Source organism: Microtus pennsylvanicus, chromosome 5 (genome assembly GCF_037038515.1).
Source record: "Microtus pennsylvanicus isolate mMicPen1 chromosome 5, mMicPen1.hap1, whole genome shotgun sequence".
NCBI lineage: Eukaryota > Metazoa > Chordata > Mammalia > Rodentia > Cricetidae > Microtus > Microtus pennsylvanicus.
This window is the reverse complement of record NC_134583.1, coordinates 98,524,453-99,101,168: the sequence shown is the minus strand read 5'-3', so window position 1 is coordinate 99,101,168 and position 576,716 is coordinate 98,524,453. Positions and strand designations below refer to the sequence as shown.

Genomic DNA, 576,716 nt, shown 5'->3' with positions numbered 1-576,716 from the left:
ACACAATTTTCAATTGATCCCCAATGCCTTGGCCATACCCTAATTTACCTGGGCAACAAAGGCAGGTCTATTATGGGACATGATTACCTTGGGCATCTCAAACCTTGGGAAGATTTTTTTTTTATGATCTTTTTAGTCATTACATTGGGTGTCTCAGTCCTGGTCAATGTATGATGGCTATCTTCTTTGGCAAATTTGTGGCCTCCTGGAGGCTCAAAATTTCCGCAGATGTCAACAGTCCTTTTTGTCTGTATATTGCTCCATGTATATGGGTGGTGGCAAAAGCATACCTGCTGTCAGTATAGATGTTCCCTCTACCATCTGTAGAGCTTGTATCAAAGCCATAAGTTCAGAGTTCTGGTTGGGCCGACGTCCCTGAAGGGAGGCTATTGGCCCAGATCATTTGCTTCCTGTCCACCAATGTTGCCCCCACCTTCCGCTTACCTTCAGTCTTGTGTACCTGCTTGCCTCGGACCCCCAGCTTTGTGCCCCAGGCAAGCTTCACCATCATTTCCGGCTCTGCCTGGCACAGCTTAGTCTGCCATTCTGCCAGCCGCCTGTCCTTTCTGCAGATGCTGCTAGGATCCATAGTCCATCGACGTCAGCCCAGCACAGGAGCAGTAGTCTGGCACAGGAGGGCACCTGTGGTAGCACTGTGACTGCTGTATCGCAGTCTGACATGGGTGAGGGGAGCGAGACTGTAGGGTGAGCAGTCGGGGCTCATGCAGACCTTAGAGCAAGCATGGCACCAAGGCAGTTGCTAGGAGGCAAGGATTTCTCCAGCGGTGATGGCAGGGGGAGGTGGTCATCCTGGTGAGGAGGGCGTGGCAGAGGCAGAGGCAGACAAGCAGCCTGCATCTCCTGCAGAGCTGAGAACAGCAGGGAAGGCAAAAGTCCCTCCTTTGGTCAATAAAAGGCTTTGATCATACATTCAGGGGTGACCAGGGAGGGACGAGTAATTTATTTATTCTTTTCCCAAATTTATAGTTTGTAAGGTGTCCAGTTTGTATTTTTTAAATTTTTTTTTCTTCAACGGTTGTTTTAGCACAGAGTACTCAGTTCCAGTGTCCCTTAGAAAATCTATAGAGGTATCTAATGTTCTTTTTCTTGCCATAACCACATTGGCCTTTGTCCAAGGAGTGCCTCTGTTGCTCTTTATTTGTCTTTGATCTTCTGTTGCCCAGGCTCCTTATCTGTCTGAGTCCTGTCTTTTTTTTTTCTAGTCAAATATCTTTCTGGTTTTCTCTTTCCTCTGCCTCCCTCCTTTCTCTCTCTCTCTTTTTTTTTTTTTTGCTTTCCGCCTCTCTCTCTTTCATTTTATTTTCCCTGTCTCTTGTTTAACATTTTCTCTGTCTCTCCAAATTTTACAAGGTATAATCTTGCAACCTATCTACTTGCTGTAGCTTTTTTCTTATATCTGATGCTGACTGTCCTATGAAGGCCATGGCTATCGCTGCCTGCTGACCTTCAGAGGTTGGGTAAAATGCCTGTAACCTCCATTAAACGTTTAAAAAACACAGATTTTAACTGGCCCCTGGAGAACCTCTTTTACCTTGGCCGAATTAGTGGAGTGCCTTGCCCCTGAGATTTGCCATGAGCCCAGCATTTTGACTATCAGTTTCTCCCTTTAAGAATTAATTAGACATAGAAGAATGAAAATAGATCCATATTTATCTCTATGCATAAAACTGAAATCCAAACAAATCAAAGACAACATAAAACGAACAATATTGAACCTCATAAAAGAAAAAGTTCTAAATACATTTTCACCATAATCCCCATGCTTCCAATTTATTCAGGAGATTTTGTCTTTTTCTACTTCCCATGTACATTAGATAATTGTATGTCTCTCTTAGAATCCTCTTTGTTGTCTAGGTTCTCTGAGATTATAAATTGTGGGCTGCTTTTTTTGCTTTATGTTTAAAAGCCACTTATGAGTGAGTACATATGATATATGTCTTTCTGGGTCTAGGTTAGACCACTCAATATGATGTTTTCTAGATCCATTCATTTACCTGCAAATTTCAAGATGTCATATATATATATATTTTTTTTTGCTGTGTAGTACTCCATTAGGTAAATGTAGCACATCCTCTTTATCCATTCTTCGGTCAAGAGGCATTTGTCTCAAATGTACATTAGACTTTTAGCATCCTTCTATGTAAGTGAATTCAAATTCCTCTCTTCTCCTCTCACTACTTTGCTAAATGATATACTATTGTTCCTCACTATGGCACCCTACTGTGCCACAGAACTCCAGGATGTAGTATCGAGCAATAATGTTGCACATTGGTCATCCTCTCCCTTCCTCCCTTGCCCCTGTCTCCCCAGCCCCTGGTAACCATAACTGCGCTCTCAACTTCTGTGAGATTAACTCCTTCCAGATTCCCCTTATGAGTAAGATCAAGCAGGGTTTGTGTTCTGTACCTGGCTTACTTCATTTGGCATAATGTCCTCCTGGTCCATGCATGTTGTTCAAATAGCAGGATTTAATGCCCCTCATTGCTGAATAGTACGCCACTGCTTACCATATCATTTCCCACTATCACCATTCTTGGTAGAATTCCTCCTTTAATTTAGCTTATTATTCCTTTATTCTTTCCATTGCATATTGATTCCTGGGTACAGACTTCTCTTGCCTTCCCCAACCCATCTAAATAATATTCCTGACTGAAATCTCCTCACCTGTTCCAAATCCACATGGCCATGCCTTTCTTTGCATGGCTTGAGTGCAATGGACAAACAATTTTGTCACTTAGGATTCTTGGGAAGATGCACTATTATAATGCATGTCACTTGGCACAGTGCCATGAGGTTCAAGAACATAACTTTCATGTTATTAACAGACTACAATCACTATTTTCCTTGCTGTTATTATGACTACTACATGTAACACTTTGCTCATGTTTCCAGTTAGTATACGCTATGTCCTGTCTGACAGTAGAGAAAATTGCTCACAACTTTCCTGTACGGCAGTATGCCCTTCTTGTCACCCTAGAGCATACGTCTCTCTTGCAGTGTAAGCACAGTCTTGCTTCGTGCTTTCTGTAGACGAATGGTTACATTTTTACTGGCAAAAAAATTTAGAAAGTAATTTTAACACAGTCTGCCTGCGGTTGAGATTTAAAACTTCTCACTCTAAGTGGTATCTTGAGCATGCAATGTGATTAAAGAGGATTTTCTTTGTTGCCTCTTCTTTATTAAGTCTTTTATAGTAAATTAACTTTTGCATTTACAAGGTAGTCCCTAGATATCCCTAGGATTTGTGTGCTGTACAAACTTGGAAATCCTAGCCTGTCTTCAACCAGGCCCGAGTCTCATGTCCAAAATTAGTAAGGCATCCTAGGAGGCCCACCCCATCCTCTCAGCATTTCAAGGAGCAGGCAGTCTAGGGTATCAAACTCAGAACTTTGTTTGGTGCCCAACAAGTTTTAAGAGAACAGCTTGGCTATATTCATTTTTGTTAAAGCATGCTGATCTGTTGAGTTTATTGTTCAAGAACTAGTGTCACAGAAGGAGAGACAGTTCATGCCGTGGATGGCATTGCTTTTGTACTTCTATTATCCAAGGCTGGAATTACAGCTTATTAGGAAGATGCCAGTTTATCCTATGGTTACTTTGTGCATAGAGGGAGTCAGAAAAAATTGGCTTTGACAGGAAGAGATATTACTTCCATTCTGGTGACCAGTGGAAGAGTGTGTCTCCTGGGGTTTTCTATGGGAGTAGAAATTGGCCTGCTGCCTGAATCTTTGGGCTTAGCGTGCTTACATTTGGTCAAATTCTTTCTTCTAGAAATTGTTGAGGAGAAACACATAGGTTCATCCCTAAGTCACCTCTCTACTTTTGAATCAGGATCTCTCCTCTAAAACTACAGGCTTTCCTGGCAACCCAAAGAAAAGTAGGGACCATCTGTGCAGGGAACAGCTGTACAGTGAACTGCCAGTCCTAAGAGGAGTCCCAGGAGAAAGCCCTTGACTGGGGTGACCTAGAGCTGAAAGATCTCAATATAAATCTTACCAGACTGAACCTGATAGAAGAGAAAGTAGGAAGTAGTCTTCAATGCATGGGCACAGGAAACCCCTTCCTAAATATAACCCCAATAGCACAGACACTGAGAGCAACAATAAATAATTGGAACCTCCTGAAACTGAGAACATTCTGTAAAGCAAAGGACACACTCAATAAGACAAAAAGGCAGCCTACTGAATTGGAAAAGATCTTCACTGAACACACATCAGGCAGAGGACTTATCTCCAAAATATATAAAGAGCTCAATAAATTAGAAAGCAAAATTCTAAATAATCCAATTTTAAAATGGGGCAAAGAACTAAACAGAGAATTCTCAACAGAAGAATCTCTCAAATGGTTGAAAAACACTTTAAGGGGAGGGGACAGGCAGGGAAGGGAGCAGAGAAAAATATAGAGCTCAATAAAAATCAATAATAAATAAATAAAAATAAATCTTAAAATAAAAAGAAAAACACTTAAGGAAATGTTCAACATCCTTAGCCATCAGGGAAATATAAATCAAAATGACTCTGAGACACCATCTTACATCAGCCAGAATGACGAAGATCAAAAACACCAATGATAGCTTATGTTGTAGAGAATGTGGAGTGAGGGGAGCATTTCTCCATTGCTGGTGGGAATGCAAACTTTTACAACCACTCTGGAAATCAATGGCAGTTTCTCAGAAAATTGGAAATCAACCTATCTCAGGACCCAGCAATACTACTCGTGGGCATATACCTAAAGGGTGCTCAGTTATAATACAAAGACATCTGTTCAACTATGTTCATAGCAGCATTGTTTGTAATAACCAGAACCTGGAAACAACCTAGATGCTCCTCAACTGCAGACTGGATAAAGAAAATGTGGTACATTTATACAATGGAGTACTACTCAGAAGTAAAAAAAAAAAAAAAAAAACAATGACATCTTAAAATTGCATGCAAATGGATGGAACTAGAAAAAAGCATAAAGCATCCTGAGTGAAGTAACCCAGACCCAGAAAGATGAACATGGTATGCACTCACTCATAAGTGGATACAAGCTATAAAGCAAAGAGTAACAAGTCTATAGGCCATGATCATACAGAAGCTAAGTAACAAGGTGAACCCTAAGAGAAACATGTATAGATCCACCTAGAAAGAGGAAATGGACAAGATCACCTGACAAAATTGGGAGCATGTGAGTGAGGGAAGGAGGGTGGGTGGAAGGAGAAGAGGAGGGAAGAAGGGAGGGGGAAGAGAACTTGAAGGAATGGGATAGTCGAGATGGAGGAAAGACAGAAATGAGAGCAAGGAAAGAGATATTTTGATTGAGGGACCCATTATGGGGTGAGCAAGAGATCTGGCACTAGAGAAATTCCCCCAAATACACAAGGATGACCCCAGCAAAGACCCTAAGCAACAGAGGAGAGGGTGACCAAAATGGCTTTGCCATGTAGTCGAATGGATGAATATCTTAAATGTCACTATAGAACCTTCACCCAGCAACTGATGGAAAAAGAGGCAAAGACCCACAGTGGAGCATTGGGCTAAGCTCCCAATGTCCCAATGTCCAGTTGGAGAGAATATGAACAAAGAGGTTAAGACCATGATGGGGATACCCACTGAAATAGTTTACCTGAGCTAATAAGAGCTCACCAACTCCAGTAGGACAGGGAAGGAACCAACATAGGTCCAAACTAGACAGTTGTATGGCTGAGGTAGACTGTAAGGCCACAGGAGTGGTACCAGAATTTATCCCTACTGCTTGTAGTGACTTTTTTGGAACCCATTCTCTTTGGATGGATACCTTGCTCAGCCTTGATAAAGTAGAGAGGGCCTTGGACCTTCCCCAAAGCAGTATGTATTATCCTCTCTGAGGAGTAGATGGGAGGGGGCAGAGGTGGAAGGGATGGGAGTAGGGGAGGAAGTGGGAACTGGGATTGGTATGTAAAATGAAAAAAAAGATAGATAGTTTGTTTTCTTTGTTTAGAAAATAAAGCAAAAAAAAATCAAATAACAGCAGCAAAAAAAAAAAAGAAACAAAAAAAAAAAACTCTAACAGGACCCATAAGATGGAATCTTAACAAATGCATAGAGGAGGAGGAGAATGGAAACAACCTAGATGCCCTTCAATGGAAGAATGGATGAAGAAAGTATGGAATATATACATATTAGAGTACTACTCAGCAGTAAAAAACAAGGACTTCTTGAATTTTGCATGCAAATGGATGGAAATAGAAAACACTATCCTGAGTGAGGTAAGCCAGACACAAAAAGAGGAACATGGGATGAACTCACTCATATTTGGTTTCTAGCCATAAATAAAGGACATTGAGCCTATAATTAGTGATCCTAGAGAAGCTAAATAAGAAGGAGAACCCAAAGAAAAACATATAGGCATCCTCCTGAATATTAACCTTCAGGCGAGGAAAGGAGACAGAGACAGAGACCCACATTGGAGCACTGGACAGAAATCTCAAGGTCCGAATCAGGAGCAGAAGGAGAGAGCACGAGCAAAGAACTCAGGACCACGAGGGGTGCACCCACACACTGAGACAATGGGAATGTTCTCTCGGGAACTCACCAAGGCCAGCTGGCCTGGGTCTGGAAAAGCCTGGGATAAAACCGGACTCACTGAACATTGCGGACAATGAGGACTACTGAGAACTCAAGAACAATGGCAATGGGTTTTTGATCCTACTGCACGTACTGGCTTTGTGGGAGCCTAGGCAGTTTGGATGCTCACCTTATTAGACCTGGATGGAGGTGGGTGGTCCTTGGACTTCCCACAGGTCAGGGAACCCTGATTGCTCTTTGGGCTGATGAGGGAGAGGGACTTAATTGGGGTAGGGGGAGGGAAATGGGAGGTGGTGGTGGGGAAGAGACAGAAATCTTTAATAAATAAATAAAATAATTTAAAAAAAAACAAAAACAAAAAAAAAGAATGGGAAAAGAAAAGGAAAATTAACCAGGCTGTTTGAGATGGCATGGGAGTCAGCCACATGGCAGACTGGCAGTCACAGGACAGAAATGGAACTTAAAAAAAATAGTGAAGCTCAAAGTACCAGGAAAAGCATCCTTGGAACAGAGACAGAAGAAAAGGAAAAGTTAGTAGTTTTTGAGGAAGTCAGAAAAGCAGGCTGACTCCCAAACCTGCCTGTCTGTAGCTCTACAAGTAACTGCACAAAGGGTGGGAATTGGGGAAAGAAATGTGTATTATTTCATTAAAGGGATAATCATTTCCCCCACCTCTTTAACATGGCTTAAGGTGCTTCTGCATTCCTGGGGCATGATCCATCCGTCTAGTAGATTGGTCTACACAGCTGTCATATTGGATCTCCACCCAGGGCAGAGAATTCATTCTCTTGTTCTGCAGGAAATAATTTCCCTTTAATGTGCCTTTACTGCTACTGCTACAACACTATCATTACAGCCTAGTTAACTTGGACAGCAGGGGTTATTCCTGTTCCGTGATCTAGTTGGCCTAGCCATCCATGGCTGTGGCAAGGCAAGAGACAAAACCTCCAAACAGAGGGTTCGAAAGCTTTCTGAAGGAGCTGCCTCTACTTGAAACAATGGGTAAGAAAGTTCAAGTCTAAGAACACTGGAAAACAATAGAGTTTTAGTGGTGGCAAGGAAGAGAAGGCTGCAAACTCTGTGAAAGTGAAAAGCTACATCACAGGCTGAAGCCACAAAACAATCCCACACCAGTTAAGAATCAGGGATAATAAAAAGGGTTATTTCTTTGAGGGGGAAAACTTACAGATCACTGTCCCAAATAAAAGTCCTCTCATTGCAAATAGGAAACAGAGAGTCTAGCAGCCTGAACGGGAGAAGCAAGAGAGAGAGAGCATGCACATGCAGGGTTCCACTGCTTTTTAAAGTAGAAGAGACCACACCCTGGTGGGCTGGTATCTTAAAGGCTATTGGCTGAAGGAGCAGAATGTGCCTTCTGGTTTACCAGAGACAACCAAGCAAAACAACCTCCCAGGATCACAACAAGCCTCAGAGACTGGATTAATATTTGCACTGAAGAAGCTCTGACTGGAATTGGATAGGACTGTATGTAACTTACATCAAAGGCATTGTCAAAATAATGCAGTGATAAACTGTCAGTTGGTGAAGATTAACTCTATAATGATGAAATTAATTCATCAATATTTGAGTATTATGATCATAAATGCACCAAACACCAAAATGCATGAGACACATAGAACTAGGTGTAATGGCTCAAGCCTATAATCCCAGCACATGCGAAGCTGTAATAGAATGATCACTGAGTTCTAGGCATTTGTTCATGACTCTCCTAGAAAGTCTCCCACAATGCATGTTTAAAAAATTGTATAAATTATATGAAATATATACATTTATAAGGAACATGACCCCAAAGCTGACTTAAAAAGGACTGTAAAATTGTAATACCTATGTAACAAATAGGAATATTGGTAAAACCTAGGCATTATGGCCAGCAGTAGTCAAGGAATAGAGACAGGAGGATCATAAGTTCACTGAGGCAGGCAGATCTTCCTTCCTGCTTGCAGCCATCTCCCTCTCCCCACTTCTCCCCTTTCCCTCTTCTCTCTCTCTCTCTCTCTCTCTCTCTCTCTCTCTCTCTCTCTCTCTCTCTCTCTTCTATCTCTCTGCTCTTCTCCCCTCTTCTCTTCCACCTGCATAATCCACTAAATAAATATCCAACCTCACTCTGCATGGTGTGCCTATCTGTCTGCCTCTTGTCTGCCACAATGTGGCTCGCCACCAACACCAGCCGCTTTCAAAGACCTGGGGCATGGTCTCGTGTGCCATCCCTGACTGGGACTGGCTGTTCTCGGGTCCCACTGCCCCTTGCCTGCCATCACATGGTCTGCTGCCTGCCACCATTCAGGGACCTGCAGCATTTTTTATTAATCCATTTCAGTTGGGGATCACCTCAACATGGGGAATTGTATTGAAGGGTCTCAGCATTAGGAAGGTTGGAAACCACCAGTTTAGGGGAAAAAGACTTAGCTTTCTTGACCAATAGGCAAAAGCTACTTAGATATTACACATGAAGTATAAGCAATAAAACAAAAATAAATTTATTGAACTTCATTGAAATTGAACCTTTTGTACTTAAGTGAAATAAAGGTAAGAAGATAGCACAGAATGGGTGTGCTGGTTGGGTTTTGTCAACTAGATACAGTCAGGAAGAAGGAATCTTAATTTAGAAAATGCCTTCATCAGATTGGCCTGTAAACAAGTCTGTGGAGCATTTTCTTGATTAATGGTTGATGTGGGAGGGAGCAGCCCAGTGTGGGTGGTGCCTTGGTGGTATAAAGATGCAGGCAGAACAAGCCGTGGGATAAGATAGTCAGCAACATTCTTCCACAGGCTCTGCTTCAGTTCCTGCCTCTAGTCTCCTGTCTTCAGGGTCCTACCTTCAGGTTCCTGCCCAGAGTTCCTTCTTTGGCTTTGCTCGGTGGACTGAGACTCCAAATATATAAGCTGAATAAACCCTTTCTTTCCCAAGTTTGCGCCTTATGGTGTTGTATCACAGCAATAGTGGGGAAACTATGCATCACATGTCTGATAGGTGGCTTATATTAAAAGTGCATAATGAACAATCCAACAGTAAAAGACATTAAATGATCTGGAAAGACATTTCTCCAGGGATGTATAAGTGGTTAATAAGAACACGAGAAAATGCTGCTCATCAGTGGACAATAATGAAACAGAAACCAGAACCACATGCCCGAACTTCATCCCTGCTGAGATGGCAGGAATGAGAATAACAATGATGAGGGCTGACAAGAATATCCATGCAACTCTAGTGCATTGCTGGTGGGATTTGAAACAGTCCAGCTGTTTTGGAAATAGTCTGACAATCAAATCAAATTTATATAGTTAAGTGACATATAACCCTACGGTTTACTCCCAGGTACCAAGAGAGCTGAAAACATGCATTACTAATGCACACAAAAGCATAGTAAATAATGTCAGCCTTGTTTATAGTTGCAAAAATGGTCACAGTACAAATTTCCATCAGCTAATGAGATGATAAGCTGTTGTGCATCCATTGCTAAAAAATAGTTCTTGTCAATAAAATGAAATCTAAGCAATATGCTGCAAGAAAACTTGCGTATGATCTGTGAAGTGACGGAGGCAGACTACAAGCAGTAATTCCATTGGTATGAATTCAGGACAGGTAAATGAAGACACAAAGTGGGACTGAGGGTTTGAGTGAATATTGGGTATGACAGAAATAATCTGTATTTATTTGGGCACGTCAGTGTCTCTTGGATATTACCAAATAACAGTGCTCTTCATTGTTCAGAAAAGAAGACGGAGTGAATGTTCAGCTTTGCTTCTCTCTGGCTTCCTGCTGCAGGTTTATCCTGACAACAGAGGACTTATAAAACCCACCTGAGCTGGTCACCTACTAATGGTCCCTCTTATAACTTACAGGTTGTGGGTTTGGAGTTGAAGGAGTGGGAATGGGATAAGAAGAAGTGAGACTTTGTTCCAAAGGTCCACATTCAAAGGCCTCTGTGACCAGCATCAAAAGCCAGTCATATCGGGTAAGCATTTATCTAGAATTCAAAATTCTTAAAACTGTAATAGTTAATTTTAAAAATCGAAGAAATAGTTATGTCTTTGAAATCCTTCTACCAGCCTAATGAGGAATTGCAAATAGATTTCAAACATATGCCAAAACAAGCTGATTATAATATCCCGTTATTTACCTTGAAAGAGACCCCTACTGTGATGAATAGTGACAGTGGCAGAAACATGTAAAGATGCATCCAAGACCAAGAAAGGAAGAGGGACGTGTGAGATAAAGCCCCTTCCGAATGCAGCCACGACAAAAGACATCTCTGCAAGTCACTCCGTAAAGTGGCTGTAATCATTCAGAGACATTATTTTAGCAGTCAAGAAAACATTGCTGAGGAATGATGGAAGGGTCTGGCAGGGGAAATTGTCAAAAGACTGGCATCAATCACAGTTAAGCGTGTGTGTCTACTGATTACATGCACCCTGCAGCGAGCCTGCCAAACAGATCTTGGATGCCACAGTGATGAGCTGACGGAGTCAGTGAGGATGAATGATGGAGTGGCCATCTGCATCTGGGACTAAGAGGAGAGGGGGTGTCATCGCTGAGGCTTGGGACATGTGGGGATTCTCAAAGATCCAACACTAGCTCCTTGCAGCTAAGTGTACACAAGAAGAAAGAGGTCGCCTGTGACCTGGATTTCTGTGTGTGGGTTTATATTCGTTAATTGTTATGAAACCAAAGATTTGGAATAGCTGAAGTATCCCAAAAGATGTACAGAAAAAGAACCTCCTGTTTTTCTGATCAAGGCTTTAATAACTGTGACTCCAAGTCATATTGTGTTCATTGTGCTTTCTTTTGACTTTGTGATGAAATTAGTAATCAAACCAACTGTAACATGACAGCTATTTCTGTGCTATACACTTTATGTATAATTTCAGACTAAACTTCTCAACTAGGGAGCTATCACCAAATTCACGATGTAGCTGTGAAAATGGGGACTACCAAAATGATGTCACTAGGATGAAACCAGCAAGCAATAGACTCTGCTGGACCCTAGGCATGTTTGATTCCTATGACTGGCCTCTGCCCACTCTATGACATCACCTTCTCCCAAAAGGTACTCAGAGTGGTCTGCATGCTGGGTTAGTAAGAGCTTATGCACCCCCAAATGAGCAAGGCTTCCTTGGCTTTGACCTCACTATTTTCGAACAGTAAGTTTCCCCCTGGTTGTAAAAACTTAGAAATAACAGTTCTTTTTTTCCCCCACTGGTCTAGAGAGTTTGCCCACAGTTTGGCTAAATCTAATCATGGTCTATTCAAGCCCTACATTAGCTAGAAGAGCAAGAACTCAATAACTCACACATTTATCAACTGCTTGTCCTACCCACAGGATTTATACCAATATGCTGACTAGTTAGAAAGTTCAATCACACATGATAGCCATATCATTTGATTTTAGTTGTCTTTAAAATTGTATATATGTGTTGTTGGAGAATAATCCTTGTGTACTCTGTGAAGATATGTCACTGCTATTGCTTTAATAAATAGCTTAATGCTCAATAGCTAGGCAGGATTTCCAGGCACAGAGGATTCTGGGAAGAAGAAGAAGGTGGAGATACCAGGAATTGGCAGCAGACAGAGAGGGAAGAGACATGCAGGAGGAGTGATAAAGTCATAAATCATGTAGCAGCACATAGATTAGTAGAAATGGGTTAATTTGTTATAAGAGCTAGTTAGAAACAAGCTTAAGCTATTGGTCAAGTTTTCATAATTAATAAGAAGTCTCTGTTACATTATTGGGAGCTAAAAGTCCTGACAAAAAAGTCTGACTAAGGTGTATGGGTGTGGTCGTGTGTTAAAGTGGGCATGTTCATCCCACAGTATACTTGTGGAAGTCTAAGGTTACCTCAGCTGTCAGTCTTCACCTTCCACCTTGTTTGAGACTATCAGTTTTTCTGGCCAGAAAGCTTTCGGGAATCTCCTGTCTCCACCCAATCTCTCTGTAGGAGGGCTAGCATTACAGATACACACTAGCACATCTAGCTTTACATTAGTTCTAGGGACTTGACTCAGTTTCTCCCACTTGAGCAACAAGATCTTCACCTACAGAGACACTTTTATAACTCCTAAGAGCCACATTTTTAAAAGAGATTTATGTATTTTATGTATATGTATTTTTGCCTGCATGCATGCACACGTACTATGTACATGTATTACTGGTTCAGATCAGATAAGGGCATCAGATCCTTTGGATCTTGACTTTCAGATGGTTGTGACATGCTATGTAGGTGTTGGAAAATGAACTTGAACCTGGGTCCTATGAAAAAGCAGCAAGTGTTCTTAATTGCCAAGCCCTTTTTCAAGTCCCAATAACCGTACTTTTCAAATTAAAAAAAGAAACAAAACTTTTTTTAAACATAGAATTTACTAATTTTGTATCTAATTTTCCCAGTGTATCCAACCATTTCCTTTCAATACAAAATCAACAACAGCAACAAAAAAAACCCAGAATTTTGTTGGTGGAAGTTTCTGTGCTGCGAGCCATTTCCAAGTAACCACACAGAGGCTTATATTAATTATAAATGCTTGGCCAGTAGCTCAGGCTTATTACTACCTAACTCTTACATTTTAATTAATCCATATTTCTTATCTACGCTTTGCCATGTGGCTTGGTACCTCTTCTCAGTATGGCATGCCCAACTTGCTTCTCTCTGTGTCTGCTTGAGACTCCTGACTTTGCCATTCCTCCTACCATTTTCAGTTTGGTTCATTTGACTAAACTTATCCCATCTTGTTATTGGCCAATCAGCTTCTTTATTAAACCAAGCACAGTGATTGGTTTAATTCCATAGTATTACTTTTTTACATTATGTTGAACATCTCAATTTGGACTGACCATTTATCAAGTGGTCAGCATCTATCTGTGGCTGAGTGTGGTGGCACATTTTGGTAATCCTAGCTACTAGGAAGACTACAGCAGAGTATGCTGAGTTCAAAATCACCCTGAGCAGCATAGCAAGACTGTGTCTCAAAAATAAAATAAAATAAAACAAAATAAAGCATAGAGAAAGGAAGGGAAGAGAGGAAAAGGGAAAGTGAAGGAATGAATAAATTAAGCAAGGAAGTAAGGAGTGAAAGAAGAGAAGAGAAGAAAAGGGAAGGGAAAAGTAGGGAACCGAAGAAAAGGGTAGGGAAGAGTGAGAAATGTTATTTGTGTTTATTGGCCAATATATCAGATTGCCTAATCTTTGGTAGGTCTTGATTTAACTGACCTAACTTCCTGCCTTATACCCCATCACAGCTTCAACTAATCATCTGTCTGCTCATTTACCTATCAAATAATTTATGTATTGATACATTTTCTTAAAAAACTTAAGAGGATTTCTCCTACATAGATTTCCACTTCATCTCTTCTCTGCTAGGCACAGGTGACCTCACACTCCCAGAAACTGATTCTAATCTAAGAATATGACTTCATCTTCCGGCTCTAGTAGTCTGTCCACTATCCTGGTGATACTATCTAGTCCTGAGAAAATTTATCTTTCTTTCTTGGTTAATTACATTTTATTTGTTATGGACCAGGGTGCTCAATTAATTCTCACAATGTAAATTTATCTAAGAAATCAAAACTTAAATCAGAAATTTAGACAGTACCCCAAATCCCTCGTGTTTGCCCTTTTCAGTCATAGATCCTCAACCCCCAGAGAAACGATTGTTCTAATTTTGCCAGACCACAGATTCACCGTGATTCTTTTTGTTATTCCATAAGTATTCGTAAGAGCTCACTCTTGTTGGCCTCAAACCAAGAACTTACTATGTCATAATGGTTTTCTTTCAGTCAGATATGTGAGATCCATTCAAGTTAATCGGTGTGTTGACGTGGGAATTGCATCAGAGGTTATTAATTCACTCTGTGGCTGATGGACTTACAGGGCTCCCTAGCTTCTTACTGTTGCAAAATATGCTTTGGTAAATTTATGACAAACATGTCTTGTGATAGATTAAAAAGTGTGTGTGTGTGTGTGTGTGTACCTAGTTAACTATAATTGTTAACAATGGCCCCAAAGATGTGAACTTTCCTAATTTGTGAAATGTGTAAAGTTCACCACATAAGTGGAAGGGCCTAGCAGATGTAGTTAAGTTCAGGACCTTGAGAAGGAGAGGATTTTTTTTCCTACAAATCCTAAGTTCGTGTGTCCTAGGAAGAGAGCCAAGGGTGATTTTGCACAGAGAGACTTAAAGAGAGACAAAGATTAGTGTTCAAGGCCACAGACAAAGATTATCAATAGCCACCAGAAGCTGGAAGAAGCCAGTACCTGCTTCTACAAAGTGTCCCCAGAGGAAGCATAACCCTGCCACATTTCGATTTTAGCCCAGTGGCACTGACTTCACACTTCTGACCTTTAAATCTGCGAGAGAACAATTTCTTTTGAGCCACCCACTTTGTGGGATTCATTTCAGGGCACTATTCCTGTGCTAAGTGGTTTCCCCAACAGACAATTATCTCTTTAAAAGGAAAAAAAAAAACCTCAGTTACCTAATTGCCAACGATATTGAAATGCAGGCCATAAGCTCTGAAGAGTAAGGCTTAAAAGGAAATTATCTGCAGAATAAAACTATTTGCCTGTTGGCATGTCCATTTTCCTTGTAAATAGTTATTATTATTAGAAGAATTCAAGAGAAAGAATAAAAATGAAGGACCACTTAATCCGTAACTTGTGATTCACGTATATACATGCTAGGCCTTTCACTCACACACCAGCCCAGCACCCCATCCCACCTTCTGGTTTTGATTCAAAAGAAAACTAAACCAATAGCCAGTATCCTCAGACTCCACAAAGTTCTCTTACCTCATATTTCCTTCCCAATACCGATGGTTTATTTATTTAATTTAGAGTGTGTGCGTGTATGTGTGTGTGTGGCATATGTATGCAGGTGCTCAGGGAGATCAGAAGAGAGCATTCGACTGGAGTTACAAACCATCTGTGAACCTCTCCTACCTGGGTGCTGGAAACTGATCCCCAGTCCTTTGTAAGAGCTTTGAACTGTTGAGCCACCCTCCAACCCCAATGTCCACTGTTTATAGAAATATAGGAAAACAAATAATACGAAATCGAATGGAAACAAGTGATAATATAGAACACTGGAAAAAAAATGTGGTTGCTTTCTGTTCAGATGAAAATGGAAGACCAGAGCAGGAATAAACTCAGATAAGACACGCACTTGCAAAACCCACAGTGCTTGCAGAAGTTAGAAGCCATTGTGGAGACTGCAGTCAAGCTGGGCCTTCAAGGTTCACCTAAAGAACGTTTAGGACCAAGTACAACCCACTTTGAAAATAAACATATTCAAGGCAGATTGAAGAAAATAGAACATAAAAATGAGGCTAGAAATGTGTTACAGCCTTCCCTTCCAAAATAAAAAAGCTGAACCCCCAACCCTCGGAACCCATCAAAGTCATATTGGAGTAGGAGGGGTCCTTAGTTTAATATGACTGGAGTGACTGCATTGCTTGTAAGAGGAAGGAAATAGTTTCAGAAACACAGAGAAAAGAATGTCATGCAAAGACTAGCACAGAGAGGAGATGGAGGCTTGGCCTGGGGATGTACCACAGGCCATAGAAGCGCCCAGCTTCTGTTAATCCTGAGATTTGCCAGAGAAAAGCCAGTTCCATCATTCTGGGCTAAATTAAAGAAAGTTTTATTAACATGTTAAATGCTAACCAAGATGTAATTTGGTCAGGAACATTCCTGGAAATATACCAGCTGAGTGGCCCTAAGACATGTGTTGTCAAGGCTTTTATGGACAAAACTCATACTTTCCCATGAAGCTTTGTTATGTTTTTAAGAACTTCAACTCCCAGAATCCAGGAAGTTATCTGGTCTTTGGGCCGGTGGGGCTTATAGGTTAACTTAGAGTGTAACAAGAATAGTATTAGAGTACCTTAAGTTAAACAGCAGGGACTACATGGGTCAAAAGCCATTATAAAATTAAAAGGTTTATCTGTAAAAGAAAAAATCCAGAAAATAATAAACACAAATGTCAAGATCACATTAACTCTGCTAAGAAGTATGGAAGATGGGCCTGTGAACAAGCAAATAAGAATCTAAAATAACTGAAAGACACTTAGGAAATGCTCAGCACCGTTATAGTCATCAGAGAAAAGCAAATCAAAACAACTCTGAGATTCCAACTTACACCTGTAAGAATGGCCAAGATCAAAAACACTAACTTACGCTGGAGAGGATGTGGGGTAAAGGGAACACTTCTGCATTGCTAGTGGGAGTGTAAATTGGTGCAGCCCTTTTGTATATCAGTATGGTGATTTCTCAGAAAATTAGAAAATAACCTTCCTCAAGACCCAGCAATACCACTTTTGAGTATATATCCAAAGGATGCTCAATCGTGCCACAAGGACATGTGTCCAACTATGTTCATAGCAGTATTGTTTGTCATAGACAGAACCTGGAAACCACCTAAATGCCCCTCAACCAAAGAATGGATAAGGAAAACGTGGTACATTTACACAATGGAATACTACACAGCAGAAAAAAATGACATCTTAAAATTTGCAGGCAAATGGATTGAGCTAGAAATTATCATATTGAGTAAGGTAACCCAGACCCAGAAAGACAATTATCATATGTACTCACTCATAAGTGGCTTTTAGACATAAAGCAAAGAAAACTAGCCTACAATTCATAATCCCAGAGAACCTACACAACAAAGAGGACCCTAATAGAGATATACATGGATCTAATCTACTTGAGAAGTAGAAAAAGACAAGATCTCTTGAGTAAATTAGGAACATGGGGACCATGGAAGAGGGTAGAAAGGGAGGGAGCAGGAAGGAAGGGAAGCAGAGAAACATATATAGACCAATAAAATCAATAAAAAAAACTATTAGTATCCAGTTGTTCAGAATGAAAGTAGCTAGGCATGGTGGCACAGTCCTATAGTTCCAACCCCCGAGACTGGTGGGGAACAAATTTGACACTATTCTGGGATAGACTTTGTCTCACAAATTGAAATAATAGATCATCCTCACATAAATAATTTTGTCAAGCTCAATAATGAATGGACTTTATACAATATTTCATATGTTAAATATTCTTCAACAAAAGGTTCAAAGTTTCAGAGTGAAAACTTGCTGTTGGTTGAGGAAGAATCAGACCCCATCCTGTAGAAGCTAAGCCTCTATGTGTTTCTGTAAAGAAATGAAAGCAGAAAGAAAGGAAAGGAAACTTGTGAAAAGAACTCACAAAAAACAGAAAGCTAGATTCTAGGATGCACCTTTTTCTAGCTTGAGAAAATGTCCTAAACAAGCTTGCTACCCAAAAACTAATTAAGGGATTTATTTCGAGATACAGAATGGGAGAGTTTTTGAAAAAGAATAGAGACAAAAAGACCTAACTCATATTCAGGCAGAATAATAGAAAGGCAGGCATTTCTAACAAAGAATGAGCCAGCTATTTGTCAATGCCTCCTTTCCTACAACATCGCATTCCAAGAAATTAGCGGAACAGCACCTGCAGGAGAATATGAGCAAGGAAGTCAGGACTGCAAGGGGTGTATCCACCCACTGAGACAGTGTGCCTGATCTGATGGGAGCTCACCAAAGCCAGCTGGACTGGGACTGAATGAGCATGTGATCAAACCGGACTCTCTGAATGTGGCTGACAATGAGGGCTGACTGAGAAGCCAATGCTAATGGCACTGGGATTTGTTTCTACTGCATGCACTGGCTTTTTGGGATCCTATTCTATTTGGATGCACACCTTCCTAAGCCTGGATGGAGTGGGGAGGGCCTTGGACTTCCCACAGGGCAGGGCACCCTGTCCTCTCTTAGGCCTGGAGGGGGAGGGGGAAGGGGGGAGCAGGAGAGGAAGTGGAAATTTTAAATGGTATTATTTATAAAGGAATAAAATTAAAAAGAAAGAGAGAGAGAAGAAAGAGAGAGAGAGAGAGAGAGAGAGAGAGAGAGAGAGAGAGAGAGAAAGAAAGAAAGAAAGAAAGAAAGAAAGAAAGAAAGAAAGAAAGAAAGAAAGAATTAATGAAACAGCACCTGCAGTTCAGGGAGAAATGCCTTGGCCCAACCATCCTATGACAGAAACGTTCTTCTTACATAGAAACAACAGAAAGATGTTCTGGGCATGAAAGAGGCCCAGAGGACACACTACTCACTTGCATGCTCATCTTGGAATATGCCAAGATGTATTCCAGCGAAGCCAGGCAAAGCAGCACCAGGTGCAGCCCAACTGGAAATTACCAAAAAGGACTGGGAATGTCCAAAATTTAAATGTCTACACAGTATTCCAAAACCATTATTTTAGTGACTGGAGAGACGACTCCGTAGTTAAGAGCCCTAGCTGCTCTTTCAGACAACTTGGGTTTGATTGCCAGGGCCCACTTGACAGCTCACAGCATCTGTAACTCTAGTTTCAGAGGATCTGATGCCCTCTTCTGACCTCCACGGGCACTGTGAACATAAGGCGCACATTCATACATGCAGCAAAACACCTACACAAAGAATTAAAACTAAATACTTAATACTAAATACTTAATACTAAATACTTAATACTCGATAAAATAGTTTTTAATAATATAAGTGCAAAAAACAGGCATAATTGCTTCAAGAGAAGACACACTGCATACATTAATTTGGGGCTAGTTTCTGTAAATTGAAAAATATCTCGATCTTACATATAGACAGAAAAATGACACAGTAGATAGAGATCTTGCTTGCATAACTATCTAAAACTCTATGTGGATACAGGTATCACCTATATAATAGCAATGAAGGGGGAAATGACATTTTCTTATTCAACTCTGACAATAAGATAATCAGCAGAAAAGAAAAAAACATTTCTATGATTTCTGATCCCCCAAAATGTGAGTGAAGATTTCTCACTGACAAAAGACATGCAAACCACGCTTTTCTGCACCAACAATAGCAGTGTGTTCTCCAGATCCACTTGGTGCTAGGATGAGCTACTGGAAGTGACATCAGATTCACTAGATTCCCATGAGACTGCCCCTCCGGTTAGCTAACTTTAATTAATACACACCTCCTACTGAGGCTGTAAATCAGAATTCTCACAACGGTGTCCTTGGCTTTGAATAACTTGCTGAAGCAGCCCAGGGAAACATTTTACTTACATTTGCCAGTTTGTTAGAAAGGACATCACAAATGCCCAGGGCAGGGACTTCTGGGTCAGTGATTTGGAAGCTCTCAAAAATCTGTCTTTTGGAGTTTTAAGGAAGCTCAGTCACATAAGAAAGAAGTACTGCATCACTGACTTAGTGAGGACCAACTTAGCCTTCTCTCCCAAAAGGTGGGAAACAACCTAGGATCTGCCATTCTTCAGCAGATCTTTAGCATTTGAAAAACAACTTATCTACATTCCAAGACTTTTGGATTTGTATGCCAGGAAACAAAGAAAAAGATTGTATGCATATGTCAATAAACAACACTGAGACAGTCTATATATTATGTAGCTAGCTATATGAAAACATCTAGGTAACAATCTTCCCTCAATATATATATCGATATGCTCTATAAATATGTTTATACCTTTATCTATTTGTATGGAAACGATCTATAAACATGTTTATACTGTTATCTGTACAAATCTGTAATTCTGAGTCTCCTTGTCAAAGTACCTTCTGACCTTCCTGATAACTGCAGTTGAGAATCTTACACAACCAGCCCTCTGGCCCTCCTAACCTCACCCAGCAGACCATATCACCCACTTCGTGTTTCAGATTTTATCGATGTGGCTGCAGAAAGGCCATCACTTGGAAGTCACTCGTCTCCAATAGACTGTCAGCCTCCATGACTCCCTGTTTGTTCCTTGCTCTGAATCAATCCCTTCTATCAACTCTTCACTTTGATTGTACCCAATAAACCACACCTCCTCTTACCTATAAATTCCTAATAGTCACATTTTGAATAATCCTTTGGGCTTTCAATATGTTAATAAAGAAAAACAGCATAAAATTAAAACAAAGCCCCAAAAGCATCACATGCAAAAAGAATAATTACAATAGCCATACAAAATGGAAAACTCGGGACGGCAGAAATGGTTTAGCAGTTAAGAGCCTACATGGCTCTCGCAGAGGACCTGAATCTGGGACCCAGAATCAACCTCCAACACCTCACAACTGCCTGTAACTTCAGCTCTAGGGAATCCAAAGCCATCTTCTGGCCTCCACAGGCACATAAACACACACACAAAAATAAATAAATAAATACATTTTTATCAATATATAAATAAATAAATAAAAATAAGAGACTCATTATTTGACAACAGACTTTTTAGTAAAAGTAGAAGCCAGGAAGAAAAGAAAGACCATCTTTGAACTCCTGTTCCTTCTGCATCTGTCTCCGAACTGTTAGGGCTACAAGCATGCACCATCACACCTAACCCTGGAGTCTTCTTTCTACTTCTTGTATATTTGGTCTCGCCAGAGCCTCCATTACAGCAACATTTGTTTTTTTTTTTTTTGCGACAGGGTTTCTCTGTGAATCTGCCCTAGCTGTCTTAGAACTAGCTCTTGTAGACCAGGCTGGCCTGGAACTCATAGAGATCCGCCTGCCTCTGCCCCCCAAGTGCTGGGATTAAAGGCGTGTGCCACCACCGCCCGACCCCCAATACAGCAATTAAAATGGAAAAATGGGGACTGGAGAGATGGATCAGTGGTGAAGAGAACATGCTGCTCTTTTAGGAGATATGACTTCAATTTTTAGCAGCCATGTCCTGTGATTCAGAGCAGCCTGTAACCTGGTTACAAGTGATCTGATACTCTCATACAATCTACATATGCATAAGCCACACAGACAAATGAATAAATAATAAACAAAACTCCCAGTGCCAGGCATGGGAAAGCTTTTGACATCTTGGTCTCCAGAAATTATATTGACTATTAATTTTGTCTTAGGTGTCCTCCCAGAACTTGATGGCAAGACCCTATTGCTGAACGCCCCACTTATTTTAGACACAGGACTTGAATTGATCCAACTAGAACTGACCTGAAAGCCCCCTCCCTGAGGACCAGAAAGTGCTATGCAAGATACCAAGGGAGAAAAGCAATCAGTGGTCTTACCCAGCTGCAGAGCCCATGCATCACAACCGTGACCAATGAGGAAAGACATCCTCAATGATGCAGCAGTGGCATTATTAAAGTGGAGATAACCAACAGCTGTCCAGCTGGAATTCAGGCCGCCTCATGAGAGAACTCACTCACAACTCATGCCTGGTACTGTAAACCTGGGAAACGAAGCTTATAAACTTTATACCCTAGAGGACACACATGTAACTGCCACATCCCTAAATGAGTATAATTTCTAACTGCACACTAAAGGCTCTTATACACACAGGTAAGTATTAATAAAGAAGGGTTTTTTTTTGTAGCAGACTGAGAACCAGTATATAAAGTCACAACTGAATTTTATGTGGGTGTGTATATATATATATATATATATAATCTTAAATATTATATATGTACTGTTTCTGTAAAAATTTCAGTTTCTGCAAAAAAACCTGCTAGGAAATAAGAGGAATCACACACATGCACACGCACATGCGTAGGGAGAAGACAAGCAGAGCTAAAGTGGAGAGAGAGGAGGCTAGAAATGATATACTCACGTACATAACTCTCAAGAATATTGTAATAAAAAAAGTAGAAATGGCCACCCTGATATTCTTGTTTCTAGGGAGGAAAGAGGCATTTTGGTTTAGCATTAAATACTGCATTAGTTGTTCAGTTTCCATACAAGCTCTGTATTAGATGATAACCTTCTCCAGCCAGCCTAGACCATCTCAAATGCTTGTCCCCTTGTATGGCTTTATCTTTTATCCTAATAATATGGTTTAGTATACTGATTTTCCTGTTGTTTTGTTTGTTGAGACAGGGTTTCCCTATGTAGCCCACACTGGCACTGTATTTGTGGCGATCCTCCTGCCTCACCCTTTAGGTTATAAGCTACCAAGATAGCTTTCCACAGGACTCCTGAACTTTCCACAGTCACCCTGTGGTTACACGTTGGGGGCTGAGGTTTGAGCAAGGCAGTTCCCTGCTTGTGTCTGCTTCTCCTTTCTGCTTCCTCGTGACTCTTTGCTGTCCTGGTACCTCTTCTTGTTTCCAAATGCTCTTCTCTCTCCTCTCCCTGGATTATGGGTTCTCCTTTGTAATTCTAAATTGTCTTGTTCTTAGAGTTGCATAGAGGAAACTTCTAATTTGCCATCTTACCAGGGACAGTCTGTAAGTTTTATTTAGGCACATTCAAAGAGAGCAAAGGGTGTGCCCACTCCCAGGTGTATCCCCAAAGAAATGAAAACACATGTTCACATGAAAACCTGCATGTAGTCAGCCTCAACTTCTTATCCCAGCACCCAGCAAGCAGAGGCAGGAGAATCACAGCAAGTTCGAGGCCAGCCTGGTCTGCATAGCATATTTTAGGACAGCCAGGGTCACATAGTGAGATTCTGTTTCTAAAAGGGAAACAATAAAGATTATGTGCATGGGACACACCTTTAATTCCAGCACTTGAAATGCGAAGGCGGGAAGATCTCTGTGAGTTCAAAGCCATTTTGGTCTACATGATGAGTTCCAGGCTAGCCAGGGCTACACAGTGGGACTCCGTCTCAAACAAAAACCAACTGTTTACAAATGCTCATAGGTGCTCCAAATCCCGTCAGTTACTGCTGACAAACCACACATAATCTAGGCATTCATTAGAATGTCATTTGATTAGTCCAGGCATACACTGGAATATCATGAAAAACTGACACATGCTTCAGTGTTTATGAATCATGGAAATGAATTGAAAGAATCAAGTGGAGGCTGGAAATGTAACTCAGCAGTCCAGGACTCGTCTGGTATGCTCAAGACCCCGGTTTTCAGCATCAGCACTGACTAAATGAATAAAAAATAAGTCACAAAGACAACATGATAGTGATTAAACAAAACTCCAGAAAAGGAAAATCCATGACAGAAAAGACACTAATAATTGTCTGAATCTGTAGGAAGAAGAGATGGTGAGAAGTAACTGCTATCAAATATGTAATTTCTTCTGGCATGGTGAGAACGTTCTAGAATTACATAGTGGTGATGGTTATAAGCTCTGTGAAGAACCAAAAATGGCATGGAATAGGCCTAAACATTCCTTAAATGTTTGTGCTGTAGGACATGTGAATTTTGTGATAATAAATTTAAATATTTTCCAGAAAATTAAAAGACAGATGTATATCCTCAAAATCATAGAGCAACTGGCAATAACTCCTTGATGTAAAATGTAGGATAAAATCAACCACGTGATCCCTTGGCATCATAAAAAACCCTGACCTCTATTCATGTTTTCTAAACGATCAATAAATAAAATTTCCTTGGTTTCACATCCTCAAAATCAAATCATGTATTGCTTTCTTTTACTATTATTTTAAACCAGTAAATCACTCCAGAGAAGGAAGTCAGTAATAAAAAATTATATCCACTATTTATCAATTATGCTTTATGTAAATAATTTGCAAACACTCAGGTAGGACTTCTCTATATTCTTTTTTCCCTTTGTTTCTACCTACCTAAAAAGGTACCACTTTGGTTTTGATATGAAGCAATGTGATGTATTCAAGAGGTTTACGTTGTTAAATGAGGATTTAATGGGACTATTGTTGTGTGACTTTTTAAATTGCACATACACACACACACACAAAATCAAAACCTATGATAATGTTATATTTAAGTTGCAAGTTAAAAATTCAAAAAATTAGAAAATGCAAAAGTTATGGTTGTCATAGTGATTGTACTTAAGATAGAAAGTTCAATGTACTTCCTGAGATTTTGAGTTTTACACAGCCTTTTATATGACACATTGTATCAAATATATCAATGCTACATGGCTCATAATGGTTACTAATTATACACTTAAATGAGTTTTTTACTAATATATTTTGCAACATTCCAGATACTAAAATCAGAACTGAAATAATTGCCCTAAGTTCACATGATAATTTTGAATTCTGTTTATAGTTTATTCATTGTCTTCCTTTCTTCTTATAGAACATAACTATAAGAGCTTCTTTTGTCTTAGTTAGGGTTTCTTTTGCTACAGTGAAACACCATGACCAAAAAGAAAGTTGGGGCAGCAAAGGTTTAATTGACTTATACTTCCATTTCATGTTGATCATAGTAGGAAGTCAGGACAGGAATTCAATCAGGGTAACATCCGGTAGGAGCTAATGCAGAGGCCAAGGAGAGGTGCTGCTTACTGTCTTACTCCCCGTGACTTGCTCAGCCTACTTTCTTGTGGAGCCTGTTATGCCATTGTCACAGGACCCACAAACAAGACCACCATAGAGCCAGTATCTGATGCAAACACACTGGGATTTATTGATTACAGGTTAGCTAGTAATCCATCACTCCGACATAGAGGGTGAAGGAGAACAGCCCCAAGGCTTCAGGGTAAGGAAACTTTAAAGGGAAAAGCTGCAAGGCAGGGCAGCACAAGCCTTGGTGTTTGGGGATTGGGTAAAAGTATACAACTTTTGAATTCATTGGTTGGGGTAAAGGGGAATTTTGAAACAGTGACTGTCAGCAGACAGGAATTTTAAAACATTGGTTGATCAAATACCTACAAGGGCATTTAAAGCAAGCAGATATTGTTTGGACACCCTAGTGGGTCACTTTGATAAGGGAAGGCACAGTTTCTTGGGAATGTTTATGACTTTGCTTGGCTGCATTCACCACCACCATTACCCGCTTTACTTAGGTCCTGTCTAAAATGGAGTTCTTTCTCAAAATGGAGTTTGTCTAGCTCCTTCAAACCCAGGAGCACCACCCCAAGGGATGGCACCACCTACAATGGGCTGGGCTCTCCTCCAACATTCACTAATTAAGAAAAGCCCTACAGGTGAATCATATGGAGGCATTTTCTCAATTGAGGCTCTCTCCTTTCAGAAAAGTCTAGCTTGTGTCAAGATGACATATGACTAGCCAGCACAGTTGTCCTGGTTAGTTTTTGACAAACTTGACACATTCGGAAGAGGAACTCCGGTTGAGAAAGTGCATCCATCAGATTTCCTGGAGTCAAGCTTGTGAGACATTTTCTTAATTAAACTAAACCAATGTGGGAAGGCCCAGGCCATGGTAGGAAGTGCCACCTTTGGGCTTGCGGTCCTGGATATTAAAAGAAAGCAGGCTGAGCCAACATAAAAAAAAAAGCCAGTGAGCAGTGTCCCTCTGTCTTCTCTGCATCAGGTCCTGTCATGACTTTCGTCAGGGATGAATTTGTTAACTGGCAGGATAAGAAGAAATAAATCTTCTCTTCCCCACGCCCCCAAAAAAGTTATGTTTATCACAGCAATAGAAACCGAACTAGAACAATGGTGTTTGAAGCGACTCATTCAAATACATATGAGATGAACCCATTAGCATTATCCAGGTTTACATAAAAACCCCCCTCCCCAACAAGTTGAAAACAGAATGTAAGAAACACAGAATGCTGGATTCTGCTCCCAGCTGACTTTTTGTCCCAGGATGTGAGTCAGGAAGGTTAAGAATTCTCCCAGTCTGAAAAGTGTAGAATTCTGTGTTTCTTTCAAGTTTCATACTTCTACCTCGAAAACTACCCCGCCAATTCTCGAATCATTATTCCACCATCTCCCTGATGAATACTTTTGAAATCTCATTTATTTTTGTAAGACAAGACAAAATTGTAGCATCCCTCAGGCAACAAATAGCAGCATGCATGGGATACATTTTTTTCCTTCACTAAAAAGTTGTTTTTCTTGGGGCAAAACTTGATAGGAAAGCTAAGATTTTTATGAGTAACTAGAAGGCAAATTATTATAACTTACACCTTTATAGCTGCAACACATCTCAGCCAAAAAAGTGTACAACCCTAAATATATACTTTTTGATATGTTGCATCAAACACATTTAAGTGGAAGAAATTGCTTTTCAATTTCCTTGGTACTTTAAAGCATCATTCCAATTAACTATCCCTTCTTCTAAGGGGAACTAGCAGGGTTGAGCATTCTGGCTGGGCTCAAGGCAAACCCATCCAATCTACTGTTGACCTGGCCTGTGTTCATCCGCATCATTTTACACAGGGCATTGTTATCTGGGTTGACTTGTCTCTGTCTCACAGAGAACTTGGGCTTTAGAACTTCCACCCTCCATTTATTTCACATGCAATTGTATCCTGGTCACAGGATTGTTATGTATTCACATATGGATACATAAGAATTATTATGCAGTAATACAATTAATTCCTGTGTGTCCACATAAGAAACACGGTGTACTTGTGAAATGAGTTAATTGATACATTACAGCTTGCCACACCTCCATTTCCCAGGTGCAGATGTTACTGCTAAATCTACAGTAAGCACTCAAGGAAAAAAAAGTGTCTCCTCTCTAATCACTCTAAGGTGAATAGAAACCATCCTTATGCTGTGCAAGAAGGAATGATTCTACTTTTTTTTAGGAAACCACAAATATCGGCCATGTCAGCAGTCCATACTGAAGGAATATAATATATTTGACACTGAGGTCTGAGATGCTAGGGCCTTCAACCAAAATGTTTACTTACGGGAGGACTAGGTCAATTGCTTTGCAGTGCTTTGTAAGTTTCAGCTCTTACTTTGCTCTCAAACTTTTGGCTCAGTCAAGAACATTTTGTTGTCATCTGGTCTTTTTTTTAAATTTTGTTAACATTATTATTTAAAAGTTGCAAATAAATAATGACCCATTTCATGGACTGAAAGAGTATGCCAGGTCCAAAAATAATCACTGTTTAAAAATCCTTGATCCAAAAGCCACCATTCATACAAGGAGAAATCTTCAAGTATTCGCTAATTATGAGACAAGAACATTCAAAAAGGGCTGGGATGTAGCTCAGTTGGTAGAGTACCCACCTAGCATGTGAAGAGCCCCAGGTTCAGGCTCCAGGACTAAACAGACTAGGTATAGTCACGTACACCTGTAATGGTAGGACTTGGGAGAGGAGGATGAGAAATTCCAGGCCGTCTTCAAATACATAGTGAGCTCAAGGCTAGCCTGGGATTCTTGCAACTCTGTTTTTTAGGAAAGAAGAGAGTGGGTTACTGAAGAGATAGGTAAGTTCCCTCGCTACTCTTCCAGAGGACCTGGGTTTGAGTCTTAACACTCACATGGCAACTCACAATCATTTGTAGCTCCAGTGCCGAAGGATCCAGGGAGCTGGCTTCCACAGGTACTGCATGCATGTGGTGCACAGACACACATGAAGGCAAAACACATTCATAGGATATAAATAAATAAATATTTTTAAAAGCATATTTTAAGATATAACGGTAACAATTTCTGTTTCTTTGGTAAGGATTGAAGAGTTGAGATTACAATGAAGTTCAACGGATGTTATTTTCCTCTTCTCAAAGGTATCTCAACACAGTCACTATAGGTCTGTATGTACACATGCACACGCGATCATCAGATACTTTCTTTCATAGTTCAAGTTTTCATAAGCTTCAATAATCAGATTCATGAAATGTGTGTCACATGCTGCCATTGGCTTAGTTAATGTCCTTTCCTCCTTTCTCTTACATAAATAAATCTATGTTCTTGTTTATGGGTGGCAGCATGGCCAGATAAATCAGCAAAATCCCATGATTCTCATTCGGTGACAAGATGCAGCTTTGTGACACAGAAACTGAAATTCTCATTTGCATGACAATTTGAATTGCAAGATCTTCCGAAATAATACTACAGCCAGGGTAAAATTTCCATGGAGAAGCCTTTGCACAATACCTCTGTGTTTTGGTATTTCTTTTGCCTGAATGAAATTTGTAGATGCAGAAACCATCATGAGACCAAAAGTCACATAACTGTTCTCCCTACTATGGGTGGGGCCACAAGCTATAAAAAATTCTGGAACATAAATGAATTCTTGAACCCATTGCACCATTTATAACTGTTATCTTTTATTCTCCCAGAGAAAATAATGAACATTCTTTGAAGAAGCCACTGGAAACATGTATACTACGTACTGTTAAATTCAAATCTACAATTAAAAAGAGAGAGAGAGAGATTTCATGCCTTGAATTAGATGGGATTTGATCTGTCATTACTTGTGTCTCCCAAAGGCCATGTGGTCATGAGCCTGCTTTGGGGAGATGGTAGAATTTTAAGAAGTGGGAGAAATTAACTAGCTGGACATGCGTTCCTGAGGGAACATCAGGCCCCAGTCCCTTCCTGCCCCTCTTTGTCTCCAGGCTGAGTCAGGAGAGCAGCTTTGCTTCTTGGTGTGCTCCCCACCATAATGCATGGCCTCACCACGTGACCTGATGACAAAGCCTCTGGATCTGTGAGTCAAAATCTACCAGTCCTACCTCCAGGTGGGTGCTTTGTCACAGCATTGGAAAGCTAGTGGATACAGTGCCTTAGCCAAGAACATTAAGGGATATCTATAGGAGCCAGGCAGTGGCTCCTAGAACTCTGCTTCTAGCACCTTCACCTGATGTATGTGCTCTCTCTCCTCTCCCTCAATCCCTCTTTCGACGTGTCCTCTACAGGTCCTCATGGCTTGAATTCATTTTTCAAAACCTTCTAAAGTCATTCTCATTTCCTGCATATAACCCAGAGTAAGACAAGAGACCAGGGTACAAAACTGATCTCAATCTTTAAAGTCTTAAGATACAGGACATGATTCTAAAAGGAAATATAATATTTCTATCTTAGAAAGACATGATTTTTTTTAACAACATCCCAAACTCATAAGCTGTAGTTCTTTCTTACACCAGGCTTGTGTGGACCAGGCTGAAAATGAGTGAAAGCCATCTTTCATCTCGAAGGTCACTGTTGGTTAAGATGCTGCCTCTCTAGATGATACTGGAGCTATGGCACAGCTGTCAATCTTCAGACATCCAGTGTTCAGCCTTTCTGCCTCCAGCAGAATTTAAAGTTGAGATGCATATGTTCTACCTCTTGATATGAACTGCTTTAATTGCTTATTAAAGTTGGAAATGTCCAACTCTAAAAAGCAGCAAGAATGCAAATTTTCAGTGAACATTCTTCCTTCGAGGTGAGCCCCTGGCAATTACAGCACTCTTAGGAATTTAACTTCACATATGACACAGGAGACAATTAAGTCTAGGGGAAATAGGACTGGAAAGACACAGTCTACCACTGACCTGAAAAGCATCTTGGGAGAGTGGTCATTTGTCAGCGTTAATAACAGTGCTTACAATGCTTGACTTCCCTATTGGAGTGGAAATTTCTGAGCATTCGGATTCTGTTAGAGATGACTTTTATTTTTTGTCTGTTTGTTTGCGGTTCCAGGAACATCTTAAAGCAATGCTCCCACATTATGTACTGTATTTTGGAAAAAAAACTCTCATCATCATAAAAAAAGGCTTTAAAGTCTCTACCGAACAGAAAGAGGTTTGATATTATTTTATATACTTGAATACAATTTTGGGAAGTATTAACCAACACATAAAATTTATCCCCCATTGTGACTGCCTTTCTTTGTTTTCATATTTCCCTGACTCTCAGTCTAACTTAAAAATAAAAGGCTAGCCATGGAGAAACGCTGAATGAACTATAAATAATTCTTTGACTTTTTTTCTATTCCTCAACTGTAAATTTGCCTGTTTACTAAACCTTCTTTAATGAAACAAAACTCGAGGTATCACTGTAATTATTTACAGACATGCACAGAAGGTGATGCTTTGTGATCCAGAAGACACACCCTCAATTAAATTTGCGTCAGAGGACACCCTGCCTTCTCACTGAGCCGACCCAACTGTAAAGAACCATTTTACTCAATATGTTTAGTAGTATAATTTTTGTATTTTTGTGTTTTTTGTTGGTCTTTTAACTGTGGAAAATGCCCCCCAACTGTAATGCCAAACATTCATCTACTTTATCTAGGGACAAGAAAGTTTTGTGTGCCTTATAGATAAAATACGTATGAAAATATGTATATGTGCGTCTGTCTGTATATGCCAATACCATTGTATCACACCCTGAAGGGAGTGTGAATTACATGTGCTTAATATTAATATGTCAGCAATGTGTAGTAGACAAAGTGCCTCTAAACAGAAATTTATCAAACAAGACTGAATGCTGACTGGTTGACAAATATGTTGTGACCAGAAGCTTACAGAAACTAAACCCATATTTCCCAGAAGCATAGAAGCTTAAAATTCCCCGGTCACCACAACTATGTGGATAATAACTACCACAAGTAATGAGAATTGCCTGTACTTTTACTGAGACTAAACTCGGTTTGTCTAGCACACAATATATCAGTCCCTGAAACAAGGCATTTTGCAAGAGTGAGAAAGTTTTGCTCATAAGGTGACCAAAATTGAAGAGGGCTGGTCTAAGGATTAAAATCCACCGCTAAAAGATCAGGTTTAAGGAATATATAGGATGGAGAAACAGGGCAGCCTGAGGTGGGGAGATGGTGATGCAGGTAATGAGAGGTGACGTGATTGGTAGTTTAATGACCTCTGCAAATGCATTTGTCCCTAACTCTCTTCAGAGCAACCATTTTGAAAATGGCTAACTTAGCATGATCTGTTGGCCATGGTTTGAGCCCCCTAACATAGAAAAATTATACAGTACCTACGTGCAGACCCACATGAAGGGTTACTGGCTTCAAATTGTTCAAGACAGACAGAGCAGCCTCTATAATCCTGAAACTTAAAAATTCATTATCATAGTGACCATACATTGCAGGTATTACTCATGGTAAAGTTGACAGGTATGTACCTCTGAGGTAGATGACTCTAAAATCAATGACAGAAGCTAACAAAAGAGGCCCACAAGATGGATCAGCAGGAAAAGATGTTTCCCAACAAATCTGGCAACCTGAGTTTGAGCCCCAACATATGTAAAGGTGAAGACTTTCTATATATTGTCAACATTTGTACCCTACCAGGGAAAGGCTTTGCCATTTCCCTGAGCTGCACCTGGGGAAGGTTTCCCATTACCATGGGTCTGAGGCACTGGTGTCTGTGACATAGCTATGTCCTTGTCAACAGGACACATTCACTCAGGACTTTCTCCTCTCTTCACATTCCTTATGTTTGATTTTTAAAGTTTAAGAGTTATAGTGTTTTGCTGATTATGGTGGTAATCCCAGTAGCAGAAAAGTCAGAGGGAGGAAGATCATGTTGAGTGCAAGGCTAACCTGGGCTAAGTGATACATTTATTTGATACCAGCCTGAATGACAGAACAAGACTGTTTCTTAAAAGGAAAATGAGGAGTTTAGAGGTTTCAGGGCAAAGGAGGTGGAAGAAGGAGGAGAAGATAGGAATAAAACTGTAAAGAAAAAGAAGGAAGAGATAGAAATAAAACAATAATAACAACACCCACTATGTGCCAGCCGTGCTATGCATCTGATTAGAACTTATGAAGCAAAGAAACCTGAATATTTTACCTGTGGAGAGCAAGACACAGAAAGGTGAAGTCACCTGATCATATTCTCAAGCGGTGTTCCTGTATTAGTTAATTATTTATTGTTGTGACCAAGGCAACTTTTAGTAGAAAGAGATTGTTCGGGATTTATGGAGGCTTTGAGTCCATGAAGGCAGAGTAGAGGCAGCAGGCAGCAGGGGACTGGAACAGCAGCAGAGAGCTCTCATATTGACTTACAAACAGGAAACAGAGAGAATTAGTTCAAAATGGCCTAAGTCTTTCGAATCTCAGAGTCTACCTCCTGTGACATACTTTCTCCCCAACGGTCACCAACTGAGGACCAAGCATTCACATACGCAAGACATATGGGGGACATCTCATTCAAACCTCTACATCTCCTTTAGCACAAGCTGAGGCATGTCTGATAAACATCTGTTAGATCATGTTTTATAGACAGTAGCTTACAGGCAGAAGCTACTTCTTACCCACTTTCTGACCTACATGTGGCAACTAAGAATTCAACGGTCTTCCTGCAGACTCTCCACATAGCCTCCTCCATGTTTACTCCCATCCACGACACCATTGGCTAATTAATTATTTAGGGAAACAGTTCTCAGTCTTCCTGTTGTTGCAACCCTTTAATTCAGTTCCTCGTGTTGTGATCCTCAACCATAAAATCATTTTCATTGCTACTTTACAAATGCAAGTTTGCTACTGTTACAAACTGTAATTTAGGAGTTGGGCATGGTGGTGTACAAGTCCCAGCACTGGAGGCAGGGGTAGAGCTCTCTGAGTTTGAGACTAGTGTGCTCAGGGCTGTTACACAGCGAAACCTTGTCTTTAAAAACAAAAACAAACAAACAAACAAATAAATAAATAGAAAATCATAATTTAAATATTTGGGGGGATAGAGGTTTGTCAAAGAGGTCATGACCCACAGGCTAAGAACCACTGTTGCTTTAGGTCATTAACAACTCAAATGTCTTGAGTTGTTATGTATGGAACCCAAGCTTTGGAAATAATTTAAACATACTGAGCTAAACCTGACAACCCATGTCACCTACTCTCCCAAGACTCTCCAAAGAAATGATCTTAAACTTCCGGGGTCTGTACGTCAGCATCACACTGTGATTCATTTCTACCTTGCTCTCTTGCTCTTATATCTCAACTTCTTGGTCCTCCTGAACCAGGGTAGCACTTTGTGCACAGAAATTACCTAATATGTGATTGTTTTTCCTTTTAAAACTTGTTAGTTTATTTCTTTATTTATTATATGGGCGTGAGTGTATTCCAGTGTGTGTGTGTATGTGTGTGTGTGTGTGTGTGTGTGTGTGTGTGTGTGTGTGCGTGTGTGTGTGTGCGTGTGTAAGTCAGAGAACAACTTGTGGAAGTCATCGTTCTTTCCATAAGTAGGACCCTCGTCTTGAACTCATGTCATCTGCCTTAGCAGCAAGCGCCATTACCTCCTGAGCATTCACCCCTGATTATTTCTTAGCATAAGTCACTATAGGAAGAGGCAAATAACATGAGTATATATGTAAACATAATGCATACAAACCTACAAATGTAGCTTACTTCACAAAATACAGGAGTTCTGAAAGAAAAATGGATGTTCACTGAGTTTTAAGCAAATTGATTAAATGAAAACAGAATTATAATTGTTGAATAGGATACAATATTTTGGTGATGGCAAAACTTACCACCATGGCTGAAGTTTTTTTTTTTGTATGTATAATTTTTTTTGAGACGTATTCTTGCCATGCTTCCCCAACTGGGGTTGGAACTTGAAATCAACCCCTGTCCTCAAAACTCAGAGGCACCGGACTTATAAGCCTGCACCACTGTACCAGGCTAATGTGGTTTACATTTTAAGCACATCCAACAGTCTAGGTTTCAGATTGAAAAGAACTTAAGAGAAACTTTACAGCCTGGGGGATAATATCTATATGCTTAATATATACCTATATTTTGAGTTCCAGAAGAGAAGACAGAAAAGGTTATTTGAGGAAATAATGGTTGGTAATTTCTGAAATTGGATGAAAAATAAGTCTAACGATCCAAGAATCTCAAAGCCCTGGGCAGGAAAAGCAATAGAAAAACAGATTAAAGACTACTCAAATGCCACCAATTAAAATCAGTGGTAGAACGTCAATGTCCTACTTTTAGCTACTGGTCTTTAGTTTCTTTTTATCTACAGAATTGGCAAACTAGTCATCTTGTGTGGTATTTTAAAGTATTAGAGATGACGTATTAAAAATGAAGAGAAGTACCTAGGAAAGCCCATGGTGGCTCTTAACACTGAGTTAATATTCCAATTGACTGGCTTCAAAGCCCAGCTCCAGCTTCAGCAGGTTACGTGAGCTTTCTATGTCTGATATACACTTGGAAAGTTGGATTATCATATTCTTACTGATTGTGACAGTTCAGTGGATGCTGATGACATGATATAATACAGTTCTTGAAAATAGGACTCGGGGATGTCCGGCCCTTTTGTTCAATAAGAAGTTAGCATTGCAAATTAGTGGCTTCTCTACATGACAAGGTGTCTAAGTTAGGGCTACTATTGCTGTGATGAAATACCATGACCAAGACAACTTGAGAAGGAAAGGGTTTATTTCAGCTTACACTTCCCAGGTGATAATCCATTAGTGAGAGACATCAAGCCAGGAACTCAAACAGGGCAAACATCTGGAGGCAGGAGCTAATTCAGAGACCACAGAGGAGTACTGCTTACTAACTTGCTCCACATGGCTTGCTCATCCTGCTTCTTATTGAACTTGAGATGACCAGACCAAGGAAGGCACTGCCCATAATAGGCTGGGCCCTCTTCCACCAATCAATAATTAAGGAGACATTTTCTCAATTGATGTTTTCTCCTTTCAAATAACTCTAGTAAGTATCAAGTTGATATAAAATGAGTCTGCACAAGAGCACACACGAATTCACAGCAACAGTGGCTGCCTACATCTGACCTATGCAAGATCCAGACAGTCAGCATTCCAGCATGGATAGGGGACAGTTTATTATACTCTACCACAAGATAAAAGTCTTGGATCATTGATCACTGCTCAGAGGAGAAGAGTCAGTTTTCTTCAGGTACGTGGCTTCTTGAAGAATGTCCATGTTCCAGCAGACAATCCTACCCATGTTTACATGGACATCTTTAATTGGAATAAGTAGGTAAGAAAGGAAGGACTGAAGGAAAGGAGGGAGGGAGGAAATAAAGAAGGAAGAATATAAGTTGGAGGAGGGTGTGGGTGAAAGGTCTAAGAGAAATTAGAGGGGGAAGAAAGGGAAGATAAAGTCAAAATACACTGTATATATGTACAAAATTCTCAAAGAATAAATAAAACTAATTTAAAAATAAGTTAACAGTGCCATTTTAGCATTGTTGTAATGTCCCTGTCCCCATGTTGTGCCTCCTGCATTCCAAACCATCAGTGAGCACAGGATCCTCTGGTAAAGGTTGGTTCTGCTTTGGAGTAGGAAGAAACAAGCTTTACTTGGGGAACAAACTTGCACAAGCAGGCTGCATTCAATTTCTCCTTGGAGTTCCTAAAGGAGAATCTCCTGTAGCTAAAGCTTTCTCTCTGGACTGCAGGCTGCATTCAATTTCTCCTTGGAGTTCCTAAAGGAGAATCTCCTGTAGCTAAAGCTTTCTCTCTGGACTGCCAGTTCCTAAATAACCACTCTGAGGCTTAATATTAAAGGCAAATTGTTTGGCTCAGGCTTATTATTAACTTGATCTTACAACTAAATCCATTTCTAACTGTCTATATTTTATCATGAGGCTTGTAGCTTGTTAACTCACAGCGTGCTTCTAAGGCCATTGCTGGCTTTCTCCCCCGACTCTGCCTTCTTTTTCCCTGTACTGTATGGCTTCCCTGCCCCACCATAGACCAAAGCAACTTTACTCATCAATCATTAAAAGCAACACAGATTCACAGTGTACAGAAGTGTATCCCACATCAGTCTACTGCTCAAATCAGCTAACTTTTTAATGAATATGTTTGCTGACTAAGTTTATGTCAACTTGACACAGGCTACAGTCATCTGACAGGAGGGGGATTCAATTGAGAAAATGCCTTCATAAGATTGGGAAAGCCTGTAGAGTATATGTTCTTAATTAGTGATTGATATAGAGGGCCCAGTCCATTTTGGGTCCTGGGTTCTATAAGGAAGTAGGTTGAGCAAGCCAGTAATCAGTATCTCTCTATGGCTTCTACATCAGCTCCTGCCTCCAGGTTCCTGTACTGAGTTCTTGTCCTGACTTTCTTCAGTGATGGGTTATGAATATCGCAGCATGAGCCCCAAATAAACACTTTTTTCTCCAACTTGTTTTTGGAGCAATAAATAACCCATTATAAGTCAAAAACTGGTACCAGGACAATGGGGGTGTTGCTATGACAGGCCTGATCATGTTTTGGGAAAGATTGTGGGAAGACTTTGGAACTTTTGGCTAGGAAAGTCACTGAGTGTTGAGAGCTCAGTGGACTGTTCTTTAGGACCGTAGAAGATAAGTGTGTTGAAAGCAATGTAGATGATGGAGGCCTGGCTTGTGAAGTTCCAGAGGGGAGCAAAGATTTTTACCAGGCCATTTATGTGAAGAATCTGTGGTGGTTGGGCAGCTGAAGCTGAATTAACTGTGATTAACAAGAGACCAGAAACACTTAGGTACAATTTACTGGGACAACAGATGCTGGCTACCAGGGTCTGAGAAATCAACTAGCTGTGACTGAAGCCAGATCATGGAAGTGAAATCTTCTGGGAAGTATTTCCTCAAAGTCAGTACATGCAAGCTGTGTTCAGAGGTGCCCAAGATTGTGCCTTGTTCTGGCATCCAAACTTGGTCACGTGTATGATTCTCTCAGATAGTCCTGGTTTTGAAGTCATGAAAGGGTCATGGAGAGCAGTTGAGGCTTGTCAACTATATATATATATATATATATATATATATATATATATATAACACAAATTCAGATGGGTAACTAAAAACCTCTAAAAGGTTTATAGTGTGTTTAAAAATATGCATAGGCTTGGGAGAGAAAGGATAAAGAATAGATAAAGTCCTTTTAAAAAGAAATAGAATAGCTAGGAATGATGGTGGCATACACCTTCAATCCCGGCACTTGGGAGGCAGAGGCAGGCAGATCTCTGTAAGTTCAAGGACAGACTGGACTACAGAGTGAGATCCAGGATAGGCAAAGATACACAGAGAAACCCTGTCTCAAAAAAACAAAAATTAAAAAAAAATGTAGAGGTTTTTTTTTTTTTAAAAAAAAGCTATATAAAGATGGAAAATACACAAAGAATCTGAATACTGTATGTTATTATGTTGTCTTTGAATTGTTTGGCCATTGAGAAATGAACAACAGCTGTTAAAAAGCATTTAATTATAAATGCTGTGGAATTAATTCAACATATAATTTTTAAAAATGCCTTGACTTCAAAATTTAAGTCAAAAGCTACGTTAATTTGGAGAAAAGGTTTTGCATTTGTTTCCACAAGAAATGAGAGGCTGAGGGTTCATTCTCAGTTAAGAAAAATAAGAATTTATGGAGAAAGACCACCTGAAAAATCTCTAATGGCAATAAATGGCCCAGATGATCCAATGTTTCAGAACACCTCAGTTTCAGTTTATTCTGAGTTCTACATCCAGAACAACTTCAAGGCTGCTGGCTGAGATGATCAAGCCTCACACAATACTCCAGTCAACAGTCAACACTTGACGATAATCCTAAATTTTCTTTAGATCCCCATAATATTATCAATGCTCCCAATCAGCAGGAAGTATCTTAGAAAACTATGTCCACACCCCCCCAAAAAAATGGATTTTGTATGTTTATCTTTGTTTAGCATGTTGGTTACAAGCTAATTGTCAGGAAAAAAAGCTAGACAAAAGAGATTAGATTCAGAGTTCTTGCTTTGAAAAGAAAAAAAGGAGAAATGATGTGAGATGATGCTCTTGTACACTGTAAAGATTTGTCACTTGTATTGGTTTAATAAAATTTTGATTGGCTAGTAGCCAGGCAGGAATTATAGATGGGGCAACCAGACTAGGAGAATTCTGGGAAGAAGAAAGGCAGAGAGTCAGTCACCAGCCAGGTACAGAGGAAGAAAGATAAGAATGCCTTACTGAGAAGGGGTACCAAGCCATATGGCTAAACATAGACAAGAATTATGGGTGAATTTAGGTCATAAGAGCTGGTTAGTAATAAGTCTGAGCAACAGACCAAACAGTTTATAATTAATATAAGCAAGCTTCTGTGTGTTTCCTTGAGACTGAATAGCTGCAGGACTGGATGGGACAGAAACTTCTCTCTACATTTATGTCTTAGTAAAAAATAAAAATAACTCCTCAAAACAGAAACTTTAAAGGTAATGTTATTACCCTGCACCTTATAGCAATTGATTTTGTACCTATCAGTTCTCAGAAGCTTCAGTATTATAGGACTGGTTTGACTTGGTCATATTCATCCATTGAGACAAAATGTTCCCTTGCTTTTTTCTATTTAAAAATCAAAATTTTTCTTTACATGAGGAAAAAATAAAGTAACAATTTATATAGAGAGACATCTGCCCTTCATTCTGTCATCAAAACATCAAAATCCATCTTGCATTGTCAGATTTGACGCTTTAATAAGACCCTATAATCTTAAAAGACCAGAGAGTCTAATTCAATATGATCCTGCTCCATATGTCATTTTTAATTCATACCATTTCATGTCTTCATGTAGAAAGGTTTGGATCAATGTCCTGCCTCCCATTGACTCTGCCAATAGCACTGAGAGTCTTGCTTTGGAGGAAAGGATGTAAGTGCAGCATAACCTGCTGACCATACCTAGTAAGAGAAGACTGCTTGTTTGGCTGGTGAAATAAAAACTTGACTTCTAAAAAGCCTGTTGAAACAGACCCTTCATGAATGAAGTACAACTGGTTCTTGGCATTGGCCCACCTTCCCTAAAATATAGGAAAACTGTCTTAGTCAAGATTTTTTTTTTTTTGGTCCCCAGAATTGATAGCAGATCAAGCTTGCTTGTGAGGGTAATGTGTTATTTGGAAAGTTACTGAATTCTCTCACAGACCCTTGGAGTGACCAACCCTATTAAGCACCTGCATGAAGAGCTGGGAAGTCAGCAGGATGGAGGCTGCTTCTTTCTCTCTTCCTCATCCCTGTTTTTAGTGTGGCTCAGGGTGTCATTGTTTTGTCTGTCTTTGTTGACCAGTTTCTGCCATCCCGTTGTTCATGGTAGGCCTGTGATCTGATTCTCCCCATGACATTCTCTGAGCCATGTCTACAGGCAGAAATGAGCAGGATGTCTCTGAGTTCCAGATCCTAGCCACTAGGCATGGAGCATCTTGGCTAAGCTCCGGGCAGAAGCTCTCTGATAACCTGACAAGCACAGTCAGCACGTGTCTAGAGAGTTTATAGGGAAGCATTGTGCTATATCAGCTCGGATACTTAAGCCCCACTTCTGGAGGGAATTATAGGAAAATGATCAGAGAAAATAAATGTCCAGGATGTATCCCTGCAAACATTAAAACATAAAGCAAAGAGAACCACCAGCCCACAAATCACAATCCCAGAAAACCTAGATAACAATAAGGAATGTAAGAGAGACATACATGGATTTAATCTACATGGGTAGTAGAAAAAGACAAGATATCCTGGGCAAATTGGGAGCATGGGGAGCTTGGGGAGAGGTTGAAGGGGAGGGAGGAGGCAGAGAGGGGAGCAGAGAAAAATGTAGAGCTCAATGAAATCAATTAAAAATAATTATTTTATAGAATAATAGATATTAAAGGTGATTCTTATAGTCTTCGAAGAATCCAGTCTTGTTACTTCCCCTGAGACACTGATGGTGAGGAAAAGGTCCCACAGTCAATCCTGGCAGCTTGACAGACATTCGTGGGTCAGCAGGAAACTTAAGAGCCGCCAGATCTGTGGTCTTTGGAAAAACACAGCTCCCGTCTCTAGGTCTCCTGACTCTCTTTTTTAATGGGCAGACAACAGTGTTTTGAGGAAATTCTTCCTGAAGTTAGTGGGAACTTGAGTCCAAACCTAAATATTAGCCAAAATAAAGTTTTATCTAGAACTTCGTACTGTTTGTTTTTTAAAGCATTAAAATTTATAGCTAAGCTGCACTAGATTCAAAGTATTGTACAGCATGTGCTAATTTTTGGAGATAATGCCTTGGGAATATGCAGAGGACCTGATAAAGCCTGAAGGCATTTCCATCTTGATGTGCTGACTTGATGGTGAGTTAAAACTTTCACCATGTTGTTCCAAATGTTGGTGAACATTCCTTGTATTTTTAGCTATCTGCCTCTTCCCCAGATTCTTGCTTAATTTATTCTCTTTCCTTATAACTTCCCACCTGTGATAAATTCCTAGTAACTTCTAAAAATCATTTATTTAAAAGGGAGTAAAGAACTGGGGGGAAGCTATTCAATAAAATACTTACCTTGTAAATGTGAGGACCTAACTCCAGACCCCTGGAACCCACATAAAAAGGCAGGTATGGTATCAGGCCTTTACAGTCTCAACAACGTTACAGTGAGAAGCAGAGACAGGCAGATTCCAGACAGATCAATAGCTGCCTAGTGTAACCTACTTGGTGAAGTTCCAGGCTATAAAAGACCTTGTCTTGAACCAGCTGTGAAAGGTGCCTGAAATGGCATGTGAGATTGTCTTCTGGCCCCCACATGCATGCACATACACACATTTTCACCTGAGCACACACATGTATTCACCAATACACCAACATCTTATACACAGGCACACGTAAACACACACACACACACAAAACACATTTTATAGATATAGACAGAAATATGTGGAAATAAAAATGCATGATGTCTGAGATTTGCCTTTAAATATAAATACTTCAGCAAAGGAAAAATGGAATTTATAAAACTGGCATGTGAAGTTATAAATAATAGCATGGATAGTAAAACATTTAATAAAAATAACAGTTTAATATTCTAAATATATAAAAAATATGTTCATCTACACAGCAATTACTTAATAGAAGAGTCCTTCCCTAAGTCCCTTCCCTTATGTCAGTGAGCATATTTGTTTTTGAAAATTGTCAGGTCTGGGAATTCCTTACCTTCTGTGACAGTCCCTTATCTAAAGTTACAACTGTAACTATTTCACAATGTATTCTTTCAAACCTCTTTTGAAAACAATGTCATAACAAGTACTGCTAATATCTTAGAGGACATAATAAAATGATGATAGGTGTCTTTTGCTAATTTTTTCTTTAGAAAAATATTTTTTATCTTTTCATCTATTTAGATGTGAAAGATATGACATCTGGAGTTTATGCTTTAAAAAAATTTAAAAAAAATTGTCTTTGGTGAAATAAGTTTTAAGAAACTTAACAACTGTGGAAACGGAGTAAAAGTAACCTGAGTTTTATTATAGCGTTTTCATAAAGTTGTTTATGTTTTAGGGTTTTACAATTAGCCAGGTGTAGTGGCTCATGCCTATAGTCCCAGCATTTGAACAGCTGGGCCAAGAGAATAGCCTCGTTTAAATGCCATCCTGATCTACATAGTGAGTACCCAACCAGCATGGAGACCACTTGAAAACAAACAACCAAAAATTTCTTAAAATTTTGTTTTAAGAAATATATATATATATATATATATATATATATATATATATATATATTAAACACTGATTAACAAGGCAGGCAGGAAGTATAGGCTGGGCAACCAGGCAGGAAGTAGAAGTGGGGCAATAAGAATTCTGGGAAAAGGGAAGCTTCAGTCTGCAGTCGTGACCCAGTCACAGAGGAAGCAAGATGTGACTGCCTCGCTGAAAAATGTACCAAGCCACAAGAATCATGGGCTAATATAAGTTATAAGAATTAGTCAATAAGAAGAGTCTGAGATACTGGGCCAATCCATTTATAATTGATGTAGACCTCTGTGTGATTCTTTGGCACTGAATGATTGCAGGACCAGGCAGGACAGAAACCTCAGACAACATATGGTGACTTATTTCCCCATCATCCCTGAAGGTGCCTTGAGAGACTGGCCCCTTTGCATAAATGGTGTCTGTCATCTCCAAATTCCCTTCCTATGGCAGACAGCAAATATGTTCCAATTATATTCGCTATGGAGTCCCAGAGAGAGGCTCTCAGGAAGTAGTGGAATGATGTCAGTGAACAGTAAAATAAGCACCTCCTCCCACAACGGTAACAGAAGTAAAATGAATTGTAAAAGGCCCCGTATCTACCTTTCAGTGCTGAGCTCATGACCAATGGGTTGCAGTGAAGAGTCTGAGCTCAAACTTCTTGTGCTGTACACGGACTTGCATGAATTCACATGTGATATGTGTGGGTACCTGCAAAGGCTAGAAGGGGGCATCGGCTGGCCTAGACCTGGAGTTACAAGCAGTTATGAACTTTTTGATATGAATGATGGGAACCAAACACAGGTCCTTCACAAAAGCAGAAAATGTTTTTGACTGCTGTGCCATCTTTCCAGATCAGACCTTGTGTTTTAACTAAGCAACTAGTCTGTGCTTTTAATTGGGAACTTGAGTCCTCTAATGGTTAAGGTTAACATTGAGAGATTTTTTGTCCTGGTTAGTTCATCTACTGTTGGAGAACAAGTGTCTCCCTTGTTCACCTTAGGTGTTCACTGACTTATATCACTACATAGATTTGATTCTTCGCTAGTCTTCATTAACTGATATGTCACTTCTTGTGGGGTTTATATTGCTGTGCTATGCTCTTCACTATACTCTTAGGCTGTAGTTGTCTTTCTTCCTCCTCTGTGTGTAGAACACCTTAAAGTATCTTCGTCACATTATGATGTTCATGAAGTTTTAGTTTGTGCTTATGTGAGAATATTTTTTGGTTTCTCTACCAATGTTAAAAGCTATCTTCAGTGTATATGATAACCTTGCTTGGTAATTTATGTGCTAATGGGACATGAAACATACTAATGTACCTTAACTTTCCAGATTTCTACAGAGGTCAGAGGTTCTGCTGCCAACTGCTGACAAGTTGGCTTTTCTCTTACTTCTTTTAGTAGTATTGTGGTTTTAACAGCTTGATGACAAGGTCTGTGAGATTCTTCTCTCGTGCCTGTTAGGAGTTTGAAAATGTCTCCGATGTTTGAATGTCTGTATCTTTCCCTAAACTTGGGAAATTTAGATCTATAATTTCTTTGAACAATTTTTAAGCCCTTAGTTTATAGCTCTGCTACTTCTAGCCTATGAATTTGGGGAGCTTTGATTTTTCACTGTCCCAGAGTTCCTAGGAGCTTTGGTTTGACCACTGTTTTCTTAATTATTCTTTATATGTAGCAGGCCCTCAGCCTTCTCCTCCATCCCTCATATGTTTCCCGGTTAATCTTGCCTCCTGGTGATTCTTCCCACTGACTCTTTAATTTTCTGGCTCTTTGATTTCTAGCATTTTTGTTTGATTCTTTTTCAGAGTCTCAATTTCCTTGCTGAATTTGCTCCTCCACATTGTTGAATTTATCATTCATCTTGGCTAATTTTCTCATCTATGGTATTGATTTTATCAGCAGAATTGATTACCATACTTCATTCCTCTGCTTCTTTGAACCACCTTTAAAGTCACGGGGTATTGTTACCACTGGGAGCTTGAATTCTTTTCTTTGCATTCCAATCATTTTATTGTCTTTGGTTTCAGGCATTGTGAAGTTGGGGATGGGTTGGAAGGTTACATAGCTTTTGCCTTTTTATAATTTTTTGTTTCTAAATTGTGATTTGTGCATTTGTTGAGATAGTGTGTCTTTAAGTTTTCCCTTCCCCTGCTCTGTTTCATTTTATGTGTGCCTTGTTAGTGAATGATCTTCCTTGGGCTTAAGACCCTCTGAACTATTTGGAAGGGACAAGCAAAGAGCAACAAATAAGAATAATTTGTGAGGGATCCCAGTATTAAGATGAAATGAGAAACATTGGGATACCCTGAGCATATCTCTAACAGATCTGGGAAACAAAGGAACTGGGGTGTTGTTGAAAGCTTTAAGATTAAAGCTATAGAAAATTATAGTTACAAAGTAAAAGAAGTAGAAAGAATGGGATAATAGAAACTTAAAATGAGAAAGTAAGACTATGGGTTGGAGGTCAAATAAGTAACAGACAGAATAAAGTAAACTATGTGCACGAAAGGAACACTCATAAAATCTAATTAACAATCGACACAAAACAAGTGGTTATACAAAGTGAAGATTAACAAAAAGTAAAGCATAAAGTGAGATAAAAACAAAATTGAAACGTACAGCATCTGTCAATTTCTCTTCCTTGCTGGGGTTTTCTCCATTGTCACCCCAAACTCCAACCATTAGGTTACCATTCAAGTCAGCTTCCATGTTCTCGTGGTTTGAATGGTTCTCCAGACCTTCTGACCCTCCAGATACAATCAGTAGAGGGAGAATTAGGGCATTTGAAGGCATGCTGGTGCTGGGTTTTCTTCTCTCTCTGTAGAAGGAACAGCGGGCTGCTTTCTTGCCACCTGGCTCTCGGCCGCCTGGCTAGCTTATGCCACAAAATAACAACACACAAATTGTATTCTTTTAAACACTGCTTGGCCCATTAGCTCTAGCCTCTTATTGGCTAATTCTCACATCTTGATTAACCCATTTCTAATAATGTGTGTAGCACCACAAGGTGTTGGCTTACCAGGAAGGATTTTAACCTGCGTCCATCTTGGAGAGGAGAGCTATATCGTCTGCCTCACTTCCCTTCTTCCCAGCATTGTTCGGTCTACTCCGCCTATCTAAATTCTGCCTTATCAGGCCAAGCAGTTTTCTTTATTAATTAACCAATGAAAGCAACAAATAGATAGAAGACCCACCTACATCATCTCCCCAGCAGAGAAGAGACTTTGATTTCAGAGTTTCCCTCTGGATCTGCCACCTCCTTTGCCCAGTGTAATAAGAAGTACTGTCAGCACTTGCTAGTTTCTCACCATCGGCATCATGCAGCCTGTTTCTTAGAGATACACATGGCGCTTCTTGCCATGTCCTTACATCAACGAGCAGGGAACTGTTATAGTTTGATTGTGAAACGTTTGCCATTAGCTTGTGTGTTTGATCACTGGGTCCCCAGCAAGTGATGTGCTTTGGAAGGTTGCAGAACCTGGAAGAATCGAAACCTTACTGAGAAATATGCCATGGAAGTAGACATTAAGGCATCAGAGGCTGGCCCCATTTCCTGTCTGTTCTCTGCCTCCATACTCCAGATGCAATGTGACCAACTGCCTCATGCTCTGGCTGCCACCCCTTCCTGCCACCATGGACCTTGTCCACTCAAAGTCCATCCCCCAATCAGCCCTTCCCCTCAAGTTATTTCTTGTCAGGATGTTGTCCCAAAAATGAAAAAAACTACGGAATATGGTAGCCCTCTGGGACCTCTTTTGTAAGAATGTTAATTCTATTCACAGCTCCGGGCCTGTGACCTCATCACCACTAATAATTAGCACATTGATGATGGGGTACAGCATGTATATTTGAGGGACACAAACATCATACTACAACGCTTACAAACTCACATCCTTTATTTTGATAAATTAATCACAAAAGACGATTAAAAAATTAATCTCCCACTACAGGAATAATAAACTTCTTCTACAATAAGAAATGAAGTAATTCTTCTCACGCCTGATGGAGCAGCCCGGTCTTGCTAGCTTGCTGGAAGTCTGAGATAGCAGGACTGTAATCTCAGGAGCTGCCTGAACTACTGAATGAGTTCAAGACCAGCCGGGGCAACTTAGTGGGATCCTGTCTCAAAACAAAAAGTAAAAACAAGGTTAGGGCTATAGCGCAGTGGTAGCGTGCAGTCTAGCGTGTGAAACCCTCGGTTCCATCTGCAGTGCAGCAAATGTAATTGCTATTGTTGTTATTTTCCTGACACAAATTTACAATATCATAGATAGAATTTTATTACATTTAGAAAGATAGATGGCATTTCTCCCCACTCAATAAATGCTAAAAACCCATTTTTCTTTCTGAATCCAACTTTGCCATTTAGATTGCATACTTTAATATCTGAAAGTTCTCAACCTGCAAGTGTGAATATCTTTATCTGCAAGATAAAAATCCATATGAGCTAAAGAATAAAAGCTCACTTGGAAAGACTGTTTATACAAAGATTAAGAAAGGTTCCCCCATGTTGCAAAGCCTGGGAAGATAGTCACAGAACTAGCTGCTAAAGGGATATATATGGCCCACGGTGGCCTGCATGATGATGCAGGTAGACATCCTTCATATTACTGGAGAATTCTCATTCCCATATACAGCAAGCCAGGGAAATAAACAGAGCTTTGATCGATGGTTCCAGGAAAAGAATGTGTGATACGGTGTAAGCATGTTCTTTGTTTGTTTTGCCTTCTCCTGTGAGGGAGGGCTCTGAGAGAGGCACCAGGAGCTGGAGAGAATGCTGAGATTTGATTCTCAGTTTCCCTCTGGGAACCACAGAGCTCATTAGAATGGAGGAAGTCCTTGCAAACCCCACCTATGCTCTCGGAGAGCTAAGGTTTTTGTTTTGTGTTATTTTGTTTTTCGGTCTCTCCAATAATCACTTCTCCCACTAAAAATTTAACAGATATGCCTTCTCCAGTGAATTGCCATGCAGCACACTGAGATCGAAACTGAAAACAACATTCACCTTGAATTTCATTGGGCCAAATCAGAATGACAGATTTCAAACCTGTCTAAAGGTGTTCCTCTCCTAGTCTTCTGCATCCTGGGAACTGACTCCCCATACCACCTAACTGCTTAAGGTAAAGCCCGTAATTTTCCTTCTTTCCTGCAGTCAGCATCAATCTTATGAAACCATCTCAGGTTCAGTTTTAAAACATCGTTCCAACTCTCACCCACTTCTCTCTCACACATGGTTACTGTCCTAAGTCCTGACTAATAGATGTGAGGCTCTCTTACCTCACTGTAGTGCACTCTGCTGAGAAATTAGACAGATCTCCAGGGACCGTGTCTTGTTCCCTATGTCAACCCCTTTTCCCTGAAGAGTCTCATTGTACATAGAATCCTAGCAATATAGGAAATCCTGGCCTATCAGGCCCTCGCCTCTCTGTTCAACAACCTGTCTTCTATCCCACCCACTAGACAATAACACACTTTCTAACCCTCTCATATGCCAATGTCACTGCCACATTAGGGCTTTGAGTGTCTGACAAGTTCTTGGGTAATTTCAAGTCTCAGTTTAAAAAAAAAACAACTTAATGTTATCTTTAGTGATGGTCACTCATCTTGTCTCTCACCTATAGTTTTGGTTATAATCATAGTATTCATTCCAAATATCATGTTTATGATATTTAAATAAATATTTAAATACCTTAACTATTTATGAGATATAATCTACATGGAAAGAAGCAGTTTTTGTCCCTTGCTTTTTTTTCTCTACGTCCTGTAGAAGGCACTCATATATATTATACTCAAAAGCTGAGTTCCTTTCAGGTCTGAATTGGTTGAGCCGTGTATGAATGCCTTAAAAGCCATCCTTGCTTTTCCACAAGCATTTTTTCAGTGCCTTGACAGGTGCTAAATATGATTCCAGGACTGAGAGGCTTAAATCCTAATATCTTTCCTTTGCATATAATATTTGGTGCTGGCCAGTTGGATATCTTTTGTAGGTTATGATTGACACTGAATTATCAGGTCATTCTGCCTAGGTAAGAGTACCTCAGAGGATGTTTAATGTATTAACAGTTTTTACTTGACTGGGAGGACACAAATAATTAATATATTAAAAGCTTAGATTTTTTCAATTAATAGAAGATCACTAATAATATACAATTATATTTGACATATTATAACTAAGTTTAAAAAATGGTTTCAACATAGGACATGCCTTACTTATGGTCACAAAGTAAGCTCAGTGTGCCAACAAAGTGGCTGATGACTGGGAAAAATGTCTCCTGCAGTAGGATACCACAGCAAGAAAGTAAGTACAGATAAGACCAACTTAAAAGAAACAGGATTTTAAAGAACCTATTGAAGTAGCCTACGGTAGGCAAGTATTTAATAGGCATCCACCTGAGTCAGTCATTCTATTGGGCATGGAAATGCAGAGAAAACAGAGACACAAAAACTCAAGGCTTGTACCTCTTAACCTGTCTTTGAAAACTAACTACAAGTCATTTAAAGATGATTAATGCTCACAGACCACTTAATATTTATAGAAATGTTCATGAAGTGGTGATAGTCCTTGTTTTTGAGACTGTATGCCAAGCTGAACTAGAGTTTAATACATATTCCATGTTGGTCCTGAACTAACTGATGGAATTCCTGCCTTAGTTTCTGCAATTCTGGGACTAGAAGCAGGAGCTACCATACCCAGGTATTATTTTTAAATTTCAGGAAGAGGCTGGAGAGGTGACTCAACAGTTAAGAGCACTAGCTGCTTTTTGCAGAGGACCTGGCTTCAGGTCCCAACATCCACAAGGTAGCGCCAGGGAATCTGACAACCTCTCCTGACCTCTATAGGCATCAAGAACACACATGGTGCACATACATACCTTCAGGCGAAATATTTAATATACATGAAAGAAAATCTAAGAAAGAAAATATTCAGGAAGCTGCAGAGCTTGAGATGAAGTAGCAAGTCTGTTATGGTGAGCCTTGTGACTGCAGGAGCCGTGATCAGTACCACCAGCAAACCCCGCAACTGGATGACTCTGCTGTAAGCACCCAAGTTCTGCACCCCAACCTCATCTTGTCTTGCCTCTTGCTCTTCTTAAAGATGATCCATTTCCACCCAACTTTTTTCCTACTCAGAAAAAGCTCTCTCTCTCTCTCTCTCTCTCTCTCTCTCTCTCTCTCTCTCTCTCTCTCTCTCTCATTCTCTCTCTCATCTCTCTCAGTGTTTTGTGTATAATAAATCTCCTGCCCACTCCAGGTTTTATTAACAGTCACTGTCCATGGGCTGTGAAGACTGTCCACATAGGCTGGTCATTTTGGTTGGACTCCTTCATTCAACAGAAAACTAGGACACTTTCCTCACACAGATATCTTGGAAAATCCACTCTTATAGGACAACAAAGCAGTCTGGCAGCCACTGAAGTTTGCCAAATCAGGAGAAATAAGTTACAATGTAAATGCAAGACCATTATCTTTCCCAATAATCTAATTTGCCAAAAGGGCTCTACTCCTGAACAACAAAGAAGAGCTATGGCTGCGGTGCAGCCAACAGCTCACTCCACAAGATGAGCCACTGGGGGGGGGGGGGTTATAATTGCCATTTGCAATGTTTCTACCTCTTCTGCTCTCTTCCCCCACCCCTCGACATTCTTTTAGGGGAGACATGGCTATGTGCATGCTTAAGTGTGTGTGTTCTTTCTTTACATTAGAAGGAAATGACTACACGACTGCACTTACTGCAGATAAGAAAGTCAATTGGCTGATGGTTAAAAGCGCCACAATGGGCTGTAAATATTCCATTTCTCTTGAGTCACTTGGCACACTTCAACATTGTTCCCTAGACAATGTGTTTGTAACGAGAGTACTTGCCAGCTTAAGAGCCACATGTTATAAGTAAAACACTGGACTCTCCCTAGTCCTCCTGGAATAGAATCCACTTCCTGCTGGAAGTGGAGGAAGCCATGATTGAATGTGCATTGTTGACATGGGCACAGCCAGGTCAAGGACCCCTAGAAATAGCAAGTACTTTCCTGATGAGACTCAGAGGGATCTCAAAACTTCCCATTGGTCCAGATGCGACAGTGTGTGGCAGTGTGTGCAACTGCACATCCTCCTCCCAGATGTGAAGAGCCTGAGACTGCTGCCTCCAGCAACTATTAACCTCCCCCCTGCACTGTATACAATAAACATGTTTAGGTTCCAGGTTACTGTGTAGCTGGGGCCACTCTATCAGAATGCACACAGCCCACCCAACCTGAGCTTTGCTCTTCCTTTCTCTGGAGATCTGTCCTTTCTTCCTTCCCTTTCTGCCCTACTTAGGTTTCTGGGTCCAAGCTACACCAATCACATTAACTTCCAAACAAAACGTGCTCAAACAAGCCCTTTTTCTTCTTCTCCGTGTGTAGGCAAAGAGGGCATGAGAAGTCTCATGGTGTGCTCCCCTCCCAGTTGTATTGCTGTTGTGTTCCCTCTGTGTACCAACTCTTATTACCATCCTCCTTACTATTTCCAGGCATTTGGCTTGGAGTTTATGAGGCCTAAGCATTCCTGCTAGGCTGTTGAGTTGTCTCATCTTGCTGCTCTTGCCACCTGGGATTCTGTGATTGTCTGGCTATGAATGCCCACCATCAAATGTCACCTGCAGTGCACTCTGCGCTACAGACCACTCTGTCGGGTGATCTATGTGCCGTTGATTTGCTTTTTACCTCCGCTGTGCCGGGCTCCAGCTCATAGAGGAAAATACTAGCTCATATTCCTCTATTTGTAAGGGACAGGCAGTCCATTCTCTACTGTTTGAAGAGAGTGTTGTTGTGGTCTTAGCAGTTTGCTACTCCCTTGCCCATTCAGGACACTTGGGCAGCCTTGGGAGCTGGGTTACAGTGGTTCTGTACCATCATTCTGTACACTGAACCAGTGCCCTCCTTATTTCACACTCGACTTGTCTGGCTGGCCTGTAATCAGGATGCAGTCCCTTTCCCCAACATATCCATCATGCCTGCCTAGCTCTGATCCCACTTGCCCAGGCCTCAGGAAGGCATTACAACATTTGGCAGTATGTCACTTCTTCTAACTTATGAGTATGCGAATTGGCTAGCAATGGGTTGGATAGCCTAAGCGAGGCTGGATTTGGGGGAGGGTTGCTGCATGGTAGGCTGGAGATAATAGGAACCCCATGCTTTCTTCATCAAGCCAGTTGAGATATTGAAAGTTTCTGACTAGAGAAAAGGAAATGTGAACCACCAGACCATGAGTTCACAGTCGATCAAATTGGGAAAGCAACGTTGCAGCTTAAAGGCAGAGCAAAACAGAAGCCAAGGCTGCTCACTTGGCTCTCATGGATGGGAGACCACAGACAGGAAGGAAATCTATAGAAAAACAAAAGCAGCCACCATGTTAGCAAATAACCAATAGCAAGGGAGAGAGCCAAAGGCCTAGATATGCAACTCCTTCAGAGGAGCTGCCTCAGTTTGCCTCCTGCCGGGGCAAGCTAATCTCAGTGGGGCCTGGAGCCCTCCTTGGAAGGATAGAGAGTAGGTTGTATAGGTCTGCTTTCTGTTGCCGTGATAAAACACCAGGGACAAAAGCGGCCTGTGGAGGATATGCTTTATTTCAGCTCACGGCTCATGGAAGGCGGACATCTGAATGCAAAAACTGTAGCAGAGGCTCTGGCGGAACACTATTTACTGGCGGTTCCCCATGACTTGCTCAACCTGCTTGCTTATTCTACCACTCCAATGGGCTAGACCTTCCCCGCCACTTTGATCATTAACAAAGACAATGTTCTGCACACTTCCCTCCAGACAATCCAAAGGAGTTTCTCGTTTCAGGTCATCTCCTTGGATGACTCCAGTTTGTGTCAAGTTGACAATCAACCCAGGACATAGCTCAACTGTAGACCACAAAGAGGAGAAAAGCAGTGCCGTGTGACTTAAGAGGCATTCCCTTTAGAATGACAGGATACTGTTACAGATAGATAGCTATGCGCATGTGTTTATAAAACTACACTGCCCAGGAGAAGACTGGGAACGTTAAACTCTTCTAGAACCAAAGGTCATAGATCCAAAACAAGACTTATCCATGACCTTTGTCACACCTACTGTGAATAGACACATTAGTTAGGACTTTCATTGGTATGAACCCTGTTTTCCTTCATAAAATCTTCAAATTGAAAGTCCTTCAGTGAACAGCTTCTTAATAAGCAAATCAGGGATAAAAATAAAAACAGCTTGTGCAGAAAGAGTGATTTGGGCACTTGGGTCCAACTTCTAGGTCTCTCATATTCCTAGATAGCGCCATAAAATCTGAGGAATATTACTTGCAGCCAAGAAATCTCTCCATAGCTGTCCTAGCAATTGAGGATGAGGGTGAAAGATGGTATTTCATATTCAGAAAGGCTTGTCATATCTGCATCATCTTGTAGCAGGAATCTGATTACATCTGTAGAAAAGGGAGACTTCTGAGAAAGTCATAAAAGGAAAAATGAAGAAAACAAATATATTGAAGAGCTACAAAGAAAGAAAGGTCCTCAGATTGAAGCAGCCAAGACACTGGGAAAGCGTTCTCCAAGCTAAAACTGATGGAATAACCAATATGTTCAGGGTCTTGGAAGGGCTATTCAATGACTCCAGGAGAGTTTGGAATGGAGTAAAGAAACCCAGTTTAAAAGCTGAGGAACAAGGAAACAACAGGTTCTTCTAGACCTTGCCCCTCAGTCCATCACAAAGTGTGATGAGTAGGTAAAACATAAGAAAGACTGTTCATAAAATATCGACTGTTGTAGATGGGCATGTGTGTGCCTACAAGTTAGCTATACTACTGTGAATATTTAATCTATTTTTAATAATAAAAATGTGCTCAGGAATGGAAATAGATTACTATGCATTTCATCGCTTGGCAGGAAAATGTTTTTCCATCAGCACAGAGGCCATGCTTCAGTCTATTGCTGTTTCAGTCAGCAATTGTGGCTCTACAGTGACCAGCTTGCTCCTCTAGCAGTGGCCTAGCCACTCAGGCCACTGTCTGGCGGAATTCTGTTCCCACAGGCACTGGCTATGTTGCTGCTGCAGAATAACAGCTTTTCATTAAATCTCTATCGTTCTATTTTTCAAAAATACTCAGGAGTCAAAGGCTGGGGTGAAAAGCTACTAGATGGAGAAGATGAGTAGCAACTAGCTGATTTTCTCTTTGCCAGCATCTCCGAAAGAGAGCATCATTTTGCTCTGCCAAACCAAAAAGCAAACAAAAACAGTGCCACACAAGGCTCCTCCCTATCTCTGTCATCTCACAGACTCCCTCTGACTCTCTATGATTACTTTCTGCCAACTGGTTGCTCACTCAGCCTCCTGACCCAAGGTTGATTTTATTTAATTAAGGCAAGTGCCAACGTGGAATCACAGTGTAATTGAATATCTTACAACAGAAAAACACTTACTAAATTTGCTAATGTCAAAAATTCTCAGTTGGCAGGGCCATGAGTACATGGTCACCATTTCAGTGAATGAGCTGATAAGAAGTATGGGAGCTGAATGAGCTTCTCCATCTTCCATGATGGCAGGTTTGACTGACTAAATGGGAGCCAAATACTTTAGCTTCTGTCATATCATTTGCCTGTGGTCTCTTCATTCATTCTATGATTTCCCCCTGCAAAGCATATTTCTCAAGCTTCTTTGCCATCTAGTTTCAGACTAGATTGATTCACTAAAGTCACCGGGGGGAAGGTAGTACCTAGGGCACCCCTTTATTTGCTTTGCAGTTGACAGTGGCTGCTCTTCTCCCTGTGTAGGCGAAAATTGCTCGTTCATTTCCCGGATGCACCAACCCAAAAATCACACAGAAACTATATTAATTTCGACACTGTTTGGCCAGTGACTCTAGTGTATTCCTAGCTAGCTTTTACATCTTAAATTAACACATTTCTATCAATCTGTGTATCACTACGAGGTGGTAGCCTACTGGTAAGGTCCTCAGGTTTGGACATGTCCTTCTTCGGCAGATAAATGGCATCTCCCTGATTCCACTAACTCACTCTTTCTCTCTTATGCTGTTCAGATTTCCTGCCTGGCTTTACTCTGCTAAACCATTGGCCCAAACAGCTTTATTCACCAACCAATAAAAGCAAACACATATACAGAAGGATATCCCATATCATCTTCCCTTTTCTAATAATTAAAAAGAAAAGTTTTAATTTTAACATAGTAAAATTATATAAAACAAAATGGGTATTAAGCACGAATTACAGTTATAATATTTAGTCAATTTGTATCTGGCAAAATTAAAGAAAATAGCCAGGTGGTGGTGGCACACACCTTTAATCCCAGCCATCGGGAGGCAGGGGCAGGTGAATCTCTGTGAGGTCGAGGCCAGCTGGTCTACAGAGCAAGTGCCAGAACAGGCTCCAAAGCTACAGAGAAACCCTCTCTCAAAAAATCAAAAAAAAATTAAAGAAAATATTTTATCATCTATTTTATTTTGTAAGTCTAAAGTTTTATATCTAATTTATCATTTTTCATAACTAAGGAAAACTATAACTATCTGTTTTCAATTCTTCAAAGACCCCAGTAGGATATAGTATTACCTAAATAAACAGGAAGCACTCATTGTAAGCAACTTCCAAAGTTCTAGAATTGACAGAGACATCTCACTGCCTGAAGAGTCACCCAAAGTTCTTTTGTAATGTTGGAACATCCATCTTCAGCCTATAGGCCCATAATATCTGGCAGACTTTTCATTGAAGCAGAAAATTTGAAAGTTTATCAGTTGCTTTCTTCTGTGTCCTACAGAATGTCGGGCAGTTTCTTCTGTGAGGCAGGAACCCTAAAGGACCATTCCATCTTTTGGAAGGTTCAGAAGTTACTTTTCTGTGGGTTCTGCATGTCTAGTTCATACAGCATACCATCAAGCAGTCCAGGAAAGATCCATTTCTTTCCCAGATGGCTAGACTTGTCACATTGGAAGGCAAATTCCATAGCGAGTTTCTTCAATGTCCATCAACCTCTCTGAAGTAATTAATTGGTGCTGCCAGAAGCAGACATATCTCACTGTTGAAAAAAAGTTGAAGTTCTTAAAACCTTTTAAATGCCATATTCTGTGTCTTTAAAATATTTGAAAAATATCTATCCATCTGAAATACATCTCTGTATGTATAGAAAACCTAACTAACCCCAAAGTCCAGCTGAAGAGTGAGAAGGGTTAGGATATGAGCAAAGAGGTCAAGACTGTGATGGGGACACCCACTGAAACAGTCTACCTGAGCTAATGGGAGCTCACCAACTCCAGTGGGACTGGGAAGGAGCAAGCATAAGACCAAACTAGTTCTTCTGAATGTTGTTGACAGTTGCATGGCTGGAGCAGACTGAGGGGCCACTGTCAGTGGCACCAGGATTTATCCCTACTCCTTGTAACTGTCTTTTTGGAAACCCATTCTCTTTGGATGGATACCTTGCTCAGCCTAGGTATAGTAAGAAGGAACTAGGACTGTCCCCAAAGCAATGTGCCTTATCCTCTCTGAGGAGTGGATAGGGGTGGGGTAAGGAATAAGTGGAGGGAATGGGAAGAGAAAAAGGAATGGGAACTTAGATTGGTACGTATAATGAAAAATGATTGTTTTCTTTTTAAAAATAAAAATAAAATCTAACTAACATGACTACATTATAGATGACTATCTATTAATCTGTAACTTTTAATTGTATATTACATTTTTGTTTGGTTGGTTTTGGTTTTTTGACACATGGTTTCTCTGTAGCTTTAGAGCCTATTCTGGAACTAGTTCTTGTAGACCAGGCTGGCCTCAAACTCGCAGAGATCTGCTGGTCTATAAGAGCAAGTTCCAGGACAGGCTCCAAAGCCACAGAGTAACCCTGTCTCGAAAAACAAAAAAAAAACATAATACCTTTAATAAAAGTAGAAATATATATACACAAATGTAACAAAATCAACATTAAATTTGTATCAGTAGACCAAGATCCATACCAATGCAAAGTATTCATCTCTATATCATGTCCTCACTTTTTAAAGAAATTGACTGTGGCCTTTTTAAAATGAAAATAAACATCTATAAACAATCATTTGGGAAACTTGAACATAGTTTTTTCCAAACTGCTTCTTGCTGGTTGTTGGTTAAAGTATTTTTTGAGGTTCATGGAGACCTTTTGCTGGGATCTTGTTCCATTAAACCACATTAGTCTTGAAGGACTCCACAGGTTCTCATCTTTTGTGAAAACAAAAGCAGAATCTCTTTTCAAAAGTAACATAGCCTTAGACTCAAAGTTTGAAGTCAAGATACCTTTAAAATATATATGTTGGTTTAGTTGTACAATGAAATGTCTCTCTGTTGTTAGCTCATACACAGTCAAAAATTCAAATAAAACACAATAATATGCATAATCCAGAATCTTTGTGTATTTTCCATCTTTATGCACCCTATTTCTTTATTCTTTTAATCTGTAACTGTCTGTACTCCTTTATATTACTTTTACTGTCTCATTAAAGACTTTACTTTTTATAATTGTTTATACTCTTTTACTTCTCTCTCCCAAGCCTAATATATTTATCCAACACTGTGACCCATTTAGAGTCTTTTTCATCTGACTTTGTCTTTATTACAAATCTGTAGTCATTTTCTGACCGGGAGAGCTTTATTTTTTTCAAAATGCTAAGTGGGTGTGAATAGGATCAACTCCACAGTCCTATTTGTTGGCTCTTCCCAGTCCAACATAGTGGAGGCATGTTCACCTCCAACTCTGCGAGCCATCCTTTCCACCCCAATTCCAGGAATGCTACCATGCTCACCACTCCATCCCTGGTTCTAGCTCCTCACAGACCAGCATCCTTCATGACTCAGTTCCATCTAATGGCCATATCACATATTTGCAATGACTCACTGTATAATCACCCTTATAAAGTGCTGTGGGACAAATGTCTTTTATCCTGTCACTTATATTATCTTTAATAAAATAGTGATTGGCCAGTAGCCAGGCAGGAAGTATAGGTAGGATGACCAGGCAGGAGAGGCAGGGCAATGAGAATGCTGGGAAGAGGGAAGCACAGTCTTCAGTTGTGATCCAGATGCAGAGGAAGCAAGATGTGACTGCCTCGCCAAATAAGGTACCAAGGATGTGGCTAACTCAAACAAGAGTTATGGGCTAAGTTATAAGAATTAGTTAATAAGAAGCCTGAGCTAATGGGTCAATCTGTTTATGACTAATGTAGACCTCTGTGTGATTTTTTTGGAACTTAATGGCTGCAGGACTGGGAGGGACAGAAAATCTTGGTCAACAAAACAGATATAAGAACAAGCTTGATGTAGACAGCTGGAATTCTCAGTGGTATCATCCATATCCTCACTGGGTTTTTCAAAATTCTCAAGTGTCTTTCATTCATCATTCTGTCAAACAGCTGTGATAAAATAGGTACATGTGTGTCTCTTTGTTTAGATAGGGTTTCATTAGCTTGTTGCTAAGTGAGAAATGGGTCAGCATTTTTCTATTTCTCCTTTTTCTTTTTTTAAATTTAAGTCTTAAGAAACTATGCTCACAAATAAGTATAGGATGAACATGATTTTTTTACTTTTAAAAAGCATCATTCTTTTGAACTCCTTATGATTGTATTCAAAGGACACACTACTTAACCGTCAAAAGGGATTTTCTTTGACTTAGTTTTATTTTTCATTATGTGTCTGTGTATATATGCCACATGCATACAGGTCACCATGGAAACAGAAGATATTGTTGGCTCTCCTGGAGTTATTTAGTTAGTGGTTGTGAGCCACTCATTGTAGGTTCTAGAAACAGAGCATAGATCCTTTGGAATAGTAGCAAGCATTCTTAGTCCACAAAAGTATAACATATCACTGATGGTTACATTGGATCCTGGCTTGATATTGTGTAGCATTTTTTAAAAATTGAATTAAAAGAAATTGTTATAACCTAGGTATTTTGTTCATTAATTTGCCATAGATTTTTTTGCTTATTTGTTTTTATGTGTATGGATGTTTATCTACATGTATGTCTGTATATCATGTGTGCAATTGATACACAAAGACAGTATCAGAGCACTTGCAACTAGAGCTACAAATTGTTTACCATTGAACCACTTGAGAGTGGAACCCATGCCTTGTGGAAGACTAACCATTGCTCATAAGCACTGAGTCATCTCCGCAGCCACTGCTTTCTATAACTCTATTTGAGAAAAGATAATATTTATAAACACAGTTTGCATATTCTTATTGAGTATATCATTACTCTTCAACTTATAAGACTCTTATTTAACTTGAGAAGGAAAAGAGAAACAATACAATATTTTGAACTATAGCATGTGTGTTAAGACAGATCTCACTAGATAGCCCTGGCTTCCCTAGAATGTAAACCAAGTTGGCCTCAATATGTAGATCAAGATAGTCTTTTACTTAAAGTAGTTCTCCTACTTCCCAAGTACTGAGGCTGCAGATGTGAGTCAGCAAATTCAGTATGCTTCTGCAATGGTGTTATGGTTCTTAAAAATACTCTTATTCAATCACAAGCTTTACATAGACCTTCACTATCTGGAAAGGCGGGGCTGACAGAGTCAGTCCATCCACTAACTTAGATCAAGGCTCACTTCCCAGCAGTCACAAATTCTCAGAAGAAATCTGATTCTATTTGTATTGTAACAATTGTAGTAGTGTGTTCTTAACAAAGTACTTTTTTTAAGACAGAAAAAAATGATAGAGCATATTTTGTAAAAATATACTACTAAAATTTCTTAGGATTAAACCACTATAGAGCTAATCAAAATCAACCCAGAAATGTTCTTAAGATAAGTTAGTATAAATATTGCTGATTTTCTACCTAGTAAAAATATAACATTTTCTCAGTTTGTGTTATTTATGAAGCAAGAAGCATAGTATAAAGACATGGCATTTGGCAAATATATTCTGGTACTTCACTTTGGGACGTAACTAAATAAGAATCAAATTTTTAAAAGTAGAAGTAAATCCATTTATTAATTAATATTATCATCAAACTATACTTTTATACCTATTGAAAATTAATCAGACTATTTGCCAACTAGCATGTTTTGTTATGAATGGGAAAAAGAAATATTTATGGGATGAACTAAAATACAGATTTACTGTGTTTGAAATAAACATTTTATAAATATTTTGGTAAAATGGTTATTTCTAAAAAGTATTATTTCTCATATCCCAAAGAAATCATGTAAGTTTTATTCAATTGATCTTGAATTTTTTGATAGTACTGTGAAAAATTCCAGTTATATCTTTTAAATAAATAACAGCAACATCTACCGCCCTGGATTTGGAAAGTATTCTCTGTTCTCAGTGGTATTTGTCATAAGGATAATTATGGAACATTGCTGCAACGAACTTGCATTTTGATATTGTAAAAGGTGCTTCGATGTCCAATCGTTTTTACTGTTCTGCTGTGTTCTTAAGGCACCTTCCCTCATACGTAACAGATGGAGAACTGAGGAAATTGGTCACCACTACCACTGTCCTATTCTGTCAACTATATGAATTCTGACTATGCCAAGGATAATGAAAATATCAAATTTTGAAGAACATGCTTTACTTTTAAAGAACTATTTTATCCTTTGAGATTATAGTATAACTACGTCATTCTTCCCCTTTCTGCCGCTAAACCCTCCCATATACTACTACTCATTGCTCTTTAAAATTCACAGCCTCTTTATCATTGATTTTTGTTATATATATATAACAAATATATATATTTATGTTTGAATATAAGTATACATATATACTTGTATTCCTAAGTACATAGTTACACCCAGCTCAGTCTGTATAATGTTGCTTGTATGTAGGGATGACTGTTTGTATTAGATAACCAATCAGTGTGCTCTTCTCTAGGAAACACTTTTTCTCTCACTCTCAGCATTCCTGATTTGCTAGTAGCTCTCTGTATAGGGTTGAGTCCTCATGGCTTTCCCACATCCACCCTAGCATGTCTATTGCTTCTTCTGTTTTCTTTTATTTTATTTTGCTGAGGGTCTTACTTTATACCCCAGATTGGTCTCAGAGTCACAGCGAACCACATGCTTCAGGCTCCCAAAGTGCTGAGATTACAGGTAGGAACCACCATGCCTAGCAACGACACAGAGGACAACGTGGCCAAGAGTGCTGAGGATAGACATATGTTATACCCACACAGATAACATCAGCTACATGCAGGGCCATTCACTGGACTCAGACATGGCATGTATGAAGTAAACAAAGCCCAAAACCTTCAACTTGGACCATACTGACTTTCCTAGGCTTATGCATGGACTTAGTAATTCAGTTCTAGGCCCCCAATGTCTACATGTACTCTCGCCTAAAAGTGCATAACTGAAATGGAGTTTGAGTTCATACTTTGACCTGAAGAAACATTAACATTTCTTTTCATCTATGTAAAAATGTTTTCTGGACTAAAAAATGTCAAAAGTGCTCTCTGAAAGAAGAACCTGCATCTTGGTGACTTTTCTTATTGCTGTGACAAAATATTTCATGGGAGAAGCTTAGGAGAAGTGTCTTAGCCTTGATTGTCCGCTTGGCACAGCCTGAAGGCACCTTAGAAAGGATTCTCAATAGAGGCTTCCCCAGATCAGCTTGGCCTATGGGCTTGTCTGAGATATTATCTTGACTATTAACTGATATAGGAGGGTCCAGCACACTGTTGATGGCACCATTCCATGAGCCCGTGTCCTGGGCTGTATAAGGAAGTAATGGAGTTTGGGGGGAAGCTGGTTTCAGGCATGACTTGCAAGTTTGACCCCATATTGTTCCTAATTTGCCTTTAAAGACCTCTGCAACCATCGCTGCTGTGGTCCAGTGGACTGCATTAAAGACCTCTGCAACCATCCCTGCTGTGGTCCAGTGGACTGCTTTAAAGACCTCTGCAGCCATCCTTGCTGTCGTCCAGTGGACTGCGTTGAATGCCTTGGTCACAGCCACTTCCTGACTTGGGTGTGAGCTAAAAACTGCCCATTGTAAGGTGCCAGGGCACTTCCTTTGCAATACAATTAATGACCCCTTCTAGAGGTCATTACCTACATCATATTCACTATTCTGGAGGTTCAATTTATACACTGAGAAAAGAATATCTGTCAGATGTTAACCCAACTCATTTTTAATGATTTTTGCCATCTTAGTCTAATTTTCAACCCATCAGAATTTTGTTAATGGCCGAGGTAATCCAATATATCAAACGTTCCTTTGAAATGGAAGTTTTAACACCACTTCTGTTTCTTCATTCACACATCAAATAGTAACTTCATAATTGTGTGTCCGGCTCTCAGGATGTCAAAACAAAAACAAGATAAAGGACTGTGAACGACAGACATGAGAGTAGATGAGTGGCTGCCAGGGCTGGCAGGGCAGGGGTGCCAGTAACACAGGGTAGCACAAGGCATTAGTGGTCCGAGAACAGTCCCGAGCCCAGAGGCAAACTCTTCCTGCAAAGGGTAAAAGATCACTATTTTAAGAATGCTGCACAGGGAGAATCAACCGTTAGCAAAAGGGGGGTTGTCTTTGAGTTGGTTCACTCTAAATACCTGGAAGACTTTAACAGCCGTAGACAAACCCGCTCCCCATCCCACCCCCACTTTGAAATTGCCCTTCCAGCAGGGAGCTGAATGCCCTGGTGATGGAGAAAAGAGGGATAGAAGTCTGCAAAAGGAATAGGGGAGGGGAGGTTAAGAAAAAGTGTAGAAAGTGAGGTGCTTCCTCTGTTTTGGACTGACAGATAAGAGAAATAAGAATTCTATTAATGCTGGGTTATATTAAAGATTTATATTAATTGCCCATGGGGAAAATCTGGCCTACTGATTACTTTTACAAATGAAGCTTTATTGGCAAGCAGCCATGTCCATTCATTCCTGCATTAGCACCACAAAAGCTGAGTTACGGAATCATAACAGAGACCATCTGGTCATAAGACCCTGAAGGCTACTGTCTGCCCCCTGCTCTTTGCTAAAGTTTTCTGCTGTTTGTGGTGGTAAACATTTACAATCCCAGAACTCAGAAGGCTAAAGCAGGAAGACTACCATGAGTTCTGGGTCCGTGTGGCTAGATAACTTGCTGATGTCTGGTTTAGTATGCCCTGCATGTACACTCCATGGAGCTAGTGAAGAAACAACCCCGGGTAAAGTTCTCCACTATATGGGGTGGCTGGAAACGGTTTCTGAGCCCTCACACATCTGGGGAAGGATGAAGAATCCATCTTTTAGCTATTTTCAAATAGGAACAGAGAAATCCGGAGAGTTGCTTCCCTAAGGTTATGCAAGCAAAAGGCATTCTAATTTCTTGGTCAATTAGTTTTCACATCCCCTTTGTATCTTCATGGATTGTATGGAACATTTCATCCAGCTTTTCCTTAAGGTAGGGGACAGTTTAAGTGATTGACATGTACAAACTCAGCTATAGGCTTCTGATGCTCGCTACGTACCCATGTTAAAACCACACCTCATGCCACTGTCTCTTATCCAAAAAACTCTTATTCATCCAGCAGATTCAAACCAAATGCCAGTGAACCACGAAGTCTTCTTGAAGATGCTGATGTAATCATGTTCTTTCTGTTCTTTTTTTTTCCTGTTTATTTTTTTTTTAAGAATAAAATTGTTTTTTGGGTTTGAGGCGGGGGCTGTCCTTGAACTCAGTATATAGTTGACAATGACCTTGAACCACAGATTCTCTTGTCTCCTCCACCTGCGGAGTGCTGGGATTGCAGGTTTGTGCCACCGTGCCCAGTTTATGTGAGGCTGGGATTGTGAAGCTTGGTAGCAAGGTATCAGCTGAGTTACATTCCCAGTCTAAAGCACTGCTTTGAGTCAGGCATGGTAGGTGGCTTGTGCCTGTAATCTCAGACTGAACCCAGACTGAAGAGAGAGGCAGATGGAAGGATCACCAGTTTCAGCGGAGCTTCAGCTGCATAGTGAATTCCAGATCAGGCTGGGCCACACATGACTGCCTCAAAAGCAGTCAAACTGTTAAATGAATAAATAAGGAAATTGGTAATTGTTGCTTATACCTACTCTAACTGAGATCATTTTGTATAAGACCCTGAAATGCAAAATTGGATAGCTCTCCTGTGTTTGTTTTATTTGTTTGTTTTTACAAACACACATTTTGGAGATGTAGGGGGAGGCCCTAAGTAGGATAGCTATGTCTATAACATTTCTCAAACTGGCATTCCATACAAAATATCCAGATAAATGCTGAATATAGTATTTCCCTTTTTATTCCTCACTAAATAATTTGAGACATACTAACCAAAATCTGCAGGTGGCCTTTCTGCTGAACATTCCAAATAGACTTCATTGACTACAAGTCCAAAATAGATGTTTTAGGAGTTGCAATGTAGCTTGATGGTAGAGCCCTTGCCTAACATGTACAGGACACTGGGTTCAATCATCAAGACAAGAAGGACAAATGAAGGTTCATACTGATGCCCTTCATAAGTTTCTACGGGCATATAAATGCCCCCTATTCTGAGTCAAAATGGCTGCTCCCATCACTTGCTGTCTCTGCCCCGAGAGAGGGGAGAAATTGGAACTCGCATCATGTCCCTAAATCCTACTTAATCTCTGCTTTGACAGGTACACAGTTAGTCACCTCCTAGGAGTCCAAGGGCATTAACTATTCTGCAAAAAGTGTTGAGCATAGTTTGCGGAATGGAACACATTTTCCATAAGAGGAAGCTATTATCCTGACTGATTGTTTTAATCTCCCTCATTACCTTAAAGACCATAAAGACAGGGACCGAGTCATGTTTCTTTGTACCCTCCTAGCAATTAGAGCATTGTCTGGCTCATAGTTGGCTTAATAAATGTTTATTGAAGAAATGAAGTTGTTTATTCCACATTTTTCTTTTTCCTATGCCCTGTGGACCCCATTTGGTTAGAGTAATAATTGCCATTTGAAGCAAGCACTTATATCATCAATCTAAATTCCACTAAAAATGCAACCTAGTATACATAGGAGAAACAGAGTTTGAAAATCCCTCTTTCTTGTGTCTAGTACTTTAGAGTTCCCATTCCAAATCTGATCAGACCATTGGCCAAGGCATGATCTCTGTCTACATTGTCACATAGATATGAAGTAAGATTAGCGATACTTCTGTGAACCCTGTTAAGTCTCCTGTGCAACTTCAGGTGCCTCCAAGCAGGGTTGGAGTTAAGCAGCCATTGCTCTCATCGAGGTGGTACTGGAAATTAGAAATTCTTCAGTGCCCCCTGGGAGTAGGAAATAGCACAACCCATGCTTGAAACTAAGCCCACAAGAGCAGTGCCCATAGCAAATGTCTCCCCTCACCCTTGCATCCCTGGGTGCTATCCAAGAAAAATGTTTCAGTAATTAATATCCTCTCATTTTAGGAGCTGCTATAGACATGTGGCTACTTAGCACTTGAGATAGGACTCTTGCCAGGAAGAACTTAGTATCAATGAATTTAAGTAGTCTTACGAGGTCAGGGCTTAGCCACAGGAGAGGATTTTGAAGGCAAAGCTAAACAAATGAGACCCATTGGTCCTGTGCAAGTGCCTCGGTTTCTTAATCAGAGACATATTAGTAATATGAATTGGTTATGTTCTCATGAAGATTTTTTTGTAATCTGTGACAAATTATTACAAACATTGGATAGTAAAACAGTACAAATGCATTCTCTTAGAGTTCTTAAGTCAGAAGTTAGTTTTTATAGGTCTAAAATCAGGTTTGATTCATTCTCGGGGTTCTAGGAAAGGCTCTCTCAGTTTCTAGAGGAGGCTATACCCTTGGCATTGTTCATCATTTCTGGTCAGATGCACACCTACATAGTCCAGAAAATTTTTCCCATGTAAAGCATCCAGAATAGGAAGATGGCTGGGCGGTGGTGGCGCATGCCTTTAATCCCAGCACTCGGAGGCAGAGGCAGGCAGATCTCTGTGAGTTCGAGACCAGCCTGGTCTACAAGAGCTAGTTCCAGGACAGGCTCCAAAACCACAGAGAAACCCTGTCTCGAAAAACAAACAAAAAAACAAAACAGAATAGGAAGATGGAGAAGAGTGTCATGAAACACCACCATCCACAGTTGACATTATTGTTGCAAACATGAACACGTGGCAGCTACAAATACCTGCAGAACACTGAACCTTCTGTTCTCTATCACAGATCAAGAAGCTGCCCATAAGGCCACATCCCTCTCTGAAGAGTCAATGATTTATATTAGTTGCTGGAGGAAGAGGTTATCACATGGCATTTCTACTGAGAGATTAGATAGGATGAAAAAAATGCTTTGAGGGAAAGGTAAGTGGATATAAGTAACAGGAGGTGCATTAATTAAAATACATTCGTGTGAAACTGTCAATAATGAAACAAGCAAGGAGCAAGTTCCTTAATTAAGTCACTTCTACAAAATTGCTTTTGTCCAACAAATTAACATTCACTAATAGGCATTAGGACCTGGATATTTCTGGAAGGTATTATTTATGCCGTTGCAAATAAATACTGCCACAGAAATGTCATTTTATTGATGCTATGAAAATCCCTAACTTCCCACTGGAGGTCACAATATTTGGTCCATTTCTATATAAGCAATTGGGAAAGTGGTGATGTGACAAATTTTGAACTTGTAGAAGATAGTTTTTGGAGCAAATGGTGTCTTCCCAGATATAAATTGATATAGAGTTCAATTCTCTTTAGGGTTCAGTTTTCATCAGCAAGGGGAGGTGGAACTCTCTCTCCTCCTCCTGGGAAATGCATCCAATTGTCCTCATTTGTGGAGCGATTTCTGCTTACTGAAAGGCCCAAATTACTAATTCAAATAGTTGGGAAAGATAAAGAAAATGTCACACCATTGAATTTTCAGGTATGTGTAAGAGAAACAAACAAAAAACAAAGCATCACTAACTCAAGGCAAATGTGTCCGGAGGACCAGGAAAGGATGCTGAAAACAATGTGTGAGGGGTGAGCAGAAACTCACTTGGAATAACTGAATAGCATGTGTGCTTCACATGAAATTGAAAGTCATTTGTAAGTTTCCTTTTAAGTCTGAGCCTCATTTCTAAGTTTTCTTCTACATCTGAGCCTCATTTTTAAAGGCAAAGAAACCAAGGCTTGGAAACTAATCTAAAAAATCACAAAACTATGGAAACTTCTTAGGTATTTTGGGATCTGCAGAGACCGAGAGGGTGGCAGAAGGTTGGTGTGAAGGTAAGCACCTGTAATCCTAGCTACTAGGGAGACAGAGGCGCCGCCTGGGCTATGTTTAGCAAAACCTTATGTCTGAAGACGGAGAGAAAGGAAGGGGAAAGGAAGTTGAGGAAATGGAAGACAGAAGAGAACAGGACTGCACAGTGAGGAGCAGATGGTAGTGCCCTGTACACTGCTGTTTTCTCTCTGGCTCCCCCGTGCATAGCACCGGAAGTATAGGCTCTGCACCCCATTGTAGAGTCACTGTGGTCTTCAGGTGCACCCCGACTCCTGTAAGAGGAAGACGTGCTGCAGATATGTTACGAGAAGTAGTAGAAAAGGCAGCTTGGCCAAGACCAAACAAACATGGCTACCGTATGTATCAGCCTTTAAAAGCAAGTCCAGAAAAGTAGGTCTCTGGTGGACCCCAGCCATAAGGGGAGTTCCTGGCAGAGTACCTGGTTTATAATAAATGAAGATTCCCCAAAAGCAAAATCATAGACATGTGAGAAACAATAAGTCATGGTTTTGTAAAATAATGACATTCTTCTGATTAAAAGATAATTATTGGATTTGTGAGTGATACGTTATAAAGGTTAAAAATTGGGTATACTTGTCTGAAATGCTTGGAACCAAAAGTGGTAGTTGCCCTAATTTTTTTGAGACAATGCAGTGTAACACAAATTCAAAATTATTTTATGATTGTCTAGCAATATTCTCACTGTGTCTCTTTTCTGATAGAAAAAAATAACCTTGAGTATTGTCAAAACTATGTGCCATAATAGGTTACAACTATGAGCCTATACAATTTTGGAAAAGAACTATTTATATATACACATATATACAAAATGACTTCTAGAGAAACATATCCAGCTCTTATGATTGACTGACCTCTGAGAATTGAAATTGGCAAACAAGATTATGGGAATTTGTGTTGGAGTCTGTCTCCATATTTCTCACATTGTGTTTTTGCAATGAGTATAACAGTATTACATGTACTTGTGTATATATAGTATATTAATTATTTTTCTTCTGGCTGCACAAAACATCTGACAAAAACAATTTAAGGGAGGGAGGAGTTATGCAGGCTCACCGAGAGTATAGGTCAATATGGCTGGGAAATCGAGGAGACAGACTTGAAGTGTCTGGTCATGTTGCCTCTACAGTCCCGAAGCAGAGAGTGATGGATGTGTACGCTCAGCTAGATTTCTGCTTTTTATTCAGTCTGAGATCCAAACCCATAGAACAGTGCTACCCAAATTTAAGATGGGTCTTTCTGCCTTCATTAACCTAATAGAGATAATCCTTCAGAGGCACACTGTCTTAGTCAGGGTTTCTATTGTGAAAAGACACCATGACCACAGCAACTTTTATAAGAAAAACATTTAATTGGAGGACGGTGACTAACTCACAGTTTCAGAGGTTCAGTTCATGATCATCATGGTGGGGAGCATGGCAGCATGAAAGCAGATGAGCTGCTGGAAGATTATCTGAGAGACCTGCTACATCTTGCAGGCAACAGAAAAATGGTCTGAGGGTTACACTGAGCAAAGCTTGAGAAAAAGAGACCTCAAAACCCACCCCCAGAGTGACACACTTCCTCCAACAAGAAAATGCCTACTCTATCAATGTCACACCTCCTAATAATGCCATTTCTAATGAATTTATGGGAGTCAGTTACATTCAAACTACAACACATACCCAGAGGCTTGTGGTAGGTTTAGATTCAAGTTCACAGTCAATATACAAATTTCTTCACCAGAAACAATCATATCCAGTGTTCTCAAAAGCATCAAAGCTTGACAGAGTTAAGATCTCCCCAGGTCAGAATCATTGAGGAGAAAGTAGTTCTGAATTCACTAAGGAAAGAAATGGTCTGTGTTGACATGCATGGAATCAAATACAGTGCATCAAGCTGGACACAGTGGTGCACATTTGTAATTCCAGCCGCAGGAGGCATAGGCAGCATAATTGACAAAAGTTTCAGGCCAGCGAGGTCTATGTAGACTGTTCCAGGTCAGTGACAGTTAGACAGTGTAAACTCATCTTTTAAAAACCACATCGTATCAAGCACTCCCTATTGTAAAGATTCAATGTACAAACCTAAGTTAACCTTGTCCATGTTTTACTTCTACTAAATCCTGTTTTAGTTAGGGTTTCTATAGCTGTGAAGAGGAACCATGACCACAGCAACTTTTATAAATGAAAACATTTAATTGGGGTGGCTTACAATTTCAGAGATGTAGTCATGTGGGGGAACATGGTGGAACACAGATAGACATGGTGCTGGAGAAGGAGCTGACAGTTCTACATCTTGATCCACAGGCAACAGGAAGCAAACTGTGTCACTGGCTGTAGCTTGAGCATAGAAGACCTCAAAGCCTGCCCCACTGAGTGACATACTTCCTCAACAAGGCCACAACTACTCCAAAAGCCATACTTCCTAGTAGTACCACTCCCTTTCAGGGCCATTTTCTTTCAAACAACCACCTTCTACTCCCTGACCCTCACAAAGCATCCAATAAGAAGTGGAAACTCAGAAAAGTTTAGTGATAGCATGACACAGTGAGCCCAAGCTTTGGCAGGCTTTGGAGGTTCTATGACTCTGTAGTCACTAACGTGAATCAATGGGGGCAATGCTCCTGTAGGCTTTGGGAGTGACTCACTAGTCACAGGGTCAAAACAAGTCATTCCACTCTGCTAGCTGGTAAGCGAAAGAAAATATCACAACCCAATTATGAACCATATAAATTTACCTTTAAAAATCTCCACCACAAGTGTCTTTCATCCATTTGTGATTCTTCTGTTAAGAATTGTCTGTTTAGATTTGTAGCCCATTTTTTAATTGGATTATTTGTTATTTTCATACCCCGTTGCTTGAGTTCATTTATATTTTGGAGATCAGTCCTCTGTCTGATTTCGGGTTGGTGAAGATATTTTCCCATCCACTAGACTGCCCTTTTGTCTTATTGACTATGTTTTTTTTTCCTTACAGAAGCTTCTCAGTTTCAGAAGGTCCCATTTATTTATTGTTGTTCTCAGTGTCTATGATACTGATGTTGTATTTAGGAAGTGGTCTCCTGTGTCCATGAATTTAAGACTACTTCCCATTTTTTCTTCTATGAGGTTCAGTGTGACTGGACTTACTTAGACAGCTAAATTCACTTAAAACGTGAGAGAGTTTGGGAAGTAATTCTAGACACAAAAGACCAGAGTTAAGCATGGCTTCTTGGTAGCAGCATTTTCTTGGGTAGGCTCTGTTTGTTAGAGGCAAGCACATCTCATTTAAGGAAAGCTTCCTGACTCAGCTTTAGCTGCAAAAAAATGCAGCTCTTTTAAGAGGCCCTGCCACAAAACACTTAAATGGTCTTTGTGAATAGCTGACAGAATTTGTTGAAGGTGCTTTCTTTTTTCCATTGTATAATTTTAGCTTCTTTGTCAAAACTCAGGTGTTTATGAGTGTACTGATTAATACCAGAGTCTTCTATTTGATTTCATTGGTTCTCCTGTCTGTTTTAAAGTCATACCTAGCTGTTTTTATTACTGTGGCTCTATAAAAGAGCTTAATGTCAGGTATGGTGATGCCTCCAGAATTTCCTTTATTGTACAGGATTGTTTTGGCTATTCTGGGTTTTTTGTTTTTCCAGATGAAGCTAAGTATTGTTCTTTTGAGGTTTGTTAAGAATTGTGCTTGGATTTTGATGGGAATTGCATTGAATCTGTACATTGCTTTTGGTTAGATTGCCATTTTTTTAATGTGGATCCTACCTTTCCAAGAGCATGGGAGATTTTTCTATTATCTGATATCTTCTTCAATTTATTTCGTCAAAGATATAAAATTTTTGTTGTACAGGTCTTTCACTTCATTGGTCAGTGTTATCCCAAGATATTTTAAGGTATTTGTGGCTACTGTAATTGGCAATGCTTCTTTGATTTCTTTCTCAGTCCCTTTATCATTTGTATATAGGAGGGCTACTGATTTTTTTTGAGTTGATCTTGTATTCTACCACATTACTAAAGGTGTTTATCAGATCTTGAAGTTCCCTCATAGAAGTTTTGGGGTCACCTATGTTGATGTAGGGTTAAGCCAGCCCCTTTAGGAGGCGGGTTTGCCTCGGGCGAATGGGTACCGATAAATGGGCGCGCGGGAGGCAGCTCCTCCCTTTCTTTCCTACCTCCTTTGCTACGCAGGAACCTCGGTTCTGTAAGTTTTATTTAATCATTAAATTTGTATATATTCTTTAATATTTGCCTGCGTTTATTCATGCCGATACATGTTACTATTATATCATTTGCAAAAAGCAAAAGTTTGGATTCTTCCTTTATAATTTGTATCTTTTTGATCTCCTTTTGTTGTCTTATTCTAGCTAGAACTTCAAGTACTCTGAGAGAGCGGACAGCCTTATCTTGTTCCTATTTTAGTGAATTCGCTTTGAGTTTCTTTCCATTTAATTTAATGTTGACTGTCGGCTTGCTGTATATTGCTTTTATTATGTTTAGACATGTTTCTTGTATCCCTTCTCTCCAAGACCTTTACCGTGAAGTTGTGTTGGATTTTCCTGAATACTGCTTTTTCAGCATCTAATGAAATAATCTGTAAAGCAGAGGATAACCAACCTATAGTCCACAACCCCAAGAAATTAGATATCAAGGTGATGTGGGAGTGTCATATATCAATCTGTTGATTTCATTGGTTAAGCAATAAAGAAACTGCTTGGCCGGCCCTCATAGGTTAAAACATAGGTGGGTGGAGTAAACAGAACAGAATGCTGGGAGAAAGAAGCTGAGTCAAGGAGTCGCCATGATTCTCCCACTCCAGGCAGATGCAGGTTAAGATCATTCCTGGTAAGCCAGCTCGTGGGCTACAGCAGATTATTAGAAATGGGCTAGTCCAGGTGTGAGAGTTAGCCTAGAAGAGGCTAGATAGAAATGGGCCAAGTGGTGTTTAAAAGAATACAGTTTGTGTGTAATTATTTCTGGTAAAGCTAGCCGTGCGGGCGGCCGGGTGGCGGGACACAGCCCTGCCGCTCTTACTACTACAGCAAGGAGACCCCCTAAGAGAAACACACAGATTCCTCCTAGAATGGAGAAATGGACAGGATCTCCTGAGAAAATTGGGAGCTTGGGGGCAGGGGGAGAAGGAAGGGCAGAAGGGGGAAAGAAGGAGAGAACGGGAGTGGGGAGAACGTAAAAGAACAACAGGATGGTCCAAATGGGGGAAGGACAGAAAGCGACAGCAAGGAAAGAGATATCTTCATTGAGGGAGCCATTATGGGACTAGCAACAAACTTGGCCCTAGGGAAATTCCCAGGAAACCACAAGGATGACCCCAGCAAAGACCCTAAGCAATAGTGAACGGGGTGCATGAACTGGCCTTCCCCTGTAATCAGATTGATCACTACCTTAATTGTCATCATAGAACCTTCATCTAGCAACTGCTGGAAGCAGATGCAAAGATTCACAGTGAAGCACTGGGCTGAGCTCCTGGAGTCCAGTCGAAGAGAGGGGTCAAGGTCATGATGGGGATTCCCACAGAAAGAGACGACCTGAGCTACTGGGAGCTCATTGACAGTATGGGGCTGGGAACCAGCATAGAACCAAACTAGGCCCTCTGAATGTGGGTGACAGTTGTATGGCTGGGGCAGTCTGTAGGGCCACTGGCAGTGGGAGAGGATTTATCCCCACTGCTTGAACTGGATGTTTGGAGCACATTCTCTTTGGAAGGATGCCTTGCATAGTCCTGCCTCAAAGCTATGTGCTAGACTTTGTTGACTCCCCATGAGAAGCCTTATCCTCTCTGAGGAGTAGATGGGGATGGGGTGGGGAGAAGGCAGGGGGAGGGGAGGGGAGGAAAGTGGGAACTGGGATTGGTATGTAAAATGAGAAAAGATTGGTTTTTTTTTCAAAAAATAAGTTGATTAATTAAAAAAAATCACCACCTTAAATTCAGACTGTACATTATCCAGGTCAAAACAATCTAATGAAAAGGAGAAAGATTAGGATGAGAGAGTTAGAAGCCTAGAAGAGTGAGCTAGAAATGAGGATTGAGTTGGGCTCAGCTAAAGTTCATCAGTTGAGGCAGAATCACAGCTCCTCCATCACCTTTCTTACTGCATTTAAGTAAAATGGACAAGAACAAATCAATAAGGTTCACTGTGAATTCTAAAGCCATCTACAAATATGTACCAATTGGTTATTCAGTATCAAATGTTCATTTCTGAAAACATGCATGCAAGTAACATTATACAGCCTGAGCAGTTATTCCTAGAAATATGTATGTATCTAAGTATACATACAGGAATGTGGTAATATTTAATGGAAAAAAAGAGATCATGAATTTGAACAATACCAAGGAAGGATATTTGGGAGATTTTGGAGGGAGAAAGGGGAATTCTAGATAGAGCTAACCTAGTGAAACGCTTTCTTGGAATGAAATAAGATAAAAGTCAAAGACTTTTTGAAAACATTATCTTATACATCAAATCCATTTGCTGATTTTTGTAACTCTTACAAGAAACAAAATAAAAGTAGGGTGCTCTAAAAAGAAGTTTCTATAGAGATAAGATTGCAGCTTTGGAACGAAGAGTCTTGAATTCAAAACTTAGTGTCAGCAGTTTAGGCAACTCTATGCAGCTTACCACAAAAGCACAGAACCTGTGCTGAAGTGATACCACAAAAGCTTTTACTTAGGTGAAGCTAGAGAGATGGCTCAGCTATTAAAAGCATGTCCTCCTCTTCTAAGACAAGAGTTCCGTTTCTAGAACTCAAACTAGGTGGCTCACATCCACCTGTAACTCCATCTCCAGGCACCTGACACTGTCTTCCTGCCTCCCAAAAGGGCACTCATTCACGTGTGGCATACACACAGAAACATAAATAAAAACAAATCTTTAAAATAAGATTAATTAGATGAGTGTAAAATGCAATCAGCCCCTAGAAAATGTTTTCTTCCCTCAAGAGTTTGAAAACACACACACACACACACACACACACACAGAGAGAGAGAGAGAGAGAGAGAGAGAGAGAGAGAGAGAGAGAGAGAGAGAGAGAGAAATACCTTAGGATGCTTCATAAACACAAAAGCAAAACATTGTGTCCTGGCAATGCCTCCAAAGCTGTGTTTCTTGGTGGCATAAGCTCTGCTCAAGGATGGCGAGGAATGGGAACTCCTATAAACCCAGCCCTTTGCACATTCCAGCAAAGCACTACATCCTATTGAGTTTAATTATACATTACTGTGACTCCCCTCTAAAACACAATGAACAAACTTTAGCTTCACTCTTACAGAAGAATAGGGTTATCTGTCTCCAGTGTGGGAACTAAGAAAGACAAAGAGGTAATAGAATGTTTTTATTATTATTATTTCTTAAGAATGGATGGGAGCCTTGCCTTCTTCGGACACTAAATGCATTAGGCAAGGTTGGGAAATGAGGACTGAAAATCTTAGCCAGCACCACTGTTTGGAGACTTGCCATATCCCCCACCCCCTAAATCTCTCCATATCTTTCAGAAAATCTAAGTGGCCTAGAAGCTGTGAGAACCAAAAAATGGGGTCAGGAGACCTGCATTCTGAGAATAGCATGTTATATGACCTTGAGCGACCATTTTCTCATCCAGCTACAATAGTCAGGAGCTAGTTTGTAGATTTAAGGATAAGTTCCTGCTTCCCATGATCCACTTATTTTTTTCTTTTTAGCTATGTTTTTCTTATGTATTCCCTTGATCGCACCTTAAGCACTCTGGTGCTATGCTTTAAACTCTGACTTCAAAAGGACTTATCATCTAGCAGACTTTGGAAACTCCCATAAACTCTTTAACCTCGATCTCATCACCCCTGAATGATACCAAATGGTCTGTGGAGGTATTGCAGAAACTCACAGGCAGTGCTTAGCAAAACTGTTGATATTATCTCTCCAAAATGTCTGTGCAGCCACTCCTTTCTAATGACTCTGCTTCAACTCTTACAGCCTTGACCTAAATATCTAAGAATGCATTTTTTTATATTCAATACGTGTTGCTTATGTGTGTGTGTGTGTGTGTGTGTGCACACGGCCACATGTCACGTATGTGAGTGGAAGCCATAGGTCAAGCCATGGACGTTAATTCTCTCAATCTACCATGTGTGTTTCGGAGATCAAACGCATGTCACCAGGCTTAGCAGCAACCTAAGCTACCTTGTCAGTAGTCCCCAAATGGATTTTCTTTGTTGTCACCAAATGAAAATGAAGTGTTTTAAGCATTTATGTGGTTGTACTTGAACAAGCATGCTGAGTACAAGCAAGGAACTCTTGCTGGTTGCTTCCTTTTGATGAGGTAAAGCAATGGATTATGAGCTATGGTGCCTAGACAGGGAGTCAGTTCTTTACTACTTCAAGGTTCTCATTCTAAGGTTGGTTTTCATTTAATATTATAGACAGCCAAATGGGGGGGGGGGTTTCATTCCACCCTCTACCATGGAGTCACCTGGCATAATTTCCATGATATTTAATTGCCAGCTATGAGAAAACTGCCCATATACATGCTCTATTGTAATCCCACCTACTCCTCAAGTAGGCTGAGGCAGGAGGATTACAAGTTTTAAGGCTTACCTGACCTCTAGGGCAAGTTCAAGGTCACTCAGACATTCTGCAGTACAAAGAGAATAAAGGGTACGGTTGAGAGCAGCTTGTGAAGTAGTTCAATAGAAACGCAATGCCTGGTACAGGCCTGGGGATTTAGAAACAAAGTCTGACCACTCAATCAGTATTACCAGCTTCAGATATGAAAGACACGCAGGGTGAGCTGACTTTAATCCATAAGACACGGGTTCTTTCTAGGACTCAAACGGTTGTAATGGGTTTCTCTTCCTCCAGAAGAAACAGTCAAACAAAGAAAGCAACCCACACTTTTATCTTGTGAGAACTGGCAGGTTAAAGAGGAGGCTCATAGTCTCCCTGCCATTGTTTCCAAGGCTGAAGCCCAAGTAGAGAAAGCTGGGTCTTAATATTCATTCTGCCCCTAAATTACTCTGATTCCTGAACCTTCTCCGTGGGTCAATAGAGACCTCTGATCAATGCAGATGTTGTTTTTGTCTTCCATGTATGGTCTAGTTATGGCAGAGGCGCAGTACCTGGTAAGCAATTTGGGTCAGAACTCCAGGCCTCTTTCCTGTGATCATCACAGTCCAAAACATACAGCAAGTGCTGTTCAACTTTTTGTCCCCAAAGATATTATTTCTTAGCCAATCCATATTTTCCCATCAACAGTGTCTCAGTCAGCAATCAAGCACAAACCCAGGAAAGGCAGGAGCTGTTTTATTCAGTAGTTCATCTCCAAAGCCGTAGATGGCGCTAGAAACTCTGTAGGAGGGCCAGAAAGTCTTGGATTTCACTAGAACTTTCAGGATGCCTGTGCTAGGAGCTCCCCTCCCCTCCTCCTCCATAGCACAGGAAGAAATATCTGTTCTTCTCTCAAAGACTACTGGACTCCTAAGTACTACAGGAGTTTTATCAGAAGACGATGAACTGAAACCAATACTCTTGGTCAGGAACGGACAATCACTTCAAACTCTGCCTACTGTCAGTTTTTGTACGTAAAAGATTTACAGAAACACAGCCCGCCTATTTGTTTACATGGGGTCGATAGCGGCTTTCCGACTGCAGTAACGGAGCTGAGTAGTTACAACCATCTGGCTTACAAGGCCAAAAAATGTTTACTTTCTGGCATTTCACAGAAGAAAACTTGCTGACCTCTCCTCCAGTTTAAACTACAAGACTTCAAGGGCCTCTGTCTGAACAGAAAAAGGGAAAAATTCTCAAGCTCAGGAAAAATACTATTTCTTGATACTGTAATACTAAGAAATGTTTTTGATATATTCTGTATGAATATGTAAATGCACATGCACAACATTTTTCTACATTTAATTCTCTCAACAGCTGGGTGAAGTAAGCAGGCAATTTTAGCCTTGTTTCACAAATGGAGGAATAAAAAAAACATTAAGTACCATGTGCTAAGAGAGAAACTATGTTAAGCTGGGTATTGTAGCACATGCCTATAAGAGAATAAGGAGTATAAAGTCATCCTCAGCTACATATGAGTTCAAGGCTAGCCTGGGCAACATAAGACCATGACATGAGAAAAAAAAAATGAGAGAAGGGAACGAGGAGGAGAGTGGAAGAGGGGCAGAAGGAAGGAGGGAAATTAATTTACAGCTGGAATCAAATATAGTTCTTTCCATGATACTCAAAAATTGAACAAGACCTATAACTTCTGCCCTGCGTCCCTCTTCTTTCTCCACTATGGTGCTGATTCCCCGAGTCTCCAATGGCTTTGCAGAGATCTGCATCCTACATTTCCCATCCTGGAGGCACATAGTTCACACTACCTAGCAGTTTACTTCATTTAAGCTTTTTCCAGTCCTGATATAGCATTGTATTGTCTCTGCTCCAAAGCCTGTTTGCAGAATGGACAAATTATGACAGCCCGTGTTTCCCTCAGGAAGCTGTCATTGTGGACACGCCCATGTGGGAAGACAAGCCACTGGTGTAATCTTCCCTGTCACCCTGTGAGCGCACCCCAATTCAAGTTTTATTACAAAATCTTTATGGTGTTTGGTCACTTCCTAGGCTCCCAGGGGGTGTACAAAAGACCCACACATCCATCTGAGTTTGCAAAAACAGTGCAGGGGCCAGAACGTGTGATGGAAGATCCTGTCCTAGCCTCTTCCTTTCCAGTGCTCTCATCTTTCCTAACAAACAATGGTTCCTAGTGGAGCCATAACCAGCAGATCTTTTCTCTCTATCACACACACACACACACACACACACACACACAAACACACACACACACACACACACACGATGAAGTGAACAAATAAAAGCCAAGTGATTTGAGCACATCTGCTATGAACCCTTTAACCTAGCAGGATAGTAAGGAAACAATATCAGGGCTGGAAAACAAGTCAAAGCCAATACAGTTGCCAGAGACACGGAATCTGGACACAAAGGAGTCAGCAAAAGCCAGAGCGGGGATTCTGGGCCTTTGGGGCCAGTGTGTCCCTTGGAGAGTCCACCACACAGGGACGGCCAGGCCTCAGCAGAACTGATTCAGTTGCCAGGTCGTGGACCTGACTGACTGCATCTCTCCCCCGTTCCCAGCTGATGTTGATGCCTTTGATCCGTGGCAGCACTAAGAGGGCATGGCACTAAGAGGGCCATGCTGTGTCTGGAGTCTAGACAACAGGGGAACGTCTGTGATGTCAAGAGGCCCAGGATTCTCCCACTTGGAGTCTCAAAACACAAACTTAGACTTGGTCATTTTGGAAGAAAAAGGCTCCACTTTTCTAATAAACTCCAGGCACTGTGGACTTGGCTAATCTGGCCCCAATCGATTGGCTATTGGCAAGTAAACTCTTGCAAGTGGAACCGTTTGGGAGTTTCTGTGCAGTAAAACATGCCGCAAGACTCTAATTTTCTATCAAGGATTTTGTTGTTCTCCTGAAGGCAGTGCCTTTTCCTGTCTTCCTTGTTGCTCTTTTTCTTTTAAACTCAAGTGTACTCTTTCATCCACTCCTGTTAGCCATGACCATATCATCAGATGGAGAGTCAAGCAGCACAGACACAGGACGGAGTCAGTCTATCGGATTGGAGTTTGAACTGCAGTTCTAAAAGCTGTACAACAGTGGAGATTTTAGAGAGCTTTTGAATCTCAGTTTCATCGGCTTCAAAGCGATGTGGTTATCTGCCTTAAATGACCTTTAAAATACCTTAAGACACCCAAAGAGTCCATAATGCTAAAGGCAGTAACAAGCACAGCAAAAAGAAATAATACAAGTGCTGCCACCTTTGGGCGGACCATGTAACTTCACCTGTATCACACCCAACTTTCCCATCCTGACATCTTGCCAAACTTCCGTCTCCTGTCACCCCAATGCCTACTTAATGCTTATTCCACAGGATTACAATTCATAGTGATTTTTCCTCAACATGGAAGTTCAGAAATAAGCATAGTGAGATTGATTTTGATATCATTGTCCCTTTACATATATTGAAATTTTACAGCCTAATTAAATGAGTTATGGACTCCCCCCTTCATTTTCATGACTTCCATGGTTTCAGAGAAATTGAAGTACGCTGATTTATAGTGCATTTGAATTGAATTATTAGTTAATAACTGAACACTCTCAAGAATGCACCACTGAGGAACGGAAGAAAAGTAATGGCTTTGGATTAAAATGAACCTCATTTTGGCCATTCTCCCTTCTCACTGTAGTCTTTGGCAAGTCTCTCAGCTTCCCTGTGCCATGTATTTCCACATTTCTCTAGCTTAATTCCCTTTGTTGCTGAAGAGTCAAAAATAATAATAATGTAATCAGGGCCTTGATAAAGTTGGTAGAGAGATTTCCCAGCAGCCACTGCAAAGGAGGCTGTGACGTTGGAACACTCCTGTCAGTGTCTGCCTGCTCCCTTTTATGACTGAGCATTGCTATGGGAATTTCTACTCATTATGTCTTCAGTGGAGGTGAAAACTGTCTGAGATTTGTTGAGGATTAAATTGCTCTGGGCTAGACTGTGTCACCCCAATATCCACATGCTAAAGCCCTGACTCGGAACATGACATGAGACTGTGTCTGGAGGAAGTTGTGAGGGGGTGATTAAAGATAACATGGCTATAGGGGTGTGACTCTGATCCAATAGGATTATTGCTCTAATAAGAAGAGAAATTAGAGAGTTTTAATGTATGTTCTCTGTGGTGGCTTGAATGTAATTGGCCGCCATAGGCTCATAGAGAGTGACACTGTTAGGAGGTGTGGCCTTGTTGGAGTAGGTGTGGCATTATTGGAGGAGGTATGTCTCAGTTCACTTCCTGTTGCCTGTGGAGCAAGATGGAGAACTCTCAGCTACCTCTCCAGCATCGTGTCTGCCTGCATGCTGCCTTGCTTCCTGTCATGATGATAATGGACTAAACCTCTGAAACAGTAAGCCAGTATCAATTAAATGTTTTCCTTTATAAGAGTTGCTTTGGTCATGGTGTCTCTTCATAGCAACAGCAACCCTAAGACATTCTCCATCACCTCATCCATCTCTGAGGGTATGAAAAGCACATTAGAATGTGCTTGTCTACACCCCAAAAAGAATCCTTACTGAATATCAGCAATCACCATGTGGAAAACTAGATTTTTGACTTTCAGTCTCCAGAACTTTAAAACAAACAAACAAACAAAAAAGGCCTTTCTATTGTTTAAGCCATCAGTTTGTAAAATTTTGGAACACCTTCCCAAACTGACACATATAACTGAACAGGACTTCTTTTGGGACACCAACCAGCTCCCAAATCATGACACAGAGATGAATTATTAGTTATGAATGCTTGACATTAGCTTAGGCTTGCTAGTCCTTATAACTTAACCAATTTCTCTTTATCTACACTTTTTGCCTTGGCGCTTTTTACCTTTCTTTTTTTCTGTGTATCTTACTTTCGCTGCTTCTTGTTTCTGGCTGACTGGCTTCTGGCTCCTCTTTCTCCCTCATTCTCTCCTTCTTCTCCTCTTGTTCTTCTTGAACCTAGAATTTTTCTTCTATTTATTCTCTCTGCATGCCTGCTCTGCCTAGCCTTTTCTCAGCCTAGATATTGACTGTTTAATTCTTACAAGACCAATCAGGTACTTTATGCAGGCAAGGTGCAACAAATGCAACACATCTTTACATAACTAAACAAATGCAAAATTAACAAATGTAGCACAACTTTATATCATTAACAAAGGCATCAGAAATAAATGTAACACTATTCTGCAGCATAAACAAATATAACACATCTTTGCATAGTTAAATACTCCACAACATAGAACTAAATGTATATAAATCCTGACTAGGGTTTGAAAAAAAATATCATTTTTCTCCTCTCCTATTCATCCCTATCCTGATATAAAATGCTAAATTTATTGTAAATATGAGCTCAACTTCATCAGGATACCAAAATGAACACAGGGCAATTTCTTGCATCTTGCCAACAAGCTTGCACCTACACAGTTTCTTCCAAGTGTACAATGACTTCAGATGTGGAAATAATTGCGAAGGAATAGAACTCACATGGAAGAAAAATGTAGCTGGGAATTTCCACTGACATCTGCACACGGCATTCAGAAGGAAGACACCATGCAGACCCACTGTATTGGCAGCCATGGCAAAACATAGAAACCAGCATGCTTGGGCTTATAACCCACAAGTGGATTACAGTTCTCCATAATCATTCTCTTATCAATGGACATGGCTGTGGTGCAAATATTGATGTCACCAGCCATAAAATAAATGCTAAGATCAATATTTTTAAAAAAATATTCTAACAGCATTCTTTGCTCCCAATTACTTTCCAACTCTATTTTTGACCACTTCCTTTCTTGACCATTTCCCTCAATTCACTCAATTGTCTGCTCATGCTAATGGAAATCTCTCACTTCTGTTTGTTTTTGAATCTAGGAACCCCCACTCCCTACATCTGTTATTGGAAAACATTATTTCTCTGTGACTTTTTTCACGTTCTGGTATGCTCTATGTCACAAGACACTAACGACACTAAACACTCCTGGTTCTGGACTGGTCATTCCAAAGATGTTTGGAAAGATGTCTCCTTCCAGAGTGAAGTCACACAAAGTTATGTTCCACAGATTTGGGTCTTTCCCCTCTGATGTAGCCCAGGCATGTGCAATCATCTGCCATCCCATACACTGCTATGGAAGCATTAGGTATAAGGCAGCCCTCATTTTAAATTGCCATCCTAGCACTCAGAGATAGAGGCAGGCAAATAGTGTATTCAAGACCAGCCTGGGCTACATAGCAAGTTCTGGGCTAGCAGAGACTACATAGTGAGACTCTTTCTCAAAACATAAATAAAAACAAAATAATGTAAAATCCTAGTGCAGTGAAGAGTACATGGATCCTTAACAAAGAACCAGGGCCCTCATCCATCCATGGAACTGGAATGGTACTCTCAGCTTTCAAAGCTTACTTCTGGCCAGACATGGAAGTTCACACCTATAGCCCCAGTACACAGGAGGCTGATAAAAGTAAGATCAGATCACTTTGAGGCCTGCCTAGGCAGCATAGTAAGCTCTGGGCTGTCCTGGACTACACCCTGGAGACCTTGTCTCCAAAGATTAATTTATTTAATTTAAATTAAAACTTAAAGTTTGTATCAAATACTTCTACACAAAGATGTCCTGCTTTTCTTCTCCCCCTCACTTTAAAATAAAGATGGTAATAATATAAGTTTCTACCCATTTTGATTATTTTTAAAGTTGATATACTCACCCCATAAGAGATATCTATAATCATTAGCTGTTGATATTCATTATTCTATACCTTCAGGGGAATTTATGAAAAGTAGTGAGGCATTGTTAGCAGGTGACAGACCCAACATAAGTCCCACGTCTACTGCTTCTACCTCTGGCTAGCTCTATGACTTTAGAGTAATATCATGCCTGTGAAGAAGACACAGTTAGTTACAGTGGCATATGCCTATGATCACAGCACCTGGAAACTTGTGAGGTAAGAGCTCAAAACTAGCCTGGGCTACTTTGTCAAGCCCTGTCACCAAAAAAGGGGGGCATTATGATTCTTACCATTTTGAGGAAGTTCTAGAAATGTATATGATGGACATAAAGCACATAATGTATAATAAGGATTAAAATCAGCTTGAGGTGAATTTATTGTACTACCTCCTGTCTGTATGTTAATAAGATATACTACTTATATCTTCTATCAGCTGGGAGTTTGTAGCACAATGCCTGTTCTACGCATGCTATGTAGTTGCGCAAGGACCTGGAGATTGAAACACACACACACACACACACACACACACACACACACACACAGAGAGAGAGAGAGAGAGAGAGAGAGAGAGAGAGAGAGAGAGAGGAGAATGCCCTAAAAATGCCCTTTTTATTGAGTTCTGGGGCAGCTTATATAGGGTCTCCTTGACTAATGGCCATACCCTAACTCTCAGCTATAAGCACACCAGACACCACTCCCTGCCATCAGGAACGTCTGAGGGTCTCATGCTCAGAGGAGCTGCAAGCATAGGAAAACAAGTTGTTTACTCCAGCAGGCAGGGGGTCACAGGAAATTCAGGGTCTGGGGCCCACAGTCCCCAACAGTAGTTACGTTGGGAAGAAAAGCTCTAGCGAGAAACCAGGCATAATGGTGTGTGTCTTTAACCCCCAAAGCAGGTAGATCTCTGTGAATTTGAGGCCAGCCTGTTCTTTTTTATTTTATTTTTTTTTCAATTTACATACCAACTATTGTTCCCCCTCCCTCCCCTCTTCCCCCTCTCTCACACCTCCACCAACCCCCCCATCCACTCCTCAGAGAGGGTAAGGTCTCTCATGGGGAGTCAACTAAGCCTGGCATATTGAGTTGAGGCAAGACCAAGTCCCTCTTCCCTACATTAAGACAGAGCAAGGTATCCCATTATAGTAAATGGCTCCAAAAAGTTAGTTCATGGACCAGGGATAAATCCTGGTCCCACTGCCAGGGACCCCACAAACAGGCCAAGCCACACAACTGTCACCCACATTCAGAGAGCCTATTCTAACCCATGCAGGCTCCCCAGCTGTCAGTCCAGAGTCCATGAGCTCCCACTAGCTCAGGTCAGCTGTCTCTGTGGCTTTCCCCATCATGCTCTTGCCCCACCTTGGTCATATAATCTCTCCTCCCCCTCTTTGATTGGATTCCAGGAGCTCAAGGCCAGCCTATTCTACACAGTGAGTAATGGGCCATCCAGGGCTACAATAGTGAAAACTTGTCTTCAAAAAAAGAAGGAAGGAAGGAAAAAAGGAAGGAAGGAAGGGGAAAGAAGAAAGGAAGAAAAAGGAAAGAAAGAAGGAAAAGGAAAGAAAAAGGAAGGAAAAGGAAAGAAAGAAGGAAGGAAAAAAGGAAGGAAGGAAGGAGAAAAAATAAATATATAAAGAAAGAAAGAAAGAAAGAAAGAAAGAAAGAAAGAAAGAAAGAAGGAAGGAAAAGGAAGGAAGGAAGGAAGGAAGGAAGGAAGGAAGGAAGGAAGGAAGGAAAGAAGGAAAAAAGGAAAAGGAAGGAAGGAAAAGAAAAGAAGAAGGAAGGAAAAGGAAGGAAGGCAGGCAAAGAAAGAACTCCAGTGAATTCATCTTGATGGCCCTCAAACAATATTAAGTAGTCAATTTCTGAAAAATATATATTGAGATCAGGCGTGGAAGTACACGCCTGTAATCCCAGCATGCAGCAGGTAGAAGCAGAAGGATCAAGACCAAGTTTGAAGCCAACCTAGTTTACACAAGTTCAGGCCATCCAGGACTATACAGGGAAAGCCTCTGCAACACACACACACATACACACACACACACACGGTGACCACTTACTGCATGTATGGCCAAACTCTGTTGTGTGTGTTGGGGATCCATCAGGGGTGAATCATGCAGATCACAGACAGAAAGCATCCAAATGCTTACATATAGATTTTTTTTATTTGTTTGTTTTAAATTGACACATTAAAAGATAGTTTTGGAGATTATAATTGAGGAAATAAATTTGCTTACATAATCTGAACCAAAATGGAAAACTGCTATGTCAGGTAAGGTTAATGATTATTGTATTTAATTTTTTCTTTTGTAGTGTTTACTTTTTATGGGCACATGTTTGAGTATATGTATGTACACCATGAGCATTTAAGAGCCCAGAGAAGTCAGAAGAGGACACCATTGGATCCCCTGAAACTGCATTGCAGGAGGTCATGAGCCTCCACGTGGGTGTTGGGAATGGAGTCTGGATCCTCTGCACAAGCAAGGAGCATTCTCAACCACGGAGGCATTTCTCCAGCCCCAATACTTAACTTCTTTAAAACAGTGTTATTTTGTCTATTTTGAGTATTGGCTTAACAGCGGCAAGAGAGTCATAGACAGCTTCTTAAAGACTTTTTTTTATGTGTATTTGTCTGTGCTAGTTGAAATGTAGGCACACCATGTCACTGCAGAAGCCAGAAGAGGCCTCTGGGTCCCCCTGCAAAAAAAAAAAAAAAAAAAAAAAAAACGGAGTTACAGGAAGTTGTAAAGTTGTTTGAAATTGATGATGGGAACTGAACCACGTCCTCTGTAAGAGCAGTAAGAACTCTAATTGCTGAGCCATTTCTTCTGCCCTCAACCACAGACCATTTAAGGTTTTCTTTTCTTGTTACATGACTGAGTTGATTTGCATAACCTCTTACAGTCTCGTTATTCATAAACGCTGTGTAACTGCCCTTTTTCTTATGCAAGCAAACATCTCGCACACTTGTCTTCTGTTCCCTGTGCATAAGAGTCAAATCTCCCATTCCAATATGGTTAGTGAACTCAACTCCTTGCCAGACTTTTGGCATCTAACACCGTCTAAAAGGTCTCAGCATTGTAAGTGTAGGAAGGGTGGGGTCATCCCAATGACATCACACTTTTATGGAATGAATAGGTTTTTCTCAGATAACAGCTCATTTTGAAACACACCAGCCAGAAGGGAAGGGCCAATTTCAGAAAATCAACAGCCCAGTACCCACTCATTCAATCATAGGCCTCGGGGCCCTGAGAAAATCATCTTGCTAAACCGTAGCTTCAAATGCTCTAACATTATGCAAAATGCATTGCTATCTCCCCGAGAGGTGTCTAGGAAGACAGAAACATAGTCATAATTGTAATTGTATTTGCAACCAAAAAAAAATGAGTGCAGGGATATGCCAAAGGGGTTTTTCCTCTCCCTTAACACCACTCTGTACGAGAGACAGCAGCAGCCTCAGATACTGCCTGGACTTTTTTCTTGATAGGGCCCTATTGACAATAGAATGTCCTTTCTGTGTTTATTTTTTTATTAGCTCAATCAACACAGAACATAAGCAAGAGTCGACCCAAACCTCATTTTATTTGTGCAAGGGAATGACAACAGCTGTCCAGAGAGTCAGCGTATTTCTAATATCTCATGACAGAAAGAAAAGCGAGAGCAGAACAAACACCAGGCCCTGCAGTCTTCTCCAGCCTGCACGTAGTCCCCATCAAGTCTTGCAATAGGCTATTTCCAGACAAAAGGCATCACACAAGCATTACCTGAACCGAAATAAAGCACATCTATTCGATGTTAAGGATTGGTATCATCACATCCTGACAGATGGATCTTAAACAGATCTCAGAGTCGGAGGTAGGTTCTCCTGGGACAGACATGGTGGCACACTTCAGGAGTCCCAGGGAAAAGAACCACAGTTTTCTTTCAGGCGGCTTTGACAAAAAACAAAACCAAATTTCGAACCCTGATAGTTCTATTTAGGGTGCCATTCATTAGCAGGCAGCAACGAGCTTCCTGCAGTCACCAACTTTTGTTTGTTTTCCAAACGTTGGAAAATCGAAATTGTAAACTTTCCTATTAACAAAGAATGCACTCTAGTGAAACTCCTTTGTGTCGACAAACCTCAGAAATGGATGCAGAAACATGGAAGCAGCAGGGAGAGAAGGAGAAACTTGAAATGATCTAGATTCATCCATCTTGCCAGTGAATGAATGTTTGTGGGTTCCTTGGGGCAGGAGCGAGGAAGCTGCCGCTGAGATGCAAGCTCTCCTTACCCTTTGTGGTCCTCCCTTCCTCCACTTCAGTTTGCCAAAGCACCAACAGGTTTCCTTGCTTCATCCAAACTAATTTTGTTTCTTTCTCTGAAGCAACTTTCCAGGGAACCTGATACACGGAGTTCCATTGTTTCAAATATTTCGGCTCCCTTGAGGTGGTTTTGTAATGACAATGCGGATAATTCCCTTCAGGCCTCTCTTTGAGAAGTCCTCTGGGCAAAGATGTGAGGAGGATGTCTCTGCTCTGGCCTCGGATGGGACCATGGTTCTGTGTCCTAGAACTTGTCACACTGTCCTGATTTGTTTCCCTCACAGGACTATGAGTTTCTTGGTAAAATGAACTGTGTTTTAGTTACTTTGAAAATTCTAGAGCCTGGTACAGTACTGGGGAAGGAACCGTTGTTAAACATCTGTGCAACCTGGGGGTACGGTTCACTAGCACGGCGTGTGCCTAGCCTGTGGAAGGTCCTATGCTTGGAAGCCAGCCCCACAGAAAGAAGGAAAACAAAATCTTTGATGTCCACTTCAGCAATACATGCACAAAAACTGTCATAACTGAGGGAAGGTTAGCGTGGCCTTTCTGCCAGAATGACACACAAATTCATGACCAGGACCAGTTCTTCAGTGAAAAAAGCCAGACTCAGGAAGACAAATAACAGAGTCCCGTGAGATGACTCAGCAGGCAAAGGCACCTAAAAAAATCTGTGTTTGATCCCCAGGACCCGCATGGTGGAATCAGGGAACTACTTTCTACAGGCTGTCCTCAGATCTCCACATATGTGCTATGGTAGGCTCATGCATATGTTCGTGTGTACACACACATACAAAACAAAGCCAACAAATACATAAGATAAACACTGTGTGTTTCCCCTCATATGCAGAACCTAAATGTAAAGTTACATGCATCTATGTGGATATATGTATCTTTATATGGGCGTGTTTGTAGGTCACAAAACTAGGAAGAGAGAAAGGCAGCATACGGGAGATAGGATGTGAAAACAGCAGTGGAATACATGTAATAGGAAAGCTGAAGCAGGGGCTTCACTGCGAGTAGAAAGGGAGCCAGCTGGAAAAGGACATGGGACATAAAGGCTGGCAGTGGAGGAGGGCAGTGGATGAAGTCACAGCATAACTGTAGATGCATGAAGATGTTATTATAAAGTTCACTACTTTGTATTCTAGGCTGAAAAATAATTTTAAAACTGAAAACTTTTCTTTCTAGAAAACAAAAGTAAAAACAAACACAAACAACAACAACAACAAAGGTTATCAGGTCAGAAGCAAGTGAGATGGCAGAACAGGTAAACGTTGTTGCCACTTAGGCCTGATTATTTGAGTTCAAGTACCATAACCCATAGTGGAAGGAGAGAAATGGTTCCCTAAGATCATCCTCTAATACCCACAGATATCCACTGGTACCCATCACCATCCCCAACACAAACACTAGTAAGAAACAAGTCATATTAAAAAATAATAAGCATAGTCTCATGTGTCTCAGACTGTCCTCTGCTTACCTGAGGATGACCTTGAACTTTAGAATCTTTGGCATTTACCTCTAGAATGCTGGGATTACAGGCATGGGCCACTGGCTAGCTTAACTGTGGAAACCGAATCAAGTACTTTGTGTGTGCTAGGTGAGCACTCTACCAACTGAGCTAAACAGCTAGGCTAAAGAAAAAAAAATAAAACATCATCACATCCTCCCTCTAACCTCCCTTGCTCTCTCTCAAATTCATGGCCTCTTTGTCTTCATTGCTATTGGTGGTGATGGTGGTGGGGGTCATGGTAGTGTGTATGTTCCTAAACATATAAACACACCCTGTTCTGTATGAATAATGTTGCCTGGATATACATGATTTCAGATTGACCACTTGATATTGGATAACCAATTTGGTGACTCTTCCTTGGGGTTTCTCCTGCTCTCAACGCTCCTTAGTCGTCTGTACTTCTTTGCCTGGTTGAGACCCTGCTAGAGAGATTTTCCTCTTCTGTGCTAGAGTGTCTGTTCTTGTTGTCCTGACAATCTACAGCACAACGGCTGTATCTCAGACTCCAGGCAGCAGGGAGATTGCAAAAGAGAGACTGCTTGCTCTCCTTTTCTCTGCCATCATGTGCCCGACACCTGACTCACCTCCTCGCCGTGTGACTTTTCTGAATCAAGTGATTCCTGACCAAGAAACAAAATCCCATCCTACTCCCCAACAAACACAGATGAAAACTGGTGACAAAGATCAGGCCCAGCTCCAAGTAGACACGGGAGGAGAACAAGCTGGGTGTGTGAGGGTTCACACCCAGTGGCAGGAGAGTTTACGCTCAGTCGTGATCACCCACCGACCCCATCCAATGACTGTTAATCCCAAATGGTGGCCATTTATCCATCCTCCCCAATGGCACTGACCATGTTTAACCTCTGGAGATTTGGTCTTATTTAAATTGGGGATCTGATTTGTTTTTTTATCTGTTTCTCATGAGCAAATCATTTGGTTCCATAATAAAATATGAAAAACCATCCTAGGAGAGAAGAAAAAAAAGAAAGAATATTTATTTCTTGGAAAGTTAACCCATTAAACTCTTAGGGAGACTGATTTTAGCATTGTGCTAGTACTGTACAAACATTGTTCTCTGGCAAACACTGATTGAAGGACACACACACACACACATATATATATATATGTAGAAACCCTTTTTTCTACTTTGACAATTTCTGTGAACCTTAAATAATTTTGACAGAAAAATATTTTTAAATATCTCTAAATAAAATAACTTCATGTAACATTAATTTCCTATAAATTATTCAAAATATTAGCATAGTTTTAAAAATTAATCAGTTGAGCTGTTTTCTCTTAAAGGAGAGTGTATTATGTCTTTTGATAGTCTCCTAGGGAGATGTAGACCGTGGTTTATTCGCCCTTCTGCCCGTTCTCCAAAGACATTTGTAGATTGGTTTTCCTTTTTGTATAAAGATAATCCACAAGCTAGGTCTGATGGTACATGCCTGTAATTCTAGCACTAAGGAGTTAGAGACAGGATTAGGAGTTGTACACAAGCCTCAACTGTATAGTAAGTTCAAGGCCAGCGTGGGATACATGAGACCCTGTCTCAAGAAAAGAGAAGGAGAAAGGAAAAAAAAGCTTTTTATAAGAAAAAGGTTTGGTTTTTTTTCTTTCCATTTGTTATCCAAAGAGAAGAACCAGGCTTTAGAAAACACACATTCTAAAAGCAACCTATTCATGGCAACATTAGCTTCCGAGCCGGCCATCCCAGCACTCAGGAGGAGGCCGAGGCAAGTGGATCTCTGTGTGTCCCAGGCCAGCATGGTCTACAGGGAGAGAGGGAGGAAGGAAGAGAAAGAGATACCAAACTAAATCCTCCCAGAGGTCCCTTACCCATGCTTCATTCAGGGTTCACAAACAGGTTTTCCTGGAATAATACTATCACTTTCTGAGTCTAGGACTCAGATTTGACATTGGGTCAAATCCCATTCTCATAGGGATAGGGGTTGGAGGTGACTATCTTCCCCCTCTTTCCTTGAAAGATGTGTCAAGACTGTATGAGGAGAAACAAGGCATAGCGGCGAGAAGCCAGGCCTGAAGACAGGAACATGATGAGACTGAATAGCGGAGCCACCTTCCCCCTTCAAGCAACGTCTGACTGATCTTTACCTGGCTGAGTCCTACAAGGTCTTTTTGTTATTAACCTCTTCTCAGAGGCCCTTTCTCCCTCCTCCACCGTTAGCACGCACAGAAAAGCTGTATTACAATTCCTCCTCCACACTCCATTAGCGGCGTGACTGTCCTCTCTTACAGGATCTATGGCACATAAACTGTAGTTACTGGCTCACCTGCTTGCCTTCCTCTTTTGGCTGTGATTGCATCCTTGAGGGTAGGGAGGACGGGTTATTCTCCCCAACTATCCGCAGGGAGAATTGTGAAGAAGACAAAGTATTGGAGTATAGGAAGGGCTCGAGGGACCAATCTCTTCTCAACCAAAAATTCTATCTGTGATTGTGAATTTTCCTGATGTTTTATTCCCCCACCCTTGGGTTGATGTTGCAGCTTAGGTGCTAGAATGCTATGCAAGAAGCTCTGTCTTCAATTCCCAGCACCCTGGGAACTGGGCGTGGTGACACACGCTTTCAATCCCAACGCTTAGGAGATGGAAGCAGGATAATCAGATGTTCAAAGACCTTGGCTATGTAGTGAATTGGAGGTCAACCTGAAAGTGAATTGTTTTTTATCAATATAAAATGCAAACTTTGCATTAAACTAATTGAATGTTTGGTTTAAATATATAAACATCACACTAATCTCAGAAAGATTTGAAAGCTGTATTTCCTAAGAAGATTTATCTACAACCCATCCGTAGTAGTTTGTTGCCAAACAATCCAAGTTTTTGATGATCATGAACTCTTTTGGGTGGCAGGGTGGTTATGAGAAAAGAGAGCCTTGCTGTGTAGCTTTAGGTAGACTCGAACTGTGTAGCCAGGCTGATCTCGAACTCAGTCAACTTTTTGCCTTAGCTTCCCTAGACTTTGGACATTACTGGGTGTTTTTCTACCCAGGATGGTTTCACCTTTGGCCACAGAGGAGACAACTTGTGTTCTCTGTGATTTCCCAAGCTAAGCAAAACTCCCATCCCTGGGATGCTCTTTATCTGCCACTTTGAAGACGAAAACTGCCTCCGCGGTGTTCACCTACACAGAACAGATGTTTCAGTTGGCTTTACATAAACAAGCAATTCTCTCCAATCAAGACTTGCTCCCACCAGTGTACTTAATTAATACGGCAGCTAATTAACAACTGTTTATTGAAGAGCAGGCCCGCCGCCAAGGCTTGAAGATACAACAGCAAAGAATGGGATCCCTGCCTTCAAGAGACTCGGGTAATTCGGGGAGTATGATCACGGTGATCGATGATAAACATCCCAGCATAGTTAAGTGATAGCCGAGGTAATAGAAAAAGGATTTCCTGCCTGGAGAAAATCACAGTTAGGTCTTTGCTTTATTGAGTGACTGGCGTGCAGCCAGGAAAAGCTCCAGTTGTAAGGCTTACTGTTGGAAAGACTGTCGTAATTAGGTAAACCAAGTGCTACTAACGGATCTCCAGGGCTATGGGACTAGCTACACTCTGAAATGGCATGGGCAGCTGTGTGATTTCACCTATAACCTACGAAAGAGCTGTATCATTTGGCATGAAAGGAGCCTCCTCCTCCCCTCGTTAATCTCTAAGGAGAAATAGATGTTAATATAGGTAATGAAACCAAAACAACTAGTTGAAAGGAAAGTAGGGCACATTTATTTTTCTGACAACCCAATAGGAGTAACTCATTAGCGGTCATGGCTATCTGAAGTGCACCACATGTGGGAGCGCTTACCACGCAGCTCACGCCGACTGTGAAGTCACTCCTTGCTTGCTTCAGCTTTTACTTATTCAAGCGTCAACCTGTACTGTTAGTTACACGTCTCCTTTAAGTCAATTCACAGTTTTATTTAAGTTTGATGCCACTGTGAATGGAAAAAAAAAACAAAATTATTCTCCTAATATCACAAAGATGGATACAGAAAATCAGACAATACTTACATTCTAGCTGGGCGTTATTGTCTGGTGAAGACTACCAAAAATACATCTTTCACTTTTAAAAAGTATGAATTGTCATAGAGTGAGACCATGTACACACACACACACACACACACAAACACACATGCATGCGTGCACACACACATACACACATGCACGCGCACACACAGAAAGAGAAAGAAAGAGAGAACTGTGGGGATGGGTAAAAGGAGTTAGAGGCCGTCTAGGGCTAGCAGAAAGCATTTTCTCTGAAGTTATTAGAGGAAATTAGAAGGAACGTGTTTCTCCCTTAGTGATGCCATGTTGTTTGTCCATCCAATCATCAGCTAATATAAGGAAGAAGCCACCCTTCGTGGCATAACAAACTTGTGACCTTGAGAATGTCTCCCGCTCTGGGGCACACTCTATACGTCTGGGAAAGTGAGGAGAGAGACATGGTTTGAAGTGCACTGCTAAGTTACTTAGTACAGGGCAGCCACTACTTCCCATGTCCTAAACCCTAGGCCGCATCCTCCCTCCCTGTTCTGTAACAGATACTTGTTAGCCTCCCCTTCTGTGGCCTAGAAATGCTCTCTCTTTTATTGAAAATAGATTCTTCTCTCATATAATACATCCCAATCACATTTTCCCCTCTCTCCATTCCTCACGGCCCTCCCCAACCTCCCTTCTCCCCCAGATCTGCTCCCCCTCCGTATCCCCTTCGGAAAGAAGCAAGTGTTTAAGAGATGACAGTCAAACCGGGCAAAACCAGATACATTAATACAAGGAAAAAACCCTCATGTCAAGGCTGGATAAAGCAACTCTATAGGAGGCAAAGAGTCTCAAAAACAGAAAAAAAAAAGTAAGAGATACACCTGTTCCCACTGTTAGGAGTCCCACAAAAACACCAACCTGACAGTTAAAACATATGCACAGAGGACCTGGTGCAGATGCATGCAGGCCCTGTGTTTGCCGTTTCAGTCTCTGTGAGCCCATGGAAGGCCTGCTTAGTAGATTAGATGGACCATATTTCCCAGGTGCCTCCTGTCTCCTCTGACTCCTACAGTCTCTCCTCCCCCTCTTCTGCAGGACTGTCGGATCTCTGAGGACAGGGACCTGATGGAGACCTCCAATTAGGGCTCTCTTTCCACATGATGTCTGGCTGTGGATCTCTGAACATGTTCCCATCTGCTGCTGGAGGAAGCTTGCCTGGTGATGAGTGAACAAGGTACCTATCTATGAGGATAGCAGAATATCATTAGGAGTCAATGATTCCTCGGGTGGCAGTGGTGCACACCTGTAAGCCCAGCACTCAGGAGGCAGAGGCAGGCAGATCTCTGTGAGTTCAGGGCCAGTCTGGTCTATAAGAGCTAGTTCCAGGACAGGCTCCAAAGCTACAGAGAAACCCAGTCTCAAAAATCCAAAAAAAAAAAATAAATAAAAGAAAGAAAGAAAGAAAGAAAGAAAGAAACAAACAAACAAACAAACAAGGAAAAATGTAGAGGATGGAGAGATGACTGGCTTCATGGTGGAGAGTGTGCAGTGATTACAGAGGACCTGAGTTCCATTCTCTGCATCCACATTACACACCTTACGACTACCTCTATCTCCAACTCAGGGGGAACACCTTACACCATTGGCCTCTGTGAACACCTATATTCATGACTCTACATAGACATGCATATATGTATTTTAAAATATTAAAAATGTATCTTAAAGAAAATACCCATTGTAGAGGCAAATACTGATAAGATGCTACACTCTTTGGAATGCTTACAAATGCAGTATATTATCACCTCATGTACCAGGTTAGTACCTGCTTCTATTATTTGATTTGACGTCCTTTAGATCCACCTCCAGTCCTATCCTAATACAAGACACATGAAGTGCTACCATGGGTCAAGACATTTCCAGGACATACGAGTTTGTGAAGAGCAAGAAAGCACTGAAGAGGCCCTGAGTTCTTGATGAAGCTGAGAGGAAAACTGGAAGCATCCTCTCTATGTTCCGAGGCTCTCTGCTTTTGTGGTAGGCTTGCTCAATTTTTCTCGGTAGTATCCTTTTTAGCTTTGTACTGGCAAGGAATTAGTCATAATTTAATATAAGTAAAAGATAATGATCCCTTTAATCCATCTTAATTGTTTATGAAAGACCATTTAGTTCCGGATGTTCAAATGTTATTGTTTGCCTTAATCTGTGATTAAAACTATGCATAGAATGTCTATGATTTCAGAAAGAGCACTCCCTCTTGTGGAAGCAGCTGTTTCTGCAGTCAGTTCTCAGGCATTCAAGTTCCTGGATAATTAGAAACACATTTCATAAGCAAGTGACAGAAATTTAGAGAGGACACATGAACTTAGCTGTGTTTGTACCTGGCTATTTTTTCAGTCAGACCCAGTATCCAGGTCTGCTGTCTCCAACTGAGACCTTCCCTTCCACAAGGTAGAAGTTTGGGGAATGGACTCACTGATAGGATTCTTCTTCTCTCACACTCCTCACTTTCTGCTGCCATCCTTTGGGCATTTTTTCTCCATGTGAAATCATCTTGGTGTATTTTCTCTATGATATTTAACTGTTTCCCAGAGAGGACTCCCTCATATCCTGCAGCTGGTCTGAGGTACGATAGGGACTCTCTTCATCCTTGTGGAAACAGCGTCTGTGTTACATCCCTAGGATGCTACCTGTTGTCTAATTCTCTTCCATTTGGCTTATTGTGAAAACAAATAAGGCCTTATGCAGAGCACAAGCAGGTTCAGAAAGCACACATTGCAACCTGGCTTCCCAGAAAGGTAAAAATTGTAATTGCTACAGACGTGTTATAATGCTCTTGAGCCTGCCACTCAGAATGTTCTTTGTGGACTAGGATCACCAATACCACCTGGATGACCCCTAAAATACATTGACAACTTAAGATAGGCATTCCGGGATCTGAGGGTGGTACAGTGCTTGCTTAGACAGCACAGGACCCTGGCACTACGACCCACCCCCAATAAAAACATGTGCTCTGATTTAAGAAGTCTAGGTTGAGGCATTCTCACAAGCTTTTAGCTCATGTTGATGCTGTTGGGACATGAATTTCAAACAGTCTAACAAGAGAACATGACAAACTAAGTTTCCGAAGCAGAAGCCAAGGATGGTGATTCAAGCCTGGAATTACAGTACTTGTGACTGGGAGGCAGAGTCAGAGGGATCAGGAGTTCAAGGTCATCTTCAGCTATGTAGTAAAATGGGGGGTTGTTAAAAATGTTACAAACTCCAATTATAATAGACAAGCTCCAATTGTTGGTTGCACAGACTGTATACAAATTGGAAGTTATTCATCAGGGCCTGAAGAGATGGCTTGTTGGTTAAAAACTCTTATTGCTCTTCCACAGAACCTGAGTTCTGTTCCCAGCACCCACATTAGGGAGCTCACAACTGCCTGAAACTTTGTTCCAAGGGATCCAACACTCTCTTCTGGCCTCTATAGGCGCTGACACACATGTGGCATTCACTTACATACACGTCTAAACATAATAAAAATAAATATTTCCTCCCCCCAAAAAAAAGTTTTCGTCAAAACAAAGTCAACGATAAGCTCATAAACTCAAAGGAAAGCCACCACCAACCTCCCAAACCAGCCAATTAAACTGTATTCAGCTCTGTTTAGACTTTAGTCGGAAGTTAAATAGGGCCAACAATATTAATTCTTGGATCCCAAAATATATTCATCACATGTCGCATATCTTACCTTTGTGCCTATCTCATAACTGCCAACAAAAAACAAGACGTTTCTTCATAGATTAAGATCAAACCCCAACAGCTTAACACATCCAACCCGCATTATTTTCTGCAGATAAATCCATAGCTTGCCATGATATGAAAGACCTTCCTCCAATTAGTGGCCTCCATCAATCTATGCCTGAATTGGCTATAAGTCAAAGAAAATTCAGGAAGTAACATAGTTTACTAGAATAAACAGCATCATGGTCCCTTACAGGATAACCAGTGTGGAAAAGAAAGTTGAACACTGCAAAAGGAATCAAACACTGTACAATGATTCTGATGCCCTCTCAATAAAAACAATGCTTGTAATTGCTCTCAACTGTTTTAACTAATTTGAATGTGAAAAGATACTCGTCATAATTAAAATGTTTCAGATGTATTAGCGAATCATGAGCCATTGCCTACGTTTTAGTCTTCTGTGATGCCTAAAAATAGATGAGTTGACTTTGGAAACAACCAATCACTTCTTAATATTATGTATTAATTCTTTGATAATTTCACAGGGTGTATTGTGATCCTATTCACCCTCACCTCCTCCCTAACCCCACCATGTTTGTCCTCTTCCTCTTCTTATTTCCCAAGAGACTCTATCACAGCAGAAGTCCTTCTGGCTCCTAGAATTTTTCTGCCTCCTCTTCCTAAATGTTTCCTGAGCCTTAGTAGAGGGGTTGGGTTGTAAACGTACTCACTAGGGAAAGGCATCTCACAGTCAATTGATCTCTGCATTTTGACTGACTGTGGCTTTCTGGAATGGTCTGTATTTATTGCAGAAAGGAAGCTTCTTTGATAAGGAATGAACTACACTTACCTATGGGCATAAGGATAAATATTTAGAATAAAGTTAGAGCTTACACTGGTTTGGGAAAGTGGCTGTAGTAGGTTCTTCACTAGATTCCAAGACCTTGCTAGCCATGGGTACTCTGCTGGGCTTACTTCTGTATGAGGCATGAGTTTCCTCACACTGAGCAGGCCTTACATACAATTAGGTAGTTGCTGTTACACCCAGGCTATAAATACCACTATTGTGCCCTTCAGAATACGCTGGTCATTGTTGGAATTTGTAAGCACTGAAGCTGGGTAGAATCATTGATTTTCTCCCTTGGCAGCTTACATAGATCTCTGAGGTACTATGAGAGCTAGTCCTCAAGGAAGAGGCTTCCAGCTCCAATCTAGAGCAGTTCCACTAAGACTTATGCCTAAAGCACATAGTGTCTTCCGCAACAGGGTCTCACCTTCTTTGTTGGAAGGTACCAAAGGACAACAGCCTGTATTATTTCAGTGGTCTCTTGGACTCCCCTGATGAGTAAATCCAAAGGTTTTCCAATATGGGCACTATGGCTTTTGTTAGATAAGTTTATATACAGTTTTGGAGTGAAGCACTGTCACCCCAAGTGGTGTGATTTCAATGAAACTGTGTGTGTGTGTGTGTGTGTGTGTGTGTGTGTGTGTGTGTGTGTGTGTGTGCAATCCCAGAATCCCAGCAAAGCCTCTGGGGTTGTGTTATAGCAAGTGCCCTGGAAATAGAGCACTATGAGAAGCTGTATCAACTCAGCAAGCTGGAAAGGACTGGGCACAGGGAGATGTGACCAATGATACAGTTACGACAGGGATTCTGCTGATCTCATGGAAAGTTCTGAAACAGAAATGGCCATTCAGAAATGCCGCAAATAGAGCAAAAGGTTAAGCATTTTTACCTCTGCAATCATGAGAAATGAACTTGAACAGCAGAGAAACCTTGATGAGGCAACTACCTTGGCTGAGGCAACTCCCAAGAGAGACTGCAGTGTGAATGGTACCTACAGTATCCAAACATGTTGTAAGGAAGCCAAGGGATTGAATGCCTTGGGCTTCTCATTGAAGGGGTGGAAGGCGTGCATCTGGGTTGCACACCGCAGCATCCACTACAGAGATGCATTGCAAAAGGTCCTGGCTGCTTCCTCAACCCTGATGATATCTTTTCTGTGGTTGAAGCTGCTGTCTTACAGCAACTGCAGAATCATCTGGAATGGATTTTAAAATGCTTCCACCAAATTCTTACTCTCTGATTGAACTGATTGTAAGTACAATCATGGTTAAGTCACCCATACCTACTTAAATACTCATTCTTAATCCGAAGGGCAGTAATGTCTCTTAACATGTGAGGTGCCTCGGGATTACACTTGGTTGGCCTGGAACAAGACTACAGTGAGCAGCGCTTTCACCAGCTCCTGATCCAAAGGGATTAGTTGTAGATGGAAATCTCTGTCCTGCTTGGTGCTGCAACTGTTCAGCCCCAAAGAAATACACAGAGGCTTATATTAATTATAAACTGTTTGGTCTATTACCTCAGACTTATTAGTAACTATCTCTTACAACTCAAATAAACCCATAATTCTTGTCTATATTTAGCCACATGGCTTGGTGCCTTTTCTCAGTGCAGCATTCTCATCTTGCTTCCTCTGTGTCTGATTGGTGACTGCATCCTGCCTTTCCTCCTCCCAGAATTCTCCTAGTCTGCTTGCCTCATCTATACTTCCTGCCTGGCTACTGGCCAGTCAGCATTTTATTAAACCAATACGATTGACAAATCATTACAGTGTACAAGAGCATTATCCCACAGCAAGTAGTCACAGATGGCTAAGTTGTGTGAGGGAGGAAGGAGCCAGCGTATAAACATATGCACTCTGCCTCCCTCACACTGCCACCTCCTTGGACTTTGCTGAATAGTTTTATTGGCCAAGCTCTAAACCTTTGAAGCTTGTAGCTTGTTTCTTTTTCTTTCTTCTTATTTTTGGTTCAAGGTCTGCCTTGGGTCCTAGTACAAAAGATGCTTTTATTCATCTAGCTCTTATGATCCTAAAAGTGTTGGCTGAAGCATAGAGTAGTGAGCACAGAATAAACATTTAGTGAGTCGCATTCAAACGACCCCACCCAAACATGCCACCAGCCACAAAAATTAAAATTCCACCAATGTACACTCTCCTCTAGGATATTGCCGCCATAGGATGTTCTTTTAGTGACTTCAGGCAAAGCGATTATATGTTTATGTGTTTACTAGAACTTGAGAAATTTCAAAATTTAGAAATTGAAAATATTACCCCTCACTTCTTAATCAACATAATGGTATGCTTTAACTCTGCCCCATTTGTTGCTTAGCTTCAACAATTACCAATATATATTCAACTTTTTCCACTAAAAACCACAATTTCTCTTCTCTCCCCCTGAGATCTACCTTCTTTTTGAACAACTCCCATATGCATCTTTTAATCCATAAATACTTCAGAAGAGGCTTACTTTTTAGTGCCTGTCAGTATCACTAATTTATCGCCACATCTGCAGAGTGATGTGGGCGTTAAGTCACAAATGAAAGACTGCAGGATTATCATCCTATGGGTAATTTTAGGCACTTAGCATATACTTGCTGCTTAAGGAAGAAAATGAAACTTCTTGAGATGTTTTAATTCTGCATGTGCACACACACATACTTGGTAGATAAATAAAGGCAAGAAACAAAAGCACATAATTTGCTCTAGTACATCTTGAGTCTTTGAGGGAAGACGAGAGGCCTAAATTTTGGAAAATTCTTAATATTACTATGCGTATGCATGTTTGGCATACATGTGACTATAAGTATGTGTGGGTCACCCTGTATGGGTCATATTAAAGATGTGCACTATCACATCCGACTTTGTATGTGTGTGTGTTCTTGGTTCTGACTTTGGGTCAGGCTTGTGTGGCACATGTTTTGAACTGTGGACCCATCTCACTGGCTCCTGGAAAAAGGTTTACTTCCTAGCACAGGCATTTTGACCTAACTTTGCAGATCTATTGCCAAATCCTGCAGGAATTAAAGTTCTGGGTAGTAGCAAGAACTATGAAACTCCTATATCATATTGCATATTAATGTCCAGATGCTCGTCCTTAGAAATTATCTAGTCAGCTTTCCTAAGGGAGACGTTTAGCATCACACCAACGTGTGAGTATAGTCAGAATTTTCAAAATGAATCAGAGCAGGAAGGGTAGCTGGTCTACTCTTCTGTAAACCCTTTGGTAGCCTGCACCAGCACTTCTGCCTTGAATCCGTAGTTCATCTAGGGAAATTCTCAGTAAATACTGAATGGGGTGGGGGGAGACATATGTACCTGGAAATAAACTAGAAGGCATAGCTTCAGAAGGTGGTTCAATACCACTGTCCCCACATCGCTGTGAGTGGTTGTGGTAGAACATGAAAAAGAAAGAAATTGATAGTACACTAACAAGACATATTAAATTATAGATTTTTTTCTTTTTTAAAACATGTGGTTCAATTACAAACTTTAAAAAAAAACTTGCAAAGGAAAAGTGAAATACCATCCCCACACAGGACCATGCTCAGGGGTAATGTGGCTGTTTAATACTTCTAGTCTGTATTTTAATAAAAGTAAGGTTTATTCATTTTGTTGCAAAGCTACTAAATGATATACCATGTTAAAACACTTCTTATAAGTCAGTTTATTTTATCCTCACAGTAAATTTGTGACGTCTATTCTGGATTTAGTCTCCCTTTAGAGATAAAGATGCAGAGTGAAAACATTTAAAGAATGTAGCCAAGGCCACACAGACACCACCAAGCAGGTCTGGAAGTTTAATCTGAGTGGTGTTATTTCAGAGTCCATGGTGCCCTGCATTCTTCACCGGTGTAGATACTTGGGCCCCAACACAACTTCACGCAGAGTCAGATCCTCTCGGCAGAATGACAGGCACAACTGGGTGTGTTAGCTCCATCCTGTAATCCCAGCCCTTGGAGGTGGACTCAGCAAACTCAAGATTATCTTTAGCTATATAGCAACTTTGAGGTCAATTAGAGTATATAAGACCCTGTCTTACAATGGAGAAAAGAAAGTAATATGACGAACGTTTAGAAGATCTCTTAAGCTATTTCTGGACTATGTGAGGCTCACTCTGTGTGAAATCCTTTAACACTCATCTTAGATGGGCAGAGCTCAGCTTCTCTACAGGTGTCCAAGTACCATTATCTGTCATATCCTCCCCATATGACAGAGAGTAATAACTTTATATGTGTGTATTATGTGTGTATTTGTGCTTATATTACATATATACAACACCCATTCGTGTCTGCAGAATAAATGAGGAGTTCAAAATAACACATTTCAAATAGATAAGAAAAATTAACAAAATATTAAAATACTGTAAAATGTATCTGTTTTATGTATCAATGTGTATGTATGCATATATGTGTAAATATATTTATATATTTGCATGTGTATACATAAATGTGTAATTGACTGACAAGAGAGAAAAAAGAGAGTGGATATGGAAAAATAATTATAGGAGGCTGGAAGTATTAAGGAGGCTGTAAAATACACTATATTGCTTTATATAATAAAATGTATACTTCTTTGAGAGGAAAAACATTTCATTTTTATGTACATCTATCTCTACCTTTAAAGTAATTAAAATTTGAAATAAAGGATGTGTCATAAACTTGAGGAAATCATGAATTTTCTATAAACTATGCTGTGTTCCAATGTAATTGCTATTCCATTTTATTTTTATCTTGGAAGATCGGGAGAAAATTCTATATTTAAATTCTGTGATAAGAATTTCTAGTCTTGTCTTTATTTTGACCATTTATTTCTAAATGCTTTAACAGTGAAAGATATGCCCTCACATCTATAGACTGTCTTCAAGTCCCAGAAGGTCTTTGCCTTCGTTGAGATTACAGCTGAGATATTTGAACAAAACGGTTGTTTCGTCCATATTTGCAGTGGGATACATTAAGATAAAAGAAGATTGAAGATCGCAAAGTAGTCTATGCTGAATTATATGCTGCAGCGCAGACTTACACAGATTTCTTCAATTTTGCATAGGCTTGTACTTCCTCCGTGCATACTTGAGCCTCCAAACTGTCTTTTCTTTAAATAATGCAGGGAAGAAATTAAATAATTAAAGTTGCAGCTAAGAAGTATTAAAGACTTTCAGCCAGAGAAGGGGGGAAAGTGAAAGGAAAGAAATGGGTATTTGTAGAGGAAATGATGTGAACCCTTTCAGGGTGTCTCACTTTGAGGGGAAACCCTCGGAATTAGAACTGAACGGTTTGGGGAAACGGACTCCCTTCTTGGATGGAAGTTCGGGATCTTCACTGCTGATTATTTAGTTTTAATAAGACTCCAGGGATTAGAGCTTAGACTGTACTGTTTCAATTTAAAAAGCATTTTCTTTTTGAGTCAGAGCCTCACTACGTAGTGCAATCTGACCTTGAACTCACAGCGATTCTCCTGACTCAACTTCTCAAGTGCTAAAATTGTAAGCACGCGTCACCACACCTGGCTCAAGTAAATGTTAATTACTTGCTTTGCTTCATTACTTATTTTGAGACAAGGTAGTCCAGACCAGACCAGAACGGTGTAACCCAGACTGGCCTTAAGCATGTTGAAAGGTGCTCCGGCCTTACCCTCTGCAGTGCTGGGATTACATGTGTGAGCCACCAGTCTCAAGTTACTTTATAGACCCATTGTTCTGAATGCTTGAATTGACTGGAACTTGTTCCTAGGTTCTGATTATTACAGAATCCCCCATTTGCATTTTACAGACTATTGGAAAACTGAACATCAGACGAAAACCCTTATGGGGAAGGTTCCAGGCATCCTGATTTCCTTCCCAAACCTAGTCTGCTGCATACACTTAAGACTGTTAGATAACAGATTTTAGATGTCTGAAGGAGCAAAGCATTCCTTAGCTTCCCTTCCACCTTGCTCTAATCTAATTATGAGCCCAGGCCTCACACTTTGCTCAGAGTTGACTGTTAAAGCTTAAAGGAAGTCCTGAAGTCTTACAGAATCCGATTGATTGAAGACAGATAATATTCAGCCTAGATAACATTGATTAAAAGTAAAATAAATAAATAAGCCAACAAAACAAGATGAAATTTCCTTAAATTCTCCAGATCCCTTGTGAAAGTCTCTGAGAAGTGTCCCAGATATTTGAATCGTGCAATGATGTCACTCAAATCCAATCCAGAGAGTCTGGCCTTTCAAATGTATTTCAAGTTCTTTCTTCCTCGGCACAGAATTCCTCAACTGCTCCAGCAGTAGCTTCTTTGATGACCTTTCTGGGTGACTTCTCACTTAAAGTTAGCATTTGGCATTGACAATTTGAGAACCTGGTACTATACCAATTTAAGCATTAAATGTTAATAGCTTAAACCTTTCGAAAATGTGAATTCTTATGTTAGTCGTTGAGTTAGCACTGGCTGACTGACTGGCTGGTAAGCTACATAGCTGGATGTGTGGATGGATATATGGATGGGTGAATGGATGAGTGGACAGACAGATGGATGAATAAATAGGCAATGGAAGCAACTAGATAATTAGTAAGCATGGTAGGTTTGGGAATTCTATGGCTAGAGTGGGAACGATTCAATTCACCACATTTATTGGACCACTTAACTTGTTAAAGTTCCCTGTCTGGTCCCCTTAGGGTGTGCCTAATTTTGAGACCTAAAAGTTGTGAGTTAATTCTGAGGAAAATATCTAACACACACAGCCTTTATTTCTGATACTCTCCGAAGTATTTTTACAACAGTGAAAAATTATAAACAATTTAAATGCCTAATAGAAGAGCTTACTAAATTATTATGTATCAACCCAACTGAGGATGGTCATTAAAATGATAATTACAAAGGCTGTAGAGACATATTTATAACATGTATTATGTGAAAACACGCAGGATATAAAGTATATGTGTGCTGAGTTTACAAGGTTATAAAGACACGCTTTGTTCAGCTTGCTTCTAAAAAGGAATATCTAGACATGAAAAGAGCTGTGTTTTAGCAGGGGGAATGCTGTATTTCTCTTCTTTTTAAACTATTGTAAATATATTTCTAGTATTTCATTCTGATGAAAATGAGGGTAGCAAAAGTCAGAGTGGGGAAATATTTTAGAATAATGTGAAGTGAAAATTTAAATTTTCCATAAAGGGAAGAAGATGACATTAAACACACCCCATCACAAACATTTATGCATTATTATTATTATTGTTGTTGTTGTTGTTACTATTGTGGCTGGGTCTTCTATATTCTAGACTGGCCTCAAACTCTCCAGCATAGGATGACCCTGAACTTCTGAATTTCCTGATTCCACTTCATGAGTGTTTGAATTACGGGCATCGTTTTGAGTCTTTTTGCTTTATTATCAAAGTTCTATTAATAGCTAGGTATATTAGGCATGTGCAAGTATGTTTGTGGTATGGAGGAGTCAGGGTTTAAAAAATGCCGCAATGGGAAAACTGATCTGCCAACAGGAGCCACTACAGAATAAACATGTCCTTGAAATCTTCCAAAGGCTCTTTTTATAACAGCATCCACCATAATGAATGCCAGCAGACATCTCCGTTGTTTCTCTTAAACATGGGATTTCATCATGAGGAGTATTTCACAATCCAACTCATCAGCCCATCTGTAGGATCTGAGTAATTAGCAACTCAATTCCACTCTCAGCCTTGACTCTTCTGGGCAGGGTTGATTTGGATATCCATCTGGGAGGAGAGTGGAAGATTTACTGGACTCTGAGGTGGAGAGAGATGAGGGGAAGAGGTGGAAAGAAACTGCCTTCTAGTGACAGACATGGAGAGGCTAGGAGGGGAGTCTCCAGACCCTTCTTCTCAAATGACAACAGAACTTTCCCACTAAGTGAGTGTTGAGCACAGAGAAGAAACAGAAGTTCCTTTCGGGAGTTTATCTTGGTAGAGGGATGGTGAATTAGGAGTTCACGATTCAGAAAGCATGAGTTACGGCCCAAGCACCGTCACTCACTTGCTGTGTGTAGCTGGACAAGCAATTCCACTAAGCTGGTTTCCATTGCTCTAGAGAAACTGGTAGCTATGAGAGCGTTAAAATAATGACCATGTCTCTGTTAATCTCATGTGTCACTGTGAAGAGCAAATGTGATAGCAACTGGAAAGGAGTTTGAAAAGTTTATGTGAAAGCTGTCATTGTGCTCTGTGGGCATTAACTGTCAGAGCCAGGCAGGGTCATTCTTTATCCAAAGCCATTTGCCTTCGCCCTTAACATGCGGCTTAGTCAGCTTCCCCCCTTTTTTCATCTAAATGTTTTTGGGGGAATTTTGCTTTGAGTTGGCATGGCAGAAAGAGCCTGTTCCTATGCGAACGCTACTTGGCAGGGAGTTTATCATTAAACACATAGAGAACAAATAACAGGAAAAACTGCCTAGAAAGCCCAGTGGAGGTAAAAGGGCTACAAGATAATAGAATATTGATTAGATAATTTGCCTCGGTGTCATTAGTTTCCACATATAACCCGAACCGCTTCTGAAAGAATTAATCTGCTAAACCCACAACTCCCCCAGAACACACTTGGGCAGAAAAATTGTTTTCTCAAGTGTGCAAGGTATTAATGGCAGCATCAATTCCATAAAGATCCAGGTCTTTTATGCAGCCAACACTGTGGCCCTGATTTGTTAAGGACCTTTGGTTAGCCACCGTCTTCACTGCCAATTTTATTTACCTCTTCCACCTGATGTCGACTATGGCACTTCTTTGCATCCTGAAGTCTAAACTTCACCCATCCCTTAAGATCTTTTCCTAATACTGTTTGCCCCAGTTTTACAAAATGTCAGTGTTTTGCATTGCTGACATTTTCCACAAAATTCTTTTCATTTTTCATGTTGTTGCCAAAATGTCAACATGCAAATAGTCCATGAACTTGCCAACTTGTATCTGTGCGGACGCACACAAAAGGACCACGATGGCAGAATCAGAAGTGATAAAGGGTGACGAAAGGATTTCCTGCTTTCCTGCAGTGGTTTCAATCTTTGCTCACCCCTCACGGTTTAGTGTCTTTCTGGAACTTGAAACATGTTCTCACTTTTAAATAAATAAGCAAAGAGTCGTAGGAGAGAGAGTTCTCCGTCCCCGAAGGCAAGCTGTGTCGTGGCGCAGTGTGATCCGGAAATTCAATCTCAGCTTCACTGACAGAGGCAATATTCAGCCTTTGTAGAAGCAATTTACATTCTAGCCTTATTTAACATATCTATGAAACAAGAGAACGTTGTTCATATTTGGAGAACAATTAAAGAAAAAAGCCTTTGTCTTTAATCACTCCTTAGACTCTTGGCTCATGAATTGCAAGGGAAGTCAAATAAGTCACTGGACTTAAAGGGTAGCACTTGCTGGGTTTCATATTAGAATATGATTTCCTCCCTGTCTTTATGCAGTATCTATTTTTGAGTAATGATAGGATCTCATAAATACCAATGAAGAATATCATGCACTTTAAGAAATCTGAAATCTGAGCTTTCTGCTGAAAGTATTCCACCGCTTTTTAGGAAAAACAACTTTATTGGTAAGTTATTCTCAAGTGTAAGATAACCATTTGAAAATAGAACTTTGCTGCTGTTCTTGGTGTATAAAGTGGTCGCCATAAGTCTCAGCCGAACGCCTCGTCCAGGAAACGGCTACTGAGAGGGTTGGCTCTTGAGGACAAATGGCTTTATTGTGAATCTAAAAGCTGTGGGAACAAAGAGGTTTACATTTTGCTTGTGTAGTACTAGAAGTCTGAGATGAGGGCCTGGAGCTTTGCAGGGTAAAAACAACAACAACAAGAAGAAGAAGACTGTGCAGTGCCTTAGTAATAACTACAACCTGCATACCACAGAGGTGGATGGATTGTGCCCCCATACAATGATAGTAGTCTATACACAGTTTCGAAAGTGATTGAACATAACAGAGTCACACGCCATATGTTGTCATCTCAGCCCAGCTCCCCCAGATAACAGTACGCTCATAAGTTTAAAGGGAGATGAAAAATGAACGTCACCGGTTAGGTGGTAGCCATTACCACACCATAGCACAATGCATTCCTCGTGTTTTGGATGCTGCTGGCCTAAGAAAGCACTACATTCCAGGTGTATAAAAGTAGAGCACATGCAGTTATATGCTGTCAGAGCTTTCCAATTTAATAATAACTAGGTTACTTGCTTATGCACATACTATATTTTTATTGTTATTTTAGATTATTCCTACAAATTATTTAATGAAAAGTTTATTGAAAAACAATGTCATATTATGCCAGCATTAGCTTCACATAGCTCTTGTTTACCTTATGTTGTGGTTTGAATGTAAATTGTCTTCATTGGCTCATGAGTTTGAATATTTGAACCCCAGCTGGTCATGCTGTCCTGGAACATTGTGGAATCTTAAGGAGGTAGAGTTCTCACAAGAAGCAGTGAGCCATCAGGGGAAGGCTTTCAGGTTTGGTAGCTGGGCACCCATTCCTGTCCATGCTCTGCTTCTTGCTTAGCTGAGATTTGAGGAAGTGCTGATTTCTAGCTCCACACTCCTGCAACCTGGAGCCATCCACCATGGGTACCTTGCCTCTGGGATGCACTGGGTTCTCTCAAACTGTGAGCCAAAACAAAGCTTGCTTTCTCAGAGTTGCTTCTTGTCATTTGCATTTGGTCAACAGGCATCGAGAAAAGTAATAAAGATACCATGTCTTTTGATTGTGTCAAGAGGCTACAGCAAGTGAGCAACCTGGAGTGTGTACATTTGTGTCAGTTCCCTCTTCACAAATGCTTCAAGGCTACAGGTATGGGAAAGGATATGTTTGTACTTATAAAATGTATTTTCTTAGTCTATCTTATTCCTAAGGCATTTTAGCTTCATCTTCCCAACAAGACCATGTTGTTGAATTGGTCGTTATTAAAGACCTGATTCTCTGGGAGGAACCAGAGAATAAAAAAGACAATTAAATATTTAAAACAACAGACTCCAGAGCCATTACAGGGAGAGCAAATCTTTAACCCAGAACTTCAGACTTGGAGAAGGAGGACTGCTGTGAGTTCCACAGAAGCCTGGCTAAAGAGTGAAGCCATCTTGAAGAGAGAAAGAGAATGGGGTGGGGCTTACTCTTGTTGGAGCGTTCCTGCCATTGGCTTGTGGACCTCGTCTTTCTGATGGGTAAAATCTCAGGCTCTAAAGCTGTTCCTTTCATTTCCTCCATCCTTTCCCTGACCACTTTACCACCAATTAGAGACTCAAACAGGGTGAGAGCACCATAACCCCATCCACCACTTCCATCATGAAGGGGACAATTGCTGTGGGACCAGCTAGATGGAAACTAGAAGCTAAGAAAAGACACTCAAGCTGTCTCATTTCTTTCCTGTTTGAGAGAAACAACTCATCCACAATCTTCACACTTCCTGTTCCAATTGGAAGGTTGTGTAGGATAGCACATCAAAGATGACCTCAGAGGCACCAGAATGTGTTGGTGTCACATTAAGGAATGAAAACACAGACTTCCTTTTGGATTAATTTGACCAAGAGTGAGCCCAAATGAATCACTCTTTTTTCTCCTGTGTGTTCTATCTGTTTGTACTTTGTGATTACTGACCCATCTCTGTCTGTTTGTCTCTTTTGCTGTCCCCAACAAAGAGTTTTGTTCTGTATTTATTAAACATCACACACGCACACACACACACACACACACACACGGCATAGAAAAAGAATGAAAGATTTTTACAGAAATCTTTAACAGACTTTTACTCAGGGAGAAGTCATTTTACTGACCCCAACCAACTCAAAGAGCAAACATAACCACAAACAGACATAATATGTTCTCTCTAATATGTATAGCGGATATCTGTTGTACAATGTGCTTCCAATATGTTGGCTGCTTTTAGCAAGTAATTACCACATCCATACATACTTATATTACTCTGGTTTGGGGACATGGAACAGTACATAGCTTAAATTAAAGCTATGCACTGGCTGAAGTTGTAAAAGCTCATTACATGGGCAATCCAAGGCATAGTAAGGCTGGTTACATTGTTCTCTTCAAGGAGCATTAAACTTGAATAGGCTGGGTAGCCTAGCAGGTTAAGACAGAATGACCCCAGGAGGTATCATTAACTTTACTGCCACATCTTCCTAAAGTTTAATATTATTTTGTGTGTGTGTGTGGGGGGAATCTCTGCAGATATTGTCATGAAACCGTATCACCACCGAAAGCTTCCTGAGGATCAGTTTGTCACTGCAGGCTTTAAATGCTTAGAGAAGGTAGTCAACAATGCCCTTTTAAGTCAACTCTGAACATGTTAAAGAAATAACTCAGGCTTCCTAAGGCTTGCAGGATGTGTCCCCTCTTAAGATCACAGAATATATATTTCTGTAGTAAATGTGACAGCAAGCTTCGAGCTAACCTTTGTCTTGGGGATGTTATGCATCGTGGATCATATTTTTAAAGCGGCGTGGGTTCAACACCTGAGACGTCTGAGGGGAAGTCAAATGTCTGTTTTCCTGATTGTGTTTGTTTGGCTAGCCTGAGTATATATGAGGCTAATGTTAATTCTAGTTCACAGCACACTACTGTCATTGACTAATGTAGCCTTTTCTCTGTTTTATTTGTATTATTCTTCCATCTAACTCATTTTTCTCTGATTAGATTACTGTCTTTCAAAGTGGCTTTCTATTGAACTTTGTGATTTTATCTATTAAATAAAATTGGATGATGTGCTATCTAAGGTCCCCTTCAACTTTGATATTCTGTGAATGATCCTGGGACTTGAAATATATTTGGCTCAGCGCCTGGCATATGACAAATGCTTAATAAATGTGGCTTATTTGCATAACTTATTACTATTACCATTATTAAATCTGATGAATTTTTATTACTCTCCCTGAATTTCACATATTGGAAAGCTGTTTGGGATCACGTGACTGGGTGACTCTTCCACTGAGCTGTGAAATATACAGCTCCATTTTTTCCCCCTTGGTCAGCTCCAAAGTATCCATTATGAATTTATCATTGACTTACAAAATTTAAGCCTAGAAGAAATTTTAAAGGTTAATTTTCATCTGGGAAGACAGGAAGTATCCTATAATGCAGAGCCTTCCCAGAATAATTCCAGAGTGCAATGTCAAGATACTACGCCCTTATGGAGTTCTTGTTTACTTAGACACTGCTGCTTAGAGTTCATGTAACGTTTATTTTAGGTCTTGGCGGAGAGGCCAAACACTAGTGGGGCCTCATTGTGAAGTCATATCTTATAGGTATTATAAGACAGGGTAACAGTGTAAAACTGTCTGACTTCACACCATATGGCAGTTATAGAGGGAACATCTACGGTCACATCTTAAGGTGCTATTCTTTGCATACAAAAAAAGGCAGTGTTCATCCACCTTGGACGTGGACTGCCGGTCTCTACTCAGGGATGGTACTAGCCACCATTATGCCATCAGCTCCCTTTCCCTTTAGTTTCTGAGTATTTGTGGTAAAGCTGACTGTCACAACTCGCATGTACCTAAAGGTACAAAATAAACCAGTCCTCTTCTCTAGTTGTTGGTCCTTATCTGAAAGCTACATTCCTGACCCAGGGAGACTCGGCTCAAGGATGTGAAAGGGCTAATGAAGACTCTAAATCAGGTGAAAGTGTCTTTATCAAAAGACAGGGATGTCATATAGATACATTTATTTCTTGTGTGTGTATGTGTATGTGGTGTGTGTGCGTGCATGGTGTCTGTGTGATTCTTGTGAGGGTTAGAGGATACCATGCTGGAGCGGAGATCTCTCCTTTCACCATGTGGGCCCTGGGGGTTGAACTCAGGTTTCCGGGTGTGGTGGTAAATACCATCTCATCAGCTGGACTTTTTTAAAAAAGTATACTTATATCAAAGAGGAAAAATATGTCCTTGAAGAAACTAAACCTTGGTCCAAGAATTGACTAAGTGATTTCCCCCAATGTCTACCTTTGTCGTGTTTGGGTATGCCAGGCAGGACACACGTGTGGAAGGCAAGAGTGTTAGTGAAGAAACGTAAACACAGCAAAGGAAAATTAATAGCGAGCAGTTTTGTCGTGCTAGGGAAACAGTATTTAGCCCTCAGGAGACTCGGGCATTCCTCTTTATTTCATTCACAAGCTCAAACCCAGAGGCCACATGGCTTCCAAGAGAAGTGTTTTGTGTTTGCTTGTTTTTTGGTGTGTGTGCGTGCTGTTGAGAGACTTCTAGAGTCCTAGAGAGAAATCTCAAGGCCATGCTTCAAACTTGACTCTCAAAGTACTTTGGGCTGTGAGCCTCCTCCTGCTGAACAAGGTCAGACAAGTGCTTTTGCCCCACAGAGAGGGAATCCCCCCAATTCTGTCCCTTATGGACTTGCTGAGAATAGATCTTCAGTGAGCTCCTCTTGCTCTCTCTGGAGCTCAGCCACTTTGAGCTGCCTAGCTGCAGAAGCTCAGGATGGCAGTTAGCAGTTGGCAGACCAATCTCTCTCCCTCTCTCCCTGCCCCTTACTCTGCAGCCCAGGGTGTGGGGGGTAAGAGCTGTGTCCAAAGGGACTGGCCAGTAGCCAGACTACACCAACACTCTAAAACCAAGCAGAGTGCCTATGTTTCTCCCTTTACAAAAACAATGGGAATAACAATAAGCCACATTTACTCTTGAAAATTCTGAGCCCAAATTCCACTAATATTTTATGTGTGTCTGCCCCCCCCATCACAATGTTCGGCACCATGTGAGAGGAACCATACCAGGTCCTCATACAGATGTGTTAAACCAGCCAATTGAACAATCAATAAAATACACATCCTTCTGAAAAGGGTATCTGTTTTTCTCATCTACTTTTGACCTACAATATAGGGATAATGTTATTTTGAGTTTGTCAGATTCAAAATTATAGCATGTTTATACAATATGCAAAATGCTATAAAAATTATGCTCCAAGGCCCTGGTAGAATTAAGTTTTCAGGTATGCTTCACATAATAAAATCATCCTGCAATGGGTTAATCTCAGACACATTCAACTAGTGTTTAGGCAGAAAGATAAGGAATGGGAGAAGAGGGGAAAGGGAGGTGGGAATTCAGGACAGTAAGTCCTTTTAAGGCCAGGCGAACCATTTCATGAGGTCTAATTTTTCTTTTTTACAGTAAGCCACTCTTTGGCCCCTCACCTGCAATAAGACAGTGTGGTTGGAGAAGCTTGAAGAGTCCCAGCAGGGTTCCCTGCTTTGTCTGAAGTCATTGTGCTTTAACACAGACACGGTATTTTCATCCGACTTTCTCTGTGATCCTTTCTGTAGTATCATCCTTCACTGTTCCCAAGTCATATTTGGAAAGTTGGAAAACTCCCTTTGATGAGGAAGATGAAGCTCATTCGACGAACGGCCACTCCCTGGGAACAGACACTTGCCCATCCTCTACTACTCCAGATATCCCTAGAGCTATCTTTTCTCATTTCGAGCCTGGGATTTCACTCTCCTGTGACGCTGTTGCTGAGTATCAGAGTATCTCTAAAGTCAGCAGGCGACAGACTTGGCTTTGACTTTTGTAAGAGTGGATAAGACTTAACTGTCCTGTGTGGCAGCTTCTCCCGGGAGCAGAACATGCAAAATAAACAGTTGCTGAAAAGCATAAAGAATCAGTGGAGTGGAAATCTCGAGTTATTTGTTCAGCAATTGAGACACCAGTGACCTTAAAACGCTTAGTTAGTACAAGATGTTTAGAGCCGGTATGAATGAATCTTTGCCATACTTCCGTCTTATCATCGTGTAAATCTTAGACTTTCCAGAGTAGTGGCAAATTAATTCAAATCCATACTGGTGGAGAGGGAAGAATAGAAACCAAGACCCTATGGGTGCTCTCTTCTCAGCTCTTTGGGGAGACTGTCCCCGACCCTAGAGGTTACAGTGGGGAGAACAGGGAGGCGCTAGGACCTGGGTGGCGCCTGGCTGAGCCAGGCTCGTGAGGGCGGAGGAGAGGAGAAGGGAGGGGAGGGAAAGGAGGGGTGCTCCGGGGGCGGGGGGAAGTCATTTATGCGGAGCGGGCGCCGCTACCGTCGCCACTCACAGTCGCCGCGCGCTGCTCAGAGCCTGAGGGAGCGCAGCGAGCGGGCGAGCGAGCAAGCGAGTAGCGGGGGAGCCTGGTCGTTGTCTGAGCTCGGGCCGGTCGTCTCCACCGCGCTCCAGGGCCCCCCGAGAGGAACGAGAGGCAGCCGAAGAGTGCAGGAGCGGAGCCCGGAGAGCCCGCGGCTGAGGCGCCAGTCCCACTCCACCTCCTCCTGTGCCAGCCGGGGAGTGCTCGCCCACCGCCCCGCCGGCCCAGAGCCTGTAGCCCGGGTCCCCGCTGTCACAGGGATGGTCTAGGAGCCTGCAAGGGGCTCGCAGCTCCGCTCCGCTCCGCTCCTCTCCCGGACTCTCTGCCTCCTACCGACCGCTCCCGGTTGCGCGCCCCGCCGGCCCAGGCCGGAGAAGTTAGTTGTGCGCGCCGCTTAGCGCGCGAGCCAGCAGCCGGGCGAGCGAAGCTGCGAGGCGCCGGGACCATGGGCTGGGGTTGGAGGAGCCGCTGCTGCTGCCTTGGACGGCGGGACCTGCTGTGCGTGCTGGCGCTGCTCGCGGGCTGCCTGCTCCCAGTGTGCCGGACGCGCGTCTACACCAACCACTGGGCAGTGAAGATCGCTGGCGGCTTCGCGGAGGCCGACCGCATAGCCAGCAAGTACGGATTCATCAACGTAGGACAGGTAACCCAATCCCCGGTGACTCAGGCACTGCACCTAGAAACTAGCTGTTGGGGACTTCTTGTCCCTTTTCCTTGGACCCCTCCCCCTTTTCCAGATGTACTTCTGCAGCTGCAGCCCGAACTCCGGGGCGATGCTCTCGCCCGGTCCTTGCACAATCACACGCATGCCCCGAAGTTGCTGGGGTCCCTGTTTAATTTGTTTTTACAAGCTGTGCGGGACGGGTAGGGTCTTTGGAAAATCTGGGGTGCCTCTGCCCTGACTCAGACTCACCTTGGACCTTTGGACAGTCTGGGAGGGCTACTAACTTGAGGAAACACCCCTGCGAGTAATCGTGGCAGGGAAGATAGAGACCTTTGCGAGGCCAAAGAGTGAGAACGCCTCTGGACCCAACTAGGAGGGGAAAGCCTGGATTAACCTCTTGGGCCACAGAACTGCTGGGCTCTGGTGAGCCTGGAGCGCTTCAACTGGAGCTGGGGTGGGAGGAGAGAGGAAGGGGGCGGGACACCAGAAGGGAAGCACGAATTTAGAGGGGTCCTGGCTGCTGGTTCGCCTGGCTGGGATCCAAATGTGGGCCCCCGGAGCTGGGTGGGGAGGAACCTGGGAGACCTTGAAAACCACTGGCTGGGTTCTGCTAGGGGAACTTCGGAATCTTCTATTGGGGTGGAACGTGAGGTACCCTGTTGCAGCGTGTCGCAGGAATGTTTTGATGAGGTGCCTTTGGTGGGTTTTCGTTCCATTCGCTATCCTGAGGGAAATGCCAATACATTTTTATGGGACCCTAGCCAGCGCTACCGATTTGTATTCTGGCCTAAAAACCCTGGATTTTGTCCTCTTTCCCATGTCCCTACCAGAAACGGGACTGGAGAGTGCTCTGTAAGTGCCCCTCCTAAGGACCTCACAACTTTGAGACTGATCCAAGGAGGGAATCCTGTTGGAGCTCAAATGGGGTTGAGTGTAAAACCCAAGGGCCACAGGGACGTTTTGGCGTGTTCGCATGGTGCCACGGGGCTCCTAGGAAGGTAACCATTGGTGTTGGTGAAGCGAGAGAGCACAGATGATTTCTGAGACCATTTCATTTGAACTCTGTGCGTGCCTAGGATGCTGGGCCAGCCCCCTCCCCGCTCTGGCCACTGGGGGAAAATTCGACTGGGGGAATGAACTCCTTTGCCTGCTTCTAGAAATAAGCTGAGGAGGAGCTGTGCACAGACAGAGGACAGAGAGGGAGGTGTTGCTTTTTACCCTCCTGGAGGGAGGATGTATTCCAGAGAAGCCAGTGGAAGTCTGAGACCAGGGAAAGAAGCATGGTTTATGTCCCTGTCGCTTCTTTGGGTCCCCTGAAGAAGTTAGAGCACCCAGTCAGATTTTGTTATCTGAGTGTCTGCCACCTGCAGGAGAATTACCTCTTGGGGTTCTATCAACCTCTTCCGTGAAAGAAACATGGAGTCCATTCAGGTCTTTTAACCAAACCTTACAGTTTAGCACCGAATAAATCTCAGTAGTGCCTACAGAAAGAACACATCTGTCCAATCTTTCAGGAGACATTTTCAGTTCAGCCAACATTAAGCATCTTCTTTGCCAGCCGCATTTGGAGGCTAAGTTCTCAAAGCCACACTAATTCAAAAACAACCGTGGTGCACAATGGACATAAAACAGACCAGGACACTGGGACAGGAGACTGACCCCAACTGTACAGCCATGATTGGAATCTAAGACTCTGGTCCAGGATGGCTCCTTTGGGGATCTTGTTGCTTAAAGAATCCTTCTATCCAGTGTGCAGAAGGAAAGAGTAAAATCCCCCTTTCCCTGAATTCTAGTTGGTAGCAAATATCCAGTCAATGCTCACTAATATTTGCTTAGAAGGACCTGGACTTGTTGATAATGGGAGGTTTCTCAACTTGCAAGGGTAGAGAGACACACTTCTGTCCTCCTGGACTCAGAATTGAGCTAAGATTGCAGAGTCCAGTCGCCTCTAGTGAGAGGGCTTTGAACAAGCAAACATGCCAGTGTCCTATAACCTCTTCTGACTTTTTACAAATGTCTTTATAGCGAAGAGCCACGGCTTTCCATGTCAAAAGTAAAACCAAGGAAGTTTATATACATACCACTAACTATTGTTTACTGTAGTTTTTACAATCCCATTGTGGAAATAAAGCTCTCCCAGGGGTTACAGAGGAGCCCTGAATTGCTGCAATAGCTAGTGTGAAAAGATCTTCTATTGTACAGAGTAAAACGTTTTCAGGCAAATGAAAGGAGCACAAAGCTTTTGGCTTAGGCGGGGTAAATTGAGTTCCTGCGTGCGCACCATCATGGCACTGTAAAGGGACAATGTATTTTGTATTCATCCTTTACTGCACTGACCTTTTAACACTTTGGCCATCCTTCTGTGATTCTTTCTTTCTAGCAATAAACCGGCCATGGTTCAGCTTAGGGCAGTAAATAATTTGCCAATGTTCCTGGAATGTTTTCATGTTTTGTGCTGGGGGTCCGGGGAGTTCGCTCATGTATCACAAATTCGATCAAGAACTTGCTTATTTATTTCTGAAGTCATTTATGATCCTGGCAGCATGTATATGTATATATTTAGTATGATATCCTAGGCGAGGAAAGTAGTGAATTTTTACCACGGTGAAGCTTACAGTGTTGGCTGCCTACTTAGACTATCAATGCAGTGTTTTGTGTAGCATGTTAGCATTTAAGGGTAAGATTTCTGGCCTGGAGATTTCTGCAGAAAAGTGGAGGTGGATCTCTTTTCTGTTCCGGGAAGATAAGACATACAGAGTAATGGGAGAAGCAATCAAACAAGCAAAAAGGCCCTCTAGAAGGGAGCAGTAATGAGGGTTGTTCTTGCCTCTGGTTATGGAGATAGCATTATGTTTTCTTAGGTTTTATGAATGGTTTATGTTTAAAACTCTGAAGTGATGCCTAGCTATCGTCATTGCTAGTGGTTGTTCTTGTGTCAGAATATATCAAGTTTTGCTTGCTATGTTGGCTGTGGGATGGCTGGAGTTGGCAAACTGAGCTCTGAATAGGAGCCCCTGGAGTATCTAGAACTACCAACCCCTATGGCGTGCCGCAGGGTAGGTGATATGCATGGCTGTTGGCATGCCTGGGGTAAGAAGAAGCAGCCTTTGTCCGCTGCCACTAATTGTATCCTCCGAGTCTTCGAGTTAACAGCCTACTGGTTAGGGAATGGAAATATAAAGGAATAAGGTCAGGTACATGTTATTAATTGTTGGTAGACGAGATCTGTATAGAGAGGAATGAGTTTCTTGTTAATTGAATCTGGGAGAAGATCTCTTGTGAACAGATGGTTTGCGGTGCGCAGTTGCTGTATTTATCCTTCTATGAATTGCCTATAATCATTGATTCCAAGCCGGAGATTACCAATAGCAGCCTTTCTCACCACCAGCCATGTCACGTTTTATGCAGGTTTCCACATGGGTAAAGCCAGCTGGAAGCTACCCTGGGATTTGCTTTACATGGGGCTCCCCCAGTGAGCATGTGGGTGTGAAGACTAGCAAGGCTGTGAGCGGGAAAGTCACTGAACTTAGGGGCACCCCTGTGCCTCTGTCTGTAAGATGATAAACCTTGAGATAACAAAGCAGGGGTCGCTATGCACTGCTCAGCACACAGGCCTGGGGTAAAACGTTCCTTGAATTCGAATCAGAGGGGACAGGTTGAAATAAGTGAGACCTAAATGTTATTTAGATATGGTGAAAGGAGGACTTTTTTTTTTAATGGAAGATATGTAGATGTCAAATAGCTGAGTTAGGTGAGTTTTGTACACGAGGAGAGTGATTTTCTATTTCATTTAAAACTGTTTCAAAAACAGTTTTATGTTGCACTTAAACAATGCAAGCCGATGGCCCTGGATGGTACCATCTTCCCTCATTTACCTTTGCTTGAGATGGAAGGGAAGAAAGGGCAGTATGTAGAGAATGAGGGCTGGGGATAGAGCTTAGTTGATAGTATTGTACAGAGAGCTGAGTGCAGTTCCTAGTACCTCATAAAGTAGGCATGCTGGTGTGCGGATTGGGAGTTCAAGGTCATCCTCATCTATATGCTGAATTTGAGGCCAGTCTGGGCTACATGAGATGCTCTTTGAAACTGAAAATATCTGAAGGACAATTATATCATATTTATGTATATTATAAAGCATTTTGCATTAGCATGTTGTGTTTAATCACATTTGAATTAAAATGTTAAGACTGAATGTCATCTGTACACGTAAACTCAGAATGATTTTCCAGGTAAGTAAAAAATGATCTTGAGCGGGAAGAACCTTGTTCAAAGATGCTGCTGCCTGGTTTCCTGGTTAATTTTGGCCTGTGAATAATAGGATTCTTAAATGCTGATGAGTGTCAGAGAGTGAGTTCTGGGTGTTCATGGCTAGCCCGCTAGGCTGTATGCAAATGGGCTGAGTTTCCCTGGTAAATCTGTAGGCATGTTGTAAGCGGGAGAGTAGATGCATGGCTAATCCCATCTGATCCCTATGTGATACATCTGGCCTTGCACGGGTTAGCTCTTCACAGCCAAGAACCTCAGCCCTGCCTTGGCTAGCCACTCTCACATGGCATGTTTCTCATGAGACTGAACCAGAACAGGGAAACCTGGACTAGAAAAAGCCATCAAAGGCCGTAGCCTGACGATGATGGAGTGTGTGTGGGGGTCTGTTGTATTAACCTCATAGACAAAGAATGGCTTCTATGAGGCCTTTGGGGTTCTGCTTAGCTTTAGAAAAACATTTCTGTGAGCCCCAAAGCCATTGAATTTGCCTTATCACAATCTCTCATGGGCTTCGTTCCAGAGGTTTTAGCTTTAAAGGTCAGCCAAAGAAGCAGGATAGTATGCTGGGAAAATGTCCAGAGAAAGGGAGTCCTGACCCAGAAACACCCCTTGGGATGGGAGGGGTATTTGTGTTATTCGTTCAAGTCCTGTGAGGTAGAGTCTGGATTCTTCCCAAGGCTGAAGCGTCTCCAGGTATTGTTTTGCCTGGCGACCACATCACTCAACTCATGCAGGTTGGTTTGATGACAAGCTGCCTTTGGCTTCCCGTGTCATGAACATGAATGCCTCTGGACGTTCATGCATGCTGGAAGATAGTTGGTGCTTCTGTGTTTGTCCATTTGGGGTTTTATAAAAATAAACACTCTACAGTTAAAAATGAAATTACTTGTGAAGTATTCTCGTTAGTTTCTGCAGAGCACAGCCCTACATCTGAGAGTACCAAAGACAGCAATTAATATCAATAAACGTGTTGATTGAATGAATCCTGAGAGAATAATGAAAGCAGAAAGTAAACAAGAGTATAGGTGTGTGTGTGTGTGTGTGTGTGTGTGTGTGTGTGTGTGTGTGTGTGTGTTTGTTCCTTTGCCTAACTGACCTGGCCCTGGTCCTGGTTTATAAAGTAGGGCACCGCTGTTCAGCTCATTTAGGGTGTTGCTGTTAAAATCAGGAGCACTGATAATGAAGATGGATATTTGGCTAAAACAGTGCACCAAGAGCATTTTCCGTTCTGGAGGGACCCTAGAAAATGACAAGAGCTGCTCACAGGAAAACGGATGAACATTGTGGTTACTGGGGGTCCTGTGGAGCGGAACAGTTGTGATTTTCCAAATTTCTGCGGTCTCCCTTCAGGATGTAATCAGGGACAAAAGGCAGAGGAGCCAGTATTGTGCCTGATTTCCCTAAGAGGAGACTGGGGGCTACCTAAGCTTTTGCCTGAGAGCCATGAATACCGTCTCTTGGTCGGACAGGCCTGGTGTTTACCAATTATGTACAATATAGGGCCTAAAGAATTTTTTTTTCAATAATCAAACTAACAGCCTTTAAGTTTAACACCGCTGTGAATGTGTATGAAAGAATGGTGGGGAAGTAAAGCTTGGAACATTGGAGGCCTCAAAGAAGGCACAGGGAACCATTTCAGATACGGGTGTCCAGAACCCAACCACTGTCACTTAAACACACGAACTGGCAAACAGATGAGTACCCAAAGGGAATTTATTAGTTGAGATAGATCTATTATATGTCTTAGTTCGCAGTTCTGAGAACATGAGGTGAAGTTCTTTGACAGAACTTTATTCATGTGCTCTGTACTTTGTTTTCATAGCAAAGTCTATTCTGATGTAAACTAGCTTCATTAACTACAGCGTTATTTTATCTTATTACAGAAACGGTAGTGAGTTTGACCTTAGGCGCGTTCCCAGTCCAGACAGACAGGTATCTAAGGCAGTCCAGCACGTGTGCCCCAGGGTCAGTTCGTAGACATTTGTGTACCTTCGTCATGTGGGGAACTGTCAGTTCTGGAATCTCCAGCCAAGTGATTTTGTTTTTAAAGAGCGATTGTGGGCTTGTCTAGCTCAGCAGCCAGAGGGGATGGCAATGGCTGTGATTTCTTCATTTCCCCATGTGCGCTTCATTCTCAGGCAACTGTTGTCTACAAAACATCAGAACTCACGTGAGCCTTAGTAATTCTTCTACCCAGTGGTGGCATTGAAACCCCAGAAGGGATATAGTGTGCTCTGACCATGGAATGGGGTCATGTCCCCCATATTTGGGCCAGACGTTTGTCCAAGGGGACAGTGGTTCATGGGTGGGTCATCTTGGGCCACATGTCTAGCTTTGAAGTGCGGGAAATGTTGATCTCTACGAGGCAGTCCAACACTTGGGGAGGGGCCGTTCCCTAAAGGAAAATGAAATTCTATTACTAGAATAAGAGAAAACAGATGTGGGATAGGGAATGACCCCACTACTGATATGATTATATAAGGCCATGAATGCCTAGGCTCTTTCCAACATTACCAGGGAGGATTCATTATATGGATATTCTGTGAGGAGCGAATAAAGCACATGTTGCTTCACAACCATGTAAGTCTCCCCAGACTGGGAGATTGGGAGATATTTTCTGAGACTAGGGATTTTTACTTACAACTATCATTTGGTGGAGCAGTGGCGATCTGCCTGGTTAGTATGGCCCAGCAATGCCTGGGGAGTATTCATAATGGACTGGAGGAAGCAGAGAATAATAACGGTTATTATTAATAATGAAATTGGAAAGATTTGGAAGTTCCTATGGAAGTATACTCAGGTTTTGGTGACTAAACAGAAGTGAGGTTTGAGGGAGAAAGAAGGATGTCAGGGCAGTTGCAATTATCGCCCCGGGACCTGGAGAATGTGGACTCATTTGTGCCATTTGGACAGTCTCCGGGAGCATTTTCAAGGAGAGAAATATAGATTAAGCCTTAGTTTTAAAGAATTTTGTTTAACGTATATTTTAAGATACACGGCATCATGTTTTGGCATATGAGTATGCATGTATGTATGTGTGTGTGTGTGTATCTCTCTCTACATGTATAGATGTATACACACATAATGGTTACTAAAGAGAAGCAAGTAATTCTGTCATTTTTCACATCTCTTCGGAGCCCTTTAATTTGTTTATTAAAATTATTTTATTTAAAAAAATTGTGTTTGGATGTGCCTGTGTGGGTGTATTTGCATATGAGCACAGGTACCTGCAGAAGGCAGAGGCTTCAAGTTCATCTGGACCTGAAGTTACAGGTGGTTGACAGTGAGTGCTGGGGACTGAACTTGGCTTATCCAAGAGCCGTACATACTGTGACCCACGGAGTCATCTCTTCCAGCTTTTTTATTGTTTGACGAGTACCTAAAATCTAGTCGTTTAGCTGGTTTTCAGTGAACAATACCATATTATTTCTTTATGTTGTGCATCAAATCCCTAAGTGTTTCTCATCTTATAGAACGCTGCTCTTTTCGACCTAGGCCTATCAGTTCCTCTTCCTTCTAATCTGTGGTACCTACCATTCTACTGTTTCTGAATAGCTGGCTTTCCTTCCTTCAGATTCTAGAATACAGCTGAGGTCCTCTGCAGTAGGTAGAGGGGCAAGTGTAGTGAACTTTCCAGTGGGTGGCAGAGTATTTAGCCCAGGCAAGAAGTAAGGATCCCTGCAGACAGACTTTACCCCTCATGCAGCTCCGCATGAACTATGGAAGTTTGTAGCAAGGGTGCTGTGGAAATGAATCGCCAAGGTATGACCTATGGCTAGAAAAGAGGGCCTGTGAATATAAGAAGGAGGAATGTTCTCATTCAGTCAGCAAAGGAGGAAGGCGGTGGATGAAGGGGAGAGCAGAGCAGGAAGGTGCAGGCTAAGAGCTCCCGAGAGGGTGTGTCCGCCCAGTTCCAGCTCTGCAGCAGTGAGGTGTGCTGTCAGGAGAATCCAGCGGGATGAGAATGAGCGGTAGTGGGGTCTCCAGAGTTCTTAGCAAGTGCTCTGTTGACAGTGTAGGGAAGTTGGGCTGCAAGGGCTTGCAAAGCAAGGACAAAATCATTACCCGCATTCTGCCTCTACTGACTTTTCTATATGCCTGTCCTCTCCCTCCATCTTTCTCTCATCAAGATACTGTAGTTAGGACATAGATCCAGGACCAAGGATCTTTGAGCCCTAATGCCATTACTTCTAAGCTGGAGGACTCTAGGCAATCACCTTAAGCATTCGGTGCCTCAGTTTCCTCGTGTGTGAAAGGAGATAAGGTTATTCCTCCTTACAGGATTGCTGCGAGGGTTAAAATAGCACCCAACACATTACATTATTAAGAAATAATGTCACTTCGTTTTTTATTAAAAGTTGTTTTAACCCCCATTTACTCATTTTCCTCCACCAATTTCTTTTCATGGGTGCTCTTCCTCTCAAACATGTTAGAAAAGAAATGATGACCACCGTGTGTGTGTATGTGCATGTGCATATTTATACTTTTATCCTTTCACTAGCCAGTGAGATCCTTGAATATAGTTTTGCGCTTCATTTACGCTGCATTTATGTCCCCAGCAGCCAGAACAATAAAAAGCATAGTGGATACGATAGATGGGAGGCACGAAGAGCTTAGGTAGCAGGATGCATTTAAGGAAGGGAGAGAGATGTTGGTGCCTGGCTTCTTGCAGGAATGGAAGGTGAGTGGCAAACAAGAGGTGCTTCTGTTGGTATGGAGAAGAAGTGATCCCATCAGCCCCTGAACAGGTGAAGCTCACCTACGGAGCAGTAGGGACTGTGTGGAGGTGATGTCTGGATGCTCCAGTGTTTAAAATATTTTTAGGAAAGTCATAAAAAAAAGGGCCACTGTAAAATGGATTTCCAAATAGGAACATGGTTTTTTGTTGCTTGCACTTATTGCTCAGTAGGTATCGATTAAACAGACGAGTAAAAGAAATGAACCATTGATTGGTTTTGCATCATTTTGTTCTTCATATCAGAGAGGTAGAATTTACCAGGTTAGAGGGAAGGCAAAAAAGAGTGTGTGGAACTAGGGAGTAGTAGTTCCTGGACACAGGAATAGTCTTGAAATGACTGAGCAGTGTCCGGATGGAGAGGTAGCTGATAGGGACAAAGGAACGGGGTGGATATAGGGCTGTAAATTCAAAAACATATGGATGGCTAGTTCAATAGGCTAATAATTAGAGCCATTCCAGAGGGGCTTTGATGTTGTTGTTTATTTGAAACAGGGTCTCTGTCTGTCCTGACTGGTCTGGAGCTTGGAGTAATCCTCCTGCTTCTGCTCTGCAGTGATGGAATTAGAAGCATCAGCCACTATGCCCCACCCCAGAGGGGTTTTAAGGTGCTACTTATAGCACTTCTGCTTGACGATGAGATCCAAGGTGGGGTCCAAGTGGGTGGTGAGAGATGAGAGAGAGAGAGAGAGAGAGAGAGAGAGAGAGAGAGAGAGAGAGAGAGAGGGAGAGAACAGCGGAGAGCTGGTGAGTTGGGAGGCGTCAATAAATGGAGGCTGAGGAGCTGGAGAGAGTGATCAGCGTGGGTAAGATGAGGATTGAAGTGATTTGTGTTGCTATACCCACTGGGCTGGGGAACGCTACGGTTTCCTCGCATTCCGATTCTCCCTAGATAGCTGTAGGCGTTATCTCTGCTTTTCACTACTGTGCGCTATTATTTTCACTGCAGGTCCTGTACCAACTTAAGGGACAAAGACAGACACACAGGTGATTGCTTTCAATTTCCAATGTGGTTTTTTATTTTCTTATTTGACTTAAAAACTGAGGATTGCGTTGAGCACTCGATATAGAAGAAACAGGGTACACAGAGATCGTAAAAGCAGAAATAATACTTAAAGCTGATTTCTTTATTCTTTCGGTGTTATGACTTCTCCTGGGAGACATGAACAAATGTCTCTACACCCTAGGTAGGGCACACATGACAAACCAAAAAAGCTGGTCTATTTCAGTCTGTTTTATTGAGCCGGGAGTTTATTGGAGTCACGTAGAGGAACATGAGTGAGGGGTTGTTTGCAGGAGTGTGGATGACTCCTGGACAGCTGCATCACCCACCAGAAAGCCCATCCTAGCAGGGGTGACCACTAAAGAAAACTGCATCCCTGAAGCTCTCTGTTGCAAGGAGCCGCTGCTTGTTCATTCCAGCCACCCGGGCTAGCTTTGACCCGAAATAATCACACAGAAACTGTATTAGTTAAAACATTGCTTGGCCCATTAGCTCTAGCTTCTTATTGGCTAACTCTTACACATTAATTTAACCCATCTCTATTAATCTGTACATTACCACAAGGTCATGGCCTACCAGCAAAGTTTCAGCATGTCAATCTTTGGTGATGGATAGATGGCATCCCTCTGACTCCACTGTTCTTTCTCGCAGCATTCAGTTTTGTCTTCCCTGCCTACCTAAGTTCTGCCCTATCAACAGGCTGAGGCAGTTTCTTTATTCATTAATGGTAATCACAACACACAGAGGGGACTCCCACACCAGCTCCCCGTACAATGTCCAGACAGGCCTACTAGATAGCCCTCTTTCTGACTGTTTACTGCTTGGGGAAGGGTTTTGTGAACCTTGTAACTCTTGTGGGTTTCATTAGCTTTTTGAGTGTCATGGGCCTGCTCTTCTTTTCAGAAAAGACCAGTTCAGCTTGGAGGCAATAGCTGTATAACATTTGGTTTTGAGAGACAGGGACTCAGAGTGGAGTTCAAGATTGCCTGCTTTTCATTACCAAGCCCAGGCTGGCCTCAAATTCATAGTGATCCTCCTGTGTCTGCCTCCCAAATGTTGGGGTTGTAGGTCAGGTGTATTCTACTGCACCTGCCTGAAAGAATGAATTTTTAAGTGATATGTACTAAGTTATATGTACTCTGCTCCAGCTTAGGAAGTCATATAGTCTGCTTTCCATCACTGAATTATGGTAGATAATTATAATTCATTCACATGTCACAAGCCTGACCTTTATATACATATTTTATGTAGCACAGTGAAGCAGAATTCTGAACGTGTTGCTTTATGTATTCTTGTTCTGAGTTTTACTGCCTGTAGGATATGGGTTTTAAATTTATTTATAGAGTGTTCTTTCTGTAATGTAGGACCATTTTTCCATGTCAGATGGGTAATATGCTGACGTCAAAACAAGGTGTGAGAGAGGAAAGTCACAAAACGGTGTGGGCATCTATCTAATCATTGTTCTTATGAGTCCGCAAAGATCTGTAGTAGATAACATTCTCAGACTGCTCTATATGGTAGATTAATCTGGTTTGCATTTGTATGTTAATCTGTATGTTAATTTAGAGCTAGAATTGCAAAGGAAGCTTTAGGTTCCTAGTGTAATTTTCTGTGCGTTATCTGAGTGCTTAATTCTCTATTGGGAAAACTATATTTGAATGCCATGCCAGCACTGAAACTCAGGTTTGTTAAAAGTAAGTCTTTCCGTGATGCTTTTTCACAGTGTTCTAGTATTTCTCTCTTTCTCTCTCTCCTTCTCTCAACCTCTCTCCCTGTCTCTCTCCCCCCTCTCTCTATCACTTACACACACACACACACACACACACACACACACACACACACGGGGAGTGTGTATCTGTGTGTGTGTGTGTGTGTGTGTGTTAGGGATAAGGGTGGTCACAAACATGAGTTTCAAAGCCCTCTAAGGAAAAATGATGGGGCTGATTTTTTTGTAATAATATTCACACATAAAAGATTTGATATTTTTCTATAGAGACACTGGTACAGCTGTGAAAATATAGCATTCTCTCCATGTTGATGCTCCCAGGCTTGTGTCTTGTTTTTTCTAGTTAAAGTTTCTCAACTGAGATAAAACTTGGTCATGCACACTAGTTAGAGTGCAGGGATGTGGAGATAATCCCAGAGCCTTTAACATTGTAGGCAGATATCCATAAGTGCATAATGAGAAGGGTACTGATTGCTTGTGCTGGTGTTCCTGGAAGGTTAAACAAGGAAGGGGGCCCTTCCTTGGGCACAATGCATTAGTGCGGAAATTAAGGTCCGCTCTTTGGGTTTAGTCTCGTTAATATAAGAATTTAAAAATGGACTCAGGGGAACTCAAGAATGATTTTTATTAGAGTTGGGAAGTAAACAGCAGGGCAGGCAAGCTGTAAACTGTGGCAGATGTAGATGTGTGTTGAGGGGGATTGGGAGAGGAATCTGCAGAGGGAGAAGGGAGGAGGCCAGTCATGGCTTCTGAGTTAGGTTAGCATGTTCAGCAGTGGAGGTCAGCAAGCAGCCATGTGGCAGCAAACACCTCTGTAGTGGAAGGGGAAGAGAGCTTGAAGGGCTAGAGAAAACATGCTTCAGTGTTGTCCAGTGTCTGAAAGAAAGGTGGGAAAGAAAAAGTTACACTCTTTTGAGTAAGGACGAAGAAAATTGGATGGAGTTAACAGAGGTTCATGGCCATTTCTTCCCAAGGTTTTGTAAGTGATTTTTGGTGTCTTCTTAATCTAAACTACGCAGCAAATTTTCACCTTTTATCCCTTATCACCAGGACTGTTGTAGCTGCACTAAGCTCTCTTACACATGTGTGTGCTCACATGTGTGTGAGGGTGCGTGTGCGTTTGCGTGTGTTGAGGATGGAAGTGACAGCAAGCCTAAATTTCAATGCTTTCTAAGAAAGAAATGGTAGACTACTTAGGATTTGCTACCGGAACCTTGAAAATGCTATGCTAAATGAGACAATCATACTATTCTGTTTATGCAAAATTCACATTTACAAATCTGTTGAAGCAGAAGGGAAAAGCTGATGAGGAATGCTAATCAAAATGCCTTCTAATTGATTGCTATGTCCTCCTTCTATTTTCTGAGAGAGGGTCACATATTCAAGTGACCCCAAACATTGTCGCACAAGGATGATGCTGAACTTCAGATCCTCTGGACTCTACCTCCCAGGTGCTGGGATTTAGTCATTTGACACTATGTATAGCGTATTTTTTTTTCAATATCTCGGGATCAAACCACTAGATAGTTAGGGTATCTATTGCTGAGATAAAAGCCAGTAGCCAGAAGCAGCGTGGGGAGGAAAGGGTTTAAATATGGCTCTCAGGTCACACTTTACTGCTGAGGTTAATCACTGCAGGAACCTGGAGGCAGAAGCTGAATTATATGCCGTAGAGGAACACTGCTCACTGGCCTGCTTCTTATGGCTTCCTCAGTCCACTTTCTTGTAAAACTTAGGACCGCCTGCTGAGGGGCACACTGCCCACACTTCTACATCAACCATTAGCCAAGAAAATACCCTATAGACTTGCCTACAGGACAATCTGATGAAGGCATTCTCTCAATTAAGATTCCGTCTTCTTGCCAGGTATGCCTAAGTTAACAACAACAACAACAACAACAACAAAACCCAAACAATAACAACAGCAGCAACAACAACAAAGCCCAACAAGGACAGTATATTTATGTGAGTGTGTTGTGTGACAGATGGCGTCTATCAGATTGTATCAGTACCTATTTGTCAGCCATTCTAGTAGGCATAACGCTGTTTCATTTACTTGTCCAAGTTAAGTTTACTTTAGATTGGGGGGAGGCAAACTATAAACTGCAGCGACATAAGGAAAATAACCTGTAAGTGCTGTTGGAAAGCAAAATGCATCAGTAGGTTTAAAAAGTGAGCATCTTTGGGACAGCTGGTCAGACAGGTTCATGCAGGAGGAAGGGGTGAATTGAGTACCTGAATGTTAGGAGGGAGCTATCCGTAAGGCTGTCTGCAGTGAGGTGGGATCCATGCAGAGGAGATTGCACATGGAACCACCCCAAGGAGGAGGCCAGCTGGTATAAGTGGACCACACCTAACGAGGAAGCTGTGGTGGAGCTTGAGATGGCTGTTAATGCTTCTTTGTTCTGAAGTCACCAGTAGCTGTGGTACCTGATATGTCAAGACAACTGTGTTCGGCTTTTCCTGATTTCTTCCCACTTGTCTTGAAATACTTGTATCATTTGTCCTTCCTACTCCACCTTATAAGAAAGCCAGACTGAGCATTGCTCCCTAGATGTGCCCCCCACTTTTCTGCCTCTGTACCTGTCTTTATACTCAGAATGTTCATCTGACCATTGCTTCTGGAAATTATATGTCATCTCAAAGTCACTTTTTTTATCTACCCTGGAAGTATAGTTAAAAATAATGTATAGGCAAAATTGCTGTGAGCTTTCTAACTAATCTATCCCTATTGTGCTTCTCTTCGGGGATTTAGTACGGTGAGTTCTAATTCCTTGGTGTCGCTCTCATGGGGACCCAATTATGACTCTCTAGTGTGCTGCATGGTGTCTCACTTCATAGAGACAGTCATATTGGTTGAATCCTAAAACATTTACAGATGTGCGATTTGTGCAAATAAATCTGAACACTAGAAAAAATTTATAAAAAAAATATCTATACCCCAGCCCATGAGGAACGCTAGTTAGGCCATAATATGTTTGATAAAGGCGTGAAGTAAGAATTAGTGATGTGGGACTTTAAAGCTCAGGCTTCCTGGGAAATGCCCAACGCTTTTCTCTTACTGTTTCCGACCTTGGCGTCGTCCTCAGGGTCATTCTGTTTGATTTTTGACTCTTTGGGAGTATTGTTTGTGTGACAAAATACTTGGTATGACAGTATCTGAATCCTGAGAGCCAGGTCCCAGTTCACCCTGGGAGCAGGCTTGCTTCTCCATGAATCTCAGTGAGTCCTAAGAGCCTGCTAGCTCTGATAATTGTCCTGAAAATGGCAGTGGAGTCTTGCATCTACTGGAGCCATACAAACTAGCACAGAATCTTCCTAGGAAAGAATGGGCTAGTGGTAAGAAATCAGTTTCAGGTCACAAGCAGACCCCTGTTTGTGCAGAAACAGCAGAACGGTGAAAATATGCAGATCCAGCGTATTCCAAGGTCCCTGAAGCTCACTGAAAGATAAGCGATGAGATCTTGTGAAGGTCCTAAACACAGGGCAGGGCCAACCGGGATTGGCCATTTTGAAGGCCAAAACTCTGAAGTTAAATCTGCATGAGAGGGAGGATTGGATTGCAGACTCCAGAACAAACAGACATAAATTTGCCCTGTAGCTTAGACCGTAAGGAGTGGCTTCTGAAATATCCTGGGAGATAGGAAACAAACTCAGGACAAACAGAACAAACATTCGTTGGGAGTTAACTCCCTTTAATTACAGAAAGAACATTCTCTTGGTTGAGTGACATGGCCAGACGCCAGTCCCTCGACTGAGATGGGTCTCCCCATTTGACCTACCCAGGGGTGTTAAGTTCCAAGGCCCCAAATGTCCAGGCCTTCGGGCTCAGGAAAGATGAGTGGCTTTCCGGGTTCTCCAAAAGAGAGATAGGAGTGAGTTTTCTCATGGGATGTGTGACTTAAGAGTAGAACCATTTCTTCCTCTGATGTGCGAAGATTCTTCCACTCTGTTCAGACTTCTGTCAGCCTTACCCTGGCCCAGTCTCCTCTCCCAGTGAGAGCTGATGCCTTCCACTTCTCCTGTCCATTCAGTGTTCACAATGTCATTCACCCTAGTTTTTCCTTCTTCGCACATGGACTGCCATGTCCATTTTCAGTGTCTGAACACTTTCAGGCTCAGATCCTGCCTCTCTGCAAGGACCACTTCCATGGATTCAATTATCGGTGGCTAAAACCTCTTATTTTTAAATTATTACCAAACCTTGCATGGTTTTAATTGGCATCTGACATTTTTATCATGAAGGCAAGCTGTCTTTTTTGTTTTCTTTCTTTCTGTTATTTTTTCTTCCCCGTGTGTGTGTGTGTGTGTGTGTGTGTGTGTGAACAGTAGTATGGGTTATGAACCCAGGGCATTGTCTATCTGGGCGAGCATACTATCACTAAGCTATATCAGATGTTTTGCTGTTTTTTATTTTGAGACAAAATCTCACTAAGCAGTCCAAGCTGGCCCTTGAATTCATTCTATACCCATGGAATATCTTGAACTTGTGAGCCTCCTGCCTCATCCTCCTGAGGTCTCGTCTAGCTGTTAATTTCTTTAAAGCCAGGGTTTCTGTCTGGTCTACCTTCAAATGCCATATGGAACTCAGAAGGGTGCTCAGAAGTTAAAATGGCCTCAGCAATGTGTTCTGAAGAGGGTAGATGATAAATTAGGGAGTCAGAAAGACTACCGCAGCCATCGCTCCCCATGGTGTGAGAACTTACTGATTTTCCCAGAGTTACGTGTGCACAAGCGATGTCAGTTGGCACATGAAGTGTGAGCAGAAGCGACACCTGTCCCTTCATTAACAGTCAGTGGGTGACTCCTGGTGACGGTCATCTGCCTGGGTGTCTGGCAGTCCTCCAGGTGGTGGATGCTTCATTAGCCTGAGTCCTTGAGGGGGTCTCACGAGGAGCAAGGGCACAGTGAACATATGACCCAAGCTCGGGATAAACTTTGTGGTTTCAATTGTTTCGTTTCTTGGGTCATTTCTAGTTGCGGTGGAACCTGGTTCATCCAGATTAGCACAAAAGTCCAATCTTAATAGGTTTCTTCTTAGTCATATACACAGTATAGATGTGTCATAGAAGGACAAGAAAGGATTGAACCCTGTGATTTTAGAGCAAGTCCTAAGTGATCTACTTTAGTAACTACATGTTTTCCAAACCCAGAAAATCAGGAGACCGATGAGTAGGTCTTTGCACATATGTGGTCACATGATTCCCTTGTATAGAGGATATTTGTACTCCCTCAAAGGAGCGTGGGAGACCCTGGAGCTCAGTTGCTCTAAGCTGCTTTGCCACCATCTTACAACACTAAGATTTGAAGTGTGAGTTCAAACGTAACTGTCAATGACGGGTAAAGCTGTTCAGAAGTTCAGAGCTTTCCTTTTCCCGTTTGGGTAGGCAAGCATTTAATGAGTTAGAGGTTGTCTTTCATTTTCCACTATCAAATAAAAATTTTTATTAATTTAAAAAATTTTGTCCCTGTAAGTTTGGAAGGCTGAGGCCAAAGGGTCATTAGAGCCTGGGAATTCAAGGCCACTCTGCGCTATGACAAGTCAGCTCAGGAGAAAGATTGTTGAATAGAGGGCAGGACAGTCTTGCTGCTGGCCCACAGCTCCTGCCTGTGACTTCTCAGAGACCTTACTCCTTCTCAGAGCTGTGAAACCCTCTGTTGCAGAATCTACTTCAGTTTGTGGTCCCTTCCTGAGGTCAGCAGTGGGGTAGGGGGGTAGGGGTTTGCTCTCAGGCTTCCAGAACTGGCTTCACAGCATGTGGGACCTTGCATTCCCTGATTTACGTGATGTAGACACAGTAGGGAATATCTGAGATGTAAAACGCGATGGCCTGAGTCTTCAACTGTTGAATGGAGTCCAAAGCAGCAGATTTTTCTTCTTTGGCAAGACAGAGCTGAAGCAATGTGCAGGGATTTGGTTTGCCGATTCCCAATCTGCTGAAAACTGCAGTAACTTAAAGCGGGGGTGGGTGTGGTGGTGGGGGGCGTGCATAAGTGTTTTTTAATGTGGAAAATACTCCAGAGATCACGTGGCTTACTGTCTTAGGCAAGCTAAAGACTGCGAGGCTTCACTTTTGGTTTGTTTTGTTTTTTTTAGTTGGCTAACTGCATGTGGATATATGTACTCCCATACTCTTTCATTAAGAAGGTTTTATTTTGTTCAAGCAAAACCCAAAAGAAGGAAAGGCAGTATTGAACCCTGAAAGGTTTTTTGGGCACTCTAGCCCCTAGAGTGGGGAGGCCATCTCTTGCCAGCATACATTGATTTCAGAGGTTTTCCCTCTGCTGTTGTTCTATCTCACATTCCTTGAAAATGTTTTAGAATAGCCACACTATGCTGCAGGCCATCCCAAGCAGAGTTCACTAGCCCTGCCCTTGGGAATTTTTATACTCATAGGTGCAGTTTATCTTCTTTCTTCAGAACAAATTACTCAGAGCTCCTTGGCTTTAAAATCACAATCCCTATTTCTTTGGGGCTATGAGTTAGTTGGTAGATTCTTTAGCATTTAGTTGGTCCTGGGGCTTGGCTAACCTAGGATGACTTTTCTGGTGTGTCTAGGGATTGCTATGTTAGTGAGTGAAGCCTTTTCATATTTCTGTTTGTGTTTTGTTTGCTAACATCCCATAGATCAAAGCAAGTCATAGTACCAATAAGCTTCAAGAAATGGAGATAGACGTTTCATCTCTTGGTAAGGGGAGATACAGCTATTTTTATCCACATTTTCTAGTGTATCAAGGAGGCGGCTGTAGTTAATTAGATAGGAAACCAAGGTATGCCAGGTGATGGTAAGTGCTAAGGATGGAAAACAGGGTGGGGGGAGCTGGAAAAGTGGTGCATTCTTGTAGTTGAAGCTCTTGGGAAATGGACCCAGGCGGATCAGGAGTTCAAGGCCAGCCTGGGTTATAGGAGATGTTGGAGTGAAAGGAAGGAAAGTAGGGAGGGAGGGATGGAGGGAACAAGGAAGGAAAGAAGATGCAAACTAATCAGAGAAGGGAGAAAATAAATCAAAGGCAAGGAAAGGGGACTAGCTGGAAAAACCATTCAATTGCAAATGGTTGATTAAGAAAATGTCAAGGAGAGGGTGTCTTAGGGTTTTATTGCTGTGAAGGGACACCATGATTATGGCAACTCTTATAAAGGGAGAATTGTAATTGATACTGGCTTACTGTTTCAGAGGTTTAGTCTGTTATCATCGTGGTGGGGAGCATGGTGGCACACAGGCAAGGCAGGATTTCTACATCCAGGTTGGCAGATAACAGGAAGAGAGAATGGCACTGGGCCTGGCTTGAGCATTTGAAAGCTCAAAGCCCACTCCCAGTGACATACTTCCTCTAAGAAGGCCATGCCTATTCCCACAAGACCACAAGCCCTAGTCCTTACAAATAATGCCAGTTCCTATGAGCCTGTGAGGCCAGTTTCATTCAAACCACCACAGAAGGTGAGTATGTCATATACATACGTGAAATGAAGGTCATAGGCCCAAGAGTTATCTTAGATGAATTGGGAGAAGCCACCCAGAATGAGCACAGGTGTGGAGGAGGAGGATGTGGGGTCAAGCAGCTGAGCTGGGAAGTATGGTGCACCCCCACCTGTAAATGCTGTTTCTTCCATTTTAGTGCATTTCAGTTTTGCTGAGATACTGATTCTGATTCAGTAGAGCTGAGATGTGCTCAGAGAAGAACCTTTCTAGTAAGCTCTGAGCTGTAGCACTGTTGTTGCCCAGAATGGTCCTGGGATTTTCCCCTTAGTAGGAGGATGGTCTTTAGGATGCTCTCAGTAGGTCCTTGTTTAGAATATTTAAATACTGACGTGTCATATGAAGGGATGGCATTCTCACACAGTCTGTTGTGCAGAACACTGAGTGTTGCCCCTATCACTGGCATATATTTTTTTACCCGGAGAGCTTTTTGGTTTTCTTTGTTATGAGCAACAACAACAGGACCAAGGCCTGGGTTCCTGTTTGTCCGAGTTTTCTGCCAGGTTTGTTCCAGAACACACCTGCTCTGTCTCCTTGCATTCATTCAAATCCAGGCAACTGGATGTCTTCTCTCTTAGCCCTTTTTTTCCCTCTGGTCCTTGCTCCAATGTCCCAGTGGCTCTTAGTCCTGCCTGTCCATTTCAAATACCTGGTGCTTTTTAAAGATACCATCTGAGCTGTCTTGGTGGGCTTTTCCTGAAGCCGCCCATCTTGTCTGTGGTGTTGCTTTCTGATGTTTCAGTTATACCTTGGTCAACCTTGGTCTAAATATATTAAGTGGAAAATTCCAGAAGTAAAAAGCATCATGGGTTTTAAGGAACTTATTACTGTATGTAAAGCATTGCATCCTTTTGTTATTAACTTTTGAAATCTCGTACTGTGCCTAATTTGTAAATGGAGCTTTACTGTAAGTATGTGTCATAGGAAACCGTAGTGTGTACACAGTTAGACCATCTGTCCTCTCAGGCGTGCACCAGGGGGCTTTGAACTACCTCCGTGGGAGGCGGAACATGATTTACAAGTCATGCTAAGACACAGTGTGCTACCACCCTTTCCCTCCATCTCTCATCCACTCTGGTCCCTTTCCTTGCCATCCAAACACATGAATCATTAGCTGATTTTCAACATTTTGCGTTGAGATGGTCTGGTGGTTGCATAATTACAATCTTTTGTATTTGACACGGGGAAGATCTACAAATAGAAGACCATGAGTAAGTATCTGGTGATGTTTTCTATCACGCATTTATAGTTTCCTATTATTGGCTCTAAGTGGCCCTATCCATACACCAGCTCACTAAGAATACCTTAGGGTCTTACCCAGGATACAAGGGCCCTGGAAACAGCCCCAAAAGTCAGCTGACTCCGTGTTGCATATTTTTCTTCTTCCCCAATGAGCTTGCAGATGGTTTTGTGTCCTGGCTGAACTGGAATACAGTGTGCGTTTGAGAATGCTAATCTTACGTATCTCAGTAGGAAATAGTCCACACTATGCATCTTAGATTGGGGCTCCACTTCACCTCTTTAAAAACAACTGCCCCTACATTATGGGGGGCTAGGTGACATCTTTTTAGCATGGTTATATTTTGGTGTTACATTTAAGCATTTGTGAGTTTTTTTTTTTGACATTTATTTGTTTTGTAACATACCAGGAGCCTCTGAACCTCTCCTGAATCTTTCCCAGGGCCATCTGATTCCTAAGAGATGGCTTCCTTTGTGTTTAAATGCAGTTTGTATGTGTAGACCTTATTTCAGAATCCTGACATATTTCTTGCTTGTTTTTGTGAGACAGTCTCTTCCTTACCTACAGCTGATGTAGGATTCACTCTGTTCCCCAGGCTAACTCCAAATCCCCAGTCGTCCTTCTCCCTAAGTGTTGGGGTTACAGGTCTGAGTTAGCATACTTGGCTTCCTATTAAGAGTTCCTTGATATTTTTAACTAGGGTAGTAAAAGAAAATTCGAGTACTAAATAATTGGCATTGCAAAACTATTATCAGCGAATTGTGTCACAATTGGCTGTATCATCATGTACCAGGGATGGCTTGAGTGCGACACTGATTTGTAATATATTTAAACTAATTATTAACTCAATCAGATAGATTGACTTGAATGTTATCATAAAGGGCTCTGAGATGTGACTATGACCAAGTTCCATAAATTTTATTGCTTGACTATTACTGGATCCAGTGATTCCAATAAGGCATTGCCTTTTGCTCCCACACCACCACAACAGATAAGGTTGTTATGTACGATTGGGAGGAGAGTGTGTGTGCTTTAATTTATAGCAATTCATTTGTCTTGAAATAAAGTTCCTTTCAACAGTCTATAACTTTGTAAGAACCCTGGTATTATTCTCCTAAAATGCCAATACCCTTAGGTAGTTAGACTCTTCTGGTTTATTATAGTTGAGAAAAATAATATCACTTAGACCAGTGTTTCTCAGCCTTCCTAATGCTATGTCCCTTTAATACAGATCCTCATGTTGTGGTGACCCCCAACTATAAATTATTTTCATTGCTGCTTCATAACTATAACTTTGCTACTGTTATGAATTATAATGCAAATACTTTTAGAGATAGAGGTTTGCCAATGGGTTGAGACCCACAGGCTGAGAACCACTGACATAGACCCATATTATAAAATGTAGAAACTGGAACCTCAAAACGAGGTACAGATGGTTCACTGCCCAGATATTTAGCAGACTTGACTGAACATGCCTTACTAAAAATGTTCACGTTAGCATGCAATATCAGTGCCTGGGAGGTAGAGGCAGGAAAATCAGAAGTTCAAAGTTATCCTCAGCTGTGTGATAAGTTTGACACTGTCTGGCCTACTGTCTTAAAGCACGACAAAATGGAGCAACAACAAAACCCAAGGAATGGCAAATGAAAGTGTTGAGAAGCCTCTCTGATGCTCTAAGTCCTTTGTTAGTGCTCATCAGGGAAAAAGCACTCATTGTGTAAACCTGATGGTTTAGCTCAAAGCCCGGAACTCAGGGCAGAAGGAGAGACCAGCTTCTGAAAGGTTATCCTGTGACCTCCACACGTGAACTCACACACATCAGGAAACACAATAATAAACAAATAAATATCGTCCACATGTCGTAGACACACAATCATAGTAAATAAATAAGAGTAATTTAAAAAGAGAATCCTACTGTTTCCTTTTGCATTCCTAATGGCTTCTGTTTCTGTAGGAGTTTTGTCTATTCTGGGCATGAGTTGGGATAGTCTGAAGGTTTGCACTGGAGGTCTAAGGCACTTGAATAAACACCTCCATTTTGAGGGTAGCACTGTTTCGTCGGTCTGTGGAAATCTAACTCTTCTTCTTCTTTCATTTGACTTCTATAATATGGTAATTTTCCCCCAGTTTGGTACGGAAATGTGGTTTAAGGACAGTTCACAACTCTCCCCTGATAACTGTGTGTGATAAGCTAAGAAACTGATCACGTGCTTACTGGTGTGTCTATCTTGCTTGATCCCTTGGACTTCTTTCCTAGGAAAATCAGAAGGCTCATTGTTGTGGAGGCAGCTGTCATCTTTTCTTTTGCATGTAGGAATATGACCCTACTACTCTCACGTGTAGATAGATACAAGCATTTGCTACAGGTTGAAAGACCTGAGATGGTCTCACGTGGCTTGTGAAATCAATAGAAAGGGTGCAAGACGGCATCCATCATGGCGAGCAGTAGAAGTTCTATTTAGAGATCTATATTGCAGCCTTCAAAGTAGCTGGCTAGAGACCGCACTGTGGCTAATGTAGAAATTCAGTTTACTATGATACATGTTTGAAATGGGAGTGAGTGCTTGTAGCTGCAGAAACTGTTCTCCACCCCAGGTCTTTATCACTGTAGTTTATTGGGGCTTTAAATCTGTTTCACAATTTAGTTACAGAACTTTGGCATGAGGGTGGAAGTTCTGCTCTTCCTTTAAATTCCTTGCGTCTACGCTGGACATGCAATTCAGCAATATCCAGTGTTTTGAACATTAGCGCAGTTTGTGGATTCATCCCCAATCCCATGGAAGCCTCAGATAGCAGCCTAATAGCTGTTAAATGAACTTGCTTTTTCTCCATTTATCTAGATATGAGGTGTTTGTCCAGATAAGCATATGTCTTCAGTTAACTGCAAAAATGTGTAAACATTGCAATGATTCTTTTGGTAAAACACTGTATTGAGTTTATCTTTTATGTCAACAGTAAGTACTTAGGAATGATAGAAGAGAGATACTTAAAACTCAATCTACAAGGCCAAATACATTTTCTTATTCTGACTTTCGTGTAGATAGATACAAACATTTGCTTAGTGGCATAATGGTTATTTAAGGTCTCTTTTTATGTATTTAATATGTCATGACCAAGTCAGATGCTGAGATAAAAGGTCAGTGGGCAGCTTATGTTAAGAAAATAATTAATAAGTAAATAAAAGTTGGGCACTTGATCCAGGCATAGGAATTGCTGAGATAAGATAGTAATCTGGTTAGTAATCACATTGAAGTTGAACCTTCAGTAAAAGCTGGGATGGGACTCAAAGTAGGAGCTACACTATTCTTTAAGTTTAGCTTAAAATAGTGAAAACAGCCCCGAGTATGGTGTCAGAAACATTTTGTTGCTATCTGTGGCTCCTGCTGTAAATGTAGGTCAGTGAGAAAATGTAGTGGGTATCAATTCTATTGTGTGGGAAGTGTAGACGCTAATCCTTTCCCGGTCTCTTTCCACTCACTGCCTGGGTAGGTAGCCACTGTGTCAGGGGCTGTGGAGTGGATGTTCCCAGTAGACCAGCATTCTCAGGCTGTGGAGTGGATGCTCCCAGTAGACCAGCATTTTCAGGCTGTGGAGTGGATGCTCCCAGTAGACCAGCATTCTCAGACTATGGAGTGGATGCTCCCAGTAGGCCAGCGTTCTCAGGCTGTGGAGTGGATGCTCCCAGTAGGCCAGCGTTCTCAGGCTGTGGAGTGGATGCTCCCAGTAGGCCAGCGTTCTCAGGCTGTGGAGTGGATGCTCCCAGTAGGCCAGCGTTCTCAGGCTGTGGAGTGGATGCTCCCAGTAGGCCAGCGTTCTCAGGCTGTGGAGTGGATGCTCCCAGTAGGCCAGCGTTCTCAGGCTGTGGAGTGGATGCTCCCAGTAGGCCAGCGTTCTCAGGCTGTGGAGTGGATGCTCCCAGTAGGCCAGCGTTCTCAGGCTGTGGAGTGGATGCTCCCAGCACACCAGCGTTCTCAGGCTGTGGAGTGGATGCTCCCAGCACACCAGCGTTCTCAAACAGAAAGAGACAAACAGCTTGAGCAGGGAAAGGAACCTGGAAAGCCACTTGGGAGATGAGAAAGGACGTGCCAATGAGAGGCACGGTCTGAACTCTGAGAAGGAAATGAGAGCTGGCTGCACAGGGACTTCCTTCTGGGTGGAGCAGCAAGAACTTAGGCCCAGAGGCTGAGGAGGAGATCTGTGGGGCTGCAAGGGTAGAGAGGGAAAGTGAAGGCCTTAGGAGGTAATGATCTGAAGGCAAATGGGAGGGGATCTGATAGCCTCTCTTAAACCAAGTAAAAGCAAGTTTGGTCATTTCATAAAAGTAGAAAGTAAGCATGTTTTATAAAATGGTGTGATATTGTCTTTTAAGGTTCATTTTTTATTGTGTTGATTTAATTTTTTCAGTGTTGGGAATAGAATACAGGATCTTATACATAAGAGTACTCTAGTGCTGAGCAGAATCCCCAGCCATCTGAACATCATGTTATATAAACCAATGGAAGAGCCCTTCAAAGATGGGTAGTTTGTGTTGCTGTTAAATATGATAGGATAGTTAGAAAGAAGAACAAACACAGCCTGATGTGTTATTTGGCCTGATGATGGGATGGTAAATGATTTTACCTTCTTGAACCAGCATCTCACTATGTGTCTGTGGCTGGGCTTGAACTGACACCATTTGACTGACTTCCCAGTACTCAGGTCATAGGTCTTTGTATAGGCTTTTGCTACCTTGCTTGGCTTAGTGGCAGGATTCCTAGAGTAACCAATTGTAGATGTGCTGAACAAATGACCCCAAACATTTGGCATTAGGAATTTGGAAGAGGATGTATGTATAGACATGAGGTGTCAAAAGATCTCTCTTGCTAATATTACACCTAAACGGATGTTCAAAAGCATTTTTAAAGCCTGTATCCCCTGAAGAATCATGGGAAATCGCATCAGATGGAATCTGGGTGGCCGATTACCAGAATAGATTGATTGTTCCCCTGTATAGAGCTATAGGAATTCATATTCCTTGATACTGTGAATAGACAGTGGAACAGGGTTCCAAGGAAACAATGATACTTTAATGCAGATAAAGCCTTGGGCTTGATGAGCTCTTATTAGATCTGATGGAAAACATTTCTCTGCTAAAAGGTACCCCTGAAAGAGATCAACACATTTTACTTAAAAGAGGAAGACAAATATGTTCTGAATTGTATGGTTTGAGGTTGGAAAACTTAAAATTGAGAAGTAGAAGGTATAGTCCAGTTATTATGGAGGGTCCAGTGGCCCTGGGAAGGCAACTTCAGTCTTTCATACTCTTCGTGATGCCTGGTGCATCACCCACGGATTCCAGCTCCAACCTGTGCTGTTATGTTGATCCAATGAATAAAATTTTTATCCAGATGCCTGTACTATTCTTTCTGGCACTATTTATTTGTTTGTTGGTTTGCTGGCTGGTTGGTTTTCAATACAGGGTTTTTCTGTGTAGTCCTGTCTGTCCTAGAACTCACTCTGTAGACCAGGTAGTCCTTGAACTCAGGGATCCCCAGCCTCTGCCTCCTGAGTGCTGGGATTAAAGGCATGTACCACTGACTTTATGGTAGTGTTAACATTAGTAATGTTTTACTTATCTCCCAGAGTTGAACTTGGATAAAACTCATGCTGAAATCCAATTTTATTTTAAATGTAGATTGGGGTGAGTGGTAAAGTGGGTAAAGCCAGAGGGTAGTAAAGGCGGGGAGAGGAGGAGCTAGGGAGATGGCGCAGCGAATAAAATGCTGGACAAGTGTGCAGGCCTGAATGTGCCTCTCTAGAACTTACATAGAGCACCTGGACCCAAGTGAACCTACAGCCAGATGGGAAGGGGAGACAGCTCGGAAAGCTCACCAGCCTCACATAGGCAGTGGGGAACAAGAGGAGACAGCCTCAAACAAGGTGCAAAGGTAGGACCAACGTTAGGAATGTTCTCTTACAGCTATGCATGTGCACCCGCAGTCATACACAGAAACATATACAATCACATACATGTACATACTGTATATATATACACGATGCTTATATGGGCAAACATGGAGCACATTTATACATTGACTGACCAGGCCAGGATAGCCAGCACTGCTTGCCTTCTCTTATGAGTATTGAACAGTCACTCGCTCATTGGTGCCACATCCTTGTCTCTTGACCTGAGTTGACTGAGCCCAGGGTGACTAGATTCTGGGGGGCTGTGCATGCCTTTCTGCCACTCCATTGGGATCAGTGTTGTTGTCATGGTGCCGTTGGTCCTGACTCTGTCCCAACGTACAGACTTTTCCTTGCTTTCAAGGCAGTTATGTTAGGTATATGGCCAGTCCTTCTTCGGAGCCTCCTCATCTTTTCTTTTCACTCCCAGAATTGCCAGCCGTTTCCTTTTTTTCAGTTCTCATCATGTTGCATAATCAGTCCCATTTTGCTGTGAGGAAAGCAGTATTTTACTGAGAGTTGTTGAGATATTCACTTCATTCCACAGAATGGGGTGGTTTACATGCCGTGCATGATTCTCAGGACTGTTTGAAGGGTGTGGATCTGGTGCTGAAGAGGCCGCCATGGCTGTAAGAAAGCTTTTCAACTGAATAAAGCTGATTTGATGATATCTGATATCTAAGCAAACAGCTTCACTTTCTGCTTTTGCATCTGCCGCATGGTATCAACCAGCTCCCTCTGTGAGTGTGGCTTTACCCAATGGAGTTTCTGTGAAAATATCAAATTTACTGAAGGATCATTTGCATGGAGTATTATTGTATAATGTGATGGTTGTTGACAAGTGTGTATAGTGCTCTAACCACCTCCACGCTAAAGACGGAGAACGATAGCCTGGAAATTTTCCAAGTGCTGCCTTGCAGTCGGCCTCCTGTCCTGGGGGCATCTGTTAACCTGCTTTCTGGTCTGTTTTGCCTTTCAGAGGATACTCCTTTGGTCCCAGACACATCTTTGTTTTTACTCATATCCTTAGGGCTAGGAACTACCCCCCTGCAGTGTAGGCCATAGAAATTACAGTTTCTCTCCTCTACGGCAGACCGTGATCAGCTCCAGACTCCTATCCTAGTGCTGCCTGCAGAAACTCCAGCCCAGCCCTATGGTAAGACTCCTGTTCAAAGGAAGTCTGTCCCATGCCTGGGGGAAATACGTGTTGCAGAGAATCTACATAGAATCTTGACAGAAGACCTTCTAGGGTCCCCCTTTGCCTGTCAACATTTCATTAAACCCATACACTTATAGCTACATAATATTGATACAAGATTTAAAAACATGCTCTGAAAAAAAACCCACCCAATTAAAAAAAATGATGCCGTCAAAGCTGGATGTCCACCTGCAGAAGAAGGAAATTTGATCCACACCTCTTATTTGAACAAAAGCAATTCAAAATGGACCAGAGACTATACTTAAAATCTGATACTTGGAAATTAATAAAGGAAAACACAAGGCTTGTTTTTTTTTTATTCAGTCATATCAGTGAAATAATACAGTGTGTAGTTCTATGTGAGTTTGGCTTCTTTTGCATCTCAGATTCATTCCTGATGAGCCAGAGATCATGGATTCTCCTCACTGACTAGTACTGCCAATTTTTAAGGAGGTACCAATTTGCTTATTCACCAAGCTTGAAGGCATTGGGCTATTTAAAGATTTTGGTATTTATGGCTGAAAGTGTTATAATATTCATGTAAAATGTTTTAAATGACTATGGGGTTTTTATTTATTTATTTTTCTGGGGCAATACTTAGAAGAAAGATTTTTAGGATTTACAAAGTGAGATGAAGATTTAGTTTCATAAAAGCTACCTTGAAGACACTTCCTGGTCTTCCTGCAGGGGCTATACTGCCCGATTCCTCCTCCCTCTTCTTATCCCACCCAGCTTGCATCCAGAACCCTCCCCCTTCTGCCTCCCTTCCCTCTTTGGCCACATAACATCTCCCAGGTCAGCCTGTTCGGGCGCTGGGACCGAATCTGAATCAGGAGGGCAACTGGGAGGGCGATAGTTCCTTTGTCTCAATAGCCTGCCTGCAGCTACCCAAGCAGCACGGAGATCCGACCTGATCTAGGCACTAGGAGAGCCATCACTGGGGAGTGACATCACTGGGAAGGTACATCAGTGGGCAAAGAGACTTGATCCTGTAAAAGAAGATCCATAGGGGACCATTCGGAGGAAGAGATGGGCAGGTGCCAATGCAAGAATTCACCCAACAATCTGAAAAACAACATGAAACCACCAGAACCCAGCGACCTCACAACAGGAGAACATGAACACCTTAATCAAGAAGAAGTAGAAAAAATTGACTTTATGAAAGTGATAGAGGCCCTTAAACAGCATGTAAAAAACACCCTTATAGAAATGGATGAGAAGTATAACAGAAAGTTTGAAGAATTGAGTAAATCAGTGAATGATACCCTAGGAAACCAAGGAAAAACAATCAAGCAGATAATGAAAACAGTTCAAAACTTGAAAACCGAAATGGAGGTTAAGAAGAAAACACAAACAGAGGGCCAGCTGGACATGGAAAATCTAGGTAAACGAATAGAGACTACAGAAACAAGCATAACCAACTGAATACAAGAGATAGAAGAGTTTCAGATTCTGAAGATACCATAGAGAAAATAAACACACTGATCAAAGAAAACAGCAAATCCAACAAACTCTCATCACAAAACATTCAGGAAATCTGGGACACAATAAAAAGACCAAACCTAAGAATAATAGGAGTAGAAGAAGGAGAAGAAGTGCTCAACGGTCCAGAAAATATATTTAATAGAATTATAGAAGAAAACTTTCCCAACCTAAAGAAAGATATACCTATGAAGGTTCAAGAAGCATACAGAACACCAAATAGACTGGATCAAAAAAAAATCCCCTTGCCATATAATAATCAAAACACAAAGCATACAGAATAAAGAAAGAATATTAAGAGCTGCAAAGGAAAAAGGCCAAGATACTTATAAAGGTAAACCTATCAGACTTACACCTGACTTCTCTATGGAAACCATGAAAGCCAGAAGGTCCTGGATAGAGGTTCTCCAGAAACTAAGAAACAATGGATATAAGCCCAGACTACTATACCCAGCCAAGCTTTCGTTCACTATAAATGGAGAAAACAAAATTTTCCAGGATAAAAACAAATTTAAACAATACGTAGCCACAAATCCAGCCTTACAGAAAGCAATAGAAGGAAAATCACTAACCAAGGAGTCCAGCAATGACCACAATAACTCAGACATCTAGAGACCCTTCACCAACACAACCCGAAGAAGGGAAACACACGAACTCTACTACCAAAAAAGTGACCGGAATTAACAACCACTGGTCATTAATATCACTTAATGTCAATGGACTCAACTCACCTATAAAAAGGCACAGGCTAAGAGATTGGATACGAAAACAGGATCCAATATTCTGCTGTTTATAAGAAACGCACCTCAACCACAAAGACAGGCACTTACTCAGAGTAAAGGGCTGGGAAAAGGCTTATCAAGCAAATGGACCTAAGAAACAAGTAGGTGTGGCCATACTAATTTCTAACAATGTTGACTTCAAACTTAAATCAATCAGAAGAGATAGAGAGGGACATTTTATACTCATATCCGGAACAATTCATCAGGATGAAGTCTCAATCCTAAATAGCTATGCCCCTAATATAAAAGCACCCAGTTGCGTAAAAAAAAAAAAAACCATTACTAAAACTCAAGGCAGTCATCAAACCGCACACACTAATAGTAGGAGACGTTAACACTCCTCTCTCACCAATGGACAGGTCAATCAGACTGAAACCTAACAGAGAAATAAGAGAATTAATGGAGGTAATGAATCAAATGGACTTAACAGACATCTATAGAACATTCCACCCAAATAGGAAAGAATATACCTTCTTCTCTGCAGCTAATGGAACCTTCTTGAAAATTGACCACATACTCGGTAACAAAGCAAACTTCCAGAGTTACAAAAAAATATTAGTAACCACCTGTGTCTTATCTGATCACCATGGATTAAAATTAGAATTCAACAACAATGCTACCCCCAGAAAGCCTACAAACACATGGAAACTGAACAGTCAACTGCTGAACCACACCTGAATCAAGGAAGAAATAAAGAAAGAAATTAAAGTCTTCCTTGAATTTAATGAAAATAAAGAAACAACATACTCAAACTTATGGGACACTATGAAATCAGTCCTAAGAGGAAAGTTCATAGCACTAAGTGCCCACTTAAAGAAAACAGAGAAAGCACACATTGGAGACTTAACAGCCCACCTGAAAGCTCTAGAAAAAAAAGAAGCAGACTCACCTAGGAGGAGTAGAAGACTGGAAATAATCAAACTGAGGGCTGAAATCAACAAATAGAATCACAGAAAACAATCCAAAGAATCAATAAAACAAAAAGCTGGTTCCTGGAGAAAATAAACAAGATTGATAAACCCCTATCCAAACTAATCAAACGGCAGAGAGAATATGCAAATTAATAAGACCAGAAATGAAAAGGGGGACATAACCACAGACACAGAGGAAATTCAGAGAATCATTAGATCTTACTACAAAAGCCTGTATGCCACAAAACTGGAAAATGTAAAAGAAATGGACACTTTTTTAAGATAAATACCATATACCAAAGTTAAACCAGGACCAGGTGAACAATCTAAATAGACCTGTTAGTTGCGAAGAATTAGAAGCGGTTATCAAAAACCTCCCTACCAAAAAAAAGCCCAGGACCAGATGGTTTCAATGCATAATTCTACCAGAACTTCCAAGAAGACCTAATACCTATACTCCTTAATGTATTTCACAATATAGAAACAGAAGAGTCATTGCCAAATTCCTTTTATGAAGCTACAGTTACTGTGATATCAAAACCACACAAAGACTCAACCAAGAAAGAGAATTACAGGCCAGTCTCACTCATGAACATCAACGCAAAAATCCTCAATAAAATACTGACAAACCTAATCCAAGAACACATTAGAAAAATTATCCATTTTGATCAAGTAGGCTTCATCCCAGAGATGCAGGGCTGGTTCAACATACGAAAATCTATCAATGTAATCCATCATATAAATAAGCTGAAAGAAAAAAACCATATGATCATTTCATTAGATGCTGAAAAAGCATTTGACAAAATTCAACATCCCTTTATGATAAAAGTCTTGGAGAGATTAGGGATACAAGGAACATACCTAAATATAATAAAAGCTATTTACAGCAAGCCGACAGCTAACATCAAATTAAATGGAGAGAAACTCAAAGCCATCCCACTAAAATCAGGAACACAACAAGGCTGTCCACTCTCTCCATACCTCTTCAATATAGTGCTTGAAGTTCTAGCAATAGCAATAAGACAACATAAGGGGATCAAGGGGATTTGAATTGGAAAGGAAGAAGTTAAACTTTCGTTATTTGCAGATGATATGATAGCGTACATAAGCAACCCCAAAAACTCCACCAAAGAACTCTTACAGCTGATAAACACCTCTAGTAATGTGGCAGGATACAAAATCAACTCCAAAAAATCAGTTGCCCTCCTATACACAAAGGATATGGAAGCAGAAAGGGAAATCAGAGAAGCATCACCTTTCACGATAGCCACAAATAGCATAAAATATCTTGGGGTAACTCTAACCAAGGAAGTGAAAGATCTATTTGACAAGAACTTTAAGTCTTTGAAGAAAGAAATTGAAGAGGATACCAGAAAATGGAAGGATCTCCCTTGCTCTTGGATTGGGAGGATCAACATAGTAAAAATGGCAATTCTACCAAAGGCAATTTATAGAGTCAATGCAATCCCCATCAAAATCCCATCAAAATTCTTCACAGATCTTGAGAGGATAATAATCAACTTTATATGGAAAAACAAAAAACCCAGGATAGCCAAAACAATCCTATACAATAAAGGAACTTCTGGAGGCATTAACATCTCTGACTTCAAACTCTATTACAGAGCTACAGTAATGAAAACAGCTTGGTATTGGCATAATAGCAGAGAAGTCGACCAATGGAATTGAATAGAAGACCCTGACATTAACCCACAAATTTATGAACACCTTAGGGTTCTCTCCTAATAGGTTTTTAAAACTCGAGGCGACAAGGTGTGGCAAGGCCACCAACTGCCCTGCCTAGCCTTGTGTTTCAGTCTGTCATATTTTACATTCTCACAGCTCTTACACAGCCAGTCTTCCCCTTTATGGAGAAAATGCTTTATTTAAAGTGTTGTAGTCGGCCAGTAAGAAAGCCCAGTGTGCAAAGGCATTTACTGTGCAAGCCTGCTAACCTGAGTTCCAGCCCCCAAACTTACATAAAGCTTGTGAGCGTGTTTTCTCTCCTTCCACCATGTGGGTCCTGAGGGTTGAATTCATGTTATTAATATCGTCAGACTTAACCGCAAGTGCTGTACCTGTGGAGCCATCTCACTATCCCAGTAGAAGGCAGCTATCTATGTATCTATCTATCTATGTATCTATCTATCTATGTATCTATCTATCTATGTATCTATCTATCTATGTATCTATCTATCTATGTATCTATCTATCTATCTATGTATCTATCTATCTATGTATCTATCTATCTATGTATCTATCTATCTATGTATCTATCTATCTATGTATCTATCTATCATCTATCTATCTATCTATCTATCTATCTATCTATCTATCATCTATTTGCAAGAAATTTGTTCTTAATTCAGATTGTTCAAGTCTAGAGACTTGGCATTTAGTGATTTTTGTTGTTGTTATTTTGTTTTGTTTCTATGTCTGCCTATGGTACTAATGGATGGCCAGAGTTTAGTCCTAGTTTTAAAGGCAGACAAACTGTTCCAGAGATTAGCTCTAGCAATATTTCCACCTGTTAAACTATGTGCTTTTTCTGTTTGTTTCCATGTGCATGTGTTTCCAATTTCTACAGTGATCACTAATGACACCAGTAATAGACAGTGTGCTGATCTCTCGTGGCCTCTCTCCGTCTTGAGCCAGTCTCAGTAAGAGTTTCTCCTTCCCACCCCAACCCCGCATGTGTGTGTGTATAAGTCTGATTGCATGCGCCTTGGAAGAGGGTGTCCAATCCCCTGGAGGTGGAGTTACAGGTGGTTGTGAGTCACCTTAGTGTGGGTGCAGGAACCAGACTCAGGTCATCTGTAAGAACAGTAAGCTTCCTTAAGCACCAACCATCTCCAGTCTAAAAATAGACTTAAATTTTAAAAAAAGGACAAGTATAGTATTATTAATGTTCTTTTTGGAAGAACGTAGCTTGAAGATTATTTTATATTAAGACGAAGATTATTTTATATTAAGACCACAATTATTCATTTCAGAGAAATCGTTGCAGAAAATGAATGAGAGGCTATTTCCGGGTCATTCCTAAATAACTGTTACAAACATGTTGGGGGTTGAATGTTAAACTCATTCCTCTTCAGTGCACAAGTATGAAAATTTATTTGAGCTGTCTTGGGTGAAATATTCTGATTTAGTAGTGCAGACATAAATTTCAGACTTGGAGCTGACAGAACTTGGGTTGATGGAAGCCCGTCAAAGTTCTCTCCACGCTGGCAGGGCTTTGCACGGTTCCCTCGTCTGTGGTGTCTTGGGATCTGTGCTTGGCATGTAGTAACACTCAATAAATAAATGACTGTCTAGACAGGCTATAATTGTGTGGCGTATAGAAAGTGAAACAGCATTCCAAACAAATGCAAATTTCTACCCTTTACTTCTAGGAAATTAAAATGTAGAATGGTGAAGAACCACATTTAAAAGCATTTATGTGGACTGTCCGGTATGCTCTGCTAAAAATATTCACTTTTAAACCATTTTGCCAGAAATATCAGCCGAGGGAGGTTATGGTGTCATTGACTCCATCCTGGCTGCACAGTGCTGGAGTTGACATGTGTTATGTTCTTGGCTCCAAGCTTTCTGCAGAGACATCCCAGATGTTGGCTTTTCTGGGAGAAGCAACCTGCAAAGGCTTGTTACCCAAGGCCAAACGGAGAAACGTGGATGTTCAGCTGGGAACAGGAAAGGTCCAGTGAACTATGCTTACTATCTGCCTGAAGAGAGAGTGCTCTCTGATTCTTGACACAGGTTTAAGCAAGTGGATTTATAGCGGTTACTGGGAATAACTTTCTAAAAGTTATACTGTCCCAGAAAATACAGTACTTTGTAGGTTATGAAGAGTATCCTCTTGTGTATAGGATAAAAAAATCAGACCAGACATCTGCTGTTAATTCTGATCAATTTGACACAAGCTAGAGTCATCTGGGAAGAAGAAACCTCAACTGGAGAATTGCTCTGTAAGTTGGCCTATGGGCATGTCTGTAGAGCATCTTCTTGATTAATGGTTGATGTCGGAGGGCCTAGCCCACTATGGATGGTACCATGTCTGGGCAAGTGGTCCTGGATTGTATAGAAGGTAGCTGAATGAGCTATAGCATGTAAGCCAGTAAGCAATGCTCCTCCATGCTCTCTGCTTTAATTTCATGACTCCAGGTTCCTTGAGTTCCTGCCTTGACTTCTCTCAGTGATGGAGTGTGACCTGGAGTTGTAAGATGAAATAAACCCTTTCCTTCCTAAGCTGGTTTTGGTCATGGTGTTTATCACAGCAATAGAAAGCAAACTGTGCCACTGAGGGCTTTCCTAGCTCCAAGATTCTGTGCTTTGGGGAAATAAAGCACATCATTTGTATGTGGTAGAACAAACTGTAGATTGCTCCCTTGAACTTGGAAAAACTGCTGCTTCTAATTGTCTTGGTTTCCTTGGTGAGAATTGTTATGTGTTTCTTGTGTGTACAGGCTTGATGTTTATATTTGTTAGCCTGCTTTCACGATGGATTATGAGGGCTTAGGTTCTTCCTACGGGCAGCTTGGGGACAAAGTCATGAAACCTCCTTCTGGCTAGTGAGGGTAAAAGGAGCTGGGATGGGATGAGTGTGTCTGCGGAGATGGGTGCAGCTTCCCAAAACCCCGCGAATAACTGTCAGCTACAATCAGAGTGCTAGGACTTGGCATGTGGCTCAGTAGAGTGTTTGCCTAGCATGCATGATGTTCTGGGTTTGATCTCCAGCACCTCATAAACTGGGTGTGGTAGTGCTCACTGTAACCCCAGTTCTTGAGAGGAGGAGGCAAGAAGTTCAAGGTCATCCTTTGGGTATAAAGGGAGTTTGTGGTCACCCTGGGTCAAAAATCAAAGTGCTCTGATTAGGAAATATTAGATTTTAAAGTCGGATTGACCTGGCATTCACAGCCTTGCATAGATACTTCGTCCTTTGGCCATGTTACTTAATCTCTCCTTGGCTAAGCTCAATTTCATTGTCTACAATGTTAGAATAGTTCTTATCCTTTTCTGGGCTCTGGAGCCAGAGAAGGTAGATGCAGTGCAGGGAATCCTTCAGTAAGTACCAGCTGTCCTAATGTCTTTGTTGTGTGATGGTTTTGCATCATTCACAGGAGCTGGATTGTAGGGCATTTGGTAGAATACTTACCTCCTATACAGGAAGCCTTGGGCTAAATCCCCAGCAATGCATAAACTGGGTTCAGAATCCCAGCAGGCAGGAAGATCAGAAGTTCAGGGTCATCCTCAAGCTACAGAGAGAGTTTGAGGCCCCCCTGAACTAGGGAAAAATGAAAAGCCATTTCTAGTCCGCTACTCCAGGAAAGGTACCTACTTTGAGATTCTGCTTATTTGGAGATGAAACAAGATGATGCTAAAGCCCAGGACAAAACACCTGGCCATGATTTAGCTCATAACTGTATTGCCACAGCTACTTGGAAACTGATAACCAAATACCCAGGGAGTCCTGAAAGCTACGAAGAACAAAAAAGATCACATCTAAGTTATCTGCTTGGGCTCCTTTGCTGTCTATGGGCATCGAAGAGGCTCTGCCTCAACTTTACGTCTGCCGTCTATTATTGCAGTAACAAATTGGCACAAGGTAGTGGGTTTGAGCGATGTAATGTTATTACCATCTTTCCAGACAGAAGTTCTAACTGCAAGCAGGTGTCAGGGGACATGTGTTCCTTTTAGAAGTTTCACATGAGACTCCCCTTCCATGCCTTTCTAGCTTCTGAGGGTCCCTTCGTCTCATGTCTTGAGGCCCCTTCTACCATCCACGAAGTTCAAATTCTCAAACTTCTTGTTCTGTAAGCATTATCTTTTTCTCCCTGACTTTATTTTATATTTTTATCACATTTCTTCCCTTACTACTTTGCTGCCCTCTCCCGGCCACCCAGAACTGAAATAACCACACAGAAATTGTATTAATTACATCACTGCTTGGCCCATTAGCTCTAACTTCTTATTGTCTAAGTCTTACATCTTAATTCAACCCATTTCTGTTAATCTGTGTATCACCATCTGGGATATGAGCAAAGTTTCAGCATGTCTATCTCTGGCTGTGGATCCATGGCATCTTTCTGACTCTGCCTTTCTTCTCCCAGCATTCAGTTCAGTTTTCCCTGCCTACCTAAGTTCTACCTTATCAACAGGCCAAGGAAGTTTCTTTATTCATTAACTAATAAAAGCTACACATAGATAGAAGCACCTCCCACACCGCTGCTCATACCTCTCCTTGTGTTCTTTTGAGACAGGATCTCACAATACGTCAAACTATCATCAGATTTGTGTAGCTCAAGATGGCTTTTAACCTCTGGATCTCCTGCCTCTACCTCTCAATTACTGGGATTACAGACATGGTCTGGCTCCTTTTCCTTTATAAGGATTCTTGTGATAGTGGTAAGCTACCAGAAAGTCCTTAAAAAAAAAAAAACGAAACCTCCCCATCTCAAGATCAAGATTTATAGCATATATATATATATTTTTTTCTTAGCCTATTAGTCATCTTTCCCCAGGTTGCAAGGATTAAGACACAAATGTTTTGAACACCTGTTATTTAGCCTGCTATATACGTGCTTATCTTAGAGAGAGAGATTACATATCTAAAATCATTGGGAGTGCACATCTTCCCTTGAGCATCCTGAGTTTTTTTTTTTTTAAATACTATAATGGTGTAGCTCTGAATTTATTTTTTGCTCCAGTGTCCTTCTCTGAAGGAGCTCAAATGCTCAGCTTCAACCTGAAGGAACTGAGAAAGAAATCACAAGAAATTTGAACAGTGGACGTGAAATAAAGGTCAGAGAAAGATATTTGTGTGCTGTTGCGCAGCATACTGGCATCTGTGAACTGGGTTTCAGACACTAATATAAGCTTCCTGGGACAGCAGTAGAAATGGGCATGTGCTGGCAATCTTCCCCCATGTGCTACCAGAAATTCTCCCAGGGTCTAGGAACCACTTGGCAACACTGCTTTTTGTTTTTTTTTTTTTAAGATACGGTCTCACTGTGTAATTCTGGTTATCCTGGAATTCATTGTGTAGAGCAGGCTGGCCTCAAACTCAGAGAGACCTGCCTGCTTCTGCCTCCCAAGTGCTGGGATTAAAAACATGCACCCCCGTACCTGGTTTCTATGTAACTCTTAGGTTTCTTTATCAGTTACTTTGCTCCTTGCTGTAACCAGATTCCTCACTGGAAGTACACTAAAGAGGCCGGGCTTTATTTAGGCTCACGGATTGGGAGATTTCAGTTTGTTACAGCACTGAAGGCTTGCTGCCTGGCCTTGGTTGTTTTGGAGGCAGTGGTAACACTGCAGGGCATTCTCCTAGTGCATCATCGAACATTATTCTGCTGGAAGTGGGGCTAGAGTATATCCTTTGAAATCTGCTCACATTACTCTCTTTTACCAGTTGTAATTTTCTCAAAGCTGTGCTACATGGTAAAGACCAGATGTCCCAGCATCTGAGCCTTGGGAGGACATTACACATGCACTCATCATAATGATGGCAAGTTTGGTTCATCTGCAAAAATGTTATTGCCCACATCTTTTTGAGTAGTTAAGGGAGAACGTTTGGAAGTAGGTTGTTCGGGCCCAGGCTTTTGACTGCTTGGCTCTAGTCACGCTCCTAATCTGGAGGACTGGTAACTACTGCTGTGTTCTGTTGTAATGCTAGGACTCACTGGATCTCGGTGTGTCCCTGCATGCTGACCCAGTGCTTTCAGCTACTTTAGCAGCTTTGCTGGCAGTATTATTTGGCTTAGTGACATACAGAAGTCACTCACTGAGGGGGTAAGTAAACAGTTAAGCGATATCAAGGCAGACTTTGGTGATTACAGGGATGTTAGTGGTAAAGTAATCATGTCAGATGTTTGCACATGATATTGCATTATGAAAATTGTCAATACAGGGGTAACCTTTCCTACAGTAGAGATGTGACCACTGTTACTAGGTTTTTTGTTTTCTTTTTTATTATTGTTTTTATTGAGCTATACATTTTACTCTGCTTCCCTCTTTTCCTCCCCCTCCCCTTTTTCTCTCTCTTATGACCCCCATACTCCAAATTTACTCAAGAGATCTTGTCTTTTTCTCCTTACTATTTAGATCCATGTATATCTCTCTTAGGGTCCTCTTTGTTGTCTCTTAGGTTCTCTGGAGTTGTGGACTGTTGATTGTCTTTTTTTTCTTTGCTTTATGTCTAGAAGCCACTCATATGATGAGTGAGTACATATTATATTTGTCTTTCTAGTTCTGGGTTACCTTACTAAATATGTTTTTTTCTAGATACATTCATTTGTATGCAAATTTCAAGATATCTTTATTTTTACTACTATGTAGTACTTCATTGTGTAAATATACCACTTTTTTAAATCCATTCTTTGGTTGAGGTGCATCTAGCTTGTTTCCAGGTTCTGGCTATGACAAACAATGCTGCTATGAACATAGTTGAGCACATTATTTATGGTATGATTGAGCATCCTTTGGGTATATATCCAACAGTGGTACTGCTGGGTCTTGAGGTAGGTTGTTTTCTAATTTTCTGAGAAATCACTACACTGATTTCCAAAGTGGGTGTACAAGTTTGCACTCCCATCAGCAATGGAGGAGCATTCCCCTTATCCCACATCCTCTCCAGTATAATCTGTCATCAATGTTTTTGATCTTGGCCATTCTTACAGGTGTAAGATGGAATCTCAGAGTTGTTTTGTTTTGGATTTCTCTGATAACTAAGGATTTCCTTAAGTGTCTTCCTGCCATTTTAGATTCATCTGTTGAGAGTTTCCTGTTTAGGTCTGTACCCCATTTTTTATTGGCTTATTTATCCTTTTGATGTCAAGTTTCTTGAATATTTTGTATATTTTGGAGATTAGCCCTCTGTCTCATGTAGGGTTAGTGAAGATCTTTTCCCATTCTATAGGTTGCTGTTTGTCTTATTGACCATATCCTTTGCTTTATAGAAGCTTCTCAGTTTCAGGAGGTCCCATTTATTAATTGTTGCTCTCAGTGTCTTTGCTGCTGGGGTTATATTTGGGAAGTGGTCTTCTGTGCCCATGCATTCAGGTGTACTTCCTACTTTCTCTTCTATGAGGTTCAGTGTATTTAGCTTTATGTTGAGGTCTTTGATCCATTTGAACTTGAGTTTTGTGCATGGTGATAGATATGGATCTATTTTCATTCTTCAACATGTTGATATTTAGTTATGCCAGCACCATTTGTTGAATATGGTTTCTTTTTTCCATTTTATATTTTTTTGCTTATTTGTCAAAAATCAGATGTTCGTAGGTGTCTGGGTTGATATCCAGGTCTTTGATTAGATTCCATTGGTCCTCCTGTCTGTTTTTATGCCAATACCAGGCTGTTTTCAGTACTGTAGCTCTGTAGTAGAGTTTGAAGTCAGGGATTGTGATACCTCCAGAAGTTCCTTTTGTTGTACAGGATTGTTATGGCTATCTTGGGTTTTTGTATTTTCATATGAAGTGGGGCATTGTTCTTTCAAGGTCTGTGAAGAATTTTTTGGGGGGATTTCGATGGGCATTGCATTGAATCTGTAGGTTGCTTTTGGTAAAATTGCCATTTTTACTATGTTAATTCTACCTACCCAAGAGCATGGGAGATCTTTCCATTTTCTGATATCTTCTTCAATTTCTTTCTTCACGGTTTTAAAATTTTTGTCATACAAGTCTTCCACTTGTTTGGTTAGAGTTACTTGTGGCTATTGTGAAGGGTGATGTTTCTCTGATTTTTTTTTCAGCCCATTTATAAAGGAGGGCTACTAATTTTTTTTTTGAGTTAATCTTGTATCCTGTTTACTGCAAGTGTTTATCAGCTGTAGGAGTTCCTTGGTAGAATTTTTGGGATCACTTATGTATACGATCATATCATCAGCAAATAGTGAGAGTTTGACTTCTTTCCGATTTGTATTCCCTTGATCTCCTTTTATTGTCTTATTGCTCTAGCTAGAACCTCAAGAGCTATATTGAATAGATATGGAGAGAGTGGACAACTTTGTCTTGTTCCTGAATTCAGTGGGATCGCTTTGAGTTTCTCTCTATTTAGCTTGATGATGGCTTTTTGTTTGCTGTTTATTGCCTTTATTATTCTTAGGTATGTTCCTTGTATCCCTGTTCTCTTCAAGACTCTTATCATAAAGGAGTGTTGAATTTGTCAAAGGTGTTTTCAGCATCTAATGAGATGAACATGTCTTGTTTTTTTTCTTTCAGTTTGTTTATATAGTGGATTACATTATTAGATTTTATATGTTTGCCCATTTTAGGAGTTTAATTTGTGGGACAGAGGTATAATAAATTACTTTTCAAAAAGGAAATGGAGAATTTGGAGAAGTCTATTAACTGAAGAGATAAGAATAAAAACCAGGCAGACAGGTAGCCCAGGAGAAATGATAGGTTTATCAAGTTGCTTCTAACTGGGTGACTGCCTGCCCTGGTTTGCCTGGCACTGTCCAGTTTGTCACATGTAAAGCATGTATTAGGCCTGGGCAGGCTTCTGCAAGGTGAGGGCTTCTTCTGCAGAAATAAAAACCATCCATAGGGAGATGCTGTGCCGATAGGTTTTCACAGTGAGTATGGATGGGTGTATTGGTGGCTAGTGATCTCTGGAAGAGCACACAGCTCTTTGCCAGGAGCCAAGCCAGCATGTAAGTAGGGCACAACACTGCCCATTCGCCATATCTTCCCCACGTCAGGGACATGGGGAAGCTGTCAGGAAAAGCTTAGACAATTATAAATAAATGGACTCATTTATTTTGCTTCATTTATACTTCCATTCATACATTCAGATGTGCCTGGAGAAACCAAGACACTGAGTTCTATAGTCAGTCATTCACACCTTATTTTTAAATAGTTTGGAAAACCTTTCCCCAGAATGTGCTTTGTTATAGATAGTATAGTTCTAAGAAAATTCTGAGAGGCTGCGACTAAAGGCAACACTTTCAAAGGCTTGAGAGAGTTAGGAACAAAGGACGAAATTCATCTTAGCAGAGTTGGTTGCTAGGCAAAAAACAATGTGGACAGCTGTGCAGAACATGAGCGTCCAGGGCCAAGGCCATTCCTCTTTCTCCTTTACACAGTGGTGTGCATGGTTGGGCCCTGATGTATCTCATTTGTTCCTGATAAATTTATAGTGTCCCTGCATCAATTATATAATGTCCCCTGTTTTGGTCCTTGTTACTCTTACATGACATAAACAGAGTCATCTTTTGTTTGACATTGCCCCGAAGGACCTAGATGGAAACTTGTTTATAGATGTTACTGTTTTTGCTTTCATGTTTTTTTTAAATAACTCTCAACGTGTTACAACATTTTTCTTATTAATGCTTATTAAATGCCCTCAGCAGGCTCAGTCCTATTGAAAGAATATAAAAGACACAATTCATGCCAATAAGAGACATCCATATTAATAAATGAGAAATAAATATGCTTATATATGTAGGCATTTTTTCTTGGAAAGCAATGGATTGCTTTATTTAGATGAGACAAAGTAGTTGGATCAATGCACTCAGTTCCCTCTGCTGCTGGTTTGCAAACAACAGCATTTCAACCCACAGTTGTCACAATCACATGACCTTGGCAGAACTGGTACTCCAGTTATGGCCAAATGAAACCATTTTTGTTGAAATCAGCCTCAGTCGGCTAAGACCTTCTAGAGATTAAACCATATGGCGCTCTATTGTATGTGATTTTCGCAATTCAATGACTGTGGTGTTAGATCCTTCCGCAAGTTCTTCCGTGATCCTCTTTGTGTTGAGCTGCAAACAGACACGTTGCAACCTCCGTGGAACATGCAGGCAGATGGGGTGCCGGTTCTAGACTGATACTTGTGCCAATCAGAGTTAAACTCCAGGTACATCTTAGGATTCCCTGATGATACAATGGAGCTGTGACCTCATTTGAGGCGTGGCATAAAGGATGAGAAAGAGGGTTTGAGTGTGAGAAAATGGAGGTAGTGAGGGTGCTGTTGGTAGAGGTGTCAGCACCCATGGCTTAATCGTGGAACTGAAGGTTGGTGGCCAGCATGGCTGGAATCCAGGAAATGGGGAGAAGGTGAGTCTGCAGAGGGGAGCCAGGCCAGATCCTGCAGCCCTGAGTATATTCATTCAGTGAGTTAGCCAAAGTGTAACCAACCATTCCTGTGTAAGTGTGCTTACTGTGAGCCTCCTATTCTGATTGGCTTTTAGAAACAAATTCATAAAAGAGTATTATGTATAGCTATTATTATTTAAGGACCAAAGAAGCCATGAAAGGACTTTTGGCAAGGGTATGATGAAGCCTAGCATCCAGGTTGCATTTGTAAGGATCATTCTAGTATCATCTGATATAAAAAGTATTGGAGGCGTACGATTGGTACAGTTGCGTGAGAAGATTGGAAGCACCCTTTCATCTGCACGATGGCAAAGTGGACATGGCGGGTCATCCAGGAGCTCGTGGCTCATTTTTGTCAATATCCTGTGGCTCTGGAGCTATGCAATAGAGCATCTCTGAACTGACTGTGTAAATGCATAGCTAGTTTTAAAGAAGTTCCATTCTGTCCAGTTCGGAGTTGTCAGAGGCGCCTACTACAAAGAATGGACTCTATGGTCCACTAATTTGGAAGGTGTTTATGTTAATAAATAGAGTGGAAACAAGCCTGGTGGTGGTGGTCCACACCTTTAATCCCAGCTCCCAGGAGACACGGGAAGGCAGATCTCGGTGAGTTAAAGAACAGCCTGGTCTACAAAGTGAGTTCCAGGATAGCCAGGACTGTTACAAAGAGAAACCCTATCTTGGAAAAAAAAAACAAAAATAAAAACAAAAACAAGACAAAACAAGAGAGTAGAAACAAGAGTCAAGCTTTCAGTATTGCCTTGGATTTTCAAAGTCATACCCTGGCCCACCATCAGAAAGCTAAGGGATTAGGAAGCTATTCTGTATTGTCACCACAGGTACAACTCTTAGACACTCTGCAGTTTCTTGCCGGCTTACCGAAACAAGTATGGCAAAACAAACAAGCAGAATAAAACAAACTGCTATTACCCATAATATTCCGGAAAATGCTCAGGCAGTTAGGAAGCAGATGCTAAGACCTCCACCACAGTGAGCAGGTCCTTCAAAAACAGCCCTGGTGATGCTTGATTTTACTTCATGTCTGGCCGGTACAATCTGTACCATGTCTGGTGACTTGCTGCCTAAGGAGTGCTTAGCATCTTAGCTGTGCACTTGTGAAGGCCATTCACAGAGTCCATGACAGAACCAAACGAAGCTCACCCTGATGTTAGTGGATCTTTCCCAAGCTCATCACACTTAATCCCTGCAGTATGTGTTTGGGTATTCTTGAACCCTGGGGTCTTCCATTGGTCAATTAGGACTAATGATATTTAGCTTCCAGACTCTTGGGAATTAAGCTAAATAGGATAAAATGTAGGAGAGGAACAAGATGCCTGACAAAAATTCAGCTTTTAGTAAATGAGGCGTGAACCAAAAAAATTACAGTGCATCACTGCCCAGCTTTGTAGACTCAGAATCCCCCAAGAGGAACAATATTGCTTATGGCTGTATGGTTTGTTGGCCTGGGTAGAAGTAGCCTTTGTACTGTCTACATGGAACTTAAAGAGTGTATATGCTCTGGAAAAATGACTGGAATATATGTGTATGTTATTTCAGTTTTTTAATTAAAAATGCATATATTTTTATTCTCTGAGAATTTCATACACATATACAATGTATTTTGATCATATTCACCTGGACTCCCTCTTCCCACCTCTTTCTAGATCCAACCCTACTCCCCTTACTCCTCCCAGTTTTGTGACCTCTTTTTTTGTTGTTGTTTTTTAAAATAACCAACCAATAATCAAATTTATGCTGCTCGTATTTTCACATACATGGGGCCATCCACTGGATGACCAGACTCTTACAGAAACTGACTTCCCCACTAAGAGGCAGAGCTTGGGCATGTCTTTCCCTTTCATGCTGGAATGTGGCCTGGCTTAATCTTGGGCAACAGCTCCCGTGAGTTTACTAGGAAAGCCTTTCTTTCCCTGGAAGACAGTGATTTGTTCTGGTCCTTCCTGACCTCTGGCTCTTGGAATTTTCTATCTCCTCTTCTGCGATGGTGCCTGAGCTTGGAGAGAATTGGATATGATAAAGACTGCCCATCTGTAGCTGTGCACTCCACAGATCCTTCCTCTCTGGACTTGTACCATTATGAGTTTCTTCATCAACCCTTGTTCACCTCTCAAAGAAGCTTCTCTACTTCTTTTTTATTTTTAATGAGTTTTAAAAATCATAATAAAAACCTACATGCATAAACAATGAAAGGAAGGTTCCTCTTGTTTTTTTAAATTTTATCTTAAAATATTCCTACAACTGTATACAACTATAAATCCTTCCTTTTTCCTCTTTGCAATAATTGGGCCACATAATAGTTACCTAGGGTGTGTACCTTTCTTAATTCTTAACTCACTGTATCTTGGAGTTGGAATTATTTTTATGTGTATAGAATGAATGACCTTTTGTTGACAGCTGGGTGTTTTGAACATTTGCAGAGTTTACTCTGACAGCTGTCTATAGGTGACTATCTGCAGAAAAGACCTGTAGACATAGGTGGGGTCCATTGTTAGATGCATCCTCAAATCGCATCTCATCTTATACTTTTGACCAATCTGGTAGAACCACCCTTGCTGCCGACATGCCTACAGCACTGTGCCATCATCTCTTAGTTTTTGCCAATGAGGGCTGGGAAGTAAAGAGCTAATGACAGTGTGGGCCAGAAGTAATCCTGACAAGGAATGAGGGATGAAAGATAAACTAGAAACACTGAGAGAGGGGAAGCTAGTAGGTTTCCAACAGTGACGGCGTGCCAAACAGTGACTGGACTAGACACCTCATGTTCTAACACTTATTCCACACCAAGCCGTAAATAGTCTCTTTAAAACCGCATGCATGTGTGCACACATGTGTGCCTCAGTACATGTGGGACCTCAGCGGACAACCCTGGCTTGAGGCAGGTTCTCTTGTGCACTGCTGTGTATGCTATTCTATCTGACCCAGGAGCTTCTGGGGGTTCTCTTGTCTCTGCAGTTCTTCTCACTGTGGAGCTGCTAGAATTACAGATATGTACTACAGCAGCTGCCTTTGTGGGATTTGAACTCAGGTTCTTATGCTTTCCTGAGAAGTTCTTTCCGCACTGAACCCATCTCCTTAGCTCCCCCTAAGCCTGTTTGCTTTGATGACCAGTGTCTGCCTCCAGTGCCTCCTGTGAGCTTCTCAGTTTTCTACTGAGCAAACTAACACTCAAAGAGGCTGAGTGATTCATCCAAGGTCCAAAATCAACTGAAGTTGAGACAGGGGATCCAGTTGACAACTTCTCCTCTGTTGGTTTAGCCTGGGATTTCGGTCTACACTGGAAAGGTCTCAGTAGGTTTGAATGCGTCCTCAGGATGAATTCCACCCCCAGTTGGTGCTTAATGATTCGGTTGAATCCAGCCATTTCCTGTACCACAGAGTTTCTTTGTATGGGAGTGGTTTTGTGATCGGGTCTCATGGAGCCCAGGCTCTCCTTGAATTCACCATGTGCCCAAGGCTGACTTGAACTCCTGATCTTCGCATCTGCACTATGACTGCTTATGGTCAGTTCTTCAGGGTTCCTCCTGAGGAAATATGTGTTCTTTCCACCAAACTACTATATTTACTTAAGGAGAACTTCATAAGCTATGTGTAATAAAGAGCTTAAGACTTTTGTTTAGAAAATTATGTAGTCACTCTTGAATTTGAACCTTAAAACTTCAACATTTCCTGGGTAGGCCCGGAAGTGGGGCTGTGGCCCGTGACCTCTTCCTGCTCCTCTTGCTCAGGATGGCTGAGATGGAGGACTCACTGGGATGTCCTTGGCAGTACTTAGTTTTGAGTCATCTGAATAGGTCAGGGCCTTTTCCACTTGAATCAAAACTGTGAGGGTTTGGACTTTCTCTTGAGTTTTAATGATAGCGCGATGTCCCAAGTTCCAAAAGGAGACAATGTCAAAGTGACACTGAACATGTGGTAGGGACATGACAAGGACACCAACCTTAGAACCACAAATTATAATGAAAAAAAAATAACCTGGGCCAATGACGTTTTAATTAAGAAAGCCCAAGGTCTACATTGTACCAGATGGACAATATCCTCACAGTGGTCATTCCTTCAGTGCAGAGCCACGAGTGTCTAGAGAATTAGACATTTATTGTATTTGCCTGAAGCAAGGAACGTGTCACTGTTAAAGAATGGAATATGAGCGCTGCAGTGGTCTTAGAAATTAACTAGCCCCAAATCCAATTTTCCAGAAAAGAAAACACAGGCTCAAGAGTACATGCTGTTCAGCTGGGGTGTCAGCTGAAATGAGACATGAGGCACGAGCTTTGCCTGTGTGGCTGGGTGATCCACAGCATGTATGCGTATGTGGGTGCGGGCGCGTTTGCACACATGCATATAGGTATGCAAAGATGTCAGAATCGACCTTCCTCGATTGTTCTGTACTTCAAATTTATTCATGTGTGATTGTATGTAGGGGGTGAGTAATCCTTGTGTGTCACAGTGTGTGTAGGGATACCAGAGGACAAATTTGCAGATTTATTTCTTTTCTTTCACCTTTATGTGGGTTCTAGGTATCAAATTCCAGTAGCTGAGCTTGCAAGGGCAAGTGTCTTCAGTGAGTCTTCTGTGTCCATCTCCACCTTATTTGAGACAGGGTCTCTTAGGGAACCTGGAGTTCGCTGATCAGCTAGACTAGCTGCCTAGTTGGCCAGCAGGTCTCAGGGATCCTCCTGTATTCCTTTCCTGAGCAGCTGGGTTATACATACATACATACATACACACACATACATACATACATACATACATACATACATACATACATGCCACCTCGCTTGTACTTTGGTGCTGGGACTCCAGATACATGTCCTCATGTTATGTGTCAAGCACTTTACCAACCCCTTCACTATGAGAACACAGTTGTTGAATGTTTTCTTCATTTCTTTATCAAAGTGGGCTGGGCATACTTTCATACCTACTGATTTTAACTGAGAAAGAATAAAAAGAAAATGAAATCATGTTAAGAGACGAGAATAAAGTAAAGTAGATCAAAGCATTTACCCCCAAAAGCTGAACTCAAAGATTGTTCTAGAAGTTACTGCTTCACTTGAGGGCTGAGCCTCCTGTCTCCCTATCTAAGTAGTGCTGCTATCTCTGAGAATAATCAGCTGCGTAAGACGTGTTCCAAATTAACTGTGTAAATAACCCATCAATGCCCTTCACTGTCCGTCTCTCGGCAAACAGAATGCAATGTGTTTTTATAACTAGAGAGCTATTTGACTTTTTCCCTCTTCCCCACATTTGGATATAGATTGATATAGCATTACTTAAAATGCTGCATATAAATTAAACATTAAACAGGCGATATGGAGAAGCTAACTGCCCCAATAGAATCTTTAGTTCTGCAGTCACTGCCTGAAGGACACTCATATTTCATATCGGGTGTCCTTCTTTTGAAAAGTGACCACCAAGGTTCAAGTGACATTTAAGTATATCAGGTGGCTGCATAATTTATGGGCCTTTTTGTTTTGTGTTCTTACTTTAATGAAAAACAAGGAAGCAGGCTGTCCTCAGACATTAACATGTTCCCCTGTGCTTTCCCCCGCCTGTCTCTGCAGATCGGCGCACTGAAGGACTACTATCACTTCTACCATAGTAGGACCTTTAAAAGGTCTGTTCTCTCGAGCAGAGGAACCCACAGTTTCATCTCCATGGAACCAAAGGTAAGGAAATCCAATTGGATGGGGACCAAGAAGTCATGCTCCTGCATTTTTCATTGGTGATAACACAAGGAGCCCGTGACCAAGCCCGAGGCTCCTGTTTCTAATCTGTCACAGTATCCTTTGGTTCAGTATCTGCTCTCAGGCAACACTATTCAATGGCTAGATTTTTATTGACCCGCCACTGGCATCCCACATGTGGAGCAGCTCAGGGTTAGCCCTAGATAGGAATTTTCTGCAGGATGGCAAGAGGCTGCCGCTTGAGAACACAGATCAATTAAACGTGTCTAAAGGAAGAACATGTCATCTCTCATCTGCATGCAGCTTGAGGTCCTGTGAGCTCCATGGGTGACTTCTCCCTGCTAGTACTCTTAAGTCAAAATTGGCTTACAGTAAGACTTGCTGTTTTCTTTGGCATGGATAGTCTTAAAGCAGACCATGTCTGGGAGAGAAGAAAGCATGCTTGAACCCTTAGGAGCAAAAGCCAGCTCCCACTTTTAGGAGGGTCGTCTAATATCTTTCTTGTGCCTGGTCCTTTTTGAGCTGTATAGCAGTGTTCTCCTGGGAGAGCCTAGCAGGAAGTAGTGACAAATACAGGTCTCCCGTGTGACGACATGAGGTGGTTTGGCATGAGATGTGGGAACTGAGAAATATTGGGTACAAACTAAGAGAAGACAACCAAGACACTGACATCAAGTTAAATAGCTGTCTATATTAATTAAGTAGGAGGCAGGAACTGACCTCTGTAGAATTAGCTGTCCCAGACGTGCTAAATAACGGAGAAGGAGAGGCAGCTCTGCCAACTTGCCTTAGGCCCTTTGTGGGTTCCTGGTATATAATTCAGTGCTTAGGTTATTTCGCCTCTTCCCCTCCATTGTGATTTTGGTCTGCCATAGAACTCATTCTCAAATAGATTGAGAATCAGGCCCCTACCAGCAAGCATAACAGCCTCAGGTAGAGGCGCTTGGAAAATTACATTCCTTGTTAAAAATGCTCTTATGTGAATTTTTGTGCAATTCGGTGTGTGGTTTGGAGTCTTACCTCCTGTTATGGGCCATGGTTTACTCCGTGTCTCTTTCAAGGTTTTTGCAGCTATGAAGAGACACCATTACCATGGTAACTCTTCGGAAAGAAAGCATTTAGTTGGAGCTGGCTTACAGTTTAGAGGTTTAGTTCACTATCTTCGTGGTGTGAAACATGGGAGCATGCAGGCAGACCTAATGCTGGAGAGAGAGCTGCGAGTTCTATATCCAGACAGGCTGGCAGCAAGAAGAGAGAGAGTGACTCTGGGCTTGGCTTCAGCATTTGAAACCCCAAGGTCCACTCCTTACTGACACACTTCCTTAAACAGGGCCGCACATTGCAATAGTGCCACTCCCTGTGCATCTATGGGGAGCATTTTTATCAAATCACCACACTCTGTTTAATTCTTCTTTGAAATGTTACCTTAGAATATTATAGCACGGTGTTCTTGACTGAAATTATATCTCGGGTCATTAGAAAAATCATATTTCTTTCAGGTTCTTCCTTTTGGGTGGCCTAGGGACATACAGTGGCTTATGGATAATATGTACATATTTATTTCTATTTAGACTATTTTTCTAGAAAAGTAGTATGTTGGGACAGTTTGAATTTGCTACGTTTTAAAAGCAAAGTCACGGTTCTTTCGTCTGTTAAGCAACTCTCTTGAACTTTGGCAATTAGCATGAATTTTCTTTTCAAACCTCATGTGCAAAGTCCACATGGCGTTTGAAAAGTTGGCTTGAGAATTAGGAACGGAATGTGACGAGACTTTGTTTACCTGAGGAAGGATTTACCGAATAAGGAGCAATTCCCATTCTTAATGTTATCTTAGGCATCATGGTTTTCTTATCTCTGTGTATGAAATAGTTTGTGTATGGTCCAGCAGAAACCTTGGATCCTGGAACATTCAGTACCTGAACGCCACCCTTCTCACCCAGTCCAGGGGTGCAAGACCAGTTAAGTCAGCCCAGAGGCAGCTGCGCCATTCTTCTCTTCCTCAGTTAAAGGAATATCCAAGAGTAGGGCTAGGCCTGAGTCTCCACCCCTGCAATTCTGCCCATGACTGCCACTCATACTACCACAAAAGTGGGGTTCCCTACCCTTTCCGTTGTGTTTCTGTTGCCCGTTGGTTCGCTGACGATTTCCTGAGCCCGAGTATCTCCAGCCCCATGTCAGGCTCCCGGGTATCTGTTGGTGTCTCCCAGAGAGGCTTTCAGGGACCCTCAGGATAGGCTGGTGCTTCTCAGGGTTGGGGTTCGTGGGGAAAGGAGATAGAAGGCATTGTTTGCCCCCTCCAACCCCCTCAACAAGCTTAGACTCAATTGGCAATTTTTTTTCTCTTCAAAGTTAACTACACAAACAAAACAAAACTCACCAACTTTTTTTTAAAATTTAGCATGAAGCTGTAAAAATAGCTTTTCCAGATGCCCCATGCTTTCCACTCTTCTCCCTTCTCTTCTTATCTGTCGACATACGTGCACATTCACACACATACACGTGGATATTTGCAGACCGAGTTACAAATACATTCCTTCCTGAGGTCTGTGTTTTTTTTCCTCCCAACAGCGTTAAATAAGTAAACAAATACCTCCACTATGCATTCATTAAACATGAGGGTATTCTACACTGTAATCATAAATGCAATAATGGAAGTCTGGATATCAACATTGACTCGGTGTTGCTATCTAATATACAGAATTTACATTCCCGCTGCTTTCTTCTGTGGTCTAGGATCACCTTGAGATGTCATATCTCCCAAGTCCCCTTAACTCTGTTATACTCTTCAGCTTTCTCTGCTTTAGAAGGGTATACGCCAATAGCGTAATGCAGTACATTTTATGTCGGCTGTGCTCTCCTTCTTATTTATTTATTTATTTATTTATTTATTTATTTAAGATTTCTGCCTCCTCCCCGCCACCACCTCCCATTTCTCTCCCCCTTCCCCAGTCAAGTCCCCCTCCCTCATCAACCTGAAGAGCAGTCAGGGTTCCCTGCCCTGTGGGAAATCCAAGGACCTCCCACATCCAAACAGCCTGGGCTCCCACAAAGCCAGTACGTGCAGTAGGATCAAAACCCAGTGCCATTGTTCTTGACTTCTCAGAAGTCCTCATTGTCTGCTATGTTCAGCGAGTCCGGTTTTATCCCATGCTTTTTCAGACCCAGTCCAGCTGGCCTTGGTGAGTTCCCGATAGAACATCCCCATTGTCTCAGTGTGTGGGTGCACCCCTTGCGGTCCTGAGTTCCTTGCTCGTGCTCTCTCTCCTTCTGCTCCTGATTTGGACCTTGGGATTCCAGACCGGTGCTCCAATGTAGGACTCTGTCTCCTTTCATTGGATTCAAGTTCCATAGGAATGCTTTTGGCCCCATGGTGCTGGGTGCAGATGCCCCTTTCTCTGCACCATCTAGGAAGGCTCAGGATGCTCGCTTGTTCTGTTGTAGACATTGACTTTAACTCCGTTGTTAGGGTCGGCTTTCTACTTTAAAACTTATGTTTTCACTCGGTTTGGACATGCCTGATAATCTGAGCACTTAGGAAGCTGAGGCAGGAGGATCATGATTTTGAGGACAGCCTTGGCTACATAGTATGATTCTGCCTTAAAATAAGTAAATAAATATAGCTGTTTTTCCTTTTTTAAATTTTCCTGACTGCTTTTTTTAAAAAATTATTTTTATTGAGCTATACATTTTTCCTGTTTCCCTCCCTTCCTCCCCTTTCTCTTTCTACCCTTTCCTGTGACTCTCCACACACACTCAATTTACTCAGGAGATCTTGTCTTTTTCTCCTTCTAATATAATGTTTTTATTTCCTTAATCAGTAAGTACTTAATAAAATTTTTGTTAGAATACATTTAAAGGCAAGCACATACAATTTACTTAGCACATGGTTTTGAAGACCAAATAAGCATTCCAGTGTCATCTCTAATAAGGATTCCCCATGGTTGCGTCACTTTGTTGATGGCATGATGGTGAGAGTGTGTATGAGAGATTTTTCAGGGCAAGACAGGAAGCCAGGGAGTAGGCCAGGCAGGCTCGTTTAAAATAACACTCCTGTGGGACTTACTAATCTCTCCCAGAAAACCCTCCCTCCTTAAACATCCCCTTAGTGACCAGACTTTCAGTTCATGCACCATTTGGAACAAACCGCACCCAAGCCGTAGCACTACGCAAATTTCCATGTGCGTCTACTCTCTCCATTCTGAGTTGGCCTTCCGAAAGTATAGAATGAATGAGCCGGTTATGTCAGTCACTTCTTAAAGTCTGGTGTGTGCTTGATCCCAGAGCAGAGTCATATCTGTGGCATGGGACCATGGGAAATGGCTTTGTGGATGACACTGGCGATGCTAACTTCATGTTACTTTTAACTACCACCTTCTCAAGAAAGGGAAAATAGCAGGCTGAATTGCAGGGCGCGCACACACACCAAACAGACTGGCTTTGTTTGCTCTACTAAATTGCATGGCTACTTATGACTTTACTTAGGGGGTTCCAAAGAAGGAAAGACCAAAGCAGCAACCTGATGAGAATAAACCTCTCAATGCTAAGGAAGTTGTGTGGTCAGCCGGGGCACATGAGCCCTGAGAGCAAGAATAGCCTTGATTCCCACAGGGTAACTTTACGTTGTGATTATCATTTTAAATGACAGGGACTCGCAGACTTCTGAGAGGACAGCGCTTGTATAATCATAACACAGCCTGACAGGAAGCACTGGCACATTTTACAGCAGTGGGGTAGAAAGTCTTCCATTCTTCTGTGTGTGTGTGTGTGTGTGTGTGTGTGTGTGTGTGTGTGTGTGTGTGTGTTATGCACACATGTGTGAAGTCATGTTAACCCTGCTTGTGTATGTAGAAGTCACAAGCCAATGTGCTGTCTTCCTCTCTTCCTTTCTTCCTTCGTTAGTTATTGAGATAGTATCTCATTGAACCCAGAGCTTGGTTTTTGTTTTGTGTTTTGTTTTTGTTAGATTTCTTGGCCATTTCTTCACGACTTTACCCACATGAGGGCCCAAGGCATCATTCTCTTTTTTCTTTCTGAGTGATCAGTCTTCCGTGAGCCAAACTCTTCTTGAAACAAAAGACTACTCCCACTTCTGGACCTTCTTTCTTTTTAAGTATTTAATTTTTGAATTATGTGTAGATGTGTGTATTTGTGTGTGGGTCTGTGCAGGTGCCCACAGCATCTAGAGATTGAATACCCTGGGGCCCGTGTTACAGGTAGTTGTGAACTACCCTTATATCATGGAAGCCAGACTGGGTCCTCGGCAAGAGGTGTACCAACACTTAAATGTGCAACCACCTCTCCAGTCCCTCTCAGAGTTTATTAATTGATCTGTGTATCCATCTTTGCCAGCTCCAGTTCAAAGTTATAAAAACCTGCATTCAGATCCCTGGTACCTATAGAAAAGCCAAGTATAGTGTCAGTAACCCCAGTCCTGGGGTGGGTAGAAATAGCTACCAGGAGCTTTCTAGCCAGAAAATCTGGTCCAAACAGCAAGCTCTTGATTCAAGGAACAACCATCTCAAAAACTCAAGGCATCATCAGCAGGACACGATGTAGCTGCGGCTCATTCATCCTTCTGTTGTCCAGGCCTATGTAGGGTGGACCCAGTGAATAGGGAAGATAATGTTCTCTCATTTTCCTTTTCTTTATCAAGAAATAGAAAATCTTAAGTCACACATTTTCAATAGAAGTAGCGCTTACTGAGTTAAGTCAATGTAAGTCAAGTATGAACTACCTTTAAGTTAACTCCCCATACTTTATGAGAACAGCTTTCTTTCTTCATATTAGATCTTATCTGGAAGGTTCTGGCCTCTCTATCTTTTGTCTTTCCTTTTTCTAATTCTTTTCTTATCTTTAGATCACTTACAGGTTGGTTTTTATCTGAATCCACACAGACTCAGCCTGTACTACGGACTAGGGTGAGGAGGTGTTCTTTCTTCCTAAGTCATGTGCCAGGAGGCCCTCATCACATGGATGGCTGCATGTCCCATGGAGAACTACTCAGAGGGTGTCATGAAATCACAGGCCTCTTGCTTCCACTGTCTCTTTCCTATGCGAGACAGGCCTAGCTTCCACTGTTCTCTTAAAGAGTGTTTCCAGATATGTTTGAGTGTGATAACCACGTTCACAGGAAATGCGGCCAAATGCCGCTGTATTGGAAGAGATTGAATATGTTAGCTTTAATCTGCGTACCTTTCATTTCTACGCACTGTGTCTACTTCTGCCTTCCTGAATCATGCAGGGTGGTACGTCAGTGGTTACGCAAGAGCTCCATGACTGTGTGAGCCCTTGGCTTGTGCTGCTGGGGAAGAACTTGTCTCCGGGTCAGTGTGGCCCAGGATGGAGTTTCAGGCTTGAATTCATAGGCATCCTGCCTGTTTGCTACATTTGTACATAAGCCATTTCCTCTGATAAGAGCTAAGCATTCAAGCATTGTCTAAGAGTGAGGGGGCTGGAAGAAGGGAGGCCAGAAGAAATGAAGTATAAACTAGTGGGAGAAGAAAAATTCAAGTTCCTCTGTGTTCCAGCTCGCTGCCTTCCCTGATCTGAGTTTCAGATGTGTGCTCTCCTTTTTTATTTTTTTATTTTTGCCTCAAGATTGACAGCTGCACCTCTCAACACCGTCTGGAAAAGTTGCATAGATCAAGTTTGTATCTGCCAATTCTCATTTCACCCTAGATTCATTATATAATTCTAGAAAACTCTTTCACCGTCTGTTGGTCATTAAGTGACCCATGGAGGCCACCGGCATATCAGTTAGCTCTATTCTCAACCTGGGAAGAATTCTCCAATAGATTAAATGCGTGCAATAAGTTGTCCACATCCTTGATCTCCCAGGGGACTTTGTAGATAAAAAAAAAACCTGCAGGAAGAAGTAAGTATACCCATGCACCTGAGGTCAGCCTCATAAACTGCAATGTTTGTTTGTTTTGCCAGAAATTAATTTTCCGTCTGGGCTGGTGTTCCAGTGACTTGTGTGTGTGTGTGTGTGTACATGGTATATGCATGGTGTTGAGTGGTGTGTGTGTGTCCTGTGGTGTGTGTAATGTGGTGTGTGGTACAGTGTATGTGTGTGTGTGTCTTGTGTGTGTAGTTTGGGATGTCTGTGTGGTGTGGGGCGTGTGGGGGTTGTGTGTATATGTGTATGTGTGTGGTGTGGTGTAGGATGTGTGTATGTGGTGTGTATAGTGTGTGTGGTGTGTGTATGTTTTGGTGTAGTGTGGAATGTGTGTATGTGTGTATGGTGTGGTGTGTGTATGTGTGTATGTATGTGGTGTGTGTAGTGTGTATGTGGTGTTGTATATGTTTGTGGTGTAGTGTGGAATGTGTGTGTGTGTGGTGTGTGTATGTTTGCGGTGTAGTGTGGAATGTGTGTATGTGTGTATGGTGTGGTGTGTGTGTGGTGTGGGGTGTGTGTGTGGAATGGGGTGTGTGGGGGTTGTGTGTATGTGTGTATGTATGTAGTGTGTGTAGTGTGTATGTGGTTTGTGTGTGGTGTGTATAGGTTTGTGGTATTGGAATGTGTGTGTGTGGTGTGTGTATGTTTGCGGTGTAGTGTGGAATGTGTGTGTGTGTGTATGGTGTGGTGTGTGTGTGGTGTGGGGTGTGTGTTTGTGGTGTAGTGTGGAATGTGTGGGGTGTGTGTGTATGTGTGTGGTGTGGTGGGTGTGGTATATGTGGGTGTGGGTGGTCGGTGTCCCACTTTCTATTTTAAATGTGATAATGACATAATAGCTTGTTTTCTGTAGATGATTTTATAAGTCTCAGAACATTGCCTCGATTTGTGCTCACTCAGCTTTGGAGTGATCTGGGATGTGCTGGAGTTAGTGGCTTTGGCCGCGTATTTCCACAAGGCGCAAATGACTGTGTTGTCTTGGGACAGGGATCAGAGGTTTTGTGTTGCCTGACAGTCTCCTCCCATCATTCTTTGCACCAGGGAAGGAAAGTCTTGGGAAACACCTTCTGGAGAAGCAGCACGGGTTCGGATGGTGTCGTGTGCAGAGAGCATCTGAGGAGACCTGTCTTGTTTAAGGCTTTGTGCTGTACCCCATTTTACCAGCTATGAAATGCAATCATGCTAGCAACCCCTCTCTTTACCTTTTCAAAGCATTTCTGAGTCTTTGAAACGGCCCATTCTCCTGGGAGAAGCTTGTCAGCTATACCTTTGCAGCTCAAGAAGATAGCCAGGAGTGCGGGAGGGACGTGAGGAGCGTGGTGGGTGCAGAGTTCGCTGTGTTCTCCGCCTCCCCCCCCCCTTTCTGTCTTGCTCCCTCCCTTCCTGTCTTGCTTCCAGGTTTCCCAGATGTCTGGACAGACAGAACACAGAGGGTCAAATTGTACATTTTGTGGATAGTTGATGGGAAAGCTGAGCTCACAGCCAGAATCCCTGATGGATGGGCAGAAATTAAAAAAAGATTTCTCGGCCATTTTGGCAAGACTGCCAAGTACTTATAAAAGGGTGCTTGGGGATAGAGATTTTGTTTGCAGGGTCATAAATCTGATGCTTACGATGTGAGTGCAGGTAACAAGGTGTGAGAAGGCATGGGAGGAAATCTGGGCACACGGAAAGACCAAGATCAATCTGGGCAAGGTCCAGATCTCACTGTGGAGCCCTGGCTGAGCCACCCCTGTGGTCGGGAAGGAGCAGCTGTGCAGCTGCAAGGCCCTGCACTCACCCTTGCGGCCAGTGCCAAAGCACCTGTAATTCTCCTTTAATACCGATTCCCTGTGTTCCATGTGGACAAGGCATAGAATTGGTAACTATTTCTGTGAGCCAAAGGAAGCAGAACGGAAGGTTGTCCCCGCTTGTGAGCCCTCATGTTGGCTCTTAGAATTCATAAAAAAAAAAAGCACAAATGATAGTTCCCATCATTCTTGTGGTTTTCTTTGTTCAGACTCTACTCCGTAGTGGGGCTCAAACATGGTTTCCCTCTGTATCTCAGGAGTTTAGTTGGAATTCTTATAATTCTGGAGAGATCAAGCCCACAGGCTAATCAGATGTTGAACTAATGTCTTCTAGGAGTATATAGATAGGCGACAGGTCACTCAGGGCCACTTTAGCCAAAAGAGCTGGGTGACTGTGTTCCTTCCAACCTTCCACTAGCTTGGCACGAAGACCTCCTGGTACCCTGGAAGAAAGGCTTAGCATGTGAGGAGCGGGTAGATAATCCAAAGGCAAAAGATGGAAAGGGAAAGCATTGGAAGCTGTTATGGGGAAGGCAGGGATTCAGTGAGGAAGGGTTGCACAGTCCTCTCTGCTGTGTGAAGGAAAGTTACCAGCTGTAAAACCTGCTTATTTTTCATAGTTGATGAAATATTTCTAAGATGTTAAAAACATCATGTTTGGCCGCAAGATCTCGCTGTGTAGCCCTGGCTGAGTTGGAGAGTCACAACTATCTTTAAAAATCAAAACAATCTTAAAATGTCTAAAAGGCAGAATAATAAAACTTTGACAGTTTTTTGATTGGGGTTAAGGAAAGACATTTTATTGTATGTGGTTCGTTGAAATCTTAGGACAAATTATAAAAGCAGAAATAAGCAAATAGGGGATGCATGGGTCCCGCACAGAAAAGCCCCATACCAGCTAAAAACCAGAACCACTTCAGTTGTCTGGCCAAGGAGAGAAACCACTCCAATCAGGCATTTACCACAGTATAGTAAGTGATGCATTTTTTTTTCTGTGCACAGATTTCTCAAAGGTCAACCAATTCCTATAGTACCAAAAAAGAGAGCTTTTGGGCAAAAAGAGCTTTTGGATTTTCATTCTATCTGCGAAGGGTGAGCTCTTAGATTCTATCAAATTCTTATGTTTGAAGTGTCAACATTGCTCAGGCATGTCCTTAAGTCCATGACAGAATAGAATAGCATGAGTTCTACATGTAAGAAAAGATAAAAAAATGTCGGTTAAATCCTAAATGATGATATGTCTAGACATATGGATAGTGAAAGATCTACAAAACCATTTGCAAAGTTTACAAACAATATGCCAGAAGAATGAAAGATACATTCTGATAGAATTAAAAAATGATTTGTCAGTGTTTGACTATAGTTATGTATAGAATATGCTTGAAAATGTAAATAATATGACTCTTATCTTATTTTTCTTAAAAAAAAAAAAGAGACCTGCCTTTTACTTGACCCCATGCCCCATCATTTGCTCCATTTTGAGACTTGCCATATACCCTGTGGCCGTATTTCTCGGCATTCTTTCTTTCTTTCTTTCTTTCTTTCTTTCTTTCTTTCTTCTTCTTCTTCTTCTTCTTCTTCTTCTTCTTCTTCTTCTTCCTCTTCCTCTTCCTCTTCCTCTTCTTTTTCTTCTTCTTCTTCTTCTCTGACAAGATCTCTTTAGAAGTTTCCATGGGAAGAAAGAGGGAAGAAGTGACAGTGAGGAACGACTGCTCATGTTCTGCCCTGGCCAACTAGCTTAGCTAGGTTGCATGTCACTTACAAGGAGGGAAAAAGTTGGGGCTATGGCAATCATTAGACTTTGGTGATGGGTCTTAGCGCTGATTTGCTTCCTCTCCTTCATGCCAACTTTGGAGAGGCCAGGATCTAGTCAGCACTATTTTCTCTCATCTTTATGCTGAGATTTTTAGTTAACTTTAAATAATATATTCACTGAACATCTTTATTCAATTGATTAATAACTATCAAAAGCATAAAATGGCACATACAGAATTGTACATTTTTATCTATCACTATGGCCCCACAAACTTTTTCCTTCCTTGTAACTTGTGCCACGCAGAGCAGACATTCTTTAGTGTTTTCTCTGTCCTGCCTTTAGAATCATTCATTGGTGTGCTTTGCTGTGCCGGTACACTTTATCTTGGAGCTGTGACTCTGTGTGCCTTTCTCCTCTGCATGGACATCAGCGAGTTTCATCCACACCATCCTTGGCCTGGTTCGCCACCATCGCCTCAGCTTCTGCTTTTGATTGTCCACAGTCCTTGTCAAGCAATCAGCTGCCAAGGATATCACTGTGACTGAGCTTTCCAGTGACTCTCCATTGACCTCAAAATAAAATCCCACTTCTTAAAAATGATCTTCCAGGAGTGCTGTGACCTGCTTTCTTCCTAATCTTTTAAGCTTTCTTTGTGCTCAACACACTGAACCTCATCTTTCTATGTCACTTTACATCTCTCAATACTTAAAACACTTCCCCCCTATTCTCCATGCCTAATGTATGCTTTCTTTGTGTTTTGCATGGTGTATGACTTTCCTTCTTCTTTTTTTCCTCTCCCCTGTTCACCCTCACCTCTTTCTTCTCTCTGCCTCCTCTTTTGTTTTGTTTTATTCTGTTTATTGTCCAACTGTAGAGCCTTGGTGGACCTGGTGCTCATTCTGTAGATTAACCTAGCTTTGAATTCATAGAGATCAACATTCCTCTGCCTCCTGAGTACTGGGATTAAAGGCATATGCTATCACATCTAGGACTAATACAATTGTCTCTTGTAGTCCACGCTGGCCTCCTTGAACTCGCTATGTAGAGGGGGATGATTTGAACTCCTAATCTTTCTGCCTCTCCCTCCCAAGTGCTGGGATTCCGGGTTCTCATTCTTCATGTTCAAAGTCTATGATGCTTCCTTTGGATGATTTTTCTCATAAACATGGCTAAAGTAGATCCTTAATTTTACTATCAGATTTCCACAGGTTAATGCCTTTTATATACATACCTAGATATAAAACTGTATTGTTTTTTCTTTGGTATTTTGTTGTTTGTTTTCAGGGTGTAAATGCAAGGTAGACGGGAGTCCCCTGTGTGTTATTAACTAGGATATTCCAGTGACCTGGAACCCTGTGTGCTGTGTGGACACCTTTAGTAGAATGAGTAGATAGAGAGCTTGCCACTGTGTTGTCTATAAAGGAAGAGTGATGGAGGTGGTAGAAAAGTCGGGAGTTGTAATTTCCTCTGAAATCACCTTCCGATGGCATACAGGACACTATTTCATTTTAAGTGTGGACATGCGCAGTCATTGGAGAAACAATGGTAGAGAGGGATGGAGCCTGGGCTGGATTCTGGAAGTCTACATTCTGCTCTCCACTTTACTACCAGCTTAGAGCTGCTACTAGCGTGTCACTTCTCATTGGTCTTACTTCTCTTGTAAAATCAAGGAGCTATTTCCTAAGGTTCATGTCAAGCCATTAATAACCACCTTGACTGGGTGTCATTTGTGATTTTCCTGAGTCCACGTTGCCATCGGATGTACATTTTTTCTTGTTTTACTTCATTTCTGAACACCCTCCATCCACTTTTTTCTTTTTTAGATGATATTTGCTATCATATTCATCTTCATTTGTAGATAGGCTTGTCTGCAAGAACTGGTTTTATATTTAGACTGGAGATTAACCTGTTTAGTTTGAAGGTGGATATAGACTCTAGAGGCAAGCTTGACCTATCAGCTATGCACTTTTTAAGAAGCAGTGAGCCCTGTAGCTTGTTGCTGCTGTGATACAAGAGTATGCTAACGAAGCAGTAATTAGTATTGTGGCTGACATTCCTGGGGTTCTTGAGGAGCACAGTCCAGAGTGGTAAAACACCACAATAATCTTCCTTACTTGCTGTAATGATAACTAATTTCTGGCTTTCTGCATGAACTTCCTGTAGCCAAGGTGAGATCTGTGTGGCAGAGACTAGGTGAAGCCCAGGGTACAGCCCAGTGCCTTCCTTGTCCTCGGCTTTGGCCAAGGCAAAAGCAAAGGGACAAACGGTTGGTTGGCTCTGGGCCAGCTTTCTTGTTCCCAGGAGATTTGGAGATAGAAGCATCTAGTCTGGCTTTTGGGGAACACTGGATATTTTCTAAAAGTCACCTGCAACTGAACACATTTTTAAGACATCTGACCGTGGAAATTACAAGTTAGGAATATTTTAGAAGGTGGTGGCAGAGTTAGTAGAGGAACTTGAAGAGGTCAAAATGAAATCAGACAGAAACAAGGGTGGATATGGTAGATGAAAATTATTAGTGGCTATGCTGTTTCTCTGATCAGTCCACTGGCAAAGCAAAGCAAGCTTTGATCTTCAGTCATGAATTCTGAAGCCCAGTCTGACTTTCTCAGGTAAGAAACTGGACAGTGTCCTCAGGCCAAACCCATAACTCCCCAGATAAAAGGTAGCTCTTGTTCTAGAGATAAATATTCTAGTAATGTCACTTAGGATGTGGCATGCTTTTCAGACTTACTCCTTGGACTAGATGGAATGAGAAGATAATCCTCAACTCATCTATCATAGCCAGGGAAGGGTGGGAATTTTCTTAACATTGGGAAAACCACAGTTTCCTGGAAACAAGAGAACAGCCTGAGGGCCAACCAAACATTTGCCCCTGTCCCTTCTCCTTGCCCATTTTGGAAGGCTTATGGTGTACAAGGCACTGGGCTATTCCCTGGCTGAGGTTGTTAGGGCTTCACCTAGTCTCTTCCACACCAAGCTCATCTTGGCTACAGAAGTTCGGGTAGGGCGCCAAAAACAAGTCCTCAACGTCAGTCTGTACTCGTACACAACACTGTCACACTGTGAAGCTACAACTCTAAAGCACCAACTTGTAGGAAGCCTTCACGTAAAATAACTCCAAGTTTATATCTACCAAAGAAAATAACAGTTTTTTAGTTGCGTCTCTCTCAAATGCAAGACAGGACATGCTTTTGCTAAAACATTCACCATTTATCGTAAATTCAACTTTAACTCAGCACCTTGCATTGCTATTTAGTAAATACAGCAACCTCAATTTACACCTAAATCATTTTAAGATTAAAGGTAGGGAAAATAGACCAAACGCTGAGAAACACAGCTGACAATAAGGACTCTGCAAATCTCAGTATCCATGACAACAGTAAGTCAGTAGATGTCTCTTATTCCTCTCTCAGGAAATGTGCCTTGAAAATATTATTACTATAAAGGAACATGATGGAATAACCATAATTATTTTCCCATGTATTCTTTGATGGGGCCTTTAGATTGGTTTCTTACTTCTAATAGGACCCATAATATCAAGTCCCCTCTGACAGTGACTTCTTTCTGTTTTGTTTAGGAGAAAGAAAAACTCATTCGCTACTTTATGAAACCTTTTTCACATACTATTGCTCTGCTCACTCAATCTTTAGGTTCCTGGGGGTCAGAGGCAGGCTACCGCTGCTGGTGGTTGGCAGCTTCCTGGAGTTACCCTGGGAGCTGCCGCAAAAATGTCATTTGAAATGAAAGAATTTATCAGCTTTGTCATCAGCCGTCACCTTTCAGATTATATGATTGGAGGGGAAGCAACCATTTTAAGATTTGTAGATTTTGGAAAGCACATGAGTAACTCTGTTGTCACACACCTTCAGAGGAGGCCGTTCAGGTTCCATAGACTTGAGTCCTAGTTGGCAGCCAGCACTCACTAATAGGATCTGGGTCAGGAATCTGGCCTGGCATCAAGCCTGTGATGGCTGAATTGCCCTGAGAGGGCAAAGGCACCTATGAACAGCAGGATATGGGGATAAAAAGATGAGACACCAGTGCAGACAGCTGGCTGCTCTTAGTTTCATGTCTGTACAGCTTAGATTTTAGGGAACTTTGCATTACATAATTGGAAATTAAAGTTAGCAATATCTTTTCCCTAGTAGCCAGTTTCGATACCTGGGTGATGAGTGAATTCAATGGCAGGGAACTAGAGGCATTCTGAACAAGTTAATTTTCTCCAGTAGGCAGTAGGTAAGCAGAGCTCAAGTTTGGGGTCACGTCTGAATGAGATCCACAGTTGAAGCGCTCTATATGTATCGGCATCCCTGTAATGACAAATGCTTCCCTAGCACGGCTCTATGAAGATGAGTGCAGGGTCTTCGCAGAGGAATAATAGGCCTTTCAAAGTACACAAAACTGTAAGTCCATTTCAGTGCCATGCATGGTCACCAACTACAGCTCAACTTCACCAAATTTCCATTGTTGAAGATTCACACTCAAGTGTCTAGCCACTCAGAGTTTGGGCATGCTTGTGTTCCTGACAAACACAGACAGCAAACGTTCCTTCAAGTCCATTCCTACCTAGTTGTTTTCATACAAAGCCAGTCTCTGTCTGAAGTTTTTGTCCACTATTTGGTAGTAAATGTGAGAGAGGCTTATCTATATTATTAAATGGTTTGGTTAATTTCTATACAGTAAAATTGGCTTTGATATGTTGTATTGAAATTTGATGACTGCCTTCAGTTGTGTGAGGGCCACCACAATGAAGACAAAACGATGCCCCATTTTCTCAATATTCACAGGAGATGAGTATTTGTTTCTCATCAGCTTTCTTGGCCCACATCCTTCGGCGGCTCTACTTTGTGTTTCATTCCTGTAGTTGTCCATTTTTGGAGGGCAGATGAAGAGAGCCTGGCCGTCTGTAGTCTTTTCAGTCTGGGCTCTTGGGTTGGATGGACCGTCTCTGAGATTTTTATCCAGAAGATTGTATATCCAAAGTCTGTTTTTTTTTTCTTGTTCTGCTGAGTAGTAGTGTGTTCCACAGCTTGACTATCCATTCACAGGTTGAAGAACATGTTTTGGTCAGTGATTATAAGTGTAGCAGCTATAACCTGAACATCATTAGTCCTAAATCTGCTATCACATGGATTTACACCTTTGTTTATAAATTCCCAAACTGATGACCACATGTGAGTAGTGACCAGGAGAACAAATTCTAAGATGTAGAGAAAACCATGAAATTTGCAGCTAATAAATAGGTTGATAATCTGTATTATGTTTTCTTTTCATTTTGACTTGGGAACCTGAAAAATATCATTAACTGCTATGATTTCATCATCCGAAATATTTTGATCATGGAGGACTTGTTTTCCCCAACTGGGCTCAGAGCCTACATTTTTCTTTTATTTTTATACATTTAATTATTTGTGGGTGTTTTATTGTGGGTGCAAGGGGTCAAAGAACAACCCATGGGAGTTGGTTTCTTCTTTCCATCGTGTTCCTGGGGACTGATCTCAGGTTGCCAGTCTTGGCAGCAAGTGTCTTTACCCACTAAGCTATCTTGCTGGCCCAAAGAGACAACAATCTTCTTTCCTGGGCAAGACACATATTTTAAATTTCTACTCTCATCTTAGCAGAAAGTAACCACAATCTGTCCTTTAAGATCTATGGTTTGACGGTAAGGAAGAAAAACAATACAATTTGGAAAAAGAGTATCAGGATAAGAAACAGCAATGACTAATAAATATTCCATGGGGTTACTATGTGCCCCATGGTTACACCAGATCAAATTGCTTAGCTATAAGTCTGGTTGATGCAGGCTTTAGTTGAAAGGCAGATGGAGGGGGGTGACTTTCATCATCAGGTTGTGGTTTTGCTTTGGCTGGAGAGCCAATGCCAAGTGCAAAAGGCAGCTGCCAGATGTCTACTGGGCAAAGATTTGTCTCTTGCTTCTTGCATTCCTATGGAAGCAGACAGTGTGATTGTTTTCTCTATTCTCTACATGTATGCCTAGGTGTGTGCAACCCCCTCCCCATTTGCACTTGACTGTTGTATGCATTTATACCAGTGTTGAGTATATTTCATTCTGTTCATTTATTCTGTTATCCCACAGAAAGACATTAAGTGTTTATCAAGGCCCCATACTTTTGAACTTGTAATGCAAAGTAACCAGAAAGAACATGGTACAAGATGGGTGACAAATGGAGCTCCAGTTTTACTGTATGGTTTCAATGTGTCGCCAAAGCTTCCCTCTCTGCTTTATTTCTGAAAGCAGCAACTGCAGCTTTGAGCTAGTGATCAAGGATGAGGCGATTCTCATTAGAAAATTTGTATTTGCACAGGAAGATGTTGTAGTGATAAACTTCATATACATGGACACCATGGGGCATCTGAATATGTTAATCAATGGTGTTGTATGTGCGATTAACCAGTTCCTAGATACATAGAAAGCCAAGCATGAAAATATGCCAGGCATTTCCTGGTAGAAACAGGCCTGTTTCTTTCCCTGTGTAAGCCACACGCTCATCTTCTTTGAGCAGCACCAGAAGCATTTATAGATGTGCTGATATTCTCTGATATTCATGTTAGGTTCATCAGTCACTTCAACACTTCAGTAGCGTCAATAATCTATCTTTGTGTTTGTAAGCTTCCACACTGCTTATGAATTTACAAGCGCCCAACTTGGCGAATGAGTATCCTGAGAGGGACTGGAAGTGCAGCCTTGGAAGTCCCTCTCCCTCACTCCCAGTACTATGGAAACTGATGAAGAGCCAAGGAAGACACAGAGGTACTTTATCCTTGTTATTGTGATAGCGGGGTGCATAGTTATCGAGTTACAGTGCTATGGCTTCTTTCAAGATCAAATTTGCTCATAATTGCAACTGTTACAATGACAATTTATTAGACTTTAAACTCCGTGGCTCTCCAGAATGCCAGTCTTAATGGAGAGAAATGAGAGTTCGGCTGCATGGATCAAGTAGCTTTAGACCTCACAAACAGAAAAGAAAGATGAGCATGTCTCATGGAGACCTCCACCAGACAACCTAGTCAGTACCCGAGGGTCGTGGCCTGAAGATACCTGCTTTAGCTCTCTAGCTTTCGCTGTGGAGACCAGATCGGTTCCGTGCTTGCTGTGGAGAAAGGAGCGCTGTGAGACAGACAGCTCACTGAAGTCCTTTCTTGGTGGTTTCCCACACATCTCTTTGAAACACTGTTTGGATATTCTTTCTGAATCAAGCCACATTTGTTTCTGTTTGAAGTCTTTAAAAAGATCTGGAAACGTTTCAGGTCTTCAGAAAACAGGAGTGCATCGTGATGAAAGACTCTGTGGTTCAGAGACGCTAGGCATATAATTTGAAGGGAAAACTAGTACTTTTCAGTCATCTGCTGTATACTAGGCATGAGCTGTCATTCACAAACATTGTGCCACTTAGAACACTTACGGGTTTTAAGAAGTCCTTCTCTAGAAGAAGCTGGAGTCAGGGAAGTTAATGACTCAGCAAGGCAGTTGGTGTTACCCCCTAAGGTAGGCTACTATTTGCATTTGTTTTGCTTCTTTCTGACAAACAATAAAAGCTAGTAATAAAGGAAGATGACTGACAGACCCATGGACAGTGGTCGTCTGTTCTTCCCTGGGTGTTTGTCTATTGCTGTCATCATGGATGATATAGTCACTTTCGATCTATCCCAGCACGCATGCACGTACGTGCATGTGCACGCGCGCATGCACACACACACACACACACACACACACACACACACACACACACACCAGGAAGTTTATGACCAACAGGCTACTTTAGAGCAAACAAGTGGTCATTGGTGACACCGAGAAGACAACAGTGCCAAAAGACAGAAATGTGACGAAACAAGAATAGCCAAAATATACAAAACGCTACCAGATTCACCTACAAGATGCCAGCTTTGTATTTGGTTTCAGAACCTGCGTGGTGATGGCAAAACAACTGGCCATGGTTCATGATTCCATGGGTCATACAAAGAAAAAGAGACCACACAGAGCCTTGCAAGGCATGTCCTATCTATGGGGGAACCGAAGAAAACAGTGGAAAGAAAGCAAGAGATACTGGCATAGGGAAGAACAAATAGTCACCAGCCTTCCCCTTTCAACAACTTACATAATTCTAAATAGCTTAAAAATGTAAACTTTAGTTTTATATTGTCGTATAACTCAATTAGGGGACAACTGATTGGAGCTGGGCCCTATAGCACCGTCACTGGAATGAGATGAGAATGCTAAGTGCTTCTTGGAGGCTTCTTGTTGGCCAAGCCCTGTTACAATGCCATTGATACACTCAGCCAGTCTATCTTGGCCTTTTCTCTCCTTCTTGCTCCCTAAGAAGAAACATTTACTATAAACTGACTAATTTATTTGAATTTAGTCTTGCCAATGAAGGAGTTATTGTCAGGCCCAGTTGAGCTTTACAGACCCACCCACCCCCACTCCAAGTAGCTGTAGCCTCAGTGAGAATACAAAACCAACATTCAATGCATTTAAAAACTCTTGGTCACTGTAAGAAGTCGTTTCTGTTACTAATCTTCCCAATGTGGGGATGGGTAAACAAAGGCCCTAAGAAGAAAGCTAACTTGCTCAAGGCATAGTTGATTGGTAACTAAATTTTTCAGGATGCTCTCTGGTGCCCATTGCTTCCAACACTTTACTATTTTTACAGTTGCCTGCCTGCATGCTTTATATTCAAGTAGCCCCCATTTGATAGCAGTTTGAGCGAATGTTTCTGAGTGACCCCGTTCATCGCTTCCTGGTTAATAGACATTTAGATTTTGGCACCACAGTGTCCTCTCTAATTCTCAGTGTGAGCACATACTCTGTCTCAGCCTTTACTTAACCTTCAGGATATTATCGGACTTAATCCTCCTGTTAACCCGTGGAGTAGGTAACTGTTATTACCGTCATTTTCTAGATAAACCATGGAGGACTGGAAGGTTAGGCAACCCACTCAGGTCATAGGGCAGCTAAACCTTGTGGCTAGGGAGGCAGTCCTGATTGGTTATATGCCAAAGCCCAGGCAAGCCCTTTGTCACCTCCCTGATAATCTCCCATGGCAACCTCTGTGCCAATTTCAAACGTCTCGTCACACATCATCCAAGTATTTCCTTGAAATATTTCAAGATTCAAGGACCAAATAGAAAGCCTTAAACTCACCTTCTTGGAAAACTGAGAGGATTAGGAAAGAATTGCTGTATGATTTAAGATAGGGACTTTGTAGAAATTGGAATGCTGTGTACAAGTCAGCGAAGATCAATTAAGAAGGAAGGTAAACATTTCTGATGTTCCAAAATCAATCCTGGCTCTTCCTGACGATCTGCCCTTTGCCGAAACCATCTTCTCCACGTCTCTGCCATCTGTTCTCATTCCCCCACAGCGCTCCTTCCCAGCACTTTCATACTGATACTTAAAAGCTTCATGCGAGAGGTTTGAAAGACCAATAATAACATAAAATATCATATCTGCTCCTAATATTTATAGCCTGGAGAAATCAAAGCATAAGGGGTAACATATCCAGGATGACACTTTAGGCCTGAGGTGGGGAAACTCTCTCAGGGTGCCTTGCGGAACTCTAGCTTTAGCCATGGACCCTCCCATCAGCCTGCTTTTCAGGCTGCACTCAGATGATCCAACCTCCATCCCAAGGCTATTGATAATGCCTGCCTCTCGGTGTGAAGCTCACCGGCTTGATACTGCGCCTTGTGAATCATAGGACTCTCGATCTGGTGTTGACAGAGGGATTGGTGGCAGCCAGTGACGATGATGACTTCTGCTCTTGGCTCTTTGGGATGCCTGTGTGGGTGGTCCTATGTGCCTTAGTTTCTCCATCTGTTTTAGTGGAAAGGATCATAACATTCTTGGAGATCACAGAATGGAATGTGCTGTGTAAACACCAGGCACTGTTGTTACAATAAACAGCAAATTAGTGACTCTAGCTTCAGTTTCCTGCACTCGGTGACTTGTGTGTGAATTTCCCAGAGATTCAGAAATTGTCTCTAGGAAAGCAACAACAACAATGACAACAACGGCGACAACAATGACAACTACAACAACAGCGATGGCGACAATAACAACAGCGACGACGACAACATGTTTTCTAACAGAAACAGAATTTTAGGATTTGAGTTGGTACCTGCTGAAATACATACTCCGGCCTCTCTGTGGAAAGCTGGTCTCGTGACCACAGATGGAGCCATCATTCTCCTAGTGAGGCCGCTCCCTCGCATCTGCCTCGAGGGATCTAAATTGTCTCACTTCTTGCGTTCTAATTTTCATTGTTAGAGACATGTATTTCCCAACTTAAAGCATTCCATTGGGATCTGTTGGAGCGTTGTTGGCGTTTTTCTGTTTAGCAAGAAGTGGGAAAGCGAGAATATTTGATAGTGTGGCTGCCTAACAGAAACCATCAAATGGGTGTAGAGAGCATTGCTTTTCAGAGAGTGTGGACAGCAGAATGCTTTTTGTTCTAGGCATTTCCATTTTGAAAGATTCTGTTTCCATTTAGTGGCCCACCAAAGCATTCAGGAGCGGCTAAACCTGTCCTACCCTTACCTCAGAGTGCTGGCTTAAAACACAAAATAAGGGGGAATGGCTTCAAGCCCCGGTGCCCCCATCTCAGGCCTGTCCTGCTCCGTGTTCAGTCACCCCTTGGGAACAGAAAAATCCACTTGCTGTGACCTTGTCAAGCAGTCAGATGAGATCCAACTACTTTATAAATATAAAAAGATTGATCAGAAATCAATCGGGGTCAAAAATCTGGAAAATGACTTAGCTTAAAAATGATGGCTGCCAGATAGCTAACCTCCTGAAACAGGCCTGGGATGAGCTCCGCCTTTGACCTACTTCTTGCAGCACTCGGGACCTGACCTCTGGCATTTCCTGACCCAGTTGGAACAGAGTTCAGGAGCAGAGTGGGTTTATTGGAGCACTTTACTCTGTATACTGAATAGTGATTGACCCATCCCGCCCAGCTGTAAGCAACAGATGGAAGAAATTCTGTTTTCTAAGTACCAGAGAGTATCCATTGGCTACAGCTTGGAGACAGCCTGGTTCAAAGGAAGGACATGAGCCTTGAAGGCCAAAATGTACATTCAGGACACAGGCTTCTGCTGAAGGAAGATTCTGGCATCGTGGCCCTCTGGGCTTCTTGCTTCTGTATGTAGCACTGTTTTAAAGATCAAGCAGGGTAATGCCTGTGGGACTTTTCCCTAGAACATGCCTGTCCTTTTATTTAGATTTAGAAAAACTCATTCATATTCTCCGTCTCTCAGTCTCTCTCTGTCAGTGAACATTTAGGAAGATGGTTTCAACTCTATGAGGGAAATTTTCTTCTATAACAAATGAAAATGACGCTACTAATAAGTAGTAGGATGAAGGTTACACAGGTTAACTTTTGCTAAATATCATTATAAAGTCTAAACTACATTTGTTCATTCATTCACTTAACTAATCATATTTCAGTATTTATTTTGGAATCTAGCAGGGGACTGGTAGTACAGAATAGATAGACAGGAAGCTGATGGCTTGGGCACACTGTTTTATACATGAAAGAAGTGATCCCATAACATGGGGGGGGCACACTGAGAATGAGTGTAGCATACTTGCAGAATACAAGGTGCCTTGGAGGGGAAGAGACTGTTGGAGGATTCCTGAGGAGCAGAAGGTTGTGAATAGGTAAGACAGTTGAGGTGACACAAAACCATTGGAAGAAGACTGGAAAAGGTTCAGCTGTAACAGAATTGCACTGTCGTGGACACATGTCATTATGGAATTTAGATGTGTGTATTGGGTGAGGGTAGAAGGAACAGGCTGATAGGTAACTGCCTACCCTCGAAATCATATCACAAAGTGTTGCTTAGTCCATGCTCATAAGTTTGTACCTCATCACGCTTGTTCAGGGCATCATACGATATAGAATATCTTGTATTAGACAAGATTGTCACTGAAGCTTCATGAGCCACACATAGGATCCTATGTGTGAGCAGTGTCATGCCTGGGCAGATGGTCCTGGGGTATATAAGAAAGCAAACTGATCAAGCCGTGGGGAACAAGCTAGTAGGCAGTACTTCCCATTCCTCCCTGGCTTCTGCTTATGTTTCTGCCTCCAGGCTCCTATTCTTACTTTCCTTCATGATGGATTCATTATAAACTAAAGGTGAAATAAACCCTTTGCTCCCCAGGTTGCTTTTGTCAAGGTGTTGGATTCATTTAAAATATAAGATGAAGTAAACCCTTGGCTCCCCAAGTTGCTTTTGTCAAGGTGTTTATTACAGCAGTAGAAATATAATTAAGACACTTAGCAGTACTCATGGGAGTCAGCTTTAATTGGTCTTGTGTCAGATTGGTCAACTGAAAACACCATTTGTTGGGAGCTGTCCACAAGCTGGACACAGCATTGTGCTGCATGCCACAGAGAACTGGAGATGAGGAAGGAAGGGATGGAGAAGGACAATGTTATTTGTTTGTTCAGTGGATCTGTACTAGTTCTAAGTGCTTTATTTGAACTGACTCATTCAAACAGTCTAAAGCCCTCTGGGGTGGATATTGTAATCCTTAATTTCTAAATAGTTCAGAAAGAGCTTAGTCCATGCTGTAATCTCAGTCCTGTGCTTTGAGGAAGATGTATTTACCACTCGCCGTATGTAAGGCAGATTTGGACAGGGAAGGAGGTTGAGAAAATAATGTTGATCCAGGGTCCTTTCCAGCTATAAAATAAAAATAAAACCGAAATCCGTCTTCCTTTGCCTAGATTTCTTAAATCATAGGTCAGGAGAATCAATCAGCACAATCTTGGCATTTTAACAAGCTGGGGAATTGAAGAGGAAATGAAAGACTGGGGTGGGAGGAGAACAGGATTAGTCTGAAACACCAGAGGTCAGGGCAGCCAATAGTGTGGGGACTTCTGACTGAGTGCAAACTCAGAAGCTCTGTGGGCAGTTAATCCTTGAAAGGAAGTGGGGCCGGGGAAGCAATTGATAGAGACTGTCAGGGAAGGAAACTAATTTTGATAATCAGGGAAACAGAGGGAACATGGTTGTGAGGAAAAGGGCATGAACAATAAAAGGACCAGAGGAAACTTTGACACTCCAAAAATTGTGAATTACATTTTGATATTTAGGACCTTTTATGCTTTTTATTTGTCACAGGGCTGGCTCTCTTTATTATTTCTTAAAATTATGTATATGGAAGAGGAAGCCAGCATTGAGCACTAGCCATCCTGGGCCTCCCATCAGTTCTGTTCACGCCCTCAAGGCAGTGACTTTCCGATTGCCTGCTAGGAGCACAGTTCTAGCATAAATTATAATATTCCTGACCAGGTGAGCAGGGAATACAAGCTTGAGTTTGATTCATAATCATCCCAGTCAAATTCAGGACATCTGGTCAACCTTATCTGTGCCGAATAAAGATCTGTCCATCATCAAGTTCATGGTTGTCCCATGAAGGCATTGGAGATAAATATACAATCACGTAGCATGGAAAGTGGGGAGGGTCACATGACACCAGCAACAAACAAAAGAACTAAGTGCCCCTGATTCTACCAGTTATTACCGCTACTAGGCTGAACTGAGCCCTGGAGATTGAGCTGAGGCTGAAGTCCAGGCCTCCCAGCTCTATTTGGTCCCCTTTTATAGCCTCATCTGGTCACTCTCCATGAGAAGGACACAGAATTCCACTGCTTCAAAGAACTGATTAAAACACCAGAGAACATCCAAGAAATTTGGGGTAATCCAATCAATTGGTACAACCAGCACTTTCTTTACAATTACTTTATGAAATGTTTGATAATTTAAATTCATTTTCTCATCTAATCAATCAAACTGGGTTCTCAAGGAGAGCAGTCACTCATCACATGAAGCCACTGTGGGCTTGGCACATAGTCCACCTGAGAAAAACTGGAGCTTTGATTTTATTTACTTTCATTGACTTTCCATCTGACTCAAATGTTATTAGGAAATGTTTAATTTCCTAGACATGTAAGTTTACTATTTCAATGTCTCATGAAATCCAAATTCAGAGAAAATATTTCCAGTGGAATTTCGGCATCCAAATCGAGATGTGCTACAAGTGTATGCATGTCTAAGTTTGACGACTTGGTACCAAAATAGATCTCATTAATCACTCCTATATTACTTACATATTATGGTGATGATATTTTGGTTATAGTTAATTAACTAAAGAATATTACTAATCATTTCATTTGCTTTTTTTCTATAAATGTAATTATTAGCAAAGTTAAAATGACATGTGTCTTAAATTCTCTTTTTGCTCAGTAACACTGATTCAATAATTAATTATCTAAAGTGCCCCCACCACTTACTTCCTGAAGTGGTGTCGGTAAGGTAGCTATTCCCTGGGGGTATAATAGGCTTTCAGTGTGGAGGGATGAAAAATAGGCATAAATAATCCGCATTTTGCTAAGTACTAGCAAGCAATTATATGGGGTGCCGCATGAATACGTGGGGATGGGAGACTACATTTGGATTGTCTAAGAATACTCACTGGGTTTGACGGATCCAACTGTATTGGTGCAGAAAGTCGGAAGACATGATACAAGGTTTCTCTGTCACAGAGGCTTCTTAGGATTAATACATCCTTAAGGCATGTAGTGTTTCTTTGGCTCCTTTATAGACTTCTTCAACCACTAGGTCAAAACGATAAGAAAAAGGTGCCTGGCTTGAGACTAGGCATGGCAACTTAGAAGTGTGACCCATCTGGGTGGGAGAGCTAGGCAATCCGTGAGCAAATGGCATGAGAGCCCATTGGCAGATTCATCACTGTGGTGCCAGCTGGACTTTGAGGGTAGGAATGCGAGAGGGTAGTTCTTCCAGAAGAATCAAAGCACTTTCCTTTTGACAGCTGGCTTGCTGCAGAATGTATGACGCAGCTTTTAAACTGTGGTTTTTCTGGTGTTCCCAGCTCTGCCATGCCATGAACGTGGAAATGGTCATGGTGCATTATGATAGTGAATGTTATTTGCCCATTGAGCTCTCAGTGGTGACTTGACAGTTAGCCAACAGCCAGGATTTGGGGGGAGATCGCATAATTTGGCCCATCTGCAGACAGTGGCCAAATCAGCAGGTGTCAAGGAGCTGCTAAGACATTACACCTGAATGCCTGGCAAAAGTCGAAATGGCAATAAGAGAGATGATAGGGGGCAGCAGAGGCCCGATGGGCTTCCCACATGTCCAGCATGCATCCTGTCTTGCTTCATCAGAGCTGGCGTGTGTGATGGTTCATCACATGGGCTCTGAAGTCAAGTCTTGTCTGAATTCAGCCTTGCTAATTACTAGCTGTGGGAACATGGGCAAAAAAAAAAAAAATTCAGTCATCGTGAGTCCAGTTTCCTCTTCCATAATGATGTCATTTACATGATGCCAACCAAAATCCTGGGACTTTTATGGGGATTAAAGTACTCAGTAAATTGTAGCTATTATTGTTGTTGGCATTGTACTCATTATTGCTTTTACTTTCTTAGTATTTAAAATTAAAGTTAGACGACCAGAGTGGGCTCAGAGGTTAGAGTTTGGGGACACTTTAGCCCACACAGCCAAGTGGGATGGTCTAGTAACACACCACTCAGGGGAAAAATAACATAATCTTGACTCTTTCAGACAGCAGACTTTGGCAAACCCATGAAAATCACAGCTTTCCTCTAAAATTATTCTCAAATTTCCAGTTCTAACAATTTAGATTTACAGTGAAAAATCTAAGGGGCTTTTGTGTTTAAAATAAGCAGCTTGGAAGAAGGAGAACTCTAGAGGCATCATCACCTGAGTCATTTTGTTGACAGTCTCTACCACAGACAGCATCGTGACATTCAGTTTTTCTTGGTTCTTGGCCAGCATAAGGAGGTATAGACTTCATGCCCGGCAGATGCTGGGGGGTAGTGTAAGAACAGTTGTTGAGTCCAATTTAGTTTTTTTGTTTAAGAATATTGTGTGTGTGTGTGTGTGTGTGTGTGTGTGTGTGTGTGTGTGTAAGAAATAGCCGTAATTAGAAGTAGATTTACATCATATTCTATCATATTCTGTACATCTTTATAATTATATCTGTTAACATTTCTGAATCTTCTTTTCCTTTTTTCTGGAAAATGAAAATAATATCCAGCATCTTCCTCTGTTCAGGGGATTAAAGGCTATGGAGATAGAGTACTTATAGCCCCTTGTGGTTCTTCATGAACAAATCCAATGACACAGAAGTCCACTATGTTTCTCTGTTTTGTGACAACATGTCTAGTTGGATACGTGGGTTAAGATGGACCTGTCTTAGATTTCAGAAAAATCTAACCTATAATCCATGCTTAAGTGGGTCAGACCAAAGCTGATAAATTTTTTTTTACTTAAGGTTCAAGCAAGTTGGGGTTCAAAGAATTCCTTTTATTGCAGTTTTTTTTTCCGCTTACTGAGTTTTTCCCTCCTGCCCATGAAAGTGAATATTTACATTTCTTGATTAATGTACTTGAAAACTTTGAGACTGTTCTTAGAACTTTCTAATATTATCTCAGTATATTCACATATATTAAACACACCTTGAGATAAAAGCAATAAGTTAGTATAGTTGAAAAAAAATGCCAGCAATGCAGTGATGTATAGTAGTGTATTTGGCACAGTTCTGCAGGGCTACCTCCCTTCATGAAGCCCAGAAGGGGTGCTCAGCATCTAGTAGTATTTGTCCATGTTACTTGATGGTTACTGACTGTATGCCTATTTATGATATAAATATGGAATAATGCCCACAGATGCCAATGAATGACTAACATCAATAGAATTTCAGCTCGATGAGTGCCAATGTTAATGTAGGGTTCATTTCAACCTCCCAGAATAATCATGAATTCATTGTGTATCTGTTGCTTACATGCAATAAGAATATTTCCTCACGGCTCCATATAAAAATTAATAGTTCACTGTCAAAATTTAGGAAAACTGAGTTTATTTTAAATAATTAAAAATTTTCTTTTCTTGCCTGTGTTCGAGGGATTGCTAATCCCTTTAGCTCGAGTGTTAGACTGAAATAGTAGTAGAATATAGGTCAAAGAATAAGGCATGACAGGAATAGATGCTTCCTGTCATACACATGTTATTATACAGTCACGGGGATTCAAGTACCTCGTTTGAAGATGAAAGGTGAGTCCTGGATTATCACTAGTATTCCTACCTAAAAAGCAAACAGTCTGCTGTAGAATACAAAAGGCCACCAGCCTAAGTTCTGCACAGACCACTGCTAAAGTACCATGTCAGCTAGGAGTCTCCTGAGAAACAGGTTTTCCGTATATGTATAAGAATTGGAGTTATGAATGAGGAATTGGCACCTTGATTGTGGAGGCCACAATGTCTTATCACCTGCCTTTTTCTACATAGAGACTCAAGGTAGCTAGTGGTCTGACTCCAGTCCAAATGTCTGAGAAGACTGGGAGCCACTAGTACAACTATCTGCCCAAATAGAAGTCTCAGCCTCTGTGCCCCAGCTCTGAGGACAGAAGGCCTGAGATATCTTTCCTTGATGCTTTTTTTGTCTTTGTAAGACCATTAATAGATATAATGGTACCCATACACTCAGAAGCAGGGGTGGGTATCCTTTGAATGGATTTGAATTCATAGATTCAAATTTTAGTCTGCAGAAATGCCCTCACAGTTGCAACCAGGGCTAATAGTTAATGTAGATACCCTTAGCCTAGTCATGTTGACACACAAAATCATGCATGCTTATGGGTGAACCTTTTAGTACAGTTATGTCTCCCATTCTTAAATTTATGAAGCAAAGACTCATGGATGAAGAAGTCTGGCTGTTTGTTGGAGACATGGTTTCACTCTGTAGCCTAGGTTGGTTTGGAACTCAAGCTGATTCTTATGTCTCAGCCTTCCAAGTTCTTGGACTACAGATGTGTTCTTCTATGCCTGGTCTTGCTTTTTCCTGATTTCATTTGCTGATGCCAGAAGAACAGAGGCTTCTTCAGGGAAACCGTCTCTCAAACTCTGCATCTTCAGGTCCACCGGCCATGAGTGTCAGTGTGTTTATATTTAGGAAACAGTCTGTGGCATAAGAACCAGGGAAGAAACACAGGGAGGACGTTAGAGGCAGACTGAGGAGGATGGAGGTATGTGACTGGTGCAAGTAGAAAAAAACGGATCTCATCTCTGCTATCAGGGTGTTGTCCTAACAATGCTGCGCTGGTCTCTCACCTCAAAGCCCTGATGGTATGACAGAAAAAGGAGCCATCTCTCCTAAAGTTCTTACAGAAGCCATTCTTTTTGGTTTTTCGAGACAGGGTTTCTCTGTAGCATTGAAGCCTATCCTGGAACTAGCTCTTGTAGACCAGACTGGCCTCGAACTCACAGAGATCCACCTGCCTCTGCCTCCTGAGTGCTGGGATTAGAGGCGTGTGCCACCACCGCCTGGCTTAGAAGTCATTCTTGACAGACTGCTTACTTGTGGAAACTAGCCAGAATGTTGTTAGATACTTCTTATAGTAGTAGTGGGGGTACAAAACCTCCATCTACTTACATTATACGGTTCAGAAGGGGAAAATGACATGACAGCTTTCCCTCCCTCATTAACAGCTTATTCAGCTAATTGCAAATAAGTTATTTATTGGTTACATTGTCAGGGGAGAGAACAGTTCACCATTTCAACCTTGTGTGTGTATTCTTTTGAAAGAACATCCTTCTTACTGCTATAGAGGTGAACATTTTCTTCAGTGGTTATACAGATTTCAGTAATTTAATTAATTGCAACTGACTAACCCATGTTCTGACTTTGTTGTGCCCCCTTCACCTATCAATAAGGTTAAAGTTGGTTCTGACTTATAACAATTCACCAATTCATTATGCTTAGTATTTCTGACTTCAGATGGTACAAGTGTGTGTGTGTGTGTGTGTTCTGTAGAAGCCATTCTTTCATTCTTGAGATTTGATCTCTTCCTGGCAATGTTAAGCATGACACTTTTGGTTCATGCTGGGAGAGGTTGAATGGAGCCACAGCCTTCAGTCAGTCTCAGGGTCCGAGGGAAATGATAGATGTTCCACCGTGCGTAGTGTTGCTGTGCTTTGTGACCACAATGTTCTGTAGATTAGACACATTAGACACAGGGTATGAATTTTCACTTAAGAAATCTTCATCATATGATGGCTTAATAGAGACCCAGTCTCTATTAAGTACAACTGAGTACATCTTCAGGCACCAAGCACCCGTTGTGTGTCCTGTACTTTGTGTCTCAGAGCACATGTAACTGTGGCTTCCAGCAATTCCATTTCTCCATTCGTTGTTGCAGGCTCCAACTGAAAACCAGTACTGCCTTTGCATGGCTTTGATCCCCTTGCTGTGGTCGATACAGGGCCTTGATCTATGGAGAGCCTCTTTAGTCTTGCTGCAACTACAGGCAATGTTTTTTTTCCGTGACGCTCAGAAACAACCATGATCACTTTAGAGGTACAGGTTTCCCAGAGTCCTGTTGGATGAGGGCTGGCATCCCATTTTCTGTATGGTGGAACAGCTTCACAGAACTCAGTGTGCTGTCAAGAATGTGCTATAGCTTCCAGAAGGTTTCCTGATAAAACATTTTGGAGGAGAGTAGCCTAGGACAATCCCCTGTTATCCCAGGTCTATGAGTACCTCCAGGGCAGACGTCAGCACTTTAGTTAAAGACAACTGGCCAAATTGGCTTCCTAGCTGTGGGAAGCCAGAAGTATGTCAGTACAACACCTTTGCTAAAGTAGTGCCTGGCATCTAACAGGGACTCTATAAATTAGCATCAAATTAGGTTGATCTGAAGACATGGTAAAGAACAACTATATTACACAACTGGTCTCAGAAACTGGGAAAGCTCATATAAGGCCTTGAGTGTATTACAGTATTCTTCATATATAAACTGGTAAATTCATTCATTTAGCAAATACAGTGTGCCTTTGTTACTATCTAGGACGATGGTTCTCAACCCATGGGTTGTGATTTCTTTGGGAGTTATGTATACTGCATATCAGATATTTACATTGCAATTCATAACAGTAGCAAATTACAGTTATGTAGTAGCAACAAAATAAATTTTATATTTAGGGCCACCACAGCATGATGAACTGTATTAAAGGGTTACAGCATTAGTAACCACTGATCAAGGTTGTCCATCAAATACTAGAGAGACAGATATAATAACATAGCTCCTTTCTTGTCTGGGTGCATGCTTCAGGAATAACCTGGTCAGGTAAATGGTCTAAGTGCTTTTAGTGATGGGTGTAGGAGAAATAAGCGTGGGTTGATCTGGAAACCCCTTTGATAGAAAACATGGTAAGATAAAAAAAATACCTATGGGTTCCTGCAGCTTGAATTAAGGAAAAGGAAATAAGAAAGAATCAAGCTGTATGGAAATACAGCTCAGGGCTTATTAAAGGTGTTAGCAAGCGGGTTATAGGGAAATGTGTCCAAGTTAAGGTTATGGCTTTGGAAATGTGTCCAAGTTAAGGTTATGGCTTTGGAAATGCTGACAAGAAATCGACCTGCTCTGTCCATCAGGCTTCTCAATTCCCCATTGCTGTCAGGCCCATTAGATAAATGTTGTGGAATCACTTTGCAGTCTTAATATTTAGTTATTTACATTATCATGTACGTCATTATGTACATGATGTGACCTTGGTAATCTCCATGATATGTGTGTTCTTTGGAGTCTCTCTGCAGACTCCCTGGCAGTGCATTTCCATGGAGGGTCACCATGGCCTTCTCATATGGGTTCAATATTAATACCACTCATTCTAGAGTGGCTGCTGATTACTTGGCAAGAAAGACAAAATGGTAGGAAGTTTGTTTTCATAAAACAAGTGTGAAAATTAGCATGGTTATTTCGAAGACATGTGCATTGGAAGACACATGTGAATGTCACGGGACAGCCTTACTTTCCACCATGTCTAGGTCGGATCCCTTGCTCACTATTACATATGGCAGGCTAGCTGGCTGGCAAGCTTCAGGGGATACTTCTGCCTCTGCCTTCATCTCTCTGTAGAAGCACCAGGAGTACAGATGTGTGCTAGTGTGTCCGAGGATACAGAGTGTGTGCTATGTCAGTTCCGAGGATCCAAACCCCAGCCCATATACTTGCATGGTAACTGCTTTATCCACTAAACTACCCTCCCTACTTCTCCATCTCCCCTCTTCCCTTTTTTCTTTTTCCTTGTCTCCTTTCTTTCTTTTAGACAGGATCTCGCTGTGCAGCCCTGGCTTACTTTGGGGACTGGAGAGAAGGTGATTTGGGATGAAGATTGACATTCCTCACATCATCTCAGTCACCTGGCTCCATCCCTAAGCTTAACTATGAACATTGAAATCAGAAGTGATGAGGCTGGATAGTACCGGTGTCCTGACTTCTGGCATCTTTATAAAACTAGCTTCATTGTCATACCCTGGTCAACTGAGAATGGGCTCAAGCCTGTATTTCTTTGTTTAATTAATGATGTGAACTCCATGACCGGCATAGGCTGGCACAGAGTACTCCCCCATGCCTTCCTGGTCGCTATCACTGCACCAGGAAGTGCGCTCAGTATTGGGTGAGAATCAGCTGGATTAGTCTTCTCTGTTAGTTGCCTTGCTACGTGTAGATGCTGGGTAACTTGGATGAGGTCATCCTGCTTTCTGGAAGTTGAACAAGATTTCTCAGCACAGGTACTTGGACTCTAGAGCCTGATTCCTACAGTCCGTGTCTTTCACGTCTATCTTCGTCTCATCTTGTTGATTCTGCCTAGTTCAGAGCAGCTGGGTAACTAAGGATTTTAGTTCTAAGGGGTGTTGCTTTGTTTTGTTTTGAATTTGGAAACTCTTCAGGCCTTGAACTTTATGTGTTCTTAAATTACAAGTCAGAAGATGCCCTTGTGGGAGAAAGGATTTTTGTCACCTCTGCCAAGTCTGTGCCTAAGGATCCCTTCGTCTGTGTCAGCTTTTTATTCTTTACTCCTCAGATAATTCTTTGTGGTTTGCACATTGAATATGTCTCTTAAGCATTTGAAAATGCTGACAGCTGAGTGATAGAGGTCCCCCCAATACCTTTTCTGGATGATAAAAGCTCAAGTGTAAGCTACTTTTCTCCCCTTTCTTCCTCATCCATTGTCAGTAAAGCCTCTAGTAAAATGTTTGACACCACTAACAAGTTGATCTGCAGGCATTGAGATGCTGGGATGTGTTGTCTGAGTTGTCTGCCCAGTTCCCACAATAGTTAAGTTCCAAAGTAATCACACAGAGTTCTACATTAGTTTTAAACTGATTGGCCCATTAGCTCTGGCTTCTTATTAGCTCTTATAACTTATATTAGCCCATTATTCTTGTCTATGCTAGCCACGTGGCTCGGTACCTTATCAGCAAGGCAGTCACATCTTGCTTCTTCTGTGGCAGGGTCACAACTGTGGAGGGAACTTCCTTATTCCCAGAATTCACACCTGTTCTCATTGACCCACCTCTACTTCCTGTCTGGTTGACCTGCCTGTACTTCCTTCCTGGCTACTGGCCAATGAGCATTTATTTCAAATATAATTGACAGAATACAGACCATTCTCCCACACCAGAGATGTCTCAAAGGAGAGGGAAACCCAATATCCCTCGTCCACTCTATCAGCTGAGAATAGCATTTCAGAAGGAGCCACTGTTCTATGGACAATAACCTGGGCACAGATTTTTTTTGCTGGGCTCTAGTTTCAGGTCACTACCCCAGTGTAATCAAGCCACTTAACTATGCTGTGCTTTAGTCTCTTCACAGTACAGGAAGGTTTTTTGGGGGGAGGTATGGATTGAAAAATTTCATTTAGAAAAACATACACAAAAAAATCAAATAGCTATATTTGTGAACATTTTTATGTCTAGTAATTTCTTTATCATTGGAAGTCAGAGTACCTGGAAAACAGCGAATTTTTTAATAGTAACTTTTAAAATAGTGGCTATATCACTATTCATGCTTCAGCTTTGTGACAAACGTTCACAAACTCACATCCCAATGCGGCATAGAATAATTTTCTTTGTCTTCCAAGAGTCTGGAAAGTATGTTTGCTCTTTTGCTTTCTTTCTTTGGATTCTTTAAGGGCCTGAGAAAGACTAATCTACCAGTTCCTTTACTTGAAAATAGCAAATAAATGCATTTATTCTCTAAATCGTTATGGGGTGCACACTCTGGGAAAGCGGCAGCATAGCTTCTGTAGAGACTGGTAAAACTCAGGGACACTGTCTGCACCTGCTGGATTGCCTGATTCTAAACAGAGCCCTACCTTGTGCCAGGAGTTAGGTTTTCATCCTTCACTGTGCCTGAGTCTCCTCGAGCTGTTAAGTATCACACTGAATGACGTCTCTTAGAAGTGCCCCCTGTAGGTACTAGAATTTTGACAGTCCCTTCTCATGTCTCTAAGACTTAATAGTGTTTCTGGGAACTCTGGCCAAGGTCATCTCTCTTTTCAGTGTCAAGGATCTGAATATGCCAGGGTGGAGTTGCTTGGAGGGATAGAGGGGTGAGGATGGAGAGAATTGGTGTCAACTCTGAGCTCCCATGTGTAGTATCCAACACAGTAACACAGTTGACCTCAGGATCAGGCATCCAACACACATAGCATGAAAGAAGAAAATTGCAGTGGAAATGAGCATCTTGTGGGTCTTCTACCCGTGAATGATGGGTGAAGACGAGTCTTCCCTCTCTTTCCCCAGCCTCTTCATTCCTGTCAGTGCTGATGCTCTGGCTATGAATTCAGGGAATAGAAGCCCTAGTGAAATGGCTTGGCAGCCCTCGAGAGCATACAGCGATGCCAGGGAGTTGTAGCCAGTACCATCATTGGGCAGGTCTTCTTCCAGGGCTTTCTGTGCCATGACCTGCAAGTCATGCCAGGCATCACCTTGCTGGAAATCGTGGGCAAGATTCCTGATGGGAAGGAATCTTACTCAGATTGAAAAAACATTTGGTTTGCCTCCGGCAACTGGGTTTAGAGGAAACAATGTCAATCCCTTCGCTGTTTGCTCAAGGATTCTGAAGTGTTTTTCCCTGAGTGTAAAAAGCATGTTTCACTACACCCTTAACCAAAGTTAACTGTTTCCTAACTACTTCAGAGGGTGGTGCTGGTGTTCAAGGCTGTCACAGTCCCAGGACTTTTGGTTGCAAAATACCCCAGCTCTTCTGCCGAGTGCAAGGCTAAAGTCTGGTAAAAATAGAAATGTAATGGATATCTGCATCGGAGACCTTCACCAACCCTCATCTCTCTCATCTCTCTGCTGCTGGGGGTTCACATAGAGAGTGCTGCTCAGTGTGCCCACCTCCAGTGATTACAGTACCCACTTACTGATGAACTTTCAACCCTTTGGCCTTCAGGGAACATAGGACACATCCTGCCTAAAACCCGTGTGTTGATTATCTTCCAAAAACCAAAGAAAAATGACATTGGCTTCCCCAACTGTTATTTTATTCATGGAACAGAAGATTGTTGGCATGGCAATGGTTAGTTTTTAATTTCTAAAATTTCTAATCCCGATGAAGACTAAAGAACTGAAGCCAACAGGCCAGTTGAAGGGCCTCATTAAAAGAACACAGATACAAGTAAAACGTTAGGTCTCCAGTTCTGAATTTAAACCTTTCTTTCTCATTGATCCTTCCACCATAAAGGACCCATGGGACTTAGAAATGAAAGTCATTGCCATCTATATTTAAATAACCAGGAGAATAAGATGATATGTGTAATGGAGTTGAATTATTCCAAGCGAAGAGTGTCTCTTTCTGTATGAATAGAACTTCCCTGGTCGCTGCTCGTGTGGATGCCATGGTTTGTTACATGGAGCAAAGGGATGCTGACATTCTTTCCCGCATGTAACACATCACCCCATGTTCTTTCCTTTAAGAAATTGGGAGAATAAGTACAGTTTCCTTTGCCAACATTTGTCTCTTTTTATATTAATCTCGGTAGAACTGAACAATTTCTTCTCTCTGTGCAAAATAAGGCTCTCCTTTGTATTCATTTGGTTGGCATACAGCTTGAGGGTGTCCAGTTTTTCAAATACAGATCTAAGAATATCTGGAATGATTTATGCACAAAGTCACCAGGCTGGCCAAAGCGAACCGAAGTCTATTAAGCTAAATTAAAGCTTTGTTTTGAGGGCGGAAAAATGTCATTTTGCTGCTATCTGAAATCTACACCATAGTAAGGACAGAGTGAGATTTCCCATACTTACTTTAGGTTTTGAATGGACTTATTAACTGCATCGCCTTGCCCTTCAAATGCCTCAAAGGAGGATTGCTGGAAGACAGACACATGTAGAATGAAGTCTTGCACTGTGCCCTTTTTTAATGTGTTGCAGGACTCTTGTCCCTGGAGTAAAGATGGAGGAAGCTTTGACTATGCGAATTCAGTTCCCATATTAAGAGATTGTATTTAATCAAAAGTGAATTTAACTCTAGATGGCATTCAGATAGTAAAATTGGTTTTAGGAAATTCCATTTCCTTTTAATACTTGAGCAGTCAAAATTGTGTTCAAATTTCTTCTTATTGTTTAAATTAATTGTCCTAAAGTTTAAAATAAAAAAAACCTATAAAATACAACTCTAGAAGACACAAGAATCTAGTATTTAATGAGTTTACATCCCCAACTTTTCTTTTGTATATTCCATTGTGGTAGAATGTGATACCTAAAATGGGTACCTAAACACCTACACACCTACAGACACACACACACACACACACACACACACACACACACACACACACACACAATGGGGAAGGAAAGAATGTGGAGGAGATCCAGCCACACTTTTCTTTTTCTTTTCTTTTTTCTTTCTTTGTCCACTGGTTAACTTGGCGTGACTAGGAATAAGGCCGTGTGATGTTTAGTCCTCAGCTGAGGAATTACCTTCATCACACTGGCCTGTGGGCCTGTAGGTGGGGCATTTATTTTGACAGGTGATTGATGAGGGAAGGACCCAGCCAACTGTGGGTGGTGCCAGTCCTGACCAGATTGGACTGGGCTGAACAGAGAGGTAGCTGGTCCTGAGCCTAGAAGCAAGCCAGTAAGCAGTGCTCCTCTGTGCTCTCTGCCTCCGTTTCTGCCTCTAGGTTCCTGCCTTGAACCTCTGTCCTAGACTGTGAAATGTAATAAACCCTTTATTTCCATAGTTGCTTTTGGTCCTAATGTTTATCACGGCGACAAAAAGCAAATGAGTACAGATAGCAATGTTTTCTAAAGGACAATGAAACCAAAAAAAAAAAAATTGAGCTTTTAATGAATTCTTCAGGAAGCTTAAGGAGTGTTAACACCCAATGGAAAGTTAAACTTAAGTCTTTTGAGACGATTGTTCCCAGAAAGTTGATGTCAAGTCAAATAAACATATAAATTTATACACGTAGGCTCTTCCATGCAAATTAGGAAGAGTTGTTACTTATGAGCATGATTACTAGTGGCCAGCATAGGCCATCTTCATTTAGGCACTTGAAATTTAACATTTTATTAAACTTTTATAGTTGTGTTATTAGTATTTAATTAAATATAAATATATTTAATTAAACATTAATATTTGATGTTATCATATTAAAATTTCAGTGTTTAAAAGTATTCAGTGTTTAACTGCTAGAGAAATGTGCACTAATCTTTCCCATCAGTTTGACACCTCTTCCTGTTTGGTTTGAAGACTGGGATTCTGATCATTTTCTTGCTCATTATTTGCTTTCATAGTTTCTTTCAAATTTGAACTATATCTTTGTTTATGGGCCCATCAGTGATCATTAATGTGTTGGCAACATCTTTTATTAGCAAGGGAGAAGGGAGTACCGTGAGATTCACTGCCTCTGTCCAACCCTTGTTCACGTTCTTTTCTGAAGTGACTGCTTGTGTATGTGGTGATATCATGCTTCTCCACCTATGAATATCCTTGCTTTTCTGTATTTATCTGTGTTTGCTGTCTTTTATGGCTTCTGAAATATAGAGTGTGAGGTGAAGGAGGGGACTTCATTGCAAATGGTAAAAATTTGCCCAGGAGTGGGTTTCAACATATCAGGGATCAGTAATAGAATGTATTTCTCATTAATCCCACACACCCTCTTTCCCCTTCCCCCTTTGTGTGTGCGTATGTGTGTGTGTGTGGGGGGTATTTAGGTATCCATACCAAGTTTAGGACTCACATTCTATCACAGTGGAATATACAAAAGAAAAGATGGGGATATAAACTTATTAAATACTTGTTGAATGGCAAAACTATATCCAAAGATTCTTGTGGTTTTTTTTTTGTGTGTGTGTGTGTGTGTGTGTGTGTGATGGGTGTTGTGAGATTCTTGTGTTTTGTAAGTTGTATTTTGTACTCCTTTTTTTTTAATTTTATACTCTTCTATTTTAAACATCAGGACAACAAATTTTCATGGTGTTCTTTGTTTGTTTGTTTGTTTGTTTTTTCAAGACAGGGTTTCTCTGTCCTGGAACTAGCTCTTGTAGACCAGGCTGGCCTTGAACTCACAAAGATCCACCTGCCTCTGCCTCCTGAGTGCCGGGATTAAAGGCGTGCGCCACCACTGCCCAGCATGGTGTTCATTCCTAACCATGTGACCATCTATGTACCATTATCTAATTAGAAAACAAAATAGTGCATTACTATGTATTAGGATTAAGCCTGGGCTTCTGGGTCCATTTTTACATTCTTTCTGTGTTGAAACTTAACTGCTGTTTTGTTTTCATTAACTTGAAAAGTTTATATATATATAACAAGAAAATGAATTAATTCAATGTAAAAATTTCTGTCAATGTACATCTGTATTTGAGAGCCTATTGCCAACCATTGCCTTTGGTTCTATGGATACTGACACAGCTTCTTTCTCTAAAAGCAGCAAAGAAACCATACAATGAAAATATAAGCTATAAAGTAGGACAGTAACCTAAGTTTATGTATCACTTTCTTGTTGGACCCACTTTACATTAATACCATGTTACAGATGTGACTACAGATTATAAAAATAAAAATTTCTTTTCTGGTTTTTCTCCTTCAAAGTAGCCAAACTGGTGATTGGTGGTACCCCAACAAGTGCTGGGCTAATGCTCCCCTCATTTTGCTCTGCACTGCCTATGTCTGGCATAGATTAGTTCAGGTCAGCATCACTGTTTGCAGAAGGCCTCGTGTTTCTGGGCTTATGTAGAGTACATACTACACACACCGGCTGCTCAGATGTAGATTCCCTGTGGATGAGTTTCTCTTCTCATGGAGCTGCAAAGGTGGGAATTCTGTCTTCTCATTTCTAGTACAGTGCTCACATCTGCTATACTGCGTTGCATCTGTGCCTCAAGTTGGAGTGTTTTATATACGCACCCATCCTGCCCTACGCTTGTCCTATAGCCCCTCTGCTGTTTAGATGGCATGGGCCTGTGATTTACACTGCAGGTTTGAGAGGATAAAAATCTCTTTCCCCACTAAGGCAGCTCATCCTGCCTAACATCACAGGAGTACCCTTAGATCCACAGAATGATCCCTTGCTTCATTCCTGTTGTGATTCTTTGCCCCCATCATAAGAGAAAGCAGAGTTGTGGGGTTGTGTTTACCTTGAACTTGCATTTTCCTTCAAGAACTTTTGCCAGTTTCTTTGGGGTTCTGAACTGGATAAAACCAGCTCTCTGGAAATGTGTTTCCCTGATGTCTATTTTGGTTTATCTGCTAAAGGGCAAATAATACCAATATGCCTTGTGGGGTAGGGTGGATTATGTAGGAATTTATGGTATATGGAAGAGCTATGAACAATATATATATATATATATATATATATATATATATATATATATATACCATAATTCTTATGTTTTGCTTACCTAGTCACATCTTCTATTAATCTTTTCTTGAGTTCTTTATGCAGCCAGTTCCATGATAATTAATATTCTATTGCAATATCTGATCTTCCCTAAAGACCTTTCCTGACTGACTTCCTAAAATAACTCCTCCTTCATAATGACTTGTTATCTACACATATTCTTAACTTTTGTATCATACAGCAGTTTAACAATCTATGCTCTAACCTATTTATTTAACCACATTGTCTGGTCTCCACTGGAATGAAAGCTGCCCATGCAGGGAATTGGCTTGTTCACTGACATTATGTCCCATCTAACACGGTACCTGCCACAGAGTAGGTACACACTGAAGGTTTCTGAGGGAGAATTAACAAAGACAAGTGGAAGACTTTGAAAATGGGGGAATACATTCTGCTGCTTCTGTCTGGTGTAACCACTTGTGATTCTCTTTCCCACATAAGCGGAAAAGAGGAAGGAGGAAATAAACAAGGAACTAACTGAAAGCGTAAATGTATGGAGGGGTGTGTAAGGAATAGTGGAGCAGGCTGCAAGTGGGGAAGGACGGCCTGGCAGCAATGCTATGAGTTTTTCCATTAAACCCAATGAAGCAAAACTGAAATGAATCATACATTTTTAAAACTTTGGCTCTCAGGAAAGGTCAGCTAAATCTACAGTTTTATTGTAGAGTCAACTTCTTAAGTGTGATCTGTGTTGTCTCTATTGCATTATTACACCTGTATATTCCAAAGTTATCTATTTATATTTTATGTACATGGATGTTTTGCTTGCATGTTTATTTGAGTACCAGATGAGTGCCTGGTACCCCAGAGACCAAATGAGGGCATTGGATCCCCTAAGGCCAGATGTGTGTGAGATACCATGTGGGTATTGGGAATTGAGCCTGGGTCCTCTGGAGTCAGTGTTCTTGCCTCTCCAGTCCTATATGCAATATTTATTTCACAACTTCCCTTTAAATGATCTCTAAAATATCCTATTATTCCTGACCAGATGTATTTTTTACATAAATCTTTGGTGTTTACAGTTATTAAATGAATCCAAAATGCCTGTTCCAATCAGATTGAGTGAAAGTTCTCCATCAAATAAAACATAATACCTTATTTGCCTGCATGTTGCTCTCTGAAACAGGTGGATTGCAAACCAAATTGTTTTATTTTCTTTAGAAAGAATGGCAGCCTAAGTTTAGTATTTAATAACTCAAAGCTTAGTCAAAGAAAAATATGATTAAAGAATGGCCTACGGTTTTGAATACATTCTTTTATGAAATGTCTTGAATTGTCTTTCTCTTGGTAATTCTGATTTCTTCATTTACTTTTCCCTTTTTCCCTTCCTTCCTTCCTTCCTTCCTTCCTTCCTTCCTTCCTTTCTTTCTTTTTCTTTCTTTCTTTTCTTTTCTTTTTATTGTGGGTGAGGGTAGGGTAGGGTAGGGTGGGGTAGAGAGGCAGGGCCTCACTGTATAGTCTTGACTGGAACTCTCTTTATAGACCAGACTGGCCTCAAGCTTACAGAGATCCATCTGCCACTGCATCTTGAGTGCAGAGATTAAAGGTGTCCACCTCTGTATTGGGCTAATTACCACTTTGTGATCAGAGTTTCAGAAAACATTGCTGAGATATTTGGACATGGGAGCTCTGTGTTCGTACTGATATATCTTCCTCGGGCTTTCATTTTCCTAGGAAACACACATACACACACACACACATATGCACATACGCATACACACATATACACACACACACGCACACACACATGCACACATACACACACACCAACAGATGCATATACACCTCTCCCCTCCACTTTATTCTTTATGTATTTTGTTTCAAAGTCAGAGAAGACAAAAGGGAATGCAGGGGGCAGATATGTATACTCTTTCCCTCTATTTTGTTAGTGATAACAAAAGGCACAAAGCATGGAGTTTTCTCTACTTTCTGGAAACTGTTTTAATCAGTCCAATCATTAGTGATTGAGACTGTGTTTGCTCACCATCTCTTTAAATGCCACCTTTGCATCTTCATGGGATGACTGAAGATTGCTTTCCAGCCGGGACATCAACCTCAGCTTCTTGTTGCTTTTAACAGAAATTTTATTCCTTGTCAAACTAGAGATTAAGGATGTGTGGCTAGAATTTAAGAACAAGGAAAAATGGGACCAGAAGGCGTGTTTATCTCTCTCCCTATACTTTACGCAGAGACCATATAGGTAGCTCATGAAAAATGTAACAAACTCCTCATAAACTCCATTTCATATGCTATTTTATGTATAGAGTTCCCCTTTTCTACTTGTATTTACAGTTTAAATTTGCCAGTTTGGTACATAACTTTGCATATTCATGTGTATAAATATGGAGTAGAATTATTCACTGGCATTTCTACAGCTATTACCTAGTTACCATCCACAGAGCTGTATAAAATATGACATTGTAAAAGCGTTGTGTAAGCATGACCCTTCACTATTCTAACAATATCTTATCAGTCCTTACATTGTAACTGGGAATGATGTCCACTTCAGTCTTAGGTTGCCTTTGTCTTCCTATGTCATCATATGTCATTGTATCATTGTAATGAATTATTTGACATAGTCTACATTTGAAGGAAAGTGGATTTATTTAGAAAACAGTTTCTGAGAATTAAAGTTCGGCAGCCTGGTTGACCCCTGGAAAGGGCAGCGCATGGTATCACAAAGCAGAAGCCCATGCGGGACCCATCATTTCTGAGAGCATAACCACAGTCAAATTCTCATGAGACCCTCCTGGTAAAGGCTCCCTACTCCCACTGGTATCACTAGGGAGATGAAAATATGGAACACAATCACATTCAATCCAAAGCAATAGGAGCAAAGTTCAGTGCTTCTCTGAGTATTTAAGAAACTCAGTTTATCTTTCTAGGGATAGTGTGGCTTTTGTCCTTTATCTATTTTCTTATGGAATTGTTACCTTATTGAATATAGGAACTTTTTGTATGTAGATGGAAGTTTTTGTCCCATGCATGGTGTGGGGCAATAGTCTGTATTCTGTCAATTATATTTTAAATAAACTCTAATTGGCCAGAAGCCAGGCCTAGGCAGGACAACCAGACAGGAAGTAGAGGCAGGTCAGTGAGAACAGGAGAATTCTGGGAAGAGGAAAGCTTGATCAGCAGTCCTGATCCAGCCACAGAAGGAGAAAGATATGACTGCCTTGCTGAATAAGGTACCGGGCCATGTGGCTAACACAGACAAGAATAATGGGCTAATATAAGTTGTAAGAATTAATAAGATGCCTGAGCTAATGGACCAATCAGTTTATAACTAATGTAGATGTTTGTGTAATTCTTTGGGACTTAACGACTGTGGGAACCAGGCAGTACAGAAAACTCAGACAACACATGCAGGCCTGCAGCCGTTCACTCCCAAACAAACACACAGAGGCTTCTATCAGTTGTAAGCCGATTGGACTGTTAGTGCAGGTTTACTATTACCTAGCTCTTACAGCTTAAATTAACGCATAATTCTTGTCTATGTGTAGCCACATGGCTTGGTACCTTTTCTCAGTGAAGCATTCTCAACTTGCTTCCTCTGTGTCTGACTGGTGACTGCATCCTGCCTTTCCTCTTCCCAGAATTCTCTTAGTCTGTTTGCCCCACCCATACTTCCTGTCTGACTACTGGTCAAACAGTGTTTTATTAAAGCAGTATGAGTGACAAATCTTTAGAGTGTATGAAAGCCTTATCCTACAGCACTATTATATTAAGGAGATAGCCTCCTTGGGTTGATGGTAGAAGCTGTGAACTTTTATTTTATCTTTCACCTCTCCCTTTGACACTTTGGCCATGACAAATTTACACTATTTTCTTATAAAATTATAATTTTTTTGAATCACTCTAAAATTTTGTAATATGTATCTTCCCCTGTTAAATTATTTTAAACTCCATATTTCTTACTGTGCTTTACATTTTTAAATATTTTACATTTTAACATTAAAAATTATCCTGATCTGAGATTAAAATTTCAACTTCATTTGTTCATTAATGTTCAAATACCATTGTTAAGTAGTTTTTTGTCACCCATGGTTTAGCATAACATCTTTAGTTCATGACATCTTATTATGTATTTAAGGTCAGTTTCTTTATTTTCTGTTTTACTCATTGATGTCCCTGTTTTAATCATTAGCTCTATTGTATTTTATTACTCAAAGAACTTATTTCCTCCTCGCTGTGGGATGCATTTTAAAAGTGATACTATAATTTGTTTCCCATTTACATTTAACCAACGAGTTCTAGTATATTTGCACCTTATAAAATATTTTTACATCCTGTTGGTGATTACCTCATGAGTACTGGTGATAAATTACCTCATGAGCAGGATAAATAAGTTGGCAAATTTGAAATTGAGATACAAGTTTAACTGAGTTTATATGGTAGACTTCCCATAATCATCAATTTATGTGGTTTGCTTGGCAAGTAGGAGGTGAGGATGGAAATCCTAGGAAGTGAAGGTTCAATGTCTACTTAGCCTGCAGAGGGAGGTGAGAGCTTTGTGAGCTTTGGGGTATCCTGATCTTACTGCATTCTGTATTATGTCTGAAATGGAACATGTCAAGAGGAAGGACGTCATTCTCTTCTGGTCTGGGTAGAGTTGTATGAAAATGTTTTCTCTTTGTAGTAAACTTGGCAAGACATAACATTTATATAATACTCTAAGTTCTCCTTAAAGAACTTAAATATGGATGGGTGGGTGGATGGATGGATGGATGAATAAATGTGTTTAAAATGATAAATGTGAGCTTTTCAATCATAGGAAACTTTTGATTCAAGGGGTGCTTTTATTGTTCTCTAAGTTCATACCATAAAGCACCACGGCAAATTATATGGTATTTGATGCTACACACACACACACACACACACACACACACACGAGCCTTTTTTGAGTACCACAGCCCTGTGATCAGATAAAGTGACTGATAGTCAGAGGCAGATGCCAAACTGCTGTGACACTGTCTAGCAAGTATGCCACGTAGCTAACACTTTTATCTGGTAAAGTTACAGATGAGATTCTATTTGGTAAGATATCTCGTCCTCTTTCAGTGCCATAGCTCATCTATGAAAATGGCTACCATTTGGTTTCCTCTCTCCCACATACCAATCTGTCCTACTTGTGACACAGAGAGGGAAAACCATGCATGCACTATGGTACCCCACCCCAGTAAAGACTCCTTTATTTTCTAGGAATATCTTAGTGACTAGCAGATTATATGATACTCTCTGATATTTGTATATATACCTTGGCATTGGATTGATGAAGTTTCCATTTTTTAAAGGAATTTTGCTTAAACAGATCTGAAGCCTTCCTTGACCTAGTGTATAGATAGATATAAACCCACTTGACGTGGTAGGAATGAGATAAATATGTAGTAATTTAAAATTAGGTTTGACAATATAAATTGCGTTGTCAAACTCGTCCTAAATCTTCACTTGCTGAGCATCATGTGTAGAGATAATTATATTTTTATGAATCTAAGAATAATGAAATACTTGCTAAATTTCTCTGACCAAAAAAAAAATCCTCTCAAAACTCAACATCATTCTCACCCATCTTCATATTCCGAGAATGCTGTCTGCCACTTAATATTTATTGAGTGAATAACATGATGGGATTTGTTCCTTAGAAAGATTGTTTGGAATCAAGAAGCGGAATATTTCATGGAGCAGATAATCTGCACACATGTCCATTCTGGCTTCTTCACTTTGATTGAGAAGGGTGCCATTGTCCTCCTCAACTCAGTAGGCAAGAGGGATTTTGGATCTTTGTTTGGGGAGATAAGAGATTATAACAGGAAGCTGCATGATGTTCCTGCTCCCAGTTTTTACTTTGTGGAAACAAAGATAGATGGCTAGATAGGAGATTTCAAAATATTGTGACAAAGTTAGCTGTCAAACAAAGGAACATTTCATGGGAACTTGAAGAATTGCATCAAGGCTAATCCTGTATTTCAGATGCTCTTTTTTTTTCCTTCTTTGCCATAATAAGAACCTGTTTTTTAAAAATATCTTATATTTTATATGTCACGAGATTACGGATGCTGTGCTAAACTCAAGGTTGAAGTAAAGGTCATGGTTAATGCCAAGGCTTTTCTGGAATGTTGTGGTTTTACAGTTTAGAATTGGCAGGGTGCGCATACATCAAGAGCCTGACTCTTTAGTCTGTTCCACAGATAAGAGTAAGACATACATTTTTTTGATTCACCTAGTAGTGCTCTTCCATGCTATGTTTTTATAAAACCATGTAACCCTAACCAGGTCAGTAGTGTATACCTGAAATCCTAGGATTTAGAAGACAGAAGCAGGATTGTTCCAACTTTAAGGCTGCTCCTGACAAATTTCAGGGCATCTAGAGCCTCATAGTGAGATGCCAGCTCAAAAAGACCAAAAAAAGAAAACAGTGATGGTGTTGCGTGAGGTCCTTCCGCTCCTCCAGCCTATAGCCGCTGAGATACCGGGCGCCACTCTGTTGTAATTGGAGTGGCGGCGGGGCTGCATCCCCGGCACCTGGCCGCCCATATGGCTGGCTTATGCCCCAAAATGATTACACAGAAACTGTATTCTTTTAAACACTGCCTGGCCCATTAGTTCCAGCCTCTTATTGGCTAGCTCTTACATATTGATCTAACCCATTTTTAATAGTCTGTGTAGCCCACAAGGTGGCTTACCAGGGAAGATCTTAACCTGTGTCTGTCTGGAGTGGGAGAATCATGGCAACTCCTGAATCTGCTTCTTTCTTTCAGCATTCTGTTCTGTCTACTCCGCCTACCTAATTTTCTGTCCTCTTAAAGGGCCAAGGCAGTCTCTTTATTTAACCAATGAAATCAACACTAAACAGCAGACTCCCACATCATGATGGCAAAACATTTCAGAGTATGTTGCATAGGAGAAAGGGGCAGATGGGTCAAATCCAGCTGGTTTTGTTTATGACAGTTTATTTGTGCACCACTGAACCACTTCCGGTATGCTTCAGCTATAATACTACAAGAGCATAATGAATCCACAAAGTCTGAACTATTTAGTATTGAACCACTGTAGGAAAAGCTTTCCAGCTCTTACTATGAATGGAAATATACCCTAAAAATGATCACTGTCACCTTATTACCACTGAACAAATTATCAGTGGCATATTTTCATAAAAAGCTTAACAACTTGCTTGGCATTGAGATGAATTATTGGTCTATAAAAAACTACAATGTCTGCCTCTATTGAAACGGGAGAGAGCTGGCTTTCTAGAAAATCACATGGACGCAGAGATTTTAATTGTCACAATAAAGTCTGACTTACACAACACTGACAGAAAATGGGAAATGCATTAGACTGTCGTTTATGTTATGGAGCTGTGACAGAGACGAAGCACTCACCAGATGTCTCTCTTGAAAGGTGGAGTGGATCCAGCAGCAAGTGGTGAAAAAACGGACCAAGAGGGATTACGACCTCAGCCGTGCCCAGTCCACCTACTTCAATGATCCCAAGTGGCCAAGCATGTGGTACATGGTAAGTTCACCGAGGAAGTCCAGCTATGGTTATGTTGTCCACGTTTGTGGTGTGTGAAGAAAATCTGTTGGTCTTGGGAGGCCCAGACGCAGTGACCTGGGACCTGGTCCCCCATGAAGGCTCACTGTTGGAGAGAGAGCTCACTGTCGTACTTTCTAAGACAGTCTGGTGCTGAGATAGAAAACTGCTCAGGTGTAGACACACTGAGACCTATTTGCAATGGTGTTCACTTCTGGTAGACGGTTGCGGTGCTCTGATAGGGTATAGCTCACTAAGCTTGCACGCTAAAACTTGCACATCATTGAAATTACTTAGCTGGCAGGCGTCCCCTGACATGCCACCTTTGTGTATCAGGAAGTGTTTGGCCAGTTCAGGGAAGCCAGTGTAAGGATGTCAGTAAGGGAAACTCATTGACCCACAGAGCATGGTGCTGGTCTGCTTTAGCCTGGCTCCTTTGGAAATGTACCTCTCTAGTCTTGAGAGTTTTGCTTCGTGATGACTGAAACATGGCTCCGAAGACGTTACTCACCCTGCATCATGAATTCATATGTCACCAGTTTGCTCTGTGAGCGGCAGAAAGCCCTGTTTTGTTTCTCTTTCTTGAAAATTTTTATTGCCAAGTGTTGCCAGGGTGTTTTCCATGGCACTACTTTTTATAATCCCTTTCTCGAATTCTCTACATGTCTCCAGCTGATGAAAAGACACACATCCACAGAGCTGCGCATCCCTTCCTCATATTTTCCTGGAACTCAGCCTCCCATTCTGGCTGGCTGGAGAGCTCCTTGCTCTTGCTGCTTGGTGGGTCAGGATTGTACCACTGAGGGTGCACCTAGGACTGATTTATCTAGTTCTTCCCATGTTCTCTTCTGGCATCACTTCTTGCCCTCACATGTTTTGGGGGTCCCTTCACCCCAGTCGCTCTCATCAGTTCCTTCTTTGTTGCTGTGATAAGACACCCCGACCAAAAGGGACTCGTGGAATAAAGTTTATTTTGGTTTACATTCCAGAGGGAAAACCTATGGTGGCAGAGGGGCAGGGCAGGAAGCAACAGGTGGGGCGGCAGGAGTAGAAAGCTGAGAGACCACATCTCAACCTCAAACAGGAAGCAGAAGTGAACTGGAAGTGGCATGAAACTAAATTATCAAAGGCCACTCCCAATGGCGTACTCCTTCCAACAAGGCTGTACCTCCTAAAGATTTCATAATTTCCCCCAAACAGCATTGCCAACTGGGACCTAGTGTTCAAATACATGAGCCTACTGGGACCACGTTCACCACCGTCGCTGCCACACTGGTGGCGCCCTTCACCATTGCATTCTGGTCATCAGTGTAGTTTTCATATCTGCTCTGCTGTGAGGAGAGTGAGCTAAGGAAGGGTTCTACACTTGGGTCTTGGTTTAGGTCCCTGGAGATGCATGCTTATTTGGAGGTGGAGGCTTGTGGCTGATGTGTCTACCATCTCTTCATTTTCCTAGACATGTGTAGAGATGGGAAGTTGTAGAAATGGCTAGATTCCCGGTAGAATTTTACATGAGAGCTCTGCTATTTAAGGAGAAAAGAAGGGAGCCCTGGTGTGAACTTCAAAGGTATTGGAAAGCAAGAAATCATACAGTAGGGTCGTCTGAGGGGACTATAACACAGGACAGCTTGCTGGCTCTAAGACAGAGAAGGGATGAACCACGGAGGGGGGCACTAGAGTTAGTGTTAGCATGCACTATGGGGCTTTGTGTGCACAAAATTACAAAATTGCCATTTCTAAGTGAAATTTAGAAATGGTATGGAAAGCAAAAGTGCCTCTCTATGGGCGTTTATAAAAGCAGGTGCAGGAGACTGTCCTTGCCTTGTTCCACATTTGTTCTCCCAGGAAAGAGTCACTGCTGCCTGCATGTCGTGCTGGACAAGGGTAGGATATGACACGTCCCCACTCCTCTCACTGTACTAGTGAAACAGAAAGGACACCAGGAAAAATGGGGGTTACTGCTCTAGCACCACGAACCTTCTGAGTATTTTGTTGTTGTTGATACCTTTGATGTTTTACATTTATTTATTCAGTGTTTGTGTGTGTGTGTGTGCATGTGTGCGTGTGTGTGTACACGCATGTGAAAGTCAGAAGACACAAAGTCAGTTTGTTTTCTTCCATCTAAGGATCCAACATGGGTTGGGTTATCAGGCTTGGTAACAAGTTTATTACCTGCAATCTTGCTGGCCTATGGCCTCCATTTTGACCATGGTCTGCCTGCTGACTGAGGCTGCCATACCTGCCTCCCAAAGAGCCCCCATTTTCCCACTGAATTTTCTCAGCCTGGCACAAGGAAGGTTGAGAGAAAAACTCAATGTGCTAAGTACTTTAAATACTCAGTTTGCTGAAAGCAATGTTCTGAGTGCTCTCTGGGTAGTTTTCTGAGTTTGTGTAAATGAATGTATGCATTAGCATGAGCTATGTTGTAAGAATGAGGAATCTGAGGCGTGTGCCTAAGCTCACTCAGCCTGGTAGAGCTGAGATGCCACAAGGGCAGGACGATGCCCAGCCTTCCAATGAGCACAGAATTCGACTACACCTTTGTGCTACTGACAGATACCCAGAGAGATGCTGATCTTGCCCGTTAAGAACTTCAAATACGTCCACAGAGTCGTGACTAAAGAAACAAGACAGAGCCATGAATGCTAGTCATAGTAAACAGAGTATCAGAATACTTCAGAGATTCCTATTAAGTTATTATTTTTCTCTTAAGGAAAAGGACAGGAAACAGACTGCAGACCTGTGAATATCTTTCAGGCATACTGTAACCAAATGAGAGCCAGGACTCTTAAATCTGCAAAACTGTATTCCAAGCCTCATGACTTCCCTTAGTATGTCCATGATTAAATTCCAGACTCTTCTCTGCTGTGGTGTGAGAGTGTTTTGCTCATTCGTGTGACTCTTCTATTGCTGCACGACAGGATACCCCAGAGCCGAGTTCTCACAGCAACTATTATCTTATTGGTTCTGAGGCTCAGAAATCTGAATGGTATTGGCTATCCACTGTTCTACAATAACCAGGTTTTCAGTTAGAAGACTCGAAGATTCCACAAGAGTGGAAGGTTCTGCTCTCTAAGTATTTATTCATTTGCTGGTAGCAATTGGCTCCTCTCCAGAGGGACCTCACCAAAAAGCTGATGGGGTGTCACTTGACATTGTCTGTCTTCCCACAGACATGTGATCAAGTGGTCATCTGGGAAACATGATTTTGCATCTAACCTTAGAACCCAAAGAGAGTTATCTCTTTAATTTCTTGTTAGTATTAAGAGTCAGCTATGCCCCCCCCCCCCACTGAAGCGCACTACCACACAGGTCTGCACACCAGAGGAGGCACGACTCATTCTGTGTCTCCAGAGATCACCAGCAAAGTTCAGCAAAAGCTTGCACAAGAAGCGTTGCACAGTGCCCAATACCCAGATTATATCATAGTTACTGTTCTTTGGCTTCTCAATTGAAAAGTTAACTTTGCGTAGATAATTGATTCAAACATAAGTGTCATTCTGTTTTGCTAATGCTGTTCCCCTGCCACCAACTTTTTATTTATTCACTTAATAAATCATTAAGAAATTGAGAGCCTGTGACCATGAGCATTCTTCCACCTAGCGAACCTTTCAGGTCCACCCGTAGGACTCAGAAGATCAGTGCAGGAAGAACAATTCGTGTCCTGGTGCATCAGCTTCTGCCTTTCTTTTGTCCAACATGTGGCATAGGCTAGCTGTTTAGAAACACAGGATCTGTGCCTCCTAAGATCAGTAAGACAGAAAAGAGTGAGATAAGAACATATCACATCTTGCTGGGGAAGCGGCTGCTCTGCCGAAGCTTCCGCCGAGTCACATTCATGTGCGCGGCCCCTGGTCCTCAGACAGTCACTGTAGTTTTGTTTGCAGATTGAGTCTTCTTTGGAAATCTTGACCCCACCATCACCAGGCAGTGATGCTTTGTGTTTTGGTATGCAGTGGTCCTCAGGCAGTGGGGTGGTTCTGATGCGCATTTATGGCAAATGCTGAGTATAGTAGTTGCATAAATGAATGAGCAAACCTGCTATCACTCTGTAGCAGGGAGAATAATTGCCCGCATTTAATGAGTTCCCCGTGTTATGCCAAGTTTCTTGCTAACTCTCTTATGTCGCAGATTATCGCCAGTGTTCCAGTGAGTTAGGCATTATTGTCATTGCCACTGATTTATGGATGAAGACATTAAAGCCTAACAAAAGTTGTCGAAGGTCACCTACTGAGCGGAGGTAGATCCGGTGTTTAAACCCATCTCTGCACCTGCAGACCTAGGTGGCCAGCTTCTCTCTGCAGCTGTGGCTCATAAGCCAGCAGGCAGCACAGTCACATATAGGGTTGAAAGCTGATGACTGCCCATCCTCTCCTACTTTCTCCCACAGCACAGTCTGGGACTTTGCATTCCTTAAAGGTCCCTACCGATGTGATGCTATTGTGCAGGACTCCCTTTGAAAAATCTCCCTTCTCAGCCTTATCTTGAACACAAGGTTCTAAGAGTATAACTTGTTTCATCTCCCAGTCATCAGATGGAAGAAGAAAACTTAAACTTCTGGGTCATTTTAAAGCACACCTAGTCAGTTTTCATTTGCCTTGGTCTCTTCTCTTCTGACAGCATTTTCTATCTGAGAAGCTGGAAAGGTTAATATGAAAAGATATTTTCATTTAACCTGAAATTGAACTGCCTGAAAATACCCCTGGCTTAGCTATCCTCTTACGATGCGCCAAAAGTAACACTTACTGGGTAGAAAGGCTACAAAGGTTTGGCTCTGTGTAGTAGAATTGGTTTTACCTTACCCAACTGATGCAGCGGCCCATTTTAACACTGCTAAGGAAAGTGTAATTTGACTCTGAAGACTGTAAGATTACGGAGAACTCTTTATTAAGGTTCCGAGAATGCTATTTACATAGATCAGGCAGTTCAATATTGGATGAAGTTTCCTACATACGCAAGCTTGAAGAATCTAGCTGAAGTTCCCAATCCTAATTAACATCCCTTCAGGGTCATCATTCATGATGGATTTAATGCATTGTGGGAGTTACCCTTTAGTGGGATATTTCTCTTTGTGGGAGGATTTCAAAATCACCACCAAAGATATATTCTTACTGGAATGCAGCAGTTGAGCTGTTGGTGAATAGGAGGAATCCAGCTTAGAAATGAGACTTGGATGGAAGCATACAGTTAAATATTCATTACTCGAGGAAATTGACAAAGAATTACATGATAATGCTTGTCTAATAATTAGGCACTAATAATGATTTTTGGAGAAGCCCATAGTAAATAACTTTTAAAACACATTTTTTTTTCTACCCAAGACAGGCAAGCTCTATTGTAAGAAGTAAAGAATAAAGGAAGGGAGGGATCCATGGATCCTAGGTTATAGTTAGGTAGAAGGAAGCTCTGCATTCTACGGCAGAAAACCCTGACTGTAGCAAGGATGTTACAAGTTTGATCAATGGATCCTAGGTTATAATTAGGTAGAAGGCAGCTCTGCATTTCGAGGCAGACAACACCAATGATACATTGGATGCTCCAAAAGACTAGAAAGGAGGATGTGGAGTGTTTCTGCCACAGGAATACAGTTGAAAACCATGTGGTTCTCCTTGCATTTTACAGTTTTGATGTGTTAATTAAAAGTAAAACTGAGAGAGAGAGATAACTGATGGTTTTGCTGTTTGGCTCTGACACTGGCAGTTGGGACCAGCGTTCTAGAGTCTGCACTGAAAACTTCTGTGATGGACGCGTAGCCTATTTGGTATATATACGCATGGTTCCAAGGCTGATAGATAATAACAAATGGGCTCGTGTTTTTGATGCACTGCTTCAGATTTCATGAAAGCTCCCTGGGTGGTTTTTCGGAATCATATTTGCCGATCAGCAGAGTGAAAATTAGCTGAGTTCAGTTTTGTGGGGTGCATATCTGCCAAAAACGATGAACTAGCTAGCATAGTAATTGCGAAAAATGATTTTAAGCCACATGGTCCTTTCTCAGCCAAATGGATGGTGTTCAGTTCTCCATGAGTTTGAGGCATTGCTGTTTCTGTAGTTGGCACACACTTCCCTACTGGTTTATACTGTCATTTGACTCTAATAAAATCTGGTGGAGTTTGTGGCATTATTGTCCCAGCAGCTTGGAAATCATCCTTTTAAGATGCCTCATATTGCCGTTTTAATTGAAAATGCAACATGATGGGCATCTGCAAGCATGTGGCACATTCTGAGGCAAGCGAGAGTCGTCCAGGAAGGGCACCCTCCTGCTCAGCATGGACTGGCGTGCTGGTGGAGCCACTGACTGGAGACCTGTTTTCCAGTACTGATATGTGCTACTAACTGATTTTAGACCCTCTCAAAGCATCTTACCCTCTTAACATTAGGACATCTAGAAAAAAATATATAACTTCTATTGATCATTTCTTAAGTTTGTACCTGAGAATTTCTTCCAGTTCTCCATGTCAAGATGTACTGGACATTGGGTCAGGGAAGAATACCCACCGTTGATAGGCTCAGATCTGCAGCCAAGACCTAACCCATGAACTTCAACTACTGTATTCCCTATTATCATAATATCAATAAAACTTCATAGGCGGTCCCCAAGACCACCCAGTTCAGTGAGTCGCTGGGAGGGCTCATATGACTCATTGCGTAGTCACACCCACAGCTATGGTTAATGTCAAGGAAAGCATACCAGGCACCATCAGCAGATGGAGGAGTCCCATGGGACAAAGTGCAGAAGAAGCCAGGCTCTAAGGGAAGTGCCAGGAAAGCAGTTTTTCCCTCCCAGCACTGAATGCGGTAACATCTGGGATGTGGTATCTCAGAGCCTCACCTTGTTGGTGGAGGCGGGTGAGTCACTGAGGCCCCCTGTGCTTCGTGTGTTCCAAAGTCCTAGAACTCAGAAAGAAAGCAGGTGTTCTGACACGCCCAGTACCCAAAGGCTTTAAGTCCTGTGAGCCATTCTTATCAGGCTATAATGAGAACGCGCCCAGTAGTCAAGGTCCCAGATGCCAGCCAATGGCCAACTTTGTGGGTCACCATTTAAGAATTCCAGTCTTGTGGCTGCTGTGTTAAACACTGTTATTCCCTAAACCCATTGCATGACGTTACCCTCTGGATTCCTTGTGTACCTATCTATTCCTTGTAAGTTTGATAGAAGCCTCTGTGCCGTCCTTAATTCCGCTCTTAAGACACGTCAGCTAGTCAAAGCCATTCTGCATTTCCAGTCGGTATCAGTTCTCCTTCCCCACCCTTTCTGCTTTAATCTAAACCTCTGCTGGCTCCCAATTCGAATCTTGCAACAGCTGTAAATCTGCCTCCTAAGCTCCATTTTCTCTCTTCTGTGTTGTAGTCAGATTGATCATTGAAACTATGAACCAGCCAACTAAAGTAAACATCTCCTCATTTAATCACTTTCCTTTATTTCACGTTTCTGTGTGGCAATTAAAACCAAGTTCAGGTTCTTCTCTGTAGGGCCTTTTCTGGTTTATCCACTGTCTGCCTCCCCACTGCCTTCTGCATACACACTTCATTTGACCTAAGTTCCATCTCCCCACACATCCTCTTGCTGGATGCTGCCCCACACCTATTCCCCTGGTTAACTCCAGCCTTGTTGACTTGCCATGATCTTTCTTAGCCTTTTTACAGTAGCCCGATCCCTTATTGTTTAGTATAGATCACCATGCATGTCTCTTTTGGTCTACTTTACCACAATTAAAACATTACAGACCTGTGTGATCATGTAATAAATGCCATCCCTGTTAGAGGAACTCCATGGAGTGAGGAACTGTGGAGAGAAATAATTATGGAATCCTCATTACCTTGGGCAACCTCTAGTAGGTATTCCAAAAGAAAGAGAGAGAGAGAGAGAGAGAGAGAGAGAGAGAGAACTAAAATATTTTAGCATACTGCATCTTCAATTTCTATTAACTTCTCTAAACCTATAGTAAAAAAGAAATAAATATTTTTACAATTTGTGTTTTTGAATAAGTTATGTTCTTGCAATTTTATTTGAAAGTGTTTTTGTTTTCTTTTGATTTTGTTTGCTTGTTTTTATCCGATTATTGGAAGCTGTGTTTCTGAAATGTATATTATTTTGTCCTTGTGCCTAGAGCATTTACAACTATCCTTCCCTGTCTCTAGTCATTGAAGATGGTAGTTTAGATCTGTAATCTAAATGGCAGTACACTTTGTTAACATCACATGTTGACACTAACTGTTCCAACACGCACCATCCCTACCTGCTCTTGGCATTCTTTCTTCATGTCCTTTTTAGCAGTGGGTGACTTCTCTAGGTGAAGTCAAGTGGTTTCAGAATGGGTCTCTGCCAATTTATTTCATACCCATTATTTCTTTTTGTCAAAGGTATTAATAATAATGATCTGTGGCTTATAAAAACTGCTATGGCAGTTTGAAAATTCTCATCACAATCTTGAAGAGGTTAAATTTTTAAGACTCTCGAACATTGGACAAAGAATATATGCAAACATATGCAAGACTGGGCTAGAATGATAGCACCTCCTTAAAGAACACTTTTGCCTATGGAGTCAATAAAAGAATACAAAGTAAAGGCATTTATATCATATCCTTGCATGAAGAAGCAAGCCCGCGTCTCAGGTCGTGTCCGCACGTGCTCCTCTGAGTCAGAAATCCCATTTGACACGGTACTCATTGAGTCCCACTCATTTGTCTGCTCATCCATTCATTCTTCTTTCTTTCTTGTTAACATTTGGGAAATATTTTTTCCTAAGCACTTGGGATTTCCTCAGTCCAAGGAGGAAACAGTAAACAAGATGGCTACCTTGCCCTAAGGGGACGTTTGTGGAAATGGGTTTGGATAAATTTAGTCATTTTGCCTACTATGTGAAAGCTAGTCTCTTGAGGGTACACAACCAAGCCCTAACTGACGGTTGTCCGTTACCTCGAGGTGATAATGTCAGTGTGGATTTCATTGTCCTGGATGTGAGTGTGCTTGCGGGAAATTTATCAAGAATGATAAGTAGACATATAGACAGCCAGTGAAAGTGCTTTCTGAGGGGCCAAGGACGAAGACACCCACCTAAAGAAGAAAAGCACTCTGGTAACATCCGTTTCTCTGCTAGTGTAAATCACCACGGTCTTCTGTGAATATTTGAGAAACATAATTTATTTTGTACTAGCAATATGTCTTATCAGCTTTACCTTCAAGAGTGAAAACTATGTGGCTGGCCCATCCCTGAGATAACTCTACCATGGTGACCAAAAGGTCTGTTAAGAGGGAAAAAGGTCATTTTAAATCAAGTTTTTCCAGACTTTTCTTTAATTAATAACTAATTTTTGTTGGAGAGCAGATAAGATTGACCCTTGAGCTCACTTAATCTGTGTTGTCTCTTGAATGTGTGGATTAAAGTCCTTTTTATCAAACAGCTTTTCTGATTTCCTCATTTCTCAATTTGGTGTCACCTGGGCTTGGGATCAGTTGCAGTGATCAAGGCAGTCCGGGGCTTCCTGTAACCTGTCTCTGCTAGGAGCTCGTGATGTTAGCTCAATACATGTCATTGAGACACAGCGGAGGGAGAATCAGTCACCCAGATTTCAACATATCCATGTTTATAGAACCAATTTTGACTACTTCTAAAATAAAGTGGTTTCAAATGTTCCATGTTCCATTTTCTGTGAAAATTCAAATTCTAAAAATCTATGAGACAGAGACATCTGGAATGCTTTTCTCTTGATATTGCTGACAGGGAAGTTGGCCAGGACATTAATGGAGGGAAAGAAATCCAGTGATGAGAACACTCAAAGTGAGGGGGACCCTTTGCTCGGAGAAAGAGAAAGCAATAATTACCTCCATGTCAGTCTGACTTATCAGTTTGTCCAACGTAAGAAATACTTGGTGGGCAGCCCCTGCCTGGATGGGATTTTCCATTAAGGATGGATAGTCGATATGGAAGAGGTACAAGCTGAGGGAATGTCTGTGCAGCACAGAAAGTCAGGCTAGGATGAGACAAGTAGAAGGGAGCCGCTAGCTCTGGGATCAGGGCTTGATTACTTAATTGCACGGATCAGAATCGTAATTGGGTGTTGAGCGTAGAGGTGCCATGTTTCATGGCAGATGAGGCTGGCAGGATGGAAAATGCACTCACTTGTTTTTCTTTCCTTGATTCAAAAAAGGAGTTTTATGAAATATCTATTTTTTTCTTTAATGCTAAGGCAATGGTCAATTAGTCTAGATGGTGACTATTCTAATATTTGGTGCCACGTTAATGGAAATTTTTCAAATATTACTCAAGATAGTTGGCTTTTATTTCATTCATAGTCTCTTGGTTTCCTAGTGATTTGAATTTGATCCTTACAAAAAATTATAGACGTTCTCAGCCAAGCATATAAAACTAGCTTACTTGAAGCTCAGGAAAGAGTATGATATGCAAATAATAGAAATGTGCTCTTAATGATCTCCTTGCATAGCTCTGGAAACGTAGTTTAATTGATGTCTTGAAAACTTGATATTTGAATCTGTTACTGGTGACTGAGAAGTCATTCTTATCTGCCAGTGAGCTGAAAGAGCTTCAGCTTGACTCTCAGCAATAGGAAGTTTAGCATAAAATTCTTTTTAGCTTGTTCTCATTCATTGGAATGATGCTTTGTTTTCTTCTGTACGCCTGGGGATTGACACTGGGGCATTGCACATGCACTGAACTGCATAGACATTCTTCTTTTCCTTTTTCAGTTTGTGACAGGGCTCACAGAATCGTCCAGCATGGTCTTGCTCAGGCAGTGTCCCAGGCAGACCTTGATTTTGTGAGCTCCTCACATTAGCTTTCCTTAGAGCTAGAATCGTAGACCTTGGCTGTCAGGCCCAGTGTTTCTGTAGCCTCTTCCCCCGTTTCTTCTGATCCTGTGCTCTGTGTCTCCCACAAGAACGCTGCAACTGGCATTTGCTTTTTACAGTTAGTGCTTTTTAAAAAAAAAAAAACAAAAACAAAAACAAAATACAGGTCAGGATTTTAAGAAAATACGGAAGAAGTTAAAATATATCAAATCAGTGTGATCCTGAAACCTATTTCAGGCTCTGAGTGTGTGCTCAGTCCCTGCCTTGTACAGTTTCACTAACTAGAAATGTACTGTATTCCTAAGGCCCTTTCTGTACTAAGGTATTCCGTTCAAAAGCACATCCTTGAGCTTTATCAGAAAGTTAGGCCACTTGGTTTGAATTCCGGGGTAGAGAGACATCTGATTCCTATTTCACATGCTTATACTAGAAACATGATAGAATGTTTTTTTTAGAAAATTAAATGCAAAAGAAAAAAGAAAAATATAATGAGTACCAGTGGTCCTGTTACCAACTTTGATAATATCAACTCAAGGCCATTCTTTCATTTATTGCCCCCTTAACTCGGATCATCTTAAAGCCAATATCATTCTTCATTTTATCACTAAATATCCTTGGATGTATTTCTATAAGAAACATTGCTTCTCAAAATAAAACCACAGTACCATTTTCACATAAAAGTTTACGGTTATCTCTTTTTACATTCAAATGCATAGATTCCAGATTTCTCCTGCTGCCTACTCTTTCCTTCTGATTTGACCCAGGCTCACAATAGCTCAGGCATTATGGTTACCTTTCAATCTCCTGTATTCTTCTCTGTTTTCTCTCCTTTGAAAGCTTGAGTAATTTAGGTTATTTAAAGTTTTGCGAGATGAATTTTGATGATTTGCACTTTGGGGGATTGTTTCTTGCGTTTAATTTACATCAACATCCTAGTAAGTCATGGGGCAAAAGGCCCCCAAATTCAAGTTCATTTTTCCTGTTGAGAAGGTGGATCAGACTGCAGCCCAACGACAGTATACACTTCTATGTGGAAGTGCATGTCTGTCTGTCACACGGGAGTTGCCAGTGCCTGGATGCCCTGCTCATGCATCAAGGTTTACCAAGTGGGCTCTTTTCTTTCTGCGATTTCTTCAGTTACAGGAGGAACTGACCATCAATTACTTGGCACAGCCTCTAGGAAAGGCTGCACGTTTTAGTTATATCCGTTAGGCACTTACTTCTTTAGCCTTCCCCAAAGGCTACTGATGACCCCTCTCATTTTTTTTACCTAATTCATGAGATTAGGGATATTTCAATTATTTTATTAAAGTTGTAAATTGCCTATCTCTGCCTAGTAAGAACCCATTCAGTTGGCTTCCAGGTCCTATTGCTATGAATCCTGTACTTTAATTCTCTTTTGTCTTGATTTTAATTTATATTTTGTTTGTTTTAATTTTGATATGATATAAGCTGTTTTCTGCTTCTGTTTTGTAGTTTCTGCCAGCCTGGAATAAAAAATTTTCTTCAAGGACTCTTGTTTCTTTTTGGTTTTAATCAGTTTGTAGAGACTACAATAATGTACGGAGATGGTTACTGTTGGGTTAGTCTTTAGGTCTTTTCAGTAAACATAAAATATACGCCATACAGATATTTTCTATTTGAAATCAATTATAGATTTTTTTTAATTTTATTTTCATCAATTTTATATCTACAACTTCTTTTTTCATTCTGAAAATTCAGTTCTCAGGCTTATCTTGCCTGTATGTACAACACTAGCTCAGTATAACAATGCCATCATAAATACCATGATTACTGAAATTTATTTTTACTTTTTTGAAAATACGTTCTTTTCTCATACAATGTATCCTGATTATAATTCCCTCTCCCTCTCTTCCTCCCAGTACCTTCTTCCCTCCTCTCCTCTCCCCTCCCCTCCCTTTCTGTCTCTCATTAGAAAAGAACAAACTTCTAAGAGACAACAATCAAACATGACAAAGTAAAATACTATAAGAAGAAACAGCGATGATCATATTGATGTTGGACACTGTTACCCAACGGGAGGAAAGACAGTCCTCTCAGCAAACATTTTTGTTTCTTTTTGGGGGACAAGGAATGGAACCCAGGACCTCACACAGGCTAGGCAAGCACTCCACCATTGACTCAGTCTTCCCTGAAAACATTTTAACGTGGCTTTTGTGAAACCAAGGTATCTCCTCAGTGTCATTATTCTGTGTTGTTTAAAAACCCCATGTCACCCTCTCCGTGAGTCTAAAGTGCACCACCATATTTTAATGATCTCTGTGCTGTCGTTGGAGGCCAGAAAGCATTACAAAGACTTGCATTGCTCCACTGTGCTCTGGCAGTCGATTGAGGGCAGAAAAACCATCTGTTCCAGTAACCTGATACCCTGGAAGTATACATTCTGTTTTGAAGGAATGAAATTAATTCTATGAGGTCTGTGCACAATAGACTATAATCATGTTCTCCAATGTGCTACTTTAGAAGAGTGCGGTAAACTTGCCATTCATTTTTAAATTGAAGGACGAAGTAAAACAGGACCAGAAGCATGGCCATTTGGAGAGTTTAGTCTAAGAAAACGAGAGATTAAAGAGATCTGTAATGATCAGGCCCGTTCGTTCTAGAGAGTGAGAGGGAATTGCGGAGAACAAATCATTTGAACTGGGCGTGCACTCTAATGAGCATTGAGCTCGTTCTGTACTCCCAGGACTAAAACCAAGAGGTACTGCAGACCGTTCAATAAAGGCATTAATTTAATGGGTAGCAGGATGGAAAATGAAGGAAAGAAACAAATTGTAAAATCCACAGGAAAAAAAACAGTAAATTGCTAATGATTTTATTCATTCAACAATTAATTGAACTCCTAGGTTTGGAGTGTGAGTCAGTCTGCTGGAGGCAAATAGGAAAACGTTAAGTTTTGTCCCAGGGTAGACCACATAGACACTGGGACCAGCTAACTTTGAAAACATTTTGATGAACCCATCTTTCACTTAATTGATGTACCCAAATTTCAATGTAGGAATAGATATATGTTGCATATTGAAGTTAAGAATGATATAGGAGATTTTTTTATAGCCAATGAGCCATTTAAGCACACACACACACACACACACACACACACACACACACACACACACATGCACACGTGTGCGCGAAACATGCCTCTTGTAGAACATTGCTTGCAAGGATTGTATTGTTTTTAGACAGGGTTTCCTGTCATTCTGGTTGATAGTAAACTCACTGTGGCATTAGACTCATGATTCTCCTCCCTCCATCACCTCCCAAGTGCTATTCCCCATCACACTTACCTTACTTATAAGAACTTTTAATAGATACTTAAAGGTCAAGTCGTTTGGGATGCACTGATTTGAAGAGTCTGCAGGTTTCTTTATACAGGTCTTCTCTAACTTAATATCCTTATATCCTTCATGAATTTAAGAGAGGATTTGGAAAGCCAGCATTTGTTTCTGTAAACTGATTGTCCAGAAGTCATGTTTTACAGGGGGTTACTTTAATTGAGATTGAATTGCAAATCATCAGAGATCTTAATCACTTGATTTGGGGAAAGGGAAAAAGGGAGGGGGAATTTATCAGCTTGTGTACTCCCAACAAACATGCTTACTTGATCCACAGGATAATAATGCAAGTTCCTAAGGCCCAGGTCTTTTGGCTATTGATTCATTTTTTAATAAGCTTCTGCTCATGGTTGCAAGATAGCTTCTGTCAGCAGTCCCAAGTTCAAATCCAATGAGAAAAAGCATCTCTTTTCTACCTTCTCCCTAATTTCTGTATCTTGTGCTTGTTTTCTCTAGTCTTGATGACCTTGTTAGACAGCTCTGGAACAAGGTGATTTAGAAGAGTCATATGGGAGAGGCTATGAAAGTACACTGGACTGTGACATCCTGTCCCAACAGAAGTCTGGGGTCCTGGTAGGCATCTTCATGGATGGCCCCAAACAGAGACCACATAGCTTTCCAGAACGTATGGTTGGTGAAGTACTTACCCAAGCCAAGTCTGCCATTGGTTGGCAAAAGACTGACTTGGTTTCTGTTTGACTTGGAATAGTCTAAACATGACTGCCTCTCCCTACGCTGTCTCCCTCTCCATCATTCTGGCATGAATTCTATGCTGTGTACACCATGATACCAATCCTTTAGGAAAAGGTTTTTTTTTTGGGGGGGGGGGTTAAAAACAGAGTCAGCAAAAAAGATTTTTAAATGGATATGGGACGGGTTCCCTTATTCCAACATTTTGATGAATTTGAAATCTATAGACATGACATAAGATTAGTATAATGAACACAAATATTGAATTCACCTGTATTTACCAAAGCTATTCTTTCTTTGTATATGCCTGTATATGTGTGCAGACAGACAGACAGACAGACACACAAACACACACACATTCTCTCTCTTCCTCCCTCTTCCCTTTCTCTGTCTCTGTTTCTCTCCTTTTCCCATATAGATTCTTAAAGTATGTAGTAGACATTTCAAAATATTCTTTATGAATCTAAAAAGTCCTCACTTTTAAGAATTAATGCTTTTGTCAAATTTTCTGTCCATATTCAAATTTTCCCACAATGCCATTTTTTAATGAACTGATTCCTTTTGATTCAGACCCTGAGGTTCACTTTGCCATTGTTGGTGCCCTCTCCCTGTCTGTCCAGCCTCTCAGAGTTAGAGCTGAGGGGTAATGTGATACAGCCTCTCATATTTGTGTGCTTTTCTTCGTCTGGTTTGTTCTTTTGCAACAGAGTCTCATGATGTCACTCTGGCTAGCCCAAAACTCAGGTCAATCCTGCTTCTGCCTCCTATGTTGATGGTTTTGTTGGAATCAGTTTTAGGTAGAGCGCATCTCACTTTGAAGTTTGTTAATGATTGGTTTTAAGACAAGATGAGGAGTTTAAATATTTGGGTCACAAAAACTCACCAAGGATGGATTATATTCTCTCAGTTCTTCATGCCAGGTGGCATGAAGTCAGAAGTCTCAACTTGGTGATGTTAAATTTAATCACCGATTGGGAGATTTCTTCATTGTAAGAACCTAGTTTGGTTTATAATTAATAAAGGATCTGAGAAGCGTTATTTTGAGATGCACAAATAGACTCTTCCTTGCCAACCTTTACCAAGGTGTCGCAAATAATGAGGATTCCTGTCTCCATGAATCATTCTGTCAACTTGCAAGATGATTTTCTAATTCTGTGGTCCCATCTTTACTTTCCTTCCTTTCTAAATACCATGTGAGTTCATGGGTTCTTTTTAAATGTACTGAGTCATTTCTGACATTACTCTTTTTTTGGTTCACAAGTTGTCATGGTTTACGAAGTAAGAAACTGTTCAAGTGGGCTCCTCCATACTCTGGAGAAATCCAATCATAACTTTTAACACTTTATATATTTCTCTGCTCCACACTTGAAAATAACTATTTCTCCAATAGGTGGTTTCTTTGGTTGAGGAATAATAGCACTTAAAAATCCAGACATCGCTGGTGAGGGTGTAATTTACTGCCAGCTCGTTTTTAGTGTGTAGAGCTAAGAATGCAGTCATCATCAGTTATCAGAGAACAAAGTCCCTAGAACATCAAAGTCTCCTGTAGGAAATGTCTTAGATTTCTGTTGCTATGATAAGCACCATTACCAAGAACAACTTAGGGAGGAAAGAGTTTATTTGACTTACCCATCCTGATCACTGTCTATCACTGAGAGAAGCCAACACAGGATCTTGAATAGGAACATGGAGACCAGAACTGAAGCAGAGACCTGGAAGGAGCACTGATTACCGGCTTATTTCCCACGGTCTGCTCAGTACCTGAGCTGGTACCTCCTACATTGGGTTGGGTTCTCCCACATCATTCATCATTCAGAAGAAAATGCCCCCCAGGCTTCCCTACAGGCCAATCTGGTGCTGGTGTTTTCTCAATTGAAGTTCCTTCTCCTCAGGTAACTCTAGCTTGGGTCAAGCTGACACAGTGCAGGTAGCATTTGCACATGGCCTTCACCCACAACCCATGTTCCCATCTATGGATGATTTTACAATTCCCACATGGTATAAATGATTTGTGAAGAGTTGTTCTGTTTAGAGGAGAATGGCAAAAATGAGTACTGCAGCTGTGGTTCTTCTCATCCAGTGTTTCAGGTCTATAGTTAGTGTTCATTAGTGCTGAGGCCGTGGGGTGACTTTAAGTATCGAGAATTGTGAGCAGCAACCCCAGTTCTAGGCAAGTACCATACATTCTTCCTCTTTCTGCTGTTTTATGGTTTTGCCCCTTCCTCTCACCATGCAAACCATAGCCGTCAAGAAAACAAGTAAATTTCTTAGCTATACCTTGACTATGGAATTCAGATCACAGTGTTACTACCTTAGTAAAATTCAAATTTCCTTTTTGTCTCTAGAATACATTCCATGAGGCAGTAAATTCAGACTGTCTGTTTCAAATGTTTAGTTTCTTTTTTCCCTCCCTGTTCATTTAATTAATTTAGTTAATTACTTTCTATTCTGATGAATTTTTCCGTCTTTCCCTCTTATTTATTAATTTCCTTAGAAAGTTTATAAAACATTGTGCAAAGGAAAATGAATACTATGTGCATGGTAGTTTGGGTTTTTAACTTTATTTTATTTATTTTTTGTGTATTATACATCTCTATCCCATTCATTTCCCTGTCTCTTTGTGTCTGTACTTTGCCCTTGCAACACCTCTCAAAATAAGATAAAATAAAATCTCAGGGGAAAAAAGATGAAAAGAAAAAAAAAGTAAAAGTAAAAACCAGTTCCATCATGGAGGCTGTAGTGTGACCTAGTGAGTCACGCAGTAAACCCACTTGTCCATACATCTTTACTTGCAAGTGTCCACTGCAGAGAGTCTTCGGTTTGGTGTGAGGTCTCTGGTTTCTGCTACACTATCAATGCTAGATCCTTCCTGGAACTCCATTTGGTTATCCTGTTATTGCACAACAGGTGTTATGGAGATTCTGCAGCTTTGGGTCTGCAGCATTGGTCCCTTCATGGGCACTGGCAGATCTCAGATCGGGTGGATGTTGGGGTGGGGCAGCTCATAACTCTGGTTCTGAGCCTGGATAGTTATAGGGTTGGTCAGTCTGCCTGCTCTTCCTTGTCCTCACTACCACCTCTCTTTCATTACCCTGCCTAGTTCACCCCTTGAAGCAATGAGCAAGGGGCAGGGTCTTTTCTCCTGTTCTCAGGGTTCCCATGCCTATTCCTACTGTGTTGCTCAAGCATGGTGTAGGGGCTACTCTCTTGATGCCCTCCTACCTGCATCAGACATTGATGAGCGGGAAGGGGGACTGGGGGGAGGGCATCTTTCCCTTGCCTATGCCATCACATGACAGATGAGTAATGGGGCAGCTCTACCATGCTCACAACTTCAAGGCTGGCTCACCCACAGCACCACCAACAGGAATGGCTCTACTGTCCTGCTCAAGTGAGGTGCAGGGCCTGCTGGTTTATTATTATTGTTGTTGTTGTTGTTTATGGGTGTGTACACTTGCATGTAGGATCTGCAGACCCAGAAGAGGTGTCTGATTCGCCCAGGGCTACAGGTGGTTGTGAGATGCTTGACATGAGGTTGAGAACCAACCTCTGTCCTCTGGGAAAGCAGGGTAAGATCTTAATGTCTTAACCCAACCCCACACCCCACTCTTCACTCCATCCTCCCATTCCACCCCTTACCCTACATCTTCTACCCCACTGCTGGCACCTTGTTTTTTTTTACTGGATTAATGGAAATCGTTTTTCATTACTTTATGGAAATCTTTCTTCTTTCTCAATGGTAGAATCACTACAACTCAAGTCACTGGACATAATGAACATTTAGATTATTTCCAACATTTTCTTTTTACAAATAACCTCAAGCTGAAAATTGTGCACATCTTTTTTTTTGTTAGAGATCTGTTTTTAGATAAGATGCTAACAGTGGAGTTGTTAAATTAAAAGCCAGAAATTAGGACAAGTTTGTCAGACATTGCTCATTCCCCTGGAGTGAAGGCAGAAACATGACTGCCACCATCTCTGTTTGATTGTGCCTTCTTTACTTACCTTCCTGCTGTTGATTTTTGATTAATTCTGTGGACTAGTAATAGCATTGCTTTGCGAAACCTTTGTTATGGGGAATTGAGATTATTTTCTTCATGTGCATAAATGAGAAAATGCTAAAAAGATGAAAGGGTATCTCAAAAGGATGTCGGTTTCAACTTTAAAGGTGTCTGCATATCAAACTTGAGACAATGTTCATTCTGTGTGTGTGTGTGTGTGTGTGTGTCGTGTGTGTGTGTGTGTGACTGTGAATTGAACTGAATTGAACCTTGACTATGCTAGGTAAGCACTTTACCACTGCCCTATATCCCTATTCCTTTTTGTATTTTTTATTTTGAGACAATGTCAGTAAGTTGTCTAGGCTAGCCTTGAATTTGCTCTATATTCCAGGCAGACCTTGAATTGCAATATTCCTGGCTTACCCTCCAGGGTAGCTGGGATTACAGGCCTCTGCCACCAGGTCATGTCAGACCTCAAACAGTATATGAACAAAAAGAATAAAAGCTAAAAAGTAATATCCTTGGCAGCTCAATGCTTTTGAAAATGTCCATAAATTCATAATAATATTTAATAAGGGATGAGTGTAAAGAGATTACACAATTAGTTTTATTTTTCTTGTCAGTTCTAATGAATATTTAATTTAGCATAGAAGTTTAAGCTCATTTACATTTGTATATATGACCAATAAATTTATCTTAGTCTCTGCCATATCGTTCTGTTGTGTAAGTGGTCGGTGCCTGACTTACAGTGTCTAACGGGGATGCTTGGAAGCAAATTTAGAATATTTTAGTGCTACAGTGGTGCACAAGCAGTTTGCATGCAGAATTGCTCTTTGAATTTCCGAGATCTTTCCTGAGTTTTCTAGGAACTTGAGTCACAGCGCCTAGGCAGATGCGTGGTCACAGGAGAAACACCCGATACTATGCAGTGTGCTTTTGATAAGCTGGAATGCTCAGTACGCTCTCTGTGTTCAATTCATTTGACTTGGGACATTTGGAACATGTGATGGACTAGCTGGGGAATAACCTCACTGTAGTGTAACTTGTATTTAGAAGCTGTATTGACTCTCACTTAAACCCAAAAGAAAACTAGAGGTGGAATGGAACCTTGACATCTCTGCCTTCATTTTGTATTTACTTTGACATTAGGTCACCTGTTGACAACTTCTTATAGGCGCGTTAGCTGTTCACAGAGTGTAACACCTAATTCAGTGGTTCTCAACCTTCCTTGTGCTACAACCCTTTGATACAATTCCTCATGCTGTGGTGACCCCCAACCATAAAATTATTTTCATTGCTACTTCCTAACTGTAATTTTGCTACTGTTATGAATCATAATGTAAACATCTGTGTTTTCAGATGGTCTTAGGCAACACCTGTGTAAGGGTCAGTCAGGCTCAAAGGGGTCGAGACCCACAGGTTGAGAACTGCTTTCTTAATTAATTCCATTCCCCTTTAGTACTGAAGAAAGGAAGATAGAAGTAAGTAGCCTCAATGTCAGCTTTCCCCATTATCTTAGTCTGATGCCCAAAAGACATCAAAAGGACTCCAAGTATCCTTACACCTATAGCCACCTACAGTCAATTCCAGGAACAACAACACGGAGGCAGCACCCTGAAGAATGAGAAGTCATCTCCCAAAGTCCAGCTTGTCTCTGCCTCCTCAAACAGTCATCACTTTTACAAAGACAGATCTCTCAGACTATCTATCTATCTATCTATCTATCTATCTATCTATCTATCTATCTATCATCTTCTTCATTACTATCTATATCTATCATCTATCTATATCATCTATATACCTATTTGATGTGTATCTGTATGTATATCACATGCGTGCAGGTGCCTTGGAAATGGAGTTATAAGTCTTTTGAACCAGCTGATGAGGGTCCTGGGAACCAAACCTGGTCTTCTACGAGAGCAAGAGCAACAAGTGCTCTTAACACCTGAGCCATCTCTCCAGCCCTCTAAGAATCACTGGACCACCTTGCAGGTAGAGCTAAGAAACTGATAAAAAACAGACAACTTCTTTCCTGGGGCTGCTTGGTTACACGTGTCTCTTCCACCTTGGTCCAGTTCTTCACATTTAAATGTAAAGCTCATGCCTGTACCACAAAGAACTTGGGGTCACTTGGCTCCTTTATGCACACTGATTCAACCACTTCCACATGGTTTCTCTGCGCTCGGCCTCTGAGCCAGCATGACAGGGCTGCTGGAGCTGGGACTTCTGCCCTAAGCTGTGCTTCTAGAAAGTGGAGAAACATCAATACATACTTACTCTGTTGGGTGTGCCTTACTGTGTAGTGCATTCCTTGCTCTTTTAAGACTGTGCAGTTTGGTTTTCAGGGAGCTTTGTATAGTTTGCTGATTATTACAAAGGATTTCATGTACCTGCAGTTCGTCCTTCTTCATTTAGACATCTGTGTTTGCTTTCTCGACTTTAAATAAATGTTCTCTGGCTGCTGCCTGTGGCCTAATTTATCTATTTTACAGTTTCTCTTTTCTTTCATTTTATTTTTTTCATTGTGTTCTTTTTTATTTTTATTTTTTATTGATAAAAGGAGAATAAAAAAAAAACAAGTTTCCACCTCCTCCCAGCCTCCCATTTCCCTCCCCCTCCTCCACTCTTCTCCCCCTCCTCCCACCCTTTTCCCCCTCCCCCCAATCCTCTCCCCCTCCCTCTCCAGTCCAAAGAGCAGTCAGGGTTCCCTGCCCTGTGGTAAGTCCTAGGTCCTCCCCCCTCCGTCCATATCTAGGAAGGTGAACATCCAAACTGGCTAGACTCTCACCAAGCCAACATATTAAGTAGGATCAAAACCCCGTGCCATTGTCCTTGGCGTCTCATCAGCCCTCATTGTTCGCCATGTTCAGAGAGTCCAGTTTTATCCCTCCAGCCCCCATTTTCTCCGTCACTTCCTTTTGATGTCCTGTTACATTATTTGAATTTTGTTGTAGTCATGTCATTCTTCCATGCTCCTGATTATTCTCCTGGACACTTCGTAATTTAGTGTTTATCCCAGGCATAACCTACTCACCAGTCTATTGCCAGGGGTTAGTCTGTTATAGTTTTGTGTCTTTCTGTTTTTAATAGTCTATATATTTATTTACATTTTTCACTGGACCTGAAGCTCCACATCTGCAAGTTTTATTTCCATGTATTGCACTGGGGTTCAGGTATAGTGTTGTCATTTTTGTTCATTTGTATATTTTCCAGCAGAATTTTTATCAGCTGCAGTAGCTTGATTCTCTTTTACATGTTCATATGGATATTAGATGAATATTTGTGTACTTTTTTTTCTTACGCTGTTAGTGACCCTATTGGGAAATCCTTAGGTCAATGGCGACCGGCCCTTGGAAGGGATTGTAGGACCACAACTTTCCTGGATTCCTGTCCCGAGATGTGTTCTATTGTATGTATGTATGTATGTATGTATGTATGTATGTATGTATGTGTGTATGTATGTATATTCCTGCTGTTTAAAATAGAGTCCTCACCAGGATCTCTATGTGCTCTGTGGACTTTCAGCCGTAAAACTAACATAGCCTTCTTTTAACAAATAAAGTGGGGTTTCTAGAGAGATGCTCTTCCAGAAGACTGAGTTTGGTTCCCAGCACCTCCACATGGCTCTCGCTCAACTATCACTCAAGTTTCATGAGATCCAATATTCTCTTCTGACCTCTGAGTGCACTGCATGTAAGCAGTGCACAGACATCCTCAGGCAAAATACCCAAAAACATAAAATCAAAGCAAATTCAAAAGGTGTGTGTGTGTGTGTGAGAGAGAGAGAGAAAGAGAGAGAGAGAGAGAGAGAGAGAGAGAGAGAGAGAGAGAGAGAGAGAGAGAGATTAACAATGGTTAAAAGAAAAGAGGCCATGAATTTGAGAGACAGAAATAACATGCATGGGAGGGGTTAGAGGGAGAAAAGAGAATGGGGAGATTAATTGTAATTTCGAATGGTAAAAAAAAAAATGCCAATAAATAGCTATCCTGAGGTTTGTCATTCTAGTAAAGAAAAAAACGATGAAAATACTATTCTTCATTCTGCATGGTACCTACTATAATGCCTAGGACAGGCAGGAAAAATGTTTGTTGAAGTAGAAATGCTAATTTAGTGACAAACTTGATGATCATAATGTGAATGTTTTTCTAATGACATGAGAGTAAACTAAAAGAAAGTGTGTTGCACTTAGTCCCAGTCCATGTCACCTAAGAACATACATTTTCTGAGGTGTACTAGCTGACACTGAGCCTAATAATAATGTGCTTTATGTTGGATTTTTCAAAACCTAAACTTGAAAAAATTCATCTTCCTTAAGGTCTGCTGCACAACATGAAGTAGCTATGAAAAAATAAAGTTGTAAGTATAGCCCAACAAATGTGATTGAAGCTGTTTAGATGGCACATGGAATGATTTAATAAGAGCTGATGTATAACACTATTAGTCGTGATTTTTTTTTTCTTCCTAGTAGCCGTACTTCATTGTCCCTTTCTCAAAGCCTTTGGTTATTGCTGTGCATCCATTCTCAGAGAAAGCAAACCTTGCCTCAGTCCCTGGGGACAAACTGAATGGTCCGGACTGAGCCAGTCATGGGAGTTTTGCACCTCGCCACCTAAACAGAGAGAGGTTCACCAGTGACCAGCTCAGCCAAACATTTGTTCATGTTTTTTTTTCTCTCACAAGAGAAAAAAACCTTTTATGCCTTCTTTCCTTTTGTGAGGAAAAGAATATTAGAAGCTATGGCAATTATCTTGAAACCAGGAGACACGCTCAGAGAATAAAGGGCTAACAGCTAAGAGGTGGTGACTGAGAAATCACTCTTAATGATGTCAATCACTTGAAATCTTGCAAGTTTTCTGAGTAATAAATACTGTTAATTGAATTTTCTTGTCCTTGCAGCTCAAAACACTTGAAATTAATACAAAGCCCTTTCTAATTTCAAGAATTGACTGGCTAAACCCACTCTTTCAAAGGAAATTTTCTTGTTTGTGGTTTCCTCCTAACAATCTTTGGGGCACAGCCCTATGTTGTTAGCGTTTACTGTCTCCCTTTTTCCCCCTCTTGAAAGCTCGGTGGAATAAAATGAAAAGGGGGCACTTTTTTTTCCTACTGGCTCACAAGAGCAGCCTTTTGAGGGCCTGAAACCTCACTTACTTCATGTATCATTGCCAGTTTCTGCTCTTGGGAAACCTTTCTGCGAAGTCAGAAGTGGACACCCAGATGTCCTACAGCAGAATGGTTTCTGCCATGCTTACTGTGCAGTAATTAAATTAGTCACCTTGGAGAGTTTGCTACCGGGGTAGGTAGAGAAGGTGACAGATGCTTGAGAAACCATCCCTAGAGTGTGTGTACGTGTAGGTAAGTGCAGCTGAGGGAAGCTGCTACCCTCCTGGTCCACGTAACCCTGTTAGCATTTCGCCTTTCCTTACTGGATGAGGACAAATTCTGGGACATGAGCAGCACTTCATTTTACCCCGGGTTTGCTCCTCTAAGAGTTAGGGTTCCTGCAGAGAAAGTTAAACGTCCTTGCCCTACAGAAGAAGATGCATCACCCTATTTAGGGAGCTACTTTCGTGGAATAATTTTCTGTAATAGACGACACTCTGCCGGTAGCTATTACAGCAAGCTGTTTGGCTTTACTCTTGGAAGGATTCGACTTTTTTATTAAAAAGGAAATCTTTTAAAATTCTGCTTGGTGGTGTGGGGTAAATGATGACTGCATTTTCTTGTTCAATTCACTTGAGTCTGCAGAGAATCTCACCATGTGAGGGAGGCCATCTTTCCTGTAGAGTCCTTTATTGAGTATAAGATAAGCAGACACATTATGAAATCTAATCTTTTCTGAAGCCTTTGCTTCATGCCATTACAGACATCATCCTGGACATATTATTGGCCTCTCTAGGCAAAATGTTTCATTTTCCTGGCATGGGACTTTGTAGATTTTTTTTTTCCAGCTTACATCTGCAGGTGGACAGTGAAAGCAAAGATGTCAGAGAGATTCAAGCAATTATTTTAGCTCGGTCTAGGAGGAGCAATATTGGAGTGGCCTTTTAGCAGCTGTCTGAATCGATTTTTCTTTTTGTCGGCTTGTGCTGATTCTCACTTTGCCCGTAAGTAGACTTGGTTTGGGGTGACTCCATCTCAACAACAGTACATAGTGCCCTCTTTATTCCTCCGAGCTTTATGTTCTAAGAAATTTATTCATTTTAAATTTTGACACTTGCGAATGTGTCTGTATTATCTTGAATAGGAATTGGTCCAGAACCTCAGTTTTGCTTCAACTACACCACTCCAGACTGAGATTTATTGACTAATGCCTATAAAAGCCACTGCTGAAATTGGACTGTTTGTGATCATTGAATACAGGTCAACATAATAAGAACAGAAATTTAAAGAACACTATAAATTTAATGACACTTTCCTCAATGTTTTCCAAGACCACTTTTTCCTTCATAACTATTGCTACAATCTCTAATTACATGCATGTTTCATTTATTTTCTTATTTATTATTAATATGCTCCACTTTGAGCATAAAATTTGCAAAGGATAGGCCTTGTGTCTTTTCGTTACCTCTTATAAACCTCTGATTAAGCCTTGGCTGGAAAATAAAACAGAGATCCACACACATGAGCAAATAAATGTTTGACAGTTAAAGGGGATAGACTTTTACACAGCTTCCATTCCCCTAGTGCTTGGGGAATAAAAGCATTGTTTGATAAATTAATTGATGATTCTCAATTTTCCATTGATTGACCTCATGATGGTGCAAAGGCAATATGCACCCTGGAGAAGCCAGAATCCTAATTTTGAATTCTGTGGTTTCCTGCACTAACAGTCACTGATCTTGAGGCGGTAGGACCTGGGACAATGGACCCAATAAATGAGGTGGACTAAAGTCTCATGCAAAAGTTTTATTCAGGGCCTCAGACAGTTTACATTCTGAAGGTTAAGAAAGGTCTCACGAACTGAGTTGTCATGAGTTCAGGGTGTGTACAATCACAGGGACAAGCCACTCACTTTTTCCATAGAGACATATAAAGTATACTTTAAATATTTGATTGAAAAACAATATTTAATTGAAAAGCAAGCAATAACTAGTAATCTGAAATGAACCAATACCTATCCACTGCACCTGGGGGAGCAAGAAAACCGAGTCTAAGAACGAGTCCTCATTTTTGCAGAAACTGAGGTTACAAGATTCTTGTCTTGTTTCCTTGGAATATACTCACAAGCACTTAGAATTATCATCACACAACCCCACTCCTCAACCCATGTTTGGACAGGAATACTCAACAGAATGCTTTCTAGAATACATTGAACTACAGCGACCAGGTGGTCGCAAGGACCAGCAACCAATTTACTTTGCGTTGTTAAACTATGATGTCCGGTAGGTCTGATATAACCACTGTCTCTTTAATAATAACTTTTCAGTCTGCTATACTCATTGATATGAAATCCTGTTACAAACTGAGGAGTATCTGCATTTCCTTCAGAAGGCCCTGCAGATAGCACATTTGTAATGGACACATGAAAATAACAGAACCATACACATAGCATAGAGAATTCTTCAAGTCTGTGACTGAAAACTGCTAGTTTAAATGTCACTCGCACAGTCAGATCTGTCACCCCAGATGACATCCATGGTAACTTCATGGGCAGTACGAAGTGAGAGCCACAGCACTGAGCCTACTCAACCCATGCTACTGGGAATGAACACAACAACACACTGTTTGCAAATCTGGATTTTGGAGTCAGGGTTTCCTCGGTGTGGGAGAAAGAGTTGACAGGGTGAACTTTAACTGTTAGTCCTAACAATTTCCCCTTGATCAGCTACACACTAAAGATCATTATATGTGCTAGACCTCTTTTATGATCCCATGAAAACAAACAGATTAGTTAAACCTGAGCAATTAATTTTATAAGAATTTTAAAGAAAAGAATTAGAGAAGTCAAGTGGTCAAGTGTATTGGTGTATAACAAAGTTGTATTCATGATTTTTAGCAGCTAGTTATGACTCAAAAGGGTTTTCATTGACCACCCATCCTATTCTGATATATTTACTTGAGTTAAAAAAAAAATAGGAAGTTTGGGACTGGAGAGATGGCTCTGCAGCTAAGAGTACTTACTGCTCTTGCACAGAACGTGGGTTTGGTTCCCAGGACCACATCAGAGAGCTCATAACTACCTGTTGCAAAGGATCCAATGCTTTCTGGCATTCATGGATATTTGCATATACATGCTAATATAAATTCACACAGGCACACACACATATACACATTTATTATCTATATTTATATAGATTTTTTAAAATAGTAGTATTGCCACATTGATTATATTATCCCATTTCCAGGGCTTCTCTATAATGATTTTTGCAGATTTCTTGCAAAAATAAATATATATGAGGTGATAGCATATTTGAAGTCATGATGAAAATTCCTCAGACCTTCAGAATAGTCTGAAAATTAAGTTTATAATCCCATACATCTAGAGAATGGTAAATTTCTAAAAACCTGGAGAGATCTTCTCTTAGTTACTATTCTGTTGATGTGAAGAGACACCATGATCTCTTTAAAAAAATGTGTTTAATGGAGGCTTTCTTACTGTTTTAGAGAGTTAGTCCATGACCGTCATGGTGGGAAGCAGGCAGGCATGGTGCTGGGGCAGTAGCTGAGAGCTTGACATCATAATCCAAAGGCAGGAAGTGCCGGGGAATTTGTGTCCATGCATGGAGACCAGGAGTCATCCTTCAACTAGGTCAATCTAGCTGGCCAGCAAGCCCAGGTATGCACTTGTTCCTGACTCCCCAGTGATAGGAGGGCAAGCAACCACCCCCATGACTGATCTGTTTTCATGGGTTCTTGGGATCAGACTGAGGTTCTCATGCTTGCACAGCAAATGCATAACCAGCCAAACTGTTCCCTCAGCCCTCAAGTGCCACTTTATTAAACAAAAATAATCAGAAACACTATTCATGTTTTTGCACCAAACTTTTGGTCCTTTGTGTGTTGAGTTTAATCAGGTTGTGGTCCTTTAGGATGTCTTAGGTAGCGCTTGTTCTCTGGAAGTGTGGGGCTTTCACATGTTTTCTGTCACATAAGCCTCACTAGGTATATGTAGCTGTACTGTTAGGTGCATCTAATCCTCTCTTCCTTGCCTGCCCCCTCCCTTCTTTCCCTGTAGGTACCACCTCCGTGACTCAGTTTTCACTTGTCTGTTAAGGCATCTAATCTACTAAATGCCTTTAGTTTGAGGAGTTGGCTTATCAAAGTAGCCTTTTATGTGTGCCAGTTTCACAAGATCTTGGAAGGATATGAAGCCTTCAGTAAGAATCTGAGAGAAATTGAAATGTAAACCTTCGTGGATCTTTTTGTTTGTCTCTCTGATTTTATCTGAACATACATATGTACATGTGTACAAGAGATAACAGTCATGTTGACAAAACCTGAATGGTTAAAAGCTTGGGAGGATGACACGTAAGAGTATTTCATCAATTGAAAATGGTTGTTTCCTCATTTGGAAACTCACTACCTATGCCTTTACATTCCATAAAAATATTGATTCACAAGCTAATATAAATAAAGATGCTATGTCAATAAAGTATATTTAGATATTTGCAAATGATAGTTATATTTTTCTCTTCAACCTCAAGAATGTCTCCAAATTCGAGGCAAGTGTTTTGCATCATTTTTTTCTTCAAAACTCTTTTGTGACCCTGAAATGATAATGATAGCAGAATAGCTGACTTCAGAAGCCTGTTGGCCATTCTTCTTCAAAGCATACTGTGACTTAGAGATGGGGAAATGTCCTGCAGGTCTCTTGGCAGGACTTCTGAACCTCTAATGAGTAAAAGGAAGACATGAGTTTCTTCATGGAGTCATGCGTAAGAGAGACAGAGAGAGAAAAGTTTATAAGCATAATTTTTGTAAACAACATAAACAAAGAAATTACATTTTAGAAAAAAAGAAGTTACTTCATGCTAATGTTCCCATTATTATTAAATAATGCAATCTCACTGCTTCAGAAAAATCAGGTTTAAAGTACCAGCATGGGATTTGTTTCTTTTCTTATGGGTTCCTAAGGAAAACATTTTAATTGAGATCATCCCCAAATAAGCAATTTGCTAATTTACTAATTGTTCTGTTTGGCGAGAGAGTGGAATATTAAGAACTGGTTCATGGCTTAGAGTTTCCCAGAAAGAAAGTCATGTGGTATAACTAAGTTCTTCTTTAACTCAGAATTTAGTACATGACTGAGAAAGGAAGACGATATTCCAATTGAGCCCCTTACTGGAAATCAGAGCAGAATCAAGGAATAGCTGATATCTCCATGCCAAGCACTGTTTCAAAAAAAAACAAAAAAAACAAACAAAAACAAAAAGCAAAACTATGGTTTTCCACTTCTGAACTATCCCCGTGGCAGAATGAGCTTCTCCACAGACCTGGAGGGAACAATGGCTCACCTGTCATTGTGTCACGTCTCTTCATCATGAGTGCTGACCATTGTTAGAGACACAGCAGAATAATCAACATACCTTTTCTATGATTCCCTATGAAACTTTAGTCCCCACACATGTTTGTGTCTCTTCTATTAATTACCTCCATCAAATTTCTTGTCTATGCCATTCATCTTCTCCCTCTCTGCTTTCTTGAGAACATAACCAAGGCTGGCTTCAAATTCCATATGTTGGCTGTTAATTCCTAATCTTCCTGTCTCTGTCACTGGTATGCTGGAACTACAAACAAGAACCCCTACATCTTACTATCTCTGTATTTTACGATTGATTTCTACCATCTATCATAATAGCCTTTGTACATGAATCAGTCTTCTCCAAAGAAATAAAAGCAGTAAGAAATCAAATAAATAAAATGGGAAAAAGAAGAAGTTATTGCAAGGGATTGGCTCATGTGCTCAAGGAGCCTAAAAGGTCCATGATTTACTATCCAGAGGCTAGAAGACTAGAGAGGCCAGTGGTGCCATTTTATTTAGTCTAAAGGCCTGAGACCCATGAGTTCTGAGGTTAGGATTCCCATTCTAGGTCTGATGACCAAGAATTAAGCACCCATGTCCAAAGGTAGGAAAAAATAGATATTCCAGTTCAATCAGAAAATAATTTTACCTTTCCTGGGACTTTTGTTTTTCTGGTACCCTTGGTGTGTTGAATGATGCCCGCTCTATTGGTGTGGGCAGTGTTTCTAATGCTGTATATCTATATACCAAGAGTAATATTTGTCAGGATTATTCTCACGGATACATTAGCCAATAATCTATAGTAACTAGCTCTCTATGCATCTGTTAACCCAGTCCACTGAAACAACAACAACAACAAAATACCAGTTACTTATCATATCCAATAAATAGAGTCAATCCAGGGCTTGATGAGTATTCCTACTGGAAACTCTAGACATTATGCAGATGTTGAACAGGCTCCATTACAAGTAAGTTATGCATCACTGGGACCTGAAACAGATGTGGAAACGGAAATCACTGGCGTGAGCGTTGGATAACTGAACACGAAACCACCGACTGTACCTGAAGATAGTGTTCTGCCAAGAATACAGTGATCTTTGAGTTCTTTTTAAAATGACTTTATTTGGCACATGTAGTTCAACCATGGTCCAGCCTCCAGACTTGTAAGACCAACTCTTCTAGTGATCTGCATCAATCCGCTATGTTGCTATGTGAATTTTCTGCAGTCTTTCTGAACTGGCTTCCTTCCTTTAGATTGGCAGCCTCATGCCTGGGCTCCTATTTTACGGAATGAGTATTCTCAGAATACTTCCTTAGCCTCGTGTCTTTACAGTTTTCTTCTTTCCCATCTTGCGTCTTTCAACCTTTGTCCTCCAAAAGCCTGGGTTATTTTTATATCAGAAACTGTCAGCGTCTCTCTGATTAGGAAGTCTTTACAAAGCTCTGAAGATCTTCCTCAGCCTCCACCTGCTGGTTGGTGAGTCAGCTGGTGTATGAGCTCCTTCAATGTCATTTCTCTAGGAGTGCTCTCAGCCTTCCCACATGCTCCCATGACTAGCGCTTTGTCCTTCTCCGGTTATAGGAGTTGCTTGTGTTTTGTAACTGTTCCTTTGTCCGAGACATAGACTAAACCTCAAGGACTTAAACATAGGAATCACGACAAAGCCACTGGAGTGACTCACATATAGTAACTGAGGAGGAATGACAGTAGAGGAGGCCTGGGTTAAGATCCAAACTTCTGAAGCCTCACGCCTTTGTTTTTGGACTGGTGGTATTTGAGAATAGTCTGAGCTGTTGAGTGTAGGAAGTCTCTGTGTGTATAAAGGTATGGTTTGTTTTAAGTGCCATGAAGATATCTACTAAGTTTTAGGAGTGTGGTTACTCTTTAACATCAAGACCAGGTGATATTGCTGAAAGCAACTCCCCGAACACCACCGTGAGACATACAAAGAGCTCTCAAATGTTAGACATAGGAGACAGACAAAGCTCCTCCAGAGACACAGTTGTAGCTGCTACTGTATTGTGTTGGTTAGTGGTATTCTGAAGTACTTATAAGATTGGAAAATTCTAACTTGAAATGAAGTTAGATTCGAAATTGCAGTGATGGGAGGTGTCCTGTTGTCTAAACCTCTCTGTGTTTTGGCAACTTGACTCCTGGGTCGTCCTCTGTGTTAGGATTTAAGAGCCAGATTCATTCTGTTTACTCGAAATTTCATCTGTTTTACCTTCCCGGAGATTTATAAGCCCTTTGTAATGAAACCTTTGTTTTATACCTTTATAATTTTTAGGCATATCTGATATACTACAGCCTACTCCCTAAATCCATGTTTTTTTCTGATGTTTCCTTGGTGTTATCTGGAATTGTACTGAAAATTTGCAGTTCCTGTAATGAACCTTTGTCAAACCTAAATTGTAACAGATGGGAGCTGTAATTTTAGCAGGGTTGTAATACTGGTATAAAGTAAAGAAGTATTAATGATTTAGGGGAAGAAAAAAAATGTCTCACTAGTATCCCAGTAGAGATTTGGACCCCTCTCTCTGCTCAGCTCATCCCTGCCTCCACACCCACCCATCAACAAGACTTCAGATGTGAAATACTCATTCACGTCTCCTCAGATGTCCCTACCAGTTATCCATTGCCCTTTCTCAGTTGCCTAATCTGACTCTCCAGAATGAGAAGACAATCCTTTCATAAATTTACAGTGGACTGCCTGTCCTTTTCATTTTTTTAAACTTTATTTTATTATTATTATTATTAAAAATTTCCACCTTCTCCCCACCTCCCATTTCCCTCTATCCCCCCACTTCCCTTTTCATTTTTAAACTAAGATTTATTCTCTAAGCAATTGGGAACACCGAGGACTCATATGAATGTGCTGTCATCAACAGCAGCAGGATCATTATAATGACATTGTTGTGTTTTTATTGTCCCTGATATGTATGACTAGCATTTATGTTCAAACAACAAACACAGTTTTAATAATTTAAGCAACTTGACAAATCATTCAGCCAGAAAGAAGCAGACACAATTCAAATTCTGTCTTCCTCATTTCCTTTTAAACAAATGTTCTTAGCTATTGTTGCTGAGTTTGATGGTTTTGAAAAACAGTGGACTTCCTTGGGTAATTTCATATTGCTATTAGTTCAAGAGTTGGCTAGGGCCGGGCGATGGTGGCGCATGCCTCTAATCCCAGCACTCGGGAGGCAGAGGCAGGCGGATCTCTGTGAGTTCGAGACCAGCCTGGTCTACAGAGCTAGTTCCAAGACAGGCTCCAAAGCCACAGAGAAACTTTGTCTCAAAAAACCAAAAAAAAAGAAAAAGAAAAAAAAAGAGTTGGCTAGGAATAGGACATAGTAGTAGGTCTAGTATTAGAGGAGTATCAATTCTACTCCTGTTGATTTAGTACAACTCTTCACTTCTAAATTGTACAAAGAACTTCAGGTATTCATATACTTTTCTGAGCTAACTTGATAATATTTCTATGCTGGTTAGTTTTCTGTCAACTTGACACAAACTAGAATTATTTGGGAAGAGGGAATCTCAACTAAGAAAATGCCTTCATCAGAAGGCAAGAGTATGGAAGAATTAATGATGGGAGATGGTCCAGTCCACAGAGGGGTTACTCCTGGGCAGGTGGTTCTAGGGTTATTCAAGAAAGCAAACTGAGCAAACCATGGGGAGTAAGACAGTAATAAATATTTCTCCAGGGTCTCTGCTTCAGTTTCTGCCTGGGATTCCCACCTTCAGTTACTGCCCTGACTTCCCTTAGGGAAGTGTATGACAGACAAACCCTTTTCTCCCCATGTTGTTTTTGGTTATGGTATTTACCTTAGCAATAGGAAAGCCAAAGAGAACAATTTCTTAATATGTCTCCAGTACATATTTTTGCATATTTGATTATATTTTGTTATGAATATTATATAGTCAGAATTGCGGGCTTGTGTGCTGCTGTCAATAATGAGCAGGGACCTCATCGATGGCTATTTTGAGCAGTGGTTATTTTCAATGACAGCAGATTATTGACAACGTGTAACAGAAGTTCAAGAGTTGTGGATGCAGCTCAGTGGCTGGGTTCTTGCCTGGCATGCACAAGGTCCTAAGTTCTACTCTTAAGGATAGCAAAAAAATGGCAGTTTATTAGGGGGCGGGACTGTTAGTATTTTTCTCTTGTTGTTAAGAGATGCCAAGAGCAAGGTAGTTATTAAAAGAGAAAATGTTGAACTGGGGGCATGCTTACAGTTTCAGAGGTTTAATCCATTATAATAACCCTTGTGGGGAGCATGGCAACATGCAGGGAGGGCTGGGGCAGTACATGAATACCCCCTGGTCCATAGGTGGGGAACAGAGGACTGGCATGGGCTTTTGAAACCTCAGTTCCACTCCAATTGCACTCTTCCAGCAACAAAGCCATACCTCCTAATCCTTTTCAAATAGCGTCACTCCCCAATGAAAAAGTATTCAAATACATGAACTCACGAGGGCCTTTCTTATTCAAACAACCACAGGGACTCTCGGAATTCAAAGAAGTTTAAAAAGAATGTGTTTCCTCTTCCCTTTTCCTAATGATGAAGACATAAAAAAAATGTATATTGGGGATAATTTACTCAGGATATAAGCTATTCATTGAGCAAACCCTACAATATAATTTTGAGGACACAAAAGCTTGTTTCCATTTTCTATGTTCAGTCTTGTTTCTAAAAACTTAGTCACCTATGCATGGACACCAATGGAATTGCATTACTCAGAGATGCAGCCCAGTATAAAGACCACTTTCATCAGGCTCTTCAGGAAATGGTGAGGTCATTCTCATTTAATTGCTGGGTGACATCAGTAATGCCTATCTTCTTTTCTCTGAGTATCTCAGGTGAAACAACTATGTTAGTAACATGTTTGGAAACCTAGGCAACTGAAACTGAAATATTCTTTAAAAACTCAAGGGTTCTCTTTGAGGATCCAGGATTCTCATCTTGTTCACAGTAGATCCTTCAAGTGGCCTCTGATTTATTACTTGTCTGCAAGAAATAATCTAGGCTTTTATTAACCCGTTTGTCCTCATCATATTTTTATTAGCAGTATCATTTTCTCTTTGATATTTGGGTTGCATTCCATGTTAGATTACCAAATAAATACACCAGTTGCACAGTTCCCCGCTACCACCAGTGATTCTGTGGGGATGGATGGATAGATGGATACAAACAGTAGTAACAGAATGTTTAAAAAGACCAAAGTTAGACTCAGCAGAAGCAGAGATGGAAGTGTTCCAAAAGGTCATGGCTCACTCGACCACACCTGGTTTCCATTGACGGCTGGTGTTCTTCAGCTTTCATAATTACAACTTCAAGCTGCATCCCTCCAGTCTAGGATGCTTATTCCATTTGTGGCTTGCCCATTTCCTGTGCATTTCCTTCCTTCAGCCCACCCCTCAGTCACATTAACATCACTCCCAGTCACAATGGATGCCACAAGTGCTCACAGCAGGTTTGAAAAAAAAATTAAGATGAAATAAGGTTGCTCCGTATTAAAATATTTGGCGAGAAGAGGCCCACGGGCTTGGCCAGAATGGGACAATTGGAAAAATAGGTATTTTAGCAATCTACATGGCTTCTTTTTGCTATTGTTTCATTTAGCCAAACAAGTAACTGGCTGGATTTTGCCAAAGAGGTCAAAGCAGGAAACACAATGACAATTTTAAGGAAAATGAAGTTGACGCTGCTCGTTCATTCTTAGTGTATGGATTAATCAGCATTTATGAAATCCTAAGTTAGACTTAAGTCCATAGGTTAGTCAGGGAGATGGAAGCACAAGTTTCAGCTGTGAGAAGTACAGCACAACAGAGCAAGTGTGGGCTGGAGTGTGTGGAGTAAGTGTGCGTGTTCATATGTGTGCCTGTGCTCCTAAGTCAAGTGAACATGTGCATATGCTCCTAAGTCAAGTACACATGTGCATATGCAAGCCTGGGCTCCTAAGTCAAGTGCACACGTGCATATGCAAGCCTGGGCTCCTAAGTCAAGTGCACACGTGCATATGCAAGCCTGGGCTCCTAAGTCAAGTGCACATGTGCATATGCAAGCCTGGGCTCCTAAGTCAAGTGAACATGTGCATATGCTCCTAAGTCAAGTGCACACGTGCATATGCAAGCCTGGGCTCCTAAGTCAAGTGCACACGTGCATATGCAAGCCTGGGCTCCTAAGTCAAGTGCACATGTGCATATGCAAGCCTGGGCTCCTAAGTCAAGTGAACATGTGCATATGCTCCTAAGTCAAGTACACACGTGCATATGCAAGCCTGGGCTCCTAAGTCAAGTGCACATGTGCATATGCAAGCCTGGGCTCCTAAGTCAAGTGCACACGTGCATATGCAAGCCTGGGCTCCTAAGTCAAGTGCACATGTGCATATGCAAGCCTGGGCTCCTAAGTCAAGTGAACATGTGCATATGCTCCTAAGTCAAGTGCACACGTGCATATGCAAGCCTGGGCTCCTAAGTCAAGTGCACAGGTGCATATGCAAGCCTGGGCTCCTAAGTCAAGTGCACACGTGCATATGCAAGCCTGGGCTCCTAAGTCAAGTGCACACGTGCATATGCAAGCCTGGGCTCCTAAGTCAAGTGCACACGTGCATATGCAAGCCTGTGCTCCTAAGTCAAGTGCACACGTGCATATGCAAGCCTGGGCTCCTAAGTCAAGTGCACACGTGCATATGCAAGCCTGGGCTCCTAAGTCAAGTGCACATGTGCATATGCAAGCCTGTGCTCCTAAGTCAAGTGCACATGTGCATATGCAAGCCTGGGTTTCTAAGTCACGTGCACAGGTGCATATGCAAGCCTGGGCTCCTAAGTTCCTGGGAAGGAAAAAGAGAAGAGTCTTAGGAGGCTATGTGAGTCCAGAGCTGTGCTCAGGGAACTAGAGGGTGAAAGGAAACGGCATTGGTCAGTAGACAGGGTAGTGAACAGTGGGTGTCCAGGCCCAGAGTGCCCTTTCCTCCTTTGCTAGCTTCCTACCCTCTGTGTCAGTCTGTTCAGTAGTCCCTACCATTTTTCTCCCTATGCTTACCCATTTCATAGTGCTAGCATTTGCTGCGCTGATCAGGACACTAGTGCCTGGCTCTTTCTTGGACCATCACTCCACTCTCTACCATCAAGTTTTCAACAGTAATATGGTCACATGCCTTGACTGAAGTCCCTTTCAGCCAGGTCCCCTAAAGCAGTACACTCTGACCCCTCAGCATTCACCACCATATGGCGCTCTCTCTCTCTCTCTCTCTCTCTCTCTCTCTCTCTCTCTCTCTCTCTCTCTCTCTCCAACCCCTTCAAATAGTGACCATTCTCAGTCATCTTCTTTGTTGATTATCTGCTTTCTGCGCCACGCCTCTAGAATGAACACCTAAAATATTTTGGTTGCATCCACACTGAGCACACAGTAAGTGCTCAGTAGGATGTGTGTTAAGTCCATCAGTGGCAGCGAGGACTCCACTATGTTTAGAACAGAGAAAGCTTAGCATCCCCTTTCCATTTCCTAAGCACTGAGCTATTTGTTTAGCGTCGGGAAGAATGTAGTGAGTGGTGAATGGCGAGCAGTCACTGGGGTTGCTATGACAGTATCGAGTCACACATCCCTTCCTTGGTCCTTCTTCTGAGTCTTAAGAGCCAGGAACACAGCCACCCTCGGGAGTGTTTCAAAGAGATGGACTTGAAAGGAGCAATTATGTGGGTTGAACCAACATTAGTAAATTATATCAGAAAAAGCTGCTGGCTCCATTCCTTTTTCAGTGTGTTTGGACATTGTAGTTCTTGCAAAGAGAATGAAATTTCTGTGCGTAATGAGCCAAGATGTTATGTTTTCAGCCTGGCCCTTGAAGCTCCCATATACATTTTCCTGGGTAGAGTGTCTGTCTTGGCTTTGTACTATTCCCAGGCTTCTCTCAGTAGCTTTGAATGACTCTGCTCTTCATTGAGTTTAGTGAAAGACATTTGGAGAACCTGTTTCTTGGAGCGCTTTTTTTCCCTCACAGTAGCACACCTCTAGTGAGCTGTACACGTGGGGCTCGAGCCAGTTCCAGTTGCCACTGGATTGGGTCCTAGGTGTCTGGCTAAGACATGGGAGCATGTGTGCTCTTCATTCCTCTCTAGGTTTATAGTGAAACGCAACAGTGGTTATTTACATCTCATTAAGGCATGGTGACAATGAGATGCCCCTTATTCTGTTGACATACTAGATTTTTGAGAACTTCCGATGGTACCCAAACTGGTGCCCAGTACTGACCAGTTTGTATTTACTCTGTTTCCTCATATACCTCTCTTGTATCATCCCAGTTACCTCTCAGGGGATCAGTACCTCTCTTCTGATAGGCAGCAGACCAACTTACTGTCAGTTCAATACTATCATCACAAGTGGCTAATTCTCCTGTCTGCTCACAATTCAATAATCTACAATGTCCATTTCCTTCCTAGCACTGCAGCGACAACACACATCCCTGCCAGTCAGACATGAATATTGAGGGAGCCTGGAAGCGAGGTTACACGGGGAAGAACATCGTGGTGACTATCCTGGATGACGGCATCGAGAGAACCCACCCTGATCTGATGCAAAACTATGTAAGTGCTTGTTGTGACTGGAAGTCCTTCATCCATGGAAGACCCCTGATGGGATGCTCAGAAGGTGGGGGAGCTGCCAACAAATGTAGTAGGAGTTATGGCAGGTTCTGTACTTAATTCCCTTCTTGGGAAAGGAGAACTCTTGCAGGAGAGGAAGCACAAGAATGGAACCACCCTTCCACTTCCCCATGCCTCTGATGGTGTATGTATGTATTAGGAACCCTGTCATCAACCCCGGCTGTTGCCAGCCACGCCCACTATCCTCAACAATTCAGGGAGACAGACAGACAGCACTGCCCTTGTGCAAAAGAGCAGACTGAGAACTTTTCTCCAGTTGCTCTGCCATCTTTTCCTTTCCTGCTTTGTTTTTTTTTTCAAAAATATTTAACTTTCTGAGACTATAATGTAATTGTATCATTTATCCCCTTCCCTTTGCTGCTTCAAACTCTCCCATATACCCCTCCTTGTTCTCTTTCAAATATGTGGACTCATTTTTTATTAATTGCTGTTACATACATAAATATGGGTGTATATACATATATATATCTCTATATACATACATATATTCTTAAATATATAAATACAACCTGCTCAGTTTGTGTAATATCATTTGCATATATGCTTGGAGGACTGACCATTTAGTATTAGATGAGCAATTGATGCACTCTTTGCTAGGGTAGACTATTTCTCTAACTCTTGGCATCTGTAGATGCCTGTAGTTATTTGTGTAGGGTTGAGGCCTGTGGACTTACCCAGTCTGCTTTCTGTTGTTGACGTTGGTCAGCTCATGTTTAGGCAGCCATGTTGGTGAGACTTTCTGGGGGTAGCTTCTGACATTACTAGGAGACATAATCTCACATTAAACTCTTTGTGCCTCTGGCTCTTACAGTGTTTCTGTCTCCTCTGCCCCAGTATTCCTTGTACCTGCCGTGCAGAAGTGATTTTGTACATGTACTCATTGGGACTGGGCTCCACATTCTACATTTTGATTGGTTGTGGCTTTCTGTAATGGTCTCTGTCTGTTGCAAAGAGACTTTCTTTTCCTTCGCCACCCAGTACTACATACCAATCAATCCCTTTCTTAAGATGAAAAGGAAGATTCATTTAGCTCTACTTTGAACAGGAATCAGTGGCTAAATTCACCATGTGGACAAGCACATTCAAATAAACTTGCACCTCTTTGCAGCATAGAATTTAAAGCTTGAACTTCAATAAAGTCTCCTCAGATACGGGTAAAGAAACTAAAGACGGGAGATTGAAGTCGGTTATCTTGGATGAGACGAGATCAGAACTCTAGCTTACCGGTACCCCAGAAGGGATATCTGTCTTGTCACATGCCAGGAGAGCCTCTGTGTGCTTCTACCTGCTGCAGGTGATACGACAACTTTTGCCTCGTTTATGTTTTCACTCTGAAAGAACATTCTCTAGGATTCCTAATGACAGTGCTATCTCAGCCCCACCCCCCCTTGATGGCCATATAAAAGCAGAGAAAGCATTAGATTGTTCAGAACAAAGACTTGGGCTACCATCTGGTTTCTTTATTTATTTACTAAAATTTTTCCACCTCCTCCCCTCCTCCCACTTCCCTCCCACTCTCCCCACTTCCCCTCCCCTTCCCTCTCCAGTCCTAGAGCAGTCAAGGTCCTCCCCCCTCCATCCAGGTCTAGGAAGATGAGCATCCAAACAGACTAGGCTCCCACAAGGCCAGTCCATGCAGTAGAATCAAAACCCAGTGCCATTGTCCTTGGCTTCTCAGTCAACCCTCATTGTCAGCCACATTCAGAGAGTCCAGTTTGATCACATGCTCCATCAGTCCCAGTCCAGCTGGCCTTGGTGAGGTCCCATTAGATCAGTCCCACCATCTCAGTGGGTAGACGCACCCCTCATGGTCCTGACTTCCTTGTTCATGTTCTCCTTCCTTCTGCTCCTCATTTGGACCTTGGGAGCTCAGTCCAGTGCTCCAATGTGGGTCTCTGTCTCTATCTCCATCCATCGCCAGATGAAAGTTCTATGGTGATATGCAAGATATTCATCAGTATGGCTATAGAATAGGGCCATTTCAGGCTCGCTTCCTCAGCTGCCCAAGGATCAGTGTGGCTATAGGATAAGGCCAGTTCAGGCTCCCTCTCCTCTGTTGCCCACGGAACTAGTTGGAGAAATACCCTTGGACACCTGGGAACCCCTCTAGAGCCAAGACTCTAGCCAACCCTAAAATGGCTCCCTTGGTTAGGATAGCTTCTTCCCTGCTCCCATATCCACCCTTCCTCCATTTCAATTATCCTATTCCCCCAAGCTCTCCCCCATCCTCCCCTTCTCCCTTCTCTCTCCCCATCCCCCTGCTCCCAACTTTCTCCCAGCGATCTTGTCAACTTCCAATATCCAGGAGGATAACTATATGTTTTTCTTTGGGTTCACCTTCTTATTTAGCTTCTCTAGGATCATGAACTATAGGCTCAATGTTCTTTATTTATGGCTAGAATCTGCTTATGAGTGAGTACATACCATATTCATCTTTTTGATTCTGGGTTATCTCACTCAGTAAAGTGTTTCCTATTTCCATCCATTTTCATGCAAAGTTCAAGATGTCGTTGTTTTTTACTACTGAAGAACTCTATATATGTGCCACACCTTCTTTATCCATTCTTCTATTGAGGGGCACATAGGTTGTTTCCAGGTTCTGGCTACAAATAGTGCTGCTATGAACGTAGTTGAACAAATTCTTTTGTAGTATGATTGGGCATCTCTTGGGTATATTCCCAAGAGTGGAATTGCTGGATTCTGAGGTAAGTTGAGTCCCAGTTTCTTGAGAAACCGCCACACTGATTTCCAAAGTGGTTGCACAAGTTTGCATTGCCACCAACAATGGAATAGTGTTCCCCTTACTCCACAACCTCTCCAGCATAGGCAATCATTGGTGTTTTTTATTTTAGCCATTCTGACAGGTATAAGATGGTATCTTTAACAATTGGTGCTGGCATAACTGAATTTCAACATGTATAAGAATGAAAATAGATCCATATCTATCACCATGCACAAAACTCAAGTCCAAATGGATTAAAGACCTCAATATAAATCTGACCATGCTGAACCTAATAGAAGAGAAAGTGGGAAATAGTCTGCAACACATGGGCACAAGAGACCAATTCCTATGTATAACCCCAGTAGCACAGACAATAAGAGCAACAATGAATAAATGGGACCTCCTGAAACTGAGAAGCTTCTGTAATGCAAAGGACACTGTCTTTAAGACAAAAAGGCAACCTACTGAATGGGAGAAGATCTTCACCAACCCCGCATCAGACAAAGGTCTGATCTCCAAAATATATAAAGAACTCAAGAGCCGGGCAGTGGTGGCGCACGCCTTTAATCCCAGCACACGGGAGGCAGAGGCAGGTGGATCTCTGTGAGTTCGAGACCAGCCTGGTCTACAAGAGCTAGTTCCAGGACAGGCTCCAAAGCTACAGAGAAACCCGGTCTCGAAAAACCAAAAAAAAAAAAAAAAAAAAAAACAAAGAACTCAAGAAACTAGACATTAAAACTCTAATTAACCCAATTTAAAAATGGGGTACTGAACTGAGCAGAGAATTCTCAACAGAAGAAGTTCAAATGGCCAAAAGACACTTAAGGTCATGCTCAACTTCCTTAGCGATCAGGGAAATGCAAACCATCTGGTTTCTTTCATGTCGAGACAGACTCCAGGTTAGTCCCTTTGCTCAAGTTATGTTTCAGTCACTAGCTCAGTGCACTTTCAGCTCTGGCAGTCACTAAGAGGTGACAGGGCTCCTGTGTGTACAAAGTAGAACTTAACGTTATGGCATCATGTATTGTGCTTAACTCTCCAAAACCTTTCAACTTCAGTGGACTAAAACTTATTTTCAGGAACACAAGCATTTGGTGAAGATGGAAGCAAAGATAATATTGGCTATTATTAACCCTGGGCATAGACGAAATTATAAAGCATAGGGGATTGGATAATATGCTGGAACAATCTAAGTGCAGGAATAAAAAATCAGTGGATGTGACCCTGTGAGTTGTCCTTAGTATTCAGGAGCTTTTTTCTGAACCATTTTGAAAGCAAACAAATCTAACTCTGGCTTCACAGGTTCTGTTTCCTCATTTTAAACCTGGTTTAAGACAGCTTTGCTCATTATTTAGACTGCTCTCAGGGCTGTGGGGTAATACTAAGAATCACATTTGAAGGCTTTTATGTAATAGAAATTAAGCAACACTAATGTTGTACAATGCATATCTGAAGAAACCTGATAAAATAAACATCTAATACCTTAACTAGCCTGCCAGTTATATGGGAATGATTGTTTTCTCTTCTAAAAGACATTAAAATATGATAAAGATCATAGCAAGGTCAGGAATATTCCCAGTATTAGGGGAATGCTTAGAACATGTGGAACTGAACACATCTGTACAAGATAAACATCTTAGGAACTGGGTCAGTCGGTAAGAAAGGAAAAGCCCTTTGGTTTACATAGACTATCTCACCTTAAAGGGACAATACAACAGTGATTATTACTGAACCAGCAGTGTCTCTCTAAGGTGCCTGAAACTAGTGAACCCTGAGGGTACTCGTTAACCTATTACTGTCTTGCAGAAATGCATTTAAGAATGTATGAGCTTGTGGGCCAGCACTAACTACTGTCTGTTTCCCATCTCTTCTCCATGGTCATAGGATGCTCTGGCAAGTTGCGATGTCAATGGGAATGACTTGGACCCGATGCCTCGTTACGATGCAAGCAATGAGAACAAGTAAGACTCAGAGGGCGGGCTGGCATGTGGCTAGCCGGGAGCTCAGCTTACTCCTTATGTTGAGGGAAGTCTTCTCTTCAAGACTCTTGGTAATAAATGATCTTTAAATCACATCAAAAGAAACAGGTATCTTTTCACCAAAGTTTCTGAGAAAGAAAGTGGAATCATCTACATAGGGGAAAAATGGCTACAGACAGGGCCCTGGGGGTGGATCAGAATCTCCAGATCCTGAAGATGGAAGTAAAGATGTTAGCTCCTGAGTTAATTAGCCCATAACACAATTGTATCGAGATAAGTATACTACGGGGAAAGACAAAAAGAAAAAAGCAATTCCCAAAGATTAACTTACTGTTAAATCCAGCGTGTTTGTTTGGGCATTGCAGTTGAGGGCACAGATTGCGTTTTACACCATGGCACAATGGAACACTCAAAGAATTATTGCCAGACATGGGCTGCATCTTCTGTCCTCTCTCCCTTCCTCATCAAGAGGCCCAGTTTCTCTTTCCAGTTAGTGTGGCAGTTTTTAGCAAATGCAAGTGAAAGTGCACATCCCTTGGGTAGCAGGATTGTATCATTCTTCAGTGGGTAAGTGCAATGGTTTTTCCAAGGACCATCAGCAGATATTCCAGATTACTAAACCACATCAATTGACCTCTTTCCTCTTTTAGTTCCAAACTCCTCTGGGAAAACATTATAATTTAGAAATTCTCATGTGACTTTGTCTTAACGTGTTTGGGTTTGGACCACTGAAGTTGCAAAGGGGACTGACTGCCTTGACCATTCTTTGTGCGCTATTTGCAATCCGCTGCTTTTTTGCAGGGGCTGGAGCGAGGTGGGGTTAAAGACAGGTTTTACTGTATCAGCCCTGGCTGTCCTGCCTCTGCCTCCCAAGTGAGGGAATTAAAGGCAGGCACCACCCTGCTGTGCTTCGCTGCTATTCTTAAGGGGAATGTGTCTTAGATCATATTTGGCTGTAAGTGAGTCATTAAGTTCAGGTAGAACCTAATGACCTGGAAAAACCTTTCTGTTGCTTTCACCATCAACACAGAAGTTTCAACAAAGAATCTGTAGAAATATGCCATGTTTTAATATGAACAACCAAGTATATATAACAAACAAGGATCTGTAGTGGAAACAGTAATATATATATTTATATATGAAGATGTTTCTAGAGCTTCCAAACAAAAGAAAATGAGACTGTTATACTTAATCATCTTCTATCAGACCTAGCTTTTATTGTCTAGAGTATTATGTTTTGTGAATATCACATAAGGGGTTAGAGCTTCTGGCAACATGAGCTTATCTGTCTATCTATCTATCTATCTATCATCTATCATCTACCCATATCTATATTTATTTTAGCTCAGTTGCAAACTAGCCTGAAATGACCTGAAGCATTCATATTTAGAAATGTACTCTCACAGTGGAGACAGATATAAGATATCTTTGCCCTTTCATGTTTGCTTTGAATCTAAAACCTCTCTAAAAATAGTCTTTAAAATAAGGAAAATACACCGCTAGTACTTCTCTGTGCACCATTCTGCGCTCATGAAGCACAGGCATCCCCAACAACACTCTACAGAATTGCACAACACAGAGAAATAACAAAATTGCCATCTGTAGCACTCACAGATGTCATGGTCCAAGCTGTACACACAGTAGGGTTGTAATTAAAAAGTATTCTAGTCTTGTGATTGTTAAATCGTTGACTGTATCAAAACTGCAATAAGGTGATTCTTTACCTTGGGAAGAACCCGACGTGTGCGTCTCTGTCTTATAAGCACAATTATACCCCTTCCTGCTCAGACTCTTACATGCAAGATAAAGATAAATGTGGAGAACAAGAGCGGAAAGCAGGGCGGTGGGAGGAAAAGGCAGACAGAGTGTTAAGTGGAATGGAAGGTGTGCCCTACTGGTCAGGATGAAGGCACATCGGTGAAGGGGAACTGACAGGAAAGTCCCCTGAGAACAGGTAGAAACAGCAGTGCCGCGAGAGTGACCACTTGTGGCTCATTGGATCCTAAGATGAGAGCTCTGTGTGTGCTCCCAACTGTTCAGCTTATCTGGTGCATTTTGTTTTGTTTAATAACCTGGAGATTCTAGGAGAGAATTGCATGTAAACAAGTGCCAATTCCACATATGCTCAGCATAGTCCCTAATGGATCAATCATGCTGGAAGAGACTGTTTATCAAAGCAAGCGTTACAGCAACGCTGACTGCAATATACACATTCACTAGATTTATCACCTCTGTGTTTGCAGAGAGAAAGGGGGGTGATGCGAAATGTCTAGATCGTGTTAACGACCAAAGTGTCCTCCTGTAGGATGTGAATCCGCAGATATGCTGTGGGTAAGAACAGGAGATTAGTGGCTTGAGCCCTCAAGCTAGTAATGTCTAAAATTGATCCCTCAGCTGGTTATATATAAATCTACCTGTGGTGAGTTTTTGCATTGAAATGGAGTGGGAATGGTGGCCATTAGAGGTGTGTCTGCTGTAAAAGTGTAGTTCCCTGAGTATTAGTTTTTCTAGTGATATACAGACTATCCATTTAAGCTTATATGCTTAGATATACTAGTTAAATAATATAGATTGCTAATGGGTTGCATTGGAAGAATTTCTTTTAAACTTGTCTTTTCCTAGGATGTTTGTTCATGTATCACTGGGCTCCCGCTCTGTCTGGAGCATGCAAGTGTGTCCCAAATTGACCTCCTCTAAGAACTTACATGGTTTATTGAGTTCAATGGGAGTTTGATAGATGATACCAGCATTGTTCCAGATGTGTGCCAATATTTGTAGCCTTTAAAAGAAAGGTTTTGACTGAAATAAAATTACATCACTTTTCCCCTCCCCTTTCTCTCTTTCGCCCCTCCAAAATACCTTCCTTGAATCCCTCCCGTATCCCCACCCACGTTCAAGTTAATAGCTTCTTTGTATTATTATTATTTGTGTGTGTGTGCTCACATGCACACACACACACACACACACACACACACAACCTGCTGAGTCCATTAAATACAACCTGCTGTTTTTTATTGTTGAACATATAGTTTCAGTGAAGATTACTCTGTATTGGATACTCCATCAGGAGGCTCATCCTTTATTTGTAGCTTGACAGTAAAATAGAATAATGTTCAAGATCTCACACCAGCATTCCATGTATGTTTGTGGAAGCCTTAGATCCCCATGGTACAGACATCCCTTTAGCCTCTGTAGTTCTACCTGTTTTTGTTGTTGTTGTTTGTGGGGTTTTGTTTGGTTTTGGGGTGTGTGTGTGTGTATGTGTGTGTGTGTGTGTGTGTTCCCTCTTGGGTAGCTAAGAGCATGTATTCTAGCATTTATGGTTAAAACACCTCTGTTCATTGCACTATACTGTCAGACACAATTGATGGATACGTCTTCAAGCATACGTCCATGTTTAGATGAGGCTCTCATCACACTAGGAATATGAGTGGATTTGTAGGTAGAGAAGAGATAACAGAACCTGAGTTCTCTGTGAGTAGCTTTGGTTCTAACTACCCTGAACTTTTCTACTTAAATATAGTATATAGAAAGTAGCAAAACAATGCTCACTCTAAAAATAGCAGTACAGTGTATAAAACCCTAAACTAACTGCATAGTGGGTGCTGAATAACTATAGCTCTTATTACTGTGATTATGTGTTCCATTCACTTTTCTAATTCCTTATAATCAGTTAGAAGTGATCTCAAAGGATGTGTGCATGGGAACATTTCCGATCTAAATTAAGTATTAGGAACTCTATTTCCAGGGTTAAAAGTTGAGCTAGGTGCTGCTCTGCTCCGAGGACTGGAAGCTCTGACATACTCAGTTCTCAGTGCTGTGTGGGATTTGTTTTACTTAAAAAAAAAAACTTATTTACAGGTTGAAGAGATGGCTCAGAGGTTAAGAGCACTGACTAATCTTCCAGAGGTTCTGAGTTCAATTTTCAGCAACCACATGGTAGCTTTTGCCCTCTTCTGGCATGTAGGCATTCATGCAGACAGAATACTGGATGGATAGATGAAAGATAGATAGATAGATAGATAGATAGATAGATAGATAGATAGATAGATAGATAGATCTTTTTAAAAAGTCCCCAAACTAAAACACTTACTTACTCTTATATTTTAATTAAAGTACAATTATATATCTTTCCTTCTTCTTCCTCCATCAAAGCCATCACATGCCCCTGCCTTCAAATCCATAGTCTTCTTTACTCTGATTGTCACTGTTACGTATATATGTTTGCCCAAATATATAAATATCGCCAGCTGAGTCTGTTTTGTTCTTTATATATAGTTTCAGGGCTGATCACTCTGTGTTGAGTGATCAGGGGCTTATTTGTAGGAAAGGCTAATTCTTCTTCTTCCAGCAGTAACTGGTTACCTGTAGGTCTTTGCTTATGGGTGGGACTCTGAAAACTTTTCCTCCTTCCCTGTTAACATGTTCATTGACATCCCCTTGTTTATGAAGCTATGTCTAGGAGAGACAGTTTCACAACCAACTTCCTGGAATTCTGGCTCTTTCGATCTTTCTGCCTCTCTTGCACAATGTCGCCTGAGCCATAGGTCCAGAGGCTGTGATGTAGATGGATCCATTAGAGCTTGGTTTCCCTGATTCTGTTTATCTCTGAATCATGTCTACTTATGTGATGATCCCCATTGGATGTAACAAGAAGTTGCTTTGATGAGAGGTGTGGCCAGGTGATGTGAGGTGGGAAATGTGGAGACGGGGGAGGGGGCACCCACTAAGAATCAGCGGAGGGAGGTCAGTACAGAAGGAGAAGGAGAGACAAAGGACAAATAATACTAAAAGTGAGTAAAGCCTCAAGAATCTTATCATTTTATAATTACCACAGATTATATATAGTATATATGAGTATTATGTGTAATATGATATATATTTCATATATCATTTATACTGCCTGCCACATATATAGAAATCATGTGTGCTTATGCATATGTATATATATTTATTAAAGCAAGTTATACTACTTGGTTGACAGTGCTCCCAACAATAACTATAGACTACAAAACTACAAAAAAAAAAGGAAAGAAAGAAAGTACCAGATATGGGAAACTTCCTTTCAAATGGTTGGTGATTCGAATGGTTGGTGATGATAGTCCACATGACTCTCATAACAATAGAGACTACTCAGGTAGCTTTTGGTTATCTCTCCGAGGTTGAAGGAAAGCTCCTGTTGCTGAACACACCACATTCTAAGGACACAGGGCTCAGTTAATTCTCAGAGTTGGATCTAACATGAAAGCCTCCCTCCTGCAATCTAGTTTCAGCAGGGAGCAGAAAATGCTATGCAAGCTGCCAAGAGAGAGAAGCAATTAATTGGATATAAGATTATTAAGGGAGTAATTCCAATTTTTAAAAAAATCAGAATAAGGAAGTTGAGGCATGTGCTATGCAATACTACCTTGTAAAATCAGACCAATTGGTTTGGGAGTGTATTTATAATCCTCTAGTACTTGGCTGCATTTGTTCATTCATTTTTAAATGATTATTGTTAAGACCTTACTTTGTGAATAGATCTATACTAAATGGATGACTATGATGATGAAATCTATATTGATTGTTAATAGACTGAATTGGGAAAGAACTTCATAAGGAACCAATGGCTCGAGGGTTTTTGTTACCAGTAGAGAACCTCAAACTTACACAAATCATCTCTCTTAGACTTACATGACTGTGATTAGTGCCAAAGCTTTGAAGTAAAGGAAATTACTTCAGAAGTACAAAGGTATGCGGTTCCTTTCCTCACCACATTTTCAGTGTCCAAATGGTAATACGTCAAACTTATGCTATTGATTATAAAAAATAATAACATTATAAGAAGAGACCATAAAACCAGTCTTCTGACCCCCCCTTTGCCTTCGTTCATAGGAGCCTCTGTTGTTGCAGACTTAAGGCAGAGAGTGCCTTCCTGCAAATGAAACAGTCTCACAGTCCCCTGGCATTTCATCTCTCTACTCCTGGTTCAGTAAATGAATTATTGATGTCTGAGTTAGAGCAACCCTTCCCTAGGTTGCCTCATGTTAAATGTTCTCCCTACTTAAGCCATGGGAAAGTATGTGACAGAAAATGATGTCACTGTATCATATTGGATTTGTGGTGTGTGGCTTCAAAATCCAATTGCGTTGCAAAAGAAACCAACCTAGAAGCTACAGAGTCATTTTCTTACGGGCATAACTTATTTTCTGTTTTATGTTTTTGATCTCTTATTTTTAAGATTTAACCAGAGTAGATGGAAATACATTCCCTCTAGTTCTTTAATCTTGAACGCTTTCTTTTCTGGTTTTAAAAATGTTAGCATGGTACAGAAACCAAAGTGTATGTGGTGGGGCGGGACTCTCTCTCTCTCATTTCTGCGCAGCTGTTGCCTGGAGATAGCATGCTAAAGGAAAACCAATGTGTGTAGATTATAAGGGAAATACACTAACTCAGTACTAAACTGAAAACCCCACACTGTAAGATCTGTGACCATACCAGGCTGAAGCATTCTTATTACTCCATACTAGCAATTTGACCAAATTGTGATAAATAGTTAGCTATAACTTGGGGTGTCAGACAGAACCTACCAAAGAAAAGGAGTGTCATTACCAAAATCTGACAAAGTTTCTAAAATTTTTCATTAATGTGTTTGCAAGATAACAGCTCCATCTAGTAGTTTCTTGCTCTCCAAGTATCAAAAAAAAAAAAGAAAGAAAACAAAAACACCACAGGCATAATAGCATGAATTGAAAATACGAGAGTCTTCATGTTGATAATGTTTTACACTCTAAAAGCCGGGCGGTGGTGGCGCACGCCTTTAATCCCAGCACTCGGGAGGCAGAGGCAGGTGGATCTCTGTGAGTTCGAGACCAGCCTTTTCTACAGAGCTAGTTCCAGGACAGGCTCCAAAACCACAGAGAAACCCTGTCTCGAAAAACCAAAAAAAAAAAAAAATGTTTTACACTCTTTATATGCATTTGCCGTTGTCTGTTGAAGCTTCAATAGCAGTGTGTCTTACACTGGATATTTTACAAGAAAAAAAAGAAATTTAATACATACTTTTGAAGGATGGCTAGTCCACTATCAAGGCAACAGTAAATTTAGGGTCTGCAGAGGATCCCGTTCTTAAGAAAACACCTCCTGTATAACTTCACATTGCCAAAGGGACAAGCAAACTCCTTCAGAAATGTTTTATAAGGGTACTAATTTCATTTACCAGGAGAGTGGAAGAGTATTGGGCTGGCCTTCCCAATTGCAGGGACACTAGGGTTCTCTGCATTCCTGAAGACCTTAAATCCTTTCAGATAGTACTAGTAGAGATACTCTAGGTATCAGATAGTACTAGTAGAGATACTGTTCTGGTTCAGGATTTATAACACTGCACTATTGGTTCCCCTGAGCTCTGCCTATGTCTGTTTATGTCCCCTGCCTAAACTACATTAGCCATTATTAAAGAGCTTAGTATTCTGCGGTAGGCCTGTGACTGACCCAAGTGTACGTCTGTACTTTATTTAATTTGCTATCATGTAAAGCAAAAGGAAAAACGTTCAAATACATCCGAGGACAAAAGTAATTAAATTTGAGAGTTCTTTAGATGGCTGTTTATTCTTTAATGCAGGTTGAACAAATACGGAAAGTGGTTATCTAACCTCAAATTCCTATACAGCTGTTACCTGAAGTATAAATATTCATCTTCATAAAATTACATTAATTATTCGAGAGCTTGTAGCCATGCTAATGCAACCTTCAAACTCTTCTGTTCTGCTCTTTGTCAATTTCACGATTTTCTCCTCTAGGATTTGGGGACTTATTGTCTTGGGACCCACAGTAGCAGCTTTGATAAAGACTCCAAGGCTATAGATTAAAATGAAGTTTGGGTATTATTTATGCGAACCCCATGTACTGTTGACATGAATAATTGATAGTTGTTTGAATTTAAATTTCTTATTTAAAAAAAACAAACCCACAACTTCCTAGTGCTCTAAAGCAGATGGAAAATTGCAGTCAGGGAAGAGATAAGTATCCTTTTTAAATAATGAATTAAGCATTTGAGCAGGTTTTCCAAGCAGGTGTATTTATTTATCTTTCTCTTTTAATCTCCTCCTCCATGTGCCTATAGTTTTGTTATTTCCTTCCCTCCAGAAATATGTATGATCACAGAGCGTGAAGACCTTGTGAGGGGAGGGTGTCCTTGCTAAGCACGAGCAAAGGGTCCAGGAACTCTCTAAGCTAATCAGATGGTAAATCTCATGTGAGATATTGAAGAAGAGAGAACCCTGCTTTTCATTTGCTGCATGTATACCTAGCAGGACCAAGAACATGCCAAAAGAGGATTTGAACTCAGCCTTGCAGAACATTCACCTTGCTATCATTGAGATACTCTTTAGATATTCGTTACATTTGAATTCCTACCACATGTCTTCTAGGTTAAAGGACTAGTTAGAATTTTGTCCTTAAAAACCAATAAGGTTGCCGTATTTTGGGTGTTCATTAATTCTGCTCTAATAGAAGGTTTCTGTTCCTGTGTGATTAAGTATTAATAAATATATATTTACTTATCAGAAGGTCAGCCAGCACAGAAGACAGGATGATATAGACCAAATATTGTTCTGTTTGGAGAGGAGGCTTAGGTAGTAGCACAGAGCCCATTGCCGCCGTGTCTCTGACCTTGCTGGGGCATCCTTCTCAGATTTTCCCTTGATATCTCAGTATTCCTGTTCATCTCATACTACCAGTAACTTATGTACCTGTGGTGTTCTGTTTGGTTACCATGTAAACATAAATAATAAAATTAGCAGTTTCGCCTTGTGCCTATATACAACTCATAGCATCTCACATTTGAGAAGTGTGCCCAAGTTTACTGAGTAGCAGGCAGACTTTGAGTTTGTTTGTTCCCAAACCGTGTATTTACCCACAGAGCTAAATTAGTCCATAGATGAGAAGTTGGTGTCTAGGTTGATGACAACCTTCTGGAACTGTCACAAGCAGAATTCAGTACCGTGAGCATTGAACTCTTGGTCCCTAGAGTTGTGCTTCTTCAGAGAGTAGGAGCATATCTGCAAAGATCTGTAATGTCACATAGATCATTGTGGCTTCAAACAAGGAGCAAGGATTATTTATTTCAATAAATAATTATATAGCCTGGTTCCCACAATGCAAATTATTCTGTTGAAATAAGTGAAGGGAGGCTATAGGGTGTTTTTTCAGAGGTTGTAGAGGGATAACTACTATCGCTTGCAGATACTCAAAGACAGACACAGTATTAGCTGTGTAATGGGAAGGAAGGAGGAAAGGAAGGAAGGAGGGAGGAAGGGAAGGGAGGGAGGGAAAAAGTAAAGGGAAACAGGCAGGTTTGAAAGCTGGCTGGCTTTCGATATGTTGTGATTGATTGAATATTGTCAAGGTGAAGCTGAATCTTGGGTCTGTCAATTTTCAAAAAAAATCTAACTAATACATATTAACAGCTTTTAAAAGTGAAACTTAATGAGTACCAGCTAATCACAATCGAAGTGAAACATTTCTGCAAACTGTGTGAAGCTGCTACATGTATGAATGCTAATATTATTATGGAGTTCGTACGAAGTAAGTGTTCCAGGTCTGAAGAAACAGCTTAGAAGTTAAAGAGCATGTATAGCTCTTCCAGAGGATCCAGATTTCATTCCCAGCACCCACACTGCTGCTCATAACCATCTATAACTCCAGTCCCTGGGTATCAATGTCTTTGTCTGACCTCTTTGAGTACCAAACACATGGTACGCAGACATACATATGCAGATAAAGCATCGATATACATAAATTTTTAAATATTAATTTTTAAAAGTAAATACCAAAATAGAGTGTCAGTTTAAATTCCAGAGGTTATTGGGCTCCTTTCACATTGTTTTATGTAGTGCTTCTCAGCCTTCCTAATGCTATGATATGACCCTTTAATTCACTTCCTGATTTTGTCATGACTCCCAACCATAAAATTACGTTCATCGCTATTTCATAATTGTAATTTTGCTACTGTTGTGAATTGTAATGTAAATATCTGTGTTTTCCAATGTTCTTATGTGATCCCTGTGACAAGGTCATCTGACCCCCAAGGGGGTTGTGACCCACAGGTTGAGAAGCACTGCTGTTTGGAGCTCAGACTCTGAGGGTGGGATCATGTGAGGTAAAAGCCACTGACCCATGTCTTTGCATCTGAGTGAAGTGCTTTGTGAGTGCTCTGAAAATGTGGGCGGTGAAAGAAAAATTTTCTGTAGAAGACTGGATGCAAAGGGCACCTGGGAGTGAGAGGCTTTCTCCACTTAGAAAGGACTGATATCCTAAGGTTCCCCTTCAGAGAACAGTACATTTCCATTGCGGGTACCTCATTGACCATCTAGCTATCTCTAAGGAACTGAGGGCTTGACAGACTCCCTTGAGTCCCCTCTTGTTTGCTGTCATCCCCATCTGCTAGCTCATGAATTTTAGAAGTGACCTTTGTTACAATAGTTTACCTCTTCCTATTTTTGGATACCCATATTCCATCTGCATATAATTTACATATGCTAGTATATGCATTTGAATTTGCATGAGTTACGGAGAAAATTCCTTGTGGTGACATCCTGAGCTGAGCTGAGCTGACTGCTATGGGTTTTGTGTGACCTTCTTGCTTTTGGATGGCATTTTCTCCTTCAGAAGTTCATCCTCACCGGAGCACACCCCCTCCCACACCTGTTCCAATTACCAAATATAGAATCCTATTTTCTGCCCAGTCCTCCAGCTCCGATGGGTCAGGTTGTTGTGCATGCCTTCTATCCCTTTCTTTTTCCATCCTCCTGATACCCTGATCTTCCCGTAGACACTAGTATTGTTTTGTCATCATGCCCAAAGAGCCGCACATGTTGATCTCTAGCATTCCACCCAGTCCTGACATCAGTCTCTTGTTACTGATACCAAGTGACCTCACTTGAACTTGCTTTAGGCAATGGTTTAGATTATGGCCTGAATGGTTATTGAATGTCAGTCTCTGATAAAGCTTACTGCATTTATGTTCCCTATTAGAGTTATGACAGAATGCTTTAATATCTTCCAAAGGACTGTGAAATATTTGATCTTGGAGTTGAAACGAACACCTTTGTTTTTTATCCTATTTCTTAGTTACCTGCCTAATGTATCACAATGGGAAAAGTTGGGCAATGGAGTGGAAGAGATCAGTGAGTTAAGGGACTGGAATTTCCTGAAATTTAATTCAAAGAGAGGCATGAGGCCTCTAGTGAGGGCCACTGTAGGGAATAGCTCTGGTAACAATCATGCATTTCCTTCTGATCCACACTGAAGCCCACTGTGATGCAGGTGGGAGAGTCAAGGTCCCTGCCTTGGCATTGCAGCTTTTCCCACTGCAGAGATGCCGTGGTGACTCTGGTCTCATTCTGAATTAAGAGCAGCTTGTGGCATTGTAAGAGTGTAATGGCAAATACATATCTGTGTGCGTGTCATTCACATGGTTAAAGTCTCTATGGCTCAAATGCAAATCGGAGGAGCTATTGGGAAAGCTGTTTCAAGTTATATTGATATTCTATATTCCATATCTGTTCATGGGTGCCTTTTGTGTATCAATTCACTCTATTTATGTTCTTCTGCTGCTGTGCTTGAGTTTCTGTGAGCTTCTTTGAGAATCTCCGCTGTAAAACCTATTTCAATTATAAGGGATACTAACTCATGTTTAATTCATCCTGGTTGAAAAAGAAAACCCATTACTCTCCATATAGCTGTCAAGACTTGCTTTTTCCTTGTCTTAGAAAGATGTTAGGCTAAGAAAGAACTTTCTTAAGAATGTTACTCATATCTTAAACTCACATAATGTTTTCCTTAAAAGATTTATGGGTTTCTGAGATTCATATAGCTAGTACATGTTTGTAAATTTCTAAGGCATATATTTGAAGTGGGAAAAAAAAGAAAAATTCTTATGGGTGAGAGAGGCCCCAGTAATTCCTAGGTAAATTTCATTTTAAAAAAATGTGTAATCTTTCTGTACACTGAGAGAATATATTAAGACATACCTTCAAAAAAAAAAAAGGCCTGTGCTGAAACATGGGCAAATATCATATGCTGATGTTTGAAGTTAGCTGTATCATTGTAAAATTTTTGGAGCTTGATATACGTATATTGCTCATTAATTGTTCCGGTGAGCACGTCTGTAGCTCGGATAAGTCTGATGTGTGAGTTGAATGTAGCAGAGAATAGCATTGTCCCCTAAAGAAGCTAAAGCTCCTATAGCTATGGGCTTTACACCTATGAAATCTAACAAATTTACTGTATGTTTTTCATGAGAGAATAAGAGGAAAGAACAAAGCCTTGGTACTCTTTTAGCAGCATTAATCTGTCCAACACTGCTTAGATGGCTCTCACTTGCTCAAGCACAGAAGAGCGAGCCGTCTATGACGAAAAGGGTTTATAGTTTACAAAGGTTTTATAGTTTACAAAACACTTTTACATATATGCTCATATATCCAGTAAAAATTCGTGTCTGATAGGGAGACTAGATTCATATATATTATACACACACACACACACACACACACACACACACACACACACACACACATCAGTTGCGGTTTATGCATGATGAATTTTCTGCTTGTGAATCTTGGTGGAAGCCGAGGATTCCTTTGGGTATTATTACTGAAAATGCTCAAAACTGTGTATCTCCATAAGCTTTCCTTGCTGTTGTCTAGGGTGCCCCGTGTCAACTGTACCCTAAAAATCAATAGCCCCTGCCTGGCACTGGCTGACCGTGTCACCTGAAAATATCAAGTTTGAACTGCTACCAGAATCTTACATATTTTTACCAGGAATATTCTATACATGGAGCTGTTTTGTGCGTGAAAGTATTTTAAAATTTTCCAAAATCACCATTAGGCTTTGAGGGCAAGACAAGTACATTTTCTTTAGACTTAGGTTTCATCCCCCAAGCATCTCATTATATATGCAGATATTCAGAACTCCAAAGTCGAAGACTTGCAGGTGGCGATACTCAGTTGTTTCTTAGCATCATAGACCACGTAAGCTCTCATTCATTTGAGGAGTTGTCTTTGCTCATTTCCTCTTTTTGTTTCCTCTCTCAGTTTCCATCCATCCCCATCTCTGCCATGCCTCATTGTGTTTTTCTTGAGTGAAGAAGAAATGGTTAGTTTACAAATGGTCGTTGTTGACCCAACACTCATCTACATCCTGGTGGGGCCCCAAACAATTTTGAGCATCCCAGTCTCTTTTCAATAAACTACCTTTCTGCCTAACTAGGTCAGTCCAAGATTTCAGAATTTAAAAATTATGTGTATCTTGGAAGAAAGTAAAATTAAAAGTAAATTCCTATCATTTATGAAAGTAATTCTTGCCCCCAAATTCATGTTCCTTGTATCTCACGAGACAGCCTAACTCAGAGCGGCTACTAGATGCAGCTTCTAAACATAGTCTTCATAAGTGAAAGTAAATCATGGAACAATTGTAATTTGTTTATGAAGGTAATTGTGGTGCTTATACATAATAGACAATTTTTAATTTATGAGAACAATTATAGTTCAGCTATAAGAAGTTAATGCTTATTTTGTGGCATGCAATTTCCTGCTGAAAAGAAATTTTCTGTAAACCTACTAAGTCCATATTGCTGCTTTGGTTATATGTTAAAAATGAAACTACTATCCAGGTGGTGGTGCATGCCTTTAATACCAGCACTCGGGAAGCAGAGGCAGGAGGATCAATGTGAGTTCAAGGACAGCCTGGACTGCACAGAGAAATCCTGTCTTGAAACAACAACAAAAGTGAAATATTAATATATTTATGCTAATTGGTTATTCAGCTAATACGGCACAGTGAAAAGTCACTGGGCAGAACGTGACCTGGAAAGCATTAGCTTCTCATTCTTTCATGGACCCACGCTATCATATCTTGACAGGTCGCAGAATGGGAAAGGTTAGATGGGGTGGGTGGGGTTCCCTCTTCCTCAGCCAAACTGACTTTTAGAAACGTACCCTACTTCAGCGTCTATTTCAAAACCTTTATCACATAGTGAAATGCCTCTTAGAATTGTACTTGAAGTCAAAGCTTTCCTCATACAAAAATCAATTAATTAATTAATTGTAGACTCAGCAGTAGGAGCCCTAAGAATGCGGTATGTAGGAATTGCGTCCCATTTTGAACAATTCCTGATAGGAGCAAATAATTAAAAATTAGACCGTGTCTGTAATGAATGGCAGTGCCTAAATATCAGTGAGATTCCTACAGGCTTCCTGATGACATGGTCTTGCTTAACCAGTGGCCTTTCTTTTTCTTTTTCATGTCTTTTCCTTCCTTCCTTCCTTCCTTCCTTCCTTTCCCTCCTTTCCTCCCTTCTTCCTTCCTGTTTTTAAGGCTGAGAGCCAGAGTTTCTTTCTTCCCTTAGAGTGTCACCTTTATATGGAATTCACTATTGTCCCTCTGTCTTCAGAGTGGTTGTCTGCTTTGTATCACTGTGACAAAATGGCAGAGGTAACCAGATTAAGCAGAGGAACAATCTGTTTGCTCTGATGTCCATACAGTTTCAACCTGTGGTCACTGGGCCTGTTGCATCGGCCTTTGGCAAAGCAGTAGCACACCCATGTGATGGAGGAGGTCTACTCACCTCTCCATGGCTAGGAAGCAGAAAGAATGAGGTTCCGTATCTCTTTCAGTGGTACACCTCCAGTCACCTAACTCCCAGTCTTTCCCAGCTCCAAAAGTTTCCAGCACGGCACAATAGCACCAAAGGCTGATGAGCCATCCTTCAAGAGCCTCTGGGGACACTTAAGATCCGAACAGACTCCTCCTGATGAATTCCAAGTTCTTTAGAAATCTGAAACATGTCCAGTGTGTTTTTAGCTTCTCCACTTAATTCCTCCTAGATTGCATTCTAGTTTGAACTAGGGTTGCCCCTGCCCTGGCCATTGAAAAGTAGCCTGCTTCTTTACTATAGCTGGGTAAATAGTCACTTTAAATGTGAGTAGTCTTACTTTGCTATGCTTACATGTTCTTCAGTGTCCTATTAGCTTAGTGTATGCTGACGTTACTATTAATTTAGTTGAGTGATTTAGTTGCGTACTGCTGTTTCCTTGCCCAAGGGTGGAGTCACTGCCTGCTCATTTTTTACTTCTTAAGAAAATAAGAGAGAAAAGAAGGGTGAAGAAACACAAGATCTTTACATTTAATGGTAAATGTCTAAAATCCATGACAGAAGCAAGCTTCACATGAACATTACTTTAGTCTACTGAGTTTTTGTATAAAAATGCCGTTATTTCTTTTTTTTCTCTCTCTTTTTTTTGGTTGCTTACTTTGTGTTTATATTAAATAACTATAAATTAATGAAAGTTTAGTAACAGAAAATATTAAGTACATATTTGTTGCATGGATTTCCCTAGCTAGAGTCCAAAAGCTATCCACCCCCTCATAGCCAACTCTCTCCACTTTGTTCAGGCCCATAGAGAGGTTCAAATTAGCTTGGTCAGATGGTGGTGATCTTGGGAGGTCTGGGGCACAGGTGTGGAGCAATGGTCTGCACTGTCTGTTCCTTAAGTGCATCTGCTCAGAAGTGGAGTAACAGCTGCAGGTGGGTTGGACGTGTGGGCACATGTGAGCTGGAAGAGTATGGGGTTCTCAGCTCTTCCAGTGTCCCTCGTTTTTCTATTACTAACAGGCAAACTAGTAAACATAAAAGATGCTAAAGTCGTGCAAGCCCAAACCAAACCAAATTCCTGTGTGAAGAGGGCACTCAGGCACATAGTCCCACTCCTACAAGAGGAACTGTTGGCAATTCCTCTTTGCTAAGAGAAGAAGGTACAGTGTTCTCTAAATTGATAAACTGACCATATTGAAGTGGGAAGCCACACATCCAAGAATATTTGTGCTGCACAATCGGCCTTGTTGGGGGGGGGGGGGATAAGGCCACAAAGTTGGGTGGGAAGGGAATGGGGAATCTGTGAAAAAGTGGGGGAGGAAGGGAGAAATGTGATTAAGTTATGCACAAAATTCTCAAATACTAAAATACTAAAAAATAAGGTAGAAAGCAATTCACCTTACTTCAGATATGAAGATGAAGACAGACTCTCATTTAGACTCTGAAAATGAAGACTACAGAGTGCATAGGAAGAAAATGTTGGAACTTACCTGGGGCTGTGTTTGTTTGTATTGATTGATTCCTATTCCTAGCTGGCTGAAATGAAATTAGGAATTAATTAAGCTTTGATTTACAGGGAGTTTGGTTTCAGGTATTATGTGCTGGCCTTGCTTCAAGTAAAGGAAGCAAATTGGGGGCATAAGCTTTTAAAAAGGTCTTCAGTATTTTAGGCTGAAAAAAACTGAACCATTATAATTGCTGATTGGCAAAATTTTAAAGAAACGCATTAATTATCGACTTTGTTGACAGAGTTGAAATGGCTTCCTCAGTAAAAATAAAGAAACCACGAGCAGATCAGTGTCAGCTTTGCATGTAGCTGTTACTTCAACAAAGTAACAGCTCAAAAAATTAAAAATAATAATAAATGACTTTCATATACTCAAAAATGATAGCACTTAAGGCCCAACATTTCTACACATTTTTGACTATTGTGAAGATATTAGTCTTGATGAGGTGGGAAAGAGACCATATTTCAGAATTAAAGTTACAAGCTAGAAACAAGAAAGTGTATCTCAGCAGGACAAATATGACCCTGAAAATCTGATATCTGGAGAGATGGCTCAGTGGTTAACAGTACTTGCTGCTCCTCTAGACTCTGGTTTGATTCCCAGTGCCCATGCCAGGTGACTAACACTCGCTTGCAACTCCAGTTCCAAGAGATTGGACACCAGCTTATGATCTCCAAAGGCACATGTATGCATGTCCATGCACACACACACATGCAGACACACATGCATAAATCTAACACAGAAAAAGAAACTAAAGGATGTAGGAATGACTTTAAGCAAGTCCTGTGGCTGTGGTCACTTACCTGTCTCCTGTATATAAAACAGAGAGAACACAGCAGTTTGCACTTTGTTGTGAGATTTATAGATAATGCATTCTGAATGTTCAGAGTACCAAAGGCCTATACCCTATGCAGGAAACCCTGGTACTGGAGCTAACTTAGAGGTTTAGCACCAGGAAATATGTGAAAATTCAAGCCAAGTCAGTCATTGATGGCTGCCAATCCGATGTGAGAATTTTTTTCCCACCTGATTTGAAATATTTTGTATCTTAAGTAAGTAATGGTTGACATAGGTTGGGATCAAATTATTGTAATTTTTATTTCAGTTGTGCAGAAGTGAGAGGAAGGGGCTTTGCGAGTCTCTTTGAAAATCTGGATTGTCCTAAGACTATCATTTCTCCATTTCATAACAAGTGGTTATTTCCAAGGACTTTTCTAATCTTGATAGTAGATTCCCCCACCAATAGTGCATTTCTGAATCTCCTCCCCACAGAGGGTGAGCTTTCTGCCTTCTCTGGAGTCAGAGCATCCCTCCGGTCATTCTCATTTGCTAAGAGGCTGCACAAAAGAATGGAATCATAAATATTAAAAGGAGTTCTTGCATCTGAAACTTCCATATTTTATTTAAAAATTTACTTATTGGATGGTTTTATAGCAATTTGTTCTTCAAAGGATGATCAGCAACCTCACACCCTTTTGTAGCTGGAAAATTCTGAAGCCACAGAACACAGAGAGGAGCTGTTGGTGTAGACAGCTCTGTGCTAGCGAGAGTAGTCCCCGCTGCCCATCCTGGTGCGAGAAGACTTTAAAACCTGATGACTTCAACATCCTTATTCAAAAATTCGATCTACCTTGTTTTCACCAGTTGGTGACTGGTTTCCATGGAAATGGAAATGGAATAAGCATTTCTTGTTTTAGATTCTCAGCTGTCCCATGCCAACTGAGAGCTGTAAATGCCATTTGGTTAACAGCAAGGATCCAGAATTCTTCCATTTTAAAGTGGCAGAGGGAGAGGGAAAGAAAATGCTTGCCAAGTCATTGCACTTCTCTCTCTTTGAGAATAATACCATTTTATAATTGTCTGAGCCATTGACTGATGACTATCAGGCACAGACTAAGTCTAACGATGTCTCTCCTGGGGAGTCTGTCCTAATGCCCTTCCACCCTTCACACTGCAGTTCCACTGGCGTGGATGGTCTTCCTGGCTCCCCACCTGCTGTGCCTGGGGTGGGCAGCAGAAGTGAGGATGATCAAAGCATTGAAAGGAGACAGTTTAATGATCTCCATGATCCAACCTGAGGGGGAAAATGTCTCATTAACGGAAGTTGGGGGACTGGAAAAACTCTTCGCTTTTGGTAGAATGCTGGTTGATTTGCCATCAGGATTTTCCATGTCTGAGATCACTGTTCATAACCACTGTATTTCCTAGAACTCTTCAATCGAAAAGAATGTAGAGAGCTAGAAATAAATGCTTTAACATAAGATGGTTATGCACCAAAACAATTAGACATTTGTCTTGCTTCATGACTCATTAAGAGTTGATTCAATATGAATACTGTAATAAAACCGTAATAGCATTAATGTATGCTTTTGCTTTCAAATTTGTTTACATACTAGATTGGAAAGTAATGCAAGTCTAGTTCTTAAGTATACTGAATGCAGGCCTGTGAACACACAGCTTCTCATGGAAGTTATACAGGAGTTTCTTCATGTCCCCATGTCTTCCCTTAATGGGGAAAACTAAATATGATTGCTTTCAACCTCTGATTTCCTCTCTCACACCTAGCCAATCAAGCAGTGTGTCAAACAAGATCCTTACTGTTAGACGGAGTGAACTACATGAGAACTCGGGGGGAGATCTTAATGGTGCTGGGCATGGCCCGTAGGGCATGGTGTTTACGTCGTCACATTATGTTTATGGGAAGGATTACATTGAAGACTGCTTCGGTGCAGACAGTTCATGCCTTCTAGCAACTGGCAAAGGAAACATTTAGGGTGAAGCCAGAGACTTGCATAGAGTGTCTCATGTAGATCAAGGGAGCAAGCCAATTCTTACCGTAAGTATTGTTTTGCTCATCATTGTTTCTGCCTTTTTAAGGGAGAATAACAAGATGCAGCTCTTTAGCCACACGTTGTCTGGTTTGGAGAGCCATTGCAGGAGTGATTGTGTGTAATATGGGCAGCAGCATGTCTAATCAAAATGGTTGAGCTAATCCCTGCCTAGGGCAATCCTCAGGTTGATCTGGCCAGTGGTGGATCCCACCTCTGGGAGGAGAGCAGTGACTGATCCATTTAGCACCTATGCTGGAAAGTTACTTTGATCCAGCAGGAGTGATCTGTTGTCAGCATTTGATCTAATCACTGATTGGATCCATTCTGTGGATAACATAGTAGTGATTCATTTACTACTTAGGCTAATTGGAACTAATTGATGTGATCAGTAGTTGATCCCCCCACGGCAGGATCCAAACCAACATTTTTTTTCAATCAATAGCTGATCCAATGTAATTAAAGTCAACCTTTGATCCAGTCATTGGCTGATGCAAAAGGAATCCCCTGAAAGTGAGGCCAGGACCTTATTTAAATGAGTAAGCAGCAGTTTATTTGAACAATGAAAGTGAGATTATGAAACTGCACATGATATATTATCTAACAGCACGTAGTCATCATCGCTCTTACGTCAGCCAGGAATGAATCATGTTTGTAGTTTTTCTGAAATATCACGAAATGTGAATTTTAATAGAGGTCACAAGCAGATTCAGTTTGTAAAACTCTTTAGCAACTGTTCCAAGGCGCATCTGGAATTGCTTTATTGACAGGGCCTTCTCAAGGCCAAGGTCACCGTGCCATCTTTGCTGATTGCCCTCCCCTTGTCTTACCAAACTCTCTTCTGAATCCCCTGTCAGCATAGCTTTGTGTGTGGTTTAGCAGGCACTGTTGTCCGTGTGAATGTTTATTAAGCAATTTGATTGGCTTGCATGGCCTCCTATTGTTTTTTTTTTTTTTTTTTTTTGTAGCCAGAAAATAACTTTATTTGATCCAGGTCAGAACTTCTGGAACTGCTTCTTGGTGCCAGCGGCCTTGGTGACCTTGAGCACATTGAAACGCACGGTCTTGCTCAGGGGCCTGCACTCTCCCACAGTAACAATGTCGCCGATCTGTACATCCCTGAAACAGGGGGACAGGTGCACGGACATGTTCTTGTGGCGTTTCTCAAAGCGATTGTACTTTCGGATGTAATGAAGATAGTCCCGGCGGATGACAATGGTCCTCTGCATCTTCATCTTGGTCACGACACCGGACAGGATCCGACCTCGGATGGAGACGTTGCCAGTGAACGGGCATTTCTTGTCAATGTAGGTGCCCTCGATGGCCTCCTTGGGCGTCTTGAAGCCTAGACCGATGTTCTTGTAGTACCGAGGGAGTTTTTCCTTGCCGGTTTCTCCAAGCAGAACACGCTTCTTGTTTTGGAAGATCGTGGGCTGCTTTTGGTACGCACGTTCGGTCTGAATGTCCGCCATCTTCCCGGCAGCCTGAGGAAAAGAGACCTCCTATTGTTTGTATGCTCACAAAGATGTCAAGTTCTACACTGGGAAGGAAAGGGAGGCTAGAGTCTGCGTTGACGTCCCATGCGAATTTTCTTTTCTGTTCTATCAGTTTTTCCCCCAATACGGAGTATGTATCTCTGGAAAAGTCTCAAATCACCATCACTTCGTTCTAGCCCTGACAAGTTTGGACAAGCTAGGGGACCCAATCGTATTCCAACTGGAATACTTTGTATTTTATTGTTGTGGAAATCTTAGGACTTGGGTTCAGGAGATCTGAATTCAAGAACTTTCAATACAAGTTAGCTGTATTCACTTGGGATACTGCCTTAAGCAATAAAAATCAGTTTTTGCACCTTTAATTTGGACATAAAATACATGTAGTACAAGATCATTTGGGAAATAAAATAGAATTAAATAAGAGGTAGTAAAAGAAACAACCTGATAAATGACATTTAAAGGATTTATACTAATCTCCTTGATTTTTATATATAAATTGTATATTGTATTATATATTCTCTGTGTGTGTGTGTCTGTGTATTTGATTTGCATGCAGGTTTCAGGGAGGGAGGTGTGCACACTTATGCAAGGTTACAGAGATCAAAATAGGCATACTCTATCACTCTCCAGCAATTCTCTTGAGGCAGGGTTTCTCTAGCTTGGCCTCCAGTGTTCTCTATGAGACTGGAAGCCAACAAGCCCAGAGATTCTGCAGTCTCCCCTAACCGCAGAGCTGCCGTATAGGTGGGCACTGTCACCACCAGACTTGGTAAGTGGTGCAGGGATCTGAACTCCAGCCCTCATGCTTGGGTGCTGGTGCTCTTAACTATTGAGCTCCCTCCCTCTCCAGTCCCAGACACTGATGTTTCCTGGATAAGAATGGCATTTACTGAAGGTATTAAGCTGTGTAAAACTGTATTTGGTATTAATAAAAGAGGCAGAAAAGGCAGAAGCAAAATTTCATCATGCCTAGAAAACAGAGTTTAATTCAAATGAACTGGGGATCATTTGACTGAGAATGATTTTCAAATTTTCAGAAGGAAAAACAAAAGAAAAAAAAAAGTGCCAAAGCTTCATGCTGCCACATAAAGTCAAGCTCATTACACAGACAGTGTTTATCAATTCATGTCCTGCACTCATGCGAATACCATCATAATAAAAGTCTATCCCATAATGCTATTTTAACACAAAGTGTACTGTGTGCTATATACATTAAATTGTCAAATTGACAATTAAGAATTAGGATTTTTGTTTAAAGGAGGTTTGTTCTACTTGTTGGGTTAGTACTTCTGTAATGTTAAAAAACCTTCTAGTGTGCGTGAAGATGTCATGAAGTTTGCAAAGGGAACCAGAGCTGTAATTGGCAAATCGGGGCTGGTGCTCTCTTGGTGCCACTACGCTGAAAGGATTGCATGATGGGTGAGTAGATATAAGGCATTGGGATTTTTTTTTAAGCTATGCTTTAACTTTCATCTAGATTCCAAGATGACCCTGGTACTCCTCAGACCTGAAGAGTCTGGCAGAAGAAATTTGATCACGCTAAGAGAGCACAGACCGCAACTCTGCTACTCTTACCCAAATTTCAGATAAATGGGAATATACCATGGTCACAGATTTTCATTATTATTCCTTGGAAAGTAAGACTCCTGTCTTCAGTAGTTTGATAGTTTGCCTGTGATCAGGAAGCAGTCCCCATCCACGTGAGCTCAGGCATTTATAATGCCACCTCTGTCCACCACCTCTTAACAGATTTTGAACAAATGTATTTTTATATGATTTTATAGTAAGTATTGAATGAAATATTTTTATTTTTTTTTTTATTTTCGAGACAAGGTTTCTCTGTAGTTTTTGGTGCCTGTCCTGGAACTAGCCCTTGCAGACCAGGCTGGCCTCGAACTCGCAGAGATCTGCCTGCCTCTGCCTCCCCAGTGCTGGGATTAAAGGCGTGCGCCACCACCGCCCGGCTGAATGAAATATTTTTAAAAATATTCTAAACAAAAGCTAATAGAAGTGGATCATGAAATATATTGTTAAATGAATGCAGGTGTGTACATTATTGTTTAAGATTTCTTGTCCAAGAAAATTCATTGACATTACATCGTATCTCATGTGTTGTTCTTGCCTTTGGATCCTTAGTGACAAACACACCCTTCAGTACTTGGTTGATTCTCACTACTGATTTGGAAAAATTATTTAAGCTGACGTTATGGGAGTAGTTTCATTTGTTTCAGTTAAGTCATTACAGCAATAGCTATTAAATGCTTACAGTGTGCAGGTAAACGTAGAATATTGTCTATTCTGAGTACACTCTAGCACCCCAGTGTATTGTTTTGCTTCTTAAGACATATTTATATAATATTACTTTCTGTGAACATTTGAAGAAAAGGAAATTTACAGAAAAAAAAAGGAAGGAATGAAAATCATAATTTGATGCAAGCCATTTTTCTTTCCTTACCTCTGTGGGTCTTTTTCCAGTCTCTTGGCATATACATTCAGTGTACACCTCATACTTCATGCATTACTGAGTCCTAATTAGGAATTTTTCTTCTAATTATGATAACGTGAAATTATAGGAAAATCAGTCTAGGTGGCAAAGGGGAAACCATGCAGTCTGCATACTGAGCATTTTCATGGGCACCAACCCCAAACCAGAACCACTGATGCAGAAACTCTTAGAGAGCTTTGCTCCTAAGCCTTGATTAGCATGTACAGCAATACTTGATAACTATTTGCATAAACCTAGCAACACTATGCCACTGGTCTTAGGTTCAATTAGTAAAACTCATAGAACTCATTAGGCTCCAAAGGAAATTTTTCCTGTTTTCTTAGAATAGACAAATAGCATGCCAGGATGGCAGTCTTTGTTTCTCTTTAAAGTGTGTGAGCACTGTGTGTGTGTGTGTGTGTGTGTGTGTGTGTGTGTGTACACGTGTGCATACATGCTGTATGCACATATGGACGTGTGCATATAGAAGCCAGAAATTGCAGTTGAGTGTCTTCCTCAGTTGCTTCTCCACCTTATTTATTTCACAGGGTTTCTCACTGGCACTGGGGCTCACTACTCAGCTAGACTGGATAAGAAGCCCCAGAGCTCCTCCTGTTCCCCACCTTCCTAGCACTGGGATAGCAGACACCACTGTCCAGCATGGTGCCTCTTCTGTGGGTACTGGGGATCCAAACTGGAGTCCTCATGCTTATACGTCTATGAATTACACTATATGAATACATAGCTTCTCTGGCTATGCAAGGAAGGGGACATTCCATTTCCTGAGTCCAGTCTCAGAAGGTCAAAACAGAAACTTATGTGTTTATTATCCTGGCCCCAAAAGTCCCAGTGCACATAATTCAGGCACCCATATTTTGGTGTTACTTTGGTTTTTGAGATGGGCCCTTGCTATAAGCCTAGGCTGGCCTTGAACTTGTGATCCCGTCTCAACCATTCCTGTGCTGCGATTATAACCATGTACTACTACAACAACATTTGGTTTTATTTTTATTTTTAGACCATGTTTGCTAATTAGTATCCTACTTTTATCAGCTATCAGGCAAAACAGCTAGAAAGTTCAGCCACAGTAACTTCTCATAGATAAAGACAAAAGATTCTATTAATCACATGTGGAGATGCTCCTGCACTAAAATTATGAGCCTCAGATTACTCAACTCCATAGGTTCTAAGCTTTTGAAACAAGATTTAAATGTAGATAGAAGTTTCTTTCCTGTTCAGTCCCACAGCCATTCAATCCCAAAGAAACATGCTGAAGCTTTTATTAATTCTATACTGTTTGACCTAATTATATACTGTTAGATCAGGCTTATTATTAAGTAGCTCTTACAACTTAAACTAACCCATAATTCTTGTCTATGTTTAGCCACATGGCTTGGTACCTTTTATCTGTGAGGCATTCTCATCTTGCTTCCTCTGTGTCTGGCTGGTGACTGTGTCTCTGCCTTTCCTTTTCCCAGAATACTCTTAGTCTGGTTGTCCCACCTATACCTCCTGCCTCGCTACTGGCCAATCAGTGTTTTATTAAACCAATACAAGTGACAAATCTTTACATTGTATGAAAGCATTATCCCACAGCCTTTTTAAACATTACAGAAGAAGACAGGAGAAAATGAAGGAGGAAGGGAGGGGCTAATATTGTTCAATAAAACATCTTTGGGGAGGTGCTTTGGCAATTTCCAACAAAGGATTACAGGCAAGTTGTGGTTTACTTGAAGAAGGTGTTAAAATTGAGTGTGAAGGTATATGTATATTTGTGGTTTCACATTCAGGAGACTGAGGCAAAAAGATTATGAGCTCAAATCTAGCTTAAGTTACATTATGAGTTCTGGGTCTTCCCCCGGGCTACAGAATGAAACTGTTTCAAAAGACAAAAACAAAACAAAAGGGGAAGGGACAAAAAGGAGAGAAAGTATGGGGAGAAGCAAGTTTTCCTTTCTGTTTTCTTGGGTTGGAGACAATGTTTATTTCTGTAACATGGACAAATAGCCAGGGGATAAAACTCAGCATTCTCTTAGACCGTCCAAGGGAAAATTGTCCCCTCCAGATCTATGTTAGTAAACTTTTAAAAGAAACCACTTGATACTTAACTCACAGAGAACAGACCCAAAATGAATCAGCAGGAATGAGTAATTTCTAACTGTTCATAGTCAGAAGGTAAGGTACCTGAAACAATTTCTCAGTCCTCTGTGTATGTTAGAAAATGACAGGAAGTTGTTTCTAACCCTCCGGTTACATAGAATAAAAAGCTGGTAGATTGGTGTGTAAGAACGCCAGTCTGGTAAGGGCTTTGGAGAGCTTGGAGAACAGGGCTTTAGACTCCTCTTAGCCTCAGAGGGGAGGGAACAGCATCAAGGAGTCAATGGGAGGTGTAGGCAAACATGAGCCATTTCATAGAAACCAACCTAGGTACCACACGGAAAACTAATCGTTTAAAGCCAAGGAGGGAACCAAAACCAAAACAGGTGCAGACCTGGAATATTAAACAGAGAGCCAAGCCAAGGGCCTGCTCACCCGTCCTGATTAATACACTAGTGTAATGATTGCAGGGGTCAGTAGGGAGCAAAGGTAGATAAGGAAGAGGCCAGCTGTCTGTCTCCGTGTCAGCACTGCATGCCCACACCCATGTGTGCCTGTGTGGGGGTTTGTTATATTTTATCATTCCATGAAACATGTTTCAGGGGAAGAAAAACAGAAACGCAGCAAAAAAAAAATCGGCTTTCTAATGAACAAAATAATTTTATTCTTTAGATGTGGGTTAAGTTTTTATGTTCTTTTGGTTAACAAAGAGAAATGAATTGCTTTTGTAAGCTATGGTGGATAGAGGGAGGAAAGGGAAATGCCATAAATCTAGGCCTATGATGTAAGATAATGTGGTAGTCAAAAAATAATGCAGTCAAATATTTTTATCATCTGTGTTACAAAGCATCGGCTGCAGTCGATCATGGGCAAACATGAGATAAAATCTCGGTCTCCATTCAGAATCTGAGGAATGTTGTCCCAGAGGTCAGGGTTGGTTGGGTCCTGAAAAGCCATAGTAACACACTCAGGACACTCTGGGCTACTCTTTGCCCTTTTATGTTTCATACCCTCCATTCACCATCTGCCAAGATAATCATTCCTGTTTGTAAAGTAAGAGAAATCCTGTCTGCTTTGCCTGCTTTGTGAGTTTAATGTGGCATTCAGAATGAGTACAATATAACTCTAGTGTTATCACATATGACAAGAAAAGTCAAGACCACCACTTTTGAACTGTTTGTTGGAGAACATATCCCTGTATCTTACTGTCTCATCCCCAGCTAAGAAAGCTTTTCTGAAATACACACATTATTTTCTCTAGATTTATACAGAACAAATATCCTCAAGAAAGAATAGTCATGCCAGATGTAAAACGGGAAGAGCATCTGGTGGCGACTGACAGAATTCTTGGATAGCTGGAGATACACATGACAGGAGAGGAAAGAAGGCAGGAGTCACTTAGTCACGTGCCTTTGCTTACTTCCTACACATGTAACTCTCCTCCGTGGGATGGGATGGCAGGTGTCAAGGAAAAGCTCCACATACATCCTGATCTATGGCTCATTGCTGAGCTTGCTCACATCTGTACATCTGTGAAAGCTTGAGCAAGTTAGGATCCTAACCTGAGTAACTCCCATGGAGGGAATGAAACTCACTCAGCAGTGTGCTGAATGGGCAGGGCATGAGGGGAGGTAGGGGTGACTGCTGCTAATCACGTCTTGCACAGCACAGCCTTGTACACCCGCGTCACCTTGTGTGTGTGTGTGTGTGTGTGTGTGTGTGTGTGTGTGTGTGTGTATGTCACAATATATAGACATTAATTAGTAGATGTTCTCATGTGGAATTCCAACCTTTCAGTAAAACAACCCAGTAGAAATGTCTTTGAGCCCTTTGAATCTTTGTAAAAAAAAAAAATGAATCTAGTAGATGATAAAACTTAGTAAGCAAGAAAAGTAGACCAAAGATTAATATGGCTTTTATGTCAAAACTGTTTTGAGTTTAATCTCTTTATTGAGGGAAAATTATATAGCAAGAGGTTTCATACTTCCCAGGACCCTGAAAATATCCCAGATGAATGATGCATTGAGAAACACCTTTAAAGTGTTAGTGTGGCCATGTTCAATGGATGTGTTAGTGTCCGTTTCTTTTAAGTCAGTGATCTACAGATCCATTGTAAAGTGTGTGACTGGGTTCGTTTTCAGAAGCTTCACAGGCAGGATTATAATAGGGGCTGATTTCTAAGGAGTTCTCACTGCATGGCCTTGGAGGAAAGTTCTGCTCGAGGTGTCCTCTATGCTACAGTGTAATGCTGAGTGTATTCTCTAGACTAAAGTTTCTTTTGCTCTACTAAAAGCACTCTGACATGCATATTCTGATCTTTGAACCAAACTACGTCTGACGAGCAGACTTGTGTTTCTGGCTTCAGCGTTTAACTGACATGGCATTATCCATGCTGCCCGCCCAGTTCTTTTCTGAGACTTGCTCACACACTTGAACCGCAAACCAGGCATGATGATCATTATTTCCCTGTGATTTATTGTAAGTTCATGTCACAATACTGAGTCTAAGGTGTAAAAGTAAACCGGTCACTGGCATTTTGTCGGGTTGCAGTCATCGTCATCCGAAGCTCGTAGGATCTTCAAATGTAGTTTACTGGGGATTTGCACTGTCAGGGACATTATGCTGTGGTATATTATCTAACTTGTGTTTTCAACATGAGCAAGCAGGAGAAAGGGCATTCGCCTCTGATAATTTTACCATTTCATAAAAATGGTTTATATTTTACTATGAAGAACAATAAAAAGAAGTTTTTGCAAGGAACTTTTTATTCTTAAGAAATATCAATCGAGAGCATGTGCTGTGCATTAAAGATATGTGTGATTGGTGCTGACCTCTGGGGCATTTGAGGAATGCAGAACCAAGCTAATTATTCCATTCTAAATGTTGCGAGGAAGCAGGCGTTCAATATTCTGTCTCCTAGTACAGTGTCTCCACAATTCCCAGGGAAGTACTAAAGAACCTTTTGTGGGTGACAAAGCTAGTGGACACCATGAGAATACCATTACATAAGACTGACGAGGCACATGGTTGTCTCGGTTGAGCAAGCAGCTCTAGCCCATATGGGAGACATATTTCCGAAGCCCCAGAGAGGGCAGACAAAGACGGGACATAGTTTAATGGGGCAAGAACAAGAACTCTTGTGTACAATGGAACCTAGAAGCACTGTCTTCATCACCTTACAGGGAAAAGCACTATAAACCATGAACCAGTTGGTTTGTTGGACTTTCTCAACTAGGTAGCAGGTAGCACAAGAAAATAAATATATGTTATATATTTATCATTATTATTTAATATTTTATTATTTTATATTATGGTATATAATCTAGCTTTTAAGAATTCCAAGTACTAACAGTGCTTAGAATCAGACCTGTAATTCATACTGCTTGGGTTGGCTCACCACCAAATAGCTGTAGAAACAAATTTAAATTTTCTTTGAAGGAATGAGCTTTTCCCCGTGAGCCTCAGAGAATACACAAAGATAAAGTATGAACAATGTGGCTTCCATCCGACTTCATTCACATCTGGAAAATGACACCTGAAAAATCACTTAACAACAGGCATGATCATTTAGTTGGACTTCTGTATTTTGCAATTCTTGTATTTAATTTATATGTGTAAAGAAAGGGATATCAAAAGGTGTTACAAAAAGGAGATTATCAGAATCATCTACACATATTATATTTTAAAGAACAAAATGAACTTTAAAAAGTAAAGCAGAAATTGAAGTGAATCCATGTTGAATGGATCAAATAACAGATGTGTCATGGCTGAAGATAGGATAGGAGGAATAGAAAACTGACAGAGATATACAAGATGCAATATATAAAGAGAGAACTGTGAGGTCTCAGAGGTTAGCCACTAAAATTGTGTGTGTGTGTGTGTGTGTGTGTGTGTGTGTGTGTGTGTGTGTGTGTTGATAATTCATTGACCCTAAAAGGGAAAAGTGGGGAAGATGATGAGAAGACAGCTTTTAGAGATAATAGCAAGCAACTCTGCAGAATTAGATATTGCCAGTGTAAGAATTACACAGAATATTTTCTAAGATATTTCTAAGAAAAATCGGCAAAGTGCCCAGAAAGATATTGTATAGACCTATAACTTCCTGCCTAACACAGTAGCCAGTGGAAGACAGTGGACTGACACCTCTGGGAAGTGGTGTTGGTCCAGAATTATTAGGTGGCTTAATTACTTTCCTTAACAAGTCATTTTTCCGTCCAATGAAAAACTCTGAGTAGGACATCAAAGATCCTAGAAGAGTCCAAACTACAAAGGGAGGTAGAGCGAAGAATGCACTTGTAACTTTAGACAAACACTGATCAGTTTAGAAACATCAATGTAGTTTCTAGGGCTTAAAACAAAATCCAAAGAGTGATGCTCATCATGAGTATCTCAGATATGGGCATGAGACGTGGGCAACCCAAGTGAGAGGCTCTAAAGTGTGTGTTGTTTGTTTAAAGAAGAAAATGGTATTAATGACTGTACATAATTTGTTTGGTTTCTATGACTGATTTCATAGGGTTGTCACGTGGTAAGAGAATGTTCTAACACAGTGAAAATAACAGCACCGACGTGAATGTGTCAATAAACAGTTACTCTAAATGGACTCTAGTGAAAGGTATCTTTGTTTTGTTTTACTTAAAACAGCGTCTCAAGTTTGCACTCTCACCAGCGATGAGTTGTCATTGTGTTTTTGATTTTAGCTTTTCTGACAGATGTAAGATGGAAGCTCAGAATTGTTTTGATTTACATTGCCATGATGACGCAGGATGTTGAACATTTCCTTAAGTGTTTCTCTGCCATTTGAGATTCTTCTGTTGAGAGTTCTCTGTTTAGACCTGTACACCATTTTAAATTGAATTATTTGGTATTTTGATATCTAGTTTCTTGAGTTCTTTTATATTTTAAAGATCAGTCCTCTGTCAGATGTAGGTTTAGGGAAGATCTTTTCCCAATCTGTAGGCTGCCGTTTTGTCTTATTGACTGTGTCCTTTTTCTTACAGAAGCTTTTCAGTTTCATTTATTAATTCATTTATTAATAGGTTCCATTTATTAATTGTCAATCTTAGTGTCTGTGCTACTGGTGTTATATTAAGGAAGTTGTCTCCTGTGTCACTGGGTTCATGGCTATTTCCTACTTTCTCGTCTATCAGGTTCAGTGTAACTGGGTTTATGCTGAGGTTTTTGATCCACTCAAATTTGAGTTTTGTGTAGGGTGATAGATATGAATCTGTTTGCATTCTTCTGCATGTCACCATCCAGTTATGCCAGCATCATTTGTTGAAGATGCTTTCTCTTCTCCATTGTGTAGTTTTGACTTCTTTGTCAAAAATCAGGAGTTCATAGGTGTGTGGATTGGAAATCAATATCAAAGTTTCTCAGAAAATTGGGAATCAGTATATCTCAAGACCCAGTGATACCACCCAGGCCTATACCCAAAGGATGTTCCATTATACCACAAGGACACTTGATCAACTGTGTTCACTGTCATTGGACTTTCTTTGTAGGACTGCCAGCTCACAAATAATGAGTGGCAAGGAGCTTATGACTAATTGAGAAAGTTTGGCCTTTAGCTTAGGCTTGTTTCTAACTAGCTCTTATAACTTAATTAACACATATTTTTAATCTATATTCTACCATGTGGCTCTTTACTTTTCCTCAGTACAGCATGTTCAACTTGCTTCGAGTCTGCTGGCAAAAATTCCTGTGCCTAGATTCATCTCTTTCTCTTCCTGGAAATCCTGCCTATCCTATACTGGCTATTTGCTGACCATTCAGCTATTTATTAAACCAAACAGAAGGCGCCTTGGCAAAGACACATCTTCACAGTGTACAAAAAGATTATCCCTTAACAGTTCATAGCAGCTTCATTTGTAGTAGCCAGAACCTGGAAGCAACCTAGATGCCTCTTAAGCAAAGAATGGATAAAGAAAATGTGGTACATTTATACAATGGAGTATTACTTAGCTGCTTAAAAACAATGACATCAGTAAATGTGAAGTCAAATGGATGGAACTAAAAAAAAAATCATTCTGAGTGAGGTGACCCAGACCCAGAAAGACAAGCATGGTATGTCCTCACTCATAAGTGGATATTAGCTGTAAAGTAAAGGATACCCACAGAGGCTAGATAACAAGGAGGGCCCAAGGGGGGACTTATGGATTTTCCCTGGGAAGGGGAAATAGAGAAAGATTTCCTGGTTTGTCTGTGGATGGGTGAGCATGAGAACTTGAGGGAACAGGTTGGGGGATGGGTGGAGGGGGAGAGTTCTGAGAGAGACTACTGGAAAGAAGGGTTTATGGAGTCTAGTAGAAGCCTGATCCAAGGGAAGCTTCCACTAGTCTATACGAATGGACCCAGCTAAGATTCCTGGCAGCAATGGATACATAAGCTGAACTACCCATCCCTATGGTAAGATTGGTGACTACCCCAGTGGTTGTAGGGGAGCCTACTGATAGATGTAGATTTAGTAACCCAAGATGAAATATTGGGTCAAGCTCAAGGAGTTTTGCTGAGGAGAGGAAGGAGGGATTGTAGGAGCCAGGGGAGTCAGGGACATCAAAGGAAGGCCCATAGAAACTGCTAGACTGACCCATGGGAACCCAAGCCTGAATCAACAGCCAGGAAGCCCGCATGGCACCTACCTAAGCCCTCTGTATATATGTGACAGTTGTGTGGCTTGCTCTATTTGTGGGTCTCCTAGCAGAGGGAGCAGGGTCTGTCCCTGGTGCTTTGGCTGGCTCTTGGGAGGCTATTCCTCATGCCAGATTGCCTTTTCCAGCTTGAGTACTGGGTGAAGTGCCTGGTCTTATGGAGTTAGATATGCCATGTTTTGCTGATGTCTATGGGAAGCCTGCCCCTTTCTGAGTGAATACTGAGGAGAGATGGATTGACCTTGGGTGGGGGATGGGGGTGGGGATTGGGATGGGGAGGGAAGTGGAAGAAGAGGAAGGAGAGGAGGCAGCTATCCAGATGTAAAATAAATAAATTTTTTTTAAAAAAGAAAATGTCTCAGTATGTAGACCAGACTGACAACTTACTTAACGATATCTACCTCACTCTTCCTCCCTAGTACTGGGATTAAAGGCATGAGCTTCCATGCCAGGCTAGTAAAAAATATCTTAACTTCAGAAAAACTCTTCATTTTAAGAAATATAACTAATCACATAAAATTTAAGTAAAGTAGTAAGTGATTTAAATATAATTAGTTTTGTTCACTGTAGGAGCTACTGAGTATTATAACATAGTCCTAAAATGTTCATTTCGCAAAGAAGGTTAATTATTTTGTGCTAAATTTAGCAAAATAGTTAAAACTGCAATGAAGATTATAAATCCAAAATCTTAAGCAGGCTTTACACATATAGGAACAACTGGAGAATGTATATAGTACATGGGCTTCAGGCACAGAGCATTTGCTGACACTGACTGTGGACTCAGTTATTGTTTAGCTCTTGCAAAATTCAGTTTGTTAAGAAATTATACCCTTACATTGCAAGGTAATTAAGTGTTCAATATGGGTTTTTTTTTTGTTTTTTTGTGTGTGGTTTTTTGTGGTTTTTCGAGACAGGGTTTCTCTGTGGTTTTGGAGCCTGTCCTGGAACTAGCTCTTGTAGACCAGCCTGGTCTCGAACTCACAGAAATCCGCCTGCCTCTGCCTCCCGAGTGCTGGGATTAAAGGCGTGCGCCACCACTGCCCGGCTCAATATGTTTTTTAAAATGACATATATGCACTTTAAAATATTAAAATTATATATAATCCATGGGTCAATGGATAAAAAAAGACTGAATTATAGCATTCCGAATTAATTAATAATTGATATAATATAATATTTGAATAATGGACTCACCCAAAGAATTAGACATTTGAATAAGAATAACTTACAACTCAATCTACTATTCAACAAATACCCAATAAACACTCAAACTTAACAGTTGCTAAGCTCAAGGGAAAATTGTCAGTTGTGTTTGGAACTCACACAAGAAATAATTGTTCTTTTAATACTTAAAAGTTTTTCTAATAATTAAAGTGATATAACCCAGGCCTGAGATGGCTCAGGAAGTAAATGGACTTGGTGCACAAAACAGTAGACCTGAGTTCGATTCCAGATGAGTACGTAAGCGTAGATGGACCAAAACAAGTCCACAGTTGTCTCTAACCACTCTACATGTGCTGTACACATACCCCCCAACACATGCACACGCACAGCAAGCACACACGCAGAGCAAGCACACATTAATATGTTATCAGGGAAGGATAACTAGGAGTCTGTCAAAATTAAATGCTCAGCATGACAGCCTAAAATATCCTTCCGTGAAAACAACACTTTTCAAATTTGGAAACGTTTTTACAACAGATATGACAGGAAAGGCAGGGAGAACTTTGAACCAGGGCTTCAGAAAAGCTGTTCATAAAGCAAGAACAGTAATGAATAAGCAGTTCCAATGATGGCCAGTCAAGGTAAAGAACCAAAAATGTACTTTTTGTGTCATATGAGCAAAGAGACTGAGAAATTCATACCTAAGATTGCACAAATATTCCCTCCATTTGAAATAATGACCTTCAGCTGTGCTATGATCTCTCTTCCCCCCCTTTCTTTTCTCACTTTCTCTTTGGCACATGCATCACATGCATACACTGTAGACATACTGGCATTGGGAGTGTGTGTGTGTGTGTGTGTGTGTGTGTGTGTGTGTGTGTGTGTGTATGTACCCGCACGCATGCGCACCAAATGTAAATATTAAGTATTTTTTGTCAATATCTTTCTGCCTTATTTTTTTTTGAGACGGTCTCTCATTGGGTGAAGAATATATGGATTCATCTAGAATGGCTGGCTAGCCAACTCCAGGGATCTGCCTCACAGGCACACGCTACTGTCATCGACTTTTTTCCGTGGGCACTGGGGACGAGTGCGGGCCTTCATGTATACATAGCAAGCACTTTTCTACCTGAGCCATCTCCTAACCGTACACCAGTATTGTTAAAGACATCTTTTCATGCACTTAGTTACATTTTTTTGCAGGTTGTTATCAGTTTCTGCCCACTGTACCCTTTTGGTCCGGTAATACTAGTTCTTATAACCTATCTTCAGTTGGTAAATGATATATATGCTCAAAATTGCTGATCACATCCTTGTTCATCTTAGTAAAAACGTGGTAGCATTCTGTAATAAAAGATATATTTTTAAAAAATTGTAAGTGCATATGGGTATACATACAGCCAAATAAGTCTATCATCCCATGTTATTTATACTGTCACATGAAGAATAATCCAGTGGTTAGTAGTCACTAGTATGCCCAGATTAATACTGGTATAGAAATAGATGCACGACACAACTAAGTGAAAAGAGCAGCATGCACTATCTCTTTTAATAAACATTTTCTTCCAACCAGTAGCTTTGTTACAGCCAGAAGATATTTCTGATCAAAAAGCATTGTTGCAGGAAGAAGTAATAGGGAATTCTTATCAAAAAAGGAAAAAAAAAGACTTTTTCAACCCAAACCTTCTTTTCTGATGACCACATTTTTAAGAACCATAAGGAAACAAAAAGGAACAAATAAACTAAGTCATGACATGCCTCAATAATTTACATACAATTTCTTTAAAGCAATTATTAAGATATTTGTTCTATGCGCTATCTTTGCAATTCAATAGTATATTACACTTTGGATAATAAATTTTAATTGGAATTACTTGATCTATATTTCCAGATAATAATAATAATAGAAGAAGAAAAGACATGCATTTGAAAACAAGTTGGGGGACACAGGAAAAGTTGGAGGGAAGAGAGAGGGAAAGAAATTGGAAAATATAAATATAGTACTTACTCTAAATTCTCAGAAAACTAAAAAAATGAAGTTAAAAAGAGCCAAAATAATATCTATATGTGTAACATGTCTTGTACCTGTATTTAAATTTATTCACAATTTAAATAAGATTAAAACTTGAGATGATATTTCTGTAGCCATGTGTGCTGGTGGCTTATTAAAGAGTACAAACAAACAGACCCTCCAAACACATGGTTCAATTTCAGCCTTTACGGTGGTTTTCTTCTTAGGATAGAAAGATATCAAAAATAATTCCTTCGGAATACAACTCAAAAATCACATGATGAAGTGCTAACTTATTTGCCATAGTCAAGCTGAGTGCTGCTTGGGTAGGAAGTTCTCGAAACACCCACAGCTGGATACTTTCTTCACCACTTTGGCAGTGAACGCCCAGAACTGGTGAGAACGGAGTATCTTACTTTAGAATCCGTGTCTGTTCTACTTACAGGCATGGGACCCGTTGTGCTGGAGAAGTGGCAGCCGCTGCAAACAACTCTCACTGCACCGTTGGAATCGCTTTCAACGCCAAGATTGGAGGTATGGGACACTTCCAAGGAATCACACAGGAGCCAGGAAGCTCTTGGCGAACGGCTTTTCAGGATCCTTTTCAAACTAGCAGTGGGCACCTCTATGCGTGACAGGGAGCAACTGCTGCTGACTGCACGGTGCCCATGTGAGAGATGATGTTCAATGGTGGACACTTGCCACAAAACTCCAATGTCACAAATACAGTGTTTCTAAATAATACTTGAACAAAAACAAAAATGTTACCCAGTAGTGACTACAGAAATGTGATTTATTGATTGATATATATAGATATATATATAAACTTGGAATTGGTGCCTGTTCTTGAAGAACTAGCAATAGAAATGTCTAACCACAATATCTCTGTGGAAAAAGCATTTTAAGACAGCCTTAAAAAGAAAAGACACATTCCTGTATGTGGTGGCCAAGCTTTTAAAAGGTGCCTTTTAATTGTAACTGAAATACTGAACGGTAAAATCCCTTCTTAGACTCCCCTAATGTTCCCACGAGTCCAGATTATGTGTATGTGTGTGTGTATGTGTAGATAGATAGGCAGACAGACAGATATGCATCATGTTTGTGTTTTGTGTACATATATGCATATAAGCTCATATAAATTCAAACTGCGGCACAAGTATGTTTATTATAAAGACCTAGCCAACACAGTATTAATCAAAGTTCTGAAAAAGTAGACTCCACTTTCCAACTTGTAATCATTGTTGTAAGCAACAGATGATTGCCACAGCCACCCACAAATGGGAAGACAGCACTTTAATAGACTAGTGACTTCATCGTTAGGCCTAAAGATGTTCCCCTAGGTAGACTAAAAAATGTCAGATGACTACGAACTTCAGCAGCAAGGTGAGTACCTTGTTCCAATGCTCTATCTGTTAGCAAATAGTTCATCTAAAACTGAAAAGTGCCATTCCTAACCACAATAAGAGTACAAAACATTCAGAGTGCAATAGTCGCCACTCATCCAATACTCCCAGGGGCTTCCTCACTCAGACACAGTTCCCAGCCCTCTATACATTGCCTTGCTATGTCTTATAAATGCTTGTGGTCATTTATCTGCCAGATTGAGCATAGCAAGATGCTAACAACAACCAATAAAAGTTAGGCCAGGCGGTAGTGTCGCATGTCTTTAATCCCAACACTCGGGAGGCAGAGACAGGCAAATCTTTGTGAGTTCAAGGCCAGCCTGGTCTAGAGAGAGAGTTCAGGATAGGCTCCAAAGCTACAGAGGAATCCTGTCTTGAAAAACCAAAATAGATAGATAGATAGATAGATAGATAGATAGATAGATAGATAGATAGATGAAACAATTATAGCAAAATACTGTAAGAGGGGTGTTACTTGAAAGGTGAATTGTTCATTTTTAGAATTTCCCATGTCATATTTCTGGACCCTTGTTGATAGGTAACCGATATCAGCAAAAACAAAGCTACAGTTGGAGGAACCATGTGGAGCTGTGCTTAACGCAGGTTCCTAAGATTCTCTTGACTGCCAGCAGCCTCGAAATATGTCTGAATGCTTTATTTTCCTTCTTTCACCCTAAATTTCTTGGGCTCACAGTTTGTTTCCCAGTAAAGAGCTGCACTCAGGAGCATCCACTCTGATAAGGACAGAGGCTCTTCCTAAGGTGTGGAAAGAGTGTCACCCAGGAAGATCAGATCCATGGCTACCTGGATACTGCAACAGTCTCCTCTCACGAATGAGCTTGCATCCTCTATGGCTGGGATTACATTCCCAGCACTGACTGACCCCGCACTCTGACTAGTCATGAGGGAAGAAGTTAATAAACTCTGAACTCCCTCACAGCTGCTGGCCAAGAAGCTTAACTGTACTTCCTTAAAAAGATAAATGTATGGTGAGGATTCAAAAATGTACTAAGCAAGAATATTCTGAACTAAAGTTCAGCTCCTCAGACCCAAGGCATAAAGTTTGTAGTGGAAAAAGAAAAGATGAAGCAGCCTTTAGCATTTAAACTTGACAAAATTATGAAATTCTTTATGTATTTCCAGTCAGAAAACTCATGACTTCTAAGGATGATTTAACAGACACATAAACTACATGACAGAAAACTCAAGTTCAGGTGTTATACCAATGCTTTCACATTCTCACCTGGATACTCTCGTTGCTAAATTGGGGGGGCAGTTCTAATGTTTGATTTAGAGCCCTCTGTGCAGGAGGATGCTTCTAAATACAACCTAACGAGATGAAGTAGTATGTTGCCTTTGCCCTGAAAGAGAGCATACCAGCTTTAAATGTTCATAATAACTGAAAACAAGCCATGGCCATTCAGGACCCAGTACATGTAGAACATCATCCTAAGTTACCTGCTTCCACAAAACAAACCACATGACTTTTCAGAGGACAGTTTGCATTCCGTAAGTTTTAAGGCATTTTCCCACTGTCTTTATCACTGCGTAACTTGATGATAAACCTCTTCTCTCAGAATCTAAAAGTGGGGTGTGGAGAGGTAGCTCACTCAGCAAAGTGTTCGCTGCACCACACTTGAGGACCTAATTGTGTATCCTCAATACACATGTAAAGAATCAGGCACAGGAACGTGGGTCCACAAACCTGGTACTTGGGAAAGTGGACACATTAGGATCCTCAGAGCACATTGGCAGACCAACGTAGCCAGTCTTGCCAAATCTGTAATCTCTAGGTTCACTGGGAAGCCCTACTTCAAAAATTAAGGTATAAAGTGTCTAAGGAATTCGTCCTATACGCACACATGCATGTATGCATGCACTCATGCCTACATTTACATATGTAAGCACACACAACAACACTATAACACAAATAACAAAGTGATCCCAGAGTGAAAGTATTCTATAATAACCCAGATTAAATACAATTGGGTGTGTATTAATTAAAAATATAAAAAGTAAAACTATCGAGAGTTGACATGATTAAGAGTGTTATAGAAAAGACCCTGTAGAGTATTTGCATGCATACTTACACTGATATAGATAAAATATCTATATGTAAGCCTATGTACATAATAATGTATAACTATAAAAAAGATTTATCAAATTATCTTACATAATTGGAGGCTGGATAGTACCATATTGACTATCAGGATTCCCCAATAACTACTTAGTCCAATGGACTGGAAGTCTCACCATAGGTGAGACCAGTAATACCGTAGTCTGAAGCCAAAGCAAGGACGATAGAAACACAAGCTCAAGATTTGGCTTGCTCACTTATGCAGGCTTATTCCTTCTATTAATACACCCAAGCCCCCTATTTGTTAGGAAGGACAAGTCAAATTCAAGCTAGTTGGTCTTTCCCCACTGATTGCTCCGCCAGTCTTTGCAGGAGAGCCCATTGCAAGTGTACTCAGAAGAACGCCTCGCTGATCTCACTAAGCAGCCAATTAATATTACCTGAGGCCTAACAATCAAGTCCAATATCTTCAGAAATACTTGGGAAAACAATGTTGTTAAGTGTTAGAATATCCTAGGTCTTTATTTTTTCATAAAAAACTTTCTTTTTGTTTTTCATAAAAATATTAAAGGAAATAATTTTTAAGTCATATAATATCATGTTATTTCAATTTCTTCAGACTGACTTAAAATATAGTTTTTAGATGAAGAAAATGAGCTAGAATGTTGAGTTGTATACTAACAACATATGTATTCTTGTTCAGTATTTCTGTTTTTCTTAACTTTAAAAAAAACACAAAGATACTGTTTTTAAAAAAAAATAGTTTTGTTTTCCTGACAGTAATCAACTCAGGCCTCATAGTATCTAAGATAGCCTACACTGGAGTCTCATGTTTAAATCTGTGTCTTGGTAACCAGTTAAAAACTTGAAATCTTGCTGGGAAGAAAAAGTTTCCTTAAAAGCAAATTAATCCTGTGGAAGTATAATTTTAAAATAAGGGGCTGGAGAGAAGGCTCAGTGGTTAAGAGCACTGGCTGCTCCTCTGACAGAACCAAGGTTGATTCCCAGGACCCACATGGTGACTCAATAATGATCTGTAAACTCTCACTCCAGGAGATCTGACACCCTCTTCTGTCTGCCAGGCATGCATGTGATGAACAAGGTGTACATGCAGGCATACACCCACATCCATAAAATAAATAATAAAGCTTTTTACATTTAAAACAATACAAGTCTCAGTGATGATATTTAGTGTAAGCTAGTTTTTCTTTTACTAAATTATTAAATGTTATGCTATTGTTGTAAGTTGCCAAAATACAGAATAAAAAGGAAAAGTTGGCATTTGGCATATAATTTATGTCTTGCTCTATTGGTGACTAGTTTTGAAAGACAAGGTTAATGCTTGATTTCTGTCTGATAGGAATGAGCTTAAATGACGATTAATGACTAAATGTTGCTAAAACATCTTGAGAGTTATTTGAAGTGTGTCGAATACATTCTCATCTATTATTTGACTTGTACATACGTTGGCAGCAAAGAAATCCAGTAAGTTTGCATCCGTCTACTATTATAGGCTATATGGGAAATGAGACCCAGGTAGAGTGGCAACTTTGCAGTTTTTCCAAAACTGGTAAGGTTAGAAGATTTCTACATCTACGAGTCCAACTTCATCAATAGGGAGAAATTTAGAATTGCTTGAGTAACTTTGTCAAATACTCATTTAAAATAGACAGGAAGGAAAGCAAGATTTGCAACTTTAGAAAAAGAATAGAAAATTTAAAAAAAAAATTGAATGAAATTTTGTTCTTTTATACACAATGAAACCTCCTGTCTCCCCAAGCTAGGCTAGCTTCTACAAACTGGTACCATTTTTCTAGGAAACATTCACTGAAGTGTTGGTTAAAATATTTTCTTGGGCCTAGGGAGATGGTCAAGAGTGCCTACTGTCCCAGCATCCACATGGTGACTCACAACTGCTTCTAACTCTAGTTCCAGGGCTCTCAGCTCCCAATTCTGGCCTCAGAGGGTTCTTGCACACATAATGTCACACATAAAATTTGGGCAGACATCTGCATGCACATTAGAATTGAATAAATACATAAATATGTTTACAGTTTTTTAATGTATTCTTTATTCCCGTACGTTGTCTGCATGGCGTGCTTAGGTATTGTCTGCTGGAGACGAGTAATCGGCTTGCTCCTTTCTGCTTTGCAGGTGTGCGGATGCTGGATGGCGACGTCACTGACATGGTGGAAGCGAAGTCTGTCAGCTACAACCCACAGCATGTGCACATTTACAGTGCCAGCTGGGGCCCGGATGACGACGGCAAGACTGTGGATGGGCCAGCTCCCCTCACCCGGCAAGCCTTTGAGAACGGTGTGAGAATGGTAGGTTTCAGAAGCCTCTGGGCTGAGGATTTTCATGGGCAGACCTTGTAGGCATGCCACGATGCAGGCTAGAGGATTGCTGAAGCTCACGGGGGGGGGGGGGGGGGGGGGGCAAGTGGCCACTGGAAAGACGTCTTGAACATTGGCGTTACGAGTTGTTTCCGCTCTACAAACAAACTCAGAGTTAGTCTCTGCTATGACGTGAACGGTTACTTGGATGTTTAGAGACACACAGAAGAAATTCATTAGTTAATATGTGAACGTGGCCCTTCGAGAAGCAAATTCCTGGGGCGAGCAACTGAGTAGGTGTTCACAGTCTCCATTTGGTGTTAGTAGAACATCCAGCAAGGCTCTTCTGGCATCTCCCCTTGGTGACACTTAGCCTCCCTTCTGTCCAGAAACAATATTTTTCTATGGCACCAGATCTCTCCAATCAGGTAACTTAGCATTGTCTTTATGTCACTGGAAGAGTGGACATTGTCCCCAGAAAACATAGCTCCACAATCTAATAGAATATTTGCTTTAAATTACAGATCTTAAACTGTTCTAAATGAAACAGAAGTAAAGATGCTAGAACTTATCCCCCTGGAAGGAGGAGTGCCCCACCAGAGCAGGGCCTTGTCTTCTCCTACTAATGAATAGAATTTGAGTTACACAAAGTATATATGTTTCTATGCATGATATCATTGATCTGGCCCGAATTTCCCTTGCCTTTCTTACCTTCTCACTTCATTGTCTTGCAACATCTTCTACTCTTGTTCACTGTGCATCAGGACATTCTGTTTCCCCTGACTACCCCCAAGTCCTTCCATCCTCTTCTAAAAAGCGACATCTTCCCAGAAATCTCTATAAACCCATACAGGAATTAACTACAATTAGTCTCCTACTCTGTGCGTGCTGTGTTTGATAAAGACCAAGTCACATTTATATTTTGGCCATATTTTCCTCACAAAAGTTTAAGCCACAAGAGTGCAGACCATGCCCTTTATACACAATCATGAGCTTTACAAAACTAAGAGAATGGATTGAGTTCTGGTGAGCCCTTTATAAGTGTCTGCTGCATCAAATGTAGTTTACTCCAAATGATGCTACCACAATGTTTTCATGGATTCGGCCCAGACATGGAACCGTGGGACGCATTCAGCTGATTGGTGCAATGTTTGAGCAGGACTAAAAATCATACTGAGTCTTGTATAATTTTGTGAGTCTTGGTTAGATTTTTAGCAAAAGCCTGAGCTAGGCCATCTCGTGGCTATCCCGAAATGAATTTGAGGGAGAAAACACACACTTTTTTTGTAAGCGCTTTCTACCAAAAAAAAAAAAAAACGAAAGAAAGAAAAAAAATGATTGTGAAGACATTTTATAGTTCTGTCCATATTTAGTTACTTTTGTAAACTTTTAATGAATAGATAATATTGTAACTGGTTACCTAGCATTTTCCTTTCAAAGTGCCTTGATATGAAATGAAATGAATACACCCTATGTCATCTGCTGATTCATTGCCAAACTTGTGGACTACAAATTACTATTATTATCCCAGTAGAATGGCCATTGAGTTTAGTTCAAATCTTCCAGTTATGAGTGCCTTGCACCCATAAGAAAGAGCAACCTGAAATTCCTCAGTACTATGAAAATCCTTTTATTAGTAATGCGCATACCTTGTGGTTGTGGACATACATACAAAGAATGGCCAAGTCTAATAAGGAGGTTGGCTAACTGACTAAGGGGCGTGTGGCTAAGTAACTCAGTGCTGAGAAAAAAGTTTGTACATTTATTTTACTAGTAAGTTTGTAGAAATAACTATATACAGATAAATAACTATCAACAGAAATAAACTATAATCTTAATGCTTAAAACAGATAAAAATGTGGCACTTTGACTTTAGAAGTGTTTTTTTTAAAGTTTAGAAACAGATCATGTAAGAAAACATTCAAACCCAAAGGACTATTTAGAAAGAAATAATGTAGAAAAATTAAGCTCATTTTAAATGTAAAAAAATATTTTGTTGTGGCAAGTCGTATTCAAAAAGTATATAAGGAAGAAGTTTATAATAGATTTGCCCACCCAAATAGTCAGTAGTTGCTAAGTACAGATACAACATCATACCCATAACCACATTAACCTGCCAACTGGGAAACATTTGAATCTCTCCTTGGATCCCATGGGCATTATTCCAGGGCACTCCATAGAAATAGGGCTCATTGGTTTTATTTGTTTCAAAATTTTTGGAAATCTGCAGTACCATAATTTAGGGACTGGGATACAGCTCAGAAGTCAAGCATGTGCTTGGCATGCATAAAACCTTAGGTGTGATATCCATCACCCAGAAACTGAAAAGAATAAGGAGAGCATGATTTATTCAGCATTCCTTTGAAGATCTTCTGAGGATTAATCGGAACAAAAAGGGACTTCAGTTTTAAGATGAGCCATTAACTTTTAGAGTTGAAGTAGTAGCAAAAGCAGTAACTTTTCAAAGGGAAGATCTATCTTCTGGTTCATGGCCCACCTAAATCTGAAATGACAGCAATAAACCATTGAAATAAGACAAAATGGATTGGATAGCGTTTTCATGCCTTCTGTAGAGTGAAGCTTTCAAGTCAAGCCTAGTGTTTCTCATTTACTTCTGACTTTAACTAAATCTAATACCTTGCTTCCATTTCCTCTTCTAAAGTGGTGTGGAAATGTCCTTCTCATTCACAGAGAGTTTCTGAGCATTCAGTGAGCTAGCAATCCACAGTAAAGTCATTAACACACTGAGTATAGTAAGGACTCAGTAAGAAGTATGTAGAGAAGAGGTGTCTTCCTCAAGAGTACTGTTAATATCTGCCTTTAGCCCCTCATCCTTCTCCTCTAGGTCATGCCCCCATTGCAGAATTTCCACGCATCCGGTTGCTATTTGGAGCGGATTAGAAATAACACGGCACAGGTCAGCCCAGGTTCTCTGAGCTTCGTAGAGGTCATTTGTTCTGTTCCTCCTGTCTATCCACGCTACCAATTCCACTTGCTCTAAACAAAAGTGTCTGCAATGTAAAGCATCTGCAATTTTACTGTGATTCTGTCAGTGAGCACACTGGGAGTGTGGTGTGTGTGTGTGTGAGTGTGTGTGTTTCAGTTGCTCGTGTATCTAGTCTCAAATTGTTTATTTTCCCAAAAGATGTTTCTCTAGATAGCTATGAGTATACCATTCAATATTTCAAGGTGATATTGGGTAGTCTTTATCAGAAAAATGAAAATTTTGGCTACTTTCTCATGAAGAAACCTAAAGCGAAACCTAAATGTTTTTTCCTTGAGGCCTGATAGAATATACGTGTGCTGTTGAGTGATTTGAGGACCTAAGGAACAAAAACAGGTAAAGAAATGCCTTCAGCTAACCAACTAAAGACTTGTACAGTGACCTTACGTCACTTTTGCCCATTGGTGTCCTCGCCACTTCTTCCACGTCCTGCATGAATTAGAATGATTTATCCTCACCCCCTTGAAGCTTAGCAAGTTACTGCTCCTTAAGTATTGTAGATGAATGGTGAAGAACACCTAAAATAGCCCCTACACATATCAGCAAGACAAAATACAAGCAGAGAATCTCCAAGGATGTTTCAGCTGTGATTCATATAACAGGTGAAATACAGCCGGTAACTGGGAGGGGCAGTGCTACTTAAGATGGGAGAGGTAGACTTAGAGATACTTAAGGTTGAGGAGGTAGTATCTGCAGATATAAAAGGTAAGCCAGTCATGTGAGGACGTGGAAGAGAAACAGTCTATGCAGAAGGAGCAGAAAGCACCAAGAACCCTAACTAGCAAAGGGTCGTTGCAGTTTATTTCTTGGACAGAACAATACCTCAGGCAGTCGGAATAGTATGAGCACAAAGCGGTAGAAGTGTGAAGTTGGCTAAGGCCAGCTCAGGCGGGGTTTCTAAGTCACACAGAGGGTTCGCATTCTTTCCTGTGACAGAAAGCCACTGGATGTTCAAATAGAGACTTGCCATCTGTCAGGTGAAGGATGGAGGACAAGAATAGGAGATTGCAGTGGTCCCTGACAGAATTAACACTATGGCAGCACTGGCTAGACCACAGACTGTTGTCCAGATCAGACATCGGGAGAGAGAAGGATAAGTATCCAAAAATCTATTCAGAGGGGAAATAAATACATTTTGCTCGGGGCTTCCATGTATTGGATCATGTCCATCCTTTCTGCTCACTAATCAGAAACATACCAAATATTGAATTTCAAAATGCACCCCATTTGTTTACTATAAGATAAATATTTGACTCAGTAGGATGTAACAGTGCTTTCAAAGATTTTAACAAAATTAAAATTGATTCAGTTTAGAAATAATGTGCCAAAATTGTATCAGCGGAACTGTGTTAAATATACCATATCGTAGTTGACAACTTGCTTGCTCTCTTTCTTTCTCTCTGTCTCTTTCTCAGAATTGCATATTATTTGATGTCAAGTGTAATTGTAATTTTTAGAATCACATAGTTTGAGCTATACTCCATGAGTGGAAAGGTGATGATGATGATGACAAGGAGGAAGAGGGTAGAAGCAATGACGATGTCAATGATAACCTGAACATTTACTATGTTGGCCAGTCTATTCACTACTGCCCTTCATCTAAGCCCAAAACAGGCTCTTGGTTTTTAATCTAGACAATAGTCTTGTTAGATGGGCACTATTCCCCGAGTCTTACAAGTAGAGAAAACAAATCTGTCTTAGCTGTCCAAGTCAGAACAGAGGCCTCAAAGCACTCCAGTGAGTTCAGCAGTGTGTTCCCTTCTGTCTTCTTGGCCACATCTTCCTCTTCCTTAATCGTGTTTTCCTGTTTCAACTCTGCTATCAAATACACATTCACGCAGTTAGTTCTCTTATCTGAGAAAGAATAAGTAGATCTGGAGAGATGACTCAGTGGCTAAGAGCACTGGCTGCTCTTCTAGAGGACCCAGGTTCAATTCCCAGCACCCACATGGTAGCTCACAACCATCTGTAATACTTTCAGGGGTCCAGCATCTTCTTTAGGTCTCCATAGATATCAGGCCATACAAGCAGTCCACAGACATGCATGCCGTCCAGAAATGCTCACATATAAAAATAAAAGTAAAGAAAAGAATAGGTGACGAATCTCTGTCATCTCACTATGTATCCCCTTCCTTTTCCTTCCTACATTTCTTTCCCCTTCATACTGAAATGCGTTGTGGCCTTTGCTTGCATTATCCCTTGGAGCCATTTCTTCAGACCTCACCCGCTCCCAGCAACACATTGAGTCTGCTTTGTCTCATTGACCTCCAAGCTCTCATCTAACTTGTAACAGGGCACCCTGCCTGCTCTTCCTAGGCACCCCAACCCCTCATGCCCCTTTAAACCTCCATGGTGTTGTACTTGTTCATTTTAAGATCATCTCCTCTGTAAAGCTTCAGAGTCTGATTACATCTTCTCGTGTATTCTCAGAGCAGTCTTCACACTCAGAGGATTTAGTGAAGAAAGAATGAATGGCTGAGGAATATGTGAATGAATCACATGACTGATTGCAGGGTGTATTCAAAAACCACGCTTGCATTGCTTTGACCATATATAATGAACCTGAACCGTTACGCATGCAAGATAAACCATAGTGGTTATAGTACCCAGAGTCTGAAATGCAGACTCTCCAATTTGGAAATGTTGGTTATAATACCCTTTTTTTTAAAAAAAAAAAAACTTACTCAGGTTCAATTAGTTACCGTGTAGGATCAGTTTGTTCATCCAGTCAAGGAGGCTGTATGCTCCTTAGAAGCTCCCTTAGAAGATTCCATTAGAAGATCCTATTTTAATGCCTGTGAAACACACTGCTGAGTTCCTGACACAATGCCAAGTCTCTGAATGTGATAAGGCTTAACCCGAGTCACACCTGAAATGTGTAAGGTGCTAAAGATGAGCTGCTGACTGTGTAAATGCCATGAGAGTTCTGCATGGTCCCACATGCCTGGGTTTAATCAATTCGAGACTGCTGAATGATCCCCTGGAACTCTTTGGCTAACTGTTAATGTATGGTCGGCATAAGTAGAAGAGACTACCAAGAGAATATTTCCTTCATAAAACTCAAAACATAATGAGGTGGGAATCAAGTTCTTGTTTTATTTTTCTGCCAAGTACGTGAGAATTACCATTTATTTATGGTTTCTTTGGTGACTTGAAAGTACATGAAAGGGTTTGAGTTGCCTCGAAGTAAAGAAATGTGCTTAACTTTATCTAATGAAGGTTTTCAGTTTAACCATATATAAGCTTTCTTTTTCTCTCTGCCATTTCTTTCTTTCGCCCTCCCCCACTCCCTCCTTTATTCCTTCCCTCGGGACTTCCCATGGAGTCTTGCTTTATACCCCAGGTTAGACTGTGTACCCCAAGCTAACCTCAAGCTACGTCTTCCTCATTCAGCCTCACACACACACCAGAACACTCAACAAAACTTTCACCACTTTTTAAAAATTGCTTTGAAATTTGATTTCATTTTAGATTTTGTAGAACTGTTCTCTTAAAGTTCCGCTAAATTAGTTAAAGCTTTGCAATCATAACCTTAGGACTGGAAATGGCTTGGTTAATTCAATTCCTGCCACTAATGTATTTCTTTATGTGCGACAGTCTTTGATCCCTGTTTTCCTTGGGCTTCAGCCTACTCACCTATTAAGCAATTTCCTATTGCTGTTTGCTGGAAGTCTCTGAATCCTCCCTCATGCTTGCAAATAGAACATTCTTCGCACAGACTTCTCCACAGGATGCTTCCGAAACCTCCCAGCCAAAGCTGTGGCTTTCAGTTCTGCATGAACGCTGCAATCGAGGAAGTATTTCTATACCTGTGTACTATCTTCATTCCCTTTAACATTCATCAGTGCCTCCCATGACTGACAAGGATCACTCTAGGATTTTAGCAGGGCACGTGGGGTCTCTCCCATTCTTGACAGGGCTTTCAGAATAAGACTTTGCATGTCATCTTTTAAAGGAACGGGATAAAAATCACCCTGTCACCACTTGCCCTTAGGTGGCTTTGACCCAGATCCGTGGCAAACAGTAGCTACGGAGACATTCGTGGCCTCATCTTGTTAGCTGATCCTAAATAGGAAAATGATTTCATGACCTAAGTGGCACCACAGACAGTTTTCAGTTATTGCTGACACTGAGGTGGGCGGCAGAAGAAGAGGCTGACAGGGCGGAGTTTTCTCTGATGGACACCATTTGTCTGCGTGCTCTGCCATGCTCAACACTTTGCTAGGTGGCATGGAAGGATGAATAGCACTTAGCCCTTGTCTCAGGGAAAGTCTTTGTGTAATGGTGAGGAAACATCTAAAAAAGTGTGAGCTACCTCCCCAAATGCACACATCTTACAGAACCTGGTAGGAGAGGACAGAAAGCACAGCACACAGTAACAAAACCTTCTTGCCTTGGAGCCATCCTGCCCACTTTGGGTTATTAAAGTTTAATACATCTTGTGCAATTGGTACGGTTGCCAGTTATCAGCAGGTGTCTGACACGCTGACAGCCTTTCCTGACAAGTGTGCTCAATTATGTTCTCTCGAAACAGAGGGGGAAATTGAAATGGAATCTTTTCTGTATTCAGGAAAGCTCATATTATGGTTGCCTTGTCGTTTCACTCAAGAAAGCTTGCTCCAGTACCCACTCCATGCTTAGCATTGGTTTGGCATTGTCTCTGCACTCCACCCTTGGAGAACTCACATAGTGCACTGTGAATAGTTGAGGACCACGTCTTACAGAATTCTCTTGGACTGGAAAGATGGCTCAGCATTAAAAACACTTCCACATACCAGAGTTCGAATTCCAGCATCCCTGTCAGGAATCAGTAGCTCACAACTAACTCTGACTCTAGGTCTAGTCAATCCAGTGCCCTCCTCTGGCTACACACACACACACACACACACACACACAAATAATAAAAATAAGTAATAAATAATTTTTTTTAAAATCATGACTCTTATCTGTCACTTTATCTGCAAGTACATTTCAAGCCCAGGGCAACATTTTGAGCATTTTTGTTTGGAGAGATCATTAGAGCATTCAGTGAATTCCACTCAGAGCCAATGTCAAGGACAAGGAATGAGAGCCTGGGAACTCAAAATCTTGGCTTGTTATTCTCCTGTTGGAACTGTAGTGCTGGTTCCGTCTTCACACTAATATATCCACGGGTCCAGTTCTTCAGTTACAGTCTCTTCTCAGAAAATTAACACATTTTCCAGTTGAGTAGATATGTAGAATGTTTGATGAAAGCACAGGCCGTCTTCAAGCACACGTTGTCTATTGAAAATGCAGAAATTCTTAAGTCTTTTAAATTAAAAGCGTGTGTTCACCAAGAGGAGAGAGAAGAAACATAATGCACTTATATAATAAGAGCAGCAATAGTAGTCGTAATAAAATTAACTGATTCCACCAGAGAGGGATAGATTGTTTTTCTTTGATAGACAACCAACTATAGGAAGATTGATACCAGTTTGCATTTTAATAAATGTCAGCTTGCTTCTGCATTGGCTGGTGAAAGTTGTAAAGTTGTAAAATGATCTATGGATGGGCCAACACAGATGAAAGAGATTATTTAAATTTGATTTGACTTAATGAGAACTTGCTCTATCTGGGCCTGTTTTTAAAACTTGCCTCAGGATTTAACTATACCCGTCTGGATCTCTGTGTATATTTATAAAAATTAAGAAGTGACTTGTCAAGTGTAATCAATTTAATGTCATCCATTTGTTAAACAGAAGTCTGTCTTTCATAAACACATCTGTGGTTTGAAGTTCTACAATTATCACAGTATTGCCCAAGGCATAAGTAGCAAATTTTGATTACTATATTACTAAATTTTACCTAGGCATCTTTAAGGAAAGATGCACAAATGTACAGTAACCTTATCTATGTAAAATTTTCAAAAATACATTGCTGCCTCGTTTATAGCTTTAAAGAGGTGTTTGTATTTATCTAATTAAATTAGTTGACAAACTGATTCTAAATTCCTCTTTTTAGTTACTTTTCTCATTTCTGTGACAAGTACTTGAAAACAGCAAACTCTGAAAGAAGGGGTTGAATTCTTCTGTCTAAGGATAGGGCAGTCTTGCTCAGGAGACTGACACAGCTGGTCGCAATGCATCCACGTTTCAGGAACAGAACGACCCTGGTTGGTGCAGAGCTCTACTTTTTATTCATTCTCAGACCCAGTCCCTCGCATGGCTCCACTGATATTCAGAGTGGACCTCCTTTTTTCTGGTGAATCTTTCTGTAAATACCATTGTAGACATACCCAAAAGTGTGCCCCGTGGTGGCTCTACATACCATCACGCTGACAATGGAGATTAACCGTCAGTGGTCCTGCATCGGCTACATCTCTGCAAGAGATTAAGATGTTGGTTTGCTTGGTTCTGTCTAGAGTGACTGCTGGCCTAACGGGGGAACAGGTAAATGTTTCAAAACTTTTTCTCCTATGTTTCTAGGACAGCAAAAGCATACAGCTGTTGGGTTAGGTGAGAGTAACATCCATTCTAAACAGCCATTTATTTGTTTCCAAATGTAAATTTTGGGGAGAACACGTAGGTGCATTTCCTTTAACTCAATGTGAGAGCCAGTCAGCAGAAAATATAGGTCACTGTGTAATAAAGATAAATTGAACTAGGTCTGTATGTTCCTATTGCTTAGAAGTGTATATGACTTGTGGAGTCAAATTTGTGATGCACATAGTATGCCTATATCCCTCCTTATATGATAAATACAATCCAATGGAGTGCGCAGAGCTTTGTACAACACGGTTGTAATTCTGGCTCTGGTAGCATCATAGGAGTGCACAGTACATGGATGGCAAATAGGAATGTGGTTGGCCACTAAGAAGCTTAACTGTGGCTTATACTCAGATCTCATGTAATACCTGTGTTTTTTTACCATTGTGTAATGTTGATTCATGTTGGGTATTATATGGCACGTCTGTGCATGTTCAGCCAAAACGTGGTCACAGAAGTGGCCACAGCAACAAAGAACTATGTCTTTGAGCTTTCAGAGGAGTTATCATCCAAGTCATATTGAGCAACATCCCAGACTTCACAGTGTTGGTTTCTTTCCTTGTCAGTCTTTTAGGAGGTTCAGGACTTACAGAGAGCACAGGCCATTGTCAGTCTGATACAAGACGTGTTGCTAAATTGCCAGCGCTTCCGTTTCCCTTGGGAAGGACCACACTCCTGTTCTCTTTATTGGAGCCATTGCAAAGACCCAGTGACATGGCTCTTGATGGATGAATGCTCAGCCTGGCAGCTGATCTTCTCTTCAAAGGAAGGATGGCTTTGGATTCACTTTTAAGAATCACAGAATATTTACCATGAACTCTTACATTAAAAAAATGAGTCTAATATAACAGTTCCTTTTTATTTAAGACAGAACTGTTTTTATGGGTAGAAAATGCTGTGAGACGATTTTCCCTATTTCAGAAGTCTTATAAGGTGTCCTATGTAAGGTTAAGGTTACTGCTTCCTGTAGTTGAAGACTGTGACATCATTCAGGCCCCACAGTGAGTTACAGAGAGGGGCGGCTAGCTTATTGCTTGTTTAGAGTTAATCCGGCAGTTGCAATAATTCACAGCAAGAATTCCATAATCTAGCGCTAACTTCAAGTGGCATGAACTTTTATTTTCACTGGACTATCTCTATTATTTCTTAAGCGCCTTTCCAAACATTTATAGTAAATTCTTTCATACCCCTGCTGGGTAATAAGTGTTTTTATTTTCTATGAAGGGAATTTTTCAAAGTTTAGTCCCTCAGCATAAATTGAAATGTAATAACACATTTCAAAACAGTTTTGAATTTGTGCTTTTTAAAGATTTGTTTTTGTTTTAAGATATGGGTGTGTGTGTGTGTGTGTGTGTGTGTGTGTGTGTGTGTGTGTATGTGCTTGTGTGTGTGCCCAAGGAGGGCAGACATTGAATCTCTCTGGAGCCGTAGTTACAGAAAATTGTGAGCCACTTGACTTGGGTGCCAGGAATTGACCTCATGTCATCTGCAAGAGCAATGCGTACTCTAAATCCCTGAACCAGCTCTCCAGCCCCTCAGAATCAAAATCATAAAATTAACATTGTGGGTCCCCTCTTGCTTCCATGAACCTGACTTTGCTGAAAGTGAGAGCGTGGCTTTGACTTTGTTGAAATGATCCAAGAGGTAGAGAGTTGGCAGGTGTGACAGTGGCCTTTGGGAATGCTGGGAGGAGTGACTGCCCAGAACAGCTTAGCTGGTGCTGTTGGCGGTGATTACTTCTGCGAGTGTATGACAGGCACAGTTTTGTCTTAGCTGCTTGAAATAAGGAATTGAGAGTGAACTCGACCTGTGTGATTTCCCTTCCAAATACTGTTAGCAGTCCTTGCACCATGGGATAGAAGGTTGCCTTCGGAGGGGAGAGTGGAGGCGAATAATACCTGAGTCTTTCTGAAGTTTCAGCTTGGTTTTAATTGATGCATAAACAAGCTGTGTGTACGTTATTGGGATACCATGCTTTGTTTTCACACATTGTGCAAGGAATGAAACAGGGGAAGTGTGATTTTTCAGATTTACCTTCTCCCAGTAAAAATCCCTTTTTCAGCTTTTTAAGATGATGTGTTTCTAGTGAGGCTTGTGTTGGCAGATGAGGAAGATGAAGTCTGAGACAGCAAGAAGTCTGGGTGGCCAGGAGGCCAATATTTTGGAATTCTTGATTTAGCAAATGAAATAAAGCAGGAGAGGAGTTGTTATTCTTGTTGTTGTTGTTGTTGTTTTAATTAGCTTAATCCGTGGTTGTTGAGCAGTATTTAAGCCACACTGTTAAGTACTTTCAGCATCAGTAGAGATGGCTCTGAGTGGTCCATGATCCAGCATGCCTTCTCCCAGACTATTTCTGATGTCTTCATTGCTAGGTACTATTCATACCACAGCATTCACCTCCAAGTTTCTATTATTTGAAGTACTTAGATGGGCAGAGTCAAAAATAAAAATCTTTGTATAAACGCATATTTGTTTCTGGTTTTGATACCCAAGGTTTGTTTCTTCATAGATACACTACTGGTGTTTCTTCTTGAAAAACTCATACTTTTCTTCTAGTTACATCATAAAGATATGCAAAGTGAAAGAAATCCACAGTCACAATACAGTTTCAGAAGCCAAGAACCACACCCGTGTGCATATCTGTGATGTGTCCAAGCATACGTCTGTAAGCCCCAGTGCTACTCACCCCTTCTAAAAAACACCCGTTTCGAAAGTAGGGTTGATTAAGCTTTTGTTATCGTTATGCTTTTGCTGTTTTGTTTGAGGTTGTGGTTGTTGTTGAGACAAGGTCTTCATAGGTATCCCAGGCTGACCTCAGACTCACTATGCAACCCAAGCTAGCTTCTATGCCATGGCAAATTCTCTGCCTCAACCTCCTGAGTGCTGGGATTACAGGTTTGCGCCACTGTGATTGGCTCATTCTACTAAGATCTAATGCATTTGTATTCTATTGCTTATGATACGTAAGCAATTCCTTTTCAACAGTCTCTGTTCATACACTGAGCATAAAAGGAGCATTTCCTGGGAACTGGGGAATGGGGAGCCCCTTATTTCTAGGACTGTTAGCTGCCTTTCCAAGTGTCACCTTTAGTTCCCTGAATTCCAAGCTGCCAGTCCATGAACTAGAACTCTAACAATATGAAAAGGTATTAAGTGCCAGTTACACCGAGCACTTAAAAATCTGCTATTCCACTTAAAATACATTTAAACATTAAACAGTAAAAATAAAAAGTCATTTTTATTAGAAATGCTTGTTGCAGCTGACTCCATAGTCTTTATTGGGCTCTCTATGCCTTTAAAATTCTAAGCTGACTGCACTGGGTGTGCTCAGTGAGCGTATAAAATTCATTTTTATTTGTGTATGGTTGTATAAAATTAATATGGTTGCTAATAACTGCATCTAATTTTTCAGTGTTTTATTAAAAAGTCAAAGAACATAAAAAATGACTCTAAATACTTGGCTTGGTAGTCTGCGGTATGCACAGAAAACCAGCATACAGAGAAGCCAGGTCAGAGCTGAGAAAAGGGGTGGTTGAGATGGGCAGGATGGGGGGGGGTAGAGTGCTAGCGCGTGTAGCTGGCAGGAATACAGAGCTGGGGACCAGTAGTGCCAGCTCTCAGACCCCTTCCTCCTCACACATTCTGTGCTTTTCTTCCCACAGGGAAGTGGAAAATCATTGTATTTCCATTCCAGTTGTCCCTATTCAGCACCCTTTGATGGCGTGGGATGGGAATGAATAAGACCACAGCAGAGATGGCCTTTGTTGAGTCAGCATCAACTGGACATGCGCAGGCAGACCTCTCAGCGGATGCATGGAACAGATACTTGATATAGCTGAGGAGATGGCTCAAGGCAGGAGGTGTGGCTCAGGGATACCTGTTTGGTGATTGGGGAGCTGTTGAAAGTCAACTTAAGGGAGCTGTCCTTTGTCATTAATTAGCATTTTTAATCTTGAGACTTTTGACTCAGAGCTTTTGCTGCCATTAAATCACCACATAGGTAAACTGTAATGAATGACAATTTAGCTTACAATACATAAGGTTGCTCTCCCATTTACCTTAGTTGTTCTGAGAAAAGAAGCAGCATCAACCGAGACTTGTGTGATCCTGAAATGGGATGTGCCTGCCATCAGTGGAATGCCTGGTGCATTCCCAGGTTAGACCAGGTGGTCACCGAGACACTGGGCAGGCCGGCCATCTACTCTGCTGAGGGTTTGCCACCTGTGTTCCTTTTCTGGTAACTTTTCTGGTTCACCTTAGTCATTCATTCTTGGATGATAATGATGCCGAACGTTATTTAAATTGCTTAAATAAGCAATATATTTTGAAATTTTGAATAGTTATTAAACATTTATATTTTGGCTTTTGATGTACTTTGTTTATTAGCTTGCCTTTACCTGTATTCTAGACCAGACTCGTTTCATTCAAGAAACCCTGCCCTAAGCAGGAAGCATTTTGGAACTGCTAGTCTGAATGTCTGTAGGCGTTAAAGAAATCGCTGTTGCTTCACCTCTCAGCTACCAAGGCATTCCCTGTACGTGCCCATGTCCCCCCCTGTCTCCGCCTCTTAATTATGGAGACTCTGTCTGTGTCATGGGAGACAGAGACTCCAATAGCCATATGATAAACAAAAGCTTACAGAGAGCACTGCGTTCTTGGCCTGCTGATGGGAGGAAGCTGCACAGGAGATAAAGGGAGGCCCAGACAAGGCTTTGGTAGAAAGAAAGTTCCTAATTCTCATGTATTTTTAGTGTGCCCCTTCATGTCTCCATCCACAGATACACAGTTCTGATCAAACTCAATAGGGGCTCATGCTTCTAACACGCTCCGGTTAAATGACTCAGGACACATCACTTGATGTTCTTGGCTGCCTAATCTAGAGAATCTACACATACACATTGCTGGTGCTCAGGATTTTGTTCTCAGTTAACAAATACCAGAAGCCATACTTGCTATTGTCTTCCTCTTTTTTTAATTGTAATAAGCCTCTAATATTTATTCATTGCTCTTCAAACAACTGCTAAGCAATATTGGAGAAGAATGGTCTACCAAAATGGCAAATAAAGAATAAGAACAACTTATTTTGAAGAAAAGTTTGGTTTCATCACCACACTAGAAGCTTCTCAACCCCCACCCTCCAGGAGTAGGATTGAATTAGCAATCCAGAATAAAATGGCCACGAGAAAAGCCAGCTCTGTCTTGTGCTGTCGTAACAGCGCTTATGGGGCTAACTAAATTGACTTTTTAGAGAATACGTAAAAAAACACATATGCTCATTTAGACACACAATGAAAAAGACTGTTTAGCATTTAGCTGAATGGGGCCTGCGTGGATTTCACAATGTATTATGGCCTTGTTTCCTGACTTTTTAACTTGGCATGCAGTTCAACTGCAGGCTTGTTTTGTTTCTCATATTTAAATAACTGAATTGTAATCATATTACTTAACCAAGCTTTAAAAAATGATATTACTACTTACCCTTCGGGAAAAATATGTCTCAAAACTCTATTTGAATCCTCTGTTCACTTTCCCTCTCCCTGTACCCTACACTAAGGTTTCCTTCTTAAATTACTCCTAAGTTTTAGTAAAATTGCCAGACTTCTGTTGTTTTTTAACACATGTTTTGGTTTAGGACTATTTCACACTAATGCAAACCCCCTGTGCCTCTGCAGGAAACACGTCTGTGGATTGCTAATTGTTTTAGATTAACCCCAGAGACGTTTGGCAGGCTTGGTTATGGCATTTTCAGCCCACAAATTTAGTGTTTATTTCTTGGGCTTTGATCATACACCTTCCGCCCAGACAGACAGGTCAGTTGCCCTGTGGAGAGCATGAGGAAGCATCCTACATCCTCTGCCTCTCAGGAGGATGGACCACTCTGGGCCAGCTGCCCTGTGGAGAGAATGGGGCAGCATCCTGCATCCTCTGCCTCTGGGTCAGCTGCCCTGTGGGGAGCATGAGGGAGCATCCTGCATCCTGCATTCTCTGCCTCTCAGGAGGATGGACCATTCTGGGTCAGCTGCCCTATGGGGAGCATGAGGGAGCATCCTGCATCCTCCAACTCTCAAGAGGATGGGCCACTCTGGGTCAGCTACCCTGTAGAGAGAATGGGGGAGCATCCTGCATCCTCTGACTCTCAGGAGGATGGACCACTCTGTCTTCTCTCAGCTTGTTTTCTTCAGCTCTCGCTGCCTTAACTCAGCAGTGGCTGGGTGGCTCAAGCAGTAGAACATAATGTTCTGCCAGTTAGTCCTAGATGCCAGAAGGCTGGAACCCCAGACCCAGGAAATCAGATGAGTACTGGTCTCAGCTTGTAGACAGCCAGCTTGTCACATGACCTTTCCTCTGTGGCCACTTTTGGAGAGAACTTGCTGCTATCTCTTTCCCTCTTTATGAGAACACTGATTCCATCTGCTCAGACATCACACTGATGACCTCATATACCTGTAATGAAATTTAGCCAGGGGGAGAAGGTTACAATTTAATCTCTGTGACATTTAAAGGGCTACATTGGCCTCTAGCACCCTGGGTTCCCACCCCCACCACCACTAGACACACCCCTAACCCATGAGCTCTGAAACACTAATCTCTGTGGCTTCTCTCTGTGGGCTTCAGTGTCCTTTGATTTCTGTCAAGTTTTAGCCTAGACTCTAGACTGGCAGGAAGTGGATTGAGAATGGGAGGAGGTCCGCAGGGCCAGCCTCTGTTTAGGAGACCCTCCCAAATCCTAGCACCCTTCATACTTGGTCCCTGTGACTTCTCTCTCCTCACGCCCAGACCTCAGACGGCTTGGGAGCGTGTGCTGTCCTTCCAGCTTTCTGTGCTGTTTTTCTGATTATTTGTGACACAGAGTCTTTCCATGTAGTTGTGGATGGTCTAAAATGTACTATGTAGCCCAGGCTGGCTTTGAACTCACAGAGATATGCCTGCCTCTGCCTCCCTGGGGTTGGAACTAGAAATGTATGCTACCCAACATGACCATTTATTTGTCTATGCTTGTTTATAAAGGAATTTCCATCAATTATCTGTTTAATACAAGGATCAAATACCTCTGGAAGGGGCATTTTTAGGACAGCAGCAATTCATAGTTCTTTCATGCCTGTAAATTCCTAAAGGATAACTTAAGTGGTGCTGTGATGCCTCTATAGCAATGGTTCTCAACCTGTGGGTCACAACCCCTTGTGGTGTTCAATGACCCTTTTACCGCAGTCACCTAAGATCATTGGAAAATACAGTATTTACCTTGCAATTCATAACAGTAGTAAAATTACAGTTACGAAGTCGGAACAAAATTAATTTTATGATTGGGGGTCACCACAACATGAGGCGCTGTATTAAAGCGTCCCAACATTTGGAAGGTTGAGAACCATTGTTCTATAGCAATGTCATTTGTGGATCTCACAATAATAGAGTGTCTAGTGTTCATATGTCTGAGGGTGCCACATTAGGGCTGAGGTTGCCTGAAGGATTTGGGCTCTAAAACCTGCATCCTCCCTGTTAGTGCTGCTCGGGATGAGACCTGCATCCTTTGCTTGTCAGTCCTGGATTTGCCCTGGATCTGGAAAGAACAGGAACTAGACTGCTTTCAGATCTCAGTCCCAGGCTTCAGTGAAGACACAAGAGGCTTTCCTAAGAGCAGAGAAATTATCTCAGTCCAGTCCCGTTTGCTCAGGGGGCGACTGTAAAAGAATGGCTCAGATTCTGGCTCCCGTCCTGTATCAGACCATTACCGAGCACCTCTGAGATGCGCCCTGTTGATCTGTAAATTGGCAGTGATGTACGAAGCTCCCATTGTGCACTGTGCCACCTGTAGGGCTTGCTAACTAACACTTTTCTAACACGTTGGCTTCTGTTGTCTTGAGAATACAGTAGATCATCTGTGGATACAACACTTGTGAATCATAATGTCAAAATTATCCCTTACGAGTTGACACAAAGGCCTGGGGATGCGTCTCAGTGATAGCATGCCTCCCACACATAAAACCTTGGATTGCATCCCTGGCATTGGAAAAAAAAAGTACTTCTGTCAGCCAGATACATTCATATCCACAGTCATAGTACTTGGGAGATGGGGCAGAAAGTTTGTGATTTTGTGGCCAATATCAGGGTGCATAATGAGACCCTGTCTCAAAACAGGAAAACAAACAAAGCAAAGAACAAAAAGGAATTTGAGGAGTGAGAAGGATGGCTGAGCAATTTGGGATACGTTCTACTCCTCCAGCGGTCCTGAGTTCAGATCCCAAACTTCATGTGGGGCAGCTAACAGCTACTTCCAGCTTCATCTCTAGGAGCTCCGACACCCTCCTTTGGCCTCTGTGGACACCCCTACACATGGGATACACACACACAATGACATGCACACATACATAAAAATAATTCGAGTTGCATCCTCCCTCTTAATAAAGGAATTGTTGTGATTGTATGTTGTTAAAACTAATACATGTTCATGAAAACTTGATTTAAAGAAGAAAATAAACTCCTAATCCTACCAAACAGAATGGATTCTGTTACACCGCACTTGTGTGATAACCTCATGCATCTGACTTCCCAACATGCATACTTTTATTTTCTCAGCTAAGACGTCCTTTATCTCTGTGCACTGTATTTATAACAAAAGTACTTTTCTGAACATTTTCTTCATAAGTATTTAAATTATTTTAATAAAATTATATACCTAGGTACACAGTCCTGAATTTAGATAAATAAATGTGATTGCATTGTTTTGCTTTTTCATGGCTCTGTGGTTCTCATCTTACCATCTGTTATGGTATTGGTTAAATCAGGTAGGTCTTCTGCTTTCCCATGCCTTCTGTTGACCTGGCCAGGTAAGTTGCGGTATGACCATGCTTTTGGCCTGTGGCTATTTTATTTAATTAAGGCAACTCTCCTTACCTTTCCTCCTCAAGGCATCTTGAATCCAACATTTCATTAAAACAGCACCACTTTAATTCAACAGATACTTTGTTTTAATGGTCCTATTGAGCTGATTAATGGTTTTCTTCATCTGCAACCTGGGGTCCTGCCTTCCCGTGTCTCTGACTTTCTCCATCTGTCAACAGGGGCGGAGAGGCCTTGGCTCTGTGTTTGTCTGGGCATCTGGCAATGGTGGAAGGAGCAAAGACCACTGCTCTTGTGACGGCTATACCAACAGCATCTACACCATCTCCATCAGCAGTACAGCTGAAAGTGGAAAGAAACCGTGGTACTTGGAAGAGTGTTCCTCTACACTGGCCACAACCTACAGCAGTGGAGAATCCTATGATAAGAAAATAGTATGTAACTTTTACGTGTCTATGACCATCCATTTCTTCAGTGTTCATGTTGAAAGTTAAGAGAGATCCATAAATGTGTAGAAGGAGCTTATAGAAACAGCAGATCTGATTAGCTGATGGTACCAAGTAAATCACTGTGAACGTTAACAGTCTATTACTGATTCCTTAAAAATGCTTGTCGGGATCATGATATTTGAACATTAATATAATGTTGATCACAACTAAGTTTCAGTTTTATTGAGGACAAATGATTGGTCTACATTTACGTTGATAAGAAAGAAAAAACAAGAATCAACATGTGATTCTCAGCTTAGTGTCGCTATCATTGGCTTCTGATTCTGGTGTCTCATGTAGCTAATTCATTATGAACAACAAAGTATATACGAGAACTAAAATTCACACTTAAGGTGTACATTTGCTTGTCTGTTTCCATGGGCTCTACATCTACAAGCTAACCGACCACACTACATTGAAATTACCTTGAAAATATTCTTTTAGTAGTCTTTATTCACTAAACAATGTAGCATTACGTCTGTATGCATGGCCCTTGTGTTATTTTGTATATTAAAGCAATCTAGAGATTGGGTAGCACTTAAGGAAGAATGTGCAAACATAAATGTGCAAATATATGTCATTGTATTTTATATGCAGGACTTAAACATGCAAGTCCTGTTTTTAGGATTCCTGAAACCAATCCTTTGCAGATATCAAGGGGCTGTATTTATCCAATGTGTACTAACCCTGTACCAGCTGTGCTTCTGGGTCTACTGTAGTCTACTGAATGGGGAATTATGGATGTGCAGTGGCGTCCCCTCTTCACCATCCTGTCCTGCTAGCTTGTAAAACAGCTATTCAGGATTCAGGTTACTAGATTGGCCTACCTAACTTGAGCCATTTTCTAGGTCTAAGTCCTTCCTTATAGTGTGCAGGTTTAGGAGTTTTTAGTTCACGGAGCCATTACTGAAATAATTGGGGGATACCCAAGTCAATAAAAAATGCAACCCAATGCTAACCCTTCTCAAAGTCTGTAGAAACTGACTCTTAGAATGCCTGACACAGCACCACTAATTCTAAATGTCAAATGCTGGTCCTCTTCTCCTGACCATGGTTTTCCAGAGTGTCTCAGGATTCCTCTTTCAAAGAGGACTCATGTCCTGCTGAGCTGTTTTACCTGATGTTTGAGGAGCCACACAGGGACAGGTCAACACTGTGGAGGAGCATCTCATTTTTCTGTAGCAGTAGGGAAGCCACTGCAATGGTTCAGCAATTAAGAAAACTGGTTTTTCTTCCAGAGGACCTGGGTTTGGTTCCCAGCATCCACATAGCAGCTCACAACCATGTTACTCAAATTCCAGGATATCTAGTGCCCTCTTCTGGCCTCTGTGGGCACTGCATACTTATGGTACACAGACATATATTCAGGCAAAAGACCCATACACATAAAGTTGAATGTATACAAGTCCATCTCTCAGTACTTCCTGAATCAGTTATCAATGAACTAACTCTAAACACAAAGTAAAATACATAAGGAGAAAAGCACAAGACTAGACATTTCTGGCTTAATTAAAACCTGATACTGCTCACCAAGATTTTGATTTCAGTATAGAGCTGTAAACATCTGGAGAACTCTTTTGCTTTTCAGTAGAAAACTGTATCCCCTAACTTGTCACCCTCAACTCCCAGTGTCTCGTGACACCCATCTCTGTATCAAGAAGTAACTGAGAATCTCCAGGATAAGATTCCCACCATTTACAGCTCTAGAGCCTGAGGATCGGCACCAAGCTCATACTTCCTCCCAGGCCTCTCCAGTCCTCTTGCTCCCTGTGGCACCATTGCTGTGGGGATGGTGCTGATCAGCTCCAGAAATGCCTTTTCTAAAAGAAGCTTATAGTCTAATGAACAAAATATCAAAACAGAAGGAGGTGTGCTCACATCCCTGACGGAACGCCTCACTTGGTCTGAGCAACCTTAGCATCATGTCTATGAGGACCTTTCTCCTGGGCACCATTGTGTTTGTAACTGGGCAGCAGTTGTTGTGGCCCCATAAACACAGCCATCAAGCACGTGTGAGCGCCAGATGTTTACAGTTCTATAATGAAGTCAAAATCTTGGTGAGAGGAGAAAGTTTGGGGTGGGACCTGAACACCATGGCTGGATGTCAGTGTCCTTCTGTGAGGTCTTACACTTCAGTTTCCCTTCACAAACTGGATGCATATTTAACTCTTCCTTCTATCTGCTTTGCGATTATTCTCTTTCTCAAAGGAAATTTCCATTTATTAAGAATTAGAAATTTATTGTTTTGCATATGGGATGATGTCTTCAGACTAGAGATTAACTCGGGAATCTCCTAATGGAGCTAACGGGTGTCTCGCCACACTGGCACACACTCTCCAATGGTTAGGGAACATAGCAATGGGTGTAAAATCATGGGCTTAATTCTAGATCACAGTACTTCTGCAACGAAGAAATAATCTTTAAGGGCATTAGTTTCTCATTACAAAGGCCAAAAACTTGTTCATTTCTGCATTTTTTTCTCTTTACCTAGTTCTTCAATTCTTTTCTTAATGTTTGCACCCTCAAATTACCCGCAAGGAAGAAGAAATTTAGAAACTGATTGAATCCAGTGTCTGACTTGACACTGGCCACATAGGGCTGAGCCACCCACTCCGAGTCTTGACCTCCTCAACTGTAAAATTGAGGTGACCCCCACATGGTCCCAGAGATTCCCGTGAGACAGTGACAGCCTGAGTCTGAGTACCTGGTATGCATGTGGCTCTATTAGAGACGACTGTGCAGCCTTCTGCACCCTGGAAGGTCTGTGGGTTGCATCTCGATTCACAGTGGTTCCCATTGCACCTCCATTTTCCTAATCCGTAAAACCCTGTGGTCTGTTCCACCAACCCCATAAAGAAAGCCACTGTGATCAGGAACATGTTAACAGCCTGAACATGAGTGGAGCTGGCAGCGACATCAGGTTTTTATGGTCCAGCTGACCCCCCTTTCCTTCCAGATGTCAGAATGATGAATAAGCCCACAGCGCGCCCAGGACCTTGCCACCGCCAGGCTTTGAACCTAGACGCCTGTGGTCTCTGGGTGATGCCTGCCTCCTGTTCGTGGCATCCGTGATGGAGTGCTACAGCAGTGGCAGTGTCCTCTCTGCACTGGGCCCCTCCCCGGAGCCATCCATTTCCTTCTGTCACTCGCCTCCTCTCCCGAAAAGCACAGCTGTGTCGTTCTTCATTCCCGAGAGCACCTTAGTGATTTGAACCGAGGCGGCTCCTGAGGAGCTGAGGGAGAGGAAAGATCTCTCCTTCCCGGAAAGCACTTTGTTAAATAAACTTTACATGCCTGGGACAAAAGGTCTTTTCATGATTTGCAAGCAGGAAAGCTTGCCCTGGGTTTCAAAATAGAGTGAGGCCCGCACACTTGCGTGCCCTGCCATTGCTCGCAACTCAACAGTGGGCACTGGTGTTATAGTCACAATCACATAGACCTGGAGCCTTGGTAGCCTGGCAGATTATGCCAGCAAATGAAGCATCCAGAATGTCAAGAGTCGAATAAGGGGCTCTTTTCTAAACAGAATGGTCAGGGATGACTATGGTTTGTTTGCAACAAAAATCTCACTTAGCCCAAGCTAATCCCATGGTGCTTCTGCCTTGGCCTTCCATATGCTAAGATGACTTCTAGGACCTGCCACATCCCCTAAACAGATATTTTTAAGATTTATTATTATTATTTTTATTATGTGTATGTATTAGTGCAGGTGCCCTCAAAAACCCGATGTGTCAATTCCCCGGGATCTGGAATTATAGGGACTTATGAGCAACCTGGATGCTAGGAGCCAGACTCAGGCTCTCTGCTAGATCAATATAGTCTATTACCCACTGAGCCACCCCTCTGGCCCACTCTGATTAATCTAGTTTAAAGCCATGGCTTGAAGTAATGTTTTCCTTAGCATAATTGTATACATAGCATTCTGTATCTCGTGTGACATATTTACAGTTGTTATAACATATCATAAACATAACGTAAACATAACATTTGTGACCGTTCTAGTGAGAACCTGATACAGCACTCTGCACGTGGCCTACAACCTTTCCCATTATCCTGGGAACCCTGTGTACTGGGATCATCTGGTTCAGGTCACAGATGAGAAAACAGAAACTTGAAAGGCTAGGAAAGAAACATACATCTGGTCTGGTGGGGGCACCTAGGTTCCAGTCAAGCAGAATGAAGCCCAAGCCCATCTATCATTGGTGTCCCATCATGCCCGACACTTGTCAGGGCCATCCAGTGTGGCGCTATGTAGGGAAGGGTGGTCACTTACCTGGTGTTCTCTTAATAGCTGTCCACCACATTGTACCACCTTGCTCTTCCTGATTGAATCTCTGGCCTCTACCCTTTTCCTAATCCCCTCAGTCAGCCACACTCTCCCAAGATGGTGCTTCCGTGTGGTCAGAGTAGGGCTGTGTCCTCTGCTGAGGCCTCCTTGTAGGAGTCCCTTGCCTGTAGCCTCCCTTCGGCTAGGTAGAGGAACGTGCCTCTGTGTTCCCTGCATGTGGGCTCCTTCCCTCCACCACCCTCTTCTCAGTCAGCCGCGCTTCCCCGTGTACTTAGCCTCACTTGACACTATTGTCTACGTTCTTCATTTACTGTCTGATTTTCTTGCCAGAGTGGAAACTACTTGAGAACGAAGAGTCTGTGCTCTCTTGGCTAGAGCCAGGCTCCGTAAGTGTCCGTGCAAAAATAACCATGTAAAAATAACCTTCATGGAAGGTAAACATTTATTGAAATAGTTTCTGTGGAAAATGGTCAAATTTACGTGCGTAACAACCCATACAAGCTATCAAAGTTTTGTCTTTAAATCTCACTGCTTCCATGGCTTCCCCCTATTGTGTTGTAGAACTAAAACTCTTTTCAGTCGTTCCTACCAGGAAGTTATCTCTATTTTAGAACCTCTTCTGCCTTTGGCTACCCACCTGCCCCCAAGTCGTTTGTCCCGCTGATTCAACTTTGGGCCCCTTTGCATTCCTGTTCGGAGAGGGTCTCTGAGCCGTGTTTTGGCTAATAAGCATTCTGCGCTCTTCTCCCAATATCATTTTATTTATATGTGTTCAAAACGCACATGCAGCCCGCAGTATATCAGGGGTGGCCACAGAGACCAACTCCAGAGAGATGAATTAGCCCACTGTGCATAAGGCTTCTAAGCACTCACTTCCTCCTGTGGAGAAGCCCTGCTCCCTTGCTCTCCAACCTCCTCCCTCACCCACGCCTGCTTCCAATGCAGTCACCGCTCACATCAGATCCATCTCTGCCATCGCCTCTGCTCTCTTCCATTGAGAAAATCTCATTTAAAAAGGAGTCTCCTTCTTTCTGTTTCTTAAGTAAATAAATGGAAGAACAAGTCCAGATATGTTCAGTAGTGGGACCCATGTTCTCCTCAGAATATACCAAAGCATACAGGAGCCCTGATTGCTGTACCCGCTTGCTGACAGGCTGGAGGACCAAGGGTGTTCTGCTGTCCCTGAGGTGACTGGAGGGCTGACTATGTTGCTCTTGTCCTCATGGGTGGCAGCACACTCTAAAAACTTTTTTTTACGTTGCTGGTTCAGGATTTAATACCGTCCCTGCTTACTAACTGCTTTGCTGCTGTGTGTCCTGGAACAAGATAATTAGCCTTGCTGAGCCTCCTTTCCCTCCGCTGTTAATGACGTAATGCTTTCCTTGCAAGCATCCTGTGGCTGTGTGGAATGTTCTACACCCAGGCACCTCACCATTAGTTGCTAATAGTAGTTTGAGGAGAGAAACCTTGAGGTTGATGGCTACCCTTTAATTTGGTTGGCTGGTTTTCGTTTTGTTTTGCTTTGCTTTACTTTTGAGACAGTGTTTCTCTGTGTAACAACTCTGGCTGTCCTGGAATTCACTTTGTAGACCTGGGTGGCCTCGCACTCACAGAGATTGCCTGCCTCTGCCTCCCAAGTGCTGGGATTAAAGGTGTGCACCACCACCACCTGGCTAACCCTTGACTAATTTACAGTATCAGTGCACACCTAACTTTTGTGGGATGATTCTAAGTGTCTCGGAGTCCTGATTGAATAGTCAGAAGAGAAGTGACCTTGAAGTGTTTCTAAAGAAACGGAAAAATTAAGAGTCTAAAATAAAATGAATTCAGGGGAGCTTGAGTCAAGCAGTTCTACTTAGCAGAGAAATTTTTGCTTCTGTTGCATTGTGGAACTCAGCTGCGCTGTATGGGGGAATAGAAGTGACACGGGAAAGGAGCCCTGTTTAGAGAAGCAGGTTCACTCCTTGCACCCCACATTTCTAAGTTCTCTTAGCAAAACATGAGTGGTCAGTGTTTTATACTAAATTCATCCTACTCACTGAATTCTGCCCCCGTCTTGGTGACATCTATGGACAGATGTCATTTAGTGGTCCTTATTTTTTTTCAGGTCATGTGCTTAATAACGAGCTAACACCAGTTCATTGTCTCTGCCCTTCACCACGATTGCTGGCTCTAAAACAGTTCAGCGAACACATTTCCAACCCAAATCTATCAGCACTAGGAGCAAATTCATCCTAACAGATAGCAAAATCATTTCATGTTTTAAAAATATCTTTTCGGATTCTCTTTTTAACAGGTATGAGGCAAACTGGCACCTTCAAAACTAAAAAGGATCACAGGGCATCAGGGAGAGAGGACACTTACTGCGGGTTGCTGTAAACGCTTGTCACTTAGGGCCCAAGTCAATCTGCACTGAGATTCCCTGGAGAGTGGTATCAACAGGCAACAGTCAAAAGCCCAATCAGCTCTAGTAATGAACTGTGAAGTATTAGGAAATAAGAGCCTAGTGAGGAAAGTGGTGGTTCTTCTCAAGGATCCTGGCTGGAACTCAACAAGACCCTGCCTGGCTCACCAAGAAAAGATGACATCCCTAGCTTTGCGGAGTCCAAAACCCCATCTGCTACTGATCCTATGAGACTGGAAATCTAATTTGCCCATCAGGACAGCTTTGATCTACTCAGGGCCTGTGTCCTCTCCAGTTTCCTTCTCGGTGATGGATGCAAATGATATTTTCTTGAGCAACTTCAGTTCTTTGGATACCGATTCTGTTTCTGATTTGGGTGGTGAATTGAGGGAATTTGGAACAGGCGAGCCTGCCACCGGGATTGAGACCAAATTCTGAGACGTTCTCAAGGGAGTCTGAAGCAGGAGCACAACCGCCCTGTGTTGGGGGCTGCACGCTGGATGCCTCTTTCCCTCCAGGTGCACTGGCGGGTCCTGTGTTCTGTTCCCTGTGCCTTGTGATGAGTGTGCTTACCTCAGTTCGTCCTGGTTTTAAACCTTCATTTTTCTCCTAGGTTGCACATCCCATAGTGGTCTTTGATTTTTCCTTCTGCAGATAGACATAAATATTCCCTGGTATTCTGGTTTCTTTTAATGGTGAGAAGCTTACCTTAGATGCTCCTGGTAGTTTACACCTGGACATCTCTCCCATTGACAGTAACTTCCTATTGAAGTGACCCAGCTGGAATTTCACTTAGAGCAAAGAAGGAAGAAGGGTGTTTTTGTTTCTTCTTTTGCCTGAATCTTTTAACCTCCAGTTTTCCATCACCTTCCTGCTCCACTCTCCTCCGACTCCTTTCATTTAGGTCAAATGATTGAAAAGAGTTAGAACACAATGCTGACTTGAATTCCACACAAAGTTGTCAAAAGTGATAGTATTTGACACACCACTGATGTCTCTCTGTGACGATTCTAAGTAGCTTTTTATGTCAGTCCACGTTATGTGTGTGTGTGCCAGGTAACCGTAAAAGAATGTGTCAGATTTATGCTATGGATCCTACATCATAAGCTATTTCTTGTTCTTGTCTGGCCAGAGCTGGCTATTTGTGAGATTCACCAATGTCGAACACACTCTCTGAGTGTGTGTTCTGGACCTAAGTATGTGTATTACAAGTGTCTGGTACAAGTGAAGAATAAGTAGGTAGATACCATTAAAAAGACTTGGATCCAGCCAAAATTCATTGAAAAACTTAGCACTTGCATAAAGGAATGTGACCATGAGATGAGGTAAAATTAAAAAAAAAATGTTGTCTTTTGAGACCATCTCTCAAAAATAAGGACTTTGGAGACCTAGAAAAAGGCTATTTCTGATGCGTTCATGCTTGGACTCAGAGACCTGTACCTCAGAAAATGACTGTAGAGATCCCTCTCCCCCCAGTTTAAAGTAGGATAGAAGTGCCTTTAAAAAATATTACGTATTGCTGGGCAGTGGTGGTGCACGCCTCTAATCCCAGTACTCAGGAGGCAGAGACAGGTGGACCTCTGTGAGTTCGAGCCCAGTCTGATGTACAGAGTAAGTTCCAGGACAGGCTCCAAAGCAACAGAAAAATCCTGTCTCAAAAAAAAAATACGAATTATTGTGGGCATATGCTGTGTGAGTGTGGGCGCAGTCCTCTTCACCCACCTTTACGTAATGTTAAGAGATCAAACTCAGATCGCCAGGCTTGCACAGTAAATGTTTTATCCACTGAGCCATCTCTCCACCCCCAGAAATGCCTCTTTTAACAATTCAGCCACCCCACTCCCGGTATTATATTCAAGGGCACTTGAAATCAGATTTCGAAAAGTGTTCTGCATTTTGTGTACATTTGGAGCACTGTTCAGCAGCCAGACATGGAAACAAGCCCGGTGTCCGTCAACAGATGAATGACTTGAAAGTCCTGCCCAATGGAGTAGTGGTCAGGTTTTTTAAAAAGGATTCTGCCATGTGCTGCCGTATCCGTGAAGCTTCAGGACATCACGTAGGTGAATTAATCCAATCAGTGAGAGACAGATCCCTAAGTGGTTTCATTTAGGTGAGGTACTTAATCAAACACATCACAGCAGGAGGTGACGGGAGGTGAGAGTCTGAACAGTTGTTAATTCTGACTTTCCTTCCTGCAGATGAGAAAGATCCTAGAGAACCAAGGCAGCGGTGTGTCCTTAATAATGCTATACACACAAAACTTATGCCACACCTTTTCAAAGTCAGTTAAGAACTTAGGAAGCTCTTTTACGTATAGGGAAGTGCAGATCTATCGCCTGCAGACCCATGTCTCTGTGGCTGCACGTATTTCTTCTCCCACTTCTTTCGTGTCCGTGTTTGTACTTACATGATGCAGGTCATTTGGTAGCATGACGCATGTCAAAGGAGATGATACGCATGCTCTGTTATGGGAAACGGAGTGGTCTGAGGTCCTGCTCCACTTCTGTCACATGATGGGAAAGTCCATTCAGGCCCCTGTAGTCGAGAAGATAGTGGTGAGGCTGACATGGGGCTGGAGTGTCCCCCTGCTGCCTCACCCAACTTCAGCTCTTTTCCGTCCTCTTCCGAAAACAAAGGCTGTGCTCTCAGCTGCTGCCTCCGCTCATGGGCTTTCGGGCCTGCTTTCACATCAGCTCACTTCTCTGTGATGGGTGCTGACACCCTTGTCTTCGTGCCAAAGAAAGGTTGCCGGTGTCACGCGGTGACCGCAGCGTGTCCACTGATTCATCTCCCATAAAACACAAAAATCAGTCCCGAGGGAACACAATGCATGCCTGTCCAGGAGGGAATATTTTTTGTTTTAATCTGAGGGGTATTACAATGGCTTCTAGAGTCATATTCTATAGTACTTAATTTTTCTTGTTAAGGAGAATTTAAATTTCATTTTCTTTCTTAGTGAGACAATAATGAAACACAGGCTGGGAACCATTGCCTCTGCTGAATGGTAATACAATTCAGTCAGAGCTAAAGTGAGCTGGATTCAAGCCAAGAAAATAAAATGATCTGGTTTTCACATTTGGATGGCAAGGGGAAAAAAATGGAAAAGCAGCTAATCTCCTCTGTGTAACGTGCAAGCCCACACTGCCGTAGCTGCGTGTGAGGTACAGAAGCTCAACCCTTGCTTCTCCTGTCTGTGTGAAACCTCTGAGGAAGCCTTCACTTCTCTGGGCAGCAGGCTTATGAATTCTACAAAAAGTCCCCAAGCCAAGGTCACTTGTGTGCAGAAATCTTTTCTTGAGACATGATGCTCGCTCAGATTTATAGCTTGGAGAATGTGAGAGCTCTACAGTTTATCCCTTCACCTACCCACACCAGGTTTGTCTGGGTGTTCACTTAGCATATTTAATTAGTTTAAAATGTGGGTCAATTAAATAATTTTCGCCTTAATCCAGAGTAAGACTGAGGTGGGGTACATAAAGTGCATACACAGTGGACTTTTAGGACATCCATGCATGGCCTTGAGGTTCTGAGCCGTGGTTCGCCCTTAAAAGCCATTCTGCTTTGAATGGAGTCAGTTTCCAGTCATTTGGTTTATCCAGGCAATTATTTGAAGATGAATGATAATGGGTGTCTGGAAACATTGAATTTAAAATTAATCTTTAATTCCTCTCTATCCACTTTGTGAGTAGACTGTCGTCAGGGCCTGAGCTTCTTCACTCTTGTTTTTCAGATCACTACTGATCTAAGACAGCGGTGCACGGACAATCATACCGGGACGTCAGCCTCAGCCCCCATGGCTGCTGGCATCATTGCCCTAGCCCTGGAAGCCAAGTAAGCCTTGATCTCTCTGTCTTCACTGGTGACAAGCCCCCACCTCTAAGAACACTCTCCCTTCCCCTATATATGCAGTCCTTTGCACAATAGCCCAGGAGATAACTTCCCACGCCAGTGTTTAAATTTGCAGTGATTTGGGCTTTCAAGCATTCTTTTTATTGGTGGAAATAGTGGCTCACACCTGTAATCCCAGCATTTGGGAGGTTGAGGTAGGAGGATCACAAGTGTGAGACTAGCCGGGGCTACATCCCAAGTTCTAGGTCAGCACAAGATCCGTAACAAAGGATGTATCATGAGACCCTGTCTCAGACTAACAGAGAAACAGAAGGACAAGTAAGCAGCACTCATTCAAGGAGAAGTGTGGGGTTTACATGTGACTTATAAAACAAGCCATGTGATTCCTTCATTATGTTGTCACAGCGTTAGCTATTTGGCTGCAACGGTCTCATCCTATTGGTCTTTCTTTTTCTCCCGGAATATTTCTGTGAGCCTCAGACAGGTTACTAATGTCTTCCTTTCTGGACTCCTTCTCTATAGCTCAGCAAGGCAGCTCAGAGTCCAGGACAGCAATGCTGTCACAGATTGATGCAATAGAACAGGATATGTCAAAGTCACATGTGGCAGAACCCTACAGACAAGGACAACACATTTCCCTCAGCTTTGCTCTGGGCCCGTCTAGTCAAACTGTTCAAAAGCCATTTGGAAAGGCTCCATAAGCTCTTTGCATGTGATACCTCCTCTTGTCTCAAAGCAAGTGGGTCCCTTTGACAGAACTTTAGAATGCCTTGTACAGATGTGAAATCCCCGCCTCCATCACAAAACCTAAAGTGTCCAGAAAATCTGAAAGTTCTCTTGTAAATTTAACACCCAGATTTATTTGAGAAGCGGATTCCCTGCTATTTTTGTCTGTCCATATCCCACACATTGTGAAGACGCCTATCTTCACTGCATCAGTGCTCATGCAGATAATGGCCCTCTGGCTCAGCCCTCATCAGAGGTTCTGTATTATACCTGCAATTAACACCATTTCTGAAGAAAAAAAAATTATGAGTTCCACACACATCTAATCCAAGGATATTTTTGTTTAAGGGGGGATTTGAGGGTCTGTTCTCTGAGGTTCTCCCTGTATGAAGATACTAAGAAAATAGAACAGGAGTAATGGCATCAGTATTTTCCAAAAGGAGCCTGGCATTCCTCCCCAGGAGATGATGCAAAACCCTTCTCCCTTGTTGAACCTAAGAGTGCAGCACTAGCAGGTCGGGGGGAAGACACGTGAGACTGGGAAGCGTGGGTTTTGCTGGTAGAATGGGCTAGTTCATTCCCAATAGCCAAATGGTTCTGCACCATTCCTAGCCACCTTCTTGGTAAGGAGACAGGAGCCAAGGTTGATGGCGTCCTAATACAGCGTGCCCATAGCATGTAAATCCTTGCACTGTAAAAGAAAGGGAAACACTGCCTCCAGATCTGGCGTAATAGCTTTGGGTGGCCACCCACCTAAGTATTTCCATTGGATGCTATCCAAGTTCCCATGAACCTTTGGGTTCCTTTTTGACAAGACTAAATGTGAAGTCAGTTTCAGCACACTCTATTTCTTAAGGTGCTGGACATTTGGGGTTGGCAAAGAACCCCTCTTACTCTCTGAAATTCTCACTTTACAACTTTTCGCTCGGTGTTCTGGCAGCAGAAGCGAGTTGAGTGTCTGCATTTTTCAATTTGCTGGATCTGAATAGGATGTTGGGGTGAAAAAAAAGATTTTTTTCCCTGAAATTCTAGGTGGTTTCTCTGGAATATTTTCCTATCCATGAAATATTGAAGGGAAATAAAAACCCGGAATTCATCACCCCCTCACTCCCACAAAGAGACCAGAATCTCAAACTCAGACTTGGCCTCTCGACACGTAACTGTTGTTGGACACGCTGAGCTGAGTCTCAGTTCTTTGAGAAATTACTGTAACCTATTTTTCCAGTGACAGTTCTTTTCAACACTATTTAAGATAGCCATGCACGATCCTCATGTTAAGCCCCCATCCTCCCACTCAGGGATACAAGGTCCTCTGGAGGCTGCAGAACACATACAGGGGTACAGCTGTCCTCCTCGTTTTTCCATGGTGAGGATTTCTTACCATTCATTCCTGCCAAATTGTCACAAGTATGGGGTAACCTATATTCTCCAAACACAGGTTACCTGGAAACCACTGTACTTTAAGAGTTTTAGCAAGCCATTTCAGTTATGGACCTGTAATAGTGGTAAATAAAGAGTCTGATTAAACGAGAAGAAATAGGCTTTTCCCTGTAACTCTATTGGTGTGACCTACGGGCCAACCTCTGCTATGGGTGAAGCTGAAAATGACGGGAGAGAGGTCCGAGTTATCTAGGAGTGGGTCAGTTGTGGCACGAAACCAGCATCAGAATAAGCACTGAGGTTGGAGTTTGAGCAAAGATTATCTGAAAGGAAGAAATTGCAGAGAGGAGCTCAAATAACAGTGTTCCGAGGCTGCAATTGCTCTCCAGCTAAGCCTGGGCTATGCCCAGCTCATTACCCACTTCCTGAGGCTGTCGCCTTGCAATCTTCTCTTCCACTCAGTAATGATGGGCCTTGGCATTTTGATACGCAGCCTTTACAAGTGCAAACCTTTGGTGCCCCCCTTGAAGAGAAACGGGAGAGGAAACTCAAGCGGATGGAACCACGGCTTGCAAGGCTGTGCTCCTTCCCAGGTGCTCGGGCTGCCCGCTCAGAGCTTGCTAAGCAGCAGATAGGCTGGACCATCAGGTGGGCACACAGCGAGCATCCCTGTTTAACCACACGGCCCTTTTACCCCTACATGCAAAGATCATGTGTCACTAGCTGGCTATGTCCGCTTGGCAAAGGAACACAGAAGAAAGCGCCAGTCCTCAGCTTCCCTCAGCCTGCCTCCCCTGTGGGATTTGTTGAGATCTAGGAATACGAGTCGTGTTATTGGTGGTAGAATTTCTTCTATTTGCCTCTGCTAAGAACAAAGAGAACAAACACAAAAGAGACTCTGATTAAGTTTAAAGTATACAGATCTCTTGTCCAAATTTAACAACCATTGGATGATAAAATAATTTTTCTGTGACAGCTCATAGGATTCCCTGAACATCATTTATTCTTCTGGATATAGAAACCTTGCATTGCAACAAGTGCTTATGTAAAAAGCCCATGTATCCTTGATTGAAAGATCAACTTCTGGGATGGTTGAGATGGCTCAGTGGGTAAAGGTACTTGCCACCGAACTTGAGGACTTGGGTTCAATCCCTTAGGGCCCAATGGTAGAAAAGAAGAACTAACTTCTACAAGTTACCCACTGACTTCTATGGCCATATGTTCCCCAACACATAAAAAAAATAAGCAAATAATAAAATACAATTTTTTAGAATTGGGAAAAAGAATGGAGAATCACTGTCTGTTTCATGGGTTCACATTCATAGATCCCATCAACCACATTCCAAAGTTCTTGAGGAAAAGATGCATCTTTACTGAAAGCCCATGGACATGTTTTTCTTACTGTTATTCTCTAAGCAATGCAATGCAGCAACAGCTGTCTTAGCATCTGCACTGCCCTAGGTGTTAGAGTCATCCAAGGATGAATACAGCGTGTGGCACTGTGCCAAGGTCACTTGCATCGTTTTATAGAAGGACTTGATCATCTGTGGGCTCCAAGGTTTGCCAAGGGTCCTGAGGCCGGTGCCCCACCGAAATAATGGATTCTGTTCCCAAGAGTGCATGATTCCTACTCTGGCTCCTTCTCTCCTCTTTGAGAATCTTGCCTCTCTGGTTAAGTAGGTGATTTCTCCCCTGTTCCCTTTGACTTCTAAAGCCTATGATAAGTGGAAACACCATCACCTTACAGGGGAGAAAAACTGACTTTCGTGTTAAAGACTTTTTGGCTCATTTATCACTTTAGAAAGTTTATAGTATGCCAGTATTTGAGATTTTGTAGCTTCAAAATAATTCCATGGTTTCTCAGCTGGTCAAGTAAGGAATAGAGAGTCAATAATTGCTAGGGAACTAATCGCAGTGGAGGCCATTCTTAAAAGGGATATGCTGTCGTGGAGCAAACCTGTAGAAGTTCAGGCTGGAGCCAATATTGTGGGGAGTGGCCCTCTGCTAGTGTTCAGTGGTGAGGGTACAGCTGTTGTCGGCTAAGCCGTGCAGGATGCCACATCTGCAGGTGTCTGCCTCAAGCTCAGTACACACCCAGCGTGCCACACTCAGAGGACAGACAGCAAAAAGGGCGTGATAGCAAACGGTGTTCCCTGCAAAACAGTTTATGAAATTAGGGAGAACTGACATTTAGGAAAGTGAGTGTTTGGAGCAGTGTGTTGTGTTTTGCTGAAAACTGGCATGGTGAAGTAAAATGTCAGCATTAGCTCACAGAACTCAAAAGCTGTGCTCACCATTGCAAAGGATCCATCACTGGAAGGATGGAAAAGATCCATTCAGCAATCAAGAAATGTTACTCTACATAGTGAGTGATAAATAAGAAGAATTGAGTTAGGTAGGAACTTGCAATTTTTTTTAAAAAATATAGGGGTTATGTCTAGAGAGACCCTTCCACAAATCCTTGGTTTAAATTATCCAAAACCTTTCCCTCAAATTTAATCTCTAAGTAAGCTACAGAATAACTTACTTAGGGAAAACATAATGCATCTAAATTTAAACTTAGAGAATAAGAAAATAAGTATACTAGAAATATCCCTGGTACATAGTAAGCCCTGAACTGCTTTAGTGCCTTGTACACACATGTACACACGAACACATTGCCAAATGGGTTCATCCACTTTAATCTTTATTGTCTGTATGTTATTTCCTATTTCCCCTGGTTTTTTGGAATGTGTCATATAGGTACATATGAAGCACATACAGACTATTCTAGATTGTTTAGCCAGTCTTTGTGGTGCTGATATTTTCATGTGTAGTACTTCCTGATTGAAACTTAAATTCATTGGGATTAAAGATTATACTTTATAATCTTTATTTATGTTTAGATAACAATTATATTAAACACTAGAGGAAAGCCTTAAGGCAGTATAGTCTATACAAAGAGAATTGGGTGGAGCTTGATTAGGCGTTTTTGTTTTTAAGTCATTAGGTATGAAAGCTAAAATCTCACCAGGGAAGTAAATGTTTACTGGCAGACATACACAATCCATTCATGAAAGCTAAAACAATACTCAGAGGAATGACTGTGGACATGGTAAGGCATGGTTGAGAATAGAAATGACCAGTTGATGACTCAGGGTGGGGCGGTGCTCTCTTTTGTATCCTCTGCGTCACCTGAGCAACCCATCTCTAACAGGTGGATTCCTAACAAACTCAGATTCATTCACCTATTCAAAGAGTCTTGTTTTTCTATGAGAGAACTGAGTCCTAAATCAGCTGGCAGAATAGCTTAGTGGCGTTTATGTCGTTTTTACCCTTCAGGTCCTTTCACTGATGTTTGTTAGTGACTTTTCCCTCCTTTGCTCACTGTGAGTCACCCTCTGAGCTCCTAAGGGAAGTCCTTCCACCTTTGGTCCTGAGTGGGAGAGATCATGTCAGAGCCGGGGTGGCCCAAGTGTGAAGAGCGGCCGCAGAGCCAAGGCATGAGTCACTCTGTCTGCCCTGACTTTGAAATAAACTCCTGATGGGTCTTCTCTCAGGAGATTAAACAATCTGCAATTTTCATAATTTAAAAAGCCCATCCATGCTGGTGTTCTGTAGCTCCATCTTCTCCACCGCTGTGTCTTTGGCCTCCCTTCCCCCACCCCCACCCCCGCAAGCTATCCTGGTGGTGTGTAAAAAAAAGAGAGGGCACCGCCCTAATGTGTGACCCACTTATTGTAAGTTACCTGAGGCTGTTGAGACGAGACCTGGAGTTTGTGACAGGCTAGTTCTGAGCTTCCTAGAACCGAACGTAATCAAGAGAGATTGTACAAGAAGGCCTTGATGGCCGCAAGCATTCCTAAATACCAGGATTAGCATCTGGGTAATGCGATCCTGTAACCAATCTTATCTTCTTTTGTTGCTGCTGTCATCTTAATTAAAAACACATTTCACTATTAACTGTTCTGTTGGGAATTTTCCCCAGAGCCACATTAAGCTGTATGAAATGTGTGGTGGCTTAGGAGCACAACAGTGTTTGATCGTGGAGGTAGCATCAGAAAAGACATACCCACTCTTGGGTTTGTTTTTTTTTTTTAAGGAGAGTTTTACTTCACTTAGAAAACCCATGTTCAGTGAGACATACAGACACAAGGGCCGATTCTGTAGCTCACAAAGACAAGAGACCAGAGCCTTGCGTTCTCCCTTTCTGGTTACCTAGGAGTTTCAGGCAGATTGGAATATTGTATTCAGGCCTGGAATTCAGCTGAGGTCCCTGGCATGAGAAGCTTGCGTGAATTAAAAGGCTATCAGGAGGGAGAGTTGACAAAGTTTATGGGGTTAAAAGCAGCACGCATTTCAGCTTGAGACTGAGAGGACAGAGTAGGGATGTACTGTCCTGGATTATTCCCTATAGTGAAATAATTGTAACCAGACACACGGAGCAGTTACCACAGGCCTTCTGCCAGGCCTGTGCATGAAAATAGCTTTGTTATGTCTACATACACACAGACAATACACTCTGTCCTCTAGCACTTTTCAAGTTCAAATTATATAGAAGCCAATTTTCCCTGGACTTGCCTGACTTGGTGCCTTAAGTAACAGTTTCAAACAGGACTTCCAAAGGTATCCATTAGGACTGGGAAAGCCCTGGTCAGCAGGCTCATTCACTTAAATTATCTTGAGGGTTAGCCAGTGTTTCCCTTGCCTTCCCGTAGAGGAGAAAACAGTACCGTGTTGGAGACTTGAGTTGCTGCTCAAAGACCAACTGAAGACAGAAAATTCTGACTCTTTTTCATAGCTACATTTAACTGTATTTTTTATGTTTTTCACTGAAAAAATATAATTCTTATTATTATTATAATATTTTCAGATAAGAATGGTAGCAATTATCAAACCTATTCCTTGTATCACTGATCAAATCCCATTTCTAAGCAACCAAAACAGTAGGAAAGTCTTCATTACACACATCCAGTATGTGTGGTAGGAGAAAGATACACTATTTGGAAAATTCTAGATGGCTTCAAAAAGAGTCTGGTCAAAGTAAGGGTAAGAGAGAGAGAGAGAGAGAGAGAGAGAGAGAGAGAGAGAGAGAGAGAGAGAACGAAGTACATTTCATTCAGGAAATATATTAGATGATATATCTTAATGAAAAGGAAGAAAAGCAGGCTAAGTTCTAGTTGCTTTGCTGAACTTAACCTGGTGCCATTTATAGAAATAAATATACTTTATTGTTTCCCAAGGGATTCTGGGAATTCTAAGAAGCATAAAACCTACTGAGACAAGATGCCTTGCAATGAGAACTGTGGTAAATGCCTTGGGCAATTATTGACTGGATTTAGTGTGCCAACTTCCACAGCGGTTATCCTGATTATTTGTTAATCCTCAGAAAATGCCTACCACTGTGTTCATAAATGCTGTAAATGACTGACAGGTTACTCTTTAAAGTGAAAAGTAGTGAATGTGGATTTCTTTGCCTTATAAATTGCATGCCTGCTCCTGTGTTTTTTGATACAGCAGGATACTAGCAATCGATATTAACCGTTACTTAGGAAACCCACTAATGTCTTAATGAGTTTTTAGGAAATGTGCAAAATTTAGTATTTTAATTGACTCTCTTAGAAGGTTTTGTATTTTCCTCATTGCTAAAATATTCTTGTCCTTGGCAGTGCCTGTGGTTAATCTCTAAGGACTAAAAGTCCATTACTTCATGCCATTGCTGTGACTTACTCAATTTCAGCAAAGCCAATAAAAAGTCATTCCTGTGATGGCCCATCCCCTAGCTTCAACAGGTATCACTGAAGACTCTGTCTTGAAACCCACTTACAATTCAACTCTGTTTCTACACCAGGTGTTTTTGGGATGAGTGTTTTGTTCACTTGGATTTTTTTAAGAATTTAATGCGTGGATAATGTATTTACATCATTTCTATCCTCCTCTTCCCTACCTCCAACTTCTCCTATGTTGCCACTCCCTCTTAAATTCATGACTTATTATTATTGTTAGATACATATTATATACATATATAAGTGTGTGTGTGTGTGTGTGTGTGTGTGTGTGTGTGTGTGTGTGTGTAGCTTTCTGAATCCATTTAGTGTTGCTCATATGTACATGTTTAGGGCTGACCCTTTGTGATTCCACAATCTTCCTGGTGAAATTAGCCCTGGAGAAGGCTGACTCCCTTTCTCTAGACATTCATTGCCTATAGCTCCTTTTCAGGGGTGCTACCTTGTGAAAACCCCACATCCACGTTGGAATTTCAGCCAATCTCTTTTGAGATTTTATGGGTACAGCTTCCCTGTCATGTCTTGAAGACAATGCTGAGCAGTAGGCATCCTGACCTCCGACTCTTAAAATCTGTTTTTCATCTCATCCATGATTTTCCACGAGTCTTAGGTGAATGGGTTTTGTTACCGATCACAAATCAAGAGGGATTTTGTTTGTTGGTTGAGAAAATTTTATTATTTTGTTTTGCATTTATTTGTTGGGGTTTTTAATTTTTTTTGTTTTAATTAGATAGTCTCATATCCCAAACCATCCTTGAATTCATTTTGTAGCCCAGGCTGGCCTCCATCTCACACTACCCCTGCTGCAATCCAAGAAGACAGGCATACATCACCACATGCACATCTAGGCTGACTTTTTGAATCATATTTCCTATGTCTACACTGTTTTAATCTATAAATTTTACAAGGTTGTTTGTTTCATTCATTCTAAACAGAATAATTGTTCATGTGGACATTAGGGCGTAATTGTAGTAATTAGCTGACACCATGTGTGTCTTTTTTAATTCTCTTTTATAAAATTTAAATCATAGTACATTTTTATCAATGTGAGAGAGGAAAGGAAAAGGAAAATATGAATGAAAGATGGAAAAGCATGTCATTCATAGTGACATCAAAAAGTTAATTACATCATTTGTCATGTTGAAACTCCCTTACAATGTCCCAGAAGTCTATGAAGTCTGGAAGTGTCACTCCTGACCACTGAAGATCACAGCACCGATGGCACATCCCATATGTGAGACCAAAGATCCTTCTTGCCGTTGACCGCACATGAGTGTGTAGAGTACAACAAAGGACAAGCAATAAAGCAATGAAAAATGAGTCCCTCACTTCCACCAAGGGGCTGTTCTTGGCCAGTACTGAGCTGTATTCTTGATTACCAATCTCACTTAACCCCCCTCCAAGGCATCAGTCCAAAGCAGGTATCATCATCCATATTTCAGATATAGAAAATGAGATTTAAAAATCCCTGGAGAATAAGTGGTAGGTCTAGAAAATAAACCCAAAGTCGCGTGACATTAAAGCTCACCACATCACTTTACCACTGTAAGCAAACATATGACCTGGTTAACAAATGACTGTTACAGCTATAAGGGCTGTGAGTTTGGGGAAATGAGATATAATTTTGAGGAAGTCTCTATAGAACAAGAGTGACTTGACATACACTTGAAAAGTTAGTGGACATGTGGCTCATGGTGCATATTTCAAAGCCCAAAAATGATTCAGATCACTGAATTGCACATGAACCATCAATCACAATTATAAACCCCTATAGGCAAAAGAACCAGTGTGTTACACTAGCCTAGTAACTAGCAACTTAGTGGGAAGTACTGTGTGTACACAATGAGTGAGTGTTGACGGGGAGGGAGGGAGAGACGTAGGGAGGAAGGCAGAAAGGAGGGGGCCCAGAGCGAAGGGGTGAGAAAGGCAAGAAGTCTTCCTGCTGCTGTTCAGAGGTGGGTACAGGTGTCAGTTTCAGGGTGTGCAAATAGTAGACTACCATGCCATCAAGTTTCACTGATTATATCAAGAAATATTTGTTGAGTTATTCTTGCTACTATAAATTATTTTGGAAGACACTTTCACAAGTATGAAATAGTAAAATATCTTACAAGTCATAGTTACAAATGTATAGCATCATAGTTTTGCTGCCATTGAGCCCAGGCCTGTCACTGTGCAAAGAACCGGAGAACCTCTGAGTAAACATACATGATCTATGCGCATAGTGCAGGGTGAACACGTGTGTGTTTGGTTCTGAGCCTAGCTCCTGTATACCTATATTCCTATTAACAGAAAAAGATAATTATGCTTGGTATGGAGGGAAATAACTATGCCAAGCGTGGTGTGTTGATACAGGGTGATTGCAGATTAGATTATGATTAATGATAAAGCCATCAAAGAAATCATAGTATCCATGCTGTGACTCGAGTTAAAGGATAATCCAAACTCACTTTATCTTGGCCATTGTCTTAGTTAGGGTTTCTTTTTTTTTATTGAAAGAAAAAAAAAAGAAATTCCTGCCTCCTCCCAGCCTCCCATTTCCCTCCCCCTCCTCCCACTCTTCTCCTCCTTCCCCCACTCCTCTCCAGTCCGAAGAGCAGTCAGGGTTCCCTGCCCTGTGGAAAGTCCAAGGTCCTCCCCCCTCCATCCAGGTCTAGGAAGGTGAACATCCAAACTGGCTAGGCTCCCACAAAGCCAGAACATGAAGTAGGATCAAAACCCAGTGCCATTGTCTTTGGCTTCTCATCAGCCCTCATTGTCCGCCATGTTCAAAGAGTCCGGTTTTATCCCCTGCTTTTTCAGTCACAGTCCAGCTGGCCTTGGTGAGCTCCCAATAGATCAGCCCCACTGTCTCAGTGGGTGGGTGCCCCCCTCATGGTCCTGACTTCCTTGCTCATGTTCTCCCTCCTTCTGCTCTTCATTGGGACCTTGGGAGCTCAGTCCGATGCTCCAGTATGGGTCTCTGTCTCTGTCTCCATCCATCGCCAGATGAAGGTTCTATTAGTTAGGGTTTCTATTGCTGTGAAGAGACACCATGACCGTGGCAACTCTTAGAAAGGAAAGCATTTCATTGGCACTGGCTTACAGTTTCAGAGGTTTAGTCCATTATTGTCATGGTGGGAAACATGGAACACACTCGGGCATGGTTCTGGAAAAGGAGCTGAGAGTTCTGCATCTTGGTCCACGAACAGCAGAAGCAACTGTACTGTGCATAACTTGAGCATAATGTAAACCTCAAAGCCCTCCTCCACAGTGACACACTTCCTCCAAGGCCGTACCTCCTAATAGGGTCACTCTCTATGCACCAAGCTTTCAAACACATGAGCCTATGAGGGTCTAATTACTATTGAAACCACCACGACTGTCTTCAGTTTTTACTGGATTATTTGATGGTCACACTAACTACAATTCACCTACTTCATCTGCTAGTACTTGCCATCATGGCTAAGACTTAAAGTAAAAAGCCAAATAGTGAAGGAAAAAGCCTTAAAAACAACCTGTTTGTCTGATTGAAAACAAGCTGATAATTACTGGCATCATTTCAAAGATTGAAATTGTACATCAAGTTGTACAACTGTACCAAAAGACCGATGCATTTGTCCAGTGGGCATTCTAAATATCTACAATGTTCAGCATATAACTGGGAAATAAAGAAACAAAGGAAGAGACTGAGGAAGTTCTGAAGGCAAAGAGGGGTGCCCTCTTCAAAGCTCTGGGTGAACCTTCTTGCAGAATTTATGGGAAACCTTTACAAATCACCTCAGAGAAGGTTGCCTACAGACAACTTCCTGGAGAGAGTGCTGGATTCCTACTCCCCTCTCTGCACTTAGGTGCCCTTGGAATGGGTATTTAATGGCCTCGCTTTCTATAGCAGATGTGTTCAATTTTATAATTTTCATTGTGTTAAAACTCTCAATTACATGGGATCCCAAACCTGAAATGTGAAATAACTGTTATCAGTTTGTCTGGAAATTGTATAACATTGGAAGGTTGCCCAGAGAATTTCTGGTCTGTTGGGAAGCATTTCACTGAGCGTGCTCCAGGAGAGCAATAATGGAATGGGAGCTGGTTAAGAACAAAGCTGTATTTGGGGGAAATATTGTTAAAGCATGTTGTCCATTGTTGTGCATGTAAAATTGTGCATGCAAGGTTGTATTAATAAATGTTGGAATGCTGGGATGAAAACTTACATTGAAAAACAGTGCATAAGTCTTTGAAATGCAGAAGACTGGGACTTTGTTGTATATGAGTGTGTGACTGCCTCTCTCTCTCTCCCTCTGTGTGTGTGTGTGTGTGTGTTAATGAGAGTTTTAATTAAAATGTTTAATTAGCACATGCAGAATTAGATTTTATTTTGTTATTTTCAAACACTTGTTCTTGTTAATTTACCTCCCTGCTTCTTCCCCTCCATCCACCTGAACAGCCCCTAAGATGTGTCTTTCCAACCACCCGTGGCCTCTTTTCTTGTCATGTGTCTTCCTGCCACCAGCCCCTTCCTCACTCTTGTTTCTTACTCATGGTCTTGCTTCTCATTTCATAACCTACACCTCCCGTCCGCCCCCCACACACACACACCACCCGTATAAATGTGCTAAGCTAGGATCACTTATGATACAGCACATAGGAATTTTGTCTTTCTGAACAACCTCACATAATTGAATGCTTTCCAGCCTCATTGATTTTCCTGTAAATTTCCTAGCATTTTTCTTCACAGCCGAACAAAATTCTATCGTGTATATGTGCCACGTTTTCACTAACATTCACGTGTTGATAAGCACTGAAGCTGGCTCCGTTCTTTTTCTATTGTGAGTAAGGGAGCAGTAAGCATGGATGTGTACCTGTCTCTCAGGCAGGATAGTGTCCTTTGGGTATGTGCTCCTGAAGAGTTATCTAGGGTGTTCTAATTTTAATTACTCAAGAAGTCTCCTTACTGATTTCCGTATAAGCTGAGCTATACTAGTTTATACCAGCACTAGCAGTGAAGAAGGGTTCTGCCTTCCCATACCCTCCCCACTGTGGTTGTTGGATTTCTTGCTGTTAGCCATTCTGACTGAGAGCAGATCAAATCTCCAAGTAGCTGTAATTTACATTCCTCCGATGGCTAGGGATGTTGAATACTTTTCAAGGTGTTTCCTTTGAGAGCCATCTGCTTGTTCCATTAATGCGTGTTTTGGTTGGGAGAGTGTTTGTTCTTTCGGTTCTGTGGGGGTTTTTTGTACTCTAGATGCTAACCGTCAGTCTGCTATATTACTGGCAAAGATGTTCACCCATTATATAGACTCACCGTTGGCCCTACTGACAGTTTTCTGTGCTGAGTGTAAGCTTTGTAATTTCATGTAGTCCCATTTGTTCGCTCTTGGTGCTGTTTCCTGTGCTATAAGAGTTCCATTCAGAAAGTTCTTACCTTAACCTGTATCTTGTAGTGTAGCCTGTGTTTGAGTGTTTCAGGCTTCAAATATGTTTTTAGTCCACTTTTGTTTCTGTACTGAATGGGAGATATGGATCTATTTTCATTTTTCTCAGGATGGATATTGAGTTTTTCCTGCACCACTAGTTGAATAAGCTGTCTTTTTTCCATTGCATATTTTTGACAGCTTTGTCAAAAATTAAGTGTCTATAACTATACAGGTTTATTCCCAAGTCTTCTATTCTATTCTATAGGTATGCTTATCTGTCTTTACCCCGGTTCCATGTGGTGTGAGAGTCTTTTTTTTTTTATCATAGTGGGGCTGTAAATACCCAACAGATTCTTCCAGTTTGCCATTGTTATGTTGGGAGCAAACTAGCATCTTCTGTAACACTGACAGATGCCTAGAGGAGTACTGCCATGGCTTCCAGTGTTGTTATCACTAAACCATTTTTTAAAACAAGATGATTATCACCAGAGTGCTGACATATTCTTTAAAATAAATGTGTCATGTTATCATGTACGGTGGTTTATATGCATATTTATGTATGTGTGTCTACATATATACATATATGTGTGTCTTCCCTATACAGCCTATTTTCATATTTTCAGCAACTGTTTTGAGGCTTGAATGATGGTGTAACTGTGAATACTGTAGAGAAATACTGCATTCAAATATCCTTAATGTTCATAACATTCATTTTATCATGAAACATTTCATACTTTCTTATCTTTAACTTGCTTGCATGTTGCTTTCCCTTCAGATCTTAGTCACTTCTTACCTCCCCCTTCTGATAATTATATTTTAAACCAAACTTTTTAGCAAAAATAATGCTTTATCAATTAAATACATTGTGCTTCTTATTGCCTCACTTTCCACCTTTTTTTTTTTTGAGACAGTCTTTCACTGATCCCGGAGCTCACCCATTGGCTATATTGACTCAGCAGTGAGTCCTCAGGATCCTCCTGTCTCCACCTCCCAATACCAGAATTATAGGCTCTCACTGCCATGCCCAGGTTTTCTGTGCAGGTACTGGGATCTGAACTCAGATCCTTATGGTTATACAGTAAGACATCTACTAGGCCCTAGTTTTCCCATTCAAGAATATTTCTCTGAATCATTTAAATATTTTTATATTGGCATAATAAAGTCCTAGAATTATCTTTAGTTCTATATTTCGGGGGTAGAATTAGTTTTTGAACAAGCAAATATTTGCTTGCTTGCTGCTATAATTTATGTCTTTCTGCTTATCTCTAACAGAGCTACCTCTTGTTCCTTTAGGTCATATGTCATATCTGAATACTTTACTTTGGTTTTTATCTGACAATAGGATTACTTATTTCTATTCATCTGTGATGAATTTTTCATGTCTGCTCTTATTGGAAAGTGTTAGGCACAAGCCATTGCTGGTTCGGGTTTTAGAGCCAGGTGGATTCTAGTTCCAGTTTGCCTGGACAGCCTTGAATAGGTGACATATACTCCTTTCTTGAGTTCCAGTTTCTTCACATGGACTTTGTGACATTTGCCACTAGAATTAAGTGAATTTACATATATAGTAAGAGCAAAATATATGGGAGCATAATATCATAATATTTTTGTCCACCATACCAGTCAATCATGCTGTGCTAAATGTCAGGACAACTGTAGTCATTCTTGTAGGTGTTGTTTTTCTCTGGGTATTTTGAACCTTTTTCACTTTGGGTTGACATTCTGCTTTCCTTGTGTGTTCCTGATTGTACCTATGGAACACCTTTTACTTCATCAATGTTTCCCTATGAAGGAAACGTAGGTGCTTGCTCAGTATTTGTTGAGATTTAGGTATAGTTTCTCATGCACACTAGATCTGTTAGCATTGTTTCTTAGAGTAATGGATTTCATCTCTGCTTATATTGATGTAATGCTTATTTCTTTAGTTTACTGTCCATTTCCTTTTAGCATATTTTACTAATGTCTTTTTTTAAAGTGGTATTTATAATATATAGTTGTATCATTTCCTCCCCTCCTCTCTTCCTGTGGGGTATGTGTGTAGGTGTGTGTGTGTTTGTGTGTTTATCTGTGTGTGTGCACGTGCATGCAAGTGCTCTCACACACTGAGTCATCCCCTCCGCCTGTTAATACTTTTTATAGAAACAAACTATCTTCTTTCTTCTGAGATAAATGGATTAAATTCTCAACACTACTGTGGTTTCCTCGGCCAGTTCATCTTCTCAATCTTTTATGTAATGATCTTGGTGCACAAATGCATATGATATCTAACAGCAAACTTTTACACAGCACCAGTCTTTGTGATAGGTTTGACTTGTGTGTTATTTCAGTAGTGGTTTTTGTTTCCCTCTAAGATGCAATGTTGTTGTAGATAATCTTATCTGTCATTCATTTGGCGGGGAAATTTTGCCTACTCTTGAACTTAGGGTTTCATATTTTAGGTAGTTTATAAAATTGATAATGTAAAACCAATGTGTTTAGACAGGTTGGTGCAGGTCCTTGGGGTATGTTATGTGTCCTCTGCTCTCACTAGTGAGGAACAGGCCTAGTCTGAAACTCTTGACTTCCTTACTTTCAGTAGAACAAGTTCTTCTTCACTCTCTCCTAAAACTACTTTTCCAGAAACATCTTAAGCCAGATCGTGTTTTGCTTGGGCTTATTTTTTGTTTCTTAATAAAATCATTCAGAATTTCGTCTTTAAATTTATCATGAAGTTTATACATTTTTAGGACTGACTCTTAAGATTTACTGAACTAACTTGGCCTTTCCAGCCTTCCTTGGCTTTTCTCAGTCACATTTGACTTTGGTAACCTACACAGCCCACTGGGATCATGGAAAGCATTCAGGAAGTTCTCTGGTTTGAATTCCACTCAGTTTCCCACAGGTTCATTCCGTCATCTCACATCAGTGTAGACTAACCCCAACCCAGTCCCTGCTCTTCCTGATGGCACCTCACACCTTCATTCTGTGGTACTGTCTCTCTGCTCACTCTGGTTCTCAGTGGATCCTTTTTAGTCTGCAAGATGTGAGGCAGGAGGGTTGCAGTTAGTGTGAGGCAAGCCCGCATAGTAAAACTTCTCAGAAAGAAGAGTGATGTGGATGCTTACACAGCAGATCTTCATTCCGGGTATCAGTTCAGAAATGCAGAGCCACCAAGACCAACAAGCATGTCTTCTTTGTCTTCCTGAAGGAAGATGCAGCACTAGCTCTAGTTTCAGCATCCCAATGCATGCATACAATGCAAGAAGGCAACAGGAGAAAGGGGGCAAAGCCGTTGTCTCGCCCATCACTTCAGCATAAGCATCTTTATAATGCCACCAGACATCTTATGATCGATTTCCGTTAGTCTTTATTAATTTGTTCCTGTGGATGTGTGTAAATGTAAATTTATTTAAATTGTGTGCTTGTTTCCATTGATTTACAATAATTGGAAAGACTGCCAAAGATTGATATAAGTCAGGAAATGTATAATACATTCCGAAATGTATAATAACATTTACTTCAAATTCTTGGATGTAAAATGCTTACTGATTTTCAATCAAGTTTAAAATTAAAATTGAATATTGAGAAATCTAATGGAAAATGTGCTTCTAGAACGAGCACATAGAAAAGCATTGCTTATTTTTTATTTTTACATGAATTTATTCGGGGGTAAAGAGGGTCAGGGAATCATGTCACAGTGTATGTGTGTGTGTGTGTGTGTGCATGCGCGCATGTGTGTGCACACCATGAGTGTGTGTATTCATGCATGTATGCATTTGAGAGGACACCCTTCAGGACTCAGTTCTCTCCTTCCACCATGTGGATACCAGGGATCAAAGTCAAATTGTTAGTCTTGGTGGCATGCACCTTTACCCACTGAGCCAGCCCACCAGCTGAAAAGAATAGTATTTTAATCATTTATATGCAACAGGAAAAAAATTGAAGAAATATTTGTAAAGTAATTGAGAATAACAGCAGTAACAATGCAGGCTTGTTGGCAGAGACCGCTTGTTCTTTCCCAGTAGCCCAGACACAAAATAATCACATGGAAACTATATGAATTAAAACACTGCTTGGTCTATTAGCTCAGGCTTCTTATTAACTAACTCTTATATCTTAAATTAACCCATTTCTATTCTTTTATTTTTTTACCACCAGGCTCGTGGTTTACTGGTAAGGTTTCCGCTGGTGTTTTTCTCCTTTAATGGCTACATGATGCCTCCCTGACTCTGGCTTCTTTCCTCTTTTGTCTTCTTGGAATTATGACCTTACTCCGATTCTGCCCTTCCATAGACCCAAAGCAGATTCCTTATTAACCAATGGTAATAAAACATATTCACAACATACAGAGGGAAATCCCACATCACCTCCCCTTTTCTGTCTAAATAAAAAGGAAGGTTTTAACTTTAATATGGAAAGATTACATATAACAAACAGTTACAAGCAGGAATTATAGTTACAATATTTAGTACATTTACATTTATCAAATTAAGGAAAACACTCTATCATCTTTCCTATCTTTGTGAGTCTAAAGTTTTATATATGATCTGTCTTTTATAATCATAACTATGGTTCTTCAATGCCATCAAAAACTCCAGAAGGAAATAATATTACCTAAGTAAACAGGAAGTGCATTGTAATCAACTTCCAAAACTCTAGAATTTACAGAGACATCTCAGTGCCTGGACAGTCACCCAAAGTTCTTCTGTAACATTGGAGCATCCATCTTCAACCTACAGGCCTATAGTATTTGGCATACTTTTTCATGAAGCAGGAAATTTCAAAGACAGTTCCACATATATTGGCAGTTTGTCAGTCACTTTCTTTAGTGTCCTGCAGAATGTCTGGCAGACTCTTTCATGAAGCAGGAACCCTGAAGGACTGTCTCATCTATAGGCAAGTTCAACAGTCATTTTTCAGTTCATATAAAATACCATCAAGCAGTCCAGGCAAGAGCATTTTCTTGCCTAAATGTCTAACCAAGTCCATAAGGAGCCCCTTCAATGCCCATCATCCTCTTGAAGTAATTGGTGCTGCCAGGAGCAGATGTGTCTATTGTCATGAAAAGTCTTAAGTTCTTAAAACATTTTAAATGTCATATTCTGTTAGTCGTTGAAGAATTGAAGAATGCCTATTCATCTAAAATATATCTCTGTACATTTAGAAAACCCAACTAACATCACTACAAGCTTGACTATTATAGATACCTATCTATTAACTGTATTCTTAATTATACATTACATTTTTAAATGAACTGCACAAATGCAGTGCCTTAAATGAGAGCAGAAATACAGATAACAAAATTGACCTTAAATTAGTATCAATAAACCAAGATTCACACCAATGCAAAGTATTTATCTCTATAGCATATCTCCTTTCAACTATAAACAAACATTTATAAACAATCATTTAGGGAATTTGGGAATTGTTCTCTAGACTACTTCCTGCTGATTGGGGGCACTGTCAGTCAGATTTTTTATAGGTCATGTATCCATCTCAGCCTTCAGTCCTGAAGCTATTGTGGATGTTGGACCACCTAGGCCATCACTTCAAGGGGTCTTGTTTGATCAAACCATATTAGCCTGGAAGGAATCCACAGGTTCTCATCCTCTGTGGAGACAAAAGCAGAACCTCTTTTCCAAAGCAAAATATCCTTCGACTCAATTTTGAAGTCAAGATACCTTTAAAATGTATATGTTGGTTTAGCTTAGCAGCACGTACAATGAATTGTCTCTCTGCACTTAGTTCATTCACAATCAAAATTTCAAAAAAAGCACAATAATATACATAATCCAGACTTTCTGTGTATTTTCTATCTTTGCATGGCTTATTTTTTTACTCCTTTAATCTTTGACTGCCTGCACTGTGTCTCTTTATAGACTCTACATTTTTATAACAGTCTATGCTCTTTTTTCCTCTCTCTCCCAAGTCTACCTACATTTATGCAACACTTTCAGGGGTCTTTTTTATCTGAATTTGTCTTTATTGCATATCTGTAATTGTTTTTTGACCAGGAGCGCTTTTTTTTTAATGCTAAGCAGGCCTGACTAGGACCAGTTCTGTGCCCCTACTTGTTGCTTCCACCCAGTCCAATATGGCAAAGGCATGTTCACTGCCTCTGAGAGCCATACACACCCCAGCTCTAGGGTCTCAGTGGGTCTATGTCCCTACTAAGCAATTTGTAACACACTATTCACTGACCCCATTTACGTGCTTGGCCTTCTGAAAGAGCCAGAGTTGTTCATGCAATGAGCACAAACCAGGAAGCCCTCCCCTAAAGAAGCTGTGCAGCCTTCACTGCCAATGCTGAGTCAGGAAGACCTCTCTTAAAGGAGCTGTGGCACCCCTGCTTGCCGCCAGTAAACAGCCCATCCAAAAAAGAAAGAAAACTGTGGTAAACTCTAGAATTTAGCATACAGAGAGAAATATCATACAGAGGGGAATCCCACATTACAGGCTGGTGTGTAAATTAAAGGAAGAACCCTTGCCTAGCATGTACAGAAGCCTGGGTTCCATCTTGGCACTTCTAGTAATTATTAAGATATGCATAACTAAGTTAAAAGCACTGCAAATCTCTGAACTCTGGAGAAAATACCAAAAGCCTTTGAACCTGACAGTTGAATTAATGAGTAAATGTACCTGCAGCACCATCCTAATATTTAATTCCATAAAGCACTCTGATAACAAACCAAAGAGCATTCCTCATCCTTTACCACATACTTGTCAATGGCCAGCCGGCAAGTGTTGGAAACCCCCACGAAGGCGATGTACAGAGTAGGCAGACAGCATATTTCTCAGCCTAGGAAATAGCTAACTACTCCATGGTTACAGAGATGGTTAAAATGAAACCTTTGTGACAGATTTAGTAGCATTACAATATACCAAGTGCTAAATTGTTTTACTATGTGTTAGAGAACTTTAAACATTTTTTTAAACCTGTGATGAGAATATAGGAACTGTTGTAGAAAACATTGTTTGATTTCATGAGCCTTGCCAGGTGCTCATGTCACTCCATTCTTTTGAGTTTGTCTGATATGGTAGGATGACTCCAAAAGTCATGGCTGACTGTTGCTTTGGGGATCTTGTTTCTCAGGCCCTTTATTATATTCATTACTCCTATTCTTGCAGCTGCATTGCTGAATAAATGGTTCTGTCTCCACATTAAAGCAGAGGGAACAATTTTTCCTGCCCTCATTTACTTGAAGACTATGCTTATTATTTTTTTAGAGCAATTTGGGATAAGTAATTAAAAGGATAGATTGTGGATGTATTCTGCAGGCCTGAGTCAATGAGCCTCAAATGGTGTGTTTATTTATGCCATGCCTGAAAACAGAAGATGACCAAGAACTTTAAATAGGCTCATAGGGATCATAAGGACATGGTTATAGTGTCACATACTTCCTCTCTCCATGGATTCTAAAACTTGATGATAAAGATGAGAGGCAGATCGAGATTTGGGGTCATGGGTTGAACAGAGATGCCTTCGTGCCTTTGGGGTACTCTGGTTAAGGATGTGAAGGCATCAATGGAAACTTCAGCATCGTGACTTCTCAGCCATGAATACTGTTTCCAGTTACTGTTCCTTGCCATCTGCAGGTTTAATTGCTACAATAGTTTATTCAGCAAAATATGTCAAGGAAGAAGTGACTGTTGAGCATGCAAAATATAACAGCCATTTGTGTGTAGGGGCTATAGGAAAAGTAATTGGTCTTTTGGGTACAACAACAGATAAACTCTGTGATGAAGTAGGATTTATAAGGGTGAAGGTTGTCTTGGGGTCCATGAGAAAAAATTTCACCATGTGTCAGAAGCCATCTTCTTGCATGTGTTTTGAAGCCAGGTTTCTTTACCTTTGGTTAGACTAGATTTACAGAGCCTGGGAATGGTTTCATTACCGAGAGAAACAAAAACTTGCCTTGGTGCTTGTGAGCTAGTGTGCCTTTCATCTTTTCTAGTTTTGTTCAGGTATAAATGGATCATACAGCTCAACAGGGGATTCCAATACAAATCATGGTTCTAAATGTTGACATCATTCTTTTCTACACTATAACCTGATTTTAGAGCTAAAACTTTTTAAATGTGTGCTCATTTGAGTGTGTGTATGTGTGTGTACATGTGTGCTCAAGTGAAAACGTGTGTGTGTGTGTGTGTGTGTGTGTGTGTGTGTGTGTGTGTGTGTGTGTGTGTGAAGCCAGAGGTCAGCCTCAGGTTTCACTTCTTAGCCACTCAGCCTCCCTTTTGTGTGAGACAGGGTCCCAAACTAGCCTTGGACTTCTCAAGTGGGTTAAGCTGACTCACTGAAGAGCCCCAATAATCTTCCTGTCTTTGCCTCATCAGTGCTGAGATTACAAGTGCACACCAGTGTGCTCTTCTTGTAGGGCTAAGACTTCTGAATTAAAGTTGAACACAAAACAAATGCACCCTTCTAGGGGGTGGAGGGCCTGGCACCCTTTCTGGGTCATGACAGGACTGTTGGTTCCTTTTACTGTGTCTTCTGCATCATTGGTATGCAGTTGCTGTGGTTGAAGTAATGCTCTTACCCTTCACAGAAGGCTTTAAACACATATTTCCTCATCTTTCATAATGTGGCTCAAATAAACCCATTCTCACGGTTACCAATTTTCTAAATATGGGTGCAATGACATTAATTTCCTGGCTACTTGTTCCCACTTCTGTTTTAAGCACACTAATGAAAGGAACCTGGGTGCACTTGGGTTGGTTTTATTTAATTAATGAGCTAGTTGGATGATTGCTGATTGGCCCTGCTATTGTTCATTGATCTCAATTGGAGAGAATCACTTTCACTCCAGAAAGTTAGAAATTGGAAGCTAGCTACTCGCATTCTTTGGTTTTGCTTTTTCTTGTTAATAAATTTCTTTTGTGGAGATGGATCATGTCCCTTTTATCACTTATCAATGAACTAAGGATGAAGATTATAAATATGATTATGATTAGGATGTATGGATAGACGGTAGTGGTGGTAGATCTTTTATGGGGAATAACTGGCTCCTTTTTTTCTTGAAAAAAGTGCAGGTGAGCCATTTTGGACCTTGTTTATAAGGATCACTAAATGCAAGCTTGTTTCCAACACTCACACATGTGAGAATTATTTTCAAGAATTCTTGGCAAGTGACTTTTTTTCTTTTCTAATGTAAATGCTAGCCATTATACTTAAAATTTTAATAAGAAGCACTACATAAAAATAACTCTCTAGGGATATGTCCTGCTTATTCTAAATCTCATAGTGAGCTCATTAAAAACTTTGAACTGCTAGGAAGAAGAACATTGTGCTAGCCTGTGGTAACCATGGAGTCATTGTCCTGCATTAGTGACTTGAAACTAGTGGTACTTGGGGGTAGATTAAGCTGCTCCACTGAGAATCTTAACAAACCAGACTGTGAAGCATGTCAAAGTGGTACCCCGGCAAGGGAGGTGACCAATTCACAGCAATAATGTTATAAAATCATAATAATGTTACAATAGCATGTAAATGTGAGCTATCTTTAAGAGACTTGAATTTCCTAGTATATTTTTCTTTTGATCTTTGATAAAATGTGGAAAGATTAGATCTTTCAGAATTTACAAACAAAATTAAAATTCAAGAATTTTCTTTTTTGGGGGGGGTGGAGGGGGTTCGAGACATGGTTTCTCTGCAGCTTTGGAGTCTGTCCTGGAACTAGCTCTTGTAGACCAGTCTGACCTTGAACTCACAGAGATCCACCTGCCTTTGCCTCCCTAGTGCCGGGATTAAAAGCATGTGCTACCCCCCTCCACCCCAGCTTTAAGAATTTTTTAATAGTAGACAAAAATCATCCAATTGAGTTGAGAGAGTATGTACACAAAAGTCACATGACCATGAAACTGTATCCGGAGATGTTGACTTCTTGATCCAGTATGTCTAAGAACAACCGCAGATGCCAGATTATATCCATCCCTGTAGCAGCCTATGGATCTGTTCTGGAAGCCGCATTATCTGCTGATGGATGGTATAAGTGCTGCAGGCAAAACCCAGAGCTTTGGATTCTGCCTCTGCCTTTGCCACCGCCATGCCCTTACATGAATATGCAATGTAGATTCTCAGCTTCCTATTTGGGGAGAACTGCTAAAGAGACTGGTCCCTACATATGATTCTTAACATAACACAATACTGTGTACATAACACGCAGTGCCTGGTCTTAGCCAGGACTCTCTACGTGCTTGTTATTGCAAGGTCAAACAAAGAGGAAACACTTCTTAAGTGAGAACCATGACTTTTCCAGAGCTGCTCAGGAAGGCAGGTACGCTTCAGTGCTTTGGACGATGGCAGGTGGCTACTTCCCGTGTCTGTCGTTGAAGGAGAACTGGTGATGATCACAGGACGTAGCCACTGTGGCTTTTAGAAGGAGGTGACTGGCAAGCTCAGCGTGATTCATCCCCTCTCTTTAGGTCAGCTCAACATTTGCCCTCCCTGTTTTAGTTCTTTCCAGTTACACTCAGTCTGTCTGCTTTGGGGAATGAGAACGTTTGGGTTTTGAGGCCAGAGGAATCTAGACCAAAGATATTTGTGGAAGGCTATGATTTTCAAGGGATCCTGTGTTACTATCATGCACGATGCACATGGCTTTCCCTAGGAAGGGGACTCAGCTTTTACTCTGTACTTACACTCTGTATGTGTATGGTTACCAAAATGTTCTCTTACCAAATCTTTGAAAGTCTGACTCAGTCTTTACCTGTACATCAGCCCTGTGACCATCAGTGAGACTATGAAGATGCAAACCAGGCATCTGCATAATAGGGCCCTTAGGGAACTTTCAGTGACTATAGTAAGTCTACCTCGGCTAAGCTCTCACTATTTCCTGGGTTCGTTAGTTGGCGTGCCATGGGCAGAAATGCCACTTACTCCAAATCCATTGATGTCTCTTGTTTTCTTACTTGTTTATTTTGCTGAAATTCAGGCAGCTCCATGCATCACCGACTTTCAAAGTAAAATTACCCAGCCACCTCGTTCTTTTCCAATTTCCTGATGCTGGGTTTCCTAATTACAAATATTCCAGAAAGTAGTTTTGTAACTCAGCATGGGAGCACGTAATGCAAGCAATTTCTTCGGGTTGAGTTGAATGCGGGAAACTTCCTCCATCTGCCAGAACACAGCTGCTTCAGGTACATGATAAGTGTTCCATGTTGGATGACTTTTATATTTTAGCACTTAGTGAACTAAAGGAAAACATGTGTCTCCCAATGTTCAGAATCCTATGCTGAATTTTTCTGAATCTTGAAGGGAACATAGAAAACTCCCTTCTGTTTCCCTAAAGGGTAATATTTAAAATTCGGAAGTTCTAACTGCATGGTAAAGATAACTTAGTGTTACCTTTAAATTGCTAGGTTGGTTTAGATAGATACAGTCATCAAACCCTGTGTGCTTTTTGTTGTTATTTTGTTTACACATCAAAAATAAAAATATGCCTGTTTGTTCAGCAATACTGTGGAAAAACCCACGTTAGTAGCTGAAATATCTGCCCAAACTGGGCTTCTTTGTTGAGGCTTTTGCCCTCCTCCTAAGCGGGTACACCAAGAAGGAAACACACTGTGAGCATCGTATCTCAGGCAGAGCAGAGCACCTGTGTTGAGGCTGGTATTCAGAATGGGTTTCTGCGTGTCCCAGACAGCACTGCACTGAGTCCTCTGAGTTACCATGTGAACTCAGTGCAGGTCAGCACAGGGCCAAATCACGCCATTTGCCCCTCTCCCTCTCTTGAGTTTCATGCCTCACCACTGTCTAACATGGATGCCAACAAGTGTCCTATTCAAACAGAATGAAAATTCTGTCTCCATCATTCTCACAGTTTTAAACCCCAGCAGAGATCTAATTTTCTAGACACAAGCCCTTTCACCAACATAACCTTTAAAAAGTCGTTCTGGTCTCAGCCTCTGAAAACATGGGCATGGCGCTGCTCACTCTTGGTTCACTCTCGGTTCATTTTCAGTCTGGGAGCGTGAGGAAAAGGTATCGACACTCAACAGTTCTTTTCTTTTCCTGATTTCTTGATATTCAAAGTACCAAATAAGAACAGTGGGTTGCCTGAACAAAACGACCAGCGATCTCCTTCTCCTGGGAGTTTGTTGTATGCCAGGCATTACGTGGAATAGTTAGCATGACTTTAACTGATTGGTGGCATCTGCATTCTCACTGAGGAAATTAATTCTTTGCAGAAGTTAATCTCACGTGGAAAGGGCAAGAGCTACTGTCTGATTGCCGAACTACCTACTTCTAGGAGGGCACTGACCAAGTTGGATCTATGGTAGTTGTGACTGGGACAAAAGTAGCTTGACGCAGAACAGTGGCTGTCCCGTTAAATATTAGTCACAGTTGATATGTTCTCCCTCTGCGTGGGAATGTGAGTGTGTGGGGGGGGGTTGTCAGTTAATATCCACAGAGTTCTTAATATTCTTCAAGTCGCTGAATCCTACAAATTCTTCTAAAAAAAAGGAGGAGGATGGAAAATAACAAAAATGATTACATAGGCCATGTGATACTTATTGCCATAATTCTCCGTTACGTAAAAGATAATCGGGATGGGGAGATGGCACTGTGTGTAAAGGTGTCCACCTCTAAGCCTGTGGCTTGAGTTTGATGCCAGAACCCACAGTATAGAAAGAGAACCAATTCCTGAAAGTCTCCCTTCATGCACGCATATCCTATAGCATGAGTAAACAATAGAATGTTTTTAAAGATCAACACACGTTAGACTTCAAGACTGAAGAATGTACTCATGTTCCATGTCCGGTGCCTATTTGTGCACTGTGTTCTTTGAACGAAGTCCAGACTGTGTTAAACTATCCTTGGGTTTGTCTTTATTAGGTCTTCAGTTCTCAAGCAAGTGTGGCCTGTTTGATCATTACCTTGAGCTCTTCCATGCTATCAGCCTTAGGGCCGTGAGCTGGTTGCTTAATGTAACAACTGCATATTATAAAGTGAGAAGGCTCTCCTGTCCTCGCACTGGAGAGCCCAACTCTTAGGCCAAACCACATTCTTTCCCTTAGACAACACCGCAAATGTGTACTTAATTCCTGCTAAGATTTTCCCAGATTCCCCACATATATTTATACAGAAGGTTGGATGTTGATCTTTAGTAAACTTCAAATTGATTGCCTAATCACGCAATGAAAGGATGGATGTTCTGGGGCCTTCTATTTTGACTCTGCTGTGTGCAAGCTGTCACTCAGAGGACAGGAGCTCTGTAGTGAGCAGCCATTTTGTTGAGGAAGTGGAAACTCTCACCGTCTTACCACCGAGCTGTACTGACGTACTGACTCCGAGCATAGTGTTTCTTCTTACAGTTACATTTTCTGCCACCCACAGACTGACATCATGTCTCCACATTGAAAGCGGGAGTGGCATTTGGCATTGGATGATCCCAAACCCAAGTCTCTGTCCCGTTTTTAGTACTTTGCCATTTTGATTTTGCTTTTTGAATTTGCTTGTGACTCTCTGCTTCCCCCATCTTTTTTTTTGGTACAATGATTCTTACCTTGTCTTTCCCCAGTCCGTTTCTGACCTGGAGAGACGTACAGCATGTTATTGTCAGGACTTCCCGTGCGGGACATTTGAACGCTAATGACTGGAAAACCAATGCTGCTGGTTTTAAGGGTGAGAACTTCTTTCATATTCTGTCACAGGCAAAATATTTTTAATTTTTCCCCAATTTTAAACGGAGAGTAGGAAATGAAACCCTTCAAACAAATCTTTAAATTTTGTGCTCACACATGAAGAGCCCTTTGGTCTTCTAGAACATAAAAGACAGATTGACTTTTTTTATTAGAAGTATACACACATGGCAGATTTCCTGCACTTCCCATGCCATAGGTCAAGTGTTTAAAGATTCAGCCAACCCCCAAGTATAACTGGCCTATGGGACCCCCTAACTGCCTTAGTATTTGCTGTCGTTGATTCTCTGACTGGTGTTTTTAAAACTATGTGTTTTCAAATTCTCCATCTTTACTTCTTTATGTGTAATAACTGACACACATTTCTCACTGTGGTCTAGCAATCAGGCCATGCATTCTGTACCGTATTATTTTTACTAGCTTGAAGACTTCCGGAAGCAGAAAAGCAAGCATATTTTTATGAATAAGCCCAACGTGCAGATGAAACTTCCTACTGCGCAGTCTCTTGAAGCTGCACAAGACACAGAACAAACACAGAGTGTTTTTCCCCGAGCTGCACAAGTTATAGATCCCTCTAGTGCTCTTCTTAACAGTGGCCATCATCTTTATTGTCGTGGATAATATATATATCATAATAAATAGAAAGTAATTACATAAAGCGTTTCTAAAGATTAGTGTGTTTACTCAAGTTGCAAATGACCTGAATTTTAATCTATGGAGTTATAACAATAATTACTTTATATGACAGCTACAGTCTCAAAATTTTTCCCAGATAATTTTAGATCATGACGTATCTCTTTTTGGGGAAAACCATATTCTGCAGTGTAGGGACTATGTTATCAGTGGCGGTTCTCCCTCGGACCACTGGAAACATGATGAGTAATGCTGAGGAAACCGTTCATTTTAAGATCCCTAATTGTTCCACATTTAAACATAGCATCTGAGTAACATCTACGTGATATCATGCGTAGGAGCTTAATATTCCCTTAGGGAACTGTGTCCAGTATACTTAGATATTTATGCCAAAACGTATGTCCTTTTAAAATTCTTTGCAGATAGCTCGTGGTAAACTCATCCTTAACCAGGACTTATGAATCTGTCATGTATTCAGCACTTAGGACCAGTTACTTAATGTTTTTGCATAATTCACCTCATACTTAGAAAAAGAATAACCCTCTGCTCTTGAAGTGTGGTGCTTCCTTTGGCTGTCATGAGCAGCAAGTCAGTGTGCTGCTAAGCCTCAAGGACTATAAAATGCCTCTAGTTGTTGTACAACTGGGAAGCCCATGTGAAGATGCCCCAATCTCAAACTTGCAATTGTATGGGCAATATGGGAATTATTTGAAATTACAGTTCTTCAAAAAATAAAAATAAAAACCAGAATATAAATTGCCACATGTATATTTCACATTGGTTAGTGTCAGCCTTCTCCTAAACCCTACAAAATAAGCCTATGAACTACACTGGGGAGAGAGAGACCAGCATGTAACCTTGGCTGGAGTGGCCTTCCTAGCAGAAGGGGCTCACAGACAAAGCACGTTGGCCTCAATGAAGCTGGAGAATCAACTTTAACCTAAATAAACTTCCCAGTTTTACTTACTCCTTTTTGGCAACCTAAGAGGAGCAAATGGTTCCAATAAAGCACACAGCTCTTTGGAAAACCTCGGTTGGTTTTGGAGAGGGGAAAACAGGGGATTTAAACTAAATCAGCAGACCCAAACGTGGATTTCAAGGGACTGTACAGCTTCTGGCGAGGAGGAAATTGTATTTTACTATTGCACGTGGCAATATTTAGTATAATATTTCACTCTTCCCTTAGACGGCTGCCAAGGGTAACAATTAAAGTTCATTTTTTCATAGACGAATTACTCGGAATGGTCTGGGCTCCCAGAGGAATTGTTTTGTAATTTTGTTGATGGCAAGCCCCATATTTCATCTAAACATGATAATAATAAGATGAATTCTTTCAACTTTATTTTCTTTCTTATTCTAAACATTACTATCCCTTCCCAAGTGTCCTGCCGAGAAAAAGGGACTAGAGCCAAGGCTAGCAGGAGCAACTTGCACAGGAAACAAAAGAATGCAGGTCACCAAGGCAGAGAAAAATGAACTGACTCTTATGAAACATAAACTCCAAAGAATAAAAAGAGTTGATATTTAAGGAGATTTGTGCAGTGATAGCTCGGCAAGAATTCATGGTTTAAATCAGATCCACCAGCAGTAGAGGCCTTGCTTTGTAGGGTCCGACTTTTCCCCTTAGACAAGAAAGAGCCACTGCCTGTGGTGAAACCCTTGACTGTGGTGCTGCCCCACCCACCCCTCTGTCTTAAAACTGCATAAATATGTACATGAAATGAATTTGGAAACTTCTAGATGAGCTGGACATAGTGGCACATGCCTTAAATTCCACCACTTGGGCAGCAGAGACAGATGGATCTCCAAGTTTGAGCCTGGTCTACATAGTGAGTTCCAGGACACACAGACAGACACACATATACACATACAAGAAAGGAGGAAATTAAAAAGGAGAGAGAAAGAGAGAGAGAGAGAGAGAGAGAGAGAGAGAGAGAGAGAGAGAGAGAGCAGTTTCACAGATTGTTTAGTGGTCACCGCTGGAATGGGGATGTCTGTATCCATATCAGAATTTCCCTTTCTCATTGAGGAAAGCAGAAGCCATGGTTTAGATATAAGAAGATGTTATATTTACCCCGATAAATTCAGAAAAGCCAACATCCCAGCTCCTACAGCTGCAGCCTGCATATGCCCCTGTAGTGAGATCAGCTCACTGTGTGGGAAACCCCAAAGACGGTAGCCACTGTCAACACTTGGCTTTTCATGATTTTAATTGAACTAACAGGATTCTGTTCTGATGCTTAATGATAGTAACAACAGAAGTAATAATAACCTGAATATAATTAAAATATCTCTTCCAGCAGGCTAGTTTTACAGAATGTATATAAGGAAATGAATGCACCCCTATATAAACTTACTAAATATCTATTTGTCCAGTCCATCTTGTGAATAATTCTAGTCAGTTTTTAGGTACCTTTGGACTATGTGCCTTCCCCAGTAGTTCCTTGAAAAGAATGCTATGAATTATCACACACCCATGAAAGACTCCACCTGAGAATGTGTGTGTAAATGGAAAGTCATTCTTAGAGCAGATGTGGAATTCTGTCATTGAAGAACTGAAATGCAAACTCTAGTATCCCATTGCTGAGCAACATTCCCCAAGCCAGAAGATGACTTCAGCATTAAAGGGATGGCATTTTATCAGGATTAGTGCCCCCACATCCCATCTCTTAAGTCTCTTCTGATTCGTTCCCACTCTTTTTAATCCACAACCCATGTGCCTTTAAGTACACCGGTGAGTTATTAAAAAGAGCTTCCTCCACCCAGGTTGTTCTTCTGACAGAATTCAACCTGTCTCTTCACTGGTTGGTTCCTAAGGATGCTCTGAGCACTTTCAGTCCTCCAGACAGACAGGAGTAGAAAATGTCGGGCACCATGGGCTAGCACAATTTATAGACACTGAAGTTGATACTAGTCTTTTGGTTTTGGAAGATAAGTTGTCACACTTATGTAGACTGGACTGGCCTCGAGCTCACTATGTAGGTCAAAGTGGCCTTGAACTTTTGGCAATCCTCCTGTTTCTCCTTCCTAGATACTGGAATTATAGGCATGTATCTCCATGCCTGACTGACATGGCCCTACTTTTAATCTCATTCTAACTCCTGACAATCCCCCCCAGGTCACACTAGACAGAGTATTGATAGCTCTGTACTTGGCCACAGCAGGAAACAGCTTAAGGGCTAGAGCACCTGTCATGGGTCTGATGTGTATTTTGACAGAATCCTCTAGCATTGTCACCCAGAAGGCTGCCCAAGATGTTCATCCAGAGATTTTTCTATAATCTGGGGATCAGAGCATCTCTGGGGAAAATGACAGCTTGTCTTGGGCTCTCCTCTCCTCCACTCCCCTGAGGGAACCATAACCAGCCAAGCCTCTTGCAGTGCCCAGGCTGTGCCACTGATTCTTCTCCCCGAATCCTGAGCTGGGCTTTTGAGGGTGTAGTTGTGAGTCTATGGAATGCATGACCATCTCTTTGAATCAAAGTATTTGTATTTGGATGATATGACTGTGTACAGTTAAACTCTCTTCTATCTAGGAACAGAAGTAGATTTCAGAGAATAAATTAGGACCTTCTGTCATCTTTACTAGGCGAAAGAATGAAAAAAAATGTCATTGAAACTCAAAAAATGACCACTAAGTGAGCGAGGTTGCCACGCCCTCCATTTCACTGCCCTCCCAGACTATGTAAGTCTCTGTTTTTCTCCCAGCATGTTGCTGAAATCCCCCTGTCCCCACTGACTCTTTCCTGGACCACGACTAAACTACTAGATTATTTTTTTTTTACTTCTAACTGGTTACCCACAATGGTTAAAAAAAACAATTGACAACCTAACATGACTTCTTAGTCTCTCAGATCTTAACTTTTAATCATTTTTTTTTTACTTTTAATTGCCACCATTGTATTCCATTGATAGGGAATGGTAGTTTTAAGATACTACAATATATTTTTAGCAACTACTTGTCTTTCAGTTTGTAATGCTTATTAAAAAGAATTAGAAGTACTGAATCAATTAAGCATGCCATGTGTTAAATCCAAATGAAATGTTTGGATTTGGTTTATTTTTGTTTTGAGAGTATGAAGTGATTTCTAATGTGTTGTCACTTGAAAGGGTAAAACTCTATTTATTTTATTGTTTCACTGTTTAAATAAGAATATATTTCTACTACTTGCTTGTAGATTATCTGTTGAAATATGATTTATTCTCCATGATGTTTGGATGCATAATGCTTTTATGTTTTTGAAGAAAGGTCAAAATGGCTTGCTATTCCTCTGACCAGTGTGAACAATGGGGTTAGAATCAAATGTGGGAGTCTAGTTAGGACCCATTTGTTGAAGTGAATGACTATTACTGGAACATGAGTAGACACGAATCATCCTACTGACGAATCTGCTTACTAAAGATACCACTTGATTGTTTCCCTCGTTCTGTGCTTTCTAGTGTTGTGTTCATTGAACTTAGATTCTTCTCATATTTATTGATTCCAAGTCCTTGTATTTATTGACTATGGTGTATGTGGGCTTATCTTTTAGCTCGTCTGCAGAATGAAGGGGCTCACACACTGCAGGGGGTGGAGGGTCTGGCCTTTATTTTTTGATCTGGTGGATGATTTGCCTAGACATCTAGATGGTAGCACTAAGTCCCTGACAGGAAACCCTGCTTACCTGGGTTTCGATTAAGCAGGTACCTAATCTAAATTCTTGTCTCTAAAATGTTCTTTTCCTTTTGGGAATAGCTAACTACTGAATGTGTGAAGGTTACAAAACGTTGTCGGAGACTAAAGAGACGTCTTCTCCATATTGATCTTCTACTGAGTGGTCCTGCTTCTGTCAGCCATGCTTTGCTTCAGTTTTGTGTTCTTATGAGTTTCAAACACACACAGTTTTTGTACTTAAAAACCCACCTTCGGGACTTTTAATGTAACTCTGTGGTAGAGAGCCTGCTTAAGATGTGTAAGAGCATGGGTTCCAATCCTGAATGGCCCACATGTGCAGTTCGCCCCTCCCCACACTCTGGTTCTTTCTCCCTCTCCTCCCCTCTGTCTCTACAAAGCAGAATTAAAATTATGGTTACATAGTTTGCCTGTTAACTCTATGCCAGATGAATTGGTTATTTGGAGAGAGTTATAGGAGGGTTTTCTAGGTTTTGTTACACTCTTAATAACTAAATGGCATTGTCTCTGGTTTTTGAAGACACAAGTCCAGGATTTGTACCTTGGCTTTTGCAGAATATAGGAGCTAATAATAAACATAATGAAAAGGCTGAACCAAATAAAAAGTGATCAAAAATAGAAAGTGACAAACAGAAAGAGTCCTAAGACTCTATTTCTGTATTATCTCTGTCCCCTGGAATAAAGATAAAGACACATAAATATGCTGTCAATGAGAGTATTTGGGGGTTGAAATTAGCTAACTGACCTCAAACAGGCTAGAAAACTATATGATTTTTAATAACTAATGTATCTTTAAACTTTTTATCCCTTAATCCTATATCAATAGCAACACAACTCTACTTAATTTTCATATTGTAATGTTTAAATGTCACTTTGAATTCAGTCTGTTAAATCTCACAAGTTCTAATTAATTGCACCTATGTAAATAAGAAGTGATAAGAATCTGAAAAGAAATTTTAAAGACTTTCTGACTCTTTAGCTATTAGTATGCCACATAAAATTGCAAGCAGAAAACTTGGTTTGGCAATGTGCAGAAGCTTCTATGCTTCAGAGAGTTACATCTTCATGTCATTCCCCTAAGAAACTAAATTACTACTTCAAGAGAGGATGCACTGATGTCCCTGGTCGTTTTCAATTCTTCTTTCAGCACAGGTGTTTGACTCTCCTTAAGAACAGTGGATCATGATGTTTTGTTGTGACGGTTGACATCTCAGGCTACAATAAAAGCTATCAGGTTTTGATCCCCAAGATTTGAGAGTCGTTATCAGTGGGATCCTGCTCTGGTCTAAACTGCATGAGGGCTGGAAGTAATGACATGGATTCCTTGAAGCACTGATTCTGAATCCAGTTCCAAAACAAGCTGGAAAGAATTAAAGCCAAAATACGGTCCTATAAGAACAGATTCACATATGCCATCAAGAGACTGTTTTGAAGTTCAGCAGTCCTTATTTGAGGTTTTCTTTTTATCCCAAACAAGAAACTCATTATTCATGGTGGTTTCAAAGTATATACCATTCAGGCAGACAACCTGGGATTAAACCGCAGTTTATAAACAAATTAGTATATGTGGTCATCTTCATACATTCTTACCGACTTTACTGAGTTAAACTTACATGTAGTGAAGTTTTGATTTTACATGTCCTGCTGATGTGTTTTGATAGAGATAACGCCATCACCCCAGCAAGATCTAGACAGGTACTGATGCACTAAAACTTCTTGTATGCCTTCATTTTTCTCTGTACTGCAACCACACAGTACAGCTATTGATTTGCCTGGCCTCTGTCACTGGAGGTGGCATGGTCTTGAAGATTCTATATCAGTAAGATTAGTTGAGTGTGGCTTCCTCCCTATCTCTAATATTTTCAGATACCTTTATTCCATTAACTATGCCATGAGGCCATTTCTTTGAACGACTAAATTGTATCCTTGTGAATGCCACCAATTTCTATTCTCCTTCACTTTTCCATGGATGACTTTTCTCGTGTGAAGTTTGGACTCATTATGAGAAAAACTGATATGGAAAAGTCTTCGTAGACATTTTTTTAATCATTAACCAACCTCTTATTTTAACTGAACCCTGAGCGGGAGGCAGGGGTGGAACCAAATGGCCAACAAGCTGTAGGCCATTTCAGGTGAAGCAATAACATGTACAAGACTTGTCTATCAGTACAATGAAGCAACCAAAGGGAAAAGTAAGAAAAGTGGTAGGTTTAAAGAATTTAGCACTGAAGCCTGATAGTATACACTGTTGGAGGCAGAAACTAAAAGATCATGAATTCCACCACCTGGACTATATAATGGAACTCTGTCTTTAAAAAGAAAGACAAAGGAGAATTTGGTACAGTTCTTCCCCCATAGGTTATTACTTAAGTAAAATTACTTATCATCTACGTGTTGTTCATTATACTAGTACAACATATTCAGTTGATAGTCTGCTCATGTCTTTGAAGTTAAAAGCTGGGCTTGTAGAAATTGAAGGACATGAATCAATGTTCTTAGAAGAGTGAGTGATCTGTATCTGATTGTCGCTATTATCACCTTCCCATATTAGCCTCCGTCCTTTTATATTGGATGTGTGTGTGTAGATGTCAGAGAACAGCTTGAGGAAGCCTGTTTTTTCCACCATGTGGGTTCCAGGGATGAAGTCAAGTGGGGATTGAAGTCAGGTGGTCGGACTTGGAAGAAATCCTTGCTACCCACTGAGCTATCCTGCCAGCCCCGTCCCCACTACTTTATAGCTGCAGAACTCCTATATCCTGATCTTCTCATTGTTTTTTGCTGCTATCTCCCATCTGAGATCTTGTTTACATTTTATATTTTCAATGACTTTGGGTTGATGTTTCTAGATAAATGATTAGCCTCCTTGTTCGTGCTTTCTGCTTTACATGTGATTTCTTGGACATGGTAAACAGACTCCAAAGTGTTTAAGAGAAAAAAAAAACCTAATGGTGCTGATGAGTTAATTCAACCCCATGAATCAGAAGCATAAATAAATATGATGACAGGGAAGGAGATTCTGAGAGCTTTAAGGTCGTAAAAATTCTAAAAACCAAAGCTTGTCATAAATGGCATCTTGACTTGTTAGATCACACAAGTGCTTCCTGCTGTTTGTGTCTTCTCAGCACTGTACTGGGAGAAACAGCTTTGAGAAAGCTGCAGCTCAGGCGAAGGAAGAAAAAGGGCCCAGAGTGTGATGAAAAAGCAGGTGTGATATGATAAGGAAAACAATTTCAAGAAATCTGAGAGCAAAGCTACTTTAATTATAAAGTGGGGACTTCTCTTTTGATTTGAAGTACATTTGTGAGCCACCAGAGTGAGTTGGGTAATAGCAATGACTTCAAAGCAAGCTGATTCTAGATACTAATCTGATGTCATTTTTATTTCCCGAGTTACTGGTATGAATTCATTGGTTCTATGAAACGGCCTACACATGACATGTACATAGCAAATGGGCAAGTTCTCTGGCAGTGACTGTTTTCCATCATCTTAGTAAGTGGTTATGTACTGTTGACCTCAAGACTTCTGACATTCGGGAAAAACAAACTGTCGTCTTCTGTTAACGTCCTTCAAGATGAGGACAGTCATAGATTTGGGATACATAACAATCTCTGCCAGGCTTGCTTGTTGTTGTCTTAAAGGGTATTTCTTGAAATGGATTTTTAATAAGTCCACAGTAAAGGACATGGTAAAAAGATTGCTTTTATAAAAAATGGCAGGCCAGAAAATGGGCTTTGAGACAGCCTTACAGATTTCCTTTGGCCAACGTCTCTTTAGTTCTCGCTGCTCTGAAGCATAGCCTTCAGAAGTTGCTTAACGTCTGCTGTCTGAATTTCTTTCTTAACATACAGATGTAGCCTTTGGGTTCATCGTGTGATTTTTGCAAATATTTAAGAAAATAGGTCATTTCAGTTCTCATCTTGAGTTGGTATAAAATTGTTAGGCAGACATACTAATAAGAAATTTAGAGTTTATAATGACCCTGGATTCTACTCTGTGTGTGTGCATGTGTGTGTGCATATGTGTATGTGTGCACTAATGTACATGTGTTTTGAAATTCTCAGAGGCTGCAGTGTACCTGCTTTCTTAATACAGCAGTTTTGTCTAGAAGTTGTTTGTTTCCATTTTGTCCTTTGAGCTACCTTCAGATCCCAGGCTTCGTGTCCAAATTTGTCCCACACTCTAATGATACCTACCCTAGAAGCCTAAAATACTCACCGTGTTCCAGGCACATATCACTTGACATTACAGGACATAAATAAATATCACCAATGTCCTATGAATATTTGATAGGGCTTCCCTATTGGTCAAGCAGGTTGTTTACATGCAAAAGGAAGTCAGGCTGGGTGGTTGAGTAGGAACTGAAACCTGGCCTAGAGTCCACTCCCCAAGCCATTAGAGTGAGAAATATTTATGTATTCATAATATCACTCTAATGTCACTCATACTAGCTTTCCCTTTGCTTCTGTCTTTCCTTTCTCAGAACCTACTCATCAATAGAGTAATCGATCCACTGTTGCTAACTTATAGTTAGTTCATCACTGCTTCTATCACTGGTTCTCGACACGATTTGAAAAAAAAAGCCTGCAATTTATTACTATTCTTCCTTTATTTTGTATACATTTACACTTTTATACTGCCAAAATGAGATCAAGACTTCATTAACTTAAATACTAATTATTTCATTTGGGGTCCAGTAGAACCACATTCCTGCTTAGGTAGAGAGTCCTCAGAAACAGCACCATGAGCAGCGTCAAGAAGATGGAGCAGGAGATAAAGGGCTCTGTTGGAGGCTTTTAGTGATGGCATCAAGCTGTCTCGAGCTGATCTTCCCTCCCGATCATCTTTTCTACAGAAAGGGGTTTGAACACAGATAGAACTCTAAGTATGGAAGGAAGATGAGTGAAGGAAAACGCTATGGCTGAAGTCCCTGTGTGCCTGTGTTTGCTCTGGGATCCGTGTCCCTGGCACACGCTGTATGCACCACTTACATGTGGCCCATCAGGGTTAGGAGCTGTAACTTGCTGTGTCCACGCTATGACAGGTGTCTGGGTACTCTTACTGATTCAGGGTTCAGAAGATGACCAAGAGACAGAGGAGCCCTACAGAGTCTCTTTTCCAAATGATTGCATAGCTGATCTTTTTTGGCATTAGAGAAATTGATATTGGTGCATATGTCTTTAACACAGAGCAGATCCCAAGTCACAAAGGTATCCTGAAGATTAGTCTTCTGCCAGTTCTATGCCTGACTTCCTAAGGCTACTCCAGCTAGCTGGCAGGATGGAGTAGCATGCCAGGCAATCACACTGCAGAATCCATGTGGATACATCTGCTGTGAAATAAATAGTTCCAGAATTCTGTTTCTCTTCGAATCTTAATTCAGTCTCTTTACACGTGTTCACATCTTGCTAGCCCATGGCATTTCAAAGCCATTAAACTTCCATCACACAACCCTATAATGGCTACAACAGACTTCATTTTATAGGGTTACACCACAAGAGGTGCTATGCCTTGAATTTCCCATTATCCTCGAAAGAGCCAAAAGGAGGAATATCCTGGCTGTTCACAAGTGCAAAATTGCTTCTTAGCTCTCGGTGTCCATCTCGCATCTGTGCATGCCTGCTTAGACCTCATGAAAAAAAGAAAGCCTGTCCCAAGTATGATTATAAAATAAAGTCTCTTTTCCAGATGAACCTCTTCCGGGGGAAATCCTCTGTAGAAGTGACTGAAAAAGGTCATTTCTCAGCAAGAATTGGGGAAAGCATGGCGGGCCAGATGTTAGACCACTTTCCAAGCCTCGCCTATTTCTTTTTCTGTGCATCATATTTTAACTCATTTTGAAGAAAAGAGCAGTTTCTATGCAGTTCACTCAATTATCTGAATAACTTAGCTGGAAAAATTATTGTGTGTTCATAAGCAAAATAATCAGTATATGTAGAAGAAGTTCTAAAGACTTAACTGTAGGGCCCACGCCTTTACACATGTTCTTTTAATATCCATGAAAATTGGTTTCTTCTGCAAAATATGAACAACATATCCTGTTAATAGGATTGTTAAGATTTTATTAGTTGGCACACAATAAAATACATATGTTTTAATTTTTCCCTCTCGTTTACAAGTTCATCTGTGTATGGGTGTTTTTCCTATATGTATGTCTGTTCACCATGTGAATGCCTGGTGCCCTCAGAGGCCAAAAGAGGGCATCAAATACTCTGGGACTGGAGTTACTGGCAGTTGGAAGTTAGCATGTGGGTGCTGGAGACTGAACCAATGTCCTCTGCAAGAGCAGCCAGTGATCTTAAATGTTTGAACCGCCTCTCCAGCCCTGGGTGCAATATTTTTAAGAATCATATTTGATGCATAAAATTCTTCAACTTTCAAGGCAGTGTAATACTGAGTCCAATTCCTGAGTCACTTAAGTACATTGCCATAATGGTTTTGTTTGTTTGTTTGACCTCAACTCATGCAAGCTCTGACTCTATCCTGATAACTTGTAGAATTGCCACCATAAGTAATATGCATCTAAAGAAGGAATCATCTAGGCTTGAAGTGGGTGAAATAACACATACACACACACACACACACACACACGTACACTCTAATTCATAAAGCCTTACAGTGCTTTGATAGAGAAGAATTATCAGTATTCAGGATAGCACACACCCAAAGATACTGGCACTGTATTCTGTGTTGCCCACTCTAGTGCAATTTGGGCATGAGAGAAGGGGCCCTGAGGAGACGTGCTCATATTCTGAGGTGGCAAAGCCTATTTAACCAGGCTAACCCCAAAGAAGTGGCCACCATCTAAGCAGCACTAGAGAACCTTTCAGAAACACAAATCGGGGTGGTGGGGTGCCTGGGCACTAACGTGTGTGTGTGTGTGTGTGTGTGTGTGTGTGTGTGTGTGTGTGTGTGTCTGTGTGTGTCTGTGTGTGTCCTCTCCAAGTGTGTGTTGTCCTACAGTTGATGTGGAACTTGCTCCAAACACCTCATTTTTGTCAGTTGTCTGTCAGCTTACAGTCTCACTCCGGCTCTGCCAGCCGGCCCCTAGTGCTCTGTTACAAATGTCATCTTCCTCTTCCTGAAAGAGAAGTGCTGCAGTTGCACGGCTGCCTCAGTTCTGTCCTTCCTTACACAACTAGAATGTTCCAGTAGTCTGAACAAACTGCCTCTTCACTCTGACTCCCTACAGGCCCATGTCTGTTCCCTGCTCTCTGCATAGGCATGGTGTCCTGCTGACCATGGTCTCCTGTCTTCCTCAGGCTACTGCTCTTGCCAGACTGCCCGTCTCCTTGCTTTGTATGAAGCAAAAGGTAGCTTCTGTCATTTACTTATCTCTACCTCCTTCAACCACAGACAATCCCGAGAGTCCCTGAGAACTCCCACCCCCGTTCTTCCTGGCTCTCCCTCCCATCCCAAGCCCCCTGATCTTCTTCCTCTTGTTTCTCCTCCGCTGCTTTGGTTTTATTTCCCAGCTGGACTTTGTTTCGTTTCCCATTCTGTTACAAGGAGTAACCTTAAACCTGAAAACCTGTTGAGGGAAAGGAATGTTCCTGAGAAGTCCACCACAGGAGGTGAGCTAGCTTCCCTCCTAGTGAGCTGACAGTCCCAGCTGTGGAGTGTGAATTCTTCCAGGGAGTGAGCCAGAGGGCCTATGAGTGGATGGGATAACCAAATCTCAGCACTTTTGCTACTGAGGGAAATGCCACTGTGTCAGTTACTCGGCTCTCACAGCAGGAAGACACAAGTCTGGGAGCCAGACAGGCACAGCAAACTTTCCTTTAGCCTTGGATCACAGGCCCTTGGAGTACATTTTTAATCTTGTTCTCATCATTGTCTAGAGACAATCCTATTTTCCTACAAATAAGCAAAACTATCATCCAGATATGTCCTGTGCTGTTCTGAGCCTCCTCAAGCTAGTGAAACAGTTTCCCCACCTCTGCTTAAATTATTTCAGCACCTTAGAGAAATCATTTGCTAATCACAACCATGTTGGGAACAAATAAATGAGAACTAAGCAGAAAAAATAATAATAATTTGACTTTTTCATCCTTTGCATTTGGAGAATTCTGCAAGTTAAGCAAACAAGAAATGTATATTCCTATATATGTGTCTATAATGAACTGTATGGATGTGTACATACGCACATGTGCATTATGTGTAGAAGAGAGGCCAGAATGTTTTCTAAACTCTCACTATTCGTCTCTATAATGATGGAACTCCATACATCCGCTGAGCAAGCCGATCCCAAGGGGAATTTTGAAGGGCAGCCCCAGCAGACAGCCAAGTGTCTGGAAACCTTCCCCATGCAAGCTGTCAGTAGCACTGGTGACGGCTGGCATGTTTAGATCCGGTTGGAGTTGTTACTAGAGCCTGAGATTCTATGGAAAACAAGGGAAAAACAAACACGAACCGTGCAGCAGAGCGCAGGTGCCGGCTGCTCTGTTGTCCTGCCCCTGCTGGAGCCTGCACTTTGTACCATGCAGCATAAAAAGGTGTTAAAACTGTGCTTCTACTTCCCTAAGAAGCTCTTGAGACTTTCACATGGGATCTGTGCTAGAGACCTTGAGGGGAGTCAGAGAAGGAGAGGAGACAAGGAACTCAGCGGTGATGCTGAGAGCATCTGTCCCAGATGCTCAACTGTGGCACTCCAACATCAGGACCACATCAGGAGCCTCGGTCACCACCTTCTTACTCTCAAATCTTACATATGATATTTTCATATTCTACTGCTCATTTTTTGCTCGAAAAGAGCAGTAATTAGATACTGACATTATGTACACGGGGTCTGGTAGCCTAAGACAGTGCCGCAGCCCATTTTAGGTACAATCCTCCTCCCCTCCCTGACATTTGGCACTATCTGGTTAATGGGTATAAGAAGTGCTCCATAGTGGGGGACAGCTCTTCAGAGAAGGTGTACATGGAGGATCCAAGAGCCCAAAGGGGCTAGGACTACAACCACTCCAGGTAGTTCTTTGATCTTTGGTTCAGATTTCTACCCATTCCAAAGTCAAGCACCCTCTCTGTGATTTCCTTACAGGTAAATTGATTGATGGTAGATGGCATCTGACAGTCTTAGGCGACCTTCATTTCTCCCATTGTGGGGTCCTCCTCATTGTTTCCTGTGGTATTTCCATTCAGCCCATCCCTGCTGACCCCTCTTCTCCAAGCCACCGATTCTGGTGGTTCTGATTTCATTACTGTGCCAACGAGCTTCATGTCTTCCTCATTGATTACTTAATCAGGAGGTGCAGGCCTGGCACCTGCATCTATCCAAAGCCTCCACATCTATCAAAGCACCAGCAGATGCTTTATACTTAGTAGACCTTATGACTACACATCTTAGCAGCAGAGAGCTTACTACACACCAGGCAATGACAACTTCCTTTACAACCATTGTCTCTCTGAATGATTTCTTACTCTTTTGAAATACTTTTATACTTGCAGTAATTATACATTTTGAATCTTTAATTGCTTTTCCTTATGTCTTTCCATTGTTGTCTCACCTCACGGTTGACTGAGAACACAAATCATTTTCTGTTTCTTTTGTGCTCTCCCTGTTCAAGGTAATGTCAAATAGACAGCAGATTTCCACAACCCTTCTAAGTGGTATGATAACTCACTGTGTCAATTATGAGCTTCTGCGGGCTCAGTGCACCTTGCCCTTGAGACTGGAAGCGTTTGGATTGGGGAATCTTTGCATATATGTAATACATGGGGAGAAGGGCCAAGTATAAACAGGGAGTTAGTTTATGTTTTCTGGAAACCTTACACATGACTCAAATGTAATCATACACATCATAGTGCCCCTGCATTTTGGTGCTTGCGTGAGATCAAATTCGGAATTTCCCACAAACCCAGTGTCTCTTCTACAAAGTTCAGATTTTGGAGCTGAAGTTTATATTTGGGATTTTGGGGTTAAGGACATTTATTTTGTATTGGTGAAGTACAACAATCAATCAACACTGAAATCAGCACTGCAGACAGTCAGATACCTGAGCCCATTTGTCAGCCCTGTTCTACACATCAGTGATGATGTTCCACACAACAAGCACGGTCTTGCTTCAGGTTGCTAAATGATGCCTGGTGAGAGACAGCTCTGCATCACCCTTCCATGACAGCTCTTGATCAGTCCAAGAATGGTGATGCATTCCCCAGGACACAGAACTTTTGATTTTCAAAGTCAAGATAGAAGCTGGCATGGTGGTGCATGCCTTGAATCTAGCATTTGGAAGGCAGAGGCAGTTCAGACCTTTGAGTTTGAGGCCACTCTGGTCTACAGAGCAAGTGTCAGGACAGCCAGGGCTAAACAAAGAAATGCTGTCTCAGAAGTAAATAAAAAAGAAATGAAGGAATGAATGAAACCTAGGCAAACGTGGACACTTAGTCTCTTCGGAGCCCTGTCTGGAGAGAGTCCTCTCTGGCTTCACCGGAAACTGTCCGCTGGACCTTCCTGTTAGATTTCAAAGGCATTTATGATAAATGCTGCTCACTCTATTTGTACTCCCCGTCAATCACAGGTAAATGATCAGATTTCTTCCAAGCTCATATTTGGAATGCCTGTGTGTTGGATGTTTGCTCTGTGTGTGTGCACGCGTGCAAACGTGTTAGCACTGGATACCATGAAGCATTTTGCACATCTGACAGCTGGTAGCAGAAAGGCCCTTAGTCACTTCAGAAAGCTCAAAAACTTACCAAAAAACTGCTTGCAAAATATATATATATATATATTGTGCCTCTTGTGCTCAGAAACATCATTTCTTTTTCCTCCCTTCTGAACTGCCTAACTTTCTTTGAGGTCTGCTTTTGTAGACCGCTGTCTAAAGCCGTTGCTTCAATTAGCAGAATCTGCTTTCAGCTCACATGATCGCTTACTTGCGTGCTCAGTGATTAGCTTCTCTCAGCACTTCTGGTCCCATCAGAAAATGGAAATACACCTGCCAGAGAGAATTATCAATCTCCCTGACTTCTCTTGTCCATATGACCGTGCGAAGCCAGTAAGCCTTTAGATAACTTTGAATTAAAACTCATTATGCTTCCAGAACAGGACAGTGCCACTTCTAGTGAGCTGAGCTGCTTGCGAGAGGCCTTCTTATGAGGTCTCCATTGCTGCCTCTCACATACAACGACAGAAATGGGCGCGCAGTCCAAAGGGACGCCTGCAAGTGATGCAAGTTATTCACCTCCTGTCTCCCCCGCATGCTGGAGTGGAGCTGGCCCTTCCTCGCTCTACCAAGAAATGCATTTGTTCTCGGGTATCTACTTAGGCAACTTTGCTTCAAGATTGTCAAGGACTTTTCTGCACATGTCTTATTCCCTCAGTCACTTTAGAATTATTTTTTGACTATTATCTATTGCTGTGTTGGGAGTGGATCTTTGCTATCCCTGTTCTTAGGCATGGAAGTTTGTGGTTGAGATCCCTAATTGTATCCATGTCATCCCTATACCCTGGTTACAAAAGTTATGTATGTCGCACAGGTGAATTCTCCTTGATCTGGTGAAATTACTTTCAGGCTTACGTTTTGTTGAGTTTGGCACGAGTTATATGCTAAATAAGTGTCCCTTAGCGATAGAATAGCCCTGCGTGCGCGATGCCACCACAGGCAATTCATAAACTGTGTACATTGACTCGTAAGTAAATTTCCAAAGTTATTGATAACTTCAAAAAAGTCAGAGGGGAAGAACCCAACTTCTTCATTCCTATCACAGTTTTCTAATAAGACACCACGCCTCTGGTGAATAAATGACTTCATGCCTGCTCTGCTCCTCCAGCCCGTGTTTATGTAGACCAGACACCCTGTAGCCAGCTGGAGGCTACACCCTGCAGTTCTGAGGCTCCTGAGCGGGGATCGGCAGGCAAACGAACTCATAGTGGTAGAAAAACAAAATGAGTATTTTTGCATGTGAGGTGATTTTGAGTATGAAATTTTTACATTATATTTTTTAAAAAATCATTGTTGCTCCCAAGCTACTCAGTGTTATTATTTTCCCCTCCTGACAGCACATTTGGAAACAGTTTGTCTAATGCATTCACTGTCTGATTATTCCCTCATCAGTATTTACCAACAAAACAGATAACGGCCTATCGAGCTACATGGAGTTAATGCATTACCAACAAGAAAAATTAACAGATAGAATAATTGACATCATATTTTCCTTCAGCTGTGTCCCACTTCTATAGACAGATGCACAATTCTGAGTATTTCCAAATATTAAAAATCCATTACGAACTCAACAATTTTGTCTATCCAAGTTTTCACGTTTATGAACTCTAGTCTAATGTTTTCTTCTGTTAAACTGTGGCTCCTCGGCCTCCTTCCTTTACATCGGGTTTGAGTGCTTCATGAATAGACAGCGTTAGCTGACCTGTTATGGGGTAGGGGGATGGATACGCAGGAACAGAGTCAATGGAGCTGAACTAGGCTCCAGTGGTCTCCTTTAGAGATGCTTTAGTGGCTGAAGTGTCCTTCCAGAGGTCACCAACCGAGTCTTCAACCTTATTACTGAACTGAAGTGAAATGATAGTTGTGCTAGTTTAAAACCAGCAGATTGGGGGAATACTAGACTAAACTTAGGGGGGATAAACACTATTGAATATGTGTAATAAAATGATATTGGGCTTGTGGGTGATGGTTACAGAAGGGAGAATTCACTAAAGACTTCCATCACTCCATTTCCTTGACTTTCTTTTAGAGTCCTTTCAAAAAAAAACCTTGTTGATGAGCCTGCAGTAATAATTGTCCATATTTATATTTATGGGAAGAGTGTAGCATTTTAATATGTGAATATGAGTATGACTCAGATCGGGATAATTTAGATTCTTCTGTCTCCTTATCATCCTTTTGTTTGGAGAGTCTGGATGCCCTCCCCCTTATAAAACACATTATAGGTTAGTGTAAACTGTAATCCTTGACTGAGGACTAGAATACTAGAATTTTAAGTTCTCCTGTTAGCTCTTTACCTCCCCTTCTCCCTGCCCTCGTCCTTCACATGCATCCCCACTTGGTATTTCTCTCATGTTCAATATTCCTCTTTCTGTTTTTAATAACGTTATGTAACTGCAGCAAAATATCAGAATTATTCATAGACCAGTTTTTTTGAGGTTACTAATGACTTCGTTTACTTGTAAGTTTTCCCCAGTATACTTAAGATATTTTGCAGTGAACTTAGCTTTTTTTTGCGATCACACTGCCTTTTTTCTTTCTCATTTTGTTTCAATAGGAATATGCTATATGTTTCCCCCAGTCCCCTTCCTTCCTACCTTCTCCCCTTCTACTCTCCCAATTTACTCAGGAGCTGAACTTACTTTTTAATTAAGAAAAACATTTTAAGAAAAAACGTAAATAATAAAGGTTGTAAAGCTATATATATTAGAACTGCCTATATGTATCCTTGCCATAGAAAAGTAAATTTATTTATATATTTTCAGTATGGCCTGTCTAGCTCAGCACTTGATAACAAAATAATGTATAGGTTTTTTCACCTGGGATATATAATCCTACTCAATGAACCATGACAGGATCCATCATAATTTCCTTAAACAAGAAAATTATGGGAAAAATATTTTCTTTTGCTTGTTAAATATTATACAATTATCAAACAGCATGAAGCAAACTGTCACCGTGTTCTTGTACAATGTTTCTTTTTCACATGCTCCAATTTCCAAAGTTCCTATGAACCCTGTAAAAAAGTATCAAGCCACTTCCTCCATCAAACATTTTATAATGAAGCTGGAGTATAAGGACGCATGACTGATGAGTCAATTATCAGTTCAGTTAGTGACACAGCTTTAAAGCGGTCTGCCTTGTGCAGTGTCTGTCACACAGAGACCCCAGGGGATGGAGGAGGGGCAGAGGGGTCAAGGGATGGAGGAGGGGCAGAGCGATGAGCAAAAGAGCAGATGGGCTCACAGTTTATAGGACTACAAAGAAGACTGATGGACAGCCTTGGTCGAATTTCAGTAAATCCATTGGCTTTTTATTGGTCTGAGAATACTTTAGGAAGTATATGGACCAGCTAGGTGTTTGGGAGCTCAGAGTAGACGGGGTTTCATTCAAAAAAGGAATTAGGACAGTTAGAGCAAGGGATTTATATGGGAAAAATCAGTAAGGCTGAGGGTCCAAGATTTCCCCAGACACTGGAACAGAGGACCTTCCCTGGAGCAAAGGATCAGTGGGGAGGTTGCTTTCAAATTTGCACAGCCGGGTATCCTAGAGAAATATGAATATTAAATAACCCGTAGACATGGGCAGCTATGGGATTTTTGCATAAAACAGTTAATGCAATAATTAAAAAATGTTTTAGGCAAATCAGTTATAAGTTTAACTCTGTGTTGACTATAACGATATAAATGTGGATATAATATATCTTATGCCTTACATGTAAGATATAATAATAAGAATCTTATATATATATATAAGATATAATAAGATTTTGAGTATTCAGCGTGGATCTCAGAGTATTTTTAGAAGGAACTGAATATGTAGGTTTTGTTGTACCATCAGTAAAATAATTCTGTATTTGATTTTTTTGGAGACCGCTACATCAAATGCAGGTCTAGATCAGCTCATAGCTTAATTGAAAACTAATGGAGGCTTTGAAGACAAGAAGCTGGTATAAAAGTCTAGAAGCTTCCAAATATTTTATGCATATAATTGAGTGCGTTTTTATATGCTAAAAGAAAGATAATAATTCATGCCTTTGGGGGTATTTAACCTAATTACTAGATATGTCAGAAAATTGCTATTTCTCGCATGTGAGCTCTACTTACACTGAGAAATTGTGTACATTATCACTTTCCTTTAAAGCTATTAGTAATTTTATCTCATAAAATCAATAATGTCATCACTTTTAATACAAATGGTTATCAGTAAAATCTTGCATCGAAATCGTATGGGTTGGAATACAGCTCAACCGCTGACTCACTGGTCTCCTTGGGCACGTGCCTCTCTGTGCCTCCGTTTCTCCATCCACGAGTGATGGCATCTTCGGATTGTTGAGAGAACTAAATATAAAATGTAGACTAGAGTCTACCATATGGGAACACGTCATAAATGACCGTCGTTTTGCTAGTAATATTGCAGAATCGATGAACGATTATGTTGTGATTACTTGGTTTACTTTTCAAGTCTTGTTGGAAAGATAGTCAGGATAGCCTCGGGTTATGTCTGGGGTCTCTGTTGAATGGCACAGTGAGTCAATGTGGGTAGCGGTTGATCTGGCCACAGTAAAGCTGACCTGCCTCTTGCCTTCCACAGTGAGCCATCTCTATGGATTTGGACTGATGGATGCGGAAGCCATGGTGATGGAGGCAGAGAAGTGGACAACTGTTCCTCAGCAGCACGTGTGTGTGGAAAGCACGGACCGGCAAATCAAGTAATGCTTGCTACCTGCCAGCAGCCTGACAATGCCCAGAATGAGGCCAGCGCAAGTGCTGTTGGACATGGAAGCCGGACGCTTCTGTAGTTTCTAGTGTAGTTATAAAATCGAGATACCCAGCCATCCTTCCAGGGGAAGCCCTGTATTAGTGGGCTGTCCTACATTTCCTGCTTGTCAGTGTCCTTGATTGATGGAGCAAGAATTCTTCAGGTCTTTATGTTCCTCAAACTCACCCACATAGTTCGCTGGAGAGTCTTGTAAAATAGATAGCAAATGCTATTGTACATCCCTCAGAGCTGTGGGGCTCATTCTCCAGTGTGAGCTGCACGCACTCAGTGCCTTTGCAGTACCCGGCGCTATGTGAAGTCACTGCCAGGTGCTTGATCCAAAGAACTGCATTCAGCTCAGGGGCCTTTCTGGAGTTCTTGGTTTTATCCTCAGAAGCCTCTGAAGGAAAACTTTGTGAACTATGTTTCTGGTTGGTGATGAACATACAGCCTTGTAATCCTATGTTAGTGGTAGAACTATGTTAGTAAGCACTGAAAATGGGACAAAGTTATGGTTTGGTTTGGTTTGGTTTGGTTTGGATTTACATTTTTCCCCATTCACCTCTTTCGTGGCACAGAGTGAGAAAGCAAAAATGAAAGGGAGGGGAAAGTTAATCAGTATTTATTTACCCAGCACATACTACAGACAAAAGACCTTTGGCTCCCCATCACTTGCATCTTTCCCTTTAGATGGCCCAGTCATCTGGGTGCCTGGCAATGCTGTCCCTTAATATCCAGTGAGCAGCTGCTGCCTGTGTCGTACTCTCATTTCAAGCCTCCAGGCCCGCTCACCTTATTTCTGCCACGTGTTTTGTTCACGCCCTGCCTCTCTCTCCTGCCAGGACCATTCGCCCCAACAGTGCTGTGCGCTCCATCTACAAAGCCTCGGGCTGCTCGGATAATCCCAACCATCATGTCAACTACCTGGAGCACGTGGTTGTGCGCATTACCATCACGCACCCTCGGAGGGGAGACCTGGCCATCTACCTGACCTCCCCCTCGGGAACCAGATCCCAGCTTTTGGCCAACAGGTACCTTCAGGGCCTCTGCTTCCCAGGGTGGTGACTGCAGCTATACTTGCTGTTCCTCTAGGTAAACAGATATCATTGCTCTGTATTCTCATCCTGGGAACCCATCGGGTGGCCCCCTTGGATGCCATTCTCTCTCAGTAGGATGGGAAGCTCCCCAGCGTCCATAGGCAGGGAAGGGTGGCATCTATAGCTGGGTGCTGAAAGGGTGCTGCAGAAGAGGCGAAGGCCATTTGTTCTTTGTTCTAGAAAGGACTTGCAGAGCACTGAGATGCAGCCCTATTTACATGTCTAAGGACATTTTCCACAAATGAGCCTCATTCACTGTGAGACAGCGAAGGGGAAAGCAACAGGAACATTTGCAGATGAGGGTAAATGGGAGCATGGACTCTCAGATCTTCAAGTACGCTCCAGTTCTGTGCTTGGATGTCCTGTGTTCTTCTCATAAAACCCACCTTCCTTCTGGCCATGAGGATCCCTCCCTGGGGGAGGAGCACTTAATACTTTAACAATGAAATAAAGCTTTGCCAGAGCCGGTATGTGCGTGGAAGAGATGTGAGGATCCCACTGCACCGGACCCTGAGACGCTCCCTCTGTGCCCTCCCCCTGCTGTGGACACAGGGCCTCAGCTGCTGCCTACAAGCTAATTGCCCTACCTGCTTCAGCCCAGCAAACAGTACATGATTAATGGAGGCCTCCACAGCTGTTGTTACCAAAGCCAGGGCAGGCCTCGCTTGCTTGTTTTTTTTTTCCTTTCTCTCTTTTCTGTGTCATTATTCATCTGAGTTTAACTTGAAAGAGTATCCTGGTGAACACTGAGAAGCTCAAAGGGGCTTCACCTATGCATACCTCTTAGGTCCCAAGTTCCTCCTTGCCTTGCAGAAAGCCAGCCTCTCTGCTTGTTGCTGCTTGCTGGGAAAACCCAGCCCCCTCTCCTGGTTCCTACTGCTCTTGGCCATCTATTATTGACATCCCACAACATGACTTCCCCAGAGGAAAGCCACCAGCTGATGGGCTGTGGATGCCATCACGGGCATCTGGTGGCCTGCAGGGTCGCTGGCTTCAGGGCTCACGTGTTCCTCCACATCTGCTGGGCTGTTTGCAGAGTGCTGAGTGTAAGACTTCTCTAGAGCTTGCATCTCTGACCTGCACTCGGAAGGTTCACCTCAGCCCCCCCTTGTTCAGGTTTGTGGCAGTGTCATGACCTGAAGGAGTTGTTCTCTACGTATCTCCTTCTGAGTCCTGAGGACATGCGCCATCAGAAGGCAGGAGCAGCCTGGAGGGAGCTGGAGGCACTGAGAAACAGAAAAGTTGTGACGAAATGCAATCATCTCCTGCTTCCACTAAACTCTTCGGAGTAGCTGGCCCTTTAAATGTGAAATAGTGTACCTGGCCCCACCCATGGCACCTCTGCCATGCTTGTACTTCTCCCTGGGAACATCCCTCCTACCTAGGCAGCTAAAGCAAGACGGTTTCTTCTACCATTCTCTCCACCTGACACAGTCCAAGGACTCCATTTTATTACAGGAAACCACTCCTCACTGTCTCTTAGCTTCTGACTTTTGGCTGGGAGACCTTGCGACCTATCTGCTTGGCCTGAATTCAGAGCAGAGCCCCAACATAGAATGCAAAGAACAGAGTGGGGGGCAGGGGACAGGCACAGAAAGGGGTAGAGAGGAGTGGAGAAAAGCTCCGCTGTGCCCCTGGTGTCCTTCATGTTGGTCTCCAAGACAATTCTCTGCCTCAAGGAAGAGGTGACTCTGTCAGGATTTGGAAGGCATCTGTGTGCCCACAATTATTCCTGAGAAGAGTGAGTCGTGGCCACCCAGACATCCAGCCTCTGTTTTGAATGTGACGAACCTTAGCAGAGCGTGGTGGTACCTACCTTTAACACCAACGCTAGCGAGGCTGAGACTAGAGAATTGTGAGTTCAAAGCCAGCCTCAACTGCATAGCAAGGACTTGTCTCAAAAATTAATTAATTAATTAAAATAGAGAAGCAAAATGGATCATTCTAAGCAAAGATTACACTTAAAAAGTAGAAATTATAATTTTGAAGCAAAGTTTCTGTAGCCAGGCCCTTAGAGGTCACCCGTACTCCTCGGGTGGCAGAGGTTTCCATCTCATCCGTGTTCATCCTGCCTGCTTACTAACCTGCCTGCCATTGTGGAAAACTCTCCATGGTTTTTGGTCTTGTTTTTTGTTTGGTTGCTTTCGGTTTGGTTTGGTTCTGTTTTCTTTTGGGTTTTTTTTTTTTTTTTTTTTTTTTTTTTGGAGATAGGCTCTCACTGTGTAGCCCTGGCTGGCCTGAAAGTGTTTATGTAGAACCAGGCGAGCCTTGAACTCACAGATCCACCTGCCTGTCTCTCCAGAGTGCGCGGATTAAAGGCAGATGAGCCACCGTGCTCAGCTTACCTCAGGATTTTGAAGCAGTCCCTCCACCAAGGTTTTCCTCACAGCCCACTACAGAACCAAAGTACTACTAGCAGCTTAGACCCAAGGGGCTCTCTCCAGGTCGTGGTCCTATGAGCCTCCCCACAGGCTCTCAATTCACTGAGGAATTTCTTCCCAGTCACTTAGCCGTTGACCACTGTGGTTCCTGGACAGTCTGGTGTCCGCAAAGCCCTCGCTGTATGGTTACATCTGTGTGGGCTGTCTGGAGCCCCTCAGTGCCTCCCTGTCCCCACTGATGGGCAGCTCCTGTGGTGAACAGCTGTTGGGAGAATGGTTCACCCAAGCAGCTGCAGGTGCCAAGTGCTGGAAGGCATTCAGCAGCACGCAGAACTCCAGGCCGGTCTGAGCTTTGGGCCCCATTAGCCCAGCAAGCGGGCTCCCCTGGCAAGCCACCACTGGTGATTTTGTAGATTGGAGCCACGGGTCAGCAGAAATGTCCTGGGGTGGACAAACGGCTGTGTCTTAACCTCTTCTTCTCCTGCCATCCCTGCCTCTTGGCCACTATCCCCTGCCTACTCAAAAGCCAGACTGTGACTTCAGAGCACATGGCTTACTTCAAAGAGAATCTGGAGGGTTGAAGGGAAGCTGCTGGTTCTGGGGCCCTTTGAAAACTATAGTGGTATATTATTTGTGTTTTAATAAATAAAGCCTGCCTGAAGATCAGAGGGCAAAGTAGCCATACTAATCAACCATACAGGCAGGGAGTGGTGGCACACACCTTTAATCCCAAAATTTGGGAGACAGAGGCAGACAGATTTCTGTTAGTTCAAGGCTACCCTGGGCTACACAAGATTGAATCTGTCTAAAAGAGAAACAGAGTCCACACAAAGGTGACCGCAGCACTTGGGATCACATGCCTTTAATCCCAGCACGAGGGAGGTGGAGGCAGGAGCAATATGGCTGGATGGAGAGAGGAATATAAGGGGAGAAGAGACAGGAACTCAGTGGAATGTACAGTGTGGGTGTGGGGTGTGGAGTTTTCTGGATTCGTGGTGACAGGATCTCACCATTTTGGGTATGAGATAGAGGTAAGAGTCAGTGGCTGGCTGCTTTGCTTTTCTGATCTTCTTCAGGTTGAACCCCAATATCTGTCTCTGGGTTTTTATTATTTGTGCTACAGAGCACTTTCTCAAATACTGTGTACAATACTGTGTACAGAGTTTCCAAATAGAACCTGTCTCACCAAATTCTTCCATCAACTAGACTTGTTAGAATTATGGACAGCTCCTCTCCAGACCTCTCTTCCCATCAAACTGCATTTTAGACTTAGCTTAATTTGCTGGCTCTTTGTTCCAGCTTTGGGCCTCAAAATGAAAGATGAAACTTTGCCTCCCTTCCTAAATTTGATTATGGAAACGTATCTCTGCTTCTAATTATAGTCTCAAGGAGAGAGAAGTTACGTTTTGCAGCCTGCAAAACCCAATGATTTTGTATAAAATGTAGTAATTATACTTTGAATATTTTTGTCACTGTCCTCCCTAAATGTTCAGTGGGAAACTGTTGACAGTGGTAGACATCACAGCATATAAATGTATTTGTGGCCCGCAGTAAAATACTACTTTTGCAGTGATCCTGTTACCTTCACTCAGAGAAAGACAGAGCTGGCTTTCCCTTGATACCACTGATGTCTGTGTTTGAATCTAGAGAAGTAAGTTTCCTCGTGAGATAGATGCATTCCTCTCTGCCTTCCAAGCTTGGTGCAAGTGTTGAATAAGATGATGTGTAGTATGTCCTTAACTGGGGCCTAGCTTGGAAGCATTTAACAAGTGGTACCCTACTTAGAGAGTGCTTCTCCAGACATCCAGCCAGGGCCTTATCCAACACTGATGCCTGAGCCCTGCTCACAGGGCTGATTCTGTGGTTCTAGGGTGAGGTCTAGGAAGTCCTATTTCTAATAAGCTAGCTGAGATTAGATCCGCCTACCAATAGACCACCCCTCAACCCCAGTTTAAAAGATCACCCAGATTTTCTTAGTTTTGTGTTTCAAAATTGCTTAAATGTGGTCTCATCCCAATGCTATGCAAGTAATTTGCAAAGGCATTTACAATGCAAAACAGACTCCTGAAGAAGAACCATGTACTCTATAATGGAGTCAGCCTTCTGCAAGAGGAGGCACTTCACATACCCCAGATACCCACCAAAGGGGATGTGTTTAGGGGCTAATGAAGGACTTCATAATATGCTTGTTGGAACTTGACATTTAAGGGGGATAGTTCCATTTAGATATTCAGAACCTCTCTAACACTAATACCAAAACAGTTCTTTTTAAAACAAAAAAACATTATTTTGACAACTTTTAATTTTTTTTTTTGTGTGTGTGTGTGTGTGTGTGTGTGTGTGTGTGTGTGTGTTTAAAGTGCCCATAGAAGTCAGAGGTGTTAGATCCCCTGGAGCTGGAGTTACAAGTGATTGTAAGCCACCCAACATGGGTGCTGGCACCTAACTCAGGTCCTTTGGGAGAGCAGTAAGTGCTCTTAACTGCCAAACCAGCTCCCCCTCCCCCAAAACATTCCTTAAACATTTTCAGTAAGAAAAAGAAGGAAGCAAATAGCATGTTTTAAATATCAATATCATAAACAATCTGATATACTTGGTGAGAACTTGGATCTGTCAATAACCCTCTACCCCAAACTGTGACAAAGCACTTACAAAGTAATAGAGGAGAGAAAGCCCTTCCAAGAACGCAGGCTGATGTTAAACTGTAGTGATAAATACTGTTTGAATAGTAGATGGTGATTCTGAAATTAGGACCATTTTCAGTCTTTGAAATAATTATAACGCACGGTTTCCAGTACCCATAAAATGCCTTGTTATTTGGCTGCCACACCTTCTTGGAAGCTTGTTGTAGCTGTGATATATTGACTAGACTCTTAAATGAAAGGAGGGGGGGAAAGATCTCCTGCTAATTATATGAGTTATTTCCTGATGTGCTACACATGATGGCGGGCTCTTCTAGCGGGCTTCATCCAAAGTAATTAGTTTGAAAACCACTCACCAGCATAGGCTGGGGCACCATCTTAATAAGTGGGTGTAATTTGTGCCAGTTGCAACTCTCATTTCACTGAGCCCACAATTAGGAAGTCAATCGTGACAGAGCTGACTTCTCTGGGCTATAGCAGAAGTGGATCTGGACATAGTGATAATCGGCTCTGGCTTTTAGCACGCCGGCTCTGTTGTTACCATCTTATCCACACTGCTAATGTTGGAGTGTCATCTGTGTCTGCTGGTGGCGCAGCACAGGTATGCAAAGTGGGCATTAGACTTCTGGGGTGGCCAAGAAAAATCCCCTATTAGAATCTCTTTAACGGGGTTTTGCAGCTGAATATTTTATAGACAAAATACACTCCCTGCAATGCCAAGCTAATCTACAAGCTACATTCACTATTCCTACTAAAAAAGAAAGAAATGCAGTTTTAATTACAATGCTAATGCTAAAAGACAAAAATTATCCAAATGTTGAATCAAAACCAGAATATATCCCATTTAAACTACTGCTGCTTAGGAAGGCCAAGGTAAGACTGATGTACATGCCCAGTTAGCTGACGCAGAAATCTTTGTCTGTCTCGTTCCCCACCAGCTCTTGGCAGAATGTCAACGTGTGTCTAGCTGCATTTTCATTCCTTGACTTTTAGATTCCCATGAAATTAATGAACATCACAAATCTGTAAAGTGGAGAGGCCAGGAAAATGCCTGACCATATATGCCCAGACAAAGCAAATACATATCTCAACTTTGAAACAGTTGTCTGAATGTGATATTACAAGTATCTCTACTTGGCATTTATTCTTTGTTCCAAATGGGATCTGAAAATGATCAGCAGCAAGGGACTGATTTCAAGAAAGGATCACAAGGAAGGAACACAGGACCTGCCAATCCAGCCAGCCAGGAACTGACCCCTGAACAATTAAAAGTTGACTGAGATTTTGGAAGCAAGTCAGTGGCCTCAAATCTCCTTTGCAAGTTTTGATCTGCGGCTGTGAGCCCAATGTCCTGTCTAAACTGTTTGAGCCTTGCTTTCAAGTTCCTTCTTGGAGGAATAGTCTGCGACAACTTGCCTATGGTGCCCTCAAACGGCATAGTAAGCTCCATGGATTGATTAGAGTTCAAGTTAGGGCTGCAACATAGAAGAAAGGAGTTGTTCTAAATGCCCCCCCCCCCAGTATTCTCCGATAGCATCTGAGATAGCTTCTGGTCCCTGCTTCCAAGCTGGTCCCTTTTGATAACTTACAAACATCCCCCTTTTAACAGTGCAAAATCCCGGGTGATGGTGGCACACACCTTTAATCTCAGCACTCAGGAAGCAGAGGCAGGCGGATCTCTATGAGTCTGGAGTGAGCCTGGTCCACAAGTTCTAGTTCCGGGACATCTAGGACTGTTACACAGAGAAACTCTGTCTTAAAAAACCAAACCAAACAAGAGTGTAAGTCAATTACATAATGACCTGAGAAGTTCTTGGTGATGTCCAGTTTTAAGCCATAAACTCATGAGATGAACTCTGTTGTTCAGCGGATTGTGGAATCTCCATTCACTTTATCCTCCTTGTTCTAGCGAGGGACAATTACTGTGGGGAAGTGCTCCTGTTGAGAAGATACCATTAAAGAAATAAGGCACAGGATGTCATGTGGGTCCTGTTTAGGGGCTAGTTAAACCAGGTAACATAGAGCTACTCCTACAGGACAGGATGAGAGGCCTTCACAGGCAGATTGGGTTTATTGCCAGCCATTCACGGCACCAGTAACAAAGCATATTTGCATATTTCCAAAAGCTAAGCTATCTTCCAGAAGAGGCTCCATTGACTTTGGTTTCCTTCCGGCTCTCTGAAATTACTTATTGACCATGGCACAGCTGAAGAGCGCCACTTGATTGCCCCTTTCTTTCTTGCAAAAGGCACAGGAGCACTTGGGTGGTGATTTTACTGCCCGTGGATTTTCTAGAAAATATTGCTAAGTCAGCCACTTACCTACCCACACAATCCAAATGCAAGCCTCTGAGCCCTGCAGCTTTAGGAAACAGCTACCACTTTGGAGGGAATCCCAAACATAGTGACAATGTTTCTTTTCCTAAATCGGGTTTCTAACAATAGTCTTTAAGGAGATGGGAGCAGTTCTCTCTGGTTTTCTGGAAATACACATTTTCTCCCAGGGAAGATCTGCATAGAAGGCTGCATGGCTACCCTTTTCCTCAAAGAGCCAGGTGACTGCCAAATGGCAGTAAGTGACCTGTAACCTGAGACAGTGTAACCAGAGACATGTCCCTTCCCTTTTGTCTCCGTGACGCTCGGTGTTTTTTTCTTGGTACACATAATTTTGAAGTACAAAAAGAAAAATATGTCCATACCCCATTTTTTTAAATTTTCAGCATGTGTTCCATCTTCTCGAAATCTTTGTCATCTTTTGGACATTTGTAGTCACTTCTTTGTTATCTGGTGTATAAATGACATGTCTATTTTTTTTTCTCTGTGCAGCCCTGGCTGTCCTGGAACTCCGTAGACCAAGCTGGCCTTGAACTCAGAGATCCACCTGCTTCTATCTCCCAAGTGTTGGAATGAAAGGCGTGAGCCACCACCACCTGGCCTGACACGCCTATTTTTGATGTGCTCACTTATACATTAGCTCTTAATACCTCTTGATTCTTGGTAGAAATTCCATTAAATTTATTGTGCTACGTGTTTTGTATCCTCCACATGACACCACAGGAAACATCTCTCTAATTATCTCAAATAGAAGAAATATTTCAGATAAGGGAATATAAAACTTATACAAATTAGAAGCTCCAAAAGAGAAGGATCCCAACTGGGATTCCAGATGAAACTCTAGATCAAATGAAATTAATAAGCAGAAACTTTGCTTTTTTTGTTGTTGTTGGTTGGTTAGTTTATTTATTTTTGAGGCGGGGTCTCACTGAGACTCCTGCAGCTCACTGGCCTCGAACTCAAAGATCTGCCTACCTTGGCTTTCTAAGTATAAAAATCTTAACTTTTATAAGAAAAATTCTGTGAGTTTTGACAAATCTTTATTGCTGCATGACTGCGCACCACTGCTTCTGAAACCTCTCACTTGCAGCATCCTCCCCTGCTTCTTGCATTGTCTTCTCCCAGGTACCCAACCACCGTTTCTTATAGTTCTTGCCCCTTCTAGGACGTGTATGGCTTGAGTCATATAGCACATAGTCTTTGGATCTGGCTTTTTGTGTGTCAAGTGGTGTTTAGGAAACTCATAGGAGCATGTCATACTTTGCTTATTGACCAGTTTATGGGGGCTTTAAAGAGGGCTCAGAAGCTCAGAGCAGGTACACTCCAGTCATGAGGACCACAATTAGGATCCAGCACCCATGTATCAAGCCAGTTATTCCAACAGTGCCTATACCCCAGCTCCAAGATAGGTAGAAATAGAAAGATCACTGGGCTTTCTGGTTTCCAGCTTAGCTGATAAAAATTCAAACCCTGACTCAGGAGGGTGCCTTCCTCAAAAGGAACAGGCAGAGAGTGGTGGAAACTAGCTAGTGCCAACTTCTGGCCTCACAACACACAAACACACAGACACAAATGAATAAATAAATCTACCAGTTGGTGGTCATTAAAAGTAGCATGAGGACTACTGAGAACTCAAGAAAAATGGCAATGGGTTTTTGATCCTACTGCACGTACTGGCTTTGTGGGAGCCTAGGCAGTTTGGATGCTCACCTTACTAGACCTGGATGGAGGTGGGTGGTCCTTGGACTTCCCACAGGGCAGGGAACCCTGATTGCTCTTCGAGCTGATGAGGGAGGGGGACTTGACCGGGGGAGGGGGAGGGAAATGGGAGGCGGTGGCGGGGAGGAGGCAGAAATCTTTAATAAATTAATTAATTAATTAAAAAAATTCTTAAACAGAAAAAAGTAGCATGATTTTTAGTTAATTTTATAAATTATATATATATATATATATATATATATATATATATATATATATATATATATATATATTTGTGTGTGCCCGTATGTGTGAGTTTATGTGTCCCACATGCAGACAGGTATCTTTAGAGGCCAAATAAGGACATCAGATCCCATGGAACTAGAGTTACAGGCATAGGGTGCTAGAAACCTAACCTGGGTCCCCTTTATAGGTTTTGACAGTTACAAGCATGATGTGGAGTTTTTTTTTTATGCTTACGTTTTCAGTTCAGGTGGATTAATATCTAGAAAAGAAATGGCTGGGCTCATTTGTGTAGAGTGCTCTTTGAACTTCATTGGAACTCTGACGCTGCTTTCCAGAGTTTGGGTGCCATTTGTCATCCCCACCCCCGGTATGAGAGACTCTGGTTGCTCGGCACACATCAGTCTTGTGGACAGAGTCTTAACCCAGACTTCTGTTCCCTCAATGGCTGGCTAGCCCTTCCAGTTCACTACATGGCTAGACCCTGGCCTGCCTCTTTGTTGTGGAACTGTGATGCTCTCCATGGGTTGGCCATTGGTGATACCCGAGATGAAGACATTTAGTGACCAAGGATGCTGATAAATACCAACTACTGATCATGCTTTTGGCTGTCCCCTCAGCATATTTTTGATTAATGCACACACCAAAAAGAAATGTTATGGTTTTTTCAGGCTGTTTGATCATTCCATGGAAGGGTTTAAGAACTGGGAGTTCATGACCATTCATTGCTGGGGAGAACGGGCCGCTGGTGACTGGATCCTTGAAGTTTATGATACTCCATCTCAGCTGAGGAACTTCAAGACTCCAGGTGAGAAATCATTTCAGATCCATCTGTGTTGTAGAAGGAAATGGTGCACTACATTTGAGCCAAAGAATGTTCCCCACTTGTGCTACCAGACTGGCTTGGTCATAACAACAGTTTGACACTGTTACCTCGTAAAGAAAAAAGGGTCTGTTTACCTCACAGTTCTGGAGGCTCACTTAGCAACCTACTCGCTCCAGAACTAATCCACCCCTACAGGATCCACTCACTCTGAGAGACCACCAGTAATGTATCCATGGATCTGGAGCCCCATAGTCTAACTGCCTTCCAGGAGACCCCACCTCTTAAAGGTTTGACTCCCCCAACTGCACATAAACCCATGAGGGATGTGTGACAACCATGTCCTGACAGAACTCCTGGAGCGGGGTCACCATTCTGTGTGTGAGTCGTTTCATACACACGTTGGATTATCTGTGCATCTTCCAGTCCTCAAGTCCTCAACAAAATGGGATAATTTAATAGCATGAAGCAAAGAGCAAACATTTTGGTATCAAGAAAACACAAATCCTATAACACCTACATCTGACCCTCTTTTCTGTAGATTGTATAAAGCTAACTTTGTTCACCTACAATGCTGTAAATTTCATTACAGGCCCATTAATTCGCCAGAAAAGAAAACCCCTTTTAAGTGTACAGTATGAAGACTACCATACCAGATCCTTTCCGGTCCTCTAAGATTCCATAGCTGCACATCAGTTGACCCCTTCATGCTAGTATACATATGCGTCATATATTAAAGGGATGCACAGACAGGGGAGCGTGCATTGCCCACGATAGGACACTGGCAGTATCTGACTCAGAAATGAGTCAAGTTGCTAGTAAGCATGCAGCTCCCCACCCATCCACAGACCCCTCTTCAGCTGTCGGTAATGCCTTCCCTGGTGCTCTGTCCATTTGCAGAAGAGCCAGACCTGAGAGACACTTCAGGACTTACAGCCATGTTCTGACTAAGAACATGACCACCGAGATATTCCATGACTATATCTCACATCCAGTGAGCTACAGAAAGCAGAGGTGCTCAGGAGAAGTTGGGGTAAAGCTCAGGTTCAACACCCCCCCCCCCCGCTTTGCCTGTCTGTCAAGGAAATGGGAGACATCCATTTGGACCATTATGCTTTGAGTATCTTGACCCTCAACTGTTCCTTGTATACAGCTCTATACTGCTATGTAGGATCTAAGGCCCTATAAATGGGGAGGCCGAATCCTATGGTGCATCCAGGTGGAGGCTTGGGAGATGGCTTAGCAGTTAAGAGTGCCACTGTACAATCATAAGGACCTAACTTCAGAGGCCAGCACACACTTAACAAGCTGGGTATCCTGGCATCTACATACCTGTAACCCCAGGAACAAGCCTGTAGCCCCAACTCTGAGAAAGAGCAGAGACAAGAAGTCATCAAATAAATCACCCACGCCTGGTGGCCATTCTCTTCTCCCCAGTGCTTATGCATGCTGCTTAAAAGTCTGACACCAGCAGCCTTCAGCTTGTGGAAAGTACGGCAATTAACAAAGAAAACGTAGCCAAGAGCAGACTACATACAAACCCACACTCTACCAGCTCAACACATAGGTTCTACACCCTGAGTGCGTAGCTGCATATCTGTGGTTCTAAACTTATGGTGGCTCAGCTGGAAAGTCTTGCACTTGGAGCTGGCCAGGTGGCTCAGTAGGTAAAGGCACTTGTTATCAAGACTGACTACCTAAACTGAATCCCCAGAACCGCCATGGTAAAAGGAAAGAACTGCCTCCCAAAAAGTGTCCTTTGACCTCCATACATGCCCATATATGTTCTTAGTTGATTAGTGAAATAAAGATATTTTTGTTTTTAAAAGATTATTTGACTTTAAAAATCACATAAATAAAATGCATTCAGAATAATCTTAGTTTTACTACTTTTCCCAGGCTAGTCATGGGTGACTTTTCCTTCAGGTGAAAAATAGTCCATTCAATCTGAGATATGGTACATACAATAGACCAAAAAAAAAAAATCCACCCATGTCTAGCTTGATGAACCACTGACTTATTAGGGTAACACGTGAGTGAGGGGTTCCCTACAGCCCACACTATCTAGGAAAATATTCTGCAATGATGTAGTTTAGTATCCATGGCCATGGACTTATGACTCGGTGCCATCTTGAGGACCTGAACCTTTTAGTTAGCTTTAGTTGATTTACATTTAAATAGCCAAGCATATCTAATGACTGCACATCAGACATTTTTAGAATCATCTAAATACACATACCGAACAACTGATTATGGGATTAGATGGCAAAAAGAATTGTTTTTTCATATTAACACATCAGACACCACTCAGAACATTTCAACCACTGAGGTAAGACCTTTGTACCCCAAGTAACGAAGTCTTCCCTAGACAGCTAGTAATCTCTTAAATATTCATAATTTGCCGTTCATCCCTTGATCCCGCTATAGGAAGGATGTTTATTTCCCAGTTTCCCTGCTGTGGGTACACAGTGAATGTGTGAACTGGGAAATACTTAGTTCTGTAGATGCTAGGACTGTGCACTGCTCCCCTTGCACCGGGTATGGTTCCTGTTGGCCTTGCCGCTCTTCCAATGTGGCTCTTTTCTTTTGAGAAGAGCTAACGTAAAGAAGTTACGTTAGTAACTGACATTATCTGCTCATACTCTGTGTTTGTTCCTGTTTCTCAAGGTAAATTGAAAGAATGGTCCTTGGTCCTCTATGGCACATCTGTGCAGCCCTACTCCCCAACCAATGAGTTTCCCAAGGTAGAGCGCTTCCGCTACAGCCGGGTGGAAGATCCCACGGACGACTATGGTGCTGAAGATTATGCGGGTGAGTTGGACATGGGAAAGCTCAGGCATGTTCCTGGCATGTGGAATGACATGCTGGAATAGATGTAGTGGAATATGCTTCAAAGGTGTGGTATGATATACATTCTATTCAGCATCTATCCATAGCCTGGAATATTTTCCTCCGCAAATATTTGTGTGTGCATTCGTTTTTAAATGTTTATAGCTTTGGTTGCTCGTAAAACTGGACATGCCTTCTCAGTAGTTTTCAAGATTAAATGCTGCATTGTTTTGCCCAGTTTCTATTCAAGGTGATGGCCATTCCCTTCTCTGCCTCCAAGAAGTCAGTAAGTTACTGCCTTCCACATTGTCTCCCTGCTCCTGAAAACAGCCTCAGCTGTCCCTTTCAAAAGTGACTTTTATTATGCAGTTTCACAGAAATCACTAATAGAGGGCATGCCTTGTACTTCATATAGAATATTTTCATCACTGTTATTTTCAGAAATTTTACCCTTTAATATCAGCGAACTATCCACATGTTTTGTCTTTATGTTCCTCCAGTTGGCTGTTTCCGTCTGGATGGGTTTGGTTTGATGTGTACAGGGCAGATTGAAACTGACTTTATTTTCCAAACAAATGTACATCATTGGCTGAGCAATTGCCCCTTTTACCAACTCTGATGCTTTCTTTACAACAGTTTAGTGAGTTCTTATATGAAGGTCTCTGCTAATTCACTATTTTTAAGTCATCAACATAATAATTCGTAAACCAATATCACCTGCTCTAGTTTTATGACTTTTTTTCCTTTCTCTTTCTTCTCCCCCCCCCCCACATCCTACTTTGTTTTCTGTTACTGTGTAGAATGAAAAGCAATGTGAGAATGAAAGGCTTTATTTTAGCTTGTTGTTTATAGTTCACTTAGAAGGGAAGTTGGGACAGGAACCGAAGCAGAGGCCACCGAGAAAGAATCCTTTTCAGGCCTGCTTTCCTTGGCTTTCTCAGTTTGTTACCTTATACACCCCATGCCCACCTGCCCAGGGATGGCACATCCCACCCTGGCCTGGGCCCGCCCACATCAGTCAAGAAAATGCTGTATGACATACCCAGGGACCAATCAGATAGAAAGCAGTTCCTCACCTGAGGTCCCTCTTCCTGGATAACGCTGCAGGTATCAAGTTCACAAAATAAAACAGAACCACTAACTTCTCCTTCCCCTTCTCGCCTTTCTTCTCCTGTGCTGGGGGCCTGGCGTGCTGTGAGCACATACCCTATTTTAGTATTTGTCAAACATCTACTTCCAGTTTCTATAAAGATCGCTGTCCCCCTGGTCTTCAGATGAACTATTAAATGACGAAAGTCGCATTTGAGTTTCCCACTTGAACTTAATTGGAATTTATATGCAGTCTCATGGAAAGACTTGTTTTTGTATTAATCTTCCATATAAATTTTAACTTGCCTCATTTTACCAGAATCATTTAGCCTCCTATAATTTTCTTCTTATTGTTATACTCTGTTGTTTTTGGTCTCATTGCCGTTGTAGTGGGAAATAGCCCATACTATTCCACTATGTATACTAGTATTTAGGAAGCCTATTACCGCACTGAGTCTTTGTCTTTTAACTAAACATGTTGTCCACTTTTCTATTTGGTTTGTATGTTTTAAAGTCAATTTTCTAAACTTTTTTTTTACTTTTATTTCTGAATCCTGTCTTGTTGCATTGGCAACCAATTCTAGGGGCACCCTGCTCTTGCCAAATATGATACATAGCATCAATAGAAAAGTGTTTATGCATAGAAATGTGCTGAATTTTTAAACAAAGGTGTTTTATTCTTGTAGTTCAGGAATTTTCTCTTGATGCTGAGATAAATATTTTTAGTTAATTATTTTATCAAAATATCTTAACTGTGCAGTGGGTTCTTTTATTGTAAATAGGTAGTATCCTGGAGTCAATAACATGCTTGGAAAATTAAGACCAAATGAGCTAACCAGAGCGAGATTGTGTCAGCTTTTGTCTCATCTTGTTTTTGCTTTGAGCTTGTCATGTTACTGTTTATATTATAACTAGAAACCATTTTATCTTCTGTGACAGGAGAAAGGGTATCCAACCTCATAAATGGAACACAATCCTAAATAAGCTTTTATTCTTTCTTGCATCCCAAATTTAACAAATTCAGATTGCGATTTGGTAATGTTAAAATTCGGAGCAGAATTACACATCCTTTCCCCTTTGCTGATTACATTTCTACAAGCAATGATGTTGGCACTTGTAAGAGAACAAAGTCAATTTTCTGTCACCCATCTCCTGAAATTCACAATGTTGTACTGTATCTGGAGCAATTTAAGACTGCAAAAGGAAGAGCATAGCACTTGAGCCTGCCATACGTAGACCCTTGGCACACATCACAAATACATATTTGTGGGAGTTTTGAACTTATAAAAATAGCATCTAGCAAAAATTTAGGGCTAACTATGTCTATCTTTCTCTTTGTGTCTCTGTCTTTCTTTCTCGTGTCTCTCTCTCTCTCTCTCTCTCTCTCTCTCTCTCTCTCTCTCTGTGTGTGTGTGTGTGTGTGTGTGTGTGTGTGTGTGTCTAAAACCTTCACTAGAGGCCACTCTTACTAGAGGCCCGGGTGACTGCTTCACTCACTCTCAGAGACTGTGCTACCTACAGCTGCCTTACCTCACACCACACAGCCACCCCTCCCCTGGTGCATAGAGCTAGATGACTGAACTGTCCCAAGTTGTACTAGCTGTGAAATTTAATTTGGAAATCAATTTAAGACTCTTGGGGAAAGAGAAATAAACAGTGTTGTCACATGACTCTTGGAATTTGTCAGTAATTCCTTCAAGCCCTCGGCGTTTGAAAATCACTTATTCCATTCAGACCACGAGGACATTTCAAATACATGATTCGCTTCCTTTAAACAGATCTGTACCAGACCTCTGCATGTTTCTTGAACCCAGCTTTCCAAGTCATGTGATGCTGGACAAGCCATTACAACTCAGACAGTCAGGTTCTTATCATCGACTAGCACCTCTCTTTCAAGTTCTTCTTCCTAAGTTCTAGCATTTTATACTTGTTCACTGAGTAATCAAAGAGCCTAGTTCTCTAAGGGCTAAAAGACACCTTGGGAGGTTTAGCAGTAAATCCCTTTCATTAAAGCAGGAAGAAATCAAGCACTTGTGATTCCCTTCACCTACATTTTGCATATTTCAGGAAATTATGTATTGGTCTTCAAAATTACAAGAATCTCTGGTCGGAAGGGGTTTGAAAATGATGAAGCCAAATATCATAAAAGTTGGAGACCAAGAAGAAAGATGTAAACACTTACCTCAATTACCCATGCCACTAGAATGCTCGGTGTCAATCACAGCACAGCCCACCCCTCCGGCATGGTTTTTGCTTACTATGAATTGTTCCTCATATAATAACAATGAAGAAGTCTAACACGAGAACTTGGGAACCTTCATCCCAGGTGTGGACTTCTTTAGTCTCCTTTAGAGTTTTGAATTTATATGTTATCTCTTTTGTTGAGCTGCCCTTTGACCTTTGGTGGGACACAAACTTAAATCTTTCTGTGCTTTACGATCCAACACCAGGGTCTGATAAGTTTGTGTCATATGCCACAATGATATTTCATGATGGCTGTAGTATTTCAGAGATACTCAATGGCTTTAGTGACCTTATACCAGATACAATATCTACTCTTGGCGTTAAGTAATAGTTTTTTGTCAACTATCTAACTTCTCATTTTTCAATAAATAGCATATGTTTTTCACAATGCATAGTAACTATGCTGCAGTGGAACAGTTCATTTGAATTCCAACTTCTTACTGTCTCTCCCAGAGCCCCAAGGCTACCATATGTGTTATAAATACCAAACCATGCCTATAATTTTTATTCTTGTCTCTTCAGCAATTGAGGTTTAGCTTCAATCAACAGCTCAGTTTTGAGATTATAGCTACATTGACCATTGTTCCTCCATCTTAAAGAAATTGTCACTACGTGGTGGCAAGGGGCTAAAATGTCTTATTCTATTCCAACTTCAAGACTAAACTGATTTACTAGCATCATTTCCTTTTTCTAACTTCTAATCACTTTTTGAAAGGTCCCTGTGATGCTGAATGCAGTGAGGTTGGCTGTGACGGGCCAGGACCAGACCACTGCAATGACTGTTTACACTACTACTACAAGCTGAAAAATAACACCAGGTAAGAGACAAGCCATGTTCTCACATGAACCCTAAAGCATGCCTTTTATTTCCCAGACATTCTTGTGGGGCCAACCACATAGAGTACGTATGGACATGCTGTATTTCCTGGTTCCTCTTCCAGGCTCTAAACACAGAAAGGATGTCCCTGCTGAGGCCCATGACAGTCCTGTCATTCTCGTGGGTGAAAACCATACTGATTCACACAGTGAAAAATCGGGGTATTTACTAGTCACTTTTCTTGTCACTGTGACAGATCACCAGACAGAAGCAGTTTAAGGGGGTAAAGGATTTTGCTCACAGTGTGAGGAGATGCAGTCCATCCTGGCATAGAAAGCATGGGAGCTGGGTCAAAAGGAGCCAGTCACATCATGCCTATTATGGAAAAAAAAAACCAATTCTGGTGCTCAGGTGCCTTTTTGCTTTTTTCTCCCTCTTTTTAATTAATCCAGGAATCTTGTCTATATTCAGAGTGTATCTTGTCTCGTAGGTTAAACCTCTCTGTAAATACAGACACATCCAGAGCTAATTCTAAGTCTCTCCAGGTTGACAGTGCAGGTTAATCATCACAGGTCTACACCTGGTCAACTCAACACTACAGCATATCACTGTCAATAATAACATTCCACCTCCAATCCTCAAGACTCATAAACCTCTTATAATTTAAAGTATATTACATTCTTCTATCTGTAAGAATCCCTGAATTTTAACAAACTTACAGTATTCAAAAACCTAAAGTCTCTTTAGACTTTTTGCATAGTTACTCTTAACTTCAATCCTTTATAAAACCAGATTCCATATTTACAGTATATAATGGCATGGAATACATATTCTATTTCAAAATTGACGAATTCGTGTGTGACAAAGATCAGACCAAAGCAAGATCAAAACCCAGTGGAGCAAACAAGGAATTCTGCAGCCCTATGTCTGGTGTCTGTGTCCCTTGGCACAAACTGAGCTCCAACAGTCTCGGCTATACCAACCTCTCCACTTCTGCCACCTGTAACAGTTTCCTTTCTCATAAAAAGGTTCCACGCATTGCCTATAGCTTTCTTTCATGACCATCCCATGGTCCTGGCATCTCCAGCCATCCTTGGGTCTCCCTTGCAGCTTAGGCCTTACCTTCCTAGCTTCACAGTACTTCTCGGAGCCTCCTAGCAGAGAATTTGATCTTGCTTTACTGATTGTCCTCGGTAGCTTTCTAGAACCTTGAAAGAAGGAAGCCTCGATGATGTTGTAACACTTGCTCAGAAAGGCCAACATTGTGAGTGATGCATCAAGTTCTGATGTCCGTGTGAAATGTAGTTTGACCCCCATTTCCCACAGTTGTAGTGGCCTGTGTGCCTTGGCAGTTAAACATAATGCAGATGCGTCCCTAAGTCCGTTGTTCTCAGCAGGGCATCATGTCAGTAGCTTTGGCAGTTTAGGCTCCTCTCACACGGATGTGCACCGCCCCTCTGCCCTGAGTAAAAGCAGCAGTGTGCAGGGTCTCTCGCTAATGGCCCTTTTCATATTGCTCCAGCAAGAAGTTTAAGGTTTCTCTGTAAGGACAGAGCCCTCTCAGGCAATTACATCTCTGTCCTTAGCGACGGTTGGAAACTCCCTTCCTCTGCTTCTCTCACCAGGCACATTGTTCACATCTTTCAGCATTCGCTAGCGTCCATCTGACTAAGAGTAGCGAGCAGTAGCCACATCCCAGCATGCACGTGAGGCTGCCTTAACCAGTTCCTCCACCTAACAGTTAAAACTTTCTAATTGAGCCAATGTTCAATACCCAGGCAGAATGTTATGTAAATGACCCTCGTGCAGGTTCCCATAGAGCCCTTATTTCCCTCTGAAACCTCAGAACCTGGCCTCCACTGCCTGCATTTCTCTCAGCATTCTGACTGGTAAATTGCTATGGGGGTGGCCCCATGCGCTCTCCTTAGAGTATTTCAGGGCTTCAGTAACCTGAATTTCCAAATGCTTCCATGTTCCCCTTACCGTCCTATATACTATGAGGTCAGGTTTATCACAGCAGCTAACCCCACTCATAATACCAATTTTCTGTATTAGTTGCTTGCCTCTGGCTGGAACAAAATACCTGTCAAAGTAAACCAGAGAACTGTATTTTTGTTTGGTTGTTTGGTTTTGTTTTTTGATTTTTTTTTGAGACAGGGTTTCTCTGTAGCTTTGGAGGCTGTCCTGGAACTAGCTCTTGTACATCAGGCTGGCCTCGAACTCACAAAGATCCACCTGCCTCTGCCTCCCGAGTGCTGGGATTAAAGGCATGTGCCACCACCACCCTGCTGAGAACTGTTTGTTTTGACTCACACTCTGAAGGGTTATAGTTCATCAAGGTACTGTAGGCACGATGGTGAGGGCATGAAGCAGTTAACCGCATTGAATCAGCAGTCAGACTCGGATCAGTGTAGGTACTCAGCATCCTTTCTCCCTTTTCCTTTTTTATTCAGTCTGGGACCCAAGGCCATGGCATGGTACTACCTACATTTAGGGTGGGTCTACAGTTCAGTCTCTGGAAACCATGCTCATAGATATATCTGCAGGTGTATCTCCTAGGTGATTCCAAATCGAGTCAGGTTAATACAGAATATATGCCATGTATATGTACCTGCAAATGCTTTCTTACTTTTGGAGACATGGTGAGTGAGATCGGCTGTGTACTTTAGCAGGCTGGCCTTCTCCTTTAGTTCTTTCCTTTACCAATTAGCAAGTATAAATTACATATATTTATGAATGTTGTACATTGTAAGATAACTAAAGCTATTTAATATCTATATTGTCAACATGCTTATGATTTTTGTAATGAGAACATTCTAAATTGACCTTTTTAGCAATTTTCAAGTATGCAACATGTTGCTATTAACCCTAGCCACCATGATGTAAAATATATCTGTTTAACTTAATCATCCTGTCTGAAGTTCTGTGTCCTCTTTACTTTTTAGTCCCTTAGTATTTGGTACACTGGTTATGTTTGTCCTTCCTGGACATGCCTTGGCCAGACATATACTTTCTGTTTACATTCCCTAACATACGACTGGTTTCTGTTCTTACTTTACTCTTTCACTTTAGATGTTGAAATAGAGTCTGTGCCTCTCAGCCCCTAGTTTCTGCCTAGCTATACAAATATCTTCCTGTGGATCCAGGCTACAGACTAATGCCTTCCCACACAAAGCCCATCTGACCAACGTCATGTCCTTTCCAGCCCAGCCCACCTTCTCATTCACTTTCAGATAAAATTGTATTCTAGAAACAGTGCTCAGACACCTAAGCAAACAGAGAAAAGCTCGGATTTCTGTTTAAATCCATGCTAGAAGGTAAATGCCTCAAGGAGGAAGGTTCTAAGCTATTTCGGTGCTTGTTCTGTCTGTTGAACTAACCACAATGTCTGGTATGTAATTTGTGCTCAATAAATATTTAAATAAATAAGTAAAGTCTTTCTTTCAGTTATAGACAGTTAAGAAAGTTGGTTTTGTTTTTTTTAAAGAAGTTTTTGGTGAACAAAATTGTGTGTGTATGTGTCCATTTAGATAAGAACATACCACATCTACAACATGTACACACAAGCCATATGACAGGTTTCACACAGAAGTGGACAGAATACCTTATTTTAGTGAACTTTTCCATAAAGGAATGGCCCATATTTGTTTTCCCTCTGATTCAACACAACAAGCTAGTCCTTGAGATTCAAACTGCAATTATCATTTCTTATAGAGGTAGACTGTAAGTAGACGCTAGCAGACAATGAAATACCTGCTTAGTGGATGTAGTGCAGTCTAACTGCGAAGCTCCTCTGACTTCCTGGCCGGGAGGAAGCTTTATCAGACACATTTGGTCCTTTTGGTTTGGTGTGGGCATCCCACTTGAAAATTAACCTGCAGGCAGCAGGCAGCCGTCAGCTTTTCCACAAGAATGCTGAGGTCTGAGTACTGATGAGGACCCATTTCTTTTGCCATCCCACAATGCAGAATCTGTGTCTCCAGCTGTCCTCCTGGCCACTACCATGCTGACAAGAAGAGGTGCCGGAAGTGTGCGCCCAACTGTGAGTCCTGCTTCGGCAGCCACGGTGATCAGTGCCTATCCTGTAAATATGGCTACTTTCTGAATGAAGACACCAGCAGCTGTGTTACTCAGTGCCCTGATGGGTCGTACCAGGATACCAGTGAGTTGCTTTCCAGTATTTGGGTTTTGAAAAAGACAAGGTTTTTATTTGAGTTTATTGGATGTGTCTGGAGTCTTAGAAGCTTGACTACCCTACGTTCTCCTACAAATGGACCTTGAAAACTTGTTTGGAGGTTCTAGCAGGGGAGCGCAGCTACTCGTATACCCTTAACTGAAGACCGGTCCTCCTCTATTCGGGGAAGGTCGTCCTCTTCGACCTAGTGCGCAGCTTCGGGAGGGACGCACATGCATAGGATCTGGACTTTGCTTAGCACCAAACAGAACCTAACCAGTTCATCAAAGAGATACTTTAGAAGTATTGTATAGAGGTGCCTGTAACTACCTGTAGCCAAGGACCCTCTCAATCCCTCCCACCACAATGACTTACTGCTAGACTCATAGTGCTGGAGATACAATTGCAGCTGGAATTTATTAAAGCAGAAGGACGCAGAATCAACTCAGCAAAGGGAATTAGGGAAGTCTACAGGAATCTAGAACTATGCTTCTGAGAATGTGCACCCAACACATACTTAATCTCCCCCCACACACACACACACAGCCATTTGTGATAGCATGCGTAAAATACAAAATATTTCCAGTAGAGACTCCGTGTCCCCAGTCGTCATTGGAAGTTGAACAGATAGACGCTCCCTGTTCTACCCAGCACACACGGTCACCCATGCTGCTTGTATAGTTTTCACAGTCTTAGCTTAGGGGACGCTCTCCCTAAATCCAAGTTCCCAGAAGCCATCTGGGGGCCAGCCTGATAGGAAGGATGGCAGTCAGACCTGCTCACGTCTTCCCATTAACGAAATGGGGCTTGCGAAAAGCTCCCAAAGCATGAGATGTAGCATGGACATGTGTCAGAGACATTCTACTCATTAATGAATAAAGGGACATAAAGAAACAAGCGAGAGGAGAATGGGCTGTGAGATGATCAAGGACTATAGTCCCCTAGGAAAGGGAAAAAGAAACCCTTCTATGGAGCTGCTGAGGTGACTTGGTGGTTAAGATTGTGGGCCAAAGGGACAGGTCCTCCAGAGGACCTGAGTGATGTTTACAATGGCTCACAACACCTGTAATTCCAATGTCAGGGCACTCAGCAACCACTTCTAACCCCTGAGGATACCTGCATTCACACGCATGTACTGACACACAGACAGACCCATAATTCTACAGAAAGACAGTAAAGGAAGCAAGAAAGGGAGGCATGGAAAAGAAAAAGGGAGAGTCTTTATATTAAGTTAGAGATGAAGCCAAGTTAAACATGGCAATACAAGCAGGTTTGGGGTGGAGGTATTTATTTCTCACAACCAGAACATCATTGTTTTACTAAACAGCAATCTAAACATTAACCTGTAACTTCTCAGAGGTTGGCCCTTATTAGCTGTAATTAATAAATAGGCAAGACCCTGTGGTCAGACTTTGCTTCAGTATGGCCCTCCCAGGGTTGTAGGTGTCTCTGGCTTTGTCTCTGAGCTCTAGATAATTTGTCAGCCACCACACGCAGTCTATGATGGCACTGAAGTGTCATGCTGCTGCACGACCTGAGAAAGTTCTCTCTCTAAATATTGGACAAAAGTCTTACCTCTTCAGAACTGGACTTCTCGGGCTGCAAGATGGGTCCGCCTGCAAAAAGTGCATGCCATATAAGCCTGAGTTCAATGCCCAGAATTCAGAGTGGAAGAGATTGATTAGACTGCCAAAGATTGTCCTCTGACCTCCCCTGCACACACACACACACACACACACACACATGTTCACACGCATATACATGGTAATCATAAAGAAATAACTCTTTACAGAAGTGAAATTCTTTTTTCAAGAGTGGCCATTTTTCTATGTAGATCAGGCCCTCATTCCACCCTTGGGAAGAATAGGGATTCTCCTGAGGTTCTTATTTGCCTCCAAATTTGGAACGGGACTTCCACCTTGTAAGGGGAAGGAAAATTTAGAGGATAAGAAGAGTTGTAAGAAATCCACAGAAACACGCGGTATTTCTTAGGGAGCCTTGCATGTGTTAAGTGTGTTCCATCACCGAACACCCAGCAGGCTGTTCAGTTCTAAAGAACCTGGGAGTACTCTTGAGAAGCTGTTTGGTTACTTTAGCCACCATATGGCATCGGTTCAAGTGATCCCTGTGTCTCTCCTATTGCCTTGGTTACAGTTTCTCCCTCCAGTAAGCCCATTTACATACAATACAGTTATCAGGTATGACCGTGGCTACTCATAATTACTAAGAACACATTCACAATGATTTATAGTTGATCTTTTCCCCTTGAATAACCCCATTAACTTGCCAACATAAGCTGAGAGGTAGGATTCACTATAATCTTCTTCACTCAAGAGCTCGGAGTCCAGAAACACTGAACTTGCCCAATGGAAGAGCTTTTGCAGAATGCAAATCCCGGCCTGTGACTTCAAGTCCAAGGCCAGAACCTATGTTCTTAATGTCACAGTACAGGCTGCTAGAACACTGCCAAGGGTTTTGCATTTCTTACTGAAAGACACAGAATACCTAGTAGGTCCATATGGAAATCCATCTCCATGGAACCTCGATGAATATCAGCACTGAAAGAGCAGAGAGAGGAAAGCACTGTGAACAACATTGGGTGGGAGGATGGACAGACAGATGGGCGGATGAACAGATGGACAAATAGACAGGTAGACAGATATTATTATTGCCTTCTAGCATAAGAAAGCATATACTCAATTTTCAGCAAAAATTTAACAAAGCTAAAAGGCTTTTATTAATATGCCAAGTCACTATTTTTCATAATAAAGCCATCATGTTTGCTGGGCTTTTGCAGTGTGGACCTGGGTTTGTTATTGAATATGAAAACTTATGGTGTATGCATTCAAACTAATACACTTCGACAGAACATAGGTGTCATTGGAACAAAATCTTTTTTACATCCATTCCATGGTACTGTTGGAGGTGACACATGAAATCTTCAGTGTCCATTTCCTTTTCTGCCACACTCACCAGATGGTCCTAAAAGCCTTGAGCAAGAAGGCCCGACACCCCATGTCCACAGCATTGCCTTCATCACTTAGCAAAACTGCCCTCACTTCATGAAGGAGATTTCCTGTTGTCGAGTCAGGAAACCCTGCTTTCAAAAGCAAGCTGGAAGAAGTAAGAAACTAACGTTTTCAGCTGAGAGAGTTCCCACAGTCGTCCGCATCATGTCACACACAAGTGCCTGGTGCTTCCTGGGGTAACCGTTCATGCCATCAGCGGCCTAAACTTCTCAATGCAGCCTCCAGATGAGCCCTTAGGCAGGAGAGGGTGCATGAGTCTACTGAGTCTACACAGGAACATCTCCATTCCCTATGGAATGCGGTTGACTGACATAGGCCTGTGCTTCCTTGCTTTTTGACAGAGAAGAACGTTTGTGAGAAATGCAGTGAGAACTGTAAGACATGCACCGGATTCCACAACTGCACGGAGTGCAAGGGAGGGTTAAGGTAAGAGGGTGAAATCCAGCGAGAGACACCACCATCAGGGACCTGTGCCGAGTGAGAGTCAGCGTGGAAACCATTCTCTTCCATCTGCCCTAGGCATGACCCTGACTGAAGCGCTTCCCTGTTATTTGGATTATTTCAACAATTAGATGGGAAGAAATGGGATGTTATCTTGGCTAAGGAAGGATTATATACCAAGTAAATTCTCTGTAAAGAAGAAGATTTGGTGGCTAGAGAGATGGCTCAGCAGTAAAGAGCGCTTGCTGTTCTTACAGCTGACCTGAGGATGGAGCCCCAGCCCCTACACGGTAGCTCACAACCATCTGTAGCTCCAGTTCCAGCAGATCCAATGCCCTCTTTTGATCTCCACAGGCACAAGGTAGCCACATGGTTCACATACATGCATGGAGTTGAAACAAACACACAAAATAAATAAATCTACAAAGAAATTAAAAATTGTGAAAGAAAGATGGCTCGGATAATAGTAAAATGACCACTTGAGAAGCATCCCTTATCCATTTTGACTTGCATTGTGCTAGTCAAGAATGACTGGGCAGATAGTGCCAGTAAATACTCTTTAATCTGCCTGATTCAATTCTCAGTGGTGGAAAGTTATTCTCTTATCTTTATTCTTTCTCTCCACACACCCAGCCATTCGCTTATCTTAAGTACCTCAGGTTCAGTTCCATTAGACTATCTGCGGTGTGCACACAGATTTAACACCAGGAGGTGTTTTCCTCCAGTTGATGATTTGCTCGTGGCCAAAGCGGATATTCGGTAGACCGTAAGAGAACAATCTGCAGCACAAACGATCGTGAAGCCTCTGTCCTGAGGACAAGATCAGCCGCTTTTATGCAGAGTCCTGTGCAGGGCTCTGGCTTTGTGTGGAGGTGGCACTTGACAGTGGATTCCTTTCGGTCGTGGCAGAGTATTTCACTCCATCCATCTGTGATCCAAAGTGAAGGAGCATAGTGTAGGCAGTTACCAGGCTGGTACCCCGGACGCTCATCAGTGTGGGGACATAACTTACACCTATTTATTGCCTGTGTCGTTCTTCTTTGTTTCCATAAATGCTCTTAGTAACTTAGAGCCTTGCTTCTCAGTACTTGATAATCTTGATAAATACAAGTCCACTCAACTTCCTGATTCTTCTTTTTAATTTCTATTCTATGCATGTGTATTTTCCTGTATGTATGTTTGTGCACCATGTATGTGTCTGGTGTCTATGGAAGTCAGAAAAGGGCACCAGATCCCCTGAGCCTGACAGTGGTGAGCTGCCAGCTGGATGCTGGGAATCAAACCTGGGTCCTCTGGAAGAACAGCTAGTGCTTGTACCAACTGAGCCATCTCTCCTGTCCCCCACTTAATTCTTCATAAAGGAACAGGGAAATGGTGCGGTAGAAATTTTCTTCGGCCATTTATTAATTGTGATTTCGGGCAAGTCACTTAACCGCTGCTGCCTTCCATTGTTCTCATTGTAAAATGGTGAAAGTAGCCTCTACTTTGCAAAGTCTGATGGCGTTTATGAACTGCTTACATCTGGTATGTAATTAGTTCTTTATTTTTTTCTCAGAGAACAGTTTATGGAGTAAGTTAAAGCAGAACGCACAGCAGAAATGTGAGGGCCATGTATGGAGTTGTAAATGTGCCAGTAGCTGTATTAAACGGGGTGAAAAGCTATAAGGGAAATGATTTCAATAAAATACTTCACTTAGCCCAGTATATCCAAATATTACCATTACAACATGTGGCCAATGTAAAAGAAAACTATTTGTGAGCTACTCTACATCCTTTATTGTCTTATTAAGTCTCTGAAGTCTGGTATATAAGTTCTTAACATATGTTTAAGACTTACTAAAGTTTATGGGAAATATCTGTATAAGATGCTTTTAAATCTAATTGAGAGAGCAAATTTTATAAAGCCATCATATTCCAAATGTGCTGAGAAGTTTGCAATAACTGAATATAGTATAGCTTTTTTTTAAACATAGATATAAATTAATAAAAACTGAATGGAAATTTAAAATTTATTTCCCAACCTCAAGGGCTCAGTAGCTGAGTGGCTGGCCTGGACCTGAACTAGCCAGTTTATTCCAGAAGGAATGGAGGCAGCCCTGAACTGGGCTGGTGGGCCTCAAATGATCGTATTTTGGGAGCAGTTGACCACTCAGGGTTCAGTGACTGCTCTCTGTGGCCCGCCTCTTCCATCATCAGTTCCTACACAGTGCAGCCTCTGTCTCCTCCTGAACAGAAGCCAACATCAGAACGCTGTTCTTTCTTAGAGAGCCAAGGCATCTTTTCCTAAACTGTGGTACTTTATTTCGAGTGGTCCTTATTTCATTCCACAAAAGGATCCATTTTATGCAACTGTGCTATTCTGTAGAGCTGGAGGAAGAGAGTGAGAACTTGGTTGGCCACAGGCCAGCAAGCCCTAAGAATGACGCACACTTTTGGTGAAGCTGCCCGTTGTCACATCAAGGCTCCTTCCTAGGTGCTTCTGGGCTGACCATGTGATCTCAGAAGACCTGAGAAGTAGCTAAGAACAAGTACAAGGAAATGCCTTTGCCCAAAATCTAAAAAGAAAATAATTAAAATGCTAACAGGAGTATTTATGATTCTTTTCTTCAGCTGCTTTATTTTTGGACTTCCCTAGTTTCTTGAATGAGTAGAGGGTGAAGTAAATTTTAGTTTTCAAAATTAATATAACCCATATACAAAGCAGCCAAGTAGGATATAAATTGGAGCAATACAGAATATTAAAAAGTAGAAACCATTTGACTGACCGTGTTTCATAATTACACATTGTCCAATAGAATTAATTTGATAACAGAGATTACACCCACTCTCTTTCAATTTCCATTCCATGATTTTTTATATGAAATAATATACATTCTCTTTATATTTTTAAGTTTAAGATTCAAGCTGTAAGCTTGGTGCCGTGACATGCACCTGTCGTCCCAGAGGCCAGAAGGTCATTGTCAGTTACATAGCTAATAAATTCAAGGCCAGGATAGGCTGCATGAGAACCTGTCTCAAAAATTAATTAATTAGTTAGATAATTAACTAAAATTTAGGCTATGAGCAATGTCATAGCTGACAGAAATTTAAAAGAAGAAAATGCTTACATTTTTATTTTATATTGTAGAAACTTAGATGTGTCTCATAGACATAGCTAGAGAAGTAGCAATTTCATTAATGTTGTAGAGAGACCTCCAGGAAAAACTAAACACTAATACAACCAAAGAAAGTCAAGATGTCTGCACAGTTGTGTTTTGCTGATTGTTCATCAGAGTGACTAAAGTGAATGAGCCAACAGAAGATGGCAAAGCTGTAATAAGATGTTGCAGCCAGTCAGAGTTTTTGTTGTTCTTTATGGGTTTGAGTGTTCTGCCTGTACCACATGCACACCTACCCACAGAGGCAAGAAGAAGGTATCAGAAGAAGGTTGTGAGCAGCCTTATGGGCGCTGGGAACCCAAACCGGTTGCTCTGCAAGAGCCAGTGCTCTAAACCTCTGAGCCATCTTTCCAACCCTTTGCCGATACTTTTTAAGACTCTGTTAGATCCTGAGTAAGGTTGAAATATGCCGGGTTAAGTGCCAAGTTAACCCGGCAAGGTTAAGACCTTTCTTGGCATTTTCTTTGTCTGGCAGCTCTCTGGTCTCCGAGCAGAGATTGTATCTGTTACATATGGAGTCTTGTGTCTCACTGTCACTTTGTCATAGGTCAACAGTCTGTTTATGGGTTGTCTCTGTTTCTCGCAGTCTTCAGGGATCCCGCTGTTCTGTCACCTGTGAGGATGGACAGTTCTTCAACGGCCACGATTGCCAGCCCTGTCACCGTTTCTGTGCTGCCTGTGCAGGTACCGTCTCCTACTCTCCCCTTATTTTATTTTCCTCCTTGTGGCTTTGGTTTTATTTGGCCCTAGCCATCTTTCATGCAACACTCAATATGTTCCAAGTGAGTGTAGAAGGCCACATGTCTCCTGATAATTGTGCACCAGTTCTCACAAAAAGCCAGTTGTCAGCACCTTGTCCTCACGGGGAAACTTAAATATCACAGTGGCATCTTCTGCTTGGAAGAACAGGTGTTCTTGGCAAATAGACTCAGTTAAAAACACAAGAGCCCCACTGAGGAGAGTAAGAAAGGGGACTATAACGTCATGGCTTAAGATGGTGGTAGATGGGTGTGGTTTTCACAGACTTCTATGGGATTCCATACTTCAGCCTCATCTGAGGCTTTTTGATTTTTCATCCCTGTTTCTTGCATGTGTCTTGCACTGAAGGGGCCGGAGCAGATGGGTGTATTAACTGCACTGAGGGTTACGTCATGGAAGAGGGGAGATGTGTACAGAGCTGCAGTGTGAGTTACTATTTGGACCATAATTCAGATAGCGGATACAAATCTTGCAAGAGGTAAGTCTGTCTGTTGTGACCCTAGCCTTGATATCCTTGCAGGACTGCCTTCCCACGAAATGAGAAAACCGAGACTTTGTAATAATAAAGTACAATTCGGTCAGTTGCCTTCAGACACTGGCCTGCAGAGTTGGTTCTGTTGCCTGATGTTTTTAATTCCTTGGGACCACCGTTAACATTATGTGTGTGGTTGGGGGTAGGTGCCTGGAGGCCAGAGGTCAGCGTCCAGTGTCTACCTCCACTGACCTTTTATTTTTTGAGATAAGATCACTCACCAGTTTGACCAGATGGTCAAGCACAAGCCCCCAGGACCTATGTCCCTTCCCAGTGCTAGGATTCTAGAGGCACAACCCCACACCTGCATTTTGACATGGGTACTAAGGATCTGAACCTTACCAAATTAGACATATCCACAACCCCAGTTCCCCCTCACACATACCCTAGAGCTTTTAAAATAACACTTCTATGTCTGAGACATGCTTTGTCCCCTTGGGCACCAGTGTCTACAGGCCATGTTTCCTATAATGTGATCAAACCTATAAGGAAAGGGCTTTTTGTTATCTTCAAAGGAAGAATTAGTTTTAAATCACTAAGAGCTTGATGGTAAATGTACCTTCCCCCATGCAGATGAATAAGAGATTTAATAAGTTGTGTGTTTTGCCCATAGATGCGACAACAGCTGTTTGACATGCAGTGGCCCAGGCTTCAAGAACTGTTCCAGCTGCCCCAGTGGATATCTTTTAGACTTGGGAATGTGTCAGATGGGAGCCATCTGCAAGGATGGTGAGTACAACTAGCTATGGGATTCGATCTGTGAACTCTCCACTTTACAGGCTAACGTATTTCTGTTTTAATAGAGAACCTAACACGCATGTTTTTAACAGGCTTTGCTCAGTATCTTATTGCCATTCACTCACCTTGAATGTACACGCTTACTGGGTCCTGTTGCTTTGTATTATTTTGTTATTGTTTAAAGATAGACTCTTACTGTATGGCTGAGGCTGACCTCCAACTCGTGATCCTCTTGCGTCAGTCCCTAGGACTGTAAGCATGTGCCACCACACCCTGCTTTGTTTCTCTTTATTTTTCTTTTTTTAATTTTGGGAAGAAATAAATCACCTGCAATCCCAAGATAGTTCCAGTTAGCTGTTTTCATTAATAAGCAATTTTTCAAGGCAGCTTTCCCTTCCTAGAAAAACTGAGCATATGTTAGAGATTGCCTTTGTACTCCAACCTACATGTGTGCATAGCCTTCCCCACTCTCAAAACCCCACAGCACAGAGTTAGATCTGCCGCAGCTCATGGGCCTCCAATGCCACATCACTGTCATCCAAGTCCATGGCTTTCGTTAGCATGCGTTTGGGCACCAAACATTCATTGTGTTTGAGCAAGCATACATGGCACATGCCTGCCATTATCACATCACACAAGATAGTTTAACTACCCCAGAAATCCCTGTGTTCTTCCCCTCGTCACCCTGCCCTCCCTGAAATTCCTGGAAATCTCTGACTTTTTTTTTTTTTTTTACTGTTTCCACAGAATCTTTCTTTGCAAAACATCTTATTTTTATGATGTATGTAGCCTTTTCTGGTTGGTTGGATTTTTAATTGTTTCTTTCCAGTTTTTTGTGACATGGAACTTTTCCAGATTTTTTTTTTGATGCCTCGTCCATAGAGCCTTATACCCTCTCTTGAGCAGTAAACATTTTGCATCAATATCTCCTACGTCCTGTGTTTTATAAATTGTTGGACATTGTATTTAATCCTGAAAATATTCCCTAACATTTTCCACCCTCTGGTTATTTGGATTTTTCATTACTTTGATATTTGAATCCTAATCAAATGATATCAGAGCATTTCATGAGGTACATAAAGCTAGGAACTAATCCAGTCTTCCAGCAGAAAACCCAAGATGTGACGCCAAAAAGTGGCAGACGAAGCCTAGAACTTAAGGCTTCCAAGTGTTGGGCCAATCTGCTTTTCTTGCCATTAACGGTTTTTGTCCAAAACTCTGGGACCCACACCATCCCCAAAGATTCTAATTGGACTGTGTGGGGTGGCGTATGACATGGATATTTTCAGAAACTTTTACATGTTTCTAATTTGCAACCTGGTCTAAGGAGCCATTTCCCCTACCATCTTGGCACCTGTCAATTCAGCATATTTCAATTATTCCAATACCAACATTACTGAATTTTGATTTTCCGTATAATAATTCATGCCTAAACATTGTACCTAAACGTTTTACATATCTCAGTAGGGAAATCAATCATATTTGATCTATCGTTCAACATGTCTTTGGAGACTACATTTAGAATAGTCTTGGTCACAGGACTACAGCCCTAGGGAAAGGCATCCAGCACTGTGCCTGGCAGGACACTAGGAGTTTGTATGCTATATTCAGATCGCCACTCCAGACCTGGAACTTCTTTCCCTGCCACACAAAGTGGGGGAGAGGATACTCCTGACCCTGTGTGGTTATCCCGCAGCTCACTATATTCGGAATCTCAAAAGGACATGGCAGAACGGGAGCACACAAGGACACCGATACGAGTACATTTGGGCTTTTGTTTCCTCGAAGCATCTGGGTAGCTGCCATCTTCATCGTGTGTCTGATGGAGAGGTAGTGTAGCAGGATAGGCTCAGCCCACCCCACTCTGCGTCTAGGTCCTGCCAGGGCTAATTCTCAGTTTACCACTCTAGGGGAAGAAACCTGCAGTGGGGGCACCGGGGCCGTCTAAGCATTGGCTTTCATTTGCCGGCTCGTGCCTTCCTGCCTGACTGTAAAAAAACATGGTTCCTTTATACTGGAATACAACCAGTCCTTTCTTTTTCAAGTCAGTATGCAGGTTCCTGAGGAAGTCTTAAGTGATTGACAGGCGCAGGACCTTGAAGTTTTCTCCTCTAGCATTTGATACAAGTCACCTAAAGTTAATGATGTACTCACCCTTGCTAAGCCATGCTGACCACAGGCTAAGTTATATCAAATGGTAGCTTGGTTAGAGGAAAGCATCATTGAGGGTCGTAGTTCACAGAGAGGCCACTTTTAGGCCTGATGAGGAACGAGGGTCTTCAAGCCTTCAGTTACGTGGCAAATGCTCTTACAGACTGCTGCCTGCTCCTTTTCAACTGTCATGTTTCCATGATTCTAAGACAATCCTTTTGCAGTTTAGCGTCACAGAAATCAGATATATCTGATGGGGGTTAAGTGTCACTGCCTGGACCGGAGACTTAGCCACAGGCATGTGCATCAGTTGAATGAAGCTTGAGGCCTCCTGGTTTTCATGTGTCATTTAACAACCATTCAAATGAGCAACACCAAAGAACTACACGCAGAGCGTTATATCACACGCTGTTAATAAAATTAAAGTTCCAGTTGCTACCAGAGCACGGTATCACAGTGTGAGTCTTATTACCTCTGTGATCCTGAAATAAGGGTGAACCTTAAACCTTGTGTCTTAGAGTCAATGAAATATGGTACAAATGGCCGTGTATTTTCTTCTCTAGATACTTCTGAAAAGAAAAGTGCTTGCCTGTGATATTATTGATTTCTAATGTATTCTTTTTTCCAATCTCTTTTTCCTTTCACAAATGGATACCAATCACATTTACTGCTGGACTGCAAAATTTCTCCTTGAAAACCCTGCTGTTGACTGAAATCACTCTGGGTGGACCAAATTCCCTCCCTGTTGACTGCTTCTGAATGAACCTCTTCCAACCCCCCCCCAAATCTACCTCTTTGGCCAATCAAAAAACCTCCCTCCGTGTGTCCTGCTGCTCTCGACTCCACTCCCCCTCTCTCTTGCTGACTTCCGGAAAAGCCACGGAAGAGTCCTGGGCGGAAGGAGGCTTCTGTATGCTTGTGAAAAAGAACAATCTGTGTCAGCGGAAAGTTCTACAACAGCTGTGCTGCAAAACATGTACATTCCAAGGCTGAGCAGCCGCCTAGTCCTCGTTCCTGTAGACCTAGAGATTATTCCATATTATTAAAGAAAAAAAGCCAAAAAATGCAAAGCACCTCTCTCTTTCTTGCTATCTTTTTTTTCCCTCTCTCTCTCTCAAGTTTGTGCAGGGAGATGGTGAACTGTTTTGTCAAAACTTAAATAGAAAAAAAATAAATAAATAAACCTACAACAAGCCTACCTTTTAAAACTGGATGTTTAGTGTTAAACAGCCAGAATCACAGAGACAGTATTGTATAACCAAAGTATCTGATGCCAAAATTTGAAGTTAAAGTAATGATTTGATTTCCTGCCCTGGTTTGAAGGTCCATTTTATTCCATTTTATTCACTCTCTTGTTTCTCCTTTCAAATGACTGAAAATACATTTTTCCCAAAAATATCACAAGCTCACACATAGAACGAACAGAAAGCTTTTGCATGGGTCACTTTTCCGTATTGAGCCTGCGGCTTGCGGAAAATGACAGGAAACTGTACCATAGGGTACTGAGAAGATCGCACAGAGTGTGTCCAGTGTCCTCGTCTTTGCGTTCCACGGTTCCACTGTGATCCTTCCCACACGTGACTGGCTTTGTATGTTGTGTGCTGGTTTTCTGCACTTTTCCCTCCTGATAAGTCTGCTCCATTGGCTTTGTCAGGTAGACTTTCTGCCACCAACTTTCCAAACACTGTCCGCCGGGTTATTTTTCACACAGCTGGTAAAATGGATTGCTCTGTAGAGTCGAACGGATGGTAGAGGCATGTGATGCCCAGAAGGGCTGAGGCTGACCAGGGTCCCCTGGAGCCCAGAGTGTCATTCTGCAGGCCCTGTATAACCTCTTGGTGCTATCTCGTCTTTGCCCCCGTAGCATTTTCTTTAACTGTTATCAGAAATTCCATCCGTCACAGTGGGAAGCATTTGAGACTGTTGAGACAGCATGCAGGGGATTTCTTCTTGTGGTCAAAAGCTTCTCAGAGGTCCTGTACATTTTAAGAAATGGAGTTTATTTAAATACTATTTAAGCTCATGCATACACTGGTGGAGCCGTGTCTTTCAATGGTGCTGATTCCGAGCTGTCTCATCCTGCCGTTGTCAGAGAACGAAACTGGAGATTGAATGTGGGTGGCTCGGTTGTACCCTCTTGGTTCTGTCTCTTCTCCCTCTCCAGTCCTCCTGTAGCTAAGGCCATGTTCTTCTGTACCTGTCCGCTGAATGTCACCGAGCTGGGGTTGCTCTATCTGTTTGTCTGATTCACAATGCGTTCACTGGTTTTTTGTGACTCAAACATTTCAGGGCATCTAGAATACTGAACGATAGAGAAACAGCTTGAATCTGTGGTTGAAAATGATGAAACCTAACATACCTTTTTACACTTCCTCCGAGAGTAACTGATTTCAAGCTCCTTTTTTTCTCCTACCAAATCTCCATGGTGACCTCATTTACCTGTAGCCTTACCAGGCACCTTCAGGCTCTAAGTTCTGGAAAGCTACACTTCTGAGATGCCGGGACTTCAGTGCTAAGAGGAGAGATGTGATCTGGGAAAGGAGCTGGGATGTAGATGCTAAAGTCCCTGCTCACACAAACAGGTAGTAAACCACATACCCTGAAGATCTCCTAGACAGCCGAGTTCACGTCTAGCTGCAGATAGATAAGGAATAATCGGCCTGTTGAGCCCTTCAATAGCATTGTCATGCTACTGAGTCACATGATTCATTGGTAACTAAGGAACTGTCAGGCTATGCTGGGCAACTCTTCTTCTTTAGAACACTGTAGGCTCTTCTGACTAGAAGAGCAAAGCGAATCCTGGTCACGGTGTATGATTCTTTTCACATTTGAATGCACATTCTTTAAATGAACAGATGTAAACACAAGCCAGGCAGAGGCAAAAACTAAATTTGCCTGTGAAGAAATCAGTTGATTAGGCAGGTCTATACTGTTAACGGAATCTGGTTAATTAGGCAGGTCTATACTGTTAAAGGCACAAGTTCCCGTGATACAAGAGATCAAACTGGAGTCTTTGTCCTTAGACACGTTAGCCACTGATAAGACAACAAATTCCCTGGGGTCCACCTCTGTGTGTTCCATCCCACTGACAGTTCAGGGGGCACATCACGGAAACACCGGTTTAGCTACTAGTTCATTCCTGCCTCATTTATCTACATGACATTATCAATTAGAACATAATGCTTTCAAAGTTTACGTTAATGTTATATATTATGTATAAATATATATATATTCATGAGTATATGTAATGGATAGCACAAAGTATGGAGACGTGACAAATGCTCTTACCCTCTGGAGACAAAAGTCCTATTTCCTGTTTTCTTTTGTCTTTTGATCTTTAATTCACTACTTAATAGTGACCTGTTGTTAAATCCAAATCCACTTTACTGAGAAATACTGTACATGTGTAAAATGTTCAGTTGTTTTCTTTTTGTAAAATATAGAACAGTTGTAATTGATACTGGCCAAAATCAATGTTATTCCATATTTTATTTTTTCTATTAAATTAACCTAAGTTCCTGTTTATTGGATCTCTTCATACCCATGTGTAAACATCTCTGAAAAGCTTAGTTGATGAGAAAGGTCTCTGCTTCCATACTGAAGTAGATGTGGAGGAGCAGTGGGTGTGAATGAAGTGTCTAAGTACACATAGACAAAGAGAAGAGAGGTAGACATGAACGAAAGGGAGGAGGAAACGACACACAGAGCAGGTGACATTTGGACAGCAATGCATGTTAAATCTCATTTTCAGGAAGAACATAACTGAAAATACCTATTAAACTTGGCACAGTTTCTGTCCAGTTGTAGCTACCAAGTTCCCAGGATGGAAGGTAGCTGAGTCAATTCTGCATTCTGCAGTGTGTGTGTGTGTGTGTGTGTGTGTGTGTGTGTGGTGTAGGGGTGGGAGCAAAGATGAAGCGAGTATAAAGACTGTGGAAAAGAAAAGTTGGTTCAGTTTGCTGACATTTTTGTATAAATTTGGCAATGAATAGCCCAGAACACCTAAGGGATGAGTTTGTCCAACAGAAATCTCTGAGGCACAGCACTCAGTGGGAATGAAAAATGAGCTAGAATGATCAGTGGATGTATCTTATTGTGGACCCTGCTTGAGATGCAATCACTACCCTTGTGGTTCATTACTTGCCATTTGAGCATAAAAAATTAGCAAAAAAAAGCAAGGTGAGTTCCAACCAGATTTAAGATTCAGAGAATACATATGGGTATAAGAAATAGTTTCTACAATCACAAAGTCCCGATAAGAAGACAAAGGGAATGAATTTTAATGACTACATAACATGCAGTATACAATATAAGAATATAATACACATCTCCTGCATCTGAGAAAACAGAGATGAAGTATATGTATTACCCCGTTTGCTCAAAAGGAAACCAAAACATATAGATAGACCCTAAATTGATATGGCAAATTAATAATAACACTAATAAAGTTTAACAACCACAGAAAGCAATGAGTTCCAAATCCTGTAGGTAGGTCATTTAGTTAAGTTTATGCTGAACTGGCCAAGGTCGTATTACTAGAGCAGATAGGAGTAAAATTAGTCTTTTACTATTACTGTCTAAAGGTCTTGGTCAGGTTCAGAGGTCTTGACCGAGTTTGTTTTTCTCTGCCAGTTAAAGAATTAAAAGGCAGGAGAGAGAAATGTCAGGCAGAACAGGTAGCAACGTGAGAAACCTCAAACACAGCAAACAGGAGAGCAGAGAGAATCAGCAATTTGAAGAAGGCTTTTATTAGGGGCAATGAAACACACATGTAGCAGACAAAAAGAAAAAGACCATCTACAAAACAGAGGGCAGATCTGAGAAGCCAGAACCCTTGAAGCTTCTTGAGGGCTGGAGTTAATAAAGTCCTTGAAGGTCTTCCCTAATTTAGCTTGGCCAGTTTGAAGAAATGGGGCATGGCTGATTGACCAACAACTGTTGTATAAATGTGTTTTGATCCAGCCTTAAACTTGTTGAGTCAGTCCATCAGCAGAGGCCCTATGTGCAGGAGAAAAAGAAAGAAGAAGCAGCAGCCCACAAGGCCTTTATTTAAACTGCCAGGCTTTTGTATCAGGTCCAGAGGATAATGGAAAAAGTTAGCCATCTTGGAAGTTCACTATCCTTATTATCTAGGCATGGTCCCTCTCCCTACTGCCTATCAGAAAGTCTGTCTAAATCCTAGGCCCTCTTTATAAGTAAATTTGCCACACATGAGACATTCAGGTCAGGAAGATGTGTTTATCTAATTAGTTTAAGATGTGTTTTAATCTAACTAGTGCATTCACCTTGCAATGGCTGAGTCAAGAAATGGCTACCCCTTTCCCTTTGTTGCCGGCACTCCATCTCTGCCCAGTCCCACCCCAATTATAGCTGCAAAGTTCTCAAGACCCACTATGGAAGCCCTTGCTCCAAGGTGCCGCTCCCAAGCTTATTGGGAAGTCACAAGACATGAACTTGGTAGCGAAGGGAGCCCATTGGCTTTCTAACTACTATATGGAAGGTTCTCTCTCGAGTGATCAACACTGTAAGCACATTTCAGTATGGAAATCCAGAAGTCCTACTCACCACACCATCCCCAATAGAAAGCCTCCCATGATGCTGACACAGAACGGTCCATTCTTCACAGTGTTTGAGTCATCATCCAGCCTCACCCGGGATACCAGCAGATGGCAGGGCGACAATAAAGATTGGAGGCAACCTTAAACTGCTCTGGTTGGATGCTATGTCCTTCCATTCCCTAATACAAAATGGCAGGTTTAAACAAAGGCCAGCCGCAGCTTGACCTCATATACCCTAGCCTGGGCTCTGGGCTCCGGGCTCCAAAGGCAGAATATGTACATGGCACAGAAAATATAAGACTGCTTTCTTCTCTGGTTAACATCCATTTCCAGATGCTTTGGTTGCCAGCCCATAAAATCCAAAGTTCTCCTCCGAGCACTCCAGAGCCTTTGACATATTCCGCTGGGCATAGCCAAGACGAACTGAATTTCACTGTGGCTTGTTGGAGCTCTTTGGCACCTAGCAGGAGACTCTAATCCACATAGCCATGTCGTCTCGTCATCACTAGAGGTGACGATCCAGCCGGATTCGGCTCTTTGGCAAGAAGGAGGCAGTTATGCAGCAGTCCCAGAGCGGGAGTGGTGGCACGGGATCCTGTCCTCTTCGTCCAGGAGACTGCAGACAATCACTTGGCTGTTCTCCCCCTTTGCTCAGTGAGTGTAACTTCTGAGACAGACTTTCACACCAGAGTTTAAGCTGGCCTGAAACTCAGCATTCCTTAGCTTCCCATGTGCTGGGTGAGTAGGCATGAACCTCCATGTCTGGTCTTGGTAGATTATTGGTGAGGAATTTGCTTAACAAAATCTCTTCCAGTTGGCCATTGTTTAGATACAATAGTTGTTTTGATTAAAGAAAGGTATTTCTAGAAAATTCCAGACAAACTTTCTGAGGTTCATATTATAAGATCTTGAACTCTTGTCAGTATTTTTATATTCTTTAAGGACGTAATGTTTTAAGACCAGCATGGTTTTATTTAATTGGACCCACACAAAAGTCAGCATAGAGATGAACTTTCTTACATGAGAGTGATCGCTAATAGAAGGTGTGGCCCAGACTCAAGCCACCGCTTCACCCTTGTGCCCCACATGGCTTCCTTTCTTAAGAGTGCCAGAGCACATTCAGCTCAAGTTACACACTTTGCAAGGGAAGCAGGAGCCTTTTCCCAAGAAAGAACAGAAAGGACACTGACCCATTGAACTTTTTGTTGTTGTTGTTGTTTTGGTTTTTTGGTTTTGTTTTTTTTTCTTATAAGCCCAAATAAATCCAAATTGAGATAGAGTCTCTGACACACCAGGATCTGAGGTTCTTACCTTCTACAGACTGACCTTCTAACTGAGCAATACGTATGAAACACTCAACTGTAATGCGACACTATTTAAAGTAGTATGAAGCACGCTGAGAGTCCAGAGGCACAAGCTCGCATTACCAATGAAGTGTTGATGTCCCTTGTCCTTGGACGCGCTTGCCAAGGGCATCCCAAAATAGTGTGAAGTGTTACAGATAGAGTTGGTGCTATTGCACACAAATAAAGCTGCAAAGGTCAAAATCAAATGATATCGTAATTAAATGTCTGTGAATTGCAACGTGTCAAACTAGTCAATTGCAACCCCACTCTTAAAGAATCATGTCCAATTAAGTTTAATGTAGGATGAAGGTGAATCTTAAGGTCTGGTACAGTGTGGAACACCCAGAGGTTGGAGCAGGTAGGCTCCACGGGGATCTTATATATTGCCTTGAAGAGGAGGGAGAAATTCTCCCTTTACCCTCCAGGCCTTGTCTCTGGGATGACACTGAGCTGAGAGCTGAGGAGGAAACAGGGAAAACAGCATGTAAATTCTGTCTTTGCTTTCCACACTCCCTCCAAGGAACGTTTAGTCTCATTGCTTTAAGTACCCTCTCTACTGATCTGTTCTCTGTTTCAATAACAAAACACCTGAGGCTGCACACTTTACAAAAGCACCAGGTTTTCACCCAACATGACATTGGTCTATGAGTCACACATACACACACCCATCTTCATTGCTTTGCTACAGCGCAACATGGCAGAAGGCATGGTTTGAGTTGCTAAAGCATAGAAAAAACCACATGGGGAGACAGGGAGTCATTGAGAAGTAGGGACAGGGCAGGCTTGCATGTTTTTCCAACAGTGCAGTCATGAGAACTAGCTAGAATACATAACAACTATCTTAATTTATGACGAGGACCATGTCTCAGTGGCTTCCCAATAAGTTCCACCCTTAAATATCTCCCACCACTCAACAGCACACATGAGGAACCTTCCTCTAACATCCTGTTTCCTAATTGCACCAAATTTTACAGATTCAATTAACTCTTAGGTATTTCCCTTCAGATATCTGGCAGACAGCTCAACTAACACATCCCAAACCGACTTTAGACACCTCAACCTCACACCATCACTCACCTCTCCAGCTCTCCTTTTTTAGTAAAGGGCCATTATAAACCCACTCAGTTGCTCGGAACTTCTCTTTTCTACCCCAAATCCAACTTAACAGCAAAGCCACTGACTGTGCTTCCAAAATCCCTCTCTTAATGGCCCACTTCTGCCCACTCCATGAGCCTTTGAGTGGCTTCTCTGCCTTCCTTCTGTACCCTTGTCTTCTCTTTTGTCCCTGTCCCATCCACACACCAGACTGCCAGATTTTTGTCTCACTTATTCAGAATAAAACCTGAACTTGGCTGAGATCTTCTGCCCTCACCTCACAATGCCCTCTCCTTTGGCACCATATTCTGGCCACACCAACTTCCTTTGTGTCCTTCAAACAAAACCAGTGTGTTTATGCCTCAAGATGCCAGATCTTAGATTTAAAAAAAAAATATCTGAAAGCAGCTCCTTCCACACCCACTTTCCTCTTTCCACAATTACACTCACATGACAGTCTTGATTCATTTTCCTTTTCGCTGTCAGTCCGTTCGGTGAGAACTGGTGCCCCTCTGCCCATCCTGTGCACAACTCTATTTTATCTGTCTAGCATACTTTGTTTAATAACAATTTGTGGAATAACTGAATAAGAAGACATCAGAGCAGTGTGGCATTTGATTTGAGTCTCAAAGGAAAGCAAGGTTTTGGTAAGTCAGAGACACTTAGAAGGCTACTCACGAGAGTCTATGCAAAGCTTACAGGGACACTGGAAGGACTGTGCAGGGGATGACAGACAGAGTGTGCAGGGTAAGGAGTCGGGAGAGTTAGCAGGCAGCTGAAGTGAGGATGCATCTTCACCATCTCCCCTTCTCCAGAGCCATCAGCCCTCCGGAGAGAGGCTAATTGACTTGCCGAAGGACCCCATCAAGTCACCTCTTGGCTTCTCGCCAGTGTATTTGGGAAGCAATCATTCAGAGAGAGCGCTGAAGAGGGCATACCTGCTCCAGTCCTCAGAAGGCTAATGGCTGCTTTGAGCCAGCAAATGAAGGGCGAGGGGACTCAACAGAACTCAATGGCCAGATGAGCTCACACTAGAGAGGTAGCCTGCAGCTCCTTGGTGGCATTGAATCACAGGCTGCAGGGAGCATGACAGAAATCCTGCGAGCCTGGCTAACAAATCTAGGGTGATAAATTCTAGGTGTTTTCAGGCTGGCTTTTGTAGCCTCCTGAATCATAGCGGTTACAAAACAATAAAAGCTTAACTATCAAAGAAAGGGTAAGGCCTATGTACATACAGGAATGTATTTGCAGTTGACTTAGCATCATGAGAGTCAACAAAATGACCTTGACCATCTTCTGTCTCAATCCCACCTCGGAGCCATAGAAAGACATTTCTGCCTCCCGACTCTGATTGCTCCAGTCCTGTTCCACCTACATCAAATGGTGTCACAATGGGAAACCTGTTAGGAAACCTGTGTGTCACCTTGCCCTTCTTCAAGCTCCGCACTCGTCCCCACAGACTTTCAGGAACTCAACACTGAACAAGGGGACCCACCCTCTGTGGACCCCCCTTCCTTGGTAGAGAATCTTTTCTTTAGCTTGAAGAGCTTGCTCGGTCTGCCCTGCCCCATTTCACCAACCTCGTCTATCACTACCCTCTCCTTCCCCCGGATCCTTCTATTCCACCCTGAACCTTAGACCTTGCCCACAAGGTATCTCTCCTGCTTGAATAAACCCCAGTTGGTCTGCCATGCTGACTGACACCTGTTATCTGGGCCTCAGTCTTTTCTTCATTCCCTCACCCTTACAGGCAAGGTTAAGTCTCCTTATTCTCTTATTTTTCCATTCTTGTGTTTCACTGTGACATTTTCATGTGTGTATAATGTTCCTCCATCAGATCCCCACTCCCATTCTCCTGTCTTGCTCTCCAACTTGGTCTCCTACATCTTTCCTAATTGTCCCCTACTCCCATGTGAGCTATCATAAAAGTCCCTCCTTCACGTCAATTGTATTTGAGGTCTCTTGTTCTCTACAGTTGATGGAGCGATTCTCTCTACAGAGAATCCTCTGGGTGAAAACTTGGTACACAGAGGACAACACAGTCTCGTGGACCAGAGGCTTGATAGATCTCCATCAATAGGTAAACAAAAAATTTTATGAAGGGTTCAGTGGATAATTGAACAAATGACAATAAAGAAGTAACCATGACCTGGATACTGGGATAATTAAATCCTATGTGGCTTCAAGATTCCCCTACTTCCCTCACGTCTTCATTTTCCTCTCCTTTAGTGCCATCCCTGCCAACTCGAGCTCCATGACATTATAAAGGAGGAAAGATACTTCATGGAGTTTCTGTCACTTTCCAGAAATGACATCTTACACTATCAGCACAAAGAAGAAACTAAGGCTTTAGAATAAACCTCACTATGGTGGGAACCATCACAGCAGAGGAGTGGGGACTGTTTAGTTCCTTTTCTTGTCGCCATGACAAAATTCCTTAGGAAAGCTACTCAACCAAGGAAGGGTTTATTTTATCTCTCAAGGAGGCGTGGTTACCATGGTGCCAGGAAGATGAAGTGTCATCTCACACGAGGGCTCCATTCAGGAGTTGAGATGAATGCAGATATTAGCTTGCTTTCTGCTTTTTATGCAGTCAGGTACTATAGCTGAGGAAATGGTGCCCCTGACATTCAGGATGGGTCTTCCCTCCCTAGTGAATCCTTTCTGGAAACACTCCCAAAGATGCACCTAAAGGTATGTTTCCACAATGACTCCACATCAAGTCGACAGTGAAGCTTAGCCATCAGGAGTAAATGGCCGTATCCTAAACACGCACCCCCCCACATACCAGATGCTTGCTGTATTCACAGCTGTAGAGAGACCATACAGAAGAAATCAGGGTGCAATGTACACTCTGATTTCTGCGAAGGAAATGAAGAGATGAGATGGTGAGGTGAGCTGAGGTGAGGTGATTCGTAGCAACTGACCTTGAGCTAGAGAGATGGCCTGAACTTTCCAGCTGGGCCCAACATCGAGAGAATCACAAACTTCTGGTGAAAGAATGAGACATGAGAGACATGGGGAAGCAAGGAGGGGAGGAGAATCCTGAGGAGAGAGAAGAATATGACCCACAACTGCTGGCCAGAAAGATGACAGAAGATGAGACACAAGCCAAGAAACGCAGCTAGCTCTAGAAGCAGAAAACAACCTGCCACCAACAGGAAAAGGGTCCCGCCAGAGCTCTGCCCAGAACCTGAGGAAACCTGGCTCCAGGTCATGGCCACAGCCTCTACAAAGAACGCAAGCTGCCAGAACCTTGACATCAGCCTTGTAAATCCAGAAGAGAGAATCAACTAGGCCACACTGCCCAGACTGCCAGCCTACAGAATGCGAGACAACTGGGTGCTTTTGAAACCACTACATTTATTCTGAAGTAGAAAGCTAACATAATTACCCCAGACCAACTTCATCAGAAGATGGTCCGTGACATCACAGATGGAGATGAACCACAAAGGTCATTTCTGAGATACGTAAAGCAAAAATGGCAGACATGACAGCTCCTGCTTTCTGTTTAATTTTATTGTATTTTTATGTATACTTATGAGGCTTATTTTTATTTAGTGGTGGGAGGCAATGGCTGTGACTGTGTGCCATGCGTGAAGTACCTGCAAAGGCCAGAAGAGGACTTTGCATCCCCTAGAGTTACAGGCTGTTTGGAGCTGCCCAACATAGATGTTAGGAACTGAACTTGGATCCTCTGCAAGGGCAGCAAACTCCCTCAACAGCTGAGCCATCTCTCTAGCTCTTCTTTTATTTTGAGAAAGGCTCTCGTATAGTTCCTAGCTGGCCTCAAAACTCATTATGCAGCTAATTCCTTGTCCCCTTGCCCCCACCTCTCAAGCCCTGGCATTACAGCTGTGCTACACCACATCTGCTTTGATCATCAAGTTCTTCAAGGATGGCCACTGAAGCACCAGGCCACTGTGTACTGGTCATTGCCCAGCAGAGCTAAAGCAAGCTGGTGGCTCTTCAGGTCAGATGAATGATTTACGGTGAATAACTTCAGCACTCTACGGTCTCCGAACCTCCGCCCGGATGCATGGTGGAGCGCTCTGGCCATTGAACTGCTGGTTTGAGGCCGAGCGCCCTGACTCCAAACATGCTCTTGAGGACCTCTGCAGCGGATCAGCCATAAGCAGGCCAGTCCACACTGAGCTGTCCCTTTGTGTCTTTTCCCTCAATGAGCTGGAGTCCTTGCCGCCACTTTCCAAGCCTGTTCTCTTGAAAGTGCTGCGTAACTAGCCGTGTTTGTGGCCGATGGGCAGTGAAGCACTATCCTCTGCAGAGCCAAGTTGAATGTATTGTGTGTTTCCTGATAACCTGCTAAGGACCAGTGGCTGAGCTCGTTCCTTCCGTGTTCATTACCTGGAATTTCAGGAGCTTGTTCCCTTGTCAAGCTGGAATGGCCATTTGTCCTCTAGAGGCCCTGTTGTCAGCTAGGGCTTCCTACTGAGTCCTGGCTAGCTCTTTAACAACACAACTGGCTTAACTGTTTCTTTCTCCTGTCCCAGCCTCTGAGTCCAGCTCGCCAGGCAGGTGGCCCTGATGCTCCCACTATGGGGAAGAGACTGGGTGGAACCTAGGAGATTTCAAATATCATCCACCCTTTCCAAGAAATGGGTCGGCATATAAACGACCATCACAAAGAATCTGGAAGGAAGCTGCCTGGCTTCAAATGTTAACTTTCTTGCTCACGGTATGCTTATGAGAAGTACACATATCTATGATTATTTCTCCATTTGAATAATAATAGTCCTTATGGGCGTAACATTAAGATTAAATAACAGTGTCTATCAGGCGCGATAGTGATTTCTATTAATACTATTTAAACTATAAATTAAAACATTCATCCCTGATTCCTCCTTTCTGCTTACAGCCAGTCCATGATCAAATCTAATCATCTTGTCTCTGGTTCTCTCCTGAGTCTGTCCTCTTCCCCCCATCCACTGCCACACTGGGTCAGCTGTCCCCATCCACTGCCACACTGGGTCAGCTGTCCCCATCCACTGCCACACTGGCTCGGCTGTCCCCATCCACTGCCACACTGGGTTGGCTGTCCCCATCCACTGCCACACTGGGTCAGCTGTCCCCATCCACTGCCACACTGAGTCAGCTGTCCCCATCCACTGCCACACTGGGTCAGCTGTTCCCATCCACTGCCACACTGGGTCAGCTGTCCCCATCCACTGCCACACTGGGTCAGCTGTCCCCATCCACTGCCACACTGGGTCAGCTGTCCCCATCCACTGCCACACTGGGTCAGCTGTCCCCATCCACTACCACACTGGGTCAGCTGTCCCCATCCACTGCCACACTGGGTCAGCTGTCCCCATCCACTGCCACACTGGGTCAGCTGTCCCCATCCACTGCCACACTGGGTCAGCTGTCCCCATCCACTGCCACACTGGGTCAGCTGTCCCCATCCACTGCCACACTGGGTCAGCTGTCCCCATCCACTGACACACTGGGTCAGCTGTCTGTCCCCATCCACTGCCACACTGGGTCGGCTGTCCCCATCCACTGCCCCACTAGGTCAGCATCTCTGGCCTGGGCAACTGGGAGCTATCCTCTCATATCCTTGACAAACTTTTTCTTAAGCTTTAAAAAAAAAATGTTTAAGTAAATCAATAGTCGAAACAGGGTGTGAAAATGCAATCTGAGCTCACGCCTCTCCTGCTGAAACCTGTGGCTTCTAGTAATACCAGAATGAATGAAATGAAATTTACACCCTGGCAATGCTGAAGCATGCATGGGCAGCCTGGATATGGCGGTTCTGTTGAACACATTGTCCATATTGGGCTTCATGGTCTAAGTTGCCGAGGACAACTGATCAGGTCTCTTCCTCAAGAGGCACGAGATCTCATTAAAGATGGTTGTGAGCCACCATGTGGTTGCTGGTGAACTCGGGACCTTTGGAAGAGCAGGCAGTGCTCTTAACCTCTGAGAGTTTGGTTCTAGTAATACCTGAGCCAGCAGCAAGTTCTGAAAGACCTGAACCACCCCTTTCTCTCCATCCCTCCCTCCATCCTTCCTCTTTTTCTCTCTATGGCCATCCTGGCCTTCCTTTGGTAACCATATTAGCCAAGCCATTCCACTCCAGAATGTCAGTGTGCCAGCGCTGACTTTTTCTCAATATTGTGTTTCTCATGTTTAGCACTGTTATTGCTATGAAAGATTTTTTTCTCAATGAGTGTTAAATGAATGAATGAATGAATGAATGAATGAATGAGTGACTATACTGTAACACAATCATAAGGTCCGGACAAGCAGATGGCACTTCTGTCCCTTTCCTCCTCTTTGGGAGTAAGCAGAATGATAAAGAGAAAGAAAGAAGAAAGAAAGAAAGAAAGAAAGAAAGAAAGAAAGAAAGAAAGAAAGAAAGAGAAGGAGGGAGGAAGAAAGAAGGAAAGAAATGAAAAAAACAAAGACAGAAAGGAGTATACTACAAGTCTAAAGGGTCAGACAGCAATTAAACACCAGCTGGTCTAAGAGTGTAGTGAGCGTTAGTGCAACTGCCTAGCGTTAGACTCCGGGTTGTTCTATTCCCAGCACTACAAAAACAAAGCAAAGGATGGCAGATGCCTTTTTCTCTACTCTCACCACTCAATAGCTATGGTATTTTGGGGTCTGCTTTCTAAAAAAGTCTATTTTAATTTTTTTTTCCTCACAAAATTACACAAATCATCACTTGCTATCCTCCTGCTACTAGGTTAGCTTTTATTTTTCTTTGTCCTTAAGTAGCCTACTGCCTCCCCATTCCAGCTCTGCAAAACTCACACACAATGATCAGGTGCTGAGGAGTGAGGAGCAGACCATGGGGTTCCCACAGACATGGTGAGAAGCGGGGCTATAGAGATGAGGCTTCTCAAACCGTGGTGGATTCCTGAGGTTGGCTGGAGCAGCATGACCTCTGAGGTCTGCACCAGAAACATTGGTGAACCGATTTGCCTTAAGGAAAGCCCGAGCTTGCTACATCTCTATTTCCTGAGGCCAACGGAGTACAGAGGCATGGAATTCACCTTTGATTGCTAATTCACTCCTGCCCCAGTTTGGGATGATCTGGGCTTCTGGCTGCTACGGTCCAGTCTCCCTATCTTGAGAAGGCCAAGATGGTGACTTTCTCACCAAAGGATTCTAAAAAGACTTGGGGTTTGTGGGAATTATTCAGAAATCTCATTTGGTCAATGTCAACCCAACCTCCGGATGTTTAATTCAGCTGGTCCTGGGTAGAAGCTGAAGATTCCATTTCTAATGAAGTCCCAGTTGATACTGATGCCACCAGCCCTATCTTGAGAACCACCCACATGGGTGTTAAATAATAGACCCACGAATTAGTCTCAGAAACACAGGTTCAAGTCCATGCTTAGCCACATCTCCAAGTAATCTTTAATCAACCACTTGCTCTCTCTAGTCCTCTGCTTTTCTTGTGTATGGGAAGGAAGTAACAGTGACACCATAGCTAAGACTCCAATGTGACACAAAGCACTCCCACAGGGCCCACAAGGCCCACAGGGCTCTTCCGCTACTGTTTCCCAATGCTGGTCACTGCTTCTCATTGTGAACACACATTTAAGGAGAGACTTATTTTGGCCCAGGACTTCAGTACAAAATCAGCTGGATCTACTGCTGTAGGGCTAAGGCAATGGGCATGTAAGAGCGTGCTACACAGGCTGCCCAGCTCACGGGGGCCAGGAAGAAGAGAGAGCCAGGAAGTAGCTGGGCCAAGCTGTACCTTTACAAGGTGCATTTCCCCTAAGCTACTTCCTTCCAATGAGGCTCTGCAACCTACCACCTCCTAATAAATCCCCACATCGGGCACCCATCTAAGGGTTCATCCACTGATGAAGTCAGAGTCCTCAAGATGGAAGCCCTTTCCCACAGCCCACGAGCCAACAGCCAGGCCTGCCAGGCCTTTACTATTTCAGACATCATCTATAACAGGAAGTTGTAAATGTGGTCCTGTCAGGGCTGCCAGGCAACACTTGAATGGCAGGCAGTGTGGAGCCAATGCCTCTCTCCAGAGATGTCCTTCCCACAGGCAATGCTAAGTGAGAATCCAGGAGCTCACCTGACCTCCTTACAGAATCAGTTATGACCCAACATTTCTCCTGCAGGATACTACCCAGGTAGCTTTGCGACCCAACCATGATAAATTATGCTCCCATCCCAAACCACACAGTACACAAGAAGTAAGAAGGGTGCAGCTATTTGCTGATTGGTCCACACCAACTCACCCTTGCACCTTGCTGTATGAGCTTCCTATAGCTGCTGTAACAAATGACCACAGCTTAGTACCTTAATACAGTATGTATGTGTTCTCCAGTTCTAGAGCTCAGTACTTGGGTCTCACTGGGTCGAAGCAAGGTGTTAGCAGGCTCTCCTCCCACATGACCCTGACGACACCTGTACCTTGATTTTTCCACCTTCTAGAGATACATTGCTTGAACTCCTCTACTCATGGTCCCTTTCCCCACTGTCAAAGGTAACAACAATGCTTTAAAAACTCTCTTTCTGCTGGTCATTGTAATACCTTCTTCTATAATCGTATGTGATGACATAAGTCACAAAACAATCCCACACCAGTTTAGAATTATGAATAATAAAAGGTTGTTTATTTAAGGGGAAAATTTACAGATCACTGTCCTAGATGACAGTCCTCTGTGTGAACAGGAACAGAGTCTAGCAGCCAGAAATGGGAGCTTGAAGCAAGAGAGAACAGGTGCACATTTACAGCTGCTTTTACAGTATAAGAGACTATGCGCAAGTGGACTGGTATCTAAAGGCTATTTATTGGCTGAAGGAGCAGAATGTGCTCCCGCAGCACATATGTACCTATTTCCTCTCATAAGAATGTTTGAGATTATATTGGCACAGCCAAGAATATTAATAATAATATCCCTATCTTAAGATCTTTAATGAAATCACATCTGCAGATTATTTTTGCCATGTAAGGTAATGTTCATTGGCCATGTTCACATTGCTTTTGAGGTCTGAGGATCATTATTTAGCCTACTACACTTGGATCCATCTTCTACTCTCTGAGCTACCATTTGTCTTCAATGCTGAAATGGAAATAGAAATATACCACCAGGTGAATATTGCCGTATGTCACTCCCTGAGTCACTAAAGAAATGTTCACTGAATTGCTAGATGCTTCTTGTTAGACTGTTTTACATTTAAATAATATTAACGCATTAGCCCTATTTACTCAACAAACATCCAATAAACACTGTATACTAAGCCTTGATGGGTAATGCAATAATAAAAAGTGGAGATATTACCTACCCTTCTGGCTTTAATGCTGTAATAGAGACAAATAAATGGTGGTGGGGAGTAGCCCAAGGTTTGAGCATATACTGTGAAAAGAAGTTGGAAACTAGGCATGGTGGCTCATACCTTTAATCCCAGCACTCAGTAGACAGGGGCAGGTGTGTCTCTGTGAATTCAAGACCATCATGGTCTACAAAGGGAGTTCCAGAACAGCCAGGGTTGTTACAAAGAGAAACCCTGTCTTGAAAAAAAAAGAAAGAAAGAAAAAGAAAGAAAGAAAGAAAGAAAGAAAGAAAGAAAGAAAGAAAGAAAGAAAGAAGTGAGGAAGAGAGTAAGGAAGACAGAAACTAAAAAGAGATGTTCTACAGTGCTCTTGGTCAGCAAAGAGTGGGTTGTCTGGGCAGATGTTAAGAGACCACTAGGACAGGAGGCAGGAAGACAGGGAGGGTTCCAAACAGCATGGAGCATAGGAAGTAGTAGGAGTTGTTGAATGTCAAAGCCTTGGATACGAAATGAGAGATGTTTTGGGGACAGGGTGATCCTAGAAGCCACATAAAGGAGTCTGGATTACAATGTTGCTCTTCCAGGGAAGCTGCATAGAAACTGAGAGTTGAACCTCTTGTTACCCTGCTCCCTGCAGTGACCTGGGGATTCCTTGCAAGAAGTACTGAAAGCTCTAGCCTCCTTATTGTCAAACTCCCAGAGAAGTCCCTGCAAAGTGGCTCCGCTTCCTTTCAGAGCCCCTTGCCTTTCCTCCACATTGAAACCTTCCTGTTTCCCTAGCTTTACTTTCAGAGCCTCACATTCTAGGGATCTGTCAGTTCCCTCCGCATCTCACTTTCAAGTTATTTGCTCTTAAATACCCTTAATGCCCCTAGATTCTATTTTGCCCATTCCTTTTTGTAGCTCTTCTTGTATAAAAATGAGTAAAGTTAAAACCGGTGTGTTAACTATTAGACTATTAGGGAGTAATAATCCCAATTGCGAGTGCCGTAAGTTCATCCAACCTGGGTAATTTTGCTGGACGTTATTGATGGCAACTGTGATATGTCCTTAGTTGGAACTGTTCGCTTCCCTAAGTGTTCCTGATCTGTTCCATCCCTTGAAACATAGCATCCGTCTCTTCTATACTTCTGCCAACTGAGAGCATTTGCTCCATGGACTTCGATAAATTGGCCCTGAACTCCTGTGCCGGAAAGGTATTTCTCATTTAAAATTGGATTCATTGCAGACATGTCTAGAAAAGTGGCCGTGTTTTCTGGATATTTGGGGCCTGGATAGAATCTAACTAATGTCATGAAGCCTCTGTCCCTCTACTCCACTGAAATCAAGACTATGGGACCACCTGCTGATAACTTACCCTGCACTACTCCTGAATAGTGCACACACCATCTTAGTCCCTTGCTCTGGTTTCTGAATCCCATTACCTTCTCCTTGCAGCCCCAGTTTTCTCGTCACTCCCTCCAGTACTCACTTATTCTCTGTTCTACTTTCAGATCCGTAGCATTCAGCAGCTCCTAACAACACTAACCAACTGAAGTTTGCAGGAATTGTGTTTGTGATTTAATTGTGCTTCGTGTTATATGCCCTATAGTGCCTGGAACATATGAGGTTCTCAATGATTACACGCTTAATGAATTAATGAGTCTCTTTTGGTGGGCCTTCCAGCTACTGGGTAACAGGTTTTTCTTTTCTTTGAATTCCTAACTTCCTACATGTCGACTTCTTTATTTACAACAATCAGCGTGTCACATGACAAATATTGCTCTGCTCCCTGGGAAATAATCCCTAGCCACAAAGAGCAATAGATACCAGAGGGAAGATGCCTGTTTGCAGATTCACCGGTGGGTGTGCATAAAGAACCCAGGAATATGGGCTGCTCCATGGAGCACAGGGGAAGTCGGTGTAGCTGTACGAGTGTGTAACGTCAGTGTGTGATGTCAAAAGTCCGAGAAGCTGCCACAGGAGCGGGGAGGGGGGATTTAAGTTGTGAAGGGGTAGAGGTTTTCTGGGATTAGAAAGAAGGGAATAAGAACAACCCAAATAGATACTCTATGTGGGGAAGTGCTTAAAGACCTCGGGGATCCCAAAGTCTCTTGGAGCATAGGGATGTGTCTTAGGTGACCTCCCAGAATCTGACAAGGTGACATTCAAGTGCAAGAGCTTTATTCGGGAGAGGTATGAGCTGCCAGTGTGACATGCGTTAAGCAAGCGAAGGTTTGCTGTCAAACAAGACACTGAAGTAGAAAGCTGGGCCAGCCTGCTGTGGGAAACTCGGGGTAAAGTTCAAAGAAGCCCTACAATCACTTCTCTGGAGGGACAATGAAGCTGGGTTCTTCATACATAAAACCTTCGCCATGGGTTACAGACACTCCTGGGGATAAATTCCTCCTTCTTCTGGTACTCTGTGTGTAGCTGACAGTTCTCTTCTGAGGCTGAAGACAGCCTCGGGTAAGTTCCAGCAGATTCTCTTTGCTTGACTCAGTTTCTAAACACACCTTGTGGCAATGTTAAAGACGGGCACAGAGTACCCCGAGTCTGCCGTAGTCTGCTAGGAAAGCTGCAGGAGAGACAACCAGATTCTGAAGGCTCGTGTACGTCATAAAACTGTCTTCTACACAGAGGAAGCAGTGCTGAAAAACTTCAGGTAGGAGGAGTGTCCTTACAGAATCTGAATTTGTGACTGAGTGGCTCACCCCTCTAACTGCAACACTCAAGAAGCTGAGGCAGGAGGATCACTGTAAGTTTGACACAGGACTGGATTGCATTAGGAGTTCTAGGTCAGGGTGGATTTCAGAGTGAGATTTAAATAATATTTGGATTTTGTTAAAGACCTTTCCATCTGAGGAGTAATGGACAACACCGGAAGTAGGGATGGGGGAAGTGAGAAAAGATGGTTTCTCTGTGCTGGCCCCATAACTGGATGGTGATAACACGCACCTAGACTGGGGAGCGGGGGGAGTATAATCACGGGAATAAGTTGATATGCATGGTGAACATGGAGATTGGAAGGCCTTGGAAAGCACCCAAAGGGAAATTTCAGTAGGCAGAATATATAGGCTCAGTGTGGGTGGAGGGGACCAGAAATGAGAAGAGCTGTACAGAAACTAGTACTGTCAGGAGATCCTTGGGACAGAGCAAGCAGGAGGATGTTCAGGGGAGGGGCGTGAGGGGAGAGGAATGAAACTCCACCCAGCATCCCCCACAGAAATTTTTTGACCTATCTGGAAATGACACAGCTTCTCCAATCCCGAGTACTACTTTGCCTTCATTTTTCTTCCTGTCTTCCAAAAACAAATATGATTTTTTTTCCCTGTGTGCACAGTTGAGTATGAGCAGAAAGCAAGATGAACTGTATAATTTGGGTTAACCTGATAATCGCAAATTCTCATCCTCTTCCTGTGTAAAGTGGGGTCCTGGAGGACAGGAGCCGCTTGTCTTAAGAAACTTTGTTAATTAGTTTGCAAAGCTTGCTCATCCACCCCCAAAAGCACACTCGGGAGCAGCGTGCTTCTAACCTGCTGATCCTCACTGAGCGTTAGGCTCGGCTGTTGATTAAGTAACAAGCGCCCTTGGGACCATCTTTCAGAATACTCACAAAGTCCAAAGGGCTGAAGTCACGGCCATAACAGCCCTTTGTAACTATTTACTTTCCCGCTTCTCCGTGAGTGTGACATTGTCTACAGATGCATGGCCTTTTCACCAAACAGTCATGCTGGCCAAAGATGGGACGGCCCCTCCATGGGAACGGACAGGTGATGACACTCCTTTCATGGTCTCGGCATCCATGGATGATATTTTATCTGGCTGCAGTGAACTTAGCTCCTGATTGATTATGGCGAGGCTTTAGGCAGAGCGGGTTGTGACCGCCTGCACTGTACTTTGCTCTATCAACTCTCGTTAAATGTGTTGCAGAGACAGAGCACAGCAGTGCAATTAGAGCAGGTCTCCAAACAGCCACTGAGACAGCGCTGCGTGTGGCTAAGGGCAAGAGGAGAGAAGGAAGCCAGGAGCTGCTCTGTAGAAGATCACTGGCCAAATCATCCCAGACAGATTTCCCTAACATTCCCAGTTCAAGTTCAAACCCACTGACTTTACACCTTCCTCTCTCTCTCTCTCTCTCCCTCTCTCTCTCTCTCTCCCTCCCTCCCTCCCTCCCTCCTTCTTCTTCTCTCTCTCTCTCTCTCTCTCTCTCTCTCTCTCTCTCTCTCTCTCTCTCTCTCTCTCTCCACTCACTTCCTAGATGCAGGCCATTAACATTTATCCATAACGGTGGCGATAGCATGTATTCATTACGTGTTATATATGAGACATGCTTTATTCCGTGTACTTTTAAGTCTTCATCAAACACAGTTAGCATAACAGCTTTCTGAGGAAGGGCATATGTTGAAGCAATGGCCTCTATTTTGTCACTACTAGAAAGAGGCAGACTCTTGTAGACATGGAGCCTTGTCAAAAGAAGTTACATCATTGTGGCCATGATCTTAAAAGGTACTGATGCTCTGGTCACGTCTCACTTGTCTTCTTTTGTTTCCTGGTCATCATGAGGCTACCAGGCTCCACTGCCATAGAGTCCCATTTGAGTATACAGTGCCCCTTACATGCCCAAAGCGATTCAAACCATGACCTAGAAATATATGCTTTTCCCTTTATAAGCTTTTTTGCACCAGGTATTTGGTCATAGCGATTGACAATTGGCCAAGAGTACATTATTATCCCATTTTGTAGCTATGGAAACAAGAGTTTAAAAAGGTAAGCAGCTAATCCAAAGATCACAGGTATATGGTAGCAGAGATGGCAGATGGGTCTAGATTTTCCTGCCACTACACTTGATCAGATCCCCTCTTGCAAAACAGTAATGACCTCACTTGCCACTCTTTTACATGGAATTTTGAGCTGTCCAGGGAATTGTCACCAAACGTATTCTTTGATCATCTAAATAGAACAGAAAACTAGGCAGGCCATAGATCACCCTCTGCCCTAGTCTGCTTTCTATTGTCATAATAAACACTCTACCCAAAAGAAACTTGAGGAGGAAAGAGTTTATTTCTATCTATAGCTTAGATCATGAAAGAAAATCAGGACAGGAACTATGTCAAGGGCCTAAGGGCAGGAACTGAAGCAGAAGTTATAGGGAAATTCTGCTTACTGGCTTGCTCAACCCACTTTCTTCTCCAACCCAAAACTGCTTGCCAAGGGGTGGCATCACCTGTGATAGGCTAAGCCTTCCCACATCAGTTGTTAATAAAGACAACACCCTGTAGACTTGTATGCATGCCCATCTAATACAGGCATTTTCATAGCTGAGGCTCTCTCTTCCCAGAGGACTCTGGCTTGTGTCAAAGTGACAGGAAAAAAATTCTGCACACACCAGTTATTACTGAAATGACTGGAACTCTCAGGGTGTCACTGACTCTCTGAAAGCTGCTCCTCAGAGCCTTGGATGAGGACCATCTGACTCTTCATTCTCCTCATAAATACCATACTTTATGCTTCCCCCTAAAGCTGGGACTTCCACTTTTAAAACAACCAATGTACAAGATTACCTAGGATGTGTGTTTGGGCCAACTACAAAGACACTTCTTTTAGAATTTTCCAGAAAGGAAATAAGGCTCTCCTTCACTCTCTTCATTCTGTTTCCTTTCCCTTTGGTATTAGTTCAAAACTAGGTAGGCATGAGGCAAAAATCTTGAGAAAATTTAGTCTGATCTTTGGGAAAAGAAGCTTGGGGGGAGCTGAAGGAGATGAACTCCAAGGCCCACTGCCTAGTGAGATCCCCGCAGAGTTGTGTTCTGGGAGCTGCCCTGTCTTCATCCTTTTAATTGCAGATGCTCCAATTCCCTCAGGCAGGAGTCACCAGAGACCCCTCCTAGCTTTGTTCCCAGGCTTTGCTTCCAATTTGCCCGGTCTCCTTTCACCGGGGTGATCCTATGTACCTATGCTAGATTTTTATGTCCTACTAAATCATTCCTCTCCTCTAGCTGCCTCGCTTCTCTCAGCCTGAAGTCCTTGTCCCTCCTTCGCTCTCCTCAGAGGGTCTTCATTTTCCTTTTCATCCACTTAAACATAGCCATCGTTTCAGGCCTAAGTCAACCATACTGAAGTTCAACAGGAATTAATTCCTCCCAAAGAACACAAAACAATCACGTTAGAATCTCTGTCACCTGTACTGAGCCTGAAGCTAAGCAAGAACTCTTCTTTCGCTTGGAGAGGGATACAATCAAGACCAGATGCTCTGGGCTGCACTTTCATTTTGAATGTGTGCTGTCTTATGTTTTGGGCTAGTGAGGTGAGCTGAGTCTGTCTGTTTGGGGAAGAATAGACACACCTCAGAAAACAACCTAGAAGCCATAGTTCTGGGTCACATGACTGAGGTATCTAAATGGCAAGTTCGCCCCCTCCCCAAAAGCCCTCTATTCCCCCGGGAGTCACTGCGTCTTCTTAGGGCACTTATGTCACATTCCCTCGGGAGCAGCTATGTGAGGTACCGTGTTAGGTGGCTCTGGGTTTTCAGGGTGCAGTCCATGGCTTTCATCTGCACTGACTCAGCGTGATTGGCTGAGGTAGCCTGAGGTTCTCTGGAAACTTGGTTTCTTGATCCCTCCCTGAGGCAGAGCGGGTGAGTCAGGTCCTCCTCCTCCTCAGTCCAAATCCCTCTGGCTGCTGTCTGACCTGCTTTGACTCCTCTTAGCTTTCAAGACTGCTCTTGATACTCATCTTAACCAGATTTTACATGGTGCGATTCGCCTGGGGCCTCGAACTCTCCTGGAGAACTCAGTGTTTTGCTCTGCTCACAACCACTGGCCAAATGTGCAGGGGCAGACTTGGGAGAAGCTGCCTGTGGGCTGGGAGAACTTGAATGACTTTGGCTTTTGCAACTGTCTGGTGTAATTTAGGTTGTAATTTTCTAAAGACGAATTTGTAAAAGATCGGCATTTACTATGAAACAAAAACAACCACTTCCCACAGTAGCACTAACGGGAGAAGTACGCAGTGGCTAAAGAAAGAAGAAGAGAAAGCTGGGACTGTATTGTTTGGGGATTATAAAGCCAGCGCAAGGTGAAAGATAAAGGAAACTTTGGTGTCAATCAAACAAGACCAATGTTTAGTTATGAAAAAAATTAGTAAAGTACATAGTAAACATTTGAGTCCATTTTTCTAAATGGTCCCTGAAGAGTTATGCTAAAGATTTTTCTAGATATTTTGTTTATGTTTACCCATGTACTTCTATGTCAACAAGAGCATAAGAAAGGTTCCCTGTTTCTAGGCAGGGTAATGAACAGGAAAGCACATAATTGAAACAATAGTCTTATTATGAGAAATTAAAGAAAGATAATTCTTCAAAGCCACCAGATAATAGTGAAGTTAGCCAAAGGATGGTGAAATGCTTGCCAGCCCATGCAAGGCCCTGGGCTTGATCCTCAGCAAATCAAATAATAGGACTAAGAAAAGTGGGGGTGTTATAACTTGAGTGCCTAGGGAGACTATTTTACTCCCTTTTTGCTTATCTCAGAGCCTGGGCCATGCTCACTGAGAAAGCAAGAACTAACATTTATTTGAACACTTACTGGTGTTCTGTATATTTCAAAGCATTTTTAAGACAGTTTCCTGTAACCCAGGCCAGCCTTGAACCCATTATTTAGTCAAAGGTGACTTTGAACTCCGATTCTTCTGCCTTGACCTCCCCACTGCTTATTGATTAGTACCAAAACCAAAACATCATGCCTGCCAGACCAGCCCTCTACCAGCTGGGGGTCATGGCTAGCCCTTCAAGCATGTTTCAAGTGAGAAGTGATTGAATTATCCTGACCTCTTTAGAGAGCAGCTGTGGTTATTCCTATCTCACAAACAGATTGGCTAGGGCTCAGAGAGTTTCCATAACTTGACCAACCAAGGTCACATGCTAGGCTAGATCTACAACTAAGGCATCCACTCTACATCCAAGTACTTAATCTGGCTCCTAATCTGTGGGAAAGCATTATTCTCCAAGAGGGAGAGGACCATTCCATCACCAGAGCACACCCTGAGAATGAGAAGAAACTTGAAGAGAAGAAATGGGCATCCTCTCTATTATGGGGCCACACAGATTCTAGTATCAGACAGCAGCTCTGGACAGTCTCAAGCTAAAGTTAAATTTGGGCTATACAGAAGACCAGGACACAGGTAGGCAGAGGAACAGCTGAGACTTTCTGAGTCCAGGATTCTGACTCTTCCGTATTGTTTTCCCCACTTTATCTGCTCCTGCATACATCGCACACAGGCATGAATCTGCATACACACACACACACACACACACACACACACACACACACAGAGTACCTCACTTCCAGGCTCACCTGTTCACAGGCTCCATCTCATCAAAAGAGAGCAATGCACAACTGGTCTTTATAGCTTCCAAGTAAAGAAATGGATGCCATCTTCCCACTAAAAGAGGCCGGTGAGCCATGCATGGTGCTACATATTAGTAATCCCAACATTTGGGAGGTCGAGTTCAAGATCGCTCTTGGCTACTTACAGTTCAAGGTCAGCCTGGTTGATATTAGACCTAAAAGCCAGAATGCATGTATTGATACATACAGAAAGTGACCCATGACTAATGAGTACTCTATAGAGGGACCGAACATCCTAGACAGGAGCCTCATCTAACAGAGCTGAACCCAATTCTGAAAGGCTTTGGCCTCAGCTGCCTGAAAAGACCATGCCCACAGCTCTGTACTTTTCCATAGCAGAATTTAAGACAAGCTGCTTTCACTGTGATACAGAGAGGCTGTCTCCAAGGGCAGTTAACAAAATAAATAATAAATAAAATAATGTGTGTAGGCTGCATCTTGCAGCTCACTTGCTTCGAGAGGTCACTGTCCTCAGTTCACAGGGTCATCCGTTGTCACTGCCTCATCGCCACCCACATATGAAGCCAATACATTATCCAGTTCCCCTTGGGAATGACAGCATGATTAGGAATACAGCCTGCCAGGGTTTGAAGACCGTCTAGAGAGTGAGCTTCTGCGGACTGAATTGCTAATTTAGACAAATGGAGCTCCAAGTAAACACTAGCCACATTGCTAACAGACATGTAATGGCGTGACATAATTAAAGCACCTGGTAATCACAGCCTTTGGCCCGCCACTGTGCAAGGTGCTGGAGGTCCTGGTTTCCCACTTAATCCCCACCACACACTACGAGAGCTTATTATCCAAATTTCACAGAAGAGGGATGTCAGGGAAATATGTGTCTGATTAATTTCGGACAGCTGGAAAAGAGACTCAAAACTCAAGGCTAGGTCGGGTGACTCCAGGTCTTCCTCATTTGTACAGCGTGATGCTCCCTGTTCTGCTGACACGCAACACGGAGTGAGCTCCAGCTCTGTTTGCACACGTAGGCTTTTGTAAAAAGCATGGCGTGGTCGCTCCCAGTGGAACAGATGGCAACCTGACTAATGACATGGTCCCCCAGTCACTATTCGGGGTTCTAGGCTCCTCACAAATCTGCCGCTAGATAAGCCAGCAGATCTCTGAAGATCGGCACCCATGCCTGTGGTGATGCTGACAGTGACCCAGTTAAAGGCTAAGCTGTCTCCTGCCAGAGCTGGGTTGGGTCGCAGTGCCAGCACTGGGCATGCAATTCTGCTTTTCCTGGGGTTTCTCTTTCCTCCTAAGTAGAGAACTGCCTGAGACACTGGTGGATATGAAGACAGGGCAGTGAGAGGCGCGTGTTGGGGAGGAAAGGTAAAGCCAGCACGCACTTTGCATTGAGGAAGAGGAAGGGAGTTACTTGACAATATTCCTTCCTATTGCTCATGGAACAGCTGTCCTAGCTTATGGTCACGTGATGACAGCAGGTTGGAAGTTTCTGTGAATGGCTGTGGAGATGAAAGTGGATGATAGAAGATTATCTGTGAGTCAGAGCTGAGCCATAGTAAGGAACACATTGTTCTCAGTGCACTCTGAAGGAAGGACTTGAGGCCTTAACCCTCCGTTCTCTGGCTCCCTTGACAAGATCAGAAGTGTTCGGTAGGCTCTGTGGACTATGCTCTTAAGAGTGTCACCTAGCTGGGCAGTGGTGGCGCACGCCTTTAATCCCAGCACTCGGGAGACAGAGGCAGGCGGATCTCTGTGAGTTCAAGGCCAGCCTGGTCTAGAAGAGCTAGTTCCAGGACAGGAACCAAAAGCTACAGAGAAACCCTGTCTCGAAAATCAAAAAAAAAAAAAAAAAAGAGTGTCACCTACTATCATCACCACAAAAAGAAAGGAAACGATGTGCCCCTTGGGCCTGATAGCAGGCACTCCCCTGAGGTTACACATAGCAATATTCTGTAGGATGCCCCCACTCTCTCACTGGCTAGCATCTTCCATGAGACATAGTCACCTCCTTGGCCTCATGATTTGCTAATAATTTGCTTCCTCGGTGCTTCCTGTGTCGTCATCGGCCTGTGACCTGCAGTTGTAGAGGCTTTCCAGAAGGTAAAAAATAAAAATCAGTTTATGGAACTATGGCCCCTTCCTGCTGTTACTGTACACCAAACGCCAGACCGCCCCTCAGTGCATATGTGTCAGATACTCCCTCTCCCCCTCTCGGAGATGGTTCCTTTGCAAGCACAAATGGATCACACTGCTGTGAAAGAGAAAGAGTACACAATTAGAACCTGCGAGTATTCTAGCAGCACTCCCAGGAATGGAAAGACAGTCCCACTCAACAGAGTCACCAAATTTTACACACCTGTCTGAAATGGCTCCCACAGGCTCAAGCGTCTAGACACGCAACCTCTAGCTGGTATGCTGTTTCGGTAGGCTAACAAACCTCTTGGAGAGGGCTGGGGAGATGGCTCGGCAGTTCAGAGCACTGGCTACCCTTTCAGAGGTCTTGAGTCCGAGTCCCAGCAACCACATGGTGGCTCATACTCATCTGTAATGGGATCTGATGCCCGCTAGACAGAATACTCTAGAAAGAACCTTTCAGAGCCTAACCTGACTGGGGGAAGAAGGTCACTGAGGTGCGGACATTTTCCTCATTGCTTCCTTACTCTGCTTTCTGGTCTGACGATCTGTGAGAAGCTGCTTCCGCCGGCTCCCACCACGGAAGGATGAACTGTACTCTCTGAAACCTGAGTCTTAGCAATTCTCTTCTTTAAAAAGGAAACTGTTCTCAAAGGAGGTGGATGATGGACAAGCAGCACCACGTTGTCCTCATCCCCAGGACATGACAATGTCTGCAAATTCACTGTGTTTAATTGCAGGTAACAATCATGCGCATGCCTCTTTCTCCTTTGGATTTGGTTACAGTTCACTGCCTTCTCCCCGCCACCTCCTTAACTATCAGAAGTTGTGCACATTAACAGGATACAGGGACTGGCAAGATGGTCCAGTGGGTAAAGGCATTTGCCTTTACCTGACAACCTAAGTTCAATTCCTAGAACCAATTGTGTCAAATTTTGCCCACACACGTAACTATAATAAATAAAATATTTGCATATCATCAAAAAACCAATATACGGCATGGTACTTTGAAAGAGTATCCATTGCGGAACAGCTAAATGGAGCTCATTATTGTGTGGGGGGCCTCCTGTACTTGTTTTCTGGTGAGCACACTTGCAAAGCGCTCTCGGGGGTTTTCAAATAAACAATGCGTTGTTGTTAACTATAGTCCGCCTGCCTTACAGGAAAGCTCACAAATTCGCTCCTTTGACTAACTGATCAGCCTCTCCCCCATCTTCCCCTCCTTCAACCCCTAGAAAACCACATTCCACTTTCTGCCTCTGAGTTCCAGTTTTGTAGCGTGTACACTAAGGACTATGGTGGAGTTTCCCTGTCTGGACTGTTCAGCCCTTGTGTCTTTACCCTAAGACTTACAGACCTCTCACTGATGCAGACGCAACACTGAATCGACTCACTGTAGTGGGTACACGTGGATTTCTCTTAACAACTCAGTTAAGATAATGGTCAACAAGAACCTGTATATGTCGTAGATTAAAAACAACAACAACTGGGGTCCGAGAGATGGTATTCTGGCGGTAGGCTGTATTCAGCACCAAATTTATGCTGTTGTGAAAGAGCGTGTAAGCAGCATCCACACTCTTGTCCACGCGGGGAATGGAGGTCAGTGTGCTACCAGACTTGCCAGACAGGGAGAGGATGTGTTCGCAATCTCTAGCACTCCGAAATATATTTAAAAAAGAGAAAAGGCTTTTTCTAGGGATCTGATAAATTCGCTTTACTAATTAAAAAAAATGTTAGTTTGAATTTCACTTAAGGGTTCAGGGCCTACTAGGTGAAATAAACTGCTTAAGAAACCCAGTTAATCTGACTTACAAAATGGCCTTTTCATGCACAGAGGCCATTCTATCCAAGAAAATCCATTTGGAAGGTATATCCAGCCATTGAGAAAACCCAGTAGGTGCAACACGTTCGTTCTTCCTCTATTCATTTTTCACGGTTACCTCCCTTTGATGCTGCTGTTACCTCACCAAGTGGTTTAAGTAAGGTCCGTTCTCCTTTCTTTTTATAAACAGCAAAACTACTTGGAACTCTGAAAGGGCAATTGAATCCATCATAGGGGCATGTTGTAAAAAGAGCACGGGCTAGGCTCTGATTTCCTGGGGCCCAGCCCAACTGTCACTTGCCTAGTTGAATTAACATATACAAAATGTTCCATCCCTCTGAGCCTCAGTTTCTCACTCACAGAAGAGGTTTCTGTCTGGACTAAATATTACATAGTACAACGCTTGTGACCTGAAAAGCACCAATGAATAGAAGCTTGTATGCTCCCAGCATCCCCCTGTACTCAGGTGTGTTGGCCAACGCTTCACTGTGGGTACCTTCTCTGAGAGTGTACTGTGGTCAGGGCTCCAGCAAGGGTGGAGAGTAGAAGGTCACCTCTTCATTCTGCCCTTGGAAGGGCATGCAAGCTGAAGGGAGCTAAATATTTGCATGTGTATCGGATCTGAAATTTATGATCCATCCAGTCTGCAGGAGTGCCAACCCTGAGGGTGCCAGAATAGCATACCCTGTGTCTACACACAGCACACAGATCCATGCCTAGCCTCAGAATGAGAGAGCCATAGGACCGAGAACCATAAGCACCATCAACCCGGGAATCCCATGGGGACAGAGGGCTACCAAAGGGAGTGACAAGAGAGTAGGTGACAAGAGCAGTGTGCCCCCAACCCTTGCCAAGACACAGCCAGGCTAGAGAGGTGGGTGGCACTCGCTGCCAGTTTGTTCATCCTGCCTACAGTGGGTCCTGAGGATCAGCTCAGCCAGACGTCTCCTTTCTGAGGGGTTTGTCTGTGTACCCATTTCCTACCGTGGGCACCTCTCTTAAGCCTCTGTTTGACAGATCTACAGATCAACAGTGCATTTTATCCAGCCTGGAGGGGTTTTCGTGGTTGTTAATATCAAGTATTGGTCTGCTAAGGAACAAACTTCTTGGGTAGATTTCTTAACTGTGGTAAAATATATATGACATAAAAATTTCCATTCTGGCCACTTTCAGAATTCAGTTGAATCATGGCACATGTGTCCCCTCACACTGTTGTGTGGCCCTCACCACCATCCGTCTCCAGGACATGTTCATCTTTTCTAATTGGAACTCTGAACTCAGGGAACTATAATACTCATCATCCACCATCCCTGGAAACCATCATTATGCTTTGTCCTTACGGTGGTTACTACTTCAGGGGCCTCATAAAACATTTGTCCTTGTGTGAGTCACTGGCTATAATAGCTTTGAAGTTCATCTATGCCGTAGACCTTGTCCAAACCTCCTTCCCCTTTAAGGCTGCATGACTGCGGAGACTTTAGACTTAAAGGTGCTGTAGTCTCGGCTGATGGTCTTGTATATTGATCCCTGCTATAAAACATCAGTTTAACGAGGCTTTAAAAACTGGCTTATTTCATTAGCATATAATTAGTTGAGAGTGTTGCCAAGCATTTATTGAAGCTGGCATGAAATAAAAAAACGCATAGTTCTTTTTCATAAAAATTGTCTTCACACAATGGTATCTTAAGCTGGAAGCTATGTATTGGCTTTCTTGCAAGGAGATAGTATATTTAATTAGCACTTGGGAGTGTGGAATTGTTCAATAAAGTCACTTGATTCCTGGGACCTGGGTGATAAGGCACATAAGTAGGTCTTACTTACGTAGAAAACTGCAGTTGGTCAATAGTCAGGCTGCTCAATGAAACAACTGGCAACACAGAACAGCTGGATTTCCTGTGCCTATTCCTCTCCACTTACTACCCACCTGAGCTCCTGATCCTCTTACTTCCATCTCCTATATTCGGGACTTAAGGCATGTGCCAGCATGCCATCTCAAGAGTTTTATTCTATAGAAACAAAGTCTAATGTATATATTCCTTTGGTATATATATATTTATCAAAGGAATGAATACTTAAGTAATAGATTATGAAGTGAGCTTCAAACCACTTTTGTATCAAATGGCTAGTAAGTGGAGAGGAATAGGTACAGGGAATCCAGCTGTTCTGCGTTGCCAGTTTCGCTGAGCAGCCTGAGTATTGACTCTCTGCAGCTTTCTACATAGTGATCTTAAGACCATCCTGGATTATGTGAGACTTTGTCCCCCAAAAAAGAGGGGAGACGAAGTATGGAAAGAGGAGGAAAGGAAAGAAACAAATAGACAGATAGGAAGAAAGAACTAGCTCACTGTCTGCCCATGTGTCCCTAAAGTCTATTACTATATCTTGGACTGTGTTTTGTAACTGGAGATAATATAATGCTTGTTCACCTTTGCTGGATGACCTCATGTGAGTCTCTTTATAATCCAAGTTTATTAATAACATTTGACCGTGTTATCAAGGGTTGAGTGAGCATGGCAAGTCACTTGCTTGTACACTTCTAAATTGATAAGCATTCATTGTAAAACTGAGTCTTCAGATTTCAAAGCATCGTTCCTCCTCGTGTGACCCTACTTCCTGAGTGACCTTTAAACCCCTGCAAACCAGCATGAGAAACAGAAACTTTCCAATCACAGGAGAAATACAGTCTGGACATAATACAAATAGACAAAGATGCCAGAAAGAAGAACTTGTAGGATAGGTGAACAAAACGCTGGATCCTGACATCTGCTAACAGCGACTTCTTCTAGAATTTTGTATATCACGCCTGTCATAAACATTCAACTTCGTTGTGCAATGAAGACAGATGACAAGAATTTGCTGTTCCAAAAGAGGGGAAAAAAAAAAGAGTCACTTTTTTATGTCCTTGGAATCTGACTTCCTTGGTTCCAAATACGCAAGGAAAATCTTGTGCCTGTATGCAAGGGCTGAGGGCAGTTGTTTATGTGACTAATTGGACATCCACATAAATATGGAAATTGGGGCAGGTCCCTCTATTGTCATCTGTTATAAAGCCAGTGCTTACTCTAAAGTGAAGAGGCGAGCAGACTGGAGGGAGATGAACCATTTAGCTGTCCTTTGATGACTTTCTTACATAAGCTTCAAGGTCACAGAATGTTCTCCATTTTGTTTCCAAGTAACAAGAGGAAAATAAACAGCCCTGAGGAGTCACTTATCAAGAAGGGAAGGGGCTTGGGAAGGTTTTAGATTTGGGGAGAGTCTTTGTGGATGTCAGACGGAAACATAAAGTGGAGATCGAAGACAGAGGGATGGGCCAGAAATACCCCAGGAAGTTGAAGAGCATTATAGGGAGTTGACTGTGGGCAGGAGGAAAGATAAATCTTCCTCAACAGGTGGTAAGAGGACAGTCAAGGAGCTCACAAAGCATTTAAGCATCGAGAAAAAGGAAGCTGAGGGAACTCAGATAGCTTATCATCAAATCAGGTGATTCCTTCTAGCAGGGATGAGTAGAAGACGGCTTTGGAGAAAGTTTGGCCCAGCCCAAGTGGGAAACACAATAGAGTGAAGTTGTATAAAAACTTGTTCTTCAATCGCAGTGGGTTTTTGATCCTACTGCACGTACTGGCTTTGGGGGAGCCTAGGCAGTTTGGATGCTCACCTTACGAGACCTGGATAGAGGTGGGCAGTCCTTGGGCTTCCCACAGGTCAGGGAACCCTGATTGCTCTTCGAGCAGATGAGGGAGGGTGACTTGATGGGGGAGGGGGAGGGAAATGGGAGGCAGTGGCGGGGAGGAGGCAGAAATCCTTAATAAAAAAAAAATAAAAAAAAATAAATTTAAAAAATTAAAAAAAAAAACTTGTTCTTATCAGCACTTCTCAACCTGTGGGTTGAGACCCATTTGGGGATCGAATGACCCTTTCGTAGGGGTCACCTGAGACTAGCGGAAAACACAGATATATACACATGATTCATAATAGTAGCAAATTATAGCTATGAAGTAGCAACAAAAGTAATTTTATGACTGGGATCACCACAACACGGGAGCCTGTACTAAAGGGTCTCAGCATTAGGAAGGTTGAAAACCACTGCCTTAGACCATATGTTTGAAATTCTAGAAATAGCCAATGCTCAGTGGTCATTAATGCTAAGGATGTTACTTTGTGAGCGTTGAATGGAAGCCATTCATCATAGTTGAACAGATCAACACGTAGCCAAGGTACCGATAGAAGTGAGGGAGAATTTGGCATTTTCCGCACGGGCATGGGACCCTGATACTCCGGAAGCTGAGGCAAGAAGATGACAGGGCAGGTTGGCCTTGTCATATATAACAAGATCTAGGATAGCCAAGTAGATGGTGAGACATTGTCTAAAAATAAGCAACAAGGACCAAAAAAAAAACCTGCACAAAGTGAATGAATAAACATTCCAAAGGAACACCCTAAGAACCCTCGCTTATCTGGTGATGCAGCATTTGTAGTCATGAGGACTTGGAGAGTGCAGCTGGCACAGCTCTCACAGCCACCAGGCAACTTTCGGTCCAGCAGAGAGAGGTGTTACCAGGTAGAAATCTTACCCTAGCACTGGATCAGCTTTCTTGAATGTCCAAGCTGAGGCCTGTGGGCTGGCTGTGAGCCAGAATAGCAGTGGATTTGTCTCAACATACTTTCAGAGGACAACATTATTCCATACTGTCAAAAGACAGGATGTCTCTGTATGTCATGGAGGTTAAAGGGGAAGAAGATGGGGAATCAGAAGAACCAATCAGTGTCAGTTTCTGTAGGGATCAGCATGACAGCAAGCAATCTGTCTACCTTTAGGTCTGCAAAGGTTTAGCAGAGTTCCTGTGCATCTCTCTCTTCTGACTTAGACTTTGGACATTCTAAGGAAGTACAAGCCCCTGCGGAGCATTTGATTTGTAACTATTCCCTCAACGTAACCATTCTTGGAGGATGACTCAGTCAGTAAGGTGCCTACTACACAACGACTACACAAAATGGTCCATGAAGATGTGAGTTCAATTCCCACTACCCACATAAAGAGCCAGGTGCACCAAATACACTTATAAATCCCAGGGCTGGTGACACAGTAATAGGAATATGCCTGGAGTTCATTGGCCAGCCAATCTAGCTGATTCCAAACTCCTGATTCAGGGGGAAACTTTGCCTTAAGAAAGCAAAAAGGAAAGGAAAGGAAAGGGAAAGGAAAGGAAAGGAAAGGAAAGGAAAGGAAAGGAAAGGAAAGGAAAGGAAAGGAAAGGAAAGGTTGCCCCAGGCATCTCCCTCTTTTTCTCCCTCATTCTCTCCTCTCTCCTTCTCTCTGAAGCCTACATTTCTCCTTTTAATTATTCTCTCTGCCTGCCTGCTCTGCCTATCCCTCTACTGCCAAACTATTGGTCATTCAGTTTTTTATTAAACCAATCGGGTGCTTTAGGCAGGCAAAGAAACACATCTTTAAATCATTAGACAAATACAGCATAAACAAATGTAACACACCTTTCCATACTTAAAGTAGAATTCCACAACACACTGTATTTTGGTAACAGAAGGTACATTCCTCGGAGATGTTTGCCTCACTCTGAACATACCTATTTCCCTTTTCCTTAGCCAACTTAATAGACTTTATGTGAAAGACATCTTTACACAAAAAGTATTTTCTGCTATAGGAGAACAAAGTCTAGCAAGCTCTTCATTTCTTTCCTTGTGCTTTAGTTCTTGCCAGTGAATGAGTTCTATATGGAAGGCTTACCTTCCCTAACTGTAGTTCAGTAAAGCTTTGGGAAGGCAGAGGATGGCTTGCTCCATCCTCATCCACCAAGTCTCTTCTCATGACTTTTCTGAATGCAACTGCAGTAAAGCCAGCAGCGATCTCAGAGGATCAATGAGGTGGGTTAACTATAGTAATATTTAATTATGTTTTATAAATAAAGCTTGCCTGAAGAGCAGAAGATAAAACTAAGCCACTAGAGGCCAGGCAGTGGTGACACACACCTTTAGACCCAGGATTTGGGAGACAGAGGCAGATGGATCTCTGTGAGTTCATGGCCACCCTGGGCTACACAAGATCAATGCAGAAACAGATACAGGTGGTGGTGGCTCACACCTTTCATCCCAGTACTAGGGAGTCACATGTCCTTAATCCCAGCACTAGAGAGGAATATAAGGTGGAATGAGACAGGAACTAGTTCTCTTTCAGTCTGAGGATTCCTTAGAGGTAAGAGCAGTCTAAAGGCTTGACTGCTTTGCTTTTCTGATCTTCAGGTTGAACCCCAATATCTGTCTCTGGGTTTGTATTATTCGTGCTACAATTGACTAAGTCATGAGTTTATTGTTGTACCTCCCCCTCCCCAGTGGTTCTCAGATTGATAAACTACAGATAATTAAACAGCTGTCACATCTGGGAGTGGTCTGAGACTAAGTGAAGGGGGTGGTTCTGCCAGAATCTGGATATTTTATTCTGAGGATTATCTGTTTTCAAACAACAAATACAAAATGAGGCTTTGGGATCTGGCTGAAGAAGTCTCTCTGATTGTTGTGATTTTGTTGGTGGTGTTTGGTTTGGTTCTTTACAATAACAAGGGAGAAAGAATATGGTACAGGAGAAGGGTTGAATTCATTGAGTGCCATCCTGTCTTTGATGCCTTCACTGGGAGTGACCTCTATCTGCCCCTTTGGTGATGATTTCCTACGTTCAAGAGAAATTTGTGAAGCTACACTGAGTTCTGGGGTAAGATCAGATGTGTACTCCTGTGGGAAAGATAAACCTGCCAGCTGAGTGAAAACGCCCTCTGTCTCTTGACTGGTCATCGTCCAGGATAACATCTAGTTCACATCTGCCATATTGCAGCCAAAACTCTGCTCCCATTCTTGCCCCCAAACTACAGTTCTTCCCAGTAGAGCATGGTGAGACAAGATGTAGGTGTGGCCTGGCCACTGCTTGACTTCAACTGTGCCCATCCCTTGTGTCATTTCCACTGTCCAAGCAGCCATCAAGAGCTCTGGCTCTCCCTGACTGCCAGCCAGGCAGTCTTGCTGTGTGAAGTACAGTAAGCAGCTAGATTTTGTTCCACAGGAGAATATATGGATGAGCAAGGCCACTGCCGTGCCTGTGAAGCCTCATGTGCCACGTGCTCGGGACCGACTCAAGATGACTGTACCAGCTGCCCCATAACGAGGTGAGTAACCGCTTAGGACTTCCTGGGGGTGGGGCATAGAGAGGGAGCGCTAACCACTTTAGTGGCACCTAATGGGCCTTCTGGACACAGGACCTTAACTCCTTCCCATGATAGAGACATTCCCTATGGTCTGGCCACAACCCACCTCTGTAATATCCTCTCCCACAAGGTCTAATACTCCTGGCAAAGACCAGTTTTCTAGATGCTGGAAGAATTATCTTGCTAATGAAAATGGTACCTTCGATGTCACTTTTGACCAGTGAAATTCCATATCCTACAAACTCATCCCTCAAACAGCACTTCCATCTTCTGATTATATATATATATATATATATATATATATATATATATATATATATACACACACAGTCATTTCTATAATCAGCTCAAGGACAAACTATTGTGTAAAGGCGATTCTGACACTTCCCAGTAGAATTAGCCTTCCTTCTTTAAAAGAAATGCAGTTATTGATTATGTGTGGTCTATAGTCCCATGTACATATGTGCTACAGCACTTGTGTCAATATCATAAAACAAGTTATAGAAGTCAGTTCTCGCCCTCTAACAAATGGGCCCTGGGGATCCAGCTCAGTTCCTCACAGCCTACTACGTCATGACCTTCTACTCTATAGATATGTCTGTCGGAGCATGTGTAGCGTTTGAAGATGTCCGCTTACAAAATACATGCCTTCATTAGACTCAATTTCTTGAGATCTCGCATTTGCATCTCCTTCCCTGGCAACACGCAAGAAAAACCAAAAGCTTCCCTACAGGTCAAATGGAAACAGCCAATAATGGAAGGAGCAGCACTGCTAATCCAATGGACATCTCAATAGAGAGAATTGAAGGCCTGACATATGTTTAATCAATGCTCCTCTGATTCAAGCACTTAATACTTGGGAGCTTCCAGGTGTTTGAATGAATGGCCTCAGCCCCGCTCAGCTAAATGTGTAAGGAGCTGAGTCTGTCTCTATACAAGGTGGTGGTGGATGCTGTCACATGCAGCAGGCGGTTGCACATGCAAGGTGGTTGAGGATGCAGGCGGGGCTCTGCCACCCTACTGAGGTGCTCCCTCCGCACAAGTGTCATTCTGCCCTCATTCTTCCTGGGGACCATGACACCTCTGTGAGCAGGGGCTGTGCTGTATTTGTTTCTCTGTTCTCCAAGTGATCAGCCTATAGTGACTGCTCTATAACTGTGGGCTTGCTGATCTGTGTGTCACCAAAGCCATGGGTTTGACTGTCAGAAGAACTCCCTCAGAAGGAAGAGGCAATAATAAAGGACAAAGACCAAAAGGAAAGATGGAGGCAGAGAAGGAAGGATGAAGGAAAACAGAGAAAAAAGAAAGAAATAGAAACCTCAAGGGTTCCCAATGCCACCCATGAGAATGTTTTCTTTATTTTCAAATTAAGAAAATGTAATTATATTCTACTGTTTTTATAATACCTTGTCCATATTCCAGTCTCATTAATTATCCTAATAATATTATTCACAGAATATTTTTCCAGAATCTAGTTCTAAAGTTTTTTTTTAATTTTTTTACATTTTCTTTGCCTTATTTTTTTTGGTTTGGCCTTTCTCATCTGTGGTAGTTTTAAAAATTGAATAGATCTGTTCTTTTCAAATTTCAATATGTATTTTATTTTTCTTTTTAAATTATATTTTTCCTTTTATATAAAATTAATTCTTTGAGAACGTCTTACAATGTGGTTTAATCATATTGACTCCCTCCCCCAACTCCTCCCAGACCGCTCAACTTTGGGACATATATTTTTTTCTACCCACCAAGTCCAATTAGTACCTATCTTGGATATGTGACCTTCTGATGCAATGTGGCCAACTTACCCAGGGCAACATTTTTAAAGAAAACTCATTTCCTCTCCCATCAGCCATCAGTTGCCACTAATTCCTCTACTAAAGGTGGAACTTCATGTTGGCCTTCATGCTGAGATTTTTGTCTTACTTAAGCGTGTTCTGGGAGCTTTGTAAATGTTGTCACAGTCACTTTTAGTGTATATATGCTGTGCTGTATATGAAGGACTCTGTCTCTTTGTGTTTATCCATCATCTCTGGCTCTTTAGAGAGAGGTCTTTCTGCCCCTCTTCGACAATGACCCCTTACCCTTAGGAGGAGGGGTTATGATAAAAATATACCATATCGGGCTGAACATTCTACAGTCTCTTATTCTCTATACCTTGGCTAGTTGTGGTTTTTCTGTTATTCACCACTTGCTGCATATAGAAGCTATACCGATATGGTAGGAAGCTTCTATGGTAGTGGGTGGGTCCCCACCATGTCCCCTTCCTGTGGGAGCCTTCTTTCCTTTTTGGTCTATTGGCCACTGGGTCAAGAGGGCAAGAGGCAGAGGCAGTAGTGATGACAGAAAACTTTGTATGTGACCCGTAAGCACAAACAGAGACAGCCCCCCAGGAGATAGATTTCAGTGAATCAGCTCAACTTTATTCCAGAGTGTGAGGAATATATAGAACTGGAGAGCCTGGGAGCAAACCCTAGTTTTCATTAGGTAGCACACTCCTGTCGTAAGGCTCCTAGCACAAGTCTTAGTTTTCATGTGTGTAGCAAGGGAGTCTTCTAGCAGGGATCTATGCCAGAGTTCAAACTAAAGATAAGTCAGGATCTGGTTTAGAGACAGCTTTCAGATAAGGTCAGCCTTTCAGGCCCATGGACATTCTCCAGATAAGGACAGGTAGAGGAAGGAAGTTCTGCTGGAGGGCGGGAGCTCCTTGTTGCCGAATTATTGAGATAAGCTGCCAGACACCGGGAGGCTGAGCCCTCTACCAGCCAGCAATGTCTTCCAACGCTTATTAATTTCCAAACCTTTATGGATATTACAAATGAAGCAAACACACATGAAAAGTCAAAATTAAAATGAGAGAAAACATAGGATGTTTGTCTTTCTGGGTTACTTCATTCAGAATGGTTATTTCCAGTTCCATCCACAGCACCATTTCAATTTGCCTCGGTCTGAATGGCTAAAAACAAAAGATGATGATGGCACGTGCCAGCAAGAACATGAGGAAAGGATGCTTATTCATTGCTGGTGAGACTGGAGTAGTCACTCGGAACATTCATGTGGATGCTCTTCAGAAAGCTAGAACTAGAGCTCTCGCTGGTTCAGCTAGACTGCTCTTGGACACTTACCCAAAGGATTTTGTCTTATTACAGAGACGCTTGCTCATCCATGTTCAGTGCTGCCAGGAAATCAGCCTAGATGTCCACCAACTGGTAAATGAATAATGAAATATGGCACATTTACACAACAGAATAGTATTCACCTGTTGCATTTTTAAATTATCAACTTATTTTATAGTCTTTAAAAGTTTTATACAGAGTTCCTGCGAGTTTCTTCCTGCTCTCTGCAGCTGGCCTCTGGCCTCTAGCCACTTCCCTCGTGTCATGGCCCCGAAACGGCAATCTGCGCTTCTGCCTCAGTCCAAGAAACCCAAATCGGCTCCGTCCCCGAAACTGGAGGACAAGTCTGCCTCTCCCGGCCTGCCGAAGGGAGAAAAAGAACAGCAAGAAGCAATTGAACACATTGACGAAGTACAAAATGAAATAGACAGACTTAATGAACAAGCAAGTGAGGAAATACTAAAAGTAGAACAAAAATATAATAAACTCCGCCAACCGTTTTTTCAGAAGAGGTCAGAATTGATCGCTAAAATCCCAAATTTTTGGGTAACCACATTTGTCAACCATCCACAAGTGTCTGCACTGCTTGGGGAGGAAGACGAAGAGGCTCTGCATTATTTAACCAGAGTTGAAGTAACAGAATTTGAAGACATTAAATCAGGTTACAGAATAGATTTTTATTTTGATGAAAATCCCTACTTCGAAAATAAAGTTCTCTCCAAAGAATTTCACCTGAATGAGAGTGGTGACCCATCCTCAAAGTCCACTGAAATCAAATGGAAATCTGGAAAGGATTTGACAAAACGCTCGAGTCAAACACAGAATAAGGCCAGCAGGAAGAGACAACATGAAGAGCCAGAGAGCTTCTTTACCTGGTTTACTGACCACTCTGATGCAGGTGCAGATGAGTTAGGAGAAGTCATCAAAGATGACATTTGGCCAAACCCCTTGCAGTACTATTTGGTTCCTGATATGGACGATGAAGAGGGAGAGGCAGAGTTGATGACGATGATGATGAAGAAGAAGAAGGCTTGGAAGATATTGATGAAGAAGGAGATGAAGGTGAAGAAGATGAAGATGAAGATGATGATGAAGGGGAAGAAGGAGAGGAGGATGAAGGCGAGGATGACTAGCAGAGAAGACTGATGGATTCCGACTCTTTTTTATTTTCTTTTTATTAAATTTCTCCAGTCCCTGGGAGCAAGTTGCAGTCATTTCCCTCCCGTCCCCAATCCCTCTTGTGCTCAGTCGCCCTGTTTCTGAGGTCTCGCTTCTCAATACCATGGTTCTCAACTTATTTTTGGGGAAATGTCTTGAGCAAAATACAATGGGAAAAGAAAGAAAAAAAAAATAAAAGTTTTATACATGTATATGGTGAACTTTAGTCCATTTCATTCCCTACTGTCCTTTTTCTTTTCCCTTCTTTCTCCCACTGAAACTTCCTCTTCCCAAAAAGTGAGTTTAAATGGGGTTGTCATCATAAGCATGGATGGAAGGTCATTTAGTGTAATGTGAGAAATTTATCAATGGCCACACGACTTAAGAAAATGGTAACTCTTTGGCCAGTCATCATTAACTGTCAATAGTCGCATGGGTAGGAGAAGGGCTTCACTAGACCTTTCTTATTCCATATTGAAATGCTGACAGGCCTGATCTTATTCAAGTCTCCTGCACATAATCACAGCTGCAGTAAATTCTTGAGTGCATTGACCATGTCATTTCCGGAAGACACTGACCCACAACCACCTTCCCCAGTTTCTTTCTGCCCCTTCTTCCTTCATGCTCCCTGAGTCTTTGGAGGGAAGTTACTTAGATGTCCCATTCAGGGATAAGCCATTTATTCTCTGCACTTTGACCAGATGTCTTTGTATAAACTGTTATCTAGAGAAGCTCCTCTAAAGAGTGAGGGCTGAAATAATCTACAGGTATAAAGATAAGTATTTAGAAGGCAGCTTGATATCATGTCCATTTAGTAAAACAATAATAGTATGTTCATGGCCAGGCTTATAATACCAAGTATGAGCTACCTTCTGTGAAGTGGGCCTTAAATCCAATCAGAAAGCAGTTGATACCTTTATAACATTCTTATCACTATTGCACTAACAGGCATATTTTGCCAGGCTAGTCATTATGACAGCTGGCAGGCTTCAGAGTTGGGTGGGCTGTTGATGGCTTTTTCTATGAAAAGTCATAAGACTATTTTCTAACTGTCTCTAAGAGCTACTGCTCTAAATATTGAATTTGCTTTAAAGAAACTTCAAAGCACACTTTCAGATAAAGATATTACCAAAACAAAGTCCTATTTCTCCTTCTAGCCCCCACTTGTATGACTATGAATAATTAAATTGTCTTGCATGTTTGAACATCTTTGAACACTTGTCTAATGAGGCAATTACAATCATCCAGTGTACAGTGGAGAAACCGTGGTTGCCCCTAGCACAAGAGAAATGAAAAGGAAGGGAAAAATTCTACCACTGTAAACGGCTACTTAAAAAAAAAAAATCTAGATACAAGGCCAAGCAGGCAGTGAAAGCAAGGTTCACCCTGATACGTAGTAAGACTGTTCGTTCAAATGATAGGTAACGTTGCTAGCACATCTTGGTGCTTTTGTTTATGCAGTATACTGAGTATTAGCCTTTGAATAAATTAAGCATACACATGAATCGTGAACCAGGGTATCTTCCTAAGAAAATCTTATTCCCAGGAATAATTTCTTCTTGTTCCTCTGAGCATTCTTTCCTCCCCACATCTTTCTTCTTTGACGTCAGCTATATACATACATGCCCAAGAAAGGGTAATGTAGCATGGCAATGAGCTATTTGACTCTTTTTTCTGGCATTTTCCCTGAAGAGAGCTGAAAGATAAAAAGGAAGAAATTATCTGGAAAGAAGGTGATGTTGACTTATTTGTCCTTGAGGAAATGGCAAAGTATTTTCCTTACGTGTTTTCCAAAGTGTTGCCTGGATCCGTGTCTTGGCTCATTGGGAGCTGCAATAACACAATACTTGAGACTGGATAAATTATAAACATTATAACTTCGGCTAAATGTTACTGGGAACTGGGAGATCTATGTACATGCCGCTGGCCTTTGGTGAAGGCCTTCGTGCTGGGTCATCCCACTGAAGAAGGTGGGAAGCAAGAGAGGGTGACAGTAACAGAACCAAAGGAAGATAAGTCTGCTTTTATCGCTAACCTATTACCATGGTCAAGTCAGCTGCTGTGTAAGATTCCTCACTGGCTAATCCACTTATATTAAACCCTACTTCTCGGCCTTGTTGTCTTGTGGATCAAGTTTATAACACATACATTTTGTAGAATAGGTCCAAGACATAGTAATTAAAGTCAGGTCCATGCAAAGTGGGGCAAAAGCACTTGCTTGATATTTAGCTCTGAGATAGCTATGGCGTCTAACAGCTCTTTAGGGCACTGTCCCTGCCATTGAGGTTACAGCCAAGGGATGCTGAGATGCTCAAAGCAAGCAATAGTGGGAGAAGTTCAACAGCCCTAGATTTAAAGCAAGGGTTGGACCTGTGAAGAGGTAGATTTGCCAGATGTTGAAGAACAGGGGACACAGACTCTGCCCTGCCATAGAAGGAAGAAGCTAGCTGGGGTGGAAGAGCCCAGTCTCTTGTCCCAACCTTAGATTTCCTAATGATGTTTCCTCTTGTTTAAAACTAACTGGAGGCCAGTGGGAACCCTACCTCCCAAATGAGGATAATTAATGACCCTGAGATAGAATTTTTAGTGGGCTTGCTTCCAGAACAAAAGAGGATAGAAAACAGCGAAGATGGATCTGGACCGAGGACAGGAGAGAGATAACCTGGAAGGCTGGTCTCGGAGCTTTTTCTGGTTCTTACTCTGTTGGATCCCTTTAGTTCCTGGAAAACAAAGACCGTCTTCGGAGAACTTCCACCTGTGACAAGAATGTTAACACTAACTTTCGGGTTAGCTTCAAAGATGAATGAGTAAATTAGTGGAAAGAAAATAAGATTAGCAACTGTTGAAGCTGAATGATACACCCATTGGGTGGGGGGCAATCAGCCTTTGCAGATGCAATACATACTTCTCTATCTCTTTAAATATTTCTACAATATTTTTAAGAATTTAACTCTGAAGTTGTTTTACTAAAAACCAGCAAAAAGTAAAAACTAAAATAAAGATAAAGTCCCACTCTTTAAGTTAGGTTGGCCTGAAACTCACTGGGTAGCCTATGACTGCCTTAAACTCATAGCAATCCTCCTGCTTCAACTTCTCCAGTGCTAAGAGTAGAAGTGTGATCCAGGAGCCCTAGTGAAAAGAAGAAATTTAGAAATCACCTTCACATCTTGGGGTTTCTTTTTGCATTTCTATAAATCTTTTGTTCAGCTCTTTAAAGACAACTTGGACTGTGAAAGAAGAACCCCTTAGCTCTTTATGTAACAGGCACAGCTCTGAAATGCTCTGGTCCTCTTTGCCTAGGCTCACTTTCTAGTCTTGCAGAAGTACAGTGTAAATAAATCTAAATAAAAGCATCTGGGAGTTACCTCTGCTCTTACACAGCCTTAAGCATTCCATTTGATCTGTTTCAATGAAAATGGAGAGAGAAAAGGCTTTTTATCAAGCTTCGCTGCATTGAAATACTAATACAAGTAGTTACGTGAAATGCCCTTGTGATGACTTTAATTAGGCCAAGCTAGCAATCGACACACAAACAGCCCTGACTCGCCAGGTCTTCTGTTAAGATTCCCATCTTTCTTTGACATGAACAGCCATGTGTGTGAGTGTTGCCTTAAAGTTGGGACACACTCTGCAGAAGACCAAGAAGAAGACTGTTTCCAGTGGTGCTGAGATTGGTGAGCAGAAACTGAGGGAGCAGGGAGCCAAGAGTAAGGTGACCTTTTGTGTTTGCTTGTGGGCTTGAATCCCATTCTATTTCCAGATTGGTGCAAACGGTACAGCGAAGGAAACGGATGCTTTACTCCCAACTTCTTCCAGTGCTGGGACTGATATAGACAGCTCCCCAACTAATGGTTGACTCCCTGTAAGCAGTGGGCTTTAAAGAAGCCAGTGCCTCCACAGGAGTAAGTTTCTGGAGGCTTCCACCTAACAGTGTTGTGTAATGTCCAGTGTGCTGAGAGGTGGTATAGAAAAGGAAATTTTCCTTCTCTTTGCTGCCCCCTCTGCTCCTAGATTTGGTAGCACAATTATACTCTCAGGGATATGGTCTGCACTTAGTTAACCTTATAACCAGCAAGACTAAGACTAAGTATCACTCTTAGGAAAGTCTACAAGACCCCATTTTGGCAATGCCTGCATTACATGGGCTCAGTTCTTAAGTACCCCGCAGCAATCTAGATGTTCACAGAGCAATGACTTTCCAAGTAATGTCTATAGGGTCCACAGAAAATGGTGTTAGCACACCAAAAAGGCATCAGAACTTCTGTGTTATGACTGTACCATTTACAATGACTAAGATATAATGAATCTTGCTACCCAAATGACAGATGAATTGATGAAGAAATGGAGTATATAAACACAACCAATTATCTTTCAATCATAAAGAATGAAATCCTGACATTAGCAGCAAAATGATGGGAACCAAAGGATATTGTATTAAATGACATAAGGACAAATACTGCATATTCTTACATTGGCTTGAGGAGAACAGAACTAGTCAAACTGAATGTAGACCAGTGATTATGAGAGGTGGGGAAGGGTGGAGAGGGAGGTGTGACAGAGAAAGATTGGGTAAGAGAGAGAAGAAGGTTTAGGCACCACACAGCCTAGTGGGGCCACCGCAGGCCACAATCCCCAATTGTAGATTTTTATGAAGATTCAGACCAGAGGAGCTTGAGGAGTCTAATCATAAAGAAATGATAAGGGGCTGGAGAGATGGCTCAGAGGTTAAGCGCATTGTCTGCTCTTCCAAAGGTCCTGAGTTCAATTCCCAGCAACCACATGGTGGCTCACAACCATCTGTGATGGGGTCTGGTGCCCTCTTCTGGCCTGCAGACATACACACAGACAGAATATTGTATACATAATAAATAAATAAATTTTTTTTTAAAAAAAAAAAGAAATGATAAGGAAGGAGAAACAGTAACTGCCCCGCTGTCATCAATAGACGCTAAGCATATGTGCAGAAACACTAGACCATGCTTCATTAACATAGACAATCGCTGTGTGCAGGTCCAAGCAAAACTTTAAATAAGGAGTAAATAATAAAGCTTTTCAAATGTGTGCCCTCTGTATCAGTAATGTTAGCACTGCCAGAAAAATTGTCAGAAATGCAAGTTTTCAGTCTTTTTTCCCTGAGCTCGACTGAATTAAAAACTCTGGAGGGGCCACCCCGGCACCTTTCATCTGTTCACACTACCTATCTGATTCCTACTTTTATCTTACAAACATTTTGTGTTGTTCCGAGCAGAATGCTTGGACTTGGTTGACTTAATCCCATCTGCTCTTATGATTACTCGGCAAAGAAAGATGAAGCCCAAACACAAAAATATTAGCAATGGCATCATGATGTATACATGCACATGTAAAACAAAAGGTTTTAGAAGCCCATTTTCGAACTTTCGTGCCAGGCCTTTGTGGGTGTTTGCGAGCACGATCCACATAGGAGGAAATGAAATCCAAGTTCGTTTACAAGTTATGATGTGCATAAGGCAACTTCGTGGGTGGTCTCCAGCCTTCAGAATAGTGCTTCATTCTACTCTTCCAGGGCACTTAGATACGACACACCGCTCGCCAGCCATGGGCATGGTGAAAGAATTCCTTCTCCAATGCCTCTGGGTTCAGAGGCCCAGTTAGCATTCGGAAAGTCAGAGACTGTTTCTGATATTGGCTGGATTTGACCCGAAGCCTACAATATGACCTCAATCTGCATGAGCCTAGTTAGCTTATTTGGAAGCAGATTCGGGATCAGCTCCCTCACCAGTTTCTGGTTTGCCTGCTGATGGATCCACATCTTGGGCCAAGGATGTGTCTGTGACTAATATTTCACGTGCCCTGAGATGACCAGCCCCAGGCATCACTCTCTGGGACAATGAGACCAAATTCATACAGCAAAGCATGCACACCACGTGTTCTGATTTTTGGCTCCTTCCAAAAAGTCACGCAGATGAACTCTCACCGCCTGCTTTTCCTCCAGGGTTTTTGATGATGGCCGCTGCATTTTGAATTGCCCCTCATGGAAGTTTGAACTTAAGAAGCAATGCCATCCGTGCCACCACAGTTGCCAAGGATGCCGAGGGAGCGGGTCTTCCAACTGTACCTCCTGCGGAGCAGGTGAGGGCAATTGCTGCTGGCTCCTCCCTCCTCTGGGTCTGTTCTCTCACAAGCCAGCATTTGGTGTGGCTCAGAAGCCTTGTGATGGAGCCTGAGGTTCAGAGCAGACAGCTACTCATTACAGCACTGGAACAACCTGAAGGCTCTGTTGCCTTCAGGACACACAAACCTTGTTCACGTAATCGCACAGTTGACTCACTGCGCCTAAGGAGATGAGGGAAGCAAGAGGAAAGTCTGTTAAGTGTGTTGTCAAGCATGGCATGCAGGCACAGTAATGTCAAGCTTTGTTGTGGTAGACCTGAAAAGCTAGAGAATTAGCAAGACACGTGTGGTCCCTAAACCAATAATACGTTAAAGGTTATGTCAGGTCTCTGAGTTAAGCTATGCCATTTAGATGACAAAGTAATCAGTTCACTCATGGCAGACATGACCTTTTGGGCCAGTCTGAGTTACTCTCAGAGTATCCGCCGTCACTGGAGTGGAGGCCATGCCCTCCAGCTTGAACCCTTGACCCTGCTCCAGCCTTGTTTTGTGTCTATCATGTTTTGTCTTCATGTGAACCAGAATCACATTATTTTGCCTAGAGGGTCAGTAGAGTTTCAGTGTGGGGCAAATTTAAATTTTGTACAATTTTAAAGACAAGAACTGTGGATTATTGGTCACCACTGAATAGTTGGATGGTGTGTGGTTACACTGGACCCATCTTTCCCAAAGATTTGTTGGGGTGGAGCCTGAAACAGGCTACTCTGCTTCTCTCCACAGTCCTTGCTGGGTGTAGCTGACCCCGAGGTGACTGTTAGCATCTTATCCAGTATATTTATGTCATTTGTCTAGTGAAAGAGATTATTTTTATTCTTGCTTACAGTAAAACCAAGAAAAATGAAACAAGTGACAACATTTTAGATTGACAGGAACACAGAAAATTGGAGCCCCACATGTCTCTTTCACACATCTTACTTATCACTCTTAATATCCACCTTGTCCATAAGAACTCTGTGCCCCAGAGGAGCGGTGAACGTTTCCTACCTGTTCTCTACAATGCTCTGAACCTGAGACAGCATCTGGCATGTAGACTGTGTACATACAGAAGATAAGGGAGAGAATCCATGGTTCAGGAGGACCCTCAAGACTAGGGAAATGCACAACTCACCCAACATCCTTGATGGATGGATGGATGGATGGATGGATGGATGGATGGATGGATGGATGGATAGATTTCTGACAAGGCCTCCTGTATCCTGTATCAAGCTGCCCCAAACTCTCTATGTAGCTTAGGAAAACCTTGAACTTTTGATCTTCTTATCCCTACCTCCTCAATGCTGGGATTAGAAGCATGCACCACTATGCCTGGTTTTATGCAATACTGGGGTTCAAACCTAAAGCCTTATATATGCTAAGCAAGTTCCCTACAACTGAGCCGCATCCCCAACCCCCAGCTTTCTCACTAACTAGAAGACACTTCACTTCTGTAAGCCTCTTCTCATTTGTTTAAAAAGAAAGAAAGGACAAATGGGCATTTACAATCTCTTTCCCATCCAGCACTCCACATCTCAGCATATGCCCCTCAAGTAGAACACAGGCAAATAGTCTCACATCTTACTACTACTTGTACCAAACCACACTGAAAGGACTTTGACATTTTTCCATATTTTATACTTGAAGGGCTGCATCTCATTTATCGTCTTAAATATTAAATGCCTCCTTCCGATGCACAAGTTACAATTAGAAGCAATGGAGAATATAATAAATGGGAACATGGGCCGGGCGGTGGTGGCGCACGCCTTTAATCCCAGCACTCGGGAGGCAGAGGCAGGCGGATCTCTGTGAGTTCGAGACCAGCCTGGTCTACAGAGCGAGTTCCAGGACAGGCTCCAAAGCTACAGAGAAACCCTGTCTCGAAAAACCAAAAATAAATAAATAAATAAACGGGAACATGATGTATGATGGTTAAGTGTTTGCTAACTTGACCTGATTGAGAAATGCCTCATAGATTAGTAAAGGAAATCTCTGGAGGTTTCCAGGGAGGATGTACTAAGAGGGAAATTCCACCCTTAATGTAGGCTATACTATCCCATAAGCTGGGGTCCATATGGAGGGGTGGGGGATGAGAAAGCCACTTAGTGGGGGAAATCCTCTCTGCTGTGTGACTTCAGGAAGTGAGCGTCTCTACTCCACCATGATCTCCTTGCCAGGATGCACTGACACCCTTGAACTGAGAGCCAGGATAAGTCTTCCATCCATCCCCTTACGTGTTTATGCTGGGTATTTCTGTCACTGCAATGGAAAAACTGACTCACCGTCAAGGAGTTTATAGAATAATAAGGAGGTTGGTCCTCGCTTACTGAACAATAAAAAACTATCAGATAAGGGCCAAATGAGCAGTCAAAAAGCGGCCACAGATCATTTCCATATGTGGTAAGCAGAGGTTTTCTGGAGAAGGCAATTGTTTATCAAGCTCTTATTTAACATGCTCTCTTTATATCAAAAGCTCATGCTGACATGGCAGGGCTAATCTATGTCCTGAGGTTACCATGTTGAAAATCAATGCTTCACCTCAAGAAATTCCAGAAAGGAAGTTTCAATGAAAGGCTGAAATGTCCAAAAGTTCACGTGGTTTAGTCCAACATTTTACTGACTTTCCACTCCTGTCCCGGCAACAAGGGGTTACTGCTGACTTTATACACACACTCAGTGTCCCTGCAGCCTGACAGTCAGGGTTTGATCTCTGTGTGGCAGCTCACACGCTGAGTGAATGCTAGACCCAGGTAATTCGAGGCAACACAGATCAGCTATTCTTCAGACGTGGGAAGTCTGGGTCTCAGAGAAATGAGTACATGGTTACCCAGAGCGTGCTGAGCACTGCAACTCCCCAAAACTGGGAGTAAGGGGCCCCTAGGTAGATAGGTAGTATTAATCTTAATGTTGTTTATAAAAAAATATTTGAGGCTGTTCATAATCCTCTGTAACTGATCTTGATGTTTGTCTTACTGATTAGATTTTCCTGTTCTCTCCAGGAACAAATTCCCATGATCTGTCATTGCTGGGAAATGACAGATTCTTTTCTCATAATGCCCAGTGTTGACAGAATAAAACCCGTAGGGACGATGTGGAGCTGTGGAGGTGTGCTTGATTTAGAGTGGCAATAAGGAAGAACAATTAGTGGCTTTGCAAAAACCCAGACATTAGTCAGCACAAGCTTGTGACTTTATTAGTGATTCCAGATCACTGTAAGATTACACGGCTATTGAGTGTGCCTGCCACGAAGCATGTGTTTGTTGTTATGGCATCTCTGTAACCCCCAAGTCTGAACGGGTCTACCTTTACCCCAAGGAGCCTTTGGGAAAGTTGAACACATTCTGAATTGTAGCAATCCGCAGAACACGGCTTGTGGTTTTGCAATGACATCCCAAATAGAAGTTGTTCACTCGAATATATAAAACAGTGTAAAATGATTCCCTGCAAGGAAAACTTTTCTGCGATAAGGATATAGATATTGCACTTTTTTATTAAATCCATTCTGTTGCTCGTGGTCCCCTAGGAACAAAAGCACTCAGTTGTTTCTCTTTTTAATAAAACATCTCACATTATATGAGCTCCATGGCTGCTTTTTGCATTTTCTCTTTCCCTCGTCCCTCTGACTGGTCAGACAAGTATGGTCGGGAGCGCTTCCTATACCAGGGAGAATGTCGGGAGAGCTGCCCTGTGGGCCATTATCCTGCCAAGGGGCATGCCTGCCTGCCCTGCCCAGACAACTGTGAGCTTTGCTACAATCCACATGTCTGCAGTCGATGTATGAGTGGCTACTTCATCGTTTCCACCAACCACACCTGCCAGAGGCTGGAGTGCGGACAAGGTGAGGCTTCTGTGGGGTCCTACTCAGCACCAGGACATGGGGTGACAGATTACACCTCGGGCACAGGGGAGGATTGGACTACCTTATTGCCAATTATCACAATGTTATTATGAACACTTAGAATGACTCTGAATAGCTCAGTCAGCAAGGGGGGCTGCAGGTATCTTCCCTTCCCACTTCCCAGGTCCACAACTCCCAAGCAGCAGAGAAAAACGGAGGTCAGAATCTCAGTCTTGGCCAACAATTTTCTTCTCAGTTCCTAGGTATGAGACTATAGGCAAAACCAGTCTAATTTATCCATGCCTTGGGGCTTTATTTGTAAGGGAGCAAGTATAACACCAAGTAGGACTGCCCATGAGAAGCACAGAAAATCAGTATACCTAATACTATTTGAAATTTTTGAATGTTCTGTGAGTTGTATGTTGTTCTCACTGTTCGATTTCTTTGCTATATTGGAAGATGATAAATTTAGCAGCATTGATTGTTTTTGGTCTCTTACATGTAAGAACTCTGCTATATAAGGACTATGGGTAGCCCATGTCTGAAGATGGTTTCAAGATATTTTAAATTAAGCACCCTTTCTATTTCTCCGTCCTGTTCACAGAGACAGTAATTTTTTTTAATTTTAAATATGTTTGGTAAGTCAGACATAGAGTCTGATCTTTGTATATCTAATTCCATTTTCCTAGACTCAGAGCTGACTTACTGAATAAATCTAATCTACCAGCTTTACTTTAAAATTAGTTATATGACCAACCATGGTGGTTCATGGTTATAATCCGGTACTCAGGAAATGAAAGCAGTGAGTTTAAGGCTAATTTAAGCTACAAAGTGAGTTCCAGGTCAGCCAGAGCTACACAGCAAAAAATCAAAGCAAATCAAACAAGCAAGCAAAAAGACCAGTTATATGGAATATAGGCTAAGTCTGTTCTATTTGTGCCCACCTGAGTAGTTCAGTCTGTTAAATTAATATGGGATTTTAAAGCACATAACATCCTTCTTCAAGATGGTTTCAGGTTTCATAATTGTTCTGTGATTCACATAGAAATAAACCACACACCAAATATGTTTCCTAGCAGTGTACATGCCTCTAGTCAGTGGCTTTAAGTGGTGTTTTCCATTCCTCTCCCTGTTCAGGTGAATTCCAGGATTCTGAGTATGAAGAATGCATGCCTTGTGAGGAAGGATGTCTGGGATGCACTGTGGGTATGTCATGTTCCTTTGTTACTTAAAATGTTTAAATAGCTCTGACCCTTGTCATACATGCTGCTGCTACTGCTTCAGCAAGGAGTCTTGTCATCAAGGTACTTATCAGTGTCCCCATCACTATCCCAGTACAGACAACGTCACGGTGTCCTCATCACTACCCCAGTACAGACAATGTCATGGTGACCCCATCACTACCCCAGTACAGACAATGTCACGGTGTCCCCATCACTACCCCAGTACAGACAGTGTCACGGTGTCCTCATCACTACCCCAGTACAGACAATGTCACGGTGTCCTCATCACTACCCCAGCACAGACAATGTCACGGTGACCCCATCACTACTCCAGCACAGACAATGTTACGGTGACCCCATCACTACCCCAGTACAGACAATGTCACGGTGACCCCATCACTACCCCAGTACAGACAATGTCACGGTGTCCCCATCACTACCCCAGCACAGACAATGTCATGGTGTCCTCATCACTACCCCAGCACAGACAATGTCACGGTGACCCCATCACTACCCCAGCACAGACAATGTCACGGTGACCCCATCACTACCCCAGTACAGACAGTGTCACGGTGAGGAGATGCTTGTGAGGCAATAGTGTCAAGCTTAAGAAAGGATGGCAATATCTGCCCCTGGCACTCAAACTCTTCTTTATCAAGCTGGCAAATAAAATCAAACAAATGCCTGTTAACACTATAGTGGGTAGAGAGATGGGGAGATCTCCTTTTGTGAAAATGACTCCATTGCTTGGAGTCTAAGACAATATGGTGATGGTGAAGTCAAAATTCCTGTTACTCAGTTCAATTCCCAGCAACCACAGTGTGGCTTACAACCATCTGTAATGAGACCTGGTACTTTTTCTGGCCTGCAGGCATACATGGAGGCATAACGCTGTATACTAAATTAATTAATTATTTGATAAACAGATTCCTGTTACTCAACAAAAGCATATATACTCTCTAGTTCAAGCTTGTGGCTCCCTTATCCCTTCCTCTCACACTGCTGGTTCTGGGGTGAAGGAGAAGATGGGGTTGGTTTATAGCACACGGCATCAGTGGATTTGATGAAAAACATAAAATAAGGGGACTGTGATTTCAAGACTGCACTTTTACATAAGTCTAGGCAGCATATAGAAAAGAGCATACAGAATCTGTATAGGAAAACCCCAGTGGGAACAAAGTCATTTCTCTTTGTGGGGCTTCTGTGGAGGTCTGTGGTGCCTCTAAGATGTTACTATGTACATATCACATGGGAAATTTGTCAGGATGCAGAACAAGCTGTTCAGTGGGAACATTACAGTAACTCCATAGACCACTTGTGAACTGTTAGATTACACTGCATCTAAGCAGACCTCTTACTGGCCTTACCCACTTAGACTTGTTTGTTTGTCTGTTTATTTATTCTTCTCTCATACAATACATCCCAACCATAGTTCCCATCCCTCTACTCCTTCCTGCCCCTCCTCTCCCCTCTCCCCCAGAACTCTTCCTCCTCCATTTCCCTTCAAAAAAGGGCAGGCCTCTCAAGTATATCAAGCCAACACAGCATGACAAGATACAAGAAGTCTAGTCAAAAATCCTTATATCATGACTGGATGAGGCAACCCATTAGGAGGAAAAGGGTTCCAAGTTCAGGTGAAAGAGTCAGAGACACCCCCAAGTGCTATTAGGAGTCCCACAAAAACGCCAAGCAACAACCATAACATATATGTGGAGGACTTAAAGCAGACCCACGCAGGCTCCGTGACTGCTGCTTCAGTTGCTGTGAGACCCTGTGAGCCCTGACTTCTTAATTCTGTGGGTTATGTTCTCCTGGTGTCCTCAACCCCTCTGGCTCCTACAATTTTTCCTCCCCCCTCTTCTGTGACTTCCTTAATTCTTAAATATTATGCATGAGCTATAGTTTATCTGAGACATTAGGAACATGAATAGCATTCTCTCATTATCATCTATTGTGGAATAAGGAGAAGAAATACAGTAATGGAGTAAAGCTTCAGAAGGAGGTGGCAGGCAGAAATTTATGGGCAAAATTCTAAGTGTCTGGGAAGCAAAATTAACGTTAAATGCAAATAATGAAAGAACTACAATTAAAACAATGGCCACTTTGTTTTATACTTTGTTTATGGACATTTTGTGTGTTTTGTCATATTCTGTTTTGGCAGCTATACCCAAACTACAGTCTTTCTTAGGAAGTGATAGAAGATCTTGATGGCAGCGATGATGGATGCTCTGATGGTCTTGATTTTACTTTGGTCCATCTCAGACCTATTTTCCATTTAGGCATCTACCCCAACTGGATTTCTTTGGAGCATTTACCTATGCTGCATGTACATGCCTGCATCTTTGTGATTCACGGTGGTGGACTTGAGTGCATTTGGGGGACAAATCCTAAACATTTTGGCTCTCTTGATGGTGTTCCATAGTAACAGAACAAATCAACTAAGTTAAACACAGAAGAATAAATTTTCCTTCCACATCTTTAAAACAGCCTAAAAATAATGTACCTTTGAGGATTGCCTCAGACTCAGATATCATCCTGAACGGGGTATAGAGTTAGTTATATGACATGATTCTATGGGAATGAGAATAAACATTTACTCATCCCAAATGAAGAACTGATGAGAGACCAAAGTGCAGATACTACCCAAGCACAGCTTGGTGAGCCCACGACATTCTTGGGGTTACTTGCAGGAATGTAGGCAAGGGGTTACTCACAAGAGTATAAGTGGCTCAGACAACTACATCCTCAAATCCCACCCCAGCCTGGGTGACAGGTCACGAAAGCTGGGAAACCTGGAACATACACTATGTTGGAGTGTGTCCTTTCCAAGCTTCTCAGTTTTCCTAAGTCTTGTCTGAGAGTATTTGTCATCAGTCCTCAATGCATATATACGTGTGTGTGTGTGTGTGTGTGTGTGTGTGTGTGTGTGTGCGTGCGTGCGTGTGTGTGTGTGCGTGTGCGTGCGTGCATGTGTGTGTGTGTGCGCACGCGCGTGTGTGCGTGCATGTGTGTATGTGCAGGCGCGTGCGTGCGTGAGAAGAGAAGATCCTAGTGACTCTGGTCAGTTACAGGGACTTCCTGAAGTTCTTCTGAGATGTTTACTTTCTGAACTTAATGAACTTCCCTGCAGGATGGAATGTTTCATGTCCCCATATAAGCATCCTGTAGCTTCTATTTAACTAATAAATCATTACGATTTGCTTTACGAAGTGCTATTGGCATATCCAATTCCTTCCTTCATTTAGGAGACTTTAGCTGTCTGCTATGTGCCAGGTACTCACCATGGCACTGGGAATTCAAAGGTGACATGACAGGCACCTTCTAGAAAGGCTGTGTCACTAGAGACGCACCTGGAATGAAGCTCTTTATAAGGTTGGCCTAGAGTGGAGGGAGGTTCAAGTGCAGCAGGGTCACCAGGGAATGTGACAAGAACAGGCAAAGTGCTGAGTTTTAACATCTTAAATTCTAATATTTCTCTTCGTTTACAAGATGTCATTGTGTTGGGTCTTGTGTGTTCTTGAACTGACTTGCCTGTTGTCAACCATGATCTCATTTCTGAGCCTTTGTAATCTCTCTAGTGGAATGAGCCCTCCCTCTCTCCCTTTCACGTGCAGGTTCCTATGACACTGGTCTAACATTTGGTTTGTGCATATCTTTCTGCCTGACACCAAAGGGCTTGCTTGAGAATAAGCTCTCTGACTTACACAAGCAAAGCAGCAGGCCAGGATCCTAAGGCACACACAGTTGATATGCAAATGTCCCTCACTTGTGGTAGCCTGGCTTAACAATGTTCTGTCACACCATGGTGTGACAATGACCTTGGGATTTTAAATTAGGATCTTTTTATGCACTGACAGTATGCACACAGAATTCCCTTGCTTTGCTGTGCAGCAGCAAACCACAGCTGTTAAGAGGCCACCAGCTCAAGTCAACAGCCAATACCATGCGGTGTACTGTGTGACCAAAAATTCTTCAGTATAGCACATGAGATAACCAACGTTTGATTACAAAATAATCTCGTGTTAGAGGCACTTGCTCAAGTGTTCTGAGAATGTATGAGAGACAGTCTGGGTCCTAGGCTCTAGGATATGCTATAATGTTTGGTCGATCATTAGCATTAAACACAGTTTTGTCTTAACAGTATGCTCCATTTATGTCTATCAAAACATAGCTCCTCCGTAAGTTTAAAAAAATACGTAAAAATACTTCCTGGGTTGAATTTGAGGGTTTCCCAAGTTTAAAACAGAAGGGATAGTTCATGAGACTCCGGGTTCAGAGTCAATATTTTCTCTAATTAAATTGTGTTCGCAATCCAAGAAAAGAAAAAAATCATACATTAAAAATGATTTTATAGACTATTAGAACTGAAAGATTTGATAAAAATGTGTTTCATTCCATGTTATAGTTTTAAGCAGGGAAGAATAGGAACTTTAAAAGATATGAATAACTTACCAAGATTTGCCCAAAAGGCTTCTGGAGCAAAACGTCATCCTTTGGAGAGAATTTCACTTTATTCCATCTTAACAATGCAGATTCTTTCTGAAAGGGTCTAGACAATCTCTGGAGGAATCAGAACAAGTAGGAGCAGACATTGGAGACATTTTTATCTATGCTATGTCATAAACAGTTGTTGTGGATGCTAGGGATATCTTGAGAGTTTTGTATTCCTTTTCAGAGATTTAGGACACTATAGATTAATGTCTGTGTTTCACAACTAATAAAGGAAAACTCAGTTTCTAGGTTGATGGGAACTGTAGCCAGCTCCAGGGAGGAGCTAGGTCTTTTCAGTTCAAGAAATATTTTCATAAAGGAGACAGAAAACTAACCCATGACCAAAAAATGATTGCTTTGTCTGGAGGAAAGCACTGAATTTGATCATCTAGGGTGGAGCTGAGGGAATATTTATTGTTATGGAGTGAGGTTTCTCTTCCTTATCAGGCTATAAACACACAACATTCCTGTTTTCTTCTAAAAATAATTGACATCAAATTCTTTGTCTTTCTAATAAGTATTTTCAGTTGGCATTTTTCCCAAAGGAAAATCTGAGGGTTTGGGGTTCTTTTTTGACTATTTGGGGTAAGGTAGATAAAGCAATTTTACTTGATGTCTTAAGGTTAATCTTTCACAGTTTTAATTTAATGGATGTAGTATAATCTGAGATTTGAGGTCCATACCTATTTATCCACTGACTTAATAATGGATTTTAATCACATTATATAAAATCTTTACTCCCTTATCTCATTAATAAAAACAGAAGTTACGGCGCTCGTATTTTGGCTCCACTGGACATAAAGAAATTCCATCAATTTTTATTCTTTGAAAAGAATGTAGTCTAGAAACCTTTTAAAATTTAGACAATTGCTAAAAAAATTCATAAAATTTAAGTTTCAAACAAGAAGAAAAACATTTATAAGAAAATTTTAGATGGGGACCCTCCTACCCTGAAGCAATCAGAGGAGTTTTCCAGAGAGGTAGCACAGCAAGGGGGCTCTGAGTTTGCCTGTGTTGCCCACAAAGAAGAGGGAGAGCTGCCCTAAGTACGGGGGCTTCCACGTGGTGACAAGTAGCGAGACGTTACTCCTTGGATTTCTCACCAATGAATGTATGAGTGTTGAAGAAGGAATGAGCAAATATAAGGTAACAGACAGAGAAAGGTTTAGAGAAGCCACTAAAAATCCAAACCTTGAATTCAATGAATGCATTTTAAAAATATTCTTTAGCTGAAACGGAACAACTGAAGGTTAAAGAGCAGCATATGGACAGAAGGAAAGATGGAAAGCTAGGAGGTGTGGCTCAGTAGTAGAAAGTTTGCCTAGAATATGTGAGGCCCTGCGTTCCATCCTCAGCACTTAAATAAACACACAAACAAACAAGAAAGCATGATTGGATTGTGTGGGGTTTTCTATTTGAAGTGGGGTCTACGACAGCCCGTGTTGGCCTCACTGTGTAGCTGAGGAGGATCTTTAACTCCTGGTCATCCCTCATCTGCTTCCCACTGCTGGGGTTGCAGATGTGTGCCGCTGCATTCAGTGGCGAAGAGATCAAATTCAGGGCTTCCCGCATGCAGGACAAGGGCTCTGCCAACAGAGATGCATCCTCAGCTCTAGGGTGCTGTTCTGAGGAGGAATTTTATGGTGAATTTGGCTACTGACTTAGCAGTGTTCAGGAGTAATGGAGAGGCAGAGGGACTATAGCATCAACAGCAGTAAGAACACTCTTACAGAATCCAGGTAGAAGGAAAAGCAATCTAGCCGAGGGGACACTAAGACAATATGAAGAAAGGTATAGGCTTTTAAATCACACAAGGCAAATGGCCCCCAAGCAAGAAAAGCTACCGGTTTATCAGGTGGGAGATATGAATTAAAATGCCCGTGGGTTGTATGACTTTTCCCAGGCAATCTGTTTTGTTCACCCCAGACACAGAGGCAACAGCAGGCCAAGAAGTTATGCCCTGAAAGTCCAGCTGGTGCACTAATGTGTTTATTGGAGGTCCTCAAAGGACCATGCGTGAGAGGCTGCTTGCAGGAACATGGGAAAGTGAGAGCCCACAGTGCACAGCTATGTACATCCTCAGGGAGGTGTGGGGCTCCTTAAGCCTTATTAGCTTCATGAGCCTCCCCTGCCTGCCATGAAAGAATGTTCACGAGTCTGATCTTGTGAGGGTCTCCTGAGGGTGGATGAACAGTTGCTCTAATTCAGGACAGCAATGTGCACACCAACCCAGAGGAATGCACCGCCCCATAGAACAGTTCTTTACCCTTCAGACTGGCACACCAAAAGCGCGTTCTTCTGCCATCATGATTTCATAGATGTTTGTTCTTGTGAAGGATCTTAGCAATTTTACCAGGCCCCTCCCTTTTTGTTTTTTCAAATTTCTTTAAGATGATTAATTTACCTTTTCTCTTAGAAATATGTTTGACTTTTCTTTGGTGTAACCAAATCACCACCCTTCCCACCCTTGAGTTTGGGGGACTGTTATTGAGTGGCGTAAAGGCGGTATGACACAGCACTGTCACTGTACTGGCTAATCTGTTAGCTGTGGCCACTAGGTGACTAATAGCCAAGCTGTAAATACAGAGGAGATGTACTGGAGAAAGGGAAAGTTTGAATCTTGGACAAGGAAGAGCAAGATATTAGAAACCAAATCATTGAGTCCGGGAGGCAAGTGGATATACAAACATCCATGGTGGTATGAACATAGCCAACCCCAGGAAGCAGACTAAATGCCAAGCTCATAGCTGAGCAGCCTAGAGTACGTGAGCATGCGAGTATTCCACAGCCATCAAGAACAAAAAAGATCTGTATAAAGTAATAGCGATTTCCAGATACACTGTTTTACACACATTCTGTCTTGTGCCTCCCACTTTGTGCCCCCTCCCTCTCCCCTCTGCCCCTCCCACCTTGTGCCTCCCCCTTCCCTCTGTCCTTCTCCCACCATGTGTCTCCCCCTTCCCTCTGTCTCCTTCCCCACCTTATGCCTCCCCACCTTGTGCCCCCTCCCCCTCCCCGCTGTCCCCTTCCCACCTTGAACTTCCCCCACCTCTATGTCCCCCTCCCCATCTTGTGCCCCCTCCTCCTCCCCGCTGTCCCCCTCCCACCTTGTGCCTCTTCCTCCCCTCTGTCTCTCTTTACACCTTGTGCCTCCCTCCTCTCCCTTCTTTCCCCTCCCCACCTTATGCCTCCCCATCCCTCTCTCTCCCCCTCCCCACCATGAGTCCTTCCACTTTTTGTAACTTCTCTTCCGCTTTCCTATCTCACGTGCCCTTCCCACCCCTTCCTCGGCATCTCTTACCCACTCTCATGGTCTCCTGTCTAGTTTCATAGCCTTTACTCACCTGTACATCCACTTATATATATTAATACAAACAACAGAAGTTCAGACCCAAATGTGGATAAAAACATGCAGATTGTGTCTGTCTGGATCTGGGCAATAATACTTAACAGAATACTTTGCAGATCCAGTCATTTTCCTGCGAACTCCATAATTTAATTTTCCCCTGTGGATAAAAACAAGATTCCATTGTGGACGCAGACTTCATTTTGTTATTCATCCATCTATGGATGGATGTATAGACTGGCTTGATTTCCTTGTCATTGTCAATTATTCATCTGTAAACACGGATGGACCAGCATCTCTGTGGCAGGGTATATACATGTATTTCTGGGGGTATTTGGCCAGGAGAGGTATAACATGGGTAGCAAGATGTTCTGTTTTTTGGTTTTCAGTGCACTTTCATGCTAATTCCCCAGTAGCTATACTAGCTCCTGTCCCACCAGAAGTGAATAAGTCCTCCTCTTTCCTCACAGTGAATTTCTCACCGGCATTCTTTGTCTTTTGTTTTCTTGATCTTAGTCGTTCTGACCAGTGTGAGATAGAATCTAAAAGTCGTTTTAATCTGAGCTTCCCTGATGGCTAAGGATGGTCAACACTTCAAGAAATATTATTTTTTGTATTTCTTCTTCTGAGAACCATCTGTTCATTTCAATGGCAGCTTAGAGATTTTGGTGCTTAATTTTTGCGGGTTTTGTTCATTTATCATTTGTTTTATGTATATAGTATATGGCTATGTATTGTGTGCCTATACAGCACCTACAAGAGACCAGAAGAGAGTGTTGGATCCCGTAGATCTTGAGTTACAGATGGTTGAATTGAACTCGGGTCCTGTAAAAGAGCAGCCAGTGCTCTTAACTGCTAAGCCATCCAACACCATAGGTTTTGCAGTTCTTTATATAGTCTAGATATAGTTCTGTCTGTGGTAGAGCTGGCAATGCCTCCCCCATTCTGTAGGCACTTACCTTGTTCTGTTGACAGCTTTCTTTTTGGTGCAGAAACCTTTTAATTTCATGTGCTCTCATTTGTTACCTCTTAGCATGTTTCCTGGACTGTTGGAATCTTCTTCAGAAAGTTCTTGGCTACATCGCAAACTTGAGTGTCATTTCCTATTATTTCTAGGTAGGATCTGCTCACTTAGTCATGGCTTGTTATCCACTCTATTACCTGGTCAATTAGTTGAAAATTATTTGAGGAAGGAATAGGAAGAAAAGGGAATGCTTTCCTCTGACTTTCAGCTGGCAGATGCATAAGAAACGCATCATTGACTCAAGGAGAATGAGCGAGCAATCAGTATGTGCTAAAATCAGTGCTTGCAAAACTACTGGGCAACGGGATAACCACAGGGTCTTAAAGTACCCCCAGAATGGACAGCTAATTACAACCAGTCTACCCAAGTTACTGCAATTAGCGTCTCTGTAACTAGTCCAAACCACTTCATGTTCTATGTCTATGAATGAAATAAGTTCCATAATAAAGATACTTTGCTCTAGTATCTGTGACAAAATTATCTGGAAGGCAAACAGGCTACCATGCTACGTTTGCCATCTTTTTAGAACATTGTCATTGTTATGCTGAGAGTTTTAATAACATCTAAGGAGAAGGGTCATAATTCAGCTTGTACTGCATAGGAGAGCATCCCAAGTAACAATGTGGTCCAAATTCAAGAATTCTGAGAGGAAGCAAGTCATACTGAGCTGGAAGATAGTCACAAGAGAAATCCCAGACGTGGACCGTTTGTGCAACCACTGACCTGTACTTGTAAGAAAAAAATGTAATCTCGTGGAAAAAGTACAAGATAAGTAAAAGAATAGAACAAGAAGAAATGAAATGAAAGAACAAAAATGGATAAAAGCGTGAGCAGACTGAAGGAAGAGGGATCCTAGCAAATCAAAGTTGCTCTGTTTCCGTCTTTCTTCAGATTTGAAAATATTTTAAAGAGCTTTAAAAGAATTTAGAAAGGTACTTCATGCTCATAGCTGAACATGCCTGACCACACCCCTGAATTAGTAATGATTTCCAGCCCACAAATCTTGGTTTTTTTATAAGCTTCTAATGTTCATTTGTTTGACACAGGGTTTCTCTGTATAGCCCTGACTGTCCTGGAACTCACTCTGTACACCAGACTGGCCTTGAACTCACAGAGATCCACTTGCTTCTACCTACAGAGTGCTGGGACTCAAGGCATGTGCCACCATCACCCGGCTAAATCTTGGTTTTTAATTTTATTCTCCAATAAAAGCAATTAGGCCCTTTGTTAAATTAGTTTACTTATGACAGGAAATAAACATGATGAACTTGCAGCATCTTATGATGATAGAAAGTAAGAAATTACTCAAAGGCAACAAAAGAAAAACTTTATAAAAACCCAAAACCCTTTGGTGGTTTGGAAGAGAATGGCTCCATAGGCTCACCTGTCTGGATGCTAGATTCATTGGTGAAATAGTGTGAGCTGTGCTGGCTAACTTTATGTCAACTTGATACAAACTAGAGTCATCTGAAAGAAGGTAGTGTAGTAATAAGAGCGGTGGGGCTGCATCCCCAGCACCCCGGCCGCCTGCTAGCTTATGCCCCGAAATAACAACACACAAATTGTATTCATTTAAACACTGCTTGGCCCTTTAGCTCTAGCCCTTACTGGCTAATTCTGATATACCGATCAACCCATCTCTAATAATCTGTGAGCACCAGTCTTACCGGGAAGATTCTAGCCTACGTCCATCCTGGGTCGGAGTTTCATAGCGTGTGTCTGCCCGGGAGCGGGGCATGGCGTCTCTTCTGAGTCATCTGCTCTCAAGAGGAGAGCTGTCGAGTCTGAGCTCACTTCCTCTTCCTCCCAGCATTCTGTTCTGTTTTCTCCATCTACCTGTATTCTAACTTATGAGGGCCAGCCAAGCAGTTTCTTTATTTTTTTAACCAATGACCTTCCTCCATCAAGGTAGCCTTAATATAAGATCAGGTAGTAAGGCATTTTCTTAATTAGTGATTGATGATGGAAGGGCCCAGTCCATTGGGAGTGGTGCCATTCCTGGGGTAGTAGTCTTGGGTTCTATAAGAAAGCAGGCTGAGCAAGCCACTTTGAGCAAGGCAGTGAGCACTAACCTTCCGTGGTTTATGCATCAGTTTCTGGCTCTGGGGTCTTGCCATTTGAGTTCCTGGCCTGACTTCCTTCAGCAATAGACCTCAATGTGGAAGTGTAAGCCAAATAAACCCTTTCCTCTCCAAGTTGCTTTGGTCATGGTGTTTCATCACAGCAATAGTAACCTAAGATAGGAGAATTAGGAGGTGTGGCCTTGTTGGAGAAGATATGTTACTGGGGGTAGGCTTTGAGGTCTCAAAAGCCCAGGCCAGGCCCAATCTTGTTCTTTCTTTGCTACCATCTGGTAGATCAGATACAAGCTCTCAGCTAGCGCTCCAGGGCCATGTTTGCCTGCTTGTTACCAAATTTCCCACCATGATGATCCTGGACTAACCCTCTGAAACTGTAAGCAAGCCCTCAATTGACTATTTTTCTCTTATATGTGTCTTGGGTCCTGGTGTCACCAATAGAACAGTTAGAAGAGTAACTAAATATCCCCCAAGGATGGCACATCTGATAAACACATAAACCACCCAAACAGTGTCTCCAGTGATCAGGGTTATGGTAATCTGAGCTAAGATATAAGTAAAACATTATTCATTTATAACCCAGAGAATATAACAAATAGCTATGAATTAGTACAAAAGGTATTGTTGAATTAAATAAATGAATCAGCATGATAAGAGGATAAATATTCCACACAAATCAAACGGAAATAACTCATTAAATTAGTTCTCCTTTAAGACAGTGGAACATACACTAAACCTAAAAATTTTGATGGGTTTTAGATAAGATATTATCTAAACATAAAAATGTGAAGGAGCCCCTTCCAGAGAGTTTGAAAATGCCCCATATCATGATTGTTGGAATAACCCTATGGCTGTCTTATGAACTTATTCAACTATGAGGAACAAATGTTGCACTATGAAAATACATTTCAATAAAATGACTCGGGAAAAAAAGAATAGTTAAGTTTCGCAATGAATCCATGAGTGCCTAGGACTTATAACTATAACTATCTAGTGCTCTGAGTGCTACTCCACATTTTTTAATGACATTACCCCATTTAATCATCAACGGGCATTCTGTTAGCCCTTAATGTGGGTGACATCGTCACATTCACTATTAGTTCTTACAGATGGGGAGTTCAAGATCAGAGGAGTGGGGAGACATCCTTGTGTGTGCATGGAAAGAGATGGGGTTTAGAAGCCTGTTTTCCTGACTTGGTGGTACACGCCTTCAATCCCAGCACGCAGGAGGCAGAGGCAGGAGGATTTCTGTGAGATTGAGACCAGCCTAATCCACATAGCAAGTTCCAGGACAGCTGGAGTAAAGATGCCCTGTCTCAAAATAAGATGATTTTGAGCAATTTTGTTTATAATTTTGCTTATTCATTTCAAGGGAAGGAGTTAACACATAGGGATAAATGGATAGATAGATAGATAGATAGATAGATAGATAGATAGATAGATAGATAGATAGATAGATAGATAGATGATAGATAGATAGATAGATAGATAGATAGATAGATAGATAGATAGATAGATAGATGGCAGAGATAGATAGATGAGAGCGAGAGAGATGGCAGGGGTTTAATGTAATAACAGACATCCCTAAACTTCAATGGCTTCAATCAACAAAGATTTAATCTCTCATGTTGTCCTTTCATCACAAATCATCATAGGGATGGCTGTTTGGGGTTGTCTTCAATCCAGGACCAGAGAGATTACCCAACTACCATTTATTCATCTTGTTCTCTTCATCTTGTCATTGTCGTCTTCTCACAGCCTGAAGATTCTGTCATGCTCTGATAAGTGGGCTACTGACAAAGCTCCAGATGGCTGGGTCCTGACGGAAGCTGACAGCAGAAGGGATGTGCTCTGACACACGGTTTTCTTCTTGACTGCTGGGTCAGGGGCTCTTTCATAGATATTTTGTCCTTGTCATTGTTTCCTATATTTTATATTTCACTAGATATTACATGTAGTCTGGGGATGATTTTAAGTGTATTGGAGGCTGAGCGCAAGTGATATGTAAGTACCACATCCTGTATAGAAGGTACTTGAGCATCTGCAGATCTTGGCACCATGGGGGATTCTGGGAAAATCTTCTACAGACACTTAGTGATAACAACATTCCCAAATGTGTTCCTGCTTGCCTTCACCATATGAGTAGTCCCTCTCCATCCTTCTGACCTTGGAAAAGGCAGTGTCTTTCTGTCTCTCAAGGGAACTCCTTTGAAGAAGTCACTGTTTTGAAATTGGTGGAATTTTCCAAAATATTCTTCTAGCACATTTCTCTGATCTCTAGCTGCTAGTGATGCAAGAGGAGGAACAATGACCAATGCCTTATGACCAGAGAGTGAGCTGGCAGGGAAAAGACTTGGCCTTTCTTTATTCTTGATTCTCGGATCTCCACTGTTATGGTGAATCTTCATGAACAATTTGATTAGATGGAAAATCACCTAAGAGACACACCCCTAGGTATATCTGTAATGATGTTTCCAGAGAGGTTTAACCCCGGGGAGAAAATCCATCCTAAATGTGGATGGTACCATTCCATGGAATTGTGTCTCACACCGAGTAAAAGGGTGGAAGGAAAAAAGTGAGCTAAGCATCCAACATTATCCCTCTGCCTCCTGCCTCCGCACACTGTCCGAGCAGCCAGTTCACTCTCCTGTTGCCACGCTTCCCCAGTTTATGGACTGCATCGTCTTCAGCCACAAAGGCTTTGGTTTTGAATAGGTTTATTAAGGACATGCCAAGCAAAAGCAGAGGAGTCGGTTGCAATTAGCAATTACGTAGACCCAGTAGATAGACAAAAGCGGCCGGATAGCAAGTATCATGCGCTCACAACATCAAGTAGCAATAACTCAGGTAGTAGAGGCAATCAGTGGGAGGTTCCAGTTCCACCATGAAGGAGTTTCCAGTGGACTTCTGGATTCCTGTTCTCAGCGCAGGCACTTTTATGCCACGGAAGAAACCATGACATCTGTTGGCTAGAGTTTGCCTTCTCAAGAACACGATGCTCTAACTCCTCACCTGTTTTGCTTTTCTCTCTTCTTGTCACAGTGTTGGGGGGGGGGATAGGCCATCCTCAAATAAGGGGTCTTGGAGGACACTTGCTATAACAGGTTTGAGTCTGAAATGGGGGTACACGGCAACTCCATTTCCAGAAGCAACTGGTCAGTGATCCAGAGCATACATACATACATACCTCAACATCATATTTAAAATACTTTAGTTGATGATGGGGGCTGAAGCAGACATAGATAGATGATATTTTAATAACTCAAATTTAATATTCTGTCTGTGCTACATACAGAGCTAGGCAGATACTTCACACACATGATCTGAACTCCTCAGTATAACCGCCTCTCTCCAAAACTCTTATTCTCATTTGATAAACGAAGAAAGCAATACACGGGGAGTTTATGTAATTTGTGCAAAGTTACACAACTGAGTACGTTTTAGAGCCAAAGCTAAACTTAGGACTGTCTGGCTCTAACCCTACAGACCATCCAAATGCTCGTTCCTTTCCAGAGCAGACTACATTCATCTACCATTTGCCTAGAGAAAAGAATGGAAGTTGTAGAAATCTTGACCTATTGTGTCTGCGTCTGCCTTGCTTGTGCACTTGTATTCTGGGGTGTCTCCTAATGTGTCCCTTGTTTCTTTCCCTATGCTTGGGCTCACATTCTTATTGTTGTGGAAGAAATAGACATATTGGCGAGATAGCCCAAGCTCAATTCTGGAGCAATTAGCTCATCATCTTGGCTCTTCACGTTATTACACTGTTTGCTCCCAGAGCTGAGTAACTTATTGTGTAACTGACCTGTGAAGTTGAGCTGTGAGCCAAGCCTGTCTGGATCACGTAGGCTTGCAGAAAGAGAACTGAGCCAAGCATATACAACACAAACCTAGTTAAATAAGAGATCTGAGTGGTCAAACACACCACACAGCAAGGAGGGGGGCTCAGAAGATTATCTGCTGTTCTGAAGAGCAATGTGAGATCTGGGATGTTGAGCTCCTAGTGAGCAGAGGCAGGGGAGTATTGGGTGGAGTGTTAGATTTTACATGCAGAGAAGAATTTAGCTGTTTGTGGTAGTGCACGCTCGCAGGCTGGCCTGACAAGGCAGAGGCAGGGAGCTCATAGAAGAATCTAGAAGCCATTTTTTAAGTGGGATTAAGAATAAACTGGGAAAGGAGGGGAGGATAAACTGGAGGCTGGATACATGACCCAGAGGTTGAGAACGAATGCTGCTCTTCTAGAGGACCAGAGTTCGAGTCCCAGAACCAGTGTCTGGAGGCTCACAGCCTCCTGTCACTCCAGCCCCAGGGGTCTGAGGCCCTCTTCTGGCCTCCACTAGCACTGCCCTTATGTGCACATATCCACCCATATGCACATAAGTAAAATTAACATAATTTTTAAAGAAGTAAGCCATGAAGCCATTACAGATTACTTCCTTTTTGTGAATTATGTCACCTTTTTTCCCTAAAATTCTTAAGGCCACCAATACCTCTACTTTATTTCATCATCAACTTTAACCAAAAGCAACAGTAAGACTAGCAGTAGTAATAAGAACTCCGAGTGGTTAGGTCTTCACCTACTTTTACAGAGATATGGAAAACAGAGTCAGAGGTCTTGGTATCCACTCCTCTCCATCTTTTCCCTACCTCAATAAAAATATAGGGTCAGCCTCATTTTTGTTAGTTAATTCTATCATCTTATAAAAGAAAACTTCATTTAAGCTATCCTCCTGCCTCCTGTAGGACTTGATGATTATAATGACATCTAGGAAGATGGCTACCATATCATTGCCTTTTTAAAACAGAAACAAGATTCACTGTTAATATCAAGATGAATTTTACTGGGGTTTTTTTCCTATTAACATTTCCCCTTTTCTACCCTATCTGACATCATCAAGGAGCCTATTGGTTTGTTTGAGGTCACACAGTCAACTTATACACCATGGTGCATTTAGCATAGAGCTTGACAGTGGGTAGGCCTTCAAAAAAGAACTGTGACTTCTGTGCCCATTGGTAGCTGTCCTCATTTCATCCCTACTCCCCGTTTTTCCATGCCACATGAAACAACCTCAACATGATCCTTTACCAGATGGTAGCAAGAACTCTAAGTGCCACCAGCTCCGGAGAAAAAGTTGATTTAAGTCACAGAACAGACACCAGGCTAGAGAGAAACTGAGTGTGGGTGAGGCAGAGGCATCTGCACATTGGTGCCCACCTGCTCACCAGGCTGGTCTCCAACTGAGAGCTGGGGCAACCACATTTGCCAATAGATGCTTCTGCCCCTCTCCAGCCCGAAACTATGGCTTTCTGAAAGTCAGCAGGAGAGGAATTTGAATGGAGTCCAGACCCGCCATTTCTGTGAAGTCTTCCTGCAACTCCCACCAGGGAAACCCTGGGCAAAGCCCTCACACCAGCCCTCAGGTCAGCTAGCAGGATTGTGGGTAACTAAAGCAGAATTGAACCAATCAGCACAGCCAAATGAAGAAGACCATAGGCTCAAGGGCAAGATCCAATAGGATCATTTCCCACTTATGACCCAGTGACCAATAGCGCCTAGTGGAAGGACTGGAAGGTAAGCAGTATCCATGCTGACATCTTAAACACTCGTCAGGTTCTCACTGATGATGTACTGGGTCATTCAAACCTTTTCCTTCCCGGCTGTGCATATGGTCATTTATAAAGGACAATATTGATATTCTTCAAGATGTTTTCTATAAAAATGGTGTGTTCTCGGTATCCATAAACTATTCATTTGGGCAAGACAAGTAAACAGTGTTTTGCATAAACTAGTCGTGTTAATAAACATACTCCAAAATCTCATGTGCTGAAGACTTGATGATACTGTTAGAAGGTGGTGGAAGCTTAGGTCTAAGCCCCAATGGAATGATTAGAACATTGAGGACATGTCTTTGGAAGGAGGAGTATTAAAGGTCTAAGCTCCGCCCTCTTCTCCCTTTCTTCCCTCCATCTCAATTTGCTTCCTGACCACACGAGTTGAGTGCCTTTGTTCAATCACGTAATCTCCACCAAAAGGCACCAAAAGATGAAGGCAATGGCCAAGTGACCGTGAAATGGAATCTTTGAAACTGTTAAACTGTTAGCCAGATGAAATCTTTCTCCTTCTTTTAAGTTGATCACTTTGAATGTTTTGTTACATTGATTGATGGAAAGCTGGCTAATAGTCAGGGTTGTTCTTGGCCCCTTGTTTCATAGCTCAAGGGCCAGGGAGGTCCACAAGAACACTAAGAACGTGCTCCCCATTCAGTCCCGTCACAGGGCAAGGGCAACCTTGATTCATATGGGGTGTCACCTCTACAAGGGTGACACTGATAGCCTGGGGATGCAAAGTGTGGAATATCAGAGGAGAAGCATTTCTCAGTCTCTCTAATTTGGAGCAGAATGAGCTGGCAGCTTGATTCATCATCATAATGGAATTTTATACCCTCAAATAATTGCTAGAAACCTGGATGTTCCACTAGAAAAAATAAATCAACCTAAAAATGGAGACTCCAGATGACCATGACCCAATATTTGAGTGATGACATGAGCCTTTGGGTCAGATTTGGTGAGTTTTAAAAGACAAAGGAAGTTGTTTTGAAGTAGTGCTTGCTGGAAAGTCTAATATAATCATGCTAGCCTCCCTAGCCCATTGTAAAGTTGTAGATTTATTGTATTTAACAGAAATGCGGGCTGTTTGTTTGAAATGTTATCCAAATGACCTGACCTAAACTTAGAAATCCTATATGAATTGAAATGCGTACATTAGGGAGGCCTCTTGCCTTCAGCACTCATGGGTTTGAGGTGAGTAGAGAACCATTTAGAGCAGTGATAAAATACTGCATTTAAGACTGTAAAAATTTGGCACACAAGGTTTCAGTTCAGAAGTAAATTCATTTTATGTGCTCCACAAAGAAGCAACTGAAAACTTTTACAAATGAGAAGGACGACCTCCTGAGATTTTAGAGATAAAATATGTCCATTATTCCTTGGGACTAGGCATGGTAATTACACCCTTGACTGTGAAAAACGCAAGCCTGAACCTTTGAGCCAGCAGGCCCTTTGCGGTGGTGTGCAGGGCGGTAAATGGTGGTTCGCCAAAACAATTGTCCAACTGCATAGTATGTGCTTGAATGTTCGTTAATAAGATGGGCCACTTGGAAACCTAGCAAATAACTGGAGAAAGCTCCAGGGCCCTGCGCCATTAACAGCTTGTCTGGTGGGATATCATGCGTGGCCAAGAAGCCAGTCCTGTGAATTCGGTGCCTGGTTCTAGCTCCAAATAGATAATGCTTGACAACTGTGTGCCGTAATAAGACGAGGGCCTTGCGAACCGCCGCCTCCTGTGATCTCTGACCTCATCAAAGGCTACGTCTTCAGCCTCATGCTCCAGCTGCACCAGGGGCTCCTGGTCTCAGGCACCTCTAGTCCATTCATGTTCCAGGACTCCGCACTAGATGCTGCCTCCTCCAGAATGATCTCCTCCAGATGTTAATGTCTCTTCTTCTTCCATTACAACTTAATTTAAATGTCACCTCCTAAAAACCTTCCTTACAGTTCCCAGCCCAGCCTCCCCATGCCTTTCTCTGTTGACACATACTTGTCAATCATCCTATCCCAGTTGTGGCAGATGATAGGCTATTATCTGACACTTCCATCTTTATTGACTTTCCAAATGCATATGATGTATTTCTTTTCAAAGTGTAGCTTCCTGGGAGTCAGGGGATGCCTGCCTTCTATTTGCCATTGTGCGATGTGCCCGTGGAATCAAGTTTATCCCTTATGTATCTTCAGTCCCTAATTCTCAGCACATCAGTGGCAGAGTTCTGGCAAGTGCAGTTGTGGCAAGTGCTTTGAGGGAGTGTGTGTGGAGGGTGGTGGGGACAGACTTGTCCCAGAACTCCTCTTCAGCATGTCACTTCACAGTAGTCTGGTGACCTCGTGTGTTCATGAAACAAAACATAGGAGTTGATAACTGGTCTACCTCCTCTATCTTGTGAGAGCTAGTCCTGCCCCTATTAACCACACTCCTAACTTGGCCAGGTCAGCTTTGCTTGCATCTTTGGGGGTATATTTAACCTACAAATAGGAATTGTTAGCATTTGGCATCCACTTAAACCGTGTTTCTCCTCTGACTTATAATTCTATCCCATACCTATCAGTCCTGCCTGTTTTTCAGACCTTTAGAAAGGATAGTTCAAAATTAGCAAAAAGACAGAGAATTTCTTCAGCCTGCCTTAAAGGCGCATTCAGTGAAAGCCAAGGTAAGTGCAATTGACGTGTAATCTCCTAGTGTTAAATGGTGTATTTCTTCCATATTGGAATGCTATTATAGAAATATTCATCTAATAGGGTAGCTAAGTACAGTCCCTCAGAAAAAGTGACAAAGCTGTCATCACAGCTTTAGATGAATAAATAGTCTGTTATAAAAAATAATCACATGTATTTACTCCATGGAGGCAGAATAGGCAGCAACAGGCCTGGCGGGGGGGAGGTGGCTTGGATATATCACAAGTGTCTCCAAATATTTCTAAATGTTTGCCTAAACAACTCTTATTGTAAAGTAAACTTTTTCATACATTAGCGCAAGGCTGTGGTATCCAGAGGTGCTTTGTTGGAAACTGAACCCCATGTCCTATTCCCATGGCTACATGCACAAACCTTCCATGTAAAGCTAGCTCCTTTCCTCTACCAGTGGTCCCTTCATCCTAGAAAACGCTAGAAATTCCTAAGGCGTATCAGTGCTCTGGGAAGTTGCCTTGTCACCAATAGCAAACATTTGCACACTCGGCCAGTCCCACGAACATCCGTTACCACACAATGTCTGCAGAACTGGGGTGAAAGTATGAACGGCTTTCCAGCAAGGCCTGTGATGCTCTCAAAGCAAAGGGAGAGGTGCAGAGCATTTCCAGTCCATGCGATTTTTGTCCATTAGAAAGACTGGGAGATGCTCACTCACTGAACCCCTTCCAGCTCACAGCATGGACCACCTGGAACACAAAGGCTCGAGGCCTGAGAAAAGAGACAGTGTTGATGTGCCTTCCCCTTCCAGGGGTGTTAATAAGGGGAAATGCTGAACTACTGTGATTACCCATGACTCCAAAATAGCTCATCACCTGCCAACGTGAAGGGAGGCCCCAGAGGCCTGTGAAAATGCTGGGAAGAACAATGGCTTTAGAGACGGATCCTTTGTGGTCTGTGAGAGAAGCATCCCCACAGACTGCAAAACGGTCAGCCCTGTGCAACGAGTTCTTATTGTAAGTGAACCCTGAAAACTGGTCCTGGGGTGTTCCCATGGCAGAGAGGAAGCAACAGCACTTTCACAAAACAAGCAGGCCCGTAAACTTGAGATGTAGGGGAGAGATGGCCAGCAATTATCCAGAAGACTCAAACACTAGATAAGCGGCCAATTTAAGCTATTTCATGGTGGGGCAAGGCTTTCCTCAAATTTGGCAGATAATTGTTAGCCTGCTGTCTACTTTATGTGTTATTGTGTAGACTTAATCACACTGTGAAATCCCTCTTGTCTTCAGTCCTAAGTGCCACTGGGACGCTGTGAGCGTGGTCACATGAGGTTCATTAGGAGCAGGGGGGCTTAGCTTTGCGGAGCCTGGCTAGCTGCCTGTTCCCTGGAATCTTTTCTGTGATATCACAAAGCTCCTGTGTTATGGCCATTGTGGGCCCTGAAGCAGAGCATCTCACAGCCCAGCAAGACATAATGTCTCATGGTGGCCTGCCTCGTTGGCAGGTGCTAAGCTTTTATTGTTATTATTACAATGGTCCTGTTTTGCCCTGAATCGCATATTGCCACAGCCTGATCGCTCATTTATGAACAAGTTTTCCTTTTATTTACTGCAGTTTCAAAACAACCAGGATTTAGTTATGAATTTGTGCGTGGGGGTGGGGTGGGTGTTTCTATCTGCCTTTTGGAGATGGGTACAAGGAAAGGGGGTTCTCAGGAACTGAGGAGGGGGGACTGCGGTCCAGCACCACTCACCCTCATAAGGTGCATCCACAGATCTGTGGGTACAGGGTCATGTATTTGACGAAGAGCACACAGGCTTGTGGGCCTACCTTCTGCCATAGTGCGCCCTGCCGTAACATGGACTGGCATGGCGGATGAACTGATTTGTGCCAGAGTCCAGGATGTGACCCTTGATTGACCAGACAGCAAATAGCGTGCAAATGTTTCCAGTCTCTCAGTGCCTTCTCTCGATGTATCAGCTCTGATTATAGCTTTGCTTCTGACATTCTGTCTTCTTTCCCATGATTCATAGCTCCTATATCAGCATCCTACCTTAAAACGACTTTGAAAAGTGACCCCTTTGGAGACTTGAAAGTTTTCTGAGATGGTCTTTCCCTTTTCCTTGCCCAGCCTGTTTCCCAAATATGCAAATTCACACCCTTGGCACCTGGTGTGTGTGTCTCAAAGCCAGAATTCTCTTATTCTAAAGAAGAATAGGAAGTGGCTTCCTTCATTTTCCAAGGCCCATGGTCATAAATGTTGTAGCCTTGTTGTTAGCGTGTGTGTAGTTCTTCTCAACGCTGGTGTGAAGGACCGCTCCTGATCACCTAGGCTGGCAGCCACTGTGCCTATGGCAACACTAGAAGGTAGTTTGGATCTTAAAGAAGTACTAATGCTGGGTTAGTAGCTGGTAAAATTTCCCACCGAGTTCCCAGCTCCCCCTAATTCCAAGTTTGGCTTTAATCAGGTCCCTGAACACTTCTAGATTTTAGTTTCTGAAATCTATAAAACGGAAGACATATCAAAAATGAACAAGGTTTCTGAAGTCAAATACATACAGATGGAACTATGGTCCAGAGGGCAAGATGGGGATGCAGCTCACAGGAGCGTTCCTGCGGAAGACATTTGCTCCTTGGCCTTGATCCATCACTGTAAAACACGAGACAAACGGGCCTTTTGTATGTACTGGAGATCAAACACAAGGCCCCCATGTGTTCACACTCTATCTTTGAATTATAATCCCTCCAAATCTTCTATTTTCTTCAAACAAATCACTTCTGCAAGCAGAGAGTCCGAGTCATCACTTACAGACTTCTGACACTCTGGTATTTCCATTCCTAAACTCTATAGCGTTTAAGGCCATCCAGCCACCGACTTGCAAACTGAATTCCCATCTGTGTGTATACCTGGGGAATGGCCATGAAGGCCTTCCGGTGATTTAGACTGGTGCTGACCATGCCCCAGAGTTTCACTGGGTCTGAGTATTGAGAATGAAAGTTGAGGTGGTGTTGCTGACTGTGAGAAGAAACTTAAAAAGAACATTAAAAAAAAACAAAACTCCATTTTTAACTACAGGACATTTCTAGCCAGAGGCATCCATGAGGAAGAGCAAGTGAAAGAATTTCTGTATAATTTACCACACAGCTCTGGAGACTTAGCAAAACCTCCCACAGCTGTAAGAAAGAAAAGCTTAGGGATCCAGAGAAAAGGGGCAATCAAAAGTACCTAGTATTCCACAGAAGTTATCAAATAACACAGAGGCGGAAATGTGTCATGATAGATAATATACTGAACACAGCAAAACTCTCAGATCAAGAGATGTTTTTAAAGAAAACTGCTTTCAAAATCTGTGAAGTTTGTAAAGGTAGAGAAATAAGCAGAAGCTGCAAAGCCGGGAGAGGGGAAGATGCCTCCTGATTAATGAGTAGAAAGTGATCCCGTTACCATAGCAACTTCAAGATACACAAAAGAAAACATCACTTCCTTAAAATATGCCTGATGATGAATAGGCAAAATCTTTCAGAATATCTTTCTTAAAAATATGAAGTAACTCCTTTGTTTTTAAAAAAAAAAGCAAATCACACAGGATGACTCTTAAGAGTTTTATCTCTCAGATAACAGGACTTAACAGATAACTTGTTTACATAAGCCTTGGGCCGTTTACATGAACCAGCAGTTTGGACGAAAAGTAATGACCAGATAATATGTCCACTGGAAAATAAATTTTGTTCTCCACAATTTTGTTTCTGCTTAATCAGTAAGTGAGATAAATGGGTCTGCCTTGTTTTCCCCTTTCCCAACAATGTCTTTAGTTGGCACGCTTCCTCGGATGCTCAGTCTGTGCGACAGGTCTAAGAGGCCGGCAGAGGAAAGGCTATGCCTGCTGTCCCACTCTCTCTCTGAACGAGGTGGCAGAAAGCAGGATTTGGAAGGTACTCCATGCTGCTCCCCTCCAGCCTTGCCCCTGTGCTGAGGGACGCTGGTTCCGAGTCCACAGGAGTGGTCTGTTCCATATGGAATTCAACTTCAGAGCCACACTCCCAATCAACTAGATAGTCAGAGCAGCACCCAGAAGTCTGTGAGGACAACGTGAGACCTGGGGACTCCTTACAAGATGGATGGAGTGCTTTTTGCTTTTTTTTTTCTTTGTGACATTTGTTTATTTATGTGTTGAGTCTGGGGAGCACACACAACGGCACATGTGTGGAGGTCAGGGAGCAACATGTGGGAATTGGTTATCTTCTTGCATCGTGTGGACCGTGGGGATCAAACTCGGGTTGTGAGGCTTGGGGCAGGCACCTTGACTCCCTGAGTCAACTTACCTAAGTAATTGACTGACATGAGCAGACTACAGGGGCTAAGCAGTGACCCTCAGAAACATTTTTCTTCTCCTTTTAACATTTATTTATTTATATACTTGTGTGGTGTGTGTGTGTCTGTGTGTCTGTGTGTGTGTACATGTGTGTGTGTGTGTGTGTGTGTGTGTGTGTGTGTGTGTGTGTGTGTGGTGCTCATACAGAGGTCAGAGCACAACTTGTAGGAGGAGTCAGTTGTTTTCTTTTACAACGTGGGTTCTGGATCCAACTCAAGTCATACAGCTTTTGTGGCAAATGCTTTACGTGCTGGGCCATTAGACCCTCTCCCTTTGCATGAGGGTGAACCATCTTCAACTCAGTAAACACCCTGAGTGCCTTCTGGCTGCTGGCATCTCCAGCCTATGGCTGCACAGTCCTTCCACCCTGAGATTCATGGCTTCAAATAGAGCAGCACACAGCTGCTCAAGCCCAGATGCTGGGAAGCCTTATTCCTCCTCCACAGTCTGGACTTGGTTAACTAGTGGTCCGTCAGATCTCTATGACTCAGAGGGTCTTCACGCAGAAGCAGTGTATTCTCCATCTATATTGGAGGGTGGAAGTCTGGTGCCGGGTGTCAGCCTCTTGTCGGTAGTGTCGGGTCCTTCTGACATCTCGAGAGAGGTTCTTACTGGACGGGTTGCTAGTCCTGGGTGGCTGATGACAATCTTTGACATTAACTCATCTGTGCCTCCCTGGTATCATGTGCCTCTTCCTTCTGTGCCTCCGTATCTGTGTCTTCACAAGGCTTTCTTAGATGGCAATGAGCCACTGGCTTTGTTAGTGCCCACCCTAATCTTTTTTTTTTTTTTTTTTTTTTGGATTTTTTGAGACAGGGTTTCTCCGTAGCTTTTTGGTTCCTGTCCTGGAACTAGCTCTTGTAGACCAGGCTGGCCTCGAACTCACAGAGATCCACCTGCCTCTGCCTCCTGAGTGCTGGGATTAAAGGCGTGCGCCACCACCGCCCGGCGCCCACCCTAATCTTGACTTGACCAGCAAGGTCCCATTTAGAGGTTAGCACTTGCGCATGGCATTGAGGGTCATAATTCCATTCCCAACAGTCTCAAGCCATTCCTAATTTTTTTTCCTGGTTTGAGACAGACCTCTCTGCATAGACCAGGTGGCCTCAAACTCTCTTGAGTGCTAGGATTAAAGATGTCCGCTGTCACACCCTTCTGCCTTCTGCTTGCTTGCTTTCTGTCTACTGCCCATCTCAACAGTTATCGTGAGACATTTAACAAAGGGACATGATCTAAGAAAGGTGTCCTTAGGCAATTTTATAGTTGTGTACCCATAGAGTATACTTAGAAAGACTGAACTGTCTATGACTTCATACGCCCTGCCCACCATGGATGTGAGCCATCATTAGCCAAAACATCGTTATGAAACATGTGACTCCTGGCCACCAAAGTGGGTCTTGCCTGGGTGCTACGGTGACCTAAGAGCCTTTCTCTATTCTCTGGTGGCTAATCTTCAGTGCCAACTAGAGGGATTTGGAATCATCGCTGGAACTCACCTCCCGGTTTCTCTTTAAGGGTGTTTCCAGGAAGGTCTAACCGAGCAAAGAAGACCCGTCCTAACATGGTCCCCACCATCCCACAGGTTAGGGCCTTCAACCGAATAAGAAGGAAAAAGTGAGCTGAGTACCAGCATTCGTCGCCTTTGCTTGCCTGACTGCAAACAGTGGCTGGCTGCCTCCTACTCCCATCTGCCCAATCATGATGGACCGCACCCTCAGACATCTCCTTACATGTAACTAATGTCCGTTTCCACTCTCTAGATGCATCCCCTGTACTATAACATGGGCTTCTCTCCAAATGAGAACCTAGTGGCAGCTGTTTCCACATCTTAGACCCTTTCCTGTGACCTGAGGAAGAGTCCATACTCCCTGTCAGCGTTACATAGAGGCTTCTCAACTCAGGCCTGCCACTGATCTCCTCAGCACGCTCACGTCTGTCTCGGCTTCCTCAACCCTGACATGGGCTCCGCCCTCCAGTTCTCCCAAACCCTTTGCCATCTACTCTCCTAGCCTTGACATCCTTTTTTTATAACCCTGCAGATCTGCAGACTGGGGGATGTGGGAAACTAGGGCCTATTTCTTCTAGCAGAGTCTCCCTCGGCTGCCCGTCTCTCCACCTTCATTCAGCCCTTTGCCCATGGGACAGCCTCTCTTCCCTCTGTCTGTCTTCCTCCAACTCATCTTTTAGTTCCCAATCTTGACATTCACAAGGGCTTCAGTCCATGGGTTTCTGTTACTACACCCCCTACTCAAGGGCACATGTATTCTATTCCCTTCTTAGCCCCTCTTCTCCTACCCATCATTCTGTTGGTTCTAAGAGCTGTTGTAAGATCCCTTTACCTGCTACCTGCCCCCCACCTCTGAGCTCCACATTATACTAGGGATGAATGGCTGCAGCAGTCCAAGCATGTGTTAGGACCCAAAGCATATCTGTGAGCCAGTGAGATGGCGCAGAGGGTCATAGCAGCTATTGCAGAAGCCAGACAGCCTTGACTCCAATCCTTGGGACCCACATGATGTTGGAAGAATGGTCATATATGTATGCATATACATACAAAATAAATGTAGTTTTAAAATATATAATTGTTGAGAACCTGGCTCCAAAATATACGTGTGGCATGAAGGAGTCTAGGCACAGGACTTGGCACTGTGGCTAGTGAGGTAAATAAGATATATTTCCCAGCTGGGACAGATCATTAGTGTTCACTTCCTACTTGGTAAACTTCAGAAAACTACTGCAGCTATTATTGGTAACACAGGAAAAAAAAGCCCCTCTCTGGCAGATGAACCAGAGGCTTGAGAGAAACAACAATGCTCACACAGTCACATGCTGAGGGAACTGGCCCTTGACCCTCCATTCCTCCTGGAGGAATTCCTCTTAGTTCCAGAATTTCATCACAATTTTTAAGATTTTGCTGTCACTGCTTTGGGGGCTTTCTGAAAAGACTAATGCTCTTCTCCAAACTTGCAGGTCTTTTCTCCGACTCTTGCCTTTTTTATTACCAACTGTGCGTCCCTTTATCCTGCCCCACAGGTCAATAGCTGCTTTTGGTTTATTTTGTAATTTCCCTATGATTGTCATGCAGATTTAAAGAAATAACAAAAACACATGTTTTTGTTACTTCCTGTAACTGATTGACGCCTTTTAACAAGTCTCTAAAACCCTCAGCTGTCTGTTCGCCTTCAACATCGCCCCTCCCCATTCTCTCAATTATTTCTTTCCTGAATAAGCCATCTCTTGGGTCTCCTCACTTTCCTTGCTTCTTGGCCCTTCTTCCGGGGCTCTTTTGTCTCTGTGGGCTGAAACTTCTATCTTGCATTGTCTATATAGATAATTCTCTTTGTTCTCTTCCTGGTTTACTATATTGATTTACCTACTGAGTTTGAGATTCAGATAATTATGAGTTTCTCTGGTAGAAGATGTGGTTGGCTCTTTTCCAAACTGGTTAGGAAGCTTTAGATTGTGAGACTTTTTGTTTCTGTCAAACTATTAGATAGGTTGGTATGTTTATATCCAGGAACTGAAGTTTATATTCAGGAGATGAAGTCTCTAAGGCTCCGACTCTGCTGTTGGTTGCTTCTTCCACCACTTTCTCATAGTGACTGCCTTCCCTCTGCGGCTGATGTTTTTAAACTATGGGGCTAGGGACATCTGTTAACAACAGTGCACTTGTCTCACGTGCATGAAGACCACGCATCAGGGAAAACCTGAAAACTGTGGCCATTTTCCTTGAAACTGTACAAGTGAGAAAGAATGTGTTAAGGTGAGATTTGAGATTGTGTTTTTCTAGAGGAATTCACAGTTGCCCCTATCAGTTGCCTTGATGCATGATCTACCTGGAACCACTGTAAACTGGTTTTCTTGAGCATGAATTTGAGTGTAAATCCTCATGAAATCCAATTTAAGCTTCCAGAGTTTCAGAAGAAACTTTTTTTCCTTGTTTTTGTTTAACTTACCCAATGCCAAAGCCAAGGACCAGATGAATTTTGCTGACTCCTCCTAGTTTTCATTCATCTTTAAGATAATTTCATAGTTCTCAGGTTCCTGAGCTCCGTGTTTTATCTGGAAACCCTAAGTATAATAAGAATGCCCTAAATTTTTCCATGAAGAGAGATAAAGGGTCAAGAAGATGGTTCAGTGGATGCGAGCACTTGCAGTACAGGCATGGAGACCTGAGTTCAAATCCCAGAACCCACAGGAAATGGTCATGAACACACCAGGAATTCTAGAGCTGGAGGATGGTGGGAAGGGACAGGAGGACCTGGGACTTGTCAGTGACCAGCATAGCTCCAGTTTTAGTGAGAGGCTGTGACTCAGGGACTAGAGAGCAGGAAGAAAGAGCAGGACACCTCAAGTGTCTTCTGGGCTCCACTGCAATGACTACACACGAGCATACCCACACATCGCAGACATACAACACACATGTACACACGCACACACACGAGAGAGAGAGAGAGAGAGAGAGAGAGAGAGAGAGAGAGAGAGAGAGAGAGAGAGACTGCAGGCCAACTAAGTGTGAGGAAAGAAGAGGAAGCACCACAATTAGATTTCTTTTAGGCCCTGAACAAAACATCTTGTCACACAAGATCCGTGATACATTTTCTGTCCTATCATTTGCCATATGGCAGTTTCTAGCTTTCCAGCCTTGACCATTACTGTTCTCTCCCCAGCAGCTTGCAAATCCCTTGAGAGTACAGACTACTGACCAAAGGGATGCTCCTTAGCCTATCACAACTGGTGTGGCTGGAATACATGACTTATTAGGCATTTGTTCTTGTCCAAACCACAGCCTATGCCTCCTCTTTTCTCATCCATTTAAGACTCAAGCCAAGACAGACACTCCACTCCTTCATCCTGCCCTCAACATCATGTCCTCAAATGTTAGTTCTTTGATGTCTCCCAAATCTGGATTTTCTTACTACAGTCTTAACTTACTCCTAATCATTTCTTCTGCCCCGTCATTCTCTAAAACATGTTTCTCACATGAGGAACATGGAATGCTAGTAGGGTTTAACTGAATGTAACAGCTGTGAGTGTTCCTTCAGATGCATGGGTCATTGCCCACACAGTACCCACAGATCCCTTTAGTTTTCTATCTGTATAAAGGTTCCCGTTAGTAGGTGGTGAAACTCTTATGCTAGTTGGTATGACTCTATTTGAGCTAGTGGTGTATCTCAGAAGTAGTTTTTTTCCCTGCCATGTATGAGATCATGGGTTTAATGACCAGCAAGGTGGGAAGGGATGAGAATGACTCGTTTGCCTGATCCTGCTGTGAGCATGGCCTCATTGTCTGCCGCTCTTCTCTCCACTCTAGCCCTAGTGGCTGATGCCACCATCTTCTTTCCCTTTTCTCATGCTCTCCTGTCCTACTTCTGTTTCCTCCTCCTCCTCCTTCCTCTTCTCATCTTTATCCTTATCCTTTTTGGCTAAGTCCAGGCTGGCCCTGAACTTCCAGCCCTTTTTATCCTCCTGCCTCAGCTTCTCAAGTGTTGGGATTACACTCACGTGCTATACCTGGTTTCCACTGCTGGTCCTTTATGTCTAATTGATGTTCCTTCAACAGGTCAGGCTTCCCTGGCCTCTGTCTGCTGAATTTCCTGTGGGTATGTCCTTGATAAGATTCCAGTCTCTCATCAAATGTTTGTTCTTGGGTGGCATTCTCTCTCACTAGCTCACTGAGGTGAGGTCTCCCTTCGCTTCCCCTGCCCTCTGCAGTCCGTATCTGAATGGCTAAATTTCCTTGTGAGTCTTCCTTTTTTATTAGAGCTAAGGTAATATCCTTACTACCAAACGTACAGGACAACCAAACCTGTCTTCACGAAACTTGCATTAGAGTGTTGATGTGACTTATTTGTTTAAAAAAAAAAGGATGATATTTCACTTGCCTTCTGATAATTACCTACTTTAGAAACAATTTGTCAAGCAGTATGTTTTATTGTATAATTCAGAAGCGGATTAATAAATAAACTGCTTAAGACATTATCTGCTTTTCAAAGCTATGCCTTCCCCTAAAATGAGAGCTCCACAATAAACGAATCCCTTCATGAAAACAGTGCAGTGAGCAGCCTTGTAGGAGGAGTCAGTCAGCATTCATCCCTTCTGCCTGTTAGGGCTCAGGAAGCACAGAGATCTACAAGGAGCTTACCTGTTGTGGCATTCATGAGTGGAACTGGAGGACTCGGTCAAGTCTGGAGCCCAAGGAACACCAAGCACTCTCTTAGCCAACATTTGTAGACAATGCTTTTGATTATTTATTCAGGTCCCTTCTCCTGCTGCACCTATCCGGGGGGCTGCGCCCCACTGTCAGCTGCATGATTTGCATTCTTGCCAATTCAAATATTTATTCACGGTCCTTGGATACCAGTGAGGACCAAACGACGGAAAGCCCTCAACAGTCCCTCTAACCAAATAGTTTGTATTCCAGCTCCATCGCACCTTCCAGAAAAGCCAGCACTGGCAACACTGTCAGAAGATCTCTTTTATATTTGAATGATAATTGTTTGAAGCAATTCTAAGTACAAGGCCTATTTGAGTTTATGTATTTCTTAGTGTTATCTGGGTATAAGACCCAGATAATTATAAGAATTAGTTACACTCTTTGGGCATATAAATCTCTTAGCCAATCGGTTATCCCGGGCGGGCTGAAGAACGTCAAGGACTCTCCTGTATATGTGACAGTGTTGCACAGGAACCAAAAACGTATCTGTTCAGGGAGACCAGACATGAAGGACAGTTTGCTTCAGAGATATGCTTAGAGAGATCTCTAAGCAACTGAAGTGTTGATTGCTTCTAGTGCTGCTTCTGCCCTGGGAGAGAGCCCTGGAACATCACAGTGGGGCATATGTAGGTGCTCAGGAAGGAGGGGTGGAAACATCTCGGCCCTAGTGACAGTCCAACCCTGTCTGTGAGTCTGAGGCAGAGCTGCTAGTAGCTAGTTTCCCAGTCCTCTGCTTCCTTCGCAAAGTCCTATCAGAAAAACAGTCTGTCTTAAAGTGAATTTTATCCAAAGAGTTTGCACAAACATTTGGGTCAATTAGGACCCCATCCCTGGAAGAGCACCAGGTCTTAGTGGTACAGAAATTCGAAAGTGCTGGGGGACAAAATGGGAAAATGAGAAAGCAGACATGGGCAGGGAAGAAGCGGGAAATAAAGAGCAAACCAAATGACAACGAGCTCAGGGCAGATCTGTGCGGACAGTTTCCAACACGTAGCAGAAGTGGGTTTGTTTGGGTTCGAGTGCATGAGTGTCTACTCCTGTGGGTGAACATGGGGCCCAGAGACCAACATCAGTATGTCTTCCTTAACCATTTCTCCATGTTTTTGATTAAACTTTTGAGAACCATTACATTTATTTATTTGGTGCATGTGCACACATATGTGTGCCCAGGCCTAGGCATTTTCTTTCTTCCCTGGTGTTTTGATTGTATTTGGGGATTGAGTTTGGATTTGGGTTTTTAGACAAAGACTCCCTATTTTGTCAGGCTGGTCTCCAAGGACTTTTATCTCAGCTTCTTAAGCAACTAGAACAATACACACATGCCTTGGCAACCTAGTATCTTTCTTTTCCTACTAATCTCTTCTGTTTTAATAAGTTCTGTTGTGAGATTTGTTAAGGAAACATAGACCTTTTACACATATAATACACACCTAAAAATCAGATGGTGTTTTGACAAAGCTCTGTGTGTGTGTGTGTGTGTGTGTGTGTGTGTGTGTGTGTGTGTGTGTGTGTACTATATCCATGAACATGACTGAATGCTGTCTTTCACTGGGCTGTCGGGAAAACACTCCCATGTTAAATGCTCTTGAGGAAGAGGGTGCCAGTGCTGTCTGCTGACTCCGGTTACCTGCACGTTCACCTCTCTTTTGACAGATGAGCAGTTTGGTTGGTTTTCATAGCAATGTGAACACCATTTTCAGCTAGGAAATCTGTTCTGATAAAGCAGTATATCAACTAAGACTATAGGGGGTGTGGTGAGGTGGGAATAGCACAATCTAATCTTATCATCCAAACCTTATCTTTTATAACTGTATTTCCCACTTCTCTTCTGACCTGAGATGCTAGGTGAACAAGTTCATTAAAAAATAACTAGTCTATCCATAAACGAGGAAGCGCTGGAAGCCAAAGGTGGGCCTTTACACACATGAAGATGAATGAGCCCATCAGAAAGCCATGGATAAACTTAAAACGCCAAACGTTAATACATGGGCTTTGTCATGGTTAGATGTGAGTTCAGGAGCTCAGGTGTAACGTTCCGTGAGATGGAGTCTAAGTCATTGGTCTCCACAGACAGGTGACTGCTCAATGCAATCCAGCAGACAACAGAAAAAAGCCAAAATGTATGTTCACACTCTTATGCTATCTTCTTCAAATTTCCAACTCAGCACACTTTCAAAAATATCTGGAAATATTCAAGCAATAGTACATAATATTTGATGACAATTAGTAATAAATAATTTATGCACACACAATTTATACTACCTTCTTTAATCCATCATCACAAAAGCGTAAAGATTACCAGTTGAGATTCCCATTGTTGATGGAGCTTGCATTTATGACTAGAGCTAAAAATCCAGGAAAGATAAACGAAATTCACTTTGGTCTACTACTTGCCTAAGTGTGAGAGTTCCTGGCCAAGTTGGTCACAGGATTCTGAAGTTGAGTCATAAGACCACTGAAGCCTCAGTGATTGAACCGGGGAAAGTGACAGAGACAGTAAGATCAGCTGGGAGAAGCAGGCACTGGGCAATGCTACATTACAAGAGAATCGGTGATGTTTTATAGAACACTTGCAGGTCTGGCCTGAGAGTCACAGTGAAAGTCACTTACCAAATGACTAACACCTGAAGGAATTGGAGACCCACCATTCACCTAAGGACACAGGCTTAGTGTGCCCCTTAGTCCTCTCCTGAGCAACACTAGTAAGCCTCACAGTAAGGAGAGACACAAGCCAGGTTGCAGTGAGGATGGGAGACTTAAGGTCTGGCTATCAGGGGGAAATCAGCCAAAGGAAGGGTAAGAGCCCTGATATAAACTTCCCCCATGATCCTGCAGAGTCAATTCTACGTAGGCAAATAGCTAATCCATGGCTAATTCACACACATATATTCTATAATAAAAGATGGCCCTTAAGATATTGAGTTTCCCATTCCCCTTAAATGAGAAGTTGCCATGCAAGAAAAAAAATTGAAAAAGCAAATTATGGTATTTTAACATATATGCTTTCTTAGTTATAGAGCCTAAAGTTTACACAAGTTGTAAAAGTAAGTTGACATTCCTTGGACAGTTTGAAATGGCTAAAGTTCCATCTCAGTTTAAATGATCCCTCTTTCTAATGCAGCCTACAGGTACTAAGTTTTTAAGTCCCCCGTGGCCCTTGTTGGCTCACATTCAATGAGAAAGGCTGTGGGCATTGCTAAGAACAAAGCATCCCCTATCACTGACCACTGGGCCATTGAGAACATTTGCCAATGTTTCCTTGGAGACAGGCATTTGTGATGAGGTCCAGTAACAATGATTCCCTAAGGGTATAGTCAAAACATGACCCAAAGAACGGTGCAGAGCTCTCAAGGGAGAGTGGACACTACGTTCCTGCCTACCTGCCCTCATGAAAAGAAGACAACCTGAATCTTCTCTGGAAAGTAAAACCGGGTCCTATCCTCAACAGGCTCGGCTTGTAGCTTCTCCTTCATAGTCTGTGAGCAACTACAAGCCACCATTTCGGATAGCTTTGTCCCCAAATGTCTGAGGCTCTCTCAATTCTGAGTGTTCAAATTATGCCCTCAACCCAAAAAAATTGACAAGATCAAACAACCAGAGCTGGTTAAATGTCTGATTTTAGGTAGCTTCTTCCAAGACAGTTAGAATTCTAGCTTGTTTCTACGTCTTTTGCCCCTTCCAACTTTCAGACAACAGTCACCAGAAGCCACTATTGAAGTCACCCTCAGGGTCACCTTCCAAGTTCAAGGTTGTTACCCTCTTCCTTAATCCAACAACAGCTGCTTCTCAGTGGTCAAGTTAAATACATTTAGTTCATGACCAACTTGTAGATCTTCTGGGGGTGGAAAAAAAACTTAAAATAATTTTTTAGAACAACTGGTATTAATAATAATAATAATAACTGGCATACATCCATAAGCTATTAGGAGCCTCAGTTCCCAGCCTTGCATTATTCATGTGCTCAAACTGTCATAAAGGTAGCAAATTCTCTGTGCAACCAGGCTGGAAAAGTCCCTGCCCTCAAATACATTGGTATGCACACTTCTGAGGCTTGGTTCTATTTAACATTTTCATGAGCGACCTGCCTTAAAGGAACAGAGAGCAAGCTCATTAAGTTCCTAGATGGAAGAGATGACCAGAACATTAGTGAACAGGATTAGAATTCCCCCCAGCCCTTGCTAAATTAGCCAAACTGTCAGAATCAAGTATGTTCACTGGGACAGGCAGGGAAAATCAAGCTGCCCAGAGGCAAGCTGAGTAGAAGCAAGGTAGGGGGAAGATGGACGGAAAGGAATATGAATGCAGAAATAGACTCCTAGTGGGAACTGAACTAGCCTCCGCTGCCCACCGGGAACGCTGCACCTCTAAAAATATATCCCAGTCCCCATTCTAAACAGAATGGAAGTAGAAAGCATCCCCACAGGGTTTCCAAGAAGGGCCTGGAGTCTTTCTTTCTCACCAGCATTTAGCTTTGGGTGCCTGGGTCTACTTCATTAGCCTGGCTTTAGGCTCATTTCATCACCCTATTTTACTTTACCTTACTACAAACTACATTGATTCCGACAGTAAAAGCATTCATTGGCAGAACACATCATCACAGCCTCCTGCAGAACTGTCTCTTCCTCCTTGATTATTTTGACTTCTTGTTGTTGTTGTTGTTTGAGACAGGGTCTCACTATGTAGCTCTGGCTGGCCTGGAACTCTCTATGAAGAAGCTAGCCTAGAACTCACAGAGATCTTCCCGTCTCTGCCTCTGAATGCTGGAATTAAAGGCAGTTGCTGCCATGTCTGACTACTTTGGCTCTTGTTCAACACTTCCAACTAAACTTCTACTATAAGAAACTTAATAGATGGTTCCTAAACATGTATGGTTCTAACCCTAAAAAGAGAAAACTAAATGGGGTCTCAAGTTGCTAATTTTATAGACAGAATTTACAAAGTTTTCGTGCTAAGCGGCAAAGAGCCCAAATTTGGGTCTGTGCTACAGCTACCCACTGCTGATACTGTATAAGTGTTCCAGTACAACATTCATGGACAAAGTGGGTCTGGATCTTGATTGGGCCAGAGTTTCCAACTAGGTTCAGTTCTGGAATCTTCAGCACTCAGAGTCTTATCAGTTATCTTATTCAACCTGTTCATACCTGTAAGAACCAGGACCCAGAATATAAGATGATTTTTGTGCAAGACACTTAAGCCTGTATTAAAACCTTCTAAGTCTGGTGGTGGTGTTGCACGCCTTTAATTCCAGCACTCAGAAGGCAGAGACAAGCAGATCTCTGTGAGCCTGGTCTACATAGTGAGTTTCAGAACAGCCAAAGCTACATGTGAGACCCTGTCTAGAAAAAATAAATAAAACTGAAACCTTCAAACTAGAAAAGGTTATCCCAACTCCAGAGCCAATGCTCTTTTCTCTAACCATCATCAGGCTCTTTCTAGAAAGTTCTGAGAATCCCTGGTTATCTCTGAGGTAGCAGAACTTCTTCAAGAAGTAATGTCTGCTACCATGTCTTAGTACAATATGTAATGCATAGTTCATGTGGCATCCCTCACTAGGCAGAGTCAAGACAAGCCTGTAATAAAGACTTGGGATGGGGATGTCTATATCCTGTGAACGTCAGGTTTCCAGATAAGCAGAGAGGCAGCCTTGAACAGTTTAGAAAGGATAGTTTTTCACCGAGTTCAAAGGTCATAGTTTCTTAGTTTAACCAAAGTTAAAGTTGCATTAAAATCTTCATAAACCAAAAGGAATCATGCAGGGAGAAGTTGTTCTTCATCTCCTGTGCAAATGGAAGGAGCAAGACTGGGTTGTAGATTGACTAGCAGGACAAACTGCCCGAGGTCCTTGCTGAAGGAACTTGAGGTCAGCAAAGGCAATAAAATCCCCTTGGAAACCAGATCTGAGAGGGACATCTTCTGGGCAGCTCTGGGTACAGACCAAAGGTGATAACTCTTAAGGGAAGCTGTGCCTCGGAATCCTGTTCTGAGCCAAATGGAACACACTGAGTCATTACAACTAATGAGAACCGAATAGCATCCTTCAGAGTGCAATGAAGCGAAACACACTAAATGGGTGCTCAGATTGGGGATAATGTTTGTTCAGATTCCAAAGGAGACTCCCCAGTGGCAATCCCTCCTGCTGATGATCATCTGTTGAAATGGATGAGAACTCAGTGTCTTGAGGGCAGAAGCTGTAGCGAGTTTCAAATGTGCATGTGACATGCCTGTGCCTACCCTCAGCAGAGGCCAGGAGGATGCTGGACTTTGTGTCTTCAGTACTGATCAGGAATTTGAGGACCCGGTAGCTTAGGCCTATGCTTTGTTAAAAGTTTGGGCCAAGGGTTCTTTTGTTTTGTTTTGTTTGTTTTATATTTTTTTATGAGAAGTCTCATTTTTTACTACCTTTGGTAAAGATAAATTGCAATGTGCTTTATGTAACTAATTAAAATGGTGCAATCTGTTCAGATATCATTTCTGGGCAGTACATTTCATAAAAAGATACCCTCGAAGATTAGCTGCCTCCAACCGTAACTTTTCCAAAGTCCATTTTTCCAAATACCAAACTCCTGGCGATCATAATTTCTCATTATTGTGATTTCTTTCCCCAGATGATCCAGGAGCCTGTACCTCGTGCGCTGCAGGATACTACATGTAAGTCCAGCCCTCTTTGTTTCTGCAGTTTAAGTATTACTGCCTTAATCCTATCTCCAGTGGTTGAAGCACGGCGTCCCTGCAGCCTGAAGCAACTGTGGGCTATTAATGGCTGAGTTTTGGATTTAGTGGTAAGAGTCCAGATGTTTTCTTGCCTTGAAAGGAAGCCTTCCCTTTCTTGATCCTGGAAGTCATCCATCTTGACACTGGTGTCTAGGAATCTTGCCATGGTTCACCAACATTCAGACCTTGCTTGTCAAGGCTTTAAGAATATGTTTGCCTTCAAGAAAGCTGCTTCTCAATGCCCGCATGGGGACTTTGTCCCTAACTAGAATCAGATGCTCCAAGGGAAGCCAGGTGAGACACTCACCTCTTAATCACCCGCTGGGTGATGAGAGACATGGACCACTAGCTAAAATGAAATTCAGATAAACATCAGACTAATATTCCCCACTACAAATCTATAAAAGCCAAGTCCGTGACTTTCGACATCCCCTCCTGTCCTAGATGCTTTCCCATCCCGTCTGTATCACTGTGCAAGAAGAAAACCAAGACAAACAGGAAAATGAAAGGGAAGGTCGGGCCAGAGCAATACAGAGGCTGCATGGGCTCGGCTCGACCACCCACGACTCTCGCATCCACTTTCCTTCATCTTCCACCACGTTTGTGAGAAACTTGAGATCTCTTCTATGTCCAGGAGAGAAAGAAAGGATAAAGGGAGGCTCCGGTGCCCCTCTCCCTCTGCACCACGAACTAGTGGCAGACCCATCTCTCTGCTTTGGCGGGTCACCACCTCCTATAGCTGGCAGATTCTAGGATCTCAGAGCAGGCTAGCGGGCGGAAAGTTGGTGAAAGCAATGAGAAACGGGAGGGAAGATACAGTGTGCCAAAAGCGTAGGCCAGCGTGAGTCCCCTGTAGACCCGTCCGCTGAAACGCTCGGAGAGAAACCCTTCAGATTTCACAACTGTTATCAGATATTGGAATGGTTACATATAACTGAGATGACTTGGGTTGGGGCCATGTCTCAAACTAGAACCCATATTCATATTTACCTGAGGTGTATGACCTGAGATTCGTCATTTTATAGGATAATTAAAAAATATTTTTGTGCATGAAACAAAAATTTGCACCCTCGTGTCAGTTTTCAGAAAGTTCTTAATTTGCAAACATTTTCAGTTTTGGGTGGGGGTGAGGATTGGAGATGTTATTTTATTTCATGTGTATGAGTGTTTGGCTTGCACTCATACATATATGTGTGCCTGTGTGTATTTGTGCATACATGAAGAAATAGGCACAGAATCCCTTGGAACTGGAGGAATAAACAGCTGTAAACTGCCACATGGCCGCAGGTCCTCTGTAAGGGCATTCATTATCTCTAGGGCTGAGCCGCCTCCCCAGTCCCTGTACTTAGTCTTCTGCTTGTGATCTGGCATCTCTGGAATGGCTGGTCAGTTTCTATTATCACTCTCTCATCAGATTATTCCTAATTCATTCATGCAGTTTCTTCATTTCCGAGAGAAGGAGGCGAAGGGTGCAACTTAGGGGGAGGTCACTTGCCTCACTATACAAGGCCCTAAGTTTGACCCTCAGGACTACAAAAGAGCACATTAAAAAAATCTGCTCCTCTCCTGCCCCATGACACGTGGCAGTCCCCAGATCATCAATGAGCGTGTTTCCTAAAACCCCCTGAGAAAGAAATGGGCTGAAATAGCGTATCCTATCATGCGAAGACACAGACACAGCATGAGATAACTGTTTCAAGAAACACACGTTCACAACATTTCAGACTACTTAGCACCATTCAGTAGTTGATGAAGTGCCATACGAAATAAGCTGTTAAGAGGGGATGCCAACATCCCCCCAATGGTGTACTGAAACTTTGAAATTTGTCCAAGGGCAAGAGTCAGCTTCACCGCACTGTATCTCCCAGTGAGTTACAATAGCTTCCTGTACAATGAGCACAGTGGATCATCCATGCAAGAGTCCAGATGTGCATATGTGTAGGCATGTGTTTCCATGTGCTGCTGTCAGGGTATTTCCCTGTTGTTAAACGATCTGGCCACAGACATTCTGGTGATCTACTTGAAATCAACACTGGGTCATTTCTGACTTCCGAAGAGAACAGCAAAAGCTATCTATTCCAACAAACTTTGCATGCTCCTACCATGGAGGAGATGTTGGATACTGGAGGCTTGAACATTGTTTCCTCTATGTAGACATTAAAAATAAGTAATGGCTTCCCTGTGGGATTTGTGTACAGATTTGAATGAACTGATACTTAACAACTAGCCCTAAATAAATCGGTCTCAGTGACCCTCTCCTCCCCAACCTCCTCCCAGCTCTCCTGATAAAGGGACCCTCAGCGCTCCAGAGGAGGTAGCGAATGGCTTGGCTTGATTGGGCAGGACAGGCCAAGTGCAGGTCTCTGCCCTTGACAACCAATCGCCTGTTCACCACGCTACAGATAAATGAGCGTGAGGGAATCAGATCGTGGTGATGACTAGCACCACACCAGTTCGTCTCATGGAAACACGGCATCGTTTTCTCTAGGTTTGAGCGGCGTTGTTATAAAGTCTGTCCTGAAAAGACCTTCAGTGCCGAATGGGAGTGCAGAGCCTGTGGCCCCAACTGCGGCAACTGCGACCAGCATGGGTGCTTTTGGTGTGAGGAGGGCTTCTTTCTCTCGGGTAAGCTGGACAACGGTGACCCCCTGGAGACCCAGCAGGCCATCACTGCAACACAAGTCCTCCCGTGAGGATTTCAGGGTCTCTGTGTGCTGGCCCCTAGGGTCCATGGAGGAACTGTAATGTTTGAAAATGAACATCAGCCTGAACCAGTTCTGCCTGCAGTTCATATTGAAGTGTAGTTCATATTTCACTAATTAATCACAAGGATCTCCAAGCTGGTGTTGAGTAGGAAAAGCAGGTACCGCTATGGGGAGGAGACCCGAAAACCAATGTTTTAGAACTGAAGTCACCTGGGCTATTCTATTCGGAGTCACAGCCATTTGCTTGAAGCAAAAACTTTATGTTTTTGATAAAAGTCAAGTTACAGACTCATGTACGCTATATAATTGAACAAGCTCCATTGTCTTGGGTTTTGGTGAACTCATTGATGTTGCTGGAAATAGATAGTTGGGGAAGACTTTTACGGAGCCTTCCAACCAGGAACTGGACAACCCCGTGAGCTTGAGGACTGAACGTGGAGAATACTACAGACAGCACTCAATGAGTGGTTAGCTCACGTTCTCTCCCTCTCTGCCCCATCCTTCTGTGTGTACACAGTTGTGCATGAACATGTGTGTGGCATGTTTGTGGAGGTCAGAGGACAACCTTGAGTTGCCTCCATCTTTCATTTGAGACAGGTACTCTCATTGGCCTGGAACTTTGCCATGTAGGCTAGATTAACTGGCCAATGAACTTCCAAGGGTCTACCTGTCTCAAAGAGGAGAGATGCCTCTCCCCCATCTCTCCATCACTAGGATTACAGGGGTCCCACCATACCCAGGGTACCCAACTTAAATGTAAGTTTTAGGGATCCAAACTCAGGCCCTCATGCTTGCAAGACAACCACGTTACGGCCTGAGCCATCTCTCAGCCCCTCAGCAGCTCCTCCTTCCTCTCTATTTCTGAGACAAGGTCTATCTATGAATCCTGGCTGTCCTGGAACTTGCTAGGTAGACCAGGTTGGCCTCAACCTCCCAGAAATCCTCCTGCCTTTGCATCCCAAGCGATAGTATTAAAGGCGTGCGCCTCAAGAGTTCTCTTCATAGGCTCATATTATGTGTTTATTAATCTTCATTCAAAGTTCCTTGCCCTTAACTGAGGGCAAATTCATATTTAAATTAAAAAGAGAAAAAGAGTATTGCGTTTATCAGAACATAGTCTTTGACTGAGATAACCTAAAGCCATCTTGATTTGCACACATGCAAAAAAAAAATGTCCTGAAAGTCCTTCAATAGCACCAGAAGCCCAGCTGACCAGAGACCCTTCTTCATGCCCCTCCCCCATCTTCCAAAGGTGGCAGCTGTGTGCAGGATTGTGGCCCTGGCTTCTACGGAGACCAAGAGTTGGGAGAGTGTCAGCCCTGCCACCGAGCCTGTGAGACGTGTACCGGCTTGGGCTACAACCAATGCAGCAGCTGTCAAGAAGGATTGCAGCTGTGGCACGGGGCGTGTGTCTGGCGCACAGGGCCCCAAGAGGGGGAAGGCAAGTTCTGGAATGGTACGTACCTGGCAGAGGGAGGCCCAGGGCATTCTCTGCTTCCTCCCTCTTCAGCACTGTTTCTGAGAGAAGGGTTTTGAGGGAGAATCACGATTGCTCCAAGACCCCCAAGTCTCAGGGTGTCCGTGGATGTTTCTTTTCCACACCTGCTCTCAAATAATTACTCAGAGGTTTAATATTAATTACGAATGTTTGGCTGATAGCTCAGGTTTATTACTGGCTAACTCTTACACTTAAATTAACCCCTTTTTATCTATACTTAAAGGCTTAGTACCTTTTCTCTGTCTGGAGTGCCCATCTTGTTCTGTGACTCTCTGATTCCACACTTTTCATTCCTGTATCTTGTTTGATTTTCCCACCTAGCTTTATCCTGCCTTGCTATGGGCCAATCACCGTCTTTATTGACCAATGAGAGAAATACAAATTCACAGTGTGCAGAAGGTCTATTTTACAGAATCTGGGAGTTTGTGGGACACAAAGGTAGGAAGCTGAAGTAGGCATGTGGCCAGCAAGAGCAAAGCAGAGGGCAAGATGTGACTGATCTAGAGATAAGAGGCCCAGGACCATGGGCAGTGGCCTACCTCCCATCTTCTCAAAGGTTTCACAACAGTTTCTATCATGTGATGGATCTCTACAACCTTCAACCCCAGGGCAGCCTTTTCAGTGACCCTGACACACTGGAGCTGATGCTAAGCAGGCCAGCTTCCTGGAGAGCTGGCACTGGCCTTCTGAAAGCGGCCTTCCCTGTCTGGGGTGGAGGCCTACTGTGCATGGGGCCCTGGGTCTGATCCTCAGCATGGCTGGGTGGGGAGGGGTGCTGCACTCTGCAGGTGCATATGGGAAAGGTTTGGTCTTCAAGAAGGCATGAGGGAGATACGACAGAAAAAGGAAAAAAAAAGAAAAGAAAAAAGAAAGAAAAGAGAAGGCATGAGGGACTGGTATCCATCCCTCTCTGCATTTTTAGACTTGGCCTCTCCACCTCTGCAACCCCACTATGGGCTTCCTTTGAGGCAATTATAATCTTTCTATGACATCCCCATGTTGGAGAAGGCTAAAAACCCAAGTCCTTTTTATGGGGGTGGGCAGTCTGACTCACATTCAGCTACGCTATGAAAAATAAAGGTGCTTCCAAATTTCTGGGGAAGAGCCCACTCCGTACAGTGACAGTGGCAGCTGTAGGAGGCCACACAGGACAAGGAGGAAGGTCCCTCCTGGGTTCAGAGGACAGGTGTCATAGCTGCTGTCCACTATGACGCTTCTGCACATCTGGTTTTCCTAAGACAACATCCAAAGGCCAGAGCACCCTAGGCTGTTTCCGACACAGGGCTAAGAAGAAAGTTACTCAATCCAGATTGGGATATCTTCTGTGAATTATAGCTGAACCAAAATGCTGAAAACGAGTCGGTCTGGCATTCGGGCTTTAAGAGGTAGAAGAAGCCAAGAAGGAAACAGTCTGGCGCTGCGCTTCTTGCCCTGAACATCTGTATTTTATCTGGCGTCCAGATGATGAAAAGGTGCAGGGAGCCAAGAGAGTCAGAGCCGACTCGATTCCCCCAATGATTACATGTCTCTTCAACTGGACTACGCATTTTGCAAGCAAAAATCAGACTTTGATTGTTCCCCTTTGTGGGAGCACCACACCCAGGCTCCCTTCTCCCTCCAGCCCCCTGTGATCACAATGTGATGTTTTTGCAATGAGAAAGGTTTTATTTTCTTTGGGGGCCTCCCACCAATAAGGGAGTCTGGGAGCAGATGAGAATGTTTCTTGCGGCTGGACAAAAGCAATGAAGTCCATGACCTAACTGCACTTTCCATTTCTGTGATCTATGAAATCAGACATGCAAAGCATTAACAGAGAGTTGTTGGAAAGCGTTTGCTCGCTAAGCAAGGTGAAGCCGCCGCCGCCGCGGCGCACCCTCCCCACACAGCTGCAGCACCGAGTGGGTAGTGAATGGGGAACGCATCCCACTAACAGTGGGGAGGCTTGGCGCCAGTGCCTACATCTCTCCTGCCTTCTTCCCCTAAAAACAAGGTCAGGAGTGTAATAAGAGAGTGGAGCATTCCAGAGAGCAAGCACTAATTAGCTACACCTCTCAGATGATGAGGAACAGATTTCAGTCATCCTAGGTCAACCTCGAGGAAGCCTGGAACAAGTCACAGGGTGTTGACGAGAGAATGGAGCGGCCTAGGTGTTACCAGCCGGGTTTTCAGCCTTGTCATTGGGACTTTTAAAAAAAACCAGACTCAGACGCAGGTAGAATGCTAGGACAACCTGAGCTTCAGCTCACTCCAACAGAAACAGCACAGCGGTGTTGGGATCCGAAGGTCACACTCGGATAGTGCTGCAGAGGTCTCTGTGTGCTTGGGGAAGTGACCTTGAGACTGAATGACACTGCATTCACTCTTTTTCTTAGCCCTGTGGCCAATCAGAAGGACAATAATGAGAGTCAGGAAGAGACACCACCATTCTTTGTCAACTCTCCCCAGAGCCCAAGGGTGGAGAACTCACCAAGGCCTGCCAGGCAAGTCCTGCAGCCAAGACCCTTGAGTTTCAAGGATGGCAGCTTTACTATGTTTTCCAGCCACTAAAAAAGTCCCAGGAAGGCCCTGGGCCCCACTTACTAACACTGTGACGATGTCCTGGGCCAGTGTTGCTAAATGACAGGGATCCTTCTGAATAGGTGACGGCATGTCACCACATCCAGGGGCAGTGAGACATCAGCTTCCGGAGACAGCTTTACCAGACCTGGGGACGGGAACAGTTTCCCGGTCGCTGTTAAAGCATTTTGTTCTTCTGAAGCATTTTTCCCCTCCGGTGTCTCAGAAAGTTCCAGCAAACATGCCTGAGAGTGCCCCGGCCCACCTATTTCTCTCATTGATTAGAACCAGGTCATAGCAGGCTCTAATTACAGATTGCTAGCAAGGACTAATCTACAAAGCGCGGCTTGGTGAGCAAACGTTTATCTTTGACCACATCCTAGCCACTCACCACTAGCTGTCCTTTTGATCTTCATTCCTAAACTCTGGGAAATACTGGAGTCTGGGACTCTGTGGGAGGAAAGTCAACCTCTTTGTGGGGAGATAAATGCTGTGTGATAGTAACTGCGGGTAATTTTGAAGATGCCACAAATTCCTAGAAGGGATTCGTCCATCTCTGTGTGTGCTTGCCTCATCTAGGAAGGATGGTGGCATTTTTAGCGACTTAACCAATAGGAAAGCCGAATGTAAAGAGCACACGCCCTGTAGGATAATCAAACCTTTGGCCCAGTGCTACAAGGGACGGTTGTACTGGCTTGCGCTGGCTGTTATGCATCCAGGAACTGTGTGTTGCCAGGCCATTGACCGCCTAAAATTAGCTATGGCAGACGTTTCCGTCACCGAAATTGGCAACGCTGCATATCAGCATTGTCTCCCCAACCAAGCTCCACTTTGATCTCTCTCAAATGACTTTCAAATTGAAATTAATTGCTCAAGAGCCTCTCTAGTGGACGTGGGCTTTCATGATGGACAGACCTGGAAGCTTCCAGTGTGGCTTAACGGGAGAACAGTTGCCTCCTGTGTGTGAGGCCCTGAGTTGGATCCCAGCACTGCAAATGGATAGCAGAAAAAAAAAAAACACAGTAAGAACAGTAGCTCTAGAAACAGAGAGCCCTGCGTTCAAATCCTGGCCTGGCTGTTCACTATAGCATAACCCTGAATGCGTTCTTCCTCCTCTATGAGCCTCAGTTTCCTCGACTGTAAAATGAGAGCATGAAACCACTACATCCATCCTCTCGAACCCGAGAAACCTTTACATCCCACAAAACATTAGGGGTCCTATTTCCTGACCCTTTGTCCCGACCAAAACACCAGTTCACAACAGGGTCACAAAAAGAAAACAATTGGCGGGAGGGTCAGGGACATGGAAGAATAGTATTGGTCTAGAAAAAAAAATAGTCCCAGAGAGCAGGCATCCACAGACCAGCCAGGACCCCTCACAATCAGAGTCCTGACCGGCCATAAGTGCATCCCCTCAAAGATGCGCCTGTAGCTTCATTACAATAAGAACCACAACAAATGTGTGGGGCCAAGCAATCTGCAAATGTAACAAAAAAAATGAAATAGGATTCATACAAATACATATGCAAAGGATTCTGAAAAGATGCCTTCAAAGGCTGTGACAAGAGGAAGCATCTCTTGTATGGAGAGTGTTGAATGGCTCATGCAGGCTCAGTATCCTACACACAGAGGGTGCAAATGACTGCATCCCAAAAGTCCTTCCACCGTCCACATCTCAGGGGGGGGTCTGTGTGTGAAGAATCCACAGCAGACATCTCTGGGAGGTGGGGGCATAGGGGAAGCTTATCTTCTTCCTAGTTCTTCTATCGCTAAAACAAACACTTTATTTTTTTAATAAAAAGAAGCTGTTCCCACTGAAAACCCATCTATGGTGAAGAACCTGCTGCAGGAGCAACGAAGGTGGAAAGTTCAAGTCAAAAGAGGTAACAGGGAAATAGGGAGGAGATGGTCACCACCCCACAGCCATCTCCAGAATGCAAGCCCGGCAGTCAGAAGGCCAGGACAATGGGGATACGGAAGTCATGACAGAGGAGACAAGAGGGCCATAAGAAGGCAGTGGACAACTTGGGAAATCTGTGCGATCCAGTGGCAGAGGATCCTGTCACATCTAAGGCCATTCTCGATGCACTGAGGACTGTGTCTGGGAAAGACCGTCAAAGAGCCATATGGCTGGATGGGAGCTCAGCCACAGGGAACTACCTAGCAACCACGAGCCCCTGGGCTCCATCACCAGGCTCCATCCCTGCAAATCTTTAATAGGCTAAAGAAGCAACATAGGCCTTCTTGGACACTGAGGTGTCCTTTAAAATAGCAAAGACTGGAAAACTAAATGGCTATGATAAAAGAAATGAGCTGTCAAAAGGAATAAGAGGTTCCTCATTTATCAGCAAGGCCTGCTCTTCAAAAGATGAGTTTAAAAAGCAAAAAGGCGAGTCAAGCATTATGGAGCACGTCTGTCAGCCAAGTACTTAGGAGGCTGGGGTGGGAGACTCACAAGTTCAGGGACAGCCTAGGCTACATAGCAGGACCCTGTCACAAAAAAGAAAAAAAACACACAAATAAAAACAAAACCCATAGTGCAAAGTGATGCACAGTGTGAATAGATTCAGTGTGCAGATATAGAACCATACAACTATAAATTATTTTCTATGAGAATAAGAAGGCCCTGGTTTTTTACAGTTGCCTGCGGCTAAGAGGTACCACTTAACTGGCTGAAGAGATTTCTTTCCTTTTCCTTTTTTTCCCCCTCTTTTTCATCAGTGTTAGCAAGGTTAGAATTTCTGGAGTGGGATTAAAAACATGAACCATGAATAAAGTTACAACTTACTCGGTCTGACTGGCTAACCTACTGGATGCTGTGGTCTAATTACTGTGAACTGCTTGTTCAGCGCTCCCTCTGCTGGACATGAGGGAACATTGCAGAATTCTATACCAAGTTTATGCAGTGAAAACAGCAAAATCGCCAGAATGTTAAATATATATAATTACAAATATGTATGTGTGGATAGCTATTGAATTTCACAAATATATGAAAAAATAAATCCCATATCCTTGTGAATAAAACCCTTCGGTATAGAATGAGAACGTCCACAGAAAATCAGCCTGTGGCCAGATACAGCGTAGTTTTGCAGGGCTCAGGGATGACTGGCACTCTGAGCATCACAGCCTGTGGATGCCCTCCTTCGGCCTCTCCTTATTAAGGTCACAGGTTGTCTCCAGGTGAAACAGGTGAAAAGGCCTCGGGAGCAAAAGAGGCCTGTGGGCTTTGGGGACAACTGCTGTTGCCAGTCGATGTAACTGCTTGTGCGGCTCTATAGATGCATGCGTCATGGATGTGCATGTATGTTATGGTGTGCAATACATGTACATACTGCACACATGGATCCACACAGTCATATCTCTCTGCGCTATCTGTACTCCACCCTGGTCTCCTCCGCAACAACGCTGAGTGGCTTTGTAATCACAAGAAACACCGAACAAACCAGGCCCGCCCCTGGTTCCTGTCCCAGTGTGGATTAAGAAAATAAAAGAGAAATTATAGCAGCCTCAAAAATGGTATGGAAGAATGAAGAAAGAAAAGGAAAGGGAGAAGGTGAAGGTCTGTTACTCGGTCACTGTGCTAAACCCCTCACACACTGTCTCAGTGAGCCCTGTGTTAAGTAAGGACCTCACTCACTGTCTCACCGAGCAGTAAGTAAAGACTTAAGTAAGGACTTCACACACCAGCAGCATTAAACAAGACACACACTGCATCCCTGAGGTTCACAGTTCTACAAGGGAGGAACCATTTTCTGTCATTTTGGAGACTCTGAGACTTTGATTACTGTATCCATGGTTATCCTACCCATAAGCTGTCCCGCTGGGTTGGCAGACGTGAGTAGAGGGCCATCTACCAGGCTCCTAGAAGGAGAAGAGGGTCAAGGAGAGAGGAAGGGGTCAGGGCCATTACAATCAGAGAAGCTAGACTTCCCTGGGGGTTGTACACTGGGAAGATCTCCCTGTGCCCTGAGTGGAGTGGATGAGGTTGCCCTGTGTATATGAAAAACTGTCCCACGAGCTTTCTGAGGTGGCTTTCTGGAAAAGCTTTCTTTCAGATGCTCTCAGAGGGAGAATACAAACACACAAACGTATGGACACACAGACACTCGCCTACATGGTCCAAACATGTGAAAGCAGCATGATTTGTTAGCTCATAGTATGACGACTGTCCTGTAAGCTATAACTTTTCTGTCATTGAGCGGTTACAAGGGAAATCTTGATAATGTTTCCAAGGCAAGAATTTTAGAAAATAATGAATAAATTCTACAGGGTGGTAGCCAGTAAGTGAGCTAGTATAAAACTGAAAAGAACGAGGACTGAGTTACAGTGAAGCCTCTTCCACTACCGTGAAAGTTTGCGATGAGGCCGAGTCTGACTTCTTCCTTGCCCATACAGATGCCACGAAGCAATATCAACCTTGCCATTCTTCCTGTAAGACCTGCGCTGGATCTGAAACTCTCTGCACTTCATGTCCAGCAGGTCAGTGTGGAGGGGGAGGCGATGGGATCTGAACCCGCACACCATCATCATGCCTGCACGCTGATGGAGGTTTGTGTTCAGGTGCACAGTACTGACCTAATCTCATAGTATCCTCCCGGGGGAAGCACACAACAAACCAGCAACAAAAACGTTCCTACTGGGACAAAGAAATGCTTCTTACTCCAAAAGCATGGTGAAGCCTTGGGTTGATTTGGCCACAGAATTTTCTGGAATCTGGGGGTACTTTACAGTTTCTTGTTCTTTTATCTAAGACGAGGATAAGTAGGAGGATGAACACACTGTGGCTTCCCTCATCATTGAGTCTACACTTGGTGCTGGGAGGGGAAGGGAAGGGGCAACAGAACAGCCCATTTCCTGGATCTTACCGTTTTATAGAAACCCTGGGCATAGATAACTTCCTCAGGATAGATTGCCTATGTAGTGTTATGCTCCCATAAAAATTATCTTTAAGGGCTGGAGAGATGACCCAGTGCAGTGGATAAGAACATACACTGCTCATTGCTGTCTGGGTGCTCTGGGATTGTGAATTGTAGGCTATTCTTTGCTTTATGTCTAAAAACCACTTATGAGTGAGTAGATATTTGTTTTTCTGAGTCTGGGTTACCTCACTCAATATGATGTTTTCTAGATCCATCCATTTGCCTCCAAATTTCAAGATGTCATTTTTTCTGCTGTATAGTACTCCATTGTGTAAATGTATCACATTTTCCTTATCCATTCTTCACTCAAGGGGCATTTAAGTTGTTACCAGAGAAAAATGTATAGCTCAATAAAATCAATTTAAAAAAAAAAGAACACATACTGCTCTTGCAGAGAACCCAAGCTCAGTTCCCACATCTACCTTCATGGGCAGCTGCACTCAGGCACACTGACACACAGACACACATAGACATAGTTAAAAATAAAATAAAAGGTGCATCTTTAAAAATTAGCATAAGAGCCATATATAAATGTGTAATGTTATTAATACCCGTCCACCCCTTATTCTTTAGCAATGGGTTCCAGTAAAGTCTATGGCTATCTGAAACCACAGTACAACCAAGTCTTGTGTGTACTGTTTTCCTATACATACTTCCCATGATAAACTTGAATTTACAAATCAGACACAATAAACGAATAACAATAATCAATAATAAAATGGAGAATCACAACAATACACTGTAATAAAGGTTTTTATAGCTTCAAGACCTTTCCCTCTACAGTTTTGACTTGGTATTCTGGATCTGGGCTGTCCTCTAGCAGCTGAGACTTGGCTAACGCCCTGAATCAGGGGCTGTTGTCGTGAGATCTGACATGAGGCAGCATTGAAGACGGTAGATGCAGCAAGGCTGGAAATATGAGCGGCCACACCCAGAAACAGAAATAAGATGCTTTAGAATTTTAGTTGAGATGGTTTTAAATTTTGTTATTATTATTTTTACATGATTGATGTATTTATTTATTTATTGAAACCGTCTTACTGTGTAGCTCTGGTTAGCTTGAAACTTACTATGTAGAGAAGGCTGACTTCAAACTCACAGAGATCTGCATATCTCTGCCTCCCAAGTGCATATGCCACCACACATCTGACCCTATGTTTTATCCTTACATCATTTGTTAATTTTGTAGGGTGTGTGTGTGGTGTGTACCAGTACACGTGCTCTCGTGTGGAGGCTAGAGGTCAAATTGTTGTTCTTCAAGATGGCTTTCAAGTTGGTGTTTTGTTTCATTTCGTTTTGTTTCAGACAAGTGTCCCACTGGCCTGGGGCTCACCAGTTCAGCTGAGCTAGTTGCCTGGCCAATGAGCACAGCATCTTCCCTTCCCTATGTCCCTAGTCCTGGGATTGCAAGCACTCACCACTGCACCCAGATTTTTATGTGGGTTCTGGGGTTCAAACTCGTATTCTTACCTTTGCATTTTACTGGGCTCTCCCTAACCTCTTAATTTAAAAAAAAAGAGTACATTTATGTATCTCTGAGTGTGGGTGTGAACATACCACAGCTCATGAGTGGGGATCAGAGGAACTTGCAGGAGTTGGTTCTCCCCTTCCACCGTGTAGTTTCCAGGCCTTAAGCTCCATTAATAAGGTTTGACAGCAATGGCCCGTACCTGCTGAACCATCTCACAGCCCACATTTGCCTTTTAGAATAATAATAATTTCCTTTCTGATTAGCATACATGAAAACGGAGTGTGTGTTGAAGGGAAGGATGTCTGGAAATTTCACTGCCATGCCAGTCTTACCTGTCACAGATTGGGTGGAAAGAAAGGGGGTCCCATGGAGCAGTTCGCATGTGACTGCCTAGATGACAGGGCCTCATCAGCAGGACAAAGGGAAGCCCTGGGGTGCGCAGTATCTAATGTCAGACTGTATAAAAGAAGCAGGGCAAAGCCCCCTGTGGTTGATCTCCTTCCCAAAGACCTAACGAATCTAAAGGACTAATAAAAATAAGTAGATAGATAGATAGATAGATAGATAGATAGATAGATAGATAAATATTTTTACAAGCCTGAAATGGTGTTCCAAATACCTGAACTTTGAAAAAGCAAAAAGAAGAAAGAAAGAAAGAAAGAAAGAAAGAAAGAAAGAAAGAAAGAAAGAAAGAAAGAGGAGGGAGGGAGGGAGGGAGGGAGGGAGGGAGGGAGGGAGGGAGGGAGGGAGGGAGGGAGGGAGGGACACGGAGGGAGGGACGGAGGGACGGAGGGAGGAAAAGCAAATGTACAGCTGCTCTGGGTGTCAGTCCTCTGGATGACATGTGCGCTAGCAGGAGTAACCATGACAACTGTCCTTTGCCCTCGTGCCCTGATTTTCAGGTGCATACCTGTGGCTGCAGTCCTGTGTTCCCTCCTGTCCCCAAGGCACATGGCCGTCGCTCAGGAGCGGCAGCTGCGAGAGCTGTGCTGAAGACTGTGCCTCCTGCACCGGGGCTGACCTTTGCCAGAAGTGCCTAAGTCAGCCGGACAACCTTCTGCTCCTCCATGAGGGCCGCTGCTACCACAGTTGCCCGGAGTAAGTGTCTCCCTCCCTTTGTGCTCCTTCTCATTCTCCACAGCACCTCAGAGCGGCTCCTTCCTCTCCCTAGAACGCTCTCTGCACAGCCAGAGCACCCACTAAATGTTATTTGTTGACTGTGGCCTCACTGTGGGCCCACAGAAGCCAAAGCGCACCTAAGGCCAGACACCCACTTCTCCCTGTGACTTGTCAACACCTGGATTCATATTTCTGTGACAGCGGCCTTGTGGCCGGCATTGCACAACCGTGAGGGATATTTTCAGAGAGGTGTCAGCAGGCAGTCTCATCCCCGGGTGAGTGGCACACCGTTCTTACACAAGCCTGGGTAGAGTAGCCACCTACACACAGCGTCCGTGGTGTGGGCTGTCACACATGAGGCTCCTCGCTGACCAAAACATATTTGTGTGGGGCCTGACTATTCTTTTCCCACCTTGTACCGACAACTGAATTTTCTCAGTTCTCTTCTGCTTCCCAAATGCAGAGTCGTGGCACGAGCCTCTTCTAAACTTCCAAGTGAATGAGTTATGAATTACAAATAGTGTTAGTAGCTACTTATGTTTGATTGCTATGCTTTTGTAAGCCCCTCTAATTTAGAATTCCTTTAGTCTCCTAAAGTCACCTGTGGGGAAGAGAACAGCAGACCAGAAATAACAAGTTTAGCAAGACGTAACAAAATTTGGGTCAAAATGGCAATTCTCCCACTTGAAGCCTCACACTGGTGACTTTGGTGACTTTGGCTTCACCAGAAGCCCCCTTTTTCCACTTGTTCTTGTTCCTTGCTTGGCTGCCTTTCCTGGCTGGCCTGGAAGAGTTGCAGACGGCATTGTCTACCTCGGCTACCAGCATTACCTCCCCACTCAGTCACCAGCAGCTTAGGGGTGACTGTCCCTTCCCTTTCCCTCCCTCCTTCCCTCAGATTTCCTTCCAACGCCATCATCCAGGTATATCACTTTCTAAAGCCATCTCTAACAAGAAAGGTAAAGAGCTATCATCTGCTCTTACCTCTTATCCAAGGCCTCTTAGTAATGTCTAAAACTATATAGTACCAAGGCAGTGGTGACACATACCTTTAATCCCAGCACTCAGGAGGCAGAGGCAGGCAGATCTCTGTGAGTTCAAGGCCAGCCTGGTCAATATAGTGAGTTCCAGAACAGCCAAGGCTACACATATTGAAAAACCTTTCAACAACAATAATAATAATAAATACCAGTACTTTCTGCACAAACAAGAGTACCTTAGTTCAATCCCCAGCACCCACATAAATACCAGGAGCTGTGATGCACTCCTATGGTCTTGGTGCTGAGGAAGTAGAGACAGGAGGATCCCCATAGCCCTCCAGTCAGCCAATCTATTAAAAGTGATAAACCCCAGATTCAGAAAGAGAAATCCTGTCTCAAAAATAAGGTGAGGAATGATAGAGGAAGGCCCCAATGTCAATCACTTCTACACATACATGCACGGGTGTACACACGAGAGCACAGACTACTACAATACACCCCACACAAATAAAATATAAGAACAGAAACATATTCCTAGATCCTGTAAATGATAGACACCAATGGCTGTTTCCACAGGCAGGCCTGGTTTGAAATCTCTATTAATGTCTCCTCCTCCTCCTCCTCCTCCTCCTCCTCCTCCTCCTCCTCCTCCTCCTCCTCCTTCTCTCTCTCTCTCTCTCTCTCTCTCTCTCTCTCTCTCTCTCTCTCTCTCTCTCTCTCTCTCTCTCTCTCTCTCTCTCTGTGTGTGAATTAGAATATTTTCCTATTTTCCATTGTAAAATAAAGCTCTAACAGAGAAAAAAGAAAATGACAATTTGGGGATAAATAGGAACTCAGACAAATGAAAAAGTTTTAGACAAATTCAATTGCTTTAAAAGTTCCCGAGGAAGCCCACCTCTTCCGTTTTATTTCCCTCGGTGAGTCTTGTGGGTTCGTTTTGACTGACAGGAGCAGCAGCCTTTCCTTTTTGTCTGGGTCTCCCTGTCAGCAGCTGACATTCATCTCTAATTGGCCTAATTGTAATCTCCCTCCTTTTCCTAGGGGCTTCTACGCACAAGAGGGGATTTGTGAACACTGCAGTTCCCCGTGCAGAACGTGCGAGGGAAATGCTACCAACTGTCACTCTTGTAAAGGAGACTTTGTCCTAGACCACGGGGTATGCTTGAAAACTTGCCCTGAAAAGCATGTGGCCGTGGAAGGTGTCTGCAAACACTGCCCAGAAAATTGCCAGGACTGCATCCACGAGGAAACCTGCAAAGGTACCTGGAAGCATCCTGAGGAAAAGCACATTCTCTCTCACACAAAGAAACACATGAACAAAACTAAGAGAACCCACGAAGGCAATCTCTTCTCACAAGAAGGTTGTGCCCTGACCCAAGCTGGTCTAGCAGGCACACCCAGCAGGAAACCTGATAGGTTTTTCTCCTAATGTAGGAGTGCTGTGTCTTTCCCCTGTTGGCTGGGGTTCCACCCCCAGTCTTACACAGTTGGCTAGTTTTAAAAGAATTTCTGGGGGAAAAAAAGGAAAGCGGTGGGACAAGTGGTTGGCCTCTCTGGACCACCAAGTCTGAGGAATGTGGAAGAGGCATGGGGCAGCTCTTCACAAACAAAAGCTTTACTAGGTGGAGAAGATGAAAAGATTTGAATTCCTTTGCACAAAAGTTTTACAAGATGAGCGAGATTTAAGGCATATTGGCCCTTGACAGACTAATCATCTTTGATAGAAAGCTAACAAACAAACAAAAAACATTTTCAGGGTCCCAAAGGGATCCTGGCCCTGAGGAATCACTGGCTAGGGCCCCTATCTGAGAACAGAAAGAATCAATCTCCACCTTCAGTGAAACTCGCCACCTGCTGGCCTATCATTGAGCAAGCAGAGGATGAGATAAGCTTCTTCCCTTGGGACTCTGAGCTAAAGACAAACAAGCGTTCCTCCCAATATCCTCAACTCTCACCTCAAAGGGAATAAGAGACGTTCATTCTGGGGACAGATATGAATAACCAAGGCCTAGGAGCAAAGATCCAGGTTACCCTACTTGCCATGTTTCAGTGTGACAAGGTTCATATGTTTTCCAAATCAGTACAAAAGGAAGTTCTGAATCAAGGCTCTTTTAAAAGCTCTGGTGGAGGGGCTGGAGAGATGGCTCAGTGGTTAAGAGCATTGCCAGCTCTTCCAAAGGTCCTGAGTTCAATTCCCAGCAACCACATGGTGGCTCACAACCATCTGTAATGAGGTCTGGTGCCCTCTTCTGGCCTTTGGCATACACACAGATAGACTATTGTATACATAACAAATAATAATAATAATAATAAAAGAACCAAAAAAAAAGCTCTGGCGGTAACAGCCGGTAGGAGGGTCACAGCCACATGAGGACTTCTCTGCTATAGTCTTCATGTACCACCTGATGACAGCTGTGGCTTCAGGGTCGGTAGAGCTAATGGTCCGTTAAATTAACACATTCCAAGAGAATTTACCTGACCGTCACAGGTCCAACACAGAGGTGGGCAAGGAATGGCTAAGGAGCTAAAGAAAGCCCAAGATAATTTGATTCTGGATCTACAACATTCCAACACTCCACAAGAGTACAGTCCTAACCAGTCACCCAGCCTTGTAGAATCTTCAACACAGCTGTTTTGGTTTGTTTGTTTGTTTGTTTGTTTGTTTGTTTCTGAGAGCTCCAGTTCCTAACCCAGAACACTGAGTTACAGATAAGATCCTCAAACCCCCACTGAGAGTCAAGGTCTTATAGAAAAGACTGATCCGTCTCGAATATAAAAACAAAAATCACAGAGGTGATTAGCGAAAGAGTTATAAAGATATGGGAAAAAAGGTGGTGGAGCAATAGGTAACGATGGCACCCCTCCTAAAGACATCTTCTACCTGTGATCCCACATCATGGAAAGAGATCAGTTTTACATCATATCCTCCAAGTCATGTGTCTACAGTGTGTGGTGTCTTCAGCAGTAGAGTCTAACTTCCAACTTCTGGGAGGCAACAATAGCCTATATGGCACTAAGGAGTCTCTTAGACAACCCTGGAACCTGAAAGGGGCTTTCCCTTGCCTGGGATTTTTGTTAGTCAATAACTCTTGAGAGGAGCATTATCCTTCAGTGTCATAGACCTGCGCGCACACACACACACACACACACACAGAGAGAGAGAGAGAGAGAGAGAGAGAGAGAGAGAGAGAGAGAGAGAGAGAGAGAAAGAGAGAGAGAGAGAAATAGGCTCTCCTATTACTGTATTTATTACTGTATTCTGTAGTGTCTATGTAAAGTAAAGCTTATAAAATAATGTTTCCCTAAGGCTTTCTCAAGCAACCTTAGTGGTATTTATCTTTCTCTCTCCTCTCTCTCTAAATTACCTCCCCTCCCTCCCACAAGACCTCCACCCTCATTTTCCCCTTGCATAGCACCTGCTTCCTTCTAGACCCTTCTCTAGAGCTCCTTCCCTCTGTACCACCATGACTCTTTGTAAACTTCCTGGCTTCTGCAGCTCCTTTGGGTCACATGCTGACATCTAAAGATGCAGACAAGGACACACAAACATGAAAGAACATGCAGTATTTGTCTTTCTGGGTCTGGTGCATCTGGCTCAGTATCATCGTTTCTGCTTCTATCCATTTACCTGCAAATTTCATGATTGAATTTTTTTGTATCTCAATAGTGTCATTATCTAGTCATCGGGTGACAGACATTTAGTCTGTTTCCACGTCCTAGCTACTGTGAAGGGAGCAGCAGTGAGCCTGGCTGAGCAAGAACCTGAGTTGGATAGCGAGTCCTTTGGTCATAAGCCAAGGAGTCATATAGCTGGGTCACGTGCTAGGTCTGCTTTTAGCTTTATGAGAATTCTCCACCTTGATTTTCATCAAGGCTGTACCAGCTTTCCGTCCTGCCAACAGCGGGTTAGGCTTCTCCTTTCCCGGCATCTTCGCCAGCGTCTGTTGTCAGTTGTTGTCTTGATCTTGGATGAAATCTCTCTAATACTAGTAATAAGTAATACTAATTTGCATCTCCCATTGGCCAAAGATGTGGAAGACTTTAAAGAATTCTCTGTTCGGATCTATAGCCCATTTTCTTTTTCTTTTTTTTTTTTTTTGATATCTTTTTTGTTTGTTTTTTTTAATTTATTTATTTATTAAAGATTTCTGTCTCTTCCCCGCCACCGCCTCCCATTTCCCTTCCCCTCCCCCAATTAAGTCCCCCCCCAGCCCGAAAAGCAATCAGGGTTCCCTGTCCTATGGGAAGTCCAAGGAACCCCCACCACCATCCAGGTCTAGTAAGTTGAGCATCCAAACTGCTTAGGCTCCCATAAAGCCAGTGCGTGCAATAGGATCAGAAACCCATTGCCATTATTCTTGAGTTTTCTTAATTAGGTCATTTGTTTTCTTGATTTTTTTCCACTCTTTTGAGTGCTTAGTATGTTCTGGATGTTAATCCTGTCGGATGTACAGCTATCTGATTCTCCTCTATTCTGTGGGCTTCCTCCTCATGCAGCTGATTGCTTCCTCTGGTATACAGAAGCATTTTAGTTTTATGAGGTCCCACTTGTCAGCTGTTGGCTTTAATTCCTGGGCCAATGAAGTTCCATTCCGAAAGTCCTTTGAACCTATACACTGTACCGTACAGCCAGCTTTCTTCTAGCGGTCCCAGGGTTTCCGCTCTCACACTGAGGTCTTTGGTCCATGTGTGCAGGGTGATAAGTATGGGTCTAGTTTCATTCTGTTCTCTGTGGACAGTCATTGTCCCCAGGTCTTTGAGCAACGACTCCAGCATTTCCACCGTCACTATTTCCCACAGCACTGAAACTTTTTGCACCTGGAAGGTGCAGGCCACGTCAGCACACAAATCCAAAATCATATAATCAGGCCACCATGTGTGGGTTTACTCCCAAGACAGGGATTTTTAGATATTGGGGATGCATCCTGGCTGGATAGGGAAAAGCAAATGTTATCCTAGGTCAAGAGGCTCAGAGAGCTGAGAAACGAGCTAGCCCACCACAAAAGCCATGCATTCTTCTCACCAGTCCCTGGGGGATAACCTGCTACTTCCTCCTTTCCTCAGAGTGCATGCCGAACTTCTTCCTGCACGATGACACATGCCTTCCCTCCTGTCCCAAGCACTTTTATCCTGACTTGGGTCAGTGTGTCTCCTGCCATAAAAATTGTCTGGAGTGCAATGGCCCCAAGGAAGATGACTGTGTGGGCTGTGCTGATTCTTCCAAGGTTCTCTACAATGGGCTGTGCCTGGACGTGTGCCCCGAGGGAACCTACAAAGATGAGGGGACTGACAAATGCGAAGGTAAGGACTTCCGGTCTGCAGGACCAAGCAAGGGATGCTCAAAACACGCTCTTGAGCCTCAGGAAGATCCAGTCACAGTTCTCAAATCACTTTTACCCTTTCTGCTCAAAGAAGTCAAATTTGAACACAAGTTCTTTTTTGTCATTGTTTTCTTTGGGGCAGGGGGTGTTGAGATGGGGTTTTTCTGTGTCCTGGCTGTCCTGCATCTTGCTCTGTAGACAAGGCTGACCTCGAACTCACAGAAATCTGCTGCCCTCTGCTGCCCTAGTGCTGGGATGAAGGATGTGTGTCACCACAGCCCCGGCAAAAGTTTATTTTTCAAATGCACCATTCATAAGCTTTGAGAATGTGAGTCCTGCTAGTTACAGATCACACGGCCATACTAATGGCACATGCCCATGGAAAAGGGTTCTCCATGTAAGGTTTCCAAGAGCTGATGAACTTCTAAAGGGTGCTCTAAGCTGATGTTTCTTCTTGAGGGTTCAAATCACCTATGAGTTCACACACTTAAAAGATCCCACGGAGGACTTCCTACCTGCCCGTCAGCTCCCTTCCCTCTCTCCTCTCCTCACCGCCCTCCTTCCCCTCAGCACTTTCTATCCCAGGCCCCGTTCATCTCCCATTTGGCTCTTCTGCCACTCCACAGCCCAGAAGGGAACCGCTGGACCTGGGGAGCGACTTAGCGTGAAAGCCCTTGCCTAGTGTGTCCCAGAGCCTGCACGGGACCCTTAGTACTGTGTGAAACAATAAAACAAGAGAGGAGAGGGGGTCTGTAGTTCCTTGGGCCCCCTTATTTTTCAACTGGGCATTAATCTTCCTTAATCTCTTTCTAGTAACCAGGAAACAGAAAACATAGATTGTCCATTATGAGAGGACTTCTCGAAGAAGAGAGGAAAGCACCCTAGAAGACAGGCTTCTCTAAAGCCCTTGGGGTAGCTTACCACCTTACCTGAGTCCTGGGGCTGAATTGGCAAGAGCTTTTGTTAAGGGTCTTGATTCCCATCCGGGTCTGTCTCCTGCAACATCTGGATGGAATCCTATTGTGCTGCATAGGCTGGCTGTCAATGTGCCCTCCTCTTGCCCAGTTTCCCAAGAGTTGTGGTTACAAGTATGTGCCACCACACCTGGCGCGTTCTATTCTCTTCTGGATGAGTGACTTGGCGTCTTTGGTCCCAATCTGGTGCAGAGAGAATGAGATGATAATAGTAACAGGAAAGCCATGCATCTCTCCATCCGGGGAAACTGGGGGGTGGGAGAGAGCTTCTGTGTGCTGCTCGTGCAGACGGAAGGCCTGCCCTTACAGAGCTCATGGTCTATTCAGAGAGGAAGATGCTACGGATACCAAGTCAAGAGAAAAGGGAGACCGCAAAGGAAGGGTAGGAAGAGGGGCCAGCAGGAACTGAAATCTGAGAGATTTTATGGAAGATACCAAGAAAGGGAGGGAGCAATAACTGTAGGAATAAATCTGCACATGTCTGCAAGAACAGGATTCCAAGTAGAGGGGATGATGGGTACTGGAACCTCTAAGGGTGAACTGCTCTTCATTGATTGTCCTGCACATCTGCCAAGTAAGTGCCTGTTGTACGCAGGTCCTCTCACACCAGTACTGTGCCTTTGTGATGTACACCAAAGAGGTCTTTGCCACTGGGCAGTTATACTACATTCCAGTAACTGCTTAGTGACTAGCTAGAGGTATTCTAGGAGATGCGGGAAAGACCATGGCAATGGGGACTTTGATAGCAGAAAGGCCACATACTGTTGTGTGACCTTGCTCACAGTGTTGAGCCACCGAGTCCCCATACCCTTGGCACAAAGCCCTAGAAGTCTCCAGGAGAACGGTATTCATTTCCTAAAGGGGTGTCCCTGCCTTAACCATCTTTCACCGCCCTGTGTTTGGCTGCCATACCCACAGATTGCCCCGAGTTATGCCGGATCTGCTCATCAGAATGGACCTGCCTGGCTTGTCAGGAAGGCCTGACGATCGTGAATGAGGTCTGCACAGCGCCCAGGGAGTGCGCAGCTGTCGAGTACTGGGATGAGGGCACTCACAGGTGCCAGCCGTGTCACAGGAAGTGCTCCCGCTGCTCGGGGCCTGCTGAGGACCAGTGCTATGCCTGCCCTAGAGAGACTCTTCTTCTCAGTGAGTTACACCACCCGCCCAGGCCGGCCATGCCGTCTCTCTCGGTGGGGCATGATGCCTGATGCCCCGTGGCCGTTAACTTCTTCCTGTCCTTTGCTTATTTTTCTTTATGTTTCTTTCATGTTTCTTAAACCTACAGAAAACAGACAAGATGGGATGGTCCAAGGAACACACTGCCCTTTGCCCACTTCACCCACTGCTAACCTTCATCTTCCCCATCCCCATGCCCTTGCTAATCCACAATCTACCTTCACTTCGAAACACTGAAGGGGAAGCTAGACACGTTTGAGTCCCTTTCCCCGTGAACATTTTGCTCTATGTTTCCTAGCACAGGGACAATCCCTTTCATTACACGGGACATTGTCAGCACTAATAAATTTGCATTGACACAGTGAGTGATGGCTGAGCGGTGTAGAGCACTTGTTCTTGCAGAAGACTCAGGTCTGGTTCCCAGTGTCCGCAGTGACTCACAATCATTGAAACTCCACTGCCAGGGGATCTGATGCCCTCTTCTGACTTCTGTAGGTTCGGGCACAAATAATGTACCTATACTAATATGCAGACAAAACAGTAATACACATAAAACAAATAAGTCTAGAATGTTTTAACTCTACTGTTCATGATAAATGGTCCCAGCTCCCTTTAAAACAGGGCTCGGGATAAGGTCTACATGCATTTGCCTTTCAGATCTTGTAGCCTCCTTCATCTGGGACACAATTTGCTTTTATGCTATTTTATGCTGTGGACCCTCCTCATGACTAGATGGTGGGTGTACTTTCTCAGGCAAAAGAGGTAGCTTGTATCCTCTGAGAGCCATGTCTGGAGTAGTGTGAGATCCACCTGCCCCTCGTCAGTGGTATTCATGTAGATCATCTCCTCGAGATGATTCCATTTCTCCACTGACTCCCCGGTACTGAGTGGTCTGTGCACAGACACCTTGAACATGCAACTGTCCCACTCTTTCTCATAGTTGCCTCTGGATTCAGTATTTGCTGATGAAGTCATCGTTTTGACTAGGTGTGATAGCACATGCCTCTAATCCCAGTACTGGAGAGGCTGAGACAGGAGAATCTCAAGTTCAAAGCCACTATGGGCTACACATAGCAAGACCCTGTATCCAAAAAGTGGAAAAGCAGGACATAGTGGCCTATGCCTGTAATCCCATCATGTGGGAGGTGAAGTCAGGAAGACAAGGAGTTTAAGAGTAGCCTGAGCTTTATAGGAAGTTTGAGGACAGCCTATATAAGACACTGTCTCAAAAACAGGCAATCAATTAATCAATGAGTTAATTTATTAAAAAGAGGTGAATGCATGGAAGCCCACAAAATATCGGCATTGTTTTCCCAGTCAGTAGACTAGACCTCCGAGGGAAATAATCACAGTAAAAATAGGTGACCAGCTTCCTGCTCTTGGTGAGAGAGCATCAGGAAGGCCATGCTGGCCCCTCTCAATAGATGACCCTTGGAAACACCAGTCTTTTTTGCCTATTTTAGGTCGGTGAACTTCCTTTCTCAAAGTTATTCCTCTTAAAAATAGCCCTCTAAGTGGATCTCTCACACCATCTCACCCACTGGGACATTCTCTTCCAGTCACGGCCAATCTAGCATCACCTTAGATATCTTCTTGCAGAAAGGAAGACATTCATTTAGAGAAGGTCTTCCCTTAATCTGGGGATGTAAATGGATTAGGGTTACATCTTGATACAGAGGCTGCCCTCAAAGACTGGACACGGGATTTACCCTGGCCTGATCCCCTCACACTCTCTCCTTCCTGCCCCATACCACCAGAAAACAAGAGAGCTTTGGGAAGACTGTGATAGACTAATTATGCTCTCCTTGAAGATGTCACGCCTTAATCTCTTAGTCCTTCAATTATATATTTCATACGGTAAAGGAGGCTGTGTAGCTGGGCTTAATGAAAGATCTTGGCAGAGAGATATTATTCTGGTTTTAACAGATGAGACCAATGTAATCACGAGAGTCTGATAAGAACAGAATTGATTGGAGGTATATGTTGATGAAATCAGAGGGACAGGGAGGATATTACCCTCAGAAGAGAAGGATCTCCTGAGCTCATGAGCACAGACACCCTCTAAAAGCAAACAAGGGGAAACCAGACACCCCACAGCCTCTAAAAGGAATGTAGCTCTGTACACGCATTTTAGATTTCTGGCCTCTGGAGTAGTGAGATGATCCATTTCTGTTTTAAAGCCACAAAGTATAGGTGGAATTTTCTGTCTAGACTGTCAGTCAGCTCTGTCCCACCAACCGCTCCGCGAATAACCACACAGAGACTTATTATTAATTATAAATTCTCAGCCAATAGCTCAAGCTTAAATTAACTCATTTCCATTAACCTATGTCCTTCCCCAAGGCTCATTTACCTTATCTATGTACTTCCTATGTTGCTTCTTTAAGTCTGGCTCAAGACTCCTCCAGCTCTGCCCCCCCCTTCTTCCCAGCATCCCCTCTGCCCTCAGTTCTCCAAATCCTCTATGGCTAATTTTGGTCAGATAGTAGTTAGCGCTGCCCTCTGACTAAAACAAACTTGATTGTCAGTCTCAGGAGCATCAGAATGCAATCAAAACATCACACAACAACAAATTTCATGGTCAGTGTTATAGCAACAGTAGAAAACGAAAGCAGAGGTACCCAACCCCCCTCAGTGGCCATAGCCCCAGCCTGCACTTCCCGTTCTGCCTGCCGTGGCCTGTCCATGCTGACCTCTATCTTCACTGATATCAATCAGCCCACGGGACCTCATCTCTCCTTTCATGTGATACCTCCTTGCCCAAAGAAAGGATTGTGGGAGCCACAGGTCAGGCTTTCTGTCAAGACGGATTCTTTTCCTTCTTCAACAGACACAACCTGTGTTAAAAGCTGCCCAGAAGGCTACCACGCTGACAAGGACAGCGGCCGGTGTGTGCCCTGCCACAACTCCTGCAGGACCTGTGAAGGACCCCACAGCATGCAATGCCACTCCTGCCGACCTGGCTGGTTCCAGCTGGGCAAAGAGTGCTTGCTGCAATGTAGGGACGGGTAAGGACCTTCTCGTTCTGTAGCCACTCCAGGTGGCAAGCCATTTGCCAATGAAGAGAGGAGGGCTCAGAACACACAGAGCCATGGTAAAGCCTCCCTGCCTGTAGGGAACAAATATGAGCCAGACCATAGTAAAGGACAAGAAAAGAGAGAAACTGTATCCTAGTGAGAGAACTCACTAAATCAGGTGGTCCTGTCTCCTCGGGGCCTGGCCTCAATGACAATCCATAGATACACGTAGTCTCAATGCAGAGCGGTTCCTCCCCCCTCAGAATGACCCAACATGCATTAGTAGCGGTTCTTTTTCTTCAGTTTTAGGGTCTTGTGTGATTCGGGGATAATATGCAAAACCTAAGCAGTGCAGCTGGGACACTGATCGTACAGGGGGAGCAATTCAGGTACCATCGCCATTTACACGCGTGGATTCTGCATCCTGCCAGACCTCCACAAATAGCCAGCTCCACAATGCACAGTCTTGATGCTAATATGAAATGCTGATATAAAAGCAGCTTGTGAATAAGAGCTTGATTGTTTTCCTGCTAAGAACAACTGTTGGTGTGTATATTAGGTCTGGCTACAAGCACTCTGGGAAGAAGGCTCGGTGGGGCCTCAGGATTCCACACACCCCCAAATACACACACGCTTTCCCAATTAGTAATCCAGGGCCCAGAGAGGTTCCAGACCCAAATCGAAGGACCTTCCCCGAATGATTTCACCCCAATGGGTAGCTTTCTTCAGCCCTAAGTGATATCTGCATGTTTCATGTATTTGGGTGCTGTGTATTGGCTCATGTTCCTGCATATCTCATTTGTTCCCACATAGTCCACACAGGTTGGGTAAGAGCACCTTGTATGTCTGGATACGTTGAGTTAAAGCCCATGCTTTATACTTCAAAGGCTTATCCTTGTCCTGGCATCTTCTCATGGAAAAGTTCCTGGAAGCAAAACATCTCTTATTTTTCATGTGTGCCACCTCACATGCAGTCCAGAGGCACTTCTTCAGATCTGGGGCAAGAACTAGCCATATGCATTAATGTGGCCTGGTCCTGCCAGCAAGGATCATGGAGATGGGGCAAGAACTAGCCATATGCATTAATGTGGCCTGGTCCTGCCAGCAAGGATCATGGAGATGGGGCAAGAACTAGCCATAGGCATTAATGTGGCCTGGTCCTGCCAGCAAGGATCATGGAGATGGGGCAAGAACTAGCCATAGGCATTAATGTGGCCTGGTCCTGCCAGCAAGGATCATGGAGATGCAGACGTGAGCCACACCACCACTGTCTGTGTCCTTACCCTCTCAATCTGATCCAGAGGGTATCTGCTCCCCTTCAGCAGGCACTGCTGTGTTCGACTGGGGGTTGGCAGATAAGCCTTTTCACACCATCTCCTGTTTGACCCTAAGCAAATTCTCTAAATGTCCTAAGCCATGTGTTTCAGATCTATGCTATTTGGAGTGGCAATATAAATTCAGAAAGTGTGCCGTGAGAAGTAATTTAAAAACCCACAACTAATACAAACATACACTGTTTAGAGAGTTCTAGTCTCTAGAATAACAACTTTCTCGAGTCTAATCGCAGTGCTAGTAATAGCCCCGTGTTACAAATGAGGAATATGAGGCCCAGAGATATTAAGTGACCCACCCAAGGGCACACAGCTCATTAGGTGGTACTGCTGGGAACCGAAACCACACTTGTTCCAGAGCCTACATCCCAACCACCACAGTGGTCTCTTGTTTTCATGTTCAATGGGATGAAGTGTTTCTGAAGTCACTAGGGCATCATCAGGCACACAGCAGAGCTTATCGAATGGCTGTTAGTGTTAGCATATTGACTCTCCAAAAATCTTCTCAAATGGCTTCACATTTATTTTATAAAGACAAACATCAATCATGTGACCTTGTATTTAAAAAATTTTAAATTGAAAAATTGGAAGATATATTAAGGTGGTACATTTTAAATTGCCTTTTGAGCTGGATGTAGTGGTACATGCTTGCGGTCATTGCCACAGTCCCACCACAGCCTGGGATCGGGTCCTGGGGTGGGGAAGGGGTGTATGTGAGAAAAAAATGATGTCCAACCACCAGATGAGTTTCACACAAGTAGCCAGCGCTGAATAGCTCTAGCCATTTTTATTTATATATAAAAAGCAATCATGTTAGAATACTAGCAGACAAGTTTTTTCCACCCTTCAACGTTAACCTTCAGCAAAAACAAATATGTCAAAAAAAATTTTTTTCCCAACTTTTACATCAAAGTATCTTTAAACCAGAAACAACACTTACCATTTTGCTAGCTTGATCAAACATTGAGCAGGTTACATTCTGTCTTTACAAAACTAAAAGGTGATTGATATAGACACACATTTTCAAGAACAATCTTGTTCAAAACATATTTACAGAAACAGGTTACTCTGCCCCTATTCTGTAAACACTGAATAGGGACAGCTCCCAGGGTCTGAAGTGACACCTGGCATCCCCAGACAAGAAAGTCAAGAATTATCAACTCCCCAAGAATTTTAGGGGAAAATATTCAAGAAAAAATGGGGTTTCCAGAAATGATCACTTCTGTCCCATTGACAAAATGATACTATAACCACCAAGAGAATCACTACCATTACGACGGAGAAGAGGGCATGCAGGTCACAAGGTTCTAGCAGTACTCTGCACTGTCCCAAAGTCCACTGCTTCTGGCTGAGTGAGACTGTCCCCATGGACTTTTGCCTCATCTGGAGACCTGTTAGACAAGCATACATACACTGGTCCAAAATAGTCCTCATGACTATTTTGACAAGTCACAACATTTGAAAGGCTGAGGCAAGATATTTGCTATGCATTTGAGGAGTGCTACAAGAGTTAAAATCCAGTCTGACTATACATGGGAGATTCAGTATATTCAGAAGGATGGTGGTGGTGATGATGATGATGGCAATGATGATGGCGATGATGGTGATGACAATGACAATAATAATGACTATGACGATGATAATGATGACAATAATGATGACGATGCTGATGACGATGACAATGATGATGGCGATGATGGTGATGACAATGATGATGATGGTGGTGATGATGATGGCAATGATGATGACGATGATGATGATGATGATAATGATGACAATGATAATGACTATGATGATGATAATGACGACGACAACGATGATGATGATGATAAAATGAAAACAAAGCTCCTCCATCCAGAGTGTGCCTCAGCAAAGGTTAAAGTTAAATCTGGAGATGTCAAAGGAAGAACAGGGAGTGACGATGATGGCAGAGAACTGTTGAGCCACCATTGCGTGTGGCTTTGGCCTTATCATAGGTGCTTCCAGCTCCATGTTGACACACAGCTGGGGGTTAGAATGTTATAACATTCAGTGCACAGAGGAGGGAACCCACACTCACTAGGTTCGTTGGAGTTTTGGCAATTATTCCATGAGGAAGGTTGAGTGAAGAGACGGAAGAGGCCAGGCCAGTGAGTAAACCCTGTGTGACACAGCCCTTAGCCCAAGCAGAGTCCATTCAGCCCTCCACATCCTCAGCATCCATACTTGATTAGGGACTGGAAATATTTTTTAAAAAAAATGTATCTCTTACTGAACACATGCTTTTTCTTGTCATTATTTCTGAGCCAACGTAGCATACCAACTATTCCCATAGCATGTTTACCGCACTGAGAGAGCCATTTAGACATGGCTAAAGGCAGAGTTAATGTGCAGACACTATGACTGTGACATTTTATACACAGAAATTGTGCACACATGGGTTTTAGTGTCCACCTGCCAATCCCCTGAGACACTGAGGAATCTGTGTATATCTCTGCTCCTCTCTTGGTTTCAGATATTATGGAGAAAGCACCAGTGGTCGTTGTGAGAAGTGTGACAAGAGCTGCAAGGCATGCCGGGGCCCGCGGCCCACAGACTGCCAGGCTTGCGATGCACATTTCTTTCTCCTGCGCTCCAAGGGACAGTGTCACCGCACCTGCCCAGAGCACTACTACGCAGACCAACAGGCGCAGACCTGTGAGAGGTGCCACCCAACGTGTGACAAATGTAACGGTGAGCATATGCCTGTGTTTTGCATATAAAAATGGAAATTTAAGAGGGTTTCCTTCCTGTGTGGCCCCTCTCTGCCTCTTACCGTGTTGGCGCCATTTCCCAAACTTTTCCTCCAGCCTCTCCAGCATTGGCACACTCTCTCCAATCTCAGTTTCTACAACATCTTTGCTGCCTTTTAGGTTTCCTGTCTGTCAAGGCTGACACAGGGACCCCTGCTCTATTTCTGCTCCTGACTTCCTTCTCCACCAGTATGACCCCATCACTGTGAAAAATCCCTGAGAAAAATAGTCAAAGGGGAGAAGGGCTTGTTCTGGCTGCGGAGGCTTTGGTCTGCAGTGAGCTTTCTCTGTCGCTGAGGGCCTGTGACGAGGCAGAACATCTTGGCAGCAGGATCATGCTGGACGCAGAGAAGGTCAGCTTCTAGCAGATGAAAGTGGAGACGAGGAAGGGTAAGGGAAGCAGGCACACTTCTAGGGCAAGCCCACGTGCCCTGCTTCCTCCCACTGACCCTACTTTGCACCATCTCCCAAGAAAGCCATTAAATTGTGACTCCATCACAAGATCCATCCACTGACGAAGTCAAGATCTAATTGCCTCTCCAGAGTCTATCTTCCCCCCAGGACAGGAGTCTGCCAGTGCAGACATTTCATATTCAAACTGTAACACCACTGAAAACACCTGTCTAAGAAAACATGTTATGTTTATCTGTTTAAAAACTTAAGACATCTGCCTCGCTGAGTGATGGCGGTGCACGCCTTTAATCCTAGCACTCAGGAGGCAGAGGTAGGCAGATCTCTGTGAGTTTGAGGATAACCTGGTCTACAGAGTGAGTTACAGGACAGGCTCCAAGGCTATGTAGAAACCCTATCTCAAAAAAAAAAAAGACTTCTTCCTCAAGCTTTCCCAAGCTCCAGTGTTATTTTTCTGATGTCTGCTCATTCCAGAGACCTTTCCTAAGTATCCCTCATATTGGATGTCCTTCTGGATTCTTACTATCCTCATTACTTGCCCAGAATCCTCAAATGACCCAGACTGTTGCCAAGACAATGTGTTGCTAACCACAAAATGATAGGTGGGTCCCATTGCTTAGGATAACACCCTCATAATTCATTGACCATGGAGAAGCTATCTGGTGCTTACATAGAACATTTACTCCTGTGTCCTAGCGTCTTTAGTGTAGGTAAGTACTTGCAAGCTACCAAAAGAGAAATGTAAACACCAACCCAGTCACAAAACCTTTGATCTACAATCCGTCCCACCTGCAAGATATGTTAAGGCAATGTGGCCCAGAACTTGTGGGAGTAGCCAGCCAATGTCTGATTTAACTTAAGGCCCTCTCTATGAGACTCTTCTTGGGTGACCAAGAACCAGATACTAGATATCACAGAGACCTTGAGGATAGCCTAAATAACTAGTCTTTAAAATAAAATGGTTATAAAAATCTTTCCCTATTCAAATCCCCTTAACTTCAGTCTTAACTCTTATCCCACATATTCTAGAGCCAAGAACCGAGTCTAGGGGTTCTGTGTGTTCGTGCACATCTTTGGTTTTCTTTCAGTGTGCATGTGTGAGCATGCGTGTGTGTGCGTGAGCATGTGTGTGTGTGTGTGTGTATGTGTGTGTGTGTAGATGAGGCAGACTTAACCTCACAACCCTCCTACCTTAGCCTCCCTAGAGCCGGAATTATAAGCGATTGCCACCATATCGGGCCATTACCATCAGTGTCTTGATCCATTTGCATCTACTTCTTCCCAAGTGGTTTTCATGACTCTATTCCTCCGAGCATCAGGTTTCTTGCTGAGTATCTCCCATGAGATATCCATCAGGCACCCCAAACCTCACTCCATCCTCAGACCACATTTTCCCGTTTCTTCTCTTGATGAAAGGCTCCAGTATGCCCTCTGTTGCCTGACACAATAACCGGCATTAACCTTTTCTCCGTCTCCCTGTGTGTCTCTGGGTCCTGTGGCATCTTAAACAGCTCCCAATGTCAGCTCCTCTCTCTAAGTCATTAGTGTCACTGTCTTGGTTTTGGACTCTCATAGTCTGTTGCTTAAATTACCAATTAGGACCAGTCGGCTAAGTGGTCTTCTCGTCCCCAGTGTGAGCCACGTCATGGCCATCCGATCCTCCAAGCTGTCTGATTGATCTTACACAGTGGATATAGCCCTATGCTGATTTTCAGTCTACCATTTGATATCTGCATATGAGGCTCTTCCCCATGGCCTGCCCTCACTTTCGCCCTCATCCCTCACTACCTCTTCCTCCATCTTCCAATCCAAGCACAGTGACTTACTGCAAATCTGAGCCAATCTCAGTCTCTCTCCAAAAACCTCCTTCAGCCTGCTCTGCCAGGTCTGCGTTCTGCTCCGTTACCCTGGGTATGTTTTCTCTAAGGCCTTTCCCAGCCTCCCATCCGGGGTTCTCTTACAAGTCTGTGTATCCATTCATCTATTTATTTACTTAGCAAATATCATCCAGCTCGGTGGCCCAGCCAATGTCCATACAATTATGAACAAAGCAGACCAGGTCCCTGGAAGCCAGGTTGGTTTGCTTGGTGTAATTTTCATTCTTAGTTTTGTTTTTTGGAAACTGTTATTATGATTTTTAAAAAAAGACCAAAACAACAACAACAATAACAAACAACAAGAGCTGGTTCTAGCTCACAATCCCAGGTTGCAGTTCATCATCATAGCAGAGAAGTCAAAGAAGCAATAACTTAAAACACCCAGTCACATCCACACACAAGTGTGATAAAAATGAGATGTCGGCATATGACTGTATTGTCATTTGCTAAGTCAGAGAGCACCAGTTTCTACCCATTAGTGCTGCTCAGCGGGCCAGTAGCAGGTACTTAGCTTCTAATTAAGACTAGGCAACCATCATCCGGTAAGTTAATGTCTCTTAACCTAGGCGCACCAGAGCCGAGCACCAGCCATAGCAGAACATTTGTGTGTGGACTGGAGATATCATTTATGATGTCACAGGACAGTGTAAGAAATCTTTATTTCTCCACTGGCCTGGAGATTTCCTTCTAAATTAAGGATTAACAGCTTTGAGCATTCCCTGTCCAAGTTCTGATAGCAACACAGGATCCCCAAAGCAGGATTCATGGGTGACTGGCAGGACTGGGCAGATCTGGAGAAAGCCCATATGATCTGTTCTCCTCTGTCTTCCTGCTTAAGGTGTGGGCCCTGGAACTCACACAGCTCTCATTTCCTTCTGGCCTCGGCGTTCAGCATCCTCTACTGACCTATCTCTACATGCTATACACACCTCCTTTGCTAGACGGTGACTCTTGCACTCACTCTGGTTTTGTAACACACAGATCATTAAATTTTGGCATCCCCACCTTAGGCTATAAAATGAATAGGAAAAAAGGTGTAAATTTTTCTGAGGCCTTAACTGTCATACTAAGAAATTAAGATATAGAGGGGAAAAATCTAGAAAAATTGGGCAGTCTAAATCCGCAGTGAGACCATCCACCTTTGATTGTCCAGTAATTTTGGTTGTTAGAAAGAAAACTTTCTGATGAGCGTGGCGGTGCACACCTGTAAATCCAGCACTTAGAAGACTGAGACAGGAGGATTATGAAAGTTTGAAGTCAGCTTGGGCTACTCAGTGAAAAGGAAGAAGGGTGGGAAGGGAAGGGAGGGGAGCGGAAAGGAAGGGAGAGGAGGGGAGAGATGAATAACATTCTGAAGCTCTGGGAGTCAGGGAGGGGATGCTTCACACACTTCCCTAATCTAAACCACTGGGTGTGGCTGCGGCCACCACCAGAGTTCCTTTGTCCCTTAACACACTTCCCTTCTACTTTATCCTCATACAGTTGTAAGCCCTGCCCTTTCCTATGCTGCCTCTTTCCTGCACAGCCTCTCTCACAGAAGCACCACAGGGCCACCCAGCAGGAGTGGGATTTGTCAGGCTGACTTGAGGGGGGTGAAAATAGGGGAGGTCAGGGTGAGGAAAAGCAGATGGTACGTCATTCTGAATTTTAAGGACATGTCAAAAGGTCTGTCTTTCCAGCCTCGAAGCTCCTTAGAAATAGTAATAGGCACAGGCTCTTAACCTTGGAAAACAAAACAAGAAAACAAAAACAAACACTCTGGAAATTAACCCTCTGTGAAAGATCCCGCATGCCTGGATGTGCAGCAAAGCAGGACACGGAATGAAGTCACTGATTTCCACCAAGGCTGACACACACCGCTGAATCCTGCCATCTGGACTTCAGCCAGATGGGGAAGGGCACAGTCCACAGGTCAGACACAGGGGGAGGAATGGCAGCCTGCCGCACAGCAGGGAGCTGTGGACATAATAATCCATATTTCAAACTATCTAGCAAAGGGAGTTCGGGATCCTCAAGGAAACCACATTTGATGTGATAGGAGGAGGAATAAAGACTTCATAATCATTCCTTCCTGGTGCTGCAGATGGATCCCAGGGCTCTCCTTGAGTATGCTGGGCAGGGGTCTACCACAGGCGACACCCGGCCCCTCGGGTTTCAGAAGCATCCCACAAGACTTCTCATTTTCGAAAGATCTTTTGCTGTGACACACAACTGCCCTCAAATTCTCCGTGTCCAGACAGAGTCTCGTGGAAAAGACTCACTTTGCCTTGTAGACACTTATTATATCTTCAGTCACCTGTCTGCTTCAATTAACTTGACATTTTCCTTACTCTCAAGTGTTCTGACATCAAGACAGAGGTTAGAATCTGAAATCTATCTCATAATATGATTCTTCCCCCCCCCCCTCTCTTTCAGGAAAGGGGGTATGGAATTGCTTGTCCTGTGTATGGAGCTACCACCTTCTGGGAGGAATGTGTGCCTCGGACTGTCCTGTAGGGGAATACAGAGATGGAGAGGTACTGAACCCTTGGGTTGGTGTATGCACCCTCACCTCCACCCCACCCTTATGGAGCTCAATTCCTACATGTCATTCTGAGAAGTGAAACCATCTAAATTCCTACACTCACCACAGCCTAGGTTTAACACTGTACCACCTCATTCGTTCATAAAGTAGTCAAGCTACCAACTTACAGCTTCCACTTGAACTTCATAGGAACTGCAAGGATCTAACGTGGCTTGGGCCCCGGTGTGGTTCTGGGTGACCACAGGAAGCTCAGTCCCCTGTTACATCAAAGTCTCCCTGCTTCCTAAGCAGTCTTGGGAACACAGGAGGAAGCTCGCTGGCCCCCTCTTTGCTTTCCTCCCTATCTTACAATGAGGCCAGGGTAAGGACCCTTTCCGGGAGCCACAGATTTCCTGACTTCTCTTCTTGATTGTGTTTCTAAATTTGCGACCATAAGAAAATACATCAATGGTGAAATCAAAACAAATCAGCATATACATACATACATATATATGTATATACTCGCTTTGAATTCTGATAGCATACTTCAGTTCACAGAGGCAGGCTCAGAGAAATCAAACAGTTCACTAACTACCACATGGCTAGAAAGGAAGAGAGGGAGAAGGGAGCTCTGAAGATTTGACAATAACAGCTGAAAACAATCAGCAGCCAAAATGCATCAAGATACTTCAAGAAAAGCAATTTTCATTTCTTTTTCTTTTCTTTTTATATATTTCTTTTCAGGGGTGCCTGACACTTGCTCCACCACTGAGCACCCAACTTTCTGTTTCCCCACATCTTCCATGTAACTGAAGTTACAGATAAACAATAGGAAGGGATCTTCTGGGCCGGTGAGATGGCGTAGTAGGTAAAAGTGCTTGCTGCGTGTGCAACTTGAATGCAGTCCTCAGATCCCGTGGTGCAGGGAGAGAAGCAGCTCCTCAGAGTTGTCCTTGGGCCTCCACATGCACGCCTGGTTATATATGCACCTACATACACACACGCACGCTCGTGCATGCACGCACACACAAAATAATAATAATTTTTAAGGTCAAGTGTCTTTCTCTAATTCATATTTCTAGCACCAGACAAGGAAAGAGTTGTTGCCAAGGACTTTGAACTCTTTTCCAGTGAGTTTTAATTATCTTCGTTATAACCACTAATTATATTCTAAGTCTAGGAACCACAAGAATCCAGGAACCACAGAAGGTGAATAAGTAACTAATATAAAAAAGTAAAAGCCACAGAAAACCATAGCACTAATTTGATAAAAATCAGAAGTTTAATCCCAACATTCAGGAGACTGAGGGCCAAAGCGGGAGATCATGAGTTTGAAGTCAGCCCGGGTTACATAACAACAAGAGGAACAGAACTGTACATAGCACACAAAAGTAAAAAGGATAGAAATGTATGTATCATCTATGTGTTGATAACAGAATGCGGGAGGCTGGGAACTGCATCAATTTGGAGAACATCAAAAGGGACCGCTGCCATTCTCCTGTGCTCCTGACAATGCCAAGGGAGGATGATGACTTCAGCTTTAACAGAGCTAGATTTTGAGAAGGAATTAGGAACTGACTCATGTCTGGAATATCACTTTTGCAATGTGGAGTAGTGTGGGAATGTATAGTCTGCCAAGGGGTATGGCAAAGGTCAGACACAACTTGTCCTTGACTTTTGCTGTCTTTGAGGTAGGACTGCTCTTCCAGAGAACCCAGGTTCGATTCCCAGCACCCACATGACAGCTCACAACTGTCTATAACTCCAGTTCCAGAGTATCCGACACCCTCACATAGACACACATGCAGACAAAACACCATTGCACATAAAAATAGATAGTTTTTTTAGCAGCCATTCCCCCTTACACACACATTCACATTCTTCCCTATTCACAGAGACAAGAGGGACTAGCCACGGAGAACTCCAGTTCCTGCTTACCACCTCTGCTCTCAAAAACATTCTCTTCGCTGTTCTTACCAGGGAGAAAACTTTAGCTGCAAAAAATGCCATGAGAGCTGCATAGAGTGCAAGGGACCCGGAGCCAAGAACTGCACTGTGTGCTCAACCGGCCTGCTGCTGAACATGGACGACAGCCGCTGCCTCCGCTGCTGCAACGCTTCCCACCCCCTCGGCTCCCAGGACTGCTGTGACTGCCAGAGTACCACAGGTGAGGGCTAGGGGACACAGCACACAGAGAAATGGGGTGTCCTCATGGGAGCGGAGTGAGAGGAGTATGGCTAGTACATGAAGTGCCTGGTGGGTGCCTACTGTTCTTGAAACCTCCTGGTTCACAAGTTCGGTTTGTTCCTCACTGCAACAAATATCCAATGAAAGCTATTAAAAGGAGGGTTTATGCTGGCTCGTGGTTTCGGAGATCACTTGGCTCTGTTGTTTCTAGGCAACGGTAAGCCTCAGCATCACAGTCGACAGCATGTGGCAGAGCATCACAGCTCACCTCATGACAGTGAGGAAGCAGAGACTGTTGAGAAAATATGTCTTTCCAGGGTATGCCCCTGTTGTTGTTGGTATCTTACTCTTTGGTCTTTACTCTTTTGGGCTCTTTTGTTCTTTTACCTTTTCGAGGGGCCCTCCATCCAGTTCCCAAATAAATACATAAGGGCTTATTATTACTTATAAATGCCCAGCCTTAGCTTAACTTGTATCTTGCCAACTTTTCTTAACTTTAAATTAACCTGACTACCTTTTGCCTCTGGGTTTTTTTTTTCTTTTCTTATTTCTGTATATCTTACTTTACTCTTATTCCACAGCTGGCCTCAGTGTCCTCCATTCCTTGTTCCTTCTTCCTCTCCTCCCAGATTTTTTTCCTCCCATTTATTCTCTCTGCCTGCCCGCCTCCATCTATCCTCACTATTGACTGTTCTGCTCTTTATTAGACCATCGGGCTATAGACAGGCACAGTAACACAGCTTCACGGAGTTAAACAAATGCAATATAAACAAGCAGACCTTAAAATAATATTCTACATCATGCCCCCAGGAACCCATATCTACCTAAAACCCAACACCAAGGTCCCCAACCTCCAAATAATGTCCATCATATTACGTATCCATCAACAGAATCCACATTAAATAGATCAACCCCTTAGGACCTGTCACTCCCCAGAAGTTCATCATCTAGTAGCCAAGCCCCAAGACTTTGGAGGAAATATTTCAGGCTCAAAATTATAATCAAACAGACACTGTATTATCAACAAAAAGACAGAGGCCCAAGGGTTGGATTAACATGCACACGTCCACAGCAATGGTATGAGGGCAGGTCATCTAGAGCCAGGCTTGGTGCTGTGTACATGAACCTGAGTGCTTCGGACAGAGAGGAAGACCAGAGTTGGGGGCCACTCTCAGCAAAACATGCAGTCTGAGGTCATAGGGGGCTTCCTCAGCTTTCTGAGACTGGACTTCATCTTTAAAAAAATCACAAACATGCAAGCACACACACATGCACACCCCAGATGCTCATCTGGGATTTGAACAAAGCCCCAAAGCCCACATTCTTTTTACATCTTTGCTGTCCCCAGCTTGACTAAGTCTAGATCTGACCTTTATAAATGCAGTTTGCTCCTTTTTATCTTTGTTCCTGAGGGAAAGGGGAAAGGAATTGCTTATCTTGATAACACTGAAAAATCAATCTGAGCCATTTTGTTAGAGCATTTTAGAAATGGACTATCACTGAAAACTAAGAATAGATGAAACAGCTTGACCAATTCCAAGCCTTTAATTGTCCTCCAACTTTCAACCCCATTGTGTATATTAAAACTTACAAAGATCCTAGGGTCTGGAGATGGTTCAGGGGTTAAGAGCTGCCATATGACTGCTTACAATGTGTGCGACTCTAGCTTCAGGAGATCCAGTGCCCTCTTCTGGTCTACCAAGGCAACAGTCACACATGGAGTGCACATATATGCATGCTGGCAAAACACTCATGCATTCAAGCACCAGGCAAGAGTTTTACCACTGAACCACCAATGCAAAGCCACTCATGCACATAAAAATAAAAATGAATACATCTTTTAAAAAAAAAAGTTAAAGATTCTGAACGGAGTGATCCCTTCTAAGTGAAAACCACATTCTTAAAACTAATTCTCTCCTCCAGAAATAGACCATTTCCTTGGGATTCAGAGGTGTCATGCCTACCCAAACCAGTGTATGTTGTTTTGTCCTGTGCGTTCATAAGTAAAGAAAACCTGAGACCCATAACCAATACCAGCCTCGTGTCCTATTCCGTTCTGTTTTAGCCTTTTACTTAGTTTCCAGGTATCACCGTTCCAAGAATTAACCATTTCCTTCCTCAGTTGCCCACCAAGAGCAGCTGGTGTCCCCAGATCCTCATCTCCATGCCCCTCAGGATCTGATGCTGGGCCCTCAGCTGAGAGCCTCAGCCCTCATTACATCAATGTTTTTAAATGAAACCAGAAAAACAAGAACCTCTTGGGTGTAGTTTCTGAAATGTCAGTTCCAAGAAACAACTCAATAGATTTCCTGGTTGCTAAGAGGCTCTTAAAGAGTTATCTGGGGCAACCCTACCAAAAGAAGTACAAATCCTCTTGGACTAAGGATACAACTCCATGGCGGAAAGTTACCATAGTATGTGTGTGGAGAGAAATAACAAGCCCAGAGAGCCGAGCTTACTTATATCTTTATTTCTGAGACAGCTTCCCCCTGAAGAGAGAGAGCAAATGGTAGAGAAACCAAATGGTAGAGGCTAGCCCTGACCCAGCACCCGAAGACTAAGAATAGTAAGATGTGAGTGCATTTGGCACCCTGAAAAGAAAACAACCTCCAAAGGTCCATTGTAGATTCTCCTGCCTCAGGAGCTGCGAGCCACAGCAGATCACTTCTCTGTCCCTTTAGTGTGTTTGTATTTCCCCAGGAGCTGCGAGTCACAGACAGATCACTTCTCTGTCCCTTCAGTGTGTTTATACTTCCTGCAGGGGAAAAGTCTGTGCTAACCCAATACAATAACAATAATACTATTATTTAGAGCAAACATTTTTGCTTGATGGGCAAAATTCTGTTAGAATAAAATAGAAATTAAACACCAACAAAATAAAAGAGTGTGTGTGCATATATGTGTACATGCATGCATGTGTGTGATATGTGTGTGCATATGTGTGTATTGCGTGCGTATGTGTCTCACAGGGGCCACTCAGTCACAGGAGTCCTTGCAAGGTCCTTGTGGAGGGACAGACGAACTTGAAAAGGGAGTAAGGCGGGGAGGAGGAAGCATCTATTGTGTGTAAAAATTTGCACATCCAACCGATAGATACCTATTCCTCTAGCTGTTTCATACTTTCTTTGCCTTACTGTATGGTAGATTAAAAAGAAAAGGTAATAAGATTAGATAAGCAGCTCAAGTTGTACTGCCCGAATGAATGAATATAAAACAAGAAAAATCAGCCAAGGCTGAAGTTATGCCATACACTGTTTTGGTTCTTTGACATCCTCAGGGAAGCCTTGAAACAGCCGCTTATAAAGAAGAAAGGGAAGGGCTCCAGAATCCAAGAATTCCAATTATGCTATGAATCCCTTGCCATTTAAAATGGCAGTCAGGATTCTAAGATGATAAAGTATTCCTTTTCTTGCTCAGGGAGTGCCATGGGTATCCAAGGAAACCAAACATACAGTCAGAGAATTTGCCTCCAGAATTCCACCTGGAGTTGAGGTTAATGGGTTGGAATGTCCGCTTATTACACAAGCCAGTTCTTGTTTATGACAAACAAGTTGGCCTAATTTCCAAGGTCACACATGACTAAGAGTCAGTGGGGTTTATAAAGTATGCTTCACTGGTCGAAGGTAGGACAGTCATGTGGGACCAGTCTAAAGAATGGTTAGGATGGCGTCTCCATCTTAGGAATCAGAGTTATGGTTTAGCAGTAGCTAAAGCAGAAAACACACATACACACACACTTCTCAGAAATGAAAAAAATCACTGAGAAGGTTGGACCCTCAGAGATTGGTCCATGAGAAATAGAAATCTAGAATTCCTTTTGGATCTTAAAGTTACCAGAGCATCAGCTGGTTTTATTAGATATGGACTGGGACTCTCGTGGGGAACACACGTTTTTGTAGAGTGGTGTGACTCCTAAGAAAACGAAAAAAAAAAAAAAAACAATGATTCGACCATTTTAGGCGTAAAAAAAAAATGGAGGGGCAGTTGTTTACTTCTGAATCTGATTTTCCCACTTCTGTTTCTTCTTTTCTCCCTCGCTGCTGCCTCTGGGGCGGCCTCCCATCAGAAAAGTGCATCCTTCCAGCCAGCGAGGCTGCACCCTTGGAGCGCGCCAAGATGGCTTTGCTGGTGGCCTCGGGTGTTATGCTGCTGCTGCTGTTGGGGACCGCTGTGCTTGTGTGGCGGAAGTCTCGAAGCCAACCTGTGGCAAAGGGGCGCTACGAAAAGTTGGTGGAACCCACCGTGTCGTACTCCTCCTACAGACGCAGCTATATTGAGGAGGACCAGGTGATTGAGTACAGGGACAGGGACTATGATGAAGATGATGAGGATGACATCGTCTACATGGGCCAAGATGGCACTGTCTACCGGAAGTTCAAGTACGGGCTGCTGGACGAGGAAGAAGATGATGAGTTGGAGTATGACGATGAGAGCTATTCCTACCAGTAATCAAAGCCTAGTGGTCCCCACGGCTTTCAGCCCTGCTGGGAGATACCGTCATGTTGACTGAGGTTCGAGTGTTTGTGCTTTGTCCTAACTTTGTTTCCAACCTGAGTAAACATAGCTGCTGGAGTCTAGTGGGGAGACGGAGTAACAGAGAGTTCTTGGGTTGGGTGGGAGGTCTCTTTCTTTTTGATTGTGTTTAAGAAGAAAATTTGTAAAGATCAGGAAAATGGGGGCTTGTAATTTCTTTCACAGTACCTCCAGGGGAGCCGAAAAGACCATCTCTCCTGCCAATGCTCAGGACCCAGATAAAATGAAAGGATTGGTGTGGCCTCATAGCTGAGAGAGCTCATACTCACTGAGCTCTGGCTCCTTTGTAGAAGCCCAGAACCATACCGACCACTGGCAAAGGAAGTTTAGGTAGAGGGCAGGCAGTATCAAGTCCACAAGGACTTAGGTAGAGGGCAGGCAGTATCAAGTCCACAAGGAAAGAAATTGTTTCCAAGCATCGCACCCTGGTAATTTTCTAAGGATCTTTTTGATAGGAAGTAATAAAAGAACATGGTAATGGCAACTTAGCACAAAATACCATCATTTCATCCACTCTAAAAAAAATTGAAAGATGTTAGCTGCTAAATCAGTGCACAGCTTTCACTAATGAGTCATCTAAAAAGCCTGGACTATCCTTAAGAAAAGCTGGGGTAGAGTCTACCATTTACAAACTTTCCGACACAGTGCTCACTGGCTGCAGGCAAGCTGCAAGCATCTGCCCAGCTCTCTTCAGTCCCGTGACTTTTTGTTTCTGGGTCTCCAAAACTTTTCTTGCACTCTGGTCAAGGTGTTCTTAGATTATGTAGTTGTGGGCACTTTCTGCAGATGAGAATTCCCAGGGTGAGAGCTGACTGCAGAAAGGCGTGGGCAGAGCCTCATGGAGCTCCTTGTGGCAGGCAACGCTGTGTGCGGAACACCAAAAGTGCACCGTGAGAGGGTGAGAGTCTAATAAGAACCGCACGCTTACCATGGACCAGGTTCCAACTTTGTACTTAACAACTCTACCAGATGATGCCATCCACCCCTTGTTTTTATAGGAAATCTGAGGCTTCCAAAAGGCTAAGCTATTAGTTCAAAGTCACAGACAGATGATCAAAATTCAAGAAATAAGAATGACCTTGAAGCATTATTCTTAATAACTGTGCTCCACTGGCAGTGTGAAAACAAACATCCTAAACATAATAAAACTAGGTCTATTATTTTATTCTATGACAGTTATCCCACACACTATAGTAACATATGTGGATGTAAGTATGGGAAATCCCTGTGCTTGTGTTTCTTTAGAGAAAAGCCCTCAGGACAGAGACCACTAAACAGTCTCTCCCAACAACCAGGTTTCTCCCCAGGGTTTTTGAGTGGAAAAAAAAACCTCTATTGTTATTGTGCAAACTACCGTGGGAACATGCTTGGAATCAGTAAAATATTAATGAGTAAACTGGGCTCCAGCAAAACTTTATTTAGGGACACTTACTATCTGAATTTCAGACCATTGTCACATATGAAGTAACATCCTTTTGATGGCCGTTTAAAAACATGGTAACTCTGAAGTCTAGCTTCAGACTCTTCAGGCTCCGTGAGTACCACATACACATAGGATCCAGTTCCCAATTTTTGTTCATTTAAAATGATCTCTTCCAAATTCATTTGATTACCATCGTATCAGTGGAAGAATTCATCATTTCTTGCTGTGTAATTCCAGAGTTCAACTATAGAAACAAGTCATTTATATTTATGTATCATTCATATTCCTTGAGAATGTAGAAACAGACTGATCTGCTCTCAAGTAGCCTTAAATTTTTTCCAAGAAAAATATGTGTTTGCGATAATGTACACTCTTATAAGACGACTTGAAATACTAAGAAAAAAAATGGTGTTGTTACTCTTTATGATCCACAAGAAAAGGAACCTTGTGCCTGTGTGTGATGAAGACTGGATGCTTACCCAGTCCCTGTCTGTGTACTCATGATACGTTCTTCTCAAACTTCCTTTGAATTCTGTCTAACAACTGCCTTAATGGATAAATATGTGGTTGAAAAACAGTTCTCGGTTTTCTGCTTCCAAGAAATTTGAAAATGTTAAGACTGAAAATTCACCAGGAGACTGGGTAAAAGTCCAGAAGATTCTGGCTCCCTGAAAGGAATTTTAATTGGAAACAAAATGAAATCAAGAACAGATTATTCTACAGAGACTTGCTTATTAGCAAACTGTTTCAGGGCATTTTGTGTACATAGTATTATGCTGTACCAAGTAATAGATGCACAACAGTAGGCATTCCCGGTTGTGTCTATTTTAATCCATCTCCGCCAAACGCTGAACAAGTTTTACCATTGATGAATTTCCTCCCGAACAGATCAGTCCAGCCCATCTTTCGGCTCCATTACTACAGTCTTGTCCCTGTTATTACTGAATTTCAATCTCTATTTTTTTTCTCACTCTGGCTAGCAAAAGTCATTTGCAAGTAGAATGCTGATGTGGGCTATAATTTCAGCACTCGGGGAACTGAAAACAGAGAAATAGAGCATCAGATCAGCGAGAAAGGGAGACAGAGACAGAGTCAGAGAAACCCCAGGAGAGATGATTCGGGATAAAAGCTCCTGTGCAGGCCTGACCAGGGTGGATGGAGAAAATGCCTCCTGGAAGTTGTCTCTGACCCACACATGCACACACTCAGGCAGTAGTAAAAGAGCAGCCTAAAGCTAGGCACAGCTGTTCGCATTGGTGATTCCAGCACTTGGGATGGTGAGGCGGGAGGACCGCCTTCAGAGAGAAGCCAGCTTGGGCTGCAGTGTTTCCCAACAGTGCAGACCAGATCTCAGCAAGTCAAACATGTCACTTCCAGAGTTACTCACAAGGTCTCCTGGAGGCTGCCAGTTTCTCCTAACTATTGTGAAACACGTTTAGCTTCTTGGCACATGGTGCTCACCTGTCTTAAGACTTCCTGGTCCCTCCCTGCTCCCAGCTTCCTCATTTATATTCCCACAGCACCAAATCGCTTCTAGTCTTTTGCAATACCGTGCTGTTTCTCATACCCTTCAGCATGTGTTGCTCACTCTGTGTGAGAGAGTCAGAAGAAAAGTTCCTGACAATCCTTTAAAATGGGGTCCTCTTGTCACCCAGCCTAAGGCGTCTTCTTTGGTTACCTTCTCATCTTCCTTCTGCGTAGACACTCTGTATATGTAGTTTCTTCATGTTATTTGGTGATCCTCTTTACTTGCCTGTATGTACTCAAAATTTGGTACTATTTCAGACCGTTACTGTTCCCTTCCCTGAATATAGCACACAGTGTTTAGAACTTCCCGAGGGGATGGGGGGCTCATGGCCAAGCATAGTTTAATTCCAGTACACAGGTGGCTGAGGCAGGAGGATCACCGTGAGTTTGAGTGGCCAAACTGGATAACAATAGTAAGTTCCTGCATAGACTACAGATTGAGACACTGTTTAAAAAATAAAAGCAAACAAACAATACAACAACTTAAAGACATTGTTAAGGTAAAACCTAGTTCTTAATCCAAAGGGAATAAGAAATAATTGTATCATGAGCCAAATATGAGTGACCATGGCCCAGTGATAGGGACTTAGGTTCCCTAGAGCCATGTGTCCTGCCAGAAAAGTGGTAATACGCACTTTTATAGTCAGAGAACATAGAGCAAGCATAAGCTAAAATGCATTTTCCCAAGGTGGCGATGGGGACACAGGGTGGGGAGGTCCCAGCGAAGCGGAGGAACTGCTTCAGAAGCTATCTGTGACATGGTTAGTTTGCGAGCTGGTGAAAGTTAGCTCTCTGCTATAAAATACAAAGGTTTCATCTGATATTCAAAAGGAACTCTTGGTCAGCTGCAGAGTGGGTGATAAAGGACCAAAGTCCGAGATGTAAGTTTGCCTCTCAGTCCACACTACTACAACCCTTCACGGTCAGGAAGTGGCCATCAGTCTCCAGCGTCGTCAGCACAGCCACTTTTTTAGGCAACATTCATTCATAAACTGGTTGGTTTCTTTTTTGTTAGTACACTCGTGTCAGGCAGCTCACAACCACCTCTGACCTCCAGCTCCAGAGGATCTGATGCCTCTCACCTATCCCAGCAGCTGCACGCACATGAACAAACCTAAGCACACACACAATTAAAGATAAAGGTAAACCCTCACTATTTACCAAATGTGAAGTCAGAAGTTACATCCCATGGGGATGAGTATCTGCTATTAGGAATACCTGGAGCTGGAGAACGAAAGTTCTCAAAACACACTTGTGACACACTCAGAGTCATGGCCTACTTAAATTCACACACACAAAAAGAAGCTTCTTTGGTGTACTACTTAGCTACAGAGCCAAATTTATACACCACCAGTTTGAATAAATCATAGTGGTTGAAAGTCATGGTCTGTTTAAATTTACACAAAAAAGAAGCTTCTTTGGTGTACTACCTAGCTACAGAACCAAATTTATATGTCACCAGTTTAAATAAAATATAGTGTTGGCTTTACATTTAGAGCATAACTGGACTATGTTTGAGAAGAAAGTACAAGAATCCCATTGATGTACACTTGGTGTGACTAAGTCTTTCGTGGTGACCACACATCAACAGGACAAGATAATTTCCCAAGGTGCTCTGGGAATGAGTGAATAAGAAGAAACGCTGGAAATTCAAATGATGTTTCCTTGCACTGTTTTAAACACGGGCAACAAAGATAAAGAGCCACATGGCTGTAATTTCATGAAGCCGGCTCCTCACAGATAGGCGCTGGGACTGCTCCATTCATACCGACAGCCCTGGGGTTATAGAAGGCTGGCCACTTACAACCATACACCCTTAACATCTTAAAGAAATTAAACGGAAATGAACTTATTTACAGTTTGGCCAAACCTGGGAGAGAAGGACTCTGAGTTTCTCTCTTTGTAGAGCAGGCTGACTGTTTTGTGGAAATGATAAGACAAAAGCCAAGAATAAACGCGCTATTGAGTTTTCAGAGCTGTGTGCAATCTCTGCCTAACACCAAGGCTTCCGCTCTTCCCTCTACCTAGTGAGGGATTCCTAGGGGAATCTGAGTTCTTCGGTCATTGTTCAATAGCTTGATAGCGGAAGGAAGAGCAGCCTACTTCCCTCCTTCTGCATGACATAGAACACGTGCAGTTTTTTACGTTACTTTTTCTGTTTAATAAAATGTTTATTTAGGATGTTAACACCAGGTAGGCCATGCAAGAGCCCAGTTTTAAAAACAAACAAACAAACAAACAAACAAAAACCTAAAAAGAGTGTAAGGAATGACAATTGGTGTTGCCAATTAAAAAGATTGCCAATCATTTTATCACCAAAAGCGCAAATGAAAATATTTGAATCTGACATGGTTGCAGTGACCCTTCGAATTTGTGACTGAAAGTAACAAGTAGTCATTTGTATCCCATTCCTCAGAGAAGCAGAGTGCTCATCCAAACAGCCATCACCCCCCCCCCCACACACACCCACTCTCAGTATGCAGAAGGCAGGAGGCTCAGAACCTCCGGGTGTGGTGGGCTCTTCACACCTTCTGGACAAACTCAAGCTGCCACATCTCGGCAGGGATGAAGGGTGAGTGTTTGGTGAGCATCAGCTGACAGTGTTTCCACTGGGAACCTGATGTGTTGATAATGAAAACTCTAGGCCTTGCCAGCCACTCTCGCGGACCTGAAGTGTGGTGTTTTGACATCTGGGGAAGGATTTTCAGGGCAATGAGGACTGATTTGAGCAAAAACACCAAATGGAACATGGTGTCTCAGATTTCAGACAAACACAACTCATCTTTTGGTAAAAAATGAAATAAATAGCATGGCAATTTGACAGATGTTTGAATCACCTACCAAGTGTTGAGTATAATTTCATTGTAGACACAAAGAAGCAACCATCTCAACAAATTTTCAAAAAATAAAAAAGGTTTGTACTTATTCTATACAAAACTTTCACTTTTGGAACTGCCCCAATTCATCTACACATTGAATTTATTAACACAGCATTAATTTTCTTTGTATTAAAAAAAAGACTCTTTGTACATAGTAATACAAAGCTAAGGCAGGATGCAGTGGACAGAGCCTCCTGGTCCCTTCCTCTGCATCCCCACAGAGAGCGGCTGCAACAGGAGCCACCTCTGCCCCCCCCCTCACTGAGCATCCATGCTCTCGCTGTGGTGAGAATCCTGTCCGAGCACCCTGAAGGACAGAGGCTGCTCGTGGTCTTTGGCACTTACACTGGCAGACTGAGTTTCTTTCCCTTGAGTACTTTAGTAATGTATAAGTAAAAGAAGTCACAGTAGAGAATGGGCTGGACGGCCCCAGCCACCACAACAATGAGACCAAAGAGACCCTCGTAGCAGAAGTGCCAGATCCAGTGGACGAGGTACAGAGCACAAGAGAGGCCCAGGAAGAGGTAGTGGGCGGTGATGGTCTCAGCCTCCCCGGTCTTGTTGATAAAGAGCTGTGGAAGGATGGCCACTGACTCCAGACAGATGGAGAAGGTCCCTAAGGACTCAAGAGGAGAGAAGTCATGATTGACTAGAAATGAGAGGCCTCCCACGGGAACCACAGAAACTCCACTTGGAGGGTATCGTAATTTCCATCTTAGGGGGCCTTAAATTTCATGTAGATCAGGTACACCGTGGCACAGGAACAAGCAATGGAGATAAGCTTCCTAGATGTGTTATAGAGTGAAATGGATGAAGTAAAAAGATCCGGGCAATGCAAACAGAAGCTGGCCTTTCCCAGAAATACCCCGCATAGGAGCGTGTCTTCCAGATCTTCAGCAGTAGGATGACAATGGCCGCCAGGTGGGACACGTCCCCAGTCGGCCGGAAGATGTTCAGGACGGTGGTGGTTGGCGCGGTGGTGGTCGGCGCGGCGGCCTCAAGGCTTGGCAGCGACTCAGGTCGCAGTGACAGCCCCGAGAGAGGAAGCGACAACAGATCAGTTGTTTTACATTTCTTTTTACAGTACGTGTTGTACACATGTAGCAAATCTGTAGAAGTCAGAGAACAATTTACAGGAGTCGGTTTTCTCCTTAAATCATCTGGGTTCTGGGGATCAAACTCAGGTGATCCGGCTTGGTGCAAGTGCATTTACCCCTAAACCACCTCTCTGGTCCCAACACACGCAAACTTTTGTTGAGTGGTTACAAAAATGAAAATCGTCACCTCTAGGCCATTGTTTCTCAACCTGTAGGGGTCGCATATCAGATATTTATGTTACGATTCATGGAGGTAGCAAAGTGACATCTACAGAGTAACAATGAAATAGTTTTCTAGTTGGGGATCATCACAGTGTAAGGAACTGCGTTAGAGGGTCACAGCATTAGAAAGTTTGAGTATCACTGATCCAGAATGAAAGACATATTGAACTTGGTCATCTGGCCATTCCTAACTGCTAGAAAGACTGGGAATCAAATATCTTAAGAGGGCAATATTTACATGATGGTTTTATGAACATGTGACTCTCTCCCAGGGCCTTGTCCCCCTCAGTAAAATTGTTCTTGTCAACACACACACATGCATATGCACACACACACACACACACACACACATAGTTCTCACACGGAATAGACACATCCAGTGGGCAGGTTGCAGCACAGAGAAATCTCTGCTGTAGGCCTCGGATGTTATACAATGAGTCTTCCAGGTGGTGGACACTGGGGGCTCTATTTGTACACAATAATGGGATTTAACCAATAGTCACGTCCATGCTGTGGGAACAAAGACAGTTCCACGTTGTCCTTTTCAGCAACAGGGAGAGTCCCCTAGTCTTCTAAAGACCTTGCTTGACCCCTATCAAATCAAGGTTTGGGTCAAGAATTTTGGAACTAGCCATCTGACACAGGGTTGGAGATTTTATTAAAGGTAACTTAACTTAGACTTTAAGCATGAGTGTAAGGAGAAAGAGAAGCCCTCTGATAGAAGAGACACACCCACACCGGGGTATGTACTTCCAGGGCACAGGAACAACATGTAGGGCATACCCCGGTGTGCTCATGGACTCCTCGAGGGAGAGTCACAAGTAATTGTTTCAGCCCCAGCCATCGTGACATCTTGGTGACTCTTAAGTGACAGATCAAGAAAGTTTCAGAGGAACCCCATCCCCCACCTCTTCACCGCCTTTGGCCTTTGATAAGTGAAATGAGTGAGGGATCCCAGAGATGTCTCGGATGGAAATGTCTGAGCAAATAAAACCATGTGCCGCTAAGACTGGCAGGGTTAGAGCTTTACCCGTAAACAGGGTTTCTGATAATACTTCTAGAAGTTTACAGGTTTAGAGCTGGGAAGAAAATAGGGTCTTAATTGTGCTGGGTGGGGGGACACAGTTCTCGTGTGCCTGAGATTTTTCCTCTTTTTAAACTGCCTCAGTTACGAGGACATTAGATCACACGGAGACACGGGCAATAACTGGCAATTAAGGGGACTGACTATATTACATTACTATATTAGCTCCCAACCCATAACGTCCCAGCTCGCAGCAATTAGTCATTCAGCCTTGCAGAGAGCAATGTTTGTTTAGCACAGTGACCTTTCCCCTACACACTTCGGTGCACATTCTTTTCCTCCTCCTGCTCTTCCTTCTTTTTCTTTTTTCTGCTTTGGCTTCTTGAGACAGGGTTTTGCCCTGTAACCTAGGCTCCTGCCTCAGCCTCCCAAGTGCAGGCACTACACCAGATTAAAACTGGTCTTAGTTATAAACAAGAAGAGTGGGGGAGGGTAGCTGTCAGATCATCTGCGGACACCTGTAGTTTGAAGCAAAGTCTCCACTGAGAGCTGATTCTGGGGCAGGATGGGATGGGAAAATTGTGGGAACATGAGAACATTAAAGAGTCTTTACTCTGGCGTCTGGTTGAAGTCTTTTGTCAGCTCAGAATCAAGAATTCCAACACCATCAGTAGCGTTTGCTTAATGCCTTTCTCTTTTCCTAGCCACAAGCCAACTTTTCGGGGAATCAGCAGGGCCCCATCTATTGTACAGGACATGTCTCAGCCCCCTGTGCTACTCCAAAGGCTCTGGCTCTGCTTTCTCCGATTGTCATCTCATCGGCTACCTCCTGAGTCAGGTCAAAAAAGAGAAAAGGAGCAACATTTCTGCTTTTAAATTTATTCTTTGGCAATTTCATGCATATGTGTAATGCATTTTAATATTTACCCTCCCTGTTTCTTTCTTTTATTGCCTTCACACACACTGTTATCGAATCCCATCTCCTTCCCAGTAGGTCCCCTTTTAAGGCTCTATTTTTCAGGGTGACCAGCTGAATTTAATAAAAGATGCTTACACCTGCATGGGTTGAGGATCATTTGCTGGAGCACGAGCAACTTATCCATGTCCACGCGACTAAAGAAATGACTACCTCTCCCCAGTGACCATTATTAACTGCAGTATTCCCCTCGGGAAGGAGTGAGGCCTCAGGAGCCGGAGAGCCAGTAGTGATGGAATGTTGCTGACTCCAGCCTTGCGCAGGCCACAGGGCACATTTGCACATCACCTTGTGTTAGAGGTCAGAGAAAACTTGCAGTGATTGGTTCTTTCCTTCCACCACACAGGTCCCGGGCACACAGCCACGCGCCTTTCCCTGCTGAGCCACATCACCAGCCTCTTGTCCAGGTCACCACAGATGCTTTGACGTCATGAGTCCAGTGGCCATGCCATGCCTAGAAGACAGCTTTTCACAGTGCTCCCCCACCTCAGCTTCTGACTCTTACGTGTCATCGTCTGTCCGTCCCGTCCCCCCCTTCCCCCGTCACAATATTCTCCAGGCTCCAGAGCGAGTGATGTAGATGTCCCAGTTAGGGCTCAACCATCACCTATTCTCATCACAGTACTTGTCTGTGGGTAGAATTATGAATATTTAGAAAGCATGCCCACTTCACAAAGCAAAAAACAGTAAGATCCTCCCCTTAGAGCCTATGATCTCCCCCACCATGGGTTTTTCAGCAGATTTAAGGTATAAAGACAAATTCCCTTCTGTGGAAAGGGCCTCGCAGACAGGAAGTATCTGGTTGTCTCCATGGCAGCCAGGCCCCACACAAATAAATGAATGTTATTAAGGTCACTTAACTATGTAGATTCAACAGAGGGGTTAAGGAGGAAGAGAGATACTCAGAAAGGCGTGGGCTTCTCTGAGTCACTCCTCTGTCTCCCGGAGAGAGTGTGTGGGATGGTCAGAGTCGCCAAGAACCTACAGAAGATGGTGGCTTTCTGAGGGCACCTGCCAGGATTAGAACGCAAGGGTAAAAAAATGAAGGGTATTTTCACTAAACACCCGGTTGGAGATGCTCAGGAGTGCCTGCCTGAGGCCCCACCCAAGGTCACCTCCCTTCAGGCCTTCAGCCTGGTTCTTGGCTCTTTTAAACTGAAGTATGTATCCACACTGAAAGGAATATTGCCTATGTTGGCTAATGGGAACTGTGCTGGAGTTCTTGCATCTCAGCCGGTGAGAGGCTCTGACCAGACTGGGGCAAGGGTTGGGGGGGACGGGAGGGGGGACTTCTGTTATGTTATACAGAATGGGGCTGAACAAAGATGAGGCCTGCAGATCCAGGTGGCTACTCACTACCGCCCACTCCTCAGTACCCCTTCCCACCCCCTAGCAGACTACATAAGCATTGGCCTAGCAGGCTTTTTCCTGTGCTGACTAGCATTCTGGGAAAAGCTGGCTTGGAGGGAGTGCAGGAATCCGGTCGAGGTAACAGTAATCTATTTTGCTTCCCAGTATGCCTGAGAAGAAGTCTGCCAGTGGCTTCCCAGATCACCCCTCATCTTGGCCAGCATCATGACACAGGAAAGGGCCTTTCAATGCCCCGATTTAAAGAGGGCTGGTGGTTCCTTCAGGTCCTGTGGCAACGACAGCAGCTAGAGCTGGAGTCTGCAAGATGGCGGGTGTCAGGTGCAAGTCAGTGAGAGCAGTCTCAGGTCTCAGAGTGGCTGGCTCTCTGGTTGGTGTTGACTCTTCTCTACTCAGAAGCTGAGGTTTCAGTTAAAGCTTTGCCTTTATTCTCACAAGGTTGTCCTCTTGTTATCATGCTAATCATGCCTCCCCACACAGATAGACAGATAGACACCCCCCCCCACCACCGTGGTCTCCAGTAATAATTCCTTTTCTTTTTGTTTGTTTAGTTGATTGGTGTTGTTTGCGACTGTGTGTCAAGTAGCTGAGGCTGGCCTTGAACTCCTGATCTTCCTGACTCCACCTGTAAGTGCTGGGATTATAACCCTGCACCACCGTGGCCGGCAGCACAGGTAATAGGACCGCAATATAGCACAGCTGTGGGTTTCACTACTACCCGCAGTGACACGGACAGTCTCACAGTCATCCTTTCTGTTCTCTGGAAATTGACATAAAGGTTTCCATAGACCTGTAAGCCCTCAGATGCTAAGTCCTTTATAGAAAAATGACCAAGTAGTAGGGACTGGGAAATACCTCCGATGATACAGTGCTTACCGGCATGCAGGAGCCCTGCATCCAGTCCCCAATACTACAAAGAAGAAAAGGGTGTGGAACCATACGCCTGTAAATTCCAGCATTCAGAAGGTTGGCTAACTGGTGGTGGGTTTAAGGAGATGATAGAACCTAGAGGGGTTGGAGCCTTGCTGGAGGAATTCCACACTGCCAAGGCAATGTGACTGTCTGGCCTCAGGCTTCTGCCACCACGTCTCCTCCATTGTATGGACTGTACCCCCTGGGGAATGTAAGTCAGGATATTAGATCACAGCAGAAGAGAAACGAGGCCACCAGTGACTGTACGTGGAATTTTTTCACAGTTGAACCCTTTAGACTTTCCTCTTATACTGCCAGATACAAAAATAAATCTCTCTCTTCTGCCCTTTCCCTAGCGATGTGATCCACACCAGCCCCAAACTCCGAAGCATCCTGCCTCAAGTTTCCCCTGTGCTGGGATAACAGGCACACATTATGGGAACCGTGTGCTGAGAAATGCTGCTTAAAGTTGGTCTTTACAAATCAAACTTTCACCCAACCTGAACCCAACTTAACACTGTGCTTTGAGGTCTATTAGAACTATGGACTGTGTAATCAGCCTGCTTGCAATTAACCAATCTAGAAAGAAGATATTGTAATCAATTTTTCTAACCTTTGAACATCCAATGTTCCCTATTTTTCCTTGGTGACCCATGCGTCCCCTGGCTCAGAACAAGGTTTGTATGTATGAAATGTGGTGACCAGGTCCAAGACTACTCACTGGACGCAGCCAGGCATAAAAAGCAACACACACACACACACACACACACGTAAGAAAATTCCACCAGTGTCCATAGATACTGGCCGGGTGCTGGCTTGACAAACTGCCTCCACTCCAATCATCTTATCGCACTCCGTTCCTTCACAGCATTCTTTCTCTTTGGGAAAGCTTGCTGGGTGATACACGGGGAGAGTCCCTATTCATGAGTTTGGGGCTTAGTACTTCCTACTGTGACTCTCGAGCAACTCTCTGAGCTGCTTTCCTTGTCAGCTGTGAGGGGGACACTGAGCTGTCACCCTCCCAGCAGAACGGGAGCTTGCACAAGGCTCCTGGTTTGCAGTTCACTCACCCCCCTACCATGACAACGTCTTAATGACTGCTTTTGTTGATCAGTGCTCTCCCCAACTGGGAGCCTACTGTTTTTCCAGGATTTGTGGAGTCAGATTACACGGGGGAGGGAGAAGGAGATTTAATTTTCCAGATAAACTTAAAATCTGGAAACAAAGACACACTCAGCTTCTTTCAACAAAGCCTTTTCTTCGCCCTACAAAAAGCAAAATAATGAATGGTTTCAAGTAACCCAACCATGAGACATTTCTTTTTACTCAATTTCCTAGCAGATCGAGTAATAAGACACCCCTCTTTCAGAACCCTTAGCAGCGATCTGCTCCCAAGCCAGAAGAAAACAAAATGCGTTCTTAGCTGCAGTGAGCTGACCCTACCCCTCACGGGCGGGCGAGCCTCCCCCAACTCAGGAAAGATGGCCCTACTCCTCAGCACAGGCATGCAGCTCACCTGAGAAGCACACTAGAGCTGACTCTGTCGTCAGGGGCACAGATGAGCTGACCCTGGAGGTGTGAGAGCAGAAGAGCTGACCCCATACCCCTGGCCTGTCTGCATGCTGAGGGAAAGATGCCCTCCCTCCTCCTCCTCCATTCCTGGCTACCTGTGGCAGGCGAGACAGCTGGCCCCATGGTCAGGAGAGTGAGAGAACTCGCCCTGCCCAAAACTGTGACAGCACACAGGCTCTGAACCCCACTTGGGCAGCACAGATCCGACCCTGTTGTTGGGGTCACAGGTGAGCCAGCCCTGAGGGCAGGAGAGCTGACCCCACTCCACTGTATGCCCCCTACAACAACCTGGACGGAGGGGGGCGGGGGGTGTGCTGCATCTTGCCTGAGCAAAGCGGTAGACAGGCAACCTGTGTGAGGGGGGTCAGGATCTGGGGGATCTAGAGCAGGAAAACTGGCCCCCTCGTTGCTGTAGGATGCACCGGGTCAGCTAACGGAGACAGTGCTGCAGAGCTCGCCGGGCAGTTACAATGAGGAAAAGCTAGCGAGCTGACCACCCCAGCTACCACCCAGGCCCAGAACCAGAGCTGTGAGTCGGCCCACCCCAGCAGCCACTGAATCTATGAACTTTTGGAGCATGTGAAGGGGATGAACCTACAGATCCAAAGCAGCAGAATCTCCACGAGACAGGACAACAACAGAATATCCAAGAGGAGCCCCAATGAGAGCCTGTGGTGTAGCAGAAGCCAGAGGCCTCCAGCCCAGACCAATTCATGGCAAAGAACACTTGCAAGGAAAGATGGATGGACTAAAGGCTAAACTCTGCCTCCTGGGCCGTATGACAGCTTCTATGATCTTCTTCTTCTTCTTTTTGTTTTGTTGTTGCTGCTGTTTTTAGTTTTGTTTTGTTTTGTTTTCTCTTTGCTTTGTTTGGTTATGGTTCTTCTAAATTTGGTTTTGTTTTGGGGGGAGTTGCAAGGTCAGAGGGACGATGCAAGGGGACGGGGAGATAAGTGGGATCGGAATGCATGATGTGAAATCCACAAAGAATCAATAAAAAAAGAAAAAAAGTTTTAATGTAACTGGACAAAAATGGTATGATCCAATTCGAATAGACTGGTGGGGAAGGCCAACAACAAGGTGTGAACCTTGGCGTTCCTGAATCTCTACTCAGAATCCCTCCCACTGTGATGGGGGCAGTAGCCCTCCAGGGTGAGAAGGGTCTTATGACCAACCTATCGGACAAGAACGGGTGATGAGTTACGGTCATCTCTAGTGCAGAAAGGAGGGGAAGAGTTTATATAGCCCTTACCAGAAGAAGAAATCCGAGTTTTTATGACTTGTGTTGGTAGGAGTTCTGAGGAAAGAACCATGGAGGCAGAGACTGTGTGTGTGTGTGTGTGTGTGTGTAAAATACCACACCTATTAGAAACTGACCAGTCAGAGAACTTCTTCTCTCCTATTTTTGCCTATATCCTTTTGCCTCGGCATCCCCAGTGATGGAAATACTATGGACTTGCCCACCCCAGCACAGAAAACTTCTTTACGACCGTCTCCTAGACAGAAAGGCGGAGAGAGGGCGGTTGGAGTACTAACTTGAGTTTTAAGCTTGCTGGAAAAGAGGGTCTAGTTTCTATGATGTGCTTCAGGGAAGAAAAGGCTGAGAAGCAGGAATACAGAAAGTTTTGAAGCTGTGAAGTCTGACATCACTCAATATGTGTCACAGTTTTGGGGTGTTTTCTATGCCCCCACAAGGACAATGTTGTATCGTGTGGCATTCCTCTCCTTGAGTCCAGCCAACCAGCACCTTATAGGAAGTAGTAACCACCTGGACTTTAGCCTAGAGATGGAAACGAGAGCTGTGTGAACAGAGCAGGTTATGGACTGGGTCGGACAGCTGGGTGGAAGCAAATGAAATCCCAGGAGCTAAAAGGTATTGTGGAGTTGTCGAAAGGACTCTAGAACCCAGGGCTCAGGCCAGCAAGCTCATAAGGATCACTTTAATGGTGCTGTTAGCATCAATCTGTTCTTGGAACAAAGACACACATCAAATTCGACGGAATCAGAACGCGATTGCATGCAGATTCCTTGATGATGTCTGCAGCTGGAGTGTGATATACCCACCTGGGCTCAGCAGAATCACGGAGGAGCTTTGTGCTGATGTTTGAGAATCTCTCTCTTCCTAGCCAGGGCCTGAAACTTTTCTCCATCCACCCTTCATTGCTTTTGTGGCTCCCCTTGCAGCGTAAATCTGGATGGTTTCTTTGTCCAGCTAAAAACTGGATATCTGTATTTTACTTTTCATTGGTCTTGTTTGCTTGAGACACAGGCTCTATATAGCCCAGGCTGGCCTCAAACTTACAGAGATATGCCTGCCTAAAGGTGTGTGCCGCGACACCTTGCCTTTTGATACAAGCCCAGGCTGCCCTTGAATTCCAGACCCTTCTGCCTCAGCTTCTCAAGTACTAGGCTTATAGGTATGTACCAGTATATCTGGCTTGATTTTCATATTTAATTAATTAAAGAATTAATTAATTAATGGAAGAATCTTATGCAACCCAGGCTGGCCTCAAACTGGCTTTGCAGCCCAGGATGACTTTGAACTTCTGATCCTTCAGCTTCCACTTCCTTGGTTGGGAGTGTGCCACCACACCTGCTTATGTGATGCATGGTTTGAAAAGCCCTGGGTTGGGGGAAAAGGCCAAACCTACCTGGCTAAGGACTCTGAAGTCTCTAAAGAAAGTGAATTCTCTGTATGTTTTCGCTTCTGAAGCAATTCAGTTGTAAGATCCCTAGTGTGCAGTGCCCCCTTTAACAAAAGACTCCCAAGAGGTTTTTCAGACCCCGGGATTCTGGAATCCGTTCCTCTGCCCTTCTTCTCCGCCACTTCTTCATTAGAGGCAGCCATCTTTGAGCGAGGTCTCTGAGGATCTGTCTTTTAGCCACATCTGTCCGGTCCCTAAGAAGCAGGCACCTGCCTCCCCAACCCCTCCCACCGTATACTGAAAATGGAAAGGTCACCTCTGTCTTTGTGCACTGTTCTCTGTGACAGATCTAAACAGAACGACGTGCAAACCTCACATCCCAATCCCAACCTAGGCAGACACAGTTGCCGGAGGGATGAACAAAGCCCATTGCCTGGCCTCCTTGTCATCTCTAACTGCACTGTTTCAGATGTGGAAGGCAGGGAGGGGCAGGAGGGATTTCAGTCTCATTATGCGACAGGGACCAACAAGTGAAACTTGCAGGGCGGTGGTGGTGCACGCCTTTAATCCCAGCACTCAGAAGGCAGAGGCAGGCAGATCTTTGTGAGTTCGAGGCCAGCCTGGTCTACAAGAGCTAGCTCCAGGACAGGCTCCAAAGCTACAGAGAAATCCTGTCTCGAGAAACAAAAACAAAACAAACAAAAAAGAAAAAGAAAAACAAGTGAAACTTAAAAACTTACCAAAGTAGACTGGGCTGGGAACAAGTGGGCACATGGGAACACACTAAAGCCGGATCAGAAAAGCCTGAGAACGGATTGCACACAAGACCAACGAAGGGTCTTACCTGGACCCCATGAAAAGCACACCTGAACTGTGACGACCTGCCTGTGTGGTTTATCATCGGACTACCTGGCTCATGGAGGCACCACCGGGCAGAGAACTCCAGACTCCAGCTTGCAACTCGATCAGCCCTGTGCCTTTGCCTCCAGTGAGGCCTCCTTGTCTCTCTTCCTCCCCATCACCTCTGCCATGCACACATGCACATCCGCGTAAAATGTATGTGATCTCAGCAAGTGAGACTGGAACAAAAGGACAAGTGACTGCCAATGGCCAGCTATCAGTGGAAAACAAAACTGTTTGGTAAACTGGAAAACAAAACAGAATTGGCTAAATTGATATAATACTTTTTTAACTTTTTAATTATTCAGTATATTCTGACATGGGAACACACACACATCCACCCATGTTTCAGACATAGACACTTTCAACACTCATACAGGATCACAAGTTCCAATCAATGGAGACTTTCTCTAAAAACTCAAACCAACACTGGTCAGTAGATGAAGTACTGGGCCCTTTTTGTAGGTTTTGTTAGACTTCAACCCCAGTCTCCAGTACACACAATAGACTGCCCTCTAGTCTCTAAGAGGGATGGATATATATATATATATATATATATATATATATATATATATATATATATATATTTAAGGAAATCCACAGGAAGAGAAAGCAAAGCAAGTAATCATAGTAAGGGAAAAGTTCAACTCTGAAATATGCTAACTCTCAGAACATTAGTATCAGGTTCTGTTGACTTAAGGAACTAGATCTCTCTCTCACTCACAGACACACCCTTCATCTGACACAAAGACTTCATGGGCAACCTTTACTATGAAATGCCTCCAAACCTTAAAGTAAAACAACTCCCTGCTCAGCCCCAGAAAGTCATGGGAAACTCACAGCAGTCTAAAAGAACCGAAATTGCCGAGTAGAAACTGGTGTACCTGCCTCTGGACAGAACCCACACCTCATGCCCTAAAGTGACTTCCAATCTTTATATCCCAAAACATTAAATGTAGCTCTTGAATACACTGTGTAAAAAATGAAATTACTGGGGGGTGGGGAGCTGAAGAGATGTCTCGGCAGTTACGAGTATTGGTTGTTCTTCCAAAGGACCTGGGTTCAATTTCCAGTATTCACTCGGTGGCTCAAAAACTACAACACAACTCCCGGGACATATGACGCCCTCTTCTGGCCTCCTTGGGCACTGCACACATGTGGTATGTAGTCACTGATGCAAGCAAACACTCATACACATAAAATAAAAATGGATAAAGTGAAGCTGTTAGTGCGAAATTGGAGAACATGAACCTCCAAAGGAAGAAGCAGGTTGACTGATCAAAACCAGGTCAAATGTTCATGCTTCAGCCACAGTGGCACACACCTGTAAACCCAGCACTTGGGAGTTCTAGGTAGGATTTTAAGCTCAAGGCCAGTCTGAGCAACATAACAAGACCCTATCTCTAAAAAGTTAGAATCCATGCCAATAAAATGGTCAATGGATAAAGGCATCTGATGCCAAGCTTGACAATGAGAATTCAACCCAAGGACCCACTTAGTGGAAGAGAATGAAATCATATGATGGCTCCCTGACACTCACCTGCCTACTGTGGTACACACACAACATACACACATACAGGTGTACACAAAATAGGACGCAAGCCAACCAACCTAAGCTGGGTATGGTGGCACACTATTTCAGTCCTAGCACTTAGAAGGCAGAAGCACACGGACCTCTGAGAGTTCAGGGTCTGCAAGAGAAACGCCACCTCAAATTAGAACTCATCCTAAAATATGTTAAATGTTCTCACCACAAATAAGTAAGATTGAGGGTTCAGGAGTTTGAGGGTGTAACTCAGTTGGCAAGACTGCTGGCCTTGCATGAATCTTGAGGTTTGGTTTGTAGCACAACAGAGTATTTGCTGCTGAGGCCAGGCACAGTAGAGCACACATAACCCCAGCACTTGGGAGGCTGAGGCTTAATGACCTCAGCGAATCCCAAGTGGGCCTGGACTATACCCATAGTAAAATCCTGTAACGAAAACAAAAGCAAAACAAAGAACAAAAAGCCAACTTAAAAGTTCATCTTGTTTCCCAACTTTCTGAACACTTTCCAAATAACACAATTTAACTCTGTTATTGTGTCGGATCTGGGGCTGGGGGCTGAAGCCAGGGCATCACAGGCCGAGTATAGCCCCTCCCACTGCACTACACTGACCCACCCACGCCCACTCATCAGGCTGGGCTCCTCACACTTCCGGACTGAAGTGACCTGGTTTCAGCCTCCCCGGTGCTGGAGCTCCAGGAGCATGCTACCATTCCTGGCTTCCCCCGACTTTCATGTAGCGTGGCTAAGCAACCGTTCTTTCTCTATATGCACTAGTCGTTTCAAGTTCCCAAACCACCTGCCATTGATGGAAAGCTCGCTCTCCAGTGTTTGACTCGTCCTTATGATGGACGGCGTCTCCTTTTGGAAGCACTGCTGTGTCACAGCTCAGTCTCTAAAGGTGAAGCTGAATGTCTTCCACCCATCTCACATCTGTTCCAGGTACAAGAGGAACAGGAAAACGATAGAAATTTCATCAAGAAAGCAAAGGGGTCTTAAGGTCTAAGCTACTGGTCCTTACACAACCCTGTTACATAAGTGCCCTAAATGCAAGCTGCTAATTCATCCCAGAAGAGTTCAGGAGTGCTGAAATGTACTTATATATGGCAAAGATGGAAGAATGTCCCAATCAGTGTGTGACTGGTGGCACAAGCCATGCGTACAGGACTGTCTGAGAATTACACAGGGAGTAAACTACACAGATGTAAAAAGCATTAATGTGTGTGGGGGGGGGGGGGGGCGGGGATCTTGGCCAGGCTTGATGCACACTTTTGATCCCAGCACTCAGAAGGCAGAGGCAGGTGAATCTCTGTGCATTCCAGCCCAGCCAGGGATTCAGAAACTGTGGCTCAGAAAGTAAAAAAAAAAAAAAAAAAAAAAAGGCTGGGGGTGGAGGTGGAGGGTAGCTTGGGAAAGCGAAAGGGGCTGGGGGCGGGGAGTGTGCTTGGAGGCAAGGCTTAGTCATATCATACATGCACCACAGGAAAATTAACACATAGTCAAAATTTATTCCAAGGCCTGAAAACATTCAGACTAATCAAAGTGGTACTATAATTTCTTATAATACATCAACAGTAGAGAAGTCCAGAGAATTCACTAACCTCTCAACCACACAATTCCAAAGCAATGGCTGTAACACAATGTGAGATGACATTAGCAATGCACTCCCATACACTTAACCAAACACAGCAGCGAGCTATCTTACTAAAAACAAATCTGCTCTCGTACCTTCCGTGCTCGTTAGTAACTTTGCCTCACAAACCACTGAAAATGAAGGCTTCTGTTAAGTATGGAATTCCAACATCAAAGATCCTACTTTCAGGGCTAGGGATGTGGCTCAGTGACAGAGCACTTGTCCAGCATCCATCCCACACCACACCCTATGTGTGCGTCTGTGTACTGTTAAAATTGCCTTTATATTTTAACATGGCCCCTCCCACCAGGCAGGGCCTCCCCAACAACAAATCTATTGCCACACAGCAAACAATGATTCAAAATGCTGCAGGCACAACACGATCAGTAATCCAATTTCAACTTTAGTAACTCAAGCCACCGAAAAAGTTAGAGTAAGGGGGAAACTGAGAAATATTATTTAGCTAAAACTTCTCCACTTCTGAAACTACAAGGACTCTTTAGATGATCATTAAATTATATTTAAACAGCTGTTCAATACAGAGTAATAGACTTACATTTCCACTGAAAACAATAGGACCACACTTCACATGTGCGACATATAATATGCCATTTATTGGTTTCCCTAAGGAGAAAACAAATATTTTGTGTCCTTTCAGGAAAGTGTGATAACCAAGCTTGGTGGTGCGTTCCTTTAATCCCAGTGCAAAGAGAGGCGGACCGCTACGAATCGTCTGAAGTCAGCCGGAGCTACAGAATGGAAGCCTGTCTCAAAAGGAAATGAAACAAATCTGTGCAGAGAAGCAAGTGCCCTGATGCAGGGACACGTGCGACCACTTCCAGCTAAAGTGGCTCTGTACAGACACTGGGACACTAAAGGAAGTGACCTTATGGGAAATCGGTGACTCAAAGCTCACAAGTTTGCAGTTCTGCAAAAATATATTAATACACAAAATAACAAAAATACACTCTATAGATTCTCCTCCCGGGGTAAGTTCTGTGCGGCACATTTCCCGGGAAAAGCCCCTGCTCAGCAGCGCCCGTGCACATGGTTATGAGAACTAGAACCAGGCTTCATTTCCCACAGAGACTTGCTTTTCCACCCACACTCATACAGACTTCATTTCCACTACACGACACTAGCATCACATACTACATTTAAAAAGTCTTGATTTCTGAATGAATCTTTTAGTACTATATAACATGATGGAGTTAATAGCTGAAGACCACTTGACAGCTACAGGGAAAGGCTTGATCTAAAATATGACCAAGGTGAGACTGTATCACAAGCAATGAGACCCGACAGCGAGGGGCTAGATAAGGCACTTTTCATCAGTGGCCATTCATAATTTTGCTTTTAGAAACTTGGAAGAAATTATCATCTTTGAGTTTCAAATGTTCTGGTAAATCCAGCTGTTTTTTTGCTTCTTCAATATCACCTTGAATTGCTGAAATAAGTGACTCTGGAGAAAAAAAAAGAAAAAATATAAGCTGCTAATAAATATATTTTATTCCTCTTGCTCAGCTCCCCCCCTCCCCCAACGCACAGGCTAGCCACCCTAGCGCCACAGCCCTGGCAAAGCACAGGGGGTCAACCTATGCTAGAGCCTTGTCTTTCTCCAGGGAAAGTCAGCTCTATGACGGGTTCTCTTGTAAAGAAAGCTTTCGCGTCCTGGGGTTTTGAATCCTCCTTCTATACCAACAGGCACTTGATGATACCAGAAACAAATCTCCTAACTACTATTTCTTGCACTTCCAGCACCGACTGCCTAGTCAGCCTTGCAGGGTCAGATGCAGGTGCCACCACTCACTAGCTACTGCTATGGCTTGGGTGTGCCCTGGAATTCATGTGCTGAACAGTTCCTAAGGCTGAAAGGATTTGGAAGTAGAAACTCTGGGAAGTGACTGGACCATGACAGCACAGTGGAATGGTGAGTGCCCAGGGAGTGAGACTCTTCCTAGCCCTCTTTCCATCCACCCTGCGGTGCCCAGGGAGTGAGACTCTTTTGATCCACCCTGCGATGTCCCCCCAATGAGGCACCAAGAAGGCCCTCACCAGGTACTGCCCACATGATCGCATCACTCTTGACTCCAACTTGCACCAACTATGCGCGAAATAAACACCTGTACTCAGTCAGACCAACAGAAAATGGACGAAGGCAAATTACTTCATGCCTGTGATCAATTTCCTTATCACTGAGATAGGCACACCAACACCCCACACGGCTACTGTGGGTGACAAAGGGATTAACTTGTATATGATGGTTAAAATAGTGCTAAGCCGGGAGGTGGTGGCGCACGCCTTTAATCACAGCACTTGGGAGGCAAAGGCAGGCAAATCTCTGTGAGTTCGAGGCCAGCCTGGGCTACAAGAGCCAGTTCTAGGACAGGCTCCAAAGCTACAGAGAAACGCTGTCTCGAAAAACAAAAAAATAAAATAGTGCCTATCATGCATTAAATGCTCAAATATATGTCCTATCATTGTGACCACCATAGTAACAGCTGTAATAGTAATGAAGATTAATATAAATTCTTACCTAAAGAATCAAAGTTCTTTTCTGGTCTGAGGTAGCCAACAATGGCCACATTGAGAATTTCGCCATAAAAGTCTTCTTTGAAGGTGTGTATGATGTGAGTTTCCTACAAACAAAGTATTGAAAAGATTACCATAGTGTGTGTGGAGAGGGTGAGGAAGAGCGCTGTAGCGATGGCTCAATCAATGATCAACTAAACGCAGGAGCTGTCCTTCCAGAGGACCCAGGTTTGATTCCCAGGATCCAGAGGATGGCTGATAACTGTCTAACTCCATTTCCAGGAGATCCAGCACCCTCTTCTGCCCTCCTCTGACATCAGGCATGTACATAATAAGACAACCAACCAAATACACTTGAAATATGACTTAGACTCAAAAAAGGGGGAAGAAAACCCACTTCCATTTTTGTCTGGTTTTGGTTTTTCAAGACAGGGTTTCTCTGTGTAGCCTTGGCTGTCTGGGAACTCGCTCTACAAACTCAGAAATCCCCCCTGCCTCAGCTGCCCAAGTGCTGGTATTAAAGGCGTGTGAAACCTCTACCCAGAGAAAAACCAATTTTAAAAAACAAAAACCTAGTTGGGCAGTGGTGGCGCACGCCTTTAATCCCAGCACTCGGGAGGCAGAGGCACGTGGATCTCCGTGAGTTCGAGGCCAGCCTGGTCTACAACAGCTAGTTCCAGGACAGCTAGGCTGTTACACACACACACACAAAAACCCTGTCTCGAAACAAACAAACAAACAAATAAAAAAATCTAAAGTTCATCCTCTTTTTCTCCAGGCATGGTCCTCTCTTCCCTTTCCCTGCAAAGGATCAAACCCATAGTCTGTCTTTCACTGGGTAAGCACTCCACTACCAACTGGGTCTTCCAGACAGTCTTGGCTGCAGCCCAGGTGGCTGTGAGCTCCTCCAGGTTCTGCCTCTTTGGGGACTGAGATTGCAAGCCTGTGCCTCCAGGCTGCTCAGAGCCTGAGGAGCAGTGGAGAAGCCCCAGCTACTGCCCCGTTCTTCCCCATCTTCACAAGTTAGAGGGAAGCGCTGGGCACACATTCTCTCTCATACCCACTCTTATTACTCCTCAAAGTTAAAAATTCAGCGCACTGGCACAGGCCTGACACCTTGGCACTCAGAAGCCTAAGGCAGAGGATGGCTTGTGAGTCCAAGGTCACCCGGGGTTACACAGCAAGACCAAGTCTCAAAATAAAATTCTTCCACTAACTGCTTCTTCACTTGGTGTCTACAAAAGATTAACTCAAAACCAGTAAGGATTTAAGCTATAGGGAAAAGCAGGGCGGGGAAAACCAAAATACTATATCCTCAAGGTGATTTTGGAGAGAGGGGCTAGGAGGGCAGCTAAGCAGAATGCTGGCCTAGTATGCTATGGCTCTGGATATGCGTTCCAGCAATGTTTAAAAACCAATGGAGACCAGGAATGAAGCTGAGCCCCACTCAGGAAGGTGTCTAAAGACAACCAAGTTAGTAAACTCTGAATGAAACACTAACTATGGCAAAGACAGATTTTATGAAATGCTTTGTGAAGTGCCTCCCTTTTGAGCCTGTTTGGTGGCCCACGTTCAACACTTAGAAGCATGAGTATTTTGGGGTCCTGGGCTATCTGGTGAGTTCCAGATCAATCTGGGCTAAATAGGAAGACCCTGTCTTAAACAAAAGAGCTGGGCATGATGGTGCATGTCTTATCCCAGCACAGGAGTGACAGTGGCAGAGGCAGAGGCAGAGGCAGAGGCAGGAGGATGGATCTGTGAGCTCCAGGCCAGGCAGGGTTACACAGCAAGACCCTGTCTCAAAAAACAATAAAATCTCATTTTTGTTTCTGATAAATATAAGTGCATGTGCAATTACAAAAACATTGTTTCAGGCCGGGCGATGGTGGCGCACGCCTTTAATCCCAGCACTCGGGAGGCAGAGGCAGGCGGATCTCTGTGAGTTCGAGACCAGCCTGGTCTACAGAGCTAGTTCCAGGACAGGCTCCAAAGCCACAGAGAAACCCTGTCTGGAAAAACAAAAAAAAACAAAAAAAAACAAAAAAAAAAAAAAAAACATTGTTTCAGCGCTCGGTAGCCCGCATCTGTCATCCAGCACTAGAAAGGCTGAAGTAGAGACGAGTTTTTCTGTGCCAAAAAGGGAAATGACTAATAAAACAGGCAATATTGATGCAAACAGGAATGCCCACTAAAAGAACACACTGAAAACAAAAAGCAATATGATGGAAACCCTTTTTTGCCAGCAATTACTCTTTTTGGGGGGTAGGGTCTCACAATACAATCCAGATTATATTTGTCATCCTCCTGCATCACCACCTAAGTGTTAGGACTATAGGAATGTCCAACAGTGTGGTCATAGCAGTTACTTTAAATTTTAAATGGAGGGCCGGGGTCACAGCTCAGCAGTGAAGAGCATGTGAAGACCTGAGTCTGGGTCCCAGCACCCACACTGGTCAGCTCATAAAGTCAACTCCAGTTCCAGGGATCCAAATTCCTTTTCTGGCCTCCATGGGTACCTGCCCATGTGTACATCCACACAGACACAGACACATGATTAAATATAAAATATTTAATTTAAATGGATTACACTTCTCAACCAAAAAGCAGAGAGGTTAGCAGAAAACTGTTACAAAAACCTGATCCAACTATATATCCCTGATCGGGAGACTTTATTCAAAGGGAAACATAGTACAAACACGGAGAAAAAATTTTCCATTCAAATAAAGTAAATAAACACTTGGGGGTACAGCAGGAATGACGTAATATTGGGAAGCATCCAGTCCAGGTTATTCTTTTTGCTTTGCTGTTGTTTTTTGTCTCTCCAAGTAGTCTTGACATCCCTGGAATTCACTCTGTAGATCAGTCTGCCCTGAACTCAGAGATCCGCCTACCTCCACCCCCCAAGTGCAGGGATTAAAGGTTTGTAACACCACACCAGGTCACCCAGGCTATTCTTGAACTCCTGATTTGAGAAGTACACTACCACGCCTGATGCTTTTTCCTCTGAAACCCTTTAAGTATGCTGAGGAGCTCTGTATGCATTTAATAGAGCAAAATGTGCCTCTTACCATGGACTTTTTCACGTTCTTGTAGTATGGGTTCCATCCTATGCTCACCACCATTTTATGGACGGCTCCACTCCCGACACTGGCCCAACCATAATAAATGCCAGTGGATATATCAGCCGGAAGACTGTCTACTACTTGTTCCGGAAAATTGGCTAAATAGAAGTAAACAGATACTCAGTATAACAAGTTTCATATTAAATATTGATTAAAATCACATTAAAAGGTTAGCCTGAATCGTTACACTCCGACTTCCAGGATCTTTTCTAAGACTTCCAATCCAACCCTATATATTCTGGCTTGGATTTTCCCTCTTCGGGCGCAAGATTAAGAATGAGTCGCAAGGCAAGCGTATGAAAATCTCAGAAAAGCCAGACGGAAATGTACAAGTGCAAAGAAACACATAAAATAAACGGGGAGGTTCATCGGAGATTGCCCTTATCTCTAGTCACTCAGGAGGCCATGAGAGATCTCCCGAGCTCAGGAGTAGGTAGGTGGCAGCTGGGAAACGGAGCGAGACCCTTTCTGTTAGAATTAAAACAAAGTCCCAGCGCTTTCCTCGTAACGCTCCTAGTAGGCTGAGTAGTGACTCATAATAAGAAGATTATTATTTTCAAAATACAGAAACCAAAACCTCAAACTGAAAGACTGATTCAATGGGTCAAGAAGCAGTCCGGATATCATCTTTAAGGACGGGCAGTTAAGTCTTACCTATTAAAACTTATGTAGTCAGACCAAATAAACGTAGGCTCTCACAGAACTACCCGTGTTGTCATTGATCACTACACCGTAACATCTGAAGAACAGAACTTTCAACAGTTTGAGAGTTCGGCCAATCAACCTGCAGTAGCTTCCCGGACTGGGCTCCGCAGCTCGGCCTTAGCGGAGCACGGCTACCCGGGTCCCCTGCCCCACGACCCATGGCTCCACGGCCCCACGACGCGCTCACCTGTGGGGATGCCTAGCTGCTTGGAGCCGCGGCCGAAGCCATGCACCACCTGGCCGCGGCAGAAGAACGGCAGGCTCCTCATGACGCCAACCTCTGGGGACGCGGGCTGCTCCTCGCTCCGCGGCTGCGGCGGAGCCGCCGTGAGTGCGGCGCCTGGGCCCGGGCCAGCCGGGGATCCTGCAGAAGCTGGGCTGGCGGAGCGGGACAGCCACCGCTACCGGTACCTGTCGGCAAAGCAGCCTCCGCGGCTAGAACTCAGCGGACGCTCCGCCGGAACTGCGACAACCGCGACGAACCTGTTCGGCTTCCGTAGCAATCCCGCGATAGCCCCGCCTCTGCCGTTGCGGCCTCGCCCAGAGTTCTCGCCCCGCCCCGCCCCTCGATCACCATCCAGCCCGTGACTAAGGCCCCGCCCAGCGAACACTGTGGCCCCGCCCCAGTCGCGGCTCCCTTCCCCGCCCCCTTCGTGCCTGGTCCAACCCCTGCGATTGCGGTGGCGCTCTTGCTGTTACGGCCTTGCCCTCACCCGTGGTCCAGCCTCTAATTGTCTCCTTTTCACCTTTTTTAGACTGGGCTAAGGTGAGAGCGTTGCTCACAAAAGAGTTTCAGTTGTTCTATTTTCCTCCACAATTTTGTATAAAATTCTCCCGTCTTGGCAGCTGCTTCTTTTCCCTTACTTGTTTGTAACTCTGGGAATGTTTCTCTGATGTTAAGAATGTTTTCTCTATATTGGTACAAAGGGAACTTTTTTAGTAAAGTTTCGTTTCCTTGACGCTGGTATGCTAACGCGAAACAAGTATTTATAACTGATGGTGAGCAATCAGTTGAGATACCGCACTACCTTGGGACCAGCCTAAAATAAGTGTTTATAGAAAGATCAAAGCGCACTGCAAAGTGCTAGGGAAATCCCAGGCTGCAGGGGAAGCTGACACCGCAAACCCTAACAGAAGACGTCAGAAAAGTTTAAAAGACTGGCCATGAGTTTATCACTGCAGCCCTAGATAAACCAGAATTTGAATGCAGACTCTGCGACCGAGAATAGCTGATTTATGAAAATTGCTTAACCTCCCGAGTGCTGGGATTGAAGGCGTGCCACCCCACCCCCGGTTTAAGGTAGACGGTTTTTAAATAGTCAGGGTGTGGGGGCGGGCACGCCTTTAGTCACAGCACTCTGGAAGCTGAAGCAGGAAAATCTCTGAGTTCAAGGATAGCCTGGTCTACAAAGTCCCTGGGCAGCCGGGGCTACAGAGAAACCCTGCTTTGTAGGTGTGGGGGTGAGGAATTAGATAATGCCAAGTATGTATCATAGTATCTCATCTAATCATTACGTCATCGTTGGAGAAAGCATTCACCCCAATTTATAAAGAAAGTGGGAGAATTTCTAAGAAGAAAATGTCAAGTCCTTCGTTCCCACCCCTCCCCCCCCTTTCTTTTTCCTTTTCTTTTCTTTTCTTTTCTTTTCTTGAGACAAGTTTCTCTGTGGCTTTTAAGCCTGTCCTGGAACTAGCTCTTGTAGACCAGACTGGTATCGAACTCACAGAGATCTGCCTGCCCCTGCCTCTACCTCCCAAGCACTCTACCTCCCGAGTACTGGGATTAAAGGCGTGCACCACTACCATCTGGCTACCCCTTTCCTTTTTGAGGTAAGGTTTTGCCTGGGTAGCCCTGACCGACCTGAACTTGTTGCTGTTTAGACCAAACTGGTCTTTAACTCACAGAGATCTGCCTGCCTCTACTCCCCAAGTGCTGAGATTAATGGTATGCGCCATCACACCCAGCAAGGTCCATTTTCAAGTTGCTCTGGACGCGTGTTCCTACGGAGACTTACTGTATACTAATGCAGGTATGGAAGAGAAAATGCTGATGCTTTTCCATCGCATCTCCATAGCCCCTCCCTTTTACTTAAGAGTAAAGTTACCCTGCAGGTTTCTATGTCTGCTCAAAGCTTTAGGTAGTAACCAAATCCAAATCCATTAATGTCACTTCAAAACGGGGAGGGGATGCTTGCAGATACTCAGATGTGTAGGCCATGTGATTTATTGTTTTTCACACTCATTAATAGTGTTTCAATGCATTTGGTCAAGAGATATATCACTGAGCCTCCTTGATTACCATTTCTTGTGCAAATCTAGAGTTGGGAGAGAGAATGTGCTTGTCAAGTTTAGTGCTTTTAAACATGAATATATTCAAAATATTCCTATTTCCCCTTCTGAATTGGGCTTACAGCACCCGGCCAGCCTCTGCCTGCAGAGAAGAAGACCCTCTTCTGACTGAGTTATGTCTTCAGGGAAAAGGCCACAGTGACAGTAAACTGGGAAGTGAAGAGGCCTAACTTAACATCAGTGCAGCCATGACAGGCTACAGACTAACAATACTAGAACCATTACAATAACCTCACCATTACAATAACCAGGAAAAGCCACAGTCTGTACTCTGTGGGCAACCAATCATAATTGAAACAAGTACTAGATGCTCCAGAACATTAAGAATAGCTTACCTAATGTGTATATAGGTTGCCAATTTCCTTACAGCAACGCCAGTTCCAATCCTTGTTTGGCAAGACCTCTGTTACCTTGCTCCTGTCCAATCAGGAGTTTCCCCATCTGAATCTGGAATTCTCCTACCCTTTCCCCCACCTTCATTCCTTAATCCTTAAAAACCCTGCTGTAGCTGAGCTCCATGCTCTCCCTGATCCAACTGCCGTGTCGAATGGACAGAGAGCTCAAGCTTAAGTTTGCAATAAAGGCTCTTTGCTTTTGCATGCAAACCTGGAATCCTGGTGGTCTCTTGGGATCACAGGATGTGGGCATAACAGGACGTAGTAAAGGGAAAGATAGTCTACTGTCAATGAACCGCTTAAAATCAATCTAAAGAATGGTTTATCATGGCGAGACCTTGTCCCAAAAACAAACAAATAAATAAATGAAAAGGAGACAGCACTACACACCCATCCAAAGGGCTAATCTCCAACTACTAGGATGTGAAGGGCAAGTTCTCTCACCCAGCACGGATGACAATACAAAATGGGGCAGCCAATTCCAAAGGCTCCTGGTGGTTTATAAAACTAAACCTACTTTTTCTATGAAGTCTATCAGCTAGGCCAGATGTGGTGGCATGTGGCCCCACTCCGAGAACCTAGGAGGCTGTGATGGACAAATCTCAAGCTGCAGGCTAGCCTTTGAGAGCAGACATAAAATTCTGCCTCTGACAGTAGATATATAAAATCCTCCAAGAAGTCCTAGTATGAATAACACAAAGTATTTTATTGAATTATATAAGTAGACTTTGTGGTTCGAAGTTACACAATGTATTTTGGCAATGCACATTGAGTCAGTGAAAACACATTAACATGAATGCTGTGTGGGGAATAGATGATAAATTTTTGTTCAACCCTCTGAGTTCTTATTTGGAATGGACTCCAACAACAAAAGAAAAATCAGTAAAACCAAAACTACTGGAGGCTTACTGGTGTAAATGCCCTTCGTGCACAAGGGGATCCCAAGGAAGAGGCCATTTCCAGAGAGGTGATGCAGATCTTCACTAGACAAAAGTAACTGTTTAGGAAAAGGACAGGGCAAAGGAGAGGACTTTCGAGGATTTGTTGTCTTTTTTGCCATCCGAGATAAGCTTTTAACCTGCTTGTTAACCCAGAATAACCTGAGCTCAGGCTGTTCTCAAACTCCAGCTCCTTGCCTCTTCCTCATAGGGGTTCTGAGACGGGAAGTGTGCAGCGCCAGGCCAGGAAAAGGGTTTAGTGTCTCTAAGGTGGGGAGTCCTGGGGATACAGACTAACGATATTCGGGCCTGTTGGTAAAGTCAGTTCCCAAAGCTTCCTCTGGGTCCATGTCTGGGCTGGCATCTTCAGAGATGAACTTCCAGGAAGAGAGAGGAGGAGGGTATTCTGCCCAGATGGCAGAGTCCCCAAAAACCAATAAGGAGACCGAGTTTCATATGTAAAAGCAAAGAGCCTTTATTCTTATTCAAGTTTGAACTCAGATTTTCTATGTGTCCAACACATTGGCACAATCAGAGAGCCTTGAGCCAAGTTAGGGTGGGATTTTTATCATAGCAGAGGTTGGGGTGAGGGATTTCTAAGGTACAGGGCTTCTAATTGACTGACATTTGTCTAGGGGTATCCTGGTGAGTGTGTTGGGCTAAGAGATATCAGGTGATCCTATCTACAATGGTTGGAACATTAGGTATTTCCTTTGGAACATTAGGTGTTGTGCCGGTGTCACACAGAACCCCCAAACAAGACCACCACAGAGCCAGTATCGAATGCGAACACACTGGAATTTATTGAATACAAGCTAGCTCAACTGTAATCCAACACACCGACACACCAAGTAGGGGAAAACAGCCCCAAACTCTCAGGATAAAGGGGTTTTTAAATGAAAAGACCTCAATCAGGGTGTCACCAGCCTTGGCATTTTGGGATAGGGTACAGGTATACAACCTTTGAATTCGCTGGTTGGAGTACAGGGGAATTTTAAAACAGTGAATGTCAGCAGACAAGAATTTTAAAACAACAGTAGATCAGATACCCACACGGACGTTTGAAGCAAGCAGATGTGTTTGGACACCTTGGTGGGGTCACTTTGACCAGGGCAGGCACAGTCTCTTGGGAATATTTATGACTTCACTGGGGCTGCATTTACCCTCCTTAGTTAAGCCTTGTCTAAAATGGAGTTCTCTCTCAAAATGGAATTTGTTCTTTTTCATAAGCACTTTCCCCTTGGATGGTGGTGCCTGGGTGGTCTCTGTTGAGCCTGTCATGGCTGGGTCCTACAGAGGGCGCATTTGTCATTGTATTCTATGCCCTGCTTCTTGAGATCGAAAAATGCAGGCCCATTTCCACCTTGTCTGACAGTCAGAGAATTTTGGAGACTAACAGGCATAATTGTACCTTCTAACTCAAGAGGTGGTTGCCTAGCTCTTTTGAAGTTAAGATAGCTCGGTGCCACCCTGACAGGTGGTCAGCACAGGCAAATGTACTTCTGCTCCTTCTGTTGTTACTATGAGGTCACCTAGGGAAGGGCGGTCTTCAGCATAAGTGAATTAGAGCACTGTAGCTACCTGGAGGACAGAATGCTAAGGATTTGACGTCTCAGAGTGGTAATGGCCACTAACTGTGAGTTATCCTTTGGTATCATGTTAATAGAGTCTTTTGTTACTTTCTCCCCCTGTTTACATTGGGCATAAAAGCTGTGGAAAAATAAACGCCGGGTGAATTTCAATATTTCAGACTGGAAAGCCCTCCCGATATTTTCTATGTTTTCTGTCTTATTTTTTTTTCTCTTTTTTTTCTTTTTTTTTAATATTTATTTATTTATTATGTATACAATATTCTGTCTGTGTGTATGTCTGCAGGCCACAAGAGGGCACCAGACCTCATTACAGATGGTTGTGAGCCACCATGTGGTTGCCGGGAATTGAACTCAGGACCTTTGGAAGAGCAGGCAATGCTCTTAACCACTGAGCCATCTCTCCAGCCCCCTGTCTTATTATTTTTATGTGTCTTCATATTTGTTACTTATATTTCTTCAGTTCCCACACCCCTACCCTGGTAAGAAATGTTTTTGTTGAGGCAGGTGCTTGACAGGAAGGCAGAGAAAGTTTGCTCTTAGCTCAGGTGATTTTTTTTTTAAGAATTTATTTATTTTTTTAATAGTGTGCATGTGTATGTCTGTGCATGCGTAGATGCATGTGTTCAGCTAGGACCTCCAGCTCACCCTTGCGTGATCCAGAGTCCCATTCCTGTCTCTCCAAACCACACCCACTCAGAGGATCTCTGAACAAAAGGAGGGCACCAAAAAGCCCAGTTCCGTATTCTTTTTTGTTTGTTTGTTTTTTGTTTTTGTTTTTCGAGACAGGGTTTCTTTGTGGTTTTGGAGCCTGTCCTAGAACTAGCTCTTGTAGATCAGGCTGGTCTCGAACTCACAGAGATCCGCCTGCCTCTGCCTCCCAAGTGCTGGGATTAAAGGCGTGCGCCACCACCGCCCGGCCCAGTTCCATATTCTTGATGGTGCCTGTGGGTGTCAGAGGCATCAGAACCTCTGAAGCTGGAGTTACAGACAGCTGTGAGCTGATAAAAGGTTCTGGGAATCCAGGTCAGGTGCTCTGAAAAGCAGTACCTGCTCCTAACTCCTAGGTGGGCTCTAGCCCATCTCAAATAATTTTTATGTCAAAGAAGTATGGCTACCTATTCTGTTTTCCCTCAGCAAACACTAGGAATCTAAATTTAGTTCATAGCTCAGGAAATATATATATTAGTATTGTGGTAGTTTGAATAAAAATGGCTCCCATAGGCATACATATATTTAATATATTAATAAGAGTGGCCCCCACAGACATATAAATATATATGCATGAGCTTTCTCATCCCATGAAATCCTCTTTTACTTATTTATTTTTTGCTTTTTTACTAATTTATTTTCATTTTATTGCGCTGGAGTTGGGTCCCCTAGAACTGAAGTTACAGACAGTTGTTAGCTGCCGTGTGGAATTGAATCCAGGTCCTCTGGAAGAGCAGTCAGTGCTTTTAACCTCTGAGTTATCTCTCCGACCCAGGCCTATATATCTGAATGCTTAGTCACCAGGGAGTGGAATTTTTTGATGGGATTAGAGAGATTAGGGAGGAAGTGTGTCACTAGGAGTAGACTTTGAAGTTTCAAAAGCCCATGCCAGCCAGGTCCAGGGTTTCTGCCACTGTGGGTCAGGATGTAGCCCTTGGCTACTGCTGCAGTTCCGTGAGTGCCCCCATGCTCCTGCCATTCCCCCCCACACACACACACACACAATGACGATAACGCCCTAAACCCCTGAAACTGAAAGCAAGCGGCTAGTAAAACGCTTTCTTCCATAAAGGCCGCCTTGGTTATGGTGAACTGTGACCGAGACAGCTGTGAAAATTACGTTCATAGCACATTTTAATGAAATTTGGATCAGCTGTGTTTGCAACTTCTTGAATCACACAGATTTATTTTCTAATTCTTTTTTTTAAAGACATGGTCTCTTCAGGCTGTGGTGGAGCACACCTTTAATCCCAACACTTGGAAGGCAAAAGCAGATGGATCTCTGTGAGTTCAAGCCTGGTCTACAGAGCTAGTTCCAGGACAGCCAGGATTCTCCACAAAGAAACCCTGTCTTGGGGGGAAAAAAAAAGAGGGTCTCACTGGCTGGCCTGGGATTTGTTACATAGACTGGGTGGCCTTTAACTCACAGATATCGGCCACTCTGCTCCCAAGTGCTGGGACTAAAGGTGTAAACTACCACGTCTGGCTAGATGGAATTTAAAAAAAAAAAAATCTAATCTGAGACTATCATTGTCCAAAAAGAAGCTAAAACTGAGATCCTAGGACCTGCTAGACCCAGAAGACCATGGAGACTATGACATATAGGGACCCTTTGGCAATGGCCTTGTCTCCCATGCTGGGAAGCTAATAGTTCCCTGTCTCTAGCCAACTAAATCTGTAGTGAGATGTTTACGGTCGTTAAATACACCTCTTATGCGCAAGAGGCTGAATGTCAAGAGCACTAATGAATAATTGTGTAATCTGCAGGTCTGGGCTATAAACCAAAGTTTATACTCCCTCACAGAACGTCAGTCGTCCCTCTGGGAGGTCTTAGTGTCAAGCAGAGCCTGAAGGTGACCTCTGTCCTGACTTAAAGCCTGATGTAAAGAAGTCCGAAACCCCTCCATTTCTTCACCCTGCTGCTTCCATGGGGTATACTTCAAATCCGGGGTGGGGTGACTACCCCAATTCTCACCTGAGCACTGAAGGGGTGGGGCACACACTGTTCTTTGTGTTTGCTTCTTCGTCTGTTTATTTTTCCCAGATGGTTGGTTGTGCGTGGGGGCGTGGGAAGGGGAATGGAGCCACGAAGTGGAAATTCTTATCTACGAACCCCAAGCATTCCATTCTTCGTTCATCCACAAGGTGGCAGACTACTACTCTTTAAAAGACAGTTTCACCGCCATTCGCCTTTAGAAACGCCAGTGGAAAATCAAAGCAGAGGGAATTAGACTACCTCCGCCAGGCGAGGTACCACCTTGATGGGTTCTGTCCTGAGGAGGGTTGGCAAGCAAGTAGAACTGGGTCTTTGGTGAGGTACAACCCTCACTCTCTGCCTCCCTAAATGGGCAATGCTGATTTAGTTTTTTTTTTTAACAGAAGGGTTTTTTTTAATTTTTTTTTTAAAATATTTATTTATTTATTATGTATACAATATTCTGTGTGTATGTCTGCAGGCCAGAAGAGGGCACCAGACCTCATTACAGATGGTTGTGAGCCACCATGTGGTTGCTGGGAATTGAACTCAAGAACTTAAGGCAATGCTCTTAACCACTGAGCCATCTCTCCAGCCCCAATGCTGATTTAGTTTGATTGGATTTGTTTGAGAGTATTTTTGTTGTTTGTTTTTGACAGAGTCTCACATAGTCTGAGTTGTCTTCAAACTAAATATGTATCCAAGGGTGACCTACCTACTCCTGATCCTGTGGCTTTTCCTCCCGAGCGCTGGTGATCAAATCCAGGGGTTTGTACATACTAGACCAGCACTCTGGGAGCTGAGCTAAGCCAACCACCCTATTCTCTTTTTGTTTGGTTGTTTGTTTTTGTTTTATTTTTATTTTTTTAAGATTATTTTTTTATTATGTATACAGTGTTCTGCCTGCATGTATGCCACCAGACCAAAAGAGGGCACCAGATCTCATTACAGATGGTTGTGAGCCACCATGTGGTTGCTAGGAATTGAACTCAGGACCTCTGGAAGAGCAGAGACCTCTTAACCTCTGAGTCAGACTCTCCAGCCCCCGCCCCCTTGTTTTATTTTTCTACACAGGGTTTCTTTGTATAGCTCTGGCTGTCTTGGAATTCATTCTGTAGACCAGGCTGGCCTTGAATTTACAGAAATCTGTCTGTCTCTTAAATGTACAATGTTTTGTTTGTTTGTTTGTTTGAGAGAGGGTTTCTCTGTGTAGTCCTGGCTGTCCCGGAACTCACTCTGTAGACCAGGATGGTCTCGAACTCAGTGATCTGCCTGCTTCTGACTCCACAGTGCTGGGATTAAAGGAGCATGCCACCACAGCCCAGCTCCCTTATAGTCTCGATGCTGCATTTGAATATGTATTTCACAGAGAAAAATAAGATGTGGTGGGCAAAGAGAACCTTGATGGAGGAAGGTCATTGGTTAAAAAATAAAGAAACTGCTTGGCTGGCCCTCGCTCCTATTACTACAGAATGGCGCCCAGATGTGTGGACAACTGAATCCACTGAAAGCTTGAGAAAGCTTGGGAAAGAGTAAAAAGCATGTTTTCTTGGTAGCGACAATTTATCGGGTCTACTCTGCTTGCTAGAGGCAAGCAAGCTCTCTCATCTAAGAGAGGCTTCCTGACTCAGCTTTAGCTGCAAAACCCTGTAGCTCATTAAGAGGTCCTGCCACGAAACATTTAAACGGTGTTGATGAAAAGCTGAACGCATGCTTTTCGGTTTTCAGCCATAGCAGGAAAAAAGCTGTGCCGTTTAAAAATGCCGGCTTTCTGGGCTGTCCTACCAGGGCAAACTCTGACTGTTTGAGGCAGGAGGGCCAGCTACAGAAAGAGGACTTGAGTGTTGTCTGTTGCAGCTTGTTTGATGGCAAGGACCTTGAAACACTGTAGACTTGTGGCACTAAATGTGGCTCTGGCCGGTACCTCAGCCACAAGGTTGGAATGGCAGAAAGCTACGGAATGGGCTACAGCTAGCCGGCAAAGCCACGCCTTTAGTCCTACTGATATTACTTGGTACGTTAAAGACTCATGTGGTCAGAAAAAGAGAGATATACAGTAAAGAGAGATTCAAAGACAAAGAAAATTTCTAAATGGTTTACAGTGTGTTAAAAATATATGCAGGCTAAAAGTTGAAGTTCTTAAAGTAAAAAAACAAAAATAAGGAAGAAAGAAAGTAGTTGGGTGTGGTAGGACACACCTTTAATCCCAACACTTGGAAGGCAGATGGAGATTGACCTCTGTGACTTTAAGGTGTGGTAGCACATGCCTTTAATCCCAGTGCCTAGAAGGCAGAGACAAGCAGATCTCTGTGAGTTCAAGGTGTAGTAATGTACACCTTTAATCCCAATGCCTGGGAGGCAGAGACAGGTGGATCTCTGAGAGTTCAAGGACAGCCTGGTCTACAGAGTTATTCTAGGTCAAAGATACAGAGAACCTGTCTCAAAAAGCAAAAAGTTAAAAGTAAAAATAAACAAAATAGAGGTTAAAATAAAGCGCACAAAGATGGAAAATACACAGAGAATTTTGATACTTTATGCTATTATGCTCTCTTTGAATTGTTTGAATGCTGAGGAAGGAGCAAGAGCTGCTAAAAGATATTTGTTTATAAATGCTGCTGAACTAATCCAACATAGATATTTTGAAAATGCCTTGACTTTGAAATTTGGATCTAAGGACATGATGCTTTGGAAAGGAGTTTCTTATTTTGTTTTCACAGAGGATGAGACCCTGTTCATTTCTTCTATTCTGATATGGTATGATGGACCACGCCCTCCTTAAGGGTTGCTGAGAACATCTTCAGAAAATTGCTTCGCTCAACTGCCAACTGAGATAAAACTAGCACACAGGTTATACCATGAAAGACCTAATTAACGACGCCCCCATTCAGCAGGAAGCAGTTTGGAGAGAAAAAACTGCGCCCATGTTCCCAAATATGGTTTATAAACGTTCTTTAACATTTATAGGGGGATATGATATAGATATGAATAATTTGTATTAGTATAGATTTTGCTTTATTGATAGAGATTTAAAATCAATTTTGTTATATGTATATGCATATTTCTGCTATTGATCAAGATATTGTGATTGTGTAGTTCATTAAAAAATGTAATGTATAATTAAGAAATATAGGTTAATGGATAATCATCAGTAATAGTCAAGCTTGTAGTCATGTTAGTTAGATTTTCTAGATATATAGAGATACATTTCAGTTAGACATTCTTCATATCTTTCAAAGACTGCAGAATATGGCATTTAATGTTTTAATAACTTAGGACTTTTCATGACAATGAGACACTCTGCTCCTGGCAGCACCAATCTACTTCAAGAAGAAGATGGGCATTGAAGAGGCACCTTATGGAGTTTGATAGCCATTTGGGCAAGAAACTGCTCTTGCCTGGACTGTTGCATAAACTGGACACAGAGAACCCGCAGAGAGAGGACTATTGAACTTGCCTAAAGGTGAGATGATCTTTCGGGGTTCCTGATTCATGAAAGAGTCTGCAAGACATTCTTCAGACAAGCAGATAGTGACTGCCTTTGAAATTTCCTGCTTTGTGGAAACGTCTGCTGGAAACTATGGGCCTGTAGGCTGAAGATGGATGCCCCAATGGTACAGAGGAACTTTGGGTGACTGTCCAGGCAGCGAGATGTCTCTGTCATTTCTAGAGTTTTGGATTTCTTGTTTACTTAGGTAATATTATATTCTTCTGGAGTCTTTGATAAACTTGAAGAATGGTTAGATAGTTATAGTTTTCCTTAGTTATGAAAAAAGATAAAATAGATGTAAATATTGTAACTTTTACTTGATAACTGTTTTGTTATATGTAATTTTGCTATGTTAAAGTTAAAGCATTCCTTTTTTTGTTTAAACAGAAAAAGGGGAAATGATGGAGGAAGGTCATTGGTTAAAAAATAAAGAAACTGCTTGGCTGGCCCTCATAGGTTAAAACATAGGTGGGAGGAGTAAACAGAACAGAATGCTGGGAGGAAGAGGAAGTGAGCTCAGACTCTACAGCTCTCATCTCGGGAACAGATGCCTCAGAGAGACACCATCCTCTCCTCTCCTGGGCAGACACATGCGATGAAGCTCGGACCCAGGATGGACGTAGGCTAGAATCTTCCTGGTAAGCGCACCTTGGGGTGCTACACACAGATGATTAGAAATGGGCTAAATTAATATGTGGGAATTAGCCTAGAAGAGAATGGGCCAAGCAGTGTTTAAATGAATACAGTTTGTGTGTTGTTATTTCGGGCATAAGCTAGCAGGCGGCCGGGGTGACGGGGCGTCCCCGCCACTCCTTTTACTACAGAACCTAAAGTTACCAGAGAGTGTCCTCTCTATTCAGGAAAATAATTAAGTAAATAGATGGACGGACAAATGGATGGACAGGCCAACGGATGGATGGATGGATGGATGGATGGATGGATGGATGGATGGATGGACGGACGGACAGATGGACAGAAGAACCGGCAAACAAATACAAACAAAAGGAGACACTGCCAGAGCATAGTGGTGTTAACACACTTCTACACGCGAGGACTCCATGAATTCCCACAGCATGAATTCAAGGCCAATTCTCTGCAGAGATAAGAAGAATCAAAGAATAATCTGTGAGCAAAACTGGAGATGCAGTCTGAAGCAACTTCGAGGAAGGAAAACCTTGATCCTGATGCTGGCTTCTCCAACATAAAGGACCCAAGTGTCACCCCTTGCACAAAGCCCCTCTTTGTTAAAAAAATAAAAACAAAACAACAACAAAAAAAAAAGCTGCCTCCTTAGCTACCATTTCAATCCCAGCAGCCCATGGGATGGAATTCCTTCCCAAGTCTTCTCACAAACTTGAACATAGAAGGTCTGTGGTAGAGAACTGAGCAGCCAGGCTGCATCCCTGTCTCTTGACATCTGCCCTGCTCACTACCCAGGACCAGGGGCCAAGTCTGGGTCTGCAGTCCTATGGAGCTTTCCTTTCTTAGACTCTGTCCAACCCAAGGATGACTGAGAAAAAGTACCATTTACTTGCATGGTGGCCCCTTCCTTCAGTACCCCAGTACAGACAGTGTGTGGGTGGGGTGATGGTGACCGCCACATCCTCAAAAGAGCCTGACAGCTGCAGCTGATACCTCAGCTCCCTTCAATGAGAGTTAGCACAGCAGCTGCTGAAGGGGACAGACAGCCTTGGGCAGCCGCCGTTACCTAACTCCTCCCTCTGTCTACCCCACTTCTCCCCTTGAAGAGCCTCACAGCTACCAGTCTGAGTAAGACTTTTATTTTTTATAATTTATTTTATGTGTATGGGTATTATTTTTCCTTCATGCATGTTTATGTATGCTATATATAGCTGGGGCCTACAGAGGCCATAAGAAAATGTCTAGATCCCTAGAACTGGAGTTACAGACCACTGTGAGCCACCTTATGGGTACTGGGAATTGAGCTCCAGTCCTCTTGAGGAACAAGTGCTCTTAAACACTGAGCCATCTCTCCAGCCCTTTGGGGTAAGATTTTAATAAATAAAAGAATCCTTTAAATTGCACAGAAAATATCATATTCTGTACAGATTTTCCTTTTTTAAAGACTTATTTACTTACTATGTATACAGTGTTCTGTCTGCATGTATGCCTGCATGCCAAAAGAGAGTGCCAGATCTCATTACAGATGGTTATGAGCCACCACGTGGGTGCTGGGAATTGAACTCAGGACCTCTGGAAGATCAATGTTCAAAACCACCGAGCCATGTCTCCAGCTTCCCCCAGCCCCTCCATACAGATTTCCAGTGAGAAAGGAACAATAGCGTTATTGAACTCTCTTCTTGCCGGCGTGAGACGAGCGTTCAGACCATCTTATGCTAAGAATCGCATAATCTGTGGGATGGTCCTGAAAGCCATGGAGGGCGCCTACACCAAGCTTGCACTCAGCTCTCAATGTGCAATGGCAAATTTATCGGGGGCAGAATGCTTTTTTATTGTTTGTTTCCAAGTACCGTCTGAACCACTTGGTTAGCAGATCAGAGGCCTGCTTCTCTCCGTGTGATGGAGTTGATCCCCAAGGAAAATTACCATATCAAAATTATTTCTTATATATTTGGTTGTGAGCCTAGCCTTTAATGGCTGAGCCATCTCTCCAGGCCTAAAGCTATTTCTTAACATATGGAAATATGGTTTGCCCTAGGGTGCAATGTTGGTAACATCATCTGAACTGTAGTGGTCCTTAGGGAGGCAAGCAGATGCTGTTTTTCCTAGTGAACATCTGATATCCATCTGATAGGCAAAAATCAGATTATAATCTCTTGTTCAGTGTTATGAATGTAACTCAGTACTTTAATAATAACTTAAAAGTTTTTGTACCTTTCCAAAGTGAAATAGACTCTGATCCCAAATTCTGAGACAGCAATTGGGCCACAGTTGCCAGGAGAGCTTGGTGACTTTCATAAAAGTGGACTCAAATATATAATAAATAATTTTTATCTCTCTTTAAAAAGATTTACTTTTATTTTATGTGTATGAGTATTTGCCTGCATGTGTGCCAACCACATGCATGTCTGATGTCCTCAGAGGCCCAAAGAAAGCACTGAATTCTCTGGAACCCGAGTTCCAGATGGCTGTGATTCACCATGAGAGTGCTGGGAACTGAACCCAGGCCTTCTGTAAGAGCAAACCAGTGCTTTTACCTGTTGAGCAGTCTCCCCAGCCTTAAATAACAAATTCTCTTTAATATCAAAATGATAAGAAGCCAAATGGACTTTAAAAAAAAAAAAGCTGTTCTGTTCTGAGGAACACCTGGAGCAGCATGAAGCTGGTTGATCACCAGCCATTCTTTTTGTTTCCGATTAAGAATACAAATGTCAAGAGTTTCATTTTGGTTAAGGAAGAGATGAATCATTTGCCCTAGCCCAGAAACCAGTAACGAGGTCAGTCAACTCTTACCAAAACCAACAGGCAAATGTACTTTTTCCAGAACATTGAATAAAACTACAGTCAGTCATCACCAAAGCCCACCCGGGGAAACAAATCACCAAAAGGCTAATAAGAAACAGTACTTAAAAAAAAAAAAGCATTTTGTAGGTCTGACTATTGAGCCTAGGGGCTTCAAACCTGCCAGCCAAGCCCTCTATTGTGGAGCTGAATCTCCAACCTTCGAAAATTTTTGCACTATTTATTTACTTTGAAGCATGAACACCAAATTTGAGCAACTAGTTAAATTAGTATGAAAATGAAATATGTTTCATACTTCATAATGTGTATCACACGAAGTCCATCTAGAATAAATGCTTAACGATGAAAACGTACTCAGTGTCTACATGAGAGCAACAGGTGATAAAAGCAGCTGCTCGTGGTGACTCACACCTGAGATCCCAGCCATCTGGAGGCTGAGGCAGAAGGGTCACAAGTTCGAGGACAGCCTGAGTGAGACCCCATCTCAAAACCACAAGAGTAAATGGATAAATAAATAAATAAATGTTATAGGTAAATTTTATCTATAAATTATACGCATGGTCTATTAGACCAACAAACATTTGCACACATCTTAAGACACAGTGCAGAAAGGGAAAGATTGTTTCTTTGATTAAATGAAACTTCTTCATCTCAGACTCCACCCTGTCCGTCATCTCAGACTCCACCCTGTCCATCAATCATCTCAGACTCCACCCTGTCCATCATCTCAGACTCCACCCTGTCCGTCATCTCAGACTCCACCCTGTCCGTCATCTCAGACTCCACCCTGTCCATCATCTCAGACTCCACCCTGTCCGTCATCTCAGACTCCACCCTGTCCGTCATCTCAGACTCCACCCTGTCCGTCATCTCAGACTCCACCCTGTCCATCATCTCAGACTCCACCCTGTCCATCATCTCAGACTCCACCCTGTCCATCACCTCAGACTCCACCCTGTCCGTCACCTCAGACTCCACCCTGTCCATCATCTCAGACTCCACCCTGTCCATCAATCATCTCAGACTCCACCCTGTCCATCATCTCAGACTCCACCCTGTCCATCATCTCAGACTCCACCCTGTCCATCATCTCAGACTCCACCCTGTCCATCACCTCAGACTCCACCCTGTCCATCATCTCAGACTCCACCCTGTCCATCAATCATCTCAGACTCCACCCTGTCCATCATCTCAGACTCCACCCTGTCCGTCATCTCAGACTCCACCCTGTCCGTCATCTCAGACTCCACCCTGTCCATCAATCATCTCAGACTCCACCCTGTCCATCACCTCAGACTCCACCCTGTCCGTCATCTCAGACTCCACCCTGTCCATCAATCATCTCAGACTCCACCCTGTCCATCATCTCAGACTCCACCCTGTCCGTCATCTCAGACTCCACCCTGTCCATCATCTCAGACTCCACCCTGTCCATCATCTCAGACTCCACCCTGTCCATCACCTCAGACTCCACCCTGTCCGTCACCTCAGACTCCACCCTGTCCATCATCTCAGACTCCACCCTGTCCATCAATCATCTCAGACTCCACCCTGTCCATCATCTCAGACTCCACCCTGTCCATCATCTCAGACTCCACCCTGTCCATCATCTCAGACTCCACCCTGTCCATCACCTCAGACTCTACCCTGTCCATCATCTCAGACTCCACCCTGTCCATCAATCATCTCAGACTCCACCCTGTCCATCATCTCAGACTCCACCCTGTCCGTCATCTCAGACTCCACCCTGTCCGTCATCTCAGACTCCACCCTGTCCATCAATCATCTCAGACTCCACCCTGTCCATCACCTCAGACTCCACCCTGTCCGTCATCTCAGACTCCACCCTGTCTGTCCATCATCTCAGACTCCACCCTGTCCATCACCTCAGACTCCACCCTGTCCATCATCTCAGACTCCACCCTGTCCATCATCTCAGACTCCACCCTGTCCATCATCTCAGACTCCACCCTGTCCATCATCTCAGACTCCACCCTGTCCATCATCTCAGACTCCACCCTGTCCATCAATCACCTCAGACTCCACCCTGTCCGTCACCTCAGACTCCACCCTGTCCATCATCTCAGACTCCACCCTGTCCATCATCTCAGACTCCACCCTGTCCATCATCTCAGACTCCACCCTGTCCATCATCTCAGACTCCACCCTGTCCATCAATCACCTCAGACTCCACCCTGTCCATCAATCACCTCAGACTCCACCCTGTCCGTCACCTCAGACTCCACCCTGTCCATCATCTCAGACTCCACCCTGTCCATCATCTCAGACTCCACCCTGTCCATCATCTCAGACTCCACCCTGTCCATCATCTCAGACTCCACCCTGTCCATCATCTCAGACTCCACCCTGTCCATCATCTCAGACTCCACCCTGTCCATCATCTCAGACTCCACCCTGTCCATCATCTCAGACTCCACCCTGTCCATCATCTCAGACTCCACCCTGTCCATCATCTCAGACTCCACCCTGTCCATCATCTCAGACTCCACCCTGTCCATCAATCACCTCAGACTCCACCCTGTCTGTCACCTCAGACTCCACCCTGTCCGTCACCTCAGACTCCACCCTGTCCATCATCTCAGACTCCACCCTGTCCATCATCTCAGACTCCACCCTGTCCATCATCTCAGACTCCACCCTGTCCATCATCTCAGACTCCACCCTGTCCATCACCTCAGACTCCACCCTGTCCGTCACCTCAGACTCCACCCTGTCCATCATCTCAGACTCCACCCTGTCCATCATCTCAGATTCCACCCTGTCCATCATCTCAGACTCCACCCTGTCCATCATCTCAGACTCCACCCTGTCCATCATCTCAGACTCCACCCTGTCCATCATCTCAGACTCCACCCTGTCCATCAATCATCTCAGACTCCACCCTGTCCGTCATCTCAGACTCCACCCTGTCCGTCATCTCAGACTCCACCCTGTCCATCATCTCAGACTCCAACCTGTCCGTCATCTCAGACTCCACCCTGTCCGTCATCTCAGACTCCACCCTGTCCATCATCTCAGACTCCACCCTGTCCATCATCTCAGACTCCACCCTGTCCATCATCTCAGACTCCACCCTGTCCATCACCTCAGACTCCACCCTGTCCGTCATCTCAGACTCCACCCTGTCCATCATCTCAGACTCCACCCTGTCCATCAATCACCTCAGACTCCACCCTGTCCATCATCTCAGACTCCACCCTGTCCGTCATCTCAGACTCCACCCTGTCCATCATCTCAGACTCCACCCTGTCCATCATCTCAGACTCCACCCTGTCCATCAATCATCTCAGACTCCACCCTGTCCGTCATCTCAGACTCCACCCTGTCCGTCATCTCAGACTCCACCCTGTCCATCATCTCAGACTCCACCCTGTCCATCACCTCAGACTCCACCCTGTCCGTCATCTCAGACTCCACCCTGTCCATCAATCATCTCAGACTCCACCCTGTCCATCATCTCAGACTCCACCCTGTCCATCAATCATCTCAGACTCCACCCTGTCCATCATCTCAGACTCCACCCTGTCCATCATCTCAGACTCCACCCTGTCCATCACCTCAGATGCCCAGCCTACAGAGCAGTAAGGAAGTGTCTGCTGCTGCAGCTCTAATGAACAAATGCACCACGGCCACAATCAAAATACAGCAGCTCCAACTCTCATGTGACAAAAATACAAAACAAGCAACTGCTTTGGCAAAGGTATCACATTCTGTAGGAGCATTTGTGTTTTGACATCAAAATAGTACTCGACAGTGTAGCCCAAGCTGGTTTGAGCTGCCTGCGGGTTAGGTTATAAGGATGTGCCACAGGATCTAGTTTCCAAGACTGTTATAGTACAAATTGATACTGAGACAGACAAGGGAGAGTCACCTCTCCACGGGGCGCTGGGCACTATTAAAGCATTACATCATATTGAAATCTCTACTAGAGGCTGAGGAGATGGCTCAGTGGGTACAAGTACTTGTTGTCAAACCTAACCACCTAAGTTTGATCCCCAAGAAGTACTCATGTGGCAAAAGGCAAAAAACAGTTCCTCTGACTTCCAGACGTGCGCCATGGCATGCTTGCACACTCTCCCAACTCTCTCTCTCTCTCTCTCTCTCTCTCTCTCTCTCTCTCTCTCTCTCTCTCTCTCTCTCTCTCTCTCGGTAAATGTTATTTAAAATATCTCTATTAATGTTAATGATAAACTCATTCCTTTATTTCCTCCCTTATTTCTTCCCTTCTCTTTTCATTTTTCTTTTCTTGTATTTTTTTTTTTTTTGGTTTTTCGAGACAGGGTTTCTCTGTGGCTTTGGAACCTGTCCTGGAACTAGCTTTGTAGACCAGGCTGGTCTCAAACTCACAGAGATCCGCCTGCCTCTGCCTCCCGAGTGCTGGGATTAAAGGCGTGCGCCACCATCGCCCGGCTTCTTGTATTTTTTTAAAGATTTATTTATTTATTTGTTTATTTATTTATGTATGTAAGTATGTATGTATTTATGCAGCATCCTGCCTGTAGGCCAGAAGAGGGCACCAGATCTCATTACAGGTGGTTGTGAGCCACCACGTGGTTGCTGGGAATTGAACTCAGGACCTCTAGAAGAGAAGTCATTGCTCTTAACTGCTGAGCCATCTCTC

At 42.4% G+C, this 576,716-nt stretch overlaps 3 protein-coding genes, 1 non-coding gene and 2 pseudogenes across 5 annotated transcripts; 2 read left to right on the top strand and 4 right to left on the bottom strand.

Annotated features, from left to right (window-relative positions):
* Positions 1-111,443: 111,443 nt before the first annotated feature.
* Pcsk5 (proprotein convertase subtilisin/kexin type 5) lies at positions 111,444-533,226 on the top strand. 2 transcript variants are annotated; one of them, XM_075973653.1, is made up of 38 exons: positions 111,444-112,131; positions 160,588-160,692; positions 207,335-207,448; positions 245,237-245,380; positions 250,065-250,141; positions 285,479-285,567; positions 290,668-290,840; positions 309,419-309,631; positions 320,111-320,211; positions 346,999-347,102; positions 367,678-367,795; positions 368,688-368,876; positions 378,911-379,047; positions 381,730-381,873; positions 385,940-386,042; positions 390,010-390,203; positions 393,586-393,670; positions 397,430-397,527; positions 397,951-398,080; positions 398,748-398,863; positions 437,674-437,776; positions 448,061-448,197; positions 451,844-452,050; positions 453,188-453,256; positions 489,649-489,691; positions 492,243-492,379; positions 493,712-493,915; positions 498,316-498,396; positions 500,909-500,992; positions 503,806-504,001; positions 506,044-506,261; positions 510,067-510,303; positions 512,216-512,443; positions 515,304-515,481; positions 519,316-519,533; positions 524,296-524,396; positions 526,364-526,550; positions 530,637-533,226. In XM_075973653.1, the coding sequence occupies exons 1-38, from the start codon at positions 111,934-111,936 to the stop codon at positions 531,017-531,019; spliced, it is 5,643 nt and encodes a 1,880-aa protein (XP_075829768.1). In that variant the 5' UTR covers positions 111,444-111,933; the 3' UTR covers positions 531,020-533,226. The 2 variants fall into 2 exon arrangements, with proteins under 2 accessions (XP_075829768.1, XP_075829767.1); XM_075973652.1 differs by lacking the exons at positions 437,674-437,776; positions 448,061-448,197; positions 451,844-452,050; ... (13 more) ...; positions 526,364-526,550; positions 530,637-533,226 and adding an exon at positions 401,901-404,483.
* Positions 123,534-123,638, bottom strand: LOC142851476 (small nucleolar RNA U13). The gene has a single exon (XR_012910794.1). It is a non-coding gene; the product is annotated as a small nucleolar RNA U13 (small nucleolar RNA).
* Positions 270,071-270,625, bottom strand: LOC142850297 (small ribosomal subunit protein uS17). The gene has a single exon (XM_075973654.1). It carries the CDS (start codon positions 270,600-270,602, stop codon positions 270,126-270,128), a length of 477 nt encoding a protein of 158 aa, XP_075829769.1. The 5' UTR covers positions 270,603-270,625; the 3' UTR covers positions 270,071-270,125.
* On the top strand, positions 441,133-442,128 carry LOC142850296 (protein SET-like; annotated as a pseudogene).
* Positions 533,227-537,229: 4,003 nt separating the features above from the next.
* Positions 537,230-540,378, bottom strand: LOC142850671 (ER lumen protein-retaining receptor 2 pseudogene; annotated as a pseudogene).
* A 10,304-nt stretch (positions 540,379-550,682) lies between these two features.
* Rfk (riboflavin kinase) lies at positions 550,683-557,682 on the bottom strand. Its single transcript, XM_075973651.1, has 4 exons — positions 557,374-557,682; positions 556,428-556,579; positions 553,364-553,466; positions 550,683-552,289 (listed from the first exon to the last, which is right to left on the bottom strand). The coding sequence occupies exons 1-4, from the start codon at positions 557,453-557,455 to the stop codon at positions 552,159-552,161; spliced, it is 468 nt and encodes a 155-aa protein (XP_075829766.1). The 5' UTR covers positions 557,456-557,682; the 3' UTR covers positions 550,683-552,158.
* Positions 557,683-576,716: the final 19,034 nt, after the last annotated feature.

Excerpts from the sequence above, each read along its gene's own strand:
- Rfk (XM_075973651.1), bottom strand. The coding sequence starts at position 557,455 with ATGAGGAGCCTGCCGTTCTTCTGCCGCGGCCAGGTGGTGCATGGCTTC. Across the intron at positions 553,467-556,427 it reads AGAACGTGAAAAAGTCCATG|GAAACTCACATCATACACAC; the intron begins GTAAGAGGCACA and ends CTTTGTTTGTAG. Across the intron at positions 552,290-553,363 it reads AAAGAACTTTGATTCTTTAG|AGTCACTTATTTCAGCAATT; the intron begins GTAAGAATTTAT and ends TTTTTTCTCCAG.
- Pcsk5 (XM_075973653.1), top strand. The coding sequence starts at position 111,934 with ATGGGCTGGGGTTGGAGGAGCCGCTGCTGCTGCCTTGGACGGCGGGAC. Across the intron at positions 285,568-290,667 it reads TTTCAACGCCAAGATTGGAG|GTGTGCGGATGCTGGATGGC; the intron begins GTATGGGACACT and ends TCTGCTTTGCAG. Across the intron at positions 290,841-309,418 it reads TTGAGAACGGTGTGAGAATG|GGGCGGAGAGGCCTTGGCTC; the intron begins GTAGGTTTCAGA and ends ATCTGTCAACAG.
- LOC142850297 (XM_075973654.1), bottom strand. The coding sequence starts at position 270,602 with ATGGCGGACATTCAGACCGAACGTGCGTACCAAAAGCAGCCCACGATC.